The sequence below is a fragment of the Epinephelus lanceolatus genome, chromosome 11, assembly GCF_041903045.1.
Source record: "Epinephelus lanceolatus isolate andai-2023 chromosome 11, ASM4190304v1, whole genome shotgun sequence".
Classification (NCBI taxonomy): Eukaryota; Metazoa; Chordata; class Actinopteri; order Perciformes; family Serranidae; genus Epinephelus; species Epinephelus lanceolatus.
In genome coordinates, this window is record NC_135744.1 from 28,044,777 (window position 1) to 28,621,492 (window position 576,716).

General features: G+C 40.7%; 1 protein-coding gene and 1 pseudogene across 3 annotated transcripts; both read right to left on the reverse strand.

Moving 5' to 3' along the window:
- Positions 1 to 12,852: 12,852 nt before the first annotated feature.
- cadm2a (cell adhesion molecule 2a) lies at positions 12,853 to 303,786 on the reverse strand. 3 transcript variants are annotated; one of them, XM_033641057.2, is made up of 11 exons: positions 303,346 to 303,786; positions 112,774 to 112,800; positions 94,675 to 94,824; positions 68,407 to 68,559; positions 60,600 to 60,737; positions 43,381 to 43,542; positions 42,891 to 42,981; positions 42,605 to 42,783; positions 36,433 to 36,540; positions 16,079 to 16,201; positions 12,853 to 13,606 (listed from the first exon to the last, which is right to left on the reverse strand). In XM_033641057.2, exons 1-11 carry the CDS (start codon positions 303,404 to 303,406, stop codon positions 13,488 to 13,490), a joined length of 1,311 nt encoding a protein of 436 aa, XP_033496948.1. In that variant the 5' UTR covers positions 303,407 to 303,786; the 3' UTR covers positions 12,853 to 13,487. The 3 variants fall into 3 exon arrangements, with proteins under 3 accessions (XP_033496948.1, XP_033496964.1, XP_033496956.1); XM_033641073.2 differs by lacking the exon at positions 36,433 to 36,540; XM_033641065.2 differs by lacking the exon at positions 112,774 to 112,800 and having other exon boundaries at positions 303,346 to 303,572.
- Positions 303,787 to 535,199: 231,413 nt separating this feature from the next.
- LOC144464564 (uncharacterized) lies at positions 535,200 to 537,299 on the reverse strand (annotated as a pseudogene).
- Positions 537,300 to 576,716: the final 39,417 nt, after the last annotated feature.

The window sequence follows — 576,716 nt, forward strand, 5'->3', positions numbered from 1 at the left end:
GAATCACCGATATCAATACCAATATAATACTTTTTATGCTTACTCTTAGGTGCTAATGTACTTTCATGTAGGGTAAAGCAGTCATGATTTATGAAATTAATTATCAGTCTGCTAAAGTGACAGCTAATGATTACTGATTGCAGTTTGAAAATGTACCATTAACCAATGCTACAGATATGATTTGCCTCACATTAATTTCACAACTATACACCTGGATATTCTTTGTCTGAGCCTCTCTGAACAGACTCTGCCAGTGAACTCTGTCTGTGCATTTCAGTACCTGTACTACCATACTATAGTATAGTATGCCAGGAAAAGATTTACAATACATCCATAGTATGTCAAATACAGTATGCCAAAAATACCAGGATGTTCTATTACATTCGGTTGGATTTTGCAGTATGCTTTTCTGGCTATTCTGACCCACAATGGCCTCTCTCATTTAGTCATCTCTGCTATTATGTGGCAATTTAAACTGAGTGCAGACAACACAAAATTACTGAAGAAGCAAACAGAACATGCACTAGATGTGTTCACGACAATGGAATATTGTTTGCACAGAGATTTTACTCTTGAAATACAAATTGGCACGATATAGACGGGAGAAAGTAATCTTGTTTTTGGTGTCAATCCTATTGACGCCAGAATCGATGTCCAAAATGAGAGCAAAGCATCAAAAGTATCCATGTTTTGGTATCAATTTGCCCACCTGTATTTCATAGTCAAAATAGTAAGGAGCCTAAGTAAGCAAGTTTAAATATACAAAACTTTTTTCCATTAAAATTAGACTAAATGTAATTCATTACTGCCACCCTGGTGGTGGGTCATGATGAGGGACCTACTCACTGATAAGCATCAACAGCTAATACCACACTGGCTATGGTATCACACTTCAGCCTTCCCCTCAACAATACTGGACTAACATCAGTCATTTTATCGCACACTGCATATTTTTTAGGCAATAACCAAAGCTGGTAAAGAAGTGCACTTGACTTGTCTGTCCATTGTGCTCAGGCTTGATTTTTTTTATGTGTGTTCACTCATGGTGTGTTCAGGCTCTTTGAAATCTTAAATGCACCAAAATTGTGCATTTCCCCTTCAGCCCAACCATTTAAAGCACAATGACTTGTGACATCACGCCTGCATGCAGAGATGTGGCTTTTAACCTTTAAACAATGTTTCTGGATTTTATTTTATTTTGTTTTCACAACACATGAAATACGTCTATGTTCGCCACATGGCTCCCAGACATGGGGCAACTGTCTGTGTAAAAACGTCTTGACCGGCGGTCACCTGCCTGATCACCTCTGGTCTTTGGCCTGAACCTTGGAAGAGTCAAAGATGTGTTGTTTGAGGATCTCAGTGTGCTCGTGGGCTCATGTTGGGAAAATTCCTTCAAAGTAAAGCTTGTAGACATCAAAGTCTTTCTCTGCTCAAATTCCCTCTGATGGCATCTTGAAACACAGCAAACAGGTCGTATTGTGTGTGTGTGTGTGTGTGTGTGTGTGTGTGTGTGTGAGTGTGGTTGTGGCTACACATGGTCAGCACAATTACAGAACATCAAAGGATAGTAACACCTCTGCTGTCATCCCTGGTCGATCCCTCCAAAGTGAATCGTCCTGCAGAGTGAGATCTGGCTACACAGGATACTGCAGAGGAGGGATGAAGAGGGGAAATGAAGATGAGTTATGGGGCCTGTGTGGAGGGCAGGTGATATAATGGAGGAAAGCGATTAAGGGAAAGATTGGGATTGATGGAGGGATGGAACCAAGTGCCTCTGACTGATGGTCTGAAAGGAGGTGACCAGAGATGTGGGCAAGTGAATCCACATCATAAAGAAGAGGAATGCATTTGCATATGGAGCGGCTGATACCTTCGAGACAGCTGCAGCTCTCACAGCTGGCAGACTGACAGCACTGGGCAGGTGCGAGGCTCGGCACATTCAGAAAGTGACACTTAACGAGAGTTGTGTGTGTCTGTGTGTGTGTGTCCCTGTGTGCGGAGGGGGCACCATTCATCTTAAACAGCCCTTTGTGCAGCAGCCTTCAAAAATAGAGACATACTGTATCAGTTCCCTCTCTTTTTGCCAGCACATTCATCTGCGTCCTTCTTTCTAATTGCCATCCCCTACTCTACAATTTTCTCTTCTTTCTCTCCCAAAGTTAAACCAAGGGGCAGGAAAGTGCTTTATCGACTGAACAGTGAACATTCATGTTATTACTTTATATGAAAACCTGAGGTACGTGTCTGTGCTGGTGACTGATTTTAGGGCTTATTTCATTATCTTTGGATCTCAGCTTTGTATCAGAATGTCCTCCATGAACATGTTTAACTTGTCACTTTGTTGCTTGGCCAAGAGGTGGGCTATTCTTCATTCTGAAACAGTCTTGCACTGACAAACCTAAATGAATGCATCAATCAATACTCCCCCTTGCTTCCCATCTTGCTTTATTCCCTTGTCATTTCACCGGTAGCGACAAAGCAGCACATTTTAAATCGACAAGATAAGGGCAATATACTTTCTTTCTTCATTTAATATAACATTTTTACATCCTGGTTTTGCTCTTGTACTGTGTGAATGACAAATTTGCTTTATTGGCAAATAGCTTTGATGTTGTAGACAAAAATTGGAGGTCAGTGATTATATATATTTGAATGTTGAGCCAAAATCACTAGTTGTTTTCCTTTTGTGAAAAGAACACAGTATAATGGCTTTGAAACTTAGACTTTCAGTGAAACCATGTTGTCCTCATTTCACCAACAAACTTATTGACAAATCCGATATTTAGCGCAGGAAGTAAAATAACCCAGAGCAAGAAAAGAAAAATAAGTTCAGAAAGCTTGTGTTTGGAGAGAGTCTGAACTCTAGCTGTAAGGCTTTTGGGTTTCTCAGTAATGAGTTTGAAGTATCTAATTGTTGCTGTTCTGAAGAGATGAATGTTTTATTTTAAAAAAACTGCTATTTTTTGGAGATAATGTGGTTAATAAATACATTTACTCAGTGGAATAGTGTATGAGTCAGTCACTATGACAAGCACAAACTAATACAACAGAGCTCAAGGACACACCTAGGAACATGACTGTGTGCCAGTGTTGCTCTGCTGTTGTAGGGGTGAATGGAAACATTCAACATATATACTACCATCATCTATATGTGTCCATCACCGGGACAAGGAAAAAACAAACCAAAGGTCAGCTTCTTATCTCTGCTACTTTCTAGCAGCCATAGGACGTAAAAGCAGAGTGGGAGATATTGTAGGTTAAATGAATGGAAAAACAATGGACATGATAACGCACATGATCACCAGCACCCTTCTATAAAGTAGCTTATATTAAATGACATGACAAGACGCAACACCCTTAAGCAAGGTTTATGCTTCTGCGTACCTACAACGCAGAAGCATTGCGGAGGCATTGCGTCCCTCTGCGACCGACGCAGACGATGCGGCATGCACCTCCAAACATTGTAACCACGCTTCGAGGCAACACAGACCCAACGCAGACCGCAAGAGCTATGATTGGTCCTTCAAACTACATCATTTCTGGCATTTCGCAAGGTTTCACTTCCTGCTGCAGTACCACAACACCGCCATTTTCAAAAGTCGAGCCATTCAAAGGGCATACAGACCATCAGCGCAGTCGCCTCTCTCTTTGTCATCGTCGTAACATTTGTAGCAATTGTTGTTCAATGTCGATCATTTCGAGCTCCAGTAACAGTCGTTCTCTCTCAGTCTGCATCTTCACTGTGACTAGAGCAAAGCCGGAAGATAAACAAACAATGAACGAGCAACGACCATAGATGTCACAGAGTCTAGGTAGGTATATAAAAGAACACCGCGCCCCCAAGTGCTTTGGCGGGGAATTGCATAGTGACATAGACCAACAGAACGCAGAACTATGATAGGCACACAGCAACTGTGGAGCAACTGCGTGCACGTTGCGTTAAGTATACGCAGAAGCATAAAGAAACTTTTAGGGGGATGTTATTTCTGGTGGTGTACAGGCAGAAATGGAGCAATGTAGATCGTGTGATGAGTGAAAAATGAAAATAATAAACAGTTTATTCGGGGTGGTTGTTGACACTGTAAATGTAATAATATTATCCGAAATCCTGTTGGTTACGTGTTACATTACTTCGTTATTCGTTATATCACTGTAACACTGTCAGTCACTCAGGCATGAGCCTCTCGTCCATGAGCAGATGCCCTTTTTCTTCTGCGCAGTGTGTGTAGTGGGTGTAGTTTGGAAAACAGAAAATAGCTCGCTATAAGATCTGTGGATTATCTTGAGTATCTTGGGTGAACTGTTCCTTTAAAGTGATTAACATATTAATGAATCAATATTTATAATCCAATAGCACAAATTATATTATTCTGAAATTCTGCACAATGAGTGACTTCAGTAAAATTTGAAATGTAAGACTCTCCTGTAACAAAGTATTTCTACACTGTGGTTTTGCTAAGTTCTCCTCCCGCAACTGATGGCTGTAATATTCACTTTTGCATTACATTTAAGGTGTGATTGGCCATGACGCATCATGTTGACACGGTGTTGAATATAGGTGTACACAAATACAGTGGTGGGTCTGGGTTTTGTGACAGCTCAGTGGACTGTGTTGCATGCTATCTTCACTGCGTGGCTTCAAATCTATTGTTGCTTGTCATCCCACCTGTCTCCTCCATCTGTCCTGTTATTCTTCTGCACCATCTAACAAAACGAGAATACTACAAATGAAAAAAAACTTTCAGCTAATTTGGGAAAGTTGGAGCATTGTTTTCCTCGGGGAATGAAAAACATTGTTGGCTGCGAAATGTGCTTGACAATAAGAGGGGATGAGGAAAATCATTGATGCAAAACAACATCTCGCATCTATTTCTGTCTGGTCTGTCTCAACCTCCCTGTCCCAGTTCACAAAACTGCTCTGATTGACTGAGTGGTAATTGAGTTTTTCACTGACCTCTCACTTTTCATCAGGAGAAGAATCACACCTCTGCTGCAGAAATGCAACACTCTCCAGGCTGCAGTTATTCCTGACAGGTGGGCTGATTGCAGCTGCTTTCTTCAGTCTAACATGACGTCTTATTGCCATTACTTAATTCTCCCCTCAGTCATCATCTTGTGACTCACTGAAAAAGCTGCATACCTCTCCCTCCTGTCTATCTGGCTCATTTCCACCTTCGCTCATGCTCTCCCTATTCATATTCTTATATCCTGCTTTATGTGCTCCATCCTTTTCTTACATTTATGCACATTCTTCACTCTCCTGATCCTGCTGGAGCAGAAATGATGAAAGTCACATGGTCAAGATTTAAAGGATTTTCACTTTACCTCCATCAGACAGCCATATCCCGAGCCAATACCTTAAATCTGACCACAAATACTTAAGGCTTTTACAAGTGAATACATATAGGTTTTTACTGTAATACAATGCATGCTCAAGTGTTTCAATTTTAGGGATTTACTGTGACACATTTTGAAATATAAAGAGGACCTCTTACGCTCATTTCCATTCCTGTATTTTGGGTTTCTACTAGAACACATGTACGTGCTTTCATGGCCAAAATATACTTTATTTTCCTCATACTGTCAAGGCTTTAACACCTGTGTTCACCCTCCTGAAAAAGTCCAGTCTGCTCTGATTGGTCAGCAACTCTATATCTTTCTCATCTTGTTGTCTTTGCATCATCTTTACAGCCATTTTCCCCAACTGTAATTAAGGAGAAAAGTGGCACATTCTTCTGTAGAAAAAGACAAAACAAAACACACCAAAAAAAGCTTCTAAACCCAACTGGGCATGTTTGAGCAGGAGTATGATCAGAAATCAGGGAGAAATTAGCAACATCAGCAACCAAGATTACATGTCTCCCTGACATTAGCATGTAGCTACATGTAGCAGTGTACTTGTAGCCAGGCAATAATCATTTATAGCGGCACTTTCTTATATTAAAAATCACCAATTAAAGCTTCTAAGCACAACTACACATGTTCTAGCAGCAATGTGATTCCAAATTGGGAAGACGTTAACATCATTAGCAACGAAGATTTACGTATCTCCCTGATGTTAGCATGTGGCTACATGTAGCAGTGTAGGCTATGTAATGTTAACACAATATAAAAACCATTTGACCATATAAAGAAATCCATCACAAGCTAATGTCAGCTTGCATGCGCATAGGAAATCATTTTTGCTGAGGAGTGCTGCACAGTATAAATGCATGCGCATGTATGTGCACATGCTTAGGCAACATGGCTTCAAGCTGCAGACCACTGCTGGAGACCATCAAACAACAAAACTGGTTGCTTTTTAGTGAGACATTGGCAGCATTTCCAGCAGCAATTGTGCCACCTAATGCCAGTAATTGTAGCCAAAACCTGATCTATTTGTAACCACAATCAGGTGGTTTTTGTGCCTAAATCTAGTCACGCTGACCACAGCATTGTTGAAATGTAAAGTTTTAACATATCTGCAAGAAGGTAAAAATGTTTACGATTCCAAACATTTATTCTTGCAAATGGATTGAGAAACAACAGGAAACGGTTAAGTTAGTCCTAACAATGCAGTCTCTCATCTCAGACACAATTTGTCTCTGGACTGCATGTGCCAAAATTTCTAATATTTCCTTTTAAATGGTGCTGGACATTCAGTTGTTTCTGTGCTTTATGTCTGTTCACGTCCCCTGGGCAACTCATTAACATTATATCCATTTGTCGTCCACTTCATCATTAGCTTCTATAAAACTCCATCCTGATAAATATGCCCCCACAGTGGAAGTCCCTCACGTCCAAGATATTTCATGTATCTAAAAAGCAGCTCCAAAACTGTCCTAGCAAATTTCTGGCCTTTCGTTTAATGTTTAAGGTGTCACGTCAGATCAGAGGAATTAATCAAATTTGCACATTGCACAAATATTTTCTGACAGGCACCATATCATAATCTGTTTAAAATGTAAAGCAAATGTTCAAATAGCCATGAGCCAGCATGCTCAGCACCCAACCTTGTCTTGAAAGTAGAAAAAACTATTGGAAACACACTATTCAGAATTGTCTGAAACCTGAGGTTTTGCTCACACAAGTTACTTTTACATATGTTTACTGCAACATTTGAAACTTTGTCCATGTTTAATATAAACATCTGATGTAGCAACGTTAGATTATATATGACAGAAAAAAAGGAAAGGCGTTAATAGGTCCCTTTGAAAGAAATGAAAAAATTAAACTTTCAGAAACTATAGTTATTATAGTGCTATATTATTGTGGCTTACATTTTCCTGCACATTGTCTTTGGGATTGGTTTGTAGATCATTGTGGATATGAGTGGAGGTTCATTCATGAAGTGATGCATCATTGATTTTTTCCCCAGCAACATGAACTTTAATTTCAAAATGAATAACACATTTTCCCTTATTCTTTTCAATTACCTCCCCTGCATTCCTCTGTCCTGATTTACTGGGACTAATTCTAAAGTTTTTATATCACAGGTAGAGCTGCTTTTTGCAGGAGTACCCCAGCCTCGTAGAGACTGTCGATTAATATGGGAAAGTACTGCTCAGACAGCTGAAAGGCTCCACATGACAAACCGAATGGCATCATAACACCACCACTGCCACAGCAGCGCTCAGTTAGAGGAGCTAAAACACAGCATGAATTATTCTTGTTAATAAAAATTCATGAACATGTGTCTGTGCATGTGTTTGCTCGTGTTTTTGTGAGTGTGTGTGCATGGTACAAATTCAGACGTTTCCAAAACAGCAGTATTTATAGTGTGTTATCATCGGTGCTCATCTCTCAGCTCAAAAATACTGCAGGAAGAGGCTTCCAGAAGGGAAACGATGATCAAAAAAAATCAGAATCAGGCTTATACAGATGTTTTGGCAACTATTTATTCAACAATTTTCATTTCATACATGAGAACGAACCTCTAAATTAAATATAATAAATCCCACAGACAATGGGAGAAAAACACCTCCATTACGGTGCTATATATCGAATCAAGCCCTCTCAGTGCAGCTTGATATGAAACCTCTTATTTCACCAAGGTACATCAGAAGCTGAACTAACATTTCTAGCTCTAATCCTGACCTTTACTGTGGATATTTTGTATTTTGTGAGTGATAGTGTGTCACAACTCTTTCCATCTAAGCACTGATATACATAAAGATGTGTGTTGCTACAAGGAAACATTATGATAGAGGACAAAAGCATTGAACTGCTTACATACCATAAGCTAAAATAAGACAACATTGTGTATAAACACAACTTCTACCATTCTTGAAACTTGTGATTATTTGCAGCATATTTCTAAATGTCAGTATTTCAAGTCAGTGATCATATCAAAAAATGCTTTCATAAGTCTAATATCCCAATGAGAGCAAGATGACAGTATTACTGAAGAATCACTGAATAATTTTTATTAACATTGCGGTAATCTTAAACTCAACAAATACATGGTGTCAGCATTCGAGGACTGGCAGAGTGAGAAGTGCTCGCAAGTCCCCAATTTTAAGACAGAAAACAAACAAACAAACCAAAAAAAAAAAAAAAAAATCTCTAAATGAAATATATTCCTGAGATGCAAAACAAAAGAGATATAATTCAAAAAAAAAGAAAGGAAAAACAAAACATCTCTACATGCGATTGTGTCACATGTCGTTGTCATCTCTGTGACAATGTATGGAGATTGGGCTGATTGATTCTAGTGTCAATATTGCAGAGGAACAAAGAAGTGCGCTGAAGCCAAACTGTACAGCAAAGACATATGAATGGTCAGAGGAGGAGAGATAGGACTGGACCGGGCCATGTCATGCTATCATCACTGCTGTGGAAAACAAAAACCATGAGTAAAAAAAAAAAAGCTAAACAATACAGTAAAAAAAAAAAGAATTATTTTGACTCAGAGTGGCCGTTACTCTCTTATTCATCCCTTTTTAACAGGAGATTCAGAGTTGGTATTTTTCGTTGATATGGGCCTCTAATTTCCTGAAGTGGGGGACAAATTGCTCGCAAACAAGGACAAAAATGCACATATGTGTGAGTGCCCGACTGACTGCAACACTTTGTGACCAGAGGTGCTCTCCTGGGGCAGTGCAGTGTGGTGAAAAAGGCTGTAGCAGGATGAATACATAATGCAGTATCGGCAGGTGGAGTTTGGACAAGCTTCAATGATCACCAATCGCATCAGCTCGTCTCATCCTTTTTTAAAAGAGGCAGACAGGTGGGAGGAGGGGAGAGATGGAGGTGCAGAGTCGCAAGGCACACACAAAAAAGCTCCCTAAATATGCATCAAAGGATGTTCTGATGTCCCTTATTAAAGTTGAATTTACATATGAGGACACACCGAAATCTGGTGATCCCATGTATAACTTAATGATATCAGTGCACTTGGTCAACATCGACAGTAACTTGTGGTAGGCTATAATAAAATGCTTCTATGATTAATGCCTGTTGCCTACTACAGGTATAACACACACATATGATTAAAAGTCACACATACAGGTCTGTAATGTGCCAACGCCAACATGGAAATTGCTCACAAAATGGTGTGCAATTTCATGCCAAAATTACTGCCAGTGTTGCACTGCCTGATCTGCATTAACAAGTAACCTCAGCTGCATCGCTCCCGCCTACACTCGAAGGAAGTGGGTTGGTTTGGAACCAGGAAATTTACCAAACAGAGGCTACAGAGTCTTTAAAACGGGCTAGTGCCCAATGAAAATGGTGCCGCATCTGCGTTAGCGCCATTACTGTCCTGCCGCCAGGATGAAATTAGAGGCCCATGATATGGCGGATATTAACCGGAACCATGTATGTTGGAAAGCAAGGAGGCAACAAGTTTAAAGCTTAGTTTCAACCGACAACATAAAAAAAAGTAAAATGACTAATAATAATAATAAGGTGTGACACAGCTACAGGTGATTCTATCATAGCAAAATAGTGCATGATGGTATGTGCCAGGCTGTTAGAATAACAAATTAAAAAACAAAACAAGATTCAGGTTTGGTCTAACTATCATAAAAAGCCATTTGCAACAAATTAGCTCATTACTGTCATGTCAAAACAAATATTTACACGTGGTTTCCAGAAAGAAAAACAAAACAAAAAAACACATTTCACCATTTACTAAGAAATATCCATCAAATTAGTCAGAGTGCATAATTCAGTAAATGGCACCTGTTTCATTTCTAAACACCGACTCGTCACTGCAGACCCAGTTATTTATGAGTGTTCATTTAATATAAAACAGACTGTTTCTCAGACTTCAGAATCAACAAATCCATTTCACCACTCTCTTATTTTTCTAGGATGGATACACAGATGTAAAGCAAACTGAAAATTTGATTGACACCATCACCGTTTTAAGACACAATGAAAAGAACTACATAGAAAAGTAAAAAAACATCTTGATGAATGTCATTATACACACGTGATACAGAAGGTTCGCCTGGATCTACTTAAGTACCGTGGTGAGGCTGACGTCAATCTATATTGATTGTGTGAATTAGAATGATAGAATATGGAGACTGCGGCAAAGCTTCTGCATTTTTAAAACAACTTATTTAAAACATAATATGCAACCTAAATTCTACATCAGTGCTGACAGGTTTAATGATTCCCAACTTGTGATTCACTCCAGCGGTGCTTGAGTTATAGCACATAGAAAAAGACCTTACTCGCTGACCTTATTTGCATAATGTTGTAAATTGGCCATCGAATTGGAGACAGCTGGGCCCACTATTTTATTGCCCTTGGTAATAATTTGCTCCCTCTTAGTAGATTAGTGCCTTGCCTTTAAGTCTTTAGTTCCAGAGGCCACAGTGTTTATCGCTCTTTCACAGGAGAGTAAATCAGCCACATTCCTGCAAACTGATGAAAGAGGAATGGCGGGGATATATGAAAAGAAACAGAAGTTGTTTACAAGGATATGTGACGTTAGTCTTAGCGTGTGTGAAACTTCCATTGCCTCCGACATGAAGGTAATGTTTCTTTTGATGCATTTCAATTCCAATTTGTATTTTAAGGATTTGGTGAAGACAGATGCACATTTCATTTTCTTCTATTTCGCCTCACTTTTGTTGATCATATTTTTTTTTTTTACAACACCAAATCCTTCCCATCTGTAGCACCCGAGAGCCCGCCACAAACACAAGCCACATTTCTCCAAAATTACAAACATACCTTCATTGTGGTTCTCTCTTAAATAGCTTCAAATAAATTAAAATATGAAAAAGAACCAAACAAAAACATGCTAATGTGTATTACCAAAGTTTAGTTTTCACACATTATATACATGCCTTGTGCCCAAAAAATTACATTTGTTTAAAAGTTCTCCAATAAAGATTATGCAATGACAAATGAAAAAAAAAATGCAAATAGATAAGGTGGCTAATATACAAATTTGAAGGAATATGGGAATCCAGAATTTAACAGCAATTTTCACAATCAACCACATTTTTAGCAGACACAATACACAGCAGGGAGCTTAGAATCATTTAAACCAAAAAATATTAAAAACTTTTTTTTGTTTTTTTCTATAAAAACATGATTTAGCTTACATTTTCAAAAAGATGCACTGTATTTTTTTTTTACCCCCCAGATTTGAATCAAAGACAGCCTTGTCATCTTCCCACTATCCATTTGAATATAAGAACCATTCCCAAGGCAATCTTTTGTTGGCAAAGGAGCGCAGTTACTCATTCAGACATTTTTGTGCTTCTCTATTTGTCTTCAGTTTTTAGTATTTGGAAAGGAGGCCCGTGTAGATCTATGACCCAGCCCTCACACACTATTAACTTTTTTTTCTCTTTTTTTTTTTTTTTTTTTTTTTGCTTGAAGACCCCATGAAATGGAAATCAAAGTTCAGTTCATGGAGAGCAACTCCGACTAATGGAAATAAGAGGAGCAGTTATGCAGTCTGACAGGTGGGAGTTTTTTTTGACATGTTGGTAATATAACTAAATTGTTAGGCGCTTGTAAACAGAAATTTAGAGGTGGCGATATAAACAAAAAAAATTGGTTCCAGTCAAACTGATGTCATTGCCGTTTGTAAAAGGTAATAATATGATTGGATGCTTATCTGTGAGCCAGAAAATGAACAGACATGTGGATACAAACCGCTGTGGAAAGCTGCCTGGACCTCAAGCTTACAAGAGGTGAAAATGAAAATTACATCACTGACAGAAAATTAATTTAACCAGTGAATTTTCTGTTCACGCTGCAACCGTGTACTTGTTTTTATTAGCTCCTAATAGTTAATTTTACATTTCACGGGGTCCTTAAGCCTCAAAATTATTCCAATGTGACACAAACATAAACAAAAAGAATTCAAAGTGAAAAGCTAAACTCATTTTCAATACAATTTATACAGCTTTTAGAGAGAGGAGAGTCATTCTTTCTGTACACCTGAAGCCTTTATGTGAATCACAAACTACTGTAAGCTGTCGAGAGGACACTGAAGGTGTTGGTGTTTCACTAAACTGCAGCCTGGACAGTGCAGGAATATACAGACAAAGGTACATAGGGACAGCAGATTTAGCAAATGGTCTTATATACTTGATTGAGTTTATTCGATGGAATGCTTCGTCTAGCATCTGCGTGTATTCTCTGCTCTAAACAATACCACACTACCCTTTATTACCCTTACCCTAATAATGAAAATCATATTGTACACTTATCTGACAAACCTTGCTACAGTGTTACACAAAACCTTCTTCTTATCTTACAAGGGTCAACTGTTTAATTACAAGTCTATTTAGAGGGGGATGGGGTTTGGGGGGAAGTGGATCTAAAAGTACCATATTCAGTGTGATAGACATGTATAAGGCGTAGACAGCAAAGATCTTTGTTAAAATAATAATAAAAAAAGACGCAATGCATAATCAAAAGCTGTGAGCTAAGCAATGAAATGATGGTCCAGTTAACCCATCTACAAAGCATTTACATTGCTACTGACAGACGATACATGAAGGCATTGACAGAAGTTCAATGGCGTCTGTATTTTTAGGCACCGTGTTGACGTGAGATATGATATGTGTTTGTGGACGTGTGTGAACAAAGGGCGGGGGATACAGTGTGTGTTCGGGTGTCTGCTTGGACGGGAAACAGGAGAGGAGATGAAGAAGGGCTCATGTAAGAAGCAGTCATGGTAGATATACAGACTTCCAGGCATTCATGTCAAAAAAATGAGGAAAAATATGACAAAGGAGACAACTTCGGGGCAGCGACGGCAAGCTGCCTGTGGAAACCGGCTGCCAAAAAAAGAAAAAAGAAAGAAAGGACAAGATGTAAATGATAGACAAAAGGCAATAATAGGAAAACACTTGGGGAACTTCTCTGTCTGTGGACTGCCTGCGGGTTCCTCGTTGACACGACGGGGGCAGTGGTCAGAGGTGGAGAAGAAAAGGGGGAGACAGAGAGAGAAAGAGAAAAAGAGATACAGGGATTGAAAGAAGGGAAAAGGGGGTAGGAGAGAGCTGCACAGCTCCCTCTGCAGTCTAAATGAAGTATTCTTTCTTTTCTTCTGCGTGCGCATGGTTGCCCTCAGCGTTGATGATGGCTGTGTCGGCGTCGGGTGCGTCGTCCGCCCCTTTGGCCTCGTTTGTCAAGTACGTTCCTGTGGAAGCGAAAAACAAACCTATATCAAGGAAAACAAATACCGAGCAGCCCTGCGTGGTGTTTGCTGCCTGAGGCGAAAAACACATCTGAGGACAACATCAGTAATGCTACATAATTCATATACAGAATGAGAGGAGGCTAGGATAGTGCAGGATATGCAAATATGGCACAGAGTAAGTGTGGATAACTCCGCATCAACAAACACCTTTATTGTTCTCCATGAATCGAAGCTAAAAGTTGGATGTCTAAATAATGTGATGCAGATCTCAGGTTTAAGTAAAAGCTCAATTTTGTAGCATCAGAGTTGGAAACCGACCATTAGCTCTGACCCCTGGGCTGTTTTTGCCCCTTTTTCTCCCCTCTCTTTCTTTAGAGCAGAGTCATGGTATGTATTACCCAGGTATGCCATGTATTATTTCTGAAATAAGATGGATTACTTTAAAAAGTTATCAATTTGCACGAGTTGCACAATGTATGTTTTAGGACAGTTTTTATGAAAAACTGTGTTTGAGTTTTTTGTCTGCATGTCCAAAGGTTTTCAACATTTTTCAACAAATATCTGTATGTGAATGGACAGAGGCGAGAGTCATTGTTCCAGGAATATAAAACACATGTTCATCCTTAGTACGGTCAAAACAATATATTGACAGTGAATGTTATTGGTTTTTGATACTTCTATTTGAGGCATCCAAATGCTCTAGGTGTTGGACTAACACTATCATTGTAACTATCACAGGATTACTTTAATATCTAAAAGGGGTCATTTGTATTTTTTTGCAAGTGGCAACCTCCAGGACTGAAAAATGAAGCCAATACAGAAGTGCCAAAAACAGAGGCGCTCACCTGCTAGAGCAGACGGCCCATGTAAAAATCCTTTGTCCTTGCTGCTGCAGCCATGGGTTCGCTTCCAAGCTGCGACCCTTTGCTGCATGTCATTCCTCCTCCATCTCCCTCTGTCAGGCTAAAACATCTGTACTATTGATAATTATTTGTGGTATGTTTTTTTAATCTGCATGTTTAGCTGTGTTTACCTTAAGATACAACATTGGTAAGACTGTATGTGTTCTGTGCTGCTGTCCCTTTACCCTCCACTGTAGGTCTGCCCAGGTGAGCTGCATTACTTAAGGTGCAGCACACCTGGCATGGAGGAGGTGCTTAACAGCTCCTATGCCAGCAGCAGAGGAGAGAGGCCTCTGGTGTTGGGACTGCTGGTCCTGCTGCCTTTCACCATGGGATTTTTGTTGTCTTGTTTGCTTGTTATCTTATTAATAAATCTTTTTAAAGATGTCTTATGTGGTTATTTTGGGTCAGTGATGGAGTTTTGTTTGCATCATAGTGCTGTCCAAGGGTGGAGCGTAACAACCAATTGCCTAGTTCTGTGAGATAAAAAAAAAAGAAGGGCTGTCTGATGGCAAGGTAAAGCAGTGAACATAGTCTATACATAGCATACACTTAAAGTGATATTAATTTTTTAGGTGGCTAAAATATAGCCATGTTTCCATCAGCCTGTTTAGATGCGCATGTAGAAGTATCGCATCGGAAAATTATGACAGAAACGCCAAAATACGAAATAAAATCTCCTGATTCGCACAAACTAAAATATGCTCGCTTTAGCCGGGTTTTGGTTGATTCGAAAAAATGTTGATTCGCAAAACGGGGCATGGAAACAGTTACGTTCGAATTAAGTCTGATGTAGCACACCTCTCTCCATGGTGATATCCACACTCCGGGTCGGGAAGGCGGTAATGCATTTACAAGCTGCTTGCCAACTGCCAGAAAACGTAGAAGAAGAAGAATGCCAGATTTGTTTTGTTTCCGGTTCTGCGGAAAACTCGTGCGAGTTCGTAGTTTTCACCAAAGTCTGTACATTTAATGGAAACACACAGGATTCGTATTTCTTTTAATGCGCATTTCCCAATGATTCAAATCACTTTTGGATGGAAACATAGCTTATGTCCTACTGCTGCCCCCATCCACAGCAGTACATTGTTTAGCTTCCATGGTGGTACTCCTGTCTGCTTCTCCAAACTGGGGGGCATACTGGCCCCCATCTACTGTAGGTAATGCACTAACTATGTAACTCATACAACTCCACTTCATCTGTGATTTCTAAGCAGATTCATGGACAGGTCTGAGAACAGGGAGTGACATTTATGACACAATATGTGGACATGGATGGCAAGAGGTTAAAGTAATATTATGTTATAACCCTCTCTCCTCAGTATAATATTAATATTCAAAATAAGACGTATCTGGATTGCTTTTAACTCAGTGAGTCCTGTGTACGCTCTTGTGGCACCATACAGTCCATCTCATGTCCATCAATGCTTCTTTTTCTCCACTGCAGATGTGGTGCACTTGTAACTGGGGGATTGTGAAGGGACATTGATGTCTAATGGGACATGTAGGACATGCTCCACTAGTTCCACGAGCCTCGAGAGACTCGGCTCTGGTCCACTGCGGTTTTTACCTTTATGCCTGGCCAGGTATCTTCCCAGAACAATGATTAAACACAAGGTGACAAAGACCACTACAGCCACCACTCCTCCGATCAAGGCATGGTCAGTGCCGTGCTGCCCCAGAGCGTTTGGATCTGAGGGGAGACAGAGAGAGAGAGACAAAGAGAGCAGATGAAGGCGCCGCTTGGTGAGGTGAGGGAGTGAGGGCAGATGACGAACAGCAAAAGACAGACAATACAAAACAGAGCAGGGAGGAATAAGGAGATTATTTCCAGCTCGTTCCTGCTCTAATGAGCTGCTGTCATTCCCCTCTCCTTTCACATCATGCAGTCAGAGCTGAGCTGCCTAGCTCTCTGAGAATAATAAAATGGAGACAGAGAAAGAGAAAGAGAGACGGACATCACGTTGACACAAAGAGCAGCTACAGGCAGACACACATTCACCCTGCAAAATGAAGGAAAAGGAGAATGAAAGAAGGACTCAGAAAAAAGAAGTAAATAATTCAGGATCACCCCCACGATGCCGCAGGAGTCCCCGACATGCAAACCAGGGCGGCAGTGGAAGAGTAGTACACAGTAAATAAATCATCACACAGAAAATACAAAGGAAAGATCAATCTTTTTCTGTTTTTTTTTTTTGGCGAGGAAGGATTGTTGTTAGGAAAATGAATTGGGTGTTAGAGAGTTGCTACAGGTCCCCAGCTGTTGGGTAAGCAGTGGAAACGATAGCAGAGTCATGAAAGAGTGAGGATGAGCCTGTTCACGCCTCATGCAAAAGCCCATCAAAGGTTTCTGTTGCTTTAAAAAAAAATAGCTTATTTCCTTTTATTCACATCGACTCCCTTTTTCCACAAAGTCTGGCTTGCAGGTTATTTAAGTTGAGAGGAAGGACGTGATACTGACGGCGTCCACTGTAGGTGAATCAAAAAAAAAGTTGACAGTGACAGCAGTGGGGGAGATGGGTAATGGAATAGCCTGTATTATTCATATCAGTCCATGACACCTGAGAAATTAGCACTCATCTCATTATCCTCCTCTGAGTGCCAGGGCATGCCATATACCACCCTGTCACTCTGTGTGTGTATGTGGGCTCATGATAGCAAGAATATGGCAATGTCAGAGCAGGGTAAGCAGTGATAGAAGGGTGGGTTTAGACACACAGCACACGTCGCATATTGACACCGTTTCTCTTCAGTATTCTCCTTTTCTTTCTGTGTCCGCCCATGTGGCCAAATTGAACAGCTGGCTTGCTCTCGCTCCATAACTCTCCATGGTCTGAGTGACCAGGCCGTCACACTTCACTGCCTCCCAGTGGACAAACACACACTCATGGCGACACACGCGCTCATACACACAGACGTGTGCGGCGCGGTTTCACTGCGCGGCGGTTCTGCTTGGTCAGTGGAGCAGAGAGTAGAGGAATGTTCCCCTGGCACGGCCCAGCAGGGCGAGGACTCGGGCGTTTAGTTACACACATGGCTGTGTCTCTTCACCTCTATCTGTCAGGACGCTGAGTGTTTTTTTACCATCATACACACTCACTGTCCTACTGCTGCGCCTCGGTCCGGCTGTTACAACCCAGCATGGGCACAAACAAGCCATGACAGCCGTATGTATGTCTGCCTATAGAGTGCTACACGGTTTTGTCCTGCAATATGCTGGTGTCATGTCCAGACGGTTGGGCTGTGAGTCAAGCCGCTGGACACTTCTAAAACATGTCTGATCCTGCTGCTACTCCATCACTTCCTTCAGGGAAAATCTGTCCTCTGAGCGGAACTGAAGGGTTGTTCTGTGTAGATTTCAGTTTATATAGTTTATTTCTCCACAACATTGCTAAATACACTACTTAATATACATGCTATTGCCTTCTCATAGCTCCAAAGCTCCATAACAAGAAGTATATTTTGTGATTTACTGGAAAAGTGGCAAATGTTTGCCATATAGGCTACTGAGCATAAGGAGCACTGACTAGAAAGTTTGATCTTTTCCATTACAATTTTGTAGCTCCTGCAAATCCAGAGGAAAGGAACTAGCTACATAGAGCTGCAATGATGAAATGATTAATCTATTAGCTGTAAACAATTAAATTAATTGCCAACTAATCTGATAATGATTAGTTAGAAAAAGATAATGTGTGGCTTTGATCAACGCTGATCTGCCTTTTTTAACTATTTTCTAATATTTAATATGTCAAACATCTAATTGATTAATCGAGAAAATAATTGAAATAAATTGTTAGCTGAAATATAATAATTGTTAGCTGCAGCCCTAAAGCTAGCTGCACAATTCAAAGGAAAACCACTCCACCAATTTTACCCATCTTAAGCCGAATTTTTGGTACACTTTTAGTGAGTGTCACTCGACACTCGACAGAAAGAAAGTGTCGATTGAGACTCATTTCATACATTGCTCCTGGAGAATTTTGTTATGTCACAGGCAATGTCACATTCTGTTGAGCAATTTGATTCTGTAGTGTTACTATTGAGAAATATAGCAGTTTTCAATCAACATCAACTCCAACCTGCATTCAGCATCTCTGTCCTCAGAAGCAGCCATCTGTCTACAGCTGCTTTTGGGGACCTGAGAGGTCAGCATAGGGCCAAACTGCCTTCGCTAGGCTGACTGACAGCAGACATTTATTGAAGCAAAAATATTTTTCCTGTCGTCTCCATGAGAAGAAATCAACAGTGTTTGTTTTTTTGGATGAACTGATTTAACTTCCACGCCCACTGTAGTGAGTGAGGGAAATCTGCCACTTACAGACATACTGGGAGCTGATCAATCAATGTAGATATGGGAAACAGTCATAACATCATATACCGCGGTAAAATTTCAGGAGGGTAAGAAGGAATGAAAAATTAGATACCACCCAAGCCTGGTTCAAGGCTACTTTATGCAGCCCTCCAACAGGTAAAAACTACACAGAACAGTGTAAAAAAACACCAGTACAATATGGCTTAACATGAACACCTCATTGTACCAGAGGCAATGCAATGCAAAGAAGCAAAATGAGTGTTTTTACATTTCCCATTAAAATAAATCAGTCACATCAATGCGTCCTGTAGATAAAATGATCTACCTAATTAATTCCGTAGCAGTTAATATGGCTTATGTTTCCAAATCCTGCATAACCAACTGCATCATCACTTGGCACACAGTGAAGCTGGCAGCAACCACAAGCTATGAAGATGGAGTTTGTGAAGCAGGTAAAAACCACTCCACCCTCGTGACATGTCGAATCCCTGCCCCATGTATTTCGGGTGTTAGAAAGAAGAGATGAAGCTCATTCCTAAATTCTGCTGGAGGCAAATTAGCTTGAGGCTAAATTAGCCATTCCTAGCGCAGCACACCTGAATCTCGTACTGATCTGTCAGCGGCCAAGTTGCAGTATGGGTAATGTAGGCACCAGGTTTTGCCAAGGTTGAAGAATGTGGGGAATAAAAAAAAAAAAACAGTATCTCTGGTTCTGCTGCATCAACTTTGACCTTTTTTTAAAAAACTGTCCATCTTGAGTCTGACAATGTCATCGGAGTGTAATGCTACATCGATTAAGACATCTTTCAAGCCACTGCGGCTGAGTATTTTTATACTCAGGATTAGATTTCACTGAGGTATACCATTAACTTGATACTCGTGAAGCTACAGAGGTGGGTGGCACAAATTCATCACAACAAATACTTTCTATTCGAATGCTGTCAAAACATGACTCACTCATTGCGATCTTATATATTCTGTTCTTGTCCACTGCTACTCACGGAAGGAGAAAAATACAGCGAGGGTGTATGAAGACACACTGAGAAAGGAAATGAAAAAAATAGAGATTGATGGACAGGAAAAGGCTGAAATTTCAGTTGGGGCAGGACGGAAAAGGAAAGAAGACAAGGAGAAGAGGGATCTAGAGGAGAGGCTTATAAATTTTTATGGCTCCAGAACACATTATCTTTTAATAAGGGCACATACATACTTCTCTGTGCGATTTAATATGAGAGCGTGGCAGAGCAAACTCCTCTTTTAATATTTATAACACTCTGCTTGTCGCCTGGCCTTGCGAGTTGGGCTTGTTTAATAAATTAAAGGGGTTCAGGGCTTCTGTGAGCAACTGCTTGGCTGGACTGAACTAAAAGTGTTGCTCTTAAACGGCCCCGCTAACTCCTCATCTGATCTGTTCCACTGATGCAGGCTCCATATGGGGTTACTGTGGGAGGATATGTGGTAGTGATCTTGTGTGGGTTCCCCAGAGGGTGTGTGAAGGCTGGGAATGGAAACAATATAATTTAGAGTCACATTATCTGGTGAGATTAAATGACTTATAATCACATTTCTGGAGAGAATGTGACGCATGATGCACATCAAAGTAAAAGCATGTGTGATGGCTGCTTTACATTTAACATCAGCTTCCACAACAGTTTGCTGTTCATTGCTGCAATGTGACAAAAATAAACAATTATTAGTCCTCAGCTGGTCCAAAAAAGGTGGCATGCAGATTTGGAAATTATGTGCAAAGGACTATTATTATTTCAAGTGGAGGCTCAAATATTCCATCAAGGGCTCAGCTGGAGAGAAATGATCTACAAGAAAAGCCTTCCGACCTCCGTCTTCACTCAGGTCATCACTTCCATTTCACACCAGCCTGATCTCACCTTTTTCTCTACAAAATCATACATTAAGTGGTGAACTCTAGTTTCTTTATCCCTGCACATAAATGTGAATGGGAAATCTATTAAACATCCAAGGAGGCAAGCTGACTGGAGTGGCTGAGCAGTTTGAGTACCACAAGGTTTCACTTGGTGGGTTTGATAAATTGCAGATAATACAAAGGAGAAAAAAAGCACATGTCAGATTATCTAAAGCTGTAATAAGAATATACCAGTAGATATGTCTATATTTGTTCTTTCTTCATGAAACATAAACAGCTTTATCTGAAACGGAGCTTCTGACGAAATTAACAAAGAGATGTGTAAGGTTAATATCAAGAAAATTAATTTTACATTTTTTTGTGGCTGAAAAAATGAATTAATAATGACTTCATCTAAAAAAGGCAAAAAACAACAACAACTTAATTATGTGCAAGGTGGGTCTCATGAAAAACTGCACAAGTGTACCTTCATTATAGCTTAATGCATCCATATCTTTCCAATTGTAATATTGTATAGACCAATACTTTTGTCACCCTCATCAAGCCAATCTTTTTTCTTCAGAAACAGTATGTTAGAGTTGCTACATTTTCTAGTTTCAGGCAGCCATCTGCCTCACTGTTTCAGAAACGTGAAATTTTAACCATTTATGACACTTCTAGATTGCAAATTTGTTTACAAAGCTGTCCAAAAAAATTGAAAGCTTGCCTAAACTTTTTTCTCGAATTATTTTGAGTTGAACTCAGATCTTCACTCTTATCTGACCATAAAGTATAGCCACATTCACATTTCCCTCATTAAAACTCTCTTGAGACAATTTTCGGTAACACTTTACTTGAAGGTATCTACATGACACTGTCGTAACTATGACATGACACTGTCATGAACTTGTCATAAACATTATGTACATGTCATAAACTTTTATGACTGCTGTGTCATTTGTTTTTTGTAATGACAAGTTGACATTGTTTGGGTTGTCTTGAGTATGACAACTTGACATTAATTAGAGTGACATTACCAGAAGTTGTCTTTGTCATGACAGGTTGATTTTAAATTTGTTTGGGATGTCCTCATAATGACAACTTGACACTAACATAAAGACATCTTCTGGTAATGTCATCCTGGTTAATGTCAAGTTGTTATAATGACATACCAAACAAATTTAATGTCAACTTGTCATGACAAAGACAACTTCTGGTAATGTCACTTTGATTAATGTCAAGTTGTCATAATCAAGACAACCCAAACAATGTCAACTTGTTATTACAAAAACCGAATGACACGTACATGACATGTACATAATGTTCATGACAGGTTCATGACTATGTCATGTCATAGTTATGACAGTGTCATGTCACTCTTATGTAGATACCTTCAAGTAAAGTGTTACCCAATTTTCTGTAAATATTTAAGACCTATAATATGGAACAATGTTAACCAGCTCTCAGGTCAGTAAGATCTTTTAAAAGATCTAAAAAAATAAAATAAAATAAAATAAAATAAATTAAGATAAAATTCTAAAAATAAATAAATAATAATTTTAGATTATCCTATAACTTGCAATTAGGTTATATACAGTCTTAGCATTTTGTCATTATGAACATGAGTTTATTTGTAATTATTTAGGTTCATATTACTTTTCTTATCGATATGTGATTTTTTGTGAAAGAATAATGACTTAATGAAATATTCAAAACTGTATTTAGTTTAAGTTTCTTTTACGTGATCATGAAAATCAAAATCAAGGGAGACTGTGATAAGTCTTTAAAGGATTTTTTATTGGTTAATGTTCTTTTTTTTAATAGAAGAAATCAATGAAGGACAACAACATGAAACATATTCTAGTCTGATCTCTGTTGTATAACAGAAGTTCTCCTACAATATTTCAGGTTCAGCAAAGTACACAAAACTTTTACTCTACACTCAACACTGGCAAGGACAGAATGTATCTAGCACAAAGTTAGTTTACACTTACTTCGATAGTGCCGCTGCTGCGTTGCCAAATCAACAGATAACAAACAGGCAAGAGTTTGCTTGTTAAACTGGCAACTTTCTGTAAGTCTGTATGTAGCATGTGTCTTCATATCATTCTTCAAACATTATATTTGCTGTGAATGTCTGCCGAACTTCACAGGAGATGTTTGCCATTCTGGTAAGTATTGTTACAACATCTCTCGGGCCTGCCACTGCCTTTCATCTAAAGTCATCTTTTAAATTAACAATCTCATCTGATCAGACACAGCGTCCTTGAATCATATCAGCATGCAACTCAAATGGCCTTTGCATATTGTAGCTTAACATACAACTTTCTCTCCCTCTTTCCCCCCTTGGTATTAAATTTGTTAATATTAAAATTCATCCCCTACAGGCATCTTTTTTTTCTTCTTCCTTTGAATTACACTTTTTTGCCTCTCTATCTTAGCTAGATATAGCTCTGTGAAGCAATGGTTTCAGTTGCTCAGATCAATAAAGCAGCAGCTGGCTTAAGCATGGGCTTATAGAGCTGCAGTGTCCTTGTGTCTGTGGTGTGGGTCAGGGAATCTTTGAGTGTGTGTGTGTGAGCACATCTTTTTTGTTTTGTAGTTTTTTGCACTTAATATGACATTTCTTTACGAGATAATGACTCTCAGAGAAGACACAGTCTGATTACCATCAACCTAAATTAAGAAACCAAATAAATAAAACCCTAATGCCTCGCCTCTAATGGCTTTACACTGAGCATTACATCATTAAGTGTGAAACATGAAGAGACAAACATTACTCCGCATCAATTCTGCTGCAGTGATGGTTAAAGTTAAAGTTAGAGACACAGAAGAAAGAGTGCCTGGGAGCGGAGAGAAAGTAAAGGAGAGAAAGTGGTGAAAAGTGCCTGCAGACATCACTTGTTCGATGAGTCAATTATGCCCAACTTTTTTGGCTGAGGCTGGAAATTCACCAATCTGCATCTAATGCTGGCTCTACTGCCAAGATGAAAGAGTCCCTGGAGGCTGTAGCGGAGAGCCGAAAGACACATGTGCGTACACTTCTGAATGCATGCAGCCATGCATGAGAGAGAGAGGGAGAGAGAGAGAGTCAGGGAAGACAGAAAAGAGGAGACGTTATCGAGACACGTGTGTGTGTTTGTGTGTGTCCTGCACATTATTGCTTGCTGGGTCAGAGTGGATTAATTAGATTCTGAAAACAAATTACTTCTGCTAATCATTCAATAAAGCCCACACGTGGACTTGGACACTATCTTGAATATTCAACAACCTCCTTCTCTCTTCTCAGAATGAAAAGAAATTGTGGTCAGCAGGGTAACAGCATGAAGTTATAAGCAAAGCGAGATAATTAATCATGTGAATTCATTAAGTTGTATGCAATAATCAATCCATCAAAGCAGCTCTATGTTCAGCAATATCCATAACCTCAAAACGGCAATAAAACGCAACAAAGGAAGAGGCAGGGAGAAGACATCAGTGTTACAACTGTGGGAACTTAAAGGGCGAGTTCGGTATTTTTCATCTACCCTATTTTCAATTGTTTTTGTGTTTATGTGACTAATGGGAACAACAGTTGTTTTGAAAGTAGTCCAGTAATGAACTAGACCAGCAGCAAACTTGTACAGGCTGTTTGCACATCATTTCGGCCCACTAGGAGTGACGTTTTTTGCCATTGACGGGCTCAGATTACTGTTCTTCGTGTCGGACAACTTATGGAGATAGACCTTGTTGTTAAAGAGTAAGATCATTTTTGTTTAACCAGAAACAGCCCCGAAATCGCAATCAGCAAACCAGCCACACTCCATTAAAATAATTACTAATTTCAGCGAGCCAGCCAGTGTTAATTTCTTTGACGATTTTTTTCTTAAATGACATCTTTTCCATGACAAAAACAAGATGATTACGTGGTAAAAATATATCTTGATAAAAATTAAGACAAAATCTATGTTTCATTTTCGTTGACGAGGCGAAAATGTTAGTGGTGGACTATCGTGCATTGAAAGTGGAGAATAGCTGGAGAATAGCTGTCAAAATGAACACTGGAGCCAGCATATTTTCACATGGGTGAATTAAGGGTTTATTTTAATCACACCATAGTTGGTGATTGTTGGAGCAGTAGAAAGATGAACTGAGAATTTTTTTTTTTTGAGTTTCATTTTGTTCCTGTCAACTTTGAATGAAGTATGTTTTCTGATAATAAAATTACTGTTTATTTAAAAGGAGTCTGGTAGGTTGGGGGGCAGCAATTTTGAGTCTGTTTCTGTTTAACAAAAGAAAAGCAGTTTGGTTACATACTGGACCAATTTCAAAAACTGTTGTTCCCATTAGTCGCTCTGACACAAACATATGAAAATGGGGTCCAGGTTGAAAAATACTGAAGTTACCCATTAATCATGAATACACTGCTGCTGCTTTTCAGACACATAAACTGCGTTAAGCCGCTGGTTAGTTTGGAAGAATTGCATTGTGTGAAGCAACACTATAACAAGAGCAGCAGCAACAGTAGCCCACACAGAAATGAGTGATCTTGGAGGAAGCATGTTGCCACCACGAGCCCAACAATCCCCCGAGGGAGACAAGCAGAGAAAAATGAATAAAGGACCAAATAAAACTTCATGTCAACAAATGAAAATTAGACTACCTCAACTGTGTGTGCACGCACATGTGTATGTGCATGCGAGTGCCTCTTGAAGATTGCTAAAAGTGTCCCCTGCCATTGATATTTAATGAATAGAAGGGCTATTACATGTAATTCATAACACTAGCCCCAGGATCTAATGATTTCTCTTTTTCCGTTCTACACTTTGTTCCAAATTGTTGCTATAATTCTTCCCCAAAGCGAGTTAATGTGACAGGCCATCAATAATAATTGCCCAGCAATAAGTGGAAAGACCTTTGCATTATGTTTTAATTTCTCCCATGCTCCTCAGCTTTATGGTGGAGAGGGTGGAGAGTGGAGGAGAAAATGGAGAGGAGATGGTCGGTACTGTTCAATATTTAACCATTTCACCCCCTCAGGGATGCTGCAACCTGAAGCTCGCCTTTCTAGGTTAAACACATCAACCAAGCAGCTGCCCCGGACACTTGCCCTCAAGAATATATGTCTTTTGCTCATCATATGGCGTAACCTGTTCCTTCCATTTTAAAACAAGATCAATAGCAATGGAATAAAGCAGTTACGAGTCCCTCCAAGGAATGAAAACTGTCCCCTCCCTAATTGAATCTTCACAAAAGGTTTGTCCTCAGTCTGAAGCAGCTCGAATAGGTGAAAGTGGGGTTAAAGACATAAAACATTTCCTGTGGAGTGCAGCCTGCCCTTTCAATACCTCAATCATTTGTAATTGTGATAATACAGGAGTCACTGAAATTTCAACAGTCTGCCTGAATTTGAAAAAGCATGTTATTAAAGGAGTTTGAGTAATCTGTTTCATCATCTTTTCATTTATTCTCTGCTGCAAGTTTTCTCATGAGCTCCAGATTTCCTCTCAACTTTTGTGGCCATTTTTTAAGATGTGAATTTTAGTAAAGGTAGATTTCCAAATGAATAGCTAGAGTATTAGATACTTTATGTTGTCGTCGCAGTTTTATTTAGTCTTGTTTTATATACTTGTATGACCGCACCTGTGTTTTGTTGCCTCCTCTGTTCATTTCTGATCTGAATGAGAGTTGAGAAACATTCTGACCCTGTCTCCTAGAAATTATGTTTATATACAACTAATTTCATTCATTCATTTTCCATAACCGCTTATTCCGTTAGGGGTCCCAGCTGACATTGGGCAAGAGGCGGGGTGCACCAAGGCTATTGCAGGGCTGACACATAGAGACAGACAACCATTCATGCTCACATTCACACCTAATCTGCATGTCTTTGGACCAATTTTGCATGTCTTCACAGTGTGGGAGGAAGCCAGAGTACCCCGGAGAAAACCCACGCTGACACAGACAGCATGCAAGCTCCGCAACGAGGGGCCCCCCCACCCTGGGTTCGAACCAAGAACCCTCTTGCTGTGAGGCGACACACCACCACGCCACCCTATACAACTAATTTCATTCATTCATTCATCTTCTACCCGCTTCATCCTCTTGAGGGTCGCAGGGGGGCTGGAGCCTATCCCAGCTGACATCGGGCGAGAGGCAGGGTACACCCTGGACAGGTCGCCAGACTATCGCAGGGCTGACACATAGAGACAGACAACCATTCACGCTCACATTCACACCTACGGACAATTTAGAGTTATCAATTAACCTAGTCCCCAATCTGCATGTCTTTGGACTGTGGGAGGAAGCCGGAGTGCCCGGAGAGAACCCACGCTGACACAGGGAGAACATGCAAACTCCGCACAGAAGGGCTCCCACGCCCAGGATCGAACCGGCAACCCTCTTGCTGTGAGGCGAGAGTGCTAACCACCACACCACCGTGCCGCCCTATACAACTAATTTGAAATAGCAAATCAATTTTGAGGGAAAAATTAACATACTGAGGAAATGTTGCTAATGAATGTACCTGGCACCTTAAAAAATTTTGATATTGAACACATCAGCAAAATGTTCACTGACAGTTCGTTTGTTTTCCAAAAAATAGGTAATCTTGAAACATGGTATCCACTCATAGAGACTACAGCATTTATTCCCTTTTTAAAGTAACATTTAACCAAAGTCATGATTTTTCCCTACTTTAACCAAGGTGCTCGCCCCCCTTAACCTGAGAGGAGTCTGGACGTGAACCAAAATTTCTGGTGTCAAGGTCCTGCACCTTGTATGCCTACCATCCTTCACAAACACCTGCTTTCACAGCATACGCAATACATGCCTGTAGTGTTTGGTTACCTGACAGAAACATTGTCTGTGAACAAAATCCAGGCAGCGATTACATTGCCTCAACAACATCATTAAGAAAGCAGTTAAGTAAAATACAAACGTAAATTTCTAGGAGACAGAGCTGTCTGAACCAATAAAGAGCTGAAAATTTGCAAACTTTTTGACATGTATGCTAATCTCCGAAAAGTATTTGTAAAAATAGATTATGTGGGTTGTTTATTTCTAATGTTGATTCGTAAAATGAGAGGGTTTATCACAGGTATACAGCAATCAAATCGAACAGTAGATGAAAGAACTGCCAACAGTTTCCTCCTCTGACTGCTCATTTAGACAGCACCTCTGACTGAGACAAAGACAAGCTGTAAATTTTACTTTGCTGATGGATATGCAACTGTACAACGTCACATAACCCAAATTATGGGTTCCCTTATCACTTCTTTCAACTCTGAAATATCTAAAAATATCTTCAGAGACTTGATGATGATGAATGATTTGCATGCTGCTGTTTATGGCATAATTTGGATATTCAGACCATTAGAGGGAAATCCTCCACTGAAGTCATTACTGTTGCCTTAAACAGGCAGCTAATGTAAGATCAGAGGGTCATTGTTTGAGCAGTCTCAGCATAGATGACGCAGGAAGCCACACAGGGGTAAAAGTGGTCCTGTTTCAGTGTCTAACTATTCATATGCAGCTTTTTGGCCGGCGCTCACTTGAAAGGGGAGAAATCCTAGACTAATCCTGACTTTTGAACCCTGACCAATCCCTCGCCTCCGCTCTTGAATTCTCCTCTGGTGTGTAGTCACTGCTATCAACTTCAAGGAAGGAAAGATCCTTTGTATTTTGCTTGAGAGTACAAACCATAAAAACGTGGATGGTTACAGATTACCATGGTAACCTCCCTTGTTTCCCACTGGCGGTTAAAAACCTAAGGTGCAAACCAGCCGTCTGATATCAATTTAAGACAATTTAACAACATCTTCCATGTTACGGTATACACTTTGATTAGGAGACTCAAGGTTGTTGGTGCATTTCTTCACTTCTTTCCTCTGTTCCTCCCAGAGAACAGCTAATGGAGCAAAGAAAAGAGAACTTTTACTCTGCGAGGAGGTAGATGGGTATTATTTTAGTTTCTCTGTCCTCTCCACAGGCAGAGACACTAGGCATGAATAATTGCTGTCTTCTCTGCAGTGGGCCCTTTTGCTGCGGCAATATCAGGCTACAGGGGCTGGGGTTGGCCACACGAATGCTGATTATGAGAAGTGAATAGTAAATATTTTAAACACCAAAGAAACCCTTGTGCAGGATTCAACCTTTCAGCTTCGCAAGGTCAAAGCTAATTTGCAAGCCATGAAAAAGCATTTGGCAAATTTTACAGTGCTCAGTGGTGGTGGTGGGGAGAGAGCTCGCGTATGTGTATGCGTTTGTGGAAGGGGGTGGGGGTGGGGTCTGATGACATTGCATAGACCTCTGATACTTAGCGAAAGAGTTATTATAGCCATTAAGGCTGGCTGGGCCATTGAAGCAGTGTGTGTGTTGGGCATACCTGCCAGCACTTCATTAATAAAGTGAATCACGGACTGCAGTTATGCATCAGTCCTGGCATTATACAGTACGGATGAAAAACAGAGGAATCTCTTGCATACCTTCACGCGAGCTACACTCCAAAGGTCGACAGCTAGAATGAAAGGCATGGGTTACTGTCAAATTTACATTTCCCATTAGAACCGCTGAGTCTAGCATATGAAATATTTATTTTCTAATATTCTTGCAAGGATGAATAAATGTTTCAATTAAATGCTACATTACTGTATTGGCCACTAAAACTTAAACTGTCACTAAGTCAGCAAAAGCAGACATAAAAAAGCTGTTAGTGTAAAACCATACAGGTCGTATTTCATATCCTACAAACCTATTTTTGTTACATTTTTAAACCCTATAACTACCGAGAGGAGAACAACTCATTGTTATGTACAAAGAGAAAAGGTCGTTTTCAGTCATGCAAACACAGTTTCTGACTCACTATTGGATTGTGTGGGATGATATCTTGTTGGTGAATTAAAGGCTATTTTTGACATATCTGAGAACGTGTGAAAAGCAGAAGAAACCAACACTTATTACATCTGGTACTCCGTATTCTGTAAAGTCAGTCAGGTTCCTCCTGCCCCCCCAAAAATCTCCCAAAATGTTTGGATGGATATGTGTGTAGCTGTCTAAACAGTTGTGCCACCAGAAATTTTTCATAGGTGGGGTCAGGACAGGGCAGCTAAAAATCCTGGGGTGGTACACCAAAGCCGAAAGCCAAAACTGAGTTTCAGGAATTCTCTTATGCTGTTCATACAAAGGCAAGTGGAAAACTATGTCAAAATGAGAATTAAGGAATTGCATTCTGATATACTTTGGTTTCTGTTTTTACAGTTAATGTTACTAATTATCTGATGTGCATAGACTAATAAAGATACAGTAAGCATTCTGAGTTCCACAACAATCCTGTTTGAGGTACACCTGGCTAGTACCTAGGCATAGATTCAACAAGGTGCTGGAAACATTCCTCAGAGATTTTGGTCCATACTGACATGATAGCATCACACAGTTGCTGCAGATTTGCTGGCTGCACATCCATGATGCAAATCTCCCTTTCCACCACATCCCAAGGTGCTCTATTGGACCGAGATCTGGATTCTGCTGAATGTCGCAGGAGAAATCCAGACTCATCAGACCAGACAATGTCTTTCCAATCTTCTATTGTCCAATTTTGCTGAGCCTGTGTGAATTGTAGCCTCAGTTTTCTGTTCTTAGCTGACAGGAGTGGCACCTGGTGTGGTCTTCTGCTGCTGTAGCCCATCTGCTTCAAGGTTTGACTTTTTGCTGGTTCAGAGATGGTCTTCTGCAGACCTTGGTTGTAACCAGTGGTTATTTGACTTCCTGTTGCCTTTCTATCATCTTGAACCAGTCTGGCCATTCTCCTCTGACCTCTGGCATCAACAAGGCATTTTCACCCAGAGAACTGCTGCTCACTGGATATTTTCTCTTTTTCAGACCATCCTCTGTAAACCCTAGAGATGGTTGTACGTGAAAATCCCAGTAGACCAGCAGTTTCTGAAATACAGCCTGTCTGGCACCAACAACCATGCCACGCTCAAAGTCACTTAAATCACCTTTCATTCTCATTCTGATGCTCAGTTTGAACTTCAGCAGGTCGTCTTGACCATGTCTACATGCTGCCATGTCATTGGCTGATTAGGTAACTAAGTGTACCTAATAAAATGGCCAGTGAGTGTAGATAGGAGATTATAGGGAGAAAAAAAAAACATTTACTGGGAACAAGCTGACTCAGGTTTAAAAACACCACACAGAGGCCTCTTATTATTTTCAATTATGTTCCCAAAGGAGAATCAGTGATTGCATCAGAGTAGCCGTGGCCCCCCTGGCAGCACCAATGTGTCCAAAGCTCAGTTCATGACAATTGCTTACATATTTTAGTTAGAGACAGACTAATCATAAACTTATAATTAATGTTTTATGAAACTATCAGATAGTATTAATATTCAATTTGAATGTATTAAGGCTATCTTATTTTGAATTAAAATATCACCCAGGTTGTTGAAATTCAAATTTGTCCTGAGGCTTAATGATAGGCTTTACATTTCTTCAATAAAGATCATGTAGTCCGAACGCCTCACCTTGCTTTCACATTGGCCTGTGGTTACAGGGGTAGCTAACAGGGCTTGTTAAGATCAAAGCAAAAAACTCCTCACTCAATTACAACTGAGGTCTTCACACTGAAGGTCTGGGAGACTTACAACACTTCAAATAACAATTAATTAAATTAGATTCACACATGATTTACTGTACTCCCAACTGATTTAGTGTAATGAAGGCTAAGAAATATCCTTCATGATTTAAATATCCCAAATGAATTCAACTAAAGGTTCCAGTTACAGCAAGCTTAAGCTGTTTGTCTAAGGCGGTGGGAAAAACCAGTCAGCTGGCTGCAACCACACAGAAATAAACCTGCGTACTGTAAATTAATTACTCAATTAAAATCACTGATTTGACTCTGTTTGTACATTGACATGGGGTATTCGTCATACCGTAATCTAAAATTGCCTATACTAATGACTGCCATGGTAACAGGGATTTTTAGTCCTCACGCTGCAATTGGATTACCATGAACACACAAAGCAACACTAGTGATGTGCTATTTGCCAAATGTTACAGATCGTGTATGTACAGGACATTCTGAGTTTCCAAATTTCCATAATTACTTTTCTTTTTTCCCCCGTTAAAGGTTTTTTTTTGGGGAGTTTTTCCTTATCCACTGTGAGGGTCCTAAGGACAGAGGGATGTTGTATGCTGCAAAGCCCTGTGAGGCAAATTGTGATTTGTGATATTGGGCTTTATAAATAAAATTGATTGATTGATTGATTTTTTTTTTCAGCCTGGACAAATAATATTAACCGAGTTGATGGGATTCCTCTTTACTGGCCGTCCATCAATCAGCAGCCACTTAATTAATACCAATAAAATGTGCATCTGGAGTCCCTCTCCTGTGAGAAGATCCTGTAGGACTGCTTTTTATTTTATCTTTTCATTTTATTTTTTACCACCAACTGCTTATCTCTTCTCTGCCCAAACAGTTTCTTGTTGAAAGAAGCCTCAGCTTTAGCTGCGGTGTGGTTGTGCTGATGAAGGCCAAGTGAGGAAAGATGTAAGATCAGAAAAAGAAAGATGGCAGAAAGGAGAAAGGTGAGACTGAGCTCATCAGGTATATAACATGCTAATGCTCTGCATAAAGGCTATAGCGCTGAACCTACAGTGTGTTTCATCTGCACAGGAAGACAACTTTATTAAAAAGACAAAACGTCATGGGGCTGGTACAGCTCCACAGTTGTTTGCTTTCATCCAGGGCCTGTGAAAAGACCTGGTAATAAATCAAGTAGACACATGAAAGCAGATAGTGTAGTATCCTGTGACTGGGGACGCAGTGAAGGAGTCTGATATTTAGATTCCCTGAAGATACACTAAGAGGCTCAGCTTCTCTTGTGTCTCTGCACTACACAAACAGACATCAGAGAAGTATTGAGACATGCTGATGAGGAATATCCAACAACGTGTGGAAGCCTGTTATCTAAAAGGGTCTTCAGAGAGATGTGAGGGTAGAAGAGAAGCAGCGGGTGAGAGAAAAGTGAAACAAAAGCTTCGATAGAAAGCAAAGCAGCAGAGGAAAGGTAGAGGGGGGAGTCAAGAATCCTGAAGGACTTTAAAGATGGTAATTTGGAGAAAGCAGCGGTGATGAAAGGAAATTATTCTGAGTGAATGTGACTGTGGAGCACCATGAAATTGAGAGGGAGCAATAAAGGCAGAGGCAAGACTGAAAGTAAACTCTGCTACATCTATAGAAAATGGTCAATAATGAAAACAAATGAAGCTGCTCGGGAGAACTGCCGAGAAAAAAATAATAAAATTACATTTTTATGTGCTAAATACAACAGAAATTTTCAGTTTACACATTCATCTTGTCACATACTTAGAACAACTTATATAAACTGCTATTTACTGTACATGATATCTGAGTGAGCGAGCTCCTTTGCATACAGCCTAACACAGCACATTAGTTTTAAATTGACATGTCACTCAAAAAATTTGATTGACATATCATTCTTGACGTGGCGCCATGTCAGCGTTATTGTTGTGTCAGCATGCAAGGAGACAGGAACACTAGATGAGCTGAAACTCAACCAAACAGTTTTAACTTTGTCTTTCTAACGTCTTTGTCCAACTGTACAAACCTTTGTGTGATTAAGCCACTTGGTCACATGAACGCATATCTGCATTTGAATGTGGGGCAAGATTGATATTTTAATGTCTGTTTGTTGTCCGTTTATAGTCAGAGTAGTAGGCCTACTGACCAATCATGGTTAAGCAGGCTTTGGGTGCATGAATACAATTGAATTTCATGTTATGTGATGGGTACGATGCATTTTAACATAGTTAAAATACAGAGCATGAGATTATTGTGCCACACAAAGAGTTTATAGCTATTGCTGATGTTAAATTGTTGTCCCTAGTTGGGCTTTTCCATGTAGTTACATGGCCAGAATGCAATTAATGGAGCTATCGTTTGACCAAGATTTAGCTTTTTATTAGCTTTTTTCCCAAATGTGAGATTTGTTCATAGAGATTAGCTGAAATGTCATCTGAACCTTGAAGACCTTGTGTCACTGCATCTCAAGTTGCTTATCAGACTGCAATTAATGACTGGCACATTTGAGTGGACATCTTGGCTTGAGCATTCATTATCAGGATATCCGCTGGCTACGCCAGCCAAATTTTGGCGGCTGCCCCTAGAGGCTAAATTGTGGTGAGATCGATAGTCGATGGGTTCCAAGACCGCATGAGGGCTTTTGAATTAGGTGACATTCATCATGAATAAATGTATTTTATCAAACAGAAACCTTTTTAAGATAAAGGTTAATAAGCTAGAGGAACTACAACATCCCAGAGGTTTGTTATATCTATTCCATCCATCTTATCTGGGTCACAGTGATGCCAAAACATCCTTTTCTCCAACCATGTCCTCTTGCTCCTACTGAAGGATCTTAAGGTTCTCACTAGCCAGGCGGGATAAGTAATCCCTCCAGCAAGCTCTAAGTCTGCCCCAGGGTCTCCTCCCAGTTGGGTGTGCAAGAGAGGCTCCATAAAGAGGCCTCCAGTAGGCATATTAGTCAGATGCCCAAACCATCTGAACTGGCTCCTTTAAATGCAGAGCCAGTTCAGCTGGACTTGCTGGAAGACCTCCAGAGGGGGACATCTTGATCAGATTATTGATTGAATGAACTCAACTGACTCCTTTTAATGCGAACAAACACTCTGCAAAGAGGAATCATGTCAGCCCTTTGACGAATCAAACTAATGATTATGAGGGACGGTTGGGGCAAAGACTACTAAATCAGAAGTAGCTTAAAAAAAGAGGACAACAGAGCTACACCATCGGAATTAAGCAGAGATAGTACTCTGACTATACACAACTGGATTACTCAAAACACACCTTGGCACTTACTGTGTATTTCTGTGGTACTAATCTACAAGACACCAAGGGAGACATGGCCAAGACTTTTTGAGGCCCACACATGTCCATGGTTGGATGAATAAACTCTCATGAACCCCGCAGAGTCCTTGCAAGGGTAAGGAACAGGTTCATTTGTCAATGACCACAACAAAATCTGCTCAACCTGAATCTGGGTCTTCATCTTAGCACACGAGCGATGAGCAGCACATACCCCAGAACACCAAGACAACACTGCCAGTCTTGTTTTTTTATAAAATGGGAACCACTAACCTCAACCATCTGTTAGTCCATAGGCGCTGTCCCCAACCTCCATGCAACACTGAAAGGGCATGTCAACCAGGACAGCAAAACAACACTCAGAAATTTCACCACCTCAGGGTAAATTTCATCCATGTGGCATTTCATCACTTCAGGGCTTTTTGACCACCTCAGTGACCTATGCCAGAAGGAAGGATAAGGCTTCCCCTAAGTCTTTCAAGTCTGCCTCCACTGTGTTTACAGCATCCCCAAGTTCCCTAAATAGTTTATTTTATCACCCAGGTCAGCACTATTTCTCCCCTGTTGAGAACATCTTTCCGGAGATTACCAGTGGGTTCTTGGGTCGCTGCCATGAAAGGCAACAGTGATCTCTTGGCTGCAGCTGGGAGCAGTTGCTTACACAATGGCCCACTCAAATATCATGTCCCCAACCATGCCCAAGATGCAGCATATTCCTCCAGAGGTAAAGTGTGTGTTGCTGGTAAATCCTCCATGTTCCACACATTCCAGCCCCAAGGATACAGTTTTTGTAGCACAGCATCAACATACCAAGACCTTCACTTCTGCCTGCAATCTGACTTGCAGCACATCAGCCTACCACATCTAACATTGTGGGCCCACACTGTGTGGTTTGTGAGCTAAGAAATCTGACAAGATTTGGTGAGACATTAACACTATAATGGGGGCTTTGACGTCCGAAAAAAAAAAATGCTTTGTGTGGATGGCATTAGTGCTGCAGGATAGAGATGATTTAATTTATAGAGCACATCAGTGAGGATAACTTTAAATCCATAACCATGACTCTGCATGTCGTCAGCCTCAGCAGGAATGGTGTTTGAGATTTTAGAAAACCTCAGCATTTAATGCCTCCCCAACATTTCTTGATGGCATCCATTTATTCATATTTTATATTAGAATTCTTCAAGGATTATATAAACAGCATTCCTACTCTTCAGAAATAGGTTCTCTAAAAACACCAAATAGCAGTAACATGTCCAAGGGGTGGCTACTGTGTTAACTCTCTGAAAAAGAGCTTTTTAAGTCACAATTGTCTGAGCTTGAACACAGCATTACAAGTCATGATGAGACATCTCCAGTGGCCAGACATTTTCAGTTGGACATGACATTTGCTTCTTTGAGGTTTCAGGGCACAGAAGTACTGAAGTCTTTGAAATGCCAAGGGGATAGTAGATGGGGTATTTGAAGAGCTAAACTCTTTTTGAATACAATGACATGGGGTGTCTTAGAAACTTCCAAAATCTGAATAATGTCCCCAATGTAAGAACGCAAAACAGGTAAATTTCACATTGGACATGCTCGTCATCGTCCGTTGATCATGTTTACAGTCCTAAAGGGTTAAAAAAGGTAGATAGGGAAGAAATTTGTTCCAGAAAGAACATTTATCATCAGATATTTTTCTAGTTCTCACTCACTGTCTCCATGTCTCAGTGTGTCCACATGAGACAGGCACACCGGCGCTTGAGGCAGTGAAATAGCTAAGAGAGACGTAATAGGACGAAGGAAACATGAAAGTTAGAGGGCAGTGGGAATATATAGTAGCATGCTGAGGGGGCTGTGGAGATGCGTGGGGTGGTACTGTACCTCTGTTGCCAGTGACTGTGGGGTCTGAGACGTGGGTGCCTAATAGAGCGGTAGGATCTGGAGGGATGGGATGTAGGGGGGGAGTGGTGGATGGAGGCAGGGGGACGTCTGGTGGAGGGGACAGACAGACACATATACACAAAAATAATACAACAACAACAACAAAAAATGAATTCACATGGGGACAGTTAGATACGATAATAGAGCAACACAAACTGGTCAAAATATTATATAGTGAATGGAAACAAAAAAGGGCAAAATTATGACACAGTTCAAAGCATAAACACAAGATTGTTGAAAACAAACACTCATGAATTACTGCTGATGTTAGGAAATGCACTAAATAACATAAATTAATTCAATTGCTCACCTTCTTTGCTGCCTCTTTTTTGACTGAAAGGGACAGTTCACCCCAAAGGCAAAAACAAATATTTTTTCCTCTTACCCGTAGTGCTATTCATCAGTCTATTGTTTTGGTGTGAGTTGCAGAGTGTCGGAGATTATAGCTGTAAAGATGTCTACCATCTCTCGAATATTATGGAACTAGATGGCACTTGGCTTGTGCAAACCCTACAGCGATGTCTTTTTCCAGAAATCATGACCCATTTACTCGAGATAATCTACAGACCTTATTGTAAGCAGTTTCATTTTGGAACTGTTGTCCTTCTACCCAACTAGACCCACTGACTGTATCGTCACGCAGAAGGAAGTGTGCATCTACTACTAGCTTACCTAGCACCACTGAGCAAGCTACTTTTACAGCTCAGCCAAGGAGGACGCCATTGATATTTGTATCTCATGCTGTAACAGCACAAGTCTCTCGTCCATGAGTAGATGCTTGTATTTTGATAGAAGGAAAATAGTTCCAATATAAAACTGCTCACAACAAGACATTGTTGTTGAGTTTTTCAAACGTATTTTTTATAGAGCTTTAGGCACCACAACTCGAATGCCATCTTGTTCCGTTAAGGCCCAGACACACCGAACTGACATCAGAGAAATAGTGGCAATGAAAGCTGACTGTTGTATTGCCTTTACACCGCCTATGTCTCCACCAAAAATCTGTACGTGAATACGCTGCAAAGACTACAGGCATAGGCGCCTGATCAGTGGAGCAAGTGGAGCAAATGCATCCCCATTACTCAATGAGGGGGAACAAAGTTTTCATTTTACTACCCTACGTTTTGTCTTTTTAAAATTAAGTTGTTATCATACAGTCCCCGTAATGAAGTGATTATAATTAAACAAGTAGCAAGAAAATTACACATTTTTGGGACCTCCCTTTGAGTTGGTTCAGTCCGTACCATCTCTCTATAACCATCTTGATCTCACCCCCTCTTGACTTTGGCTGTTTGTTTACTTTCCTCACTTCCGCAGAGCAGATGGGGCTGACAAGGGGCAACGGTGCAGGACATACGCACCAACTACAGCAACAGATGCTCACCGATTACCCAACACTGACTGATGGCCAACTGTCAGCTTGGTTTGTCAGGGCCTTCATACTTGAGTGAAGGCAGACATCTCAGCAACTCACACCAAAACAATATAGATTGAGAAATACTACTACGGGTAAGAGGAAAAATATATATTGTCCCTTTAAAATGACTGTCTAGGTCATATTAGAAGAGACCAATACATGGTTAAATAGCTGAAGGTCTCGTATGTACTTATAACTGTTGAGCATTTCCTGTCTCAAGGAAAAGACAGGCATAGATTTTGGCTATATTCAGACTTTTTCTCCATGGGTGGGAGCAGCCTCTGGGTATTATCTTGGGCAAAGTGCAAAATCTGAAATAGAGTGATACAGTTTGAACTTCAAGTGTGATGGAAGACACATTTTGCAAGCTGACATCCTCTTGTTACGTTTATGTCCCAATCCCCTATATTTTCCTTTTCGTTACGTCTTAAAATGTCCTGTCTTTGAATGTGAGCGTCATTTCTGTAGCAAGAGAACAAGATTATTTTTGAATCTGCTGATGTTGGCTCATGTCTGCGAGAATAGATCCTGCACTTGACACCTCTCCACACCAAATGCAGAAAGTCAATTGACAAATGATCTGTGCCAATTATCTGTTTACAAGAATGACTTCAGGAAAAAGCAGCCAAGCCATCATCACCAGTGTGCTGTTTTTTTACCTCTCACTGCAGTATCATGGTAAGAGTGCTTCATCCAGGGCAGTGTTTCTCGCTGTCACATATTAAAGCAACAGGAATAAAGGGGACTGAAACATTGCGTAACAAAGTTAATGAGGTTACACTACCACCTTGGCTTTTATGTTTGTGCCACTCTGCTTTTTATGGTGAGCTTGAGGCTTTTAATTGGCTGTGGTACTCTTTCTCAGGGCCAACTGTCCTGCGCGTCTCGGTGACATTTCAGCCTTACCGTGAATCACTGAGCAGCTAAGTGCATGTCTTCAGGAAAGAGGGAAGAGAGAGAATGTCTCCTTGTTGGAGGGGAACCATTAAAAAGGTATTTTCGAAGAATTATGGCGGCAATTGTGAAAGGCTAAAAGGTGTGCTAATTACTAATGAAGGGTAGGAACAGACTGGGTGCCATTTCAAAAGAACAGGTAATGAATAGCACTCTTTGACCCTCCCGTACCCAATTGCCTTTTTCTGTGGTGTAGAATTTGTCAGTTTAATAACATCACTGTCATTATGTGCATTGGTTATTCTTGTTGTTACATTCAGCTGGCATTTGAGGGAACTGTTAGGTGCACACAGACACCATGGCATGTGGGACATTCATTAAGTCTCCCCAAACTATTCACTGCAATTAGGCAAGGGGTTACTGGGGGCGTGAAAAGGAAGTGCAAAATGAAACTTTTGAGGTTTAAGTAATAAAGGGCTCTGATATGCCAATTTGGGTGGACTGATAATTTATTACACAAGATAATTACATTATTTTTCTTTCACCTTGCATGATCCTCATCAATATTCTGCAAAATATCCTTATTTAAACTCTGGTGATCTGACGTGCAGATGTATGTGAATTCTATTTGTGTGCTTAACATCTCTCTCTGCTTTAATGCAGCCTTCACATAGGATCTGAATTTGAAAGAAAAAAGTATCACAAATATCAGATATTTATGATACCTCCTCAGTGTGGATGTGCTTTGTGGCTTTAAATGCAAATGTGACACCTGTGACAGAAATTATTTAACTAAATATCTTAGTTATGTGACTATTAATGTTGTTTAAGGTCCAGTGTGTAGGATTTAGGGCTATATATTGGCAGAAATATAATATTCATAACTATGTTTTTATTAGTGTGTATCACCTGAAACTAAGAAATGTGTTTTCGTTTGGTGGGCCCCCCAGAAATTTTTCATTGGGTTGGCCAGATGGGACCACTGAAAATCTTGAGGTGGCACACCAAAACTGAAAGCCATAATTGAATATCAGGAATTTGCTTACGCTGTTACGGTATACAGACCAGTTGAAAACTAAGTCAGTACGGAGAGTTAAGGAATCACATACTGATGTACTCTGTTTTCGTATTTTACAGATAATACTACTAATTATCTGATGTACATAGATGTATACTAGTACAGTTAACATTTTGAATCATTCCTGTATTTACTTGTACATGTTAGACAATTCATTATATTCATATTATACAGCTTCAATTTGAGGAAGTTTGAAAGGAACAAAACATTTACTGGGAACATGCCATCTCAAGTTTAAGGGAAACTCATGGGTACCCATAGAACCCATTTTCAGATATCTTGAGGTGAGAGTTCATTTAGCCTAACCTTGGAGCATTATTTCATCTCTTTTCTGACAAGCTACGCTAACATTGAGAACAATTCTTCAATACTTCCTGTACAGAAATAAGAACTGTTTTCCTTTTGTACATAGAAAAAGAACTGTACATTCTGTATTCTTGTCTGTTTTGGATTATGGGGATGTTATATACGGAAAAGCTGCTGCCTCTACACTGAAATCACTGGATGCTGTCTACCACTCAGCCCTAAGGTTCATTAAAAGGTAATCCCATCACTGCCACCTTTACCTAAAGGTCAGCTGGCCACATTTGGCTGTGAGGCGGGAACAGTATTGGTATTTGTTCATTTATAAAACCTTGATACAGATGCTTTCACCCCATATTTCATCCCCTTTAACTCTGACCTCACATAATCTTAATGTTCACTCACAGAATAGGTTGTTGCTTCACATTCCCTTTATCAGAACTGAACTAGGAATGTGCCATTCTCTTACAGTGCACCATATACATGGAATAATCTGCAAAAGACCTTAACCTTGGACACTCTGCCACCCTTATGGCTGTTTAAATACCTTATTTCTGATCTCGTTTTAATTGAGTGTAGATGCTTTTACCTATACATCTACACCATGACATGTTTATCATCCTGTATTTCTACTTTTTGCAAGCATTTATCGCTGTTGTTGCTTTGCATGATTTCATTTCTGTTTTAACTGATATGCATTATGGTTCTCTGTTTGCTCACTGATTGTTTTTAATGTCTTTGTTCATGCTCGGTCTCCCTCAATTGATTTCCTGAGTCCTCAATAAAAGTTTGTATGAATGAATGAATGAACATGGTTGGTACCAATGGATGCCTTTGTTGTTTAGTTTCATATGACACTACCTTCATAGCCTCTTAAAGACAGTAACATTAGCCTCAAATTAATTTCATCAGTTGGGTGGCTACCTCAGAATGTGCAGTTTATAAGAGTTAACCACTGAGTTAACCACAGCCCAGACTGGACAAACACTGGCTCTACATAGGGCCATTTGCAATTTCACGTCGGCCACCATAGTTCCTCTACAAGCTTGACACATGAGAGAAGTTTCAGTTGGTTGCAGTCTGCAAACTCACCACTAGATGCCACTAAATCCAACACACTGGACCTTTAATACTACATTAGGTGGTTTGAAAAAGGTCTTCATACAAATTAAAAACCCTACATTTGTCGTGTCGCAGTAGCTTCTGTGTAGGATGAACAATCAGAAATATAGTGTGCAGACAGCGTTGCTACGTAGGAGAAGTCGAGTTTGACTTGTATAACTTTGGGATTTTACCTTGTCCTTACCTTGAATTCACCCATTTTAATATCACTCAGCTGACACTACTAAGGACTGCTAGCCAATTTGTAAGACATTAAAATGTCTTAATAATTAATGTTATTAATTATTGTCCTTTTTCAACATTCCTGACTAAGTTTTCCTGTGTTGCTGTGGCCTTGGCTACGACCACCAGAAAGCACTTCATGAACTATTGACGGTAACCTTGGTTACATCCTTCATCGCTCCCGATCTGGTTATTACTGTACAACCACCAAGGACAGTCAAGAGCATACTAGAAATCACTGTAGCTCTGGCAAAGCATAGCTATCGGCTATGGTTTATTCTTTCATGTTCATCAGATTAAAACTGCTTTTAGAGAAGAGAGCAAATGGAACACCCCCCTAGGTGCATGTAATGATAATAATGTAATATTTTATTGATCCACTTAGGGAAATTCTCTTTTGCCTCCAGTCTTATGGTCTCTCTGGCCAAAAAAAAAAAACTACCTTCCTTTTTGTCCCTTATTACACACACTACCTAATTTCCCAAAACACAGGGTAAGGAGATGTGTCACTGCTCTGCTTCCTTTTTAAGCAGTTTTACGTAATGACAAGAGACAAATGGCAGTGGAGAAACGGAAGCAAAGAAGAACTATCTGTTTTTCCCTCGCGCTGGGTCCCTTTATCCCCCACCTCCTCTGGCGTTACTAGGAATTACTTATCCTTCCTGGTGATATTCCTGACAACGCAGCACTAAATTCTGCCTCCCTCACACATTTCCCCTTCTGGTGTGTGTCTGAAAGTGTGTGTGTGGAGGATCTGGGACGCAGGTTTATTTAAGGAAAGGCGTTGGTGGCATTTGTGTCACCTGAGGCCCTTATTGTCCCTGTGAGAGATGGTACCACTAATCACTCTTAGCACTGATACAGTATGCAGATCAGGATGTGTTATAATCTTGGTTTTTGCACTGAAGTTTGGTGTTGTGCCCGTGAGGTTCATACTTTCCCCTATTTATCTGTGGCATTATTGGAGTTGAAGGCATCCTCTTGTAGCTTTTTTCCTTTCAAAGGTCCTTCATCTGTAAGTTGTCCAAAATGAGTTAACACAATTACCCACATATCAGGTTTTCCTTTAAACTCACCATAGACGTAGAGTGTATATTCAGCACTGCTGGTCCCTAGGTGATTCCCGGCTTCACAGCGGTAGGTGCCATTGTCTGTCTTGTTGAGTGAAGTAAAGGTGAGCTCCCTCCCCTCTACAATCATCCTGTCCAGGTCAGGAAGTTCACCCCCGTCCTTTGTCCACATCACAGGGTCTGGCCTGGTAGGTTAGAGGATGTGAAAGAGAAACAAGGCACACTTCATGTCCCTGTCTGAAGCATTGTATAAAAGGCTGACATCAACTAACGCAGAATTTGAGTGACTTACGAGGGGTTTCCTTTGGACACACACTCCAGCTTTAAGTACTGGCCCTCCTGAGGGAAAGCGAGGGAGTGGGTGATCTCTACACGAGGAGCATCTAGGACAGACAGAGTGTGGGTGACAATATTGAATACGTTTAACTTTTCCATGGTTATCTCTGCCAAAAAAAGGTTCATCCCAGTGAGTTTTCCTTGAACAAAATCCTACAGTTTTCAAAATGTAATTATTCAAGATGTGAGTTTTGGATAAAATATTACATAAAAAGAACAGTGATTTATGATATGTCCTTATAATAACATTGTCCCGATTCAAACACAGTGCATGGAGTTTTTCATAGGTGATAAATTATTACATTTTCTTTCCCAGCTTAGAGGATTCTGCAGCTGTAAAAGCATTCTTAGTTACTTCCTCTTTCATGTGTATTTCTTTATCGGCTTCTGTCTGTATACGCAGTCCACGTGTGTGAGCGTGTGCATGTCTTAGTGTGTGCACTCACAGTGGACCTCCAGGACTTCAGTGGCCTGCTGTGGTGTCTGTGCGAGTGCCACATGGTCCACTCTGCAGGTGTAGGCCACTCCATCATCATTTCTGTCCACGTGCAGCTGCAGAGAGCTCCGTACTGTAAATGTCTTCCCACTTGCATTCACCTCTTTGGCACCTTTGGAGAAAGTTGCATACTGTCACAGATGCAGCACATTTATCTTGCAAGGAGTCAGGGCCACACATCAACGTGATGCCCCTGTGTTTAACAGTTTGGTTGAGCCCTGCTTCACAACGAGACTCCATCAGGGTCTTCTATCTATATAGACAAGGACTTTTCATGCCATGCAACAAGCACCTAAATGAAAAATTTCACAAATTCTTCATACTGACATCTCTGTAGTGGTGCTTGGGCATTTCAGTGCATCCACATGGACATGAGTATCCTGGTTGACTTAAGAAACCCAGATAAGCTGTTGCGTGCATACACCTTGTCCCGGTCATTAAGTGCTGCCAACTACCTGCACAGGAACGGCAGCCAAAGCGCCTCACTTTTGTCTGTTCGTAATGAAAGAGGCTGTGTATTTTCATCCACTGCTTGCCTGTTCTACATGGTGGTAGCGACAGGCTGACATCAGTTGAAGTGCAGGACAGTGTTATAGAGTAGCATGGCTTCTCTCAGGAAATCAGAGCAGAGAAGACATTAGCAGTAAAGCTGTCAAATGGTTGCAAATTTACAGTGTTGGTTTCAGATTAGTGTTGTAAATATCAAAGCACCTGCACAAATAGAATGCAGAAATCAGTAACCGGCATAATAATATTTATCATGTATATGGAGATATGAATAACCCCATTCCTCTGCATTACATGTAAAGTAAACATCATATCCTGAATGAAATCAAAACCAGGATAATCCTCAGAACTGGGATACTCATGACCACATATTACATAGGTGTTTTTGGACCAGAAGGACTTTTTCATAGCTCTAAGAAACTACCTCTAGGAACCTCTTCATGTGCTGTGTTTGCACCATAAGAATACATGATTTTGACTCATCAAAGCTAAAGTGATATTGCGATACCACCCGTTGGCTGACTTACAGTACGTCACTTCAGTGTTGCTATTGGCATTGCAAATGCAAACAGAAAAAAAACCCTTGAAGATAAACTCTCTTGTGGGAGCTCCCCATTGGGCAGTTCCACTCAGGGAGTCTACAGAACCGTTTGGTCAAAAAACGCCTCATGATTCCTAAAAAACTCATGAACAGAAAAAGGTTTTAGACCAAAAAAAAAAATCAATAATCAAACAAACAAAATTATCAAATGAGAAAAAAGACCCAGCTCACGTCACCAGCTCATCTCCAGTCCTAAAGCACACATCCAACACTTGTCTGAACTGTAACAAAACCCACCTGACTCTCCTCTAGGTCAGGGTGTTTTCGAATGTAATGTGTATATTTTCACTGTAGGCGAGGGGTTCTTAAAGTTTCAATGAGTAATTTGCCATTTAGGGAGCCGGCATTTTGATCGGCCGCCACATAAGAAAAGTGTGAAAATAAAACAAAATCTCTTTTCCATCTTACTGTCATGTTAAACTGTTGACTTGTCCACTAAAATCGCTAACTTTTGCTAACAGCACTGATGACAGAATGTAATACTTGTGATACTTGCTAGGGGCAAGTTGACATTCCTCACCTGACACTTGTTAGGGTGGCGCAGTTTGATGTAGTGTGATGCATAGCTTAGTAGCGTATTAAATGTAACCTATTGGAAGCAAAAGTATTGAAATGGGCTGCAGATAATTAAAATATGCATTGCATGTAATGTTCAGGGGCTGCACAAAATGTTTTGAGGGCCACCACTGGTCCAAGGGCCACACTTTGACAAACTACGCTGTAGGCCTTCATAACCACCTGTGGCCTCACCTAACATCTCTGCCTGAGGCTTCTTGGGCCTCAGTGCTCCCACACGATGTCTAAATCTCACCAAACACTTTCATGCACTTCACTTCTACCTCTCCCTCCAGTCCTTGTACCTGACATCCATTTCTAGCCTCACTGGGACAAAAACATAACGAGGGCCAATCAGACATTTGGCAATAACTTCAATCAGTCTTGTTGCAAAGTATCATTATGCACAGTCCTCTCCATCTGTACAACCTGCTCTCAGAGCTACCCCTTCAACACCTGCCTTGTAATAAGAACCAAACAGCTGATCCACCTCTCTATGCCCATCAACACCCCAGTCATTGCCAAGGCATTGGAAAACTCCTCCAACCCAGTTTCGTCAAATTATCTACATGATGTCCTGAAATTTGGCTTGCTCCTTGATCACATCATTATTGCTTCATTTGCCTCCCCAGTGATATCAGCCTTAGATAAGCCAAACGTGTTTGATTAAAGTTTCACGACCAGCCCTCATGACACCAATCTTTGACCACCACATTAGCGTCCTTGAAATCTTATTGGCTCGCAATAAATCATCATGCCTGAAAGCAGTGATGCCTAGTAGGTAAGAGACACAGACTGACCGGGAAGAGACTCAAAATAACCACAAGGAAACACAGAACGACTACAAAGAGACACACAAACAGCTACAAAAGAGATGCAACATAGCTGCAAAGAGAAACAAAGAGACTCATAAGGACTACAAAAGGGGGCAAAACAACCACAGAGACATTAAACAACCACTAAGAAACTCAAAATGACTACAAAAGAGACGAAAGAAACACAGACAAAAAATAATTACAGAAAGGCTAAAACATCTATGAGGAGACACAAAATGAGCACCAACAGACAGAAAACCTCAGAGAGATGATTACAAAGAGACGCAATATAACAAAAAGAAACTAAACAACTACGAAGCCTGTGTGTCTTGCTCCCATGCACAAAAGTTGGTGGGGCCTTTCGCATGTCTCTGCCCAGGGGCCCAATGTTTCATAACTCGGCATTCGGTAGAGAGGTCATTTGAACAAGAAGGTTACAGAGTTGACTCTTGCACCACTGATTCCCTCCGTCCCCGTCAAACTGTCCTTGAGCTTGACACTCTGTACTTGGTCAGGGCGCCCTGTGCACGGTCCAGATGACCAGAGTTTCGACACCACACAGAATGACAGTCCAGTGCTAGACTGAGATCCTCTCTGCATACCTAAGAACACCTCATTAATTCTTGCTGTTTTACACGTTCCTATTTACCAGCCTGAAAAAATAAAGCTAAAGTAAGAATAACCCTCAGAATTTAGGAAACATCAATGTCCTCTACAGTGATCCTCCACGATTTCATACCTAAATAATTTAGGATCTGTTGCTGTGTTCAGGTACTGTACCAGACAACATTTGCAGATGCCAATTTTTTGATGAAGTCTCAGCCTACGCACATGACATGAATGTTCTCCGAAATTCAGACTGTTAAGTATGCGTTATGTAATACAAATGACCATCCTCCTCCAGACTACACACTTAAGCCAACATTCACAACTCACCACCGCTAAGATCTGCTTTTACTAGCTGTAACTTAATTGCTTATACGCATCCACCTCCAAGCAGGTATTTATAACACATCCTTCTTTTCAGTCACATCTGTTCAACCAGTCTGTTGGGGGTGGTTGGTCTGCTCGCACCATGCCAGCAGCCAGTATTTTAAATCATATCAAACCTGCTCATCCACACTCCTACAAGGTTTTTCTTCATAAGAGAGAGAGAAAAAAAACTATAATGCTGTGTTCAGCTGTCCAGGCTTATCTCTGCATTCAGGTGTCGCCCTGCTTTGTGAAATCATGTCCCTTTTTCTTTTCTCATCATAGCAAATTCAAGCAAGCATCAGTGTATGTACAGTGTCTCTCTCTCTCTCTCGCTCTCTCTCTCTCATGCTGGCCGCCTTTGTTTGTATGTCCTAAAGAGACTGTTTACGCTCCATATCCTTCTCTCCTCTGCGCTCATCTGCTCCACTTTCTAAGCATTCCACCCCACTGTCTCCTCTCCCTCTCGATTCTGCCAATCAACTATTCCACTCAGTCACTTCCCCCCAACTGAGGCAATGAGCCCGCCTCCCCTAGAGATGAATGACTGACAGGTCTGCAGTGTTAGCAACATCCACCCAGACAACAAGGGAGAGGGGAAAAATGGCTGGGTTTCTTCTCAAAGAAGAAATTGCTGGAGACAAAGGAGAGAAAGAAAGAGTGTAGGAAGGAAGAGGACATCGAGTTTTTAATATCGTGGCATGCTTTAGCAGCTGCAAACATTCTCCTATTTCTAGTAGTTATTCCACGTCCTCATAGACTGCTTCGCCCTGCCTCTTTGTCTCTCCATCAGTTAAACTTGTCTTTCTCCTCCTCCTACAGATATACTGTTTTCAATGTCACCCTATTGTTTTTGTCTTTTTCCTCTATTCTCTTGTTATTGTACAGAGATGCAAATCCCCTGCTGTCCTGATGTGCAAAGTAAAACCAAGCCAAGCCAGCACGTCATTGGAATGGCTAGCAGCGGAGGCTATTTAAACTGAATCGTCACTGAATGATGACGAAGCCCATCTGATGTCACCTCAACCTATTTGGAGGCAGTCAGGCACGATTTGACCTCCACAGATGGTCATAGCTACCCTGACATCACCCATTGGTTTATGGACTCCCTTTTGTGAAGCCGTGGTTTTGGTATTTTGGCCATAGCTATCTTACCCTATCCTTAGAGCCAGTCCGAGACACCAGGGATCAGCACACCCGGGACCCTGCCCTTGCCTGCCGCCCCACGCGCAATGCACTCAAACCCTGATTTCAGTCCCTGCAGGTGGTGGACCCACAGGGTGACAGCTCCATGTTACTTATATGGGCTGAGCCCAACTGGCACACATGGCCCAAGGCCCAGCCACCAGACACTTGCTGGTGAGCTCCCCCCAGGTCTGGCTCCTGGTGGCCCCATGCCGGGTGAGATGCTCAAAGTCTGAATATTCCATTTCATCAAGGTCTACTTGAATCGCTCTTGGTCTGGCCCCTCCCCTTGGACCACTTTCCCTTGGGAGACCCTACCAGAGGGCTATTAGCCCCGCACAACACTGCTCAGACACACAGAGAGAGATGGCCTTAGAGATAGGGTGAGGAGCTCAGACATCCGGAGGGAGCTCGGAGTAGAGCCGCTGCTCCTTCGCATCGAAAGGGGTCAGTTGAGGTGGTTCGGGCCTCTGATCAGGATGCCTCCTGGGCGCCTCCTGATGGCACATCCCACTAGTAGGAGGCCCTGGGGCAGACCCAGAACACGCTGAAGGGATTACATATCTCATCTGGCCTGGGAACGCTTTGGGATCCCCCAGGGAGGAACTGGAAAGCGTTGCTGGGGAGAGGGACGTCTGGGGTGCTTTGCTTGCCATGCTGCCCCCGTGACCTGGCCCTGGATAAGTGGATGAAAATGGATGGATGGATATCTTGGTTTTTTGGAGCCAGACGTGACCGAAGTCAGACAAGAGGGTGGGGCTGTGGAAGAGTGAGGGGTGTATCTGACTCATACTGTGGTGATGCCTGCAGACAGCCTGTCACTAAAAGCAACCCTGCCCTTAATTATGCATAATTAAACTAGCTATAGAGACCAAAACCTTTTTTTTGTATCGGGTTGTAAGATGTTAATTTCTGCTGTAATGTTGGGCATTTTAACATGGATGTCTATGGGGACAGACTCTGTTTGGAGCCAGCCTCAAGTAGCCATGCGAGGTACTGCAGTTTTTGGCACTTTTAAGTTAGTTTCATTTTTCATCTCCAGAGGTGTCAGCTTGCTTACACCAAAGAAAGGTTAAAATAAAATCACTGTATTACAAAAAGGTTATAGCACAATTTTACTTATGTCTTTACGTCAATATTTTTGTCCTAGCACAAGTTTGAAAAGGGGATTATAATTTACAACGTTTTCATTTTTTAAAAGAATGCCAATTCAAAATAATTTGTCTGAATAAATAAAATATTTCTATTTAAGAGGTTCTTCACTGACAATGTGAAAAACATTATCGGAGAGATCGCACTTTCTATACAATTCTGCTGTGTGATTTCAGTGTCTAGACCCATTTAGATTCTTGTCTCATGGCGATTTGAATGGACTCTGATTGCCTCTGTGTGATTCAGGATAAGAGTACTGCAAAACGTGCTCTCACAAAGTTCGAGTTCATTAATATCATTACTTGGTCCAAAGGCTTCTTAGATCCACTTTAGGAACATAATAACAGTTGTCTAACAGCAAGCAATACCTCATTGTACGTCAGCCTGTGTGCACTCGTGGCTTCTGAGCCATTGTGTGTGTGTGCACAAGAGTGTGTGCGCATGGGTGTGGGTGAGAGAAGGTATAATTGGTCTATAAATATCTTATCACATTTTAAGTGCCGCTGAAAGGAGCAGCTGACATGAAGCTGCCATTAAAGCTCAGAGCTGTCAGTCAAAAAAGTCATCTGGCCAGTCTCATGCCACTGTTAGTTTGTCCAATCAAGAGATTTTTGGGGAGAGTTATTGTTGGAACTTTTAAAAAATGCTGGAAATGATATTATATAGCAGCTACTGCAGAGTGTCCGTCAGTACTTATATCAAACTTTCTCTCAAAAAAAGTCAAACATGGAGTCTTAAATGTGGGGTGTTCTTTTCTTTTGCAACCAGTATGTGATTTAAAACATTAAGGTATTCAGCTACTTCAGGATAGAGGCCACATCACTGTATAGCACATTCTAAAGTAAATAATATAATGTTCCTAGAGTATAAAAGAAACAAAACCTAGCTGGAATTCTCCTTATATTTACATTTAAACAGGCGAGAAAATTAAAAATGCATCTTCTTTAAGCTCTTGAGCCTGTTATCATGAATATGTATAAATTGTAAGTGCAGCCAGCCAGCAACCCCACGTGTATTGTCTACAACTGCCCTCTCACACATTATACTGTTCGTACATGTCTTGGCTCTCCTGCAGCTTTCTTACATTTTCACACAATCTCCATGATTTCCTTTAAAAAATGGCAATTCAAAATGCACAAATATGGTCTCTGTCACCCATGTGCATTTGAAAGTGTTTATATATATTCTTTTCAAATACAGAAAAAATGCACACCATCCTACCATATTCACCTGTGGAACCTCTCCTTAACAAAAAGCCTGGCAGTATTTGGCTGTGACTGCGGCACACTGTTCTGTGGGTGGGTGCTCAGAGCTCTGCATCGTTGGTGTGAGCCAAGACAGAGCCTTGGGGGATTAGAAATGGAAACGACAGGCGTAAAAGAGTGAGAATCTGACCCTTTTATGCCATTTCACAGGAGAGAGGGACAACCCAAGAGGAGAAGACAGAGGGACGGACAAGAGAGACATAGGAGGACTGCTGGGGTGGGTTTGGAATCAACAACAACAATAACAGCGAGAGAGCTGACTAATCCTGGCAGCGGGGGTCCGAGGGCTGACTAAACATACCCTGAACTGCATCCCATCTGAGATTTAAAACAATTTGCATGTAAAATCATCTGTGGGTGAGGATAATCAAAATATGTAACAGTACAAATCACTCATTTAGGTCCTGTAAAATTCACAATGCAAACAGAAAACACTATGTTACCAGATAACTACCAAGTCTGCTTCCCTTTGCCTTTAAGATGAGCCGCACAGCAGTAGGTATGACTAAACTTTAAAACAAGAGCACTAATACACAGCAGGCTCCAGCTCCAGTGAGGTGTGGAGATGATATATTGCGCCGTCCACCATCTTCTCACATATTCTGGCTACTGTGCAGCGTTCAGGGAGCCAGGCCTGTTGGCAGCCTGTAAGCACCCTCCCCTGCCTGACCTGTCTTACCAGGCCAACTGTGCGCTTAACTGACGGGTGACTACGACCAGGGAGCGCTGTTGAGTTTCTATCAGTGCCTGGCAGACCCGTCATGATGTCCTTTCTGACGTGAAACTCCCTGAGCATTCGCAGCTAAGAAATGTCTGCCGTGGATTCATGAAGACGGGGCTTTTTTCACCGGCCCTCAAAAGGAGAGGTCTGGTCGGTCTCAGTGCCTTGGCATTTAAAACTGGACAGGTGCTCCACCTCCAGGATGTTGCTCTTAATGGGCATAGACAGAGGGTGTAGCAATCTGATGTCCTCTTCTTTCGCCACAGTGCTCAAGTCTAACTCTGTTAACCTGATCACACACTTATGATGCCAGAGACAGAGAATACGTTAGATACACCTCTACCTGGGCATATTTAATCAAGGTGATACAAGTTTAAAGAAAGAAAGAAAGAAAGAAAGAAAGAAAGTAGAGATGGTGCATGAGATAATTGTGCTAAAGATATTTCTGCTCTTAATTCTACCCAACTTGGAGAGTTTGACAAAAATAATTTCACTTAAATTTAGGGTTGGGTTTATAGGGAGACATTTATATAATAAGTATGTTTTCTTTAGTGTATAATCACCTGAAAATAATCACTGTGTTTTTGTTACTATGAGCCATTTTTATCTACACTGGGAGCAGGACCTCATCTACAGAGATCACAATACTGCACGGCCACGTTTCTACAATAGCCCAGAACAGACAAACCAAACACTGGCTCTAGACAGGGCCATTCACGTTTTCATGTCAGCCACCTTAGTTAGCAGCCCCCCGCAGTGAGCCAAACAGCGCTGTTGAAATTAGGGCTGCCACTAACGATTATTTTCATTGTCGACTAATCTGTCAATTATTTCTTCGATTGGTCGACTAATCATTTCATTGAAAAATATGTTAAAATGTTGAAAAATGTCGGTCTGTCTCTCCCAAACCCCAAAATTACATCATCTAATGTCTTGTTTCATACCAAAGGGTTTTAGTTCACTGTCACGGGAGAGTGTGTAAAGCTGCCAATATCTGAAAGTAAGAAGCTGCAGTAAGAGTATTTTGGGGTACTTTTATAGTACTTTTCTATGAAAAATGACTCAAACCGATTAGTCGACTACTAAAATAGTCACCGATTATTTTAATAGTCAATTAGTCATCAATTAGTCGACTAATTGTGGCAGCCCTAGTTGAAATACAAATTTTTTACATGAAGCTACTTAGGGTTTTTGCCTGTTTTAATCACCTGGGGCCTCGTTTATAAACATGGTATATGCACAGAACAAGGCATTTCCGACTGCCACATGGAGTGCTGCTGGATCTCTGCACAGCATTGGGCCTGGCGTTACAAAGAAGCAACCGCAGACACCAAGCTATGCCGATGCTGTGCTGCGCAATGTGGCACAGCTGAAAAACGCGCCACTACCGCTTTACACGGCTATTGGCCCTGACCCCGACCTCTATCCGCAGGCCTTTTGGCCAAATGCTGCTGCGCGCCAGCGTCTGGATGTGATGCATCGCTTATGAAAACAAAACGTATTTTAATAATTGAGACAGGAAAATCAGAGTGTTTGTCAAACAATTATGGCAGCTGTATTCTCCACTTAGAGTGTTAATTCAGTTAGTGCGAAACATCCCTCAGTTTTCTGTCCAAATAAATCACCGCAAATAGCCTTAACACCTTAATATTGGACCACTTATTCTTGACTTTTGAAACAGTCTGAGGCAGCAGCATTTATAGCATCTGCCAGCAGCTGCCACGCCAGTGCATTTTAGCCTTATTAATGCCCATATTGAGTTACCAGACAACATTGTCTTTCTGTTATCAACCTCTCCAACAAGAACTTCAACTACACACTGTACAAAGTTTTTTTTTTTTTTTTTAATCTTTTGTTGCTACGTTTGGATGCTCCTCTTTGTGCTGTTTCTTGTTAATGAATATTAATTCAGGGCGTTTCACTGGCCATTTATAGGCACCTATGGGTGGTGCAAGACGGTTGCTCACCTGCCCCAAATTTCAAGTTGATTCTGATTTATAAAGGGAAACTGGTGTGGGACAAGCGTGTGCACTGTGTTATACATCAGGATATTTTTGTACGTAAGCACTTTCTGTACTTTGTTTGTATGTTATCTTTAGTCACCTTTCCTGTGCACAGTTTTATTAACGAGGCCCCTATCGAACAATGAACACTGAAGGAATCCTAACCGGGAGTTCACGCTTGGCACGTGGGAGAAGTTTCAGCTAGTTGTAATCTGCAATCTTCAGTGCTAGATGCCACTAAATCCTTCACACTGCTCCCTTAAAGTTGTGATGCTTCAAAGAGATGTAAAATAGCATAAAACCAGAGAGCACTGCCTCATCTGAATGTTGATGCTAATTAATATACCAATCTAGTAGATATCAGCAGATCTTATTTAATGTGTGTATGTATGCAAGTACTTTTGTGCTTGTGCTGTACATGTATACAGAATATAAAAGGTGAATATGCGTTTTTGTGTGTGTACGACTTAGACATCTTTTATTCATGCCACTGTGACTTGCAGGAGCCATCTTGAAATTACATCTTTAATGGTCATTGATCCACTGCACCCCAGGGAGCTGGGTAGCATAAATGTAGTCCCAACACAGACTTTTTAAGTAGTGTGCAAGGTTGTCTAACACTGCCGAAGTGACTGAAAAGGTATTTTTCTTTTAAGTAAAAAACATCTTTAAATTCCTGAACTTAATTCTTATCTTAGCGCTCACAATGTCACAAGCAGTCTCATCAACTTTAACATCATCCTCTTTCAAATGCGCTTCAGGAGCTACTCTCCTCAATGGCTCTTTTTTGAGAGAAAACCTTGGAATAATGATGGCCACCTTATTCTGTTCTCCCTCACAGTATTCAAGGACAATTACCCATAAATGAAGAAATAGCCAGCACTTTTTGATAAGGTTGTCCAGTCACTGTTAGATTCCTCAGCGAACGGGCAGACTTGAGTGATAGCGTGCTGAGAAGTCAGCAGACAATGACCTAAAATAGTGCACAGCATGTCCGCCGTAATAGTTCCTTGTCCTTGACTAACAAGTTTGACAACAGAATAGGGATGTGACCGTGAGCGAATTTGAATCAAATCTTTGTGTTTTCTTCCTTAAGCCCCCTTGGAATAGAGTTATCGCGTAACATGATGAAGCAATAACCTCTACAGTTTAGGTCAGAGAGTATGATAATACCACTCCGATAGCGAAACATCCCCACCCTTATTTGAAATAAATATTCATTTCATCTCCTGCCTTGCTTGGTCTTCACACAGCTCCCCCTGGTTCAGTGGTGTGTAAACAAGCGCTACATGTGGTGATATTGGCAGAGGTCTCTCTGGGTTACGGTGTGTAACTGAGATAGAAATATATCATTACTGGGTGGGGACTGAGGGGATCTGAGGGACAAAGAGACTGAGAAATAAGAATATTGGATTCCGTTCCACACACACAAGCTTATGTCCTTACATGCGGGCTGTCTGCTCCATCTGTCTGTTTTGCTCGCACACACGTATACTCAGATACACACACACTTAGCATAGGGTGTCCGTTAACTGCATGCGAATGGGTGATGGACCGCTCCAGTGGCTCTGCCGGTAATATAATCTTCTCTATTCCCCCAGATCCCACACCAATATGTCACAATTGTCATTTATTCCCAGCATGGTCGCCCACAATCAGATGGCTTTTCGCATTGAACACACCCTGATCCTGTCAGGATGATGAACACTTCAAGTGCACTCACATACACCGACACGTGCATGCATACATTGTGTATGAACATGCCCTTTGTGTTTGCTTGCTTTCATGTTTATTTTTTTTTGTCGATTTAAATATGTAAAGAAAGACTGCCGGAGAGTGGCACGCACACAGATAAACTCTCCATTAGTGAGATACATATATAATAAGTCACACTGACTGTCCATGTAACAATTTGCACCTTCTTATTAATATGAAGAAAGGGGACCAATTAGTGGCAGAAATGCACTTCTGGTTTGTGGAGAAGAATTAAATGTGTGAATGTGTCAATCATAATCTGGAGAACGTACTTTTTCCTGAGCTGGACACGTCCTGAATATGTCTGACAAATGCTTCACACTGAGCGACGGATTGCTAATTAAAAGCAGACACCTACTTGTCAGGAAAGACAGGATATTAATCAAGGGGATCAATGCGTCCTTCACCTTTGACACCATCAGAAGCCTTAGCATATATACTTGCTTTATGTATAATTTCTATGGATATGAGAAAAAAGACAACAGTGACAAGGTCAGTTAGGGAAAGAATCTACATAAAAGTTCATGAATCTGGCTTGATTAGCAGTGACCTTTTGTGGTTGAAAAATCAAATTTGGACTTCATCTTCACTCTGTCCAAAGTTAGCGGGTGGGATTAACACATCTTTACCTCCCTAAATTTTAAGCTCAGAAGATGTTCTGAATAGACCTGATGACACAGATTCAATATCATCTTCCAACTCTGGTTAATTAAATGGAAAGTTACCATGATATGTGCTTAAAATTGTGTGCAAAACCAGCATTGATTTGGACTTATCTGCTTGCTTATCTGGACCCTGGGAGACCCTAATGCCAGATAGCAGGCTGAGCTGTCTGGGCTTAAGCCGGGGTAGAAAGGGTGTAATGGCAGACACAGAGAGAGCTTTTCAGTGAATTCAGCGAGGGACAAAAACGTCGCCTCTGATCAAAATTCTTGACGAGTCCAATAGCAGATGTGACAAGGATCTTCTAATCCGACATTTGGATAAAGTCTCAAGGTTCTGCTCTGTTTTGGGACAATGTTACCAGGATTTACTAAGATTTACTAAAGAGAAAAATGATGATCATTATATATTAGAGTTTCTACACATTTTCCATTTACACTTTTCTAGACTTCTCTGTAGATTTTGCAAAACATATTTGACATCTAAGTACAAATAGCTAGCCCTTGGAAGACATCCATTTATCCATTACTATTGTGACCATTCAGTCCACACTCCTGCGCAGAAAGTTGGACGTCTGAGAAGAGGTAAACTGTCGTACCTATAGTCATATTATTTTCCCTTATATTTGTTTAGTCTCTTTTATAACTAAGAATGGAATATGAGCTGAAAAAAAGTTAAATAATTTTATTTTAATAGCATCTGTGCAGCCTTGTTAATTGTCTATTATAGTGGTTCCCAACTGGTCCAGCCACGGGGTCCAGATTTCTCCTTCGTCATTAGCTCAAGGTCCACACAGTTTAATAAATTCAGTGTCATACTTGCGTTTTGCCATGTCATCGAGCTAGTTTGCTGTCTTTGTCAAGTAGCTGTCTATTAGTCACTCACTCTACAGCAGGAAACAGCACTTCATAGTAAAAGCTTTGTTCCAGAAATTCACTGAACTAAAACTTAAAGTCGAGGAGTCAGGTCCACAAACGGGAAGGTATGGTCATGAATAACGTTTGATAGGAAGGTGGTATAGACTTGAAATTAAGCTCTACTCCCCCATTTTGGACCCTTCCGCATCGATAGAGCCCACCCCCGACCTTCTAGGATGACTGAAAGTGGGTGAACTCAACATTCGAGGAGTCAGGTCTAGATACAGGAAGGTATGATCGCGAATAACTTTTGATAGGAAGGTGGCATAGACTTGAAACTAAGCTCTACTCCAGCATTTTAGGCCCTTCCGCATCGATAGCCTGTGGTCCATTCAGCACGGACCTGTGACCCACTTTTGGACCGCAACTCAGCAGTTGGGAACCCCACGTCTATGGAAACAATGATGAACGCAGCCACAAAGGTGTGGTTATCTTACACAGAAAAGATAGTCCGTTTACTTCTCTGATGACTACATCACTGCATAAGTAGAATATCTGGTTATCTATGATAGTATGTTTTTACGCAATTCAAAGACATTGCCACATTTTCTTTCAAAGTAATTCAGTGAGAATGTCTGTATTTGGTTTAATTTTTAGGCATTTTGGGCAGAGCTGACTGTGAAGCACAGGCATAGAGGAAGCTCTACGTGTTTAGTTGCATGTCATACCTCTTGTCTTGTTTTCGATGATATCAAGCTCACTAATTTTATATTTTAAGAAACAGATTGGGGCAATCACAAATATTTTCCAAACTATCTTTTCTTTTAACCATTCTTATCCAGACCTGAAATTACTAAAAACAAATTTAATACATTTCCATACTGCACAGTAACCCTCATATATACATACAAACTGGCTCCTATACTATAAGTTTCGACAATGTTAAGTGTTTAGGGAATATGCAGTACAGATTACATTTACACAGAAAGGTGATCCTGAACACACTATTCGTGTCCTTTCCGGGCAAAGAGCTACAACCTTGTCACAGTGAATAATATACTGATATAAAACTGTGCAAGACCCAAATTAAAGGGAGGAGTGTGCCAAGATGAGGGAAGAGAATTATAGCATCTGACCTTAATGAGAAGGCGTATCCTCCTGAGACTACCTTCACTTCAAACCACCAAGGATATCTCTGACTACCTGTTAACTTCCCGTGGTAAATTAAAAGAATGTTAAGTCCTGGCTATGTTTCCATTTGCCTTACAGGGAGTTCTTCTTTCAGTAGTGGGCCAACTGGGAGAAGCAATAATCACCCGCAGAGACACAATAAGCCTGTAAGGAAAAATACTCGTGCTGCTAATTAGTGTATATTCTGCCTCTATAAGCTTCATGTTCCTCAGAAGGGTGATAAGAGGAAGTATAAAGTTGAGTGACAAACTACTGTAATACATCACTAAAACATGGTGATTAGTTAGATTAGAAAATGTAAAAAACAATATGCGACTTGGGGATCTACCCATTACCAGCATTTAATGAGTAAAAGACTAATACGATTACTGTTTATGAAAGTGCGATAATGGTTATAAGGAGTATCAAGCATTCCCTTTCATACTATTGATTGAGGTTCCAGTAACAACTGTGAGGTTTTGTCAGTGTCAATAAGCATACGCATAAGATGACTATTAACAGATAACATCCTGATTCAGTCAGGATGTAGCCTTCATTTCACTTTCACCAAAGCCACCAAACTACATTTGAAAAAACAACAATTTTAGCATGTATAGAGTCAGCATATTTTCACAACTAACCGTGTGAACTAAGGGTTTATTTCAACCAAACTATAGTAGGTGATTTTTAGAACAGTGGAAAGACAAACCAAGATGACACTTGCGAGTTTTATTTTGTTTTTGTCGACTTGGAATTAAGTGTGTTTTATGATAATAAAATTACTGCTTATTTAAATGGAGTCTGGTGGCTTTGGATATAGCGATTTCAGGGCTGTTTCTAGTTAAACAAAAAGGATCTTATCTTTAAACAAAAGGGTCTAACCATGTAGGGATCCTTTCCTTTATGTTGCCACACAGCTATAATGACAATCTGAGCCTATCGGTGGCAAAAAAAAATACATACGCCACAAGTAGCTCCACTGTAGCCCTTTTGCTCAATATTGGATCAATTTCAAAAATGGTTGTTCCCATGAGTCACTTTGACACAAAAACATGGAAAAATTGGGTCCAGTTTGAAAAGATACCCTATTAGGTGTGTGTATTAGAAACTTGTATTGCAAACTTGTATTATATTGCTTGTACAGTCATTGAAAAATAGGAAGAAACAGGCGCTCAATAGAAGACAGACCCAGTCACTGTTGTGACAGCAAAGAAGCCCCAAAAATACCTGATAGCTCAAAGAGAAGGTATTACTATGCAAAGTTAATAAGCAAAAGCGTTGCATGCTTTGGCACACAAAAAAGATTTTTGTGGTTTATTAATCTTTTGTTAAAGCAGTGAAATAAATTCTGTGAAGTGTTGTGTGTTCTGCATCCAAAATGCAATTTAAGTTGAAAATTTTCTACATTTAATTGGGCGTTTAAGATGTGCAACACCTGGCTACTTGTTATTCTCACTACTGAGTTTTAGTGATCTGCTGGGTTACACAAAGATTCTGACAGTGTCTTTCCAAACCTGCATTGTTTTTTTGGCAGTTCTAATATAAAAGAAGAAAACCTGTGATTCTCAATCGTCTCAATCTCTTTGTTTACACTTGCAGTCATTTAAATTAGAAAGGGGTGATTTGCATTTTGTTATCTGCCTTTAATCTACTTTGTAAAAGAGCATAGACGCCTTCGTAAAAAAGTTCTGCAACAGTGCGGATGATCTGTGACAGTCTGTCCCTCTGGGTTCTGCATTTTATTTGATACAGAACTGCATCTGTTTCTCTCTTCCTTGTTTCATCATTTCATGTCCCTAGCTCTCTTTTCTTTAATATTCTCTCTCATTCTCTCCCTCTCTCTCTTGCTCTCCCGTTCAAACAATTACAAAGCGGATGGTTCATCAAGTAGAACAGAGCAGGAGCAGGGTGGAAATGAGGTGTGTAGTCCAGTCACTGTGATTTAGAACAGCCCTCTGATAACAAGGGAGGTTAATGTATCGGTCTCAGGCCAGAGGACACATGCTGAATCTGCTCTATTAGAAACAACTTGTTCGGAACAAAAATACACCGTAGAGACATCAGCTGCAGCAGTTTCATGGTGTTGGTTTTATGAAAAAGACTTTCTGCCCATTTTCAAAGTATTGTAATACGCAGATTCATATTTTCTGGCACACTTGTGCTCTGTTTGTTTATTACAACACACGGTCTGAGCCACACTGAAATGTGATAATCAATATTTTTTAGTGTCTGACAACACCGTGGAGTTTGGGAATGACTCTACAAAATTGTGGGCCTAATTGAGAAGTCAAAAGGAAACTATAGCTTGGAAATACTGGTCGATCTGTAAAGCCTAATTATCATTTTAGCAACATTACAGATGATCACACACAATGATAAATTTCATCTTTTTAAAACTATAGAAAGTAATTAAGTGGCTTCATTGAGAAAAATGCTAACGATAACAAATATGTAGTCCAAATAAGGAGTAACATGTTTGATTGATTGATTGTCTCTAAGAATCTACATGTAATGTTTTTAAAGAAGCAAAGGTGAAACCCCAGATATACTGTCTGTATGACATCACACCAAGTAGCAACATCAAGGGCTAAAAAATGAAGCCAACATGAAAGTGCCAAGAACTGCAGTTCCTTAAATGGCCACTTGGCTCTGAACAGAGAATAAAGTCACGCTCCCTCTGTGTGTGTTGTAATCCAAGCTAAGTTAAGGGCATGCCCGCTTTGAGTGACACTGAGTGAGTCACCTCAGGTGACCTCTGGTTTCAAGAATCCAACAAGGTTACGGCCATACTGCTCAATACCAGGCTTTAAAATGGGAGTCCACAAACCAATGGTTGACATTACAGTTGCTACGTCCATTATTTGTATGCAGTCTATGCATTATGCACACTGTGTTTGTGTACCCATAGCAGTGATTCAGATGTACATACAGATACAGATTTTACCCACCTTTGACCTCTTTTTCATTTCTGAACCAGCGCAGGTCAGCGGCAGGCTTGCTGCCCTGAGTCATGCAGGTCAGAGTGATGTGGTCTCCCTCCATGGCAGGCTTCGTCAGGCCATCGATCTCTGGCTTCTCCGGCACACCTGAAGGACAGAACAGGAATTCACAGCGATGGAAGTAATTCACACACAGCGGTGTGTCATTATGTAACAATAATATTGTTATGCCTTAATGGAAATTCTCCTCCAGTTCGCGCTCCTGCGGGGAGATTAGAGGGCAGACTACAGAGCAGCATACCCGAGCAGAGTCCTGCTTGAGAACGCATTGGGGAGGAGTCTAGCTGACACAGCGATGGACGGTCTCTATCACTGTTAGACCATCCTCATGCTTAAGGGTCGGTTTACTCAAATTACAGAGGAACATATTTTCTCACATACATCTATCTAGTGGTATCTTGCTTTGTAGATAGTTTAAATGTTCTTTGGCCACGTTGTGATATCTGTCTGTAGAAGAGAATAGTTTTCACTGGAAGTATTTTCTCCCAACTTTATTATATCATCATGGCTAAATATCAGAAGGTGGAATTAAAAACTATGTTTTTGTGTTTGTAAATGTGGGTAAGCAAAGGCTTCTGACCACAGAGGAGGCCAGGAGGTTGTATAGCAAATGTTAATTACTGGCCTTTCCTATAATGAGTGTTTTTTAAGTGTGCAGAGTCTGCCCTTCTAATGTCGATGAGCAATAAGTCTGCCTCAGGCTGAGTGACTGAAAGGTCTGTCAGTCAATGCCATTGACTGACTATGGCCTCATCCGTCTCACCACCTCTTGTAAGGTTTATTACCAGATTTAAAGGTCCTGCTGTTTTCTTTTTAAAATCCTCTTGAAGGAATAAACTTCACACACAATCCAAACAATGGCCGCTGCTGGAGGATACAGTATGCAGTGAGATCTATCCCTCCTCATCTTACTAAACGCTATACGTTTTCCTATGCAAATTTCCTCAATGCTTTACAAGTGTGTGAAGTGTCACTGTATCTAACTAAGCACTGTGCTGCATAAGTATGTGAATGAGTAGCTGTGACTCGACTCAGAAGAGTATTTGATGTTTTTTCTCCAAGACTGCACGAGAACAGATCAAATACAATGTTCATCTTATACAGTCACGTTCCCCTCGGGTGGCTAGAGGCTGCTAATCCTTCTCTCTCCGTTTGTGTGTGCATGTGTGTGTGTGAGTATAGAGCTTTGTGGGTGCTTGTGTTTCTCTGTTCGTTTGTGCGTCATGGATTTAAACGTGCTGTGGTGTATTTGTGTGTGTATGCACGACTGTTTCAGCATGACAAACAGTATTTTCAAGACTGGATTTCTGATGCGAGGTGAAAAAAAGAGAAAAGTGGATTTCACTGATAGTTCCTGTGGCCAGATTTTATCACAATGCCTTCTCTTATTCTACATACTTTATATGGATGTATCTCATACAAAGTTCAGGAGGTCATTTCTATTGGAAGTTATTCAGAACCAAAATTTAAAATCAGTTACTATTATTAAAAATAACTGAATGCTGAGCCTGTTGTGTTGTGCATTTTTAGCCAAGCTGGTGGCATCGCTCTTCAGATGGCAATGTCCATCTGTCAGTTAATCCACCATGTGAAATTTTGTACCAGCATTCATAACTTCCAGTTGATGAATCCTAATGTCTCTGGTGATTCCCTGACTTTTCCTCTAATGCCACCATGAGGTTGACATTTATCTTGCCCCACAACCAGGTCAAATTTCTTATTTGTCCAGTCATTTGTTTAATAACTGCAAAAATGCTGTACTTAATGTTTAGTTCAATTAGCACATGCTGGAAAGCTAACACGCTAGACTAAGATGGTGAATGTGATAAACATATTACATGCTAAACTTTATCCTGTTAGTGTAGTCATTATGAGTGTGTTCTCATCCTAATGTTTGTGCTTTGAGCATTCTGCTTAAAGCACCGACATGCCGACAGAGACGCTGGCATGGCTGTAGACTGTTAGTCTTGTTGATGATCATTAGGGGTGTGTGAACATATCGATAAACTTCAGTATATATACTTGATATTATGTATTGTGATACTGTATCAATTCTCAAAAACACTGTCAATTATAGCTGCTGCGCAGCAATGGTCGGGGCTGGGCAATTTTAGGCAAAAATAGGCAATTCTGAGCAACACACACAACATAGAAGTTACATCATATAATTATGGCATGCCCTTCAAATTGTGGATGAGTGGCTGAAGTGATCAGACTCATAATATAAGGATAAGGAAAGAAAAAACTCAAGAACAAGAAAGTAAGAATAACATTAACTGCTAGCAATTATGAACAAACTGGCCTGATTTAGCTTAAAGCTAAACATTATCCATGGTGACAAAGATGAAAACATTTTTTTAAAATGTAAAAGTAGCTATTGGATAGACTCTGCATATTGACTGATAGCTAAGCCAAATAAACAGGGAAAAAGTGTTGATAAAGAGTATTTGTCTCTCCACAAAAATGCCTGGATCATAATTATTTTAACCTTAGTAGTCTCTAATCCACATAGCATGATGCCTGAACATAGGACTTTCACATTAGAATGTCCGTTCTGCCTTAGCTGAGACTTGAACTCACAATCTTCAACACCTAGAGCCATCCTCTATCTCACTGAACTAATTGGCAAACAGAAATGTCACATGTAGCTTCACAAATTGACTAAGCCAGTCACCTGTGTGCAAGACAGCAGCTGTTAGTGTGTAAAGGCAGATTTCAAATGGCTGTCAAAAATTCAGTTATTAAGACAAAAATCCGAAAATACACAAATTGCATCTAGACAGCATGGAGATGTTGGTAATTTGTTTTTAACAATGATTTATTGGCTCCATAAGTGAAAAACTGATGTTTAAAAATGCCATTTTTGCATTGACTCCAATTGTTCGCATGAGAGCAAAATTCAAAATGCTGTAAAAAATTCAGTTTTTGAGATAAAATTCTGATATTTTCCAAACATCATCTACCATGACTCCAAAATTTTGTCATTTTTTTTAATGAACATTGAAAAAGTATTTAGCAAGAATTTGCAAGTATATGTTTACAATACCATTTACAGTCAAACATTTTGATGCACTGTAGGCTCAATTTTCGATAAATCAAAAATCTGTGTGGATCGTTTGTATAGGACAGAAGATGTTCTGTAGCAAGTTTGGTGTCAATTGAGCAAAAATTGTGGGAGGAGATAGGTTTAAGAAGTTTTACAGTTTTTGAAAAAAACAGAGTGATGGACTTCATAATTTGCAATAGGTTTAAATGTACAAAAGTTTCTTCAGTATTGGGGCTACATTTTGGTGAAAGTTGCAAATCTGTAGCACATATGGTTGATTTGTTGTGAACTTTCAAAATTTTGAACTTTAGAGGCTTGCTGTAGCACCACCATCAGGACTATTGGCCTGTTTTTGCAGCTGAGGCAATCTGGCATGGGACTGGACCTTTGTGCAAAGTTTGGTGATTTTTCGCGCATGGGAAGTATGATTTCCTCGGAAGAAGAAGAAGAAGAAGAAGAAGAAGAAGAAGAAGAAGAAGAAGAACATGCAGCAAAACAATAGGGTTTGCCCGGACCCTAGTAAGTGTTTTAAGGTCCAGTGTGAGGGATTTAGTGGCATCTAGTGGTGAGGTTGAAGATTGCAACCAACTGAAACTCCTCCTGTTTGCAAAGTGAGCAGGAGAACTACAGTAGCCGGCATAAAAAAATTAAACCCGAATGGTCCTATCTAGAGTCATTGCTTGGATTGTCCATATTGGGCTACTGTAGCAACAACATGGCTCATAAACGGCTCATTCTAAGGTAACAAAAGACAACGATTCTTATATTTTGGTGATTATATATAGGGATACATTATTATATTGGCATGTCATCGGTATCGGCTGAGATTGGCTTTAAAATGAAGTATCAGAATCAGCCAACATGCTTTTTCTTATTTTGCACAATGAGTGAATATTAAATACATTGAAAAGTATTGTATTTCATGTCTCCATCTGCCAGGAGGCCATCATGATAAGAGTATGCATGCATAATATGATGTTAATTCCACTACAATAGAGACTTGATGATCACTAAAATTAGGTAGCAAAAAAAGTGGATACATCAATATCAGTATCAGTTATCGGTCAAATGAGTTGTTACATATCGGCATATCAGACATCTGCATCATCATCATGAATATTATATATAATTTCTGCCAGTAGATGCCTCTAAATCCTTCACACTGGACCTTTAAATATTGAAAATCAGACAGGACAGGTTGAGGTTGAGGAGAGGTGTGCACACAAAATACACACAAATTGTGCACACAAATTAAGTTATTACAGACTGACCTTGTGTAACAGTGCATTCACAAAATATTTCCTTTAAGCAGGAATTAAATAATTAAGAATTTACATGCAAAGTTTCGTGGCAGTGATTCATTTTGTGTTTAAACTCTCAAACGCTACATGGCAGCGTCATATTCTATCTTCAGACATTTCACTCTCCCACTCCAATGTTACAACAAATCACTGGCGTTAACACAAGGAACACGGGCCTATGTAACAGGCATAGTTTCATAAGCCATAAACAGACATAAAGGGTGCACTACTAGCACTGACAATTTTCGTAAATTTAGATTTAAAAAACACTGCAATTTTCACAATATACTGAATCCTAACCCCTGTATCGTGATACCTATCTTATCAGCCAAAACACAACCATTTTGTTTATACAATTACTATTTTCATACTCTGGAATTCACGTTTGACTCATTGTAGTGATTTATGCATGACTGTATTTGTACTGTTTTAACAGATAAGCATATGTTTGTATTAATTCACCAAAATATTTTCGAGAAGATCTGAAACAGAAGCTCATTTTGTTGCACATTTATTTAACAGTTTGATATTTTGTCCAAATCATTGTTAATGTTTTTTTGTTTTCATTCCCAGCACACTCTGTCCTGAAACAGTGGCAGATAAACCAGGCCATTCCCAGACCATTTGGTATGTTTATTAAATCTCCCTCTCTGCTTCCTGGCGTGCACCATTAACTATTGTTCAGTATTGCAAAAATAATTTTCTCCATATCCTTATTGAGCAGTAGCCTTTAATGTCTCTAATTCTCTGAATGCTTGTTAACACAGAGCACCAGCTAATGGTCCTGGAGTGCACTAGGACATCTATTAGCATTAGCAAAAACTAATTGGCAAGATAATAAGCCCAGTGGCAGGAAATGAAACAATGTTTGTGTGGGGCGATGATCACACAGCACAAACATTACTACAGGGCTCAACAGTATGTTTTTATTTGTCTGCAGATGCTGGCATAAGCAACAGGCTATTTTTAACCATAGTCAGTATGTTCATTTCTGTTTGTCTTAAAGGAAATAAACAAAACAAAGCCATAAATTGTTTAAACTGAAACTAGAAAGCACTCAAAGCTTAACCTCCACCAAGGTTGTACAATTGTCTGGAGGTGCTGTTTCAGTAATAATGTTTTTAAATTATCACTTACACAAAACAGAATACACATGATAGAATTGTTGCATACAAGTACCAGCATTGTTGTTCTTTTTTAAATGTTGTTTTATTAATAAATCTTTGAAATAACATGGGATCTGCACAAATAAACCACAAATTTTTCCCTCGGCCCCATGGCCTAACTCTTCACCTAATTTCATCGAAACCTTTTAGCATGTTTTTAACAAACTGCGACTATTGGCAACGTACTATATGGTGCATTTTTATACCCATCTTATATTTAGTGATGTTTTGTGGCCTAAAACTTTAACTCTAACCACACTATACTATAGACAGACATTTTGACTTGTCATAGTATAATAAGCGCAGGTGAAATTGATGACATTAACAATGGCTCAGTTCCAATAAAGTGGAAATAGGCAAGTTTTTTGCTTTAACTTATCATTATGAGTGCAATGCAATGGCTATAGAATAATGACACCATCTAACCTGGTTCCCTATAAGCTTTGCTTTTACTATGCCATTCTGTCTGCCAACAGGTGCGATTTCCCTGAAAAATGAAGACTTGATTTGTGGCAAAAAGAAAATATGTCAACCACTGTGCAACCAAAACAGGAACAGAACAGTGCTTTTGTTTTCCTTGGTAGCTATTGTTAGCTATCCCCAGTTTCAAATAAGTATCAGTGTAAGGTCTTTGGAGTTACAATCCTCAGCAACTGGCATTCGGATGAAGTAACTGAGGAAACTTTATCTGGCAACAGAAAAAGAACCCTGGTGCTAGGCTCTGAGGAAAAAGCGATCCAGTTGTCTTTGTGACAGCTGCAGCAACAATAATACCACTTGAAAACACTACGTGGATAAAAGTTGAAAGTTGTCTGCCCATTTTAAGTGTCCCAGTAAGCTTTACAGTCAGCCAGCATACACAATATCAGGGTCTCCGCTATAATCTTAACACAGCTATCATTAATTTTCCTACTCTGACATGTCAGAATGTCTGCTGTGGAACAAAAGGTCTATTGGTCAGCTCCTACAAGCCAAAGAACAAGAGCCTCTCTTGTGTTAAACAGTTCTATGGGGAGATTTTAGTATAGAAGATGCAAAGGGTACCATTTTTTCCCACAAGTAATAGCTTACATAGACCATGATGCATCACAGCCACAAAAATGTGGATGAGTGCAACTTTTTCATTGCTTTTTCCCTCTCGTAAATCTAACACTTTTGCTCTCTCTACAAATGTGCTCCACATCTGAAAGCATCACCTGTTCTTTGAAGTAATTTTAGGAAATGCTAGATTGTCTTAGGGGCTGTGCACATGCTGCGTTTTTTACACCCTCAAATAGACATATGGCAGGCACGCTCAAAGGCCAGAGCGATGCCGTCGTGGTGCGCACGCGTTCCAGAGCGTCTATGTTTCAGGGCACGACAGTTGTGCCCCGAGATAAACTTCTGGAACGCAGCAGTGTGCATCGCATGTCATGTGACGAGGAACAACCAATCACAGCCGACAGATATCTTTCCCTTCTTCCGTAAATAGCAGTCTATGGTAAACATGGAAAAGTTGATCATTTTGGTGCAGGGCTGCCAGAGCTTTACATCTGTCCCATGGACAATAGGCCAACACACTTATAAACAGCACCTGGAAGAATATCAGCTCTGCACTCAGGATTTTAGCTAAATAGGCTATGATATGGTGCTTGTCAAGGTTGCTTAGCAACTGCAGATGCATCATGTCACTGTGCTCTTGAAAGCTGGCACAGAAAAGTCACAAAAGTAGTGCCCAGTGCCTGACCTTGTGTTTTTTTCAGGCAGTTAAAGATGCAGCATCTGTACGGCCCCTTAGAGGTCTAGTGTGTAGGATTTAGCGGCAATGCAGGTTGCAACCCATTAAAACTCCATCCATGTGCCAAGTGTGTGGGAGAATTATGGTGGTTAAAGTGAAAACGTGAGTCTAGAGTGTCTGGAGCCAGTATTTGATTTGTCTGTTGTGGGCTACTGTAGAACAACGACTCATTTTAAGCTACCAAAAAAAAAAAAAAAAAAAAAAAAAAAAAATTATAAACTCAATTATAAACTAATGAAAACATAGTTATGGATATTATATTCCATTTCTACCAACAGATTCCCCTAAATCCTTCACACTGGACCTTTAACATTTGTAAACCAGACAAGAAAGGCTGAGGTTGAGGAAAGGTGTACACATCGACAAATTAAGTTATTATTAGACTGACCTTATGTAATGCATTCACAAAATAACATTTCCTTTAAGCAGGAATACTCAATATACTTAATGTGAAACAGATACTCACCTAGAACAGTCAGGTAGGCTTTGGCTGTTCTGACAGGCATGGTGAAGAGAGAACAGGTGTACATGCCTTCATCCGTCAGTGTGACATCACTGATACTGATGGTCAACTCCGACCAAGACGCACGCACCAGCTCAATCCTGTTGTCCCTTAAAGCTGGGCAGACAGACAGACAAACACAGAGAGAGTGAGTAAACATGACAAACAAGAAACCATGTGGAACTTGATGTCCATTCTCCACGTTTTATATTATCATTTGGGTACACTATGCACACACATAGTCAAATAGACAGAGGGACAGATTCGAGGAGGCACACAGAGAGGCATCAACAAATGCGAGATGGCAACAGCAGGAAAGAGCAAAATGGAAAAGAGAGATCAGTGGTATGCTAATATTTTGCTGTTCCTCTATTGTACGATGCTAAGCATGTTCATATTGTTGAAAAAAACACAAAGAATATAAGACGATGGCATCTTAACCACACACACATTAATGTTATCCAACTGTAACACTACAAACATGCATTTGACAGCTCAGATTTTGGAATTATTTACACATAATGATATGCAATTTTGCCCAGTTAATGCCAATGTCAAATTGTTTAAGGCTAATTTTCATTGTTTATTGCTACTTTGAAATAAAAATAATACTTGAGCAAGCCAAACCAATCACTGTGTAGTGTAAGTAATGTATGTATGAACAGATTTAAATGCATAAACAACCAAAATATGACCTCAAAATGTAACTGAATCAAAAAATGGACGCATCAGTTGGCCTGTACAGTGATCCATGCTCATACAGTCATCTCTGGTGGAAATCCTTGTAGACATTTTACTTATATGAAAATGTAATCTTCCAAAAGACATAACGGGAATGGAAATCAATACTGCAATAACAGGCTGAGGACAAAAAAAAGACCTAATGAGAATTTGGTGAGATGTGAGAGTTGAAATGGATTTGCTGAAATTGGATGGCTTGTTGATGGATACTCCAAGGTCTTCAAAGTAGACGCTGTACTTCATATCCGCGATATCGTGGGAGCATGATTTCAGAATGCGGTGACGCCTTGAAAAGGACGTGATTCAGGCCTGAGGGGTGCATGGTGACATACAAAACAAAACCGCACAAAAGGCTGGGTCTTACTTACAACAACAACAAAAAAAAGGAGGATTGTTGAGTACGATAAAAAGTTAATTCACTCTGTTTCTGCAGCCTTGGCGGCTCAAGAGATTTATGCAAGCCTTGATTTCGCGAGTACAACACCTTTCTACAAACCTTATTTAATATGAGCAGCCAAGGCTACTTTGCTTTCACTCTCCATCAAAGTGACTCGGAGCACACCTCGTTCAAGTGCAGCATATGTGTGTGCGTGTGTTCGCATGTGTGACTGTTTGAGTTCAGCAGAGACGAGGCATGATTATTTGTGTACAGGCGTTTATATTTTCTTTCATGTGAGGCCACATAAAAGAATATTCTAATCTTATGGTAATTTGGAAGAAATCATATAAAAAGTGGAGCACCCTGGTTTTGTAACCTTCCTACAAAGACTTGAAGAGTAAAGGCCATTAGACAGTCTGTTTGTAGAGTGCTTTAAAGAGTGGCTGGCTGAATGGAGAAACGATACGAGAGGTATCTAAAGAGCTGGAACTGTGTTTCAACATCCTAAAGCTTTAAAACAGCATTAAAAAGTCATTTTCCTTTCCTTAATATCTTCCCTACCTCACACACACTGTGTACCTTTTTCTCAAACTACAACCCAAGTTATGGATAATACTCTACATCAAACACTTGATCAATTAAAAAGGCTACAAAATAGTGGGAACGCACCAATTAAATTCTTGGCAAATACCCATACTAGTGTTTAAAATAACAGTTTGGCTGATAGCCGATACTGATGTTTTTGTTGTTGTTGTTTACTTTGCTTTTGTTGTTATCTATTACCTCCTTTGTGCCAGTTAAACAAAGGAATCTTCATTATTAAAAAAATAACAATTCATTCAGTTCTTCCTTCCATCATCTTTAAATGAGCACAAATTTAATCATATAACGTTTAAAGAACATTTCAGATGAAAAACATATTAAAAAAACAACTTCAAAAGCCTTTTTACAATATCTGTTTTATAATTTGGTGAAAATATCAACACATTTCTCCTTCAAACAACTGTATTTATTCAAGTATCTAACCAAATATTAATTTGGACACACAGCAGAACCTGAACACATCAAAATGAAACTCAATGCAGCTGGTGGCCCAAATGCTGCAAGTTAACAGCTGACATTAACTTGCTCTCCTTCTGTCAAGAGGAAAAAATTAAGGGGTGGGAATCTCCAGGCACCTCATGATTCGATTTGATTACGATTCAGAGAATAACGAATCAATAATAAAACAATTACAGATGCATCCCAATGCATCAAAATGTTTGATTTCAACACGACTTATTATTATTTTTCTTTTAAAATACAGCATACTGTATTTTTGGTGATTCATAATTAAATAAACAGGTTATTTAACTTCCATATAGCGTGGCTCTTGTTCAGGTTTCTTTCCCCTTCAACCTATCGCCACACCCTCACTTTTGAACCATGGGTGCCAGTCGGATTTTATCCATCTGTGGATGCTCACGCTTGTCCACTGTGGGATACACATGTATATGGGATGTACACACGCCTGTGTAGGGTCCACTGTTTGCATAGCCTACTGTCATATCTCCCCTGAAAGTGTATGTTATTAACATCCTATTCAATAACATATGGCCCACATCCTTTTTATTTTAAAAAGTCAACTGCACTGATGAATGAATGAATTACTTTGAAAGCACCTTAGTCTCCTGTGTGTATAAGAATAACATGAGGGGGAGGCGGAGTGCTCCGTCACAGCTGCTGTGTTGTTATTTATGTTATGCCAGCAGAGGAGCTGTGAGCAGCCTTTATCTCGGTTAGCACCGGTGAAAGCCAAGACACTGGGCAGGCCAGGCACGGGGTTTTTAAGGTCAAACAGACTGAGCAGAGAGCCATTTTCTTCACCACAGAGGTGTTTAAATTTGGTTAAAGGGAAATTTCAGTTTATTTCAACCCGTCTCCTATCGTCCTAAATTTGGTTCAAGTGACTAGTGACATACAGATAATAGTTAGCATGTTAGCCATTAGCCTAGATACAGCCGTACCGTCAGACCTGTTAAAACGTAAGTGAACCGGCAACCTTCAAGTGCAAAGTTAGTCCACTAAACAAGCTTTTTCTCCACAAAGACCGCCTCATATTGTTAGGATTAATGTCAGAGAACATACAGAAAACGACATGTAAACGTGGTGTCTTACCTTACCGGTGTGGTGCCGTGTTTGTTTACAATGTAGCTCTGCTTTCCAAAGCGCGGCTGAAAAATATCGCGAGAACAAGCAGCGATCTCATAGTGTGCCTGAACAAGTGGCAACAGCTGGAAGGCAGAACCGGACGGGCGCCTGAACGGAGGAGGAGAGAGAGAGGCGCAACAGGTAACGTTAGAGGACGAGAGGGGAGGAATGGCTGCTGCAAGGCTGCATAGCTCTGGAGATTGGTGGTGTACCTGTGAATGCTGTGCCCCAGTGCCCACAGAAGAGGAATGCCTCTGTTGCAAGGAATGGGACCGGTTGCAGCCTTATTTTCAAGGTCTGGATGTGACCGAGGACGAGACACCTCCACCTAGAGTAACGTTAGTATCCAGCTGGGCTTTATCTAGAGCTGGCGAGATATATTTCGGCTGCGCTTTGGAAAGCAGAGCTAGAGGGATAAACAAACATGGCAGCACACCGGTAAGGTAAGACAACACATTTACATGTCGTTTTCTATATGTTCTCTGACATTTATCCTAATGATATGAGGCGGTCTTTGTGGAAAAAAAGCTTGTTTAGTGGACTAACTTTGCACTTGAAGTATGCCCGTTCACTTACATTTTAACAGGTCTGACACTACTATGCACCCCAGCTGTATCTAGGCTAACGGCTAACATGCTAACTATTATTTCTATGTCCCTAGTCACTTGAACCAAATTTAGGACGATAGGAGACGGGTTGAAATAAACTGAAATTTCCCTTTAATGCTGCAGCGTGTGTTGGTCAGCCGGTTTACATGCTGCTGCTCCTCTTGTAAATGTTCTCTGGGTGGTAGCGTAAGTAAGTATTCACAATATACTTCATGTTCGCCTCGCAAATATAATTATTTAGACACTAAATTAAAAGAAGCTTGCAACCACTGTCTTTGTGAAGATGAATTAGTACAAGTTAACTTTAGCTCGTCTGCGCTGTAGACTGTGCAGGTACAACACTGACTTCGCGGTTGAGTTCCGCCTCTTTTGTTCCGTCGACATCATGTTATCAACAAACATTTACTTAACTGATTATTGACATCTGTGAATTGATGCCGAATCGCCACGTCCGCATTGCGATGCATGTAAGAATCGATTTTTTACCCCACCCCTAGAAAAAATAGGGTGCGTCCCCTGACACGTTCATTATGAGTTTACTGCGTTCCTTTTGTCCTGGGGAAGATCTCTCTTCATCCCAAATGTATTTTTTACTGATCCTAGGACAACAATACATTGTTAGTGTTGAGTGTGCTTTTAGCTTGCAAAAAAATAATGTGATTAAACAGAGAATCATCGGCCTGTGCCATTGTTGAATGTCATCTAATATGCTGATAGGCTGATGGCAGTCAACAAGGCAAATATCGGCTGATACAGATGTTTGAAATCATCTCTACAAAAACAGTATGACAAAATTATAAAATGTGTTATTTATCAAGGATGTCAATTACAATTACATTTAAAATTAAGTTTAAAAAGAGCTTTTTAGTAACTCATTGCCACAAGTCTGAGTCTAACATTTGACTGATTGAATCAATGCCGACTGCTACAGTATCTGTGTTCTTACCCACTTCCGGCTGTAATTTGTCAGTCACTGCTAAATGTCTATAACCCTTGAGGTGACAGGAGGTGAAAGGAGGTGTTTGGCACATAAGCTGCATTCTTTTTACAGCGTTTGTGTATGCATTGCTGCAATGATCACAGAGCTGACAAATGTAGGGAAATGTCAGCGAGCGCGCTATCTCGTGTCATTCGGTCTGCCAAGGGATGGATAGCTTTGCTTTGCCGGTTCCATGCTAAACACCTACAGTAAACGGCAGTAGAGTCGTAATCAGTTTGGCTAAACGACAGCTGCTCACACTCATTTATTATTGCATTTGTTCTGTCCCTCGCAACACTGGTTTATCTCTACATGCTGTGTACCAAACCTGAGCAGGCGTGACACCTTGATATGAGCACATGACATATCTTTAGGCTTGGCACTGATGACAGTATATTCCTGTTTCTATGTGTGTATGAGAACACAACGCCATCAATGCAAGACCACTGAATTAGGTCTAACACACTGCCCGTTCAGTTCATGGTGAGACCTGTCCTCAGCGATCTTTCATACAGTATGCATACGTACAAATGTATACACCTTGTCTCATCAAAGAATAAACTAAGACAAAGAATAGATTATTTGGTCTGATTCTAGACAAAAAGCAGATTCTCCTTGACTCTGTATTTCTTCCTGTCAGCCTTTCTCCTTCCTCCTACCCCCACAGACCTCATTCTGTCGACTCAGGCAGCTCCACTAACCTGTGAATGTGTACAAGTTAAACAATGCTTCTTTTCAACTGTTGTCTTATTTGCTTTGGGCAAGGAAGTATGAGCAGGCAAATGTCAGAAAATACATTTACTGTTGCTGGCATGCTGGCTGTCGTGATGCAGCTCGGCTCTCTTTCTTCCCTCTCTTCAACAGAAGCTCTTTGTGTGAGACTGAGGACGTGGAAAGATAGATAGTTTTTTGACTTCAAAAGCTGCGATGACACTGCATCCACATTTATAATGAGAGGGCCTCACCGAGACGTGACTCGGCTGAAGCCACTCCACGAATAACTGGTAATGATCAAAACTCCCTGTCAATCATCACCTGCGTGACATGACAATAAGCACAAACAATATATCTCTATTTTTATTCAATCTGAAGACTCTAAGATTGAAATCTGGATTTAATAATCAAATTATGCTTCAAGTGTTGTTTCTGCAGTTTTTCAGTGGTTACAGGCAAAGATCGGGATAGTTTAGATGCCAAAAATCAGGATCATCCTGATCCCCCTGGAAGGGTGGATCTAAAAAAAAAATTGAAAACATGAAAGGTGCTGTATAAAACCATAAAATCATTACATAACTGGTAAGGATGCTATAATACCGTTAAAAGTGAAATGTTCTGTGTAATCACAGTTGTGTTTGGCCCTGTCGTTGAGCTAGTTTGCTGTCTCTGTCAAGTAGCTGTCCATTAGTCACTCACTCTACAGCAGGAAATGATAAGAGCTTTGTGTTGAAAATTCACTGCACTTCAAAATAAAGTGTGTTCTTTACAAACTTGACATGCTCATGAGTCACTAGCCGTCCATTCTGAATGGAACCGCGACCCACTTTTGGACCACGACCCACCAGTTGGGAACCACTGATTTACAGGATTTTTCTATAACTTTGAATAATAGCCTGGACTTTTATTTGCTTCAATCTGAACTCAACCGGTGTATATTTGGGACAGCAGTCTCACACAAAACTCTTGCTTAGCAAAGATGGTAGCTATTAAATTGTTTATTTAAATCAGCATGAATATTACTTGTAAAAAAAAATTAGGCTATCAAACATATTAATTATCAATCGCTTACATGGATTTAAGCTTTTAACTGAAACTTAAATTAGGGCTGGGCTATATATCTATATTAAATTATATCATGATATGAGACAAGATATTGTCTTAGATTTTGGATTTCATAATATTGTAACTGTTGTCTTTTCCTGGTTTTAATGGCTGCATTTGAGTAAAGTGATGAGATTTTCTCAACTTACCAGACTGTTCTAGTTGTTATTTGCCTTTACCTACGTACTTAGTCATTGTATGCACATAGCTGATGATTATTTATTAAAAATCTCACTGTGTAAATTTTGTTTTGTGAAAGCACTAAAAGTCAACCCTACATTATCGTCGGATATCGACAGAGAGAGGAGAGGAATGTATCCTTTGCTTGTTGTCTGCGAAGGTGCTGCAGCTGCCTGCCATCCATTAGAGACCATTAGTGTCGTCAGTCCCAAATGTGTTCATGGAGGACGACGTTGTCGACCACATCAAAGAGTGGCAGATTTGTATTCCACAACAACTACTTACTGAATGTACGACCATATTTTGGGCTCATTTAGCCCTAATCTGCGGCTCTCTGTGTATATACAAAAAGAGACGGAAAGCAAAGCTGCACTTGTCAGCATCAAAGTTTGATTTGTTTCTGCAACAAACGGTCAATACACTTCTGTCTATTTTGCTGCTTAAGTACACAGTTCCCACAGTTCGTGTGTGCGTCAGAGAGAAAAAGACAGACAGAGTTGTCTTTCATACTTTTGACTGCCTTAATCTCAGCAGAACTAACACAGAGTACCTTGAGACATGACAATTTTATGAGTTTGCCGAAGCAGATGCAGTTAGATATTCAGAAGCCCCAGAGAGGGCGGAAGGATTCCTCATCTTATTACAAGGGCCGATGACCGTTGGCTCAGAGGCTGTGTTGAGGTTCCCCTGAATGCAGCCATGACCGATCAGATAAGAAGAGTAAATGGCATATAACACCAAAGCCACAAGGCCCTCTGTTCCCAAACTGTATATTCAGAAAGGGACAGAAGAGAGAGGGCAAAAGTCAGCTATGTCTCAAAAAGAAAAGATCTGTAAAGGATGAGAAGAAAGGCATATCTTTGAAAAGGAGAAGTGAGACAGCGAGAAGGTCAAAGATGTCTTGTTTCTTTTAAATTAAAAGTGACATTTTTATTCTGAGGGAAGACGTTCAGTCAGCCGGTGAAACAATCTTATTGAAAGTATTATTACACTCAATCATAATCTTTGAACCATTAATGAGTAACAGGTTAATTAAAAAAAAAAAAAAAGTTTGTTCACCCCAACCATTCCCTTTGATTTGTCCTCTTTTGGGGCAACATTTCACCTCTCAGACTCAGCAACGATTCTTTTTCTTCCATGAAAAATGTTTCTCGTTGCATATTATTTTTACTTTTTCAAAACACCCTAATAATTTGTTTTTGGATTTCAAAATTTGCACAGCACACTGTACTGTATCTTGTGAATCTAAGACTATTTAAGCACCCATGAATGCACCACAAGCAGTTACAAAAAAAGGGCACAACAACCTTTTTCCCTGCTCCAAAACACAAATGCTGCTTATGGGGTCTTCTGCCTGAGTATACAATCCTGACTATGACACAGTCAGATGTGGTGGTGCCTGTGTGTCATTTTGATCACAATTACTCCATGATGCAGGGACAACATAGGGTCCCAAACTGTTGAATAAATGATTAACTTTCACATTTGCAACATTTGGTTTTTGAACCCTACAAAAACTAAAAGGCAATCAGGCATCTTTTTTTCCCACTTGTTCCACACCAAGGGAACCAAACTACAGGTGTGAAAGCGAGTCCAAAAAGCTTTTTCCAGCTCAACATGACGAAACCTACGTCTATTATCACGCACAGCTGATGGTTTTATGATTCATCATTTTGTTGCCAGAGCCTCACTAAAATTGCAGCACATTCCCGTGTAGCTTTGTGTATTATGGGGTGCTGTGTAGGCATACAGAACACACACCCACATATCTAAATTGGCTACATATCTAGCAGCTTTCCACAGCTACTATCCATCATTAAAAGCAGCAGGTGAGTAAACATAGTGTGTGCGGACACGTGCGTATGAAAGTTAATTATATTTGTACATTAAGGATGCGTTTATTGTATAGGCACACAGAATACATGAGGTAGCAAATAATCATGACTCTAAACTCACTCACTTTAAGCCTTTAATCATGTTTGCACATTTGCTTAATTAGTAAATGGTATCTTAAAAAAAATTAAGATACCAGTAACAATACAAGTACCCTGAAAGTGATACCAATGTCAATAGAGCACGTTATTTGAAATAACCCTTCTGTATTTTATGTAATTAATTTTTATCACACCACATGTGTAGTATAGTCATAGTTTCAAACATTCGGTGGCATCTCTGCATGCTGAACTGCCAACATCATCACTCGACTTGACCACGCCACAGACTGTATGGGTTGTAGCTGCTGCAGTAGTGGACCAATCACATATTGCAATCGAAGAACACTTGTAGTGATTGGCTGCGAGCAAAACCGCACAAACAGCTGTTTTTTTTTCTAGATCTGGGTACAAAAAGGATCTAATGCAGGTCAGGCACCCGGCAGAGTCACCCACAAACAAGTTGTTAAACTAGTAAAAATATTTTTATATGAACCAACAATTACAAGCACAGGTAAAATTAAACTACATGCGGGCAGGCAGTGGGTGAGAAATCAAAAATGAAAATGATGGTGCTGTATTTTTAGCATCTAAAATAACTAATATTATCAAGCCTAATCAGCCGCCAGGATATTATTTATGTGAAAGCCACAACACAACCTGTGTTTGCCATCCTGGCGCTGAGTGCAGCTAGTGACAGACTTTTCCTTCAGCTGGAATTGTGATTTAAGAGAAGAGAATGCAGCTTAAACCAGAGACTGTGGACGATATTCTTTTCCTGCACAGCAACCTTGGCATAGTGGATAGCAAAAGAGTTGGTAATTGATTCTGTCAAACAGGCTGCGGGTATTTTCAGCGGTGGACAAAGTACACAACTCTAATACTTGAATCAAATTATAAATACTGCTGGTCAAATATTACTCCAATACAATAATAATATTTTAACATTGAGTTAAAATACTGGAGTACTTGCTTTTAAAAATACTTCAGGTATTCAAAGTACTTACTACTTTTTTAGTCTCAGCACGTTGCTGTATAATGTCACAAACATTTACAGAGCCTAATGACTGTATGGGGTTGTACACATGCCATGATTTTTGCACCCTCAAAATTATTGTTTTTAATGTAGATGTGCGGCAGGTGCACTCAAACACCAGAGTGACGCCTTCGCAGCACACACGCCTTCCAGAGTGCCTACTTTTAAGGGTGAGACAGCTGTGCCCCAAGATAAACCAAATTCAACTTTTGGAAGGCAGTGGCGTGCATTACATGTCATGTGACGAGAAACAACCAATCACAGCCGACAGATATCTTTCCCTTCTTCCAGAAATATTAATCTGTGGTAAATCTGGAAAAGTTGATCATTTTGGTGCAGGGCTGCCAGAGCCTTTAATCTGTCCCACGGACGATAGGCCTACACTCTTATAAACAGCGCCTGGAAGAAGATCAGCTCTGCACTCAGGATTTTAGGTAAGTAGACTATGATACGGTGCTTGTCGAGGTTTCTTAGCAACTGCAGACGCAACACGCCACTGTGCTCTTGAAAGCTGGCACAGAAAAGGCACAAAAGTAGCACCCAGCGCCCAACCTCGTGTTTTCCAGGCGGTTAGAGACGGGGTATGTGTACGGGCCCTACAACAACCCACTGAATGCACTGACTTGCTTCTAGAACCAATATTTCATTATTTGTAGTAGGCAAGGTTAAGGAGCTTGCAGGACTAATATTAAAGGATCAGGGTGGGTTCAGATTTGGCTTGGATATAATAATAACAGGTCAGTTCTCTGTACTGATCTTTAAGGGTGTGGCAGGCAAGTGCAGGTTTGCAAAACTGGACCAGCGCAAGACAAATGTTGTTTCCATAATACTTGGTACTGGGCCATTTTGGTCAATACCTTAAAGGTATCAAGTACCGATATCAAGCCCTATTATTTCCCGCCCCTCCTCTCCCTCCTACCCTTTCCTCTCCCAGCCTTTCCACTGGCCTCCCCCACTTCCTCCTCCTTCTCCCTGTCCCTCACACTATCCAGGGACTGTATGTATTAGTATAGAACCTTGGCAGGCGTTTGCTCATTCAAGTGACACACTTTTATAATGAGAAAAGTGCAAATTTCAGAATATACATTCAGCTTCCCGTGTCTGGATGTGACTGTTCTCTTTTTCTTGTCAACAACCCATCCGGAGTCTTGAGCTTGTCTGCGTGTGTGTGTGAGTGTGAGGGAGCGATATAGAGAGAGAGAGAGAGAGAGAGAGAGAAAGAGAAGCAACAGAATGCAATGTTTATTGAAAAGCTTAATGTATATTCTGTATCTCAGCCATTTCTCAACCTCCATTACCTGTTATACCATTTCTGAAGGCACACTGGCTTTTTAAAATGTAAAATGTGCCACACTCTATACAGTAATTGGCTTGTGGAGATTTTTCTCTTGTGACAGGAATGATTTCCTTTCATCAGTTTCTACCTGCCATGCCGAGTTCAGTGGGACACCTCCACCAGCCCTACTTCATTAAGTCCTTGTGAGAAGCGGGTCAGTGAGGAGACAGCTCTTGCCTATAAACCCTATTGTGTTTTGCAGAAGGATACATTTTCCCCCCTCCAGCTCCAGACTAGAAGAACAAGTGCCTTGGTCTGTAAGGAGTGTCATATTTTTCTAGGATACCCGCCACAGCTATCCTTCAAAAATGACTTTGAAAAGAGTTTGAAAGAAAGTGGACAGTGTGTGTAGAGCCACATTTTCCTTGTGATAATGCTGAAAAAAACGCCTCTATTATAAAATATGGGTTCTTTTCCCCAACTCTGTGCTCCAGAACTTTCTCCCGGAAGAGAGTATGAAAAAGACTGCCACTAAGTGTGAGCTAATTATTCCCATTTGCCTCAGGTATTTTTCTCTACACCTCGAAGATGATAAGTGGCTCTACTAATAAAAGCAGTAATAACTGGATCTATTGCTTCATTTGACAATGTAGTCTCTTTCACGTCCCAACCTGCTTTACAGCAGAAGAAACAAAGCTGACACTTATCTGACACCAGTTTCTCTGATCCACAGCAGCGCACACACAGTCGATGACAACTATACAGATCTCTGCTTTTAATTACTGTTCCTATCTGCAACCTCTAAATACAATGCAAAGTAACTAGAAAAAGCTTTTTTTTAATCAAAAGCTGAATGTTGCACTCAAACAAAGACATGTGCCAAGTGCAGTGGCAAAAAAAGAAGACGCAGAATGCTCAAGGTCAAAGAAAAGTTTGCCTGTGTCTTTCAGAGGTGATAACTGCGTCTGAAAGCTCACATAAAATGCCTCCTTAATTCCTCTCCTTTATCCCACCAAGGCCTACATTCCGTCTCCTTTTTCCTCCTTTTCTTCCTCTCATGTTTTATGGTGCTTGTCTTGGGGAGAGGGGACTTGTTAGGGATCTTTGGAGATTTACAGTCAAGTTTTTTTCTATCAGAGAGAACACTGTACCAATCTTCAGGCCGATATGAAAGGATGTTTCATGGAGGCACTCTTCCAGGAAATAAAAAAAAAAGACAGCTGTCTCAAAAGTTTAACTTTCCTGCTAAGATTAAGTTTTGAGAGAAAGTTCTGCTATCTGTTTAATAAAAAGTCTGTCAGGCATTTCTTATTTTGTTATTTACTTTGGAAAACTTTTAAAAGCCTATCCCCTAAATTGCTCAGGCACAGATACTCTGAATGCATCAAAGCTTTCATGGTCGCATACTGGGGAGGTGGAATGCTTGACATTTCACATGCACACACACGTATATGTGCACTTACACAAACACGCACTCACACAACCACAAAACAGGCAGCAAACTGATTCAGACAGCTGAATATTTGACATCTGAGGACCCGAATAGCTTCATATTTAGCAGCTCAGGGGGCTAAAAAACGAGCAGTTGGCCCTTAGCTGTTCACCCAGAACACTAATCTTAATGTTTAAACAGATTCAATCAATCTGCAGATGGCACAGCGTAGGCAGAGATGTCCACCACAGGCACTCTGGTAATTTTGCAAACAACATCAACATATTACTGCTCATACATCAAAAGCTGCAGATACTCAGTGTTGGAATATAACAAATACTTCAGTACATTTTTCAGGTACTTATATTTTACTTGAGTATTTCCATTTTATGCTACTTTATACTTTTACGCCACTACATTTATTTGATTTTTTATTTAGTTACTTTAGATTATTAATACAAAACAAAACACTGAATCATTTTAAAAATTAATCTGTGCCAACCTCAACTAAGAATGTTCCTTATAATGTTGCTTAGGGGTTGTGTTGTGTTTTGCTTAAGGTGCTCTGCTGTGTGCTGGTGTTATGTGCAATACATGAGTGGTTGATGTGCAATACTGTTATGTGTAGTATCTGTTTTTGTGTTTTTATGGTGTATGCTTTATTTCTTCTGGAATATTATAAGGCAGCAATACTTGTGCAGCTCCTGAGTCCAAGACAAATTTTCCTACGGGGACAATAAAGTATATCCTATCGTATTGTATCATATCGTATCGTATCATACTGCATTGCATAATGTAAATCAACTAATAAATTATGATATATTGTTGTAGATTAAAGCCCCTACAAGGAACTTTCATTCTGAGATGATTTTGGCGACCCTGTGGACAAAAGCGGTAGTGTTTTGCCGGAATGAAGCCTACATTTCCCATGAGCTCTAGCGCGTATTGTCGTACCTTACCTGGCTCACGCATGTGTTTGTTTTGGGGATGAATGAAACAACAAGACGGGAAAACTTTGCCCCCGCTCCTATTGGGGATCCCAGCTCACCTCTGCCGCGCCCCAGCTCCACCTCTCCGGCGTAAGCGCCACTGCCGCCGGGGTAAACACAGCGGTCGGCTGGTAAGGCTGAAGGCCTGTTTGGCGAGCACTTCCACAGCTTCTTGGACTGATTATGGAGTGGTGCCTTGTGTCTTTATTTCTTGGCACTCACTTGACCCTGTCGACGCCTGGCTGGTACCTGTCGTCGGCCCAGATGAGGTGTTCCAGCCCTACGGCCCCTGCTCTCCTTGTCCCTGCTGGCGCGGGGTGAATCTGCGCAACCTGCGGCCTCTGTGTGTGGCTCCCCTGACAGCTAACGCCGTGGACCCACCGGCTCCTGCCAGGATTGGGCTGGTAAATGCTAGATCGCTAGCCAACAAAACGTTTATCCTGAAGGATTTCCTGACTTCCCGAGGATTGGATTTTCTCTGTGTGACTGAGACGTGGCTGACTGTTGGTGAGCCCAGTGCTTTCACAGAACTTTTACCAGATGATTGCTGCTATTTTAACTCCCCGCGGACGTCGGGTCGAGGAGGAGGAATAGCGACTATTTATAAGAGTCACTATAAATGTAAGCAGCTAGGTAAGATGACGTGTGCCGTCTGAGTGCCATAAATCGTTTCGTCCTGGAAGCGACCTGGAGCGGACCCGGAGACAGTTTCCTAAAGGTATGGATATACACTATATAGAAATAGCTTATCTTTACACCGATGGTCTCATTTGCTGTTGTAGGTCACGCACAGACATCAGCAGAAACGAGAGACTTTTGCATATCCAGTTAAAAGTTCCTTGTAGTGGCTTTAAGCAACTGAGCAGTACATAAAGTAATTAAAATGAGCTCTATCTTTACCAGCTGCAGCATTAAAGTGATGAACATAATAATGCATAAAAAACTGGAATCCAGTAATATACAGTTCATAAGCCATTCTGTATAACAAGTACCTTTACTTTTGGTATTTAAAGTATATTTTTATTTTGTTTTTATTATTTTTTTTTACTTTTGTGTTGTAAGATTCTGAATACAGGACTTGTAGTTGAAACAGAGTACTTCAGCACTCTGGTATTGCAGCTTTTACTTCAGTGAATACTTCCTCCACCTTTGCAGATACTGTATCACACTAATGGACCAATGCAGGTGCATGGTGAGTCATTGAGCTCAGACTGAGGGGAACATCACCGAGTCATTGTGACCTTTTCATGGTCACTTTGTCTTTTCCATGAAGCAGCATGAGCCAAGACTAATCTAACTCAAGATCATAAATGTGTCCTCAAGTTTTGCAATTATCAGCATTAATCAAGCATTTCTTTGGAATGATGTCAAACACTGCATAGCTGCGATCCATATTAATTATGTTTGGATAGTTTCATTGCCAGATTGTCTCGTCAGTAAAATATGGATATTACATCAGTTAAAGTGGAAATAGACACAGATAGACAGATAGTTTTTTGCTTTAACTCATCATTACAAAGTAAATGTTGACTGCACATTGTAATTAATGGATATAAAATAATGACACTAATAGTGTTTAGACTGGCTCCATATAAGCCTTGCTTTCACTATGCAGTACTGTCTGCCACTGGGTATGATCTCCTGGGAAAATGAAGGCTCAATTTATGGCACAAAGGAAGTGTGTCAACCACTGAGCAACCTGATAACTACTGGTAGCTATACCCAGTTACCAAAGACTATCAATGTACGTAGAAAGCCCTCATTGTTGTAGAATAACTTTGCTTTTCTACTCTATAACAAGTCTGTTTGCTTCCTTCTGAGAGTAAAGTACTTTGTCTCATCAATGTGATGCTGTCGAAGCTGCCGTGTAAACAAGCCAACAACATGAGGTTTAGTTCAGCTTTGTTTGTTTTGGTTAATATTAAGATGACAGTGTTTTTCCTCTCCCATTTTTCACCTATACTACCTTTGTTTATGGCTGTGCGTAAATGCTTAAAGGTCCAGTTTGTAGGATTTAGTGGCATCCAGCGGTGAGGCGGCAGTTTGCAACAGACTGAAACTTTTTCCGTGTGCCAAGCATGTACAAGAACTGTGGTGGCTGATGTGAAAATGTGAATAGCCCTATCTATGGCCAGATTTGGTTTGTCCATTGTGGGCTACCGTAGAATAACATTTGACACCATGGAAGAGGACCTGGTCCATATATAGATGGAACGACTCATTCTAAAGTCCAGTTCAGACCAATGATTTGTGACGAGACAAAGCTTTTAAGAGCGCTGCAGAGAAAAGTTGCAGCAGTGTGGACTGGTCAGTCTGAGCTCAACTCAAGCCAGCTGATGGCGTCAACTGCTACTCAGCTGGTGAAATTGCCGGCGGCTGGTTATAGGTCACCTGTGTCAACAGCCAATCGGCTTTGTCAAGTCAAAATGACCGCAGACAGCGTGTTCGCCTGCTGCTGCAGATGCTTCGTCCCCACCGAGCCCTATGTTTCTGTTTCACTGTATGCTGGTGTTGGAAGGTGGGTCCCTGCTGCTCACTGTATGTAACATTATCATTGACTGATTAATTAGTGCTGGTTATTAACTTTATTGTGGTTTATTTATTATAAATACAGTCCATCTGATGCTCGTTTTGTTAATGTTTTTCGCCGTTTCATCACTACTACAAAAGCAACTGTAGCATCTAGTATCCCACTATCACTATCCTCATTCATATTTTAAGAAGCTACAAATTATATTCAGCCACAAAATAAGCCTTAAAAGCTGTAAATCAGCCAGCAGGTTTTTAGAACGCTGCAGAACGGTGCATTGCAAGAAGCTGCCTGTTTCAACTTGCAAATCTTTGGTCTGAACTGGGCTTAAGGTAACAAAAACACAACTATGTTTTTATTTCAGGTGATTATACACAATAAAATAAAATAAAACAAAACAAAGTTATGAATGTTATATACCTTTTCTGCCAATATATACCCCTTAATCCATCACCCTGAACCTTTAAAGTTGATTGTGTTGATATCTATAATTGAAACACTGGTAGTGTGAATTTTGCAAGGCTCTAAGGAAAATGGAGAGCTGTCCAGTTGTCTCTGTGACAGTGGTGTCAACAATAATACTACTTGGAAACACGTTTCCAATTTAATGTAAAAGCTGTTGGCCCAGATAAGATAAGATAAGATAAGATACGATACGATATGATAAGATGAACGTTTATAGTCTGTCACAAGTAACAGAAATTCATCTTTGGCAAGCTCCGAAATAAAACAGACAAGAACACACAAAACACAATATACATCTATACACATGTATAGATACCATATAATAAGTAACAAATATCATGCTTTGCTCATTCTTCCAAGTCCTTATAATTAACCTTTTGAGTCCCTCAAAAGGGGGACTTTTAGATCAAGTCACAGTAAAAAACGAAACAAAACAAATGAACAAACAAGACAATGTGAGTAGATAAAGTAAACCAGTTACTGGGTCAGGATTGAAATTATTTCCTAATGTCAGAAAGTGAGTCAAGACTATATAACAATTCATTCAAACCCAAACTAAACCCAAGACTTGAAATATGACTTTGAAGAAAGAAAAATCCCACTATGAAGCAAGCAGCGTCACTGTTTTATCTCGCAGAGCACCCAGATTCTCTCTGCTGACAAAATGACACACACCCTAGTGTCGTAATCAACTGAGAAATATTTACACTGTCTCTTGTTTGCATACACCTGCCAATACAAGTGTCTACTACATTAGCCATATTTTAGGCAAAGCTATAATGCATTTAGGTCTACTAAATGTGTGCTGTAGAGAAATACTTTATGACGAATAAACCCCGATCCTGTGCCAGACTCCGGCAGGCAGGGGTGGACAGATAATTAAAGAGAAGGGATCAAGGGAGTACTGTAGGTTGAAAATGAAAATACAGATGTGGGTGTTGGAAGAGAACTGGGATGAAAAAGGGTGAGCAAATTGCAGTAACTGTGTTGAATAAATGATTTCAATGTCATACCTTAGCCAGTGCTCGCACATGATGAGTCCGCCAAATAGGCCTGGAAATTTAGCCTGGAAAGTAATTATACATTGGTTCTTTCTAGTGCGAGAAAAACGAATAAATTGTAATTATGCCTCATTGCAAAATTTCTCCATCCAGGAAATAAAGCTATTATCAAGTCTTGAATTACACAAAACCAAAAGAGCAATTTGTAAAGAGATATTAGCCTCTTTTGAATCTTATAAAAGAGAGAATCCCTCTTGCCCAGTGCTCATCTGTCTCTCGCTGTCGAAGCTTAAGTCCCTCAGTGGTAAGTGATGGAAAGGACAAAATTGGCTACTTTCAGGACAATGACTTATTTGAAATTCAAACAACTCTTCACAGCCATCAGAGCACCTTTGAGAGGACGGAAGACAAGAGGAGTCTCTTTCATCTGACTAAACGCCTTGGAGGTGAGCCTCAGCCCTGACATTAAACAACAACAGCGGCGAATTCCGGCACCACTCAAAGGACTGTAATGAAGTCAGTTGCTGCATTTGTCTTTGAAAAAACAATATGTTTATGCTAATGCCCCGTGGCGTACTTTAATAGAGGATGTAAGTGACACTCTTTGAGATGCAACACATGCACATGGCAGGCATATGTGCAGAGAGGATATGAATTAGACGACAAACATAGATTCAACTGACGTTTTGGACAGTTGCTAACATATCAAGAAGTCTGTAATTTAAACCTAGTCTGCCTAAGTGTAAAATATATGTTTTGTATTTGTCATTTTTTAATAGACTGTAAGATATAACTCACATAAATGTATTCTTTTCTACTAGAGGAGAAAATTTTAATCACTGATGTTTCCAAATGAAACACTGAAACATTTTCATTTGAATCATATAAAGTTTCCCTCCATACACATTTTAAAGGCGCAAATGTAAAAATAAAAAGAGGCTGGAAGCACACCTACTCCTTCTCTCACATTATGAAATTCTGGATCTGGCCATGCACCCCACCAACCACCGCTGCTTGTAAACCTGGTTGGCAGGACTTATGGCCATATCCAGAATTTCTCAATGAGCAGTACACATTAAGATAGCAAGTGTTACTGTAGCATTAAGCTGGGCATACACTGTACAATGTGAGCCTGTTTCTGACATGATGTTTGGGCTGCACCACTCATTTTAGACACCAAATTTTAGCTTCATTGGGCGTCGTTTGCCATGCAGTACAGAGTACAGAGTGTATTGAGGACCAATCATGGCCTAATTAACTGCTCACAGCTGTCGGACGTCTGGATGAATTTCTGACTTGTGAATAATTTTGACTGGCCGTTGTCAGGCTCTCGTTAAAGCAGAGCCATGAGTTGATTCCATAAGGTCAGTGTCTTTTTTCATACAATGTACGGTGTGTGTGTGTGTGTGTGTGTGTGTGTGTGTGTTGTTTAAACCATGATTCTGAACAACTTGAATCAACTGCACATGTTCTAAATGGGTGTCATGCTTACAAAGCTCTGTATATTGCTCGTCATGACCGCATTGTTGATCTAATATCTGAGGCTGTGCAAAAAACTTTACCATCAAGCGCTGCAATGTAAAAAAACTTGAGAGTGTTGCCAGGTTGGTTTGACCTGGATTATGACATCTTTGCCAACATCCCCAATACACCTGACATTGTTTTTGTTGATAGTCGCCACACGGAGGTTCTGATTTTGGAAGTAGGTTGTGTGTTTGACCTGTACATGGACCAGGCTTTCCATGACAAATATTCAAAATATCAACCATTACTCCAAATCATAACAAGTCTTGGTCACAAATGCAAATTCTCTGTACTCATATTTGGAAGCCTGGGCCATGTGTATAAATATACCACTAGTGGCCTGAACATTGCTGGCATATCTAAGTGCAGAGCAAAAAAGCTTGCTAAATTTTGCTCTGTTTCTGCTGTTATAGGCAGCTTGGCTGTATGGAGGAGAAGATGCTATGTATTTCCATGAGTGACCAATATTGTCTTCTTGTCCCCTTTTGTATTTGATTCCTTGCCATATTTAATGTAATTGGTGGAATCAAATAAAGAATTCTATATCTAGCTAGTATGTTGGTGCTGCTAACTTGATAATTAGTGTGTGTGTGTGTGTGTGTGTGTGTGTGTGTAAGAGACAGAGAGGGTATCAAAATTAAGGCTGACCTGTTTCTGCAGAAATGGACTTTTAAGCTCTTTTTGGGACCTCTGTCTTTACCTCACTGTGAACCATACCTCTGCTAGCAAACAAACCTCAACCTGCCCCGATGCTTTCAAAGAATCTTTAGTGACTATTGTCAATAGCCAGAACAATCCACAGGCACTCACGGACCTCTCTCTTGTCTCTTTTATGGGTGCAGTGTGAGCACTCAGGTCAAGGCTTGACAAACGGACAGCACAGAGCAAGCACATAAACCATGAGCTTCGGGTTCACACCCCAGACGATTTATTCGTACAGTGGAAGTTGGAATAAAACAACAGCATTTCTAAAAACAAGCTCAAATCATACAGCATATGCCCAGCTTTATAAGAAACATTGGAGAAATTTAGCCATAAGCTGACATAAAGATATATATTCCGTCTGGCTGAGATTTTCATTTTACGTTTAATAAGTCCACCTTTGCACTAAATTTTTCTGGTTTCTTTACAGGTGTCATGGCAATTCAGATGTCGTGTTCCCTTGTCAACATGTGTTTCCTGTATTAGAGAGCAATCAGCATTCCTGTTAGTAACGTACCTAATCTAGTTTGCCTGGGGTATGTTAAAAATTTACAGAAGTTCCCAAACATGGCCCCCTTCAATAGAGGAATGTGTAACACCTCTCTAGTGACAAATTTTGCACAGATACAAGCTAGTATGGCCATGGTCAGGCATTTAAGGTGTGGAGGGGCTCTTTAAGAACTTGCATTAGGTTTATGTATGCAGAGTCAAGCAATAACCTTAGAGAAAGTAGATGTTGAACTTTATAAAAATAATTTCTTGTGTGTTGGCATAACAGATATGTTTCAACAAATAGTAACACAGCAAAATATGCAAAAAGTTGCCAAGTTGAGGTTGTATTTTTTGAGCAACTGTGTGCTTGCCCTAATCCCCATCTTCTTCTTCCCAACAGGCAGCACGGAAAATTAATCTGAAACTTACTGTGCTCAAAGGCGTTTGCAGCTGAGACATCTTTCCTTTCTCACACTGCCAGTGGCACTTTGGAAACACTCACCATCTCAGTGCTCCCATCAGCATGTGCATCTGAATTTGCCACGTTCAGCAAGACAACTCCCAAAGCACACGTACACGTACACACACACACACACACACACACACACACACACACACACACACACACACACTGATCCAAAACAGCAACGCAATTCTGGGGCCTCAGTAGTATCCTTTTGCTTTTCTGATAATAATAAGAGTCCTTGGCTGCTTTTTCATTTCCAATCTCAGAGCTCTGCTCTGGAAATGCCATGAAATAGACCCCCAAGACCGACCCCTGGTGTGATATGGAATAACCTGCAGAGAACATCAACTCTTGAATTTGATGTTCAATGCAGCTTTTTACTGCTGCTCTTTCCGGTAACTGAAAATGTGAATGGTTGAAAATTGAAATGTTTTGCATGCATTCACTCACTGTATCCAAAAATACATACAAACACAGTCACACATGTGCACATGCACATGCACACACACACACACACACACACACACACATACAGTGCATGAATACATGGCAGCCCAGTGGGCAGACTGATAATGGAAGAAGACTGTGTAAATCCCATATGTGCTTAATCCAGACACTTACAAGAGAGTGTGATTCATACTCTATTACACTCGACTAATACAGCCGAGAGACGCACAGGGCACAATAATTTCGGCTGGCATGAACCAACAAAATAACACCCATGAATCCTCTTTATGGGGACTTTACTGAAGAGGGTGTGAAAGGTCAGGAATAAAGCCTTTGTACTTATTAGCCATTAAAACATTGGTGGCTTTGTGCCACACCCACAATTTGTGTGTGTGTGTGTGTGTGTGTGTGTGTGTGCACTTCTTTGCCTGAGAATGTGTGCAAAGATAACAAGAGTTTGCATGTGTTTAATGGAAGAAATTTCTCTGCAGCAGCGTACATGTCTCCACTATATAAAGTGTTTATAATACTGAGCTTCTTTTCTGCACATCATATTATTCTCAGGCCATTTTCTCTCACGAAGTGGAGTGTAAGGTTGATGAGGATGTTAAACTCCTACTCCTCCTACTTTTGCCTTCAGTTTCAAAATAGTTTAATGCAGACAATGTTGAAGTTACAGTAAGTTTTATGTAACTTATGTTGTGTTGTTAATATTGTGAAATGTACCTAAAATCACATTTGCACTATTAGTCTGAGTGAACTCATTTGATCAGGTGAATTTAATTTTGATTCGATTCCTTTCTAAAACATCAATAAATGCCATTGGGCACATTTACAGTAGTGAATTGGGAAATCTACACTCATTAGTTTTACATTATTTCAAGCAGAGTCGGTTGTTGGCCAGTCAGGATACACTTCTGTGGCTATTCTATAAAAATTCAACATTCTTGGTTAATATTCCACTGTGGTTGTGCTAGTGTGTGATTTATCCTTCGTGATTTATTCTTGCTTCATATGAGCAGAGGAAATCTCCGCTCGTCGCTAGGCTTCTTTATACAATGTAAAATGCCATAGGCTTGTGCTAATAACGTTGCATGTTGTATTTGTTTGGAAAACGTGTTAAGTATAAGACAGTTGTTTTGTCGGTGGACCTTGTGAGTTGTAATGGAGCCGAATTTTGTAACATTACCTTTGTTAAATGTTGCTGTTGTCCCTGGCTTCATATGAGCGGAGAAAAGTCTGCTAGCTGCTAGGCTAATTTATACAATGTAAAATGCCATAGGCTTGTGCTAATAACATCAGCATTTTGTAGTTGTGGGGAAAATGTGTCCAACAAAAGACAAATGCTGGGGCGTCGGTGGCTTAGTGGTGGAGCAGGTGCCCCATGTACAAGGCCGTTGCCGCAGCGCCCCGGATTCGACTCCAGCCTGTGGCCCTTTGCTGCATGTCACTCCCTCTCTCTCTCTCCCTTTCACACTTGTCTGTCCTATCAAATAAAGGCTAAAAAATGCCCCAAAATATATATATATATATATATATATATATATATATATATAAAAAAAAAAAAGCCAAATGCTTTGTCTGTGAATGCTGCGAATTATAGTGAAGCCGATTTGTGTACTTGTGTTTGGAACTGTCACTTTTAAGTCATGTTAAATGAGTGTTTTGAATCAATTAACTAGTGTTTTGGAGGTGTACCTGCAGAGTGACACAGACACCACCGTACAAGTGTAAATGCTCACAACGGTGTAAATGCACACAAGTATAAATCCCGCTTAACTCATCACAATAGAGTGGTGCAGGAAAGAGTCCTGAAACATGGAAATGAGTTAGCATTTTTGCAGTATTGGTTCCCTTGTCTTAAAGTCAGTGGGTTTCTTGAAAAGGGTATTTGGATAGATGTCCGAAATCTCTTTAGTCTTAAGAGGTTTTCAGGTTCATTCAATTATACAAAATATGTCAGTAAATATCCCACTCGTGAATTTGATGCTTTTATGTGTCACGTCACATAAAAATGTGTTCATGTAATTACCAGCACCAGGATTCTTATCTGGACAAACCAATGGACCAAGGTAGTGCTTAGGATATGGTTTAAGACCTGCAGAAGATTTCACCTTGATAAGCATGTGACAATGGGTGAAATGAAATGGGTGACTTACGATCCAGAGTTTATACCTTCTGGTCTAGATGTGCAGTTTAGGCAATGGGCACATAATGGTGTAACAGCTTACTCACTATAGCTAATGGTAATGACTTGCAGACTTCTGACCAGCTTTCAAATGTTTATAACCTTGGAAACAAGGATATTTTTGGATATTTCCTGGTCGAGGACTATTTTACTTAAGAAATGAAACAGAGGATAAAGAACCCAATTTGATTAATATATCCATTGATGTATATCAGACAAAAGACAACAAACATTCACGAATATATAATGAATTACAAAACTCCAAAAATTATTCCACTGGAGTTCTACTGGAAAAATTTTGTGACTTCAGAATTGAATTTATACGACAGGGGTGTCAGGGGTGGGATGAATGCTGGAGGCTGTGTGGTAAATCAATGGCAGACCAGTTTCATATTTTTTGCCCACTAATTTATCCAAATTGGCAAGAGATTGCCAAAGAAATGAGGAACATCTTTGGAATGGAAGTTGATTGTTCTTTTGTCATACTGTACTTGGGCAAAACCCCGGACAATCTCGTGACCCAGGACAAATACCTTTATAAAGTACTTTTGGCCACAAGCAAGGAAGTCATCGCACAGAAGTGGCTACAGGCAAGCCTCCCTTCAAAGGATGACTGGATTGCAATTATTGATGAAATTCACTGTATGGAGAAAATCACCTTTTCTTTAACACTGCGACTTGATCAATCCATAGAATATTGGAAAAAATGGACCATATACACAAAGAGATTCAAGCTACTGACTGGTTGTGATGTCACCTATTGGTTTTTGGACTGCCGTTTTCAAGCCTCAACTTCGCCATTTGGCTGGAGCCATCTTGTTTTTTTGGAGCCACAAGGGACCATATTTGGACGAGAGGGGGGAGCTGTGGAGTGGCGAGACTCATAGACTGTGGTGACGCCTTGCAGACAGCCTGTCACGCAAGCAACCTTAAATATGCGTATCTTTGGGCCTTAATGAAAGTAAAGAGGTGAGTTATAAAAAAAATCACCCTGCATGCAGTTGACGAATGATTAAATTAGCCAGTGAGACCAAATCCGTTTTTTGTAATAGGCTCTAAACATTTTTTAGTTTTTTGGGGATTGACTCTGTTATGGAGCCAGTCTCAAGCGGTCATCCGAAGAAGTGCAGTTTTTGGAACTTCCTCACTGGCTTCATTTTTCAGCCTTGTAGGCTGCCACTTGCATGCAACCATAGTGTAGTTCGGTTATTGCCTAATTGCATTCATGCTTCCAAAAATCATAAACGTGGTCTTCACTTGGTAAGATTATATTGCTGATCAAAATATGTAAGTATCATGAACATATGTGCCACAGAGTTTTTTTTTCCTGCAATGATCCAAAATCCAATGGAGAAATCCCATAGGCTCTTTCTCAAGGGAACCAGGGTGATGCTAATTTCCAGGTTGCCCCACAGAAAAACATCACCCTGGAGTACTCTGTACCTTGAAAGAATATTCCACCAAATAGCTGATTTGATGCAAAGCAAGGTTCAGTCCACTGCCAAACACAGTTCATGCCGTACCACAATGATTTAATTATATGGAGGCAATTTAATGCTCTCACGCCATCAATTATACACAAGGCCATAATACTGTAGCATCCAAGGCTCAGGTGATTGGGTTTGTTGTTTTAGCTGAAATTTACTTCACACTGCACTGTATGTGCTGGAGGCAGTGCGAGCTTAAAGTACTACAGGGTTGCAGTGAAGGGCACTTGCACAGCGGGGTGAATGGTTGACTTTGAGAGTGTGTGGGTTGTTTCTGATGTTTTAACTTGATTTCAACAACATGAAACTTTTGAGAGTGCATCTTTTGATTCAGATAGAAAAGAGTATAGAAAAACAACAACACATTTCATCCACCACTTTCTAGACAGCCTGCTCCGAGGTTTGCACTGCAACCACAAAAGCTATTGTAGCTAGCTATCACTGCTCCACAAGGAAACAGGTTAATCTTCATTATGTAGTTCATAAGCAAGAAGGGACTGTTGCATTTCTTTCTTCATTTTTACAATGCCTATGTATGTACATCTTTTATCTCCCATGATGTGCAATATTTTAGATATCTTTCTTCTATTTCTGTTGTATATAATTTATTATTTTGTCTTTGGTATACCACTGTTCTGTCTTGTGTTGTTTTAAGTTGATTGCAGCTGTGTGCAGCACTATTGCCCAAGCAAAATTTCCCCTTGGGGACAATAAAGTATATCTTATCTTATCTACAGTAGCCTGCTCCTTGTTCCCCCGCTGATGTCCAAATCCAACCAAATTACACCAGTGTTTTTCCATTTTCTCCTTTCCAACTATCAAATACACATCTGACACTGAAGTAAAATAGACTGCACACAAACAAACAAACAGAAACATTCAGGCTTGTTCTTTGCAAAACAAGTCAGAAAGAGAGCTGCCATATCTGTTCTCAAGCGTTCTCCTTAACAGATGTTTGTGTGTGTGTGTATGTGTGTAAGTTTGACGGATTAAGTGAAAAATAATAATAGCCACATACTATCCATCCCAAGAGGAAAGGTGTGTATCTTTTTCTATGCACTGTGAATGCTCTTGCTGTGAAAACAGAGCACCGACAGGAAAACACAGACACATGAAATGTGGGACAGATGCTATGACACAACAAAGACAGCAGCTTATTCAAGTGACAAACACACAGGAACACGGAGGGGATTTTTCAGGTTGCTCTCCAGCCTAAAAAAAAAAAAGAAAAAAAAAAGAAAAAAAAAGAAGAATTCTGTTTTTGTGTGTTTTGTGCATTTCTCAAACACCACAAACCTAACACAGGGAATACTTTGTAAGTCTGCATCTGTCGTGCGGCTCCTGCTGTCTGTCAATCTACCGAAAACTCACCTTTCTTGTCCCCAAAAAAGAGGGTCTGCTGTGCTGGGTTTGACCACTGGAGGGAGGTGTTGTCATTATACTCCACACGGCAGGTCATGTTTGCTGTCCCACCCTCTGTCACCGTCACGTTCTGAACGAGAGGGTACTGACCGCTGATGCCTGCAACATGACACATGAGACAAAAACATGTAAGAGGAGATGAGAATGCATCAGGAGGGAGTGGGAGATAAAGATACAGGGGGAAGACGGAGTGAAACAGATGGTGCATTTTTGATTGCTGGATTTGTAAGGTTGCTTTGTTAATTAAATTCGCTTAATAAATTTCACATGATCATATAAAATTTAAACTATGAAGTTAGACTAGAAAGTAATGTGATTTTTATCCACTTAGTTCATAATGATGCGCATAAAATAAAGAAAATTCTTTTTCTGTCACTGGAGGAGCAAATCAGCTCTTCACGCTACAGGACAAAGAGAGTAAATCTGGTTTGAGTCTTTGAAAAAAAAGAAGCTTAACACCCTAATTAAAAAGCAAATGTTCAGCCAGGATGGCCACTCACTACTGTGTGCTAAATTGGACCCTAACATAGAACACACAGGGGGCATTTAGCCTGCGGTACAGACCCTGAAACCTCAGCTACACAGGGAAGACCAATTAAAAACCGTTCTCAGCGGACTTGTGAGTGCATGTGTGGATGCTTGTGTGTGCGCAATGCCTGCATCCGATGAGAGTAACAGATAGATAAACAGAGTTATATAATTCTGTGTGACCTCCGAGTCCGAGGAGAGCTAGTTTTCAGCACCATGGACAGGTCGCCTTTGCAATTGGTTCGTCAATAGCTGCCTGCCAGTTTTCAGAACTATGGACAGCTCACTGCTGTGCATGTGTGTGTGTGGTGTATGTGTGCGAGGGAGGCTGTGAGCAAGTAAATAATAATAACCATAAATCTATCCCTGTCCCTATCCCCAGAGGACAGGTTTTAAAGACTGTGTGAATAAAGGCTTAGGTAAGAAAGATTATTCATCCCCAGCTAACTCTCCCGTCTTAAACCACCATCCCCCCCCCAGGAAAGGATCATAAAGCTGGAAAAAAACATATAAGAAAAGAAAGAAATAAGACATATTCAGAAATGAGAAGTTTTCATATTCCATTTCCATGTGATTCCGTGTGACTCCTTTCCATTCAAACGCTGTTAATGTATTAGATCTCACTCGGCAGGCAATTTTGTGCTCCCCTTGCTTCAGCTAATGACTGCACAGGTAAGATAAACAAACCCTCAAATAGCGCTCGTCTGCAGGGTTAGCAGGTGAGGCAAACCCCATCACTGACAGACCCTGTGGTGAAGGACGTGTTGAGAGCGGAGAGGGTGAGGTGAAGGAGGAGAGGAGAGGCAGAGAGAGGTAAGTCAAGGAGCACGGGTCATTTCCAGTGTTGATTAAGGCCTCCCGAGGTTAATCATGCGTGTGAGAGATAGAGTGGGAAGAGCAGGGGAACGGAGGAAAAATGGATCTGAGCTATGGGAGGCTAGGAATATGTTTTATTCATGAAAGTTTTGCATGAGGCATGATCTGCCAACGATTTACCGTTCTCCTGCGCCTGCCCTCGCTCTCTTTATTACATCCTCTCTTTAAATCACTTACTTTCCCCCCATTTTTCTCACTCACGCAGTTGGGTGACATACAGCACAGTGTGATACATTTTATTTCCTTTGTGCTAGCCACAAGGGGAAGTTAATGGTTAACTGCCATACCAAATGGTGGCAATGATGATTTTTTTTTGTGTGAGTTTCTGCACAATATGATGCTGTGTATGATTTTAGTTCATCACTGCAGTGGATGTGTCTCTGCAAAAAAATATATATAACTGAAGATGGAGACGCTCTCGGGATATGCTCACTTGTGGTATTGTCAACCCTGTACTCATCCCTGAAGTATAATCTGCTAGTTTGTTCTCCAAATGATCTGCTTTTGACAAACAAGACAACATGAGATTTGGATGATTTAATGTTACAGCAAAATGCTTAACATGCCCCTGGGGAACATGGGTGCCTCCAAAGTGTTTTGTCTATCCATATTTTCATCAAATACTGTTTGAATTGTGCTTCATAAACTGTGTATATATGTGAAAAGAAATTAAGTTATTTGATAGATATCTTTGATCAGTATTTCTTACAGTTCTCCCCAGTTTAAATGAACACTTCATCCCCCAAATGACCATTAGTATATCAATTAATCACCTCTGTTACATTAAATTCATGAAGAAAACTTTTTTTCTTACATGCCTCAGCTATAAATGAAGAATCCTAAAAAGGCAAACATTCTTGATGAATTGAAGTCATAGGTGGCTGCTTTAGCAAAAGCCAAATTATATTAAAACATCCGTTTACAAACGCCCACACAACTCGTGCAGTATAATCCAAGTCTCATTTGTCCATATGCTCAGTGCTTCCCAAACAAACAATCATTTCTGATGGGATACTGAAGTGAATGCAATACACATCTACGCTTTCTCCAAATCCACACTCCATTGACAAAACCAGTAATTCAACCTCACTGAACACGGGAGCTGCTGCACTATCACTGCCTCAATTTGTAGTTTGTTTGTGTTATTGTGTGACTTTGGTTAATCTGAACTAACCCTCTAAAATACCAAAGTCTCACAATGACAAACTAACTAACTGATCAAGGTCGCAGCAGACCAGCAGCTCCTGTGTTCAGCAAGGTAAAATTACTGTTTTTGTCAATGGAGTCTGGCAGAATAAGTTTCACTTTAAGTTAGTTCCTCTTCGAAAAGGGCTGTTAATTCAAGTGGATTAATAGAGTTGGATTTGACTGTATTAGTTTGTAAACTGATGTTTTGATATAGTTTTACTGTTGTTAAACGTAGCCCCCCTTTACTTCAGTTCCTCAAGAATCTTCTCTGTCTCTAAAATCTTTGCTGACCAGTAGCGTGCGAGAAAAACATTTTCTTCATGAATTCAATGTAACATGAGGTGAGTAACTGATACACAAATGGTAATTTGGGGGGGGGGGGGGGGGGGGTGAAGTGTCCCTTTAAAGCGTGATACAAAACATACATCTATTTGTAAGACAAGGCAAGTTAAGTTTCTATAGCACAATTCAGACACAACAGTAATTCAAAATGCTTCACACAAGCATAAACATACAATCAAAACTGAAAACAAGCAATTCATTAAAGTGGAAAAAAGGAAAAAAGAAATGCAGTAGATTTAAAGGATTTAGGAGCTGTAGAAGCACAAAATGAGACATCTTTAAATGACCTTTGGAACAGCAGCGGCTAACAGAAAAGTTTTAAGCCCTGTTTTAAAATAACAAAGGATTGGAGCAGACCTAAAGAGCTGTGGAAGTTTATTCCAGATCTGCTGTGCATAAAACTGTAAGCTGCCTCTGCATGTTTGGTTTGCACTATAACTTTACTTATCAGGACAGAAGTTAAAAATCATAGAATATATTACAGTTTCTTTCTGCCATTCTCTCCCTTTTTTCCTCTGGCACTAGTGCCTATACAAAGTTACAACAGTACGGGGATCCCTCTGCCTAAGCCCTGCGTCAGTGTCTGGTGAAACACGTCCGGTGGGATTGGAAGGGCCGAAGGGGCCACAATGATGGTTATATTAGAACAGTGCAGTGCTCTGTGTGCCTAATTGGCCAGTGGAGTAGGTTCTTCCATTCTCCCCTCTGGCCACCCAGACCTGATTTAAATGTATCTCCTGAGGGAAAGAGGCAGCTGTTCTCTCCTGATTTCCATGTCTAAATTTAGGTCCTTCCCTCACTTCACCTCCACGCTTTCTCCTACTTTCAGTTTCCTGCTCTCTCTTTTCCAGTTCACATCCATTCCACTCAATTCCCTTCTCTCTATTCCTCTCTCTCTGTGTCACGTTTCCTCCTCTAGTTGATCCCTGAAGGGTGGCATTTCCACTTTCTTTGTCTCTCATTTTCATATTCTCTCTGTCTCCCCCTGCTCTCCCACTCTTTCAAATTTATCTTGATCCTACCTCCTTTCTTGTACTCAATTGGGGCTTTATCTCTCATGGAGAGTGGGGTCAGTTTAATTGCCCTCCACTTTGACTGACATGCCAAGGCTAAGCCAGGTCAACAACGCCCTCATGCGCATGACATTATGAAGTAATGACATAATGAAATTAGCTTTGCTTTATTTAGCTTGAATTGGATAATATATATGTCACCTTAAATGGCATATAGAGCAATGCAACACTTGATTCATATAAGATGGTGACTATCGCAATGCGGGTTACAGCTGCCTCTGAACAAATAGCAAATCATAATTTCGTCTAGATTCTCACTTTACCCTTCACACAGCTGTCTCCCTCGATGAGATGAATCTTAAGAATTAAAGGGACCACTCAGTACCCTCCAGTACACAGTGTATACACTGGCTAATAATCAAGGCTGGCGGCAAAGCTTCCCCACAATCATTTGGACTTGTGCCTCCCACCACACAAAGTACTGCATCCAATTTTTCTCAAAAGACCAAACTATTACGTATGCCAAAAGTAAATGTCTGTGCAGCCAGTAGAGATATCCACAGAACGGGAAGGCACAGTCAAACAGACAGTACCTGTTGCCAAAGCAAACTACCGGACAAATAATACTGATAAGAGTATCCCGGATGTTTCCTGTCTGCTCTCTGACATGACCTTTCAAGCAAGAGCAGCTGAGTCTACTAACCTTTCTTATTTAGGCATTCAAGAAGCAGAGAAAAAGAGAGAGATGCAGGGAGACAGACGGACAGCCTGGAGCTACTGACCTTTACACCAGGACTGGAGCTCAACTGAGCTGTAGAGCTGTGATGTATGGGCTGGGAATACAGGATTACAAAATGGATAGAGGCAGTCCACAGTTTTGATTAGCCAATTCACCTTTTAAGCCAGTCGAACATAAATATGTTATAAATGCAGACTCAGGATATCATCACATTGAATTTGAATTCAAAGGATTAGTCTTGTTTTCACACTGCCAGCACTTCTATCAGGTATGAAAAAGCAATCTCTGAGATCTGGGAACACAGTAATGATGCAACAATGAAGCACGAAACAGAGTGCTAAGGTAATCAAGCAGCTTGTAAACACGTTAATACGAGGTAATCCTGAAAGTTAGCATAATGTTGGTCATAAACAGTCATTGCAACATAAAAACTGTGCGCATGCAATATGGTAAGCAGCAGAGAAGGTCAAAGCTGTACTAAAAAGTGGAACCGTATGCAAACTGTGATGGGTGTTTACAAAGGGCACTTTGGGTCAAACACCTACTGATCAGCTTTGTTTTTTCTTCCAAACATTGGGGTAACGTCTAGGTTTGTTTAAGAACCAACTTGTAATACACCAGAATTACCCTTTAAAGGGACAGTTCATCCCCAAATCAAAAATACATATTCTTCCTCTTACCTGTAGTGCTATTTATCCATCTAGCTTGTTTTGGTGTGAGTTGTCGAGTGTTGATGATATTAGCTGTAGAGTCTACCGTCTCTCAAATATAACTGAAGTAGACGGCACCCAGCTTGTGCTTGTGCTCAAAGTTCCAAAAACACAATTCACTTCAAAAAACTCAACAGCAATGTCTCTTTCCAGAAATCATGACCTGGTTACTCAAGATAAACCACAGACCTTGTTAAGATCTAAGAACTAAGATAGACTTTACTGTCCCGAAGGAAATTTGTCTTGGGTACGTGCAGTACCCGCCGTTAAAAGCTACAAAAAAGTTTATACGTACAGTTCCTACAGTACATGTACAGACTGCCATCAGCCAACAAATAGCACACTACCCATTGCAGCGCTGCATTGTTGTGAGCAGTTTCACGTAGGAACTATTTTCTCTCTACTGAATTGCACCAGCTGACCGTATCACTGCGGGCACCTACTGCTAGTTCACCTAGCACCACTGACCTACCTAATGTTACAGATCAGCCAAGGAGGATGCCAGTATTGTTTACATCTCACGCTGTTACAAGCACAGGCCTTTCACTCGTAAGTAGATGTCACGTCCTTCTCCCCTGTGATAAGGTTGGCAGATATAGTCTGGTAGAGAGAATATAATTCCTACATGAAACTGCTCACAGCAAGGTCTGTGGATTATCTTATTAGACATTGCTTTTGGGTTTTCGAAGTGTATTGTTTTTGGCCCTTTGAGCACCACAAACCAAGAGCTATCTAGTTGCATTATATTGGAGAGAAGCCCGATATCTGCAGCACTCAGCATCTCACACCCAAACAATCTAGATTGATAAATAGCACGCAAGGTAAAAGGAAAAATATGTATTTTTGATTTGGGGGTGAATTGACTCTTTAAATACTGGAGCTTCGTGAAAATCATATTTGAACTAAAACAGCACCTACCTTATATTCTAATTATTGTCTAAATTCATTTTTAAGGTTAAAATTAAAGAGTACATTATGAAAACATGCTGTTGTTTTTATCGTAACTATTAAGTGTTAAAACAACCCTCCTGTTCAACATGAATCCCACTCAGAAGATCACGAATGAGATACAGAAGATACACAGGACATGGCAGTTATGCCATGACCTGTTGGTGTCTATAAGGTTACACAGGTGGCGACACAGCTGGATACACAAGCTTCTCTGACTGAGTGATTCTCAGAGTGTCAGGCCGCAGGGTGGCCCAGTGATTGGAGACCGTACAAGGTCGACAGTTTGATCAGCTCAAAAGCGGGTGTGAATTCATCAACCAGACGTGTATCTGTATCACAGCGTCCTTAAGCAGGAAAACGCATCCACAACATCCTCACTGGTTTAGAGCATCAGCAAAATATTGAAAATACAAATGTACTGTTACTTCCAGACAGAGATGTTTTTCTTTTCTTGGCCAGAACCAATTTTAGCTGATAATATGGAACAAAATGTTGTTAGGAACTTCCTGGAATAGAAGCTAACGTATCAGACAAGTGCATCAACACTCCTTGCCCTTGCTCTGGGACTCTCCCTCCCAACTGAGACAATTTTCACACAAACTCCTTCCTTTTTCTCAGGAACATGTCACACACACAGTCTTGTTTCTTTCTCTTTCGCTATGACCTTTTTCACGCCTTCTATCAATATTCGTCCCACATCCACGTCACATTTCAAATGTGATTTATCAACATTTCCTAACACTTTTACGCCTGAGAAATGAGAATCCAGAATTCATATTGAAATTAAATTGCACAAAAATAATCTTCTGCAAGTCAGACAATTTTGTGCTGAAGGACTAAAAACAAAATTAAAAGCATTTAGAGCAATTTTGTTTGGAATGGAAACACACATTTACATTAACTCCACTGCAAAGTGAAAATACTCTCATTTTCTCCCCCATATATTTGAGAATATAAGCTGCAACTAACTAACAATCAAGATATATAAACGTGAAGTATAAATGCATGTGTAATATTTATTCTGTTCACAAACACTAAGCTGGAATAAATGGTAATAATGCATTTTAAGTGACCTTAAATAAGCTACACTGTACAAGTTAGACATATTCATATCAGTCACATTATTATTACGCAAGCAGCCATAAATTGAGTTATGTAGGTTCTTTCCTTTCTGGTTCTTACAACTGAAGTAATGAAACCTTCCATTTCTCTGCTTTGTTCTGTTTGTGTTTCTGAGTGAACTGTATGTTAATTTCCGTGTGTGTGTGTGTGTGTGTGTGTTTGTGTGTGTGCACATTTCCAATCTAAACTTGCTCTTTTGACAGCGATAAGATCCCTGCTGTGAGCAAATTGAATGCAACCCCTGCAGAGGGTGGAGCTACCTTTGTATTCAGCGCTGGTGTACAACCACCTCAGGACAGTCATTTCTGATCTGCAGATATGAAATTAATTATCCGGCACCAGAGGGGCTGGCTATGGCAGTGCTGTTGTCATTTACATACAGTAATTAGACTGGGCAGCTGTTGGTGCTGCCATCACAAAGTTGACGTCCAACTCCAACAACTGAAGTCAGATCAACAAAATATCACCTACTTCTCCACGGAGATATTAGGTGTTATTTAAGCGTGGCGTGGATTGACAGAGAGAAGACAGTTCGGTAGCAATCACGAGCTGTCACAGGGGAGAGTGACATCTTTTTGGCTTGTTTTTGAGATTGGGGGAGGATGTTTCCAATCGCATCTGGGCTGTGAAAGGTGTTAACAGATGTTGATATGGTGATGACAAAAAACAAAAAAACCCAAAAACATCCAGGAAGAATTTCTCCCATGATAGCACTTTCTTGTGTGTACAAAGCACAAGAGGAAACAAACATGCAGGAGCACACAGCAGTTTCATTCTTTTTGTTGCTAAGGAAGAACTGCAAACAATATGTATACAATATCAGTACATAAACTATATTTTATCGTTTAAAGAAAAAAAAAATAAATCTCAAATTGGTGACCAGACCCGCTTGCAGACATCATTTGCTCAGTATTCCTGCCCTTGACTCAGCCACATCAATTTAAAGGGCAGAGATATAAACCTCTTCTCTGTGTGTAAGCTGCTTGAGTTCAAGCTTGCCCAGTCCAGAATGGCCAGGGATCTCACTATCCTTTCTGAGCCAAGGGCAGACATCTCATGGTTTTATGACAGAGGTAAACCTGGCCTTCATAAATACTTCATACACTGCTTTTTTCCAGCTTGCAAAAGCGAGCAGAAGCTGAGAGCAAAAGCGAGTGTGGGTAAGGACAAAGTACATATTTCGACAGCTAAGTGAAAGCACGGAATGAGGGACCAGAGTAAACAACTGAGGCAAAAATGAACAACATCTTAAATGCTTCCTTCCAGCTAAATAGGACTTGTTTCTTACACTCTCTGAGATGTTACGCAGACATATGAAACAGGTATTTAAATAATGCTGACCTGAGTTACGCATGAAACACAAGCAGGTATAAATGCATTTCTCTGTGTGCATGCTGCATGTAAGAATGGATAGTGTCTGTGGGTTGTGTGATACAGAAGTGCCAGCGACAAGTGAGCAGTGTAATATACACTAAATGTCATTTTCAGTTCATTCTTTTTAGAAAAAGCAAAATCCCTGTCTCATCTGGTGTACTTTCAGTGCTACAAGGATAAAGAAGGCAAAGCTTTGGCTACGTACAGTATATCTAGGCTCAAATATTCCACTCTATTTCCTCTTAAATATAAGGCTAAGCAATGGCAAGGCAATATTAGCAGTCATGCACACGCTTGCTGGCTTGGTAGTTTTTTGTAAATTAAATGTCATAGAAGCATAAGGTCAGGGAAATCAGATTGATTGTATCTAAGGACATTCTCAAATTTTCTCAAACTGAGGAGAAATGTGCTCGACTTCTTTTTATCACAGGAAGCAATTCATTTTTTATGCCTTCACATGGGGCGAGGACAGAATGATCGCAGACTAGGGTGGCATTCATGGGGGAAATCAGACTAATCATTGCTGCCACCAAAAAACTCCCAAACTTCCCAAATCAACATGCCGCAGTGTGATTTTCTAATGTCTGGTGATGTGTTGACAGATACTGTTCATTTAAGAGTGATCTGGGGAAACGCTTCTCGCCCCAGGGGAGATCTGCAAGATGCAATGAACAGAAAGGGCTGGTTTTAAAAACAGCTCTTATCATTTGGCTCGTGTGTCATGCTGCAATGCTCTTTTACCACAACTTCCAGGCAGGGTAGAGCTGACAGTGAAGATCTCGTCTCAAAGCAAATCTCAGACTGGCCTAACCCAGTATGAGCACATCTGACTACATAATCTGAGGTAACTCTTGAAAGTAGCTATATCTTCAATGTCCATAAATTCTCTAAAAAATATAAAAATTCACCTTAAAATAATCACCTTAAGAGGTCATAGTTTTAATAGTTTTTTAATAGTATAATACTTTTAATAGTATCACCAGCCAAAATGTGAACAAATATGGCAAATGAAAGAAAATGGGGCTTAAGGGCATTATACCTTCTGTTTCCATTACCCAAAGCATCATGGGACTAGTAGTTTCAAAATGTATTTCATGATTATCCTCAAAAGAAAAGTATGACAAAGAATAATAGTAAAACAATTTCTTTTTTCATGTTGCACTCATGTAATGTAAAAGTAATGCACCCAAATTTGTACGTATCCCTTGTATTTTGAAAGGCTGCGATCACGTGACCGCTGCGTTAATGGGAGTAAACAAGGAAGCAGTCCTGAGCGGTCTTGTCAGGAGGCAGGTTGGAGTGGTGGATGGGTCACAAAAAAGCGGACTCTCACCCAGGACTTTCCACTCGAGATGTTTGTTTGGTACCGTATGAACTTTGAGTGAACTTTGAGTATTTGAGTAGTTTCTTTTCCAAAACCTAACCTCAGTAACTTAAGGACATAATATTGTTTGTGGGGCGTTAATTCATCAGATATCATACTAACTGTTGTGTCAGCATTTCCGTAGGATATCATACAAACTGCTCGATACATGTATTCATATTGAACCGTTGGATGCGAGGTTTTGGTTTAGTACGTATTACAAACCGAACGATACGTTGAACTATCCGACTACATCGAGGAAATAAAATATACAGCTTACACTGTGTTTAGTAAAATGTTCCCAGTACCACTGCCCTAAACAAGGCAGCCCACATGCCGAAACACATAACATGCTGTCTGCCTCTCCCACCCCATAAACCAAAACATTCTACTTAAGTGAGACATGCTGGGAGGCACGTCACGCTAATCTAGCTCATTGCAAAAAGGTTAGTAATTCAATTACCAGAGCAGAAATATAAAATCCTTCAATAACCTACAGGTCTGGCATTTGGAGCCACTTTTGATTGACTAGGATACATTAGGATGATGGCATGGGGCTGCCAAAAACAACCGTATGTCGCATCTGCTACACCAGTGTTTCCCAACTGGTCCAGCCATGAGGTCCAGATTTCTCCCTGGTCATGAAAGGTCCACACTGTTTAATGTATTCAGCATCATGCGTTTGGCCATGTCATTGAGGTGGTTTGCTTTTTCTGTTAAGTAGCTGTCATTAATCACTCACTGGAAAAGGAATAGGAAATGGCACTTCAAAATAAAAACTCTGTACTGGAAATTCACTGTACTTAAAAATTAACTGTGTTTTTTTTTTTTTAACCAACTTGACACATTCGCAAGTCACTTGCGGCCCATTCAGAATGAACCTGTGACCCACTTTTGGGCCACAACCCACCAGTTGGGAGCCACTGTGCAACACAACAGTAAGGTTACATCAGTGGGAATACCTTAAACATGTCAACTCATTTACGCTGACATCACAACAGTGTGTCAACAGGTGGAACTATAGATGGAAACAAGGGGCAACACAAACGCTACATGCTAACGCTATCCCTGCAGCATTTATTTACCCATATCCAACTTATTCACACAGAGCAAGAGAAAGACAGGGCTTAAGGGGGGTCGACAGTGTCAGACTTTAAAAGAACACCTGATTTGAAGACTTATTTCCACTATAAAAACCTTAGCTGGTATCAGGAACGTTATCCATCATGAACAGAGTGTGCAACGCTCACTCTAAGTAAGACAAGTATGCACGCGCGCACACACACACACACACACACACACACACACACACACACACACACACACATCCTATACAGGTGGCATATATCTGTGTTGTGTTTAATGAGGTTCTTTTTTCATGCTCATTTGCATCCCTCACAGAGATGTCATTAGGTTGTCACATTTTCTTAAAATAACCCTGATTTAATCTTCCACCAATAAAAAAAAAAGGTGAAGTGACAGGTTGAATTAATCTTTGGTGCTGTATATGGTAATTGGATGTACTACATATAAGTACACATTAACAAATGAATATACAGTATGCCAAAGACACCCTTAACTAGTCACTTAGTCCTTTAGTCACATACAGATCTGTCTCTCAGGCACACATGCTGATGAACTATGTGCTTTGAGGTGAACTGAGGCTTTATCTGCCCACTGATCAGCATGAATCTTATCTGGCTTGTTATGTTTTCCTACCAATAGCCTCATTATAACGGCGAGAGAGGCAGGAGGGGAGGCATGTGCTTGACTCTGATCTACACATTCTCCGCTCCCCTATTAAGAGTGCAATGGATTTCCTATACTGTCACAGTGAGATGGAAAAGGATGATAGCCAGGTAAGGGTGGCCTTTAAAGAGAGGAGGGTCAACAGTGAATGAGATCTTTCAGTCAAACACACGCGGCTAGATCCTGGCCTGGAGAGAGATGGTTTAAATTAATTACACATTCAGAGGCGGCGGGAAAATGAAGAAATCCCGCAAAGTGAGGCTTTAGAGGAAAACGTGATGTTGATGCTGCTGCTGTGGAGGATGATGAGGAGGAGGAAAAAGGGAGCCAGTACTGTAAGGATTTTGATATGAGCAATATTTCAAATCTAGCGCTCCACAATAGACAAACTTCTGCAAACGACAAACCTTGCTTAGAGCACTTGAAATGCAGCATGATTGATTTGCTGTTGTTTGTACAAAAGCAGCGGTTTTATCAGAGCACACCACTGCGTTTATTAAACAGAAGGCCAGCTACCCACGATGATTCACAATCTCCCTGGTAAACACCACATTTTTAAATACAGAATCCCCTGGGAAAGACGCACCACATGGGTAAGTGGTGGAGAGTGTTCATAAACTAGGGCCGTAACGGTAAATGTATTTGTGTCGAACTGTTCGGTATGCGACTTTCGGTTCGGCACGACCCTGTACCGAATTATTGGGCGCAGGATATTATTTTATTTTATTTTGTTTTATTTTAATTCCGTTTTTGCGAGCCGAACCATTTAAAATATCTAGTTCCCCAACGGACATAATTGAGTGATGGACCGAGTCCCATAAATCTCTGCTTTCACTTTGTGCAGCGCATTCTCGCATTTTGACAACATGGCAAGTGAGCCTGACAAACCTGAAGACCCACCCGCAAACCTTAAGTCCTCCGTTTGGGAGCACTTTGGTTTCAGGGTAAAATACGAAGATGGAAATAAACAAGTGGACAAGACAAAAGCAGTGTGCCGACACTGCAGAACAGCGGTCGGGTATGTACTTGGAAACACGTCTAACATGCTAACGCATCTAAAGCGACACTACCCGAGTTTGAACGTGAACTGGCATGACTAGAAAAAGCAATCTGGTGCAAACTACGATATCGTCGTCGTTTAAAAAGAAAGAGCGTTTCCCTGACCATGGCGCTAAAGAAATAATCAACGCCATTGGAGTTGAGTAAAATTGTTTAGGCTGCACTTCAGATATAAGCATGTTTTGTTTACTGCACTTTAACAAAGTGGGAAAGCTAAGTAAGTTCCTAGTAAAACTGAATCTGAGCAGGCTTTAAAACTGACCAGCTGCACTATACTTTTTATTTTAATTGAGTAAAACTGTTAAAGCAGAAATGTATATTTATATTTTTCATTCAAAAAATGTGTTAAAAAAAACAGCAGGATTTTATTTTCACTTTTATATTTCTATTTTCATTCAAACAATGTGAAAAAGCAGGCTTTTATATATACAGTACAGGCCAAAAGTTTGGACACACCTTCTCATTCAATGCATTTTCTTTATTTTCATGACTATTTACATTGTAGATTCTCACTGAAGGCATCAAAACTATGAATGAACACATGTAGAGTTATGTACTTAACAAAAAAAGGTGAAATAACTGAAAACATGTTTTATATTCTAGTTTCTTCAAAATAGCCACCCTTTGCTCTGATTACTGCTTTGCACACTCTTGGCATTCTCTCGATGAGCTTCAAGAGGTAGTCACCTGAAATGGTTTTCCAACAGTCTTGAAGGAGTTCCCAGAGGTGTTTAGCACTTGTTGGCCCCTTTGCCTTCACTCTGCGGTCCAGCTCACCCCAAACCATCTCGATTGGGTTCAGGTCCGGTGACTGTGGAGGCCAGGTCATCTGCCGCAGCACTCCATCACTCTCCTTCTTGGTCAAATAGCCCTTACACAGCCTGGAGGTGTGTTTGGGGTCATTGTCCTGTTGAAAAATAAATGATCGTCCAACTAAACGCAAACCGGATGGGATGGCATGTCGCTGCAGGATGCTGTGGTAGCCATGCTGGTTCAGTGTGCCTTCAATTTTGAATAAATCCCCAACAGTGTCACCAGCAAAACACCCCCACACCATCACACCTCCTCCTCCATGCTTCACAGTGGGAACCAGGCATGTGGAATCCATCCGTTCACCTTTTCTGCATCTCACAAAGACACGGCGGTTGGAACCAAAGATCTCAAATTTGGACTCATCAGACCAAAGCACAGATTTCCACTGGTCTAATGTCCATTCCTTGTGTTTCTTGGCCCAAACAAATCTCTTCTGCTTGTTGCCTCTCCTTAGCAGTGGTTTCCTAGCAGCTATTTGACCATGAAGGCCTGATTTGCGCAGTCTCCTCTTAACAGTTGTTCTAGAGATGGGTCTGCTGCTAGAACTCTGTGTGGCATTCATCTGGTCTCTGATCTGAGCTGCTGTTAACTTGCCATTTCTGAGGCTGGTGACTCGGATGAACTTATTCTCAGAAGCAGAGGTGACTCTTGGTCTTCCTTTCCTGGGTCGGTCCTCATGTGTGCCAGTTTTGTTGTAGCGCTTGATGGTTTTTGCGACTCCACTTGGGGACACATTTAAAGTTTTTGCAATTTTCCGGACTGACTGACCTTCATTTCTTAAAGTAATGATGGCCACTTGTTTTTCTTTAGTTAGCTGATTGGTTCTTGCCATAATATGAATTTTAACAGTTGTCCAATAGGGCTGTCGGCTGTGTATTAACCTGACTTGTGCACAACACAACTGATGGTCCCAACCCCATTGATAAAGCAAGAAATTCCACTAATTAACCCTGATAAGGCACACCTGTGAAGTGGAAACCATTTCAGGTGACTACCTCTTGAAGCTCATGGAGAGAATGCCAAGAGTGTGCAAAGCAGTAATCAGAGCAAAGGGGGGCTATTTTGAAGAAACTAGAATATAAAACATGTTTTCAGTAATTTCACCTTTTTTTGTTAAGTACATAACTCCACATGTGTTCATTCATAGTTTTGATGCCTTCAGTGAGAATCTACAATGTAAATAGTCATGAAAATAAAGAAAACGCATTGAATGAGAAGGTGTGTCCAAACTTTTGGCCTGTACTGTATTTGTTTCATTCAAAAATTGTGTAAAAAGAGTTAACTGCTGTGGTGGTATGTTTTAATAAGGTTACCAATATGTAAAAGATATTTAATAGTTGTCTATTTTTTTCATTACTGTACCGAAAAAAAACTAACCGTGACTTGTGTACCGAGGTACGTACCGAACCGTGATTTTTGTGTACCGTTACACCCCTATCATAAACGTCAAACAATGGAAGAGTGTGGTGCGTCTTTGCAGGGGAACGCTTTGAACTCCACTAGATGAGCATGTGCAGAAAGGGTATAGATTTTCTGAAAACAGAAAGTAATTGGAAAGAGCATTTACACAAAGATTTTTTTATCTGTCAACTGGATTCAATTTTTTTTAATAGATAGCATATTTAATTTGGATCAAGGTGTGTACATGCAGTGGGGTTTTTTAACTGGCTTTTTTAAAAAAAAAAAAAAAAATTGATTTGTTACATATATTTTCATATATGTGTAGGGGCTATACCAAATCTTAGTCTTTCTTTACATTTAAAGCTTCTATTGAGGTTTTCAGATGAAACTCTGAATGTCTGTCATTATATCTTATGATGTCATCACTCTGCCAAGATTTTAAGTCTCTTTTTTTTAATTAAATCAACTTTCTTTGATGAATTAATGTGATTTATGGAGCTGTAAGATTGCTGCTGGACCAAGCAAGCAGGAAAGCAACGCTTTTTGAGCACAGTGAAAGTGTTATTTTTGGATGCCAAGAACACACCAAACACCGGTGTAGTGCGGCCTGCAGCCAGCTGCCATGCAATGTCTACGGAAAGCTGTCCCCCCCTGGACATAGACTGGCCAATCATAATGTAGCATTGGGCCGGCTCAGACCAGGGTTCGACAACAACACAGCTGTGCTCCATTGACTCTAATGCAATCGTTTCAGATTTCCTTCATTTTCAGGCTGGTTTTGTGGATTTGGAGCTACATGTTGAGCCTGGGGCACGTCGTGTATTAATGATACTTGTTACCTGGAAATGTTGGTTAAAGATACATTTTTCTTCCCTGTTCCAAAATCAAAATCAAACCCTGAAAATAGAAGGGTTAGCTCACTAGCTACTGAAGATATAGCCTACTGAATGAATACACATGCTGCTTTTGCTTTTTAATGATTATAACAGTGAAAAAATGACCGACCCTGCTGTACAGGAACCAGTGAAGGGAAGCAGGGAAACTTTGCTGATATTCAACCAGCTGTGTGTCATCGCATTGTGCACAGATGAATGGTGTTTGACTCCCCCGAGATCCCTGCCCCTACGGTGGCGGGGGTCCGGATGCTGGCAGCGGCATGGGGGCGAGCCCAAACACTGCTCATCTGCACACACTGTGATGCCACACAGCTGGTTCAATATCAGCAAAGTTTCCCTTTATATTCATTGTCTTGTGTGGCGATCAGCAGTGATGTGGTGGTTCACTTTTACACTGTGATCTGTAGCCTATAGTTCGGCTTTAGCTTCTAACTATCTTTGTCTTTTTAACCTGTTGTTGCTGCTGAGTCAGTTTGACATCCTGGATATATCCTTCAAACACAGACTGTAGACCCCTCTGTCTGCTTCTCTCTGGAATCACTGTTTCATTTTTCCAAAAATATGATATTTCTTCAGGGAGTGCAGTTAGTTACAGTGTGGGCTCCATGCTTACTCCGACAGCTTGTCGGACCATCACAAAAGGAAAGGTCAAATGTGATCAAACTAAAAGTTGGGTACAGTTTACATTATCTGCAGCCAGTCTGTAATCTTTTGACTCCTGTAACATGTTGAGCTATGTTACAAAGAAATTCCTCCTCCTTGAAATACATGATCACACCTATTGGCTGCAGAAGAATGTAATTATTTCGGCAAACCACACTTACGCGTCTTATTTGTGTAGCATAATCTTTATCTGCAACTGTGCAGAAACACTTATTTTAAACAGCATTCAAATGTTGATTTAGAATTTGAAAGCTTTGAAGCTCCAGTCTACTTTTATTTTCATGTTTGGCTCAGATTCTGCATGTTTAAGGAAAACAGTTTAACACATACCTAGAATCACTTCCATCAATAACTAAAAACGCTGCATCCCACCAATTATAGTACTTGATAATACAATTTGATGTGCAGACGTTTGTTAGGTATGCCCTTTTTGAGCTGATGTCTATCCTTTCATTTGACTTGTCATCACACCCCCGCACAGGAATGTGACAGTATTCAGGACCTGTGCTTCTATAATCATTAGCCAACGATGCTAACTAAACAGAATGAGATTATAGTCACGGTTGACTAAATTCTTAGTTTTGAGAGGCATATTTACTGAAGCACACAGCTGAATGAAATCAGGTTATCTCCTCTCAAATAAACACTCTCCCTCTCTGCTCTCCGACTCACTCTGATCTATAATCCGTTCTCACTGCTGTCTTGCAGACACATGGAATGATGGAGAAGATTTTGATCACTGTAATTTACTGCCACCTCTCCAGTGCCTGGCAATGGTAAAGGGCAATATCACACAATTAAATACTTGATTATTAATCGTATGACCTTGGACTGTGCTCTTTAGAGTTTATGAGCTTAAATAATTTACAAGCAAAAAAGGGAAAAAAATATCTATGAATATAAGATGAGCTTCATGTGGTGGTGGTGCTTTACAAAACGTTCAGCAAATCATTTTGTCCGAGTCATGGTTTTCACTTTTTGGGTAGCAAACAATGCATAGTGTAGTTAATGTATTTATGACAATACAGCTAAAAAACCATTAAAACAAAACAGCTATTTGAAAGCTGAAATGAAATTTGAAATTACTCTGACAAAAACCTTTCAAAACAAAACAAACAATCAAGAGAATAAAAGCAAACAAGCGTGACTTCAGTCAATTATATTTTTTCAAAATAAAAAAGTAAATACAGTTTTACTTTACTGATGTTAGTTTTGTAAGGCTGAGTCAGAGGCACAGCAGGCAAATGCAGCCATGACTTACCTCGAGCTTTGCCTTTTGAAGCCATCACTGGAGCCCCCAAGTAGAAAAGAGAGGTTGGATGGACAGCAAGAGAAGGCAGATGCCAGAAAAAAGAGAGGGGAAAAAAAAAAAGAGGAACAAAGACAGAAGACAGAGCAAGTGATTAGATAACTGTAGGGAAGAGCAGTGCGCCTGTATCTGCTGCGTACATGCGGTAACAGCATTGTCTCTATCTTGAATGTCAATCACAGAGTGCTGAAACCCTCCGATCATTCAACCCTGAAAGAGAATGTCCTGATTTAGCTCATCAGCAAATTGAGACCTTACAGTGTGGCACCTTTTAATTAGTAGCGTCACATCATCTGGATCATGCAAGGAAGCTTGTTGCTTTCTAATGAGCTTGTAAGGCCCATAAGGACACGGGCATACTGTAGATATCATGTTGTTGATGAGTGAAGGCTGCGCTTCGTTTGATTTCCAGTGGAAATTACAGACTTTATGAACATTTTACAACTGATTTTCTTGTTTGTTTAGCTGATGCCTGTTTGGCTTCAGTTTTATGTAAACATACAGAGAGTAATTATTTGTCTATAAATGCGTGTGTGTGGTCAGGTGGGGGCAGTGCTTCATTGAAAGGTATGTATGTTATATGACATGACTCTGAGGACCTACTATGCTACTGAAAACTGTTTTAACAGACATATAGATCTCTCACATTTTCAATGCCTAATATTTGCATGTATGCATGTTTGCATGCACAGAGAGCGCAGGTCCAATTATTATTGGTCATTTGTTTAAACTTGTTTAAAAAACAAAGAAATGCATTGAATTACATGCTCATTTCTAGGAGGTGACCAAGCAACCTGGTCTCGGTCCCAACTCGTCCAATGCCAATGCTTGGCCTCCGACATTGATGCACCAAGCCACCCTTTAGCGGCGGTAAGAGACTCCCCGGGTGGTGGAATTTTTTTTGACGCTTCAGGCTCCTACCGTGGTTTAAAAAGCATTTTAGGGCTGCTTTCAGAGCTAGAGTTGTCTTGCTTTGGTCCAAATCAGGGATTAATTTTGTTACAAATTTGCATAATTGCTGAGAGCTGGTTCATGTTCTCACGGCAGCATTTACAAACGGACCAAATAAAATGTCTTGCGTGAGAAAGCTGCTCTTTATTGGTCAGAATTTCCATGTGGGAAAAATCCAGGAAGTAAACAAAACATTCAAGAAGAGTACACTTGCAAGATAAATGTGACACTTTCTAATGTCACAATGGAAGGACAGCTACGCAGGTTGATTTTAGCGCTGGTCATCGTGGACTATATTGCTGTCATTGTTCATTTTAGTCAAACCATACAGTTTGAAAACGAGGCGCGGCTCCAACTAGAAAACAATGTTTGCACATTAATAATCCTCCAGGACTGTAACATGCTCATGTTTAACCCAAACAATACGTAAACACGTCGGTCGGAACACGTTCTCACCACAAACGAACCACACCAGAGTTTGTTTGTAACCGGACCGAGACCACCTCTTCAAATAGGTCTCAGTCCGGTTGTTTTGGTGCGCACCTGAGTGCAATTGCTGTGTTGATACCTGCCCAAAGGAACCACACTTAGAGGGCAAACGAACTTGAGTTTGACTGAACCGAACCAAACAGGGCAGGTGTGAAAGCACATTTAGGTTGACTTGTGGGGCCACTGACCAAGCATCTGGACTTGACGAGTTGGGTGTGACAATGTGTTGGGCCAAAAGGTGTTCAAACCAAAGCTAACAAAAGGCAAGTTTGGCACTAAATAGTAGGGATGTCCCAATCCGATATTCGGATCGGTATCGGCCGCCGATATTAGCAAAAAACGTGCATCGGCATTGGATCGGACTGCATGGAAAAATGCCGATCCAAGAAGTTTTTCATGGAGTCCGATCCAGGTTTTCCGACCAGCCCAGAGCACGATTCAAGCAGTCCATTCCAGTGATCCGCTCCAGCTCTTACTATCAATCCACCAGGCCAGCATGCAGACGGCAGATACACAGAGGGTAGGAAGAGTAGCGGTCAATTTAGTTAACTGACTATTTGTTTTCTGCTCTGGTTTTTTGAGAGTGATATTTTTATTTGGTTTACACTCGTACTGTTTAAGTAAAGAGCACTGATGACATTGTTTTGGGCACAATTAGTGAAATTGGAGCCATGGATGGACTACAAAAACACTACTAAAATAACTGAAAAGGAAAGGCTGCATTGTTTGTTAAATGTCAACAATGTCTTGTTAATCTATTTTTTATTTATTAAGGGGCCAAAGCACAAGTGTGTGGAGTCTTGCTGCTATTTTAATTTCAATGTTAGACATTTTAAAGATTTCTTGCGTTGATTCATTTTCTATTTATTAAGGGGCCAAAGCAGCCAAAGCAAACCAGCTATATTTTTTATTTAATGTTAATGTTCAAGTTTAAAGTTTGTTTATTAACCTTGTTAACAATAAACAGGTCAGTTTCTCAAACCAACTGTTGTGGATCATTCTAACTAACCTGATTAAGTAGTTGTTCTTGTTAGAGTAATATCGCTTGATCAAACCTTTTCTAACATGACTGACAACAAAATAAGTGAATGTGTATAATACGTGCTTGGATCGGACCGGTATCGGTATCGGCCAAAACTCAAGGCTGTAATATCGGTATCGGATTGGAAGTGAAAAAGCTGGATCGGGACATCCCTACTAAATAGGTGAATTTCCTGTAGTTTAAAAATAAGGCTTAACGAGACTAATTCCTGTTTTTAATAACTTGTTTGAATTCATTTGATACCAGAAAAAACACCTACAGCCACAGTCACCATTTGTATAGGCTGTTGGGCACTTTATCTAAAGCAGCTGAGCAAAATGCTTTCAAGACACAGTGTCAAAAATTATGGAGGAATGATTGTAACTTTCTGTGAGGTTAATAAGTTCAACCACAAAATACCATATTACATGTTGAGCATATGTAGCGCTGTCATAGACGCACACAAGCAAGCACTAATAACATGCAATAATAATAGGTTACATATTTTTATTACACAGGCTAAGTGCAAATGATTCATTTTAAAGCAATACAATTGAAATAAGTTGTTATTTTTTATTTTATTAAAACTAAAACAACAACTACAATAACAACAACAAAACCTGATTCCAACAATCCGCAACTGACGCCTTTGTTCTCAGGACAGACTAGTCATGCATGCACACACTGGTGCACCATCATAGTAGGGTGTGATTGACAGCACTGTAATCAAAGAGGGGAAGCAGAGACAGGACCGTCGTCTAGCAGAGAATATGCCACGATATGGGAGGGTTCAACAAGCAGCTTGGTGAAAACCATATAGGCTGATATACAGCCGTGTAAAAACACAAAGGGAACCACAACACAGACGACCTAACCAGCAACAAGAGCGTCACCTCTGAGACTTCCTGCCGGTAAAAACACAGAAGAGAGCCAAATAAACAACATAGATTGTCTATTAGCGCGCGTGTGTGTCTGCGTATTTGCGTGTGTATCCCGAGGGAATGACTCTTATGCTTCACACACACTGCTTTGCCAAATTGATGGATCTATTGGAATGCCTCCAGTGAGCCTGAAAACCTGTGCAGCTCTAAGAGACAGCCCCTGAAAAAGAATGAGAGAGGAAGAACAAAGAGAATATAACCGCAGGTGCCGAGTCTGCGGGTTATAAAAAAATACTGTGCTTTCTTTTCGATTACAGATTAATAAATCACTCTCTCCCTGTACGCAACAAATATAGAATTTTCAATTTTGGCTGATAAACATACTGTAAATAGGCTGAAATTCATTGTCGGAGAGGGAGCAAAAAGTACTTGTGAAAGCACGCCTGGAGATATAAGCCAGCTGCCGGACAGTCTTCTGACTCATATACATATTGTTTGTTTATATTTGAGAGCCATCAAATCTTGATAGCCAATTCTCAGTAGCTGATGGAGATGATTATGTTTTGTTAGTGCTATTTCACAGCTCGCCAGGGTGCAAGATAGATAGCATGAGGGGGTGAAAGAGAGAGACTGATAATTTCCTGTGATCTTTTAGTGACTTGTCACTTAAGTTAATTTGCCCACATTTTCTGGTCTTCAGCATCACAGTATATTCGGGGGCAAATGACAAAAAAAAAAAAAACATAAAAAAACTACACTATTCCTGTCTTACACACAAATGCACACACAGACAAGCGTTCAGAAAAAAAATCCACACCTTGCTGCTGTGTCACTGGTCAAGAGGGAGAGGGGCCGACAGAGAAACAGGGCAGCGGGTGTCACATCTCTACCAACACTGCTTTCTACATGAGACTGATGGCTTTGTGAAATATTCCCTCAGCAAAGTCTGACCTCGCTCTATTCCTGCCTTTCATCCCTGCTGTCAAGGTATGAGTTCCCTGTCACAACTGTGGCTCTGTGATCTCTCCCAGTCAATACCCAGGAAGAAAAAAAAAGACAGGTCCTGAAGACGAAAGATGAAATATACGGTTTTACAACTATTCACTGGTAACAACAGCTGAATTTACAGTATATATACAGCTATAGGCAGACACAGAGAAAGTAAGAGAGAACACAAGCAGGGGGAAAAAAAAGACAAAAATGGTGGGAGTCTTATTCACTACACTCTGTGCACTTGTATATCCGAGTATTACAGTTACCAGGCAACCAACACAACAGTTCGGTAAGTCCTGGCAAGCTGAAATTGAATAAAACACTTTTCATTCCACTCTCTCATTCCCCCATTTTACCATGCCATGAGCAGAGTATTCCCACTTGATTACACAATGGTCACCTCTCACATGCTCACAATACTCCTGATTGGACAGAATACACATGAAGACACATGCGAAACTGGGACCTGAATGGGATCAAATATAACTGTTTTCTTTTTTTATACAGTGTGTTATTTTAATCTTTTCTACTGTCTCATATTCAGTAAAGAAAATCAACTTATTGCAAGTATGATAGTGTCATGTCCAAAAGCAAGCATGAAGCAAATTGTATTTTAAAATGTGTTTATGAACATGTTGTCCAGATTTAAGAAAACAAAGTGCATATAAAATACAATAACATTTATAACCTACAGAACTCTTAAGACTAACCAAAACCAAGAGACTAAACTAACCTAATGCTAACTACTAAATGGTCCCAAGACATTTATTCCATCAGTCTAAACAATGGTTTCATAGGTAAGACAACATAAATATAAACACATGGCAAGTGGAAATAACAGAATAATGTAAATGGATATGAGTGAAACTGGTTTAGAAGTTACAGCTCTTTAGGGTGTTTATGCTTTAACATATTTTTGTAGTCACTGCCGCTTAAGGCTCTCTTTGAAAACAGACACAGATAATGGCATTTTTCCGTAATGCTATGAATCTCTTCCATACCTGTGGACCTCTGCACACACCACTTCTCACCACACTAAAGCTTAGTCTTTAGACTAAGACCTTCTGTGCAAGACACTCCTTCTATGACTCCATTTAGCACCTGTCTCTTCCCAAAAAAGCCCACACTGTGCTGAGTGGTCAGCATTTCCGGTTCTTTGGTATCTGTGCTCTCTGCATCACCGCACCATTGTAGCCACAAAATGACTGACACAGTATAGAGGCACTTTCTGCTGTGAAAATCACCAGTAAAAGCTTCTAAACCAAAATCTTCACCAACAAACATGTTCCAGTAGAAATATCATCCAAAATCGAGGAGAAATGGACAACATCAGCAAGATTAAGTGCTTTCCTGACGTTAGCATATAGCTACATGTAGCAGTGTACTTACAGCCTGGGAATGACTGTAGTGGGGTATCACGGCACTTTCTGCTGTGAAAAATCACCAACACAAAATTCTAAACCGAATGTTAGCATGTAGCTATATGTAGCAGTGTGCTTACAGCCTGGGAATGACTGTAGTGGGGTATCATGGCACTTTCTGCTGTGAAAATCACCAGTAAAAGCTTCTAAACCAAAATCTTCACCAACAAACATGTTCCAGTAGAAATATCATCCAAAATCGGGGAGAAATGGACAACATCAGCAAGATTAAGTGCTTTTCTGACGTTAGCATGTAGCTACATGTAGCAATGTACTTACAGCCTGGGAATGATGCTGTGGGGTATCACGGCACTTTCTACCGAATGTTAGCATGTAGCTATATGTAATAGTGTAGGCAACTGTAAAGATTTGCAGGACGTGTCTGGAGCAGATGACCATAAAGAAATCTGTCACAAGCTGACGTCAGCTTGTTGCCAAAGTAAATAAACAGTTGGAAACAGAGTATTTAGAATGGTCTGAAGTTTTTGCTAACAGCCATTACTTTTCTTTCCTCATTATTTGAAACTTTGGTCATGCTTAATATGAACATCCAACACAGTAACACTATATACTGTATATGACATAAAGTACGAAAATGTAATAGGTCCCCTTTAAAGAGTAGTAACTGCTGACCCTACAAAAAAAATCAACACAGCACTGTACTTTTTTAGTTAATCTTTTGGTTCATTGGACCGTTGTTCCAATAACTATAGTTGGTGGACCAAACTGGGCTACAACTGCAGCAATATTGGATTTCAGGTGGTGGTATCAGGTGGTGAACATTGCTCTGTTTCTATTGGCTGTGTAACTAGGCCGCTGTTTGATAACTATAGCTATAAGAAATTTGATAATGTGATTGTATCAAGTCTTTTTTTTTCTGCCCCCTAGTGGTCAGAAAGCACTTTAAGTAGCTTTAACTTCATTTCACGGAATCTTGAGTGTGAAATTATAGTGTCCACTGAATGTAACATAGTGCCTCTACTTTCAAAAACCTGTGATCTGGAGATGAAAGCCCACTGACTTACAAAACAGAGTCAGCTGAAGGAACTTTGATCTGTCCTGCAATGCACTCTCACCTCATTCATACATTTTATATAACTGATCATTGTAAATAATTGATGATTATTAGCTGACAGTATGAATATTTATTTATCCAAACCATATAAACTAGGCTTGGAGCTACTGGCCTGGGTATCAAGTGTATGTGAACACACTTTTTTGTGACTGGATGGTGGCGGAACAGAAAAGCTCCAAGTTGTAAGCAGGTTGTTCTCGGTCTCTGTAACCATCAGCGGGGAGCCGTCATAAATAAACTGTGTGATAGTTCATACAGACACCACCTACTGTGACACACACATGCCCACACATACACACATACACAAACACACGCACACATAGCAGTGATCATAGTATTCCCTTAGGGTGTAAGTCTCGTGGGGGACTGTGTTCAATTCTGACATCCTTCCTGTTTTCCTCTTCTTTCCCGTCTCTGTTCTTCTCCCTTCAACTTCTGCTCATTCAGGAGTTTGTCTCACCTGCCTTTTCACATTCACTCTACCTCCCTTTTAACTCTTTCCTTACCCCGTATCATTCTCTCCCCTTCTGTACTTCCTTCCCCCCCTCGGGCTACCTTTGTCACAGTGGCAGATATATTCAGACTCTGACACGCAGTGAAAAGCCTATGGAGATCGATGTGTGCAACGTGGCTCTCTGAGCTGTCACATGGCATGATGGAGAGTTTAGCTTATCTTTCCTACAGAAGCAGCTGTTTTGCCATATGTTTCCAGGCCCTTGGAATACAACCAATAGTCCACCGGTGAGCAGATTGCTGTAAAACCTTAACACACTCTTTGTCACCTCGTGACTTGGCTGTACACAGCACCATCGTACCCACTCGTACACAAGAGCACAAAAACATTGAGGAAAATATACATTGTGACACATATCCATAGCACACATATGTGGCTATTTCTATTTTAAGATAATCATCAGCATAAAAAAAAAGCTCAGAATGAATACAAGTAATGTATTTAAATCTTATTTGATTTAGCACAGCTTTTGCTAAGGGGCCACAATTCATCTCAGGGTAATAAAGGAGATGGTAAACAGTGTTAATAGATGGAATCAAGCTTACTTAACTCAGCTTATTGCCGCCATACTGCCTGCTTTATTAGATCTGTCTACCTCGTCCTTGTTTTCTCACATTACAGGGAGACACACATCTGTTTGTTTTGTCATTTAATCTAGCATATTTGATTTCCACTCCTTAACACAATTACACACACATACCCTGTCCACGGTAAAATCATCTGCTCATAAGCCGAACGCCCATAAAACACACACGCATGCACAGGCACAGAGGCACACGTGTTGTCGACACACACACACACACACACACACACACACACACACACACACACACTTCATAGCATTTGTTTTATCCATGCTAAAGATGGTCTACAGCAGTGTTTATGGTTTCATAGTCAGCGCTGTCCAGATTTTTTTCCTGTCCTGAAAATAACCAAATCTGGTGAATCACCATGACCAGACCATGTGTGAATGGCAATAGGCAATCTGGACCCTAGAGCCTGGTTTATAGTTTTATGTTTTTTGTGAGCAACACATCGACAAACTCTCACATGCACAATATAGGGTCTATAAATAATCATAAAAACAGCCATTTTGTCAAATATTGTTAACATGTCTGCAATGTTAGACAGTGTCCTGGCTTTGAAAACATTACATACGCACTCTGAGTGGTTGCTTCATTTTGATGAAAAAATAAGACTATCTAATGGAATCATAAGACTTAATGAAGCTGGATTCAATGACTTTACCTCTTTGTGACACCTATGCTGTGTTGTAGTGACATTGTGGGCACCGTCCTGAGGCAATACGCAAAGATAATGACTCAAGGGACACAGTTTATTGCTTATTGTCATTGGCCTCCAGCTAAACACGCAGTGAACACATGGGGGGCAATGCACCTGATGAACTGACACCACGTTGGGCCTCATTTTTATGTTGCTGTAGATCAAGTTAAGTGAGGCTGACCTGGCTAATGACAGCTTATTTGCAAGTGTGCTTTTCCTGCCTTTGCCTTTGGTAATGAAGTAACTTCATGACATAGCATTAAAACTTAACATCAAAATGGGAATGGATGTGAGATAGACACAGACTGGATAAAAATATAGATGTAACCACCCTGATGTCCACCATTGGTTGTGGACTCCCATTTTAAAGCCTAGAGTTTGCCATTTTGGTCGTCGCCATCTTGGATTTTTTGAGCCAGAAGTGACCCAAGGTGATTACATTTGGACAAGAGGGTGGAGCTGTGGAGAAGTGAGGGTTGAATCTGTGAAAGAGCCTGAGGACACTACCAGCAGGCTAGTGAATCAAACCAGGAATGTCCTTAATCATGCGTATTTTGCACATTTAAGGTGGATATCCAATCAGTGTTGATGGTAAATGCCACCAACTGAAGCAATAAATTCCTCAGTGCATGCTTCACTGACAGCGAAGGTGAGTTTTTCTGAGCACCCAAACTCCTAAAGTTCATTCCCCAGATAACTCCCCAAACTTGTCCAGAATGTGGAGGTGGGTGCCTCAAATGCGGCTCTGTTTACAACAAGTAAAGGCATCTAAAATAACTGACATCACTGTTTGACTAGAGCACCTGAAAAATCAGAATAAATGTGTCATTAACAACAAACATGCCTTATCATATAGTACCTGGAAGCCAAAAGCCACTACTTTGCTGGCCAAAACATAGCTATAGATAACAAAAATATTCACTCAATGATCACCTGCCCTCTTGGCCCTACTGGACTTGGTTGTTATTTCCAATTTATCTTCCCAATCCTGAAGACGGTCTCCAGTGATTTTCCAACTGGCCATAGTTGGCCCGACAACCTACGATTGTCCTTATATTTAAGCACTTCATTCAAACGTGACAGAAACAAAATAAAACCCACTAAAACTCAGGGTTCTTTGGTCCACTGTTCCAAAAACCATCAACCTGGGTTGGTCGAAATAAATCCCTAGTTAATTGAGTGTAATGTGAAATGCTCCACATGCTGTATTCCCCGACTGTCTCTCAGCTGATGCCGGAGCAGCAGCTCTCAGTCATTCTTTGGAGACAGAGGCAAAATAAAATGACCACCAAAAATGGCAATATACTCAGCCAATCATCAAAACATTTGTCCAATAGTCCAACCATAGTCTCTCACACACCTCTGTCCAAGTGAGGATTAAAACTTTCTCACATGGTAACGCACACAGCAGAATGATTTCTTTTCTGTTGGCATCAGAGGCCAGTTTGAGCAAAAGCACAACCAGTTGCTTTTTGCTCCTAGCAGCTCAGGTTCTGAAGGGCCCCCGTCGGCGGTGCCCTCCTTTACAGCTCAGCTGAATTCTCTTTATCTCTCCGCTGAATTTCGTTTGTAGGTTGAAAAAACATCCTGCCTGAAAACCTGAGTTGCCGAATACAGAGTAAAAAATATCCTCATCCATTTTTGTGAACATGCAGCTAGTTTGCAATACGTGACAAGAGGAAAGATTTTTTTTGGCAGTATCTAGAGAAACAAAAACTCTTTGGATATCCAGAGATGGATACTAGGGATAGAAGCCGAAAGAGCCTGTAGTTCTCCTGCGCACCACTGATGACACTGGTTTGCAGAAAGATTTTGAAGCAGGCCCCTGAGATACAGAAACACTATAAAAAACATTTTTATGTCATACTACACCCCAAATTTGTTTAGATGCAGATCATGATGAAAAACGGTACAGTTATCCTTTAATAGTGTTAAAATGGGTGAGTTATAGAAATATAGAAATTCATCCACGTACAGCTGTCATGAAGCAGGAAATTAGCTATAAAGACAAAATCCCCTTTTTGTACCAAGCTCCTTGGTCCTTGAAGTCCTTGGGACACCATACACCATGTTACACAATAGAATGGGTACAAGAGTATCTATTTATCTATTTTCCTTCTTTGCTCTGTAATGTTTCCTTTCAGATCAGAAATTGTATACACAGTGTAACACGGTTTTGAACTTATGCAGCACAATGATTTCTATTATTTTATGTTTCATTGAAAACATATTGCTTTGATTGAAAAAAAAAAACAAAACAAAAAAAAACTATCTGATTATTTTTAAGTACACAGGGGAGGTAGGAGAGACAAGAAGGCGGTATGGATTCTCTTCTGCACCCATGTGAGTGATAATGTTTTTTTTAATATTCTGATGTTTCTGAAGAAGTGATGATAATGTACAGTCAGTGTGATTAATAATAATCTGTCAGGTATATGGTGTAACAAAAAAAATGGAAACATACATGCTGACTTAAAAGCATTAATAAGTTGAGCCAACTGAGAAGTTAAACCACCCACATAGCGTTAAGATTATTGTTGCTATGGTTATTTGCAATCTAACATCTGCTAACCAACCACGACTATTTATTTAAAGTGGCAATTAAACTGTTGGCCACGGCTGTGTTTCAACTGTATGGACATCTGCCACACAATTAGAAACAAGTGTGTTCTGTGGCACATTATGACAGATGTTCTCATTCGGAAGTAAACCAATAACAATTTAAGTGGAGTTTTAGCGAAGAAAATAAAACACTTCAGTTGCAGATTAATGAGAAAAATAATCTGTATTTACCTTCACCTGGTCTTGGCTCTGGTTTCCAAGTTGAGAGGAAAATAGTTATTACAGAACTGTCTCCTGTTCTAAAAAAGTGCATGTACCATGGTCTTAACACAATCCACAGTTAGAACATTAGGGAGAAGGCTCAGTGACAGTGGCCTGGTGGTTTTAATGTCAGGACATTTTAGTTTACAGCTCCTCTGTCACTTGACTTCACAGCTGTTCTATAGGAAAGGTCACAGCATGCAAAGCTACACAAAAACACATGTGTACACCGTTCGCCACAGCTACACATATTCCTGGAATTTCACACTCATGCAGTGGACACACTGTATATGACAAAACATGTAATTTGACTAAATTGTATACCTCACAGGTTTTTTTCACAGAACGCACACCCACGCTGCCATATATCACGCCTTCCCACACACACAGCAGACCTTATCAGGAACATGTGGCACTATGCTGCGTGTACTGCACAGAGAATCCTATATTGATCTTATCCCAATGGTTACACTAGTTCCATATATCATGTTAATTAGCAGGGACTCTGTGAGACAAATGGTGAGCCTCAAACTATCAGGTTTTTAAATGGATGGTGCTCAGTTCTGAGATGTTAAACATCACAGTTTTGACATCCCAGATGGCAAGAAATAACGTTTCTTCAACATTTAAAGGTAGAATGAGTAGCAACTTTTTGCACTTGTGTAAAAATAATCTATCTCAATCATCACTTATGACCTTAAGTGCTATATCGTAGGCAACTGGACTTGCTTGAGTTTCTTGGAGATGTTTCGTCTCTCATCCAAGAGGCTTCTTCAGTTCTAACTGACAGATGCGGAGTCGCAGACTTTAAACTCTGTGTGGGTGTGAACGCTTACAGAGTCGTTGAGGTCACGTCAACCCTAACAACACACAAGATGGCCCGGTGGGTCAACAACTCACATGTGACCTCAAGGCCTCTAAAACTCAGAGCTCACATGTGACCTCAACGACTCTGTAAGGGTTTACACCCACACAGAGTTTAAAGCCTGAGACTCCACACCTGTTGGTTAGAACTGAAGAAGCCTCTTGGATGAGAGGCAAAACATCTCCAAGAAACTCATCTAAGTCCAGTTGCCTACAATATAGTATTTAAGATGACCATGACCAGGATGACTAAGAATCTTCACTGACACATCCATTATGTCCCACCGTAAGTGTGTGGTCATGTCTGTATCTCCAGAGACCCTGCCCCTTGCCTGTATTTTCTTATTTTGCTGTGTTCAGGATGTTTCTGGACGTCAACCTTTGGGTAGTGGTGTTTAGCCCCCAGCCAATAACAGTGTGCGGGGTGTGAGGTTGGGACTCTATGAAAACTTAATGACCAGGCGCCAGATCATAACCACGCATCCAAGAGGAACCGATGAGCTGCAAAGGAGGGGTCAACTTTAAATATCGTGTTTGCAAGTGAGGATGGGAGGTATGATATTTTTGGGGCTCTTTAGCCTTTATTTGATAGGACAGACAAGTGTGAAAGAGGGAGAGAGAGAGAGAGAGAGGGAGTGATATGCAGCAAAGGGCCACAGGCTGGAGTCGAACCCGGGCCGCTGCGGCAACAGCCTTGTACTACATGGGACGCCTGCTCTACCACTAAACCACCAACGCCCCAATATCACAATATTTTTACCAAATACCTCAATATTGATATTGTGACGCAATCGGTGCTTTCACAACATATATACACTGTAAGATTTTTGATAAATAATCATCAGTATTGTGGATAAAGGCAAATAATACACCAGCTAGAACAGTCAGGTTACTTCAAAATATTCCATCGCTTCACTGTAATACAGCCTTTTAAACCAGGAAAAGACTTACAGTATTACCATATCCAAAAGCTAAGATGATACCTAGTCTCCTATCAAGATATTATTACATTATCAATATATTGCCAAGCCCTATTTACAAGCCATGCATGACAAATCCTACTCATGCCCTTAACTCAAAAAGTGCACCTTGTTTTTAGGATTTAAAGCACAGCTTAAACCACAAGTTGTATTTTGCACACTGCCTCAGTAATACCTGCGATGCCAGCCGGTGAGGAGTAATCATTGCTGCTGTGACTTCAAAATTACTTACAGAAAGATTTATGATTTTCTCTCCTTCTACTTTCTCACAGATATGTGTATGCCTCAAAAGCAAAAACTTAAGCAGGTGATTGTAAGTACAGCTTCTGTCTGGGTAATGTGGCAATCAGCCTTTCATAAGATGCAAGTATATAGTATGCAAATAGTGAAAAAGACCTCAGTTGCATTTGAACTTATTTATAACCTCAATATGCAGCCAGCTCCCTGTGCTCTACTTGCTTTACAGCAATTATTCTTGTGACTTGTGTCATTATATTCTGTTGCTAGAAAGCTACATGTTCCACCATGATATAATTGAACTGAATATATCCTCTATATTCAATTCAATTCTATCATAGAAGCATGATAGCATGTAGCTTGTCTAATAGCTAATAGCTTGTTGAATAGTGGATTCTAGTCTAAGCTTAAAATGTTATAAGCTGGGTTGCTTGAAGGCTGTTTATCCACAGCTACCTTGGTATACTGGCAGGGATCTATAGTAGCAGCCATCTTTATTAGGTAGCAGAGGCCCTCAAAAAAACAACAACACAGAGCCATGGGTTTGTCTCATGTAACAAGAACAAGCCTGACAAACAACCAAACTGTTCCCACACAGAATAAATAAAAAAAGGAGAGTCAACATGAGAGGATAAGAGGCCAAACTTAATTATCAGCTAATACTTAATATTTCACTTTTCCATTCGGCACTTGATGAATTCTTGATGAGTATGTTCTAAAAAACTGACAAGACAGGAGCACCAAACTCATCTCATTAATCCATCCAAGGCACCCTCTGGACTGTAACTATGGCAGCGCCCTATCGCAGAAATCTTCAATCCACTCTTATCATGTTACTGTGGGTAATATAGTATGCATGGTTTTTATCCATCATAGTGCAGTGGCTGTTGTAAAAGAGAGAGGCGAAGAGGAATGTGGATCAGACAAGAGGAGAGAAGATAAAAGACAAGTTTGACTACGGTCATCTCATAAAAATTGCCCTTTGACCGCAAAAAACAAATACTGGCACATGCATGTGCATACACCCGCACGCATGCACACACACAGCCCATAAAATTTTGCCATTTAAAGCCTTGAAGAAATTCCTCCTGGGCTCCAGAAGCACATTTCAATTTCCACAAAACACCCGGGGGATATCGAAATCATGAATCTCCCCAACAAGAAAAGTCAAACAGGAATTGCTAAGGGATGATGGACACACACGAATGCATACACATACACACACATCGCACACTGTCAAACAAGTACTGCCATTGGATGATGGACAGTCGAGATACAGCCTATAACTCAGCAGATGCTTTTTGTTTCCACTGCTTCTTCAAATGAATAGTTTAGGAGGTGAAGTTATATTGTGATAGATGCCTCGGGGGTAACAAATGGCTTCCTCCAGACAAAGCTTTGAAGTGGATGTGTATACCTGGTCACCAACCTGTAATCTCCCGCCATTCGTCACAGGGGGAAGGGACAGGAGATTTCTAAGGAAAACTTCCAAACATGAGCTTCATTTTTTACCCTGGGCAGAGGTCAAATCTCTGCAGGATACGAGATATGTAACAGTAATGCTTTATTCAGCATCAAGTGCTCCTTTTAATTCAAACGTATGGATCGTCTTATATTTCTGAGGGGTCTTCTATTCTGTGGCTTTATCTTTACTGTTAGTCTGAGATCATGTTGAGGAGGGAAGCTTTTATCCTCGATGGAGAGGAACACATAGCGTCTGGAAAATGCCTCCTCCCCTTGATAGTGAGACTTTGATCAAAAATGTGTCATAGCATTTTGCTCTAGCTGAATTATTCAAAGGTCAGTGAACAAAGGCATGTTTGTGCTGTGTTGCATTACAAAGGCTCGAATGATGGTAAATTGGCAAAGTGTTCGCTGTGTCTCTGTGGGGAGCTGACCGGTGAGCCTCGCCCTCAAGGGACCATTTGGCATCAAACAGCTCAAGCTCCCTGTGATTGTTACTGCTTCAGTCGTCGCTGGGCTGTTACCTCGTATTTTCAAACCATCACCTTTATATCCCATTCTATTTAGAGCATTGTGTTTCTGTGGATATCCAGCAGGTTGAGAAGAGAATAGACTCCAGGAAGGAGGGACTGAAAGCTTGGGACCTGTGGGGCTGTGCCCCCCTAATGAATGTTGCATGTCTGTGCATGTGTTAAAAGTCCTGTGTGCAGGATTTAGGGGGAAACATTGGCAGAAAAGGAATATAAGTGTTTTCTTTAGCGTATAAACAACTGAAAATAAGAATTGTTGTGTTTTTGTTACCTTAGAATGAGCCATTTACATCTCCATAGCGAGCAGGACCTCTCCAATGGAGTCTGCCATGTTTCTACAGTAGCCCAGAATGGACAAACCAAACGCTGACTCTGGATAGAACCAATCACGTTTTCGTGTTAGCCACCGTAGTAGGCAACCCCTCAGCGATGAGCAGTGTTGGAAAAACAAAGAATTTTTTATCTTGAAACTACTTTATTCAGTATTCTTACCAGTTTAAATCACCAGGTTAATTTCTTTCAGAGAGGAGGAGACCTCTGCAGATATTTTGGCTCCTAGAAAAAACATCTTCAATGTCTGGATCTGAGGTTATCAGAGAAAAAAAGGTGAGCACACATTAGCAGATGATGTGCTAGTGGCCTCTCTCTGCAAGTAAAAGACTGTTGGAGAAACACTGATTTGTAATGTGAAACTGCTTTATCCAGTGTTTACTGGTTTCAATCACCAGTTTTGGAGAGGATGAGACGTCTGTGGATAATTCGGCACCTGGTAAAAACCTCCCGACAAATAAACACTAAAAGAAATTGGGAGAATTTTAATCCGTAAACGTCACCACTAGATGCCACTAAATCCTCCAAAATCTTATACACCGGACCTTTAAGTTTTTTGGTTTGTTTAACATAAAAATAATGGATGTAGCTACTGTGATGTCACCAACTGGTTTGTGGACTGCGGTTTTGAAGCCTCAAGTTCGCATTACAGCCGTCACCATCTTGGGTTTTTTGGAGCCAGAAGTGACCATATAAGAGGCTGGTGCTGTGGAGGAGCGAGGGGTGAATCTGACTGGGAAGCTGAGGACACCACTAGCTGATTCAAAGCAGCCCGCCCTTAATGATGCATAACTTTAGGCCTTCATAAAAAGTAAATGGGTCAGTTATATAAAAATCCAGGGAGAAATTAGCTATAGAGAACAAAATCATTTTTTGTACCAGTCTGGAAACATGTTTATTTTGGCTGTAAAGTTGGGCATTTTAACATAGGTGTCAATGGGGATTTACTCTGTTTGAAGCCAGTCTCAAGTGGTCATTCGAAGAACTGCAGTTTTTGGCACTTCAGTGTTGGCGTCATTTTTCAGTCCTGGAGGTTGCCGCTTGGTTTAGAAGCAAAACCCTGCATGCTGTCTTGCAGGTTTACATGCAGATGTGTGCGTGTGGAGTGCTGCAGTGCAAGTGGTTTCTTGTAATGATAGCAACAGGCAATCTCTGGGGCATCAGGGACGCAGCTTGTCTCAGTGGGCAGCAGCTCACTGGAGACCGCAGCTATAAAGGATAAAGAGAAGACGAAAAGGGCTCAAAGACGCATGTGGATTCATCTTCCTTTCAAGTCCTTGCTTGGTCTCTTTTGTCTTGCATTCTCCTCCTTTTTATCCCTACACCCGCAGCTTTCTACTTTAATGGAGTTTTAGGGGTGTTTTTTTTTCTCCAAAAAACAATAAACAACACACCATGTGCTGTTCTATCCATGGGCGGGCCAGTGGAGAAGATGAGAACACGTAGAGGAGTGGAGGAAAACAGACAAGGGGGAGGAGAGCAGAGGTAGGAGAAAATGGCTAACCTTGCGTGTTTGTCTGCGGCCTGTCTTTGTGTTAAAGCATTCATTCTACTTCAATAGCCTGAATTATTTATACTGTATTCCTTAAGAAAAACTCAAGCAAAGTGTGTGTGGGTGATGTGGATGCACAAAAATAAAAGACGTAACCAAAAAATATACAAAATATACCAACGCACACAAGACAGACGAGGAAGTGCAGTGGAGTTTCTAACGAAGCTGCTGTGGTGAGGTGAGCGGCGCTGCAACACACAGGTCTCCCATGGGAGTTAAACCAGCTCCAGCTAACCAGGTCAGCCAGGCTTCCTGCGAGGATCCTCCTGTGAGGATCCTCAGCTCTGACGTCTCCTGCTTCTCTGGTACATACAAATCCTCAATAATAACTTCAAACAAGTATTGTTTTTTTACTGTCATGTTGTTTATAACCCTATTTCTCCTTCTCTACATTACCTCACAAAAGATATATTTTTTGTAGCCACCCGACAATCTGGCCTTGGTGAATATGCTCAAAGTATTGCCTCTGATACATAGATCATGACAGGATATACTCATGTCACATTTCTGTGCTATTTTCAAAGTGTTATTCTGCAGGGAAAGCTGCCACTTGCAGTAATTACATTACCTTGGCATTCATCTAATGTGTAAGAGAGCAGCTTTGAGCCTAAAAGGTGGCAGTTCACTCCCCCTACTGTGGAGTAGGTGGAGTAGCAATGTACACAACAAGGAGCTGCACTACCTCCCAAACAAACATATTGTTAGCATGTGGAAATTGCACAAATTTCTGTAGAAGCATGGTGTTATGCGTTGATTTTGTTTCATTCAAACTTAAAGTGGCAAATGCTTCTCCCACATAAGTAAATTCATATCACTATTTACTCTTCATATTGCTTTAACCTGTCCATTCGTTTATATTACTGATGTTGGTATGTGCTTTGTAATGTTTTCTTTTCCTCTCTCCTCCCACTCCATCTGTTTTGTCCTTTATATCTCGTGTGATTGTGTGGGTGTTCTTGCCTCCTGCCGGGTTCGCCTGGCAAGAGTCCTGCAAGAGTCCTGCCAGGTTGTTCTTGTCGTAAGAAGTTGTTTGTAAGTGACTTGCCTGGTTAGATGTTGCATTTGTTTTCAACCACCCAACCAATTAGACAAACCTGTAGGCCTGTAACAATTATTACGTTATGGACTTATTGGGATCAGCAAAAATTATTGGAGACTTGTTCATATATTGGACGATATTGCCCTTTTTTTTATGTGTGTCATCAACATTTTAGAAAACAACATGCAAGAATAAACAGCAGGGTTTTTCTGTTATTATAAGACTTAGGTGCAGCGCCTAAGCATGCATACTGCAACTGCAACTAAAGATTATTTTCATTGTGGACTAATCCCTATATTATTTCTTCAATTAATCAATTAGTTGTCTGGTCTATTAAATCTCAGAAGATGGTAAAAAATGTTGATCAGTGATTCCCAAAGCCAAAACGACAAGGTCAAATGTCTTGCTTTGTCCACAACCCAATATGACCAATATACCAGTATTTCAGGGTGTCTACAGATATAACCAAATTAAATCTAATACTTTTTAAGACATTTTTAACTGTCATAGGCATAAAGAAACCAGAACATATTCACATTTAAGAAGCTGGAATCAGAGAATTGTGACTTTTTTCTCTTAAAAAAAAAAAATCTTAAACTGATAAATCGAATATCAAATTAGTTGGCAATTAAGTTAATAGCTGACAACTACTCAATTCATCATTGCAGTCCTAGCAAACACACACACACACACACATTTATTTATGTTTAATGTATTTAAGATATTTTAATACTTTTTTCATATTCCAATTCCAATGTCTAAATATTACATTAAAAGTCCATTGCTTTGAACGGTGTACTTGCATTATTATGATATCCTATTATCATTATATCAGTGACATAAAATGGTCTCAAAATGACAATAATATTGCTTATCACAATTATTTCTGGGACAACATGTAGTCCACCAAAAGTAGTCATCATGGCAGAAAAAATGCATTTTGAGTTAAGCCTCTTTGTATTCTCTGTTTTATCCTCTGACATAGTCATTCACCAGAAATATTACTTCCTGTATGCTAGGGGTGTAACGGTACACAAAAATCACGGTTCGGTATGTACCTCGGTACACAAGTCACGGTTCGGTTTTTTTCGGTACAATAATGAAAAAAATAGACAACTATTAAATATCTTTTACTTATTGGTAACCTTATTAAAACATACCACCACAGCAGTTAACTCTTTTTACACAGTTTTTGAATGAAACAAATATATATAAAATCCTGCTTTTTCACATTGTTTGAATGAAAATAGAAATATAAAAGTGAAAAATAAAATCCTGCTGTTTTTTTTAACACATTTTTTGAATGAAAAATATAAATATAAATTTCTGCTTTAACAGTTTTACTCAATTAAAATAAAAGGTATAGTGCAGCTGGTCAGCTTTAAAGCCTGCTCAGATTCAGTTTTACTATGAACTTACTTAGCTTTCCCACTTTGTTAAAGTGCAGTAAACAAAACATGCTTATATCTAAAGTGCAGCTTAAACAATTTTACTCAACTCCAATGCCGTTGATTATTTCTTTAGCGTGATGGTCAGGGAAATGCTCTTTCTTTTTAAACGACGACGATATCGTAGTTTGCACCAGATTGCTTTTTCTAGTCGTGCCGGTTAACATTCAAACTTGGGTGGTGTCGCTTTAGATGCGTTAGCATATTGGACGTGTTTCCAAGTACATACCCGACCGCTGTTCTGCAGTGTCGGCACACTGCTTTTGTCTTGTCCACTTGTTTATTTCCATCTTCCTATCTTACCCTGAAACCAAAGTGCTCCCAAATGGAGGACTTAAGGTTTGCGGGTGGGTCTTCAGGTTCATCAGGCTCACTTGCCATGATGTCAAAATGCGAGAATGCGCTGCACAAAGTGAAGGCAGAGATTTACAGTCAGACTTGGTCCGTCACTCAATTATGTCCGTTGGGGAACTAGATATTTTAAATGGTTTGGCTCGCAAAAACAGAATTAAAATAAAACAAAATAAAATAAAATAATATCCTGCGCCCAATAATTCGGTACAGGGTCGTGCCGAACCGAAAGTCGCGTACCGAACGGTTCAACACAAATACATGTATCGTTACGGCCCTACTGTATGCAGATTAATCTGATGAGAAGCCTGTTTCATTTATTAACAGCACTTTGGTGGGATTATAGATGTTGGAAAATGTCATTTTGATTAAGGTTAATAAGAATAAAAATGTTTTAGCTGACATATATTCATAAAGTCTTGAATGCAAATATGCTGAAACACATCTTCATCAATGATATGATAACTGTAACAAGGCTCTTAAAAAAAAAAACGACAAATTGTGCTGTCGAAACAGATAGAAAAAAATATATATGCAGGCACTGACACACCTTGCCTCAACCGTTACCTTTCCCAAAGGCTGGGAGACATGAATAAATTCCATTTCATGCCTCAGCTTATATTTACAGAAGAACAAAAGAAAAAAACGTGTCCAATTACCAAAGACAAATTTGAACTCATCTGGGTCATTTTGAACAAATTGAACTGGAACTAATTCCTTCCGAGTGTTACAGTTGAACTAAATAAATAAATAAAATTGTGACTTGTTTGCTTTTTTTCCCCATCAAATTAAAGTTGACCTCAACATGCTCCTATTAAAGCTACCCACAGGCACAAGCCCATGGGAGCTGTGTAAAGACAGAGGGGGAGGGGGAAGGGGGGGAGGTGGACACAGCGATGCTTAACTGTGATGCAGCCTCTGCGGGAGAATGCACATAACCCAGCTCACTATTATGACAAAAAACATCCATATTCCTGTCATTGTTACACCCCCTACCATGTTTCCTGTCTTTCCCAGCTTTCATTTAAACCAACTCTCTCTCCCGTTCCTCTCTCCCTGTCTTTCTCACCCATTAAAGGTGTAAATTGGACACAGATAATTGAACATTACTATCCTGGGAGGTAGCTTGCGCCATCTGTTAAATGTCCGCCCCCAACATCACAGTGCACCACACAATGCGTCCAAACATCCCAATGCACCATGCTGCACATTTGTGTGGGCCCGCGTATGTGTTTGAGTAGAGACTCCCCTTTTCCTTCAATTTATTGACCCCTGAATACACCGAGTGCAGGAGCTGCGTTGAGTGTCACACAGTCACTCCTGTGGCTGTGTAGCAAGAACTTTAGTAAATCAGGAGGTCAAGTAACATTAGATGCAGAAGATTTGTAGCAGCTTGTATTAGAAGAATATTACTGTAAATTACCTTATTATACAATTAATTGTCAGAGAGGTGGAAACCTCCCACACACAAACAGATGCCATGGTACAACAAAAGGACCGAGTTGTATCCAAGCACACTGCTACTGCCTAGATATTTCACTGCTGAAAAGATGGTCCTTTCATAAGTTAGGCTTTCTATGCAGTAGACGGATGCAAATACTTTTGACATTGGTGCTACATGACCAGAGAAATCAGAGAAAAAGGGATGCTACATTCACTTTTGCTCAAGATGTAGAAAACCTACAACTACCACAATGCTCTGCGCTGCACCAGACCATTAAACACTCTTGCTGGTGGGTGATTGTTACTATGTATTTTTACATCTCCACTGACCAGTGGATACTTGGTCAAGACCCCTGGGGATCATGTTCCGTTATGACAGATATCATGTCGTCAGAAGTGCTAGGCTTACTGATGAATGGACAAGTTAGACTCATTTTAGTTGGCCCAAGGTCAAGTTAAATGTGTCAAGGCACCATTTTTGGTAATGTATACATGCCACCATCCTATATAAGCTGTGTCTCTCTCTGTTCACAATCATGACATAGCTTCTGCGTGTAGCCATGTTGATCTGAGCTCCTATTTATATTTATTGCAACCCGTCTCCTATCATCCTAAATTTCTTTCAAGTGACTAGTGACATAAAAATAATAGTTAGGATGTTAGCCGTTAGCCTAGATACAGCCGGGGTGCATAATAGCGTCAGACCTGTTAGTCCACTAAACAAGCTTTTTTTTTTTTTCCACAAAGACCGCCTCATATCGTTCGGATAAATGTCAGAGAACATACAGAAAATGACATGTAAACATGTTGTCTTACCTTACCGGTGTGCTGCCATGTTTGTTTACCATCTAGCTCTGCTTTCCAAAGCGCAGCCGAAATATCGCGAGAACAAGCAGCAATCTCATACCGTGCCTGAAATCTCGCGAGAACAAGCAGCAACAGCTGCAAGGCAGAACCGGACAGTAGCCTGAAAAGTTCATTCATTTATTTTATGAAAGATTTACAGAATAATGGCTGACTTTTTGCCAGACTTCGACTTTGTGGAGGAGGAATCTGATTTTACAGAGTTTGATGGCCGCCCTTATTTATTTGAGCCAGAATACACTGATGAAGAGCTTTGTGAAATGGAAGAACGGAGGAGGAGAGAGAGAGAGGCGCAACAGGTAGAGGACGAGAGAGGAGGAATGGCTGCTGCAAGGCTGCGTAGGTCTGGAGATTGGTGGTGTACCTGTGAATGCTGTGCCCCAGTGCCCACAGAAGAGGAATGCCTCTGTTGCAAGGAATAGGACCGGTTGCAGCCTTATTTTCAAGGTCTGGATGTGACCGAGGACAAGACACCTCCACCTGGAGTAGTATCTAGCTGGGCTTTATCTAGAGCCCGCGAGGTATATTTCGGCTGCACTTTGGAAAGCAGAGCTAAATGGTAAACAACAAACATGGCAGCACACCGGTAAGGTAAGACAACATGTTTACATGTCATTTTCTATATGTTCTCTGACATTTATCCTAACGATATGAGGCGGTCTTTGTGGAAAAAAAGCTTGTTTAGTGGACTAACTTTGCACTTGAAAGATTGCCCGTTCACTTACGTTTTAACAGGTCTGACGCTACTATGTGCCCCGGCTGTATCTAGGCTAACGGCTAACATGCTAACTATTATTTTTATGTCACTAGTCACTTCAAACAAATTTAGGACGATAGGAGACAGGCTGAAATAAACCGAAATTTCCCTTTAAGAAAGAACTCTATTATCGGCCTCATCCTTGAATTCTCCACAACACCACAGAAACACCTGCTCTCAGTGATGTAGTGCAAGCTTGGACGTTTTGACACAGGAAACAATATGGCAGCCAGCTGGTAACAGTCTCGAATCACAGTTAAACAGTAAACTAAAATATGTTTCTGATAACATATTAGGAAATATAGGCAACACAGTGACAGAATCTTGGCTCAAATTTGATCAGCACTGCCTTGTTTGACGGTTTGATCTGAGTTTAGTCTGAGCTTAAGAGAGAGCAAGAGAAAGGGGCGGCTCTCTCTCGATCTGCTTCTAAACTCTGTGGTTGTGGTGGCAGGCAGTGGTGGATGAAGTACCTGACAGCCATACTTGAGTAAATCTTATTCAAATCTTACTACAAAATGACTGGTAAAAATTAGAGTCACCTATTACAATATTACTCTGAGTAAAAGTCTTAAACTATCTGATATTTACTGTACTTAAGTATCAAAAGAAATTTTATTATATTAAATGTAATTAAATATTGAAAGTAAAAGTAGATGCTGGCTATAAAAAAGCAAGCAGTCAGAATTCTGAGGGTTATAAAGTAATTTTTTTTTAACAAGAACCCCACCTTAAAAATGGAGCATACATTACACTTGACGAAAAACAAGCTCTTCTTCATTATGAAAGGATTTAAAGAAAACCTTTGACTACCCAGAGCTGACACACTGCAGCAGAGCAGTCACCGCAGTAACCTGTCACAAATCTTTATCTCCTTGAATCATTACTCACCCTCTCTGCTGCAGGACGCCATTTTCTGCCTCCATCATAAAGTCAGTCTCATCATCAAGTGGAATGTAGTCGTTGGCGCGAAGCATCTGATTTGACCTCCAGGCTGGGCTTGACTGAAAATCAAAACTTAACTTTGTGGCTTTGAGAGCACTTGTTTGCAATTGCCCTTATGTGATTAACCAATGATGTATGATCTAACTCAAAGCTAGGACCACCGAGTCACCAAACCTTCCAGAGTATAATACTTTTACTCCAATACAAAGAAATGTAATGGAGTATTTTTTTTTTTTTTTTTGAAAAACGGTTGAGTAAAAGTGAAATCATTACACCACTGGTGGTGGGTATGTGAAAATGTGGAAGTACAATCTTTCAACGGCCCTAGTGCCAGTGATAAATTTAGCGGATCTAAGATGACAGAAGAGCAGGTACATCCAGGGGCTCTGGCAAGATGGAGGGAAGCTTCCAATAGTTTATTTACACATACTGCCAACACTTTTACGATACAAGGCTGGTTGAAAATTGGCAATGTATCCCTTTAAGTCATAAAGAGCCATTTTAATTTGCTTAAGTTTTACTATAGATGAAGCTTTTAATTTAACTTCAAGTAATAAAATGAGATAATGTAAAGATATAAAAGTTCTCCCTTCATCTCAGTTTAGCACCAAATAATTAAAGTAATGAGGGTCTAGAGACCTACAGGGTTAGAAATGAAAAAAATGGGTAATGTTTAATAACTTAAATACAAACCAACTTTCTTTGTAGTTGCACCTTTGACTGGAACTTGTTGTCACCAGTTACCCACTAATTGTGCTCCACTTATTGTGTACTGGCTGGTAATGTCCAATGCACGTAGAAGGTTTACATAAATACAGAGCATCCACTGCATTCCATAAGATTCCCAACAAAAACCCAATTATTGGCTGGGGAGATTATGATAGGTTATCCACACAAATAATGAGGAAGATTGTCTGTGAATTTCTGAAAAGCCTTAATGGTCCTCCTCTCCTTCTCCCTCTCTCTCTTAACACACATGGCTGATTAGCAGTTGGCATTTTGTCTTGACTATGCGCTAAATGAGAGCAGCAACATTACCATCTCAAAGATGCTCTCCTTCCCCAGTTAATGGTCAGGACACAATGGCTGCTCAAACACTTGATGGATCATTGAGGGATTATGCCATTTGGCTCCATGCCTTTGTGCTCACTTCATGCGCGCGTGTGCGTACCGACGTGTGTGAATGTGTGGGTGTCTGAAACAGACAGACAGAGACATCCTGTATCCTGTAGGTGTGGACTCCTACGGACCTCAATGGGAGCAATAATGTCAAGGAGCTGCAATGTCATATCCATCAGAGCTGACTTTCTGTCAGGGCCAGACAAAGGTGTTGACACCTCAACACCACACAGTGAGTGGGGAGGCCATTCAAATGTCAGTTACCTGACACGTAGCCATGCTCTTATAGATGGGTGGTAACCGGTGATTGTCAGTTGGTAACTCAGGAAAAAGGCCACTGCATATATAATGCTCAAGAGGAGCAATCCACTGAGATTTAATGAATGAATATGTTTTCATCCTCTGAGGCAAGTATTCAGTTGGTACAATCACACCTGTCAACTCTGGCAAATCAGCACTTATGGAAATGAGGCGGCTATCGCTAAAGCGCCCCGGTCATCAAGAGACACATTCAGATTGCTCAGTCAGGTGTGAGGCTGTCAAACCTCACTGGTGTTTGCAGTGTCTAATAAAAGTTATACTTCAGCTACATTGCTGAGAGAATTTAAGTACAAACTTCGCACCTTACCTGCAAAGTTTCACACAACTCCCACAAATCATCTTTGCATTATTAAAAAAAAAACCCAACAACAACACTGAGTCTCATCACCATAAATCCATCAGGACTGTAAAGGATCTGCAATTATTTAGTTGTTAACAGTTTACAGAAAATTAAGAATAGATCTACCAAATGGCTGGTTAAAATGGAAAAGGCAAAGCATGCTGAGAGAGACAGCAAGAGTACGAGACAGAGAGAAAATGGAAAAAAAATGAAAAGGGGTTTGTTTTTCCATCAGTAGGGGTTTGGTATCTGGGAACATCTCTGGAACCTTTCAATTACCTAAAGACAAATAAACTGAGTTGTTCTGGGCAAACTGGCAGGAACACCAGAGAGCACAGACAAGATGACCTCTGATACTCACTTATCTTTAACAAAAGAAAAGGACAGTTTATACAGCAGAACTCTTTGCTCAAGGAACCTAAAGGATTTGTTGAATTTAGAGTAATTGGTGTTTCTTTACTTGGCTAGCCTCCCTCACAAGCAAACGCTAAAATCCTTCTGAGCAGACAAAGATGCAGCTCTGACTTTGATTCATTCAGATTCCTTGTCCTGGCTACCACTGATAACTCGCTTCTGACGTCTTTTCATGTACAAAAAAAAATGATTTTGCAGTAATGGACTTAGTGATAAACCAGTGATTGGATGATACTGTGAAGCATATTTCACCAAAAGCACTGAATTTAAATTTTCAAAGTCCAGCACTGCAGTTTAGGGAAACACAAAATAGCTGTTTCCTCTCTATGTTTGCAATGACTTCAGTACCAGCCAGAAAACGGTCCAATATTGGCTTCAACAGTCACAACTGTTGCAAACTTCATTGTTCGTAACATTCATTGTTGTCTCTACACCAGAATTCAGAGGATGTTGGAGGGTGGGGTGAAGTAAACCACTGAACCAAGTGCTGAGACAATTTACTTCTGTCTGACAGTCTGAAAGAATGACATATCACTTTAAAGTATCAGTCTCTTCCACAGAGATAAGCTGGACAACAGCACTATTATAAAAGAGACCCACAACCTACCTGATGTCAAGCAATAGAAAGAAAGTGACATCCAAATAAAGTTTTTAGGTATCAATCAAAGTCGTGTGTTCAACCCAATCACCAGAAAAAATGCTGGCACTGTACGTTTCTGCAAACCACAGATGTGTTACATTTGCATTTTATTATGTATCAGATACGTCTACACTTTAACAATGCTGAGGTTAAAGAGGACCTATTATACTCATTTTCGGGCCTTTGTATTTGATTTCTGGACTCCTATAGAACATCTACACACAATTACCTGCACACAAAGCTTTGTAGATCTTCAGGACGCTGTACCTCTCGCTGCACTGCTTCCTTGTATTTCCTGCATCCCGCAAAAACGGTCTGTGTAATTTACTCCACCCCCCGGCCCTCGCCTCCCCCCAAGCCCACTCCGCTGTGATTGGTCACACTCCCGAGGACTTCCGAAGGGCTGCCGTGCGCTGCCGGCATGCCTGGGCATGCCCATATAAGTAAGTCCGGCATGCATTAACGTCACACGGTCTACACTGTTTAAAAAAAAGACTGTAAAACACAGCATGCAGAGCCATCCAAAACAGCTTGCAGGGCTCACTTCCAAATGCACAAACCTTATTATTTGACACGTTGGCATTGTTTAACACGAGTATGCAACATTGTAACAACATTTATAGGTCAGAAAAGAGGAAAAGCATAATAGTTCTCCTTTAATGTGTAATTCGGTTTCAGCACAAAACCACTTGTTTATGGTTTGGAAAGATGTTTTGAGGGCACAAACTCAAGCAGCAATGTCTTCATAAAAAAAGACAACTGCTTTTTGTGGCATTATCCTGGCAGGAAACGCAGTGATGTCTCATTCAAAAAAAAAGAAAAAAAGAAAAAAAAAAAGGGTGTGGCACTATCCCTGCTGGAAAAACAGCCATTGCTACAAAGCACCCACGTTTGGAGCCTAAAAAATCCGCTAGAAACACAGTGATGACTTGCTAACTCACAACTAGTTTTGTTGTTTGCTGGTCTTGAAAAAAGGTCTGCAGCTTGGCAGGCATCTTTCCTTGGTAACACCCCATCCACCATCTCCTTCACATCCCGATGACAAAGTCAGCACAAGGTCATATATGAGGTCAGTTTAGAAAAGTTGATATGTATGAAACATGCAAATGTAACGTTTCTGTGATTTGCAGAAACGCATAGCGCAAACATTGTCTTCTGGAGACTGGGCTTGTGTGTTAGAGGTAAAGGAGACTAAAAATCAGGAATTTGTAGCTTACTGTCGCGTTCAGACCAAACAGGATGCAAATTTTTCACATCACATTACTCACGCAAGTTTGAATGCTAGAATATTTTGTGTTGATTCTCTACATATGCTCGAATAACTTGTGTCTCACACGCCCAAGATGGCTGAATTAATGTATGAACTTCCGCCAGTATGTCCTTGGTGTCATACATTCCCAGAGGATCTCAATGCTCATTGGCTATCGAAGCTTGACTTGGTCTCTGAAGTTGAGATTTTTCAACCTTTGCAAATAAGCATATGACACAAAATCGTGCTACTCACTTCACTCCCGCCACTTAATTTACTTATTTTAATTAATTCACCCATTTCGCCTGACAGGAATTTGCGTCTAATTGCGCCTTTACATTAACTTTACATGTAATTCATGAGCACAAATTGTTTTATTTGTGCCCTGTGGGAACACAACGGAAGACATATAGGTATGGAGGAAACCAAATCAAGTTTCCTGTGATGTTAAATCCCCATCCCTCAGGCCATCATGAGATTAGAATCATTGCTGTCACTACAGTACTTCTCTCATCAGGACCTGCCCATCCTCCTACCCTGGTCTGCTGCCTTTTAAACTGCCAACCACCACTAGCCTGGAGATCACTGAGCCTGCTGACTCTTCTACTTACACAGGAGGAGGAAAGAGTACCTAAATATTCCAAAAATGGTTTAGTATTATGGTACATGAGCCTCTCCTAATTGTATCCCTTGTGAGGTTCCTCAAGCCTCTGTCCTGGGCTCCATCGTATTTTGCCTTCACATGAAACACATTGGCTGTGTCATCTCTCCTAAAAATGTTCTCCCACTGCTCTACCAGCAACACTAAATCCTCCATTTTCTGACACTCAGGCTTAGGCTTTGGCTTGTCTAGCTGACATCCATCTGACATACCTGGCCTCCACCTCAAGCTCAACTTTAACAAGACCGTACTGCACCTTTTCACTGCCAAATACAATGCAGTCACTGTTGACATCACAGTGACTCCAAACCAAACTACCACAAATCATTGAGACTCAACAAACAACTTTTGTGGTGCTTTCTGTGATTTCCACTGACACACAGGGACACCGCCTGCCCAGGTCTTGTTATTTGTCTTCCATCTAATAGTGCAGCTACCTTGATTCTAGGATCTTGAAGTAATTTCTTCAGCTCCAACAGTGCCTCCAAGGCAATTCCTGTCTTTCATCGTAAAATAAAATGAATGTCTTCAAGAAATATGTTATCCTTTCCCCACTTGAATCATGTTCTCCAATATATTATTTCTCTGGTTCCTCATATTCTTTGATTTACTTCAACCTGCAAAGTTTCTTCATGTATTCATATCTTCTTTATTGGGTCTTTTTTTTATTTAGTTTTGTCTCTTCTGTGATTTTTGGACATTAACATGTTCAAAACATTTATTCTGATTTTTTAAGATGAGATTATCCGCCCCTTGCAGCTGCTTTATGACTCTCTTGATGAGGATAAACTCCTAAAGTGTTATTCAGATGTAATTGTATTTTGCTTCTCGCATATTATAGCTCAAAAACTCGAAAAGTTGACTCTAAAATGGCCATTTTAACAATTAATTTCTGGTAACTCTGATATGAAATAAACAGTAGCAGTGTGCTGTAAATAACAACTTCAATACATTTCAAGATTTCTGCATTTTCAGGTATTTTTTTTCTCAGAAGAAAGACTCCTTTCAGAATGCCAGCAAAGCTCATCAATTATTAACGAATTAACTGCGGCAAATTGAACAAACAAATACAGATATATTTAGATAGTCATGAAGGAAATTGACAGTTCTTATGTGTGCCTATAAAGTACAAAAAAAGGAAGAAGGTATTTTTGCTATCTGTAGCATATGGCCTCAATGACATCACTGCTGTATCATCCATGACAATTATCATTTCTGGACATCTCATCGTCTCTATCCTTCAACAGTCTTGGCAGAGTGCGACTCTCCTGCTAACACTCTGCCCAAGTACATAAACACAATCTTGCTCCAGTTTTTCATTTTCCCTCCACTTTGTTCTTTTTTTAGCTCACTATTTTTAGTTCCCATCATTTCAGGTCAATAACAATTATTACTCCTCGCAGGCTATTCTTCTAACTTTCTGAAACTTTTAGGCCTTTCTGTACATCCTGAAATTATCAGATAATAATGCTCTTCTTGCTGACGGCAATACAACAGCTGCTCCCCTCCAGTTTTATGAACCTAAAACAACATAAAGCAGTAAGATTGCTTAATCAATATATTAAGTAGAACTCCATTTTAAATATTTTATTTTGAAGTTTTTAGGGAAACTTCGTATTTATACTTCCATAAACTAACAATTCATGATACACACAGTGCCGCAAGTGCAGAAAGACAGTGAATCAGTGTTTGATGTGATAGGACACATGCTGATATGGCAAGACTATAGGCAGGGTAATGGTGACTAATGTGTGCAAAGCATGTGTTCATATGTAAAGGTGTGTATGAGTGTGTGATAAGATGAACAATGCCTTGTGCAAACATGATATCTGTAATGTCAAATAAAATAAGGAATAATGGTGCGCAGTAGGGAGGAAAATGCTTATTTCAGCTATAAATAACATAAGTCTGTTTTAATTATCAGTGATGTAGATCTGACTCAAACAGATGTGCAAATGTACTTTCACACACAAATGCTGTTAACTACTGAGATCTCATATTCTCTCTTTGGTTTCTTCTTCACACATGTACATACATATAGAAATGTTGTGAATCTCTTTAACACAATTACAATATTTCAGGCTTTGTGTGATAATGTGCGAGATTAGATTTGTTTTTAAGCAAAAACAAAGCAGACATGACGATTATTATTTACAAAAGCAGCTGTAAAGAACCTGTTAAGAAAATTCATAACTGTTAAGAACACACTGAAGGTCCTTTCATATCTGTCTCTTAAACAACTATAATAGTTGCACAAGGATCTGTCTCCTCATCTTAAAAAAAGGGCATGAAAATACCCTGAAATATTAAACATTTATTAATTGCATCATACTGTGTCCACTTTGGAGAAAGAGGTGAACTTGGGCTTTTTCCATGTGAACCTGAAGTGATGTTTTGAAGTCAGTCCAAACGGAATAAAAGAGGCAGAAAATTGTGTGTTTAATGTTGTTAAATGTCTGATTTTTGTTGACATTTTCCTGCACCTACCTAAAATGTTTCGGAAATAGCCCAAATTACTTTATAATACCAAGGAAACAAAGGGCAGAGCAAACTGTGTACGCGGTCAATCCCAGACTAAATGAGCTGTGAAATAGAAACATGACAAAAGTTTTTGACATTTCTTTCATGGTGCAAAAACACAAGGAGCAGGGGGCAAACTGAGAATATTGAATAGGAAAAGAATAATATTTTCAGCATGTTTTCAGTGCATAATGATTCAGTTTTATTTTATGATTCACTGACTATGCAATTACAAGTACTTTGCAGTAAGATAAAAATGACCTGAATACTGCAAATAAACATGTGGAGACGTGAATACCATCAGTTAGCACAAAGGAAACCGCTATTTTGATTTTTTTGGCATTGCAGAATTTTTCAAGCTATTCTGTAATGAAGATTTCCTTAGTGAGGGTCATTTATGAGGGCTTTAAGGGCATTTTAGTGATGTTTGCAATAGTGACACTGTGACATTATCAACCACTTTGGTGTTTTAAAGAGTTTGCATTCACCAAAAGTCACACAATAACACAAACAAACTCCCGTGTTCAGTGAGGTAAAAATATTGTTTTTGTCAATGATGTCTGGCTTCGAAGAGAGCATGGATAAGTTTCACTTTTAGTTCAGTTTCCTGTCAGAGAGGGCTGTCTGTTTGGGAAGTGCTGAGAATAAGGCTGGATAAATGAGACTTGGATTATGCTGCATGAGTTGTGATTTTGTAAACAGATGTTTTGTCACAGTTTTGCTGTTGTTAAACATGTATTCCTATGAATTCAATGTATCAAATATCTTCTCCATTTTGGAGTCTCCATTCACTGTGAAGGCATGTAAAAAAATCTCCATAATATACATGATCATTTGGGGTTTGGAGTATCTTTTTAATATGGTTAGAACTCCTGATACCCAAGCTTAAAACATTAAACTCCCAGGTCACTGCTGGCTCCTTCTCTGGTTTTATCTTTTAAACCTAAAGCAAATGAAAGCTACATTATGCCAGCAGCCGACAATTTGATTTAACCGTTAATTGATAGGGTAATATTTCCCCTCTAAGAGTGTCAACTTGAAAAAAGTCAACTTCAGAGAAATCAATTACACACAGTTAATGCCTGTTGTTTGCCTTTCTCCTTTCTCACTCTTCTTTACTTAGACTACACCCTGCAGGATAGGTCAATTTTAACAGATTGACACATAAGTGAAATATCCACAGTTAGCCAGTAGCTGAGTAAGGTTCACTTTGGTTTTGCTCAACTGACTGGAGGTCTATATGAAGGTGAACATCAACCATTACAGACAGCAGCCATTTTGTTTGGATTAACAGAAAGTATAGCCACTCCTTATTGTTTGATACAGCTTTCACATATTTCAGGGAGAACAAAAGTCATCAGAACTCCTGTGGTTCTCCAGCACTGAGCAGACAAATAGGCTACCTGTTGAGAGACAAACACTGACTGTCTGCACAGACATTTATAGGGCTTTTGTCCTGAAATAAGGACAACTGGAGGCCATGATCAAATATCTTTCCGGTTTTAATGGGATGTAGTAACGTCCTACATCAGCACACTTCCACTTAGACCCATCAGCACACTTCCACTTAGACCCGCCTGTTAGTCTCACTTGGCTGCTCTTCTCTCCCCTAGGAGAAACTCTGTAAAAGACAAGACATTTATTTTGTGGGATACACGTGTGAATGTGCATCCATGCATGCCAAAGGCACACACATGTACATGAATGTGGACAAGCATTCATACAAGGCGAAACGTATTCTCCTGTAGCTCATTTCTGTCTGTCACTAAGAAACCAACATTTTTTTGGTGTGTTATGCCAGATTCTGGTGAAAAATATTTGATTACACACATGTATACTGTGCAATAGCGAATAACAGGTAGATGTAAGTTAACATATTAGGTAAGCTTTGCCAGCCAGATGGTCAGGATTTGTTTGACTGACCACATTTTGTCACAACCTTCAATGTATCTCCGCCAATAATAATACACAGCTTACAGTGTTTAGCTTTGTGTTTTCCAACTGGTGGTTAGCTGCAAGTTACTGCCCTGAGTAAAAGGAGACCCCATGAGACTATACGAAAAAAGAACCTCACAAACAAATAACCTCAAACATTTCAGTCTTTTTCTGTATCCGCTGCACAAAATGTTCAATGCAGTGTTGTCTTGAGCATGCATTGTAAATGCAGAGGAAAATCCCGCCTCTGAGTTGTATTGATTCCAGTGCTCCGGTCCACAGTGTGCAGTCATCACTGTGTGTTTGTGTGGAAATGTGATTGTTTATATTGTTGTGAGTATGTGTGTGTGCCCTCTGCATCGATCCCCCACTTTGTTCCAATTATCAGTAGGGGTATGGGGCCTAATGCTGCTATTCACACAAGCGTTGGAGCAACAGAGGCAACCACATCTGAGAATGGAGGATTACTGTAGGAGAGTAGGAGGAAGTGAGAGGAGGAAGAGGCAGAAGATGCAGAGCTGAAGGATGGGAGGGAGAAAAGAACACTATATGATGCAATAAAAAAATATGTATATTTCATGCACCCTTTTTTAAACGTAGGAGGAGAGATTCCTAACCCTAACCTTTCTGTGTTATTGAGCAAAGACTAAACAGGACCATGTTGTGTTTTCTCTCCAAAGCATTCAGCCATTATGTACAAAAATGCTCCGCAAATTGTGAAAAAAGCAAATTCTAGCAACCTATGTGTGACACAGAGCGGAGATACAAATCCTTCTAGTCATTTGTAAATGTCTTAAAGCTGGCTTATAACTTGAATTTATTATCTTCAGGTCATTGGCTACAGCCACATGACATGACATTAATGAAAGGCTGGGGTTATGATTGCATGATGACGACATTCGTAATCACAGTTAGAGACAGTGGCATTCAGCAGTTCTTATTTTTAAAACCCTGTGTTTTGACGTTACAGTTATTAGCTGAGAGAGAATTTAGAGGAAGCGACTCTGCCTGTACTTCCCAAAGAGGAACACCAATTATTTATGATGTGACACAGCTGAGATTTTCTTACAGTCACTTCTATATTCACGCCACAAGACATGGGTTATTAATGCCACTGTGCATGTACGCATGCTGACTGGCCTTTTCTCTGGGCTGCAAATGGACACCCACAGTGTGGATTAAAAGATTTAGTGCTGTTAATGATCGATTTTCTTATTCTAACTCTACACACACTCCTGTCTGTATGTTTGTGAGTGTACACAAGTGCTGCTCCTCAGTAATCAATTGTAACCCATAAACCCTGGGTTGGAGGTCATCGCTACGGACATATGGAACAGCTATAGATTGCCTCTCCACTTATCTTAACAGTTTAGAACAACATACGCAGACTCAGTGAGAGTCTTGAATTGAATCATTATTGCAGGCGATCACTTGGTGGCCAATATCAAGTATTGTGCAACCAATAAAGGAAGGCGTATGAGAGAATACAAAGGGAGGAAACAGGGAGAAACCTAAGGCTGAGGGAAAATGAGATGCATTTGTGTCAATTTGTGAGTGTGTGTTTGTGTGTTTGCTAGTGTGGATGAAGATCTCTCTTGTGGTTTGAGCCGCATTGTTTGATTGCACAGATTCCACAGTAAGAGTCGCCGGGGGCTTGTTGCCAAGGTTCAGCCAATTGAATTAGGGATTTGCAGTTCCCTCCTCAGTCCAACCCTCCTGACCATTTCCTGTTTCTAGGGATCCCCGTGGACCCTTCCTCTCCATTCAGCTGTAGACTGTAATTGTATTTAGGATGCCTGTGCAGAGCCCAATGGAATACACCACGAGGAGAGAGAGACAAAGAGAGACAGAGAGAAGAGTTGGAAGGAGGACTAAACATGACGGTGTAAATAAAAAAAGAAGAAGAAAAGGAATGAATAAAGGAGAAAATTCCTAAAGATGGATGTCTGTAGAGGGTAAAGGGTGGGGGTTTAGAGATAGACAGACTATGCACCCATCCAAATGGAACACAAGGTCATTGTTCTCATTAGGTTTCCAAGCCCGAATAACCTAGGCTGGTTGGAGACAGTTTGGTGTAAGTACTGCAGTACCCATGCTATAAAGCAGGAATCTAATAGGCTATTATATCCAAAGACATTAGGGTGGTAGCAAAATGATTTTCCTTCACCCTCCACCCAATTTAGAAGCAGCCGTGGTATTATATCTCATTGTAACTATTATATTTCAAGTCTACAGCATTAAAAATAGCCCTGAGTGTGCCATTAGGACACATGCATTTTTAGACACATGTATTACATTACTATCAAACCAGCCATTTAAATATCAATAGACTGATTTATCCTAATTCATAGACAACCTGTCTCCTGTCTGTCTGGAAGTTTGCATAATACCACTGTGTTAATAAATGCAAGTACAAATTCCTTCACAAAATGGGCACAATTATCAATATAAATTTAAATGAGAATGCATTCCAAATATTAACATAACAGCAGGTGTAATGCATGCTGGGCCCTCTGACAAAAAGAGTTCCTTTACATTGCTGGATACCGTTTAGTGAAATATCACCTCACCTGCCGAAGACCTTTTGCTTAGGACCCCCTGAAGGTCTTTCTCCCATAACCATCCACCGGTGGCACCTCTGAATACAGAAGCTGGACACAATATCATGAACACCTGTGCAATTTAAATGCAAGGCATGTCAATAGGACTTGAAGTACCTTTGTCACTGCATGGTATTGTAGGGTGTTCATAGAGTTGCGTTATAATGCCATTCAACACACCGTAACCACAGTTCTGTCCTATGACTGAGGCATAATAATCTGCTTTTTGTTGCTTTTAGTCAAAGCAAAAATGAAAAAAATAAAAAAAATAAAATACACAACAGGAATCAGGGGAATTCAAGATGACTAGTTCCCCAAAAATGGTTACTCTGTTTATTATACATAAGAAAATGAATAAAGCAATCAAAAAGTATAAAGAAGACATAGTGTGAAAGTAATGATCCATCGCTCTGGGTCAGTGTATTGTTAATGATCAACAATCCAATATCAGAGATCCAGAGTGAAACTGTAAGATTCTCCTGTATTTTGACATTCCCATGGCACGTCTGTATCACCGTCAAACAGTGCTAGTGACAGGCAGATAATGGCAAGCAGCCAATAACATGACGTGTTACGAATATTTACTCCCCTCTTGGGAATAACGGCTTCCATTTACACTGGGAAGTCTGGAGTTCCCTGTCAGAAATTTTAACTGGAATGCCCCTCAAAGGTGGATTTCTCTATTGAGTTGGAGAAACCTCACCAACCCTGACTTCAAAATGTTTGTATGTACAAAATAAAGTATAATGCATTGTTATGAACTGGTATTGCCAACAATGGCCGACCTGGTACCGCTAAAAACATCAGGGTTTTCTGACTTGTTGTACTGGAATGTGATCAACTTGGGTGTTATTTCCAATTCTGACCTGAAACTTCTGAGGTTAATAAAACGCAGCATATCTCAGCAGTGTGGAAATATTTTGGGGATTTTGGAGAAAGATGGGTCAACAGACTAAGCATAGGCCAAACAATGCCGTTACAAGATAAAATACTCAGGAAACACGACGAACCTGACCTAGCATCTCACTCAGCTAACTTGTTCCGGCTACAACAGTATTACCTGCATTGTTTCAACAATGTTAGGCTGAAAAAGTGCGCCTGCAGGCTAAAATCAAACCATGCTTTTCTGTTGGGATGCAGTGATTTAAGAAAAAGTAAAAAAAAAAGTGTACATGCAATTTGTTAAGCTATGAATAGAGGAAAAGTAAAAGTGCCTAAACTAATAATGGTGACAAGCAAAGAACAATTGCTTTTTTGCTGTAAATCAAATTTTCTACTTATGGCAAATGTTCTTGTTGTTAGGCCATATTTGTGTGTTAGCGGAGTCAATTTAAAGTTTAAACTTTTAATTTGAAATTTAAACTTGTCTTCATTGAACTGTTACAGTTATTTACAGTTATGTATGTGCAGTTGTCCTTTTTTATGGCCAAGACAAAAAAGGAAGGGGTGGTAGATCTATTCTGTAACTGATTGTGTTAAATGGGCATATGATATCAGCCAATAGAATTGATTTGCTCATTGTGGCAACATGATTTGAAATTGGCTGGTCAAGAGATGATTGACACTAAACTTGCACCAATCAATCAGCAGTGCTCGGGAATTGGGCCGGTTTTCATGTGATTGGCCATGACCTGCGACCGGTTGGTCAGTCTAAAATATGCCGATTTAAAACGCAGATTCCTGGCGTGCCACATGATTGACATCATGTAACATCAGCAGCGCACACACATGCACATGTGCAATTCACGGCTTGGGCAATGTGAGGAAGGGGACCTCAGGGACACACTGGTTTGGGTTTTCGTACAGGCAACCTACACCATGTTGGCCATATGGAATTTTTTTTGTCTATTCAAGAAATTACCCACAAATGCTATACACCAAGAATTATTATTTATTTATCTATGTTTTTATTTATGTATGCCTTTTTTACTTATTTACTTTAATACTGTACCTGAAGTTATATTTGTGCAATAAGGAAAATGTTTCTTCACCTGTGTCACTGTTTTTGTTTGTTTGTTTGAGATGATTATTGAAAAGCTGGTTGTATCTTGGTTAAAATGTTCTAATAAAGGAAAGATAGAAATATTGAAATAACTTGTGTGCTGTAAAGTGGTTTGAAAAAAATGATATCGGAATCGGCCAAAATCGGAATCGGCCCGAAAAATTGTAATTGGTGCAAGTCTAATTGACACTGCACACCCAATCAGCAAATAAGAACTCCTTTAAACCAAAAATGTTTTAGTTTATTTAAAATATGCCAATGCATATTTAAAGTAATAGTTTCCAGAGTCTGGGACAATTCCTGATTGATCATATCTGGGCAAAGTAATACTGATAGCTAATATTGAGAGAGTCTGGGAATGAATTTATATACCTTCGTAGACTGTTCAGGCAAATTTGACACTTACAAAATGTCTTTTCAAAAGTGGAAAAAAAAAAAAAAACATGTGAAAGCAACTGCCACTCAGTTCGAGCATCAATAATCATGTTCCCTATGTTGTTGTACATCAGATAATTCTGAACGCTTAGCAACTTAATGCTGCTGTCTGCTCTTGTTTGAGTGACATATCTGCCAGACAATGAGGCTGAGTGCATTCGGAACGAAGCACATTGTTCAGCACTGACTCAGACTGTCACCTTCCAGCTACAGCTGGAGAAGGAGATCCAGCTTTGACAGGCAAAAAGAGACAGAAGTTCACACTTGCAGAAAATGATTTATTCAAAACTTAGTGTGTACGTAGCTTCCAACACAATGATGCATTGTATCACTATCACACATTTCATCAAACACTTTTGTTCTCACCATGGAATTTGTGACTCTTCCAATTCAGTGACTGCAGCTGTGTTTCTGTACATGGTCCTATTTCTGTGAATGTGTGTGTGTGTGTGTGTGTGTGTGTGTGTGTGTCCCACTATGGTTTCACCCCCTGGCCTACATCCAATGGGACCATAAAGCTATCTTTGGTGGTGCCCAACAGTTTTGTCTGACATGTGTTGGTCAGGGTCTGTCCTTCTGTTGCACCGCTTGGATCAAAGGGGGACGCTACTCCACCCATCTGTGTCACATTTAATTTATCGCAGACACGACAGGCCTTGCTTGCCTTGATGGCGAGGGCGTGACACAGATACACATGTCTGCCCGTGAGCGAACACACACAGACACAGCAGGAACAAAGGAGATGCACATTATGGCGGGAGATGATAGACAGCTGATTCAGGTAAATTGATGATTAGGGAAGAGTAAGAATCAAGTCTCTTCATAGAGCGGCAACAATCAAAGGTTGAAAGCATATGGCGTGAGTGCCCTTCCACTCCTTCCTCCATTGCTATAATTCTTTCTCTCTCCACTAAAGATGAGAGCCCTCCTTGGTCTTGCTTTGATGACCAGGTGCTGGGCAGGTGGTGTGGAGTGACAGGAGGTAGCTCTGCATGTGTGCGTGTGCATGTTTGTTTGTGTGGTTGTATGTATGTGTGTGTGGCTGCGAAAGAGGAAAATCCATCCCCACAGTAATGAGAGAGGTGCCAACTGCTCTTCCATCTGGCATTGAGAAAACTTTCTCTTTTTCCGTTCCCTCATTCCTTTCTCACCCCCTACACTTCTCATCATCTGTTCATTTGCTTCTACTTCGGTATCATCCGTTTTGACATTTTCAGATGATGTAAACACTTGACTACCCACACGCACTTCATCCTAGCCCAGCACATTAGACCTGAGAAATTCAAGCTACACCTCCCACTGAATTTGAAATTGGTACACCGGCTACTTACAAACGAAGCCAATTGGCAAAAACATCTGGTTACAAAATATCTGTGGCTTAAATGTACTGTACTGTTGTTGTGCTAGGGAATTTGTTTTTCATGCCTCTGCCCTGAATATTCCTGAAGAAATTCAAGAAAGAGACATGACTATCTACTGAGCTTTTTTTAGGATCAACCTGTCTCACCCACATGAGCAAACTGAGGAAAAACTTTCTCTGGTGAGCTAAACTTACTTAATTGATAACCTTAAATTATATCTCTGGGAGAAATATCCAAATTTACATACAAACACAAGTTCAATGAGATTGAGAGAACACCAATGGTTAATGGATTATCCTTACCAGCAGCTGAACCAAGACGGCGTCTTAGCTGTAAGAAGGCTTCCCCTTTTAGAACACTGACTCCCCACAGCCCACTGAAGCAACCCATTCGACAAAAGCACTGCAGTGAAGCAAAGTATCGCTATGCATGCGGATGCACTGGGATTACAGTACATTTGTTGAAATCTTGCACAAACAAAACCAAGCGGCTACAAAACTAAATGCACAAACTTTGTCCTAAAGCAGTTTTGTTGGTTAGAATTTAGGATCCTGCTAGTTTGCACAATGCACAACCTATAGGGAGAGAGTAGAAGTCCTTGGATACACACAGTTGACACAGTTTCATGAATAACGCCTGTGAACCACAACCAAACTTCTCCAGTAAAATAATATGAAATGTTGCAGAAATATGGAATTGGTTTAGTAATACTATATATTAGTAGAGTTGGGTACCATTTACACTTGAAACAACACCGGTTTTGTTTCCTGGATTTATACACCTGTACCCAGATACTTTACTTTTTCTGAAACAACAAAAAATTAAATTTCTGAACAAGCTGCAGGGGTGATGTAGAAGAAGAAATGCAATTCTGCTCCTCTGCTCTTTTCCTAATCACACATAAAGCCAATATTTCTGTCTGCTCGAGTGTGTGCATGTGCTCCTCTAACAGTGATACTAGGCCATTACTAAAATGATAAAGAGAAGAAAATAGACCAGACGGCGAACCTATAGCAGCAGATTGGCACTGCAGTGATAGTTTTGGCTCACTGGGAAGCTGACGGCCTCCCAGCTTCGAGGTGCTTCGGCCTCCTCTCTGAAGTTGAGCTCAGTGGTTCCACGGAGCTACGTTGCCAGCCTTGGAGCCCCATGGCTGGCTTCCAGGCTTCAGGCCGCTTCGCAGTACTTTCACATGTTGTCTAATGCAGGCAATCTCACCCAGAGGCACTTTCAGGTACCAAATTTGGCACAGATGGATCTAACGTGAATAGGTGTAACCGGTGGACTCTAGTGATGTCTGCGTTGTGTTGACATAAAGAGGCCTAGACCGTGGATATCTTTGGAGATGATCTCTGTTTATGCCTTACATCTCTGACAGCAAGAGGTAAAAACAAAATCCTCCATCAATTACAACTATGTCAACTCAAGCCTGTCTCCCATGGAGTACTACAACAAAAGGGGCGGCCATGTTGCATTCAATTTAGTACAATAAAACACAGTAAACATACCTGACAGCAAGAGGTAGAAACAAAATCCTCCATCATTTACAACCATATTAACTTCTATGTGACCCAGGATTATGTTAGCATAAAATTAACTTAACAGCTTAACAGTGCTAACACATGGAAATTACTATGAGAGCAATGTTGCTTACCTCTCCCTTGGAGTACAATAGCAAAAGAGGAGAGGTAAGGTGGGAGACACCCCTTTATAGGGTAAGGTGAATGTGCGGGTACAGAAACTGAGTATCAGACCTTTCACATATTGACTATGGAGGCGTGTCAAGTAATAACTGAAACAAATTCAGTGTAAATATAGTACTTAACCTTACAAGTGTACGTTTGACTTTGTTACACATATTACTTCTGTATAACTGACCCTGTTACATAGGTATATAGTAGTATTGATATAATTCAATCTGTACTCTTAAAAGTGTAAAGTTCAGTACCCAACCCTACATATTTCTGACTTAGGAAACAAGTTATCTTTTTAGAAAACTTTCTCTGGAAAGTCACGTGAACAGCATATTACAGGAAACTCTCAGTTTATGCAGCCATGAATGGCTTAATCATATTCTAAGACTGGCACAGCTGTTTGACAGGTGAGACACACATAATATGACTAGCTGAAAAGATTATAATCATATTCCACTTAACCCCAAACCTTTCTGCATTTTGTGTATTAAGTAATAGCGAGTGAAATGTGTGCTTGAATACGCTGTCCTTGTGCACATAACACAGAACTGTGTGCTGGACATCAAACAGGGACCGCAGTGTATCATCAGAAAATGGCTCAAAGACTGAGGTCCTTCATCATCAGCGCCGAATACATAGAGTACAATCAGACACTATTTACTCAACACATACCAGTGCTCTTGCCGTATCTCTCTCTGTCTCACACACACACATACATACAAGGAGGAGAGACAGGCAGACAGACATGCTTGCATACAACACACATTAATTGACTTTCCAGCTTCTTCCCAGGCATTTTGAGTGACAGGGGCCGCCAGGGGAGATGGGTAATGATGAGGCAGCTGGCAAATGGGCTGATGGGTAATGAGGGACCCGGTGCTGGCAGCCGATGGTTAGATGCTGAATTAAACAGCGTCTACTGTGTGCTAACCATGCTATATACACTCAATATGCTATCCTCTAAATGTGACAATGTCAATATAGTGAAACCTGGAACATCAAACTTCATCTGTCACTTGTCATATTGTTGAATTATTTGAATGGTTAATCAGCATCCCTCTGTTCAAACTGATTTTTTTTCTACACTGCTTGTGTCTTTGCAGCATGTTCTGCTAGGGTAATGCCATACACTTCATATTCAAACTAGATCTGTACAATAAGCTCCCCCACTTGTGACTGTGTGAGTGACTTAGAAAACTAACAGCTGCGGGAATGCAAATTGTACTCAGAGAGCACATGTAATGGTTACCTGGTTTCCCCACAAATCCCCACAAGTTAATCCCACAAATAAATATGATCTGAGTTTTAAAAGCCATAATTTCCATAATTGGCGTTCGGTGTTTGCTCAACATTATGTAGACTGTGTCGGCTCCACTTCTGCAGCTTGCAAGCAGCACTTGTTCAACACAGTCGAACATGAACACATGTACACAACTCCTCATTCTGACAAATCCAGCATGACCCTCCATTTCACCATCTGTTCAATATCAACAACTAAATTATTTTTAACTGTTTTCCTGCTCTCGAATGCCATCATTTTAAGAGTGGCTCTCAGAAAACTAATTTTATTCTAGAAAATAGTTTTAACAATAAGACAGTGCTGGATTTTTTCAAATAGCCATGACAGCTTTAAAACTTTAATATCTACACAACTATGTTACATTAGGAGCACACTGTTACATGTACACCTTCAGTGGTGTGACAGGTTTTGTGCAGGCGTAGCAGGATGGCCCTACACAAAGCCTTTTAAGCTTAAACATCTCCCTTGGGTACAGAATATTCTCTTTTAGCTGACTGGACTGCTACTGTAGATGTTCAGTATCCTCCACGGGGCACTCAGATACAGAGAAGTCAAGTACAGCGAGCATTACCATTTGGCAGTGTGTGCACCGGGATTTTCGAGCACAACAAATACACCATATATGAGCAGACAGTGGATATTAACATTATTGACTGTGGGCCTATGCTCTACACTATGACAAACAGCTCTCTGTGACTCACTCTGTACGTGTGCGCATGCATGTATGTGTGCCCTCCAACGAATCTGACACCAGAGAATCTTGTCTAAGCTTGTTCTGTTGATCTAGGGTCAGCACAAAAACTTACACTAGAACATAAAAAGCTATCCAGACTCCCTTGTACATTTAATGATTTTGAATCCGTGCCTACAATGGTGGGATAAGTGCAGGTGGGTCCGGAGCAGAACGAAAATTTACTGCTTAGCTCTTCACACGCTGGTCCCATCCAACACTAAAGCAAGCCAGTTAAACTGGCAGCACAGGACTAATATTAGACCTTTTCATTGGAGTGAATTTTATTGTGGTGGATGGTAGGATCTTATGAGGTACCACAAGGTGTATTTCTCCAGGCCTTGGGTAGTTAAAGAGATAAAGGGGGTGGCGGCTGTTCTTGCCTTAGGTGCTTAGAGACAGTGGCAGACATTGTCCATTTGGGATGCCATTAGAATGATGTAGTATCGAGCTTTCTGCTGACAATAGCAGGGACCTTATATGTTCTCTGTTTATTATTGGCCATTACAGATATTTACTGCAGCCACCATCAGTGGCTTGACCCCTGAAAGCTTCCCACTAACCTCTAACTCCTAACTAACTAGGGCGCTGTCTCCGCAGAACACCTCTTTTTAAGATACCACCGTTAAACAGATGCCCGACTTGCTGCTGCTCGGGGGTTCTGCTTTTCCTTTTAGTCTAGTCACACAGCACTCGGAGAATGACACTTTCTGCTTAAAGGTCTACAGTTTTAATTGCTTGTGCTTGACACTCTGAGCATACTCACAGGCTTAGTTTTCAGCACTATCAAACATTCAGCAGCAATTTGTTTCCCTGCTCATTTTCATGCCTGTGGATTCAACCTATTGGCACTCGCGCACGGCTTAAATAGCTTAAATAGGCTGGATATAATGAGCAAACAGATTTGTGTTTATTTATATTCAGAACTATCGGGTTAAAAGGAATACAGTCCTAATTCTCCGTTACGTGTTAGCAAATGAAAGCTGTCACATTTCGGTGTATTTAATTAAAGTATGATGTCATGTTTGTGTATTGCTCCTCAAGCACAAGATGGTGCATGTCAAGGGATTTGCTCTAATATACTTTAACAACATGAAGTTCATCATTATCAATGGAAAAATCAGCTAAATCTCTCTCATCTCAAATTCACATCTTTTAAATTTACATTTCCTAATTTTTAAATGTATCAGTGACCCAGAGTTTCCCACACAATCATTTATTTGCAGCAGCCATCCACAATACCAGCATTTGCTGTCATGTATTGATTTTCTATTTTTGGAGGCTATTCATTAGGAGTGCTGTTGGAATATATATGCCATTTATGTATTCAGAGCAACACACTCGGCGTGCGGAGCGTAGTCTGGGCACAGATGGAGCAGCAGAACATCAGCAGAACAGTGAAAATAAGACAGAAATTAAATACTCTATTTCTATCTGTTGTCCAATGTTTTTCCAACGTACTTTAGAGAAAAAAAGTTGTGTTTTCTTCGAAGTCACACATCCAACGATCCAGTATAAAAGTTTGCTTTCACCTGCCTCTGCAGCTGCTGCTCCCGATCTTACCCATCGATCTGATCTGATTAGATCAGCTCTGATCGGTCTGACTACAAACTGATCGCATGATCAAGAGACACTGCTAATTCACCAGTTCAGGAAAGTTTAACTCAACATACACACAGCTCTGGGGAAAAGTTAGGCAAGTCCCACTACACTGTACAGCTTGGTTGGTCCAAGGTTCTGTCCATAACAGGGTCAACAGGCAATGCCAAAGTTTGGCAGCTCATTATTCTGCTGCTGAAATAGAATCTTGTGTTGAATGTCAGTATTGTGCAAGTCAGTAATGTGCTGCCTGGCACTGGAGAATGATATCATGACTGTATAGAAATCCAGCTGAGAGGAAATGAGGGTTTAATGAAAAAAGAGATGTAACTTTTTAGAGTAAATTAGTAAAAATAGATGCAGTATTTCTAGGGTGGTTTCCAGCTACCTATGATATCTCATTGAAATTCTTGTGGTGATTCTTACCATTGTAAATGTGGTAAAAAATGTATGCAGAATTGCAAAGATTGATTGATCCCCATCACTTCATCTCAGCGTAATAAAAACCTTATAGGAAAAGACATATTCAGTCACTGAACAGAATGAGGCCGAGAGTGATAGGGAAGATATCTACATATAAATGTCACAATGGATGCCAAAAACTTGGGATAGAAAGTGAAATAGGACTTCTCCATCACAAATCCAATTTCTTTGATATTCAGCGAGAAAAATATAATTTTGGCCTCAATTTTCACTTCTGAGGACTGAATGTAATATTAGCAGCATCGCTAATGTCTAGTTACCTGCCAGGCAAAAATGCTTTGATCAAGTACAGGGGCAAATGGATGTGTTCGAGGGGAGTGGAACCAAGTCAGATAACAGACTTTTGTCAGAGGACAGGAAATTGTGCGCTTACCTGTTGATGGAACAACAGCAGTCGGATAACAGTCAGTCCAGCAGGGAGAGGAAATGAAAGATAAAAAAGGGAAGAAATAAAGATTATTGCTCAGAAAACATGCCAAGAGTGATGAAATTGTATGTTTTGCAAATATAAAAGACCATTGCAACAGGGCAACAATGTTTATAATGTTTTTTTCATTTTTGTTGTTAAGCTGTTGTTAAAGAGGTTATCTCTGCTTTCACCTGGCAATGCTACGTTAAGATGTGTGTGTGTGTGTGTGTGTGTGTGTGTGTGTGTGTGTGTGTGTGTGTGTGTGTGTTCTTGGCTCTACATCGAATTAGTCATGACGGTAACAACGGATATACCTATGCCTGCACTCAGTAAGAGACCTGGCTCTTTAGGGGCAAACCTGGTGCGTGTATGTGTTTGTCTGAAAGTATACAGTATGGAAATCCTTCCCGTCTCTCATTAGAGCGACATTAAGTGAAGCTCAGGATTGGAGCCTGGTGACAAGAGGAGGAAGAGAAAAGCACACATTATTCTTCCCAGGGCACCGAGGGGGAAAAGCTTAAATGCTGGGACACCAAACTGCAGTGACACCCCTTGACTGGTGCTCTCACCGACTGGAGTGCATCGTAAGCCGGCGACAGCTGTTGTGTTTAAGTCCATTAGTTTTTGGGGAATATTACATTTTAAATGAATTATGTTGTGTAAATGACTCGCTGATCTCTGCCGGATTCAAGAGGAGAGGGAAGATAATCCACTCCGCCTCTCCCTTTCTTCGCTCTCTCTCCCTTTGTTTACACTAAGCTGTGCCCCCGGAGGAAGGATAAGAGGGTTTAGTGAGGGGTTGCTGTGTGTGATGTCACATACACATGCATGGGCCTGGATATATATACACACACACACACACACACACAGTCATTGAAGAGAATGAATGATTACGTTAGTATAATTAAAAAATAAAGGAAACAAATGAGTTTTCTGTAAATATGGCTTTGCAGGCATTTTCACCACAGGTGAAGCCAATTAACAAATGTTTACATCTTGTTAACAACAAAAAAATCCTTCAACAAGTAATTCTATCTCTGCTGATTACTTTGCAGGATGGCCACTAACAATCCTCTTGGCAGTGCACCTCAACTCTATTTCCTCTGGTGAGATAATGTCATTTTGGCTGTGTGTGGCTTTTAAACCGGCATTACTGTCGAGGTGTAAGGTGGTGTGTTTGTGTGTGTTTGGAGAGCAGCATATGCAGGTGGCAGGTGCGGTCAGTCAATACAGCAGTTGTCATGTCCAGCTGACAGGAAAGAGCCCCAATTGACAATCGACCAGGCTGGACTAATGAAATGACGCCGGACATTACTTCCAAAACAACAAAAGCAAACAGGACCAGTGGACACAAAACTTTAGATTGGAACCCTTTCTGTCAGTGTGCGCTTTTACTGCCATATGTCTGTCTCTCTGTTTGCCTGCCTCCTCAGTGGGAAAGAAGACAAAAACCAGCTCTCATTAGGGACCCTCTGCAGGGCGAACCCCAGGGGCAGGGACGTGACTGAAGCACCCTTGGCTGAAACATGACTTTGAACCTGAGGCATGTTTAATAGCTGTCAAAACTTGTAAATCAACATTCAACATCAAAAGCATTCTGTTGGAGCAGGTCTTATTTCATCCCAGACCACAGTCTCCTGTTAAAAGCTGGAGAAAAAGAACATCACACACCCTTTTGAGGTGAACTAGAATATGGCTAAATTCCCATTAGTTTATAATTATTTTTTGCAAGTGAGATACATTTTAAGGTGTGCCGAGCAAGTGAACCGATGTGCATAATTTTTATTAATTTTTTCCCATTTCAGTGACAACCACTGTACACTAGGGCTGCCCCCCAATAGTCACCCAAACATTAGTCGACCAGAAAGGTCATTAGTCGGCAAGATTTCATTGGGCGCTTGGTAAAACTCTATTAGGAGCTGCGCCTTGTCAAAATAAAACAAAACCTGTATGACTGGACCATGTGGGCATTTAATTTGAAAGGACAGACACAAGAAGAGGCCACGCTCAGCAGTCAGACAGGAGTCATCATGATGCTCTTGAAAACTAGCACAAAAATCCACAAAAGAGTTGCCCCCAGCGCCCAATGTCCTGTTTTCCAGGAGGTTAAAGACGTGGCATGTGTACGGCCCCTAATTTACAGGGCTGGTACCTGCAGTTATTCCACAGGCTAGTTAATAACATGTCGGGCAGGAAATCCAAAGTGTGGGATCATTTTGAGAAGGTGAAGGATGAACCCAAGGTGATATGTAAACTCTGCCGCATGTGATGTACTGAAACATGGAAGTAGCTACATGCCCATTAGCCACTTAGTACAATCATTACTGCTTTGCTGACAGCGTCATTAATAGGCGGCTCGCTCAGTGTGTGACGTGCACTTGTAGATAAAATATAGACCTATATTAATGACGGTTCATTAGTATGGTTTTGTATTTCTCTGTAATGTAGCACAGTGTTAACAATGTTACTGATACTATTCTTTCTCACACCTTCAACTCAAACCATTGTGTTGCCCTGCCCAAAATATACAACTTAATAATTAATTTAATATCATAAACATGCAGGCGACTAGTCAATTAATGGCCCTAAATGGCAACCTTAACTTAAGAGCAACTACTGTAAGCTTGAAACTTGGCCTGCAATAAACACTTATTTTCATTGCTGATTAATCTGTGGATTACACTCTTGATTAATCGTTTAGTTGTTTGGTCTATAAAATGTCAGAACATGGTAAAAGGTGTCGATCAGTGTTTCCCACAGCCCAACACGAAGTCCTCAAATGTCTTGTTTGGTCCACAACTTGAAGATAATCAGTTTGATGTCACAGAGGAGTAAACTAAAAAATATAATTTCTGTAATCACAGAAATTTTAGTTCACACTCTGAAGATATTAATTTCAAAATTGTATAAATCTGAAAAGCTAGAATCAGTGAATGTTTGGCATTTTTAATTTTTTGTCAATTTTTTACTTTTAACAAAAAAATTATAGGTCTAGTGTGTCGGATTTATTGGCATTTAGTGGTGAAGTTACATAATTAAAAACGTCTCCCATGAGCCAAGCGTGTAGGAAAACTACCATGGCCTAGGCAAAGACGTGAATGGCCCTATCTAGAGCCAGTGTTTAGTTTGTCTGTTCTGGGCTACTGTAGAAAAAAATGCAACAATTCTTAGTTTCAGGTGATTATAAACTAATGAAAACATACTGTATTTATGGATAATATATACCATATGTGCCAACAGATACCCCTAAATCCTACACACTGGACCTTTAAATAATTCAGTGATTACAAAAATTGCTGTATATTAATTTTCTGTTAATTGACTCATTGATCAACTGAAAAAAAAACAACCTAAAACATTAGCTGATGATTTCACTCCCACTGGATTAAAAAGCAGATTTTGTGGAGACAGCTGGCTACATTTCAAATGTTCCATTTGGTTGCTATAAGAAAAACCTGAACCTAAAACTGCTGGTTTTAAAACTGCAATGTTTGTCTCAAATGGTGGTGGTGCCTGCAGCTCATTAATATTGAAAAGTGCTGGTACTTATGTTTTGAAATAGGGTACTAAAACTGAGTGAAAATATGGCATTCATTAAATAAGACTCCCATATTGATGTTTTCAAACATCTGTTGTGTTTGCTCATCAGGCCTAAAGTGGAAGTTTGGTATTGAGTGTAATCAATAGCTTTCTAATTAGAAATCAACCAGGGGACAGCTGTTAGTCACTTAAAAGGCTAATACAATATAACCACCAGATGCTTTACTGTGCGTGAGTGTGTGTGTGTGTTTGTGTGAGCATCTGTGTGCACATTGTGGGCAATGCAATTTCTCTGTTTTGTTTGTCGGCGTTGTTGTTTTGATTTTCCACAAGTAATTTTGCCAGTGTCTAAACTGCAGGTAGAACTTATCACCGGTAATAAACAGGCCGCACAATCCGGAGGCAAACGCTGTCGCAAGTTCATTGTTTTTGAAGTTTAGTTGTTGAGCAGGTGAGGAAATAAAAATGTCACAACTTAAGTAAATATTGCCGCAAATTGTTTGTGTGCTCACTTAGGCTGCTGGGTCAGTGCAGTCAGTTATGCAGGGACCACGCACTCATGAGCAAGACAGAACTGATGTGAATCACTGAGTCACTTCCAAGAAATGATTTGCAATAATACACGGAGCACTTTTGAACATGCTGCCACCAATGATTAAGGGTGTACAAGTGCGAGACTGGGTCTAATTCACTCAGGGGTGATGCACATGGTTCTAAAGTTAGAAAGTCAGAATTGAACTGCCTTGCTACACACAAGTAATAAACAATAACTTAAAATTTGGCTGATGATTTGTTGATATTCTTCAGGCATCATTGTACCACAACAACAACAACTTGCCAGATTGCAGGATTGCCAGAAGTGTAACACAGAGGTAATGACAGCTAAGGAAATAAAAAACAAATTAAAAATCATCAAGTCCAGATGCCTCTGCTCAACGACATTAGCCATTTTATATAAATGTGTTTGCTTTCGCACAAACACAGATGCGCACAGATATACATAAACAGACACATGCAGTATTCACATTTTATCACCTATGTTAATGTATTGTAGTTTACAAAATAGCCTAAAAACAAGAAGTATGATATGCAAGAGATATCTAGAGAAGAAATAAAATATGGACTGGAACAGAATTATTCATGGTGGTCATGAACGGCTGAAGCTGCATGCAAAAATAGCTTTATCTTGCATTTACTTATCCTATTTAATTGGATAATATTCAGTCAGTAATAATGAACACAATGGCAGGGCTGCATGTGTTTACAACTGTAAGGAATGCAGCGTGGCAGCAGGAGCTGTACATTACATTATCTATACAAATCAACCAATCAATCTTTACATAACAAGAGAACGGTGGGTCTTGACGGCAATCTCTGACTTAGATGAAGACTGATTTCTTATATCTGGATAGAATGCTACTTCAGTGTGTGGGAGGCTATATCGGTGGGCAAAATGTGTACCAACAAAGATTTCATGAGCACTTTTTCTTTTTGGACTTGGGTTTGGTGTACAGATGGCCTGCCTGTTGGAATTCTCATTCATACTTGCAGCTACTTTCAAGAGAGGAATCTGCCAACATGTAAGCCGAGCTAAAGAGAATCAATTAAATAGAAGATTTGTTGTTCTACATTTAGAATGTGGTGAGTCAAATGGCACATTATATATTCCAGTTTTCTCCAAAGGAAGTCTGTGTGGAATACCAAGTTTTGCAACACTCAAACTGACAAATACACACAGCAATTTTTTGAGATCTTAAAGATGATGAAATCAGTTTAAATTCTGACAGCACTTTCCTTTTGTTCAGCCTGCGGCTGTATCCGTTGATTCCCCTCAGTTAACTGCTCCTAATGGTTAATGGCTTGAATGAGTCCATTAATCCTCTGATTCATGTCCGTCTGTCTGGCAGCATCAAATCCAGCATCATTACCTCCCATTACAGCCAATGCTGACATTAGTAGCTGGTATACAGCAGCTATCTAATCGCAGCAGCTATCTAATCGCTCTCATCTAATATCAGTCACTGGCAGTCCAGCACAACTGAAATGGGACAGTTTGACTAAATGTGACAGGCTTGAAGACACGCTAGCAAGATGTCGAAAATGTCAATAATAATATCGCTAACCAAAAATTTAACTTTTTTTCCAGCTATAATGGCTAATGTGTGACCTGCATGCTAACAAAAAGGCTAACTGTCATGTTATTTGAGTCGCATCAACTGTTGTCCTTGTCTGTCATTTACCCCCGAAGCTTTGATTAATCATGGATATTTCAATGAAGCTTCAGTGGTATGATATGGGACATGATAATTGTTTATGTAAAGAACTCCCTGTGTCTCTGCTGACCATGGCTGTCTCACAGCATGCTCCTGTTAATTATTATTAGTGTGCAAGGTGCACTGAATACAGCCAGGTATGAGGAGGAAGCGTCAGAGGGCCACATTTCATGTTGTTCTATCTCGTCCAATGCTCCCAACATGTTGACTGACCCAATAAGTGACTGTCCATTTGAGTCCACTTTTATTGTCTTGCTTGGGAACAAGGAGGCTGATGATTTTCTTTGCACTGGAACGCTGCCAGGGTTGTGTCCCGTGTCACAAACAAATGAATAAAAAATGAAGAAATGGTGACGTGGCCCACAAACCTGGCAGCATGCCAGTGCAACACACTCGTTCCCAAACAAGACAATAAAAGTGGACTCACATTGGCAATCACTCATCGGGTCAGGCAACATGTTTGGAGGATTGGACGAGGCAGAATAACACAAGTTGCGGCCCTCCGTGCACGATGAATGGGAGCGCACTGTGAGACAGCAGCTTGACCATGACCTCAGCCAATGCAAATTGTTTTCAGATTAGTCAAGTAAATTGTCAACCATGTTGATAATTGGTTATGGATTTATTTTCTGGTTTTCTGGTTTAACAAATGTGAGACTTTTGCCTCATTATTTATCGGGAGAGCATGACTTCTTATCAGAAGGAAATCATCCAAGGCTTTGGAACAACAGTAAATGCTGGACATAAATAGTGTTTGTTTTGCCATTTGCTTTTGACAGCTTCTTTTACTTTGGTCAGTGAGGAACGATTTGTAAGGAGTGGTACATGTGCACATGATCACACACAGACATGCCTGTAGGCTAGCGGCAGTTACTACACTGTGGTGTCGATTTTTCCAGTACATGACCTTTATTTATCACAGCAGGTACGCAACACTCAGGTGCACTTCCCTCTAAAGATAGAAGTGAACTGACATGTGCCTTCATACAGAAGCATACATATCCTCACACACATACAGACCTATTTACTTCTTCTCTACCTTTCACATCCATTGTGTCTGTACAAAATCTGACTGACAACTTAAAAATACCTCAGACGCAGAGAGACGGAATGTTTTACCATACCCATTTGCACCATACAAATGCCAATCAAAATAATGGAGGCATTTGATTTAAGGTTTGTTATAGGTGCTAGTTTCCTTTGTGATTCCAAGCTGAAAAGTAGTAATTAGTGTCTGTGGTGCTGTCGTGTTACACAGGAAGGGGTTGGCAAAATTACATATTTAGAAGCAGCGGGGAACCCCACCACATTACATTCTCTCCTTTTCTTGAACCTCCATTTTTTTTTAACTTTGTGGTAGTGTGCATGGAGCAGGTATATTTTCAGAGCAGACTTGCAGCTGTTGACAGACCTACAGCACAATGCTTTGTTCAAAAGTATTTAAGAGTGGTGAAGGGCCACAGTATAGTGTCTCACACTGATGCACAAAGTATGGAATACTTTGCACAAATAGTATGTTATTAATTAAAGTGCACACTTCAAAACATATTATGTAAACATGAAAACAAATGCATACAGAGCATAGAATTACACTAGATTTACTGTATATGTTCCTAATCAAAAGTTCTGTAGACAAACTGTATGCACAAGCAAAGGTAAGGTTAAGAGGAAAATCAGTCCCTTAGTGATCATTTACCTTATCATTTCTCATTTTAGTTTACTCCTTTATCAGGCCCAAAAGTAAAGATTTGTACAGTGTACGGGGGCAAAAGAAAAAAATGTTGTCCCATCATCTACCTCCTGCAGCAACAAGCCCATTTTATGAAAATGAAATACATGACCACACAAGCAAGCGAGTAGTAGCGCCCTGTGTTTACGACATGAATTGAACAGCTCCCCCTTCCTTTTTTTGTTTGCATGTCTGAAAGAGAGAAAGGGAGCTGTGTTGTGCTTTGCTGCTACTGCAGCCTCTCAGGCATGTGGTAGTGTTGATGTGACAATGGGTTTGAGATAGTGCGAGGCTGTGCACAGCTTCTGTAGAGTGACTCAGCAAGGGCTTAATGAATGAACAAAGAAGAGACCAATACACATCTCAAGCTGAAAAGCCACCGCGACCTGCATTCACCTCTGTTCTCGTGTGCAGTTCATGTTCGAATTGTTGAGTGTGAGAGACAAAAAGGGAAAAAGAAACAGGAAGATGGAGCGGCTCTGCCTGCAGTCCATTATCAGTTCCATTTCCTTCCCATCTTTCTTGTCTTTTAGTACCATTTCTTCCAACTGGATTCTCTGTGGGGATGTGCTTTCACCCATATCCTCACTCTGTTTCACCCTAACCATAGTGCTTTTTCCTCTCCATTTTCTGCATCCCCAACCCCTCTGGCTCTCTGCCCCCCTACCTCAGACAAGACAAGCATCTCAGTGCCTTGTCTGTTCAATATTTCATCACTGGTGGGAGGATGTTTTATTTACCGTGCCTGGGACACCTGCAGTGACTCACTCACAACAGAGAGGCACCAAACAATACAGTAGCTGGGGAGCGGAGGTCAAGGGGTTACAGCTGGGAGATCCAAAGTAAGAAAAGACAACCGTTGGGATGCCAGGGGCGCTGTGTGTACAGTATGTGTGTGTGTGCATGACTCACAGTGGTCATACACAGGGGTCAAAGCAAAACAACATCGCAATTAGCTGAACTGAGAAGGCTTTTGCAATCACATGGGAGCATGAGACTTGAAAGATAGATTATTGATGTATTGTGAGCTCAGAAATACAATCCCATCCCCATCCAAAACAAAAAAGCTTCCAATAGTATCTATTCCCACTGTGTTGCCCCACCATCCCATATCTATAAACTAGGTATCCAGTGTGGAGGAATATCAGTTCATGTGGAGCTGCAGTGTCTGCTGGTTGGGAATTATCAGTCGAAGGGTACAGGGTCAGACAGACACGGACATTTACAGTAATTGGCTGCATTTACAGTAAACGGCACCTTTCTAACAAAGGAAGAGCAATTTTATTATTACACTGTGAAATCACCATACTGTTACTATAGTAACAGCAGTGCAATAGGCACTAACTCGGAGGCTGTGGAAAGTGGCTGATTTGCACATCGCACGAACTGACACAGACACAAAGTTTATCAAAACAAAACATGAGGCAGCAAATCAAATGTGATAAATCACATTTTCATTGTTTGTTTGAAGGCTGAAACAGCATTTGCAGGGTCGAATAGGACTGGAGGAGCGAAAAACCTTTTGTAACCCACTCCACGGATTACTTTAAAAAGGTAAAAAGAGGACAGAGAGCAGGTGGATGGAAGAAAACAGACACAGCAGAAGAGACTGATAGCGAATGAATGACCCTAGTGTCTTAAGGATTATCTCTATAAGTAGACTTTATAAGTGTAAACTGTATAAGTAAACCCATCATTAATAAGTGTTTTTAGATGAATAACCTCTTTATGCTTAGGTTTTTGGAGTATCCTTGTTGGAAATCCTCAAGCACCCCTCTACTGTACCTGTCAGCATCTACCTGCACAGAAATTCCCCAGACACTCCTACCTGCCTCCCTCTTTCTGAATGGGCAGAGCCAAGCCAAGAATCTATATCTAGCTGCAGCTCACAGGTGGCAGTCCTTTTTCCCCTGGAGAACAAAGAAGCATGTGGGCCAGCCTGATCCTTCCATCGAACTGAGTACATGAATTGTGAGTTTCCTTTGATTTAAATGCATTTAGAGCATCCTTAGAATATCATTATTTAGTTTTTGTTTCAAGGTAAGTTTCATTTCAGTTATTTCTTGATTTCAGGAATCATGATGTCTAATTTAATATTGTTTATTCTTTTCTTCAACCAGCTAAAACCACCTTACATATGGGGCATTGGTGGCTTAGTGGTAGAGCAGGCGCCCCATGTACAAGGCTGTTGCCGCAGTGGCCCGGGTTCGACTCCAGCCTGTGGCCCTTTGCTGCATGTCTCTCCCTCTCTCTCTCCTCCTTTCACACTTCACTGTCCTATCAATTAAAGGCAAAAAACGCCCATGAAAAATATCTAAAAAGACACCTTACATAAAAGAGTGAATTGAAATCTCCTTCTTGTGTCCGTCTGTCCTAACCGATGCGCCACTGAGTTGATTAAATCTTTGAACCAGACTCTCTTAAACTACTGAATATTCTTCAATCCTGTTTATGTGTTTGCACATGTAAAACAGAAACCTGGGTGAGCCCTCATCAAGTTTATGAGAAACCCAAATGCTACCTGGATTACTCAGAGAGAAACCGGGATACTGTTGTATGTATACACCTCTTATTCAATGAGCAACGCCAACTATCTGCACAGGTGCAGCTTCAGGCAAAAACGCAAACAATAGCGGCAGTGACAGTGTCTCATTATTGGAGCAATGAAGAAACTGAGTTTTGTCTTTTGGTAATGAAGGAGGCTGTGTACCTTCATCTCCTGCTCCCCTGTCCTACATAGCGGCAGTAACAGCAGCAGACTGACACCTGCGTGAGGGACATTGTTGTAAGAGTAGCGTAGCCGTTCTTAGGAATCAGCAATGTATGTGTGGATGAGAGGGAGAAAGAGACAAGTGTTTGCACTCAGAGCAGACAGCTGTTGGCGATCGGAGGGAAGAAATTAACAGTCAAGTTGTCAAGTGGTAGTAACTGCACAGTGTAGTTTTTAGTATTTCCTCTTGCTCTTATCTCCCACCACCAGTTTGTTTTTTAAACATCACAGCACCTGTACAAATAGACTGCAGTAATCGGCAGCCGGGTTACTAGTATTTTTCATGTGTAAGGGGATATGAACGACTCAATTTCTCTGTGTATCATGTCATGTAAACACCACCAAATACGGTAATAACCAGGATAAGTCTCATACTGTTAACAGGCTATTCAAGTTCACGTAAACGTGCTTAACGTTGCACGATTAAAACCTGCCTTCACTCAAAGTGACTGACAGGATTTTTTATTAAAGGGACTAAGGCAAGAAAGCAACTAAATCTGAGCTTCTAATGTTTACATGCAAACATCAGTAATGTCTGTAAACAGGGAGTAAAACACAGCTTCTACTGTCAATCTTAATCAGCTGAGAAAAACAAATACTGTATGCTTTTGTTAAATTTATACCTGCCCAAGAAAAAACACAAATTTTTGGATCTGACACTAGGAATAAGGGATCATTTAGCAAGTTAATTTTGAAATACCTGGAATCATTTATATTGCCATCATTAATTTTAACATCAGATTTAAGCAGTCTGTGTCCTGCAAATACATAAGTAAACAACAAGCTTACTATATTTGAAATAAAAAAAACTTGACCTCAGCAAAGTTCATTTCAGTTATCAGGCTGTTACTGAAAAGAATATGAAATCAAGTGCATTTTGGACACTGAAAACCGAATATATTTTGGTCTGCATGAAAGTTTGACTTTTGTGGTTTTTATTCCATGCTTTACACAAATTCACAGTAGTTGCATGTATATTGTGCAATATTCTCCACCGGGAAAAAAACGTTAACAAAGCATTATGATTTTTCACACAGCATGATAAGAATCACTACTGTTTTCATTTAACAGAAGCAATTGAAATACATTTAAATTCAGATTCTTTGAAATGATTATATCCCTTGGGTTAGGGAATGATTGACTAAACAGTCCGCATGCGTGCACTCCTATTTTAGGCTGTTCCTCTATCTTAAACTGAACAGATGGGAGGGAAATGTACAGAAAACACACAAGAGAGTATGCACTGCAGCTTACAATGATCTTTTCAGAACTTTAGGGCCAAGACACTCTCTTATCTGTCCTTGTGACACAAGACGTACTGGGAAATTATGAAAAATCTAAGCTTTGTCATGGGTCGATCAGGGCGAGGCCTCTCAGATCAGGACGTGGTAGGTCACCTGGCCCACGTTAGGGAGACAACATCATTTAGTGTTTAGAGCCCAACAAGAAAATACTTTTCATGGTCACGTCTGAGTATCAAGGCCTCTGTGCTCTCCCCCTGCCCAGACACACTCAAGCTAATTACGGAACCTATTGAGCTGAACGAGAGGGAAGAACAAAACCTGTCTCATCTGGCTAAAGACATTTACAAGCCACCAACGTTCAGCACACCGACGCTAATATATGGGCCAAAATTACACAGCAGGTATGGCGCTTATCACTGATTAGAAAAGTTTGCAAAGTGCAGAGTCCTTCAGAGGGACCCACAATGTTTTTCACATTTGTTGGAGGGTCACTAAAGTGATCCACTAATCAAGAAATCAACTCATGATATTCAAATGAAGTATGTTTGCACTTGTTATGATCTTGTGGTCACGGTGGCGGTGGGGTATAACTGTGTGAGTGAGTGACACTAAGCAAACTTTAAAAAGTCCACCTGCTGATACCAAAATGCTGTAGTGGTGCAGAGCTAAGTCATTGCTTTAATTCATGCATTGCCTTTGGAAATTTAGCATGCTACAATACTTCCTGGTAAGTGAATCTTAATTACACTAACCAAAGCCCAGCTCCTGCTAGGAGTGGGCGATATAACGACTGTGTGCGATATAGCAATAAATTTTCAAGCAAGATGCAAATTTAAACATCACTGTTTATATCGATATAGGGTCGAGTTGTGTTACATAAAACATACCAGTGTGCCTCTCTCGTCTCTCACACTCTCTGCACAGCTTCACCCCACTCACTCACTCACTCACTCACAAGTTCTCCAGCAACACTCAGAGAGACACAGAGCTGCTTCTCTGTTTAATCTGACATCAGTCTATATGTTGGAAGTGCTACATTTAATCAGTCTGTGAGTTGAATGAAATTACTGCAGCATATGTGCAATCCAGCCAGCGCTGCTAGTTTGTGTGTGAGATGGATCAAAGCGCATTGCCATTCTTCTTGGTAGATATGGTCTATTTTGTGACACTGAGACAGCGCCTGGATGCACGTAACAGATGTGTTTAAAAAAAAATGCAGCAACAACACAGACATTTCATATACAAAACAAATAACACGGAAAAAGTGTCTCTCGCTCTTCCCTCCCTCGGCCTCTCTGTTGATGCTGTGTGCATATATAAGATTAATAGCCTAATAAATAAAAATATTATAATCATTTTCCAGCAAAAATTTGAAAAGCCATGAAAAACGACTTTTCAACTCCCCCCACAAAGATTTTTAATTGTTCCAAACTACAATGGTTTTAAACCTACTTGATACTTTTATAGTCCTGTTATAGTTTTGTGTCCTGTGCTGCAAACATTTAAACCTCTGTAGCTCCAGTGCTATGTGCAAAAAATTACCACACAGCCCTGCTATCTATTTTATGTCATTTTTCATTTACATGTTGTGCAGATGTATGTTTTTAAACAGGGCAAAAAATCCTGTCTTTGCATTTTATTTTGTGTGCTTGTGACATCTTAAATGTGGCTTTGACTTGCAACTGAACATGTAGCCCATTTCATAGTAAATATTAAGATATATACTGTGTATCGCCAGTCAGCCTGAAAATTCCAGGATCCTGCATGTGACTATTACCTTAACATACCTATGTATAGCTGCTGGTGCTCCATCTCAAGCTTCCAACAGACAACCCATAGTAAAAGCCTTCCATCCAAGGGAAAAGGATATGGATCCTGAAAAACTGGACCCCTTTTAATTTGAAACAGCTAGAGGAAGTGTTGAGTTTGCATTAAAAGCATACTGCAGCAACAGAAAGTTAACATATCAGAGGGGAAACAGGGGGGCTTGGGACTAACTACATCACACTCATAATACTGGGAAGATCACAAATAAAGCCATGTCTGTTAAACTGGCCTGTTTCAATTCAAGCATTCAAGTTTAGATAAATAACGCTCATGACCACTGAATGAAAATTTACATTATTATGACACTTATCACTGGCACACGGAAATCAGAGAGGGATCAGTGGCTCAGCATCCTCTCCGCTTACATGACCTCTTTAGAGCTGATAAACAGTGAGTCCAGCTCCACTGTGCAACTAAGCAAAGTGGAACAAAGGCTGCTAATGAGATCAAAGTGGAGAGCTGTTTCCTCCCAGCTTGATTCATTCATGACACCCAACAGCCTATGTGTGATATCATTTCAAAGAGCTACCCACATGTCACAAATTAGCTAGTGACATGCCTCAAATTAGCCTTTGTTCTGCACTGAACCACACTGACTCTGAGTAATTGGGAGACTATGATGCAGGACGAGGGAAGTGATGAGTGCGAGGCTAATACTGTACGTGTGAGACAAGGACAGAAACAGAGAGGAGGAATTCACATTCTTGGTCTTAATCACCATGCAAAGAAATCATTCAAAGGTTCACAGAGACAAGTTCAGTGAAAAAAGCACATATTAAAAACGAATTAAGCTGGAAATTAAAGAGAGAGAAAAAAAAACCAAGACGATTTTTGTGTAATTCACACTTAAGAAATGCAATTAGTTCTTCCTTTACCTTAATGTACAATAAAGGAGAGAAAAGGGCAGAGATTGAGAAGAGAGTGTGAAGCAAAGGGTGATTATTAAGCATTGTGCTCACGGATATGAACTGATATGAACTGAGATATTATACAGGAGAAAGTGTGACTAAAAGCTGTTTCCATATGCAATTACTACAACAGAACGCAGACACACAGTTTATAGCACAACCTGTATTCTAAATATGGGGATAGAAGCCAAATGGAAAGGAAGATTAGCTAAATGTAGGGATGTCCTGATCAAGTTTTTTTTTTTGGCCCTGAGCCCAGTCCAAGTCTTTCAATAATGTGTATCTGCTGATACAGAGTCTGATCCAAAACTTAATTTGTCTAAATTTTGATCAAGTATCTGACACACTGACCTAACAGCTGTACAGCTGCATTTCTACTCTGGCCCACCTTATTTTTAATGAGCTATTTCATTTAAATAGTGAAGGTCTGGATTCAAAACTTCAAAGTTGACAAGCTTAAATTATTGATATGATATGAATGAAAGTTGAACTGGGAGAATGCAGCTCTTGAAGTTGACATGAAGTGATACGCTGGAGAGTATCGCTCTGTTGGAGTGGTGAGAGCTACAGAAACACACAATTTATTTTTGCCCTGCCATCACCTCCTTGCTCAGGAAAACAATGTTAATGAACAACAGCTGATTTGACCTACTACCTGAAAGCAATGGTCAGTGCTGACTGATTCGAGATGCTACTGGCTGAATGTTTTGTACACTGCTCTTTGCTAATGTAAGAGGAGAGATAACAGCTTTGTTACCATTGCAGTTTAGAGGATCAGCGTATTTTGCCAAAACCAGTTATCAGAACAGAGTCAATCACCGTTTTTTCACATTCACACACTCTAATTTTCAAAATTCTTGCACTATTGTACTGGCTGTGCCAAAGGAGAGCAGCACGCTGCAACACAAGAAGGCCAAGGTGCAGAGCTGTAGTAGTCCAGTCTGGTCTCGATACCAGAAGTCTTGTCTTGCACTTGTCTCTGTCTCATGCCTTGTTGGACTCGTAATTGTCTTGGTCTAGTGCTATGCTATTGGCAACTGATCAAGTTGTTCCTGGCTGCTGATTCAGGATCAGTCTTACAGAATTTTGTCTGATTCTTCCAACATAATGATGCCTTTTCCTCTTTGGCATTGCACCAATTTTGCAAGCATAGTTGGCTCTGAGCTCAGCACTTGCCGCCACCAGTAATATCACTTACAGCGAGTCACTAGCTAGCTACCTCAGCTAACGTTAGACGGCAAATTCCACCATAATCAATTTTGGTTTCCTGAACAGGACTCAGTTTGATCTGGACTTGGTCTTGCCTTGGAGTTTGCTGCCTTTGGCCTGCCATTTGCCTTGTCTTGACTCGGACGCGACTCAACCTCGTCTTGGACTTAAACTCAGTTAATCTGATCTTGACTACAGGCCTGCCGAGATGTACAAAACACTGTAGATTTCAGTAAAGATCTATCTATCTCTATTGTCTTTTCTTAGTCACTCTGCATTCTCTTCAATTACACTGTTTCTCAGTTGTGTTCCTACTGCAAATACGACATCGGAAAGCAAAGCACACACCTTGAGATATTCTCCTTTAAAAGAAGTTTGTGCATCACCATGTGAAAACTCAGCATAGGCCAACTTTGCATAAGCCACCCTAAAAAAACAAACAAAAAAACCCATAGATCTGCCAAAAATTCAAACAGCACACACAAACAACATGCCCATTCAGATATGCAAGCAGGATTCCAAGGATGCATCAAAAATGCATTTTTCTACAAACACAAAAAAGCAAACAAAAAAGATGAGCGCTTGAGACGGGGTATGTTACATTGAACCTAGATTCAATGGACTCCAGTTAAGAGTTGAAAATGCTGCACCACACATTTGACAGGCACTCGTCCAACTGAGCAGTGGGGAATTTCCCAGCCTTGACCTTTGTGGCTGACTTGTGCCATAAGGTCATGTCTCCAGGTTGTGAATGGGACTAAGCTGTCTGAGAACTTCCAAGACAAAGATGTTTGCCAACAGGGGACGTGGCAGCTGCCCCTGCCTCCAGTTTGACCCATCGTCTCGTCAATGTTTCTTCCAAACTATTGTGTGTATATTATGATGCTCAAAGCTGTGTTTCTGGTCCGGCAGGTGTATAAACTACTGACCTGAGTGGTTTGCACTTCTATGCTGCATCAAGCATTTCGGAGCTGTTTACTGACATCAATGTACAAGTTGGTGCACTCCTCCTCACTCCTTAACAAAACAGACAGTGCTACTCAATGTATGCTTTGGTTTGGGGTCGTTTGATTAAACCAGGTGTCGTCTCAGCATGCCCTTATATCACATCAAATAGAGAGAAGATGTGGATAGCAGACTGACCTTTCAGAACTCTGCTCTAAATGAACAGGATAAACCAGACCTCAAGCTGCACAGGAAACAAATGCAAACTAGCGCAACCTTTCTGGTTCACACTATCCACTGGAACAAAAACTGAGAGTAATCCCAGACCTTACACCACCAGGTGGACGTGTCTACAAAAGGGTCTAACGACAGGGAACACAGTCACATCAAACCGGCTTTGGAATCCTGCTGTTACCCCGACTGGGCTTTTATCAAAACAACAACAATACCCCAAACGAATAGCAGGCCAACAGGGAAAATGGATCACAACATGAGACGGGGCTATTTTATCATCCTTTATAGCAGGGAAGTTACAGTCGACTATTGCCATCCACAGTACCTCACTGTAGAAAACATTAACAGATAAACATATTATGCTGTTTACAGCTTTCTGCAGTAATGTGAATAAGAATCAATTTCTAGTTGGGGCTGTTTAACATACAGCATTCCTGGTACACTGCAGGCCTTTAGGAAGACTTCTTTGTTTATCAGTGACACGTAACAGCCCCTTAAATGCATGTGCAGCATTGAATAGTAAATGACTCAGCAGCATCTGCAGGACTAAAAACACTGGAGGTTTATAATGCATGTAAAAAAGAAATCATGGACTCAAAGTGCTCTCACCTGAGAAAGAGAGGGAGCTCGAGCATCATACATGTATATGCATAATATGCAGAACATATTCATATTTTCTAGTATTGCTGACTCAGCACATAAAAAGGGCACTTACATTATCTAAACAACAGCAAACATCTGGTTTTAGAGTCTAGCCTTAAAAATTTAAGTGCAAGCTGGCCTATGTTATTATATTATACAGATCTGCCATTTTGTTCTGATTCAAGATTTTTATAGGAATACATTTGTCTGAAAGCTTCTGTCATCAAACAGCTCAATGCTGCCACACAATCTCTTGCTGTTCTTCGACTGCAGAATCGTGGTCTCCTGCTATTACTGCACAATCACCTTGATTGTTGCTCTGTCCATCCACACTGAATGCAACAAGAAGGCATTCGCAGAATCATTTTAGAGAAATCTCTGTGGCCCAGTCATTACTTACAAGGGCAGTCAAACCAGCTTAAGCACTGAGAATAAATGCAGGTAATTCTGAATTTGTGAAATGATGCAGGGTCAAATAGTCAGTCCAGCTGAAAGCTTAAATGTGAATTCTCTGGCACCACCGGAGAGGATGATGTATACCTGACTTCAATCCAACTGCGTGCACTGTCTTTCGCCCCTCCACTGGCCAGACAGGCAGTTTTATTCAGATGGAGGGATGTTGCCCCGCCCACTCCTGCCCAGTGGCTGAGGGATATTATTTCCTGTCTTAATCTTGAAAAGATTTGCTTCTCAATTTGTAACTCAGACAAAAAATTCTAAAAGATGTGGGTCCCCTTTCCCTTTTCGTCAGTGTATACTCTGATAAAGTACCTGATTATTCCGAGCCTCCCTTTTACATAGGCATCTCTTCTTCTCTCTTGTAGTATTAAACCTGACTTTCAGCTGTCATTCCTGTACTATTCAGGAGATGGAGAACCGTCCTATTGACAATATTCCGGCTGTTATTTGGGGTTAGTGGGATTGGGGAGGATTGCAACTGGATGTCATGCTTTGTTCCTCCTCATATTTATGCTGTGAGTTTGATACCTGCTGTGAATGTACATTGCGTAAACCTGTTAAAATTTAATAAAAATATTGTTGATAAAAAATGTGAATTCTCTGTTTGACCTCACAGCGAGACTGTGTATCTTTTGGAAGTAGAAATCACACTATCTTCCTCTTACAAATGCAAAGCTGAATTCATAAGCAATAAAAGGAACCCTCGGTTGATTCAGTACAGTCAAGGGTTTTACTGCTACAGCCTGTCATGGTCTGATATCACTTGTAGCATATGGTGGCTAATATTAGCAAACTTTTGCTAGATATTTCTGTATAAAGGATATTTGTGGGTCTATTGTCTTGCAACTGCCACTCAAGATCTCAGTAGATGCCGTTCTGCAAAAGTTGCACAGGGTCACCTTTAGCAAAGAGCTGCACAGACTCATCGCCCATTCAGTTGTTGGCTGCCAGATGTGTTTATCAGTTAACAATATCCATTCAAATGAACCGTGACATTTGTTTGATTTAATTTGGTGAGCTTTTGTGATTGCTATCTTTCAGTCCAATACCTCAAGTTACATCAAATGAAATTCAAACAAAAATGTAATTGCCTGCCAATACCTCTGCTCAGTGTCAGCAACATATTGGCTCACTTGTGCTGCATTTGCTAACTTGAACTGAGCTATTGAGAGGAAATTTCCAACTAAATGCGCACTCATTCATTCGTGACTGCATTCCATTGCTGCGACAGAGGTGGAGTGAGCTGGGGTCGCTGGTTTTGAGAGGGATTTCAGCAGGGCTGCAGGCAGGAGAGAGATGCTGTGAGAGGACTGATGGGGGCACAGAGCCCCTAATGCACTTCCTTTTAAATATGAAGCTGCACATTAAGCTTTCATAGGCTTCCCACTGCTCCTCTTATCTGGCAAACTGGCGAGCCAAGCTGCACGCACACACTTGTGAGTAAAGACAAACACTCTTACACACCCAAATACACACGCACACATACACAATAGATGTGGGCACACTTTTGTGATTTTATAAACAATAAATAGTGAACAGTCTGGACAGAGCAGGAAACAACTAATGCATTTGCAGCTAGATCCTGCAAATGGTAAATATAAATTATTTTAAGGCTTGTTTGCTTTCTTCAAAATCAGAAACAACAACCTATAAATCTGTGGCGATGCTGGAGTAATGAGATAAAACAGCACTGATATATTTGTGCTTTCAGAATTGCATGATCTGGCCCCCAGTTCCCCTAAACATTGTGAGGCAAAGATAATTGTAAAAATCCATCTTACAAACCTTCTTGAACTTAAAGGGATACTTTGCTCATTTTCAAAAGCTTTTTATCATAACAATGTGGGTAGTATGTGTCAATGAACTATGGTAAACTTCCCTTCATTTTACCGGTGCCTAGATGCTCTGGCTCATCTCTCAGGGAGATCCAGACACTGCTGATCAAATATAAACCAAGATTCTGTAACTGTGTTGCCTTTTCCACGCCTAAAATGTTTTCAGAAATATTTATCTTTAACTTTAATTTGAGTTTGTGAGTTACCAGCTACTTGCTATATTGTTTTGTGTGTGTTTTAGCTTGCATTACATCACCCATGAGCGGGAGTGCTTATAGATCAAATCAGCATTACTTGGTGCTAAAAACAACAACAACGACTTCTGGGTAGAAAACTGGCAATTGATTTTAATTGCTGAGAAATGCAGAATTGGCAGCCTTGTTAATTTTTATCATTTTCAGCTGTAACTGTAATGTTTAGCGATATAAAGTAAACACGTTGGTCAGACCTATCTGACATTTCTACTGTGCTTATTTTATGTATGCAATGTAACCAATGTACTGCTGTGGATGGGGGCCGCAGCAAAATGGATTTCAGTCACCTAAAAACACCCACTAAAAAAAAAGCAATATCAGTTTAAGTGTATGTTATATTCAAAATACTTACTCCACATTACCTTACACCTTAAAACAGTCAAGGCATTGGTCGGAAATCACTATCTGACTAAGTTGTGGCTAAGTTGTGGCAGCGTTTGCTCAGCGCTGTTTTATTTTGTGTATGTTGTGCAGGAATTTTCTACCTTGAAGCTATTGTGAACAAACACTGTGAGTTGGTTGGATCACAGTGGGGTCTGGTAGCTGTAGGTTTTTGACCTCTTGAGTAAATTCCAATGCCCTTTTCTTCTGTTTTCTCTTTTCATATAGCACCACTTTCAAAAAATAGTGAATAGTGAACAACAGTGAAATACTTTTGTAAAAAGGTCCATTAGATGAATTTTACAATCAGTCTTATGATGCTTTTGGGGGAAAAAGGACCCGAATGTGTTGATACTCCAACTTACTTTGGTAACATGTTCATCTATGTGGAGTAAAAAAAAGAGTTACTAGTTACTTCATGAATTGAAGTGAACGTTTTCCTCAGCCAAGGATTTAAGCTACCTGCAATCCTTTAAAAAGGCTGCCAGTTTATTTATTTTTTACCATTCACCATCAGTCACGCTTTAAGAAAAGGTGTCCCTTTTCTTTACAAATAGTGGATATCTCATTTTGGAATGACGCTCTTCTTTTAGACCTTCAGAGAATTGAGGTCGTTCAGGAGAATCAAATATTAAAAGCACTGAGAGGCATTGCATTTTTTCACGTTCCGCATTCCATTTGTTTACAGAGACTGAAATAACACAGTAGCAGCATTCATTTCTTTTCAGTGGGCGATTTTCAGGGTCAGAGGTTCAGTCAGCTGAGTCTTCAGAATTCATAACTGCTTCACTAGCAGGGCAAAGAAACCCTGGAGATTTTGAGGTATTGATTTGGAGACCAGCTAAGAGAGCAAGCAGATAGACACACACACACACACACGCACAGTTTCAGTCTACTGGTGTCAACATTTTTAAGGGGGGAATGGCACAGAATTTAATTTCTGATATATCTACCAATAAAGAATATGTTGCTTTTTACAGAAAAGATGGCCTCTCTGTTTAAAATGTGTGTTCATTGTATATAATTTAAAGCTAATCGGAAGGTGATGTGGTCTCTCAATTTTGAATTATAGCATTAGAAACAACTAAAATAACCACATCCTGTTATTTTTTTTATCATTTGATTATGAAAAAAATAATTCATAACTACTGCACTGCATAAAATGTCTTTATAAACTATGTATTTTTGCAGTTTGGAGGTACCTGCATAACAGGGATAGTGTGGTGTGTGTGCACATGGGTGTCCGTACATGTGTGCGTGCATGTTTGTATAGACAGGTTAGCAAAAGACTGTGTATTCCCAGAGCTGACAGCGTCCAAGCTAATCCTGTAAGTCCAGACACGGAGATTGTGGCACGAACACACTGCCACTGCTGCAGAGAGATCTGCCAGTACACCCCACGTCTCTCACTGCCTCTCACTAAGTCTCTGCACTCCTGTTTTATTCATGCTCCTTCTGGAAAGCAGAAAACACAAGATCAGGTGTCTGTGTGTATATTTGTGAGCCTGTGTGCGGGTAAGGTATGTGTGTGTTTACGCTCATGTGCCTTTTCGGGGGTTAAAAAAAAAAAAAAACCTTACCAGAGGAATACATCTTTTGAAAATGTACCGAATAATCAATGTTCAAAAGCTTTGATGGAAAGAAACATGGCTTCTGCAAAAGGTTTACCTTTCTGTATACCGAACCAAAAAAATAAACCCCTGCCACACATCTCCACCGCTGCAGAAACACCTTCACACAGAACAACCCAAGTCATCTATGAAAAATGATATTGTTTTAAGTAACACTTGTTTTAAGCAACCCAGCAGACCCTTTTTAAAGTCCCACAGCACCACAGTTTCCTGGGGTGCTGGGTGATTGCTCTGGTGTTAAACTGAAGTGTTTGAAGGAGAAAAACAGAAAGACCATGGTGCCATGGACAGAATGGCACTAAATCAGGGAGACAGAAAGACAGGAAAAGAAACAGAAATGAACAAAGACAGAAAAAGACGCAGAGAAAGAATAGGGGAGTCAGAGGGAGAGGCGGGGAGAGAATGAGCAAGCGAGCAGGGAAGGGAGAGAGAGGTCCCTACTGAGCAGTGGCTGTTGAGTGAATTTATTTGAGCTGTGGCCTCTCAAGTGAATCCCCTGAATGGGAGTAAATAGACAGCAGGCACTACAAGGCAGCCTTGCCTCACATCAGCTGGTGAATGTAAGAGAGGAGGAGGATGGCAACAATACAAGCGAGCTAACAGGTTCACAGGCAGTGGAGACTTAACAACACAACAGAAAAAACAATATGGCAGCACACAGGATAAAGAAAACAGTTATTTCGTGTTGATTAAAGCAGTAAAAACAAAACGAGGATTGCGCAAGAGAATCGTTAAATAGCACATTTAGAGAGTGGACAATTGAAGCAAATCTGTTTTAAACATCCTGTCTTGTTTACTTGCATTTGACAACAGATGCAAGAATGGTAAGCATAGTGAACACATGGGCTGAGGGCATAGTTATGTAGCTACTGGGGCCGAGTCTGTTGTCGTGTATGTTTACCAGCACCAAACATGGTTCTTTCTTTGTTTTCTTTGTCCACAAGACATTCTTGATGTTCTGAAAAAGCACATACTACTTTTGATATATCAGTATGTCTGCCTTGGGAAAATCTGTTTTACTTTTCAACACAACACAAGTTGCCTTACACAGATCATTACAAAAAAATATATAAACTACTAGCCAGCCACCAGGCAATTGTGTGGAGCACGCAACAGGAAGGTGGCAGCAGGCTCGGCTTCAACCTCAAACCAGACTTTGCACCATGGCTGGCCTCACTCTATCTTGTTTCCATCATCGAGCTTACAGTGCCCTGGGAGGATGCACGAGGAGGCCTACAAGTGCAAGAAATTGAGGTATGCTGAGCGTGCAGCTGATGCTAAACAATGTTGCTGAAAAGCAAAGGTCTGTCCAGTAGAGGTAAGTTGCACCCAGTTCAATATGGGAGCAGGCCCGCCGTCAGGGGGGGTCAAAGGGTACAGATGACTCCCGCCCAAGGCCCAGGGGGGGCCCATGCAAAGGCCTATGTTGTTGAAGTGGGTCTGGATTAGAGGCTTCTGCGGTTTGAGACAAGGCCCAGCAAGTGGTCAAAGACCTCTCTAGAGAATGAATGAATGAATGAATGAATGAAAATGTTTATTTCGGTCAGGTCATTTAACAAAAATACACAGTTTAACAGAAAATATCAGTATAACTAGAAAATAACCAAACCGAAAAGGCATAGGCTGAAGCTAACGCTTATTTTCGCCTACCCTTCTTACATGATCAGCTTATTCAGATTAAATCATTCAAAACATTAAACAGAAAAGAATACCATATTACACAAAAATCCCAAATATAATTCCAGAATGATATCAGTAACATCAACTACATTTCTCATATTTTTCAAATACCTTACTTTTAAACAAGCGTTTGAATTCATAAATTGACTGGCACTCGTCATCAAGAGCATTCCATAAAGAGCTGCTGAAATGGGCAGTCAGTGGCTCTGAATGTGGAGAAAGGACTTCACCCAGACCCCAGGTGAGCAGATGGCATCTAGGGAGCGAGCCTTGGACGCTAGGAATCACTGCTGAACCCTCTGGAGGTGCAGTGGGCTTATCAGTGACACGCCGAGGAAAGAGGGCGCCCACACAAAAAGATGACATCGCTCACTTCACAGGCGGCTGTGACTCAGGAGCAGGTCATCCACTAATCGTGGATCAGCGGTTCGATCCCCGGCTCGTCCAGTCTGCTTGTCGGAATGTCTTGAAATTAGATTAGATCCTGATGGGTGCTTAGGCGCCTTGTGCGGCGGCCTCTACCATCAATGTGTTGATGTGTGGAATAGGTGAATGTGTGGTGTGAGGCACTCTGAGTGGTCAGGGGACTTCAGGGGTGCTGTGTTCATTTACCACTTGATCACCCTACTGAAGCCGCATGCCTAAGGTGTACAATTTAAGGGAAACCAACAGCTAGTCCTATAGAACAGATCTTTTGCAAACACATCAGTATTCTTAAGCCACTTTTTCAGCATTCACTCCAGTGCTGCTAGTAGTGATCAGTTACATTTTTTACGAAGTTACAGAAGTGTTTTGATTTGGCTTCACTGATTATTGCATGAGACTGCTGTACTAACAGTGATGTTTCCTATAAATCTGCTCTGTTAAGAAGTTCCACAGGCACCAGCCAATCAGGTGAGCAGCTTAAATGTAGAGCTCCAAAGCAACAAAGATATGCAAGTTATTATGTGTCTCAATCAAGGAAGGGCAACTGTCCTTATCATATAAAATGCAGTAGTGAGCAGTGTTATTATCTTCAGTAATGAACCTGAGAGCTGAATAGTAAACACAATCTAAGGTTCTAAAAAGCAGCATGCTTATAAATGGAATCACAACACTCATCTTCATATAACTCAGAGGGATGATGGCTCCGTAATTGTCTAAAAAGCAAAGCGGCAGTTTACCAACAGGGTGTTACATGCGATATATTCTACACATAGAATCACTATAGAAACTACGCAAAACTCCATAGCAACCACCCAGAATACCTGAGCAACCACTTGGGAAAACCAAAGCAACAATGCTGAAGCGATAATGGAGCCTTATCCTACCAAACATTCACATCCCCATGCCATTTGAGGGGGGGTGCCATCCCCCTTGTTAGCAAAATGCCCAAAATGACCGATAGCCAATAAATTATTGACGATTTATAAATTTTGGCGGAGTGGCTAAATCTGTCAAACACTGTTCTTACGTTTTCCTATGAATAGTAATGCACCAACATTTGTATCTCACATAGTGATAAGCCAGTGATTTGTTCATAACCCATGTAATTTGGAAGGCTGCAATCACATGACCAATGTGCTGTCAGGAGTAAAGAAGCAAGTGGTCCCGAAAGGCCTATAAGGAGGCAGGTTGGGGCAGTACATGGGTCACAAAACACAAGACTCTCCCTCGGGACCTTCCTCGGGAGACTGGTGTTTGGAACCATGTGAACTTTCAGTGAACTCTGACTCATTTGAAGTTACGTCCTCACCATGTTTCCTTTCCTGAAAGCTAACTGTTGTAACTTTACTTGCCTTAAACCTAACCTATGTAACTTTACGTTAAGGACATAAGGTCATCCATGGGGCACTAATTTGTAGGATAGCATATAAACTGTAGTGTGTGCATTTTGATAGGATATCAAATGAACCTATGTTTGAGGGTACGTTGAATCTGTGCATTGCAATAATAACTACAACTGGAGCGACAGAGAAACATGCACAGGAATAAAAAGAGAGATAGCAGTCGAAGACAGAGAGTCAGAGAAAAGGAATTTCATATAATGTGTTCTAAAGAGAGAAAAGTAGAAAGTGAAAACAGAGCTTTAAATCAAGAATGGACGGACTCTTACATGTTCATTTTTCCCATGGGCAGTTCAAAACCAGTATGTCTCATCATATGTTCCGACTTTGACTGTGAAGCACCACTACGATGCAAGGCACAGAGCACTTTGATCACTGAATCATAACGCAAGTTAGACATTAGACGGGAGGTGGAGGGGTTGGGGGCGGTGGACTTTTCAAGTCTCTGCATGTTGATTTTCATACTCAAGTGGCATGAATGGAGACATGGCTGACTCAAAGGTAGGTCACGAATCAAAAGTCTTATTGTGTGCTTTGGAAAATGGTTGGTAGAGCTGAAAAACTACACACCATTTGAAATTAAAAATACACACAATTTGTGGCTAATGGGATCATGTGGGCAAATATTTGTAAACCATATCTTGTCAAGATAACTACTTTCGTTGGAAGTAGTTATGATAAACAATGATAAATAAATATGACAAAAAATAATACTGTCATTGTGAGACCATTTCATGTTGCTGATATAGTGATAATATCATAGCATAATAATGCAAAGACACCCTATTAAAGAGCCATAAACTTTTGATTCTTAAAGGAGAATACCACCTAAATAAAAAAAATGCCCATATGTTTTTACCATGGGATGAGCTACTGTCTCTCAAAGCCAGAAACCTGAGCAGAAAGCCTCAAACGTGTATGTCATCAAGTAAAGTCTGGAGCTGCTGCATAGACAATGAATGGGAGCCTGATTTTCTATTTTATAACCCATATACTCGGAATAGTCCTCTGGGTGCTCTCAGTGTTGTCTAGAACAACTTTCCCAATTCAAGGTCTATGAAGCAGCTCCAAACTTTAGACCCTATCATATCACAAATATGAGTTTTTGAACTGACCACACCATATAAATAACAGGGAAGTATATATGAAATTATAGTACCTTTAAAGGAGTAGCCCAAAATTAGTTAATTTGAGAATGAATACAAAATTTGGCCGACAAAAACCAAACCAAGTGATGCCTCTTGCGACAACTGGACAAGCTTGCTTAGCAAAGCTCAGGAAACACTGCAGTTACTTCCATAATCCGGCTGGTGTGCTATAGTCGGCTTGTGCGAATGAACAGCCTGAGAGCTGGGAGAGTTTGCTAGTAGATTTACGAAGAGGAGGATGACGTTGTTGGAGGGTATAACTACAAATAATGGACTTTTTGGCTTGTAGCCAAGCTAACAATTAGCAGGACTGTGCCTCTTCCACCCCAGAAGTACAGCTGCAGGCTACCAGCAAGCCACGCTGTGTTGTCTTTTATTTTTCTTCGAAAATGTACAAGTAGGAGGGAGTGGAGCAAAAGAAAGGGAGAATTACTGCACCTAAGTCTTATATGGTTTGGAAAAACCCTGCTGTTTATTCTGGCATCATGTTGGCTAAAATGCTGCTGACATTCTACTGCAAACCAAAACACACATAAACACAAGTCATGTCCATAAACATTGTACGATGAGTCAATATTACTTGTTACTGTAATTATTGTGCCAGGCCCAGTTAATGAATACATCTCTTTTTAGAACTAATTATTGAAGAGTATGTTGCAAAGATTTCTCTAACCACTTGTGATGCCAGACCACAACTCTAGCATTATACACACACACACACACACACACACACACACAGAGTCAGTAATGATGTTAGAAAACAGGAACAGCCCAGGGTTTCTGGAAGCCTATCCTATATGGTAGTCTTTTTGTTCTTAGAGCATTCAAAGTTTTCATTCCACAGTGTTTGCCTCTGTAAATTCTGCTCTGATGGTATTTTTTTCATCGCTGCCATGTGCTTTGCTCTCTAACCCGCTGTCTCTCTGTCTGTTTCACCCTCACCGTGCCTCTCTGTCCTCGTCTTCCCTCTCTATATAAACGTACTCTGTACAAGGTGGCTGTCCACGCCTCTGTGACTAAGTGACTGGCAGTGACAAGCGACAGCTCCTCTCACTTTCAGTGTGTTTGTGTGTATGCGCGCGAGTGTTACTGAGCAAGAACTATGTGTGTTAGTACTCCTGGCCTTAGTCTCACTTTTGCTCTCTCTGTCTCTATTTCTGCCTCCTTTTATCTGTCTACCTGTCAAGCAACATTTCAACATCCCTTACAAAAATATAAATAAATAAATAAAACAAAAAAACCCTAAAGCTGAAATGGTGGAGACAAATAAGATACGCCCACAAGTCCTCATTCTTTCACTCTTCATAACTGCATCTTTCTAGCAATAAAAAAAACAAAACACTGAAATTGTGTGGTATTAGCGAGCATGCCATTGATAAATCTGTGTGATCTGTGTCCTTGCATGTGTACAACTGTCTGAGCAATGACCGCTGGGTGACACCACAGTTGACAAAGAAAAGATGAGAAATCCAATGAATATGTTATCTGTCAGAAAATATAGTTAGGCGAGCTCAGTGTGTGTGTGTGCGCGTGTGTTTGTGTAAACACACTGTTTATGTCAGCGAGAGTCTGGTCCTGTGTCAGCTGGCACAGACAAGCATGGCATTAGGATTTACAGATTTAGCTAATCTCAGAGCAGCCATTCATTCGAGTTGCCAGTTCAGCAATACAGCGACACAGTGGAGCTTCGGAGCTACCTTCTGAGATACACGACATTTCTGATGCATGTAAAAGAAAGTTCCTCTGTAAATAAGACAAGAGGAAGAGAGCCATAATGAGTGTATGTTTGTGTGTGTTTGTGTGTATATATTTTCTTGCTTTAGGGCAGTATGTACCCTAGCTAGTGGACAGCGCCTTGTGTAGCCATCTCATCCATCTTCGTCAGAGTCATCGTCTCAGACAGCTGCTTCACAGCCCAACACTCACAGAGGAGTCCGCTCACCCACCTGCTCTCCTGACACACACACACACACACCCACGCACACACACACAGAACAGCTATTTGTTCTACAGTACCAATGCAACAGACCCACTGAGCCAACAGACCTCTTGACCTCATTCTAGCTCTCCCAATGTGCGAGCATCAGCGTGCTGCAGCATGTTGATCCAAAAGCCCTCTCGCTTATATCGCTGCCATCGCATAAGAACAAAGTTGATGTTTATTAATAATTCTTTACACTCACTCGCATTTGATAACCTCATCTTAAAAACTTGCATGCATGGGTGTCAAAAGTAAGCTTTATTTCCTCAGAAACATTATGGAGCACTCCTCATTTATAGTTGCCATCCACTCCCACACAAATACATTCCAAGTCCTCAACAAATACAGCAATAAACTCAACCTGGAGATTCTGTTTCCTCCATGGTTACATCGCACAGGCTTTATTAGTATATATGCTGAGCTGTTGCTACAAAACGGCGTAAATTTGGCCACGCAATATTGGCAAACTACAGTACAAAAAAATCAAAGAGGTAAGAAGTTTGCATGTATTTTCAGAGAGAAAGTGAGAACGAGTTAAGATAGACGGCACAGTGTGTAACATTTGTTGGATAAAGATTAGTGTGGGTCTCTAAGTGTTGAATAAAGAGATTGAATAAAGAATAAAGAGAGTCAGTGGATTAAGGCCCAGCAGCCAGACGGGCAAACTGCGATTAGCCCACACTTAAAGGTTGCTCGGCTTTACAGGGAAGAGAGAGAATTCCTAGGAGGGAAGAATAACTCGACACTAGTAACATAATCCATGACATTTTTCTCTGCGTTGATAGTTCGACACATGAATGTCATTATGAAAACATGTTTAAAAAACAGTACATATTCTAAATGTAACCCCAGGGAGACTTATCTGACACTGTTGTTGGTAGCTGAGCTTAGACAGAGGTGAGTGACAGCTCTCATTTCTTTCTTTCTCTGTCCTCGCCATAAATTTACACTATGGCAGTGTAGTATGCCTCTTCCTCTGGGCTGTGGCTATCTTTAGTTAGATTATACAGTTTTGTGATTGCAGAAAAGTATGCACACACAAGTGTGCTCTTTTACTCATACAGAAAACTACTAGATTAACTTTTCCCTTGCACACTGTAGGTAGAAGATCTGGCTTGCGAAAACAACTAATGACTGCTCCTCCGGATAGACTGCTTGAGTTGGTAATATGGACAGCTGAGTCTGTCATTTTGTAATGCTGGTCATTTATTTTTAAAATAAATCTCTACGGCGAGGGAATTCAGTTTGCTAATTATCTAGGATTTTCCTCCATGTGCTGTTTTTTTAATAACTGCATCTTTAACCATCCCTGACAGCTGCCGACAAATTTCCTACCATGCCTGGCTGCTCAGATTTCTTTTTTTTTGCCATCATTTCCATTTAGGGTCTTTTTTTATTGTCCAATCAACACATTAATTTACATGCTCGAGTCATACAGGCACATTGCGATAATGTAAGAGTATGCAGGACTTTTAAATGAGAATTTGGACGTTGGATGTTATTCACAATGATGTCTTAAAGTTAAAATTACAAATGTGAGGACGTGTCAAAGGTTTAAAGACACACAGACAATGGAAACTGCATTAAAGTTCAAACAGTATCGCCAGAATCCAATATAGCGTTGTCACCTTGTTCTTACCATAAAGTTTCCCTTAAATCAGATTTGAGTTTAAATATGAGACATCCAAACTAAGTTGTTCTTCACTGATAGCATCTGACATTTTCACCGCTACATTTCCACTGGAAGCATTTTCTCTTAAATAATAGACATTAAAAGATAAAAAACATCCTGCATGCTGCCCACCCTCTTTGGCTCATTGCAAATGTTCATTGTTTTTCAAAGAAAACTTGAGCATATCGCTTTAACTCACATCGACAACATTCGACAATCACCTGTTTCCCTGCGGGTAAGTAGAAATTTTCAACAAGATCACTTGTAAATCTAAGTATCTAACACTTTCCTTTAAGTGCTGCCTCATGCAGAGTATTATTGTTTGAAATGAAACGTGCCTCATGTGGCAAAAGCAACCACTTTGTGTCTTCTCAACAAAAGTAAATCAATTCAATAACCCACAAATGGAGTGTGTTTTTGAACTACATGAATGCCTACAGAAACATGAATATGAAATACATGATATGAGAGGGGGAAAAAAATCTTTGAAATTGTTTCATATGGACTCCGCTCTGTGGATAAATAATGAATATAGCAACATCAGAGACAAAGAGAACAGCATCTAATGACTTGAGAGTATTACTCACAAATGCATCTGTTCATGGGTGTTCGCTGCTGATAACGTGCTTCAAATAGCTGGTAAAATGGCAAACTGAATAATAGGAATAGATTTAGACCATGTTGAAATGATAAATGGGGCCCTAATGTTCATAATGGTTAGAAACAAATGCTGTGTCCTTTCTGTGGGTCTGTGTCCTTCAACCTACCACAGACTGCTAAGTAATCTGTGTTGTCCATTCGTGTGTGCACATGTACAGTGCATGCATGTATGTGCTGGGCTCAGTATCTCTGCTCTGATTATTGGAATGTATCACAATCAATAGCCCAAGACAGCTATGTGGGATGTAAAGGAGAAAACCATTAGATTATACCTCATGACTGATTACCTCAGGGGCGTGTGCTGCTGGTGCTGGAGTGAGACATTTCTTCAAGCAATCTTGCTTGATATCATGAATGACATGTGCATTTGACTTGTCCTACTTTTGCAATATAGGACATAAAACAGATATAAACAAATTAATAAAAGAGAAACAAGGTTGGTTTTATATTACTGATGTACATACACCTAGATTTAGGGTGCTCTGCTATTTCTAATATAACCAGGGTAACAAAGTCTGACTTAAAAAGGAGCTAAAAGAAAGTTTACCCCTCTTCCTATAAAAAAATCAGCACAACAAAAGGCTGTGGCACTGGGCCATGAGCCCACCCACAGTTGCACCTCACACACAACCAACCATACCTCTAAATGCCTTTAAAAAGCAGCAACACAGTAGTGGAGAGAACTACTGCACACTCATGTTGGTCCCTGAAGAACACAGCATTTGTAGGGGATTCAAGAAATACTACCATCTGGAGGAGACAAAATCCCTCGATGTCTAGTGATCATGCAGCCAAGCAGGCAGGTGCAGGCTAACTACTTCTGCAGGTAATAATGTGGGCATACCAATCAAGCACTTCCTCAGCTAGAACACACCGACCGCCCTTCTACCCAGCTGCAGCCAAAGTTCTCCTACAAGTCTATTGTATCAAGACTGAGCAAGGATGTAAAAAGATACAGAGATGTTTTAATAGAGGTAAACAAAGTTAAAAGAGAGTGCACTCTCAAAGCACCTGCAAGATCCAAGCCAGCCAGTTCAGTGCCTATGCAAACACTGAATAACTGTATGGTTGTGGGCTTCAAAAATAGCTAATATTCTTAAGAACAAAGGATGGGTTCGTTCAAAGAGCAGTGTTGAATGTCTGTACATTTGGAAAATACAGCTGTTAGATTTCTTAAGTACCTAAATGTTGGCTAACTAGTTCACCTTGCTATTTTGGATAAGGGCTGCACAGTCATTTAGCGTTAGCTGGCTCACATGATCGCACAAGAGCTTGTGGGTAACAGTTCATCTACTATTAAGATTCACTTCTGTAACCGCTTATCCTGTTAGGGGTTGCGGGGGAACTGAGGCCTATCCCAGCTGACATTGGACGAGAGGTGGGGTACACCCTGGACAGGTCGCCAGACTACCGCAGGGCTGACACATAGAGACAGACAACCATTCACACTCACATTCACACCTAGGGGCAATTTAGAGTCACCAGTTAACCTGCATGTCTTTGGACTGTGGGAGGAAGCACAGGGGAGAACATGCAAACTCCGCACAGAGGGGCTCCCCCACCCTGGGATTTGAACCCCCTACCCTGGGTTCGAACCAGGAACCCTCTTGCTGTGAGGCAACAATGCTAACCACTGCCACCGTTATTAATGTTGTGAACTGTAAATTAAATGGGTTCTTCATGAATAGGCTGATTTATTTTTGCTAATAACATGTTAGATTCACGTCAATGTGTATTTTCAGATATGTCTTATTGAAAAAAACAAAACAAAAAAGGTAAATTAAAGCTTAAACCTAATAACCAAAAAATAATTTGTTGTAACACTGAGGACCCCCTAGGGGTCACGGACCCCCCGTTGAAGACCGAGAAGTTATACCACATTTCATAAATGATCAGTGGGAAACAAAACAAAACTATGTTGCTATTAATTTCTCAGTGGAATATGCCTCCACATCTACCCCCCTCTGTGAGGCCAATCAGTGAAAGTGGAACAATAGTGGTAGGGATGATAAGCAAGTATCAATCAGACCACCCCTTTAATTAGGGACTTTCCAATTTAGAGAAGTTGACCTCCATCTGGTCATTCACTGCACATCTTTTAATGTCACAGTGCTTGAATCCATCATCCTCTCAAGTCTCATTAAAGGCAGTCAGTGGCACCATATCACGTTTGACGGACAGACAGACAGACAGACTTAGTGCCCCATCCTTTCTAGTCTAGTAAAACTTTGGCTAAAGCTTTCAATCTGTTTTGCACTCAGCAGACTTCTCAGGCAATCATGACACACTATTGATTGTAAAATAGTTCAGAGTAATTCTTCAGACAACATTTTGAGTAACGTAAAACATTTGCATTGTATCTCTCAGATATCATCAGTGTGCAGGGACATGTAATGCCAGTGTTTACCTGGATCATAGTAAGTGGTGCGATTACGACGTAATTAAAAGCCATGCTTGTACTACATGCTAGAGTTAATAAAAGTTGACATTTTGAGTTAGGTTGCTTTTCGCGTTATATGTTTTTACACTTATGTTCTGCAGTTCAGTTCTTATACTGCAACAGTTATATGGTGATTAGGAAGCATCCGCTTAATTCACGTCACAGGTGTTGCAAGGAAAGGATGCAGGGGGGCAGACAGAGTGGGAGATAGGAAGACAGAGAGTGAGAACGGGAGAATTATGCCTCACAAGAGATGAGAGGAACACATTTTGTGCCCCGAGGACAGATGGGAAAGAGGATAGAGGAGAATAAGACTGAAAATCGGTTGAAGTGCAGCACTTTGAGGAGTGCTGAGTGCTGAGCATAGATAATTATACATTATGTATGCTAACGTAAAGAGTATTGAGTATGTGCTTAGATGGCTATTGAAGAGTGTGAGAAAAGGACATTAAAAGCTTACATATTGGATAGGGACAGAGAGTCATTCATGTAAAGAGCACATTTTCCGCAGACCATAACATGATTTTTTTGCTGGTATTGTGCTGTGTAATGCATTGCAATTAGTGGATAAGGCATATGATAGACAACCTATATGCCTGTGACAAAACTGTTCTTTTTGCCCACTGCATGAGGACATATTGTCACACACATACCCCCACCCAACAAACACAGACACACACATACACAAAAGCATGCAAGCTAATACACACAGACACACACAGTGGGAAGCCCCCTGGTGGATCTAATTGAAGAGATTAGATGTTATCCTGTTATATCCCAGCCAATTTCAGCCCATAGCCAAACGTAATGCCTGAGAATTCAGGGGTTACAGCAACCTCCACACACCGCATAGCTGTTCCCTTGGAAACAACAGCAAGACAGTCTATAACAACCTGCCTAATAAACTCTCTTTCTCTGTCTTCTTCTTTCTCTAACTCTCTCTCTCTCTCTCTCTCTTATTTCTTTAAACCTTTTCTCTGTCAATTTCTTCTGTCTGTTTTTTTATTTAATCATTTCATGCTGCCTTTATCTTTCTGCCTTCAGAAAAAAAGTTCCTTGTTCAATACTTCGCTTCTAGATATGCCATAATCAAAAAGGCTAGAACTTTACCATAAAAGCATCCATAGCTAAAGACAAAAGAGAAAGCCCTATTTGAGTTTGGGTTTGATTCCCCGTGGATTTATTTTAACAAAACGTACATTTTCAGACACTTTGAAAATTCTAAAATAAAAATAAAAATGAAAGAAGACTGCAGTATGCATCTGTAACGTACCATACACCTTGTTTTCAGAACAAAGGGTGAGGCAGGAAAAAAGCCAGCTGAGCTAAAAATAGTCATAAAGGGCACTAGAGTCACGTATCTCACTTATCAAGCGGTGTGTGACATGCTGTGCTCTCTCCGCAGGACCGGCGTTTAATTGAAGTCTAAAAACATGTCCACTAGTAATGACTACCTCGTGTTTATCACTGACTCCACTGAGGTAATAACAGTGTATGTGTGTATGTGCATGTCTGCTGTGCATGAATGCGTGGTACTGTGCATACTGTATGTACCCATGACCTCTGCAGGAAGAGGCAGAAGAACTAGTGTAAAGTAGACAGGGAATAGAAGTGAGACTGAAAGTGCTAATGTGTGTGGGTTTCCACTGTACATGAAATATATTAATACCATATGTGTTTACAGAAGTATAAGCTCCATATATGTGGGCGCATGCACTCCCACTCAGCTAGGGATGAGCTAAGTATGGTCCCATGTGCTTTATAAGCAGGTTAAATTTAATCTGTGCACATAACCTGGGGAAAAAAAGGAACCAAATGACCAATTAGGGTAATGTTTGCACCCTAATGCTCTTATTTGCGCGCTGCAGTAACAAAGGTTATAATACCCTTGATACCACACACACAAACACACATACACAACACTCATACAGACCTTCTGCGCTGCGGGGTTGTGTTTGTTTACCCAACAGTTTAGCTTAACCTTCACATACCCTCTCCGCTCTACCGTGACCTGGTAAAGCTCTCAGTGCATCCTCCCTCCCTGCTTCTTCCACATTCTCCCATGTTCCTATTCTCCAGATCTCACTTCATGTCACCACTAATTCCTGTAGTAATCTTGGGATAAAGAACCGATATTTTGGAGATAGACAGACACATTTTAAAGGGGACCTGTAATGCTTTTCCTTCTCTTCTTTTCACATTTTACATAAACACAAGACATTGAAACCATATTTGTATATATATAGCTTTAAATAATGAAGTATATGTAATCCCTGTGAGCAAAAAACTTTGGCTTCAGATCATTCTCAATACTGTTTCCAACAGTTATTTTCATCTTTCGAGACAAAACAATACCTACATGTGATAGATTTCTTTATATGGTCATCCTCTCTAGGCATGCTACTGCAAGTTTTTACATAATGAAGCCTACACTGCTACATGTAGCTACATGCCAGTGTCAGGAAAACATGAAATCCTGGCTGCTAATGTGTTTATTTCTCTCTGATTTCTTATTTTATTCCTGCTAGAACATGTCTGGTTTTTAAGATTACGGTTTAAAAACTTTTATTGGTGATTTTTCATGGTAGAAGGTGCCGCTACACTCTGTTACAGTCATTCCCTGGCTGCAAGTACACTGCTACATGTAGCCACATGCTAATGTCACATTAACATGTAATCTTGGTTGCTGATTTTATTAATTTCTCCCTGATTTCTGATCATATTCCTACTGGAACATGCCTGATTGGGAAGATTAGGCTTTCTCTGGAGGCAGTCTTAAAGAAACAGGTGCTAAAATGAGAGTGTTTCAGACAGAGGGTGAATACAGGTGTTCCAGCACAAACAAAATGAGTAAAATGAAGTGTTATATTAACATTAAAACATGTAAATGTGTTCTAGCAGAAACCCAAAACACAGGTATGAACCTGAAAAATGAGCATAATAGGTCCCCTTTAAAATGGCATATCAGCATATTCTGTGAAATACATTAAACATCCTATTGCTGAGCAAAACTGTGACATGCATTTCAACGGAGGATCGCATAAGTTAGTTTATTATCATATTATTGTATAATCCATTTTAGTATGTTTTAAAGGTTGTTGAAAATTAAATTGGTAGCTCTTTTATTCAGATAATCATAAAGACCGGCATGCTTCAAAAGAAAAATGACCTTTCTTCCTTTACTACTTAACAGGCTGGCTTGTAAGGTTTTATAGGCATTCATTGGAGGAAGGTAATCAAGTTCGAAAAAAATAATAATCTTATTTTACTGGGTCAGAAATAAAATTAACCACTGGCCTGCATTTTTAGAGGTTAAGATATTTCGCCATTCACAAAAACGACTTCTTCTGGTGCAATGACAGGCAGGGACTCCTCAGCATTTATCTTACGGGGATGTTTGTTTTACACTACGCCATATAAATGACAAATTAAACTGCTTTTTGTAAAAAATATGGCAAGTTTTACTTCAGCCAGGCTGTTACAGAGTGTACTGTAATATCAGCCCAATACTTTCCCTGTAGTGTCCAAATTATTATCATTATAATGTTTTTGCTAACAGAGTTTCAGAGCAAATCTGGATTGAAGAAGGGGCCTGTTGACAGTGAAAGAGCCTACTCATAGTGGCAAAACATGAAACTTTGTGCCTTTGATGGGGGAAAAATTTCCAACTTCAGTCAGTGAGTTATCAGCTGCCATGTCATTAAGTACAATAATGAGTACCGATAAAATAACAGATAAAATCTGTAAACCAGAAACAAATAAAACTATTTTTTCAGAAGTATTATACTAAAAAAATAATCAGACATATATTAATGTAACTATTTATGAGTTTAGCTAGGTAAATATGGGTTTAGCTAAGCTATCAGACTGGCCTGTAATGAGGGCAAAAAGGCATAAAAATCCATCACCGTCATGGCAAATTCTATGATTACTATTGATGCTACTCATCAGGGATCTCATTGCCTCGCCGAGAATGATTGGTTCTGTCTGGCAGGGAGTTCCATGTATGTGGCTGAAGCCTCCTGTTAGATTGTGTGCGTGTGTGTGTGTGTGGGAGGTGATGGGAGTGGGGACTGTTGGTGAGGTTGTCTTGTGATTAATACTCCTATTTGCTACTGCCTCTCCCTCCTCAGCCCTTTCTCGGCCCAAGGTTAGTTGGAAATATCTCGTGCAATTTCCATAAGAATATTGGAGCCTTAATACACCATGGCACAATACTTAAAAATACAGCCATAAGCTTGTGGGGGTTTTTAAGTGCCCACACAGTACATTTTAAAGCGCTTTGCAAAGTTAAGTAATGGCAGTCAATTTAAAGAGGAGCCTAAAAATGGCCTATCTTGACACAGGACTTTCAATACCTAAATCTGCACATTGCACAGAGCATTAATATTTTACTCTGACACGTTTTTGTCAATTTACCAGTCTCTTATTTCAAATAGCTCCAGTTTAGAGATCAAATAGATGAATTTTACATGTTTTTATTTTACTCATGGATCCGTTTTACTTTACTTTATAAAAAACTTTATAAGCATGAAGAATCACATAAAAATATTGCAGACGTGATCAGACTAAAAGCATTAATAAACAAGACCACAAACTCAAATCTACAAATGATTGTAGGAGCAGAATATGCATGAATTATTTTTTTTGTATGGTGCATATGTATTGGGTATCAGGTCTCAAGGGTTAATTAGCGGTCATCACTATATATGGTAGGAGACTCTCTGTCTGGTCAGGTGTTCCAACTGAAAGAAAAAACAATTCTGACCACTGAAGCAGCAGAAGTTTGTGATAGAAAAGAAATGGGCAGAGTGTTGGACTGGCAAGTTTGACTCAGACTTTGATTCATCAGACACAGTAACAAACCCCATTAAACATTAATGTTTAATGGGGTTGGCTTAGCCTCTACAAGGAATATAGTGGGGAAATTGTAAATGGGATACATAAAATTCAATAAAGTAACATTATAAAAAGGGGGGGAATTAAAGCTTACTTTACTCTTCTCCAAAAAAGTTTCAAACTTACAGTACAATTTCAATTCACCTGACTTATGATGTCATAAAGATGCATTAATATGTTAATAGTCCACACACACATGAGCTGACACATCACACAACATAACGCACAACCCATCCCCGGACATAATAGGCTATATATATAACCCATTTGATGAATGCTGTCACATGCAAAAGTCTCAAGGTTAATTGCCATAGCATGTGTCACTTCCAGACCCATACGCTGTGGGAGACAGAGATAATATCCAATATCTGATTACAGATCTGGTGTATGACAAAAGTGAGGATTTAGTTTGACATTATTTTTGACTGACTTCATAATATTTAGTGCTTGTGGCTGTTTTTTTTTTGCACCAGACCAGACCAGAAGATCTGTACATGTTCTCAGCATTCAGAATTCAGTAAACTGCATATTAAGAAGTGAGATGTTGTCAATGGCAGACATGGTACAAGCATCTGATCACTGCATGTCACTACAGTTCATATCAAGAGTTCACAATCTGACGAAAATCACAATATGAGCCAAAACGCAAATTACCATCCTAAAATATAATCTGGAGGTTAATCTTGGCAAAAGACGTCTAACTGCAATATCCCACAAAATGCTGCCGCGCGCATTAATTACCCGGCAATTAAGTTGCCTATCATCATCCGTCATCTGTCACACGGGGTTGTATTTTTTCCGCCACATTATGATGTAAATTAACGACTCCTCAATCAATTAACACACTGATCCTTCTCAGCTAGCGCTTTAGATAATCAGAGATAATAAGAATTATTAAAAAGCACAATGCACAACTGTCGTCTTTGGCAGTGGGGACATTTAAATGTTTTCTCCCTGCTGGATTTTAAGCTTTTCTCAATATTATCAAATATAAATGTCTACTTAAACTATCCTTCCGACTATCTGTCTGTAATCATTATGTACACGTCCTTAAAATGTATTGTTAGCTTAATGAGTGCTTCCCCCTTCATGCATGTGCACATACTCAGCACAAATACTTCCCTACTTCTCCTGACAGACTCCACGCAGCATCACACTCATTTACTGTGAAGAGCAAATTGAAGAGAAATGTAAATACAAATAATTTTCCCTGAGGTTTCAACTGTGTTTATCTCCTTTTTTTCACTTTCCCTTTCTACCCTCTACCCCACATCCTCCCCATCTCTATATTTCTGCCTGATGACAGCTTGATTATGCAAAAAAACTGTAGGAAAGACGAGAGGTTGGGAATAAATTGATATTAATAACTGTGATTTGGCTGGCAGCATCTTGCCCAGCTATTTTCACATTTTGTTTATATTTCTAACATTATTCAGAAAAATGAACACTTGCTGACTTGGAGAGAAAAGGGGATTCAAGGATAAAATTGCTGTCGCGCATGATAATCAGGGCTAATTTTCACAGCAACTCACATCCGAACAATGATTTAAATTAATACGTACCACTAGGGGATTGACTTGAAATGGATTCACTGACAGGCCACACATTCAGACAGGCGTACAAAGGTAGCCAATTGAAGGAGGCCTGACTCTTGATCCCTATTAAAATGAACAATTACACGGTAGGGCAGTGTCCCTCAACTAGGCTATAGTTTACTGGCATTTGAACCAGACGAGTGATCTGGCTGGTGGTTCGTGCTATGTGGATCAGAGGGGCAGAGAGGAAGAAAGTCGCAACATAAATATTGCATGAAGCAAGTGAGATATAAACAGACAGACCCTCCTGACCCTTTACATGTGTTGTTTTGTTGGTCTCTGTCTAAACATTGTATCAGAAGGTCTGCTGCTACACTGTGACCAAATGAATACGACGCATCATTATTTGTAGCTTGGCTTTAGCATCGATATTTCCCCCTGTAAACTATTCTCAATGATACACACAAACACAAGAAAAGGCAGCTTCAAACATGCACACACTGTCACACAACGGGCGACTAATGGCGTCAACAGAGATACAGATTTCACACATAAACACACACGTCAAGCTGTATGAAATAAAAAGACTAATAATGAAACATGAAATCATACCAACAAAAGCCAAATCAAAACCTCACCAAGCAGGGCCTCAGCATTAAGGCAAACGGGAGCTTTTTGCACAACAGGTAATTAAGAAAACAAATGAGTTTAGCAGCATGCTCCATTTTCAAGGCATTTCACTTCATTTTACCAAGTATGGTCTTAAGTGGGAATCACAAATACAAAAATAACCCAGAGGATAAGCATATCACTGAGGCTGCTGCACACATTGCCAAACAGGGGCGTACAGTATACACAGCAGAATGTAAATGAGCAGATAAGATGATAAATACTGGAAGAACAGAGGCGTCATTAATCTTTGCGGAGATGAGGTGTAGTAATTAAGGTTGCTGACACATGGCAGACTCCCATAGGGAGGCTGTGACAGAGTTAGACAGGGGAACAGCAAGCCTCTCTACCCGTGCCCAAAACCCTCTTAGTGGGGTGCTGAGGTGAACCTTCACTGTCTGGCAACACAGCTGATGCGTCACCTCTGCTTGGCGCTCCTCGCCCTTCCATGCTCGTAATGAGTATTTGAATTTCTGCAACTCTTTTTCTTAACCTATTTTGCTCCCCCCCAAGTTTTCAGTTCTTCAGAAACAACAACAGCTTAACACAGAGATGGGAATCTTTAAATATGCAGCACAAAACTACTTCTGTGCTATGAGGCACTGGTGGAGCACACAAAGCAATAAAACAACCAGTGACACTCGACAGTTGACACAATAAAGATATATAAACTGTTTCTCAAGACAAACGCCACAGCAATATGTAGGGATATATTGTCTATATCCTGGCTGAAAGAACAGACATTCTGTGGCATTATCCATACTGCATCTCTCTACTTTTTAGCCCCCTTAAATTTTCATATGATAAGAATTACCTATTACATTACAGAGAGAGAACAAACTAAAGTAGATACAGCTCACATGTCGACAGTTGTCCTTGCCACTCTGCCTCTTCAAAACTAAACTTCACATGCATACATCCGTCCAGACATAGATAAATCTTACATGTAGACACTAAGTTTTGGATTTATTTCTCTATTTGCATCTTCACAGACACCAGCACTGCACAGTACTCGTTTGTCTTCAGTGTAAATGGTAAAATTTAATATGACTTCAGTCCTATTAGGCCAAAAGCAACAGAATAAGTATAGAGACAGATTTGTTTGCTTTCATGTCTGCTGGGATAACAAGTCTGAAAATTAAAAGAAAACTTTAGCCTGACCTCAGCTGGGTTCTACCAGGCTGGATTATTAAGTCCATTAATTGTGTTTTTTAGATGCCCTCTGTGAGCATCATATTAAACTGCAAACTTTTTAGCAAAAAATCAAGTTCTCTAGGTTTTGCTCTTGTTGGTCTTGTTTTGTGTGTGTGTGTGTGTGTGTGTGTGTGTGTGTGCCCTCTCCCAAGACCAGTCATTGTCAGGCAACCCATTATGATTAAGCCAATAGTCTATGACTTAATTAAATGTTGTATATAAGATATATATACAGTCAGGTCCATAATTATTTGGACAATGATACAGTTGTCGTCATTTTGGCTCTGTACACCACCACAATGGGTTTTAAATGAAACAATGAATACCTGCTTAAAGTGCAGACTCTCAGCTTTCATTTAAGGCTTTTTTCAAAAATGTAGTATGAACCGTGTAGGAATGACAACCATTTCTTCACACAGTCCCCCGACTTTAAGGGCTCATAAGTATTTGGACAAACTAACATAATCATTAATTAAACAGTCAGTTTTAATACTTGGTTGCAAATCCTTTACAGTCAATGACTGCCTGAAGTGTTGGACACATAGGCATCATCAGATGCTGGGTTTCTTCCCTGGTGATGCTCTGCCAGCCCTTTACTGCAGCCGTCTGCACTTCCTGCTTGTGTTTTGGGTGTTTTGCCCTCAGTTTTGGCTTCAGCAAGAGAAACGCATGCTCAATTGGATTCAGGTCAGATGATATGACTTGGCCATTGCAGAACATTTCACTTCTTTGCCTTAAAAATGTCTTTGGTTGCTTTTGCAGTATGCTTCAGGTCATTGTCCAACTGCACTGTGAAGCATCGTCCAATGAGTTTTGAAGCATTTAGTTGAATCTGAGCAGATAATGGTGCCCCAAACACTTCAGCTTTCATCCTGCTGCTCTTGTAAGCAAGACAAGACTTCACTAGAATAAATACAGAGGGTTTATCACAAGATGCAAACCATTGGTTAGCCTTAAAAATGGAAGGCCAGATTAGAGTTTGTCAAAAACCATCTAAAAAGCCTGTACAGTTGTGGAACAGCATACTATGGACAGATAAAACAAAGATCAACTAACAGAATGATGGGAAGACAAGAGAAGGAAGAAAGGAAGGAACTGCTCATGATCCAAAGCACACCACCTCATCAGTGAAGCATGGTGGAGATACTGTTATGTCATGGCCATGTATGGCTGCCAGTGGAACTGGTTCTCTTGTATTTATTGATAATGTGACTGCTGAGAAGAGCAGCAGGATGAAAGCTGAAGTGTTTGGGGCACCATTATCTGCTCAGATTCAACCAAATGCTTCAAAACTCATTGGACGATGCTTCACAGTGCAGATGGACATTGACCTGAAGCATACTGCAAAAGCAACCAAAGACATTTTTAAGGCAAAGAAGTGGAATGTTCTGCAATGGCCAAGTCATATCATCTGACCTGAATCCAATTGAGCATGCGTTTCTCTTGCTGAAGCCAAAACTGAGGGCAAAACACCCAAAACACAAGCAGGAAGTGCAGACGGCTGCAGTAAAGGGCTGGCAGAGCATCACCAGGGAAGAAACCCAGCATCTGATGATGCCTATGTGTCCAACACTTCAGGCAGTCATTGACTGTAAAGGATTTGCAACCAAGTATTAAAACTGACTGTTTAATTGATGATTATGTTAGTTTGTCCAAATACTTATGAGCCCTTAAAGTTGGGGGACTGTGTGAAGAAATGGTTGTCATTCCTACACGGTTCATACTACATTTTTGAAAAAAGCCTTAAATGAAAGCTGAGAGTCTGCACTTTAAGCAGGTATTCATTGTTTCATTTAAAACCCATTGTGGTGGTGTACAGAGCCAAAATGACGACAACTGTATCATTGTCCAAATAATTATGGACCTGACTGTATATGTATACAGTCCCATTCCAAAAAAAGTTGGGACACTGTGTAAGACGTAAATAATAACTGAATGTGATGATTTGCAAATCTTTTTCCACTTATATTTAGTTGAATATAGTACAAAGACAATACAGTTAATGTTCAATCTAATAACCTCTATTGTATTTTGTAAATATACACTTGAGTTTGTCACGACCTTGGAAGTGGAAATTCTTGAAAAGCTCTGAGTTCATGAGTTGTCACGTTTGCTGATGTTCTCAGAAATGGTGGAGACCATGGGAGTTCATTTTTTGGTGGACATTAAGTTGTAATTTTAGCTGTTTCATGTTTTTCCTCAGAATTTTATCCCAAGGGCCTTAACTTTTTCCTGTCATTATGCCTTTGCCAAAGGTGTGGACTTGAGACATACGTCTCAGACTCAAGTCAGACTCCAGTCACAAATTTGATGACTTTAATCTTGACTTGATTTGCAACTTGACTTGGACTTTAACGTCTCGTGACTTCCCTTAGACTTGAGTCTTTTGACTTGACAATACTACACAACCCAAAGATTAAGACGTTTGTTATTTAAGTGTGCCACTAATGAATTTATTTTCCTTCATTTCCTGAATCATCTAACATCACTGCTATTCTTTCCCAGCAAGTCTACACTTAATTCCCCAGATCCACCTATCTGACAGCATCCAATCAGGAGAGAACCATAAGAATGAACAAAATTTCGGTATTTATGCATATTTAATATTATCTGTAGGTTAAGAGAACATCATGACTTGTTCAGCACTTGAAACTCAAAGTTTAAGACTAAGGAACTGACTTAGTACTTGTCAGAAATGACGTGGGACTTGAGTGCCAGGACTTGAGACCAATTGTGACTTGCAAAACAAAGACTTGGTCCGACCTCTGGCCTTCGCATTTCCTGCTTTGCATTCACCCCCAGCACATTAGTTGAATTGCAGGGAACACTGTGGCATTAATCTGGATTATGTCAAACCGTTTTTTGTCTGTATGGAACAATTTATCAAAAAAATCAAATCTAACATTGCTATTATCATAATAATAATAATAATAATACACATTTATTATCATAATCATAATACATAGAAAACATGTAACTCCTGGGCCAATTAGTGGTCAGCTTGAGTTATTCAGGGCTACCACTGACCATAATAATTCACACACTGCAGTGCAAATTGACATACTGAAAAATAGATTTGAGTACTGAACTTTCACTGAGTGCTTGTGACTGACATATGAAATTTGATTTGCACTTCTTATAAATTAAACAAGTGTGACTTGCTTGTTATTCACTGGATAAATGCACACAGTGCCAACACAGCATCAAAAGTGCCTGCTGGAGTCCACTCAAACAGAGGAAATAATCTGCATGTTTTTACTGGCTCTACTGTGTGTTGATTGGCAAATGCTTTGCTTGAGTTATTCAGTGATGTTTGCTTGTCAGCATAGGAAATGTTGCATTTTTTGTTGTATCATCAAACTCGACACAACAAAAATGGCTTTGTGGAGGTGCACTGCTGCAGAAAATTTCAAATTCCCCACAGCTCGGGCTACGCTTCCACTTCATATCACTCACATCGAGGTGTATGAATTCATTGTAATGGTGCATTTATGTCCTAAATATGATAAAGCATTCATTCTTGTTATATTCCACCTGGGCCTTGTTTCAGGATTTCTTTTCCTTTAGAATAATTGATTGTATTCATTACAGCCTCGTGATCCGGAGAAAGTTATTAACACTAATATTTCCTCCCCTCTAGACTACTGTTACTCCTTATATGTTGATTTTAGTCAGTCTGCTGCATCACGTTTGCAGCTTGCTCAAAATGTGGCTGTTGGACTGCTCCATGGCACCCTAGCGCTGGCCTCTCTTCACTGGCCTCTAGTGCATACAAGAACTGATTTTAGCATCTTATTGTTTGTTTTTATGGCACAAGATGACATCATACATGGTATTAAGGCTATACCCAACTCAGTATTATGTCAGTATGATCAGATTTAGCTATCTATTACAAATATTTGACTTTTAGCTCATATTTTTCCAATTAGAGTTTGAACGTGGTTTGGCTGAATGCTCAAGGTGACAGCAACATTCACATAATAAAGTAAAGAAGCGAAATTAGCCTTCCTAACGATGGATAGGAAATGTGCAACAACATTTTTAGCCGACGATAGACATCAAACAAAAGCCAGCAACTGTATCATACTGAGTTGCTGTGAGCTGTAAATTCACCACCTCTAAGCAGAAGGCAGAGGATAACGTTATCTAGGAGCCTGTCTGGGGCAAAGCCTCTCTTCCGCCAGGGCAGCCGCCTCCAACTCACTCATACCCCTTTTCGACAGTCATGGGCTAGATTGGCTTGGCTTGGCTTGGCTTGGCTTGGTTTGGTTTGGGCCGTCAGCCCAGCACAGCACAGCAGGGATTTGCATTTCCATTACAACAGGGCTACCCTCTTGAAGGTGTGTCTTAAACTGATGATGGCTTGTCTTGAGTGATGTTGTTTAAACGCAGCGGGCTGATTCAAGGCTAAAGTCCCCTGTTATTTTTGCTGCATGTGTTATTCCACAGCAGGGCAGGTAAAATAAGTTATAAGTTGTTAAGCACCGAAATAAGGAAATGTTGAGTTTTCAAGCAGCAACTTCACACAACTTCTAATACGGCTGATAGGGAACACGAAACAGTAAAATAAAGCAGATATGTAAAGTAAAATCAGGACGCAGGAGAGAAACTAAACTCCAAACCACAAAGATTCAGTTAGAAGCTACAAAAGTACTGAGAGCTGAACACACAGAGACTTTTAAAAACACCTTTCTCTCTGGTCTCCTGCAGACAGAGGTGAGTAGAGTCTTGCAACACACGCTTGTTTGGGGGGGAGCACAGGGGTCGCCGAGGGTTGGCTGCAGTCAGCTAGACGTCACCATGACCCGCTTGAGGGCGGGCGACCTGGCTTCTGGACCTATTCAAGAGAAGGTCCATCTTCAGCGTGGCTTGGCGTGGCACGGCGGGTCTAAACTGACAGTGAAAACACATTGGCGTGGCATGACTTCACTCAGCACGGCCAAGAGTGACAAAAGGAAAAAGGGTATCAGACTCACCCTGGATCTGGGTCCACAGCTGCTTGTACCAGAGAGCAGCGTGAGGAGCAAGGAGCGCTCACTCTGCAGCTAAATCTGGGGACCAACTCTTACCCAGAAGCACAGTGCATACTCACTGTGAAAAAACAATAACAAAAAAACCCGACTGCTTGACTTGAAGAATCTCAGTCGATGGAGGGATCACCGAGTGATGATTTGAATCTTCCGTCTTTCAGGTGGCAGCCCCATACATCTCCGATCTTTTAACCCTTCTAGTCTTCTCCAGATCTCTTAGGTTGTCTGACCTAAAGCTTCTGGCTGTTCCGCGGCCTAAACATACACAAGGGGGATCAGGCCTTTGCTGCAGTGTCACCCATAGACTGTGGAACAGCCTCCCTCTAACAGCAGGAGTCACCCCGTGGTCAAAACTTTGAAGACCACCTCAAAGCTCTTTTGGCACCACATAGTCACCTCCTCTGTTAGCTTGAAGCTTCAGTTCACTAGTAGTGCTGAGTTTCAGAACACACAACTCGCTAAAAGTTTTCAAAACACAACATGATTGCACATATTACTGATGTCACGTACCCAAGTTCTCCGACATCTTCAAGCTGTTGATGTCGCATATGTCAACAGGCTGTAATGATAGTAATAAAGTTGGTTTGGGTGTTTTGCAGCATTTCTGTATACAAAGCACATGTTCTTAATGTTTTTTGTTTTTCGGCATGCTTTTGTCCTGAGGCCACAACACCTTGACTCCCACTCCGCCCTGAGGTAACCACTGACAAAACCACAAGTACACACCACAGGTCCAATTGTTGTAAAATGTTTTATTTACTTCCTGAGGCACAATACGACTTTGAGCAGAGGCTGCTTAATGCTACCAAGTGAATACAAACAAATCACTCCAAGCTTTTTGCATTTAAAAGCACAATGCAAGCCGTTCTTTTATTCTTGTTTGAAGGGTCTCACACCTAATTCACACTCGTCCAAGATCGGTGCAACAAGACCTGACATTTTTTAATTAATCAGAATGGTAATCAAGGACCTTGTGGACATTATTCATGTGTCTTTATGCCTGATCTGGGTTGTTGATGGCATAAAATTACAGCCAGGCCCCATTACTGATTGCAGCCCTCCTCTTAAAATTTCAGTATCCAACTATTTCAGATACATCTCTCTAAATTCTCTGTTGCCTGACATGAATACCTATTCAAGGTTTCTCTAAACTCAAAAGGGGGAACACATTTACTAAATTGTTAAAATTTAACACTTAACTTATTGATTTCACAATTTCTTTCACTTTTTATCCAATTGAAAAAAAGTTTTATATAAGAAAAGTAGGCAGAAACTACAGTAACTGTGGCCCACAATTATTCAGGCCCTCCATCTGCGTTCATCAATCCCTCAACCCGTTAGAGGAACAAGGCACGCCTTTTCTAGGAAGTGCGTGCAGCATATATTTATCTCCATAAAGGATGCAATTCTATGCAGACATAAGCCATGAGAATGCATGGAGCGGAGAGCTGAATTACACGAATGCTCCACTCGTAATAAAAGTGACAAGATGCTAATCATACACCCACACACACACACACACATACACACACACACACACACAAAGCCTGAAAAAGGACGTGTCTTTGCAAAGATATGGAATGAACACATAAAGGACTAACTTAAGTACAGCAGTGGCTCACAGTCAGGGTTCTGGGAACCCCCTGGTGTCTTTAAGGGAGTTCCAGGGGGTCCCTAGAAAAATGAAGAATAGTTTATATTCATTTTTTGACTCATGACAGAAGTGAGCTTAATGTGAGTAAGTGGGCTTTTTCATTACGCTTATTTATGCTTACTTATGCTTCCTCCCGTCCTCCCTCCTCCTATGACCTGGAAAGTGTTTACTCCTGCCACCATGTAAGATCTTACAATCCCTAAAATGCACCCCAAGGAGCCGAGGAGACAGGAGGATTCTGGAAGAGCTTTGAGCGAGGAAACACAGGTGTATCCTACACGCCTGTTCCTTGCATCCCTCTCACATCCTCACTGGGGAGTGAAGGAAGCAAGGAGACACGTGAGCAAAATGAAAAGCACCCTAAGGGAGCTTTCACACCTGTCCTGTTTGGTTTGGTCCAATTGAACTCAAGTTCGTTTGCCCCCTAAGTGCGGTTTGTTTGGGCAGGCGTGAACACAGCAATCACACTCTGGTGCACACAAAATCAACCGGACCGAGACCTTCTTGAAAAACTGGTCTTGGTCAGGTTACAAACTACCTCTGGTGCAGTTCGTTTGTGGTGAGAACGTGTTCCGACCTCGATCCGAACCAACTGCAGTCGCATTACGCATTGTTTGGGTTAAACAAGCATGAGCATGTTACAGTCCTGGAGGATTATTAATGTGTCTCCTCTTGTACTGCCATAATATGCGCATTCAAAGCATCCAATGAAGCAGCTTTTCTCACACAAGGCATTTTATCTGGTCCGCTTGTAAATGCTGCCATGAGAACACGAACCAACTCTGAGCATTTAGGCAACTTTGTAACAAAATTAGTCCCTGACTCGGACCAAAGCAAGTGAACTCAAGGTCTGAAAGCACCCCGAGAGTCAGAGGAGTGCCTATCCCGATCATAGGTTTCACTTCCTCCACGCTTATCTCCTCAACTGTAGTTGGCAGTAGAATTCTGGTCTTAATCATATCTAACAACCAAGGTCTTTTCAGAGAGAGGTCCCTGAAGCAATATCTTATCAAATGGAGGCCTTGACATAAAAAAGGTTGAGAACCACTGATGTTCAGGATATTAAAACACTATATATATTTTAAGTCAGTGCATCCTAACCATGCGAATAGAATCTTCCTGAACTGACTGAGATACCACATCACTTACAGGTTGTTGTCGTTGCTGTATTTAATAGACAGACTGATAGACAGATGTTGCATGAATGATCTGAACTTCAAATGTAGGAGAATGCTCTGAACTGCCGACACTCTGGAAACAACAATGCGCCAAAAACGCCATCTAATGAGAGCAGTCCCGACGTCCCACTAAACATGTCACAATCCCCCTGCCCCACGTCACTAGTTTCATGCTCAGAGAAATCCAATCTATCATAATTACATGGATGTCTACCTATATTGATCACATGTTAGTCAGGCTAGACTGGCAGTGAGCGGCGGAATTAAAATAGATGTGTGAGTACCAGGCATGAGCTGAGGGACTTCCACTCCACTTTGGCTGAGCAGCACACGAGTCTACGAGCCTGTAAGTGTCATTTTGATAGATCTCTTTCCTTCTCTCTCCCTCTTTTACTCCCTCTCACAAACTCGCACACACATAGAGATTCAGTGGTATATGTAACCTCACGTAGCCTACACTACAGATGTAGTATATACTAGACATTGTTCGAATGTGACTTTCGTATTTTTTGTGCATATAACTCCAATGCAGTACAGCATTGCTATTGTGTGCATAAAGCTGCCAAAGACAAATAAAATGGTTGAGCAGCCATGTGTTGTAAGTCATGAATTATATGTTACAACATACCCATGAAGATGCATAGGGAGTGATGGCTACTCCACCCCCACACACACCAGATGATAGTGCGTACCTCACCCTTATGCTGCCTGGTTCTTTAACAATAACACAAACATGAGCATCATCATCATCATCATCATAATTCCTCACACTGTCACACTGTTTTCATCCTTTTCTTAATCACCCAATTCATCATCATCATCATCATCATCATCATCAATCTGAAACTGTGTCTCTACTTTTGCCACACTCTCATGCATCTTTCTCGCTGTCTTGGCATTAGCCAGAATAGATTTTGATTTTTTTTTTTTCTTTCATGTTTTAATTCACTTGCTCTCTTCGTTTTCATCTCATATTTACTCCCCTCCATCATACCTCCCACCTAATTTCTCCACTGAAGGTGTCAAAGTGACTCCATCATTCTCTGTGGAACAGCTGAAACCTTAATGGTCTCTAATGATAGGCTCAAAAAGAGCGAGGGGGGGAGGTTGTACTGTGACAGCAGGGAGATGAGTGAGGAGAGTAGGAAAACTGATAGATGGGGTTGCGAAGAAGAGGTGAGAAAACACATCGGAGGGAAAGAACGGCTGGAAAGAACGTGTTGATGGGATTAAAGTGAATGTGAAGGAGGGGATGAGATGGAGGTAAAGGAAGGTAGGGTGGAGTGGAGAAGGGGATTGGTATAAGCTTGGGTGAGAGGTACTGTAATTGGGGCAGCAAAGACAAATAGGAACAGACAGGATGATTGAGAGGGGGTGTTAAAGAGATACTGTAGATACCAAAAAACAACTCGCCTACAATGTGACCAATAAAATGGCTGCAAGAACTGAGCTTTTTACATGTTGAATACCGCCATGCTCAGCTACACTGCGCCAACTAGGGGTGTGAGAAAATATAGATACACTAAGATGATTCTCAAAAACTCTGCATTGATTTCTTATTAATAGTTTACATGCAAAAAGTTTTGGCAGTGGTTCATTTTGTGTTGTGTTTAAACACCTGAACACTAGATAGCAGTGTTGTAATCTATCTTCAGCCATTTGGCTCTTCCACTACAATGTAACAACACATCGCTACAGTAAACACAAACAATATGGGCCTATGAAACAGGTAGTCTTTAACGGTACACCACTAGCTCCTAAAATGAGATTAAAAATTTGGTTTTTCATCCTTTCTGGTTAATTTCACAATCTGGAGTAACATTTTGATTTCAGAATATTGAGGCGAACATGGCATGGCATATTTTTAAGCTCTCTCTGGCAATCTAAGGCAAAATATGACGGAAAACTCACCCTGATCAGCCTTGAAATTATACCACTACCTTCACACTAGCTTAAAAAACCATTATAGTATGTGTAAAGTACTTTAAAGTGGCCAAGCCTGGACTTACAACGAGTTTGTCAGTCGTATAGCCAATCAACCAGCAGCTCTTTGGCAAGCTGCCACAAAGAAAATGATCGCTTTTCCGAGCAGCTCTCTGTACTGACTAACCGTACTGGAAGTGATCTTAGAAAATGGGACATTAATCTGTATAACAGTCAACAGCAAGAGACAAATAATTTCTCAATCTCATTTGAATTGTGCCATGACTTGAATATCTGATTTTTGTCAATTTCAATTTTGTAAGTCAAGAAAATTGCAGTTTGTTTTAGTTGTAGTACCATTTAGTTTTGTGTCAAAATGCTCATTGATCTGAATCTCTGGTCACGCACGGTATTTGTCAACAACACCAGCTGGCTACCTTGCTAGGTAACTTAGCTATGTTCCATGCCCAAATCTAATGTTATCTGTGTTTTATCCTTTGACTCCTAGTCTTTTAATCAGCTGTGAAGCTAAAGAATGAGAGAGACCCCATTGCTTGTGTGAATACATACTGGTATGAAACACAAAGGTAACCTGTGCAGTAGGGGTGTAACGGTACACAAAAATCTCGGTTCGGTACGTACCTCGGTACACAAGTCACGGTTCGTTTTTTTTTTTTTTCGGTACAGTAATGAAAAAAATAGACAACTATTAAATATCTTTTACTTATTGGTAACCTTATTAAAACATACCACCACAGCAGTTAACTCTTTTTACACAATTTTTGAATGAAACAAATATATATAAAATCCTGCTTTTTCACATTGTTTGAATGAAAATAGAAATATAAAAGTGAAAAATAAAATCCTGCTGTTTTTTTAACACATTTTTTGAATGAAAAATATAAATATACATTTCTGCTTTAACAGTTTTACTCAATTAAAATAAAAAGTATAGTGCAGCTGGTCAGCTTTAAAGCCTGCTCAGATTCAGTTTTAATAGGAACTTACTTAGCTTTCCCACTTTGTTAAAGTGCAGTAAACAAAACATGCTTATATCTAAAGTGCAGCTTAAACAATTTTACTCAACTCCAATGGCGTTGATTATTTCTTTAGCGCGATGGTCAGGGAAACTCTCTTTCTTTTTAAACAACAACGATATCGTAGTTTGTACCAGATTGCTTTTTCTAGTCGTGCCGGTTGACGTTCAAACTCGGGTGGTGTCGCTTTAGATGCGTTAGCATGTTAGATGTGTTTCCAAGTACATACCCGACCGCTGTTCTGCAGTGTCTGCACACTGCTTTTGTCTTGTCAACTTGTTTATTTCCATCTTCGTATTTTACCCTGAAACCAAAGTGTTCCCAAACAGATGACTTAAGGTTTGCGGGTGGGTCTTCAGGTTCGTCAGACTCACTTGCCATGTTGTCAAAATGCGAAATCTGCGCTTTCACAAAGTGAAAGCGGAGATTTACGGTCGGACTCGGTCCGTCACTCAATTATGTCCGTCGGGGAACTAGATATTTTAAATGGTTCAGCTCGCAAAAACGGAATTAAAATAAAACAAAATAAAATAAAATAATATCCTGCGCCCAATAATTCGGTACAGGGTCGTGCCGAACCGAAAGTCGCGTACCGAACGGTTCGACACAAATACATTTACCGTTACGGCCCTACTGTGCAGTCTTTCTAATTATGTGTTTACTGTTTTCACAGTCTTTTTTTTTCACCAGTTTCACAACAAACTTCACTTTACTAGACAAAATTATCTTTTAAATTAATAAAGATCATGTGTGTATTGCATGGCACAATTCACACCAGATCAAACATTTTTTTGTCTCTCACCATTAACTACTATACATATTTTTTTCCAAAATAAGGCCCCATTGTGGTCCACTGAAAGGGGAAGGGACGTTGCCTCTCTGCAGCAGGCAGGACAGAGGAACCTGGGATGTCTATGTTGTTCCCCAAGTGGTAATGTGTTGCCATCCAAACAAGCAACAGCCAGCTGGCCAGCCATGACAGGATCATCACACCCAGCTTTCACCTCAGCAGCATATTGATGGCTGAGAGAGACAAACAAAGTGTAAATGCACCAGGTGTATGCGTGATCACACATCGCACGCTGGCCAAAGAACGCACAAACACACGGGCGCACCCTGTCTGTGTACTCACACACACACACACAAAAACACACACACACAGATGAGGAGAAACACAGTCAGCATTAATAAATTTGTTTTTTCAACATCTGTCAGATTATAGCTCAGTGGGGAAGACAGCAGGAGAGAGAGTGAAAAACAGAAAGAGAGACAAGAGAAGAAGAGAGAGAGTAAGCAAGTGGGGTACGACTTATTTCTGTCCATCTTTCATCTCCCTGTTAGCAGTGGACGGTAGCTCATCTGGTATGGGAGTCACACACAGTCAGTGAGGGTACAAGGAGAAAGAATAAGGGCCTGTTTTTTTGAAATTGCTACTTGGTAGGGGTAAGTGTTCTGCATCAGTGTAGTAAAACCACATAAGATTGTGGAACTAGATATGGAAAAAATAGAAGAGGTTTGAAAATGAGAAAAATAAAGAGAACAAGAGCAGGGACTTGACAAAGTTAAAGAACGAAGAGTGGATAAGAAAAGAAAAGGCTGCGGATTCAGCACTCAGTCTTTTCTCTCTAGATAAAGCTGACATGATCTGGGTCGATACAAGGTCATTTGAATACAGAATGGTTTGTTCAAAAGGTCCACACATATACCCTTGTGTTCCAATGCAAGGAGAATAACGCAAATGTGTTGAGATGGTGTAAAAACTAGACAGCTTAGTCACACACCTTTAGACACACAGCGAAAAAGGTGAGGGAGTGAATAAAAAAAATCGCAGGCAGGAAAAAAAAAAGGCCTCTGACAAATTCAATTTGCAAGGGCTCGAGCCAGTGGATGCAGACAGGCCTATATTAGTATTACTCATATGATAGAGCAGCCCATCTATCACAGACACATACAAGAGAATGGAGAGGTGAGGAAGGAAGACAAGAATAGAGGTGAGAACAATGCATCTAAATAGCATCCACCAATAACTGAGTGGTAACTTTGTCTGTTACTGCTACTCTGAAGCCAATTTGCTTTAATCTGTGGTCTCATCCAGTTGTCTTCGTATGCAAATACATTGGGTTGTGTCCATGTGACACAGTGTGTTGTTACCACTGACCTCAGGGGGGAAAGCAAGATTATTAAAGCTATTGTTTTGTGAAGGACAAAGACGAAGGTTGCAATCCAGTCTGTCTCCACCTTCCTATCCCTTCTGGGGAAGACAGTGACGTAACAAGCAGGGATGGATGCAGTCTGCATTTTGCTGTATATTGCCATGTAGGTCACTGTTTCCTAGACAAGCTTTCCTCTCTGTTCCTCCTTCTCTCCTTCATAAAAAAATGTCTCACTCATAACTCAGGTTACAAAACGTGTGAAAAATATGCTTCACATTAAAACGCCTGAAACTGCAGACCCAGAAACTGAATGTCGGGGAATTGTAAAGGCCAGTGCACACCGCAGCTGACTTGCAGGCAGAAAACGCTATTTTTGGGGGGTTGAGGGCGGGGTGCTTAACAAACTTCATCTGTGTGCAATACAATACAGTGTAACAAGGGAAGTTAGAGATTATTTCACAAATTTTGAAGTCTATCTTAAACAATATTAAGATACCTATATAGACACTGAAACATGCGTGCAAGTTGTTACTGTTCACACTGTTCATGCTAGCCCTTAAAAGGTCCCTTACTAATGTGCGTGATGAGGTATGAAATTCACAGTCCTCTCTCTATGAGTTTATCTGACATCAAGGTTTTTCTTTTTTTTTTTCTTTTCTTTTTCAAGGTTCATATGTTACATATGCTGTTGGAAAATGTAGCGTCATTGCTTTCTAATGTTATCACTATTGTTTGTGTACTCACTTATACGTCACATCCAATAAGACTGTCACCAAGCCATGATTCTGAGGAAAAAGGCCTTTAAAGTTTGCAGTATGGTGGCCACAAAGATACATGACAGGACCTTCCAAACTGGGACAGCATGATGTAATACACAGAAAAGCTTGGATACACTTTTGTTTTGTAGCCAGCAAGGTAATGAAAACAAGCATACCGAACAACATGGTGCAGGAAGACGAGAAACATGTTTATGTTGGAAGAACTGTGGTCTGTTTGATGAATGAGGTTAGCATAACTGGATTAATTTCATGAAAACATGTTGATTATTTTGATCTACGGGCCCTTAAGGACTATAGGAAAATAAATAATCAAGGACTGGAAACATATTTGGACTTTAGGTCGTCTTCAGAGGTAGGGAGTCAACACTTCTTTGTCTCTCTTGTTTACCACGCCAATAAATCTGAATGAATTATACTTTGGTGCTCATAATACCCGTAAATTGAACTGACTGATTTGTTTATATACACTCAAACAAAACCCCCACATGACCAAAGAGTGATCTGTTCACATAAATCCACGTTTATCTGGGAATAAGCCGTTGAGATATGCAACTGATTTTGAATGAGCACACCACATATGGGCACCTGTCTATATTGTAGTTTCAAGATGTGAACCATTTCCTTTCAAGCATACCTGGAGGGATTATGTCCTAATGTAGTTGATGCAGAGGGCATTCATGATCCTGCATTGATGAACACAACGATTAAACATTAAGTGTCCATCATGAGCATACCAGAACATGAGGAGATGTCTAACAAAATATGAAAAAATATAAAACAGGAAAAATAGGAATAAAGGATTTTCTCTGCAGTTGAGGTAAATAAACATAGTATGTTTTGTTTCTTTTTTTTTCATCGTTTTTCCCCACTTACATCCTTTGTTCCTTCACTCCCACTCCCCTGATGATGTATGCTATCGTCATGGCTACCTACGCTCTACTTCACAGTGAGCACAGAGCAAAAAGCTTATCATGTGTGTGCCCCCAGGCGTGTGCATGCGTGCATTTGCGTGTGCATTCATGTGTATATCTATGTGTGTGTGAGTGAATGTTTTCTTGACCCCTATCCTACTTTTGATCTAGCTCTCCTCCTCATGTGTCCCTAAACTCCCCCACTCATCCGTCTCTCCTCAGTCTGCACAGCTTTATAATCTGTTTGCCAGATCATATCTTAACAATTTTTTGCCAAAATCTGACGCACTATTTGAATTCGCTTTCGCACATAATTAATTCATGAATGTTGCAATCAGGGAGAGAAGAAGAAGAAGAAGCACAAAAAATAAAACTTTACTCTGCGTGCTGTTCTTCACTGTATGCTGTTGTGGATCTACTGCAGTCAATGTACACACACACACGCGCACGCACACACACACACAACCCAACGGGTAAGATTGCTTGGACACCCAAATGTCAAGGTCACCCTCAGAGTTCAAAAACCATCACTTTGTTTCTAAACCAGTCTTCAAATGAATCCTGATAGAAGTCACTAATGCAATCAACCTTTTAGCCTCAATCCCAAACCTCCATTCTCCATGCGGGGCGATGTGGACTCTGATGGGGCAGAGGACAGTAACATCCCCCCCTTAACGATTCATGAGACCGCGCAAAGATAAAAATCAATAGAAAAACCATGTACGAGCCCACGCACCTTTGTGCTGTTATAGTCGAGGACAATTGTTCAACTTTCGATCATTCTTTCCACCCGTGTCACTTTCCTTAACCTCAACCATTATTTTACATCAAAGACTGGTAAATGGTGCTCACAAGTGCCAATTTCTGGGTTCTCTGATCTTGAAGTGTCACAGGATACTCTAGACCCAAAGAGATGGAGCACGCACAGCTTGGGACTGGACACACACACGCGAGCACATACACGAATATCCGCCTGTTCCGTGTCATTGCTCTGTTTGAATGGAGTGTTTATTGGCTCTCACTCGGTCCACACTAAATCCTCCCAAGAGAGTCCCTGCCCCCTTTAGGTCAAACTCATATCAGCGCTGCGTTTGATCTTAGGCCTGTTCAAAAGAAACTGGGAGACAGCACAGCTTGTGATATTGATATCAGGACTCTTCACAGGTATGTTTGTGATGCCTGAAACAAAAATCCTCCAGAGTTGGGGCGTAAGTGTTGTGTCAGAGGAGGTAATTAAAACCAAACTCTGATGGCTCAGACTGAGTTTTATAGGACATCAGAACATCAGGGAGTCATATAGACAGACTAATAAGATGTCACACTACATTTATACTGTGAGACAAACACCACATGAAAACATCAATAGAGGCCAGATGACACTAGATCCACTCCTGCAACGCAACAAGGCCCAGCCAATAATTTTGTTCAATGTATTTAAAGATCTCCTCCAATCTTTCAAGAGTTTTGAAGCACCTACTTAACATATATGTGTGTTAGACAGAAGGAGAGAAAGCAACACAATCTACAAAATTGTGTGCATGTGTGTGTACCTAACAGTGTGTTTCTCATTAATGTGTTTTTGTGCCAGAGGGCCCCAGAATGATCTAATACAGAGGCTAGGCCCTCAATTTGTGGTGTTTCTCAAGCCTATATTTAACAGCAACAAAGCCAAGACCCCAGACCACAGTTCCCTCCCACTCAATCCAACTCCATTTTACATCCACCAAAAGGCTCTACTTTTATCTCCAGCAATTCATCTGGGACACACATGAGGACCTTTCTGGAAAATAAATGAGCGCAGAAATCGGCCCTGTAACCCCCCACACTCCCCCTTCTGCTCTGGTACACAATGATTTTATATCCAAAGATATAAAATCACAATGATTTTATATCCAAAGAAATGAAGCCAAGCTCTTTTTCATGACAACCTGCTGGATAAAAATAGAAGCCAAGCCGACCTTAAACCACATAGCTCTGTGTTTCAGGGTAAAATATACTGAAATGGACTGTAGTAAAATGGAAAACATCTGACCTGGCAGCATCTTTTACAGGAAATTTTTAACACTACTATACAACACAGCTCTTCTGTTTGATTCAACTCTTATAAAAAGGGTATATATATATATATATATATATATATATATATACATACACACACATACATACACATATATATATATATATGTATATAGTAATGATGTAGTACCATTTTCCTTAAAATCTTCGATCTGGGTTATATAAGCCACATCACTGTGTTGTTGGTCCATATCCGTGAATATTATTTGTCGACATTAAGCCTGTAGAAATGTTCATGCACTCTACCTGATGCTTAAATTATTTACTGCAAGACTAAAAAAAAAGATGTAATCAGGACACAATTACAAAATTGAAGCTGGTGAGGATGGGTAGTGTGTGAGTGTGTGTGTGCATACTTGTAATTGCTACATAGTGAGAACTGAAACATGCCTTTATTCAAGAGAGTGGGGGCATTTTTTGAACTGTGAGGACATTTTGGCTGGTCCTCACTTCCCCAAAGGCCTGTTTGAGGGTTAAGACTTGGTTTTAAGTTTCAAGTTCAAGTTAGGTTATGGTAGGGTTAGGTATTTAGTTGTGATGGTTTAGGTTAGGGTAATAGGCTAGGTAATGTATTGTGTCAGTGAGGGTCCTCACAAGGACACAAGTACAAGATGTGTGTGTGTGTGTGTGTGTGTGTGTGTGTGTGTGTTACTGAAGTTTTTCAGTTTAATTTGTACCACATCAAGCGTTATGTAAATGCCACTTTTCCTTACACTTTTATATCCTTTTGATGGACATGTAAAGCAAATGCTCTGCATAAATGCAACTGGAGTGCTTTGATGTTACTGGTTTGTCTGCATTTACAACAATGGAGAGTAGGTGATTAGTTAAACTGAAAGAGTTGGCAGCTGGAGGGCTTGGTGAGTAGGCAGGGAGCTGTGTGTGTATGTGTCTGAGACTGACTGCTGCGAGGTTCAGATCTGTGAACTTTCAGATTCAGGTCATTCACTTTGACAGCTATGCCATCCTGCCACGTATCGTGACTCAAACGCATGCCCTATAGTGCTCCCAGACACCAGTGATGCCCACGTTTGTGTTGGCGATCAGAGCGGTAAAGACTGTACAGTGGATTTCTGAGCTCTGTTATTGCTGGCTCCTTCCTGCAGCTTGAGGTTAACCTCAGAGATACAATAACAGAAACACAGCTATGTCCATACACACTGCACACACACTTTTTTCTTTTCCACTCTGTCTGCCTTGCAATCTCCCTTAGTTAGCCACACTGACACACTCACTATCTAACCTCACACTATGCCCTGCACAGTCAGAACATGGTAGCTTCAGCTACATATCTCGGCCTAAGGAAACTGGGATTCAATCACAGTGTGTATGTGACCACAGAAGCATGAACAATGAAGAATAAGACTGCAGTATGTGTTCGTAAAATGTGTGGAAGTATCACAATCCCTCTTGATTTACATACTGATTTCAGCGTAGCCCACTACACTTAATGAGCTGATTTTAATTTGCACATTGACATATGAGCTTACTCAGCTATTAAGTAAAATTTACATTTCATTAAACCTGAGTGAATCTGAGTTTGGACTACATATGACTTGAATTTATTGCTTTTTCCAAAAGCTCTGAAACTGTAAAGGCCAAATTACGAGAGTTATTTAAAACTGTTTTTTTTATGGTGCAACTGCCGCCTTTGTGTTTGCCTACCAAGTCCCAGATTTGGGTCTATTTGATGTGTTTCTTGGTGCTTTGGTAGAGACTAGACGAGCCAACTGCTCCATGGGCTTCGGTCTTTCCAATAACCTGCGGGTTGTGTGGGTTTGTGAAGTGTTTGCCTGTATGTGTGTGTTTGTGTCCCTGATCTGATGTGGCATCTAACGGGATGCGACAGCTCCTGGTGTCTGCAAAGAGAAGCTAGGTTAGTCCTGAGCCAGTTTGGAGGTTGTTTACACCCCGAAATGTGATACATGGCACAAAAAAGGAAGGGAGGAAGAGGAACTGGCACAGAGGGTGATGAGATTTGACAGCTTTCAAGTGTGTTCATTGTTTGTGTGATTATATCTTCTGTTCACGAAAACCAAAGAAATGTGAAACTCGTTTCCTGAGTCTTTCATTGACTTTTGAGCACAGTATTTGTTCACTGGCCTGTGTAAATCAGGACAGCCTAGGTTATCTACTAATGCAAAGAGGAGAGCCAATATAACATAGACATTGCTATCTCATTGGCCAGACACTATGGGCTGAGGGAAAAGGAGCCCATCACACGTCTATTCCAGCATTTGAATCAAAATGTATAACAATCAAGTAAGATCGCTGGCGTACAAGTAACACATCGTAAAAGCTCCACCATAGCAACCCTTCCCTTATCCCACAAGAAAATACACACAATCTAGGAAAAAAAATGACACTGACCAAATTGGACAAGCCCTGTTAATTCATTCCTTTCTTCTTTCATTCTTTTTAATTTTATGATGAGCCAAACCAGTAGTTCATGACTCCAGTAACCACTTAAAGAAAGAGAAAACAGAAGGGTGGTCTCCATTGCAAGGACAGACATGTATCCCAGATGAGTAATGTTGTGCTAATGCAGACCAGATGTATGTGTTTAGCTACAGCACGGTTTCACAGCAGAACAGCCTCGGTTTTTTGGGGGGTTTGTGGGTTTGCCTGCCGTATGATCCAATCAAAGCACACCGGGATGGGACAACAGTTTCACTTTTGCTGAGGGTTCATTTGTTACTATTTCTGTAGTCAGGCTTACTCTGCATGATCAAACGTCTGGGTGCTCAATGTTTTACCAGAGACAGCTGGGAGGGTGTCTGTGCATGTGTCTGCCCGGCTGTGTGTGTGTGTGCAAGCAAAATGTTCCCCTTGTGTGGGAGTGCTTGTGTGCCTATACGTCTGTATAAAAGGAAGACAGGAGACAGGAGACAGACGACATCGGGAGGGGCTGCTCTGTTCACGTCTTGGTGGAAGACTGAAGGGTAGAATGAGGTTACGGAGAGTTAGCTGAGTTCAGGCCAGAGCTTCATTAAATTGGGTTTAGGCAAGAGAGAGGATGATGATGAGAACCAGATACAGAGTGCAAATGGAAGTGCAAAAGAGGAAAAATACACAAGTGTATCAACTGCATATACATGCATGTGTGTATTTGCATGGCAGAGTCAGTTATGGGTAAGTGTCAATACAGTAAGAGAAGGGTCTCATCAAGCTTCTCTCGATTTCATTCCCATTACCTCAATCTTACAGAGAAGACAGAGTGAAACATTTGTTTCTCATTTTAACTTTTGTACTATTTACAATGTTAATATGTCTGTTTTCTTCAATCTAGAATGTATCACTCTGCAAGTTTTAGTGACTAATGTATTCTTCTTTAGCTTGCAGATGTACTCTAGCATTGAGGGCATGCAACAAGCTGACAATTCAGTTCAAGATGTGCATTAAAGGGGAACTATTGTCAAAATTAATTCATGTCATTCCTATGATCTAAACCAGGGGTGTCAAACATACAGCCTGTGGGCCAAAGGGTCCAATCCGACCCGCTGGATGACTCTGCACACCTAATAGTGCTGCACTTATAAAGTCTAAAATGTGCCACGTTTCAGGAGCAGGTTAAAAAGTGAGTATCCTACTTAATGTTAAGTGCTCCTTAAGAGGCTTTTTCAGCCTTACCAAATACTATGGCCATATTTAAGGATATTTAACATTATGCAAAATATTGCCAAAATAGCACAAAATAGCCTGTATCAGACCTCTATCTTGAAACAATATTGGTGGAACCCTTTAACTAAAGGACTGCCAAAACTTTAGGTTTGTAAATGGTTTGTAAGGTGGGGGATAACTTCACCTGATTCCTCAATAGCTTCCACTTAAGTTTGGTGTGGTGATCACACAATATGCACAAACAATGGCAGTGAGTTGTAGACTGACTGAATGTGGAAACACTGAGATGTACTGTTTTGTAAATGGACATTTTCAGAATATACTTCGTTACAGCAAAAGAAAAGGAAACATTTGGAAGTGCTGTTATTTATAGGCCCACTTGAGATCATGTTGGGCTGCATGTGGCCCGTGAACCAAAATGACACCCCTGCTCTAAACAGTCCAAAAACATAAGCAAATGTGAAAAACTCTTTCCCAAATCCAAAAACTTGTCCAATTTGTGATGCTATAGAGTATAAAGTCTGGAGCTGCTCCATAGACAATGAACTGTGAAAGATATTATTGATGACACTGTGACCACCCAGGGGACTGTTCTGAGTATCGGGGTACATTTTCTGTTTCAGAACTGAGAACACATCAATTGAAGAAAAGCTCATTTGGGTACCCCGGGCTACCATTCATTGTCTATAGAGCAGCTCCAGACTTTACACTTAATGACATCACAGGTTTGAGACTTCTTTCTCTGGTTTCTGGCTTTGAGAGAGAGCAGCTCATGTTCACAAATATTGATTGAACATTTTGGAATTCTTAATGTGGGTGTTGCACCTTAAAACGAGCTGTAATGTGACTGTAAGATATATTCAAGCTTACAGAATGCCAGGAATTTTAAAGTTATTCATGTAATGTCGCCTCAAATGTCCACAGAAATTGAGTAAACAAGAGCCACTGTGAACTTAGAGGGAGATAGAGTCATTGCTGGTGGGTGAGGAGGGCAGCCAAGCAGTGATGTAGATTTGCTCACCGCAGACCTCAATAATGTAACAGGCAGTGCCAACCACGTCCTTATTCTATCTCACTGACCAAAGCACAGTAATCGGCATCTGTGATGTTGAGAATTCCCTGGTGCAGTTCATGTGAGGCTAGCCAGGAAACAATAACAAAACCGATTTAAGCTGCTGACATTACACGAAAATGAGCAGTGTATAGGGAAATATTTCATGTGTCGTCTGGAATCGTGTTAATTCAAGGCAATATCTGTGCATTACCTGTTTGTTAGACTGAAAAGAGACACAGTCCGAATGACACAGGAAGCTGAAAAGTAATCTTCAGACTTTTTTGTTAGTCCAATGCTGAAACTCAAATTCCTATCAAGCGATGGTAATGTGTCAGTGAAAAGATATTCACAGTCTGGGTCAGGGTTTATCCAAGCCACTGAGTTAGTGTTAGAAATAGGGTCAGTGTGGGTTGAGGATTGAAAGCTTGCACTATCTACACAAGATAAGTGGTCTCAAATGCATTCACCTTTGGGTTGGGTGCAGAGTCGGGTGGGAAAACTCACGTCAATGCTGTGTCATCATATTATTGTTGTTATACTGATAAATAAAAAGCCCTTTTATACTTTTTTTTTTTTAATTGGAATTTAGTTACATCTCCAGAAAATCAGAGGCATTTCCTCTGTGTTGAAGCTTCCTGGCCACCTGTAATCAGATTGGACACAATTTGAAATGTCAGTAGCAAGCAGGGTTAAAATTTAAATAATTCAATTTTGAAAATTGCTGCAAAACCCAAGCGGTGTGCAACTCCCAAGGTGGCACAGGGTTCAGCCAACCATAGAAAGTACAAATGGCCCAGGCTGCGCAAAGTAATTTTGCTGATATTCATGTGTGGTTTATCTAAGGGTAGAAAATTAGTTAAGAGTCACAGTTTGGCTAAGGGTCAAATTGGAGAGGTATAGCTAGTAACAAATTGGAAAATCTCTGTTCATTGAATGGTTACCCTCTGAACAGCATTGAATTAGCCAAATAAAATGTCATCAAAGTTATATTTGATAAGAGATGTTTTGCTTCCATGAGAATAGATGTGTGTGGACAAGAGAAAGACAAGAAGACAAGAAAAGTCTGTAACATGCAAGGCTAATAAGGACCACATACAAACAACAGCATATTTCAAAGCTCCCAGTAAGCCATCTACACCAGTAAAAGGTTGGGTTCATCTACAAGTGGTTATACTGGGATAACAAACTATTTCAGTGTTACTGAAACCAGAGAAAAAAAAAAGAGGTCTCTGTATTTCAGGAGAGGAAGTGAAGTAGACTGAGGAAGTCAGACAGTCATCTGCATGTAAAAAAAGAAAAAAACAACAATGAACCAGAAGTCCAATACAAGAATGAGAAACTAGGGAAATAGATTTGTTTGGAACACTGATGCATAAATTCTCCCGAGTAATGAAAAACGATGCCGGGGACCGAGCAGAGCTGACAGATCCCCAGAGTGAGGAAGATTCACATGGCTCCATGTGGAGTTTTAAAATGCTGGGCCTTATTTACAAAGAGACACAATAATAACTTCTGTTTGCAATGACTTAATAGGTGAGAATTTATGTAGTTTAGCACCTAATTTATTAAGTAAGTTTATGCAAATCAAGTCAGAAGCAATTTTCCCACTAAAATACCTAAGGCACAACTAACAGTCTCAAAGCAACAGAGAGCAAAGGGGAGAGGGTAAAGTATGATTCCCAAATGTACCACCCAGCACCCAACACGCCACCAGAGGCCACAAGAGAATAACTTAAAATTAAGAGTCATTATTAAATTAAATAAACATTAAAAGTGGTTTACATATTAACAACAAATATTTTCAGTGATCTTTCCCACTGTGCCCTATGAAGTGCAGCAAACACGCTAAAAGTGGTGCCTGCGTCCTCAAGTTAGCAGATGGCACTCTTTACAAATGTAACTGCATTAGTGCTGCTATGAGTTTGTGTCTCTGATTACATCATTGTCCTGATCCAAAGTTTAATGAGTTTTTACATGGCGCCTCCAGCTAAAACTTTGAAAAAAAGAAGCAAAACTGAACAGCACTAAAATGGTTATGAGGAAGGGAAGAGCTGATGATTGAAAATAGATGGCAGAGACTTATAATGGAGTACAACATGTAGCCTACTGAGACATAGAAGATGCAAAAAATGTGTACCTTGGGCAATACTCCACTAAATGTAGGTGACCACATGAGGCTTTTAAGCTGATATCAATTTCATCCATTTTATGTTTCAAGAGACCTGCGGGACCACTGGCGATCTACGCCAACATCCGTGTCTGTCAGAGGCTATAGATAGAGTGAAAACTAGACGACCTAAGGAATCCATTGGTACCTGCCATGTCACACTCGCTTGTTGGGAAGGGGCTAAATGACACTCCAAAGTTAGGCTAAATTTTGGCAAGGGAAACTGGCATAGTCATTTTCATTGAGGTCCCTTGAACTCTCACTTAAAGATATCTGAATGAAAATGGGTTCTATGGATACCCACAAGTCTCCTCTGTACAAACATGCCCACTTAAAGCTAGCCCCATACAGTTTGGGGCAAAAACCGTATAGCTTTTTGCATGCAGTACAGATGTGTTATTTTTGCCTGTGTATTTGAATAATTCTGCATAGTAGGATCTCTAAACAGTCTTAGAATTGCATAAATTGAGTATGACTAAGAAGCTGAGACTCTTGTGGATTCAAGAGACCAACAATATTAATGTGTGATGGTGTAAGCCCCCATAGTAACCATTTTATTGTGGAAAGGCTTTTTTTTTTAACTTGACCCCACTGTATAAAATGACCTATCATGTCCTCCAGGATAATCACAGCCTCATGAAACTTGATACCTACAGCATGAAGAGGATGTGTTACTTTCATAGGTATAGTGACAGTAAGGGAGTTTCTCAGAACAGAAGTGCTTGGCAACAGATTGCAGATAAATGCAGTTCTCACAGAAATCTCAAATTATTTAAGGTTTTTGATACCAAATTCCACCAAGCATGGATTTTTCTAAGGTATAACTCATGGTCTCAGTGTCTTAATGTGGTATTTTGGAGTTATTTTTGACCATTACTTTCAATTCTCCAGTGGTAAAAAAGCTTGGATTGGGGCGTCGGTGGCTTAGTGGTAGAGCAGGCGCCCCATGTACAAGGCTGTCGCCGCAGTGGCCCGGGTTCAACTCCAGCCTGTGGCCCTTTGCTGCATGTCACTCCCTCTCTCTCTCCCCCTTTCATGCTTGTCTGTCCTATCAAATAAAGGCTGTGCTTCCATCATGAGGTTCTAAGCCCTTCAGACTAGGGGTGGGGGAAATGTCCGATTCTTAGATGCATCGCAATTCGGACATGGACGAATCTGAATCGATTCACAAACGTCCAAATTTTCGATTATTTAAATCTGTTAATTAGAGTAATACAGAAGGTTCTAAATAATGCGGAACTAAGAAGCGCGGTACGTGTCATCTCCGGGACACTTTGGGATGCGCACCTGGAGCAGACACACCGACACGCGCACAGAGGAAAACAAACATGGCTGACCGCTACCCACCTCGCCGTGAGAGCTGAACAGCTCCTTCTAATTTAAAAGCAGATGTGTGGAAACACTTCGGCTTCTGCAACGTTGACGGCGGAAGCGAACTGGACAAGAGCCATGTTATATGTAAGCTGTGTGGTGCTAAAATAAAATACTTTGGCAACACAACAAACATGAGAAGCCATGTAACTCGATTCCACCTGACGGAGGAGTCAGGGAGACGGCAGGCTGTTGTTGCTGTGGCAACTAGTAGCGCTACCGACCAGAGAACAATCGAGGAAGCAATTACAAAGCTGCCATCCTCATCGGAAAAGGCGAAGCGAATTACAAAGGCCATCGCGGCATTTATTGCCAAGGATTTGCGTCCTTATTCTGTTGTGGAAAATCAGGGATTTCGAGCACTCCTGCATACACTGGAGCCCAGATACACCATCCCATCCCGACGCTATTTCACCGACACTCTACCATCAAACCAAAACAGAAGTCATGGCCTCACTGTTGAAGGCAGGTAGGAACGCAGTTACATGTGATGCGTGGACGTCTGTCGCCACCGAATCATTTGTTACTGTAACTGCGCATTTTATCTTGTGATTTAAGATACCTGTTGTTACCTTTGGTTCCGTACAACAAAGTTGTAACTTTCCAGTTTGCAAGCATTTACATTTATATGTTTAATAAAATATAATGGAAATGAATTCAACTCTTTCTTATTACAAATGCACTGTTTTTAAAAATTACAAGTGTTGAATGCTTATTCAGTGAGACAAAATGAAATGTGTGTTGTGAAAAAGTGCATCGATATACATAAATTAAAGATGCATCAATAATTGTTTTATAATCGAATCGTAGCCCCTGAATCGTAATCGTAATCGAATCGTGAGGTGCCCAAAGATTCCCACCCCTACTTCAGACACTCTAAACTTTTAAAGCTTGAATAGGCGCGTAAACAAAACACAATGTGTATTATAGACTTATGACTAGAAAAACTTGCCACAGTGCTGAGATGTATTTCAAATAAATATTCAGGTTCCCAGCTCTCCGATGATGTATACCTGTTCTGTGTGGCGTAAACTGCTGACCTGCTTTCTTCCCCTAAAGATCCCCTACCTTCCTAAAAAAGATGGGTCTGTGGTGGGGCCCAGAGTGTTAGCCAATGGACCCCATGAACACAGGAAATAAAATGTTGCAGCCTGTGTGGAGAGGTTGCACCAAGTGTTACGAAATGTCTTTTGCCAGAAATTGCTCAAGTCTTTTTCTTTGTGTCAAGATATGATTGGGATGTCTGAATGGGAAAGACTAGCACTGCTGAAGAGCTAACACAGTGGCTGCCACCTAGTGTGCAGCACTGTTTCAACCATTGCTACCTTCTAACCATGTATTATTGTATCAAAAATTAAAGCGTAGCTTCGGGTTGGAGTGACTAGAAACCCCTGGACATCTTTCACAAGTGCATCTTGAACTGAATGATTTTGATTTGCACCATATCATCCATGGCAAGAGGCTGTGCAGTAAAAGTTTAGCTGCAGGAGCAAGCAAATGGATTCTTGGAAACACAAGAAAGAGGAAGAGAATAGTGTACTGCTTATTCCTAGCTTTGGGGCAAGTAACATTGGCAGTAAGAGAAATGCAGGAAGGGCCTCTTAGGGTTTACAAGGGTTTATTTGCTGCTGAGATGTCAAACTGTGTGCTGTAAAATATTGCTTGGTGATCTCCCCTGGTTAACCCATGTTCAAAGAACTGAAATGGACTCTCCCATTTCGAGTGAAAATGTATCTGTGATGGCTCTCGGCTAGAGAACCTGCCAGGAAAATAAAAAAATAAAAGATAAAACTTCCTGGAAACGATTGGTTTGAAATTTTTCATGGGAGCTGAGAGAAAGATGAAGTACTGCTTGGCTTTACATTTTTTTTTGCCTGCATGAATTAATTTGAGATACTTGAAAAAGTTGAGATTTAATGGTGTACTCAAAAAGTTTCTGAAACAGGCTCAGAGTAATGTGGACCTGTCATTACTGCACAAATGAGCGGTGTGTATGTGTTTTCCGTCACTCACAAATCCATAGTGCTTCAGAGTAGAAGGCTTCACCGCAAATTATTGACTCACCTACAGAGACAGAGACAGAGACAGAAAGAGAAGCAGAGGGAATGAGAAAATAAAATTATTACCTTAACGCATCGAATTCCAGACCATTTTATACAATGATTTCTCCCTATGGAATAACCTCCACTGTTTAAAACACAATTTGGTGTGCATGGTACAACTATAATACACAACAAATACATATTCTTAACATTGCAAATTACTGCTCACATTTACATTCACACACAGCAGTAAGGTCTTCGCGCCTACATATTGGAGAGTAAACAGTGAAGGAGGATCAGAGGAGAGAACTATTAGTCTTTCCTGCTGAGTGACTGATAGAGATTAGAGAGGGGGTGGAGAGTGTGTTTATTAGAATAGAAAGGATGCATGTATGTATATTTCTGTATATGCGTTTCCGAGGATGTGTGCGAGAGTGGGTGGATGAGATCTTGGCATTTTGTGAAATGTTGAGACAAGCGGTTCGGTGTCAGTCATCATTGGCAGCTCCAAAGTATGAAGGAGGCTGCTTTCTTAGATGTAATTGTATTTGACTGTATTTGCAGCTATTGCTAACAGATTGTGAGACGTATAAATGACAAGTCTAATAAATCTATTAATGACATTCCTCGAAAGCCTGGTTCCACTTGCTATTTAACAAGTACACGTATGTGTATGAGGGAGCAGCCCAGTTGCCGCAAAATAAAATGTTGGGATTGTACATTTCTGCATATCACAGAACAGTTACAGAGTTACATTTCACACGTATTGTCACATCAATGTTTCTAGAGTGGAGTAGTAATGACTACATGTACAGGGGCTGACTCTGTCATCGGGAGGTGGAGGGGAAGGTGACGTGACACTTTGGCAAGACGGCTGCCAAGCTGCAGACAACTGTTCGAGACAAACATCAAACGCCGTTATTTTTTTTGCAAGACACAACCAGACTCTGGAATGTCTAGCTGCAATTGTGCCACCAAAACTTCTGGCAGCGACTGCATCTCCAAAAGCTGGCGTTTTAAGCCAAAACATGATCTTTACCTTACCATAACCAAGTGCCTTTTTGCCTAAACATAACTACATGCTAGCATTGTTGAAAAATAAAGAAGTGTCAACTTATCCACTACATCAGTGGTTCCCAACTTGTCCAGACTTTTCCTTAGTCATTAGTTATAGGTCCCACAGTTTAATACATTCAGCGTCATACTTGCATTTGGCCATGTCGTTGAGCTAGTTCGCTGACTCTGTCAAGTAGCTGTCTGTTAGTCACTCACTTAACAGCAGAAAACAACACTTCATAATAAAACTTGACATGTTTGTGAGTCACTTGCTGTCCATTCAGAATGGACCCACAACCCACTATTGGACCGCGACTCAAGTTACATATCCGTGGTTTGCAGAGACGTACAATGTAAACATTTATTCTGGTGATTGGGTTGGAGGGAGAAAGAGACAGGGGGAAAATAAAAAGGTAAGTGTGGACAGAGAGTGGGAGTTGAGGGGTAATGAGCCCTGGTCTGAAGTCAAAAGCAAAGCAGAGGCTCATCTGCTCCAATCAGATGATAGCAAATCTAATGAGGCACAAAGAAGCCTTAAGATACCTCACTATAGCTTTTGTGCCAACCGGGGGCTTGCACATTAGTTCGGGTCATTGACATAAAGCCTAGCATTAGACAGTCAAACCCACCTCAGTGAACAAAGTGATCTTCAGCAGGTGGAAAATAGTTACTTTTCTTCAGTAAACACATTAACGTTGCTGTAAATTGACTTAACGTCATTGTGAGCAAATACCCGGTCACGGTTCGTCCTGCTGGTGCTGCTGCTGCAACGCGTTCAGCTCTACCTGCTGCAGGAGGTTGAGCAGTGTGTGCAGAGGTGTACATCCCGAGGTGTGCAGCTGCACTGACATGCATTAAGACACACTAATGTGTTAATGGATGCTTTACCCAACAAGACGCATCTGGAGCAAGTGCTGACAAGGTGAAAGTTAGTGTCAGTCTGTGCATGTGTGTGGGTGGATGCGCGTGTGCAAGTACGCCCAGCTCCAGTGTCTCACCACATGTGCTCATCACATGTGATGCTGCACTGCACGCAGAACAGCCAGTGAGTCAAAGTCTCTGCTCGTGGAGCAGCATGACACGTGCACATCAGTTTAAGGATTCATAAATCTTGAATATTAGAAGTAGGATCACATCAGCTTTATGATCTTTATTCATTCAGGTTAAGTAAATGACATGCTAAACATTATTTTGTAGAACATAACATACACACACACACAAACTCAGATGTCCATGTTAGCCCTGCAGTACTAAAACCCCGGTTGTGTGTATTTACACTGTGAAACTATTGCTGTCACTAATTACACAGCCTCACAGCGTGGGTCTGTAACTTCCTCTGTTCTGTGAAAACTTGACGATGAATTTTTGGACAGGACACGGAACTCAGACAACCGAGTACATCGCTGTTGTCAAACACACTCACAGCCTCATCTGCTCAAGAAAGACCAGAATAACTGAAGCCGTGTTTTTGTCTGAGCACAACCTCAGAGCAACCTTGTGACTGCTTGTAAATCCCCGAGATAATTATGGTGTACAGCGTAGAGACAGGGGGAGAAAAAGTGTTTTGTGTGTGTGTGTGATAAATGAGAGAAAAAAAAAAGAAAAACAGCTCCTGAAAAATCTATCTTTTGTTTTTTATTGCTATTATAATAGTGCATGTGTTATCATCAGAGATATGCTCAGGAGTCTGCACCTGTTTTCTTATTTATATTCTTCTTTTAGCGTCTAAAAATTAGACTAACGGTGGTACGACTGGTGTGAGACCAGGTAGGACACTGTGCATAATGGTTTGCTTTAAGATCCTAATTAATTAGGCAAGGTCTGAGGTCGTGTTTGTCATGGCTCCATAAAGCCACAAGAGAAGAAGTAAAGACCAGTGACAGCTCACAGACTGGCTGTCAAGTCAAGTGTATAAACAGTTCATGATGAAGTGTGAGTAAAAGAGAAAACTGTCAGTCTTCTATTGTATACCCTATTTCAAATGACTAGGCTACTTGAAATTAATCTTACCAGATGACAATGAAATTGTGAAATTGTGTGCCAGGCTATTTCTCACCCCCTTCCTTCCATGAGTAGCTGTTAAAAGCAGAGTGGAAATAAAAGTGCTAAAGAGATGGCAATGTACCCAAGGGACAGAACACACTGTAAAAGGACTTGTTAGAAGAATAAAACTTTTCCTGAGGGCTTTCTGGTGGCCCATCAGTCTGGGATGCCACCTGGTACGGGTCCAGTGAATTGAGTCTGGCCAGGGATCTCAGAGGCCGTTTACACGTACACGGTGATTTTGATAAACGGAGACATCTTCCTTCGTTTGTGCCCTTCGTTTACACGCAAACGGAGATTTCTCCTCTGAAAACGAGTCTTTCTAAAAACTCCGGCCAGAGTGGAGATTTTGGAAAACTCCGGTTGCACGTTTGCATGTAAACTGAGATAAACGGAGATAAACGGAGTTATAGGCAGCCGACGTCACAGTATGCGCCGGAACTTGCGCCTGTGTCAGAAGTGCGACCTATGTTGCTATGGTGACAATGGATACATGGAAGGCTTGAGCCTCTCGTTACACTGCCACCTACAGGTTTGGCATGCTTTTGTGTATATATACACGGGTAAGCGTAAACGAAGATCTTTTTGAAAACGGAGATGGTGAAATGTCCGTTTATGAAAATAGCCGGCGACGTGTAAACGGCCTCTCAATCGCACATAATTCCCTTCTCTCTTTTCCCCCATATTTCCTGTCAGTCTACATTGCCAAGCTGGTCCATAAATGCAAAATACAGAAAAGGAACTGAGTGGTAGGTCTGTTCAGTGAACTGTCAACTACCAATCTCTCATCTTGAATTGGCTTTAACAGCACAAAGGATTCTTGTAAAAATAGAAAGCGTTCGTCATTGACAGAAGATGAGTAACCTTATGGTGCTGCTTTATTTATTAGAAAATGGTGGAATGGAGTCTGTGTAGTTGGCCATGCCACCAATTTTAATATAAAAAATGTAGCTCTGTTTTTTTCTTGCTATATTTTGTAGGACAGCATCTCTCAGTAGGAAGTGTACAAGGAGAAACTATTATTGATAGAAAGTATTTGCGTTTGTGCGCAAATGAGTTGTGATGTTACAGTACATACATAACTTAAAACAAAACTGCTGTTGGTGGCACGGTGGTGCAGTGGTTTGGAGCCCACAGAGTTTGCATGTTCTCCCCATGTCAGCTTGGGTTTTCTCCAGGTACTCTGGCTTCCTCCCACAGTCCAAAGACATTCAGGTTAGGTTAATTGGTGACTCTAAAGGCTAGTTCACATCACATGATTTTCACCCCAAGACTATCGTAATCTTTTCAGTGTTCATACCTGGCGACGTGTGTTTCTGTCATCGGGAGTCTCGCCAACTGCGTTACGACCTGTGTGTGCACACCACAAGATTTCACGACTGAGCCCTCGCCAACAGAGCCCCAGATAATGCAGTGACATCACCAAACTACATTTTTTTAACTTGGAGACGACACATCGTAAAGGCATAGATATTCTTCCCAGTGTTGAATCAGATCTGCCTCCAGGGCAATGCGTCTCCCATGATCCTGTGGACGCTTCCATTGTTGTTGCTTGCCGGCTTGTCAGTGTTGCCAGATCTTGGGAGAGAAACAAGCAACCAGGGCTATGGAAACAAGCCCAAACGAAGCGAAGAATATATATAGAGAGAGAAAGGCGACGTTTCGAGAGCAAGCCCAAATAAGCAACTCCACTTTAGAAACAAGCCCAAAAAACTGGAACCCGCGACTACCAATTTTTGTAAGCCCAAAGTCGCAGCTAATAAGCGGACCCGGCAACCCCGTGGCTTTTCCTCGTCACATTTCTTCCTTCCTCCTGCGTGGTGACGTGGGACGTATCCCGCCGCTCATTGGCTGATGCTCTTTGTCAGTTGTGTCACACTGCTCCAGTTTTCTAGCATGCCAGATATCCAGTCTCAGTCACAGACGAGGGGGCGACTTGCTCGTAGGCTTGTTCACACGAGGACTCATCGTGGCAGAATATCTGCCGACTCACCTCCGACCCAAGGTGGCTCTCAAGATCCTCTGCAACGTCAAAATCGCAGAGAAAACTGTGTAATGTGAACTAGGCTTAAATTGCCCATAGGTGTGAATGTGAGCGTGAATGGTTGTCTGTCTCTATGTGTCAGCCCTGCAATAGTCTGGTGACCTGTCCAGGGTGTACCCTGCCTCTCGCCCAGTGTCAGCTGGGATAGGCTCCAGCACACCCACGACCCTTAACAGGACAAGTTAAGGGCACATACTATCAGTTACAAGTGTTTTGAGAAGCTGCAGTGGTTGTTATTCTATCCTGAATCCTTTTTTTAAAGAGTATCCACCATGCATTTGCTTTTTACCAAAAGACTCCATTAGTCTCATGTTGTAGAAATTGCCTCTGGTATTCAGCAGCTATTCACTTCAGCTACAGTCTACAGGAGGGGGTCTCAGATATTCACTGATTTCCATTTCTTCATTTGGCAGTTTTTGCTATATTTTTCTGCTGCATTTCTTTATGCTACATTTAAAGTAATAACAACTACTTTTCAGCCAAAGCCTGGAGGGTTGAGATGGTTCATACCTCAAATGGGCCCTTTAGAAAAACGCATATAAAACTAGCTTAGAGGAAAAAAAATGTTTGGTGACAAAAACAAGATTTCCTTTTTTTTTTTTTTTTTTAGGGGATTTAAGTTACTTTTTTCAATGAACAAACCTTTACATGATTGTCTAATAATCCAATAATTTGTTGAGAGACTTACAAATTTTAGACATGTTTTTAAGATATCATCAGCTCTGCCCAAATTTTATTTTTCTCTAAAAACTGAAAAAAAAAAAAAAAAAAAAAAAAAGTATTTTGCTTATTGTGATATGGCAAGGATCAATAAGCATTTTGTTGGTTCTGGTGCCATGTAAAATAGGCCATGCAATGAATTCATTCAAATTTTACACGCACATTCAGATGGTTTTGAGAGTTTTGAGAGTCATGCCAAAAACATTCCTGCTGCCAAACTATCAACACACAAATATTAAAGGTATTTCAATCTCAAACTCATATCCTGGCATGACAGCACCTCATATTGTGTGCTCAAAGACAGTGGTGATTAAATTGGCACTGGATTATCATAAGCAGCATTAACAGAGTGGAAAAAATGTCCAGTGAGTGTTAAGCAGTACATGAGTGATGCCAAATGTATCATAAAAACTTTTTTGCTATTTTGAACCGCCTTGTAATGCCAGTAACATTCAGCACTTGGCGAAAAAATTGATGAGTCACTGCGATCAACCTTTATATATCAACAGATATGCTGATTTTTATGGTCAATCTCATTAATGGGACATCATACTGCACATTTAAGGTAACTGGCAGCTTTTTATAACATCTTAATTACAAATGGATGTTTAATGTTCTTGGCTGTGTTTGGTAATGGATATCAATGGATATCGTCTTTAGAAAAAATAAAACATAATTCTTAACTTGGATTGAAAAAATCACAACATCTAATTACAGAGCGGAAATTAAAGATTTTTCTGACCATTAGAGTTTGTTCAGATGATCGATATTAGAAAAAGTCAATATATAACCTGCATATTTCTAATCTCATAACACAACAGTTGCCACAGGAGACATCCAGCTTCCTATGTTAAATGCCATCCTGTCTCATTGCTTTGTTTTGGGCCATCTGATAAAGTGACAGTGTACACAGCGGCAAAGTCCAAATGATGTCATTACTGTCACGGACTTTGTAAAACATTCGTCTCATGTTTTTTTTATAACACATCTTGAGCCAAGCAAACCCGATCATGAATGTTTTCAATTACAGTTAGACTTTAATCTCAACTGGATAACAGTAATTTTTCCATCAGCATGTGTGTGCTTTTGTGTCTGCAAACACCCACATACTGTATGTTTAGCATTGTGCACATATAGCGGTTTAAAAGCCCAGCAATATGTTGCGCTGTGTCTAAAAGTCTCGGTTAATTTAGATCTCACTGTCTGTGGAAGCAGCCTGAAAACCTCGGCTCCACTCCAATTAACTCTGTCAGCAGCCAAAGACTAAACTCTGTCAATTTCCACACTTTGTAGTTCACTGAGTGTTTCTCTGCTCCTCGCCACAAAAGCCTCATTCCTTTTGCCCTGACACACAAAACGCTGCAAAATAACTGAAACCTTGTTTGAAGTCGGAAAGAAAAATTGGGACAGCAAAGCAAATGTTTGGATTTCTCTCAGTTCCTTTTTTTCTCGTTACGTTAAACGTTACGCTAATAACGGCGAGGAGACCTACAGCATGTGTTAATACAACACATTGAAAAGCCACAGTGACACGAAGAAACAGTCCTTCAACAAAGTTTCTCCTCACTTTATTTCCACGTCTTTTTTTTGTTGCGCTATAAATGTGTTTATTCACATTCTATTCCAGCATATTCTATCAGACTTGAGAGGATGTAAAAAAAAAAAAAAAAAAAAAATCAAGGTAAAAGGAAATTTAAAATGGTAAACATATTCATACAGCAATACATTTCCTTTCCCCATGTGGGCTGAATTTATTTATTGGCTTCTGCTTTGGGTTGTAGTTAGAGGTTTTAAACAGTATTTTCCAATGCCTTTGGGATTTGTTTCTTATTATCATCCGAGTGTGCTGTGCAAAGACAAACAGGAAGTCACACACTGATAAATCATGAGAGTCATACTGAGGAAACAGGACCTCAAATGCCACATGCATGGGTCGGATTAAGGCTAAAACCCTCCAAAGAATGCGCAACACCACTTACTCTCCCATGCATCTTAAAATCGGCCTTTCTAAATCCTCATTAAGGCAACTGTTGTTTGCTTTGTTTAGTATATTCAGAGCATATGCTTATATAACAAACTGGAGAACGCTGTCAGAATCTGAACTACGCAGGGAATTAAACAGCACTTGCAGCTTGAGAAAGAAAAAAAAAACATCATGTGTGGTGACTTGGAAACTCTAGAGCAACAAAGGATTGTCACCAAAGCACACTTGTGACGGAATCAGCCGGTTCCCATTCACACAAAATGTATGGGAATGATGAAGTCTAATAACCATGGAGAAGGATCACAGATTCCCTTCAGAGTCAGAATCTCTTCTATAAATTAGAATTTTGCTTGCCTCCAAAAAAGATGAAATACCCTCCACCTTCATGGCACCTCTGTGAGACAGTATATTCTTCTATGACCTCTCTAAAAAATATCTCATACGGCTTCAGCTTGAGAATAAGCTCATCTAGTCGCACTTGAGAGAAGCATTGCTGACATCTTCAACCCAGACAGCACAACCACACACAAAGCAGATAATCCTCCATCATTGTGTGATCTGCCTCTGCCTACATCTCGATGTCCTTAGGCTGCTAATGACATATCGTGAAGAGCAACCTACTGTACAGCGGTATCAGTAGATGAGTTCAGGGACTTCTACTGCTCTTCCTGAAGTGTTTATAAAGTGTTTTATAATTCACGATAAAAGTGGGTTCGCAATCACACAAGAAAAGTCAATATAATTTGCCTTCAGGTTGACATCTGCAGTCAATTTAGGTCTCGATTTTTGTTTAATAGTTCTGAGCTATTATTACATATAATTGATTATCAGGAAAGTTTCAAGACACTTGTAGTGACCTGACCTGACCTCTCCCACACACACACACACACACACACACACACACACACACACACACACACACACACACGCACGCGCGCAGCTGCCTGAGAGGCACTTCATACCAAAAATAAATCTGAGGTCTGAAAATCAACGCATTCAGTGTCTGTATTAAATCACTGCTGCGCTGAATTAACTCAGCTCCAATTAAAGAACACACACACACACACACACACACACACACACACACACAGAGCTATAGACATTTAAACAGGGAGTGTTGGGTTACTGATAACAGCTCTAATATATTTCTAATGAGGCACCTGCCAGGCTGTAGAGCTGCTAATTCACTAGTAGATTCAGCTGAACAGCTAGACTCTCTTCAGCTCAGTGGGAGACACGGACACATACGGAGCATGAAAGAAAATTTATGGATTTTTTTTTTTAACCTGTCTGATAGTAACACAGATAATAAACAATAATTAGGTCAAATAAAAAAAAAAAACACAAAATGTGGTATTTGTACAAAAGTGTACTTAGGCAACATGGCCAGCATTACCTGCCACAGAGCGCCACAGGATGCAAATACAATGCTCATTCAACCACCATGTACAGCAACACACAAAACACTCTCGAGCCACATTTTCATCCGACACTGAAATATGATCTGAATGCCGACATTCCACTCGGATAATAAAAAATTCCATCACACTCTTTGCATTTACACACAGCTTTTATACGTATCCTTTTTTATGATGCTATGTCATTTTTCATGTGAACTATGCAAAGCAGTGGAGCAGGTGGGAAGGTAGCACAGTCAATAAAAACATATGGCAGGTGCAGCCTATATTTACTTTTCAGCTGAAATGAAAGAAAAACATCCTCTTTATTGGCTGGTTCTTACTGTAAGATGCATCAGACGCCACAACAGGTTGGCTCTGCTGCAAGTGTTTCCAGCCTTTTTACAGCTGTACAGGGACCTCTTCACTGTGATGAGGGGAAAGACAGGTGGGAAGAGATCACATGGCACTTTTTCAAGTAAAGCTGCGTGGAAGGTTACATGCGTGTGTCATAACGTTTCAGCCTTGTGAGAGCTAGTACTTTTAACAACTGTGATCACACTGTGCAGACTGCATTTGCACCTGGATGACTCTGGCTGGCATCCAATCGCAATTTAAGGCAGACTGCATCCGGAGGTGATCTGGCCCACACTATCACATTCACATTACAGTGCATGCTCTGGGCACTTACAGTATACCTCACATTTTACATCACCCAGGTAAGATATCTAAATACAGATCATGTTACCAGGAGTAAACCTTCCACTTTGGCCTGCTAGAGTTACACTAACCACCTTTTTAACCTTGAGGCAGACTGTTGATGCCACTTAACTGATGCCACCCTAATATTTTGTCACCTTATTTATGATAATAATTGAATTATTTCTCAAACATGTTTGAGCACAAGGCTAAAATCTGCATCTCCCTACTTTCATGCATGTTTCAGATGCAGTAATTGCAGATCCACTTTTGCGTTTAAAGGTCAACTGTGTAGAATTTAGTGGCAACTTGTGGTAAGGTTGCAGAACTTAAACTTCTCCTATGTACCAAGCGTGTAACAGAGCTACGGTGACTGACGCGAAAATGCAATGGCCCAATCTAGAGCCAGTGTTTGGTCTGTCCGTTCTGGGCTACTGTAAAACAACATGGTGGGCTACTGTAAAACAACATGGTGGACTCCGTGGTCGAGGACTTGCTCCGTATGTAGATATAAAAAGCTAATTTTAAGGTAATGACATTTCTTATTTTCAAATACACATAAACTAATGAAACCACAGTTATGATTATTATAAACCATTTCTACAAAAAATAGGTGTCCCTAACCTCTACACACTGGACCTTTAAAGTCCAACTGAAATTAAATTTCTTTTGTTGTCTGCAACAGCTTACATATCCACTCTCTAAACCAGGTGTCCTGCTTTCTCCTTTAAGAAATAAATCAGAAACCAAACAGGAGAAATTCATATCTAATATCTTTTGGTTTCATGATTATGAAAGATCAAGACCTTATTTCAATACAGTCAATCACAGCAGTAACATCAGCGTTCTATCAAAGACAGAGTAGGCGGTGACACTGAGCCAGACAGCAGCCTTCTGCATAGAAGACAGACTTTAAACAACAACCCACATTAGCTTTCCTGCTCAAGTCTCCTTCTTATCTAACTTAAAAACATGAACACCTCCACATCCTGCACCTCAGTTTGTTGAGTGAGTGACCAAACATTCAGACCAACAGTCAGCAGGGAAAAATGCCCTGCTAACCTCAGCTTGCAGAGAAGATAGCTAACTAGCTCTTCAGCTGCAGCACATAAAACAGCATGCTGAAGTACCTGCAAATGTCATTTTGGTGTGGTTAGATGGTGGTGTGGCTCTTACGCTTCAATAACAAGCTGTCTGCTCAGGGCATGTGGGCTGCAAGTTTGTGTACTTTGTCTCTTAGTCCCTTGTTGGAGCTCAGTCTGTCGGCTACTGTGAGTCCAACATGGGCACAGACACACCTGTTTAGCAGCTGACATTATTCTTTCTTTTAATAATAAAAATTGTTAACAATACATTTAAAAACACATTTACATTATTTTGACTACAAAAAGAGATAACTAGACATGATTTCAGGTGGACTTCAAGTTTGCATATACTTGACTTTGCTATTGAGGATTAAACTTTGTCACTGTTCTCACTAGTTTGTTGCATGTCACACTGTGTTGCAATATCTTTTTCTGACTATCTTCTTCTGTTCCCTGGTGTCCCCTTGAAACTTGGATGATTGTGTTTAGCCTCAATAACATCACCAGAGGCACAGGTGTGAAAATAACACTTTTTGTCTGGAAGTCATCCTATTGTATGAATTTGTGCGTGTCTATGAGTGTGAGGGAGACAGAGAGAGCAAATGCAAAAAGAGCAAGGGTAGGAGATATGTTGCTGTACCCAGAAGAGTGAGGTGACAGCAGGTTGCTAAAGAATTGATGAGTAGAGAGGGGACATGTTTCACCTAAGACATTTCCTGCTGTGATACATGTCCTCTGTGATGACTTCCTGTCATCAATATCATTACATCCTGCTGAGGTGAGTTGACAAAGGTATCTGGTCTGTATCCGTACTTCCCTGTACCGTGCCAAGACTCAGTGTGCATGGATCTGAAAGAGGGCAGCATGTGTTTGTGTGTTTGTGAAGGGCATGAGAGGATTTTATGAGGATGGCGCAGTGAATTATTCATTTCGAAGTGGGCTTCTCCTTGTTTATAATCCAATTGTAAATGCTTTGCTTGTATCTCAGCTCGACTCGCCTGTTATTCATACCATTAACTGAGAGTTCATAAGTCCATTTTTTATTTTAAAATGTGCCCTATAAACAAAATAAACTTGAGATGACTTGGTAAGTTCATCTACCTTGACTATCCAGTTGAGGATTACGACTCTCCGTAATAAAAAGAGACAAAACAAAAGAAAGCTGGAACAAACAAATAACATTTGCATAACATAAAAAAATATGAGTCATAACAACACATCACGCCACAATTATCAGATAAATACAACACAACACTATTACTGTAAAGCTGGTAAAGATAGTTTTATTTGGTGTCAATGGGCAAAGCTCCCATAATAACCTGTCAGCATATTGTAATTCAAGTGGTCTGAGAGAACACACTAGACCTCTACACCTCCTCTTGGCTTTGTTTTCAGGCTTCAGGCAGTGTTTGCATTCTAACCCATGACAGGAGACTCTGGCCAATCACAGCTCATTTCAGAGAGAGGGTGCTCCTACTAGTTGCTCTACAATTACACTCAAGCGTCCACATGGTAAAAGTCTGATTCAGTGTCAGAGAATCCTGCAGGAAAGTTGCCATTGCATCACTGACAACTACTGCCCACACTGCAAAACACCCCAAAAGCAAGATGGACTTATCAAAAAGAGAATAAAAGATAAACAACATAAAACGTTTCCATATCGGTAAAGCGTTTCAGAGATGGAGAGACAATGTTGCTAAAAAATTAGGCTCCTGCGCACTGGAGCCAAAGGCTCACAGTTGCGGCTAATTCAAGTTCATGAAGTTGGCTTAAGCCTCAAATCACAGTTTGTCATCTTAAAGGGCTTTACAGGCTCAGACCTTGAGTCAGCAGCTGTAGCAACTCAAATTCAGCCAGTGCCAGGGGTCTAATCTGGGATCACCCCAGCTCCCCACCAGATCAGGTTAGACCTCAGAGGCTGAAAATAAAGCCAATGCGGAAGTGCCAAAAAACTGCAGTTCAACGAATGGCCACCTGAGACTAGCAACAAAACAGAGTCGATCTTTAGACCCCATCTTAAAATGCCCAACTTCATAGCATTAATGAACATGGTTACAGCTTGGTACCAAAAAACTGTTCTGATTTCTATAGCTAATTTCAACACACTTTATTAAGGCCCAAAGTTATGTATAATTAAGGACAGACCCACTTGAGTGACAAGCTGTCTGTGAGGCGTCGCTACAAGCTTCACAGCGTTACCCTCTCATCCAAATATTGTCACCTCTGGCTCCAAAAACCAAGATGGCAACATCTGAAAAGCCAAGCTCAAGGCTCCAAAACGGGAGTCCACAAACCAGTGGGTGAAGTCACGGTAGCTACGTACATTTTTCTTTACAGTCTATGGTTAGACTGAGCACTGCCACTGGCCACCAGTTCACTGTGACCTTCGGTGCTGGGGTTTGCAGTGGCTGAATTTATGTTCCCACAGCCACTGACTGAAGGTCCCTTGTACAGAGGTACTGTCTGCTCTCCTCCCAGCAAAGCAAGATACAGCAGCAGGGTGAGAGGCGAAGCCACTGCTGGGCGCTAGCTCGCTAATTATGGTCTCAGTAGTTGGTCTGATGAACAGAGAGAGGGAGCAGTGCGCAGCTCTTACATAAGATAATATGAATCAGTGTATGGAAGGCACTTTGTTACTGTATGAAGCATGCATTTGCCCATGCTCATCTGGGGGGAAGGACAGTGTATTTTCAAATTCTGCCATTTTCTTCTCACCCTTTCCAGAAAACTGCCTACTACAGCTTTAATGCCAAAAAGACAGTAAAATTATGGAGAGCAAAAACCTTTGCAGGTGGTATGCTTCTTGGCCACCTCTCAGGAAAAATCAACTGTTGTACAAACCTCCCTAGAATCTGTCAAATATCATATCAGCAGGTGCTCTGTGATGGAGCAAATCATATTTCAGTGGCTGAGTGAAGGAGAGATATTCCAATACCACACTGCTGTCCTGTCAAATCGCGGGATACTCGCCAATAACAAGAACCTTCTGGCTGAAAACCAATGAATAAAACTCAGATCTAATAGTTCAGACACAAACGTAATCACAGCTAAAGAAAAGAGCCTACTGAGGATCCTCAGTGGCAATGGCGTGTGCAAATCCCGTCTATTGTTTGCAGTAGTTGTTGCGCTGCCAGCTTGTGAGTGCCCTGTAAACACAAAGTGGCCAGACTAATGTGATATATTGCTGAGGTGCTTGTACAAGAAACCTTTTTTTATTATGACACACAGAACAACCAAGCTGAACAAAAAGCATGGTAAAGAGACAGCTAGGTCTGGTTTTCCTGCAACTCTCATTTGCACTCCATTCCTGTCGTGACAATGAAAATGCATTAGAAACAGCCCCCCACGTCCACCGCTACCAGGACACTTAACATCATTTAAATGGAGGACAATTCAGTTAAGGATTTTAAGACCTGGTGAGTCCAAATAGTAGAGAGACTCAAAGTGTATTATTCAACTTCTACCTGCCTCTTACAATCTTCAGTAACCATGGAAACAGAGGGATTTGAAAGAAGAAAAGGTGGGGGAACAAGGAAGACTGAACTCTCGTACAGTGCAGATGAATAGACGGACAGATGGATGAAATTATTAGAATACGGAATTCAGACAGTATGTATTTAACTAACACTCATCACAAAGAAGCCTCAAAGTCGTCACTCGGGAAATGTTCACAAAAGTTTTGATAAGCAAAAGGATGTTGCAGCTACAGTGGGAGCTCTGAAATGTCAACTACTGATTCACTTCTTCAGGGCAGATAAACAGCTTAAAAGATAAAATAATAATACACAGATTTGATAGCAGCAGGCTTATGGCTTGGCCTTTAAAATGCCATCTCTCAAAGCATTTACCTGCATTTTCCATTTAGAAGAAACAGTTACGTTATTTGATATGTCATATATGAGGAAGCAGGTCCCAAAAATACTTAAGTTTTGGACATGAGACTTAATATACAGTAGTATTTTTTTAAGATGTTCTCAGTTGTGCCAGGAAATTAGTTAAAGGGGATATGGCCCTGATCACAGGAGATTCCTTTTTTCAATTGTTTTTAATGAGAATGACTCTTTTTGCTTGTGTTTTTGCATGTTTTTGAGCACTCTGAACTCCTTGAGCTGAAAAAACTTCAACTCAGATCAGAAAAGCAGCCCATGTCATCTCTTTCTTTGTCATGGTCTCGGCAACAAGTTTACAGTTGGTAAACAATGGAGGAGAAACTGGCGGCAGCAGTTGCTGGATACCCAGAGCTATACAGCTTGACGATAGACAGCAGGTTGTCAAACTGACCACGGGTCATCCTAAATTATGCCTGGAAATGGCCATCATTAAGGAGAAGCTCCTGGACCAACTGGTGATACTCCCTGTGATCAACCCTCTTTTTTCCAGTCTCATGTACCCACACAGATCTCAGTTTCCCTGAGCCCAACAAACTATTTACTGACAGCCTCTCACCCTCAACCAGAGCTACAACAAGTACCTTCTGCCTGTCCATTTTAGAAACTAGATACTAATACTGAGGGGAAAAAACGGTAGATTGATTACATAGCCCTGTGATAGTCTGGCGACCTGTAAGGGTGTACCCAACCTCTTGCCCAATGTCAGCTGGGATAGGCTCCAGCCCCCCTGCGAACCCTAACAGGATAAACGGTTATGGAAAATGAATGAATGAATGAATGAATGATTACATACAAAGGTAAGTGCAAAGACATGATGAGGTGGTTGCCTGGTAACAATAACAAGGAGCATCAAGTGTTTTTATCTTAATCTTAATTTAAAAAAAAAGAAAAACAAAAAAGTGCAACCTGAAAAATGCTTTATGCATAATCTGGGCCTTATTATGTTCCATTTCGGGTTCAAACTTCTCTTCTGGGTTTCAACTAGAATGTGTTTACATGCTTTAATGTAAAAAAACAACAACAACTTTATTTTCATCATACTGTCTAGCAGTGTATGCTATGTAATGTAAACATTTGCAGTAGCAAAAAAATCTGTCACGAGCGGACATTATTGTGTCTCAACGTAGAAAAAAACGTAGGAAACAGCGTTCAGATCAGTCTGAATCCTGAGGTTTTGCTCACGGGGACTGTTTTTATACATGTTTACCTCATTAGTTGAACCTTTGGCCAGCTTTAATATGAACCAATGTATCATTATATACATACAACAGAAAATAAGGAAAAGCATAATAGGCTCCCTTTAAATTAGCAAGCATTTGTTCTCTGAACTCGTTTAATGGTTCAACAACACACACTATGTGGCCAGATGGGCAGAGACAATGCTGTGCATTAATCTCTGTTTATGCCTTTGACATCATCTAAAAACAGCCTCTGGTGTACTTTTACTTTTCCTTTTTGTATTTCTTTTTGTATCAGTGGTCCCGTAGGTTAGAGTAGCTCATCAGAAATGCTCATTTCTAATAATCTGAAATAACCCACCCAGTTGACTTCCCTCATAAATGTTGTTTTTGTTTGTCAGAGGCAAGAATGCTTCCATTTACATTTTAGTTCTTTCGCTGGTGTTCTCATCCAAAGCAATTAAAATGAGTGCAGTGGTATTTACCGGTAAACAGGATGTAATGTAACAATCTTTTGTGCCATAACCTGCAGTGAGCTTCCAATCAGAAACCTCATTTGGATGTCGAAAATAATGATGTACCATCTTACAAATGATTACCGATGAGAACATGAAGCTACACATCGTCAGGTACATCAGCAAGCAGCTACCTGAACTAAACTAAAGTGCCAGCATGTGTGACAATAAGAAAGGATAGGGTTTGGTGTCTTATTCAAGAAGGCATTTTATGAGTCTCTGATCTCCTAGATAGAGAAAATGATTTCAATCTGCCCAGCTGCCCTACCGCCTGGAATCAACATTGCTTTGCTTACAAGCATCAAATGATCTGATGCAGTGGTTTTCAATCTTTTCAAGCTGTGAACATGAAAATGCCAGCTCATCAAGCATGCATAAATGAAAGGTGAACAATCTGACTGAGGAGGGAAAAAAAAGTCTGAAAAAAAAACAAAAAACAGACAAATTGTCAGCTAGAAATATGTTTCACAACCAGCCACATCTATCCTGTAATGTCAGAGCCACATGTTATTAACCCCATCGCTTACAGTTGAATCGTTTAAGCTGGTATTGATACAGGTATTGATTGAATAGACATGTCCTCCTCTGCAGTCTAAAGGCAACATCAATTATCTTCCCTCAGTTATTCATGGCATTTCCACTGCTCCCACGGAAACTTCTTTTGAATAATGAAAGGCTAACAATGAGGCAATTTACACAGGTCACAACCACAGATAGTAGCTGTAAATGTTCACACCTCAAGGTTAGCCGGGCAGTGTTTGCTTCTGTGAGTTATCCATTACTGTTTAGATTATTGGAAGAGGAGCAGTCGATTTGTAATTGGGGTTTACTTTCCCACACGAGCTCAACTCTAATAGAGATTGGAGGATATGCAACTTTAGCGCAGATCTCAGTGCAAGAGCACTGACAATAAGCTGATCGTGGTAATATTGATTTATCGAGATAATTGTGAATATCATCTCCACCAGCATCCGAAGAGACTACTAGGCAACCAACAACAAAAGGCTGCATACGCACCAACCTCAAAAAATGTAAGAGATCTTAAAGGGGAACTAATGTTTTTTTCAACCTGGGCCCTATTTTCCAATCTACTTTTGTCTAAATGAGTGATAGGATCTTCAATATTTGACATTTCTCCAGTATGAAGCTTGGGCTGACCTGCCTGCAGCCCGTGAGCACACACTATATTAAATAACAGGGCACTCAGACAACGTCAAACGTCAAAATATATTCACTAAAAGTGCATTTTTTTCACACAGGCTCAAATTGTTAGTATAATTATCCAACAACATAACGGAAAGGAGAAATGAACGTCTGTGTTAGCTGGATTCGGAAATGTTCCTCTGCCTGTTGCTGCTCCCTCTCTCTCTTGGTCCGCTCTTCAATTTCAATGAGCTCTGCATGTACTTCGTGTTCAAATAAATATGGGCGGTCATCAAATTCAAATGGCTCATCCAGATCCAGTTCAGCCATGACTACTCCAAACAGAGTAACTCCTCGCGTTTGTAAGGTCACTCCAGCAGTAACTTGCTGCAACAACTCAAATCTCGCAAGATGTGAGAGAGAGGGAGCAGCAACAAGTAGAGGAACATGTCCGAATCCAGCTAAAGGTAAACACAGACGTTCGTTTCTCCTTTCCGTTTTGTTGTCGGATAATTATACTAACAATCCGAGCCTATCTGTGTGAAAAAAATGCACTTTTAGTGGACGTATTTTGACATTGTTTGACGTGGTCTGAGTGCCCTATTATTTAATATAGCGCGTGCTCACGGGCTGCAGGCAGGTCAGCCCGAGCATCATACTGGAGAAATGTCAAATATTGAACATCCTATCACTCATTTAGACAAAAGTAGATCGGAAAATAGGGCCCAGGTTGAAAAAAACATTAGTTCCCCTTTAATCAAGCACTGGCATATTTCATATTGAAAGACAAGATGCCATTTCAAATAGAAGAATAGTAGTCAATAGTAGATGCAATAAAAATATTTGTCTCTTAAAATTAAACTATGCAGGATTGTCCTAAAAAAAACATTTAGACTCAAACAGAAGTAATCCCTTTCACTCATCACTTATGACCAACTAGAAGTTTCAGGTGGCGAATTTATCAGCAGAGACTCTGCCCTCTGCCTGTATTTTCTTACCTTCTGTGTTCAGGATGTTTATGCGTTTGTACCACCACAACCCTCAGGTGAGGTTGGGGCTTTATAAAATGGTAGCAACCAGATGCCAGACCATAAGCAGCAGGCATCCAAGGGACACAGAGCCAAAAAACGAGAATACAGCGAGGCACAATGCCAAACAAGAAAGACTCTGGCATCGACTTTTTCGCTGGCCAGCATATTTTTAAACAGTAACTGACAATCCTGCATAGTATACCTTTAACAAAATGTAAGATAGAGTGATTGTATTATGTTTTAGTGCCATTTTAAGAGTTTTAGCAATATTTACTAAAATTGGGATATTGTACACATTATAAACATTTGTATCGTCCCATGCAAAACATTTATGTGACGTATACTGCAAAATCCCTAATGTCTGCATCATGGTTTAAATACATATAATAATGCAAATTCACTGTATACATGAGGCCTGTATTGATGCTATTGGCTGTGGCTAAATAAAAAGGAGACAGAGTGAATAAAGAGATAGAAATGACGGGGACATGACCACTTTTTCAAACTTTAGGTGCTCTTGGAGACAGAGATAATACATACTGGTTTACAAAATGGCACCTGACATGATCCTCCGCTCACAGCGTGATGACAACCATTTCACATTCATCATGTTTCTATCTTTAACATGCCCTCAACACCTGCAACCACCGTAATTACTCAAGGTCACTTGTTGGTGAGAAATGTAAAAATTACGCTGCAATGTCAGAGAGGGTCAGTGGTTTCGGGACAATAATGTGAGGACTAGAATCCGCAAGGGGATTTAAGTATTTAATCATAATGCTGAGAGTTCTGAAAGCATCTTCTATTCTGTATCCTCTCTTTAAGTATGAAATAATAATACGAGGGCTTCAGCTTTGAACAGGACGCATCTGCTCAAAATTCAACATGACATAATGAGCTATCACAAGTATAATTCGAAAAACTAATTTTCCAACTAAAAAAAGAGTATTAAGGAGTACACTGAATTTAGTGTCTCAGTGGGGTAACTTATTTAGCACGAAACTGCTCTTGAATCAGAGACTGACAGACAATTGACCTGGAAAACAGATATGAATATATCAGATTTCTTCTTCAACCCTGCAACCTACTTCTCTATTACAAGAATATACTGCTAGCAGTGTAAGTGTGTGCGCATGCTTGTGTGTGTGTGCGTGTGAAGAGGCCAAATTCCATTTCAGAGTTGTGCCTTCCAAACGGTTTGCTGATTAAGGCATTTAAAGAAAATTAGCCCCACAGCCACCATAAATCTCTCTGCTTTTCTTTAATGAATGCTGCAAATCTCACCGTTCATTTCTCATTTGCATCTGAAAAGCATCACCTTCACTTCCGCTGTCCCTACGCTGCACAAACTGAATTGCGACTCGGTAAAGGAGGGAGAAAAAACATTTAAGGAGTGATATGTGGCGCAGTTTGTGTCAACATCCGCGTATCAATTTGTACCCAAAACTGGAGTCTGAAGTGGACCGGCTCATTCAAACCTTGGCGAACCTTCCCACTGATTACAAAGTTATTATGCATCGGCAGGCGGCAGATAGTTATGACGCTCTATCATTTTGAATGATCCCCATGAACTTAGCTCAATCATTCATCACCTCAGTGGCTAACAGAATATGATGCTAAATGAGAATAGGAAAGCATTGTCAACTGAAGACAACATAGCTGGTGTTTCAGTTTGATGAATATTTGGCTTTTTGGGAGTAAACAATCATGCCTCAGATGCCTGCTGAGGCAGAGGGGAGGAATAGAGCAACTTCTGTATGGCATTCACAAAGGGCCCAACTTAATGGAAGTTTGAATTACCATTTAAATAGGATTTCTTTTGGGGGAAGGGGAGGCGTCATAGAGAAAGATAAATTACATTGTAAACAATGTCAAAACAGTTTAATGACACATATGAAATGAAAGTACACACCCCGTGCTTTCTTGGCTACTTAGTGTTATAAAGAGTGGATTGAATAAATAACGAGGCAGCCTGAGGAAAAAAAGCGACTATGCAGACTTGTTTGGTCTCTAGCTGGGCCTGCACTTTTAATTGACTTGAATAAAAAACTCAATTACAGCATTCTGGCCACCGGAGGGAGAGAGAGCAAGCGACTGAGAGAGAGTTAGAGGAGGATGAGAGGGAGAGAAGGAAGCAGAAAGAGGAGTGAATGAAGCATGAATGGAATGAAGGAGTTATTGGGTCAGAATGGCACCTCAGGGGGGACTCAGGACAGCAGACACGCTTTTATACAGGCCAGTCTGTCTATGGGAATTACACCTTGCTGAGAGGTGGAAGAAAGGAGACGAAAAGAAAGGGGAAGAAGGTAAAGTGCTTTGTCAGTACCTTCTAAGGCTTTTTTATGCATTTATTGTCATCTATCCTGTGTTATTCCACAGAGGGCAACTGAGATACTGATTGAAGGTGAGGGGCACTGAATCAAGTGAAATCAGTAAGCAGTCCCACTCAGCTGAGGCGCTGATTTAGCTTCCACAGAAGTCGACAGACCTCGTACTAGGAGAGTATTAAAGTGAAGAACATGAATAGATAAGAAGGCAACAGAACAAATGGTGAGCGTGATGCAAGGAGAAAGAAACGGAAGATTCTTGGTAAAAAAGAAACATCCTCGGCACCACACAGTGATACTGTCAGGCTGATAAAGCATGACTGATTGTGGGTCTATTGGCAGATCGGGGTGTGTGTGTGTGTGTGTGTGAGCACATGCGTTTTTTCATTTTTCTATGTGAAGGTAGGGTGTAGCTATGGGCGTGGGAGTAGTGTGGAAATGCAAGTCTTCCAGAAATCCTAAAATCAGAAAACAACAGATTCTTTGTCAGCCTACAGCAGTCAATGTATTGTTTGTGGACAGCGAGCCAATATTTCCACTGTGTGTGTGTGTGTGTGTGTGTGTGTGTGTGTGTGTGTGTGTGTGTGTGTGTGTATGTGCATGTGTGTGGACAGCAAGCTGTTGTTCCCATGGTTGTGTGTTATTGATTAGTCATCTCTGTGGGCAATAGGAGCTGTTATCAGGCCTGACATGGAGACAGGCGGGGGTGGATGATGCATGGGACGGGAAAACTGTTCAGACGCAAAGATAATGGAGCTACACACATACGCACACATACACACACACACACGCTGCAAAGATGGACAAGGAAACACTGGCACATGCTCCCACAGATTCTTGCACACACAATAGACCTGTTACACAACTGAGCGCAAACATATTGGCAGCGATAGATTTGTTTTCAGCACCACGGACAGCACTCTAAATCTTGAGCAATGCCAGTACACAGTGCATATGGCTAATGATTATCTATTGTAGCGCCCACAACTATAATCAGCCATTACTCAGGGAAGTTAAGTGCAGATGCCCTCCAGAATCGCAGTAAATTCACCAAGTGAATCTAAGGAGCGGAGACAAAACTGAATGTTAAACAAGTGCCTACTGTGACGACCAACCCAGTGCCTCTCACAACCACGACACATGCACCCAGGATCCAGGAACTCACCTAGGAGAGAGACAGAAAAGGAGAGAAAGAAGCGAGAATGTTAGGGTCAAGGAAATAAACTGAACATAATTAGGTATGTGTGATAAGCGAGTATTTTGAGCACTTAATGGTGTGAAATGTATAAATGCGGTGCTGCTGCCTGTGAAGACGCTGCATTTCAATAATACCTGTAGACAAAGAGTTTGGCAAAGCCAGAGAGACACCCTCACTTGTCAACACATTTATATCTCTCGATTGTTAGTTGTAAAAACACATGCACACACACACACACACACACACACACACACATACACACACACACACACATCAAGACAATATCTACAAGTAGGAAGTTAATACTCCACTGCTTATGGCTTTGCTAAATTAAGCAGAAAAAGGAACAGGGGCTGTATGGGCCGAACTCAAATTGGTTAATCAGTATGTTATTTGTGGCTAATGTAAAAACAAATTCTGCAAATGTAAAACATGGAGCTGAATCTATAGTATCCTTTGCTTGTACTCATGCGACCACAGCAGTACATCATACACTCTTTTTGCTTCTAGAGCAGAGCATAAGTGAGCCAGGAGATTTTGTTCCCAAAGGTTTCATTTCAGTCATAAGTCAATTTTGATCAAAACTGTAGTTACCGTGGTTAGCCTTTATATGGCAGTTAAGATGTCAGTTAATGCGAGTCTTACTTTTTTTCCCCCTCTTTCCTCAGTCTTTCCTCTCTCTGAAAGCTGAGTAAGTTGTGCGTAAATGTCAGCTGCGGAACTGGCTGTCCACGAGAGGCCAACCATGAGCACACAGGGAACAGATTGTCATGGCAATGCACTCTACAATCCTCTCCTACTCCACAGGGACAGGTAGACTCAGGTTTTTTCCAGTCAACCATGAAAATACACAGAGGTCAAGATTCCCACCATGTCCTCCACTCTCTCTGATGAGATGGACAGGGGAAGGTAAGGCCACAGACCAGATACTGAGAAAGTGATCCATGAAAAAGAATTTCCATGGCAACTTTCAGCACAAAGTGGTAGAAACATGGTAAGGACTGGATGTTGACATTTCACAAACAGTCAGCAATTCACAGGTGTTATGTGGGGAAGAGTAAAATTACATTCAGAGTATTCAAAGCATGGCTTAGAAAATGTTAACACACTGACATAAAGTACAAAAACCACCGATAAAACACTTGAAGTTGTGCTAATAAAACAGAAACATACAATTATCTAGAGAATATCCTGGCCATTATAACTTAGCCTTGTACACTTGTTATTCACAGTATTTTGTACAGTAACATCTCAAGAAAACAGGTCAGTGCTGAACTGACAAAACACGTTCACTACCAATTAAATCAAGGACGCCATGCTTATTGTGGCATAACAAAAACGCTCTATAGTCTGGTTTAAGTGCGGATGACTTGGGAACTCAGTGAAAGTGCCATTAAAATAAACAGGAGAGCTGAATACATTCTTCTGGATAACACAACTTTCCACACGCCTTGATGAAGGGAGCCTCTGCAGTGATCGATGCATCCTGATAGAAAAGCCTGCTAATAATGCAAGGTTGAGTTGAGGTAAGGTTTACCCCATTAAAAAAAACAAAACTAAAAAACAAATTACACATCTTGTCTCACGGTAAAAAACGAGTTCCATTCCAACATTTATTAAAACGCCCTGATATATTTTCACTTAAAACAACACAGGAGATGTAAATGTGAAAGTCATTATTGAAAATTACTAAAGTTATTAGTCTAAATACGTTTGTTTAAAAAGCTGTTTTGAAGACAAAATCATTTTTAAATAATATTAAATTAATTGCAGTTGCTGAAAATGCAGAAGGATTGAGAGGCAGTTGAGAAAAGAGAATGCTGATGATCCATTTTCTCAAGTCTGATTTAAACTGTTTTCTCTCCCCTGTTGATGTCTTAAGAACAGGTGAAAGGAAAGATTTTTTTTCCCCTTAATAATAATAATTTTTTAAGTTTCTCAGTTTATGTCATCTGTGAAACTTGCTGTCCCTCATGTCATTTGATAAAAAATACATTTCTAGCCAAGAAACGGAGTGACAGTACATTGCGAACACACAATAGATGTACATTATCTTTAGAGTCCATGGAGAAATTAAAACTCAATTGGAAGAAACTCATATTTAGAACATGGGTAGTGCTGCACTTCAGCCTCTTGTGGTCAATTGGAGTATTACAACAACAAGCACTTTGAAAAAAGATCCTGACAAGAAACAAATACATAAATAACTTCCCAAAATGTTTTCCTCACCTTTTAACAGATTAAAAAAGATAAAAGTAACTTAGAAAAAGGATCCTGGAAAACTTTTTTCCCCACTTGCTAACACAGTCATTCATTCTTTCATTTTCCATAAGTGCTTCTTCTGTTGGGGGTCGCGGGGGGGCTGGAGCCTATCCCAGCTGACATTCAGCGAGAGGTGGGGTTCACCCTGGACAGGACGCCAGACTATCACAGGGCTGACACAAAGAGACAGACAACCATTCACGCTCACATTCACACCTACGGGCAATCTGAATTCACTTTTACGCCTGGAACCTCCCATCTACAATGGGCTTGAGACCCACCCGCATTGAGGACTTGGCTCAAATTCCGGAGGTACTCTCTTATCCTAAAGCCTCCTTGAGGAATCTGATCCGTTTTGATTCGGCAGTGGGAACCTCTTGCGACCGCATGCCTTTACTGACACTGACCCCCAGCAGGATTCAAACCCCTTCCGCATGGCAGACAAGCGCTCCAACCACTACACTAGGGACGCAATTTAGAGTCACCAATTAACCTGCATGTCTTCAGATTGTGGGAGGAAGCTAGCCTGGAAATCCAGACCCAAATCGAGAAAGATTTAGGGTCTGTAGGCTCGGTGACACAAAATTAAAATTGTAATGAAGTGATTAGGGTATTGAAAAATGTGTTCGGTTATGCACTGTTGTGTTATTTTAAATTATAAATACGGAATTTTCTCCTCACGTTCCACAGTGCGTGCTGTTGTTTTATTTTGAAAATTGGCCGGATTCTCTCATCTTTTCTGTGTCCGACTTCCTGTTTGGTATGATCCGCTCTATCCAGCTTGACAGAAGCGCTCGCGGCTTGTGTGAAAAATAGACCAGACGCCGAACTGAAGCGCTGCCTCCGCGGGCGCTCCGCTCTGCTCAGCGGCCTGTGTGGACAGTCAGATAGGTTAACATGTGCGCTGACTGAAAACTGCCTCCGCTGCTGGGCGCTGCGCTTCGGTTCCGCATCCGGTGTGTCCAGGGCGTTATGTCAACAACGCTACATGAAGCAGATGAATGACTTTTTCTCTGCAGTGTGAAAACGGCAGCCACTTAAACCACTGAGTGAGCAGGGGTGGTAACTGCAACCGGTCAAATGACAGACGGCCTTCAGATTTTCCGGTCATTGTTGTAAAAAAACGGTCAATGACCAAGAATATCCGGTTAACGCGACCCCTGGATTATATATATATATTTCTAATGGCAAAAGTGACCTGTAGCAGTTGAACTGTATGAGCTGTCTTTTTTTTTTCTCTCCAGAAGTCAGAGGAGCGGCCAAATATCTGGTGTCACAATGTTACTAAAATGTATTTTGGACATCACTGAATATCATTTCTGCTAGTCCAAAATGTAATCAATAGAACAACAGAGAACCTCATGTGATGTGCTGTCTATTGAACTCCCTATTTGCTTATTTATTTATCTGTGTCTGTCTGCAAATGCCAATTAGGGGAGAAGGCTGGAAAGTGACAGTGCTGTAACCTTTCCCTTTTTAGCAGGCCAGACAGTCCTGCAAGGGGACACAAAGACAGAGCATGTACACACACACAGACAGAGAGAGAGAGACAGATAGCAGAAAGGACAGGGAAACAAAGAAGAGACTGGCTGTTTATGTTTAGGCATACACATATACACACACAAATGGTGACTGCTTAAAAATTCATCATGGACTGACACTGGATGGACCCCACTGTCTCCTCTTATTATAGGATAGAACAAACAAAAGCACCAGACCAAAGAAGAAAAAAAACATAAAGAGAGCAAAATGAGGACAACAGCAAAAAGCATTATTGTTACAAAACAATGAGACAGAGAATTATGTAAGCACCTCATTGTAATTTTCGCTTAATGGAAACATTATTGAAATAGATAACAGTCCAAATCCCCATCTAATAATAAATATATCTGGCAGACAGTGCATGAATTCATCTGATTACATAAGCGCATCCATGTGCACACACATACCACATTTTGTTGATGGCTAAATTAAGAGAATAATTAGTTGTAATGACGAGGAAGATGGAGCAAGATGTTGCATAACCTTGTTTTGAATCACGCCAGCAAATCAATAGGGAGTCTGTTCTTGCTGCTTAGTTTGCACCATGCTACCAAGAAATGACTCACTTATGTTTCTGACCAGGAAAGGTACGGCTCTCTGGGAGCTGCTCACTGACAGGGATGTGTGTGCGTCTGTCTGCCTGTGATGAGATGAGGCAAACTGCTGAAATGAGTTGACAGGGAAAACCTTGGTCATTGTATTCCTTTGTGAGATGTCTGTTGTTTTGCCATCTTTCATCGCATGTTTATTCTCACCACTCATCCCTAACCAGGCATGAAGCACACCAATGAAAGGTGATGAAAGGGTTTGAGTGACGGCTGAGGTTGGATACATAAAGCGACAAAGAGCCATTCCACGGGGAGGACCCAGGTGCAGCGGGGCAGCAGGTCGTGAGCTAAGTCACCTCCGTGGACAGTAAACACGATGCCTATGCCGCCTGTGTAGCAATAACCCTGAACCCTGACCATTACAACATACGGTGGGTGACCCCGTGGCCTTAAACAGCATGGATGCTAATGGGACAGACTGTGTTAGTCAAAACACATTAGCAGGGGCATCAAGGTCAAAAAGTCACTTGGTGAAAGAAGTTGTTTTGTGTCTCTTCTTCCCTTTCACAGGTAGTGACACCCAAGTGTTTAGAGACCTCAGAGTGAAGTGCTGCTGTTATTGTATAGAGGTAAATGGCTGCTTTGTAAGTAGGGCCCATCCATAAAACACACACCTTATTTTGTGTGCGTGTGTGCACCTGCGTGCATGTGAGTGTATTGATTTTCCTTTCCACCTCTTTTCTCATCTTTACTTCGCCAGCATACCTGTATTTTTCTATTTGTTTGTGGACATTTTCTCAGAGTTCACTCTGATGGAAAATGCGATCTTGTCCCATCCCCTCACTTTCTTGCTTTTTCCATTCTTTTTTCCCCCTCTGACTAATAGAAATTCTGTTAGTATGTTTGTATGGGATGAGAGATGAAAATGATTCTGTGGATAGGAAGAAAGATGGCAATGGAAGGGAGGGAGTGGGCGATAAAAAAAAATGGCAGAGGATAGAAAATCGATGAGAGATGAAATATATCAGAAGTCCTGGAGCAAGGTCAAGAGGATATGATCTCTCACGACACACAGTTGTGCCTCACTGAGCCGGAGGGAGCAGGCGAGATGGAGAGAGTGGAGGGAGACAAAGAGGGGGAGGATGAGGGAAAGAAGGAGTCACTAAGAAAGACAAACGAGGGCGGGGGCCAAGACAGACATACAACTTTTCTTGAGAGAAGCCACTGTCCATTTATCAAAAACAGCATCCTACTCAAAGCCTGTGTTTGTCCATAGGGCAAGAGTTCTGTTACCACAGGCAGTGGACATGCAATTTGCTGATGTTGGCACAATAGGCTCTGGAACAAAATGTTGAAATTAATCTTCCTTCAGTCAACTTTCTTCCCACGCTAACTAATTCAACAGCTAAGTAGCTAAAGGGTCCAGATCAGCAGGCTGTGTCTGCACCCCGGGTCCTAGTCCTGGTTCCATATGCACAGACCATTAGAGCTCCACTCTCACCTCCTACAGAGAGCGGGGCCAGATAACATCTGTCTGCAGCTACCTCCCTGCAAACACTCAACCAATTAAAGAGCCATTAGTGCTCAGGCTTGGCGGGTGGTGTGTGGGTCACTATCAGTATGTTTGTGTTTATGCTCATTCTCTAGGTTAACGCAATATTTATATGGCGCGTGGACTGCAATGTGTTATTTACACATTTAGCCATATATGCAAAGAATACACACACACACACACACAAAAATAAAAAATAAAAATAAACACTTATTTTCATATAACCTTTGTTTTCCCTCTCCACCCACTTGGCCCCACCCCCACCATGTATCATTCATTAGTCGCCCCAGTCTTCATCATACAATTTTAATTCATAATAGGGACAGAAGTAGGTCATTTGACAAACATGTCACATCTGCTCCAATCAAGGCTGCACCTCCTTTTAGCATCAATGTTTCATCTCGGCTTAACACGAGAGCATAGGCTTGAGGTAGCAGCGGAGTTTGAACCGCACCTGAAATAAAGGGAGCTGTTGTCTGTGTTGACGCGCCATCAGCTTCTCACAGGCTCAACCCCGCTGAGAGTGCTATTATTACCGTCAGAACTGTCTTGTACTCGAGGCCGATTTCATGAAGTGAAACATATACGTGGTTACACCCAATGCAAGCGCAGTTACCACAGAAAAATATTATCAACACATTATAGTGACAGCGGTATCATCATGACAAAGGTTGTTAATTGTCAAAACCAAAATAGGAGATCAGACTCTATGCGTACTAAATATTATTCAGTATTTGTTTGAAACTACTTGAGCGCTTGGCTTACTGCGAGAGCACAGTTCACATTCCAAGCTGGAACTAACTTCCCTGAGCTTGTCTTAACATCCTTGCATGTTTTTTTTTGGAAATTCCTACCCGATTTCTTTGGCATTTTCTTTTTGCAATTTTTTGCATTCATTACCCAGCCTGGATCTGAGCAGTTTTCCCACTCCTACATGTAAATACACAAACATGAAAGCTGTGAATGTTAAAAAAAAAAAAGCCTCAACATGACGTTGTACACTGAGGCAGAAATAGCATTTAGGAGTGGAAAAGTGAAACAAAGAGACCAGATGAGGTGCAGACTCTCTCGGAGTGACCCAGGTGTCAGCTGGCCTCCCGTGGTGTCCTCTGTCCCTCATCACTGACCCAGGGGAGGCAAAGTGTCTGCTGTCCCCAGAGTGCCCTGCACGCCAGTCTGCTGCCCCGCACGCCAGTCTGTCTGTCCACCAACTGGCAGAGCAACGGCTCAAAACAATGACGATGCACACATAGACGCCAAATACCTCCAGTATCATACTACACAATATTTCACAGTTTAATGGTGAATCAGCCATCTTCATTGTGGGTGGTTTATGTATTTGTTCACAGCTTGTGATGTGTTAGAGATACGCACATGAAAAAAAATGATTCCTTAAAACACTATGTACAATGCAGTCGACTGACATGTCCAGTACAGCAGGAAGAAAAACATCCTCTGGGTCTGTTCTCATGGAGGTCTAGATACTGTCCTCGGTGTAACCATTAAGACTTTCATAATTTAGTGTAGCAAAGTGAATTGTGTGTCTTATGCTGTGTGCTATATTTGTATTCAAGGGTATTTAGTAGTGTATTTTTGTGTGTTTCTCTCCTCAAAGTTCCCTGTGGAGAGATAAAGCCTGTAGCCACTGAGCTTTGAACGCATCCAGCACTGGAGACAACATGCTGGCTTTCAAATCCCCATGTCCAACAAGAGACTCGCTCTGCTTCCACACTGCTCACAGCCATTAATTTGTAGCTATAGCCTTACACACTACAGTGACTTCAGTGTGGCTATATGCACTGAGTTTTAAATTGTCAAAGGAATTATCAATGGCTGTGTTTGCTCCACAACAAGGAACTTGTGAAATCGGCAATGAAACTGTCACCAGCGCTGTAGTGGCTGGGGAAGCTGACAACCAGCAGAGCGGCTACTGCTGCGATTGAATATTCTAGTGTCTGCGTGTTAAGAGGGGGGAGGGATGGGACTAGTTCAGTGTCACAGCTCACGGCTAATAGGCTAACACACACACTAGGTTTAATAATGACTCTATCAGCCAATGGAAGTAAGAGACACTATGTGGAGAACATTGTTGTAACCATGAGCAAGTGCCGACTGCATTAATGTGCACTTGAAATTAGAAGCACAAGCAAAAAATATAGGGATATTCAGTCCAATTGCATCTAAACAATGCATCCTCATTTTGTGCTGCGAGTTTGTGACTTGACAGTTATGGCCTAAACAAAAGAAAACAGCTCTTTCCCTGCAGACTCTGAACATCACTTCTGCAAACTACGGATCTTGATCCAGACTGTGAGCAGGAGAGGAGAGGAGAGGTACACTCAGACAACCTCTGTCTCTTCCACTTATTGTTACAAGTAGAATATTTATCCATGCCTCAGTGCCCAACAAGAAAACATTTGAAGTCATTCCCTCTCCCCCTCTCTCTCGCCATCGTGTGCACGCTTGTGAGAGTTATGTAAAAAAAAGAGGGCTGTCCACTTTAGCAAAATAAGTAAACAAGCTACTGCCCCTGTGTGCCACAGCATTTCACATGGTCATCTAAGAGGCTGAATGCATGGCTGTGTTTATTAAGAAGTAAGTGTTTCCTGTCTCCTAAAATCTTCCCTATCAACAGCTTAAAAAAAACAAAAAAATAAAAACAATTACTGCATCACTTGATGACAGCAACCATGATTATGAGTGCTAATGAGCACAATCAACAACACTTGAAACGTCTGCATGTGTTTGCACACGTGGCTGCTTGTGTGGGCGTGTGTGTTTGCAATTCTGTTGTGTTTCTGCACCAATAGCGACACGTACTGTGGGGGCTGCAACTCAGGATTATTTGCATTATTGATTAATCTGTTCATTTTTCTCATTAATCAGCTTAGCTGATCTGTAAAATGTCAGGAAATGTTGAAAAATGGCCACTGTAATTTCCTACAACACAAATAAGTCTGCAATGCTCATTTTACAAAGGTATCCTCACATCTAAGAAGCTGAAAACAGCACATTTTGGTTGATAAATTACTTAAAGTTTTGATTTATTTTCTGCCTATAAATAATTAATCAAGTAATCATTCCATATAAAGCATGTGTGCTTATATTATTAACACCATATTTAGCTATTTGGACCCTGCAGCATTGAAAACGGGCTTTGTTGATGTTTACTGCAGTCATTTACCATGGTGTTTGTGTCTATGAGATGTACAGTAGTCCATCACATTATGTTACAGTCCTGTCAACCGCACTCTCACTGTGTTGTCAAACACCATCGCAGATGTCAGATTCATTTGATGGGGACAAAGTGTTGATGCAGCTGCGTCTGTGCCTGAATTAGCTGCCGTGCTCGTCTGCTTTAAAGGACAGGGGCCAGGCCATCACTGAGAGTGTACCTTGCACTCACATTAGCAACTGAGAATATTCAGGAGTTGATTATCCGGAGGGAAGGAAACGTGGAACAAGTTCACATTTTGATGAGCCAGCCAACTTACTGCGTACCTTGAGCATAAACCCATGTTCAGGATGTTACAGAACAACCTTGCTATCAACATGCTAACAACATGTTTCTCCTCCAAACACGAACAATTAAATCCCTTAGCTGCTCTCGTCTTTGTTCCCCTTTTAGTAGTGACAAGCCCAGACGGCGGAGGGAGGTGGATAGAGGAAGGGGAGCTGCCTGCCTGTGTCCTATTTGTAGCGGTTGCCAGACTCTATAAAATCCCCCTCTAGTTGCGGAGAATATGTCGCCCACCCACTGACAGCCTCCTCAGCTTGACACACTCTGCATTGCCAGTGGGAGATAGTGGGAAGAGATATGCAACCCAGCTGGGTTAATCCTGTTACACAGTTATGCACAGACCACAATCTCACCTAGAGAACACATACATGTATAAATCAAACAGCCAAACCTTAAATTGTGAAGTAGGTATCCTCATTTTAAACCCAAACTTGTGTAGTTATTTTACCTGTTCACAGCTTGTCTTAAAATTGGAGAACTGGTGCGACATTAGTTTTCCACAGATAATATTTCTAGACGGGAAATATTCATTCTTCAACACTAAGATTAGTTGCAATGTTATGTTGTCAGCTCAAATATAAACAGAGGATATTGTGTGTGAGCCCATATTACCACATTTATCACTGAAAATGGCTGATTCCGATGCAAATGCATTAATCTCTTTGAAATTACGTCTGCTGTATTATTAATAATGCCAATTAAATTTCAGGAACAGTCTTCTCTAAACCTGTGATGTATTCAACCTCTTAAAATTGGCTGCAAGTTTGACATTAATATTCTTCCGGCACATGTTTTTATATTGAAAAAGAATTAAGTCTATTTAGAAAAGCAAGTGAGTTGGAAACAAAAATTAATGGGGAGAAAGTGACCATACACATACAATGAATTTCAATTACCTCCCTTTGCTGTCTAAGCTCAGACACTCAGACCCATCGCACAACGATGAACACACACTGACGGGGGTGGGGAAACCAAGAGAATGAACAATTTCACTGCGAAATGATATTTATATTGGAAGCTAAAAAAATGCAAGTAAGAGTGTGATGAAGGATCAAATGCTCTCATTATAAATCCACAACTCTCATAATCACATTAAATTCACAGTTTATTATTAAGTATAGTAAGAAGCATGATAAACTGATTTAAATTCAGCTTAAAGCACTGTTTGCTCTATTTTACAGACATATATAAGTGAGTTTTTTTAAACTTCTATCTCGTGACTCAGTGCTTTATTTATGCGTCAGCCACCGAGGCCAGCTCCATGATGTCTGACATCATCACTACTGTAAAATACTTGATGATTTCCACTTCTTTAGAGCAGTGTAAAATGCACAGCAGGCACAGAGCTACAGCTTTTCCCCCCATGTACGTTCTCTTCTTGTTCCGTGATTCACTGTTGCTGCTGTGTGTGACCCGGCACAAAGAACTTCTCCTTGTTGTTTACAACAGACACAACACGCCGCTGCTGCACATTCCCGACAGCACCGAGAGCTTAGCATGTGATTAGGGCTAACGGTGCCAGGAGTAGAAAGACAGTCAAACTTTTAGCTTGCAAAAGGGAAGTGCACTTCAAACATGTTTCCATTAGTCACATAGCAACAGCAGTCGCCATCACCAGTGATTCCCAAAAGCATTTGTTAAAAAGAGGGTTATTGTAGCTGGAAAAAAAAAGGACAAAACCTCTCTGCCTTTGATGAGGACAGTTGCTATGTTCTGCTTTTACTTGACATTTCCACACCATTCTGCAACAGCTCTGGCCTAAACTCTTTAAGATCTTTTATATTTTAGGGATTCAGCAAATGACTCTCCTCAAGCCCAAACTTGTGTTCAATAGCTCAATCATTACGTCAGTTAACTCAGCTGAACACGTGCAATGGCACAAGTGAAAACGACTTAAAAGCAGAGCTTCCTTGATATCTTATCTTAGCCTTTTAACCAGCAGTGGAGGTGCACAGTGTCAGCTCCTTGTCACTCTGTCAGCTACCCTAGTGTCCCACTCCATGTTAACATGCAAGTCCCTATCCAGTCGGCATTAACATGCAGGGCCAGCAGCCGCTAGGTGGGCCTGAGCAGAGCCCAAGGCAGGTGGCAGATAGTCAATGTGCATGCTCCTAAATCATTCATGTAGCTGGGTGGAGAAGACTGTGAGTGTGTGTGAGTGTGTGTGAGTGTGTTTGTGTGTACGTGTGCATGAGAAGAGAAAGCAGAGGCCTCTATTGATGTTACAATATAAGACTAGAACAAGTGAGAGGGAGCGCTGGATGAAATAGTATTTCATAGCCTTTGTGGGATTCCACGAGTGGATATAATTCATTTGTATATTCCTTATTACCATATGGGTCCCTTGGATGGAGCAAGAAAAAAGATAAATGTGGGAACGGGAGGCGGAGGAGAGGAGGCCGGGTGTAGTGGAAAGGGAGTGGGGGCTGGTGGGATTGGAAAGATGAGAGGAAAGAGGGAAGGTGAAACTGACATTCTTGAGAAGGGGCAGGCCATGCGGGCGAGGTTTTGTTAATGAATCAGTATGCATGGCTGGTACCACACAATGACCTCGAGCAAGGAGCTGACACGCCATAGACACTAGACTGAAACTAACTCTAACACCACAAATTATTACCTTTTCATTATGGAAATTAGCCCTTCCTTCTCATTCCTCCCACTCTGTCTCTGTCTCAGACTCTGTCTGCTTCTCTCACCTGCTCTTTTTCTATTCCTCACATCTCCCCACTCGCTCTGGTATATTGGAGGAAGAATGGTGTTGACTCTGAAAAGCAATTACCTGTCATTTACCTGTCTCTCTCTCTCCCTCTGATAATGAATTTCAAGTGAAAGGTGAAATAATTATCTTTTCTCACACAAAACCAAAGCTGTGGGCGGGGACAGTCCCTGTCACAATATGTGGCATGCCGTATGGGATTAAAGGATTCTCAGTAAGGCATATGCCCACGTACAGTACAAACACACACACATACAGTACAAAGTTGTTCTTTGAACTGCATTTGCATGAAGCATACCTCAGCCTTGACAGCAAGTTATCTTCATGCTACCTGGTGGCCTGTGTGATCTTATAGTTTAGCTTCAGATGTGGCAGTGAAACTCATCTGGAGGTAGATTTGCTTTTGCTGTGGTGAACTGATTGCCTGTGCTTTGCAAACAATACGAGACAGCAAGGTGATTATTCTTGTTTTCAAGACACTGCAACAGTTTATACATTTATATATTAGAGTCTTGAGAAGTGTTCACAACATATTTTCATACAATAGTTCGTATGATATTTCACAAATTAGCACCCGATGAATGGCATCGTCACGTTCCGTACTTATAAGTTACATGCTTAATAAAGAGTCACGTAGGTTTGGTTTAGGCAAGTAAAGTTACACAGGTTAGGTTTATGAAATTAACCATTGTTGGGCATCGTAAAGTTACGTTGGTGACTCCCGAGGGAAAGTCCTGTGTTTGTTTGACCCATCCACCACCTCAGCTTGTGTTCTTACACTCACTTTCCCTCTTCATACCAGTGGTATGAAGTTCCCCACTGGTGGTCCAAAAGTTGGGCATGGATTCATTCTGAACAGACCGCAAGTGCCTCGGGAATGTATCAAGCTTGTAAAAAAAAAACACACTTTATTTTGAAGTATAGTGAATTTGCGGCACAGAGCTTTCATTTTAAAATGTCATTTCCTGCTGTTGAGTGGATGACTAACTGACAGCTACATAAGGACAGCAAACTCAACCACATGGCCAAATGCTGAAGTATGACGCTGAATATATTTAACTGTGTGGACCTTAACCTAATGACTAAGAAGAAATATGGTCCCTATGGCTGGACCAGTTGGGAACCACTGCTTTATACTACCTCCGTCTTTACTCTCATCAGCACATAGGCCACATGATTGCAGCCTTCCTAATTACTTGGATTATATACGAAGTGTGGTGCATTATTTTTCACAGGTTTACATATAAACAATGCATGAAAACAGCCTGTTCAAGTAAGGACTTGCCAGGTGGTAATTAAAGGGAATACCTCAGCGTGCAACAAAAAGGGCTTTAAATGGATCAAGTGCAGCAGATACACTTGCATAATATAATGCCTCCACTTTAGGCAGACAAGCTTTACAACCCATGCTTGACACAATAACGGATCTAAATGTAGTATCTTCTCCAAATATAGACCACGACATTTTAAGGGAAAGTTCTCTTAAACCACTAAGTGACTACTGAATATTTTAAATATGGATTCATTAGAAAAAAAAAGCAAACCCAAACAGGAGAAGAAGGGAGAGAAGAAGCAGGAGACACTGTATAGTTTAAACAACTAGCATCCAATTTTGTGCGTACGGGTGCAAACAGGAGGTTTAAAGGGAAATCGATGGGGATGCTTTAAGTTTCCATCGGGGAAATCAGAGCAGGCCAAACAAACAACAATCACTGCAACGGGTCGACACAAGGAAAATTTAAAAAATGTAACTACTGTGTAGTGTGGGTGCAGGTGGGCTGTGGGGGTTGATCTATAATGGATGGTAGATGGAAAGATTGACACCTCTCAAACTGTCAGTAAAGAAAGGCCCTTTTCCTTCTCTGTCCTATGCATTACGTGTGTTTTATTGCTTGGTTTTGTTTTTAGTAACTGCCTTTTTAGGGACCCCATACTGTTTATCCATAAACATTTAAATCTGCACCCTAAACAAAACACATTTTGCTCCAGAGTACAGATGCCAGTTTGAAGCTCGTGGCCAACATCCATACAGAATGCCTAATACTGTAGGCATGTAATTGCTTCTTTCCAGGCATGAAATGCAGAGGCTGTTTTCTTATTAGAACAGTTCTTACTTGAGGTCAAACAGTCAAGAAGGAATTGTAAAAACAGACAGAATCATATGGAGGCAGAGTACATAAACATTTTCTCAGGAGAAATTACCCAACTTCTTCAACAACCTGATCGTTTGTTTCCAGCTAATCAAATATCTGGCCTAGTGTCAAGCGATGCCACAGAACAATGAAAAAGATGTAAACATTAGACCGCCAGATGTATCACAGAGAACAGTCAGTTTGCGGACACGTTTGTGTGTGCTTTCGAGCTGTGTGCAGTGTGCATTTGCGTGCATGTGTGTATTTGTGTGTAGTAGAGGATGTTGCATAAGCTTTCACAGCAGGCAGCTGTGAAATAAAATAGGGAGATAGGGAGGAGAACGGCAAAAGATGAGGAGGGCGCGGATGAGGAGGGGCAGAGAAAGCAGCGGGAAGACAATGAAATGGGAGGTGAGAAGTGGGTGTGTGTAGGGAAAAGATGGTCTTTGCTCGTTGCAGGTTCCTCCCTGTGGCACCTTTAGGGAAACGGCTTTTAGCAGCAGGTTACAAAAACAGCTTTAAAATGAAAACTGTTGCAGTGAGTGAGTGAGGAGAAAGACAAGGGAATGAGAAAATAAGGACAGAGTAAGACAGCAAGGTATGAATAAATGAAAGATCATTTGGATGTAATTGAATTTCGCAAAGTCTAACCCTATCCATCTTTCTCTACGCAGCGTTGTACATCTGATGATCTTTAAATATCCTCACATCCATTATCTATTTTCTGTGAGAGTGCTTGCGTGCATATGTGCATGTGCGAATGTGAAGTCTACTTATGGCCCAGAGCATGATGCCTCTGTCGATATCCAATCACTATGAAAAACTACACTCTGTGAACTAAAAGTGAACCCCAGGGACCGTCGAGACATTTATCTGTGCCTAATAGGCTTCCGCAGAAGCAAACACACACACACACACACATGGAAATAGGTATAGATATGTTTGTTTCTTAAAAATAACAGAGTCACAATTATACAGGCTATTATAGTATAAAATGAGGCTTGGGCAGATTTTCTAAAGATGGAAAATGATTGTCTCCACTCTCACTCCTTCATTCATTCTACTACCATTAGTCTGTGTACAGTTTCCTGTAAATGGCACTATAAAATGAGATTCACTCGGTGTCCTTTAAAAGTCCAAGCACCTGGCGCTATACTGCAGTAAATCTCATTTCTACCCAAAAAAGCCTTTTCAAAAAAATCTATTTTTACTTTCACTCCAACTCACGATGAGCAAACTCTTGAATGCACACATAAAGAGGAGCTAATGAGCGAAAGCAGAACACGTGATTTGTTTATCTGACATGATATTTTGCTTTCAGCTGCACTGTCCATTTCGCCCCCGCACAGCAGCAGTGACAAAAAGCAGGCTGCAAAAGTGCAACATACACAGAGAAAAATTGATAGAGCAACAAAGACAGAGAGAGTGCAATCCGAGATAAAGAGAGAGGTGCATGCTGGAATCTCAGCACCTGATCCACAAGCAAGCTAGTTAGAGAGGTGGGCTCTTTGATCTCTGGAGAACGGCTTGGTTTGTGGAAAGCTGATTGGAGACAAATCCGCGTTATACACAACACACTCAAGCACACACACACACGCGTATACATAGTGTATATTTTTTGTGTCAAGACACATTGTTAGAGGAAAAATATGACATATTAAAATGTATTTTTCAGCACATCATGTCATAGTTAGCATGTCTCAGCCTCATTAACACAAAGAGCACTCTCAGCCCTGCTACAGACCACACACAGAAACATTTCTTTTGTAGGAGTTACTGTTTATCTGATAATGTGTGGAAAAATGGGAAACTGCCTCGTACTCCTGATACAATTTTTTTGTTCAAGTATTTTAGTCTTTATTTTTCAAACCCAAATTCTTTCTTTCTTTCTTTCTTCCCGTCCGCTCTCTCATGCCCTACTTTTCCACCGGCAAAAGTTGATATTATGCAAATGTTCGCTAATGCTAATGTTTGAAGGCTGGCACAGGCCTCATTTGCATATGGCAGCACACTCAGCCAGTGAAACAGTGTGACATACTGACCCTGGTCAGGTTGCCAGGGGAACAAACCCCCCCATTCACACACACACACACACACACACACACACACACACCTCACTCCCACACACAAGGACACAAAAACTGAGAGCCACAACTGCACACACTTTTACTACAACAATGACTACATCGATGCTGGTCAGTCCTGATGGGTGACACTAATTCCCAATTAAGGATTCATAACTTTATCTAGCGTACCCTACAAAGTTTGCCCCTTGACTACTTGGACATCCCATGGCGAACATGGTCCTGTGATCCAACAGGCAGAAAATGACAAGTGGTAATGGGCTGCTTTTGTGTCCATCGCAGCCACTTAGCTCGGCTTTTGAAATGGAAATAGTTGGATTACTGACAACAACAGGCTCAGTCCTCTCTTGGTTAATTTTACAATAGGATGACGAGCAACTATGTTAAGCTTCCCTTCCTCTTGCTACCATCTAAATAAAGACATACTTCCATGTTCCAAAGCGCTGCTATTCTTTTCCTAGTGACACTTAGACACACACCCATAAACACATTTGCAGCTCAGCGTGCGACAAACAAAGATACATGAAAGCATGGACGGGTGGGCAGCGTCGTTTATATGTATGTGCCATGCTTTCAGGCAAACACACACACACTATCCGTTTTCTTGAACAGAACAATGGCTGACAGGGATGGATGTTCTGGATTCTAGCTGCTTAAGGATTATGTGAATGGGTCTTCTCAGCACACGATAAGCCAATAAGACCTTTTCTTGGACAGCACATTTGGGCTGCCGGGTGCGACTTTCAGGAATCCTCTCCCCAGTCAGAGCATCTATGCATACATCAAAAATGACACTTGCACAAATTTGCAGAGAAAATAAAGAGACAGAGTGAAGGAGTGGTGAGATAGGACGAGAGAGAGGAGGGAGAGAAGGGAGAAAACAAGTGAGATAGAGGAAAGGAGGAGTCAAATGGGTGGATGTGATTTACAGGCAGGCTGGTTGCATGTGTAATTGTATGAATGCTCCAATTCAGAAGCCACAATGGCAGGTGCTACAGCTTCTATCTGTTTATCTGTTTTTGTAAGCCACCACAAACACTTTTCATGACAGCCTGACATCTCTCTACAGTATGATATTTTCTCCCCTACGTTATCTGAACCCATGTCAGCCATTCCTACAATTCTTCCCTATCTTTTCACTCTCACATCCTTTCTGTTTCTATTCCATTACCTGAAGCAATCTTTTCCTCCATTATGCTTCTCTTATGGCAAAGATTCCATTTAATGACCGTATCTACATTGAGACAGACCTGGCCTGACTTAACACTAGTGGACCTGAGATTGATCTAATGATGTGCCTGGATTTCTTTTCATATCCCCTTTATGAAAGAACTGTATAAATATAAAGTCTATTTGATGTCGTTCTGGCGTAAAAACATTCACGTTACATTTTTTAACATCTGACTAACGGGCAACCTCTAGCTCACCAGGTAGAGTGTGGCTGAGGCCTTTGCAGCAGCCTGTGATAGATTCCAACCTGAGGCCCTTTGCTGCGTGTCTTACCCCCCTTTCTCCCACATTTTCTTTCCATCTTCAGCTGTACCAACAAAATAAATCTGCCAAAAAATAATCTTTAAAGCAAAAACAAGAAACAAAAAAACATCTGACAAACACTTTAGGATAGTTCATGGACCGATTCTGATCACATTAATTAGTAATAGGGTTGGGCACCCACATTTGGGTCGGTGCAGATACCAAACAATACCTTTTTTTCAGTACTTTACTTTTCTGTTATAATAAAAATGTAATATTTGAACAAGCTGCAGGGTCACATAGTAGACTAAAAGGCAATTCTGCACCTCTGCTCTTTTCTAATCACACATTGAGCTAATCTTCTGTCTCTGTCTGTCTGCTTGTGTTTCTGTGTTCGTGCATATGGGTCTGCTGGTCTAGCAGTGATACTAGGCTATTACTTGAATAATATAGAAAGAAAAATACAACAGACGCTGACACTATCGCAGCAGATTTGTGTTGCAGCAATATTTTTTGCTTGCTGGGAAGCCAATGGAGTGACCAACAGAGCGGCCGACGGTGGGCTGATGGAGCAGCCACAGAGCACTTGGCTTTGAGGCGCTTCCACCTCCTGTCTGACGGCTTCTGTCGCCAGCCTCAGGGCTCTGTGGCTGGCTTCCAGGCTTCGCAGCACTTCTGCCTCTTGTCAAAAGCCACATTCTCACCCAAATGCGCTGGGTGAGAAGTACCGACATTTGCAATCGATTGATTTTATGTGAATATGTACTAGGCGGGGGTGTAACAATCCATCTATCTGGATCGATACTAGGGATGGGCAGCACAAGCAAAAACACTATTCGTCAATTTTTCGAATAACCCCCCCCCCACACGCACACAGAGATCCATTCATCATTAAATGCCCGAACATACTCGGGCGGAACGTACGCAGAACGGACTCCACAGAGGTTCGCGCGGACTCAAAGCGGACGTCCGCAAGCCCTGTGCGCGCAAAGCTCCACGCACCAGTGACTGCTCGGCATGTATTTTTCACATCGCGGGGATTTTTCACGGACATTTTTACAGGAAACTACAACGCGGAAGTGCGCTCGACGATGAAAGCCCGAATGACTGCGGACATTCCTCGCGGAGTAGTAGTCTCTGCATGTTTCTCCTGTTCGTAGAAGAGCATCAAACTAGCTGGTAGCCCATCTCACACAGCTGTAGCAATCCTATACTGCCCTCATGCGGTTAGGAGCTGAACTGTATGTCAAATAAAGGGGGGAAATAAGACGGCGAATAGTAATAGTCGCATTAAAAAATCGATTTTTCAAAAATAAAATGACTATTCGAAATTCGAAAATCGTGACCCATCCCTAATCGATACATCGATTCAATGATCAACAATCCAGTTTCATCGATGCAAAGTTAAAAAAAAAAAACATCGATCTATATCGTCAACTTTAGGATATGCTTTAATTTTGAAAGTCGTGTCACTGTCAAACAGCAGCAGGCAGATGGCAAGCAAGATGATGAGGATGACGTTATTTAGTCTGGAATAAATCAGCAGTGTGGAAATCTTTTCAATTTCGGAGAAAAAAGGGGTCAACAGACAAAGAACAAGCCATATGTAAACAATGCTGTTATGAGATAAAACATGACATTACGTCACCTGCCTGTACAAGCATCTCATTTGTCGTCGTCACAGCAGCAAATGATATTATCTCATATCAATCGCAGGCCCCTGAATCGTATTGAATCGTGGCAGACTTTGTAATATCAACAAATATTGTATTGTTGTCCAAAGAATTGATATGATATCATATCGTGATAAAACAGCCGTGATTTACACTCCTAGTAATTGGTAGTATTGACATTATTTGGTTGGTACTCTTACAAGTGACCCTGAATACAATGGCTCAATGGTGGCTCTGTTGAGCATCATAAAAGGGTGAGTGATTATTCTCAGAAGCACAGTAGAATTTGATTTAGCTTTTGTTCCCAAGCATCTCATCCAACTGTGCTACACCCTAAATCCTTAGTGGGAACCAAGATGCAAAAATGGGGCTGCGGTTCAATGTCAGATGAGGTGGTAGAGACAATGGCAGATATAATGTCTGTCTCCTGATATTAAGCTGTTCTTTTTTTCATGCTAATGTTATTAGCACAAGACTATGGCATTTTACATTGTATAAATTAGCCTAGTGATGGGCGGAGATGTCCTCTACTCATATGGAGCAAGGACAAATCACACACAAAACTTAAAACATTATTTTGTGGAGGCTTTATTGTCTTCACAATTTATTGTTTCTTATCAGTTAAATTAAAGTAAATAAAAGTTTTTTTCCACTGAGGGAAATTTCAGCTTACAAAAAGAGACAGGAGGTCTGCGTCGCCACGACCTGCGTGTAGTTACACTTCTGGGGAGGTGCACATCAGGCTATGGCTCTAAAAGTGTTGCTGGAGAACTTGTGAGTGAGTGAGCGGGACGGAGCTGTGCGAAAAGTGTACAAGAGGAGAGATGAACACTGGTATGCATCATGTAACTCAACTTGATCTTATATCGATATAAACGGTGTTGTCTAAATTTATATCTTGCTTGAAAATGGATCGATAAATTGTACATAGTCGTTATATTGCCCAGCCCTAGTTGAGGATGTAATGGTATGTTATCTAACATGGTGTAATGCATCTCCGTCCATGAGATATTAGCCTAAAATATATTTAAAAGTTGTAGCTGTATAGGGGAATTTATTAATACATAATCATTTGGATTAGCGAGTCCAACTAGCAACATAGGTAACCTTCCTCCAACATAATGCATAATGCTTTAACAGCGCCTTTAATGCTGGAGGTTTTGGTTAAAATGTTGAAAAACAGGTTTGGCATTGGATTGACCAATTCTTAAGGCATAAAATTAATAATTCATCAAGGATTAAAAGCCTGATCAGAACACTGGTACTCCGGAGCACCTTTAAAAGAGCAAAACAGTAGGAGAAGCTTTAATTCTTGCACCACTACAAGAGACCGATAATAAAAGGCTCAATTAAGAGACACAGTGTTCCTGAGAGAGAAGTGAGGAAAGGAAGTGCCACAATAAGAGCTAATGAGGGACAAAAAATAACTGGAACCCAACACATTTGGGAATCACCGACACAACACAGTGAAAGATCATGACTAAATTAGCAGAGTTCTGTTAGTGCAAAATGAGGTGCAATGTTATAATCTTGTATTTGTTCTTGACGACTACTTATAGAGGTAAGTTTGATGAGGTACAGAATAATTCATGCTGGTGAGCTTGTGCTATTTACATAAGACCAAATGCTGTACAATATCAGCTAAGTGGAAAGACTATTGAAAGTCTATTCTATATAAAAAAAAAAATGTCTGTGAACGTGGTATTCAACAAGATGTCTGACATCTAAAAGCTTCACATCTACTCTCAATGGCAAATTTAACCGTACTGCATGTGTCAGTTATTATTTTGGTCAGCTGTATTTAAGCAGGATTGATATTCAGTCTCTTCAATCTCCTTTTTTAGCCTTAACGCCAACCTGCGATGAGCTTAAGCAAAGCATACTCCTTTATTCTCCAAACCCCAAATCAAGCTTCCTGTTGAGGAACAACAAAGCTTAGAATGGTTGTGTCTCCTTTAAGCTGTGTGTTTCAAGCAGGGAAACTCAGCCAGCTATCTTTGTATTCTACACACACACGTGTCCATAGCCACGTACACACACACACACACACACACACACACACCTTTTGTCTGAGAGTGAGCGACTGGCTTTTACCCCTCAGCAGCCTTTTTGCAGTCCTCTCTTGTAACACCTGTTCACACCATTCATAGTTGGCTAGACTGAAGCCCTGTAGTTATACATTGAATTGTATATATTAAGGCATGCATGAAAAAGATTTATTAATATTGTAAAATTGATGCTTGATTTCTTTTTCTTATATGTGTGGAAAATTGGGGTGAAGGGCCTAGATTTAAGAGGTGCTGTGGTCAAGTGCAGCCCATGGGCTTTACTTGCCCTTCATCATTGAGGATGCCCGGAAGTCCTCCTCCTACGCCCCATGTAAATGAATTTCACAGATTCATTACACCTGGTGACCAAGGTTAATCAGCTCATCAACTGGTAAAGAAATATCTTCCCAAAGATGACTTCACTTCACCTCTTAGATGCTTGAGAAAGCAGAGAAAATATTGCTTAGTTTTAAACTTTCAAAGAGACATTAAAACCATTTGGAAGCCGTTTCCCAAGCCCCTAAATCTAGACTGCAAGATGTTGATGGCAGCTTTAATTTAGTTATCTGATTAGGCTCTAGGGAACGCACTAAGTTACAATTATAGTGGGTATGGCTGGAGGCACTGAGTATGACTTTGTTTTGCCACACACTCAGTGTTTCTGTGCTGAATAGAGCATCCATTTATTTGTCTCACGTCTAATTCAAGACTGCAGCATATGCACTTTTTCCATTCTTTTCCCCCTATTTCTTGTTTATGAGTTTTCTTTCATTAGAGTGGCTTTTTAATTACTGTTCCCTCTCTCTTTATGGCCTTGTTTTTTTCTTCTCTTTTTTATCAAAGTACTTCTTTGATAGTTTTATAAGTTGCACCAGTGACTGTGTGGTAAGCAGATTAATAGGAGAGTAATGTCATTAAAATGGTAATGTGTAGACTTGGGCGAGATGCTGAAAACAATAATACTCCACTTGATTAATGACACTCTAAAGCATGAGCATGCACAATAATCACACACACACACACACACACACACACACAGACACACACAATGACTATAGTCATTTTACTTTTATAAAACAACTTCAATTTTGAGCAGTTATTTTTTGGGGGTGAATGCATTTAATGCAATGTTATTTTATTTCTCGTATTTTTTTAAATACATTTTATGGTAAATTTTGTGCTTTCTATAATCTGAATCACTTCACATTTTGCCTCTCATTCAGTGACAGCAACACTGGGCAATTAGGGGTTCAGTGTCTTGCCCAAGGACACTTTGACATGTGGACGGAAGGTGTCAGAGATCAAACCACCAACCATGCGATCAGCAGACAACCCCCTCAACCTCCTGAGCTACAGGAGGCAGAAGAAAATATGTTGTCAATTAACATGCAAATCTTCTTAAAATCCAGTTTTACTTTGGAAAATATGTAAATATATTATCAAAAATACTCAATTGATACAGGGAGACAGAGTGAGAGAGACAGAATCCATGTACACACACACACACAGATACAGATACACACACACACACTGATACAAACCAACACAATGGGCCTGGAGATGGCATTATGCAGTGTTATTGTGGATGGTTTTTTAATGAAATCTGGAGCTGTCTGTCTGCCATATGCAACTCACAGTTTCCAACCACAAAGACACAGAATGGGTGAAAACAAAACAAAACAAAGACAGAAAGGGAGGAGAGAATAAGGAGTTGGGAGAGGTTTAGATGAATAAAAAAAAAATTACAGACTTCTGGCCTCTTTTGGTTTTCCACACCATGACACCATCACAGAAACTACAGTTTGCAAAAAAAACAAATCTTGCAAGGTAGCCATGTTTGCGTAAAAACCTTACATTAGTTCCCTGGTAGCAAAGCTGAAAGCTTTGAAAACCTTGATAAATAAGCGAGGGGATGAATTAGATGTGTTTTTCACAGAGCCTCTTTCAGAGATCCTAAACCATAGAATTCACCTTCTGTGATGTTTTACAGATGCGGCAATGTGCTTGCTTGATCAATCATGATCCACAGCACTCCTGGTCACACCTCAAGGTTCGTGGAAATCAGGTTCAGTATCTCCTCCAGAGCATGGCCAAACAGGGGTGCATCAGTTGCATTCAGAACCATGCCGTCAGCCACAGAAACACCTGATCCTGTGAACTCAGCACAGTAGGGTTTGTTTTAAGTCCCCCTCCACTAAATAATCTGTTTTTCTTCTGCTTATGTCCCCTAACATGTCTGCCCTTGACTGTACTGACTTGGCTCTGTACAAAGATTGTCACTACAGAGGTATTTCCACATTCCTCTACTGAAGGGGGCACTGTCTGTACATTTCCCTAAAACCTGAGAGTCTAACGTAGGCAGGGCAGAGAAGGTACATCACAAATTCAAAAAGCCAATCGCTGTCTAATGTGGGAAATACATACTGACAGGCAAACAGACTTCAGCACAGCACCAGCAAAGAAACCTGAACCTGAGTCTGCATTAGCATAGTGAAAGTTTTGACAACAAACATCGTAGAGGGTGCAGTTTTTGTACGTGAACACACTGTAACATGGTAGTGAATATTATTGTATGTATCCCAACCACTAATGCAAGCTAATAAACAACATAAACAAATAAAAGATGCTAACTACACTTGACAGTCTCAAAACTCTGCTACTCGCCGATTTTGATGGACAACATACTCCTTATCTAAGTCTGGGTCTGACTAAAGCTCAAACATATATGGCTGAATCTCTAACGTTTTCTCTAAGGGCTCATTTATGCTCCCTTTACGTACGAAAATGTATACGTCTGTTTCAAACGATGTTACCGTCACTGCCCACATACTTCCATGCGCCCTTTACGTTGGCATGGATGTTAACCAATATATCCACCAGGAGGCAGCCCAGTGTCAAAAGTTTATGACAACAACAAAGTCAAAAACAAACATGGTGACTGTGGAGGAGATATTGATAATGTACCTCTTGCATAAAAGACAAAAACAGAGGCAGCGTTGTAGGAGGCGGTGGTCGGTGAGGCCATTAAATACATCGTGACTGGAGGACGGAGAACTCTTTTCTCCAGTACTGCCGATGAGAGAAACTGAATTGTTATTTCTTCTTCATGTCTCACTAGAGCTACGTATCGGGTAGTGACAGCAACACTGCCCCCACGGTTCCCGGTGGTACTGCTCCGTTTGGCCCGTAACCGTAAGCTTTATGGAAACGTGCAGAGATACGGATGAAATGAACACAGAGCACAGACAGAAGGCTTCGTCCGTATCTGCATCCGTATTTAACGTTGAGCATAAATGAGCCTTAACACTAATGCCTACCATCTTGATATGCACTGTTCTTTTGCCTGTCAACCTAGGGAGCGCAGCGCTAGGAAAAGTGGAAGGCGAGATCCAGATCCAGAATTTTTCAATGAGGGAGAAAAAGTAGATCTTCTTCTGGCCCCTTTTCAGTTTTTTTTCTATTATGTGGGAAATCTATGTTAAACAAAATATAAGTACTCTGAAATGTGTTTCGAGGGGGACTTCAAGTTCTGTCAATACCAATGGCTGTAGAGAATTGCAAAGGAGCTGTATGAAAACGACAACTAACGTACAGTGCTTCTTCATGCAATATAACGAGGGCAAGTGTGTGAGTGTCTTTATGATTTGCTGTCTGTGCCTTCATAGTGTCTGGTGGGACGCCTCTGGCAAACGGTCAAATAATGACCAAAGGTGACAGAAACACAGTATTTGAGAGCTTGAATTCATTGTTTCTCTCAGCCTCCCAGCATGCAAAAAATTCGAGCAACCATGTCTGCTCAAAATGGCCCTGTAGGAATAAATCTAGCTCCTGGGCTACTGCACTAGATACAGCACAACACCCTGTGGGCTAAGCCCACACACACTATGATGTGTCTACTCTATCTGCTACTCTCTAACACACATTAAGGATGACAATACGTGGATAATGGTGGTTGTTTTCATTTAACTTATGGAATTATCTGAATGTATAGGGGTAGGCACTTCCAAAAGCAACTGAAAAGCGAGTCAAATATGCTCAACATACATTTTTCACGCATGCATGCACACAAACACACACCTCTGGGCCAGCCTCCAGAAGGGAGTTGAGGCCTCTCAGCCAGAGCGGCGTCAGGGGAACGTAGTCTCTGATCATTTAATAGGCCTGGCCCCTAACAGACAGCGCTCGCTTCGTCAGCCTGTCAGGGGGCCAAAGCTGACCCTGCAGAGCCATTTTGGCACTGGCTGGCTGCATGCTGAGAGGCTGAGAAAAACAGCAAATCCAGAGCCCCAAAGACTCTGTCTCTGTCGCTACTGGTCATTATTTAACCATTCACTAGCAGTTTTAACATCATCAAAACACATAAGCAAACACTCGGGCAAACACTCGCAGGCTCAAAAAAACAGACAGAGAGAGAGAAGAGCAAAGATAAATCCATTAGATTTCTGCTGGTACTGAATCATTTATTTAGACATCTTGTGTAACAGTGGGTTTTCATTGATTGGAGACACAGACACATAAACAAACATAAACAAAGACATAACACAAATCCTGTGCGCTGGCATTCTGTTACTTTGCACTATACTGTGCCGTGGGCTAGAAGTCATGCTGCATTTGAGGCACAACAAAAATAGAATGTTACTAAAAGAAAGCCAAACAATACGAGCCTCCAAACCACAACTGTGCCTGTAGCGAGGGAAAATGACAGCATGTCTGAGCGCTCACACACATTAACACTATGCACGCACACATGCATGTGCGCCATACCCTCACACACAAAACAAACTGTGAGAACAGAGGGAAGGCAGGGAGGCTGAAAGAGTGCGACGCATCATCAGCAAATACACCTCAGCATGCTGAACTAGTAACACATGACCTTGGTTAAAGATGTGTGTGTGAGTGTTTGTGTGTGTGCGTGAGAGAGAGAGAGAGAGAGAGAGAGAGAGAGAGAGAGAGAGTGATTCTATCTGACACCAGTAGCTGACGGTGCATGCGGTAAACTTGTTGTGTTGTGGTGGTGTATGTGTGTGTGTGCCATGGGTGTGGGGGTGTTTGGTGGGTGGTTTGTGAGAAATCACATATGTAAGACAGCATGCTTGATGATTGCTTACTCTATATCATTTAGTGAAGTTAATATTTACTCTTTAGACTAGAGCTACAACAATTAGCTCATCAATTATTCAACTAACTATTTTGATAATCAATTAATTGTTCACGTCTTTTTTTAAACAAAAATGTGAGTGTCGGTTGCTATCCTTGGTCAAACATCATAGTAACTTTAATATTTTGGGGTTAGAAATGTTGATTAGTCAAAACAATAGGGCTGCAGGATAGGGGGAAAAATGTGTGATATGTGATAACATTGTTGAAAACCTCAATATCAATAGTACTCGCAATAAAAAAATATTAAAGTTTACATTTTAGAGTGCAGTTTTATACTGGAACTTTCTTTTATCTAACTTGAAAAATCCCTGAGGGCAACATCGCAATCTTTAGCGCTGTTTAGGGCTGTAACGATCCATCAATCTGGATCGATATATCGATTCAATGACAATCCATTGTCATTGATGCAAAGTGAAAACATCAATCTGAAACTTCATCTTAAGGATAAGCTTTAATTTGTTGCTTTAAAAGTGTGTGTCACTGTCAAACAGCGGCAGGCAGATGGTAAGCAGCCGAGAGAAAGACAATGAGGATAACGTTAATAAGTACTCGGGTATGAGTCGACAGTGTGGCAATATTTTAGATTTTGGAGAAATCACGGGACAACAGACAACGCATATGCTGTATGTAAACAATGCGGTATTGAGATAAAACGGGAGTTAACATTATCTGCCTGGACGGCGACATTAGCTGCTCGGTTTCAACAATGTTCAGCTGAAAACAATGTGTACGCAGGCTGAAATTCAAATGAGCTGTTCTGTCAGGAGACACAGCAACTTAAACCAATGGTGAGTAAGAAAGAGTTTAAATAATACATGTAATTAGTTCATTTATGAATAGAAGGAAGTTCACCAGCCGCTAGGTTAATTAACGCAATGTAAACATGCTTGAGCTAACTAGCAAAAAACAACTGACATGTATATGGAATCAGTATAAAGTAAACTTCACTGCACCAAAGCAGTTACAATTATTTACATAATGTTTGTGTTGTTTCTATCTTTTATGGCCAAAAGCAAAAAAAGAGAGATGGCAGCTTCTTCTGTGACAGACTGTGTTAAATGGGCAGATGACATTATCTCATATCAATCGCAGGCCCCTGAATCGTATCGTATCGAAATCATATCATGGTAAACTAATATCGGCAAATATTGTATCATTGTCCAAAAAATCAATATGATGTTTTATCGTGATGAAAGCAGTCATTTACAGCCCTATTGTTTATGGCTCAAGTTAACATTGCTGACAACTGACAATTTAAAAAATTATATATTGTGCAGTCCTACAAAACAAGACATTTGATGAGGTCGCTTTAGGGTCTAGGATAATATTACAGGCTTTAATCACCGTATTCTAATGTTTTGTAGACCAAACAATTAATTGCGAAAATTATACACACAGTAATCAGTAACAAACATAATCATTGGTTTCAGCCCTACTTTGGACTCAAAACAATTTTAAATCAAGGAACTATAATGATTTGCCTCTGTGTAAGTGCCTTTCATGTGACAGGCTGCTGTCAGCACTAGTAAGCATCATGCACAGGGCTACAGCCAGGTCACTTCAGAGTCAAATTCAACATGTGTCTTCTCATTGTACCTCTTCAATTTCTGCTGAAGTAATCGCTGATGACGTTACTGCATGTCTGCACCAAGTCACTGTTTGTAAGGAGAAGGGGGACCATAGGAGAGAAGACAGATACTGACCAGAGCCATGTTTGTTTTAATAGAATAAAATGCTGAGAGATTATCCTAAAACTACATCACAGTAAAACCCTTTAAATGTTTGTCCTGCTGCTATTGCTTGACAAATTTCTCAAACTGATAATCTGATACAAGGGCTGACAATGTGTAACTGTAAAAAACAGGCCTGTTTTTGGAAATGTCCCTACAGATATATTGAAAATATACAGAATGTATTAATGATAATGCATATCCATAATTAACAATAAATGAATGAAATAGGTGTTTTCTTTCTACAGATAAGCAGCAGAAGTGTTAATATTTCTTGCTCCTGCAGAGTGCATGTTCATATTCCATTAAATATACAAGGACACATTAATTAAGTTATAAAAATGATCTATATGGCTGAATCAGGTATTGGCAGTGTATGCCTCTGCTGATGACAGTTGTCTACACTGGCATGCAAGATGTATTGAAACGCAAACACAGTACAGCTTTCGAAAGCTTCGCCAAGACACAGTGGACCAAAGCAGACGTGATAAAAAAGACCAAACCCATCCAAATGATGATCGGACATACGGGCTGTTCATCTCCTGCTTTGCTAGATCAACACAGATTGGACTAATGTATCACCATAATCCTCACAACACTGAATCTGAACTGCTGCCTCGTCCAACAGCAAAATGATCTCTCGCCGGCGTGTGGGAAATTGTCACACTTTGATTTTCACAAACTGAGTCAGGTTTGTCTTGGCTTGGCTCGGTCTGTCCACAATTAAAGAAGCTCACGGCAACCATCATACTCAGTGAGTTTTACTGTTAATGCCTCGCTGCCACAGATGGTTTATGTGGGGAAATGCAAGGGGGGTGGATGCGGAGGGGGGCGTGCTGGAGGATGGCGTGGGTGTATTCATTACAGTGAACTGCAGAAGCAAGTTTCTAATGAATGCTGATGTGTGTTTTTGTGTGTATGCTGATGTGTAGGTGTGAGTGTGCATGTGCGATAACTGCAGAGCAGAGGGCCACTTAGGGCCACTGCATAATAACTAGGTTTCTATGGGGCAGAAAAGCAGAAAACACACACACACACATACTCACACACTCAGAGAGGCCCCTCGTTACTCATGCATGACCAGTCCATAATGCACTTCTGCGCTTTCACTCACCGTTGGCAGGACAACAGAATTACTGAGAAAAGGATTTGGGAAGGCAGGATTTGCCAAGACTGTGGGAACAACCAGATTCCTTCTTATACCACAAAAGATGGAGAAAGAGCAGCTCAACTCTTCCATTCCCTAATACATACATTCAGAGCAGTTAAAGTATTATCCTTGATTGTATCACCTTCTGTCTCAAAGCCTCGTGCAGCAGTAAAACTATTTTTCCACTTGGATTGCATGTAAAACATTTGCACATTTAAAAAAATGGCTGGCTGAAATCAAAACACGAGGGAAAGATGAAGTTGTATTTTGAGTATGGAACGAAGAAAATGATGCAAAATTATTGCACCTGCAAGTCATAAATGTTGAGCTGTGTATAAATGTGTGAGTGGGTGAGTGGGGGTGTGTGTGTGTGTGCGCGCGCATGTGTGTGTATTCACCCGAGTATCCAACTCTGGCTGAGCATTGATCGGTCTGGCTCCCTACAAAGAAGATGTGAGCAGACAACTAATGGAAGAGCTAGCCTCAATTAGCCCACTGACTGATGGGAAATGTGATTTCATTTAGTTGTCGCTACAGACACTGTAAACAAGTCATGTTTCCCCTCCAGGAGACAGAGTAAAAAGAAATACACACACACACACACACACACACGCACAGAGGGAAAGTCAGATGGGTGTGAGATTCCTTGCAGCTGTTCAGTAGCTTACAATATGTACATCATTGTCTGTTGTGAAACTTTTATGCAGTCTCATTATGTTAAATGAGTCTGTGTCACCTGTGGTACAAAGTCCAGTGAGGCACACAATAGCGAACTAAGTGCCACCGTGTTAAATTAATGGCATCATTTTCATCCGAATACAACTGAAAGTGGAAAATAGTGAGACCTTTTTTTTTCTCTTTTGTTCACCTTAAACTTTTGTTCTTGTTAACACATCCTGTAGAGTTAATTAACACCAGCAGAAAAGAAAACTCCAAAAAACCTGTGACCAGGCCTTGTTAAAATTAAAATTAAAATGGCTGTTAGGAGTTAGATCATTTTATGTCCTGTGCAGTGTCCTTCCCTGTATAATGTGCTCTGTACCATTAAGTGGCTTTCACAGTTTTATGCCTAGGAATGGGTATTAGTCTCTATGACAGTAAAAAGCCAAAACAATACCTCACCTTTGGTACAAATACAAAAATGAAACAATTTCCCAATACTCAAGTGCAGAAATATAGGTTATATAATATGCCATACTTATCAAATATATGTTTTTGTCCAAGCACATCATATACTGTCAACCTTTGATAGTATGTAATGAAGCTCTAGCGAAAGTTCAGTAAGGAAGACAATACTTTTCATACTCAGGCTGTAAGTTTCTTTCTCACCCCGCCATTCACTCCTTGCACAAATGCTCACTAACTTTCTTTAGGTGTCGTTGTCTGTGCAGGTCGACTGAGTCATCCACTGATTCACAATCAACCAATAGCATAACAACACACCGCCTCTGTCAGCCTATCATCTTACTACTCCTCATTTGAAATACGGTTCTTTCTCTGTCGTAGTTCTTTCTTGCCGCTACTGTGCACGCCCTCCACCTCCTCATCACCACCTAGTCTTTACGGATTCATCAACCTCACACGCCTCATCAGCCATCAGCCTCAGAGTCATCAGCCACCACCACCACCACCAGTGTCTGGACTCCATGGGGGGATTTATCCTGCTGCAGCTCAGATGTCCCTCGATCACAAAATATCTCCCTCTGGTGTCCAAACGCCAAAGACTTCTGTTAAATCTTAATCAGCACAAATCATCTGTTACTCTATACACTCACATTCTGTATTAAATATGATCTAAACTTCATTCTTCTGTCTCTCCTGATTGAAATATGGACACACTCAGTTGGTACTGAACAAACCCTGCGTTTAACAACCAGCCTTAATTTTGCTGTGTTACGTTTTTTTGTTCCTCTATATTCAGCAGCATTCACTTTTTGCAGTCCAGTGGCCAGGAAAAAAAGTCATTGTACGTTTCTGCAAATCATGAATACATTCCCTTTGCATGTTTTATTTGTACCATTTCAGAGTTTCTAAAGTGACAAGGTATATGAGCTGAGTTTGTCATCAGGAGGTGGAAGGGATGGGGATGGCGTGTCACCTAGGGGAGATTCTTGCAAAGCTGCAGACTGTTTGAAACCAACACCCAACAAAATCAGTTGTGATTTAGTGAGTCATTGCTGTTTTTCCTGCAGCTTTTTAGCCTTTTTTAGCGACCCATCGCAGGTTTCAAGCAGGAATGGTGCCACGAAAAGCAGTTGTCTTTTAGAGAAACATTTATTTTTCGATTGTGTCCCTAAAATTGCTTTTTTAAGCTAAAACATGATCTTTGCCTAACCACAGCTATGCCATAAACTGTTTTTGTGCCTAACATAACCAAACATTTACCACAGTGTTGTTGAAATATTATGTTGCAACATACTCATAACAATGTGCAAAGGTAATATATCAGTGGTTTTCAGAACATACAATGTCAAAATATTTTTCTGGCAGTGGTTGTTGAGGCAGTATTATCTCATAAAAAAACAAGCAATACTGTGCCCAAGTCTGAACATTTTATTGACCGAATAAACAGCCTTTTCTGGCTTTTTAAATCAAATTTGTCAAAATCTCTTTTCCACAAAGTGACATTTCATTTTCATTTGATTGAAGCTTAGGTGATCTCTGGATAGATTTTCAATGGAGGACAAATGGAGGTTAGCAAAAGTTCAATCACAAAGACTGTATTCATGAATTTTCCACACTGTCAGCTGCCTTTTTGTGTTCCAACTATTTACCCTAAACCAGTTAGATCTCTCAACACCTGCTCTTAACCAATCATCTTGCTGCTGTAACCAGATGCCAGCACTGTGTTGCTCTCCCCTCCAGCATCAACAGGCAGCCCTCAGATTGGGATACAACACCAGGTTGTGTTCAACAAGCTCCTCAGGAAATCCTATTCTCAGTCAGATCCATCAAGTTCAACGCCAGAAACGATGGCATCCAAAAGTCACATCCACATTTCTCTCACCACCAACAATGTCTGGACACCATAAGGGGGATTTATGTGGCATATACCACACATTACACAGAACAAGACACGGACATGCTTAGGTCAGACATGATCTCTGACAGACGCTGCATATTAACTGTACATAACCATTATGCAGAAGAAAGCTGAAGTCTCACTTCATCCGGAGATAGAAGGACAGAGAGAGAGAAATAAACTGTTAGAGAATGAAAGAAAAGGGACGTTGCTTGCTGCTGTAACAGATTCATCAGTACAGCCTGGGTGCATTCTGGTGGAAACGGAGCACTGTACGTATCGTTCTGAGGAGAGGAAATTATATGTCATGGTCTATAAAGCAGGCACTTTATATATTTTCAGAGACAGTATCCTTGTGGCTTAGATCATTGTACAGTGGATGTAGAAGCCTCAGTTATGATGACATCGCCTCCTTTTAAGACATTTAGTTTCTCTGCTGTAGCTGACTGCAGAGGATCATGCTACTTTAAGGATAGAGTTTCCCCAAATTCCATTCACATATTTTGACCAGGACAGACGCCAAAATAGAACTGGAGAAACATAATGACATGGCAAACCTTTACACCTGTCAAGTGCCATTTTGGTCTCACTCATGCCTGTTTGATATTTTGAATACTTGCTGTGAACATGACTGCTTCAAGGTGGGGTAAGAGGCGCACTAGGGGCCTGCCAGTAATGATCAATTGACCCTTCCCTAAGCCCCGCCCCTTTTACTGTTAGCTGCTGCTACTCCATCAAGCTGTCAGAGCTAGCACAGAGCCCACACTCACACTAACAACACTCCCTATAATATTATCTAATCTCTGGAAAAACAAAAAAGCGATTTCAGAGAGAAGCAGACAGAGGGGTCCACAATATGTGTTTGAATGAAATACCCAGGTTGTCAAACTGACCCAGCAGAAAAAAACAGGTTTAAAAGATAAAGACAGAAGCTAAAGCATACCAATCACAGAGTAAAAGTGAACCTCCACATCACCTGGCGATCAAGACAGAAAAGCAATACTGTTATTGTAAAGAAGGGTACGTCTTTATTCACTGTCACAATCATTACAAAGCAAAAGCAGTTACCTCTCTGGGTAATGAGTATCACTATTACACATGCCCCAGGCATAACGTTTAACCATAACCAGCTCAAAATCCACAAAATCAACCTGGAAATAAAGAAAATCTGAAACAATTGCATGAGCGTCTATTGAGTACACCCGTATAGTTGTCTGACCCTGATCAAAGCTGGCTGATGCTAAGCCTATGATATGATTGGCTAGTCTGTGTTCAAAGCCGGGACTTAGTGAAAGGTGAATTCATGTTGGTATCAAGGCTCACTGGGAAGAATTGTCAGTATGAACCATGACTGGAATGGTGAAAGTAGGGGTGTGCCATATCATCTCGTTGGCAATACCGGTATAATTTTTGATATGATATGAACAATTCATATCATAATATTTCACTTCATGCTGTTATTCACGGCAACAACAAACATGGCTGAAAGTGAAATTATTACCGACTCCGTGGCGGTTCCAAAAACAGGAGCAGCTTCAGTAGTGTGGAGTAAGCTGTGGTGTCATTAGGCCTGGGCGTCCTGAATGTTTTATGATCTGAATGTTGTCCTGAATGTTATATGAACTTTTATGACTGACTCTTATAGCAAGTTACTGCTCAAAAGGAACTCATTCAGCGGCTCCTCCGGCAGCAGCACAGCGTCTCTAGCTCTGCTCTCTCGCCGTGCGCACATGGAAGTTAGTGTCATCAAGTAATTTTGTCATAAATGTTTGGTAACGTAAACCAATGTCAAGCTAAAGTAAGATGAATAGCAGCGTTTTAAATTCGAAGGCGCCATCTAGAGCCTTGCAGGTTCTTTGGGTTGCAGATTTGTTAGTCAATCTGAAAACTACTTGGGATCAAAAAACAAAAGGGACATTATCAGGAGTTTCCACGAGGTTGGAAATAGAAGAATTCAATTTGATTGGGCAAGCTGGGAGGCAAATTTCACCACCAAGTCTCCCCAATCTGCTGGCTTTGCATAACTTACCAGGAGAATCTGTTACATGCACTGCTTATTTACATACGTACTTTTTATCTGGCACAAGACCAAATATTGCTAAATGGGTGCATTTCTGACACACTCAGCCATTCCTCTTATTTGATTTTAGAGTATTTTTCTTTCCTCTTTTTTCTTTCTCTCGGGCCAAACATCTCTTTCAACGCTTCCTTACTCAAACCCCAACAACCACAGACCCATCTCTATCCTCTGCAGTAGCCATGCATCAGTCAAAACCTCCTGAAGTGACCTCACAGCAGACTAATAATTTATATGGTTATGTCATCAACTGCCACTGGTTGTTTTTGTCCAGATGTTGCATCTAACAGCCATTAATTTGATGGATACATGGCTACTGTACCTTGCTGTCTTGCTCAGAATATACAGAAGCTATTAACATATCTAATTATACAGTATGCGCCTTCCTATCTGAATACAAATTGCACGTTATTGTTTTGACAGCCAAGATTAAGTGGAGATATATTTGACCAAATTGAATGCAAGATAATCAAATTCAGAAAATATGCTACGATATCTGGCTCAGTTAACTTCACTGCTGCATTACTAAGTCCAAATCCTCCACGGATATCAGCAGAGCAAAGCAAACTTTACTTACTCGCTACCTTGGGGCTGCTGCAGTGAAACTTTTTTATGTCTGACAAGGACATCAACATAACTGTCTCCAAACTTCAGTGCTTCTTTAATTTGGTCACAGGATCTGCATTGCCATTGGTATGCAGTTTCTGCTGCACCGCAAAACTCAGTGGTGCTTGTTAAAACACTTTTCATATCTATGCAAGTGCAATGAATGGTGTCTGACAAGGGCGCTTGTCTGCCAATTGGAGTATTCTCATAAAGGAAGCACCCTGCCAAGATGAAAGCCCCGGGTGACGCTGGTGAGTGAGGTGTCGGGGGTGAGAGAGAAATGAAACATCCAGATAGGAAGGGGAGAGAGTGGAGGAGTGCAAGGAGATACATGGTAAGAAAGGAAAAAAAAAACATGTGAGTCAACTATATTTATTGCATTCATCGAGATGCTACTCAAAGAGCAAAACGAAATGGGCCTTATAAAACATACCTCTTCATTGTTACTGTTTATCTCTGTGATTGTGCTTACATACATAATAAATGGCTCAAACTAGGGCTTGCGTATACTCGCATTTGAAAGATAGTGTGAGTGAGTTTATGTGTTTGAGCACAAGACTGAAGCTGTGTCAAGGCTCATTTCCTGAATATCTCATGCATGGCTGCTGTTCTTTTTTTGGCTCTTTTTTTTTCCCGCTGCACTGTGTTTCATTTATTGTTATTTTTTTCAAATTCTCCGGGGTAATCTGTCTCTGCTCCAAATTCCTGTCTGTATGGGACGGAAGAGCAGATGTGATATAGGAATTCCTGTATTCTCCCCATCCATCCTGTTACCCCCACATCCCTTTAATTCTCTTATCCCCCTCACCCTCAACCCATTTATGACGCGCTCACACACACCCAACGCTTTGCTGTTACCCTCATCCCCTGTCTCATCTCATTTTATCACAGCAAGGCTTTAAGAGAGCACTGGCGCGGCAGTAGCCAGTAACATGTCGCTCAGATACCCGGCCAAACCACAGCCACAACATATACTTGCATAACATCTCAAAACAACCCATCACCTTCCCCTTGGTGATTTTTTTTTTTTGCTTTCTCTTTCCTGCTATCTCTTCCATCAAAGGTGATCTCCTTTGAATGGCAAGTACCCACTGGATATCAGAAGAACTTCTGAGACTTCAGGGATTATGCTATTAATTTTTCTAATCAAGCTGGAAAGGGATGAAAGCACTGCAGGCAGTTCAAGCAGTACTTCTGTTTAGTATAGCATCGTACTTTAAAAGACCTAATTTGATACAAATTAGCAAATAAATGTCTACTTAGTTGCTTCACAACTACGTTCAGTGGTGGTATTTCTTGATTTATTCTTAATATAATGATATTTCTAATGGCACCTTGCTGTGCACACGCAATGCACCATAATGTCAGTGATTTTGCTAAATTTAAAGTGGAAAAGTGTCATTGATTTAAATGTCACATCTTCTGCCTATGGGAGGGACCGGCCTATATATGCAGCAATATCTCTTTGAAGGCATAATGAACCCAAAAAGTACGAGAAATAAGCGCTGCAATCAACACTTTCCAGCACTCCAATAGCTTGACAGAACTATGTGTGAATGAGAGAGCAGGGTAAGACTGCAATTAATCAAATTTATGATTATCTTAACTGATCAGTTTAATTTTTTTCAAGTTGAGCTGCATTATGTGAAATATAAGACACCAAGGCTCATGTAGGCCTTGATATCAAGAGAATATATAGAAATGACAGCTCTTCATTACAGATCTTAGATAAGAAAAACACCATCACTATGTATTACCATGTAGATATGAGCATGTAGTTTCAATGGTGTAAATTTACCGCTGACAAAAGACTTTTTTTTTTTACTATTTCATATTACTGTCAAACTATTTCTTGCCGACATGTGCAATATGATACGGAGCACTGCTCTCTGTATTGCCCACTGTGATAGTGTGTGAATATGAAAATGATCCATATCAAACAGGAAATCTTAGACATAAGCAATCTTACTATTTCTAGGCTCTGCACAGTTTACACTGCACGTTTCTTAGGAATCAATTAGGGTTTCTTCTGAATAAAAGTTGCCAGATTCATCAGAAACTCACAATGAAACTCAGATTTAGCCTCAGCTCCGTCATCACAATGCCTATGGGGGTGAAAGGTTGCTCCAGGATTATGTCATGTGAAGGTCACCCCCTCTCAAACAGGCTGGGCCAGTGCCAGCTGTATTGAGGAACTACTACAGTCTAAAGATATGGCTCCTTTCTGTCTCAGTTTTAATAAGGTCAGGATTAGGGTGACCAGTGCATTACGACAAGGGCTTAGGATCAGCGCTTAGTCCTGGAGCGTAGGCTACCATTTACCAGCTCAGTGCAACTGTGGTTAACACTGTCTCATTATGACTGCCGTGCCGGGAGATTTTGGGCCTATCTGTGCAGTAATAGCTCGTGTCTGCAGCTCTATGTGGGCATGTGTGTGCGTGTGTGTGTGTGTGTGTGTGTGTGTGGAGAAGCGGGTATTGTGCGCTGTTATGATTTAATATTTGCTATGCTGATATCTCCATTCACCATTTTGTTGTCCCCTCTCCTCCACTATCCGTCTCAACTACATAGTGGCATTATAATGTTGCTCTGAGGGTGCTTCTCAGAGGATTAGCAGAGATTAGCATTAGCTGGTCCATTTGAACTGGATACACATACAGCAGCATTAGCATGTTGGCAAGCTAGTCTGGGATTGTAGCCATAGCATGAATTTGCAAAGGGAGATAGGGACGCGGTGAGAAAGAGAAAAATATAGTTGCAGTCTCAAAATGCAAACGTCACATAAGACCTTTAGTGTCTCATAAATAAAAAAAAAAAAAAAATCTACAAAATTCTCATAAATTAGCTGCTCGCTCAATTTGGTCTGTCTGTTCATCTGTCAGCAGGATTACAGAAAAACTACTTGCCTGATTTTCATGAAACTTTATGAAAGGGTCTAGCGTGGGCCAAGGAAGAATCCATTAAAGGTATACTTTGCAGGAACTTTCAGTTACTGTTTGTAAAACCGATAGTAAAAGTGAAAGCCAACCCAGAGTCATTCCACTAGGCATTTCACCTTGCTATGTTTGCATTTTCTTGGGGACTGTGTGTGTGATTTTCATAGCTTCCTCTTGGATGCACGCTGCTTACGGTCCAAGTGCTGGTTGCTCAGTTTATATAAATACCCTCACCTGCACACTGTGCCCTGGAACGTCCCGATCATAGCAAAATAAGAAGAAATAATAAAATACAGGCAGAGGGCAGGGTCTATGCAGATAACTGCCATACACTTCTAGTGGGTCGCAAGTGATGCTTGAATGGGATTCAGTTTGTATGAGTTGACACTGTTTTTTAGGAAAATCCTGCACAGAATAACATTAAATTTTGGAGCAAATCCAAATCACAGGGTAGATACATCAATTATTCTTTCACTTTCATTAACATTGCAAGATGAGGCACTTTGTCATGGTGGAGGTCTGCGCTCTCTGAATGCCCTTCTACGTTGGATATGAAATGACTAGATAATAAGAGCTGTTACAAGAATTCTATCAGGAGCAATATAAATTTAAAAAAAAAAAGAAAATATGTGCCGTGAAATTCTCTAGTGAAAAAAAAGGCTGTTATTACTGAAATGTCAAACAATCTAAAAAAAAGACTGCTGCCAAAAGCTGAAACATAAAGGCAAGGTTATAACTGAAATACAATCCATCAAAACTAATCCAGATGTATTAAATGCACTTCCCAGGTGGGCTTTAGATCAACATTTAAAACTGTAAAAGGCGACAGCAGTGCGGCTCTGACTAGCAGTGTAAAGGTTATGCAAGGATAGAAATGTAGCACCAGGCTAACTGACCAGACTATACTGACATTGTTCTTAAAGCATAGAGGAAGCCCTGTGAACCCCACAAATGTTTACATTTAACGCATGAATGTACAATTTTGGCATCACTCACTATACGCTAATGAGTCTCACTGGATTGTAACTACATGAGAATTCTGACTCACTTCAGCCAGTGGAAGCTTTTGACTTGTGGGTAAAGGGGAGTGATGGACTGAGTAATTGAGTGCACTGTGAGACAAACACTAATGAGGAAGATAAAGGAGGAATTGAGTTAACTGTGTTTCCCATTTCTAATGATAAGAGATGAGGAGAGACAGAGAGGGAGTGCAAAGACAGGCAGGCCATTCTGCTTTCCAAAAGAATGCATCTGCTCTATGTCTAACTTGTCTCATCGTTGTTTTTGCATAGCACAATGCTTGCTCTACCCAGCCGGAGCGAAGTGAGAGAAAAGCAAATAGCTTTAAGATAGGCGGTGAAATTACCCGTAATTGGAGACCATTTAAAAACATAATAACTTCTTTGTTTCCTCAGCAGGAGGTTCAGAGCTGGGGAAGCATTTTGATTAGAAGTGGAGATGAGTTAGCTATAAAACTACTGAGCCAAACCTTAGCCAGATTCATGCAGTGTGTGTGCATGTGTGTGTGTGTGTGTGTGTGTTAAATCTGTCTGCCAAAATGCAAAAAAAAAAAATAATTCTGGAGGTGGTATTATTATTAAAGTCTAGTGACAGTTCAACGGGGAAGAGTTGGGAAAAAAAAAAAATCACACAAATCCGCACATGAAGCAGCAGGAACAAGCAAGCAGGCTTGTAAAATCTCAGAGCATCAATGCTAAACACCAACTTACAAAAAATGCAAATGGAGCATGAAAATATGTATTAAAATCCAGCTGGAAACATGCCACAGCATCTTTAACAAAGATGTGTATGTGGTGGCAAATTGTCACCGTTCCACTGAGTAGGATAGTGAAAGTAAGCTCAGGGGTGTGTGCCACTTAGGATGGGGGGAATAATGTTGTGTAGCATATAATGGATTTGCAATGTGGCAAACAGAGACAGATGGTGGAGGGTGCTGTGTGTTTCTGCGTGCTATGTGTTTGCTAGCTTGGACACACACACGCACACACACAGCACAATGTGTGTCGAGAAGAAATCCCTAAGGCGCATTATGTATGCTGCCGCTCGCTCACCCAAGCCAAGGGTCTCAGTTCATTTGGTTTTTAACTGTTATAAATTGTCTCACTTGACTCCATCTTCCCTCCCCTCTACAACAGGCCTGGAGCAATCTTTACACAGAAAAGCGGCCAGACTCCAAACTTAGAACCAATATAGGATTTTGGAATTCTCCTTAGAAACAGGATCCAAAGTGGCGGAAAAAATACAGATGACACTAAGCACAATTGATTGGAAGACATCATGCAGTATGACAGCAGAACCGCACAGAGAGGAGCGGAGATATCTGGTCACTATATACAGGTGGAGGAATAAATTGATTCCTAGATGCATCGCAATTCTCTCTCAAAAGATGTCTCAATACAGAAAAGTCAATAATTATAAAATAAAAACACAGTTCTCAACGTGTGCATAGTGTTTACATTCTAAGCTTCCATTTTTTACTACTAATATGTTTTAAAGCAGTAAGTAGTCACACAGTAAAAAATAAATAAATAATGTATAGAAACATGCATATATTGCACATATTATCCTAGAAATAACTTCAATAAACTGTATTAATATCATTTAAACACCATTTTATACCACTGATATAATAATAAAAGCTTAATAATGCAGGTACATAATTTCAAAGAGCAATAAACGTCTAATTTGACAGAAAAGACAGCAAAACATGTCTCAGCATAATGTTTTTCTGTTCATTCAGCTTAGGCACTGTGTCCAGTAGGGGTGGGTTATATGGCTATAAAATAATATCACGATATTTTTAGGATTATGGTATTCCTGATACTATGACAAATTAGTAAAAAAAAAAAAAAAAATTATTATCAATTTAAGAAAATTTTGCAACAAAATAAGTGATAAATCATCAATCATTTGCACTTAAATATTTAGTAAAAACTTATCAATAGTTATCTCTCATTTCTTTAGTTTGTAAACAACAACAGTAACACAGAGTGAGATTCACATTCTGTATACAATATTAATAGACAACCACTTAAAATCTACCACAAATTACAAATTTAAACAGTTTCCAAATACAAAAAATGTACCCTGGGATCTATACATATATACAGTACAGGCCAAAAGTTTGGACACACCTTCTCATTCAATGCATTTTCTTTATTTTCATGACTATTTACATTGTAGATTCTCACTGAAGGCATCAAAACTATGAATGAACACATGTGGAGTTATGTACTTAACAAAAAAAGGTGAAATAACTGAAAACATGTTTTATATTCTAGTTTCTTCAAAATAGCCACCCTTTGCTCTGATTACTGCTTTGCACACTCTTGGCATTCTCTCGATGAGCTTCAAGAGGTAGTCACCTGAAATGGTTTCCACTTCACAGGTGTGCCTTATCAGGGTTAATTAGTGGAATTTCTTGCTTTATCAATGGGGTTGGGACCATCAGTTGTGTTGTGCACAAGTCAGGTTAATACACAGCCGACAGCCCTATTGGACAACTGTTAAAATTCATATTATGGCAAGAACCAATCAGCTAACTAAAGAAAAATGAGTGGCCATCATTACTTTAAGAAATGAAGGTCAGTCAGTCCGGAAAATTGCAAAAACTTTAAATGTGTCCCCAAGTGGAGTCGCAAAAACCATCAAGCACTACAACGAAACTGGCACACATGAGGACCGACCCAGGAAAGGAAGACCAAGAGTCACCTCTGCTTCTGAGGATAAGTTCATCCGAGTCACCAGCCTCAGAAATGGCAAGTTAACAGCAGCTCAGATCAGAGACCAGATGAATGCCACACAGAGTTCTAGCAGCAGACCCATCTCTAGAACAACTGTTAAGAGGAGACTGCGCCAATCAGGCCTTCATGGTCAAATAGCTGCTAGGAAACCACTGCTAAGGAGAGGCAACAAGCAGAAGAGATTTGTTTGGGCCAAGAAACACAAGGAATGGACATTAGACCAGTGGAAATCTGTGCTTTGGTCTGATGAGTCCAAATTTGAGATCTTTGGTTCCAACCGCCGTGTCTTTGTGAGACGCAGAAAAGGTGAACGGATGGATTCCACATGCCTGGTTCCCACTGTGAAGCATGGAGGAGGAGGTGTGATGGTGTGGGGGTGTTTTGCTGGTGACACTGTTGGGGATTTATTCAAAATTGAAGGCACACTGAACCAGCATGGCTACCACAGCATCCTGCAGCGACATGCCATCCCATCCGGTTTGCGTTTAGTTGGACGATCATTTATTTTTCAACAGGACAATGACCCCAAACACACCTCCAGGCTGTGTAAGGACTATTTGACCAAGAAGGAGAGTGATGGAGTGCTGCGGCAGATGACCTGGCCTCCACAGTCACCGGACCTGAACCCAATCCAGATGGTTTGGGGTGAGCTGGACCGCAGAGTGAAGGCAAAGGGGCCAACAAGTGCTAAACACCTCTGGGAACTCCTTCAAGACTGTTGGAAAACCATTTCAGGTGACTACCTCTTGAAGCTCATGGAGAGAATGCCAAGAGTGTGCAAAGCAGTAATCAGAGCAAAGGGTGGCTATTTTGAAGAAACTAGAATATAAAACATGTTTTCAGTTATTTCACCTTTTTTTGTTAAGTACATAACTCCACATGTGTTCATTCATAGTTTTGATGCCTTCAGTGAGAATCTACAATGTAAATAGTCATGAAAATAAAGAAAACGCATTGAATGAGAAGGTGTGTCCAAACTTTTGGCCTGTACTGTATATATATATATATATATATATATATATAAATCAACAGGCAATGTATGCTCTGCCATTTCTCCTCTAATCATCACGCTGTAACCTGTGACAGGCTGTTACGATACCACAACTATCGCACATTCACATATGTAGTTTTTGGTCGAGCCGCGAGAGTCACATAGGTTTACATTACCAAAGGTTTATGACAAAATCACTTGATGACACCAACTCTAGTGTGCACATGGCGAGAAAAAAGAGGGAGAGACGCTGTGCTGCTGCCAGAGGAGCCGCTGAATGAGTTCCCGCTGAGCAATAACTCGCTAGAAGAGTCTGAGAAGTCCGGGGCTGTTCATAAAACATTCAGGACACCACAGTTAATTCCACACTGCTGAAGCTGCTCCTCTTTTTGGAACCACCGCGGAGTCTGTAATAATTTTGCTTTCAGCCATGCTTGTTGCCGTGGGTAACAGAATGACGTCAATGTGTCAACAAGTCGAAATATTGAGTATTACAATATGAATGTGTCATATCATAATTACAATTATACCAGTATTATCGTGAATGAGATGATATGGTACATCCTTAGTGTCCAAGTTTTGGTGACATTCTTATGTTAACAAACACATGTGAACACAAGCGCAATATCATGCAGTATATGGAAATGATATGGGTCATATTTCTGACCTTGATAAGTCACTAACATAATATCTGTGACAGGCCTGTATGGAAATAAACATAGTTTTGATGCATCAACAAGCATCGTTGCCAAGAAATTCACACCCCTACCCTGTTTATGTGTAAATACATGATTTACTTTACACCTGCATTTACACAGATCAAGAGGGAACTTTGACCAACACACCAAAGAAACCTCTTGTGAATGTCTATTCAGTTTGCAACTCTGAGGTTATGGTCAAAGCTTTAATTGTATTAAGCAGCACAGAAACAGGCTTTAATGTTAATGGTTAATTCTATGTATGCATGTCTGCTAACACAGGTAGGGGTGTGAAACCTTGTCAATTGGCTGAAATTTCACACCTGTAGTTTTAATTACAGGCTTTAAACATAACGTGTGATCTCTGTACTTTCACACGGAAACGTACACCGAAACCTGTGCACACACACACACACACACACACACACACACACACCGACGCAGTCTTGCAAAGATCCTTCATTTTCTCCCATCTAAAGCCCTATTGTTCTGCACATTACCACTTGCCTGAGATGTAAGAACTGAAACAACACGGCGGTAAAAATTGCTTTGATTTACGGTGTGCAGCAACCACAATGGAAGAACCGCCTCAATTTAAGTTTAAGACAACATCAGTGGATTCTAACTGCATAATTTCGCTACATTAGATGCGTTTAGAAATGGTGCTCATGCAAAAGAGTGTCTAATAGCTTTCAAACACTGAATTAAGATGTGTGGGGACCCTCAAGCTGGTGATTAGACAAGGGACTAGAAAGTGACTTCTGGCGATAATATGAATACAAAAACATACACGCATACACACTCAAATGCACACACACACACATACACAAACACAGACCCACACAGAAAGTCAATTAACATGAACATGTGTCTTTGGGGAATTATATTTCAATTAGCTTTAGCAACTTCTAGGCTTCCTTTGAGACCGCGATGCTAAAACAAGTGCATAGATCTGTATTTGTGGATGCAGTAAATCCTGCTTTTCAATTAGTATCATGACATAATTCCATAGTGTTATTGTTTAAGTACAAGTTAAGCAATTAAGCACTAAATCAAGGCTTTGCACGATATTAAAGAACCATAACATTAAAACGAAGCACACATATGGAACGACTTATGCACATTTTGAAGCCAGTTTAAAACAAAATTAAAGCAATGAGAAATTAACAAGTATGAGTATCCATTAGAAATGTGTAATAGCCATTAGGAGGACATGAGCACTGTCATTAAAGAGGGATGCAGCTCATTTTAAGGATTACTTTATGGAATAACAGTGGTGATTTGGACAAATATGAATAGTGACTAGGGGAGCACCTGTGCGATTTTCAGTGAATGTAGGTTCATTTCCTGTTTATTAACTAACTGGAGTTTCCCTTCAATGGACCTTGGGCTAAACATACAATAATGCTTTTTTTTGCAGTGTGAGAAGAGTTCGTAGGGCCTGGAGAAAACAGCTGTATCTCTTTCTTCTCCATTCTGCTTTTGCTCTTCAACATTTTCAACACATTCCCTGTGAATTTACCCTTCCTGTCAACCCTGATTTGACTAAGAAGTATATGTCTGTGTGTGTGAACAGAGAAAGATATCTCTGAATCTGGGTTATAAAAATGGCTTGTCTGGGTCCAGACTTTTTTATCCGCCCACTCCACCAAATTGACTGATTCGTCTGGCATCGTGACATGAAACAGCGGTTTCTCAGTTGAAATACAATTGTTTCAATGAGTGCTGTAGGTGGTACTAATGATCAGCAATCAGCGCCATCAGCTGGACTAACATCATTGTCAAGCTGTTGCCAAGCATTGTCAAGTTGTGCACCAGAAATAACGAGGAGTCAAAACAACAACTGCGACCACTATAGACAAGATAGACGAGGCTGTTCTAAACTGGCATGTCTTCTCTGTATCGCCTGACATCATACTTTGTTTGACTGGACTCAGTACCACTCTTAAAACCCTGGCAAAACCAGCACATTGGCATGGCTATGAATCAGTGTGGACTTTCAATTACATTGGATTCAGACGAATAGGTTGGTCTCCATTAAGTCCCTCCAGGATGTTGTGATGTTGCAACTGGAACCATTAACGCAAATTCAGCCAATTCCCATAAATCATGCACAACCTTACAATTTTGACAAATCGCTGCATTTTTTCATATTTATTATTTAAAACAGGTGAAATCTCACTTCATTGTAGAACTGAGTGCAGCGTATTGATTTACTCAGCCCTTCCTTGTCCCACTGTCTCTGTGTTTATCATGAGACTACTGCTGTGGGAGTGTGAGCGCTGCCCCTGGGACAGAGTCACATACACAGTGGCAGGGCTAACTGTTAGCATCACATAGCTAATGTTACCCAACATGTTTAATGACAAAGTCAAGCCCATTTGATGATGGTGTGAGATTGTTGGGACCGTTTTATGGCTTGTTGTCAGATTTTAGCAACTGTTACTGTGTTTTCTTGTGCTAACCGGGCAGAGAGAGGAGGAAGAGAGCGTCTCACAGTGACAATCCTTCAGAGCTGCGTCAAACAGCAGCAACAGCTGATTGTCCCTCACACAACCTAACAAATAGATTCAGCATTGCAACTATTCTTTCAAACTTCGCTCGCCTCCGCAATTTTATTGCCAAACAAGCCCAAAGTCATTGCAACATGTATCACAGGCAGGACTCAAGCTTTTTAGACTGCAACAATCCCAAAAACTGCCCACAGAATCCTAGAGGGACTATCTAGTGAATGGTTAGGAAAAATTGAATCCCCTTCTCCTGTGGAAATTGGCTAGAGTGGACGCAATGTTAGACTGAAGTTGGAAACAAAGTGTACCAAGTTGACAATTCTGTCTGACATCAGGCCAAAAACAGCAACGATAAAGTCAAAAAATGCCACAATTTTTAGGCGTCATCTCGTGTTTTATCCAGTAAATGCAGTCCCTGAAAACAAAATGTGTGTCTGCTGTTTTCTCACTGCTGTTCCTTTACACTGCTGAGTTTTTGTGTGCATAAGCGTGCATGTGTATTTGCGCCGGTGTCTGTTTTTGGTGTACACATATGGCTGTGTGTGTGAGAACGTTACTGTACACAATATGGGCCGACTTTGCTTTGGCTGAATTCATTTCTGTCAAGAACAGACACAGAGTCCCCAAACAATATCAGAGTTGGGGCAGAAGAGCTGAGGGAGAAGGGAGAGTCACGGCTGTCCATATCTTTATCTCTGTTGAAGAAAATGATTACTGTAACATGTACTACCAAGTCTCCAGACTCCAGCCTTTGGGGAATTGCATGAAAAGAAGCTGTCAGATGAAAGGGCACACAACATAAAAAGAACATTATCTAGGCTAAGAGTTGTTAAGAGAGGGGACAATATATGAACTTGTAGAGCACATTAGGATCAACTGAAAGTGCACGTCAAATCTTTTTTTTTTTTGCTCATTTGCAAGTATGCATACATGTGTGTATGACAGAAAGAGAGGCCTTTCTTCCTTAAATTTGAACCTTCTTTTGCCATTTTCTTGGTTTGGGTAAAAGATTTTGATTAGAACATCCTGTGTTTGGAGAGTTTTAATCCAAAAGGTGATTGTGTTTGTGTCTCTTTATTCCAGAGTGTTTGAGATTAGTGACACATGGCTTGTCAAAGACTGGAGACTTCAGATTAGCCTCTCACTAATCCTCTGGAATTCAATGCTAATACAGACATCACATATGCGTGCACGCGTACACACAGACTCATGCACTTTCACCCAATAACACAGTCTATGTCTCTGCCAATGTATGTGCTTGTGTGAAATTTGTGTGGGGAGATTATATCTGATCGCTGAAGTCTGACTCAAACAAAAGAAGCCAAACATGGGGGACGTTTGCCTGTCAATCAAGACGTACCAGATAAGTTCTCCAAAAATCATACAAATCCCAAAGTTTCACTACGAGAATTATACGTCTTATCAAATCAGTGCTAGTGCAGGGCAGGTTATTTATAAATATGAGCACCCTATACAACCCCCAGCACCTGTTTCTAACTGTGAAGGGTATTTTATTATCACGAGTCTCACACCGATAAATGCACATTAGTTCATATTCTGACTTGTATACAAAAATAGCTACATGTTAACTTTGAAGAAAAGCCCCATCAGCTGATATGTTAGCAGAGCTTGCACACTTTTTCACCTACTGGGAGGTCTATTTAGGGTGCAAACTCGCTGTCTGCTGCCGCTGCTGTTGCAGCCAAATCCACCTGTGGGCTCACAGTCTCCCCGTTCTCCATGGGAGGCTGTATTTCATCTCTCCCTACTCTCGCTCTGGGCTGGCTTTAAATTCCGCTCTGCCTAAGAAATATGAAACACAGCCTTGATGCCAGAACAAAAATCTACATTTACTCTGCATTGATTCTCCACAAAAAAAATGTTAATTTGCAGATTAGAAATGTAGTTGACACATTCTGTATTTGTAACCAGGAAGCTATTAGCTCGCAGCATCCCCAACATGTGATTACTATCAGTAAAATAACATATTATTTATTGGAATTTCTATCTTATAAATGTGACATGTTCTTGAATTTAAGCCTGACAACGCAATTATAGATGTTTTTAGATTTGCATGCTTCAAATGTGCAGTGATTAACGCAACCACCTGTGATGGTGCGTCATTGCCATCACACAGCCAATTACTCTACAGAGTATTTATTCTATTTTCAGGAGATTCTTGCCAGGATCAGTCAAGCCCTTTGCTGCAGACTTCAGTCAACTGACTGAGTGACTGCTTTAAAGCTAAGGTGATGTGTATGTGTCCCCACACAATGGGGAGAGCTAGAAGTTAAGTATGAAACCTCAGCTGCTGACATGCTGTAAGGTCATATTCTCAGGAGACACAGTCGTGTGTGTTCACACAGGCAAGCTGAATCTGGCCTCTCTGAATCTGTAGCTTTGGGGAATATTTAGCAGTGAGCACATACAATAATTTCAACATAGTGCTCAGATTTGGCAGGTGTTTTCTGAGGTTGCCACTATGGCAAAGAGGACCAGGCCTATGATAATACATTACTGGTGCTTGACAAGTTAGTTCATTTACTGCTCGGGATGGGTATTGAGAACTGGCACTAAATTTGTACAGGTTCCTGACTGGTCAGTTGCAAAATATACATAAGCTCCTGGAAAAACTCTGCTGCCATTGATATATGTATCATTTATTCATTCTTAGATAGCTGGCATTTTCAAATTTCTAACCTTCCCCTAATGATGACAAAGCTGCTGCGTCAGGTGATTACATGTGACATTGCATAACTGCATGTTTAGAGTCTGTGCTCGCCAGTCATGGCTGACAAGGCTTTGTCATCTTTTTTTGTTCACTTCTGAGAAACTCAAGGACCTCAGCTCTATGGCAGTTTCTAAGTTTATCTTCTGGTAATGAAGCAGCATTACAGCATATCTCCACCAGACATTTGTAGCAATAGCTCCTCCCTCATTATATACAACTGTTGAATCTTTTACATCTTTTCATGTCATGTCTTTACCTTTTGTACCAAATTATTGAGAGCAGTATGAATACAAATATCAGTATCGATATCAGCATCAACAAAATCCTATGCCCATCTCTATTTACTGCTGTTGTGTTCTGAAGGAAATATTTGCTTGTTAAAATCTTCCTCACCTTTCCATATCTAATACTACTAGACTGGTGTAGTAAAACAATGCTGCCTGATCTGTCTGGTATGCTGTGTCATTTGGTGTAGGCTCATAAAAGCCTCATGGATTACAAAAGGCTAGTTTGGGAGCTAAGCTGGGAGTACATTTGCATGAAGCTTAAAACTTTTCACTTTCATGGTGTCTTGCTAGGTTCGGTTATTGCCACTTCTGAATCTCCTACCATCTGCTACTACATGTGTATTAAGCTTAACAATGACTGGCCTCCTGCCTCTTCTTGCCTCATTTTATCTCTATGTCTAAACACACTGTAAGAGCGTCTGTATTTAACTTGTCACGGCTGTGCATTCCCAAGGAAAAAACCTGCCCCAAATGTTTACTGATATGAGAAAGAGTTGGAACAGTTGGTAGGTTCACTGGCAGTGTTTCTGGAGCAGTTCTGGTGAAGCACATTTCTGCTCTGCCATGAAGAGCTTGTAAGCTCTGAATCCCACCACGTTCCCCTCCAGCCTCCTCCTCCTCTCTGTTTTAACTTTTTTTAACACCTGGACTAACAAAAGACTGGCTTTGATCATGGGAAATCCCTTGGCAGAGCAGCAATGAATCCACAGTGGAGCTCCGTGTGTGTGTCTGTGTGATGCACATCGAGCCAGCGCTGCCCTACTGAGGATTCTCTGCATTGAAGCTTCATGGCATCGGTATAAGCTACAGAGCACCTCACATGTTCCACCCGTCAAAGCATGTCCATGAAAATGAACACGCTCGCAAACACACAGAAGTGGTAGGGCGGGTGCAAGCAGGCAAGAAAAGAGAGAACATCTCGTTTCTCCCGTGTAATCAGTGGCTCTGCAAACACACACACAGGGCCGCTTGTTATCAGAAGCTTTCCCACGCTGCTGTGGTACAAAGCTCCACACCAGGATGGGAGGATGAAGTGAGGGAGGAATGGACGGAAGTACAGAGGGACGGAGGGTCAGCCTTCAGCGGCTTAGACTCACTGCGGGGATAAACACATCCCTCAGCAGGGGGGTTTGTATTTAGGCTAGCAAGATCAGAGTTCAAAAACAGACAGACTACCAGGAAACAGACAGAGCAGCGGAGATAAACAGCCATCCAAATGGCAAACAACTGCTAGTGCACATATCGCACACTTTCGCTGAGGAGATTGCACATTCCTCCTCCACACCTCTCCTCCCACATCACTCCAACTCCTCTATTCTAGAACATCTCCCTCTTTCTCTGTCGCTCTCTTGCCTCTATCTCCCCTCGCCTGCCGCTCAGCCCCGAGCTCTTACGTAAGAGGTCCATTTGCATAACAGGCTGTTTTCTCTGGCTCCGGCATTGGGCACATGAGACACACTGGATAATATGTTAACAACTCGGGCTGTTGGTAAACAACAACCTCCATCACAACACTTCACGTTCACACTATATACGGCGCAGGTCTAGTCGATGACAGAGATTCGGTGTGTCTGGATCTCTTGATGCCAGCTGGCACCGGGCCAGAGGGGCTGAAACAGCTGTCATTTACAGAGCGCGGATATGGCTTGGGCTAGATAGACTTCATTCAGGAGGAGGCTGACCCGCCCGCTGTGTGGAACCTATACAATAATAGGTCTTGCACCGCGAGATGACTGTTCAAATCAAGCAGCCTAGCATTATCCTCTTCAGGGTTAGGCAGAGAGAGGAAGCGAGAGTAAGAGACTGATGTGAGGGTGTGTGGTGGGGAGCCACACATAAAAATGAGCCCTGACGTGCACTCTGCTGCTACAGGCACGATTATGTCTTTGCTTAGACCTCTCTTCTGACATAAGCTATACAAACATGGCACACTTTTGCAGGGATATATGCAAACACACGCACACACACAAGAACACACACACTCACATAATGAGTGTGCCGCCCTAAGGAGAATAGAGAGGAAAAAGAAAGGCCCTGGAACATCAATAAATGCTGCAGTGTGAGCTGTCAGATATACCAGATACCCTAAGATACCTAATTACATACCAATTCCTTAAGTCAAGAATGGCGTTAATCATGTCAGGTTATTAAGGAAGGACTGCCTTCACTCACTCTGTCTCATATGCACACACACCTCAAAGAGACAACAACAAATGATCAGGGGAATCAAGCACAAATCATCTCTCATTTGGGATTTTTCATGTACTCGTGTGGAAAACGGCACTTAAAGCCAAGACTTTCATGTTAATAAATGTGTTATCAAACGCCTTAAATATATCTTGATATGATTTGAGGGGAATAAAGTGGACTTTACATCACAAAACCAAAGCTCTGCGTGGCATATGCGGCCCTGCTGTTAGACTGACAGTTGTTTCGGAGTAAATCTACCACCCTCCTGCCATTGTTGTACACAGCATGAATGTACCAGTCCAGAAACTCAAGAAAAAGCGTCTTAAATTCTCACATAAACAGGAAAATTGTTATATGTTTGTTGATTAACTGCCTTGAGGCTTGAATGCCATCCAGTACTTGACATTATTTTCTACCCTGTGTTTAAAATGTACTGAGAAATTACCACACACAGCACCACTGGGTTGTACTCTTGCGACTTTCTATCAGGTTTGTTAAAAGTGGAAGTATTCTGAGAGAAAAATGATTCAACAGTGCACAAATTGTGGTATGCAATCATCAAAATATGAGCCTGATGTTGGCACCAAGTTTTCTAATAGTCAGATTCTCGCTTGAGGTATGATAAATCATAGTTGCATTCACTGATCATATAATCATCAAACGATTGTAGCCCCAGATTTAATTTCCACAATCCTCTAATCTGTTGTTACTTGCCCATTTAGCTGTTTAAGACACTAAGCGGTTAGAAATATGAGCATAAAAGAAACCTAAAAAGATTAATATGGTTGCAGTTTCAGCAAAAGCTTTTTCTTCTTTCATTTTCATTTTATGTTATTGTATTCAAGGTCTATTTGAGTGCATGTCTTACAAAGTTGCTCTTGATGGGCAAGCCAGCACCTGCATGGCAGCTCCGCCACCATTGGTGTATGAATGGGTTTGTGAATGGTAAATGGGAGGCAAATTATAACAGCAGAAAAGCGCTATATAAATGCAGATAGTCTCTTTGCCATTTACCATTTAGAAACAGGGGTGCGCAATCCACTGTGACCTTGACCCCCAATGTCACCTTAACTCCTCTCATCTTTACATTCAGTCCTCTGTGGTGTAAACACCCCTGAGAGCTGTTCACTGTGTAATTATCACAAACAGTATCGAGATCAGAATAATATTTATATTTAATTGAGGTCAGCCAAGATGGTTTTCATCATAGAGGGTAAAAGCTCAGAAATTTCTGGTGCCATATAGGAGGAAGAATGATCTTAATATAATCATCTACAATACCGGGAAATAAACTTTTCAGAATTAAAAGATAAACGGAGTCATTTCCATCAGGCCTGTACACCTGTTCCCACAACTCGTCTGAGGTTATTGACAACAGCCTTCCTTTAAACCTCATGCAGGCATACAACACACCGGAGCTGACTGTGCGCACTAGCCACAGACACCACACCTGCGCAGAAGAACCATAAGTCAAAATCGTAACAGAGAACAAAACAAAAACAGATTTTCTGGAATCAAAATGCTCTGCATGACTGTGAGTCTCTAACGCTGCCGTAATCAGCAGCATCAAACGTGCGTAAAACGCTGCCAGTGTCTCCGTGACTCATCCAAGTACTGCAAGTCAGAAACAACCGCGGGGCTGGTTACTTCATGTTGAGGTGTGTCTCCCTAGCGGGCTCGTTTTTTTTTTTCTTTTCATTGCCACTCATGCACGGGGCATAACACATCGCAGACGCAGGAGACGCACCAGTGTGTATGGCTGCAAAGCCAGCGCTCAAGTCGCGTCCTGAGCACACAATTAAGAAAAAAGGATCCCCCTCATTCCTGAACATTACCATCCAAGAGATCCCCAATGTTACAGGACAAGCTCCCTCTCTCCCTCTCCTCTGTCTCACATCACGCACGTTTGCATACGCACGTACATTCAACGCACGTACACACGCGCGCAGGCACAGACGCACACTGCACTTGAGAATGAAAAACCCTGTGTGAGAGAGAGCTCCGCATCTTTCTGCCAGGACCCGCGTCCTGCTCCTTCATCCTGCCCTGCTGCTGGCCTGTAACATGCGCGCGTACACACACACACACACACACATAAAGCACGTACACGCAAAAAAAAAAAAAACAACAACAACACGTACGCACCACTCGTCCCAGACTCACCTTTCAGAAGAATCCCATAAATAGTGTAGAGGGTGAAAATCAAATGACTCTTGAGATTCATCCTGCCTTCTGTGTTTCTTGCTCTTGCCTTCCGCGCTAACTTCTCCTCACCGTCTCTCTCCACTGGAGCTCGAAGCGGACCGGACGGCTTTGTCAGCAGCTATCCAGGTGGACTTGGGAGTGCGTCTTTTGTGCGTCTCGGGGAAAAGGGGTTGACACAACCGACTTCGCGACCCGGAGACTGTGTTGTTTTAGATAAAATGTTTTCGCTGCTCAAAAAAAGAATTTCAGTGATGCACCAGCGGTAAGGTGCAGGCTCAGTTCACGGGACTCTGAACAACAGCAGTAAACCACAGGGAGTGAGAGCACTCGTCCTCCGGTCACACAGTAGATGCTGCCGCTGCTGTACTACTGCCTGCCCCGCTCTTGGTCTGCTGTGGCGCACAATCCACAGCGCAGGGAGCACGAGTGGATTGTTTGAGTCCCGCCCACACAGCTTTGACGGACATGGAAGGCGAACCAATCACGAATCGAAGTGGGGGGTGGGGAACAGGAGAGGGGTAAGCGCGTGAGACACACTGCAAAAAATATCAATTTCAACTGGTTTTTAGACTCAATGTTTCAAAACACCAGGAAGAGTCTGAACAGAAAAAAAGGCCAGTGGAGTGAGTCCATGCTCTCTTTCCATGAAAAAGCCAAAAGCTTAATCAATATAATGACACAAATACATGGAAAAGTCCTAAATTGAACTGTTCTTGGGAAAATGGGACAATTTATTAATATCTTGTACTTGCTAATTCTTTATATCTGCACTCTTTCCTAGTTTGTACCACAATTACAGCACAGCAAATTCCCTGAGGATGAAGAAAGTTCTGTTTTATTGTATTGTATCGTATCCAATCGTATCATATGGTATCGTATCATATCTTTCCCCGCATCTGAATAACTTGTTTTATTTTACTTTTATCTGTTTTTACAATAAAAATAAAGGAATGTAAAACGTATAAATATACTGCTTCACAAATAGACACTAACACACTTATGCACACAAACATACATGCCAAAATAAAGTCTCTCGAGAAGTGAGAAGCTGAAACGAGTCGTGCAAATACCTCATCTAAAGCAAAATAAATACACTACATTTATCATAAATAATTTGGATGCTGTAAAACTGCAAGAGCAAGAGTTTTGGCGAAGACAAACAAATTGTGGAAGGCTACGTAGAAACCTGCTGTCACTCATCTGACTCAGCCACTGCAAAATTTGTGGACAAAAATGCTTCAGCTATCTGAAGGTGATTCTTGACTTCAGTGTGTGAGATATATGGTGTGAAGTGTATTGCTTCGAGTGAGGATGAGGGTTTTGTTTTAACATTGGTTGGGCAAATATGAAACACAGGGTTTGGAGGTCCTCTCCCAGGGAAATTTAAGTGTCAACCACTTTATTTGTTGCATTCTGGTGAATTTTTACGCACCAATTTGTTCTTCTGGGCGTCTTTAATTTATCAAAATAAAAGTCCTCTGCTACTTGTTGTTTTTATTGGGGGGAACAAATGCACACGTTCTTAAGATTGAGGACGACATGTCCCCTGCATCTCCCTTGAAATCTATGCCTATGAATTCCAGGACCTTAAATGGACTTTATTACTGTCGGCGACACCAGGGAACAAGCTGGGAGAGTAGGTGATCATTTTTTGCAGTGTACAGGTAGAATGGGCTCAGAATTCAAAACAGAGAAAGAGCATGCAAACGTGCTTCTGGGTGTGAGCTGTCCTTCCACATGAACTTAGGTTTCATCGCTTGCTGCTCCGTTGATAGTGATGATCCAGGTTAGAGGGCTGTGAAGTATTAAGGTTGACAACTGCCTGAGCTTTGAAGATTGTCTTGCGGAGGACAATCAGAGGGGTGGAGAGGTGAGGTGGGATATGATGGGACAAGGCGGTGTATAGGTGTAGGGGACAGGGGGGGTGGAAGCGGTCTACAGCCCTTTGGAAAAAGCTGTTAAGACTGAAATAGAGAAGGAACAGGTAAGACAGCAGTGGAAGCAGAAAGGTGTACAGTCCACGGCTGAGGTATGTGATGTTTGCCTCGGTTTTGGATGTCCAGTCTGTCTGCAGCTGCACATTATGTGCAGAAACTGAGAACAGGTGGCTGGGAGTATTTCACATTAATGACACTGCCTGGTGACCACTTGCTAACAACAGTTTCTGTAGCAACAAGCACAGAAATGAATCAGGGTTGTATCATAAAAAAAAACACTCAGTCATATTTATGGAAATAATTTATTCCTGTTAAAGGGACAGTTCACCCCAAAATCAAAAATAATAAAATATGTTTCCTCTTAGCTGTAGCGCCGTGTATCAGTCGAGATTGTTTTGGTGTGTTGCTGAATGTTGGAGATATTGGCCATAAGATGTCTGCATTCTCTCCATTACAATGGAACTAGATGGCACTCAGCTTGTGGTGCTCTAAGCACCTAAAAAATCAATTTAAAAAACTCAGCAGCAATGTCTCTTTCCAGATATCGTGACCTGGTTACTTGAAATAATCCACAGACCTTGTTGTGTGCAGTTTCATGTAGGAATTAGTGTCTTTCAAACTACACCTGTCAACCCTATCACTGCACAGACAGAAGCGTGTATCTACTCATGGATGAGAGTTGTGGTTTTGATTGCACTAGATGTGGACATTTATGGTGTAAACCTCGACTGAGCTGTATTGTTAGCTAGTTTAGTGGTGCTAGGTGAGCTAGCAGTAGATGCATGTTTCCTTCTGTGCTGTGATACAGTTGGCAAATGTAGTTTGGTAGAAAGAAAATAGGTCCTACATAAAACTGCTCAAAAAAAGGTCTGTGGATTATCTTGAATAACCTGGTCATGATTTTTGGAAAGTGACATTACTGTTGAGTTTTTTAAATGTATTTCACCACAAGCCATGTGCCATTTAGTTTCATTATATTCGAGGGAAGGCAGATATCTCAATGAACACCCATCAATTCACACCAAAACAATCCAGATTGAGAAATAGCACTACAGGTAAGAGGAAAAAATATGTGTTTTTGATTTGGGGTGAACTGTCCCTTTAAGAAAGTTGATGAATCGTGGTTGAGAAGAGGGACTACAATCTGCTTTATGATGCTACTAGAACATAAGAGGACGACTATAATGAGCATATATGAGAATATAATCAAATAGCATACAGTAGAAGAGCCCACCCAACTGCTTTGAACTATGTAATTACTGTACATATAAATGGATGTCAGGCATCAAAAGCAAATCTCCGGAGGGACATCAGAAGTTCTGCAATCACTGGTTTCATGAATTAATAAGGTGTTGTTTGTAAAAATGTTGGCAAAGTGTGACTTGTCTGATTGAAAAGTGGAATCAGTTACAAATCTATCAAATGTATTATGTAATTAAATGTATTTGGCAGTCTCATACTGTATCACAGTATGTCTAATCTTACATGTCATATTTCTGGGGCAAAGGCACGGGGTCTCTCTCTTGGATTGCGTCTTTAGCTTGATTATAAGATGGCTTCAAAAAACACCCTATGCATTATTTATAAAATTAACATTGCTTCTTTGAAATTGCCTACCTATGCTAATGACAACCCAATGTCAATTCAATCACACAAGTAAAGCTGCTTAGCAGGGAGTGTCCCCCCACCAGACAACAAAGACAATATATACAGCGAGGAACTTTTTCAGTTCACTTGAGGACTATCAAAATGCAAAAGTTTGACTCACACTGATTTGAAAATGATGACGTGGGCTAAAATGTATATTGGGAAGCAGATTATTTTATTTTGCATTACTCATAACCTGCCTCGATTTTCAGCTGTCATTCATTTCCTTCTTCTGCAGGCTGGTATCTTGTAGAAACTCAGATAATGTTTTGCCCTCTCATATAAACACACTGTCTTATGCATGTACACGCACACAGCTGCTATGTTGTCCCTTGTTTTCCGTAAAAGATTTTAATCTGTTTGTGGACAACGCTCTATAAATAAACTTGACTTGGCCTGCTGATCTCATTTTGGGTCAATCCACCTTAAGAGGTGGGTGCTGCACACCTTGTAATGGCTCATTTCACACTCTCAGAATTGGTGTGTGCCATCACTAGAGGTATAGCAAGGAAACACTGGGTCTTCTCTGAAAAAGTGTTTGGATCCAGGAGAGAGGCCAGTCAGTGAACTGACAGAAACAGCACATTCAAGTTTCCGCCTCACCTGGGATTGTCCCGGTGCTCCAGATGGCAGATAGACCAGTCTCTCTCTCTTTCTGTCACACACACGGCCACTAATGCACACCCTCCTCTCAGAGTTTCAAGTAACCACCACCTGCTCCTGGCTGAGACCATTGTTCACTGGTCCACCTAATGTAGGCTGACACACGTTGCCAAGCCGAGGGGCCGAGCACTTTGGCTTGGATGGAACAAGGCGGGGCATGACATAAATCACCTCAGCTTTTATATTGAGATTTTCTTTCATCCTTGTCTGTGTGTGTGTTCAATTGAATGACCTACTTCGTCAGTCCCGTACAAAGCTTTTTACAACAACAAATGTAAAATAGATAAATAAATAATAATTACATTTGAAAACTAATAAGGGATCACGCAGGTCTGTCATTAATGCTTCTTTTAAAATGGGTATTTCACATTTGCTTTAGAAAAGAAGGATTATGTTATTTATATGTTTTTAAGAAGGGGGGGGGGCATACAGAAAAACTATCCAGTGTATCTGTTTAGAAATCATGCTCCAATTCACTTTCAGTATGGAGATGCAACTGCCTGGTAAGACTGGTAAGAAAAAGCAGATTTTAATATTACACATTATGTCTCTTTCACACTTTTTCTTGGACTCATGACATCTGTTAATAACATACAGTTTAGAAGTTTGTGGTGTGACATCTGGAAGCATGTGGGTGTTGCTGCCAGGATTTCGGGGGGTTTGGAGCGCTCTCTTTTCTGCAGCACTCTCCTGCCATCCATTTTTCATTTTCCTGTTGCCGGCTTTTGACTTTCTACTTTGAGCAAAAAGGGCATCTTCTGGTAGATGAGTTAACAGTGATCTGGAACAGCTTACAAGCATGAAATGACTAACTGATTTCAAATCACAGCTATTTAAAGACTGCTGGAGCTCATCACATTACGTGTGTAACATTTCTTTTTGCTAAGTTTATCAACGTGTGTGCAGTTTGGCACAGAGTGTATGTCGACACACGTACTGTGTAGTCAATATGCATGCCAAAAACTGGAAAATTAGATACATTCAGTCCAGGCAGGGAAGTAAAAAAGCACATTGATGAGTTGTACTTCTGCACAGGTGGCAGAGGAAGGAAATGGTATAGCTAATACAACGCACCAGTAACTGAAAAGGCTTCACAGCCCAGTAGCTACTATCCAGAATGGATGTATAACTTCAGTATGACACAGGCGGCTTCCCTTGCAGACACCTGGGTGTTTTTCTCCCACTGTGTCTGCAGTATAAATGACCTTTCCTTCAGATTTTGGCAACCATGAAGTGCCACGGAGACCGGGGCCATTGCAGGCTGCCACACCACAAGGGGAGACTGTCCGCCAAAAACAGCCACATCCAAAGCTCAGCGGCAGTGTTGAGATTAGAGTGGCACACCAATTGTTTCAGTACCACTCACTCGGAAAGTGTTTCCTCGACCAAACTCTGAATACAAAGACGGTGGGGACTGCCCTCTTATTAATGAGAATGGCAGCATTCCACATCCATTCAGAAGTGTAAAAGACTGTGAGGAGGCACCTCCTGGATGACATTCATTCACACACTTGGAAAATGTATGTGCCTGTATATGTTTTTGAAAGCATCACTGTTCATTTTAAAGCAGATACCAAGAATTAAGCAGGTTGTTGGTTCTGTTGCTTGGTAACTAAGGTCAAGTTCGTCTCCGGGCATATTCAGGAACAGAACATTTACTGTTAGTGGCTCCAAGGCTGCATGCTATTTGGCAGCAGGCTTAAAAAGACCATACTGGTGGTTTTGTATTTTTTTTAGCCCATTAACTAGGAATTGTGAATAGTCCACCTTTTGTTGTCCTCTGTATTAGCTCCGTGTCTGCTCTTTTCAGACAGTCAAGACAAAGAAAATCTATAGTTGCTGGTGGAAAGCAGTCTTGTGTGGTAGGTGTGGTAACTACTATAACTACAACACCAGTATGACAGGCCATTTAGGTCATACATCTTATTCGCTCACAGAATCATAATCAGACATCCAGTGCACCACTACATTCCCCCACACACTCCTACACATTCACAATTATACTCTGGTATCACACATACACTCCTGCTCTATCTAACACACACCACTTTAGTCATACTCATATAGTGCTCTCCAGTGTAACCTAGACAGACCGACAGTGTATGTGATTGAGAATATAAGTGTGTCAAACTGAATAACGGTTTATGTTAAGAAAATGACAGCAAGTTTGACTGAAATTAACATAATATGAAAATAATTTTACAATTTAATTTCATAATTGGCTGACAGCCTCAAACATTATGAGTTTTGGTTCATAATGGTGTTCCCGGGGAAAGTTGCAAACATTCCTTCAGGCTTTCTTATACACCAATTTTTGGACCATAGCATATGCACGTTAGAGTTCTTCTCATGCTAAACTGGCTGAAAAAAAAAAATGGCATAAAATAGCATGAAAGTAATGTCTTGATACAACGCTACAGGACATTTTAACTTTTTGAAACAAATGGCTCAGATTTGATAATGCAGAGAACCAATTTAATAAGCATTTGGGCATTTATTTCTTGATTGTTATACAGCAGTGTCTTCTGTTACGGTTGTGGATGGTAAAAGGTTACAACTCTGTAGACGCTCCTAAGTTGTCCTGATAAAGATTCACAGCTATATTGTTGCTGTTATAGGTTCACATTTTCCACTTTGTCCAAAACTTTATGTTTTGGGAGACAGTGGGGTTCTGTCGGTGCTCCCTCGAGATATGGAGAAATAGACCCAGACGGCAGTAATGACTGGGCAGCAGAATATTCTCAGGCATTGGAAAGCATCAGGAACACCTGCTTTTCAGGATTAGGTAAACTGAAATGGGAAAAGTTGCTGTGTCTGAAAGGATGTCATATATGAATTGTAATAGGGCAGAGGGTACATTGCTTTTATAAATGCACAAGAGTGGAAGCAAAACTATTGGCAGGTGGATTGTATATTGTTTTTTTTGTCCTTTCTTTGTCAAAAGTCCTCACCTGTACTGAGGTTTATTGTATTTGTCTATTTTATTTATTCATTTCTTCTGTCTATTTTCTTTTACATAAAGCTACATTACCGATGTATTGAATTGTTTATCCTTTGTGTTCAGGGAGGTGGGTGGGTGGGGGGCACGGGGTTTAGGATTGAGCTGTATTTGTACACTGCTTTGGTTCAATGTGCATTTTGCATATTGTAAAACAGAAATTGCAAGTCATTAAAAAAAAGGTTGTTGTCTGCAATACAAGGGAAACCCACCTGAAACTAATGGAACATGGTGTTGCTCATTATCTTGTAGGATCAGTATAATCTAACCCAATCACCAGAGTAAATGCTAACATTTTACATTTCTACGAATCACTGATTCGCTAAATTTGTACATTTTGTAGTGGATATGTTGAAATTTTACATTTACATTTCAATTTTGCATTATATGTTGTGGTTAGGTTTAAGCACAAAAACCACCTGGTTAGGGTTCAGGAAAGATCATGTTTTGCCCCAAAATACCTGTTTTTGTTGCAACAAATACAGCTGGAAACATCCCGACCTGGTCTTCAAAAAATACCTGCTCTTGTTGTTTGTAGGTCTCAAATTGTGCGCCGTTGTCTGCTGCTTCGTCATCTTGCTGAGGTGGACTGTCATCCACCATCCCCTCCTCTTCCTCCTGGAGAGAAAGTCAGATCATATACATGTAATCTAATCTACATGTCTTTGGAAACGTTGATACAATACATATGAAATGTACAAATGCAACATATCCATGTTTTGCAAAAAAAATGCACAATACCAACATTTCATTCTGACGACTGGGCTGAATAATGACCATGTTACTTGTAGATCACACTGAAGCATAACCAGTGTGAAAGCCAGAAAGGTGTGTGTGTGTGTGTGTGTGTGCGTGCGTGCGTGCGTGAGTTTGTGTGTGTGTGTGTGGATATCAATTTGATTCATAAATTTGAACTTCGAAAGGTCAGAATCCTCTTCCTGTATGTTTTGTTGCCTGTGAAATGTCACATTATGTCTTGCTGGTAGTTCAACACAGCTTGTGTGCAACAGCAATTTCAGAGACAACACCTGTACCAGCACCAGTCTTTTTTGTTTGTTTGTTTGTTTTTTCACACCAAAATTTGCATATTCAAACTGGATTGCGGTGAGGTGCGAGGGAGGTAGTTTGAATTATGATGGCCGACTTGTTACAAATGCGAACATAACGTACCCGACTCTGCTACACATAGTGCTACAAACTTACAATGTGAAATGTTATCAAGCTGTGCTCAGTTATACATGAAGACAGTGTTTTGCTGTTCGCTTTCATCTTATTATCACTGGACATCTAAAACTGGAAGACCTTTTGCAACATCCTTGTTCCTTTCCTGTGAGCACCAGGTTTCACATGTTTACCCAGGATGAGCAATGAAGGGCAAAGTCTGACATGTCCATTAAAAAACACTGGAGTCTCGTCCAGCCTGTATTTTTGCTTTTTTTTTTGTCTGCCTCTGTCCATCTTTTCATGTGTTATTTTTCTGCCCGCCTGCATGTCTGTCTATGTGCTTGGAGACAATACATCATTTGATTCAGTCCGATCCAGCAATGGTCTGGAGGGAAGTAGCCAGAGCTGAATACACCAACTGTTTCCTGGCAGTCAGGGATAAATTATTAGCCAGTCCATTTAAGTTACATTTCCGTGTTTGATTGCCATATTCAGCAAAGCAGTGCCAGTGATGCCAAATCAGTGGGAGTAAAGCTAAGATCAAGTGCTAAAAAAGAGGCTCCTGATGCTTCAATGTTCTAACCGCACTCTGTGATGATGGCAGAAAAAACTGATTAGGGTGGCTGAAAGACGAAATTCAGAGTGTAACATAATGAATAGTTAATAGTATTTATATTAAATAAATGAATAGAAATAGCTCTTTGGTGCATTATCTATGCGAAAAAAGAGAAGACAATTTACTAAGTAGACGTGAAGGATTCAGGAACAATTATCAAGTATCAATCAAAAATTACACACATATAACATAATGAAGAAATAACCCAACCAACATATGCCAACCCTTAAAATGCAAGGGCTGGCATAATAACAGCACATTATTGGTTACTAATTAATATATATTGACTCTGGGGCTATCAAACAATACATTTTTAAATTGTGATTGTGTTTTATTACGTGTTTAAAATGATTAAACTGTTATTAAATCCATTATTTTGCATTTCAAAACAGTTTTGAAGTCCATATTAACAAGGTAAAGCAATTCTTACCAGAGTGCTTTGATGGGGATCAAATGAATGCAAAGATATTTCATCAGGAGCTTCAGTTTAGTTGCTTTCTCTGATAAATACAGGTCTTGTATGCATGAAACTATTGTTCCCCATGTTGGTGAGGTATATGGATGATCACAACAGGTCAACCTGAGGATGTCCCCTTAATGCATTATATGTATGTTATTTGTGCGGTGGTGTGTCTGTGTCACTCTGAAGTTACACCTCCAACACACTGGTCAGTGGTGGGGTTTCTGTGAAGTATTGTAAAGTCTGACTGATTTAAAACACACTTAACACACATAAAACTTGGCTTAGTAGCAACAATTTCAAACACAAGTACAAAACTTGGGTTCATTATAACTCGCATGATTCACAGACACTTTTGCTGGACATGTTCTCCTCACAAATACAAATACAAGACTATGGAATTTTATATTGTCTAAATTAGCCGAGTGGCTGGCGGAGTTCTCCTCTACTCTAACAGACGTAACATTACAAAATTCAGCTCAATTACAGCTCACAAGGCTCACTGATAAAATTGTCTTATACCAGACACGTTTTCGACACAAATACAATGTGCTACCATTATTAGTACAAGCCTATGGCATTTTACATTGTATAAATTAGCATAGCAGCAAGCTGACTTTTTCTCTACTCACATGATGCCAGGATAAATCACACACAGGACTCAAAATGCAGGTCCACAGTCAGTTTCCACCCATTTAGCAAGCGCTGGAGTTAACTTCTTTGATTTAGTTTCATCCGCAGGTTTGTGGTGATTCCCCAACTCCAAAATAGTGCTTTGCTGTCTTTGGCAATGTGGTTGGCCTGCTGACATCAGTCTGATTAGCTGCACGTGTGTGCTCAGCTTGTGGGTGGTAGCTCAAACTCAAAGTATTTTGATGATATTTTAATTCCGTCTGACACAAGGAGCATATTACTTTTGACTTGTCAACTGAACCTACTGGGAGTTTTTTAAAAGTGAAAGGATCCATTCAAAAGCGTATCACTGACTACAAGTGAGGGTGCATGGAAGAGACAAAATAGCAGCATGTGATTAATGTGATAAAAAAAAGTGTTATATGTAGACCTTAATAGCATCGTGATTAACGTGTTAATACTGACAGCCCTAATTAACACTGTGCTTACATTTGCAATATACTAAAAAAAGGAAACACTGTGAAATATAAATCAAATAATAGTTGAAAGCTAAAAAATAGTTACAAATAGTTAAATATTTTATACATCAGAAACCAACCACACACACACACACACACACACATACACACACACACACAGTAATATGCTCCATCATTTGTCATTTATTTGTAATATGAGTGTGACTGTCCACAGCTGAGGTATCTAGTTGGGCCAGAGACCTCTCACTCATGCAGAACCACACAAATGCCATGTGCACGCAAACATGCACACAGGCACTATACACACATGAACATACATCGAGCCCAAGTGTAGACTGAAACCCAACAGACCAGAACTTGCACAGATTTTGGGATGATTCAGTGGAGAAGTGGGCCTTCAGCACACACATAAACACACACACACACACACACACACACACACACACACACACACTCTTCCTCTCGCTTACTAGCTCTAGCCTCTAGGTAAGGGAAGGCTCGGGAAATTGAGTTCACGGTGGTCGCTTAGCAATGTTGAGCAGAGGGTGTGCTATCAGGCCAAATTGTTCCGGTTCCTCTTGGCTCCCCTCAATTCCGTTTGAGTGTTCAGAGGTGGAACGACGGCACAGTGATCTGGCGGCACTGACATTTAGAAAGGAGGAAGGGGAAAATAAAAGGCCGAAAGTGAGAATTTATCAGCTCCTCACATAAAAGAAGCTGTAACATGGGCAAAGGGAAAAAATAGCAGATCTTTCCTCTTTAAAGACAATTGGAATTAGTTTTATTTGACAAGTGCACTTGTTCCACATATTTTTCGAGAATATCATCAGAAAAATAAACTTTTTTTGAACAGCACTTTTCTCAACAAAGTTATGAAGTGCTTTACTTAAAAAACTGTATAACAGAGAAAGAGTGAAAAGTTAAAAAAAGAATGGACATTGTATATTATGATGTATCCTCAGTCTAAAACTTTGAAGTGGTACCTGGAACCCAAACTTAGCCACATATGGATGCACACTCGCATACAAATGCGCACACCACTTAAAAGCCCAAGGGTCTATGTGGCTAATTAGCAGATACCATTTTCCAAACCTCACTCTCAGCACTTTTCTACCATTTTCTTGTTTTAATTCATTTGATCTTACGGCTACAGAGGTAAGTGTAGGAAAATGGGTAATTTGGCAGCTCATCTATTCCTGCTTCATCTCATACTAAAGGACAAAAATTACAGGCGCAGTTTGATTTTGCAGCTTGTGGGGGCAAAACTGGGTGCACAATCTGCTAAACTCTTGGCTAAATGTACAGTCTTGTCTAAATTACCTCTCACTCCCGAATGTCACCTTCATACACTCTGCCAAGAGGAAGTTCTATGTGAAGAGCAATTCAATTTGGAGCTGATACAGATACACATATGCGTGTGTATGTGTTTTTATTACTGCTAGAGGCTTTGAGAAAACCTGGCTATTACTGATCCAGATGTTTCGCTCCACTTGTACCTATTAGACTGCTTCCCTCGACAGAGAGTACTCTGTCCATGCAGCCTTGTAGTTAAAAAACAGGCAGACCTTTGTTACTAGTGAGTATTGCGAAGTTTACCGTCTAGATAATACTGGGTGTTGGACTGTGTGTTCACATCTTCAAATGTCATCACTAAAAAAACAGTTTTGTGCATTAATAAGTGGTTATTGATTCTTATCAAAGAGATTATGCTGCGTTTCCCCTTTTTTGCTTCTTGGAAATGGATGGGCAATCATTCCTACAGTGACTGCTGTGATTCCAACTGTCTGTTAATCTCCCTCCAAAAATCCTTCCTCAGAGACTGACTTTATCTACCTTTACCAACTGTTCAGTTGTGCAGCCGTAGACCAGTATGTGGTGATAAGACAATGTGCACACTTAAGGATGAATCTTCTATCTGTATTGGTCTTCCACCCACATTAGGCCAACATTTTTGACCACAATGAAATGAGCTTTTTGATATTGCTTTCCCTGATGGATACATTTGAAAACATGCAATCTGATATTGTAGTGTTGATCATGGGAAAATAAGAGCTTTTTAAAAATGCTGATGCATTTGTCAACCTTTCACAAACATGGCCAAAGTAAAGCTCTTAGCAGTAATGTAACTTTCTGTCACTTCCTCAGAGATCACGTACACCGAGTAACCTGACTCAGTGGTGAAGGCTCTGACTAATGCATTTCAGCTTGTAATAATTGGCATTAGTAGCCATTGATGAGCAAATAGTACTGGCTTTCAGCAGCCAGCCTGGTCTCACTACAACAGTGACAAAGTCCGCTGCTTGGGCAGTGGCGCTAGCGTCACGATTATGACTCTTTAGTGTCTGTATCAGACGCATCGAGCTTTCAAAAAACTTCAAAGTAAACCCATCCGCATCAGTATTAGAGGGTCAGGGCAACAGACATCGCATAAAAAGCAAGAAAGTCTGCTTAGGACAAGTGGAAAGGGAGGTTGATAGGTCTAACCGGCACAGGATTTTGACCCAAGGACCCAGTATTCAGGTCCTGTGTGAAACTAAAAGTCAGCATTGAGTTATTTTGTGATGAGAGTTCTTATGAGAGTGTTTTTAACTTGCAATGTCTGACACCACTGACCCATGAAGAGAAGTTCGCAGCAGCAATAATAAAAAGCAGCAATGGTTGCAATAAGCTGGAGCAGCTGTTTAAGTACAGCACTCTGTTATGTGTATGTGTCTGTAGGTGTGGGTTGGTTGATCTTTGTGGTACTATGGAAATCTTTCAACAAGTAAACAACTTTTTAAACCCTTGCACAATAATGTGGACATTGCCTTACTCTCTCTTTCTTGTAAAGTATCTTTGCCACATGAGGATATGTTTGACACATCAGTGAGGAATGTGAGCAAGGGCTTGTGGACTCACTGGTCCCTTCCCTTCTTCATAAGCCAGCATTGAGCAGATAGTGCCTGTCTGTTCAGTATTGGGGGAATTTGTGTTGGACAAGGAACAAACATGACTGTAACTTTGCAGACTGTCGAATATGGCAGAAATACCTCTTATAAGATGCTTAAACTGCGGACATTGAAAAAGTTTTAATATAATGTTGATACTGATTCAGATGCTTGGGGTTGTGGGGGACAGTGTAGTCCGAACAGGACCTGAATACTGCAGCTGATGGGATGGGCAAAATTAGCAGTAGTAGCTGAGTCAATGCCATCTTTGGTTAAATCATCTGTACATCTGTCATTCATCAGTCAGCTAACTTGTGCCCCAATATGACAATGATAGAAAGATGACAATTGAAATATCCTGTCACGTATGTACCATCTGTATGACAGCTCCTTGTGACATAGGTCTTGTTTGCTAGTTATTGCTTTGACTCACTCAGAAATGAGAGAAATCTAAGTAAAGTTTTAAAAGAAACAAATGTGAAGTTCTCGATAGTTTGGATGTATGTCAACAGGAACAATGAATGCCAACAGTTAAAGTAAAAAGAGAGTATTTTGTCATGTTTTATAAAGTAAACGAGAATTTGTCAGTGAGTTGGGAAACAAAGTGACAAATTTTGGCCTCCAGTTTGATGTGATGCTCATAAAAAAAGAGAAAAATCACACAATGGAGCTACAAAGCGGTGGTGTGGTCCTAGGAAGTTGACAGTTAGTTGGCATCCAACTGTGGATAACCTGGGGCAGACAGGGGAGTCGAATGCTGGAGCCACGAGATAGAGCACAAAACTATTTTTTTTAAATAAAGCATCACCTTAACAAAAGCATAACACACAACACAACACTTGGAGCAAAATGCAAATTAAGCATATAACAGAATTAGACAAAAAGTTGGATTATTTCCTGTTGGCATCAATACAAATGAGCATGATTATCAAATTGTAGCCGAGAAAGCATTTCAAGGTCACCAGAGACCCAACTGAAAAAGCAAAACTTAAGAGAGAATCCTTAATGGGCAATTGTATATCATGTAGTATATCTGATTAGTTGACACTGAGTTACAAAATATGTGTTCATGTCTTCTTATATCTGGCCTTTCATCCCTTTTCTGGCTTCAAGAAATGTGCTGTCATCAGTTGGAAAGTGATCATTTGTAGCAACAGAATTATGGTCCATTCATCTTCAGATCAATCAGGATTTGGACTTCTAAAGGCTGACAGATTTTCTCACAGCACTCCTACCTCTCTGTTGTGTTTCTCTACCAACCCGTGCAGCTGGTAATGCCAATGTACCTGCCTTTGCAAGCCAGTATTTTTAATTCACCCTTCCTTCTGCTTGCTAATTCATTAAAACTGCTCTGTTGCTATGGATTGGGATTTTTGCAGAACCAGTCTCAGTTCATATTTGTGATCTACAGCCAGCTGGTCCGCACCGATCTGGCTGCCTACACAGACTGTTAAAGGAGCCAGGTCTATCCAAAACTGATCCAGCGACCTTTTCTCAGACCAGTAAGAGCTAAAACAGACAGCATAAGCTGTCACTTGAAGATGCTAGTGCGTTTTTGTGTGGGCGCTATCACCCCATTAGTGTGAACACACCGCTGATCTATGCCCTGCTGTGCTCTAAAACTCTCTTCCTCGACAAAAGCAGCATTAATAATACTGTTTGATAACAGTGAAGTGATTGCTTAGTAAAATTCAGCCTTTCAGCTCTTGAGACACAAATATTACCCCTTTCTACAAGGCTGCATTTGCATGTCTCATTGTTCCCAGTGCAGTTTGTGGGGCCAGATCATTAATGAAGGTATTAAACATTTGTCACTGCTTGTTTGGTGATCAAAAACTCCCATTATTACAGCTATTGCAAAATGTAATGATGCATGTATATTACAGTCAATTAACTGCATAATTAATTGCTTGATTATTTACAATCAAACATAATCCCATATAATTATAATCCCTCTGTCTGCTCCATTTTGTTAGGATGTTTCCTCTGTCTTTTCCACAAAACCATTTCTTAAATAACTGTTAAAAGGTTTGGGTCTGTTCAAATGTTACTCATTTTTAAAATCTATCCTCAAGGTGAGAGTTAGCTGGACTACATGAATTACATTATTTGTACTTTTTTTGTGGTCGTGTTTAATTTAGTCTGAGATTTTTATTTATTTATTTTTTTCACAAACAGTGACATCCAGTAAATAATCTTTTTCATCTGCCTCCTTTACTTTAAGGGAAACTCATTCTGACTTTGAACCTACTGCTGGGAGAAAAAAATGTGACTACTTCAAACTACAGCTTTGTCAGTTCCAGCAGATGGAGAAAGGGACTGATGGAAAGCTAAAGGCTATCCACGCTAAGCAAGTTAGCCTCACTGGCTGTGAGTGTTGGTGCCATAAATTCTCATGTGAGCAAGCTAAAGTCAGCAGTTTAGTGTAATTCCAGTACTTAAGGCATCCTCAAGTCAATTCTGCAATCAATCCAACTCAGGATGGTGGAGCTAGAGAAGAGAGACACAAAGTGTTGTAGTCAACTCTGTGTGTTCAAGTCACCCAAAGAAGGCAAAAGTTACAACAAATAGTGATGGCTAGGGCTGCACAATTAATCAATTAAACTCAATGATGACTTTGGATTGCCACACTATTTTTATAGGTATAAATTAAAGATATGCATTCATTAGATATGTTTCAAATTTTGGTCACAAATTCGTTGATTCAAAACAACCCTTGCTCCACCCAGCTTGGTCTCAGCAAGACTGGTAGAAAAGATTTCCGCACACTTACATCTATTGGAAATCTTTTCTGTGGGTCACAGCAGATATAAAAGGTCACTCTATAATGTGCAGTTCACACAACACAATGCCACAAATGTCCCGAGTTTTGAGGTACCGTGCCATTGGCATGCTGTGCTGGCTGCAGCAATGTCCATCAGAGTTGTTGTCCATGAACTGAATGCTTATTTCACTACCGTAAGCTGTCTCCAATGTCTTTTTCCTGAATTTGACAGTACATCCAACCAGCCTCACAACCATACAAGTTGGTTAAGATCCTTGTGAGGACAACAAGAAAGGGCCTGAGGGTTTGTGTAGAAATGTTTGTTTGCGCAAACCCATTATTGCATCAGCTGATCAGGTGGCTAGTCTCAGACGATCTTGCAGGTGAAGACACTAGATGTAGAGGTGGTGTGGTGTTATGTGGTCTGCAGTTCTGAGGTTGGTTAGATGTACTGGCAAATTAACAGAAACTGCACTGGATATAGCTTATGGTAGTGAAATTAACATTGACTTCACAGGCAACACCTCTCACGGACATTGCCGCAGTCAGCATGCCAGTGGTACGCTCCCTCAAAACTTGGGACATCTGTGGCATTGTGTTGTGTGATCAAACTGCACATTTTGGAGCTGCCTTTTATTGTGACCATCCAAAGACACAGCTGTCGCAAGGATGGATTATCTTTGAAAAGGAGACATGCTTACTAAAGCAAGCTTAATACTTTAACCTGTGAAAAATTAGAGCAAAAACAGAAGTTTAGCTTTTGAATTTTTGTTCAGTATATATGAACCTGATTGACCGCGACACTGACTTTTAAAATGCATGCTTTGTCACAGAAAACTCCCCTGCATATCAAATCAAGTGCTTCCTAAACTAACAGCCAGCCTCCACTTTTGAAGAGCTGTCATGCAGCTGTGCACGCACTCTGCAGCACCAGCCTGTGAAAAACTTTCCTGAATGTTGTAACTGCAGATGGGCATAACAAAAGTCATCTGTTCATCAACCATCATCATCCATTGTTTGGTAGTATATTGGATTTAGGAGAGAACAAATTACATGCAGAGAGACTTGTGTTTTTGTTGCAAAGAAATACAACCAACTTGTCAAAGCACGTGAAAAGTAAAAAATGAACACTACAAACTGCAGTATGATGAATGCATGAAGACCAAGAAGAAATATGTCACTAATGTTACCTCCCTGAATCCCCGCCCCTGTCCAGTGGCTACTCAGATATCCATAACAGTGATGTTGTACAGCGAGTCACAGTACCGTGACAACTGTCTTACTATATCTTACTATCTTTTCTTACTATATAATGACGAAAACTCTGTCTGTTTGTGGGTGTGTGCATGGGTGTGTCTGTTCCACGTTTTTCTCCTCACTGACTTGGTCAATCCATGTGAAATTTGGCACAGTGGTAGAGGGTCATGGGAGGATGCGAATGAAGCAATATTACATCAATTGGCCAAAGGGGGGCGCTATAGCAACTGATTGAAATTGCAAACTTTGAATGGGCTATCTCATGCCCCGTATGTCGTGGAGTAGGGTTGGGTACCGTTCATAATTGAACTGATAGGGTACCGCTACCGGTATCTGGAATTCGGTACCAGTACCAAGCGGTACCTTATTTCGGTACTTTTTAAAGTCTAAACTTCTCAGTTTCAACATTTTATTGCGAACATTTAGGAACAGTGCTGCACGTTAACTATTGTCTGCACATTTTTTTTGTCGCCATTGTTGCTGAGTCTGAGGTGCGAGTCATATGCTCTCGCTTCGCCTCCAACTCAGGTACCGAAATTTGGCACCAATTCATTTTAAGTGAATCGGTACTTGGTAGTACTGACATGAATCAGTACCAAGTACAAAAAGTACCGAGTTTCGGTACCCAACCCTATCGTAGAGACATGAAACTTTGCACAGAGATGCCTCTCCTCATGAGGAACAAATTTGTCTCAAGAACCCATAACTTCCGGTGCATTCCGCCATTTTGATTTTTTTGAAAAACACCTAGAATCGATCTCTTCCTAGGAAGTTAGACCGATCTGCATGAAACTCAGTAAACATAATCTAGGGACCAATATCTAAAGCTCCCTCTTGGCAAAAGTTGGAAAACTTACTAAAACTGAGCTTCTATAAGACAATGACTTTAACTATCTGCCTTTCAACGTGCTACCTCAACTACTAATGTACAGTTTTAGCCCACTAACTATCCTACTATTGGCAATGGTACTACTGTACTTTCAATAAAGCAATCGTACTATCAAATTCACAAAAACTCTGTCTGAATACATTGCTCTTCTTAATGGGTTCAGTTGACTATTTAATCTGCAATTTCCTATGACCTGTATCCCAAACACACACCATGTGAAACTGTACGTGGGCAACTGTGCACTCAGTGGGTATGGACTATTAAAAAATTAAAAATAAAATGCAACAGTGGATACGTCTCCATCCAACTCTCAAACACAGACTGAAATAATCCATTTGGCCAAGGACATGCCCAGTAAACACTGTTTTTATTTGGTTGCATTTTGAGTACAATTTTATCAATATCTTTCTTCTAGGAGATGCACAAAAATCAAATGAAGAAGAACCTTATTTTGAGTTTTAATCTAAGGCAAAGATTTGTACATCACTGGCAATGTAGCACAAATGGAAGTAAAGGCAGTGCTCTGTTTATTTGAATGTGAAAGTGCAATAAAATTACTTCGTCTCTAAAGTCAATGAATAATCGTCATCTCAATATGACTTGTGCAGTCCTAGTGATGACGACACGAGCAAGGACATTAGTGGGCTAATGACAATATTAAAGGAATAATTCACCCACAAAATGAGTATTTATTAAACAATTACTCACCTTTTTGAATTCGTGAAGAAAACCTTGTTTTTCTTGCATGTCTCAAAGGTGAATAAAAAATCCAAAAATGGCCCAAATTATTAATGAATTTAAGTCGCTGGGGACCACATTTAAAAACAGAAAAACTATATCAAACCATCCGTTTACAAACTGTCACACAACTCGTGCAGTATAATCCGAGTCTCATTTATCCAGTCACATGCTCAGTGCTTCCCAAACACATGCTATTTTTCGCCCCAACCCTACTATTTAAAAGACTTCCGTATGAACAGTCTCATGCACGGATGAGTAGCTCGCCTGGGCAACTTGATGGAATACACGATCAGAATTTAAATGCATGCACTTGCCCATTCGCCCATGTTTTTGTCATGAATTCAAGGTAACATGGGGTGAGTTGCCTTACAAATGATCATTGCTTGGGTGAAGTATGCCTTTAATGCATCAATTCTTTCTTCAGTTAAGTCTTATATCTTTTTGCTTATACTCACAATTTCTGATCATTTTTGTTCAAACAGCATATCTGATAATGAGTAATATCTGCAGAGTATGGTAACTGAATTACATGAGGTGGCTGAGGCTGCTGGAAGAAGAGAGAAGATAATGGGACAGTGTGTAAATAAAGAGTGGGGACAGTACTGGTTGATTGAGTATGGGGATGTGTGAGCTGGCTAGTAAAGTCCTATGGAGTCCTAAAATAAGAAAGAAATGCCTAGTCAGAGTAACTCACGGGAGCTCCCTTGCCTAAGCTTGCCTGCTGAGACTCAACACAGCGTCAGCACATTTTTTTAGTCACTGTGCCGTCAGCTCACCAATATTGAAGTGGGAATTTGAGCCACAATGAATGGGGAAGAGGGAAGAAACACTGATACAGGACAAAAAAACAGACAGCTAATCCTTGCAGTTAAATGTCTTGTAACAACATGGTCATCCACAATCCCAACCTCCCTACCTTTCACTGCATAGGAGCACAGTGCCACACAGATTTACTCTGAACATTGGTATTCAGTCATATGCTGCAGAATAGTCCAAAATGATTCCAAGAGATGTCAGCCTGAGTAGGACAATGTGACAATGTGTGAGATGAAACAGACTCAGTAGTTTGTTGAAAGTAACTTTTTGGAGACATTCCCTTTATATTTTATAGTTGGATCAAAGAGGTTTTGCACTGTATAAAACCTGAGAAAATGAGATCCTCTCTCAAAGTCTCTCGGAAATATTTCAGGTAAGACTTCAAGATCCCTCTCCGACTAAACCTGGTCCATATAACCTTAAAACAATGATGTCTCTTTTGTCCTTTTAACTTGTGAGCTTATTTATTTGATCCTAATTCAGTGTCTGTTTTTATGTTACCTCGTGTGTCTTTTCTTAATGCCTGCATGACTCATGTAAAGCATTTTGGATTGTCTTGTTGTTGAAAGGTGGTGTACAAATTAACATGCCTTGTCTTATGGGTGCGGAGTTGCTATGATGGGTGTGGGTGGATAAGTGGCTTCATGGGGCTGTAGGCAAAACAAAGGATACCATCGTGCTGGCCTTACTTAGTATATGCCAGCAGATGTAATTAAATTGATGCTCGATGGTTAATTTTTAATTGTGCATATAGATTAATTAAACATTAATGAGGTATAGGTTAAAAGTTATTTTATGCTATTTTTTTTCTTTATCATAGGCTGCATAAATGAAGAAAGGAATCTCCTATAGTTCTTGGCTCCATCCCATTTTCAAACCTTTTTCTATTACTCATTTAGTCCCTTTATCTACATTTCCTGTTTTCTGTTTTAGCTCTGGATACGTGTGTTGACATGTACTCTATGTGTGTGGGTAACCAAGAAGGAGATGACATCAATAAGAGTATGAGTCTCAACTTGAATGTGAGAAGGTGAAAAGAAAAGGACATGAAGTGTTAAATCTCACTTTCTTCTCTGGTCTCTGGTGGGAAGAAAAAAAATGAAATTACCTCCTCCTGCAATATCACCAATCTGACTCAGCACCAACTTATTGTTCTTTTCTCTTCATTCCTATTGCTCTCAAGTCGCCTTTTAGTATTATCCTTTACCTCCCCTTCTGCCGCAGTACAGTGCATGGCTGAGGAATTCAACATAAGGTCCCACGTTTATCTGCTATTTTCTCCTTCCCTGGTTGCTCCCCCCGCACTCCATCTCTTATGTTTTCTCCCCACGTGTTTTGTGCTGTTGATGGGCCACAGAGAAGTCATTAATTCCCAGCACAGTGTGAGCAGGAGCGCACACCAGAGGAGAGCAGGACTGAAGCATTCACAGCTCCGCATCCTTCTGATCCCTCAGCCAAAAGAAAAATATCCCCATGGGCCACAGCTCTCGCACTTGTGTGTGTTTGTGTGTGTGTGTGTGTGTGTGTGTGTGTGTATGGAACGAGAGAGGCAGGCCGTGCAGGAGAAAGAGAAAGAGAGATAGAGAGGGAGAGTAATGGCCAGCCTAAATCACAGGTATTGTTCCAAAGTTAGCTCCTTTGGGGAAAACTGACAGCTAGCTCATCACACTTGATAAGAGTGATACCTGGGATTTTCAGATGTCTGAAGGTGTCACAGACCCTGAAAATCCTGGAAAAGCCTGTCCTCATCAGAGACCAACTTTGTTATTGTCTGTGTGATCAGATACAGCGAAAGGGGGTACTTTACAGCACTTGACCTACTCCTAGAATGATCAGGCTCATGCACCTCATCTGATTTGCTGAGCTTAAAAACACTATGAGTTCAATGAGTACTAAAAGACTGGATTTAGGTAGTGGACTCGCAGACTTTGTCCTGAGAAAAAGACTTGTTGGCTATGTGTGTTATGATACTGCCACCAGTATCTTCTAATTCAATATACTGTAACTCTGTCCAACCTAATTCTTATTGATTTATATCTAACTGATTTTGCTGTATGAACAAGGACAAAAATAATTCAATAAGCAAATCATAATAATTACAATAGACTGAATCATAATGTTTCTTTACAATAACTTCCGGGTAGAAACTCTGCGTCACGTACATAAAATGATACAGCACTGAGCAAACGCTGCCTCAGCTGGTTAGTTTTTAGTCACCTAATAAAAGGCCCACCTAAAAAAAATCAATATCACTTAAGTGTACACTAAATTTAGAACATTTTCACCACTTAACCTTGCCATCAGGCAGCCCCTTCTGATGGGGAACTGTAGCCATATTCTTAAAGCCAATAGAATCCATTGAAAAAAAACAGTCATTTCAGAAAACGGGGGTTGCTGTTTTACCACTGCCTCGATCAGTATGTGTGTAAGGTATAGTGGTGAAAATATTCCAAATGTAGTGTACACTTAAACTGCTATTATTTTTGTTGGCGGGTCTTCGTAGGACCACCTATAAAATACATTTTGCTGTGACTGTCCACATGAATAGTTTGCTGAGTTTCCGTGCTGGTAGATTTGGTTTATCAATGACACAAGCAAACAACACAGTACATAAAATAAGCAGAAACTCAGATAGGGCGCACCACTGCATTTAACTGTATATCTTTAAACGTTACAGTTACGGCTGAAAATGACAACAGAAACAAACAAATTTGCCGATTTCACACATTTCTGGAATTTAAAACAAATGCTAGTTGTCTGCCTGGAAGTATTAGTGCAACATCACAGTGATTTGGTCTATATATATAAAGAAATACATAAAAAGGCATACCTTAGCACAGCATATACGCACATATGCTTACATGCATCTACATGTCTACATGTCTACATATAAACACACATAGAACCAACATACACATGCACATGCATACCCACACAAACAAATATTTAATGTCCTGCTTTGATTTGTTTCTTCCAATATCACATAGACAACTCATTTTCAATATGATCTTACCTGTTCTATGTTCTATTTAGCTGCAGCAACACATAAACTCATTGTGATACGTAATTCAAAAAGACCAGCCGATTTGGTCACATAATAATCAGCCATGTATCTCATTCTGTGTGAGATTTTTCCAAATGAAGCAACCTTGATGGACAAAAAAAAAAAAAAAAAAAAACATTCATGAAAAGACTGTTTTTGATGAGTCGTGCAGCCCCTTAGCAAAAACCTGCCTCCTCACCATTACGCTAGTCTGAATCATATCTGAAGCTCTGCTGTACACTGTAATTAGGAGGTCACCTGATAAACACAGAGAAATCAGAAAACGTTTATGGATATTCCACCAATACGTCCAAACTAAATGGCCGCACATGCATACATGTTCTTTCATATCCGTAACATTTTCAACAATCTCTGATCTTACATTAAGTCTAAACATTTTGGATGTGGTAAAAAAAGAAACTATTTAGCATCTGTAAAGAACAAAAAAAAATCCTACAATAGAGATCTCTTAACATATTGTTTTATTAAGAAAGATATGCATGTCATTCATCTTTATCTCCTAGTTGTATCCACACAACTCTGTCCAGTCCAGTGTTTTGTTCTCAATGTTTTGTCTTTGTTGTTTCATTGGACCGAAAATGTTTTAATAGCCATTGTATGTTATCCAAACGCTGGGAACAAATTGTGATGCTGGCTGTGTCTCTAACGCTATCTGTAAGAAGAAAGTCTCTCAAGTTGCTTTGGAGGAGAGAACTAAAGGTAAACTAATCCAATGCCAGCAGGTATTGTAGTCACCAAAAAAGGCCAACAAAGACAAAAACTAACAAAAACAAACAGTCACACTTTTATCACTATGCTGTAGAAACACTGACTCCATTCATTTCCTAAACCTTACCCAGCCTCATCCAAAATGGAAATTTACTTAAAGCTGGAGTAAACGGTTTTATTTTGGCATCATTTGGCAAAAATCCCATGATTCTTTTTGAGCATATTGTCATTCAAGTGGACTTGGGGAATGCTAGACTTCATTACCTCCTGTTGGCTCTCTTTTCTGGCTTTAGAAAATCTAGGCTGCAACAAGAGACTTTGGCTAATCACAGGTCATTTCAGAGAGAAAGCATTCCTATTAGCTGTTCTACAAATGCAGATGCACATGCACGTCCCTTCGGTGAAAGCTTGATTCAATGTTGGAGAATCCTACAGAGCAAGTTGCTATTCCAGCATTGGCAACAACTGCCTACACTTTAAAGCAACCCAAAAAGGGAGAAGGAAGAGAGACTAAAAGAGAGCCAGACAATATCAAAAACATCCAGCCCCGAAAGAGCAAAAAACTTTCTGTTGCTGCAGTTACAGCGGTTAGACCCAGCACTGCCACTGGCCACCAGCCAGCAGTGACGCCAGGTGCTCTCATCTCTATGATTTGCCTCATTTAGATAAAGTATATTTCAACATTCAAGTGAGCTGAAGCCCAACCCAACAAGCAAGAGCAGCTGTTTGTAGGCAGCACGACCTTGTCTTTCTGATCATAACAGTCTAGGATTGATCGCCTGTCAACAAAAGGTAATCACCTGGCCAGGCCAGACACTGCAGCCATTTGGTTGTGCCACATCACATTGCAACAATGTTTGAATCTCAGGTCATTATTTGTGCAATAGCCTTGCTCCACTGGATCCCCCAGTGGCACTGTTTTTTAAAGAACTTAAACACAAAGAAAAGACAAATTCCTGAGCTGCATTTATGACAGAATATAGAGGCAACAGCTTTGAACTTTTGGGGGTGCTGCAGGGGTGTTATGACAGTTCTTGCCAATGTTTAAACATGGCAAGCACTTGCCCGAGGCTGCCCTTGGATCATTTATAGATCTGATGATAATAAAATACATTACTTTATTTTCAGCAACTTTGAGCTCACTGTGGGTGACTTCATATACTGCTTCTGAAATGTCCATGCCTAATATTGTCTTTCCTTGTTTCCTTTCCTTTCAATAATCTAACAAGCTAATACAGTATGAAAAGCTTTTTAGTCAGTGTTTTTCTTTGGGTGTTGCTGCTGCTTCTTTGCTGGCTATTTATATTAGTGTTGGTACTGTGTGAGTACCAGCATCATTACAGTTGTCATCCTATAGCCAAATGTATTTTGTGCACATTGTTTCATTGCCAGTTTTGATTATATTATAAGCAATGTCTTAAAACAGAAACTATGTATCACATTAGTCCCGTCTGTACTTTGGTTAGGCAGCCAAAGCACTTTGGTTAAAGTAAGTAAAAGACTGTGGTCTTAGTTAAATGTTAAAAAAACATGCCACGTCTCAAGCTTTCTCAATCTTTCCCCAACCATAAAAAACATTTAATAATGTGGTGGACACTAGGAGTAGATAGTGTTGCAACATTGCATATCTGGCCCCAAACCAAATTAAATACTTGCCTTGACATAGTCCTATACCCATGATGAAATCAAAAGTCTTTTAGAGATATGAACAAAGCCTGTGAGACTTAAAAAGAAGGAAAAAAAACTATACCTGTAGGCAGGATTAGGGTTACATACAAAGAAGCCTGCATCCAACGTGAACTACATTAACACTGCAGAAGGGCGTGTGTGTGTGTGTGTGTGTGTGTGTGTGTGTGTGTGTGGGTGGGTGTGTGTGTGTGTAACCATTAGACCTGATTCAACTTGTATGTGTTAGTTGTGGGCTTTTTCTGTATGTGATTGCTGTCCAAATACAACACACCATTATCTGTGATTGGAGACACACTTTGCATTTTCCCCCCGAATATATGAAAAGAAGCAGATATGGTGCTTACATGCAGCAGTTTGTCCTCCATTGCTTTTCTGCCTCCCGCCAGCGCTGCTAAGTGCTTACAAATGGGTGAATTCATTGTTTCTCTCAGTTGCCTATTTTATGATAGTGTTCATGTGACATTTACTGCAAAAAAAAAAAGACACCAAAACAACTGTTGGCCACATGCAACACAGCTTGCATTGTTTTTCAGTTCTGACCACAAACATGAGTATGTGGTTTAGCTGTCTGATGTTTAAATTTCTTATATTTTCTCGTATCTTTCCTCTCTTGCAAGGAGCACCTGTAACATAAACAATTTCCCCTCGGGGATCAGTAAATTATTTCTGATTCTGATTCTGATTCAGATCCAAAATCAACTCCTGGCACAGGGAGGCCCATTGAAAGCTCGTTGGATACAATGAAAAAATGCATGTGGTAATGTTTACCTTAGTTTTTTAAGATAGTTTGAGGTTGTCATTGGACAATAAGCACTTTCAGAAAGGCTGGGGATGTTTTGAGGTGGTTTTGCTGTCTCTCCTGCCAGATCCTCCATTAACATTGTTGTCTGTCCTCTGAGATATTGCAGCTGATGACCAGACTACTACACCCTTTTAAGGCTGCAACCTTTGACATGTAAGTAATCTCCTTCCTGGATCCTTCAGCTTTACTATCTCATCAAATCGCTTCTATTATTTCTTTTAAGACTGAGGTGTCGGTGAGCATGTCTAGACCCAAATATACAATAAACCTTGGGTTTATGATGGAGGTCCAGATGATGACAGGCTTGAAGGGTTTCCTGGTGCTGACAAACTTTCTGGTCATCAGGCTCACTGAGTTTACTGGCCCTCCCTGTACTATTAACACACACACATTTGTGCACACAGCACAGAGATGGAAAAACACCAAAATTTGTTTAGTGAGGACCAGCTGCTGCTTTAACACAGCACAAGAATGAAATAGACTTTTCTGATAGGGTTGCTGCAGTGCACACAAAGAGCTTTGGAACAAATAAAGTGCCCAACGGACTTTACCATAAAGCAAAATTCAGAGCTTAGGTGAAAGGACAAAATCATATTTCAATAAGATGCTGAGAAATCATTAATAAGAATAAAGTAACTGTTATTATGCGTCATGCATCGTTACAGTAGGATACTGCTACAAGAGTTGACAATGTCATGAATTTTCCAATCAACATCTAGGAGCTTTATCAACAAAGCAAAACCTGCTTGGTTGATTATTATTGCTCAGTCATTAGCCTTCCTTTGGAGTGCCATTATTAGTGAGGTTTTTCATGTTTGACCCAGCAGGCAAAGGCAAATCAAGCCATGGGTCATTACAAATCAGCATGAAATTAGAGGTTGCTGTACCTTCACTCCTCTTCTGGGAAGTGTTTTATAGCTGGGATGCCTCTGATTCTAAATCTAGCGTTTCATTTTGCAAAAATCGGATGTCTTGTTATGCTCATTTACCTCCAAGTGCCTAACAGTAATTGCAAAGAAATATGTGGCCTATTAATACCCTAGCAGACTGCAAGCAGGTGGAATACCATCTATTTTTGAAATGTTCTTTTGCTCCCCAGGTCCATTTAAAATAGCAACTTTTGAGGAGATAATTAGAGTATATTTTAACAGACTGGGGAATGACATTAGGGCCTCTTCACATAGAGGTTTTGAATGTGTTCTTTTTCAAAAGACTTTTTTTAGTTGGGTGCAAGGCAAAAGCGTAAAATAGCTCAAATTAGAGAAGATGCAGTGTGGACCACCTGTGTAACGGCCAAATGACTGTCAAGGGGTCTAGGAAAACCAATCTCTATTCCTGAGTCTTTTTCACTGTGGTCACTCCCAACTCCTCTCAGTCACTGCAATCCCTATATCAGTATTGTTAGTAAACATGTTGTCATGCTGCTAAGCTTGTGAGTCATTTCAGCTACCAATTGCAGTGTTTGTTTGAGCTTAAAGGGCCAGTGTGTAAAATGGGTTGAAAACCGTTGGAAACAGTGACATCAGTGGTCAAATTCTAGATTGCAGGGCTCACTCGCTCACCCCTCCCGTCGGGTAAATGACGGTGGCCTCGTAGGGACAAAAAGCCTTGCGCACGAGTTTTTCAGGAGTAGGTCTATCTAGCGACGAGGTGAATGTTTATTTAGAAATCTAAACCATGTTACGATATTGTTATGAATCCCTCACGAGCAGGAGACCAGAGGTTCGGGAAAAAGGCCCGTTTATTTGAGCAGTCCAGAAACTCTGGTAACACTCCAGGGTGTAAAAGACTCCATCCCAAACTCTGACTCTTCTGGCGTAACAGACACACTTCATAACTTTACACACATACTCGTTTACGATACTAAGTGGGGACCGACCCCCCTCCCCTCTCTGCTCCACCAATCTCCAGCCCGCACACTGACTGACAGTGTACCCGGTAAACAGTGCTCAGCTGTTTATTTAGCCTAGCAATATCTCCGGACTATAGTAGCTGCAATGGACGACTTTGAACGCGATTTTGAAGAGTTTCTTGTAGCGGACACAGACCCAGAGCCATACCTGTTTGAGCCGGAGCACACAGATGAGGAACTCCATGTGTTGGATGCTGAGCGGGTGAGAAGAGAGGCAGAATGCACAGAATGGGATTCGGTGCTACTGCTGCCATTGTTGGGGAGATATATCATCAGGGGGAAAAGCGCCGCAGAGAGTGCATCACAAGGAGTGAAGTTGCGTCTTCTTTTCCTCGCAGATGACGGTTCGGGTTCATTCTCTCCTGTTGCGTGGTAAGTGTGGTCCATTCGCAAACTTTATAACTAAAAAAACTTTTCACTATTCTCTATCGACGAACTACTAACACTCTGCTGTTTCCTCCTCCTTCTTCCTTCCTTCCGCTGTCTTCGTTGGTTCATTTATACACGCGAAACACGTTCTCTGGCTGGCTGGATTGTCCACTCGGTCTGCCATACATACATGGTGGCGCAAGATGGCGACCTCTCTAAAGCAAGGCCCTTGATATATATATATATATGAAAGCATAATTATAAGGCTACGAAAACCAAACGAATTTTATTTTATAGCAATCATACACTTGTATAAACATATTAATGGGTAGAATATTCAGATTCAGATTCAGATTGACAATAAACCATGCCAAATATTACACACTGGCCCTTTAAGTACCTGTAATTGGAAGATAGTGTAGGGGATGGGATTTTTATTCTGCTGGTAAGAGGGAGAAACTGCATACAAGAGTGTGAGGAAGAGGCAGTAAGTGCAAACGTATTTTCATCTGGTAGTTTAGGCTGCCTATAGTAGCATAGTGTAAAATCAAATAAAGACAGGGCTACACCGTGCCCAAATGTCTTATCAGCTCACCGATGACATTTAGAATCTCAGCTGTGAACAGAATTGAGTTTTATATCATCACCAGTGAGCTAGAAGGAAATGTGGCATTTTCTATTACAAAATCACCAGAGTATATGCATCTTTGAGTAAAGAGATAATATGCTCCCACTTCGACTGCAGCTATTATCCAAAAACTAATTATGTTTTTGGCTTAAAGTGATTTTCTGGATACAGAGGCAATGGTCGGACCTTTTTTTCTTTTCTTTTCTGAACTAATCAAATTATGTAGAAAGAATGGGACGGGAGAATTCACCACAGTGATGGTTTCATGTGTGGAGGAACCAAATTTATAGCCAGATATTAAATGTTGCTGCAAAACCCTGAATTCTTGGTTTCTACAACTATGGTACAGATAGGGTGAGGAGAATATAGAGATTATGGCAAATAAATCATGGTTGAGATGTGGTTAGGGTTAGGCAACTAAAACACTAGATTACAATTAGGGCATGGTTGGGGTCAGCAGAGTAGGGATTTCTGGTTCAACTTCATTTGCTTCCAAGGTCCACGGCGAACCATGAAAACTCACCAAGAATAATTATATTTTTGTGACACAAATGCATTTCTGCTTGTGGCATTCAGCAGAGTATGGTTCATGTTAAGCAGCTAACATGCTTTTTTCCACTACATGGCACTACATGGCACTAACATGGCTCAGCTCAATTCAACATGCTTTGAGCTGTTCTTTCTTGGTTTTTCATTGGCAGAAGTTGGGGATAGTACCTTGTACCAAGTGCTTACTTTTGGTACCATCTCAATTGAGGTTCCAAGCATGCTGAGTCAATACTAAAAGGTGATGTTCACACACTACAGACCACTGATTGGTCAGAGAGAATAGTCACTAGAGTGAAACAGGACATCCTGCACAAACCTGCCATTTTTAAATAGCCAAGGTACTGTCAACAGTAACTGCAACTTTTTTATTTACTTGACCAAGAGTTTAATTAATGGCAGCCCATAAAACCATACTATGGTCAACTGATGAGGTGCAGGCATTCCTTTGTTTGGTTGCCAATGAAAGGATCCAGCAAGAACTGAATGGAGTAATGCATACTACGCCATGTTGAAGATGATGTCATGGTAGTATGATACAGCGTTGCTATGAAGGTCACTATGAGTCCTGCCTACACTGACCAAGTAGTATCTGCAGTAGTAAACAAAACTGAGAAAAGCACCTGGTACCAATTGTGAATGGTGGAGAGTCAAGTTTAGCCAAACCCATTCTCGGAACCCATCGGCTGTATTCGGCGTCTGACTTCCGGCAGACGGCAATACAGCCTCTGGGGGCAGACCCCCGATTTTTTGGCATTCCGGTTTGATTTGGGCGGAGGAGGCGAATTTCCGTTTCCGACTTCCATTTATATATAAGTAAATACGCTGAACCATTGCGATGGATTCAGAGTTTGCAGTGATGCCAATTATGTTCCGCCTCGTTCATTCACCGCACGGACCGTTTAACCTGGCAACAACTGCAGTTGGCTCAAACGTGATTAGTCAATATCACGCAAACTACAAACAGCCTACAACCGGAAACCAGGGCTCTTCTGCTCCTCTTCAAGAGGCAAGATCTCCGTAGTTTGCCTACAGACTCTACATTCACTGAATGTAGAGTCTGTATATAGAGACTAAGCCAAACCATACAGAAGAAATGACCTATTGGTTAAGGTTAGGCAGACAAAGAAGTATAACTTTCATTCATTTTCTGTAACAGGTTATCCTGTTAGGGGTCGGGGGGGCTGGAACCTATCCAAGATGACATTGGGCGAGAGGTGGGGTACGCCGTGGACAGGTCACCAGACTATCACAGGGCTGACCCATAGAGACAGACAACCATTCATGCTCACATTCACACCTACGAGTCACTAATTAACCTAACCTGCAATGTGTTTGGATTGTGGGTGGAAGCCAGAGTACCCAGAGAAAACATGCGCCGACACAGGGACAACATGCAAACTCCACACAGAAGGGCTCCCCAGGATTCAAACCCCCCCACCCCAGGTTCAAACCAGGAAACCTCTTGCTGTTAGGCGACTATGTTAACCACTGCAACACCACGCCGCCCCAGCTGATTAAAAAACATCAGCCTTTAACCTTGTAAAGCACTTTGTGCTACATTTATGTATGAAAAGTGCTTTATAAAGATTGATTGATTGATTGATTGATTGATTGATTGATTGATTGATTGATATTGCAGGTCTGGTGCAACTCAAGCATCAAAGCTGAACACACTATAGTATGGTACAGTACATGTCCTCAACCCCAGCCTCCACACCCTTAATTTCCACCTCACAACATATAGAGCACACTACTTTCCTCACTGACACTGAATGGTAACACGACATAAACTGTGTGAAACTGGTGTGGAACTTGTCCAGTATGAACGTGATTCATATGGAAACTGGGGATAGGAGGATCCTATCGCAAAAAAAAAAAAAAAAAAAAAACTGTCTCAGGGAAAGGCTGTAGACAACCACTACATTTGTAGAGATCACTGATAACAGAGGTAAGGTGTTGGAAATGGTAGGTTCCCCTAAACATGTTCCAGTTAAACATATAAAGATCTCTGAATTGCCATTTGACATAATTGCATAGCTTTATTAGTACATAGAACAAACTACTTTGTTCATCTTCCTTGATCATGACTATGAGTCCTCGAGGGCTGTATTGCTTGCGGCAGGCTGTGGGGAAATATGTCCTCCCTCTGATACAAAGGGGTCTCATTACTTGTCTACAGCTGTGACTTCTCAGCAAGGGCTGAGGGATTTGGTATGGTGTGGTGTCTTACCTGTACAGCCACTCTTAATAGCAACAAACCACAGAAAACAAAAATGTGGGCACTTATTGACAGTTTGCACACAATGTGTGCACTTTTCACTCCTCCTACTACCAGTGGAGCACCCACAGCTGCTACTGTTACTAAACCTATGGCCACCAACACACCAACTGTTTCAAGATCTGTATAGACACTAGTTTTCCTAAGCGCCTCTGATATGACTAATGTAATTTGCATATAATGAAAAATACAACTAACACAACTGCTGTTGAACCAACTGTTTTTCATGTTATATACACAACAAATTTTACATGAATATGAAACCAAAAATCAAGGGGGAAAAAGAAAGGAAAAACACAAGCGCTGTAGAGAGATGTATTAGAGAAAAAAAAAGAACTTAGGAAATGACCTCTGCAGCCTTATCTATTTATTTATTTATCTTTTTTGTTTTTGTTGTTGAAGCCTTTAAAAATGTTGCAACCATGGTATTGAAGGAAAAAATGTTACTGATTCAAGTATAAGTACACGTGTTTGTGTGCCTATGTGGGTTTTTTTGTTAAGTTTGTTTTTAACCCTTATATGGGTAATTAGATAGGTGAGTCAAATAACATCCACAACACGACAAGGTTATACTGTACGTGCTGTAAAATAACACTTGAAAGCCATGAGGTCCAAATCATACAGCATGCTGTTTTTTGTTACACGGTGGAGCTTTGGAGACTGGGATCCAGAAATAGATGAAATCATCATACCCCAGGATGGATGAAAGAAACAAAGAAATGTGATTTAAAGAGAATAATGAGGTGGTAGAGAGGTTTGGACTGGAGAGCAAAAAAAAGTGCATAGACTGGAAGAGTGTGTTATAGAAAGCAATGTCTGCTGCTGTGCTTAATGGCACAGTGGACAGAGATGTAATTGATTACTGTTATCAGTGGACAGGCAGTTACTATAACACAGATAATGGCAGCCATAATACAGTGCCCTGCAATATACTGTTAGACTGATGGAAACAGACTGATAGAAAACTTGGGAGTGAGGGAGAGCAAAAGAGAGAAAGGAAAAGGAGATACTAGTCTAAAATGAGCATTGAGACAAAGGAGAGGAGACAGAGACAGAGGAGAGCGATGAAGAGGTTCTAATAATATAATGGTGTATTCATATATCAGTGTTGTCCTTTGGAGGGAAGTTTGATCTTTCCCCACATGCCTTCAGCCCACTCTGTTATCCATATTTTCTTCACCAGCACACTTTCATCTTATGCAGTTTATTATCAATATCCACACATATGACACCCATTCATCTCTCCTCACCTATTCTTACCCTCTTCGCCCCATTTCACTCGTTGGCTCTCAGCGATCACCTGTCCCCACCCCTCCTAAATCAAGCCTCCCTCATCTATCACCTCACTCCTCACTATCTTCAACCCCCTTTTTCTCTTTCTCATCCATTCTCCACTACGCTGCTAAGCCTCCCTGTCTTGGAGAAATCAGAACAACACTTGCTGCTGTGGTCACCGCCTAATGACAAGGGGCTGCGAGCAAGCCAAAGGGTGCGGATAGAGGACGAAAGAGAGGACGATGTCCCTATTTATATGCACGCACATTTACACCGCCTGAAATGGACACTTGTGCAGGTGTACAAACAGGAGAAAGTATGCATGCACCCACACGCACAAAGTCAGACAAACCCAGACAGAGGCACGCGCATAGAAGAGATATTGCAATATTTAATGTTCCAGTGTGACTCATGTCTCCTGAAAGCCCATGCCTTGGCTGTAAATCTTTAGACTTTTGCAGCTCTCTGTTTTGTTTAGTGGTCATCTGGGAGCAAACACACGCACTCTCATGCACACGCAGACACACACATATGCTCACACTGCCTCATAAACCTTTACAGTTATTATGATGGAAATCGCACAGGCAGGTGGAGTGAAGGCAGTGGCAGAATTAGGATCTGTATTGTTCAGATTTTAACATGCATTTGTTTTGTCTGCACTGCACTGTTGACAATGACTACTGCAGTTTGACAATGAAAGGTGGGAACATGGACACATGAAGTCCATAAAACAAATTATAAACATGATAAAAGGCTAATAGATGGCAATTAACTCCTGTCAACTACTATGACTCCTGCTCAAAAAGTTATGGCAAACTTGGACCCATGACCTAAATTCAGGGTTTTGCCAGAAGTGGTTTTGCTTGATGCTTTGTGAAATCATATCTTGGACACCAATAGAAGTCTTTTTTTCCCCCCAAAATGTGCATAATACACAAAGTAAAACTGACAAGTATCCAAATGTTGCATTAAACCTTCTCGTTCTCATTTCAACGGACAGTCGTAAAAACTGTATCATTATCTTTTATCACCCACCATTTTAATTTAATTTTTTAATGATAATAAGATGTATTTGATAGCAATAATTAATTTTCATTCATTTCTATTTTTAATAAATTACAGAGCAAGTATATAGATTAAACATTTATAAGGCTGCAGTGCTATTTGTTTAAGTACCCGAGTGCAACTATAGATTGAGCGCATGCATGCACACACATGGTTAAGCCGTGGCTCATTTTAAAGGTTACGTAACCACTGTTCTTATGGCAGCAAATTTATATACATTCCTGAACTGCACTATAAAACAAAAGGATGTTGTGCTGCCTCTTTATCTTACTAGTTGAAATTTAGCAAGCTGTAGACTGAGAAAAAAAAAAAATTGTCATTGTTCCGGTGCACTCTGTCAGCAGTACACACCGTGGAGAGAAAAAATAAACAGACATCGACCGTGCAAAGAAACTTTCGACACTCAGCTGCTGTGATGTTTTACGATGGTACATTGCAAGCAATATAGCCCATCAATTCCTTTGCTAAAGCTAGCTGAATAAGGTTATGCATTTGACATCAAAGACAAGACAATAACTACATAATATCCGCACAGGGGTGTGAATAACTTAAAGTTACGATAGCTCACCCTCGGTTTTCTAACCTGTCAAAATAACAGACACCCTCCTTTATTTTAATCAAAAAATTCAGTTAATGACGGACAATATTTGGTAGAAGCGACCTCTGCTGGTAACATCTGTGTAACATTGGCTCGTATATGGGAAATGCAGGTGTTTTCATAATATTCGACTTACGTGGTGTTTTTACAGATTCATATACTTGAACCCATGGCACATCCCCTCCAAATTACACAAGCGTAGTGCCAAAGTAGCAGTACTGTCCCCAGTTGTTAGGCAGTACTACAGAATGGTACCTCGGCCTCTGTAATGTCACACATAGAGCCCATGTTGACAACTGACACTAAACACATGCTTAACACGCTTTTGATCCAGTTTTGTGCCATGGGCTTGGTTCCTCTTCTCACACAAAATCCAGGTCTGCAATGACAAACCATATAATCCTATCTGACCTTGTAGAAATATACACTATTTGCTACACAGAGCTGTCAGCTTTTGTACATTAAATGCAGCAATTCTACATTTATGCTCAAATATCTCTGTGATTAAAACAATTACGTACAGGTCAACACCACTACCTACAATAAGGACACAGTATCTCTATAATAATTCTATTACAACTAGTAATCCTATAGTCATTAGAAACCAGTGCCCACCTTTTCGTGTTAAGCAGACTGTTGTTAAAGCTGGTGGGAAAATGGTCATAAGTTTAGGATGTCGCTCCTGCTTCAACAGCTTCATTTACATAAAGCTTAATACTAGCCATAGTCCAGCTGAGGTTTTATGGAACTCAAGCAGTTTGCAGGTGATGTTGTTACCCATTAATCGAAGCTCCCACATGCCATGAATAAAGCAATAAACAGAATCTTCCAGCCCACTTGTGGTGAGCCACCCACAGATCAAGCAATCCGTCAGCAAAAAAGTCTGTAAAATGCAGACATCCACTGTGGGGTTTGGCTGAGCAGTAGTTTACTTTTAATTTAGCAGAAAGAAATGATGATGATAGTAGTAAAAATGATGCCAAGTACTGCTAATTGACTGATGTTGACATGCAGTATGTGGCAAAACAAAGGTGAACTGAGGCAACATGGTAACATACCAAAGTAATTTAATTACACATTAAGAGTTTTCAGAAATATAAATATGACTTTAAAGGGACCCAAAATTCACAGATCATCCCAACCATATCATGGCAAGCAAGTAAGCGGACATCTACTCATGGATAAGAGGCTCACGCTTGTGACAATGTAAGATGTAAAGATTGATGGCATCCTCTTCGGCTGAGCTTATTGGTGTGCTGTGCAGTGACACTATTGGCAGGTGTGGTTTAGTGGAAAGAAAATAGTTTCACACGAATGCTCACAACAAGGTCTGTGGATTGTCTTGAATAACCGGGTTGATGGTTTCTCACAAGAGACATTGTACTATACTATGTATTTTTAAATTTAGATTTAACTGTCTCTTTAAATAGGTTAAAACCGATGGAAAAACCAGGATACTTGAACAACCAAACTAACGAGAAATCTCTGCTGAGCCCCACAGTTGCAGCTCCATGGATGGTGCACATGTAAACAAAGAAGAACATGGCACACAAATGGAAGGAGGAGTCACCAGAGCCTTGGCTGGCAGCTCATCACTTCACACACCTGGCTGCCGTCCCAGCCTGTTAGAGGCACTACCAAAGACCCGCCACAATCAAATTACTAGGAACACACAGCAAGGTAACACAATCAGTCCCCCAGTGACTTCTACACCCTGTTTTCTGGAGATTCTAGCTGAGACAGGCCTCCACCCCCACTGCTGCACAGCCTGTGACAGAAGCAGAGCCGAACCCTCTTCTTTTGTTGCCATCCTCACTACTTGGCCTTTTTTTCCAATCTGCACACATTTGGACCCTTCAGATAACCCACTGATTTGGTAAATCAAAACCATAGGTATTCAGTAGGATGACAATCCTGTAGATTCTAAATAAGTTGTTTCTACTCTACTTTAAATGCAGGCTACCTCATCAGACAGTACTGTTAGTATGACTAAATGCTGGATAAGACAATAATGTTACTGAGAAATTCAATATATCACATTTTATGGCATGCTATTAAGCAAGCAGTTTTATCCACCTATATGAATTATGGTGGAGAACCTTTGGGCGATGTTACTAAATAAGAAGGTTGAGCTGAAGACCAGCTTATGTTGTAGTGACAGAGCTCTTTTTAGCGAAGTGATAAGCAGGCCAGGGGACACAATCAGTTACTCCACTCGCAGTCACAGCCTCCACCACCTCCACCTTTCATTTTCCCCAAACACCACAGTGTTAGAATAATAATTACACTCATTAAATAATATACTCTACTTCTTCAGGAGGATCTGTAAATAAATGACAACTCAGTTTAATTAAAAACATAACCCTCAACATTTTAGAGCATATCTACATGTACAAAATGCATGTGTGTCATTTATACACATACAGTTTGCACATAAAGACTTGGCTTGCGTGGAAGAACCTAATTAGGTGAAACAGGAAAAAACAGGAAACCCAGTAATCACTTGCACAGATTGTTTTCCAGACATCTTAAGGGTATTGGTACGAATTTTAATTAGATACCTTAATGATAAGGTAGGGATTAAGGTTCAGGATGTAACGGTGAGGCACAATAATTACCAATGTGTCTATAAAATTAATGTATGCCAATACAGTGCCTCGGCAAGTTTAAAAAATCGAGTGTTTATAGACTGTATATATGGGTGTATGGGTGTACGTGCGTGTGTTGTGTGTGTAGACTGAATTGCATTTTGTAATTTACAGCACCAGCCCAGCCTTACTATATTGAGTGTGCTGTGCTTGTGTGTGTGCGTGTGTGTGTGTCTGTGTGTGTGTGTGTGTGTGTGTGCGCGCGCACACACACAGCAGCTGTCTTTTTGTGCAGGATTGACTCCATTGTGTGGTACTTTCCCGGCCATGCTTGAGGTAGCCTGAGCTAAGCTGGCTCGGTGTAAATTGATAGGAGAGCGGAAGAGAGGTTTACTAAATTTGTACAAGTAAACACTGCAATAATTTTCATGTATCACTTCAAACCAAAATGAACTGGGACTGCTGAAGATCATTAGGCTCTGCTCAATCGTAGCTTGTGGATTCTGACAGCACATTCAACAAAACAAGCAGCGCAGTGATTGGTAAATACACAACCCAATGCTCCTGAGCACAGGATATCAAACCTATTTGGCTCAGAGTTTGAGGTTTTTAATCGGCTTTCAGAACTTTGCTACCCTACCTCCTCTTGGCTGAGAAATTCTTACCTCAAATTGCTTTTTTTGGTTATGCCAGTGGATGCTTGTTTACATGCAAAATATTCTAATGTTAAGGGAGCGATTGGAAACTGGAGATGTTGCTGCATTTGGTGCATGATTGGGTATGGTTTGGGGAGCTTTCTTTCTCTTTACTAGTTGATGTGCCTGAAGTGATGTTAATGCTGCACATTTATCCTGCATGTGCACTTTGTCAACATGAAGTATTACACTTCAGTCTTCTTAAATGTTAATTTTGAAGACCTTATAATAAAAATAATTGTCGGAGCAATTTTCAAAAAACCAAATAGAATTTTTCATTTGAATAATTTTCAATTAACTTGTGACCAAGCCAGAAGAGGGTTCGATCCGGGACCAGATGCATAAAACTCTGTGTAGATTCACGACTAAAACTGCTTGTATGCACAAAGGCAGTTCAGTCAGGAACACTTTAGTCAAAGAAAACTCTATTTCCATTAACAGTATTTGTTCTGGGGCCTCTCTGCATTTTCTTGGGCCTACACAGAAAGCCTCTTACATGCACCTACATGGAAAGCCTAAGGCAGAGAGAGCACACCTCACCGTTCTTCTGCATGCCTACTTGGAAAGCCTATTACAGAGAGAGCACACCTCTCTGCCCTTCCATGTGCAAACAAGGAAAGCCTGACGCCGGAATTCCACTGGATGCGTGTCTGTTGCGGGACAGCGGCTGTGTTGGTTATCAGCTGCATGCTCCGCCGTCCGTCAACACTCATCAGCTGCGTTTGTGGTGCGGAGCGGTGCAGCTCCACCGGACAGCGGGAGTCACGAGGACCCACGAGATCACGCAAATCTTTTGCGGAGGGCTCCGTTGCGCCGCAGCTGTGACGGAGCCGGAACGCAACACAGCCGCAGCCGGTGGAAGCAAAACGTATCAGCTCCGCTGCTGTTCCAGAGCGCAGACGCAACCCACACGCATCTGGTGGAATTTGGGGATGAGGCGAAGAAAGCAAACCTCCTTGCCCTTCCATGTGCATACATGGAAAGCCTTAAGCAGGGAGAGCAACAGCAAAGACCCCCCGGGAACAGAACAGAGCAGCATCAATGACAAACAGTGACAAAAGGAGGAGCTGGGGTGGAGGCAGGTTGCCACGCATCTTGCAGAGGAAGCAGCAACAGTAAGCAGGCCCGAGTAGCTTAAATAGGGCGCCCTGAATGAGATTCACCAATTGATTGCATAGAAAGGAATCATGTGATCTATCAGCTGACCCCCTTCCATCAATCAGCTGCTCCATCACTTGATTGGGCTGTTTGAGATCAGCTGGGATGTGAGCTTGACATCATGTCCTGCCTGAACTAACGTCATGCTTCTTTTCGTCAGATTCGTAACACCATGCATATGCCTGACTCTGTTTTATAAGTCTTGATCATTGTAGCGCTGGGTGAACGTGCACCAGCCTCATTTCCACACCCACATTTAACCCTTAAACATACACTTGCATATCAATACTTCGATCATTAGACCTGTCAGGGAAAAATACAATATCGCAGACTGCGTTGCATTGGCAAGGTTCTCAAGCAGTGCCAGATCAGCTGTCATTATGCAAAGCTACGGACATTTGTAGTGCTAACTGTTTTGCAAGACATCATTGTGGTAAAATCTCAATCATCATTATTATTAAATGTCAGACGGATGATCAATGATTCATCCATAGCACTCATGTTGGTCAGAAGGATGATCAATGATTCATTCACAGCGCTCATGTTGAAACTGACTTTACAAAGTGCTTCACAGGAAAAAATGATCAATAACAGGGAGATGAATGTAAATAAAAATGATGAAATTCATCACCCATAAATAATTTAAAATTAATTTTATAAATGCACTTTTGATTGACATTTTATAGGGCGCTGTGTAACCTGCAAAAACATAGGACTAACACAATCATGAAATGGGTAAACAACCTAAAAAGCAATGTTATCTGTCTCTCAACTCATACTTAATCCTGTCCTTATCACATCACCCACAACTATCTCAGCTTAAAACTGTGCATATGGCTGGTCTGAAATTTATGGGAGGTGCACACATTCTCACCGCACATTCTTCCTTGATAATGACCAGTTTTTGTGTGGGAAAATGTGGATGCTTTGTTTTTGACACATCATTTATGCAACTGGCCCCAGGTCTTGTTGCAGGCCAAATTAGCAACACCCCTAAGGCTTTCACCCAAAGAATATGTTCATTATATACACTTTGTTCATACTTAATTTCTAGCTTAATTTCACAGCCTCAAATTGCAAGAAATGCAACTGATTGCACAAAAGGGGGAGTTGTTATAAAGTGTCTACTGATTCCACATAAAAATATAACTAGTAAGCACAAGGGCACAGTTAAACACTCTGTTTGCATGCACAGAAAATTAAAAAAAAACAGGTAGGCAATTGCCACATTGCTGCAGAAACAAACACTTAGGCTACGATGCAATAAACTGCCCGACGGAATTTAAATGCTCACTAATCAAATGCACAAAAGCAGTATAGCTGAAAACAAGGCAGTACCCAGGTAAACAAAGTGTAATTGAGAGAGTGAGCTAACAAAGCAAAGCAAAGCCGTGGCAATCTCAATCCTGAAGGGAAATGAGAACTTGTTATGTTTGTCACTAGTATTTCAACAAATATAAAGCCAACCGATAACTCGGCTGCTTCAAACAGTCCCTCATTCAGTGGCAATACAGCACAAAGGAAGTGAATTTAAAACTTAGTGACCTGAATGAACAAATGAGGCAGCAGTGTCATACTACTACTCACACCACAAACCTTGACCAGGGAAAAAGCAGGGACACCACAGCAGTAGCGGCAGAGAAAGATCAGAGCTTCCCTGAGGCATTTATTTCCTGTCTTGACATGCCAATTAATTGAATTGGTCGCATTACTCACGTGAGGCACTGAGGGCTTGTATATTTAACCCGCTGGTTTCACATTGTATCCAGATGAATTCAAATAAATTCAATTCACTATAATTCAAAACTTTACAGCCCCATAATTGAAATTACACACCAATGTAATGTTGAATAATAAGACACACAAACTACCTACAGGCTGAATGCAATTTGTATCACGTTATCATCGTTGATGCAGACATCAGACTTCAGCCTCTTTACAAATGTACTTACTTCCTCTCGCTCTCTCTCAAAGGCATACACAAATCCAAGCACATACATCTATAGATGCCAACAGCGATATACCAGCAGATCAGCTCAGAGAAAGCCTCAGGATGTATTTTATCTGACCGGAGCAATTATGGCTCATCATCCAGTCTTGACTCCTCTGATCAGTCTAAGAGAGAACTAGAAGATTTGAGCCAGTACAGTCTATTATTAGCAGTGAACAGATTTTAATTACAGAAAGTGAGGATGCCACATCTGTGATTACAATAATGTGGGGTCATCCCTATGTTCCCGAGTTCCTCATTGGTAATGGCTATCTACAGAGTTCAAATTGAAAAAGAGGCAATGGAGATTAAGACTTTTCAAGTGCAGTTTGAGTGGTAAAAATCTGTTAAGCCATTGTCGAGATATTAATGTCTAAAATCAAGAAACTGCCATGGACTAAAGTTTCAAGGACCTCATCAGCAGTCTAAAAAACAGGAAAAAAAACATTGTTGAGAACATAAAACCCTTTGAAAAGTCTCCTTAATGTCATATTAAGAGGTAATGGAGCTGGGGAATATAGATGCCAATAATTCTAGCCTCGGCCCTTTTGAATTACACACTGAAGCACCGACACTGCGCACATATTTTCTTGAAGAATACACAAATTTGCAGTCTATAGCATTCTGAGCTCTGTTGGGCTGCATATAGAGGGCAGTCCATATATGAACATGTATGCAAGGTTACAAAGCATCAGAGTTTCAAATGGATACACTGTAAGAAAAGTAAGGCCAGACTTTTACCTCCTCATTGTACCTGAGAGCTCTTGTTTCATAATTAATGATAACATGGAAATTTTCTCTTAGGATGAGTATTGTTAGTCTGACACTCATCCTGAATTAGCATTGCACTCTGCTTCATTATTCAGTGTGAAACGTTTGTAATGATGCCAAAGCAGAGGGCATTGTGTTCAAATTGAATTCAGCCCAGACTGGATTGTCCCTACCCAATTAGATTCGTAGCCACTAGACAGTCCTGAATAGCTCCGGTTGTACCCACGTGGGTTTAGTCAGCCCATCGCTGATTAAAATCAAAATCTCTAATCCCCAGCAAGATTGATTATTAGGTCTGTGGAATGTTGAACTTGCAGGTGGAACATCCAGCTGAAAAATAACATGCAATTAACACGCATTATTTTAAATTGTTAAAAAAAATCCATCCAGACAAGTTGCATGTAAATCAGCAGTGAAATTTACACAAGATGTGAAACATGCAACCTAATCCTCAAGATGTACAAAAAGTCAAACACACTGTAAAACACCTGTTTTCACAAAACAAATGAGAAAGAAGAAGAAGAAGAAGAAGAAGAAGACGAAGAAGAAGAAGAAGAAATGTCACAGTGATTATAAAACTTTTTCATTTTCTTTCAGCTCTGACTTTTCCTTCCCAAAACACCTACGATGTATGTTTTCCAACCCAATTGCCAGAAAAAATGTTGGCACTGAACATATCTACAAGAAAATGTACATTTGTTCGTTATTATGAAATGGCGATGTTGAAACTTAAAGGACAACTTTGGTATTTTTCAACCTGGGCTCTATTTCCCCATGTGTATATGTGCGTATGATTCATGGGTACCACTCATTCTAAAATTGGTTCAGTATTGAGGCGCGAAACGAGCTAAAACGGTAATGGGGACAAATGCATCCCGTATAAAAGTGCTTTTTTTCGCCACTGACCGTTTCAGATCTCCAGTGCTATCTCTGTAGATAGCATATTGTAGCGGCCCTGGGGCAGTGGTGAGTGTGATTGAGTGGAGTCAGCTGTCAGTCAGTGTTGGAGCAGAGAGGGGGAGGGCGTCCCCGCTTGGTACTATAAGTGAGTTTGTGTGTATGAAGCGTGTGTTTTTTCGCCACTGACCGGTTCAGATTGCCAGTGCTATCTCTGTAAATAGCATACTAACTTAGCCTTTCCCTTACCTCTGGGCTGTGTGATGTCACGAGCTTTCCTCCACTGTGTCTGTAGCTCTCTCTACTTGTGGGACAGCTGTTTTCTTGAGGAAGAGGTGTTTCGGGATTGGATGTCTTCTCTTCTTCGGCTGGCAGTCGTCATCTTGGGAGAAGTGAGCACTGCAGACCCGATGGTCTGCAAGGCGCATTAACTGGACAGGAGTGTTAGCATCCATTTGTAGCACAACTAGCCACAACTTCAGCATCTCGCCGTCCGACAAAGGCAGCCTATGAAAGCTGTACAGGGTGTTGCGCGACATCCTGTTCTTGAGTTCGGGAAAAAGGCCCGTTTACTTGAGCACTCCAAAAACTCCGGCAACACTCCAGGGGGTAGCACGTAGAAGACTCCGTCCTCTGACTCTTCTAGCGTAACACACACTTCAAACACACATACTCACTTACAGTACCAAGCGGGGACCTCTCTGCTCCAACACTGACTGACAGCTGACTCCACTCATTCACACTCACCACTGCCCCAGAGCCGCTACAATATGCTATCTACAGAGATAGCACTGGCAATCTGAACCGGTCAGTGGCGAAAAAGCACTTTTATATGGGACGCATTTGCCCCCGTTACAGTTTTAGCTCGTTTCGCGCCTCAATACTGAACCAATTTTAGAACAAGTGGTACCCATGAATCATACGCACACATACACATGGGGAAATAGAGCCCAGGTTGAAAAATACCGAAGTTGTCCTTTAACATTTCAACAATTCTGTGGGTTTTTTTTATTATATTTTTGGCCTTCTCTTGACACTATCCCAGCTGGAAATACAACAATATTTCTACAAAAAGAGTCTGCTGTTCATGGCACTACCCCTGGTGACAAACAGCCATATTTGGTGCCTAAAAAGCTGCTCAAAAAACAGTGACAGGTCACTAAAACACAACTGGTTTTATTGTTTATTGATCTTGAATAGTGGCCTGCAGTGGTTTGCAGCTTGGCATTTGTCTCGCCTCAGTGTCGCACCATCCAATGTCCTCTCCACCTCCAGATGACAAAGTCATCTCATAAAATATTTTACTTTAAATACATTGAATGAAATGTTGAAATGTACAATGCCATCATTTGCCTCTGGTGACCGTGCTGACATTTTCATATGCAAACTGAGACAATCATCAGAAAACACTAACCTTGTGGTTTTATCATATTCCATTTGCCCATGTTATTAAGTTCTGCAGCATTGCATCCTAATTGAAATGCATGTCTTTGTGTGTGTGTGTTGCATCAGTCTAGCTTTGTTTGATCAAAGAATATCAGTTTAATTATCCTGCATGTCATGGTGCCTGGGATGGCAAAGCCCTTTCTGTTGTTTCTTTCAATTTAAATATAAAGGGGAGAAAGCTGGAGACACACACCCCTTGCTTGTTTCTGTGGTTAATATTGAATTATTCCTCCTTTGCAGACTTTGGAGAACAATATTTCCCCTTTGGGATTAATCAATACAATAGGGAACGCCCCAGAGGAATGAACATACATTAGTCCTATAAGGTGCTGAATATTAACATGTGCTGCTGCCTGAAATGAAATACAGTCTTTGTGAAACTAACACTGTTTGAAAATGTGCTCTGTGGTAAATTTGATGTTTAGCTCAAATAACATGAACCTTACATCAAGAAATACTGGGTTAATATTACAGTTATCCCCCTTCACACGCATATGCACACACCATAGCCAGCCTTGTAATGAGATGCACTCAGGTTACTTTTATTCATAATCACTAAAAAGTCTCAGGCTATCCAATTTCCATCCAATATTTTATTTATTTATTTATTTTTTTGCATTGTGTGAATCTCAACGCAAGTCGTCACAAATGTAGCAGCAAATGAAAAGGGCGGGATAAATCCATATAAATCAGAATTCTTCCTCTTTATTAGTTTTATCTCAAGTGTAATAATACGTTCAGGGCCAAGCGGAGACAGGCTGGTGTGTGTGTGTATGTGTGGGGGAGAATTAAGAGCATCTGTCAGAGAGATCCACATACAAAAACAGAAGCCCAAAAGCCGGAGTAAAAGCACATCACACACTTAGACATGCACTTGTAGGATTTAATGGGCAAGTCAAAATAAAACTCCATGTTGCGGTGGTCGTATCTTTAAAAAGTCACTGTAAATGTTGAATGATGAAAAGGAAATTTCATATAGTCAAGTACCGTCATGCCAACTAGGTGAAAGACCATCTTGGTTTATTTATACTCATTAATCTGCTCCTGGTGTGTTTGAGTATGTGTGTGCATGTGTGTGTGTGTGTGTGTGTGTGTGTTTGAGTGTCAGCCCTTACTCACAGGCGGTGTGCTATTTTTAAATTAGTTTAATCACCCAGTACTTCACAACCTCAGGCATGCATTACATTGTCTCATCTACATACTGTTCTGCCTATAAATTAATTTCAGTACCTCGACTAATATCTGATATAACATCAACTGTAACACACATAATAATAGGCATGCACATTATTATGTATGTATTTCAGGCAGAGCACACGCTGACACGCATGCTGATGCACATAAACAAGCGCACATGCAAAAGGACTCATGGAAAGATATGAACAATGAGCAAATATGTAGACACATTAATTATGTCTTTGTCTCTCTCTCAAAAACAGAATTGTATGCAAGCGTGCACACATACACAATCGGGCTAAGACGCACACAGGACTCAGGACATTAGATAGAGTCAGGCAGGGATGGTGCTATAAATTACAAAATGCAACTCCTGCTTATCTCAACATTGATTAAAAGGGAAAACTGGCCCTGAATACCATCTAGAGCCCAAAATGGTTAGAAATGAATAAATCATAGCGCTTATCCCAAACAGCAGAAGGAGAAAATGAGCAATATCCTAGAAAGCTTTAATTTTTTTTCCCAGCGTAAATATGAAGGGTTGTTTAGTGAATTCTAAGCAGATGCTTACCTGATTGGAATTTGATGCACAGCAGCAAAGGTGGAGTTATGGGCAATCCAGTAAGAGGAGCACATATCAAAATCCAGCCTTTAATTTCAGCATGAAGAGTAGTTTGAAAATACTGTAGACAGTACATCTAAAAATAAATTGGCTGTGTAATTTGGCAGATATTAGAGGATCAAAACCTGTATGAAGACAAAGTGGAGAAGTAATAAGAAAATGCTTTTGCATGCGTAAATATTGTACGTTTCAAGGGTTTGCTGTTTTGCTATCCAAACTGATTAACAGGTACTCACATTTTGCCCAAGGACTTTATGTAAAATGGAAACCATACATATACCACAGTATTTCCAATAACTGGCTGCGTATTTTGAAGCAGGCTACGTGAAATAGTTCATCAGCCCAGAATGTAGATTGCTTTATTTTTATCCCAGTCATTTGGACAAATGGCTCTTTCTGTTTCTCTAAATGATGGAATGAATCGCCCTATTTAAAATGTAGGTTATAGCCATTGCTCTGATTAATGAATTCAAGGGGAAAAAAATGTAAATGCATGTACTCATCCCAGACCCAGCTGAGTATTTTTACCCTCCTCGCGTTTCCTCCTCATCGCCCCCCCTGACAGAACAGAGCTTTACCTTCTGAAATCTGACGGGCTCGAATAAACAAGCACATCACAGCCTCACACTGGCTTACTTTGATTCCCAGTTGTATCAGTTGTGCAAGACACATAATCTTTTGCACTGCTGCTCTTTTATCTCTCCTGTCTGTACAATGAGCATGACCAACACAGAGGAGTAAAAGAATGAAGTGAGAAAAGAAGAGGTGCAACAGCAGGAGCCCTATAGCACAGATACTGGTGAGCAAAAAAACAAAACAAATAAATACACTCTACTACACTCTAATGTTTATAGATCCATTTAGGGTCAATATTTTCTCACTAAAATAGTTTTTGAAATCTAGCAAAGCTTGGTCTTGTTTAAAAGGTTTCAAACATCAAAACAATCACATATAAGACAAGTGATCACGTCTCATTTTTTCAGCACAAAATATCCTCAATGACAGATGGTGCAAGGTGATGACTGCAAAGCACTTCTCAAAAAGCACAGCTGCTGTTGGATAAAATCAAGTATTTTTGGTGCATACGTCCTCAGACCTATATGATTTCTTTCAACACACCTAAACAACAGAATAGGTCGATTTCCACTAACTTCCAAAATTACTTCTATGGCCAGCCCGAAAATAACATACATTATCGTTCTACAGGTCACAGCTCTAAACATCTCCTTAACATCATGAAACTGTCACAGTCCTGTGACAGAACGACCTTGTTAGGTTTAATAAAAACATCTTAAACAAGTGCTTTTCTCACCAACGTAGTGCCGTATGTCACATGACATGTCACATACATCACTAGCATAGAATGCTGCACATACTAGCATACTTAATTATGTTGCTATTAAAAGGAGTCAACCTTGACTTCGAGACTAGAACAGCTGTCTGCTGTGTGCAAGTCCTGTGTCTGCTTGACCCATCTACCACCACTCCTGCCCACTCTGTAGAGGCTTCTTCAGTATCTGGACAACACTACACAGACTCTGACACTTTCTGTGCTACATCACGTCACTTCCTCCGCTGCTCCTGTAATAATAACTACAGCCTCTAGTGGGTGCCACCTTACAATAAACGTAAGCATGGGGTCTTAATGAGCAGCTTGCACAGTCACTTAGAGCAGCCTGGAATTTTCAGGGACAACCTTTTCTCCCCATAAGGATAAATTTTGTATAGAAAAATGGTGAACCAAGATTCCGTGTGTTCAAATATTTTTGTTGCCACAAAATCCCCTTTATTTTTCACTATGGTCAGAGCCAGACTCCACTCCAGGTAGCAATTTCCTTCCATCACTAGAATATGATCCAGGACGACTCTTCCTATTGTGCACTGTGTTCTGCAGCTGCTGGAGGTTTTGCAATCCATTCTCTATAGCAACCCATCCATTTCTCAATCTGGTCAAAACTCTTCTTCCTCCTCTCTCCGGTGTGGATGTAATTTCCTCTGAGTCAGAGCTGCAGTCCTCCATTTAGTTTTTATTTATTTATTTATAAGAAAGAGGGTTCTGTCATTGTTACAGAAGACATCAGTTTGTACTTTGAGTAAGAGCCTGAACAGTACAGTTTTGGGAACCTCACAATCTAAGCTAGACCTTGACAGTGCAATCATTTTGCTCATCTTCAGTGGTCCTCTTAAAGAGTAATCAGTTGATGCTGATGTCAAAATGTGCCCAACTGCCACAAGAGCAATATAAATTATAAATGCTCTAAAAGAAAGACAAACAGTGCACAGAAGGTCCCCTATAAAGGCAAAAACAAGATAGCAGAGTACCTGTGCTTCTAATTCAAAACTCAGTTAAAGCCACATCCCAAGAGGACTGGCAAAACACTTAAAGTAAGCAGTACATTTAAAATTCATGTTTTTTTAGTTGTATTACTTGAGAGTTTCTGACAGTGGGCACGATTAACTTCTGTGGTTTACACTGTGATTAACACAATCTGCGATTGTGTGACAAAAAAAAAAGAATGTGATTTTGGAATTTTAATGAAGAAAACTGAAAAGTGGATTTTAATTTTCTGAAAACTACACAGTATTGAAGGCATCTCTGAAATAATTATATAAAACCATTTGCAACAGCCAGGAGCCTGGATTGGAATGGGCCATTTAAATCACAGCTGTCTTCACACTACATGCCCTGAAGCTATTAACATGTGAGTTGTCTTAGTAAAATCCCCTGAAAAATCCATGTAAGGAGAGTGATTTGTAACATTCAGTTGGTTCATTGGGCTTCTTTCAATATTCACATCTTATATTAATGTTAACTAACGCACTATTGGGTTGGTTTTCTCTGCTGGTACAGTAATGTCTTCATTCAGTCGGAGAGCACATCCTTGAGCACGGGCATTGCCACAGAGGCCGAAGAGTCTGTGAGTTTTCATTCCAATGTACACCGCGTGCTTCACTGATCAACATATTTTTTACTGGAGAGCTGCAGCTAAGTCTCCTGATGATTAGCAAATCAGAGAATACTCTTACTAAGTTCTTTAAGAGGTGTTCAGACTGAACAGCAAGTGAATTTTAAAGGCAGTGTGACTGCATACAAGGTCAACTGAAAGATGTGAGTGCACACAAGCAGAAGGGGTAAAAAAAGCCTGGAGGTTTATTTAAAAAAAAAAAGAGTTCTAGGCTATACATAGCAACATATACACACTGTGGTCAGCTAGCTTTCAGTCAGTTTGTACTGCTGTGTCCACTGGTCATGGCTAGTAAGACTAAAAAAAAAAAAAAATCAGTGGTCACATTTGTGTGAACAAAGTGCACAGATCTTTTTTTAGCAGATACCCTTAGGCTGTGTCCGAAATCATTCACTCATTCACCTATTCACTATATAGGGAGTGCTATGTAGAGAACTATATTGTGAGCTCACCTGCGACATGAAAAAACACTTTCGGACACTTCTCAAGTTATTTTCTCAACGCCATTATTTACATCATTGCTGTCGCAAAAATTAAAATATGTCATATCAATGTCGGCCAGTGAACCATTTATGACGAAGTTATAGTTGAAGTTAAAGTTGACTAATTCTTCAGGCATTATGACAGCAAACAGTAGTTTCTCAGATGAAATAAAGAACAACCAATAAGCGCCGCAGGGGGACTCGATTAGCAAATCAGCATCACAGATGGGACTAACATGGTCGTCAAGCTGTTGTCATGCGTTGTCAAACTGTGCACCGGAACCAATGAGGAGTAAGGACAATGGCAACTGCTATAGACACGACAGATGCTGCTATCAAGGCTGTTCTAAATCAACATGTCCGCTCAATATCACCCCACATTGTGGTTTTTGTATCTCTCCACTCTTAAAACCCCAGCAAAACAGATTTGTTGGTATGCTTGTGCATCAGTGTGGACTTAAAATGATGTTAGATTTAGGTGGATACATTGGTCTTTAGTGACTGGTTAGGGAAACTGAACGCCCCTCCCCCACTGAAAGCGTTGAGAGTGGACATAATGCCAGACTAAAGATGGTAATGAGTCAGCAGTTCTGTCTGATATCAGGCAACCACTTGATATCACAGGTAGCATCAGTCATACCAACAGATCAGGCATCTGTAGTACAAGGACATCTGAGATGTCTCCACCCTCTTCCTCTCTGTCTTCAACTGCAACTAGCTGCTGCTGCTGTGTGGTTGTGATTGTGGTTTTGTGCAGCTATGTGTGTGTGTGTGTGTGTGTTTACAGATGTGAAGGCTTAGCAGGGTACTGACCACCTGGTGCTTGACTGGCATGTTTTCTGCTCAGTAGGCAGCATGGGCACGTCTCCAGAGACATCATTACACAACCTTCGTTTTTTCATACTTAATAAGTTCACTCACTACCCTTAGTCACTTTATTTGTTTGATGGTTAAGGACATTATCTCGCAGAATTAAAAAGGCCTGTAATAGATACAATCAGTGGTCCCCTGCATTTTTGTCTTAAGTGTCAGGAGGATCTGCAGAAGACATATTTGTGTTTATGCTTTGAATGGTAAATGGTTTTCTAATGAGAAAAAAAAATGTGCATGATATCCTGTGCTTTTTTCAGAGACTATATGAAAATAATGGACATAGCCACCATGACATCACCCATTTGTTTGCAGACTTGCATTTTAAAGCCTCCAGTTTGACATTTGGCTGTCATCATCTTGGATTTTTGAAGCATTTTGGACAAGAGGGTGGATCTGACTGAGAAGCAGAGAGCACTATCCACAGACGGGCTGGTCTGAGTTTTCAGAAACTGCTGATCTACTGGGATTTTCACGTACAACCATCTCTAGGGTTTACAGAGGATGGTCCGAAAAAGAGAAAATATCCAGTGAGCAGCAGTTCTCTTTGCGAAAATACCTTGTCGATGCTAGAGGTCAGAGGAGAATGGCCAGACTGGTTCAAGATGATAGAAAGGCAACAGTAACTCAAATAACCACATGTTACAACCAAGGTCTGCAGAAGACCATCTCTGAACGAACAACACAACAAACCTTGAAGCAGATGGGCTACAGCAGCAGGAGACCACACCAGGTGCCACTCCTGTCAGCTAACAACAGGAAACTGAGGCTACAGTTCACACAGACTCACCAAAACTGGACAATAGAAGATTTGAAAAACGTTGCCTAGTCTGATGAGTCTCAGATGGTAGGGTCAGAATTTGGCGTAAACAACATGAAAGCATGGATCCATCCTGCCTTGTATCAATGGTTCAGGCTGGTGGTGGTGGTGTAATGGTGTGGGGGATATTTTCTTGGCACACTTTGGGCCCCTTAGTACCAACCAAGCATGGTTTAAACACCACAGCCTATCTGAGTATTGTTGCTGACTGTGTCCGTCCCTTTATGACCACAGTGTACCCATCTTCTGATGGCTACTTCCAGCAGGATAACGCACCATGTCACAAAGCTCAGATCATCTCAAACTGGTTTCTTGAACATGACAATGAGTTCACTGTACTCCAACGGTCTCCACAGTCACCAGATCTCAATCCAATGGAGCACCTTTGGGATGACGTGAAACGGGAGATTCGCATCATGGATGTACACCTAACAAATTTTGCAGCAACTGAATGCTATCATGTCAATATCATGTCAATATCATGGACCAAAATCTCTGAGGAATGTTTCCAGCACCTTGTTGAATCTATGCCACAAAGACTTAAGACAGTTCTGAAGGCAAAAGGGGTCCAACCCAGTATTAGCAAAGTGTACTTAATAAAGTGGGTGTACGTTTTGCTGCCGCCCACATCCACAGCAGTATTTTGTTTCGATGGTACTCCTGTCTGCTTCTCCAAACTCAATATGTGTTGACTGCCATCTACTGTAGGTGATACACTGACTGTGGATAAGTACCTCATACAACCCCACTCCAAAAAATCTGAACTATCCCTTTAAGACCGATTATGGTTAATGTGGACTTCAAAGTAATTCTCATTCATTCATTTCACTTGTGTTAGGGCCTTAAAGTCTGACTACATAATGTATGAATGTGTCTGTGTCGCAGTGTGTGTGTGTGCGTGTGTCCTCTTGGGTGCATGTGTGTGTGCTATAAACCCTTGAGCCATGAGAGCTTATGGCTTTGAGGGCCCAGCCCCTCCAATTATAACACGTTAAAGGCAGAATTCTCTTTACTTCTCTCCGCAGGGAACCGGCGGAGAAGGCTTGTCTAGTTTCTCACTCTACCCAGAGTAATAATTACCTGAGATAATTACTTTCCTCTCTCAAGCAATTAATGCCAATTCCAGGGGCAATGGTTTGGGACTCAGGCAGGGACTGAGGTTATGCACACGCTTAGAAATTAACAGCGTGGAGCCTTTATTTATTTTTTTACTGTCTTTATTAAACACTGTGAGACATGAAACCCTGAGATGTGCACCATGGCATGCTGTAGTGAACTGTAAAAGAGGAAGAGTGGAAGTCATAGCAGAGAGAGGTAAACCCTACAAATGACTGGTGTAGCGAAGGTTAAAGTGAAACCTTATGAAGTCAAAGAACACTTGTATGTTCATGAAAAAGGTAAGTAAAAATACACATGCAGCTGTGCTTGTTATTATATTAAACCATGGCACTCGTACACCTCCATGGGTATTAAAAAAACAACAACAAAAAACCCATCAATCTCTGACTATGACTGTGCTTTCTGTGAATGACTAAAACAACCCTTCCAGCAGTGTCACATGGAACATTATTCAAATGAGCAGGATCAGGATCAAAACCATACATGGCTGTTTTCTGATCCTACTGTGTGTGCTTGTGTGTGTTTTTGCACACGTGCACACGTGTAAATAAGCGAAGCTGATAGCCGTCACATGCAGCTGCCACCTCGGGCTGAGTGCTCATGCGCTGGTGCCAGTGTCTCGTCATGGGGTATGCAAAACATTGTGAGAGAGTGACCCATTCTTTTCTCTTTTTTCTTTCCTGGTATCACGCAGCGTCAGTGATAGAAAGGCACCCAGCAGGTGAAGATGAACACTCATCTCACTGTGCGGCAACTGATCCCATCAACTGATTAGTTATTCTCACTCTGTATTTTTATTCCCTTATGGAAAGGGGTGTTAACAATATGGGTTTTTAACAATGCAGCTCTGCATAATCAGTGCTATGTTGCCTTTTGAAAGTTTTTCCCCCTGAGAAGAACCATGTTCACTGACAAGTCCTTTAAAAGCATTATGCAATATGATAATGCATCACAAAAAAGTAAAGATGGTCCCAAAGGAGAGACACTATATATCTTGCCTTCCTATTTTTTACTTCAAACTTCTTTTCCATTTATGCCACTGTCCAGAAAAGTGGTTCCCAACTCGTCAAGCCCCGGGGTCCAGATTTCTCCTCGCATTTTAATATATCCAGCGCCATACTTGCGTTTGGCTATGTCGTCGAGCTGTTTCTGTCAAGTAGCTGTCAGTTATTCACTTATAGCATTCCTAACTCTGCAGCTCAGCTATTAACCAGAACCAAGAGGAGAGAGCACATCAGGCTGGTCTTAGCTGCTTTGCACTGACTTCCTGTTACATTTAGAATTGATTTTAAGGTCCTCCTCCTTATATACAAAGCCCTACATGGGCTGGGACCAAGCTACATTGCTAATTCCCTGTTAAATATTTGCCTCCAAGAACACTACGATCATCTGCTGCTGAATTATTGGAGGTTCCCAGCAACAGCTGGAAGAAGATTGAGGATGCAGCCTTTGTCAATTACGACCAAAAGCTAGGGAGCACACAACCCTCACTCTGACATCTCTCCATTTAATGCATGTATAAGTCCTGTTTGTGCATGTTGTGTATTTCTGGCCTGTGTGTATGACAATGGAGTGAAAAAATTGAATTTCCCCCTTGGGGATTAATAAAGTACATAAAATTAAGAAAAAAAAATTAAATTAATCAAATTAAATTACCCTATAGCTACCAGGGAAGCTAGCTCACTAAATATTTTTCAAAGAAAGCTGAAAACGTAACTGTTCACTTTAGCCTTTAACTTGCTCTGACTTTCCTGATACAGGTTTGAAACTCTTTCTATTTACACTTCACGCTGCTGCAATTTTATGATGATTTTATGATTTATAGTTTTACAAATCTATGATTTTATGAATCATTTCATCCATGTTTTAAACTGCTTTAAATGTCCTTTTATATTGAATTGCCTTGCCTCTGTTTTATGTCCATTATGTCTATTTTCATGTGAAGCACTCATGGGAAGTGCTTATACTGCCCTTACTGTAAAGCACTTTGTGCTGCATTTGTTGTATGAAAGGTCCGTTGTAAATAAAGTTTATCATTATTATTATCATTATTATTATTATAGCAGAAAACAACATGTATAAAATTGTGTGCTGGAAATTCACTGTACTTAAAAATAAACCACTGGTCAAGTTACAGATACCCTGTTTGTCCCTTTCTGTCACTACTGATGATTCGAATATGTATGTATAGCAGCAGCAATCATAGTATTTCTAGATTATTAACAAGCAGTCCAAGTGGTCTTGTGCTTACTATACAAATAGTGACTATGTACTGTCACACAGTAGTCCACAGTAATAATAATTTTGCCAAAGAGGGCAAAAAGTAGGCAATACGTTTGTAATGACCCCTTAGCCTTTTCTGTGTTGCAACCATTAGACCAAAGATTTCACTTGGGGATAGGATATGTCAGGATGTAATGGAAAACTGAACTAAAGCCTTTTATGCTTCCCAGAGGATCTTTGTGTATTTTGGTCATTATGCAACCTTGTGTCAGAAATTTCACTTTGCCAGCAGACATTGTATAATGTATTAGGATACATAACATTACATTTACTGTGGACATTAATGCTTGCAGAAGAAGAAACATCCTGCCACCCTGAGGTCAAACTTTACAGTCCGAGCAGTTTGATTAAAGAGGGCACTAAAATGATGTTTGATGCCACTGCACGTTGTTGTCATATTTATTAATAGCCTGCCTATATGAGAGAATACATCAGCAGAGCAGTGCTTTCAGTTTCCAGAAGCTGCTCAGAGCTTGTTGCCATGTATTGTTGTTGCTTGTGTATTGATGGAAAATACATGAAGGTGAGCATACTTGACCTCATTAGGCTGATGTTGACTGAAGCACAGCGACCTAAGAAAAAAGTAAAGCTGCCTTATATTTCACAACTCTTTGAAAGGTGGTGATTCATCATTGGCTTTAGGTGAAAAATACATTTTGTTATTATTCGCAGCAAATTGACGAAACACTAACAGACTGGGCGAAAATGGCCTTAAAATTGTTCATCCATTTTTCTTAACTGGACACATTATTAGTGTATTAGTGAATCGATAGTAATTATTTTACATATAAAAGTAATCTTTAATCCACGCAGATTACACAATTAGTGTTTATTGGTAATATTGTTAGACTTAATGGTTTTCAGCGGTTTGTACTCAAATGAACAAAAAAATCCTGCTAGGTATATGATTTTACAAATTAGCAAATCATTATTAGTATCTTTGAAATTAATTGTGTTTATACCTGTGATTTATGTGCAGCGCTGTGTTTTCATTGGCTCATTTCATTACTCGGCGTGGTGGATGTTTGTCCCCGCTATGGTCAGCAATATTTATTTATTTTTTATTATTTTTTTTCAAACACTGCTTTACAAAAATATAGAAACAATATTCACAATAGAATTCAGCAGCACCACATACAGTGACAGCCTCCAAATGTAAAGAGTTTAATCACTTTGACACTCATAAACAATCAGCTTCATGAACGTCAGATTTATTAAATGCCTGTTCGAAGCCTTATCGAATGACAGCAGCATTAGCTAAGTGCACCTCATAAACTGACAAGCCAGTGTGAAGGGTAAAACCCGCAATACGCATTTCTTTCTCTTACGTATAGGTAATCAAAGTGTCACCATACTGTATATGAAAAAATATCAAAGATAAACATTGCATTAAGCTGCACATAGGAAGCCAACAAAAATATCAGGAGACATTAAACCTTACAGTCGTCCATTTTAATACAGCCTAAGACACTAAAACACTTTCTATGAGAAATTCGGGAAGTGTGAGAGGAGAATTATTATATTCATTAACGATGGAGAAAGAAAGATGGACACTTGGAGTAGTTGAGAAAGACAGCATCATAGAGGGGGGTGGCATTTAAAATGTATAGCTGTTGTTGTTGTTTGTATCCCATTACCATGGGAAGCAGAATGACCACATTGTGCCATCAATAGTGAGTAAATGACAGTGAGAGAAGGAGTGTCACCTTTAGAGTGAGCAAGAAACAATACCTGTAATGCCTCATTGTGTCCATGATAAACACAACGAGCTCATCTTTTTAGGCTGTTTTTGGCTGCCAGGAACAGATAATGTGCACGTTAAATATTCATCTAATTACTGTAGATGAAGAGCCTTTCTTGTGCCGTGGGGTGACATTTCAAATGCCATTCAATAAATCCTCAAGTCTAACCTATTGCTTAACTGAGTTCTTATTTCAGGTTCAAATAGAGCAGTTGAAAATTTAATGATCTCAACAGTAAATTAGGAGCACTGCAAAGACAACTAGTAAAAGGATATGCAAGGAAATGGAATATGGTATACATGGGTGCAGATCCCAGGGGGGAAGGGGGGGACATTCATTGGATGAATGGTTCCCGAGATATGCGGAGGAATGACACACAGATACACAGACCCCCCACACCCCCAACCAGGAAAAGTTACTGTTTTTGAATACTGACATCCCTCAGTGGAAACAAAGCTTGTATAAACTTGTATTTTACAAATAAGAAACAATAAATTGTGAAGACAGTAAGGCCTCCACTAAAATAGCATTATAAGTCTTGTGTGTGATTTGCTTCGGGATTTATCCAGGTTTCATATGAGAAGAGAGGAAATCTCTGCTCGTCCCTAGGCTAATTTTTACGATGTAAAATGCCATAGGCTGGTGCTAATAAAGTTAGCATGTTGTATTTGTTTGTAGAATGTGTTTAGTGTGACAGTTGTTTTGTCAGTGAATGTTGTCAGTTGTAATGGAGCCAAATTGTGTGCCGTTACCTTTGTTAAATGCTGCTGTTGTCCCTGATTTTAAACGAGAAGAGGAAAACATTGCTTGTTGCTAAGCTAATTTATACAATGTAAAATGCCATAGGCTTGTGCTAATGATGTTAGCATGTTGTATTTGCTAGGAAACCGTGTTAGGATAAGACAGACCCAGAACTGGATCTACACACTAAAATGCGAGAGACTGTGTTTTACGATTATCAGAAAATAATCATTTATGACGAGGACTTGTCTTCAACTTGTCTGTTGTTAGGTGCTTTACAAATAAAATTGCATTTTTCACCACAGTGATCATTTCTTGTGTTTTTACCAAAGATCGAGGAATCTGTCTCTGTTAGCCCTGTGATCGTCTGTCGGCCTGTCCAGAGTATATCCTGCCTCTCATCCAGTGTCAGCTGAGATTGGTTCCAGTCCCCCGCAGCCTTTACAATATTGAGCAGTTACACAACATGGATGGATGGACTGATTGAGGAACTTTGACTGTGAGGTATTAAATTCACTAGTCCAGGGCCGGTTCAAAACATGCCTGATGACATGCCTGGTAACACTGCGTGAAGCTTTCTTGAGAACACTCATCCAAACAACTTCACACTCAGCACTGTGTTTTTTTTTTGGGGTCCTTAGCAACACACCTGGGCCCAGACAGCTTTAGATTTATTGTTTAGATATGAAAAATATTGAATTATGTTGCCAGTCTGAATCATTGTGCTCAAATCGATGTAAAAAAGTTGGAAAATGTGCAACTCAGCTGTACACTACTTACTGTGTACTTGTACTTCAGAGCAAAAACACTGTAGGTCTACAGTTACATTTACATGACAGTGATATGTTAGGCTACTGAATACGTGACTATCAACTATTCAGCATTATATGAAAAGTGAAAGCGCCACCTCAAGCAGATGTTATGTAAATGTCATTATATTGTGCTGATTATTCCTGTTTTTCACTCTTCAGTTGAAGGAAATATTGAAATGCAGGATTTTTACTGTGCAACAGTAAGAGTTTTATTATTAGTACTTAATTAAACTTCATAAAAAGAAACATGTTTAGTGTGCCTATTTCCTTGAACACTGTCACTGTCACATCAACATTCCCAGTTAGAGAAAGCGTGTAAAGTAAAGCAACATGGCATTTGCCTGGGGCACCCAAATCACTGAATCCTACGGTGGCCCTGAAAGGTCACAGCACTGCAACTTAAGAAAACACATGCAAAAAGACAAAACACAAGCAAATTTAGAAAACATTTTCATCAATTTGACAACACATTAGAAAAATGCGCTGCAAAGACCACAACACAACACATTAGAAAAAAGCAATGCAAAGACCACAACACAACACATTAGAAAAAAGCGATGCAAAGACCACAACACAACACATTAGAAAAACGTGCTGCAAATAGACCGCAACACAACGGAAGTGTTTCCAGGGGACACTTAAATGTGATGCACACGTCCGGACAGGCTTGTTATTGACGCGGATTTCGAGTCACAGCTCAGCAATAGTATCCAGCTGCAGCCCCGGAGCAAGAAGCCCCTGACGTGACACAAGCCTCTGGCTTGCCGGAAGTGCCCCTGGCATGACGGAAGTGACTTTTCTCTTTTTTTTAAGTAAAATTGCTTAGCGTAGCGTCTATGAATTGATGAATTGTCCATTTATTTTACCTTTATTTAATCATACAAGTCAACTTTGTTTTTTGTTTGTTTTTGACCACCACGCGATGTTCAAACCATCAATAAAAGAAGCTGCGCTCAGTGGGCGCTCCTTCTATATTAATATTAATATGCTTTGTTAACTACGACATTTATTTATTTAGGTCGGACCTTTCAAACTACAAATATTTCACCATTCAATGTGAGAAATCAATGCTAACATTCAAAAATAGCTGACTGTTACCATATTTCGTGTGTAAGTGTGCACAATGAAGAGACAAAAGTCAGTTTGACAAACTTTATTTTCAAATTTCCACAAACAATATCTGATGGCCAGTCCGCTTCTCCTGGCAGCCTGCAAGAGACAGAAAAGATGATGAGCACATAACTTCAAGAAACAAATCCAAACTTCACCACTTTGTTTAGCATTTCAGCTGTCTTTTAGCCAGATTGAAGGCTTTGGGTCCGTCACTCTGCTTAATTTAGTGTTGTAACAGCCTGACCTCCGCGGTCCTCTTCGCTCCCCTCACCCACACTTGAGCACCCGTTCTGGGATACACAGTGTCGGCCCACCCGGCCTGACCTCCGCGCTCCTCTCCGCTCCCCTCACCCACACTTGAGCACCCGTTCTGGGATACACAGTGTCGGCCCGCCCGGCCTGACCTCCGTGCTCCTCTCCACTCCTCTCACCCACACTTGAGCATCCGTCCAGGCCGCGGAGGTCAGGCCCGGGCGGGACCATAGGTGAGCCCTGCCCTCGCCACTCACCAGGGACCTCTTCTTACGGTCACAGAATAAACAACATAGCTATTTTCTGCCAGTTTATTCCAGTTAGCTTACCTGAAACCTACTGCGTTGAGATGCTATGTCCTGCGAGCTCAGTTCCACACAACGACCGTGACAGTACTATCCAGCAAAACACGTCACTTCCGTCATGCTAGGGGCACTTCCGTCAAGCCAGAGGCTTGTGTCACGTCAGGGGCTTCTGCTCCGGGGCTGCAGCTGAATCCGCGTCAACAACACGCCTGACCGGACGTGTGCATCACATTTAAGTGTCCCCTGGAAACACTTCCGTTGTGTTGCGGTCTATTTGCAGCGCGTTTTTGTAATGTGTTGTGTTGTGGTCTTTGCATCGCTTTTTCTAATGTGTTGTGTTGTGGACTTTGCAGTGTATTTTCTAATGTGTTGTGTTGTGGTCTTTGCATCGCTTTTTCTAATGTGTTGTGTTGTGGTCGTTGCAGCGCGTTTTTCTAATGTGTTGTGTTGTGGTCGTTGCATCGCTTTTTCTAATGTGTTGTGTTGTGGTCTTTGCATCGCTTTTTCCTATGTGTTGTGTTGTGGTCTTTGCAGCGCGTTTTCTAAATGCTGCGCACGTGTTGTCAAATTGATGAAAATGTTTTCTCAATTTGCTTGTGTTTTGTCTTTTTGCATGTGTTTTCTTAAGTTGCAGTGCTGTGACCTTTCAGGGCCACCGTAGAATCCACCCCTGAAACCACACCCAAGACCCGGCTGACAGTTACAAACACTGGTGACATACACAAGTTCGTCGTTCGTTGTCCTCCGCTTATCTGGGTCCGGGTCGCGGGGGCAGCAGCCTCAGCAAAGAAGCCCAGACAGTCCTCTCCCCCGCCACTTCCGTCAGCTCTTCCGCGGGAACCCCGAGGCGTTCCCAGGCCAGCCAGGCGATGTAGTCCCTCCAGCGTGTTCTGGGGCGGCCCCGAGGTCTCCTCCCGGTTGGACATGCCCGAAACACCTCCCAAGGGAGGTGTCCGGAAGGCATCCTTACCAGATGCCCGAACCACCTCAACTGGCTCCTCTCGATGTGGAGGAGCAGCGACTCTACTCCGAGTCCCTCCCGGATGTCCGAGCTCCTCACCCTATCCCTAAGGCTGAGCCCAGCCACCCTGCGGAGGAAACTCATTTCGGCCGCTTATACTCGCGATCTCATTCTTTCGGTCACTACCCAGAGCTCGTGACCATAGGTGAGGGTTGGAACGTAGATCGACCGGTAAATTGAGAGCTTCGCTTTCTGGCTAAGCTCCCTCTTTACCACAACGGACCGGTTAAGCACCTGCATCACTGCTGACGCCGCCCCAATCTGTCTGTCAATCTCCCGCTCCATCCTACCCTCACTCGTGAACAAGATCCCGAGATATTTAAACTCCTCCACCTGAGGAAGGACCTCCCCCCTGACCTGGAGTGGGCAATCCACCCTTTTCCGGCTGAGGACCATGGCCTCAGACTTGGAGGTGCTGATTCTCATCCCAGCCGCTTCACACGAACAGTGACCTGGATGTTACTGTTCGATGGAACTAGGAGGACCACGTCATCCGCAAAAAGCAGGGACGAGATCCTCCCATCACCGAACCTGACACCCTCCACCACTCGGCTGCGCCTAGAAATTCTGTCCATAAAAGTTATGAACAGAACCGGTGACAAAGGGCAGCCTTGGCGGATTCCAGCCCTCACCGGGAACAGGTCCGACTTACTGCCTGCCACGCGAACCAGACTCATGCTCCTTTGGTACAGGGACTGAATGGCCCTTAGCAAGGGGCCACCAACCCCATACTCCCGGAGCACCCCCCACAGGATGCCCCTGGGGACACGGTCGTAAGCCTTCTCCAAATCCACAAAACACATGTGGACTGGTTGGGCAAACCCCATGCCCCCTCCAGCACCCTGGCGAGGGTAAAGAGCTGGTCCACGGTTCCGCGTCCGGGACGAAAACCACATTGCTCCTCCTCAATCTGAGGTTCAACTATCGACCGGACCCTCTTCTCCAGCACCCTGGAGTAGACCTTACCGGGTAGGCTGAGGAGTGTGATCCCCCTGTAGTTGGAACACACTCTCTGGTCCCCTTTCTTGAAAATGGGGACCACCACCCCGGTCTGCCACTCCAGAGGCACTGCCCCCGATGTCCACGCAATGTTGCAGAGGCGTGTCAGCCAGGACAGCCCTACAACATCCAGAGCCTTGAGATATCCAGGACGAATCTCATCTACCCCCGGGGCTCCGCCGCCTCGGAGTTGTTTCACTACCTCAGCAACTTCCGCCCCAGAAATTGGATGACCCGCCCCCGAGACCCCCGTCTCTGTTTCCTCACTGGAATATGTGTTGGTGGAATTGAGGAGCTCCTCAAAGTATTCCTTCCAGCGCCTGACAATGTCCCCAGTTGACGTCAGCAGCTCCCCGCCCCCACTGTAAACAGTGTGAGCAAGTTGCCGCCTTCCCCCCCTGAGGCACCGGACGGTTTGCCAGAACCTCTTTGGAGCCGATTGATAGTCTTCCTCCATGGCCTCACCGAACTCCTCCCACGCCCGAGTTTTTGCCTCCACGACTGCCGCCGCTGCACTCCGCTTGGCCCGCCGGTACCCGTCAGCTGCTTCTGGAGACCCACAGACCAACTATGCCCTGTAGGCCTCCTTCTTCAGCCTGACGGCTCCCCTCACCTCTGGTGTCCACCAGCGGGTTCAGGGATTACCGCCGCGACTGGCCCCAGCGGCCTTGCGGCCACAGCTCGCAACCGCCGCCTCGACAATGGCAGAGCGGAACAAGGCCCATTCGGACTCAATGTCCCCCTCTGTCCTCGGGACGTGGTCGAAGCTCTCCCGGAGGTGGGAGTTGAAGATCATCTGGACAGGTTCTTCCGCCAGGCGTTCCCAGCAGACCCTCACTGTTCGTTTGGGCCTGCCAGGTCTGCGCGGCGTCTTCCCCCACCATCTGATCCAACTCACCACCAGGTGGTGATCAGTTGACAGCTCTGCTCCTCTCTTCACCCGAGTGTCCAGAACATATGGCCGCAGGTCAAATGATATGACTACAAAGTCGATCATTGACCTGCAACCTAGGCTGTCCTGGTGCCACGTGCACCGATGGACATCCTTATGTTTGAACATGGTGTTAGTTATGGCCAAACTGCGACCCGCACAGAAGTCCAATAACTGAACACCACTCAGGTTCAGATCGGGCAGGCCATTCCTCCCAATCACGCCCCTTCAGGTCCCGCTGTCATTGCCCACGTGAGCGTTGAAGTCCCCCAGCAGAACAATGGAGTCCCCGGTCGGGGCACTGTCCAGCACCCGTCCCAGGGACTCCAAAAAGGGTGGGTACTCTGAACTGTTGTTCGGTGCATAAGCACAGACAAGATACACAAGTAAATGTGTTAATTTCAAAATTGGCGTATTTGTCGCCTGATGTGATGTTACCAGCGCAATTACAAAATAAAGCATGGACTAATTAGCAGAGATAATTTGCTCACAGTTATTAGTGCTATAAGTTACTATGGCAAATGTACACGATACATGTAGGTGAGGACATGCTCTACTCAGTGTGCTCCATCACTGTTATAATGTAAAGCATGGATATAATTAGCAGATATTTTTTATAAGGGGTATAGCACACGCACACACTCACACACACACAAACTATTTTCTCGCCAGATTTAGAGACTTAAATTCAGACCTTTTTGCAACTTGCTGCTCAGGGTCATTGCAGCGCCTCTTGCAACAGCACAGCGCCTCTCCCAATCCTCTCCTGTGTCACCTGAACACCCAGACAGGAGAGAGTCATCAGCCACTCATTTAAACAACCTCAGTCTCGACACTGTGCTTCCTTGGGTCCAAGAACAAAAGTGTTTACTCATTCTGAAAGCTGAAATGTTTAAGACTGGGTGTCTACAGTGTCAGGAATTTTTGATACATAAATGTGAGTTTTGTGCAATACAAAAAAGAAAGAGAATTATTAATTAAGTATCAATTAAAAACAGTCACAGCACACTTTCAGTTTCCTTACTGGGAGGAGAAGCTGCACTGAAGGACAACAGAACTATTGGCCAATGAACAAGCTGGGAGACGGGATTTCAATGAGCAGAGCACATGCCCAGGTGTGCTTTAAATAGTGATGTTTTAGTGACAATGTATGTGTTTGGGAAGTACTGAGCATTTGACCGGATACATGAGACTTGGATTATACTGCACAATGAGTTTGTAAACCAATGTTTTAATATAATTTTGCATTTATGAAAAGCGGCACCCATTTATGTCAATTCATCAAGAAGTTTCTCCATTATTGGAATCTTCATTCTCCATGGAGGCATGCAGGAAACACAAAGTTTTCCTCACAAATTAATGGTCATATGGGGTGAGTCACTGATATACAAATTGTCATTTTGACCGTGAAGTATCCTGTTAAAAGGAGCCATAATGACCAAATGAGCTTTTAATGAGCTATGCCAGGAATGAATGAACCTGAGTTAGGTGAGAATCTGACCTAACATACGCTATGTGTATTTATAAAAAATATATATATGTATGTTTTTATGCTGTAAAACTTATGACAATTACCATAATCATATTGTGATATGAACCATCATATAGAGATATGCAGCAGAACAACTTTTAAAAAGTGTTGCACATATCTTGCACATAACTACTACCATACGGCTTATAATAAAGTTTGCACAACATGTGAGGGACTATTTAGTATTAAAGACAGAGTATTATGCTGATTTGGTATGGTCACATATGGTATATGATCAAATGCAGTCTGATGTTGGTCAAAGATGACACCCAGTCCTGTGAGGAGAATGTTCTTGGCAGATAAACAACAGCACTGTTGTTCAAATGCCAAAAACAAAAGGCGTGGACATGGACTTGAGTCAGACTTCAGTCACAAACGTGATGAGTTTAATCTCGGCTGAATAAAATCAAAAAACTGCAACTGGACTTAGACTTAAACACCAATGACTCGTGACTTCAACTTTACAAAGATACCTTCTACGTAGCCCAAAGACTAAAAAGTATGTTATTTAAAAAGTGTGCCAGAAATAATTTCCCACTTTGTTTGAACCAATCTGACAGCATCCATTCAAGTTGCAGGAGAGAACCATGAGGAACAAATGTTACATTACTGAGCGCCAGTTGGAAAAACTGACAGTCGACCAAAAATGAAGTGCAACATGTTAAATGTGCAGGTTGAAAATTACAGATAGACACGCAACAACTTCCAACTAATTTGTTTTAACAAGCAGTCAAACAATCTTAAAAACATTCATGATTTTTTTAAATTCAACATATTATAACACTGTTGTTAGAATGGCATTGCATTTGCAATACAATACAATACAAGTGCATTATGATGTCTTTGGGACTAAAACTCAAAGCTTAGGGCTTGGGCCTTGTCTGTCTTGACTTTGGACTTGAGTGCAAAGAATTGAGACTCACTTATGACTTGCAAAACAATGACTTGGTCCCATCTCTGTCAAAAACCGCCATGACACAACAGTATGTGATGAGGGCATTATTGGATGTTGAGGATGAGTGGATATGTCAAAGAGGTTTTTGGAATTATGTATTTTTGTTTTCCGTTTGATCACCAATTGGGAAACTGCAGAACCCTCGATTCAACTTGTTCAGTGCTCCACTGTTGCCATTAGTCACCATGTGATGTATAAACATATATATACATCTGCTGCTTTTATAGATACACCTGCAAGCAAGCGATACAGCTGTGCTAAATGTTTTTTTTCCAGTGCCATGAACAAGGACTTTAATGAGATAAAGTGACAGAAGATGAAAGATGCAGGGCTGAAAACTGCATGTGAGAGTGACCAGTGTTGTTTCTGCTAATGTGAACAAATGCTGTTTTCATCATTCCAGTGCTGGCTCTGTTAGATCATTTTTGCGTTGGGTCACTCATTTAGCAGCTAATGGGTTGTTATCAGCACTGCACCACCCAGTGGCTCAGAGTGGCCTCAGGCTTACAGCGTGAAGCAGTCTCGTTACCCTTTTTTTTTGCTCTGTGATCACTGTGTTTTCTGTCGAGTAAACAACAGTCATACGGGGGGGGGGGGGACAAGGGGGCACATTAAAAAACCTTCTAGATTATTATGACAATCCAGTCATTTATATTCAGCTCAGTTTTTGAGCCACTGCAGTGTCTTTTAGACCCTGACATTTCTCTCAATGAATCACTGTGATTTTAGGTCCTGTGGTGTTGTTTCCATTAGCTGGGTTCATCTGCATACGGTTAATAAATTGCCTCCCTCGCTGCACTCTGACTTTTTCAAAAATTTGACATTCAAGAGGGCCCCTTCTCTTTAAAGAACACAGAGGATCATTGGATTATTTCTTCAGTTTTCACCAGTTAGCATACATATAAAACAGTTTAAATGGCTCCCAGCACTTGCTGAGCATATTCAATCTGTCAGATGTAACAACACGTACTGCACGGGAAAGCGCACTCACATGTGCGAGCACAGACATTTATAAAAACACAAATATGCACACAAGTAGACAAACACATGCACCGACAAGAATATTTGGATTTTCAAATCTGCTCAGTGGCTTTAAAATTTGGATAATTCATTCCTTCCTCCAAAGCCCAATCCCTTTTCTTCCCTTTCTTTTCATTGACGGAAAGTCATCTGGCACAGTAAAGTCATCTGTAAAGGAGACTGATGGCTAACAATTGATGTGCCAATCCTGAGTCTAGACAGCAGCACTTCATCCAATTATGGTGGAAATACAAACATGATTGCAACAACAATGGCAGGATTACCAGCACCATAAAGAGGAGAGGAAGAAGTGGAGGAAGACAAGTGATGAGGATGAAATTGACAAAAGAAGATAGATGGAGACAAGCCTGGACTGTGGAAGACACGATGGTATCAATAGTGAGAGATATGGATTTTATTTAGAGGGAGGAACAAAATACAAATAAGTGTAGCCTTTTGTCATGGTACCATTGAGTAGGCATCAGCGAGACGAAGGCTTGGGATTGAGTTCATGTGTGTGGCAAAGAAATATGTCGATATGAAGAAAATAACACACACAAAGATCCTCACACAGACACACACACGCTCAGTTTGTTTGTGCTGCACAAAATCAGGAGTTGACTGGAATACTATTTACTCATAACTTCTAAAAGTAATCTTTTGTCAAAAGTATGACCATCTTTTTGACTTATCTTAGCTTTGCTTAGCTATACTAGAGGCCTAATTCTGGTGTCTGTCAAACTTTAAAAGAGGTTTTTAGTGTTTTATGAAAAGGGATAAAAAAAAGCTACAAAACTGCCAGCTAAAGTATAGCCTTCTTAAGACTGTGATCAAAAAACAGCACTTGAATACAATGCCGTTGTGCAAATTAAATGCAAGTCCAATGTATCAGAGCTTCCCATCAGCACATGAATGCATCACAACAGTCATGGTGACAAAACTAAAGAAAGAATTGGACACCCAAGATCTGAATCATCATGTCTGATCATATCAAATGATTGTAATGTTTTTGAAAATCAGCTTTTTAAGATATGTTAATAACAATCAGACAGAAAAAAATGAAAACAAAATTCCCTTTAGGTAAAAAATATTAAACATATATCAGTGTTAACACCCCTGATACATTTGTATCTGGTCTATTTCTGAATTTCTGCACCGCTTTTTATGTTTTAATCATGCTCTCATGGAAATGCAGTACTGTACATAGCAGGACTCAATTAGGTTACATTTTCAAGATATCTTCCCATTCATTTAATAATCTATGCCCTTTAGGATTTGTGGAAGAAATAATAAAATATTGATTTTTCATTTGACATTCTGTGATGCAATTAAAAGCCAACCCTGGACTAAAATGTAAGAATGCAGCCTGTGATGTCTGGTGGTTGTGTAGAGATTTGATTTGGTGTGTGTGTGTGTGTGTGTGTGTGTGTGTGTGTGTGAGGGGGACTAAAAAGTGCTGACGTAATGTCTGATGACCAGCTCCACAAATAGGCATCCAGCCAGACAGTTAAAAATGATATGTGGATAGATCAACCTCCTTTAAAAGGTTTCCACTGGCCAACACCAGCCTGAAATTCTATTGCTCAGATGTGTGAATGTCAGGAGGAGCAGAGTGTGTGCGCTTGCTTACACTTTTGTGTGTGTGTTTTTATGTCTTCAATCTTTCCATCCACTGTCTTATTTACTTACCCCCTGTGATGCGTAGAGTGTTGACTTGGAGCTTGTCAGAGACATCTGTCCTCCATTTCTCTCTCCATTTGGCCTCAAAGTGTAATCCACCTCACCACCATGTCCCTCGGGGTTGTGTCACCAGGTGTTGGCCACTTCTTCTTCTCATTCTTCCAGTGGTCTGTTTGTTTTGGTTTGTGATCTACAGTGAGAGAATAGAAAAAGTTAGTTGATTCAAAACACACTTCTGTTTTTGCTGATGTTTTTGGCCTGAAAATCTGAGGCAGTGTTCAGATGCATTTGTTGATAAAGGTCAGTATGTTTGTAATCGTGACTGTTCTGTTTTATCTGTAGGAGAGATGCTAAATCTGAAAATACAAAGCAGCCTTCTATGCTTGAAGTAGATAAATAGTGCCTTTGCATGGCCATCATTTTATCTGTCTCCGTGGCTACCTGCTTTTATGTAAGTGGATAATGTCTCCTTTTAAAGCTCACTGGGTCTGTGTTTGCAAAGTCTTGATTACTTCTGATCATGCTGATGCTAAAACCTCATGTTATGTGAAATTAACAAGATCTGAAGGTTGTTTACTGAATAATGTTCCTCTACAGAGGCGATGTCTGTGGATTAGCTGTCTGATGAGACAATAAATGGATGATTCTTTTCATTGCCTAATTTGACCTCCTGCTTGACCTCATGTTAAACTTTTGAATACACTGACTATAACACACAAGATTTGGAGCATGAAATAGATCCAGACAATAACTTTTTCTCCTTTATCAACAATAACTGCAACTACTACACTGATGAACAGTACAACCAGAGTATTAAGGCAGACGGCAAACTATCCATCATCCATTTCAATAGCAGAAGTCTGTATGCAAATTTCAACCACATCAAGGAATACTTAATTCAGTTTTCACAGCCATTCAACATCATTGCTATAACTGAAACCTGGATAACAGAAGATAAAGACAATAACTTTGAGTTGGACGGTTATGAAATGAGGTACATGAATAGAAAAAATAAAGGTGGAGGTGGTGTGGCCATGTATGTGGACAAAAATTTGAAATACAAGGTGTTGGACAGCATGACGACTGTGGTTGATAACATACTTGAATGCATTACAGTTGAAATCTGTAAGGAAAAAAATAATAATGTGATAATAAGTTGCATATATAGATCACCAGGTTCCAGCATTGATGTGTTTAATGAATGGATGAGTGAGACATTTTCTAAAAAGACCCATAAAACGATTTTCATTTGCGGAGATCTTAATATTGACCTGTTAAATCCGAACGGACACAGAATGACAGATGAATTTATTAACACAATGTACAGCTTGTGCCTATATCCAAAAATTACAAGACCAGCAGGATCACATCACATTGTGCCACTCTTATTGATAATATATTCACTAATGTCCTAGACAACAATACAGTAAGCGGACTACTAATAAATGATATGTGACCACCTACCAGTCTTCACAGTATACGACAAGAACTATAAGAATAATACAAAGACAAACAAGAAACAACAGTACAGTAGGATAAGATCAGAAGAAACAATATATGCTTTTAAAAATGACTTACTGGCACAGAACTGGGACTCAGTATGTCAAAAATAATGACACCGACAGTGCATATGAGGAATTCCTCCGAATATTCACATCTTTATACAACAAAAACTGTCCAATAACACAATACAGCAGAAAACAGAAATATACAGAATGCCCATGGATAACAAAGGGTCTACAGAATGCCTGCAAGAAGAAAAATGTACTTTACAAGGAGTTTATTAGGGTAAGAACCAAAGAAGCAGAAAATAGATATAAAAAATACAAAAATAAGTTGACTAATATCATAAGGACTAATAAAAAAGAGTATTATAAGACATTATTAGAAAATAACAAAACCAATATTAAAGAAATATGGAAAATACTGAACAGCATTATAAAAAATGTGTCTCGACAAATTAACTATCCAATGTACTTTGTTGACAATGGAAAAGAAGAATATAATATGGAGGCTGTGGCTAACAGTTTTAATAATTTCTTTGTAAATGTCGGACCTGAACTTGCAAAGACAATCCCTGATCATGGGCCTTCTGATATTGATGTTGAAAAACGGATAAAAAGAAATCCTTCCTCAATGTTCCTCACTGCTGTGGATGAAAGAGAAATTGAAGATACTGTGAAAAAATGTAAGAATAAAAGGTCTGCAGACTATAATGATATTGATATGACGGTGATCAAGAAGGTCATTGGGGGGATTTCAAAACCATTCACACATATCTGTAACTTATCATTTCAAACCGGTACATTTCCAAACAAAATGAAAATAGCCAAAGTCATACCTCTGTACAAATCTGGCAGCAGTCACCACTTCACAAACTACAGACCTGTTTCGCTACTCCCTCAACTTTCCAAAATACTCGAAAAACTCTTCAATAATCGTCTGGAAAAATTCATAGACAAGCATAACTTACTCAGTGACAGTCAATATGGATTCAGGGCAAATAGATCTACATCACTAGCATTAACTGATTCAATAGAGGACATCGCAAACTCCATAGACAATAAACGGTATGCAGTTGGGTTATTCATAGATTTAAAAAAAGCATTTGACACCATACACCATGGCATATTAATCAAAAAGTTGGAAAGGTACGGCATCAGGGGGGTTGTGCTAAACTGGCTGAAAAGTTATTTGTCTAGCAGGCAACAGTTTGTGAAGGTGGGTGATTGTTGCTCCTCATGTTTGGACATTACCTGTGGTGTCCCCCAGGGGACAGTTTTGGGCCCTAAATTGTTTATTCTATATATTAATGATTTATGCAGTATGTCTGAAACACTTAAACTTGTTTTATTTGCTGATGACATAAACATTTTTTGTTCCGGAGATGATGTTTGTCAGTTACAAAAACATATTACTTCAGAAATGTGCAAATTAAAAATATGGTTTGATAAAAACAAGCTATCATTAAACTTAACCAAAACAAAATGCATGTTATTTGGGAACTTGGGAAAAGGTACCCAAATAAATATTGTGATAGATGGGATTAAGATTGAGCAAGTTTCTGTATATAAGTTTCTTGGTGTTACAATAGATGAAAAACTCAGCTGGAAATTACACATCAAACATATCCACTCCAAAATATCAAGAAGCATTGCAGTATTAAACAAAGCAAAACAGGTTTTAGATCACAAATCACTCCACATTCTGTACTGTTCACTGGTTTTACCATATCTAAGTTACTTTGCAGAGGTCTGGGGCAGCACTTACAAAACTACACTACAGCCATTAATCATTCTTCAAAAAAGAGCAATACGCTGCATTCACAAAGCTGGATATCAGGATCATACAAACCCATTATTCTTACAGGCACATATATTAAAACTGGAAGACCTGATCAATTATCAAATAGCACAAATAATGTTTAGGGCAAAAAATCATTTACTAGCAGCAAATATTCAAAACATGTTTACACAAAAAGAGGGAATTTATAATTTAAGAGGGCTATTCAATTTTAAAACCCCAAGTTTTCGTACTACCAAGAAAAGTTTTTGTATTTCTGTTTGGGGAGTAAAGTTATGGAACAGTCTTGATGGGGAGCTCAAGAAATGTCCAAACATGAAGCAATTTCAAAAAAGATATAAAGAAATGATTTTCAAAGGGTACAGTCATGACAATCCTTAGCAGTATATTTGTATATTGTTTGCCTTATTTATTTATGGTGCTAGTTATTTTCTTAGATTATCTCACATTTCTTTTGTAAAATTGTATTTTGGTATATGTTGACTGTGAATTTATGTTTTTGAAATATTTTGTAAAACTTTGTTAATTGAAGGGAAAAGTTTATGTTGTTAATTATTGTAATGGGAAGCTAGTTAATTAACAAAAAATGGATTTATGGATAGGGGGTGGGATTAAATAAGTACTATGTACTTCCTCCCACTCCTTTTTGGAAATGTAAACCGAATTGCGAAATTGTGTTGAGAATCTTTTGTTTGCTTTTTTCTTATGACATTTCTGTTTACACGTTCGAAATAAATAAGAAATCAAATCAAATGTTCTCTCGTTCTACCTGGTGTCAAAGTCTGGATGGGCTGAAATATGTCACTGTAAAAGCAACGCAAAGAGGTATGTGTGATTGTTCAATTGCATCGCTTCTGTAAATACAGACACACAACTCATACTCTGAGAGGTGGGGTCACGTCTTTGTCAGCAGGGAGCTGCAGCCAATTATTGCAGAATATATATTTGGGATCACTTGTAATTATTCTAATTTGTTATCTTGTAGTAAAGCATAGCAGAAATATTAGACAGCAGATGACTTTAAAGCTACTATATACAAGTGTTATCAGCAGTAGTCACTGTGCAGTGCAGAGCATAGGTAATCAGCCAACCTCAGGGCAGTGTTAATTTCGTTGATGAAAACCATTACCATAATTTTTGCGTAAACGACCTTTTATCCATGACGAAAATGAGACAATGACGAGCCGCATAAAATTGATAATAAAAACAAAGACAAGATCTTTTCTTTTTATTCTCATTCATGAGACGTGATGAAAGGCCGCATGAGTGACAGGCTGGTAAACTCCAATAAATAGTCTGTGCCGGGATGTTTCGCTAGCCAGCAAAACCACCCATACAAGAGCAGCGTCAGCTGTTGGTGGAAGTTGTGATTATTAAGTAATTCAGCAGTAAACAATCAGCTGGGTGTGTCTGACTGCAGATGGTGGAAATGTTAAATGGATTTGTGTAATTAGTTAGTTTATTGCAGTGGCTGTTGGCAGTTAGCCCCGCTTGTTAGCAGCAGAATAGCAGCGGAGCAAGCAGCCACCTGCTGCCAGCCTTCACATCAGGACTCAAATCAAATCTGGACTGTCTCTGAAAGGTTTATGGGTTGATGTTGTCTTACAGGCAGGTAGGAGGCTCAGTTATCTGTGAGTGTAGCTGTGCTGTAAGTAAACAGTCAGCAGAGTTTTCTCTCAGTTCCGTAAAACATGAATTTAAACCTCCAGACTAACATGTTGCAGATTATGAAAGAACTCAGGCTTTAATTAAGTTATTTTTGTGCTTTGTAACAGTGAGATCGATAAGTCAGACTTTACAATGAACCTGGGGACAAATCCTAGGTGTCTCAGATTAGTTATTTGTGGTGTCAAAGTTTTTGTGAGCATAAATAGAGAGATGTTGAGCTTTTCAAATGATGATCGGTAAATTTGCGCTCAAAAATCACCTCTTAAACCTGTCAAAAACTGCTGGAGAAATGACAGTTGGTACAACCAGTCAAGTTGATTCTAATTTGTGATACCTGCATTAGCCTCACTGGATTAGTTTAAGGGTTAAAAAAACATACAACTTAAAGTTGACTAAAATGTCATGAATTTTTGTCATCTAAAATGTTTTGAATTGTTGTCGAATAAACTAGACTACAACTATGAAGGAAAGAAATGACTAAAGTGTAACTAAAAGTAATAAGCATTTTCATCTCAAGACTAAGACTGAGACTTAATCTAAAATATCTGTCAAAATTAACACTGCCTCAGGGACATAAAGGGAGGGCCTCACATGCACTAACATGCATGCATAGCCGGGTCGGCTATGCATGCACTAACATGCATGCATAGCCGACCCGGCAACCAAAACAAAGAGCAAGAAAGCTTGGAATACAACACACCGACTTCGTTGTCTGCTCAGAGTGCCACTACTCCATTACATCTTTACATAGCAAACAGTTGTATGTTGCTATATTAATGCTCTCTATCTCATATGGTATACAACCCTTAAGGATTATATCATAGACAGGTGAAGTTTTGGTGAACATACACATTTTCAGTTGATTTGGTAGAAACTGTTTCCTTGGCTAATTACAGTGAGATAATTTTAGGACTTGAAAACATCAAATATGAGCAACGTTTCTTTTTGATGCAATTTCTTTTCATAGTCAGAAAGAGCTGAAATATGTTATGATTTTTTTCACTACAAGACTAAGAGAAGTTAATTAGTTTAAGCAACATAATGATCCAGATTTTATAAAGTCAGAAGCTCCTTAAGTTGTGCAAATTACAGTAAAAAAAGGGAGGAAAGTAAGTCATTTATTTATTTCCTTACTGATGTAGGGTGTTGCGAAGATGATCTTATCCTGCTTTGGTGATTTACGCATGTAGCAAATCGATGCTTGATTAAAATTAATGGTACACATCTAAAACATTGATGATTATTTCAGAATGTTCTGCCTAACAGTGTCCACATGGGTTCATCTTTTCTTCAACGGTTGACATTAATTTATGATAATAATTAGGGGAAACTCTGTATGCTGAATTTTGAACAAACTCAGAAGAGCTGCACAATATTTCGAACACAATATTACGGAAGCATTGCACTCACTTCTGCCTTGTGGTGACGTTAATGTGATATGATTTTGACAAACTACTTCCTATGTCTTTTTTACTCAAATAATAGAAAGGCTGCTTCATAAGGGTAAAGGCATTAGAATTTCGGAAAGATCAGCATGCCAATAAAGCTTTTCTGCATTTCAATTAGGGCCGGCTCATTAATGAGTCATCTGAAACTGCACACTCTGAATGAACAACTCCTTTTTAAAATGTGGCATTGGCTGCCTCTGAGGCCAGTGTGCTAATAGAAAAGTTAATTACATCAGAGGCATTCATGTTAATGTATGTACTTTGACAGAAGCGATATAATAAAAGGTTAGAGGAGTATGTTCCAGTCCCCCGGTACCAGACACATTTAATTGCTTTGTCTTGGGTTCCGCAGTCAGTCATCTTGACAATGTTGTAAAATACAGTTGTACATTAATTGTGGATGGCTTGGTGAGCTTTGTTAAAAACACAAAGTGTAGTTTTGATAGACTCCATATGATGATTTGACCAAAATATTATATTAACATGGATTAGAATATTAGAGTTAATATTTATTCTTCAGGCTGTGACCTGAAGGCTTTAATGTAATGACTAGAACAAAGAGAGAGCACACAGAGCAAGGACTGATGATAACTTTTCCTCTGAATCTTTAAAGGCACCGACAAGGAGAGAAACGCTTTCCTGCTGCAGCCACATCACCATGCATGCAAGATTTTAATATTCTACTGAAATGAATTGGGACCCATAACTGTGTTTATAAGAAATAATTCTGGGAAATGATGGCAACTTAATATGATTTACAGAAAAACATGCAAAACCACTCTCATTTTCTTAAAACTTACGGCAGAATTATATTATGTGACCATTTGAAAAAGCACTTTACAGTATACATTTTGCAATGCTAGCTTTTATACTGGAACAAATCTGCCATTAAGAGGCCATTTATGTCCGAGAAAAACCACAAAGATACATAGACTTGTGTGTTTGTCCGAAATCCGACTCTTTGCCCTTGCTCAGCTCCCCACCCTCCATCACAAACACACACACACCTCCCCCTGTTAGTCTGTATATTCTGTCAAGGAACATTTACTACAAAAACAACAGACACATATTGTTAAAATGTAGGGTTTTTTTTGTTCAAAAATGTTACAGTAGATGAAGTATTTTCAAGAACAAAGTCAGTATAATTGCAGCTAGATGAATTATAGCCAGTGATGCATTATGTCCAATTTAGTTAACAGCTGATTAATAGTAATTTTCTGCCAAAATAAAATCAATATTTGGAAATTTTAACAACTGCATTAGGTGTTACTTAATTTTACACAATTTTATTTCCCTGCCAAGGTCTCTGCTAAGGATTGGCAAGATATTCCTCAGCTGCTCAGTGTTTGTAGCATCCTGACGACTGTCTTGGGTGTTAGAGATTTGTGTTGCAGTTATGACAGCTGGCCAGTGGGTGGCAGTGTGTGGCATGATGCACTAGGATAAAACTAACTTAAACTCTTGCATATACAAGAAAATGGCCTTTGAGTAGCTGTCCACTGTGACCACCATGCGAGAAAGGGTTTGTGGTATGTGTCTTAGGCCACTGACAACACTACGCAGTAGGGCTAAATTAATCGAAGCATACAATCAGAACCTCTGAATGACATAACCTTGCCCATGTTGGTAACTTTTTAATTCTGTTAATACTTTCCCCACTGTGGATGTTCATGTACTGTCCCTTGAAAAATGTACTTCTACGTGTGTAGTCCAATTCGTGACCTGAAAGCAACATACAGGACAACTCAAACACCAAGCCAACTGAGCAACTTGGGCAGCTTGCACCAAAGAGAAATGCCATATCTGTTGTTTGGGCACATTTTGGCTTTTGTGAAGATGACGCCGAACAAAAAGAAATCAAATGTAAACACTGTGGAAAAACCAAAGGTTTCAGCACCTGGAGCACAATCACACTACTAAATATGAACAGTGCATGGCTTTAAAAAACAGGAAGAGACTGACAGGCGCCTAGCAACAAGTGCCTCCACAAAGCTGCTCTCAATAACACAAGCATTCACAAAGGCTCCACAATATGAAACAGATTCAAGGAGATGGAAAGAAAAAACTGGTGCCATTTCCTACTATATCTCCAAGGATATGGCTCTCATAGATACAGTGGAGCACATTGGGTTTAGACACCTTGTTGAAACACTTGACAGAAAATATTTTTCCTAAACTGCAGTGCCAAACCTGTACAACTCATGTCGTAAAAAGGTAGCTGCTGAACTGAAATCTGTTCAGCACTTGCAGTCACATGTGATCTCTGGTAAAGTAGGACAATGGACCTATACTTGAGCCTTACTTTGCACTACATTGACGTTGAATGGAAGCAGATATCTTGAGATGGCATATTTTTCAGCTGATCACACGTCAGAGATGATTGCATAGGGCCTGGGAAATATGCTTTCTGCGTAGGACCTCACAGAAGAGAACCTTGTGGCCATTACAACAGGCAATATTGCTAATGTTGTCAAAGCTGCAGAGCTCAATGGATGGACATGGGAGCAATGTTTTGGACACAGACTGCACCTGGCAATCAATACGTGCACATGAGCTTAACAGAAACAATGCTACAATATTCAACCATCTGAATGGGGATATCTGGGTGGTGAATCTTTCTGTTTGTGTGTGTGTCATAAATGATCATGTTAACATGTAAATAGTAATATAAAGAGTTCACCTGTGTGTGTTTCCTTCAATTATTTTAAAATCACAAAGATAGGATAGGCAATCTTTCATTAGACAAAATATCCCAGCTTTAATAGTTGAGCATATTTACAGTGCAAACCTTGTCAGTGAACTATGAGGTCAATCAATGGTGTTAAAGCAATGTCAAGTTTCTTGTCTTGGTTTTAACAATTTAACACTTCTGTTAATCAGTTTTAATTTGAACTTTTACTTATGAAATTAAATCCATGCAGATGTTTTTTATGCAGTATCATTTGAAGTATTTTTAGTAATAAGTGAGAATCTTGTACCAAGCCACAAGAAAGTCAAGAACAGTAATAACTTCATTTAACATGTATCAGGGACAAGTTGATTTTATTGTTTAAGAGTTAAGAGACACTCAAGACTAAAAGAAAATATTTTAAGAGGTAAGCTCTGACGCAATGACTCCATGTTTTGAATATAACCTTGTATTTGTCAAGATTTTCTGGTGGTTAAAGACGGTGTGACGTATTTAGTCCAACTAAGATAAAAAAGTTCTTTCAAAAACAAGAACATCAGGTTTTCAGCTCGGTGTCAGTGTGTTTTTGTTTGTCTGAAGCCATGTAAAATACAGGGTTTCGTTGTTTAGTGTTTGTGGTATGCTTTTGAAAGAAACATGTTGATATGAAAATGTGTGTAAACAGGATTCAAAAACAAAGATGAAAGAACAGCAACTGCAAGACGAGGGATTGTGCGGCTGCAGGCGGAGCAGGGAGAAGTCGACCACTGCCTTACCACCCAGAGATGTTGTGGGATTAAGGGGTGAACTTCAAGGAGGGGTGCTCTCAGCTCATGATCCAGCAGCAAGCCTGAAGGCACTAACGTACCGGTAGCGTGACAAGGAGCAGTGACCACAGGCTTCAAACCAACCTGAGTACACTCTGGAGACAATATGGCAGATTGTTTGGGCAAAAGTGGTGACTTATTTTCTCGTCTTACTAAGTAAAATTATGTTCCGGTGGTTCTATAATAAATGTATAGTCATGTTTTTCTTTTATGAGAGAAACCAGTGATTACCCTTTCATATTGAGATCTGATTCATATCAGAACAATGTCTGACCCACACCAACAATGAATCCATTAAACCAAGGTCAGGAGTGGGTTGGATGACACATGCTAATTGATTTAAATGTATGGTAAACATGGATTTATCCAGACTCACTTAGACATTATGCAGATATTTTTAAAAAGGTGGCTTTTTCTATGCTTTTTGGCCTTTCGTCAACACACAAACTGCACTTTAGGCCACTGAAAACAAACCATTTGTCAAACTCTTTCTATGGTTTTCAGTGTTGATCAGTGAACAGGAAAAACTGAGGTTCTGAGTGTTCACTGTTAACTCCTTTATGAGGCAGCCTTTATGACGTGGCCAAAAATAGTGCTGATTTTTAGGTTTGGACCAAAGATTCAAGACAAGACAAGTTGAAACAGGCAACTACTTGCAATGCGCCATTCTGCAATGTTCTCAAAGCCTGCCAGTTCACACCAAGGCAACTAGATGAGAGGCTGCATCATTTCCAACTTTTCAGGCTGATTTTGTGGCTGAATATAATTTGTAGCTTCTTAAAATATGAATGAGGACAGTGATAGTGAGATACTGGCTACAGTTGCATTTGTAGTAGTGATGAAATGGCGAAAAACAAACAAAACAAGCATCAGATGGACTGTATTCATAATAAATACACCATTATAATAAAAGTAACTAGCGCCAATCAGTTAGTCAATGAGAATGTGTGTGTGAGGGGGCATAAGCACATACAGCGAGCAGCAGCTGTGCCCCAACGTCTGACTCAGGCCCACCCTGAGGACTGAAACAGAGGGCTCGGTGGGGACAGAGCACCTGCCGCAGCAAGCCAACATGCCGTCTGTGGTCATTCTGACTTGACCAGCGGACATCACTACAAGCCAGCTGTTGAAACAGGTGACGTTCTTTACGTTCAAAAACCAGCCGCTGGCGATTTGACCGGTGGAGTTGCAGGTGACACCATCAGCCGGCTTGATTCAAACTCAGACGGCCAGTTCACACCGCTGCAACTTTTCTCTGCAACATTCTAAAACAGTTTGGTCTCGTTGCGAATCACTGGTCTTAACTCGGCCTAATGAGGATGAACAGAGATATCAGAATGCACTACGGGGGTCACTACTCTGGGTAGCCTTCTGGTAGTAGTTTTGCGTGCTCCTGACAGTGATTCACTTATATTTTTTGTATTTTTATTTGGACGGAGATGTTTGAAAACGAAGGAGGGAAAAACCCTGTTCCAAAAATACCTGTGTACATGTGGACTAGACCTGAGTGTCCAGTGGTGTTTAACTTTAATAACCCTGACCTTGGACGTGGCTAGTTGGTAGGTGCTTGTCATGGTGTACCGTGTGGTTTATAGGGTGTTACTGGCTGTTTGTTAAGCATGTCTGGGATGTTTGCCATGGTCATCCTGGGTGGGTCCCTTTAATATTTTATGTGTGGCACCGAAAGCCTTAGAGGAGCAGTAGCCTGGCAAGAATGTTTTAGCACCTTGGAGTGAGAGACAAAACAGACTGGGTTTGATTGTTTTGGCACAGTGGAGAGAGACAGGCAGAGAGAGAGAGACACTAAATACTAATACTGTTAAGTAGACACTTAGCAATAGTCTCAGGGAGACACAGACAGAGAAACTGTGCTTGAATGTTTCAGCACCTTGGAGAGAGACAATACAAGCACAAATGAGAGTTAAAAGTTCACTGTAAATGCATCCATTGTTTCGTTTTACAAACAAACTAAGCCGGTGGAAGCAAAATACCAAACGTAAAGCTGGCTGTTCACCAATGTCCCACTGTCAAGATACTAACAGGGCTTACTGTAATGACAACGTGCTGCACTGCACTGTAAGAGATATACCAGCTTAAGGGGACAATGTTGAACTCTATTTTCTTCTAAGCCTTTATGTTAGTGTAGCGGGAGCAGTCAATGATATTAGACTGGGCTGCACTCCCAGCAGAAAGCCTTTCGCTGCTGAGCAGAGAGATAGAGAGGAGGACAGATGGACGGGTACAGTGGACAGATAGAGGGACATAAACCAGATTAATCATCTCATCGTGTGTGATTAATTTGGAACTGAGCACCATTGGCAGGGCAACACAATGAACCAGTCACCCCACTGACAGGTCAATATGTTTACACTGATGGATGTGCTCTCATACATGTGCAAATGCACACACACAGACACACACGAACACACACACATACACGGGAAGGTTTTCTTGTGAGTCAATATTGTCAACTACAAAAAAAAATAAAAAGATATCCAGAGTAACAAACTGTCCACACTCTTTTTAATGTTGTTTCCAAACAGCTGATTTAACTAAGTAATCACAATAGAGTCAGTACTAGCAAATTATTTTTTAAAGCAGGATTGTACTAGTGACTAGGTCAGAGTTTGAATATCAAATCCGTAATTCAAGTTTGTAATCATACAATAAATCTTTCCCACATGAGTAGACTGACTACACATTTCGACAGGCATCGTTACCCAGCTGGTTGACTACTATCTTAAGGTGCAAACACAATCTGCACAACACTTCAGAAGGGCTGGAAACTGGAGCATAAACCCCTTGGCTGAAGGACTTGATTTTGAAAGTCATCTGGCCATTTTCTGCCTATGAAATCCAGAGCGTGTGTCCGGTATATCTACCTCCTTTGAATCTTTTTTTTTTTTAATGTTACAAGCTGACTTTTCACAGTTTACTTCACTTTTTATTAGCTGAATGTCGCTATGAGAATCAAATTGTAAAAGTGTGCCCTCTCATTGAATCCATGTCATCACTTTTACAAAGTCCAAGGGCAAATATCAGTTGGCTTTGATGTGCGGATACCACAGGTGGTTTTGAACCACGGTTAAAAACCTTGGCAACGTGTCAGGATTTCTATTTTAAACACATACTGTGCTAGGTGTCATTGTCAATAGCCCCATCTTAGCAGGACAAAAAGAAAAGGAATTCTCTATCTATCTATCTATCTATCTATCTATCTATGTCTCTCTAAATATATTTATATAACAATTTATATATATATGTATGGACTGTCATGTTCTGGAGCTGGACATCAAAATATATATGTATATTGCAAAAGTTTACCTGTCTGAAGGACAGCACATCAGTAGAATGCCTTTCACAGTAGAGTGATGACCAGCTCGGTGTCTAATGGCCTCTCTCATAGAGTACTTCAATAGGCCCATCCTTTCACTGGCAGGAATCAAAATGCACAGGGGAGGAATACAGGGGGAAAAACAATGGCGTGTCACCTCATGGCTGCAGAATAAAAAAGAGAGATGCTTTGTGTTGCTCTCTTTTTCAAACGCACAGGTGTTCTGGCAAACAACTCAAAGTGGGTGTATGTGTGTTTGCTTATCCGCTCACCTTTACTGTCCTCTTCTGAACTGCCCTTGATCACTGAAACGTACTGCGTCATCAAAAAACCGACACATCAAAACAGAGAGTGTTTGCAAAGTTGTGAGAAATGCTCTCTGGGGATCCGGTGACTTTTGTGTTGTTCAGGGTCCTGCGGAAAAAAAAGTCAGAGAGATGGCAGGAGTGCTCCACTGTCAGTCACAAGGAGATAAAGGGAAGGCTTTATCACAGGAATGCACTTCGCTGTGGCTGTCCGTTTGTCACAGCAGCCTGCACTCAAGTCATCTTTTGTAGGTTCAGGATACAGTGTATATTTATAGTATATGATTTGATTCTCTGGTCTAAGTCTTTAAAGGGGGTTGCTGAGTCAACGTCTAAAATTATTCTAGATCTGCTCCAAAATATTTCTACAGCCAGATATCAGTTTTCTCATAATGTGTTTTGATTTGAGAAAGCTTAACACTCCTATATTCGCAGTCAGCAATAGTTTAACATCATGTAATGTAGAATGTGAAGAACATTTTTAGCCACGCTAGGCAGTACAGATGGCAATGCCTATTTCTCAGTTGATCCATCACTTTGGTCCAGACTGAAATATCTCAACAACTATTGGATGGATTGCCACAAAGTTCTGTATAGACGACCATGGTTTCTACTGACTTTTTTCCTCGAGGCACAACCATTATGTTGACATTTTTGTTTTTTAGTGCAATCTTTTTGACAACTGTTGGATTGACTGCCATGGAATTTGGTACAGATGCTAAGGGGAAGAACCCTAACCCTAATCCTAACTTTGGTGATCCCCTGACTCCCTCTGTAGCGTCATCATCAGGTCAAAGTTTTGACTTATCTAGTGAAATATCTCCAAACGGATGGACTGGAACAAACTGTTGTATGGACCATTGACTCTTCGCTAAGTCCCGCCCCCGGACGCAGACTGACCAATCATAACGTAGCATTGGGCCAGCTCAGACCAGCATCTGACAACAACACAGCTGTGCTCCATTGACTCTAATGCAGTCATTTCAGATTTCCTTCATTTTCAGGCTGGTTTTGTGGATTTGGAGCTAAATGTTGTGCCTGGGGCACATCGTGTATTAATGATACTCGTTACCTGGAGAGTTTGGAAAAAGATAAACGTGTCTGCCCTGTTCCAAAACCAAAATCAAACCCTGAAAAGTGTAGGGTTAGCTAGCTAGCTACTGAAGATATAGCCTACTGAATGTATACACATGCTGCTTTTGCTTTCTAATGATTATAACAGTGAAAAGAAGACCTACCCTGCTGTACTGGAACCAGTGAAGGGAAGCAGAACTCTTCAACCAGCTGTGTGTCATTGTGTGCAGATGAACGCTGTTTGACTTCGCCCGGAGATCCCTGCCTGGCCAGAGGCAGAAGTCCGGATGCTGGCAGCGACACGGGGGCAAAGCCAAACACTGTTCATCTGTACACTAAGGCTGTCAAAATTGCTCAAAAATGACATTCGAATATTCCTTCTAAAAATAACTCATAGGTTCGAACCATTCCAATTTTTTTTTTTCGCATTATGTCCACAAGAGGGCAAACTAATACAAGGAAACATACTTGTATATGTATTAATACGAGGAAACATAACTACTTGTAGGTATTTTTATTTCAACATAAACGTCTTTGAAAACATACCTACACATTAAAACACATAAAACAATTATCTATAACATTACTTTAGAAACGACCGCGAAAATGGGAATCCCCTTGTTGTCTACCTTGCTGAGTTTAGCTATATATATATGTATATATCACATTTTTCACGTCACTATATCACCGTTTAGACTAATCTGATGTTTGTAAAGTCTATAAACACAATAACTGAACAAACATTAGTATTTTCTCTGTGTATAATTAATAACATGGTTATCGTAGATTAGCTGGGCTAACCGTTAGCTGTTAGCCATTAGCCGTGTCTGTAATAACTCACTAAACTCACAAAGTGGCCCGTGAAAAAAATATTTTCTCCAGCGGATGTCTTAGTTACAACATGATTGAGCTAATTAGAGTAGTTTCATGTCGTATCCGACAACGGGAGGCTTTTAACGGATGACGATCCTGATGTTAACATTGCTCCTAGTGTTAACGTTAGCTGTCCCTGTCAGCTGCAGCCACTGATGCTTTCTAGACATCGTGATTTCCCAAAACTGAATAAATACCACACATAGCAACACAAAACTGCTTTGCTAGCTCAATCATGTTGTAACGGCTGGATGGTTGATGCATATATGCTGATTCGGGTGCTATCAGAGCCGATCCGCGCATCACTATGGCTTAATGATCAACTCAGTCACTTAAAACAACCCGTCCTGTGTTAGGAGTGTATGTCGCTGACAGAAAGAAAGAAAGAAAAGGGAAAAAAAAAGATAGAAAAGCAGTGTACACCTCACATATTTATTTCTCACAGTTGCGCACACATTTGGCTGGCATGCAGAAGCACCGTCTGTGTGTCTGTGTGTCGAGGGTGTGAGCCGCAGCTTCAGCTGCTCAGGTAGAGAGGCTGTGTAGCCCGGTGTGTTTTTTCGCTGATTCGGTTCTGCAGGTTCTCTGCTGGTACACTGGAGACGGGGATCAAGCAGTTTGTCTCGCTCGGGATAGACTGTGCTTTTTTGGTTCATAGTTTATGATTGACGTGCGATTTATTCGCGTTTAGGGGGAATACATTTCCGTTATAACGGAAACGTGGGCACAGTTATCTAACGTTATACAAAATACACAGACTAACTAACTAACTAACTAACTGATTGACTAACATAAACAACTGAAAATTGAAAAAAAAATTAGCTTGCACCGTTAGCTCCGGTAAGGGAAAGCATGAGGGAAAGCGGCTGACCGGAAGTCACGCACAAAAAAACGGAAGTTGATCACTATTTACTTCCGTGTTTGAAAATAAGGTGGATAGTTTGGCTTTAGCTTCTAACTATCTTTGTCTTTTTAACCTGTTGTTGCTGCTGAGTCAATTTGACATCCTGGATATATCCTTCAAACACAGACTGTAGACCCCTCTGTCTGCTTCTCTCTGGAATCACTATTTAATTTTTCCACAAATATGGTATTATTTCTTCAGGGAGTGCAGTTAGTTACGGTGTGGGCTCCATGCTTAATCTGACAGCTTGTCGGACCATCGCAAAGGGGCGGGGCTTACCGAAAGGTCGATATGTTTGGTTGGTTTCTATGACATGAATCCTATTTGTTAGCATCCATGAAGTTGACAATTGTGGCTTTGAGAGAAGTATGTTGTATGGATTGCTATGAAAGTTGGTAAAGTCACTCATATTTTTGTTTTCATCTAATGGCATCATCAGGTAAAAAAAGTTAATTTGTCCAATACTTGTTGTACTTTGTCTTTAGTGCTAGCAGATGTTAGCAAGCTAACACACTAAACAAAGATACTGATCATCGTAAACATTATACCTGCTGAGCATGCTGACAATGTCATTATGAGCACTTTAGCATGCTGATGTTAGCATTTGGCCTAAAGCACCACCTATGAACAGCCTCACAGTGCTGCTAGCATGGATGTAGAATTATGTTTCAGAAAGTTGTTCTGTTAGAGATGTGTTTTTTTTTTTCTGGTACATGTATTCCAAACAAAAAAAAAGTAGGGAAAATCTTGTTGTCCAAAATCTACAACCAGTAGCACTGGACTTACTTGGATAGAATTAAAGACATATCAATAAATCACAATAAACTTGTGCAGAATAATGCATCAAAATACACCAATGTGAGGTAAACCTACAGCCTTACATCCAACACACTCAATTAAGATACCAGTCAGCAACATTGTTTCAATGCCTTTGATTTAATCAGTAGATAGAGAATTAGTAGAAGAAATAACTGGAGATATCAAAAAATGTAATTTTAACTCCTGATCTACATCAGTGCTTCTCTTTTATAAAGTTTCTTATAAAATCTTTGTTCCTTCTAACACACAAGTTTTGTGAGTACTGTATCTGAGCCTTTATCACAACAAGATTGAAAAGCATAGTGTGCTAAATTGAGTTACCTCCTTTGACAAACACCAAAAGAACAGAAAGGTTTCTTGATTGAAAACATGCTATTCTAACCTCCAGTGAGCCACCAGGATCAGTGGAGGTTACACTTCTGGGCTCAGTGGCGAATATCTATCTTGTGTGTGACAAAAGTGGTTGGCAGTGGTGGGTAGTTTTTGTTAAAATAATGTGGTAATAATAGTGGCCTGCTGAAATTAGATGACACGTAGATTGCTATCATTCAGGATTAACAAATGTGAGGAAATTGTGGGTTATTACTGAGCATAAAAGGCAAAAAGAGTTCATTTATCAGCAGGAATCCTGATTCCTCAAAAAGCCCAATCACCAACAAAGTAGATGAAAACCTTCTACATTTGTGTGTGTGTGTGTGTGTGTGTGTGTGTGTGTGTCTGTGGTTACACATCTATATTACTGGCTGAATGCCCGAATGTCATTGTATTCCGATCCATTCGTACATGCAGATTTGTTTGGTCTTTTTATTTTGCTTTTTAAAGGAATTCATCTACTCAGTCATTCACTGGTATGCATGTTCATTGAGACAGCAATCATCTCAAGCTAAATTGATTTCAGGGAGATTTGAGGTACAAATTGGACCGAAATCCAGCTGATACAACCTTGAATTGCAGACCACAACCGCCACTTAATTTAATACACTTTAAGATTACCTCTAATTATCCATATCTGTATTATCTGTAAACACAATGTCTCTGGCCACAGCGATCACCGACACGGAGGCATAAATATACTATAACTGGAGAGTTTTGTCTTCCCTGTTTTACAAGCCCTTCAGCCATACATCGGTATTAAATAATGTCCATACCGTCTATGTGATGTTGCACCTTTAACCTCATATCTTTTTTTTATTTACTTGTTTTTTTTTAAGTGTGCTGGTCTGTCATGAATTAGAGAGACAAATATACATGATTACATACATATATTAGTTATTCAATGGCAATCTTAAAAAAAAAGGTAAATGAGAGAAACCTAATAGTGTGTTAACACAAAGCACAAACCACCTAACAATTCTGCAAGCCACAATGAAATTGAGCCAAAGCCTGGCATGATATGCTCTATAATACTGCAGCATGACTTCTATATCACCAGTAAAGGTCAGAGTAAGTTGACCCATTGAGTGTTAACATAATATGAGAGAACTTTTTTTTTACTAGAAAAACTGCTGCAGTGGAACCTAAGGTCATCATTTCCTTCCCGAAGTGGCCTTGAGACTTCTTTTCTATGTTGCTGATATCTTCATGTTGCTTACATTCCATTTACATGCTGAAGGACTGCAATGCTTCACTAAAGCCCCATCTCTACAGAGCAGTATGGTATGGTGTAGTTCAGTTCAGTATGCTTTTTCCCTGTTTCCACTGTGAAAAGTTGTAGATGGTATCAATGAAACCGTTCTGTACCGCCCCCCATTTTGGTTCTCCTTCTGTTGGGGTACCTAGCACACAGATCTGGTGCTAAAAGCTTTGAACGCTGCAGTCCGTTGATTGGGCAATAGCAAACGGTCACTCTGTTCAGGGCTGAGTTGTGGCTGGTTTTGAGGCTCATGTAACCACTGTTCATACCGTGGGGAGTTTAGTACACTATAACAATAAAATGAAAGGATGTTTACAGGGCTCGACAGTGCGAGCGTTTCACTTGCATTTGCGACTAAAAATAGGTGTGTGCGAACTGTAAAAAATATTTAGGGGCACATGTGCGCATAAAAAAAAACAGCCGAAGCAGCCTATATTTTTGTCAATAAAAAAATATGATAATCTAACCGCAAATGTTAGAGGAACTCCAGCCGCCTTCCCTCTTCCCTCTTCCCTGTGTGACACGGTTATGGGTGGTTTTCCAAGCCACTGTCGGCACAATGAATATAAGTCCAGTCTTTACGCTACATTCTTCCGTGTCGCCACTGCTGCTCCTTAAAAACATTTTTGCAAATGCACCACCACTCTGAGACATCTGTGCACTTGCACAGCGCAGCAGCCAGTATAGAGAGGAGAACAGCGGTGAGGGGGAAGGCTCCTATTTATGGATGCACCGAATATATTCGGCCGAATATTGCAAAAAAAAACACATTCGGTATTCGGTGGAATAAGTGAAAACCAAGGCCGAATAATAGCGGTGTGTTTTGATAACGCAATCAAACAGCGTGCGGTGACGGACAGAGTAAAATGTCGGCAGTGTGTCGATAAACAGTAACGGCGAATCCCGCCGGTTGTGGGTTGAACGGGGGTCACAGACACGGACAGGAATACGTATTCCTGTCAAATACGGCGGCGCATTATAACGGCTTACTGGCGAAGAAGTCCAGCTCCAGGTGAATAACTTGTTGTCATGACTGCCCAAAAGTACCTGAACAGCTGAGCCATGGGGGCACACAGTATGTGGCGTATCAGAGAAAGAAGAAACTTTAGGGACTGTTCGTTACTTATGAAGGGACTTGTCAGGGGAGGAGGGTGGCTGGTTGATTTTTATTTCATTTATTTATTTTATTTTGATCCCCCCCATGTTAATCACTTATTGATGCTGTTTTTGAACTATGAATAAGTCAATAAGTAATTTATTCCATTGAAATATCATTGATAGAAAAGTGATTTATCTTTTTATAAATGACAAAAGGCACATCTGCCTCATTTTCGCTGTGGTATCCTGATACTACTCAGAACCATGATACTTTCACTGGTATTGTACCGTGGGTCCCAATTGAGGGATGTCTCTCTCACCCCCGCTCCCCCTCAATTTACATTGTGCCCCTAAAGTTCTTTGTGCGCTCCTTACTTTTTCAACTTAAGAGCACATGTGCTCCTTGGGAAAAAAGTTAGCGTCAAGCCCTGGTTTTGCTGCCATCTGCCGGCGACTGTTTAGGTGGAACATTAACTTGTTACGTTACTGAATGCATGAGTTGACGATATGAATTCATCAGCACACCTTAAATTTCATTGTAGCAACTTTGACCATTAATTTAGTTTTTATACGACATACACTTTTGTAATGAGTGGATCTTCAAGTGTTTATATTAATTTTGACTGTATTATGTGAACAGCGTATATCCTAATCCTCACCTGGAGACAAAAAAAAGCATCATGGAGCGTTGTTCCTGTGGGCTACGGCTAACACTAAACCCCCGAGCTTGCGTGAGAAGGACTAAATGCACAAACTTTTTTAAATATGGAGAGAGACCCTCACTGCAGCCTGTTCTATTTTGTTCTGATAATGTCGGTGTGCAGCTTCGTTCTGGAAGATAAACAATGTGCAGACTTCCATCTGTGTCACCAGTAATGAGGAAATACAGTGAGTGCTGGACGGAGCAGTGAGTGACAACAACCCCACCCACATTTAAGAGAACTGTTTGCGGTGGAAATGCTTGGGTCTGGGTACCATGTCTGAAGGGTTACTTTTTTGTTTCCTAAGGTACCATACCGAAAGTATTTAATGGAAACGGGGCTTAAATCATCAAGACGTAGTAGATGCAGTCCCCTCTAATCTCCCAAGAGCATAACGATGTTCACCATCACGCTGACCATGTAACATAACCACCAGAGTTGTTGCAAAGCATTACTGCACTGCTTAGGTTAGGGTTGGGACTGCAACAACTAGGGTCAATCAATGTGCTCCAGTCCTGAAAATTATTTCTTCAGAACAAATTGAGAGGTTTAAGGAATTTTAAATGCTGCATTTTATAAATAACCAGTGGTCGAATTGTTAATTTTTAACAAGGGGGATGCAATGTAGCTTTGATTTTTTTGCGTGCACACATCGTCAAATATGACAGCACAGATGTGCAAAATTAATCAAGATAAAGAAAAATGGCATGACCTATACCTGCTGCCTTTAAAAACACATATAATGCAGTGGTATTGCTATTGCAGGACAGACAAAAAACATTTTAGAGTATAAATAAGAGTAGTTCTGAAATAGCTGTGAAAATTAATCTTAGAGTCACTCTTATCCTATAGACATTTCCTTAGCCAGTTATAATTTCTCCTAACCTGTGAAGCCTTGGGCTGGTAATTGGTGCTGCTGTCAGGTCCCTGTCCTGATACCTGCCTGGTTTCTCCCTGTCCCTCTTCTATCTATTGCAATAATATAGATAATAAATGTGCAACGCAAAACTCATAAATAAAATTAGGAATAGTAGTGGTGACATAGCTTGATATATTGGCATCTATTAATTAGTCATCATTTAGCTAACATTATCTACATGCAACAGCATTACTCAACTTACACGGTTTGTTTGGAAGAAACTGTGCAAGGTTTTTTGCTTCTTGCTGGCTGCTTTGCTGAACATTAACACAGCGGCACTGCTCAGTAGCACACTCTTGATTCTGATCACAACATGACAGCACGTGTATGCACCTGGAGCATCTAGTCATGGTGTGTTTAAAGACGGCTTGGAAAAACACGTTACCACATGTTAAAAACGAATTGAACGGTTGTAACGGCTGTAAAAAGTGCGGGGGACAGAGGGCACAGATACGGGAAGTGCGGGGGACATGTCCCCTGTCCCCCCCCCCCCCCCCTCTCAAATTACATCCGTGCCTGCACACACAGATTCTAGATGAACAAGGGGGATGTTTTTTGGTCAATTTTCTAACAAAGGGGATGGCATCCCCCCTCATCCCCCCTCAAATTGACCACTGTAAATAACAGAATTATACAGTAGTTATGGTGCTACATTGGTTATACCGATGATACTGTACATTTGACGTTAAATGATGAAGATAAGTTAGCTGACCTTCAGTTGCTGCCTGAAGCCTTATTTGACCTGAACCACCCAGTAGTTGTCCGCCCACCAGCAGAAACTAAATTCTATCTGTAAAAAAAACACAAACAATCTATGATACAACCTTGTAGACATTTGTATGTACATTGAGGCTGTGGAAATACTTGTTTACGTCTCTATTTCATTTCCCCACATGCAAGTTGATGTTCACAAATGTCTGTATGGAGACATTTTATAGACCATAGCCTGCACAACTACAGTATAATCACAGTCATTAGTTAGATTTCAACTGTCTAATGTCCAGTAATGGAGTAAGTAACTAAGTTACATGAACTCATTCAAAAGCACACGCCCTGTGCACAGTGCTGTCAGTCCTCATAACCTGGTGCAGGTGATGGCAGGAAACATCAAATTGTAGCAAATAAGCAGATACCCCCCACATACAAGGGCTGAATTGCTTACTTTAATTTAATCTTCACTTGAAATGTTACAAACAACGTGTTTTGGCCATGGCTTATAATACACTGCACAGGTGCTTTTACCAAGGCTGCAGCTGCACCGAATCCAATCAGCAGCAGGGTGATCATGTGCTGAGCAGACTACATATATGGTTCTGTACACATGCCCACCGCCCGAGAACACCCTATATCATGCAAACAACCAGACACATTGCATAACATACACCCCACAACAGATGGTTTAATTCAAATATATCTGTCTACATCAAGGGGAGGGTGAGGAAAGGTAGTGTGAGGGAGTGTCTCGCCAGGCTTCTTCCTCAATCTTGTCTAATTGTCAGGAAACAGAACTAGCAAAGTAATGTGCTCAAATACATTATGTGAGTAACTGTATTACATTAGTTACAACTGAAATTGGTGGTATTCTGAATGCAGGTACTGTCTTGAATCAAGTTTACCTGCAGGGATAACTTTATTTGTTTTGTTTTATTTGCTTTAACAGTGTCCTAACTGAATGTGATACAAACAAGCACCAGTTTGATTGCACTGTTTTCTATTAGAATGTTCCACCCGGCCCTGAGTGACACAGTGCTGCAGTTTTTAGCTTAACTGTCGTTGGACACCCTGTTTCTATTGATTGGGGGGGGGGGGACACTGGACGAGAGGCGGGGTACACCCTGGACAGGTCGCCAGACTATCGCAGGGCTGACACATAGAGACAGACAACCATTCACACTCACATTCACACCTACGGACAATTTAGAGTCACCAATTAACCTGCATGTCTTTGGACTGTGGGAGGAAGCCAGAGTACCCGGAGAAAAACCACGCTGACACGGGGAGAACATGCAAACTCCGCACAGAAGGGCTCCCATACCCGGGATCAAACCAGAAACCCTCTTGCTGTGAGGCGACGGTGCTAACCACCACACCACTGTTCCACCACCCCAGGACATATCAATATTTACTGTTTTAAAGTACATCAACATTTAATGATACATACTCGTCCAACTGTTCAGTTGTTACACACATGGTTTGATTATATGACATAATAGAAATGTATATCTAATAGGGGAGGGGGAAACAAAAATCAACGCAGCATAAGTATCAACATAATTTACAGTTGAAAAAAGGTAATAAATCGCAATATATCGCAATACGTTTTATCGCAGTACTCAACATATTTAAAATCGCAATAATACTGTATTGTGACTTAAGTATCGTGATAATACCATATGTTGGATCCTCTGGTGATTCTCACCCCTAATATTCAACGGATTCATTGTGGACAGAGAGTGACACTCGCTTGCTGTTACGACACGATGTAAAATTCATATGATGCACACATTTCCCATAATCAAATTTTCAAAAAGTGTGTGCAGTGGGGCGTCATATACAAAGGCTTTGTCCTTGCTGCAGTGGCCCTTTGCTGCCTGTCACTCCCTCTCTCTCTCCCCCTATCCTATCGATTAAAGGCAAAAACACCCAAAAAATAGTCTTTTAAAAAAAGTGTGTGCAGTGCACCTGCCATGAGACAATGGCAGAGAAAATGCGCAGCCAGGAAACTGTCATGTTTTTAGCATGTAAATATAAGATCCAGACAAATGAGCTAGGCAAGATGATTCCAAAAGTAATCCAAAGTATTTAGAATATGTTATGTAGTTTGAGTAATCAGACGAAATAAGATAAGACAAGAGATATAATAAAACTTCCCATACCGTGGAAATTCACGTTACAGCAGCTCAAATAGCACAGATAGAAAAGCAAGCTGAATGGCAATATAATACTTATAGAATAAAGATAAAATACAAAAGACATATATCAGAATTTGAAAATAGAAAATATGAAGTTCTAAATTTAGATAAAACTATACACTCAATACTATTTACACTATATACACCTTTCACTTATGCACATACGGAAAAAATAATATACCCATACATGTATTCATATATTATATGAATACATGTATGGGTATATATTGACAGCTGTACAGGATAACTAAGACATTTCATTATAAATTATGTTTTTAGGGCATCAATCCTGTCAGATAAATATATCTAAATTTTGATCAGTTTACTTCACATATCATCAGTATTTACAAAAATTTAAGAGAACATAAATGACCTGTAAAAGAGGCTCTGTTTTTCACTTGACAAAAATACATCTAAACAAAAACTTAAATTTCAAAACTTCTTGAACTTCAAATACCTTTTTTTGTCTGTTTGATTAGTCAGTAATTCATGCTATCTCATTAGCTTTATGTATGTATGCAAGATACTTTAAAATCACTTTTTTCTTTTCAATGTATAAAGACTTTAATATTATCTGTATATATTCTGACCACAGTTAGTGGAGCTTTGAAGCAAAGCTTTAAAAAAAATCAGTGAAGGTAAACTTTTTTCCAGTGCTTCTGCTTCTGTAATTTCCATGTCAATAGCGTGCCTCTTAGCAAGGTGAGCCATCATATAAAGTAAAGAGGTCTAGAGTGCTTCAAGGTTGACGCTGAACTGGAACATATATTGCAGTATTTTAAAAGTCACTTACATAAATGTTCCTTCCCTGTGGATGCTCTAAAACAGTATGAGTTCAGGTTCTTTAAAGCCAAAAAGCACTGCAGGGGGTTTCTGTGCACAGGAAATCATCAGTTCACATTTTGGACAAAAAGGAGTCGGTATATTGTACATTGGTTGACTCTTTCTTTTCCTCTGACCACGAGATCTGTGTCATATGATATGATATGCATCTGTTTGGTGCTGGCTAAAAGCAAACCAGAACTGAAGCCACTCTTAGCTAAATCCGCTCAAGGTTATTAGTGTAAGTGTATTGGTATATTGTGGTATGTGTACTTTCGTATATGCATCGTAGTATGTCTATTGTAGTTGATGTATTGTGGGATATGCTGTGATTTATGTATAGGTATACATGTAAAAGCCCAACTAGGGACAAGAGTTGAAAATTAGCAATAGCTATAAACTCTGTGTGCAATACATCAGTCTCATGTTTTGTATTGGAACTATGTTAAATTGTATTGTCCCTGTCAAATAAAATAGGAAATAAAAATAAGTAGCATAATGTTTATCTCTTCCAGGTGCATTAATTAGATAGAGATACGTAGAGCAGAGTTTTGTGCTCTCTTGCAAAAACAAGTATTTATCAATACACAGACAGATCTGTAATCAGTCAAAATTTGAGTCATTACCAGGACTCTGATTGTACTCCACTTTTTGCCGTCTTATACTTATTGAAATACAGTACAACCAAGGTTTGTCTGGCCTTTAATAATCTATATGGTGGCATCTTTGCTTTGTTTTAAGAACGCTTATGTGTTTATAACTGTAACATCAATTTCTATAAAGAGGAATTTCAGATACATTTAATTTCTATAAGTAAGGTCTTTTTCAAAGAAGGTGTTGTTTGCAAATTAGATGTAATCCAACCATGAGCATGAGGTGCACAAAGATGTGTATTATGTAAATAGGTCAGTACAAAACAGTCCCTGAATTGGGCCAAAAAAATGCCAGTCCCATTATTCAGCAGTTGCATGACACAATCCTCACATGCTGGGCTGCCCCCTAATAGTCAGCCAAACATTAGTTGACCAGAAAGGTCATTCGTCTCAAGATTTCATTAGCTGCTTAGAAAAAATTGAAATAAAACAATTGTGAAACTCTATAAGGAGCTGCACCTTGTTGAAATAAATCAAAACCTATAGACTGGACCATGTGGGAATTTAATTTGAAAGGACAGACACAGAAAGAGGCCACGCTCAACAGTCAGACAGGAGTCACGTTACAAACCAATCACAGCCGACAGATATCTTTCCCTTCTACTGTAAATATTCAGTCTGATAAATACGAAAAAAGTTGATCATTTTAGTGCAGGGCTACCCAGAGCTTTACATCTGTCCCATGGATGATAGGTCTACACACTAAACAGCGCCTGGAAGAAGATCAGCTCTGCCCTCAGGATTTCAGGTAATGCAGTATCTCACATAAGTGAGTACACCCCTCCCATTTTTGGAAATATTTTATTATATCTTGTCATGGGACACCACTATAGAAATGACACTTTGATATAACTTAAAGTAGTCAGTGTACAGCTTGTATAGTAGTATAGATTTACCTTCATCTGAAAATTACTCAAAATACAGCCATCAACATCTAAACAGCTGGCAACATAAGTGAGTACACCGCACAGTGAACATGTCCAAATTGTGCCTAAAGTGTCAATATTTTGTGTGCCAACCATAATTATCTAGCACTGCCTTAACCCTTTTGGGCATGGAATTCACCAGAGCTCACATGTTGCTTCAGGAATCCTCTCCCACTCCTCCATGATGACATCATGGAGCAGATGGATGTGAAGACATCTTGCGCTCCTCCACCTTCAGCTTGAGGATGCCCCACAGGTGTACAGGTGAGTTTAGGGCTGGATACATACTTGGCCTGTCCATCACCTTCACCTTTAGCTTCCTCAGCAACGCAGTTGTCATCTTCTAGGTGTGTTTTGGGTCATTATCATGTTGGAAAACTGCATTGCAGCTCAGTTTCTAAAGAGGGGCGATCATGCTCTGCTTGGAATTCATGTTTCCCTAAATGAACCGAGTTCCCCAGAGCTGGCAGCACTCATGCAGCCCCAAACTATGATGCTGCCATCACTATACTTGACTGTAGGCAAGGGACAGTTGTCTTGGTGCTCTTTCAGCATGTGTGGTGACCTTGGTGTAAACTCATCTTCATTCATCGACTGCAAACATGACGCATCATCTAAAACATGGAAGTCCCTACATGCCCATTAGCCACTTAGCACAATCATTACTGCTTTGCTGACAGCATCATTAACAGGCGGCTCGCTCAGTGTGTGACGTGCACTTGTAGATAAAATATAGGCCTATATTAATGAAGGTTCATTAGTACGGTTTTGTATTTTGTGTCACTCTTGTCTGTTGTTTTTATTTATTTTAATTGTGATTTTAATTGTGTTTTTAATGCTCTGTAAGTGTCCTTGAGTGTTGAGAAAGGCGCTTTTAAATAAAATGTATTATTATTATTCTCTGTAATGGAGCACAGTGTTAACAATGTTACTGATGCTATTCTTTCTCACACCTTCAACTCAAACCATTGTGTTGTCCCGCCCAAAATATATAACTTAATAATTAAATTAAAATCATAAACATAAGGGGGACTACTCGACTAATGGCCCCAAATAACGACTATTGGTCGACTCGGAAAATTCTTACTCAGGGGCAGCCGTACTTACACGTGCCTTAGATGTATTTATATTTGTATGCATATCTTGAATTTCAATCTCACTTCACATGTATTTTTGTATGCATTTCATTCCATACATTAAAGACAACATACACCTCCACAGTTTGTGTATTTAATTTAAACTTTTAAAGTAGCTATTTACATAAATCCAATTGTGTAAAAATAATATTGTATACATGCTACAATAAAACCAACTGAAAATACAATATCCCTTGGCCCACAGATTAAATTGGATATCAAGAGAGAATACCAAAGGCAAGTTCATAATGTATGGACGTGACTGCATTTGTGTAGCTCCAATAATGCAGTCACATCAAATGTCACCTTGAAGTGTGTCAATTTAACATAAACTAAGTAGTACTGAAAACTTATTTAAATTCCCTCCTTTATCTTTTGGTAAATCAACATTTCCCCTGTACAATAATGGAATGTACACAGCATGACAGAACACAGAGGGAGAGAAGAGAAAGCATGAGAATAGTATTTAACTTATTTATATTGTTGCATTGGCTCGGGCCTGAAATTGTGCAGGCCTTCAGTGTTTTGTTTTGTAAATCTTTTGATATTCAGAATGCCATATTAGACCTGTAATTGAATAAAATGTACTCAGTAGTGAACGCTGTAGTAAAGATACAGGTTAATTGTAGTTAACCAACTTTCTTCACATGATACCTCTTTTGGAAGATTCAGATCCAGCACTGTGCAGTACCGGCCCATTTCAGGCACAGCTACAAAAATGATTAAAGGTGGATACATTGGCCTCTAGAGAGCAGTAAACTGGTGCGATTGGCGGATACCCCCCCTAATTAGCACTGTAGTGCTATGTTGGGGGTGCCATTCCTAATGAGGGGTATACTATGAATATTCCAGTCTGTGAACAGTTTTGATTAATTCATTAGCAGCTGTGTTCACTGGCAAACAAATCTCCATCCTTTATTTTGAAAACCTATGGATTGGACACAGAGACTTTGCAAATCTCTTGGCAAGAATATGTCAGACAGAGTTGGCAAAGTGCTGTAAATTGCGATAAGAGCCAAGATAAGAGAAAACAGTATATAAATTAGAAATATCAAAATGTTTGGCTGGTTGTTTTACTTCGTGCACTTTGAACGTTTTAGGAGAAGGTCATAGATGAGTAAATATGACGACATGATAAATTTGTTTTGCATCTACTTGCCAGTTTGAGGATTAGCAGCATGCCCCCCCCAACCTTCGTTTCCCCAAGGCATGTCATTACAGTAATATCTCACTCTGCTTTCTCCATATTTCCATTACAACACTACTTTATGCATGTTTATCTTTTCAGTGTGTGTAGCTCTGAAGGACAGCACAGTTACCACCCAGGGAAATAAATAAGCCATCAGTTCAAGTGATGCTAAACTGGCCTTTCTGAATATAATCCGGTCCCAGAGATATTTGTTTCCGTGTGGCCATGTTGTGTGTGAGCCCGTGTGTATGGACTTGTATGTGTTTATGTGTATATGTGTGTGACTGATCTGATGATTTGGAGGGCAACCCAAGCAGACAGGGATGGCATTTGTTGCATGAGAGGGGGGTTGTACCGCTTCTGTCAGCTACACCGTTGTGGCGCACACACACACACGCACACACAAATGCCAGAATACCACACGCAAATGCCACACACACAAACACACGCAGTATGCAAACGACATTGCCTGTGGCTTTTCAGATGCCCCCTGGGCTTTTCCTGTCCATCTGTGGTGACAGAATGACCACTCTGCCCCCTATAACTTGAGCACAGCCATGTAGCCACCGCACACATACAGGAACACCACACAGACGCTCTACAGAAACCCGCCGCTGCCCTGCAGAAAAGCAGCATGAATCTTGTTTGTCTAATTGACAGCATTCCAGACAACCGAACAAACAAGCCTTGTTGCAGTGAACTCAGTGACACATTTACCTTGCAACACCTATGCCCTTCTGTGTAATTGATGTGGAAACACAGAAGGTGAACTTTTTGTGAAGGCTAGCGTTGACAGCAAGCTTTGATATTCTCATGTTTCCACTTTTCATCAGTGCTACCTGCAACAGATGGACTCATGCAAATTTTGTTTTTGTGCAGTTGTTGATGATGAACAAGAAACAAAAGTCCCATAAAATCTGTATAATGTGGTATTTGAGGATAGATGCCACATCATGTTGTGGAAATGTTGTTTAAATGAATACAATTTCATGGATTTTTTTAAGATGAATGTGATTTATGGAGTCATAGGAGTGTCCTAAAATTGTATATATATATATATATATATATATATATATACACAACAAAGAATAAGAAAGTAAATGTGGAAATATAAAGAGAAGTACATAAAAGAATAAATTAGGACAACACGTTGAAATATAGAGAGAAATAAATAAGTAAGTATATACAAATATGGGAATGTAAACAGAAATAAATACAAGCATAAATAAATGTGGAAATATGAAGACCAATAAAAAAAATGTAAAAAAAAATAAAGAAAAAACTATAAGCATTTTCACATTGATTTGTTCATTTATTTCTGTATATATTTATGTATATATTTTTTAAAAAAATATATCACTACAACCACTTTCAAACTGCCCATGCACCAGTCCATGACGCACAATTTGTCTTAATGTTTTACATTTACTTATTCCTTTATTTGTCTTTATATTTACATTAGGGCCATAACGGTACATGTATTTGTGTCGAACCGTTCGGTATGCGACTTTCGGTTCGGCACGACCCTGTACCGAATTATTGGGCGCAGGATATTATTTTATTTTATTTTGTTTTATTTTAATTCTGTTTTTGCTAGCCGAACCATTTAAAATATCTAGTTCCCTGACGGACATAATTGAGTGACGGACCGAGTCCGACCGTAAATCTCCGCTTTCACTTTGTGCAGCACATTCTCGCATTTTGACAACATAGCAAGTGAGCCTGACGAACCTGAAGACCCACCCGCAAACCTTAAGTCCTCTGTTTGGGAACACTTTGGTTTCAGGGTAAAATACAAAGATGGAAATAAACAAGTTGACAAGACAAAAGCAGTGTGCCGACACTGCAGAACAGCGGTCGGGTATTGTCAGGTCAAACTGGAATAAAATAAAGAACTGAACAGTAACTAAAAGACAAGCAAAGCCGAGGAATCCACTTCCACAATAAACCGGAAGGAGGAACCTTTCGCACCATCGCCCAGTTACTGCCCGGGCCATAAAAGGCGGCGCACATCATCACAGGTAAAGAGCGAACAAAGGTACACAGGCAGCAGGCGTATATCTGTTCCCTCATCCTTCACAATGCCAATGCAGAGTGAGAGCATCTAAACACCAGAGAGGCAGCCAGTAAGACGCTGAACTGTTTAATGAAGAGACTTTTGCACGGAGGTAGTGCATTGTGATTAATTGGTTGTGCTAACGCTAGCTTAGCCGAGGGGTAGGACGCCCAGTAACGCGTGGCTTGGTAACTGATTGTCTGTGTGCGCTGATTGCTTGTTAATATCCCTCCTGACTTTTGAAATGTGATGTGTAAATTGTAAATTTAAATTGGTATGTGTTGAGCACATCTTAAAAGTATTTCACTTTGACATTTAGTGAATTATGAATGTATGTTGATTGTATTGGGTGTATCACAGAAGTAATTAGTAGTAGATTGGGAGAGCAATTTGAATATAACATGATTTGAATCATTTCATATCTACAGTTTCAATTCAAGCATTTATACTCATACATACTTTTAATTGTAAGCATTTTTGTAATTGTTAAAGTGTAATTTTGGAATTTCACTTTAATAAAATTTGACCATAAAATTAATGTTAAAATCCTTTCAAATTTAAGGTTAAAAAGCCTGTAAAAATTTGTAATTAAAGGTTAAGAAGTAATTCATGTTAAAATACATTTAATGGTAAAATACAGAAATTGAGACAATTTAAGTTAAAAACACATTAAAATATACATTTAAAACAACAATAAATATTTAAAAAGTAGTGAAATTCATACTTACCTGAAACTATGCTAAAACCATTTACAGCAGTGGGTAACTTTATTTGCACTTGATTTGTAATTTAATGTAAATATAATTGGGTTTCACAATATTTAAGTGTTTATTTTCTGGTATTTTGTATACTTATTTTCTGTTGGTGATTCTGATCGGACTTTAAACTTTTTGCTCTGTTTTTGTGTTTCTTTGATTGAAAGGTTTTCACCTACACATGACAAATGGCATAAAATGCTTGCACCTGAAAATAAAAGAAGGAAAAGGAAAAGCGGCCTGGTCATTGAGTGAAATCCAGTTAAGACCTCTAGTAGATGCCTCTCTCCCTTTCAAGTGGGGATATTGCATGAGAAACACTTAAGAACTTGACAGGTATGTACTTGGAAACACGTCTAACATGCTAATGCATCTAAAGCGACACCACCCGAGTTTGAACGTTAACCGGCATGACTAGAAAAAGCAATCTGGTGCAAACTACGATATCGTCATCGTTTAAAAAGAGAGCGTTTCCCTGACCATCGCGCTAAAGAAATAATCAACGCCATTGGAGTTGAGTAAAATTGTTTAAGCTGCACTTTAGATATAAGCATGTTTTGTTTACTGCACTTTAACAAAGTGGGAAAGCTACTAGTTCCTAGTAAAACTGAATCTGAGCAGGCTTTAAAGCTGACCAGCTGCACTATACTTTTTATTTTAATTGAGTAAAACTGTTAAAGCAGAAATGTATATTTATATTTTTCATTCAAAAAATGTGTTAAAAAACAGCAGGATTTTATTTTTCACTTTTATATTTCTATTTTCATTCAAACAATGTGAAAAAGCAGGATTTTGTATATATTTGTTTCATTCAAAAACTGTGTAAAAAGAGTTAACTGCTGTGGTGGTATGTTTTAATAAGGTTACCAATAAGTAAAAGATATTTAGTAGTTGTCTATTTTTTTCATTACTGTACCGAAAAAAAACGAACCGTGACTCGTGTACCGAGGTACGTACCGAACCGAGATTTTTGTGTACCGTTACACCCCTAATTTACATATTTCCATTTACTTTTTCATTCTTGTAATTATTTATCTATATATTTCCCTTTTTTTATTTACTCATTTATTTTTTTATTTTCTTTGATTCCTCTTCATATTTCAACATTAATTTTATTTCCTTATTCTTTTACAAATTTATTCTTTTTATGGCACTCTTTTGACTCCACAGTGCGTGCTGTTGACAGATGTAGACAGAGTTTAAATCTTCAGGGACTTATAAAATTAATGTCTCAATTCCATAAGTACATTCAGAAAATCTTCCTTTTTGTCTTTACCTTTTAAAAAAAAGTTTGATAATGATGGACCATTAAAACAAAGTTTAATGTCAACAAAATCAAAAGCTTCTGCTAAGGCAGAATCAAGGACAGCAATTATTGTTGCACTGCATGAATATGTCACACTAAGTACTACATTTCAGCTTTTAACAAGACAAACAATAAAAGAAACGGGTGTGAATCTGCTTAATGCTTTGATAAACACCTAACCTCAGTGATGCAAAGATGAACTTCCTGCATTTTTTCCACCAATTATCTTTGACACACTGTTACTAACGAGCTGTAATTGGTTAATTGCCGTCTTGTTTGTGTGAATGAATAATAACTTAGAATGTCACCTTGTGTAAGCGTGCTGCTTTAGAAGCAATTTGAGTGGGACTTTGAAGGCCCTGAGCTGCAGGTTGAATGGGCTGTGCCAAGTGAAGAAGGCAGTTTCTTCACTCGCTGTTACTTAGCGGCGCTAAAAGGCTTTTGTGTGAACTTCAAGCAATAGACTGCAGGCTACCATGTGATGAAAAATGGGAAGACATCAAAAACAAATCATGACGTGCCTAATAAAAAATGGGGCTACAGAGCAAATACACAAATTTATATGGTAATTTGACAACATTTAAATAAAACATTGTCTCGCACTACTGAGAAATATTAGAGTAACACATGGATAAGCATATGGACAGCAGCCAGGAACAAAAGATGTCTGCACCATTTTTTATTTTAGTCTTTAGTCTCATCACACAGCAATTTGTTATCTGATCTTTGTACGCAGATGTTCAGACAGAATCACCTGACTTCACCTGACATCAATCTGAAATAGATTTACATTTAGGACAGACAGCTTTGCAAAGGTGTACATGTGTTCCAAATTGACTGATCAAACTGAAATCTAAAAACATGATTTGAAACATTGCAATATACATGAGAATGAATTATTTATGCTGCTGTACAGCTTCAATCAAGGAAATGAGATGAGCAAAGCCCTGATCATTACGGGGATGGCTTACATCAAAGCCTCATAATTTGTGCGTGTGTGTGCGTGCGCCTTTGCAAATTCACACTCAGTCTTTGTACGTGATTGACCTAGAGATTACTGCAAAGAAAATTATATGCTAGAATTGTATGAAGCTAATGATAATAGAGGTGAAAGTATGTGTTATGTGTGTGTCTGTCAAAGCAAAGTGTTTGGCTTGTTCTGTAGAGTTAACACCTGCGTTATCAGAGCCTGTGTGCCAGCAAGCCTCGTGAGACTGGATGTTGGAATGATAGCTAATTTCACACTGTAACAGAAAATTTAAACTTTGTCGAAACCATTGATTTATAAAATCACATATCATACCGAAATATGGGCTTTTCTGATTTTTTTTTTCACACTGAATTTGGTCAGACATTTTGCAGATGCATGGTAGTAATTTACAAGAGAGATGTGAATAAATGTCACAGAGGTTTGATGGCACTCTCATTAAATTGGTGCTGGTAATTGAACATGTAACCTTCAAACAAGTGATCCCATTTGATTTAAATGGCATTCATTCAGCGGTTTTAGCACTTTGGTGCACAAGCCTGTTGACCTGACCTGCTGAACAGAAATCTGATTGTGCCCAACACACACTATGAATTATTTAGCTACCTCAGGCTGCTGAAGTCTCCAACAAGTCGTCCATATTAAACAACTAAATATGTAAATTCTAAGGCTATGTTCAGACTGCAGGCAAATCAGATTTGTTTCTCAAATCAGATCTTGAAGACCGACGGTCCATACTGTTATTTACAAGTGATCAGATTAGATTTGTGGGTTCATACATCACCAAACTATCTATATGGGTAGCTGAGGCCAAGCAGGTGTCAGTAACAATGTAGCTACAATGGTGATGCAATGTTCCAACATGGACATAGTAGCAGCATGGATTCTGCTCAGCTCTTCAGTCAGTCTGGATTTGATGTTGTCATTATGTATCATGTTCAAAGACATTTTGAAATCCAAATTAAGCGGCCAGAGCATCTAGACTAAGACCATGGATGTATAAAGAGAACTGGATACAGCCTTGGAGGTAGGGCTGGGCAATATCTCCTGAAAATTTTATCATGATATTTTTAGGCTATATCTCAATACACAATACATATCTCATTATTTTAAATGTCCTCAAAAGCACTTCATCAGTGCTCAGACTGGGAGACAAAATCAAACAAAACAGTTGCAGGGAGGACAACTCTTTTTTTGTTTTTTGTTTTGTTTTGCGTTTTACTTATTTATTTTTTTTATTTTTTTTTATTTTTTCCAGAAAATATTCGCTTTTCGCTCAATAACCATCAATAATGTGGAAATAACGAGTAATAAGTGGATTAAGGCATGTGTTAAAATTGAAAAGTCTGGTACGTTGATAAACTGACATCACTTTACTGTAATGCAGCCTTTAAAATGAGGGAAAAAACACAATTTATGCCCTATCATGATACGATATCCAAAATCTAAGACAATATAGAGTCTCATATCTCGATAACAATATAATATCTTCATATTGCCCAGCCCTAGTCGGAGGCAGAGTCCCATTCATGCCTATGAAAGTTGCTCAAAGTCCAAAAAGTTCAGCTGCCGCATATAAAATTACCCGGATGATCAGAAATGCCTCCGCACTTTGTGAACCATAGAGCAGGCGCAGTAGAGACTTCTGCCGGCCATTTCTGGCTGTTTCCGCTTTAGCGCTCTGCTAACTTAAATGGAGATAAAATGATTAAATCATCCGGCTCTTTTAGATGTTCCAAATGTTATTACACCAAATTAATCAAATTCTTACAGTGAAACGAATCATTTTGTAGGGACTGTGACACACACACACAAAAAATTCTATCAACTGACTTCCAGACATCTCTATCGCCTTGTAAGTCAATTGGAAAAAAGTCTTTTGGGCCAAAGGGCACCATGTGATGGATGTAATTACACTGTTTGGCCATTACGAAAATTGCTCAAATTGCTTAAAAGCCCGGTGCACTTTTTCAGGCTCCTAGAAAGTGGCCTGACTGAGACACATCAGTGGAAATCTGATTGGAAGCACAATTTAAACCGCCTCCATGAGGGGTTTGGATCTGATTCTCAAAAACCACATTTCATGTGGGTTAATTTTGCTGTCTAGACTTTCTAAAATCAGTCTAGATACAATCTAGATGTGCCAAAAAATGGATTTGGGCTGGCAGTCTGATAAAGGCCTAATTGCCCTCCAGAATAACACATCTAAGAGCTTTCTGATCGAACCCCCTTGTCAGCAGTTCAATATAATTTGTCTGTGTCTTCCAAAACCATTACAAAAATGAAAGCATTTTCTAACCTGACCCTACCATGGTTACGGTTTGGTTAGAAAAGAAACCAAGATTGCCTGTCAGTGAGAAACAGGAAGTGAGCAGCACTTTCCCTCCCGTGTCAAAGTTTGATACTTTATTGTCTCATATTAGTTTCGGCTGAATATTATACGGCATTTTAGCAGAATTCGAATAGTGGCTTTTGTCCTCTAATCTTTTACAGTGTCGTGCTAGGAAATAGATTGCTTCACAGCATAGCAAATGAGTACTGTATTAAGATAAACTTGAAAAATCTATACCTATTCTTTAATCGATCTGGGGTGCAGCACATGTCTGCATGCCATTTTTCATGCTTACTACACAGATCTAAACTAATTTCTATCTGTTTTCACCTTTCACTCACTCGCCCACCACAACCACTAATATCAGTAACCTCTCCCCTGACCGCAACCTCTCTGCCTCTTCTTGCTGCCCAAACATGATAGTGGTGGCACTACGCAAATTGCTATAGGGCATCACTTGAGACCTGTGCCTCATCCACTGGTGCACACACATGTGAATATATGCTGAGAGAAGGAGCGAGAGAGGGACTCACTACCAGAAAGAGCCATGAGCTTGACTCTTCACAAGCATCAGCAGCATTTTCAGAAGCATTTGGAGCTGTTGGCAGATGAGGAGAATAGACCTGTTATTGGGCACCAGAGTCAGAGTCAGCTGTTTCTACTTGAGAGCTGCTAAATCCATCCTTTCTGCCTCCCACTGCCTCTTTCACTGGAAATAAGGTCATGCTCCTTTTGAATCTCTTCCAGAGTTGGCGCTCACTGTTTGCACAGTACCTGATTTAATTGGAGGCATGTGAGTGCTTCAAAAACATTACACCTCTGTTGCAATCACTCATGTTGTGGGATGTTGAACAGTATGTAGAGGGTTGAATCTTGATGTAGCGCCTGTCATGTATGAAAAAGCATGCGCGCTGTTATGAAACAAAACAAAAAAAGAAGAGGACTAATCAAGCAAGAGCTGTTTATCAGCACTTAGCTATTACTGTATTTACGGGCCTGATCCACCATAATGAAGTGTGTAGGCAAACCAAATGAGGATTTTCTCGTTCTCCTCTTTTCTCATCCTCTTAACTGCTTTCTACTCTCCCTCTCTCCCCTATTATCTCTGTATCCCTCCCCTCAACTGTGTGAAGAGTCACATTAAATATAAATAGAGAGAAAAGATGGGCAGGGATATCTAATTGTTTATACTCCATATTGAATTTTAGAGGCCTCTTTTCAATTAATAGAATGAGATTTCATCGTTAAAGATTCATGATGAGATTGCGAGAATGTTGGTTTTAATTCTGTGAGCGCTGACTGCCTGGGCTGGCGGAGGCACAGGATAAAATACAGTCACATAAAAAAGATAAAGAACTTCTGACCTTATTTAACTTCCGAACAAGTGCTCTCAAGGGACGATTGAAATAAAAACCAGTGCAGTGCAGGGGGTAATCAAAACCAATCCAGTCAATCAAAATAGAAGTCCACTCTAAAGCGCTACTCTGTGCAAAGACAGTCACAGTAACATACATAAAATATCAGCTTTTCTCATCTTATTGATGCACATGCACAACATTTCTGTATGGGTACACACACAAACACACATTCACACTCATGCCGACTCAGATGTAAGGGAGACTTGTACCCTTTCTTCCATCCCTTTAGGAAAGGATTGCAGGCAGCAGTTCCTATTTATCAGACTGCCAGCCATCTGAAATCAAATTTCCCCTGAAGACACCATGAAATTACAGATATTTTCTCTCCCAGTCCACCTCCCTGCCAAAGCCCACAGGATAAATATCACAACTCTAAGCCTTTCAAGCTGCTATAAGCTGGCACGCTGATGACATTTTGACCAGGCCTGTGTTTCTCCCCAAAGCCTCACTCTAAGTCACACACGCACACACACTCACATACACATTAACACACGCGTACACTGTGTCCGGAGTTTCTCCCTTCTCTGTCTCCCTCTAGCCCCTCTCCTAGTGACAGGCTTAGCAGTGCAGTGATCCATGGTACTAGCCGCCTGTTTATCCAGGCTAAGTGCTCTTTGCTGTGCCACTCCACTTTTCTCTGTTGTCTCAGACCTGTTTGATTGATAAATATTGCAGCCGGCAGGCAGAGCCAGCCTCTGACCTTAAGATAATGGAAATAGTTTGGGAAGTATAGGACAAAAGGCTAACCACTGAAATCTCCTCGCCGCCATGTTCAGTATGTTTGGGGGAAGACATGGCAGGTAAGATGGATGGAATTAGGGTAATTCACTGTTTAGCCAGGTCCATGCTGTGCGCTTAAATGTCTAAAATGTCCATAGTAAAGTAATGGTGATTTACTGCTGGACCAGGGAAAACTTTTGTCTGCGTGTCTGTTTCCTTTAGAAAGCTTAGGTGGGTCCTATTTTTGTCAATGTGAATGCATGCTGGATTTTTTTAACCAAACAATCTTGAACTATCAGGAACACTTTACTGAAATTGCTATTAAGATCAACACAAATATCCATACATATGAGCGGATGTGTGTTTGCAGGTTTACAACATTTATAAGCATGCATCTGTTCATTGACAACTTAAAAGGTATGTCATTCCCAACCACTGTGGTGGACCAACTTATCAGCTGACAAATACAAAAATTGCCATCCCCAAAGCCAGCATAGCTAAAAACTTTCATATCCTTCTGGGTGAAAGGAAGTGCTGTCTCTAAGTCAAAAGCAAGCCGCAAGCTATGAGTCCAAAAAATAAAGCCAGCGCTAAAAGTGCTAAAAACTGCACTCTCTCTCAAAGACATAAATCCAATATATGTTATGGACATTATATACTGATTCATTGATTGATGATTGATATTATATCCTGTTTATTTTGCTGTAACCCAGTGGGTTTTGACCGAGACAGCTCCTTAACTACTTCATCCATTTTAGCACCGGACAGCAGCTCCCTCTCCTTCTTGCCCTACAGGGAGGGAGAGAAGCAGAGCCAGAAACCAGGCTCTGTGCTGAGCTTGCTGTCCTACCTCCCGGCCTGGAGCAAGGAGCTTCTGTGGCAGGGAAAAAGTGTGGAAAGTCGGTGATCCACCGAACTGGTCCATTTCAGTTGGAGACGTGTGTGGCTTGCACCGCCACACAGCCAGTGTGTACTGGGCAATAGCAGCCATCTAGTGCTTGTTTGGGGGTGGTGTTAGACTTGGTCAGGCTCCATGTTTTATGTGATAATCTCAGATGGGTGGGGTTCGGGCTTTAAATAACACAGGTCAGATCGGTTTGGGTTGTAATTTTTTCTGCCTGTTGAGAACTCTTCGTGAGGCTGGCTCCAAAAGTGAGTCAATCCCCAAACTTTACAGCAGTAATAACCATGTTTCCAACCAAGAATCTGGTACAGTAAACAGATCATTTCAACATCCATGACTACTGTACTGGGGTAAAATCTTTATGTAAATCAACTGTTTAGAGTGCTGATGGCTACGTCCAATATTTTTATGCAGTCTACTGTCAACAGCCAATTTGGTGTTCAAGTTAAAAAAGGATCATATGTGAAATAATACGATGGCAACATCCTTTAGAGTCTGGTCGTATATCAGGCCCTTCAGGATTGCAACAATTGAAGCAATTTCAGCCAATCCTCAGTTACAAATAGATTACATGATTACATGAATATTATGCTTATGATGATATGCTCTGAATCCATGATAGCATCAACTATTTTTGCAATTTCCACTTGCATCTGTAAACTTATTGCAAAAAACTGCCTATAAACATTACAGCATGCATCACATTTTTTTTCTAGAAAAGCTGTTGTGGCATTTCAGGCTGCAACAATCCCAAAAACAGCCCTGGAAATCCTCGAGGGACAGGCACTATATAGTTCGCATTGGATAGACGTCAAACATTCAGCCTTCTGGTGGAGTGTATAAAGGCTGTGTTTTCACCCATTGTGTAAATAACTATGAGGAAAGTCCTGTCCAAAACATGGTGGTGAAATGAATAAGAGTCTTTCAGTGAGCTACTGTTACCATTGCCATCGTCACTATTATGAGTTTCTCTGTCTCTGTCTCCGCTGCTTCCACCTGAAAGCTAACCAAACCTTGATTGGTTTACACTTCACAGATTATGGATGCTGCTTTGATTTGAAGCTCGTTTTCTTAAAGATTTTCCTCCTGGGATTTTCATCACACGCAAACTACAACCTGAAAAAAAGGGATACCAATCAACTGGATCTAAAGGTGAAAATGTCTGCTCTTTAAACTTTACAGACCACTACCAACCATTCAGACATGGGAGAAAGACAAACCTTGGCTATCTTACAACCCTAACTCCTGGCTACATAGATCAAAGAGCTGTGAGACGGTAGCAAAGGTACAACATTTGCTGTGAGACATACAAAAAGCCTCTCAGTGCACCCTACGCACTTTGTGTGTGAGACAACCTAAAAGAAACAAAGGGAAATCCAAGTTGAGGGAGCCCAGAGTGACACAGCAGGAACCTGCAGTTACACACTGAGTGATGGAAAGATTTTAGATGCTTCCCAACTGTCTCGGCTGCCGGAGACCTTCACTCTGCCAGCTGAAGAACAGAGGCTTGTGAAGCCCAATGCAATTGAAAATGCAAGAGATGTGAAGCTATGCCTCGAGGGAAAGCTGGCTTCGTACCCTGACAGTGAAGCTAGAGACTAAAAGGGCTGATTTGGAAAATCTGAAAAAATTATGACAACATACTACTATATTGCCATGAATCTGTAACATACATAACACGTATTGGTGGACTTTACAGACTCCTATATCAGAAGAAAACAGTAAGTACGAAAGGTTGTGTTCTTACCATGTATTACAACTTCAGGCTAAACTGATTTATCAACAGACAGTGCAGGTAATTTGTGCAGCCACAAATGGGTAAAGTAAATCTCTATCAAACCCTAGTGCAGTTTAGCATTCCACTTAATACATAACACCCAATGTGCCTTGAGCCCTTAATAAAACATTTCCTTTTTGCAATGCAATTTGTTGATAAGGCTTTTTTTTTTTATTATTAAAAAGTTAAACGATTTTTGGCTCCCCACATGTGAAAACAATGATACACATCAAGACATGGTGGCCATTTTTTTGTTTTCAATACCATTCCCATTTCCAAACACAATATGTCTTGAAGCTATATTATATTACAGCTGTAGCTTTATTACATTACGGCCTATTGAGGTTGCTGTCTGTTGTTTGTATGCCAACATTAAATCAGTATCTGTTTTTCTGCCCCACAACCTTTCAGTCTTAAATGGAAAGTTCAGATCTTTTGAAGTGGGGCTGTATGAGGTACTTATCCATAGTCAGTGTATTTTATACAGAATAGCCCCATTTACACCAAGCAGTACGGTTCAGTTCAGTTCAGTTCAGTTCAGCTTGGTACGCTTTTTTCTGTTTCCACTGTGAAAAGTTGTGGATGGTACAAAGGAACTGTTCCGTCCCCATATTTGGTCCCCCCTCTGTTGGGGTACCTAGCACACAGATTTGGTCCTAAAAGGTGGAGCTGTGAACACTGCAGTCTGTAGAGTGGTCAGTAGCAGACTGTTACTCTGCTCAGGGCTGAGTTGCGGCTGGTTTTGAGGCTTATGTAACCATTGGTAAACTGTAACTATAAAACTAAAGGATGTTTTGCTGCCTCCTGAAGCAGCTGTGGTCTGAGAAAAAATGAACTAATTAACTGGGCCAACTGCCGGCAACTTTTTAGCTGGAACGTTAACTTGTAATGTTACTAAATGCACAAGTTGATGATGTGAATCCATCAACACACCTTAAATTTTACTCTTAACAACTCTGACCATCACTTTAGTTTTTATATAGACATACACTTTTAGTAATGAGTGGATCTTCGAGTGTTTATATGTATTAATTTCGACCGGGTTACGTGAACAGCATATATTCTTATTCTCACTCTCAGTCTGTCTGTGCCTCGATCTGTTTTGTTTGTGTTTTTGTGACTTTGGTGATTTAAGACTAAGGGCTCTAGTTTCCCGGCGCAGCGCAAGGTGGCGCAGGGTGGCGAACCCCGCGCAGAGCTAGTTTCGAGCAGTGCAACCCAAAGCGCGCTCAGTTTGGTAGTTTGGCAGACCGAGGTGCGCTGAGATGGGTGTGGTGGCTCAGCAGGGGGAGGTGTCGACAGATCCAGCTTGGCGCAGTGACAGTTTCGTGCCAAAAGTTCTGTATATTCGGACACTGCGAGCTTGGACCTCCTGGACCAAAACATCAGTTTCCGCTCTCTTCTGCCATGGCGAATTGAGTAAACTCTCATTACGCCTTCACACGGCGCATTTAAGGACGAGGAGAGGGGCTCATTTGATTGGTGTGATGTGTGTACAACCCACTCCACGCCTTCTCTCCTCCCTCTTTCCGACTTGCGCAGGTAGGAGGAACGGAGGTGGGAAAGAGGAGGAGCTGCGCCAGGGCGCACGGTGTGCCAAACTTGCAAAATCCGCCTGGCCACACCCAGTTGGCGAAGCGCAGGTGCGCTACGCCCCCGCCTCACCCAGTCTGCGAAACTAGAGCCCTCAGTCTGGATTTAACAAAGTCACACTATAACACAAACTAACCGCTCAAGGCAGTGGTATACCAGCAGCTCCCATCCTCAGTGAGCCAAAATTAATATTTCTGTCAGTAGATTCTGGTGGCTTGACAAGAGCATAGATGGGGACATAAAGCCCTTAACAGCTTCCCTGTTGGAACTGGCTGTCTGACAGAAAGGTAAAGTGGTGAAAATACTCTCAATATAGTGTACACTTAATCTGTTATAGAATTTCTCCGTTGAGACTTCTTTTTTTAGGTAGCTAAAATACATTTTGCTGCTGACCCCCCTCTACAGCAGCACATTGCTTAGCTTCCGTGTTGGCACTCCTGCCATTTATCCAAACTGGAGGAGTGCCGACTGACATCTGCTGTATGTAATACACTGATTATGGATAAATACCCTATACAACCCCACTTCAAAAAATCCAGACTATCGCTTAGAAAAATGACACCCAACCCTTATGGTTACAGTTATTTAACACACATGAAATATGTATACATTTTTGGCTTTGAAACTTTCTATATGGTAAGAAAAGAGAAAAAGAGAATTATTCATGTTAATAAGAAACAGGATACTTAAACTATTATAATTATACTATTGAGCCACTAATTTACTTAACTTTAAATCTAAACCACATCTTTTGCTTTATCAAATTATTTCAGCACAGGCACAAAATATCAAAAATGCATCATCTGCATGTGTATTTCAGTCACTGCTGGTCTTCTCCCTGAGTCATCAAAACAACCACTGATATAAGTTCTTAAAATGAAGGTAGAAAGGTGAACCTGTTCTACCACATCTCCCCACAGGAGAGATGGGTCTGACTCCCAGTTATATAGGACACATTTGATCTGCAATCTCATCCCATATTCTGTTGTATAATATCTCTGAGACACACACCAAGCTTCATCTCAGTAACTGGTTCTTGTGCTCTCCAGTCTCTTGTCCATTTATTTCACTGTCTCCTTTCTTCCAGCTGAGCCCGCGGGGGCAGTGACCTCATCTAAACCCAAACTCTGTGACCGCTGGGCTTCCTGTGTGTCTGAGAGGAGATGAGAGTGCCAGACACCTCTCTTATTAAACCTCTGTTTGGCTATCAAGCCAGGGGGATACAAGGCAGAGACGGGTGGGCTGGACCAAACGGAGTCTCTTTTGTCATCTCCAACATTACACTCTAATTGGCTCCCATAGGTCTTGAGCCTGCTGTAAAGAAAAAAAGAAAAAAAAAAAAGAAAGAATGTGCTCCCAAGCAGACACACACATGTACAGTAATAATTTTGTTAAAAGATGCTCGAATTTAAGAAAATATTTTATTGGAGTAATCAAAGTTTCTAACTTTATAGCGTATTTGTCAAGAATGAGTTTCCGAGTGAGTCGAATATTACTACTAGAAGCTCATTAACGTTCCATCAGGCTACACATTTTATTTAAAAACTTGATCATTAAGTAGAGTATTACACGTTCTGCAATTGCTTTGCCTCTTGGTCGACTACATTCATGTCTATCTTTGTGACAGACTGCCCTGTATAATTGGCTTCCTGCAAGGTATCCTAACAAGCAATCGGACAGTATTTGTGATATTACAAATGGTGGTTATGTGTGGCACAGTCTAGTCTTAAAAGTTTATGAAGGCTATTATGTGGAGGAGTCAACCAAAAATAAGCAGTAGTCTATCATTAAAGGTACCCAGTGGAGTTTTTGACCACTGGTGGTGCTATGAAGCAATTTTTGATGAGTGGTTGCCGTTTCCTGTGGACAAGCATGTGGTTTAGCGAAATACACTTTTATTGGACATTTCATGCTCTTATTACAAAGCGATAGTAGAGGGATGACTGTTTCACACTGTTCCACTGATCAACAGTAGGTGGCGATGACGAGCCAAAAAAGGCACCAGCAAAAGGTGGAAGTAGAATGCTGACTAAAATTAATATGGGTGTAAACAAAGCAAGTTTCAGAAAATTTTAAATTCCAATGTAGGAGACTATACTAACCTCGTTCTTTGTAAAAATGAAAAAAAATCAACTGAAGCTAATATGAGGCCTCAGTCAAATCAAGTAGATATTGTCCAAAGATTTTTCAGTACATAATTACCACCAGGGCTAATTCACAAAAGGATTGTGAGGCTTTTGCGGCTGCTAAACCTTCACAGATAAGAAGCACCCACAAAGGCTGAAATGCACTCCTAACTGCACTACCAAGCCAATTGCTTCCCAGCGCTCCTGTGCTATTTGCAAGTATTTAAATGAGGTAATATGCACACATTTGGTGCAAAATTGCCCCATTTCTATGCATTCATTGCAAAAACAGTTAAATTCACAAAGATCAAGGCTAATAGCCACATGCAGTTACAGTGAAATTATTAGCATCTTCAGAGAGTTGGTGGAAACTGAAACGCAGTTTGAAAACACCAACAACACTGACAGACTGGGATATTAAATCCCAAATATGGTCTCTCTGTCATGTTTAAAGTCCTTGCTTGAAGTTTTGAGGAGCGCCTCTGCACCTCGTTGGTCAGGACATTCGCAGTATGAAAATTTCTATTTTCTTCTTGTCTCTGCCATTGTGGTGCGTACTCTGTTCTTGGCACACAGGCAACATTTATACATGGATTATTGCATCAGACGCACAAAAGGGCAAATTGCACCCAGCTGCAAAACTTTATGGGCATTTTTGTGCTGTATTATCATTAGCCCAATATCTTTCATGAATTGGACCTTGAGACAGTGCAGTCAGCAGTTGCAAGTGATGCACAATTCACAGTGCTATCAGTGGCTGCAATTCATTCTTTATGATATGGCCTGTCTCTGTGTTACAATCCCTCCACTGCAGGTAAGCAAGAAAACACTGACAAAGGAATTATAATGTGTGAATTTTGTACTAAAAACACCAACTTTGGAAGGTATCATCCTGATTCTGTTAAGTTACACTAGGGCTGGGCGATGTGGACAAAAACTAATATCTCTGTATTTTCAGGCTGACTGGCAACACAGTATACATATCTCGTTTTTTTTTTTTTATGAAATGGGCTACATGTTTTCAGTTGCAAGTCAAGGCCACATTGAAGATGTCACAAGCACTTTCATAAAAACAGACTGTGATCAAAATAAAATGCAAAGACAGGATTTTTTCCCTGTTTGAAAATATACAGCTGAACATGTAAATGAAAACTTATAAAATTTGAAAAAAACAAAAAAACAAAAAAAAAAAAAACAAAGCGGGGCTGTCTGTTAACGTTTTTGCATATAGCACTGGAGCTACAGAGGTTTAAAGGTTTGCAGCACAGTCCACAAGACTATAACGGGACTATAAAAGTATCAAGTAGGTCTAAATCCATTGTAGTTTGGAACATTTAAAGCTATAGTGCGTAACTTCTACAGGTCCGTAAATGTCCGTTTCACCCAAGCCACTACTAGAGGAGATGACACAATGCTGATTAAGCCAATCGGCTCCTCTAACATCTCACGGTATTTTTCAATATATATCATTTTTAGTATGCGTGTCGACCGGCGACATTCCCACACTGGCACACAGGAAATGCTTCCTCACAGCAAGAAGGGAGGGGGAGGAAGAGCGGAGAATGTCATAGCAAGAGGTAGAGCGCAGGTAGAAAGAGAAAGCAACATGATGGAGAAGCGGCCGAGACACGGTTCAGAAGTGGATCCTACCACAAAGGCAAGTGTTACACTGTGTATGGTGTGGCGACTGGCGAGTGTTACTCTGTGACACGGTGTGTGGCGACTGGCAAGTGTTACTCTGTGTACACAGTGTGTGGCGAGTGTTGCTCTGTGACACGGTGTGTGGCGACTGGCAAGTGTTACTCTGTGTACACAGTGTGTGGCGAGTGTTGCTCTGTGTACATGGAAGTGCCACCGGCTTATTAGTTGTAATAACGCATTATCTGCTGGGAGGCGACAGAAGTTACGCACTATAGCTTTAAAAATCTTTGTGGGGGAAGCTAAAAAGTCATTTTCCATGGGGTTTCAAATTAGTGCTGGAAAATGATTTAAATCTTTTTTATTTATTTAGGTTATCAATCTTATTTATGCACATAGCATCAACAGAGAGGCTGAGGGAGGGAAGAGCGAGAGACACTTTGTCCGCGTTATATACGTCTTGTATATGAAATGTCTGTGTTGTCGCTGCATTTTTAAAACACATCTGTCGTCTGCATCCAGGCGCTGTCTTGATGTCATACAATAGACTACAACTACCAAGAAGAACGGCAACGCACTATGATCCACCTCACACACAAACTAGCAGCGCAACGCTGGTTTGAATGTGTGCTACTGCAGTAATTTCATTCATCTCATAGACTGATTTAGTGTAGCACGTGCAACATATAGACTGATGTCGCACTGTTGACTAATCAATAGGCAGGTTAAACAGAGCAACAGCTCGGTGTCTCTCTTAGTGTTGCTGGAGAGCTATAGAGTGAGTGAGTGGGGTGGAGCTGTGGGGAGAGTTATGTAACGTAGCTCGACCCTATATCGATATAGACAGTGTTGTCTGAATTAATATCTTGCTTGAAAATACATCGATATCTCATACATAGTTATTATATCCCCAAGTCCTAATTTAGACCACTGTTACATAAAGACTATTGTTATGTTAATGTACATATGGGTATGTAAATATTGTTTTAAGATATACTAGATCAGGGGTGTCCAACTCATTATAGTCCATGGGCCAAATAAAGTCTCATGATCTTAAGTGGGCCTACAGCAGGCTCGGGTGTTGTTAATGATGCTAACGTTACATCAACAGGCACTTTGTTGCTAGGAGTAGCACTGACGTCTCTGTTCTCTGTTCTCTCTGTGTTGCCCTTTGGGAGCCAGGCCAACATTATCCTAATGAAACGATACTTAGATCAGCCGCCAACAGATAAAAGCAAGCAGGCGACAATGGTAACAGGTGAGCATCATGTAGAGCCCCCAGTGCCCCATGGGTAATGCGGTTTAAGGCCATTATGAATCACTCAGAGAACCTGATATGGAGAGGGCAGAAAAGAGAACCGACAGCTTGGGAGAAGTGCTGGTGCAGAAGACAAAGTCATAGGACACCAAAGAGTAAAATGTAGAAGTGCTGGTGTTGTGTACCAGTGAGTACCAGCCCACTTTGAGCACTGAAAGTTAGGTGTGCAAAGTCATCCACAGGGCCAGATTGGGCCCTTTGGTGGGCTAGTTCTGGCCCGAGGGCTATATTTTTGACAACCGTGGACTTAATAGATAAAATGCGCCCTATCCTTTTACCAAAGTTAAGCACTCACCCATAAAGACATAACATCTGTTGAACAACAAGGGAGCTATAAAAAGGCTGGAGCACAAATGTCCCTGCTTTCCAATATTTAATGACAACTGATTTTGTTAAGAAATATCTCTGTTACCCTGATACAGTGCTATGCATTGTCTTATAAATTCATCAGGTCCATCACAGACCATCACCCACAGTACAATGTCACATATGTTCAACTTTACCCAGCAAAGACTGAAGCCAAGTCAACCCAGGAGACGCCATTGCTAATCACTTCCAAGGTTAAACCAGTGTTATATTTAAGGATTATCATGTATTGTGACAGGAAATTACTTTCTATAGCAGCAAGTACGTTAAATTACATGGACCCACAAATTCATATGTCAGAACATAAGTGCATACTCTGAAACATCTGCAGTCATGACGACAGTGTGTCTTTGTTTTCTCTGTTCCTTGTGACTTTCTTCATTCTATCACGTTCTTTGTGACTTTCTCGGCTCCATCAATATGACACTCATCCCTGAAAAATGAATAAAGTGGCATCATTTAGGAACCTCGCAAATTATACTCTATTTCTGCTCACCGTCGACTGAGTCCCCCAGGTTTTATATGACCAGCCTCGTCAGCTAAATCATCCTCTCTCTAACACAGCCTGCCATCAACCGTATCCCGATGGCACATTCACAGACTATAGATTAATTCACTTTCTCATATAACAATGTTTAATTACACAGCCTTCAGAGCAGCACCATCACAGGCGGAGATTTATGTGTGTTTGTCTGCAGATATGAAGTCTATATAACAGTACGCTGTCATATTCATCATCCCAATAGATGCAACTGGGTTTAATTCCTCCCTCTGTTGGGATGTAATTACAGAGGTTTACTGAGATGGAGAAGAATTCTGACAGAAATACACACACTTACACTCAGGACTACACATACTACACACATACACATCAGACATTCACACAGATGAGAATTTTGCTCTCTGTTGTGCTGTATTTATGCACCTTTTTCTGCCAAAAATTGTGTGCCCAAAATAAGTCCCTACCTTTCCTGTGCACTCCCATAGGAATTAATTCTTGTAATTGTGATTCAGGAAGCAGAGATTTGTATCTGGCTAATCCTATTTACATCACTGCAAGTCTTTCTTTTGGACTATTTTGGGCAGAGTGTCAGATAAGGAGCAAATAAACAGCTAATATAGATGGAAATGGTTCTGAAAGTCTCTCACAAGCACTCTTAGAGGAAACGATTGTTCCAGTTATTAATTCTCTTGCTGATGCCAATCCTTAATGGCCATCTGAACCCTTAGTGGGTGTTTGAGCACACTCTCGTGCAGCTCCAGCCTTTTCCTTAGGCTTGGCTAATTGGTGTAAGTGTGGCCATTGATTGTAGATGAGAGGCCGCTGTTTATATCCAGACACAAAGCAGAAGCTGGTCCACCGTAATTGGTTAGGCCGAAGAGGGTAGAGAACAGAGACTGAGGGCTGGTGGAGTGAGAAAGGGATGGGTTTCTTTTTTAGTTATTGTATGTCTGAGGATGTGCTGTGTGTGTGTGTGTGTGTGTGTGTGTGTGTGTGTGTGTGAGAGAGAGAGAGAGAGAGAGGGAGAGAGATTGTGTGAATGGGTCAGCAGGGAAGTGAATAGACAGTCGCACTGTACTTCTGACGTATTGTCAAGTGACTAGCTACAACCCCCACACACATTCCACCACCACCACCACCACCACCAAGCTGTCAAAGCTATCAGTTACATTTTTTATGCCTATCAATCACTGGTTCTCCCCATGCCAATCACTCCACATCTGTCTCTGGATGCCTGTCAATCCGTCACTGTTTTTTTTTTCCCCCCTCTTCTTTTCCGATGTTCTCTCTTCCCTCGTAAATCCTACAGTGGGTCACTGTCTGGCCCTGTAATGTCTCGTCTCAGTCCAATAAACGCGTGGCATGAGCAAACAAATGCATGGGTACCTATTTGTGCCAGTCTGCCACTGTTTCAGCGAGAGTCTGTCATCACATTGTTAAAATTGCACAAGCTGAGGGGCCGCCGCTGAAGACTGTGAAAAAATGATGATCGTTATTCAGTATTTCTCTGAAACAGGGAATTTTTTTAATGGCATTACAGAAAGACGAATAGGGGGTATTTTAAAGAAAAATCCATTTATTGTAACTATTATGCCCTGGTTATCTCTCTATAGAAGAAGCATAATTACACAAACATCACATGTAAGTGCATGGCATTTACAAACAGCATTGAGAAACTGCACATTGTCTTTAAACCACATGTATGTGTTCACCACAAAAATATTCCACCATTTACTGATGCTATGTCTTATGCATCTTTTCCATTATGTCATAGGCCACTTGAAATTCCTGTTTAGTTACATAAGCTGCCTTTTGTGTCAATGCTGCTCAAATATGGAACAAAGTGCCAGTGGAGCTAAGACTTAAATCAAAGCTAAAGACCTACCTGTATACCATTGCTTTCGATTAATTCCTCGTCAATCAATTTTTTTGTTATTTAGTTTTACAATTTTTATTGTTTTACTCTGTGCGCTTATGCATGCTTGCTTTTATTGTTTGTTTGTTTTTTGCGTAATCTGTAAGTACTTTGGGTTGCCTTTTGGGTATGAAATGTACTACAGAAATAAATTTGACTTTGCCTTGTTATAAGGAGAAGGGGACAAAATGGGAAGTCAACATGGTAATGGGGAGTTATAATCTCTTTAAACAAATATCTATCTATCTATTACACTGACCCCTGAAATGCTGTTTGTCCTCAGAGCCTTATTGTGATCAGACCAAGAGCTGATGAGTTCCCAGATTGGGGGAGATGGTGCTATGGCAAAAAAAAAATCTTCCCTTCAAGTTCAACACTTGAAAAAAGGGCCTTTATATATTTGGGATGTGATCATGCTGCCTCAGTGAACGGCAACATCCTCTCAGCCCTGACATGATGAATGTTTGCCTCTCAAAATGTGGGTTCCATTGACAAGGTTATTAGCCGAAGAGTGGATAGCCATGAGGCTACAGGTGGATGCTGATGTATGTGGTACAAAACATCTCCCCACTAACGAATGCTTCATTCATACTGAGCAGAAGGAATCAGTGTCTAATTTTGAAGAGTCGTGTACCGAGGGCTGAAGGGCACCACTCAGGAGAGTCATTACATCCATGGGTGCTCATAAAAGTCCATGTGAAGGGATTGTGAAAAAAGTTTGACTAGTGTTGAGGCTAGGCAGTTGTAGTCCAGTGGGCTCCAGATACTTGCTACCATGTAATCAGCAGCAATTAATCTAAACAGGAGAAGTCCGCACAGTTTCTATAAAATGTTGTCATCCAATCTTTCTAAAAAAACTGGATGAAGAACAAGGTGATCACTGAGCTTTAACAGGGTCAGGCCCCATAGGGTTGAACAGGCTCACCCTGATTGTCTAAACATGTATATGCAAAATTTCAGTGCACTTATTTTCAAAGATAAGCAGCTCTGCCTGTGGAGCCTCTGTCAGAGGGCGAACTCAGTGTGAATGGTACTCTTCATCTGCTAATTATTTGTGATTGCTGCCAAAAGTGATTGGCTTATATGCATGTGTCATAGTGGGTGCGTACACACACATAAGCACAGGGAGATGGAAAGCCGGAGTGTTGGCTGATGGTGGCATTTCTATCTTTGTGGGCAATGGAGTCCGATAGATGTGAGAAATAGACAGATTTTCATTCATTTCCTGCTTTGGGTGTTGGAGGGATAATATGTGTGTGAGTGTGTGTGCGTTTGTGTGAAGGGGGGGCTTATTGGTGAGTGGTGGAGAACTGGAAAGCTAAAGGCATTCATTAGCTTCCCAGTGAGTCAGAGCGAGTGTAACAAAAGGTTGAGGAATCTAAGAAAGGACATTATATAGCACAGCATTAGCACTGATTGCAATTGCGGTTTCATCAGGCATAGAGGATGGAAGGTTGTATAGGAGACAGAGAGAGATTGTGGAGAAAAGTGGGCAATCATCTAAGATTTTTTTTGCATGTGTGTGTTTTAGACAGTGAACTTGTGCATGTTTCTGCACAGTTAAAAAAAATTTCAAGAGCCATTCACTTCCAGCTCCATCATACTTAAGAGTGCTTCATTGGGAACACCCAAGTAGGGAGACAATAATAATCATGAATAGATGCTAGCAGCTGCTATTATGAACATTTTAGGCACTTAAGGCCGAACAGACCATTTGTAAGTCCATCGATGAACAATACAGGGTCCCTTTTAACTATAAAGAATGGCCCTTGTGGAAACATTTTTTACCAATATCCCCTAAAATGACATTTGCGCATGTGAACATACAGTATAGCTGTTAAAAGCAACTTAATACTAGTTCACTCTACCCAACTTCAGAAACATAAAGATGTCCCTTACGATCTGCAGTTGGCTGAAAACTGCCGTGTTCTTCTTTGACTTCCAACATCCCCCCATCAAAGGCCATCTCAAGACCCATATAATGGCATGACAGGTGAAACAAATAGACAATAACGATAATATCATTACTGTCTATTTGTTTCACCAAATTTTAATGATTTAGACACTACAATAAAGGTTTTTTAAAATTTCCTTGGATTGCCTTTGTCGATCCTGTTGTTTCCCATTCTCCACGAGCACCCAACACAAGATTTTGATCTATGTGTGTATACACAGAGCAACCAGTCGTCTCTCTTTAACACCCCATTACAACCCGTATGTGACCTAGCCATTGGCTAAATGAAAAGTATCTTGTGCTGGGATATAGTAGATATATAGCAGATATATTTTTTTCTTCATTCACAGCATTTGAACATTAGAAAAACAGTAGTCATTTGATTTCAAGGCATTGATTTAAATATCAAAATTTTCCTAATTAAAGTTTTGACTGTATTAATTTCAAATATCTACCTACATCTGTTAACTTATGCAATTTTAGATCCAGTCAACACCTGCACCACTCTCTTTACATAACTTTTAGTCAGGGCTTGGAAAGACTTCCTTTACACAGAAACAGAAACTTGGCAGAGCTGACAGGCTGCGTTGTCTCTGCCTTTTTCTGCCTGGTGGAGAGAGCCACTAACTGCAAATGTCGCAGCTCTCTCACGAGAGTCATTTAATTGATTTGTATTGGAGGGCACCTTTGTAGTGTCTGTCTAAAAGGGCAAGAAGAAGTGTGCTATGTGTGTGTGTGTGTGTGTGTGTGTGTGTGTGTTTGTGTGTCTTTGGATTGTGTGAAAACCGACGCACTAGCAAATAAAATGTGAGAGAAAGAAGTTATTAATTATTACCATGACACTTTCTCCTGATAAAGTAGCAGGTGCTATTTTAACACTATTTACTTATTAAGTGTGTTTGTGTGTGTTTTAGTGCACATGCACATATTCTGTGCTGATGTCAGTATGTGGTGTGTACTGTTTTCTTGCTTTAAAGGTATACTCTCTAAGATCAATGTTTGTTTGTTTGCCTGGTGAATTATTAATTAGTTGCTAGGCAAGTGGGGTATTCTTCTTTGAAGCTGAGTTATCCAACCTTGCAGATTCCCTCTAATGATATAAGCAGAGCCTCAACCCTTCAAAGACCCTTAGAGTCTTGGTGCTTTCCATATGGTTGTAACCCAACCAAGCTGGTTGTGGTGAAGTATAATAATGTTGTGGTTTTAAAAACTGAGAAAATCTGTGCTTAGAGTCTTCTAATACCTGTTCAATTCACTGGTGAGCCATTCATTGAATAATAGAAGAGCGATCCTTGGATGAAGTCAGCTCAATGCATAGCCTCTCTTAAGGAGCCAATATTCTTTGTCTTAAAGTAAGGATCACATCGAAGAGAAGTTGTCTCTCAAGGATATTTAGTGCACCAGCATTTAGATGCTGAAAGAGTAGATATGATGGGAACCAGTGTGTCTGGATCATATTGGGATCGCATCTAAACCAAGAGGAGAGAGAAAGGTTGTGGAGACTATAATGATATAAAGAGACAGTAAAACAACCATGCCTGTGTGAGCTATTTCTCTTCAGGTCAGCCTCCAGTTTGGCACATGAATGAAGCATGAGGGACATCTGACGGTTAACTAAACAGCAGATTATCCTATCCAAACTAACACCTTGGATGGAGAAAAGTCCCACCGTGCAGACCTGTGCTAGACGAGAGACAACAGAAGGTGGATAGGTTGAAGTGGGGACAAAACGAGGTCCTAACATTGTAGGCAGTAGGGCAGGAAATTAAGAGGACAGCAAGCTCAGGGGATGCAACTGTTTGTGTGTGTGTGTGTGTGTGTGTGTGTGTGTGATGTGTATGGATGGATGCATATGAGAGGTGATAGCACACTCCATCTGGGCACCGAGCAGCTCCAAGCCTGAGCACCAGGGCACCAGGGGGGGACATTGGGGTCCTTCCCCCAGACAGAGGGCTTGTAGGCTGGGGAGCCATCTGAAAGAGATGACCTGTGGAATTGTGGTTCAGACATTCACAGTGTGATGGCGGAAAACAGACGGAAACTCTCAATGGTTTCTTCCTATACCAACCAGCACATATGCACATGTGCTAAAACAAACTGTGTGTGCTCAAACACAAAGACACACACACGCGCATGCACACACACACCCTAATGTCCATGTCTGTCATCTTGCCACTGAGCAAGATGGCCCAGTTGGTACACAGGGAGAGAATTTATTTGCCTTGATTTTCCTGTGGCTCCAGAATGGAGGGTTGTACATTGAGCTGAAAATCATCTGGAATCTTTGCTCAGACAAATACTGCGAAATGAGGCATGTGTCTATACTGTATGTGTATGTGAGTAGCAAACAAAAACTCTAAAAGACAAAATTGACTCATACAAACATCCACACAGCCAACAGCTTGTAAGGCACAATATCTATCTCACATATGCCTGTCTAGAAGTGTCACTATGCAGTCGAACTCCTATGATATACTGTTTCCTGTACAATCAAATATTTGTGCACCACCTGCTGTTGCAAGAAAGTTTGTGACAAAACTGCAAAACATTTATTTATTTATTTATTTATTTTACTCGGAAACTAGTGTTTATAATGAAAGCCAATGTTGGGAATGTTCCTCAGAAAAACTGTAATGCTACTAATACCATTTTAGCACTCATTATTCATCAAAACAAGTTACTTAACTACTCAACAACAAGAATAATTAAGTTAGATTTCTGAGTCTACTCAAAAGTGCTTTTAAACAACTCAGCTTGTGCACCCACATCACCACCAAAAAGAAAATGATAAAACCATCCTCCTCATTTTTACGTGGAGAAATTCTGACTCATATTTATGTTTTTCTGTTACGCAATACACTTTGATGGCCATATTAATTATTATGGGAGTGAAGGAGGAAGTCAGGCAACATAGTATAAAAAGAGAGGAAGTCAGCTTAGGGTGGGAGGGAGGGGAGGTGGATACTTCAAAAAAGCACCGCACTTTTATCCTGGAGAGAAACCTAAACCTAACCATGTAGTTTTGGTGCAACTGCAACAGCATTATAACTTTACCTATTTCTTTAAAACTGTAACCATTAGTCATACAAGCTACTCGGACATCCCCCAGTAGGTACACAAATTTAGGAAACACTCCTGTGGGTCATACTCAGAGGTATGAACACAACGCCAGGGCCACACTGCCAACGAAGTGCTGCGAAGCGCAGCGCACCGAAATTCTCGCGCGAGCCCATTCACATCAGACGCGCATGTCTCCACGCCGGTCGACAAGCGCTTCTACTCCCAGCGCTTCTACTCCCAGCTGTTGTCTCTGTCAGATTTGCGGCTGTTTTTCCATCATGGGTATCTTTCTCTGTTTGCGTGTGTGTGCCCCAACCACCACCCCCTATAGCCGGCCCACTCACTCTCTCTCTCTCTCTCTCTCTCTCTCTCTCTCTCTCTCTCTCTCTCTCTCTCTCCCTCCCTTGTGTGTGTGTTTGTGTGTGTGTGTGCTCATCTCTCTCGCGCTCTGTTACGATACCACTGACTAATATATATATAAACACACACACATATATACATCGCATTTGTCAAATGGGGTGTTTTATTTTGAAATTTGTTTTATTCTGAAAATTGACTGGATGCTGTTGTTGTTCCTTTGTTTGACTTCCTGCCCAGCTTGACGCATTCGCTCGTGGCTCACACAGAAAATAGACCAGACGCCGAAACGATCGCTGCAGGGCCGGCTGCGGAGCTGCGCAGCGCGGCCGGTGTGGATGACACAATCGGTTAATATGGGCGCCGAAAGGAAACTGGCTTAGCTTCTCGGCGCTTCGAGGCTATTCGCAGCGCTTCCGCGTCCGGTGTGGCCCTGGCGTAAGACCTATGTGTTTTGAAGCATTTCCTGACCCTCAACAGCTATCTTAACGTTAGCCCTGCAGACTACACAAAACAGTACAACAGAAGTCTGGTCAACAGTGACGCTGTCAGGCTCACACACCTCTAAATATAAACAAAGCATGAATTATGAATGTAGTTTTTGGCAGGCTTGCTAACATTAACCACTGATAAGTGGTATAAATGAGTAATGTTAGCAAGCCTGCTAAGAAGACAAAACAAAAATTAGACAACTTTGGAGTTAGGAAGCTCATTTCTTGTTATCTGGAGTAGCAAAAGCAACTAGTGTTCTGGTAAAGACTAGTTGCCTCCCTCCTTCTCCTGTCCACTAGACCAGACCAATAAAAACAGAGGCATTAAACTAATATCAACCCTCCAAAACTCAAAGTAAGACTGTCAACAAGCAGATTTTAAATTGTTGTCCCTTACACTACTTGTTAAAATCACATAAGCATACTACAAAGTAGCATAATTTATTACTGCCCAAAACTAATGAAAGCCAACATAAATATGTACAAACTATATATAAATATTCACAAAAAAGGGGCCCAGTTTAGAACCTTGTGGAATCCCAGTATATCTAGGAAATGTTCCTCAAAACTATGATGCAGAATAGATTGTCCTATAATCCTTGACAAGGTAGAATAACATTAATTTTGTTAATTTGTGGCTTTGATTTATGATGCCCTTTTTCTTTGTGTCAGTGCAAATGTACTCTGTCCTTCAAATATCTGCACTACATTGTGCATTAACTCTATCACATATTCTGCAAAGCTCTTCAAAAATTGAGCTAGGCTGCAGAAAGCATGTAACAGTGACTATGACGGCTACACAAGTGTTTCATTATGCCTGTTGACATACTCATGCAAATCGTGATTTCATGTGTAAAATGCCAAAAAAAAAATTATCAATTGCAGACAGGGAGTGTGAAAGAGCCTTGATGGCTTAAATACAATAATTCATGAGTCTATTCACTGAGATGATACATTTTTTGTGTAGCAATAATGAGAGTAATTATCATTGTCAATAAAAAGGATTTTATCTTGAATTTATGTAAATTAATCATTTGGTTGAAATAATAAGCTAAATTGCCTTATCAATGGACTCCCACCCTCACTCACACAAAATGATTGTTTACTAGCTATAAGGTTTACAGCTGAATACAGTCCTCGATCAGCAAATGACAGCCTGTGACTTGTAACTAAATTTTAAGATGGGGGAATATGAGGAAAGGCTGAGGGCTGGAAATCCTTTATGGCTCCTACAGAAGTGGCCAATTTGAATGTGTGTTTAAGTAAGAGAGAGCGAAAGCAGGGATAAGATTCAGATTAATTCTCCATTAAAAATAAGTGTTTAATTTTACACGTGTCTTGTTTAAAAATAATCATTTAACAGTAAAAATATTGATGTGACTATAACACACAGTCTTTCACTTTGAAGGTAAATGAAGGCATTTTATCCTTTACTGTCAGAAAAAAAAGCAGAGCAGAACACCAACTGGAGGTCAGTCTTTCAAGTCAATTCTCATACATTTGTATATTCAGAAGTGCAATTATATACAAAGTGAACTAAAGTGCTCTAAATAATGGTACTGTGTAATCATAAGGCATTTCTGAGAAAATCAGTGTGCAATCTTGCTAACACCTTCTCCTTAAAAAAATCCACAGACATGCAGAGAGTAAGACCTATAGTTTAAGATAATTTACAACTATTAAAAAACAAATTGTACTTTACAACAGACACGCAGCTGGGGCCCATTATGTGTGTGAAAGTACACTTTGGCATTAGAACACAAACTTTTTCTAAGACTTAGGGGGCGATCACACAGAGATGAAATGCTAGAAGCGCAACCAGTAATTTAAAACAATTGTTTTCCTATGATACGGCGCGTCTGACTGGCGTTCAAGCGTCTTTTTAGACGGGCGTTTTTCCGGCGTCTTTTTAGACGCACGTTTTTGTTGACGCTTCTTTTCGCTCAAAAGTTAAAATATTTTCAACTTTTTGAGCGTCAGACGCCAGTAGCACCATTCGTTATTGTTGTCATTGGCCCAGGCAGCCAATCAAATCAGTTTGGTCAGGCAGTTTGGTCAGTTACGGCAGTTTACGGCAGTTACGAGCGACAGACAACACAATGCAATCCAAAGAAGAGAAATTTATCCTGACTTTGATTTTTAAGAATTATACAACACACGCACACCTCAGTACTTGAACAAACACAGGAGGGGACACGCATGGAGCTGTGCGAGCAGCGCAACGAATTTGTCTGGTGAGTACAATGTAATTGACGACGACGATATCGCCGTAGCAGCTAGTTAACTTTCAGACAGTGGGATATGTGAGAGGGCTGGTGACCTTATTTCGTAGTTCACAGTTTTTGTGCTGCATTTTTATGTATGAAAAGTGCTATATAAACAAAGTTGGATTTGATTTGATAGCTTGTGATAGTTTCATGTAAGCTAGTACTGTCTCTACTGTCTTTGAGGGAAACACTATATTCAAGGGGAGACATAGGGAGATGACAGGAGGTGTGTGTGTGTTGTGCACGCACCCCCGCTCCACAGGCGGTCCTTGCTGCAACCAGGCAGCTCACCAGGGCCCAGAAGCTGTTGGACCCATTTAGGAGGGCAATATTTCACAACTTTACAACTGTAGGTTGGCTGGTCTTCTCGCACATTGACTGCTATGATAATACTAAAATTACTTGTAATTGTGATAAGTAATTTATAGACTTGCACCGATTTATCGGCAGTGCTCGGAATCAGGCCGGTTTTCATGTGATCAGCCGTGACCTGTGACCGGTCGGTCAGTCTAAAATATGCCGATTTAAAACACCAGTCAAATTCCCGGCACACCGCATGATTGACATCGTGTAACACAGCAGCCCACACACACGCACAAGTGCAACTCACGGCTTGGGCGATGTGAGGAAGTGAAACATGGGCGGGTTCTCACCTTAATCATTCACGCATACACATCAAAAGAGAGAAGGAAAAAGTTGTTAATTGTCCGTGTTAAACTGAACTGCGGAGCTCTCACTGCTGCACTGTGCTGCTTGAAACTGACGAGGCGCGTGTCCGTGTGCCGGAGATGCGCGTGTCCATGCGCTTACTGGCAGGCGCATTCTGAGAACCTGTGTGAATTTTCCACAGGAGATATTTTTACTTTTTTGTCTATTCAAGAAATTACCCACAATGTTATACACCAAGAATTATTATTTTATTAATCTACATTTTTATTTATGTATGCCTTCTTTACTTATTTGGCCTATTTTAATACTGTACCTGAAGTTATATTTGAGCAAAAAGGAAAATGTTTCTTCACCTGTGTCACTGTTTTTGTTTGTTTGTTTGACATGATTATTGAAAAGCTGGTTGTATCTTGGTTAAAATGTTCTAATAAAGGAAAGATAGAAAATATTGCAATATCTTGTGTGCTGTAAAGTGGTTTGAAAAAAATGAAATCAGAATCGGCCAAAATCGGAATCGGCCATCCAAACACTCTACAAATCGGAAATCGGAATCGGCCCAAAAAATTGTAATCGTAAAAAGTCCAGTAATTTATATACTCAACATTTGCAACTTGCGTACAACACTTTTGAACATTTTGATAGCTATATAAGTCACCTTCCAAATCAGTCTGTGGAGTTCAAGTGCAGGGCGGTTAGATTAGCATTGATAAGTTTCTTCAGCTGCTATCCATAGTGCTGATCAAAGGCTGGTTTGCAAGACGGGAGTTGCATCGTTTGTCTCTCCGTGGTGACATAGCAATTATCCGCTTTGCAGTTGTCTGAAGTGGTTGTGTGTATCAGTGCATGTGTTCGTGTAGGTGTGTGTGCTTGTATTTGGGATGAGGCAAGGACCCACGAAAAAATATTTGCACCAGGGCTAGTCACAATTATGTTATGCTGCTGGTGTTACTACTCTAAAACTATTTGAACACTACCACAGAAGATACAAGATTGAGCAACTTTTTTTATGCCTTTGGTCAGCTTACTTTGCATTACTAACACAATCCTCTGTAAAACAGTTGTAGTAGTCTCATTTAAAATGGGTAAATATTCCACTGGGGGAGGTGAAGCACTCATGGTTTTACTCTGCAGCAACCTTTTCAACATTCAAAAAAGATGAACATTTTCACACCTGGGAACTACCCAGGAGATCTGCAGTCTTAAGGATGTGGGCTGAGCAGCTGGAGGTGATGTTCTCAATGCCATCTTAATGGTACAGCGGCTGTTAAACTGTTAGGCATTCTGACAAGGTATCTGTACCAACAACCTTAAGGACACAAGCAGCTTTCTCAAAGCTTGAGAGTCCTGTACCACTACCACTATGCATGCATAACAAGTACCGTGCTGCACAATAAAACTAATGCATGATGCCATACAGAACTGGCCAAATGGTTGCCGGACTTTTTATTGTAGGTTAGTTTCGTGACTGTGTTGACAGCTCATTGATTTGATATTAGCTAAGTAACAAATTCCAAAACAGAATTGTGCACTTCATATGCAGAGTTTTTGGATTTTTAATGATAAGGGATTCTCATATTTTTCTTTTTACTGTTTATTTCTTCTTACAATATGCTTTTCACAAATACAGTATAAAAATATCTTGTGTTTACATAAGTCTGCATTTATATTCAAAGTGCTCTCTTCACCAACCCACACACAACACTGCTAACCCTGCCCTGCTGCTGACCTAGATGCTACAATTGAACACATAAGTAATTATTAGGGTTACTCAGGATAACAGTGCAAAGCTCTACTGCGGAGACAACATAACATTCATAGTTATTCATGGGGGACACTGGCTAGATAAGGGGGATCAGACCATGGCCAGAGCTGTTCTCATTATGACCTCATTTCAAGGTTTGGGAGCACAAAATTAGCCACATGCACCAGCAATATTACTTTATTTGGTCTCCATTTTCTAATTCATGAAGGTCCTAAAGCTTGACCGACCATGTGTTTCACTGTCTTTGCCATGCCATTAAATCACAACATGGCCATATTGGTTGGTAAATTATTGGAGTTTGCCATCAAAGAAGTGTTTGAATTAAACTTTAAAATGTACATATATATATCCATCCATTTATATACAAATGAATAAGTCAGGACTCTTCTACCAGTGTGACATTCAAATGTGCTTACCTCATGCTTCTATAAACTGGGAAAATGGTATATTTGGTAAGCACAGAGGAAAGTATCATCTTTTTTATGGTGTGTGAATGAATGCCGCTGAGCCAGAAGGGGTTACAAAATATTTAACAGGGCATTTAGGCTCTTCTAACCAGTGGGATGGCTGAGTTTATTTGCACCCTACACTCCTGTCAGTATTGCTCTCTTTTTGTGCGTAAATGAGAGTGTAGCATGGAGAGGTGTGGACACAAGTGAGACTGCAGGTGTTTGTACATGTGTGATCATGCATGTGTTTAGTAAACCGAACTGAAGTACTAATTATGTGAAAATGGTGCTCTTCATGTTGCAGCGTAAGAGGTCTGTGTGATCTTGGATCCCTCCACTCACTTCTGAACAACACTTCAGAGGCAAAGGCTGTATGATAACAACTATCTTAACGTTAACTGTTATTCGAGACTCTGTCCTTCCTCTTTAAAGCCCCTGTATTATCATATGAATATTATCATCATGTCTCTCCTTCACCTCTGCCATTTCAACAGCCCCTTCACTGTATGTATGTATGTGCGTGTGTGCGTGCGTGCGTTCGTGTGTGTGTGCTTGTGTGTGTGTCTTTGTGTGTTTGTAAAACAGTCCTGAATGAAGGATATAACTATGCAGGGGTTTAACCCAGACACATTATCATTCCCTGACTGTTGCTAGAGTGGGGAATATTACAGTCACCTTCCATACTTCCAGGACAAGAGAAGGGAGCGACATAAAAGCAAGAGTTATAAAGGAGGTAGAAGTAGATAGAAGAATTTGTCTGTCTGTCTGTCACTGACTGAGAATAGGGGGCCTATTTTATTTATCTGCCTTATATTTTCTCTTACATGGCAAGCAAACTACCCACCTTCATTACACTTACACACACACACACACACACACACACACACACACACACACACAGGACAAAAGAACAAACACAATCACAGTTCTTTTTCTTTTGTAATACTAACTAGATAAATAACCTTCATGAAATTTAATTAGTGCAGACTTGCAGCGCAGTACAAATAATGACTTTGCAGCCTGCAGCAGAGAGAGGGATTGAAAAACCATCAGGCTATCAGCAATAAAAAAAAAATATCATATTTTGCAGATTCTCTACATGAACCAAGTTGGGTTTTCTTAACACTTCTTTGACATTTGCTAGAGCAATTAATACAATGAGACCAAGGGAGCAAAGGGAAAAAACACAAATGGTGTTGCATCAGCAGTTGTGTTTTGTACCATCCACATTTTGCTTTCAGACTCAACTGCAGCAAATGTGGAAGTTATATTCCAGTGGTATTGAAGCTGTCCCTAATTTTTGCAGCACTTTGGCCTGCATCTCAAATTTTTAAATAAAGTGACAGGAGGGGAGAATTTACTTTATCAGCACTCTTTTCCTGTGGCTGTTTTGCCTGAATATACCTTAGCACAATCTGACAGTTTTCCCTGTTATTATTTGTTATTTCAGGTGACAATTACAGTCAATAGATAGGCTATAGTCAAGAGGCTTAGGTAGGCATATTGTACCTGCACGTTCTTATTTCTGCCTGTAGTCGTCAGGGTTCATCCAGTGTAGAAACATGAATATTGTATGTTACAATATCATACAGCGTGCTGCTGTGATACATTTATAATCTTCACATTCAAACAGACATCACCTTTATTCCTTCTCTCCACAGTCTCCACACAGTATGGCAGAGTCAGAGACAACATAGATGAGCAGCTGCAATGGATGCTTTATTTATTTTGTGGTACTGTCTATATTTGTTGGAGAGCCAGCCGACTAACTAGGCTAAATCCCTGTTACCAGCAGATTTGACAACTTACTGAGGTGTGGACTCAAGTCACATGACTAGGACTGGGGTCAGACTTTAGACTTGACTTGAAAATCAAAGAAAGACTTGCAACTTCGTTTGGACTTTACCACCGATGACTAACTGGACTTAAGCCTTTTGACTTGAAAATACTTAATACCTTGCCCCAAGCCCAAAGACTAAAAAGTTTGTCATTATAAAAGTGTGCCACAAATCTCTTACCTTCATTTCCTGAATCAGCTAACGTTAACGTTTTTTATTCCCAGTAATTCCACAGATGATCTACTTTGTCTGGACCAGTCCGACGACATCCTGTCAGGTTGAAGAAGAACATCACGAAAAACTTTCGTTAAATTCCTGAGGAAAAAAAAAGATAAAAAAGCTAACAATAGCTAACAACAAAAATAAGAAAATTGTGAAGCACCATATTTGGTCTTCCTGCTACTGATATACTTCTACTATCAAACTGTATACAACTATAACAAACATGTGAAAGCCTGTACTCATGTTAAAATGTTGATTTATAAAACGTTCAACATCCATTACAATCATAGATGACCAAAAGAACAAAAAAACTATTATTTTCAATGTACAACCCCACACCAGTGGCAGCTAGATGTGCGTTGGCGCTCCTGGACACACCCCCCTCTAGTACTGTCCTATTTCCAGCCTTGCCACCCCCAGAATTAAAATTCCTTTTTTCCATACAAGCTCCCCGCAATCTCGGCCTTATAAGGACAAGGGCCAATAAGATATTGCCTGGCGAGTCATAGCTCTGGACATCAGCATTTTTTTAGGTGAGAAATCAACTTTAATCAGGGGTGTCCACAGTACAGATCTTTCAGTAAAAGTAGTAATAACTTCTCATGGTTGTCTGTTGATGAGCTGCAGCGTGACACATCCTGTGTGTGCTGGGTGGCACATCACATGATGCGTCGCACTGCGGTGGCGCTGGTGTGTTTTCAGCTTTAGATAACCTGCTAGCAGAACGTCAACATGTAAATTTGCTCTCAGTCTACATGGAGTTATTGGGGAACCTTTCATGTGAAACTGACATTATTGGCCTGTTAGACTTTAACATTTTCCCAAGTCACACTTTCTCCATGTGCATAAAGTGTTTCATGATAATAATTGCTAAATCTGTCATTTTAACTGTAATGAAGAGACACTTGCCAGTTAGCTGTGCCATGCAAGCGCCTTACAGGCACTGAGTACCTCCCATTTAATTTTGAGTGCAAGTGGAAAACTAAGATAAGGTGTGGTTTCCAAGTCAAATTGCGGTTAATAACAAGAATTATTTGAATGCATCCCAACCTTGTGTATCTTATTTGTTGCCTGCTTGCAAACTTCTCACAAAGCTACCTCTTTTACTTTGAAATATCATTGTTTATCCATGATAAATATGTATGAAAATGCGTGATCCATTTTCTAAAGCTTCCTGTCTGCTCCTCTCTCTCCCCCTGGCCTGCTTGTTTAGCCTTCGGCAGGCTATAGACGGTGCCAAGATTTATGCCACATGTTTTGTTTAATTTCCCACTCTGTAACACCAAGTTGAAAATATATGGCGAGCACACTCTTTCATCTGCAGGTTTTTACATAGTGATATAAAATCTGCTTTGATATTTCATTTTATTTTCAAGAGAGGATAAAAAGACCGCTGGGTAGCTGCGTCATTGTAATAGCAGCCTATGTTTATGTAAGATTTTATGGTAAAATTAAAGGATTTTAATGCATCAGCATGGATAAATAGGTAAATATGTTACAGTACATGTAGTGTAGTCAGGTCAGTTATGTTTGAGGTTGTATAGGAGGTCAGTTAGTGAATCAAGTGCCCCTGCACAAGGGTGGCCAAGACACGATATGAGATGAAACCATCTTTCATAAAGTCCCAAGCAGCTACACAGACACACTACTGAATGCACATTACATGAAACAAAAAATGTTGCTGGAAATAACTTCAGGTCGTGCCAGGCCAACACAACTAACAACAAAACTATGGAGTTAACAAAATTACTACAACTATGAATGATTGTGTCTATTAACTCACTGGTTTGGCTTTCTAGCCTACAACTTTACTAATTTAGTTGACTCTTATCTATGCCATTTTCATCCACAACAGATGATAGACTCACCAAACTCAGATCAGCACCAAATAACAAACAGAGACAGTCAGTAACTAGCTGATGAACATAGCACTGACAGTAGTTAGTGGAGACCAAAAAACGAAGAGTGAATATTGGACTTTTCACTGTCCGAAGCAGCCAAAAAGTTGGCTATTGTAGGTTTACTTAAATCAACAGGAGAAAATAAGATGAACTGAAGTGGCAGCCATCCCCAACTAACTCCAGATATGTAACACTATCAGCATGCCAAAAGGAAGATCTGACAGATGACAGTATAGTAGTAGTAACAGCGAGTGCAGCTGTTTGGAAAAAGAGGAAGATGAGCTTCTTCCCCACGCAGGTTGAGTGTCATTTTGGCTCCCTGTACAGTCAGCTTATATGTGGCCCATCACCATGTGTGCCACGAGCCGCCAAACTGATTGCCAAATTTCCTGCTGCCTATTTGCATATATGTTTATGCACACACCTGTCACAGCTCAAATCCACTCAGTCATGAACTGAATGATCATTGTTGAGTCCTCTGAGAATCAGTGGTGAAATAAGTGGTCCTGTTTCAACACAAACAAGAAAACAATACAAGTTTTAAAAAAACTGAAAACAAGTTTTCAGTCTAACACGACAGAATATGCTGTGTGTGAGTATGGGTGCATTAACCGCAAGAGCAGGTACGACAGATTGTGTTTCAAGGCACCGCAACAGTCATGTTATGAAGAACAAGAACTAATCAGAGTAAATTATTTGCAACCTTTTGCAACTGATCACATCCTTTCTAAAAGATTTTTGAACCGTGTGCGTATTCAATTACAAGTTTAATAAAAAATTTCATCTAAATTCATTGGGTTCTTTCAGAATGTGATTTGATGAGTGTCTCAAAAGCAACAACAAAACAGAAAACTAAAATGACTGCGTCGCTGTTGTATACCTCCGCCAACCAGTCAAGTTGCAGTTTACATCTATGCAATGACGACTTTGAAGCAATTTAATGAATGGCATTCAGTGTATTCTTTAGTGAAATATTAACATGTATGATTTCATTTGCAAATACCTTCACTTGTAAACTAATTTAAAGACAAGAACTATCACCTGAACCTCAGTATCAGCAAAACACAATCTCCCCTTTTGTTCCTCAGTGACAGTGTTGAATAGGGCCAGAAAAGTGTTTTTGCAGAACAATCTGATGTCACAGTGAAGCTGGCCTTTGGCCTTTTGGATATAAAATGTCATCACTTCATCACCTTTTCCTACCATTTATGAAAAATGTTACCATTAGTGTATGAATTTTAAGATCAGATAAGATACACCTTTATTGATCCCACAATTGAGAAATTCCAGTGTTACAGCAGTCAAGGGGAAAGAGTCAGATTAAAGATTTCAAAATTTAAAAACGTAAAACAAACTAGGCATGCAAAAAGAGTACAAAAATACAAGAAACAGCAATAAATAATAATAATAATAATGAGCAGTGAATAAAAAGTGAGCAATGGATTAAAGTAAACATATTTAGTGCAAAGTGAATATTGTATGTGCAAATAAACAACAACAACAACATGGGGGACAGTTATGCTTATTATGGTGTCCATAAAGTGTCCATAGTGTCCCTAAAGTGTCCATGATGCAGTTTACTGTGAGCAGTGCTGGTTATGTAGCCTTTCCTGTACAGTGCTGTTATGTGATTAGTCCAGTCCTGTTTATTGTTAAGATGAACACCCATGTACTTATAAGATGTCACCATCTCAATGGATGTTCACTGGTATTGGGGGAGGAGTCTGCGCCTGCGGAAATCCACCACCAGCTCTTTGGTTTTCCCTGCGTTGATCTGAAGGTGGTTCCTCAGGCACCAGTCAACAAAGTCCTGGCTCAGTTCTCTGTACTCCCTGTCGTCCCCATCTGTGATGGGACTATGGCAGAGTCGTCAGAGAACTTCTGCAGATGACAGGTGGGGGTGTCGTATGAAAAGTCTGCAGTGTAGAGAGTGAAGAGGAACGGTGCCAGCACCGTCCCCTGCGGGGCCCCCATACTGCAGACAACCAAGTCCGATACACAATCCTGAGTCCTGACATACTGCGGCCGGTCCGTGAGGTAGTCCAGGATCCAGGATGTGAGGTGATTAGCCACCCCTATGTGCTCCAGTTTGTCCCTCAGAAGTGCAGGCTGTATGGTGTTGAAAGCGCTGGAGAAATCAAAGAACATGATTCTCACAGAGCTTCCAGGCTTCTCCAGGTGAGAAAGAGCTCTATGCAGGAGGAAGATGACGGCCTCGTCCACCCCAGTGCCAGGCTGGTAGGCAAACTGCAGTGGGTCCATTGATGGGCCTACTGCGGGGCGGAGACGAGACAGGACCAGGCGCTCCAGAATCCTCATGAGGTGCGATGTTAATGCCAGCAGTCTGAAGCTGCTGAAGTCCTTAGGGTGCGGAGTCTTGGGCACAGGTACCAGGCAGGATGTCTTCCACAGCTGTGGTACTCTCCCCAGCCTCAGGCTCAGGTTGAAGATGGTTTCAACTATCCTGCACAGTTGGTCTGCGCAGGACTTCAGGAGCCTGGAGCTGATGCCGTCTGGACCCGCAGCCTCCCTCGTCTTTATCCTCCTCAGCTGATCTCTCACCTGACAGGTAGTGAAGGACAAGCTGGAGCAGGGGGGCTGTGGGCTGGGGGGTGGAGGTGATGAGGTGGGGGGAGGAGTGGGGGTTGGTGAGATGTCCGGGGGAGCGTGGGAGGTGTCGAAGCAGTGTGCCAGGAGTGTAGGTGGGGGGGAAAGGTGAAGGTGAGGATGAGGGGGGTTGCAGCTGTGATGTCTGGGCCAGGGGAGGGGCAGACTGATCAAATCTGTTGAAGAACAGATTCAGATCATTCACCCACTGCTGGTCACCTCTGGCTTGGGAGTCTGGTTGTTTGTGTCCTGAGATGGTTTTCAGACCTCTCCAGACTCTGCTGACGTCGCTCTGCTGCAGCTGTTCCTCCATCTTCTTTTTATATTCTTCCTTTCCCCGCCTGATGTTTCTCCGTAGCTCCTTCTGCACAGCCTTCAGCTCCTCCTTATTTCCAGAATTAAAAGCTCTCCGCTTCTCCTTCAGGAGAGCTTTTAACTCTGGAGTAATCCAGGGTTTGGTGTTGGAGAAGCAGCGTACAGTCCTGGTGGGTACGGTGCTATCCACACAGAAGTTTAGTCCGTAATGCATGATGTCATACTGTCAATGTCCTCCCCATGGGAATCGCTGAGTACCTCCCACACAGTGGCCTCGAAGCAGTCTTTCAGGGCCTCCTCGGCCTCCTCAGACCATCTTTTCACAGTGCAGGTGGTTGCTGGTTCTCTCTGCACCAGAGGTCTGTAGACAGGCAGAAGATGAACCAGGTTGTGATCAGCTTTTCCCAGGGGGAGCAGGGGGATGAGTGGTATACCTCCTTGGTGTTGGCATAAAATAAATCCAGTGTTTTATTGTTTTATTTTAGAGTTCTGGCAAAAACATGTTTTGTGAGGTCACAGTGACCTTAACATTTGACCACCAAATTCTAATCAGTTTCTCCTTGAGTCCAAATGGATGTTTGGACCAGATGTAAAAAACAAAAACTGCCCACAGGCGTTCCTGAGATATCATGCTCACAAGAATGGGATGGCCATGAGGTCACAGTGACCTTGACCTTGGACCACTAAACTTGAATCAGTTCTTTAGTCTAAGTGGATATTTGTGCCAAATTTGAGGAAATTCCCTCAAGGTGTTCCTGAGGTATAGTATTCATAAGTATGGGATGGACGGACGGACAACACGAAAACATAATGCCTCTGGTCACAGCTGTCGCCGGCAGAGAGGCATAACAATCAGGTTGAAGTAAGAGTGACAGCAGTGGGAACATGATTCAGCTCACAGCAGTAATAACCAAACACAGCAAGGCACTGGACAAAAAAGTGAGATAAGATTTGTGAAGAATAACAAATTATATCATTATTTACATGACAATCTGATTTACTCTCTCTTTGATCAAATGTACCCCAGTGATTTTTTGCCATTTCAAGGACTTTGTATGTACATCATCTTCAGGCATCACTGAATTTGCCATCATGAACAAAAAAAATTGTACATTTTTAGTTGCTTTTGGATGGGCAGGGACAAAAAAACTGTACCACTTCCACAGTCGTCATGAAAAGGTTAAAAATATGGCTGCACTAAACAGCTTTTAGGCTTGATTTATGTAGCTGAAAAAGGATGATAAGGAAAACAAGCCATCACAAAGCCTTTTCTTTATGGAATAAATGTGAAACAAGCACATATGAAGAGTCATTTCTGATAACTGCAAATATTTCGTTCTGTGGAAGCAAATACAAAAGCAAAATGTTTTTAGCCCGGCATTATGGAAGCGCTGACAAGTGACATTTGAAAACTTTGATATTATCCCAGTCATTCCACATAAGATCTCACTGTCAGGCTGTTCACATTTGATTTCAGCCAAATCTGTTGTATCAAAAATAAACCCATTCTACAATCACTCCTGCAGCATAATTCACCTCTCCACTGCTCATACACTCACAAAGACTAATGGCAGGGTGTGGTGTCAATACTTTTAAGATCATTTAAATTTTACGACTGATATTATCTTCTGCCTGTGATGTTTGTCATTTCAAACGATAAAAGCATCATTCAGCTAAAAATGAGAAGCCTCAAGGGGTCAGGGATCAACAAAGCCAATCAGAATTGTCTAAGAACCATCAAAGTCTACCAAATTTTGTACCAATTCAAATAACTGATGTGGCTATACTTCACAGGATAAATGGTAACTTTTACCTGCTGGTGGCACTTAACAAAAAAATCAGTGGTTACACAAATTCATTGGAAATAAGTCTCTGAAGATGTTAGATTTCACAGCAATCCATCCAGGACTTTTATAACCATTTCATACAAAATGCAAATCTGATGGTGGTGCTAGAGCAGTGGTTCTCAACTAGTTTAGCCATAGGATCCAGATTTGTCCTTAGTCATTAGTTTAAGGTCCACACAGTTTAATACATTCAGCGTCACACTTGCATTTGGCCAATGTCATCGAGCTAGTTTGCTGTCTCTATCTCCTTTTACAGTGTCAGATTTTCCGCAAATGTTGGGCCGTTTTGCCGGCAAGCTGCGAGCGTTTAGACACACAGAGCCGGACTGGCGAGTTGATCCGAGGTGCCCAATTTTCTGCCTCGTAGGGTAGTCAAATTGGCAGAACCCTTTTAGTTTAAACAGACCGAGGCAGCCTTCCACAACGGAAGGGGCTGTTGAAGACTTGTGGGAGGAGCTCTTGATGACGCCGCACATGCGAGCCACTGGCGGTGGACTAACAGGAAACAGCTGACAGCAGGAATTAGCGAGCAGCTAGTAGCAAGAGGGAAACGCAAACCTGACAGACACTGTAAAGATGAGCAACTGGGGAGATGAGGAATTGTGCAGCCTCCTTGTCCTCGCAAACGAAGAGGCTATTAACCGTCAGATGATGAAGACGGTGAGGAACGGGCCGACTTACAAGAGAATCGTCGAAGGACTGAGTAGCCGCGGCTTCCCTCCCATGTCACTGGTTATGTCACATGCTGAGCTACACGTTTTATTACTTGCTTACGCCCCCACTGCCCCAAAAAAGGCTCATTCTGTATAAACACAAGTAGGAAGGTGACATTTTGCCGCACTCCCCACTTTTGTTTTTATACTGCCAATGCTGAAAAAAGACTGATTGGGCTTTCCTGCAAATTTGCACAATTCCTATCTAAAAAGGGCTTCTGTCAAGTAGCTTAGTCTCTCACTCTACAGCAGGAAACAGTACTTCATAATAAAAGCTCTGTGCTAGAAATTCACTGAACTCCAAAATTAAGTGTTTTAAACAAACTTGACACATTCGCGAGTCACTTGCGGTCCTTTGAGAAATGACCCACCAGTTGGGAACTAATGTGCTAGAGGAAAGGTCAGTGAATCTGAGACCAAAGTTGTCAGGTTCATTATTTGGGGACCATGAATGCAAGTTCCCAAACTTAACTTTTGGGTCTATCTGCCGATGGCTGGTAAACTTGAAACATATTTTCAACCAGCCAGAAAACTGCAAGATAATAACACAAACAAATGAGCTGTTCCTTTTTATTGAGAACCTACGCCTGCAGAGTACCTGGCTTTGCTGTCATAAAAAAGCCAATCACTACTCACCTCTTATCTGTGAATCACCACTTCTTGGTAAATTTTATTTTAACCCTACCTCACCCATGCTCTTCATTTTTTTGTCCTTTTAGGTTGAACTACTCTAGCAATGTGCCCCCACATACTCACAGACTCTCTTTGCTTCAGTAGCCCTGAGAGCTCAATGCGCTTCAAATTAACTAAAAAAAAAAAACATGCAACAAACAAAGAATATTGGTGAAGATGTTTTCTAAATGCTGCTCATGTCTTGTCAAATTACTGATGTTTTCCTAATGTGAAAGTGTTTCGTTTATTTGCATGTGTTTTCTTAATATGCAGTGAATTGGACTCTCAGGGCCATTTTCCTTGGTGGTACACGGCTCAATAGAGTGAGTGTAACCACAACTGGGGTGAACAATGACAGTCAATGAAAGAACTGGGATGACATTATTGATGCTCACAGGTTTCATGCTGGCACCAGTCTACAGAGCCGACACAAAACAAAACTTGGTCGGTCAACTAATGAGCTGTGGTGATGAGAGTTTGGAGTGAAGTAGATCTATTTCAGTAAACCTCCAATGGCAGCTGACCTAATCTATTTATTTATTTTACCATATTAGATTTTTACTTGCATTTGGCGAGTGGTGGGTGCTCATTTTGGACGCTGTCTAGTTTATTACCAGTACTGCCCAATAAGCTCATTTAAATCAACTTTTTTATACTTTTAATACAAACAAGCAGGTTAACTGAATTTTCATGGTTTATAGTACCCTCCAGTAAACCAGAGTGACCATGAGGCAAATGTTTACTGGATTGCATGCCGACTCCAGCGTGACAAATACAATGAGAATGCTGCAGTTTAAGTGAATCACTGTGATTGACCATGTCTACTTTGGCAAAAGACTCTCAAAACACAAGGTTGGGGAGATTATGACCAATGTATGCAGGCAATAAACAAAGTGCTTGACCAGGCAACAGATGAGATTGTACAGTAGAGCTGGCTGCTGACACACAGAAGCAGCTTGTTGTTGACCTTTCCACAGCACTGGATGGGAAGTTGTGTAAAACTGAATGAATACTGAGTAGCAGGTCTTTATGAAACATTCCTTCTGCTGACGTGTACTGACTGTTATACATTGATTAATTGACTTTATTTAGTATGTTGGGAATAATTTTTTTGACTAGTTATTTCTGCAACAGAGCAGCAGATCCACTCTAATTGGACTTTCAGTTCTGTGTTACAGTATGTGTCAGATCCAAAGACTTTAAAAATAACGAACATAGCTACTGTTGACATCACCCATTGGTTTGTGGACTCCGTTTTAAAGCCTCAGTTCAGTATATCGGCCGTCGCCATCTTGGTTTTTTTTTTAAGCCAGAAGTGACCATATCTTGGTGAGAGGCTCGGCTGTGGAGGAGCAAATGGTGGATCTCACTATGAAGCCAAGGCCACTATCGGCAAACAACCTGTCACTCAAAGCAGCCTTCCCTTAATTATGCATTACTTTAAGCCTTAAACAAAAGTAAATGAGTTTTAAAAATATTCACACCCCGTACAGTTGTCATGAAGGGGGAAATGAGCTATAGAGACCAAAACCGTTTTTTTTTTATACTGGGCTGTTAACATGTTTATACAGAGTTGTCAACTCTCACACATCTGGCATGCTTTTCACACTATATGGCTCTGTCTGCCGTTTTCACGACACCAAGGCAAATCTCTCACCAAAACACTGTGAAAGCAAGAGTTAAACAAACTTTAAAATGTAAATGTCTGAATTAACAAACAGTCAAATGCTCAGCAGTGGAAAGCGACTTATTTAGACTTCTACCAACCACTGTGTCTTAGTTTCAGTTGTACTCAGGCTTTGGATGGAATTATGTATAAATACTGTTTGGGCCCTTTTAGTTTGGAGCCTAATTATAAAGTCCACCCAGGACTATTATGTAGGGTTGGGTCGGTTCTCGGTAATACCAATTCGGTCCGGTACTCTGTCTTGGACCGGGTTTTATTTTTTGAGACCGACCGGACCGCATACTCGGGCAGAATGTATGCGGAGCGGACGCCGCGGAGGTCCGCCTGGTAAAAGTGGACATCCGCAAGCCCTGTGCGCGCAAAGCACGACCGCGCGGACTTCGCTCCGCGCACCAGTGTCACACAAAAGACTGTTCGGCATGTATTTTTCACATCGCGGGGATTTTTCACGGACATTTTTACACGTAGTCCGCTCCGCTTATAGTACGCCCGAGTCTGTGAGCACCTGTGTCTGCCTCTTCACTAAGCGCACAGCAAGCAGGAGAGAGAGGGGGGTGGGGCGGGGACTGAGCTAGGAGGTGCGAGTGCAAGTGCGCATGCGCCTCTACTGTAGCCTGGAGTTTGTTTAATAGTGGCGGGGAGTCGATAATGGCGGACAATTTAGTCTTGATGAAATCAAGAAATGCGCCACTATGGCAACACTTTGGCTTTGAGCCAGACGAAGGAGGCAACCCTTGTTTGCACTGATTGAGTAAGCTGCAAAATTTATTTGTAAGGAATAAAAGAAACAACTTGTTACTGTCACTCTGTTGTCCTAAGGTCGTTTTTTATTTTAAATGAGTCAATTGCGCCCCCAAGTGGCGAAAATCTGGTATTACCGACTTGATGCGGTTTTTTACAAAAACCGGACCGTTTTTTTTTTTTTTTTCTCATACCGACCCAACCCTACTATTATGATTATTCTTTAATTTTCTCATACAGGGTCCACCCAGTTATCATGATGTTCTCTACACCCTCAATATAACTAATGTAGACTAGTGCAGGTGATGTAGAAATGCAGGAAATTTGTTTTAAATTACAATTTTTTTTTCCCCTGGTGGAGCACCCCCACATCCCCTAACAATTATGATGTGCCACCAGAAACTACCGTACATCTCTGCCCAAGTGGCTCTCAAACATCAGCCGAGTTTGCAGGAGATATGTAAGGGTTAATGCCCGACGAGGTGTGCATTATCAGGAATTAATGGACGATGCGGAGACGTGAACCGTCTGACGCAAAGTCCATTAATTCCTGATAATGGACACCTCGAAGGGCATTAACCCGCTTATACCATGGTCACTTACCAAAGAAACGAATATTAAATCAATTATTTATGCTTTAATGTGTTTTACAGTTAAAATCAAGAGTTTTTCACAAGCCACAGCTGAGCGGACTATTTAATCTCTGTAGTTCACAGGCGTTGCCATGGAAACCCGCTGTGGCCGCAGCGTAGAGAGCGACTCTGATCAGTGAAGGGAAGTGAGATGATGGCTAAACGTTATGTGATATTATTCAGAAGATGATTATTTCAGAAAGCCAGTGCACTTCTTACTGCTTGTGTGTTACAGACTCTGGTGGTCAGAGGATGATGTGCAAAAAAAAACTTGAGATATGACTTTCATGATTCATTGGCGTTCATTTATAGGCTCAAATAATCAACATCCAAATAGTAGTCAAAATCGTTTTTAATTGCAACAAATAATTCATAAGCATATAGTAGGCCTAGTCGAGATTAAATCATATAAACACATTAACAAATTAACTATTGTTTCCTATTTAAAATTAAATGCTACATTACCATTAATAGTGAAATTTGAAAGTGATATGGGTATGTCCATCATAGTGGCATTTGAACTGCCCATTTTGTTGTCTTCTTGGTGTTGGGCTCATCCTTCTCATCTTCTAAATTATTTAATTCTTCCAGTGTCACCTCCTTGTGCCGTCTCCCTTTTCTTTTTATTCTCTATCCTCTCTTCTTCTGCATCCCAGTCATCAAAATGATCAAATTCACCAAATAAATGAAACGATAAAATCACTCATGATGCCCGTTGTAATCTGTTGCCTCTGCTCTGAGTCTCTGTTGCTATGGTTACAAACTAGCAGTTGAGCCAACGCAATAATTTAGAACCCGTCATCAGGCAATTTGACTGGAATGTCTTTTTAGCTGTCCTATAAAGGTGTGTTCACACCGGACCAGTTTTTTTTTTTCGCTAGCAACGAGTTTACATACAAAGTCAATGCAAACGGGCGATTGAGCGTATATTCGCCCGGGAGAAAAATCTGAGGGGGTGTCCTGGGGTCCTGTCGCTTGCAGCTCCCCAGAGGCATCAGAGCCTCTGCGCTACAGCGATAGATGCATTGGTGCTGTCCGTGGTGCTTAACACTAGGACCACCAGGATTACAGCGCCCCTCAAAGCGCTGCAACATATGTAACTTCACTGTTTATGCTGCACACGGGCAGCATAAACGGGAATTTCCGAGAAGTTATGATAAAATAAAAAAAAATATTAGGTCTACAGACTATAGAATAGGACTGACAACCTCTCCAATGTCTCATGTCAATTAATTAACACTATTTGTCGGCTTTTTATAATTCCTTCTTTTTTTTTTTTTTCTTTTGCTGCTGCGCTGCTGCTGCACTGTGTCTCCAGTTGAAAGTGGTGATTTGCTAAATACATTATACAATAATAAATTAGATTAACTTTTGGTCTATAATATTGTTGGCTATATTACGCATATGTGTTGCATAGGTGTTTTTACATTTATTGTTGCTTTTAATTTGCAGCTATACTTTTAATGAATCTGACAGTCAAGCACCCCCCCCCCTCCCTGAAATTCCCTGATGGCTTCAATGACGTCATCAAAGCGAAAACGTGAGTCTGTTGATTTCTGCCACATTGACAAGCGATTGCAACTGAACGATGAAGCGATATCAAAGGGGCGAACCGAGTGACAGCGAAAAAAAAAACCAGATCCGGTGTGAACACACCTTAACACCTTTTAACGGACACCCTGCAGCCAGAATTGAGTATTCACCCAGACCATGGTATAAATAAAAAGAAGCAACCACAGTCACATTTCTCCCTGGCCTCCATGCTGCTTTCTACTGTTTATTAACCTACTTTCCAGCCTGCCTGTGATGTTGAACATGACAGACCAGTAAAACAGAACAGAAAGACAGAGCCTCTGCAGCAGAGCCGTATAAACAGCTTTGTTAGCTTTGTTCTACTGGCAATGGGAAAGGAATCTATCTATTTTTAGCGGGTTCTTCCATGTTAAAAAACCTGCCTACATGTGCTAATTTTGGTGGGAGAGGGGTTTAAGAGTGAGGTCCATCCCTCGCTCATCCACAACTCTACCCTTTCATCAAAATATGGTAACTTCTGGCTCCAAAAAACCAAGATGGCAATGGCAAAAATGCAGAGCTCAAGGCTTCAGTCCACAAACCAATGAGTGACGTCACCATAGCTAAGTTAATTATCTTATACAGTCTATGCTACCACCACACACAGATCCTAATCTGTGGGAAACACTGTACACTGTCTGTGGTTTTACAGAGGAAGAAGGTGAAATTGCAACTGAAGTTCAAAGTTAAAAGTGACAGTGGGCTAGCTTTCAGTAGCATACTGCTTATGGCATGAATGCTGTGTAATCCTAAAATCTTGATACTCTATGTCAACTGTGCAGTTTTATGGGCACTTCTGGCCTTTCAATTTCACCTATGGCTGCATAGTCTGTCTTGCAGGACCATGAATTAAGGCACCATTCCTTGAGAGCTGCTGAGATAAAAACCTCAGGACAGCCACCCCATATCCCAGTTCAGACGGAAAATGACAGACCAAAGGTCACCAAGATGAAAATAAGTTTCATTGCACATTCGAAGCATGCACAGTTGAAAGTGACTGCTTGGGGCAGTGACTTTGTGATTTTCCAACAAGCACCTTTCATCTTAGGGGGTATGCAGGGTTCTGAGTGCTAAAGCTACAGTATATTGCCGACTATGGTGCGTAAAAGACTTCCAGCTGAAATGAATGTGCTAAAACACAAGCTGAACAACCTAACAATGATGAGATGTCCTCTCTAAGCTGCTGCTGCTTGCTCAGCAGGTGAAACAGGCAAGCCTGTCGACTCAATGTTTCATTGAAATCAGCCTGCTTCAGTGTAACTTAGAAAAACACAAACGTGAACATGCGCTCATATTTCTCATTTTCTTCTTCTTCTTCTCATTTCTGCTTCAAACATGTCACGGTTTTTTCCACGCAGGGGTATTCAAAGCCTTGCGATTTTTATTGCCTGTCTTGCTGCATGAATAATATCCCATTAAATCTGCAGTGACAGTTGAACTAAATCATGGCCCAGCTTTAAGAAAGCCATTGACAAGGAAGAAAGCTAAGTCCTCACAATTTTCTGGGACCAGATGGGGGCTGATGGAGTGTGAAGCACTTAAGAAGCTAAACATGGTGCCCTTTTACCTTTTACAGTAATTCAAAGTGGTCTGTTTGAGAGCCTTTCACACATACTCTGCCAGTCTTTCATCAGCTGCAGGATATCTATGAAAAGGCAGACTATATGCAGAAATAGAAAGAGTTTCTGTTTAGCAATCCTTTATCGCTCAAGTCAAATGAGGCCAACTTACCCATAATATTAAGGTCAATCACGGATTCACTGATTTGTGCATGCTGTCCTTTTGTTGTTTACCACTTGTACAGCAAATAGCAGCCTTGGTTAGCAGTTTGCAAATTAAATTGCCAGCTCACACAACGCTAGTCCAGAGTTTGGGTTTTGGACATTTAGACTTAAGTTTACTGTGTGAAATGCCACATTGTAACAGAGCTTTACCTCCCTTCTTCAGATTTGTTAGGACTCAAATAAGAACAAAAACTGCATTAAAACAGGGGTGAGAAAATCTGAACGCTGGTGGCTCCAGCTAGGGCAAGCAATCTTGTACGAGTTGGCACCTTTTACCTACCTGACAACCACAGAACAGGTGTGCGGCCTCTGAAAGATTCAGGGAGCTCAGATACAGGAGTCCTGGGACGTGCCAGAGATAATAGATAATTATTGTTTCAGGGCCTCAAGTAAGCTTTAATCAGGGGACCCAGAAATTCTTGCAGTACAGTATGTATTCCTACCTCTGAGATGAAGTAAAGCCTCCCTGCTATACCTCATGTCTCTTCTGTCACCACAACAGTATTACTCCAATAAGAAGGTATTACATAAAGAGCCAACTTTATACTTTTTACTTTATGAGCAAGATCCCAGTGCTTCATCTCACATGTGCACTCACCAGTGGAGTGTGCCTCTCAGCAATCCAGCAAGGTAAAAAAGGTCTAGAGAGATTACTCTCTATCGGTCTGTCTCACTCTCTCACACACACACACACAAACACACACACACACACACTTACTCACCACAGTCACAGACTGTGGCACACGTAGTAGTTATTAACTCACACTCAAGCCAACATATCAGTGTATTCTGTTATTGTGGCTGAGTGTGTGTGTATGTGTGTGTGTGTGTGTGTGTGTGCCTATGTGTGTGTGTGCACTGAGATGAAAAGAGTAAGGGATAGCTGGAGATGTTTGTAGAGGCTGCACTCCCACTCAGCCACAGCAGGAGGTCCGTAGCTTCAACTCCACCTTAATAAGGAGAACAGCTTACAGACCTGCTCTACATGCACAGCTCGTAGGCCAGTGGAGTGTTCCAAGTTGTGTGTGTATCCGTGTGTGTATGATATGAATAAATGTCTACTTTTCATTTAGAAGACAAATGCGTGTACTTTGAGGGCAGTAAAGAGGAGCGCTGAATATTGGTTTGCAAGTTTGAGACACGGTGGTGGACTAAATGATGGGGCTAGTAAAAATAATTAGCCGTGTGGGTGTTCCAAGGACAAGCTTTTAATACAGTGTGCAGATCTTTTGTCTGATTCTTGCCTTCGTCCATGGATTATACCAGATGTATGCTATAAGACACTCATATAAAACTAAAGATATAGTAAAGTTTACAATGCAGCCTTGTTAAGATTTCGGCAAGCCTCCAGCACACCACTCCTAGACTATAAAACCTGGGAAACACTGGGGTCCCATATCTTCTAAAAACTAACAAAGCATCTCCTACACCCTCAACCACCTTTTACTTGTCCATAAGGATTGAAAAATGGTCATGATTAATAGCTTGTAGTCTTAATAGTGGATTAATATCTGTCTGTCCAGCGTGTCACTTGGTAGATTTTATAGAATCTTAAAGTCCCCCTCCATCCAAAAATGTGTTTTTCTCATGTTTATGTCCCCTAAAATGTCTGACATGACTATACTGACTTATATAAGTGCAAAATTTGTCACTGGAGAAGTCTTTATACATTACTCTACTGAAGGGGGTGATGTCTGTGCACTTTCCTAAAATCTGAGATTTAAACGTATGCAGGGCTAACTAAATTAGGTACGTCATACATACAAAAGCCAACTGCTATCTACTACAAGAAACATAACAAATATTGACAGAAAACAGACTCTGACATACCAACCAAGAGCAGAGTTTACATTAGCATAGTAAAAGTTTTGACAGTTTATGGATGTAAACTGGACCCTGTGGCTTCCTTCCACTATCCCCTTTTACACTGCCAGACTTCCGGCAAATGTTTGGCCGCTTTGCCGGCAAGCTGAGAGCATTTAGACACACAGAGCCGGATTGGCGAGTTGATCCGAGGTGCCCAATTTTCCGCCTCGTAGGGTAGTCATATTGGCGGAACCCTTTTAGTTTAAAAAGAACAAGGTGCCCTTCTGCCACGCGAGGGGCTGTTGATGACTTGTGGGAGGAGCTCTTGATGACGCCGCACGTGCGACCCACTGGCGGTGGACCAGTGTTGGGCAGTAGCGTCACTACAGTAGTGGACGTTTGTAGTTTAACTACATTTCTCAGTAGCTTGGTGGTAGCGTCGCTGTTTTCTGAATCAAGTAACTGCTCCTTAATAGGTAGCATCCACACAAGCTACATTTCCAAAATCATTTCTGAAGCTCAAATGAGGCGGGGATTTCAGTTATGGACTGAAATAAAACTGTCACCGCTACCGCACAGAGTCACTTCCGCATGAACCTGACGGGGGACAGCCCTCCATTCCAAAACCCCACCGTTCCGAAACCCCGCCGTTCCAAACGACCCCACTCCGAAATTGATTTTCAAGTCCATATCGAGTTTCCTGCATCAAACACTGCTGCCTGCTCTCCGTCACTTGCACAATTCTGAAACTCGTTGTACTACAAAAGCTTGAAATGAACGTTCAACTCATTGTTTTTTATTGAAAATATGTCACTGTCTTCATTTATTATGTATAATTTCTCTAGCAGCAAACACATTTAAAGGAGACGCTTGTCAAGTCTTTTTACGCGCGCCATCCGTGGTGCTGAAATCCCCGCTGCAGCCGCCGCTCTCTGCTGACAGCAGACTGGGGGATTAAAAAAAAGACATTTCTTTGCTCTGTGCTTTCAGAAAATAACCAGGGTTAGGGTAAGAAAGACCAATGGTCTGTACAGCAGTCCCATTGTGTTTGCCAGGGCATATCAGGCTGTGTGATTATGCGCTAAGATTGGTTTAATGCATTGGAGCAATTTCACACAATTTCGGACATTTAACGTGATAAACTAATTTCAATTCAACATGGTCATTTGCTTAGAGGATTTAGCTGAATCATAATGAGTGTTATATGTCATTAAGATGAAGTATTTGCTTGTTTTGTGGTTAATAATGCACATGATCCATTTGACCCCATCATGAATGGGATTTATATTCGTTTCTACAGACAGAGGCAAAAGGATCAATGCGCAGCCTCCGTTTCCTTTGTGTCCGTCTCGTTCATTCAAACTTTGTAAATACGGTTGGGATTTGTAGGGGACATACATGTGTATGCTGCTCACTATAAAATGTGTTTACTAAAATGTGTTTACTAGCCTCATTTCTAGTCAAAACAAATCTCTTTACACTTGAAAAATACTTGTTTCAAGCAAATTTTCACTTGAAATAAGTATGAAAATCTGCCCATGGAGCAAGTTTTTTTGCTTGCAATTAAAAAAAAAACCATTGACAGATTTTTTTCTACTTATTTCAAGTGAAAATCTTCCTGAAACAAGTGAAAATTGTCTAAAAACAAGTTACTTTTTAGGTGATGAGTCTTATTTCAACTATAATGAGATTTGTTTTGACTAGAAATAAATATTCTTGGTAAGATTTTGGGTTTTTACAGTGTACATATACATACATACACGCATGTACGTTTTTGACCATGTTGTGACTGTTTGAAGCAGGTCTTCATTCTTGCTGTTGTGGTTTGAGTCGTGTTGGGAGTTAGTGCAGCTCACTGTTCAATAAACAATTGAGCTTAACTTTTTTACCTGCCTATCTGTTTGACTGACAGTTTTATTGATCAGTAAGATAACACTGACTTGGCACGAAGTTGGTTCAATTTAGTAAAAAGCTTGGATGTAGTTGCACTAGTTACTTTCATTTTGCTGTAGCGTAGCTTGCTACATTTCTGAGGGTGATAGCTTTGATGTAGTGAAGCTTCATTTAATATTAGAGTAACTAGTAGCTTAGCTCACTACACTTTCCAAGTAGCTTGCCCAACACTGCGGTGGACTAACAGGAAACAGCTGATAGCAGGAATGAGCAGCTAGTAGCAAGAGTGAAACGCAAACCTGAAAGACACTGTAAAGATGAGAAACTGGGGAGACAAGGAATTGCGCATCCTCCTTGCCCTCACATACAAAGAGGCCATTAACCGTCAGATGACGGGAACGGTGAAGGACAGGCCAACTTATGAGAGAATCGCCGAAGGACTGACCAGCTGCGGCTTCCCTCGGAGTATGTCACTGTTTACGTCACACGCTGAGCTACACGTTTTGTTACCTGCCCCGAAAAAGGCACATTCTGCATGAACAACTCCCCAATTTAGTTTTTATACTGCCAATGCTGAACGAAGACTGATTGGGCTTTCCTGCAAATTTGCACAATTCCTATTTAAAAAGGGCTTCTGTCTACCAAACCCTGTCGTAGCAGATATTCAGTCATTTTGCCTAACTACACTTATCATTGTAATATGTCTGCTAGTTGACGATTTTGGTGCAAAACAGACTCCTAAAATGAGTCTGGGTCTGACTAGGCTCAAACATGTATGGCTGAATCTCTCTCTCTGTTTTCTCTTATGCTTATGCAAGCCAACTTGAAATGCACAGCTCTTTCATTGGTCAACCCAGTACAAGCAGTACTGGAGAAAGTGGAAAGCGCAACCTACCGCAAGCAGCAGTGGTGGATGGGGCAAGGCCAGATCCAGAATTTCTCAATGAGGGAGAAAGAGTAGATCTGTTTTTGGCCCCTTTTCTGATTTTTTTAAATTTTTTTTTTATATATTTATTTTTAGTATTTCGTTGGGAAACCATGTTGGACAAAATATTAGTATTAGTATTACTTTCAAACGTGTCTGAAGGAGGGCTTTAACAAAAAGGCCCCACTCAGTGGACTCCATATCATGTGTAAATCAACTTTATTATCACATTTTCTATAATCTGCTCATTATAATCTATCAGTATCCATTTGTATCATGTGATCAAGCCTGTCTGTGTTTGCAGTTTCATTCTTGTAAATGCCTTAATTCAACAACAATACATAATAAAGCACTTACACAGCAGGTACAGTATACACTTAAAGAGCAGATTAGGTTTTGGAGTACCTAGCTGCATAAATTTGCATGTTTATGAGGAGAAATTGTGTGACATTTGGCAGCTCAAGTACCTCTTGTTTGGAGTAGCTGTGATTTTGGGTGGGTGTTATCTGAGATCTCACAGAACATTAGACTCTGCTCTGATGCTTTTGCAAGTTGCAGAGCTGATATTTTATGTGTAATAAATTCTAAAAAAAAAAAAAAAAAATACTAAAATGTTATGTTTTCTGCATCATAATGGCCAATAAAACTCAGTATTACCACACACAGAGGGGCACAGAGATGATGGGAGGACCATTGTTGCTAAATGTGTCTTGTTGCAGTAGCCTGTGATACGTCCACCTTCATATGTCTGGTCCCACTGCTTATGCCCTAAAAGCTCAGAGATAAACTTAATTAATTTGGACTGAAAAGAATTAACTAAGTAATAAACTACAAATTTAAATTCTACACACTAAACAACATTAAACTATACAACTAAAATGAAACAGACTAACTATGCAAGGAAAAGATTTAATATCATGTGATGTAAGCTTAATCTGTCTCTCTCTTGTTGCACAACTGCGCCAAATTTTCATGTAACAGTTACTGTGTAGATTTTACTAATGTGACCTTATTTGCTCTGTAGCTCTGATTCATCCAGTTGTGCTGGGTTTTTAACTGGCATACAGTCTCAAAATTGCAAAATCTCTCCTTTTATATTTTTATTTTCTTTGATCATGAAAAAAATAGGAAAAAAAATGTATTAAAAAAACATTGTTGTTTATTAAAGAGACCAAATAATGAACCTGGAGGACATGAATTAATTCTTCATGACTAGAATCCAAAGCAAGGAGGCGGTATTTCAGATGTAATTTCTGTAGAAAATGTGATTTGAAGAAACCTGACATGGTACACAACCCCATCACGCCAGAAAAAATATGTAGCTTTGAAAAGATGGTTCTTTATCTAAAAAGAAATACTCTGCTCATATGGGAAGGCTTTTGTTTGAAGTAAATGAATCATAATGTGGCTTGTAATTGGGGTTAGACAAAGGATTTGACATAAATGGTCTTGTCACAGCCCTAATATCTTCATGTCATGGCTGATTATTAATAGGTGGTGGTAATTTAGGCGAGGCCACATATCACCAGATTCTATTTCACTGCTTTGATATAGATTATATGATAATATCCCTCTCTGCTCTTGTGCCAGTAAATTAGTTTTCTGCTGTGCTCCGTGCTTACATTCGTACTGTATGGGCATATGGGGATTGTATGCTCGTGATGTTTTCTTGACTATTATTTAGTTTTGATTGTACAAATATGTGCTGGAGCTGTGAAAATGGTTTTGTAATTCTTGACAGTGGCCCAGAGAGATTAATGCACTGTAACTTAAGAAAAAACATGCAAATAGGCAAAAGTAAAGCAAATGTAGAAACAAATATGCTGCAAAGTTAGAAAAGAGAACCGAACAAATGCAGATGTTTCCAGGGAACACGAAATATGCAACAAATTCCTCAACCCATAAGAGCACATACACCGTTTGTTACTAATTTTAATTTAATTTCCTGTGGGTCATATTAGAAGATAGGTTAGGTTTGCAAAAAGGTTCATGGTTGGTCACTGTCACACTACCTACTTACTTACCCTACCTACTTACATTACGTTACGTACTAACGGTAATGTAACATGACATTACGTGACATTACATACATACATAACTTAAAATAACTCAACGTTGACTTGTGTTTTTTGACCCATTCATCAACCCCAACCACTTCCCTACTAGAGCTTAGATCGGGCCCAAAAAAATCCAGCCCGACCCGACCCAAGCCCGTGCATGTTCTGTCCAAGCCCAGCCTGGCTCGTCCCTTTAACTGTAATTACAAACCCGAGCCCGAGCCCGAACATTGACACTGAAGTCATGTGCCTCTTAAGTGTCGTGGTCACAGCTTTTTGCTCTCATATACCAGCACTGTGCTGCACTTGGTACACTTGACGAAGCCAACACACACGTTGTCACTGTTGACAACTCACATGTGCGCGGCCAGTGGCACCATCAAGGGGGGGCCCAAACCCGAACCCGATCCGCTTTTGCTTTTTATACTATGTAACTTGATTTCATCTTTGCTCCTATCATATTTACTATAGCCAACAGACATCGCTGCCTACACTAAATGTAAACTTGTGTCGTGATAAGCTGCTTGTACAAATGACCTATGGTGTCGGATTTTGGGGGGGGGGCAGTCTCAAAATATGGCAGGTGTGATTATCACTTTTTAGTTTCCCCTGGTAACTCAAGCTGTTTTAAGACTCATTACGCTTCCGTATCTGGTTGTGTTTTCTATTTTTGCTGTATTTTTTTGCACGTGGTATCAAATTGATGGGGATGTTTTCTTCATTTGCTTGTGTTTTGTCTCTCTGCACATTTTTCCTTAACTTGCAGTGAGTTGAGCTTTCAGGAACATTATACACATGGAGTACAATATGCATCCTATCCATAAATGAATTATACAGTATGCTATTCTTGTGTCTCGTATTATATTACTCAATGGCAACGGATGGAAGCTCTTCTTTCATAGCATGTAGGGATAGTATGTGTGTGTTAGACCAAGAGAGGAGCAAGAAAGAAAGATTCAGTCACACTGCAAAAACATGTGAACACACCTTTGGAACATACGTGTTATGTCGAGCTTGTCGAGAGTCAGCATCTCTTATTTTAAGTCATCCTCCTGTGACAAGGTACTGAGACAGAGAAGGAGTGTGAGTGTGTTTGTGTGTTTTAGGCATGCACTGTCAGCACAAGCCTACCCTCCTTGCCATCGGGGAGCTGATGCTATGCTTTTCTTCAACATTACCTCGATGTGGTCCCTCATGAATGTGAAATTTATGTATTCCCAACTTTTGAAGAAAGTTCTCCACAGTCAGACCAGTCACATACAGCTACTCATAAGCTCATAAGTCACATAAACTATTTAAAAATAAAGGGAAGTAAAATATTTATGCCTTTAAGCTCATTTAAACCCAATCCTTTGATTGCGCTGTCTCGCATTTCTTTTTCATCCTTTTACTTCCTTTCCTTCACATTCACACACATAGACAAACACACACACACACACACACACACACACACACACACACACAAAATAAAACTGTACTTCTGCTCACCTCTTTCCTGACTCCTGCTTTTTCCCCCCCTTTTAAAATTAATCCTTTACCTTCCTCTAAATCTTGATTTGTTGACAGATGTGACAAAAATAACAACCAATTATTAGCAGATGAAACACGTGAAGAGGATACGGGTCTGATCCTTTTCCTCGGCTTATCAAAACGCAGCTGTATTAACACCTTCTGATTTATTGTTATTGATGGAGACATTACTGAGAGCATGACATCTCTTCACTGATACAATCTTTCGCCATGCGTCTCATTTGTGGCAGGAATCATGTCTGCTCAGTGTTCTCCTGTCCCTTGCCTTAACAACCCTGTCAAGGTATCTTAGCAACATGTCAGTCCTTTTTCCAAGCAGCAGGTAATTTGCAGGCTAGACTGTGGGCTGAGCTGATTGTCAGGTTTTCTCAACGCCTTTTAGCTAGTGGTGTGATTAATATTTAGAAAATACTTCAAATTAAAATAGGCGTTCTGCGTGTAAAAAAAAAGGGGCGAATTCACTTTAAGTGTGCAGGCTGTATATTAAATTTGAAGGCTCTCCCCATCCATGATGTGTCTGACAAGAAGATCTGTGCAGCAGAATGCCAAGCAGAAAGCCATGTGGAGCTAAATGGCAGAACAGAGTTGAGCCAGTTTCCTCTCTGCTTGCAGACACACTGCCACAGTGTGGGATGGTGTTGAATGAATACAGAAGCAGCCACTACCTAACACTGTGATCACTCTTCTTCCACCTCTACCCCACAGCGGTCTTACATTAAATTCAGCCTCCGCCTATTTCCTGAATCCATTATCAGTTTTATTCTATTCATCTTCCGCACACCTCGGTGGCGGTATGGAGCAGTTCCTGATACGAACTCTGGTGGGTGCTCTGAAACCTTGGATCCTCCAGCTTAAAGGTAGGCCCCATCTATCCACATGCCAATCCTCAAATATTTAATCATTTCGGGCACCTAATGTGAGCTAGTGGACAAATATGTGTATGTGTGAATTTTATAATTGGGTGGGTTTTTTTATTATTTTATTTTCATGTGTGTGTGTGTGTCTTATATTCTTCTGTTTTGTCGTGTTTCAAGCCATCTGTGGCCACTGTCGCACAGCACAGATTGCCAATAAATAAAGAAAACTGGCTCTGAAGTGCACATGTTGCTGCAATAGGTTACTTTCTCATATTTTACGATTTGTCTTTTCAGTGTGAAAGCTGGCAGCAGAGAATACATCACACCTCATCCAGCACTGCTTAAGCCCAGTTTGATAAACACAAATGTGAGTTTATACACCTATGTGTTGTTGTTATTTCAAAGTTATTAGTTATCTTGTGTTTTAAGCTCTCTATATGATTCTTTATTGTACTGACTCCAGCAGTCATTGCTTTGCACAATTCAAATGTGGCTTTCCTACTATGGGACACACTGGCTTACTGTAAAAGGACTGACTGCCGCTGCTTTAGGCCCTGTCTACACAGGTACAGATATTTTTGTACACTTACATTTTCCTCTATGTTTTGGCCTCTCGTCCACACACGACTGGAATTTTACCTTATTCTACCTCACTTTTTTTTAATGTCTTCTAAAGGTGACATTTTTTCAAAACTGGTTGCTTTTTATCTGTATGAAGATGTAAAACGGAGAATTTGGGAAACAATCAAATCATCTTTTTAATAAGTGTATTCCCATTTTTTTCCTGTAATGAGCGTGCGCCAGAAACAATAATAAAAAAGTGGCACACTACAAGTTTGTTAGCAGTGCTTGGTATAAAGATTACTTTACACTTAAACTTAGTATTGCCGCGCCACAACCAAAGCCATCTGCTGTGCCCAGTGTTATTTGGTCCACTTCTGCATCCGCTGTTTTAGGTCCGCCATAAATGGTAATTTTGGATAAGGAACAGTCAGACCAGCAGATGGTGGGACACTTCCCAGAGTGGGATTGTTTTCGATGAGGATTGGAAAGAAAACTTTTGAATATCCAGAGCATCACTCACATGTTTAAGTGAGCTCCTTTGTCCTTATATCAAAGGAGAATCAATGGTGATGAGATCTCCAGTTGTCGTTTTGAAAAAGGTAACATTAGCGTTACCTGTGTGTGACGAGGGGAGACTGCTGTAGGCAGTTACGTTGTTTTGCGTTGTAGTTTGGACAGAGATATTTTGTAAAATGAAGGTTGTGTGAATGTTTTTTTGTTTTGTTTTGTTTTTTAAAGGAAGGAGGGTATCCATTTTAAAAACAATATCCACACACTTGTACACAGTGCCTGTAGACTACACATAGTTCCCACATCGCAAGGTGTGTATAAAGATCAAAGAAATAAATACGGAAATAAATACTGATTTAAAATAAAATTCAGTATATTACTGAAAAAGCTAATGTTAGACAAAATACAGTAAACATCACTAATGGTGCCTTTACACCAGGATTGCTTCAGGCCCTCTTTAGTATTCCCCTCCTCAGCCTGTGTTTTTGATAAGGTACATTGCCATTCAGGGGTCCTGTCTCAGGGGCTTGTTTCAACACACAACTTTAATGGGTTGGAGGGAAAAAAAACAACGTAATGATATTTAGAATATGAATTTGAATAAGATGGAACAAGCCAATTAAAGATGTGGTGTGTCTCAGTAGGCATGCATAAGTGGCTCTGACTGAATGGAAAAGGAAATGAAAAAAAAAAAAAAAACATTACAAGTTCCCCTTGTTCAATTTTCATTTAAAGCTTAAAATACTCGGCCATGCGTTGCCTGTCACTCAGCTGTGTGGTTACAGTTGCATGGCAGTTTAGGAAGTAAAGGTCTGTTGTATTCATGAGCTCTCCTGTGAGTAACAGAGGATTCTTACATTCTCCTCCTTCAAACTAGATTTTAGATTTATAATAACTACAAGTGTTCAAGTAATTTTATATGTGCATTTAATGTTTTCAACTTAAAGCATGTTTCCAGTTTTATTTCAACACTGTATCCTGGAAATTATTACCAATTTGTTTTCCCAATTATGTTGTGGTGCCAAAAGTAGTCACTGTGTGTTACTGAGCATGATTTTTTTTTTTTTGCTTTCATGTGACACGGATCTGATTTTTTTAGATTAGAGTGGACAAGAAATCCAATTTTTCCAATCAGGTCTTGGCCACTTTCATATGTGGTCCTAACTCGGATAAATGTCTGATCACTGCCAGGCGACCGCTGTGAGAACAGTCATATCCAAATTCATGTGTGTTTTTCCCATTCCATGGTTTTTACACATTATACTCACTGTGCAGGCAGAGATTACTCACCATACAGTGTCAGAGCAGTCTGCTGAAACTACACAAGGCTGGCGAAGACGTACCACTGCTGTGGTAGGCTGCCCCATTGGTCAGGCAATAAAGCTAGACTATCAGACTCTTTCTGACAGGGACAGCTTGCCTACATGCTGAGACAGCATTTTTGTAAGGCACAGAGATACTGGAATATAGCCCAGGAAATCCTAAGGTTTGGAAAACTGTTCCTCTGCCGCCCCACTCCCGATTCCTATCCTGGCCACACCCACACCCCCATAGCTGCTAAGAGACTGGCAACCTGTTACCCCAAAAAAACAAACACCCATTGCTCCAAAGGGCCATTTCTCCAAATATATGCAACACAATCTCCTAAACAGAAGCATCTTGATAATTATCATGCAGGATGACACCACTGATCTTCCTACTATGGCAATAATTTATGAGATGAAGCCCCGCTTTGTCATTCATTTTTTCCCCCAAATGCCTGTTTTGCAAATGTGATACATTGATTGTTGTTCCAACATGCATGTGTGTGACGTAATTGGTTGCATGTGAGGTGTTTCAGTTCACACTGATATCAGATATGGGCAGGGCTCTCATATTCTGTTTCACTCCACAGATCAGTCTGGCCATGCAATCATAAAGGCGCTTCTTTAAAAGCAGAACAAACGGTTACACTGAAAGCTTTTATTGAAAAAAAGGATGTGTTTGCCATCCTTCCTACAGGGTTTAATAAAAGTTTAATTGACCAACTGGCTCCGTTGATCGGGAAAAAGATGGGGCTCAGTGAAAACCCAGTGGCTATTGTTGTTTCTCCACTGGTTGCTCTCATGAAGAAGCAGGTCAGGGAAGCGACTGAGCTGGGAATCACAGCCATGCAACTCGGAGTCCACAGTGAGGAGGAAATCCGCAAAGCCGGCAACACTCTTTCCCAGACATCATCATAGCTCATCCCCGCTGCACGATGCACTTACTTGCTGGTCTGTTTACAGTAGGGATGCACCGAAATGAAAATTTGTGGCCGAAACCGAAGCCAAATAATATTAAACGCTTGGTCAAATACCGAGTACCGAATATTGTTTAGTTTTTCATTAGTTTTTGCAGATGAATCCTCTCCAGATTAGTGTTGTCACGGTACCAATATTGGGACCCACTGTACGATACCAATGAAAATATCATGGTTCTAAGTAGTATCACGATACCACAGTGAAAATGAGGCAGATGTGCCTTTTGTCATTTATAAAAAGATAAATCACTTTTCTATAATACATCAATGATATTTCAATGGAATAAATTACTTATTGACTTATTCATACTTCAAAAACAGCATCAATCAGTGATGAACATAGGGGGGATCAAAATAAAATAAATAAATAAAATAAGAATCAACCAGCCACCCTCCTCCCCTGACAAGTAAAGAACAGTCCCTAAAGTGCGCTGAGGTTTGTGGGCCGTGAACGGTTCGTTTCGCCTCTGACACGTCACATACCTGTGTTCGGCTGGCTCGGCTGTTCAGGTACTTCTGGGCAGTCATGTGGCCAAGAAGAGGATATTATTGGAGCCGACTTCTCCATCGCCGGTAAGCCGAAGGCCGCCGTATTTGACAGGAATACATTACTGTCTGTGACCCCCGTTCAACCCACAACCGATGGGACTCGCCTTTCGTTTCTGCTGGTGGTTGAAATCTGTAGGCTGCTCGCTCAAAACTATTTTTAGTAGCAAATGCGAATGCGACTGCCGACATTTTACTCCGCCCGTCACGGCACGCTGTTTAATTGCGTTATCAAAACACGCCACTATTATTCGGCCTTGCTTTTAACTTATTCCATCGAATACTGAATATAATAAATAATTATCATCATCTAAGGTTTCTTCTTTCATTCACAGTGGCAAGGCAAGGCAAGGCAAGTTTATTTGTAGAGCACAATTCGTACACAAAGTAATTCAAAGTGCTTTACAGAACAAGAAAATGCATTAAAATCACAATACAAAATAAAAACATAAATAATCATTATAAAATGAACTTTAAAAGAGAAGAGTGTAGATAAGATCCTTTCAGTCATATGCACAGTGAAATAGAGCTGTTTTGAGCCTAGATTTGAACATTGTCAGAATAGAGGCCTGTCTCACATCTTCAGAAAGACTGTTCCAGATTTTAGCTGCATAAAACTGGAATCCTGATTCCCCATGTTTAGTCCTGACTCTGGGCACCAGCAGGAGGCCGGTCCCTGAGGTCCTCAGAGTCCGAGATGGTTCATATGGCACTAACATGTCAGAGATGTACTTTGGTGCTAGGCCGTGGAGAGACTTGTACACAAGCAGAACTGCTTTAAAGTCTATTCTCTGAGCCACAGGAAGCCAGTGTAGAGACCTGAGCACAGGACTAATGTGCTCGTACTTCCTGGTTCTGGTCAGGACTTGAGCAGCAGCATTCTGGATGTACTGCAGCTGTCTTACGGCCCGTTTGGAGAGGCCAGTGAGCAGGCCGTTACAGTAGTCTAACCTACTAGAGACAAATGCATGGATCAGTCTCTCCAAGTCAGGTTTAGACACTATACCTTTGATTTTGGCAATGTTTTTTAAATGGTAAAAAGCTGCTGATGTTATTGATTTGATGTGGCTGTTAAAGTTCAAGTCTGAGTCCATTATTACCCCGAGATTTCTAACCTGATTTGTAGGTTTTAGAGAGAGAGACTGGAGGTGACTGCTGACTCTTTCTCTTTGTTTCTGTGGACCAAATACGATGACTTCAGTCTTGTCTGAATTTAGCTGGAGAAAGTTGTTTTGCATTCACACACTGACCTGTTGGATGCAGTGACAGAGTGAATCCACTGGTCCATATTCACCTGCTGTCAGTGAGACATAGATCTGAGTGTCGTCTGCATAATTGTGGTAGGACACATTATTACTTTGTATTAACTGGCCTAAAGGCAGCATGTAGAGATTGAACAGAAGGGGTCCCAGGATTGACCCTTGGGGCACCCCACAGGTCAAGGCCATGTGGTCTGAGACACAGTTACCAATTTCAACAAAGCACTTCCTGTCTTCTAGATAGGACTTCAACCAATTTAGGGCAGTGCCAGAGTTGCCCACCCAGTCCTCTAGTCTCTGTGAAAGGATCTCATGATCGACAGTGTCAAAAGCAGCACTCAGATCTAGCAGGACTAAAACTGAGACTTTGCCTGCATCAGTGTTCAGGCGGATGTCATTTGTCACCTTAAGAAGAGCGGTCTCAGTGCTGTGATGGGGTCTAAAACCTGACTGGAAAACATCAAAGGAGTTGTTCTTTCGGAGAAAGTCAGTAAGCTGTTGGTAAACAACTTTCTCAAGGACTTTGCCTAAAAACGTCAGATTTGAAATGGGCCGGTAGTTGTTCAGTACTGTGGCATCGAGACTGCTCTTCTTTAGGAGAGGCTTTATGACCGCAGTTTTCAAGGCCTTTGGGAATGTTCCAGATTGTAGTGACATGTTAACTATGTGAGCGAGTGGTGGTAACAAACTGCTCAGCACAGACTTTAGAAATCTAGTGGGTAACACATCGAGGCAGCATGTAGACGAACTCAGACTTGTGATGATCTCTTGGACAGTTTTGTCAGTTACAGGTGCAAAATGACTCAGCTCTAAGTGTCTAGGTGGCTGCAGGGTTGTTATTGGTGTTGGTGGTCAGTGGTTCAGTGGTGTTTTTTTCTAAAAATGTTTTCAACTGAAAAAGTTATTAATGATAAGTGCACTATACACATACTACGTAATGTATACAGTATATTGTTGACTTTTTGTTGCAATAAAAAAAATCGATTACACTGTTGGTGCTTCTTACATTACGGTGGGTGCTCCCAAAATTTTGCTGGTGCTCCTAATGTTTTGAAGTTACCAGTGCTCCCATGTAAAAAAGTTAATTTCAAGCCCTGGATATGGGTCACTTCAAACACGAATGTGAACAGTCCAGACTGGAGGAACGGATCTTGGATCTTGAATTCAGTATGAAGTCCTGCAATGTTTACATTTGTGAAAGCCTATACATAACCATGAAAAAACCTTAATTATGCTGTATTCGCTATAACTGGATACTGTATAACTAAATTAGATATTTTGGCAAAAACAAATAAAATATACAGTGTCTGTGAACATTTAACTGATTGTTCTGAATCAACATTTTGCTATGTGCCAGAAAACTGAACATTTCCTTATTTTGTTAACAAAAAATATATTCAAGCGACATTATATTTGCCCCAAACATATTTACTGTTGTGAATTAGTTCTACATCAACATAAATTCTAGGAAAATGGGTTGCTTATTTTCATTTTTTTGTCCATCATTTCTACCAGTGATAATAAGATTGTGCTCACTGTGAACACAGCAACTTGTTTCTCAAATAACTTCTGCATTGTAATATACCAGAATTATCCCCTAAGCCAGTGGTCTGTTTAACCACATTGTTATTGCAGGCAGCAGCACACTACTATACAGTGAATGTTAATGTATAAAAATACTGCACAGTTGATATAGGCTGCCTGTCATTACATCTATTTACTGTATGTGTGTGTATGCATAGAAGTGTGAGAGTAGGTGTCGATGGGTGCGTTTGAGGGCAGGTCACTTGTGTCCCCTCCGGCTACTTTGAACAGAAAAGCTTGGAGCTTATTAGTGTCAAACAAGAGAAGAAGGAGCGAAGATGGGATAGGGCTCACCAAAGAGAAACCAGGTTAGAGATAGAGGTGTGGGTGGATTTCATTTTCATTTTCAGCTGTTACATATTCAGCAGGGAGAGCAGGGCAGGGCAGAAGAGGTGCGCTCTAATGAAATAAAATGAGGGTATTGGTGACAAGAGGTAATGTGGGAAAGATGGGCTTTAAGAAGGGGGATTAACCCATTTAAAAACTACTTCAGGTAAGTTATATTTATTCATCATTATATTTAGTACATCTTTATGTTTTTAAAAAAAGAGCAAGTTCAGGAGGAATGGGAAATGGCACAGCACTATAACAGAGAAGTGGTTAGAGGTTAAGGGGAGAAATTGAGATCCTGGTGATAGGCAAGGAACAAACAGGAAGGAATGCATGGGTGGACAAATAAAGAGGAGGGATAGAGAGAAAGAGAGGTTGGAACCTCATACCTGCTATCCCCTCTTTTCCTGCCCCTCCTGCTCAACCTCAGGCCCATTAAATTCACTTTAACGTTTGCTACATCTGTAATGTGGCATCTCAGCAGCCCTTCCACCCTCCCCTGGGACACCAGGATAATCTCTGCTAAGCCTTCAGGAGAGAGGGATTTTATCCCTCCACTGACAGATAGAGAGAGACAGAAAGAGGGTGAGGGGAAAAGAGCTGGCTACTGGAGGATAACGACATAGATAATGAGTTAGCTGTCAAAAGACTTTTTTTCTTCCTCTCCTTCCTCTGCTTCCATGTTCCTCAACTTGGCCAGCTGCTTAATCAGTTGAGTTGCTTTTGCACTTGCTTAATATTGTATTAAATAAACGGCACAGTATACAGACTGTACAGTACTACTGCCTGTGTGTGAGGGTATTTTTTTTCAAGACCAGATGTTTACTTATTTGTTATGTGGAGATATTTTCACAGATTTTTACACAAATACTTTAATCAACATAAATAATAAAACTGTTTTTTAGCTTGATGAAAAAGTTGCATCTGTCTATCTGAAGATCTGGCGCTTGGGCACTGAGTTGCGGTGTCAGAAACCAACGAAGAAAGGTGTCTTTTAACACTGGCATGATACAAGGACGGTTGCCGTTACAGTTTAACAGCACCTGGTGGCGTCAGGGGGATATGCGGCAGGACAAGGAAGAACGTTAAGGCAGCAAAAGTCCAATTGGGGCGGGCGGGAGTGGTGGATGGGTCCAACAAACACTGACTTTCAACCGAGAGAGCGGTGTTCGTATCCCGTAAGATTCTTAAGCCAATCTCAGTTGTTTTTTCCTGAACCTAAGCACTTGCTTTTTCTGCCTAAACCTAACCACGTGTTTTTGTTAAGCCCAACCATGTGTGTTTGTTGTTGAAGGAAGAAAAAACGTCAATTCGCAGTGTTGTACCCGTGTAGAGCATTTATTTTGAAAGAGACTGTCAACAAACGGTAAAATTGAAGTGCATGTTGAAAGAAGACAATGTACGGTGTCCCAGAACGTCAACAACCAACACACCCAGGGTACCTTGCCGTCGTTTGTGGACGTGGAATATGTGATGAGGTCGGAGTGAGAATGTGTTGAATTGAACCTTCAGATCAGCTCAGGGCTGTGAAGTGATTGTTTTGCGTTGGGGCCACAGTTGAAATTGCAGGTTGATTTATGCATAGCCTACTGGCCCAGAAAGACACCATCTCATTACAAAACAAAAGGTTGTAAGACAATGAATAGCCTTTCCATCACTTCTGCATGACTCCTTTCACAGACCAGTCACCCGAAGAAAATGTTGACATTATATGTTGTTTCTACAAACCACATAGTATATGTTACATTTGTACATTTCATACATACTGTACCATATACGCGTTTCTAAAGTGATGTAATATATAAGCTGACTTGGAGATGGTGGATGGCATGTCACCTCATCAAGGTCAACTCAAGGCTACCAAGCTGCAGTACTGCAGACTACTAAAACTGCAAAACTAGTTGTGTTTTAGAAAGTCATTGCTGTGTTTCCAGCAGCTTTTTAGGCTCCAATCGTGTTCTTTAGTGAGCTGTTGGTGTTCGGCTTCAATCATGGGTGCTGTGTAGCGACCCATCAGCGGGGATAGTGTCAAAAAAAAGCTGTTGTTTTTTTACCAAGACATCGCTGGTTTTCTTGCTGGGACTGTGCCTTCAAAACCGGGTATTTGATACCAAAACATGATCCTTTGCTACCCACAACCAGGTGTTTTTTGTGCCTAAACTTAACCACTCATTAACCACAGCATTGTTAAAATGTTAAGGTTCAACGTATCTGCTACATAATAATGTGCATAATATGGTTTGCAGAAATGTATGATGCCAACTTGCAGAACTTGAGCCATAGGTCTAATAAGGATTGCGAACTCTTGGCCAGACACATCAAAGCAAGTGTTTTGTTTCTCATTCATCCGCATATTGACCTTGTAAACATATTGTCAGTACACACAGGGTTAATGTTAGGGTTACAGCACATTTTAGTCATTACTACATCAGGGTAGTGGAAATTCCCTTTGCTGTGACCTTCTCAGTGGCAGAAAAACAGCTGGTAGGAGTAAAACTGACATATAGTGTTATTGCCTATCATGTTTTAAGTAGCTGGAAAACAGATTGCTCCCTAAATACAAGCTGCCACCTGTGAAGAACTGTTGACACCAGTCTTCAGGTGACAACTTATAGTATACTGTTTGACATTTAGGGAAATATGCGTTTTTGCTTTCTTGCCAAGAATTAGATGAGAGGATCAATACCACTCTTGTGTCTGTAAGGTAAATATGACGCCTGAGCCTGGAGACGGCTGGCTTAGCTTAAAAGTCTGCCTACCAGCACCTTTAAATTGTATTAATAAACATGTTTACCAGGAGTTTTGTGCTGGAGCCAGAGGTGGAGAGTACCGGAATACACTACAGAAGGCATTTTCTCAAGTAAAAGTACTTGTGTGTATATACACTTGTGTGACACCATCAGCAACATGACCCCTTATTTCCTGTACATACAAGTGATTACTAATCAGTTTAGCTTTACCTGAATTAACCAGTAAAGAGACAAAACTCATTCAGTAATGACTGACACATAAAAAGTATGTGGAGCAAAACAGCAATTGAATAACCCTATGCTTCTTATAGAAGTAGCAAACAAACATAATCACTGAGGCAGACAACATGAAGCTGTCCTAACACTAAACTGCACAGCGGCTGCAGCCACAAACACATATTACAGCAGAGGAGGGACTGTACTGATTTATACACCACATAGCCCTCACATGCAACGTAACGCAGACTAACGTAGTAATTGTTGACGTTCTGATTCAGACAGTGAGTTCAGAGATTTTATTGTTGTACTCATTTGTATAAACGTCACTCTATGAACTTTGTGCACCACAAAGTCCTCCTCAATCTGCTCGTTCATTCTCAAAGCTATAACCAGTCCACTGCGTCAGTCCACTCTGTTCCAGCACACCCAGTTCTTTCAGCCTCTCTGTCCCACTGCACTCCTCAGAGTTTTCCAACACGCATGATTGAATGCAGTCATATTGAGGATTATTGTCAAAAACAGTAGAAAGTCCTCACACACCTTACTGATAAATGAAAGTAGAAGTCACTGCTGAAGGATCCACTGTTTGCATTTTAGCATGTTAGTCTGAGTCAGGCTAGTCTGCATGTGGGTCATTTGGGTCACTGAGCAGATGGAGCATTTAAATTGTGATTAATTAAGATAGAGGCAACCTTTTTTTCACTATGCCGGGGTACAATAATGCCAACCATAACTAATAAGGATGTAGTCAAACTTGGCTGATTAAAGTAAACATGTGCAACATCTATCTTTCCCAAAGACTGAGTGCAGATTATCCAGCCCATTCTCTCGCCCAACTCGTTGCCACTTTGTCAGTGAACCTCGGTGTCAGACACCAATGCACAGTGGCACCCTTTGCAGCAATAAGAAAAGCACCAAGCAGGAGCTCTTTCTGACACAGCAGGCAACAACCATAGTGTACGAGAGAGAAAGTAGGACAGATGGGAAGGATGGTGGATGGATCAAAGATACTGCAGACTTTTACCCAGGAGCTCAATGTACATTTCCCAAACCAAAAGTCAAGTGGAGTTTTATTTTATTAACAACTTATTGTGCTTATATTTGTAGCATGTTATGGTAGTGACGTATGTCATGTGACATTACATTAGTAACAACTGTACTTATTTAAAACCAAACCAAAAAGCCACATCCAAAACCTACATGATTTTCTATTGGATTTTGGATTATTGCACAAAATAAGCTCTGTGGTAACTTTAATGATACATACACGTTTTGTTTAGCAACATAATCTTCACAAACAAATGCCACTTTTATGTTTTGTGAAGCCTTAATGCAATTGCCAGAAGAAAAAAGCTAATGCTACACTATAGACATAGCTCTAAGTCAAATGTTAAGTCGCATAACATAACATTCCGACCCCAACAAGGCTGTAAAGCCGTGTTCGGCGTGATGACCTTCTGTAGTCTCCTTCAGCTACTTTTTCGCAATCCCCTTTTCTAAGACACATAAAAGCTTCAATTTCACAAGTGGTGTATTTATTGATGTACTAATGATTTTATGTTGTAGAAAAAACAACAGTCTCTTACACTTGTGTGAAACACAAACCTTATTTCAGGCTTCTTACCAAAAACCTATTTGAAAAAACCCACTGACTTCTAAATGTGGCAACCGGGAGTGTTGCTAATGCTAACTAATTTCCAGGTTTTAGGCCTCATACCTGGACTTTATTGAGCTCTGCCCTCCTGCAGCCACAGACACATCTTCAGATAGTTCTCCTTATGTTTATAGTTTCTTTTATGTATGCACGAACAAAACAAAGAAAATTCTTTGTAAGTTACTTGGCAAAAAATCCTGATTTTCTGATTCTGATTCTCTGCTGCAGCTGGTGATTTATCTCCTTTCTTTTGTTCTGACCTGACGCAGGACGGATTCATGTAACTTTTGTTTTATTCTGAAACAGATGTGAATCTAACAGTAGCAAAGTATGATATTTGTGATAAAAAGCACTTATGCAAAAGTATAATTACAGACTTTCAAATTCTGGGCTAGAGTCAATATAATCAGAAAAGTGCAAGAAATTCATGGAATTTGGAAATTGTAAGTATCAAGAACTCAAAATGACCACATTAACTCGATCAATCACATAAATCAAACGGTGTGAGTTTTAAGGTTCATTTAGGGCTAATTTTGAGAAATCCAAATCCAAATTACTTTAGTTGAGAGAAGCAAACTTCTTTGACAAAAACAAACTCTAGAGTCTAGTTAGGGGTATATACTATATGGCTGTCTTTATTCATGCATGGAAAGCTCACAAGCAAGCAGGGTCTCAACAGGAGGACTGTGAGGTATAGAGATAACAGTTATGAGAATGATTTGTAGCAGTGTAACGTGAACTTTCTGACCTTAGCTAATGAGCATCAAACTCCAAACTGCAAGGAATAGCATAGAGGATACTTTCAAAATATTAGGGTACGAGATGTGTGTACCTACTGCATACATGGCAGTATATGCTTTGGTTTGCGTGGTATGTATTTTAATAGCTAAGAGAATCAAGTTTTAATACCAAACACAGTAAATAATGGTTTTGATAGTCTATCTCTGTATTTACAAACATTTTAACACAAAGTAGCTACAGTAAAATGTGTTGATATTCACTTTTGTTTGTTTTTATTTTCTTTGAATTACATAATGATAATGATCAAAATTATATTTAAGTTAAGTCACAAATTTCAGAATTACTCATAGAAAAATGTACCAAAATACTGAAACTCTGCTCTTACATAGTGTGATCTAGGTGAAGATCCTACATTTGATGCAACTAAGTATAAATCTGATACCTGTCTGTTTAATTTGGTGCTACTCCAGCTATCAGTTACACCATCAAATGCATGAAGACCAAACATGTCGATTTTTTTGGGGTACTGAACAATTTCCAGTGTGTGTGAGTGTGTTTGCTGACAATATATTTTGGATTCCACTGACTTATGAGTATAACAAGAAAAAGGTCAGGGCAAACTAGAGAAGAGACAAGAGAGAAAAACAGGCAAGATGAGTGTGTTTTGCAAACTGTGCCTTCAATGGGCACATTTCTTTGAAGAGCAGACCATAGTCGGGTCAATGTCAGGTCAACACAGCAGCTGTTTGATGTTGACAAGCTCAACAAAGACATAACTCTTACTACCAGTGAGCAATGTCATGGGTAAGACCCAGCAGAGACCTTCAGCGCTAGTAAGACAGACACGCTGGGACAAGAGACCTGCCACTGCGGCCAAACACAGAATGACAGGAGAAAGTGGATGATAATACTAGCGGCAGTGGGAGCCAGTATGACAGGTGGGAGTGTATAGAGCCCAATTATGAGGAAGTGTGCAGGGAGCAACAGGAGTGGGGAACACACACATTTTGCACATCTCCAGCTTTATGGGGATTGTTGTCATAAGACAGAAAGAGGAATTTCAGTATTTCAGAATCATCTTGCAAAGCACATTCCTCAACCAGGGATGTTAAAGAGAGAGGATGTGTTCCCCAACAAAGGACCAGTGGCACTGTGGCTTACAGAGCGGAGAGATCCCAATCGAGGGCATGTTTTTCTTCTGCTTGCAGACTTTTTTTTATGTGACAACCACTTGCATCCATTTTAGAACGTACTGGGTGACTGGAGACCAAGAGCAAATCAGTGAACATAGAAAGTGCATACTTGCATTATTATTATGAGGAAAAAAAATAATGTTTTGGGACAGCCACTTCTCCCACACTGTAGGAAAGAGACAAGAAAAACACTACTGATTTGCTTTCTTTCACATGTTTCTGTATGGCCTCCCATTCTGTGGTGGAGACAAAATCTTGAGCACACCACATAATGGCAGTTACAAGAGCATGTGGGCTTACTGCACCATTTAAGTCAAGAAAAATTGGCAGTATCCTGCAAAATTTCATGCTTTAGCAAATTTCTGAGGTTAGGTTGAAATTACATAAATTCCAGCAATTGCATGATACAAAACTTCTACAAAACTACAAAACTTAAGCGCTGACTTTCATCTTCACATAAAAAAGAAAAAAAAAACTGAATGGGCTGGACCTACTTTATTTCTACCTCTCTCTTGGGAAGGGAGGTCTTGTCTTTTCTCACACCATTCGATACAAATGTCAACTCATGAGACCGCTCTGGCTTTGGAGGCTGGCTGGTATGGCCTTGTTGGCAAAAGTCAGCAATGTAAAAATTCAGTCTACAGGAGATGAAAACGTTACTTTATTAGAATTCACAACAACCAGTGTGTGTAAGATAGAATTTCTCCGACCTCATTTAGTAGCAGGGTTTTCCATTAGTCAAGTGTTGTTGCTGCTTGCTTAACCAAGGGGAAAATGGGTTTTTAAAACTGCCACTCCTGAATATGTTCACTGTGTGTGTGTGTGTGTGTGTGTAATGGTGTTCATATTTGTGTGTGTGCACATATACATCTCTGAGGTGACTGCAGTGTGAGCTTGTGAGTACAGGTACGTGCAGTATGAGAGTGCACAGAGCAATGGGGCTCTGTCTAATGGATTTAATGCTGACGGTGGAGTTCAGCAGAAGGATTTGACAGTCATCGCACTCTCAGTTGAGGCTATAGAGTAAGGGATGGGCAAGACGGAATTATTTTAAATGAATCATCCTCAGGCTAGAAACTTACCGAGTCTGTAGTGAATTGTTTTTAGGGACTTCTGAGTCAACAGCATTACCATCTAGGCTGCATCTGCATATAAAGGCATAGTCGCAATATACTTCTTCTATGGCATTGTGCGTCACCATGATGCGTGACAACCTGCCAGTTCCATCCCACTTCTTCAGCAAAGGCGTTCCAGGCACTCGTAGCAGGTCATTAGTGAACTAGGAGATGTGGACATGAGTGGGAACAAAGAAGCTTCTTTTTGAACAGAGAGAAGAAAATAGAAGCGCTAGTGTTTCCAGTCACACTCAGGAACATTGCTTTAGGTACAGGCACCAACAATAACTACTCTCTAAACACAGTCATTGTGTCAACTCTTTAAAGCGACATCCACCCCCATTACTGGTAACTGTCTTCTGAATACCTGACAGCCAATGAGGATGCATATCCTGGCACCATGAACTACTCTACAAGTAAAAACAAACAAATATCGTAATGATATTCAACAACATACAGTAGTTGTTGTTGAATATACACAGTAATTTAGGACTAGCCCAGAGCAGACTGGAACAAAGGATCACAGCAAGAATGAGACAAGCAAACGGCTGTCAAGGGGGACCAACCCACTAACACAAACTCACGCACCCTTCAAGATGAGTATCATTCTGAGTCTCAGTCTCGCTGGAACAATTAGAGTGTAAGAGAAGGCTGAGCTCCTGTCTGCTCGTCTTCACTGAGGATTAATTAATTCTACTACATGCAGCATGAAAATGAGGAGGGGGTGTAAATGAGAGAGACAATATTTTTGTCACAACTTTACAACAACTTTTATCAACTTTAAACTTGGGGCACTATTGCAATCTTTGTGTGAAATCGTGATTTTCACAGAGCTTTCTGAATTTTCAAACCTCAAGTCTGACGTTGTGGTTTTGTACAAATTGGCGCAAATTACATAGAAAAAAATGTAAAATGTAATCCATAAAAAACAGCATATTTTGATGTATCTCAATCTATATTGGCAGAGTGTTTATGTTGTATCAATCTGGAAATCCATCGGTAACAAAAAAAAAAAAAAAAAAGGATTTTTTTTTTCTTCCTTTACTTCTGGAGTGACTGCCCGTAGTTTTTCGACTAACGGAAGTGCAGGGGCCTCGGGGATCACTCAACCCCTTCACTTCCAGCGGTGCCCCCAGGGAATTGCCTTGTTGTTTATGAATACTTCCAAGTAGAAAACCAGCAGAGTTTAGCTATATATAAATATTTATCTCACATTTTTCACGTCACTATATCACCGTTGAGACTAATCTGATGTTTGTATAGCCTATAAACACAATGATTGAACAAACATTACTATTTCTGTGTGCATGTTTTGTAATTAATAACATGGTTATCATAGATTAGCTGGGCTAACTGTTAGCTGTTAGCCCCGTTAGCGGTGTCTGTAGTAACACAGTAACTCAACAAACGGTCCGTGAAAAAAAATTTTTTTCCAGTGGATATCTTAGTTACAACATGATTGAGCTAGAAAAGCAGTTTTGTGTTGCTATGTGTGGTTATTTATTCAGTTTTGGGAAATCACGATGTCTAGAGAGCATCAGTGGCTGCAGCTGACAGGGACAGCTAACAGCCTAACAGCAGCAGCAAAGGGTTAGGGTTAGGGTACCTGACCCAAGCCCAATAGAGCCTACTGGGACCCAGTGGGCCCGGCTGGGTTCAGACAAATTAAAAAAAAGTTTGGGTTCGGCCTGCTCGACATGGTGCTTCTAGTTCTTTTAAGTGAAAATATAGTGTAAAGATAAATAAAAATGATGTACCTACGGTCTGTGTAGGGCTACTTCTTGTTCAGTGTTGGGGGTTGTTATTTACATAACAAGGCATGTGTGCAATAACTGTCTGACAGGGTAACATCAAATCAGTGCTTCAGCTTACACTCGGGTCGCTTAGGACATAAAAAAACAGAATACCTGCCAGGTTCGGGTTGGGCTACATTAACACTTTCATGGAATCAGGTCGGGTTCAGATGGTGCAGCCTAAGTCACATTCACCAGAACTTGTGCTTGTGTCACACTGCCTCTCCTTTCTCCACTCCAGTGCCTTACTATGCAAAGAATCATGCAAGCAAAGAATGAATGTGCAAAACCCCAGCTGGCCCAAGCACAAATACTCCCCCCTTCCAGCAATAATGTCTTATATTTCAGCTCAGACACTGGGGAGGAGTGTGAGGAGAGCCCAATGCTACTTCAGACAGATGGAGATTTGTAGTTGAGAGGTGATTTTACACTCAGGGGATCCATCATGAGCTAGTAAAATCTTGAGTCACTTATAGAAAAAGAGAGAGAAAAAGAAAGCTGTCTTTTTTATGTTGGACACCTCCATATACACTTTGGTTTGCACTGATTTCTTTTTTATTATTATCATATTACACAGGGGAGGATGTATTAAATTTACTCCTTTAAAGAGACAGATGAAGGTCTTTGAACCTGAGCATTACTTAAACAGTATATTACATGATTTAAATCTGATCACGTCACAAATGATCAACCAACACTAGCTTCATTATGAGGTGTTTACAACAACGCATGACATCTATGCTATTTTTCAACACATGCATAACTTTCAAAGGACATTATTCACTGTACAAATATATTGCTATTTGATTTGTTTCTACTAAAGGTTAGAGAAGAAATGTAATTTTCTGTCTATCCTCATGTGAAAAGTTCAGTTGCTGTAGCTTATGCAGTGTAGTTTTTTGTCTTTTGCCTTAGGCTTTCAGCAAAGTTTGCTCAACTTTTTTTCTGCTGTCTCTCTCTCTTTGTATCAGAAATGAAAGCAAGCGCGGACTTGGGTTTTCTCAAAGTATCATGGGATTGTCTGTGCAAGTCTTTCAAGCATCCCTCGTCATCTCTCTCTCCTCTAAAAACCCCCTGTGGCTTGTGTTCAGACTGTTGTACAGTAGATATGTGTGTGTGTGTGTGTGTGTGTGTGTGTGTGTGTGTGTGTGTCACTGAAATGTGGCATTAAATACCAAGAGCACAAGGTCTCATAAACATCTCAGGAAGTTTTCTCTTTGGGGTTTCCTCTATACCTTTTTCTTTCCACCACTAACTGTTTTCCCCATTGACTATCACACACTTATATTAAAAGTAAATTGGGCCCTTTTGGAATTTTACCATAACTCTAACATTACAAATGTGTCTCAAATGAGAAATAACTGTCAATGACTGTACAAATAAATTAGGTATTGACCTTCATCTTTGTGAAGCATTTACTTTTTAAATATCAGCTAAAATCAAGATACAGCACATTCTGCAAGACATGGCTGGCAAGTGTAGTTTGGTGGAAAGAAAATAGTTCCCACATGTAACTGTTCACAACAAGGTCTGTGGATTATCTTGAGTGTATGGGTTATGATTTCTGAAAAGAGGCATTGCCCATTGGTGTTACAATTGTGATTGGCATTGTGAGCACCACAAGTTAGACATCTCTATGGCCAGTACCTCCCAACACTTGCCAACTCACACCAGAGCAAGCTAGACTGATAAACAGCACTACAGTTAAGAGGAAAAATATGTTTCTGATTTAGAGGTGAACTGTCCCTTTAAGGCTATAATACAGTTTGAGGGCTTAAGGTCAGTCACAGTTTTTCATTAGGACTAGATATGTTTCCCCATTTACTTTGGAATTTCATTATCTTCCTGGTATTCTTCTCCTTTTTAGGTGGTTTAGTCTGATCAGCCAAGAATTGTCCTATGGCTTAATGGAGTTCATTGAACTGAACCCCAGGACAGGCTGGCAGATGGAGACCTACTTACTGCTCATTTTCAACTGAAGAATTTTTGACAATGATAGGAATGGTGGTCTCTCCTATTAAGGAGATGAATTCATTTTGATGGCTCATTTTTTGAGCAATTTGTGTAATAGAAGAAATGGATCATTTCTGTCTCTATCTGTGTCTCTCTCTGTAAGTCTGTGCTGTATGTTTTTGTACTGTAGAGTTTGTACTGGAGAGGCTGAAGGCAACTTTAAGCAGGTGTAGAGCTACCATGTCCAGAGATACAGACACACACACACACACACACACACACACACACAGTGCAAACTCAACACACATGCAAATGTATACATGCAAACACTTGGAACTTGTGAATCCACACGCTCGCAGCCAACACATATGAATATTGGCATACTGCTGATCACCCACACCATTTAAACTTTGTATTTCCTCACTGAGACAAGTATCAGCAAATCATTGTTGCCATAGAAACACATTTACTTTTTGAGTATAGTTCCTTGAAAACGGTGGTAGCTCACAATGAAAGACTTACATAACAGTAACAACCAGATTATCCACCTTTCCCTCCACAATACTACTATAGGTTGTTTATACAAGCAGCTCATTAGGGCACATATTTGTGTTATGCGGCGACCTCTAGTGGCCATAGTAGTTATGATGGGAACAAAGGAGGACTTAAAGTGACGTACATAGACTGTATATAAAGACGGACGACACTCCACGGAGATTGCCACTGTGCACACTCCAGCTCCAAATGATATCATCAGTGCCATATCAGGGATATTTTGGCTTCATTTTTGTACTGTAGAGGTAAGTGGAGACGTATCGTCCATCTGTATGTACAGTGTGGTGACATAGTATGCAGAGCAACAAAGTCTGTTTAGGAATGAGGTCAGGGTGGATGGATGGGTCAGACAAACACAGGACTTTGACCCAGGAGACCACTGTTTGTGTCCAGTAACATCATGTTAACTAGGTAACGTCACATTAAGTATGTAATGTGATGTTACATACGTAAGAAACATATGCTACTTATTTCAACTCAAACCATGATTCTTTTCCTCAACCTGACCACACATGTCATTTTCAAGGGTAGGAACAAACAACCAATGTAGTGGTATGGGTTGGAGGACTTGTTGGATTATGTGCATGTCTGTTTGCACTGTATATTAAATTAAACTAATTCAAAAACTAAAGTAATGTAGACAAGACTCCTATAGACACAGGGTCTAGAACTTCATAGTCTTCTTGTCTATCGATCAAATGCATGATTGTTCTGTCCATTCAATGAGCTCAACAAACAATTATATGAATATTTTGTCTGCTAGAAAGAGAACATATACTAAGCTCTATTTAAAAACAACCATGAAAAGCTTCAGCAGGCTGTAAGATTGACAAGTGTTAATACTTTGAGAAGTGGAGAGAAATCTGATTCAAATTTGGAATGACCAGAGAGACTACAAAAAGATGTCAAAAGGGAAATCTGAAAAGCCAAGGTATTAGGAATGGCTTAATGTTTCTCATCAACAGAGACACAAAAATCCAGAGGTCAGAAAGGACTTAAGTCAGGAGGAAGACGCAGTGAGCCGGGTCACAGGACAGCTGCTGAACAATGAAGGGAGAAAGGAGAGGAAGTGGGCCAGAGGAGAAAGTTGACGTTTAACAATGGATGGAGAAAGGTTGGATGGTGGATGATGAAGTAGTGTGCCAGCAGGTCAACAGTGTATAAAGTTGTGCATTAGGGTCCATCTGAGGCCCAGAAAATACATGAGAGTTTCAACCTGTTCTTGCAGTTTAAGGGAATAACCTGCAGCATAGGAGGTCATAATCTATTATGCACTCATATGCGAGTCTTAAGACCAGATGGACAAATGTGTTGGATGTGGGGATCCTGAGCTGGTGTGGCTACAGTACATGTGGCCTGAGTTGTGAGGTCGGTTGGATGTACTGCAAACTCATGGAAACAGTATTGGAGACTGCTTATCTCCGTGTGAACATTCAGTTCATGGGCAATCAGCTCTGGTAGACATTCCTACAGTCAGCATTTGTACATTGTAGAGTGGCCTTTTATTGTGACCATCCCCAGGTACACCTGTGTGGTAACAATGGTGTTTAATATGCCACACCTGTCAAGTGGATGGATTATCTTGGCAAAGGAGAAGAGCACACCAACACGGATTTTACCAAATTTGCAAACAAATTTTGATAAATATTTCTATTGACTGCATGAAAAAAATCTTAGATTTTTACCTTGAACCTGTGAAAAACTGCCAGCAAAAACAAAAGTGTTGCTTTTAATAAAAAAATCAGTATAAATCAGTAGCATACCTGAGTATTTTCTTCTGTTTTCCTTATTAAATTTTCACTTCAGTCAGCTCACAGTACATGGTTTCTAAAATAACAGAGCAGCCTCCAAAAGTCAGTTTTGCAAAATAGTCTCATATTGTTTCTACTGAAAAAGCACAGCTTGAATGTTCAACATCTTGTATTTGTGACCTGAAGGCAGTATCATCAGCCTCATGGTTTGACGAGCAGCCAAGACACAAATGATGAGATCTAATAAGTTACTATAATGCCAGACTGCAACAGAATATTACAGAAATAACCCAAAAGCAAGCTTGATAATTCTAAATCTGGAACCATTTCTTCAAGGAAAATCTGTGTTTTGTTTTGCTTTAAAATAGTCGGTGGACACTCTATAAACTTAATGAAAAACAGACATATTGTCCTTTTGTGTGTTTGAAGGAGACAAGATTGTTTGATGCTCCAATTGTGTGTGCTGAAAATATTTCAACATGTTGAGAATGGGTGTGTAAGAGAGAAATACATGTTTCTGGCCTGAGAGTTAACTTTAGAAGACAATTGTTATGTACACATCTCAAGCGATGGGACCATGAGCCCTGAAATAACAGGGATTCTGTTTCAAGGTGGACTTCGTCTTTAATATTTAACTGTTTCGATCAACGCCAAAGCTTGTCTTTGTTAGAACATTCCCTAGCTCCTCCCTCGAGAACAAAGAAATCTCTTACTTGAGATGAGAGAGAGAGATACATAAAGAGACTGACGGCCAGACACACAGACAGCTTGCAACTCTGTGTCTGTGTGTGTGTTTGTGTGTACCCACATCTGTGTGTTTAGTAAGTGTTGTCAGGTTGATGCCCGGGGCGAGTTATTAAGCTGCAATCCTGGTGCCTCAGGCCACTGTAAGACCTTTACTGTCTCCTAATGCAGCCAGGGACTGTGTGAGTGTGTGTGTGTGTCTAGATCTTTGTACATGTGAGCAGTGGCACCTGTGTGTCATTTTATTTGTGTATGTCTAGTATACTGAGGAATGGTTGCACAATACGACACGCCATATGCAGGGAAGGGGAGGTGGGGGGAGTGGGGGGCTGCGTATAAAGAAATGTGTGGTTGTGGTTACACAAACGAAGGATTCTCTGGAGATAGCCGTGTCTTTGCTCTCAGCGTGTGTTTGTCCTTATCAGGTGGGGAATACTTCATTTTTTCCCCCGCCTTACTTCAGAGTTTGCTTAGATTTCTGCATCATTTTAGGCAAGCGGTGATAAGTCTCCTCTATCAGAGTATTTCAGCAATGTGTCCATTGTGTGCCAGACTGCTGCTGGCACATCAAACCTATTCTAGGGCCCTAAAGCTATGTTAACAAGTTAGCAGCACAACTACAAGTGAATGGGCATGGGGATGGATGTAAATGTGTGCCTGCATTGAAGAGGACGCACATCCATATACGTGTGTGTGTGTGTGTGTGTGTGTGTGTGTGTGTGTGCGCGTTTGGGTGTGCACGTGTGTGCACGTGTGTGCACGTGTGTTCTCCACTGGCCTGCAGTAAAGGCTGTGAAATTGTTCAGGTCAGAACTATTTACAAGACTGCTGTAAATGTGTGTGTGTGTGTGTGTGTGTGTGTGTGTGTGTGTGTGTGTGTGTCCACCACACATCGTTCCATAGCTAAATGTTATTGCTGTAGAGATTACACTCCTTATATCCCTATTACCAGCTGCTCTCTCACTTCCTCTCCCTCTCCCTCATATTCATTTTCGTCTCTCCGTCCGCCGTCTGCTTTCATATGTCTTCCTCTTTCACCACGTATCGCTCTCCCTTTTTAATTCTCTGCTTCTCTTGGGAAGTACTGGAGTCAGGGAAGGGCTTAAACATCAGGGTAAACGGGGTGATACTGCATTTTGACACGCCACATATTATTTCCCCTTCAATTTCACTGCTTGGCGAGGAATGTGGGACTTTCTTCCTCCCTGCATCTCCCCTGCTCACCCGTTCTCCTTATCTTCCTGTCATAATGTGTTGCAGGTGGGAAGGCATAGTGGCTGAACAGATTGCACTATACCTTCCAATTCCCTCTTTTTTTTTATTCATTTATTGACTGTCCTCTGTATAACAAAAGTGAGCTTACAACAGCATAAGGGGATAGAAGAGAAAAAGTAGGGGACAAGGACACAGTGTGAGACTATTTCTGACAAAGTGATGCTGCACTGCATGACGGCCAGTGACGGTCATGCTGTTTCATTTTCCAAGTTAAATTCTAGCTCGATATTGCAATTGCCCCAGCTTCAAACGAGTATACTAGCTATTGATCATTTGGATGAAACTTGTGCAGTTTCACTGGAATTAAAAATAGATTTAAATCAGCGGTATTGAAATTCTGTTTTGTTTTTTTAAAGATAATTGGAGTTTCCACTATGAGTGTTGTTTATACACAACGTATATTAAAGTCAATATTAAATGGAAAATGTTTTTTTAACCTCTTTAGATCCCATCCCCAGTCATACTGTGCAGATATTAAATATATATCAATATTTCTTTGTATTTTTACATCAAAATCCCATTGTTTTCTTTCTGTTTCAGCCAACAATATCTTGACATCCACTAGGGATGCACCGAAATGAAAATTTGTGGCCGAAGCCGAAACCGAATATTATTAAATGCTTGGCCGAATACCGAGTACCGAATACTGAATATCGTTGTTTAGTTTTTCATTAGTTTTTGCAGATGAACCCCCTCCAGATTAGTGTTGTCACGGTACCAAAATTGGGACCCACTGTGCGATACCAATGAAAATATCATGGTTCTGAGTAGTATCACAATACCACAGCGAAAATGAGGCAGATGTGCCTTTTGTCATTTATAAAAAGATAAATCACTTTTCTATAATACATCAATGATATTTCAATGGAATAAATTACTTATTGACTTATTCATACTTCAAAAACAGCATCAATCAGTGATGAACATAGGGGGTATCAAAATAAAATAACTAAATAAAATAATAATCAACCAGCCACCCTCCTCCCCTGACAAGTAAAGAACAGTCCCTAAAGTGCGGTGAGGTTTGTGGGCCGTGAATGGCTCGTTTCTCCTCTGACACGTCACATACCTGTGTTTGGCTGGCTCGGCCATTCACTTCTGGGCAGTCATGACGCCAAGAAGAGGATATTATTGGAACCGACTTCTCCGCCGCCGGTAAGCTGATGGCCACCGTATTTGACAGGAACACATTCCTGTCTGTGTCTGTGACCCCCGTTCAACCCACAACCGGTGGCATTCGCCGTTTGTTTCTGCTGGTGGTTGAACTCTGTAGGCAGCGTGTTGAATGATTTAAGCCTATTTTACTCGCTCAAAACTATTTTTAGTCGTAAATGCGGTGACGGACGGATCGCCACACTGCCGACATTTTATTCCGCCCGTCACAGCACACCGTTTGATTGCGTTATCAAAACACGCCGCTATTATTCGGCCTTGCTTTTAACTTATTCCACCGAATACCGTGTGTGTGTGTGTGTGTGTTTTTTTGCAATATTCGGCCGAATATATTCGGTTACCGAATATTCGGTGCATCCCTAACATCCACCCACAAATCAATCTGCAACTTTTAGCTGCACCAAGCTTAGATTAATAAATTAGTTAGCCAACTAGCAACAGCTTAGCACATTGGTGTGTCTTCTGGTGTTCGCCACCTTAAACCTTGCGTTCTGTTTTCCCAAAATACAGTGGTTATGGGTTCCCTAGCTAGAATTTATTCACTTTGAGGAAATTGATCTGTGACAGCTCTAGATTATGTGTGCAAGGCATTTTACAATGGAATGCTTCAGCAACTCCATGGAGCACATGATGGGCTCCCTGACAGATACTGCTATGCTGCTGGTGTACACCGTCAGGGCCTTTCCATATTTGTTACGACATGCTCCATTTTTCAACTATCAAATCACATTCCTCCCAACACTGTATCCAGCCTGCCTGTCCTGTTTTACTCTGAAATACATCACAATATTTAAGTTAAATATTCTTGAAAATACTTTTTATCTGGACTTTAAGATTATTGTACTATTCTAACAAATAGATGTATTTTGTGTTGGCAACGCGACTCATGGTTATACCAACTGTGCTGACCTCTTACATCATTTGCTGCAAATATAGAAAAAAAATGTTGTCACTGGAGTTCACTAACAGTCTTCCAGCATATTTTTTTCTTTTCTGAAAACTACATTATTGAGGAACACCAGCTGGTTGTATTGCGGCACCCACAAATAAAAATAAAACAACATATTTGCAAATTGACTATCATGCAGAAATTGGCATCAAATAGCAATGATGGCATCATGAAGCACTTCATCTCACAGAAATGTTGCATCGTTGTTAAAAGCTTGCTTAGTCACCCGAGGCACAGATTAGAGGAGACATTTTATTGCAAACTAATCTCCTCTAAGGTCAGGTTTAGGCCCTTTATGCTGGCTGCAGCCTCTGAGGTGTGTGTCCAAAGATCACCTCTAAGAGCAGTTAAATCCGGTTTGCAGACTTTCGCATAAAATCATGCAATATTGTTACGGATCTTTGTGGCACAGATAGCATCCGTGCAGAGAAACGCTGTTGCTGCTGCTGAGAATCTTCACCCAAACAGTGTTGATATTTAAACAAGATGAATCCAAGCTGTTTGTGTTTGTTTGCTTGTTGTTTAATGATGCCTTGGAGTTATTTCCAAGGTAACCACAAACATAAATACATCAATTCCTGAGAAAACATTCTGAATAAACTGTTAGACATGCCACACAATTTATGAGTCTGTATACTGATCTGATAAAAAGACCATGTTTTGCCTGATCTACCAATGGAATGGATAAACAGTGCATAATAACATGCACAAAATGTTTTGCCTTCAAGGCACCTGAACCATTTTGGAAGTTAACTGTAAAATTATGATTTATGATTTCACACATTTGACAGCAAACAACTCAGATGACAAACATTTAAAAATTATGATAAGCAGGTGATTTGGATCGCTTTTTGACCACACTGGCTTCCTTTCACCGCTATTCTATCTACCTGCTTCCCCTGACTGTCTGACAGGCAGATGTTTGGGCTGTGAGGTGAGGAGGTGACTCCACTGGGAGCCCTCTCCCCAGTAATTGGCTGTCACACACAGCTTCCCAAAGTTGGCAAACGGATTTTTTGGCATCCGTGAGCGTAGGGGGGTAAGGCCGGGGATAATTTGGCAAGGTGAAGGCTTTAACTGCAGGTGTAAGTGTGTGTGCTTAACCTCTTACCAGCACTCTCTGTCCCTCTATCACTTATCTACCTCTTCGCCTGTCTTTCTTTCACTCTTTCACTCCTACTCTCTAACCTTCTACTGATCTGGTACTCTGTCTTGCTGTGTACACACCTTGGCACTGCTCGATCTTTGTTTTTCCTCTAGTGGTCACTTCATTGTTGTCTGCTGCCAGCTTACAAATCCTCCTCTTTGCCCTTTTCTGTCATATTTTACCTGCACTCTCTTAATCACAACACACTGCTGATCTCCTCTGAGATTATAGTCGCTTTTAAACTTACTTATCAGTAGAGATGTACTGGCAACAAATGTGGTACAAAAAATTATTTCCTCTGCCACACCCTAAATAAGCAGCGGTATAGAGATGTGGATAATAACATATTAATACATACAATATGTGAGAGAGAGAAAGAGAATATCTATCCAGTCCAGAGGAACTGAGAATTCACAGAGGGGCCAGACAATGCCTCCTTAATCGTTGTTCTCCAGGGACTAACTTTTAAACACCTTTAATTAGTACACAACAGGTCAATTGCACAGATAACTTTGCAATGAGGCAGAGATATAGCTTCAAGTCCATTTGTAGAAGATTTATTTAGTGATCAGCAATTAAAAATAAAGAGACCTATTTAAAACATTGGTGGAAGTTAAGATGTCTACAATTATAGCATTCATAATGAATTGCTACAAGGGAAGTAACTGCTAAATTAACAGCAACTGTCAAACTTTAAAATGTTATGCTGCCTCTGGGTAATGATTAATAAAAACACATTACAATAATTTCTACATAATCAAAAAGAACTGGCAGGGTACGTCAGCAGTGACAATACTATCCTCTACTATAGCCCCCCCCCCCCCCATGCACCCAAGGATGGCACAGTTTAGTTTCCACCTCAATACACATCTCTACTGTTAGGATGTACTCAGTCTACCCTGGCACACAGTCAAACACTATCACAGCTGCACCAAGTTGTTTCTCAAACAAGAAGAAGAAGAACAAGAGCTGCATTTCCATCATCCAGCAAGAAGGAATTTTTCACATGGGGAAACTCTCGCATGTTGGATGGCTCGCATCCACACAATGCAAAACAGCTCAACCCCTGTTTCCTTAGTAGGGTGTTTAAAGTGTGCTTGGATTAATGCCCCACTTAAAATGTGATATACGTCATAAATATACCACTATGCTCCTTATATGGAAAGTAAAAGTTGGGGGTGTGAAGGGGGAGCGTCACGATGAGGCAGCAACTAGACAGGCAAAGAGAGGTGAGAGCAATAGCCATGCCACACACACACACACACACACACACACACATAGACAGTATAATGTGTAACACTGTGTAGGACACTAAGTAGCTTAATTCCCATCCCCCACTCCTTTCCCCAACTTATTTTAATCTACTCTGAAAGTGTCCTCTCCTAACCTTCTCCTTACTGAGGAGTAAATATAATTTCACCCAAACTGTACAACACTAATCTACCACAAGCTCAACCAGCCTTTTACACTAACTATACTATAGTTTAAAGCTTCTACCTAAATCCTATTCACCTGAGCAGATGTTAGTAACGCTGTCCATTTAGGTTGATCTCTCATTAACTTGTATAGCATCTTACAACAGCTGTTCATGTTGGTTTTGTATGTTTCTTTTAACTGGACAATGCACAACTGAATGTTTACAAGTGGTTTAGGATATGTTGTATGCATAATATGAGAAAAAGCATGAACCAACCCATAACTAGGAGAGAGAGAAAAGCAGTGTGCCCGTCAAACCTGTGTGCAGTATACGCTTGGAGCATTAACTTGTGACAGAAAGTGTCTTACATGAGAGGGGATTTTTAAGTAATAAAAGGCTGCTGAGGCTGAGACATGACTGTGCAACGCATCCAGAATCACACTCAAGTTCCTGTCCTGTGTTGTGCTCCTCAGAGGCAAGAAGTCTTAATAAGAATGTTGCGTGCCTAAGGCTTAGCTCCACCAACAAGAGTCTGTTTTATCATTATTGGGCTGCAGAAAATTACAAGACGTCCAGTTTTTGATGCAGTTAATTAGTAATCAACGAGGACTCAAGACTACCAGGGACAAGAATATCTATAGCCATAATTATGATATTATACATCAGCCTGTAGATTGGAGCCGTTGGTTGGCATATTCATCTTATAACAATCAAGCGCAGTGCTGTCTCTTGAGCTGCACATATTAAAGCTTTACTACCGGTGTCAGATGAGACACTCACTATATGGATATGCTCTTAGTCCCTATACACAAATCTGGGGAAGCATCAGAACGTCACCATTACTGTGTTGGAATGCAAGCTGTCCTGAAGTGTACAATTTTCTACTTTCACCTTTTCTATGTAACATTACTTTTGACAACAATCAGTACATTTACATGCAGCTTGAGAAAATCTAATTATTGGCTTAGTCCGACTGAAATCGGACTTTTGAATGCATGTTAACAGCTTGGTCTGACTGAAATTGGACTATCCATAGCTTGACTAACACAGCTAGATAATTCGATTGAAAATCAAACTATTGCTGCATGTATCCACTTAGTCCGACTGGAGTCGGACTCAGCGTTCTGTGTATGCACCACTTTTTCTTTTGCCGGCTTTCACCCGAAAGAAGAAGGAGATGACATAGCAGCAGTGCAGTAACTCCCGGAAAAACAAACAAACGACATGGCGACCAAGAAGCAGAAGACGCACTTCACTTCACTAAAGTTTAGGGATGGTAGGAAAACGCTAACCACGGATTTATCTAAAAAAAGTTTCTGAACAAGAACCTGAACTAGTTCAATACACACTATATTAAAAAGGACACAGGGCCACCTATCGAGGCGAAGTCAGACGTACTTTGTCAGAAATTCGATTTTCTCTTCTGCATGTATACTCAGACAAGACGAGAAGTCCAACTTGACTGATTAGTTGAACTATGAGCTGAGCTTGACTACTGCGTGCATGTAAATGCACTGATTATCTAGTCCAGTCCTCGGCTGCTCCAACAGTAGGAAAAAACTAACATTACTTGGCTAAGACCAAAGCTCTCTCTTACCTTAACAACAGAATGGGTCATATTCCCCTAACTTCCAAATTACTTATATGATCAGCCCCAAAATGATACATATTACCTAGGGATGCACCAAAATGAAAATTTGTGGCCGAAGCCGAATAATATTAAACGCTTGGCCGAATACCGAATATTGTTGTTTAGTTTTTCATTCGTTTTTGCAGATGAACCCCCTCCAGATTTGTGTTGTCACGGTACCAAAATTGGATCCCACTGTACGATACCAATGAAAGTATCACGGTTCTGAGTAGTATCACGATACCACAGTGAAAATGAGGCAGATATGCCTTTTGTCATTTATGAAAAGATAAATCACTTTTCTATTATAGGTTACATCAATAATATTTCAATGGAATAAATTACTTATTGACTTATTCATACTTCAAAAACAGCATCAATCAGTGATGAACATAGGGGGATCAAAATAAAATAAATAAATAAATAAATAAAATAAAAATCAACCAGCCACCCTCCTCCCCTGACAAGTCCCTTCATAAGTAAAGAACAGTCCCTAAAGTGCGGTGAGGTTTGTGGGCCGTGAACAGCTCGTTTCTCCTCTGAAACATCACATACCTGTGTTCGGCTGGCTCGGCTGTTCAGGTACTTCTGGGCAGTACACACGCCAAGAAGAGGATATTATGGGAGCCGACTTCTCCGTCGCCGGTAAGCCGATGGCCGCCATATTTGACAGGAATACATTACTGTCTGTGTCTGTGACCCCCGTTCAACCCACAATCGGTGGGATTCGCCTTTCGTTTCTGCTGCTGGTTGAAATCTGTAGGCTGCTCGCACAGTGTGCTGAATGATTTAAGCCTATTTTGCTTGCTCAAAACTATTTTTAGTCGCAAATGCGAGTGCCGTGACGGGCGGATCGCCACACTGCCGACATTTAACTCCGCGCGTCACGCTGTTTGATTGCGTTATCAAAACACGCCGCTATTATTCGGCCTTGCTTTTAACTTATTCCACCGAATACCGAATGTGTGTTTTTTTGCAATATTCGGCAGAATATATTCGGTTACCGAATATTCGGTGCATCCCTAATATTACCGCTCTAACAGTCGCAGTTTTAAACAAGTCCTTAACGTCAAAACAGTCGCAGTTCCAGTCAAAAACTACATGGTTGGGTTTAGCCAACAAAACCACACGGTTAGGTTTAGGAAAAACATCATGGTTTGGCATCAAATAAGTACAACTAGTGCTACCAGCATGCTACACATACTACCATACTAGGTTACATTGTCATTAAAAGAAATCAACATTGACTTTGGGACACAAACACCAGTCTCCTGGGTGAATGTCCTGTGTTTATTTGACCCATCCACTGTGCTTCTTCAATATTTGTACAACATTACGTGGACTACGTCAGGTCACATTTTTCTCTGCTTCTGTAATAATTACTGCAGCCACTATAGGGTGTAGCCTTATAATAAACAAAACTATGGGTTGTAATAAGCTGCTTGATACTTGTGACTCTCAGCTGAATGTGTCACGGTTGCTCATAGTGGCAGCAGCTATTGAAAACAGAAACAAAACATGTCTGTGTCCTCATCCTTTTCATTTTACTTTAATCATTTTAAATACATAAGAATCTGGGTTTATTATCTAAACCAACCATTTACGTACTACGAATGTCCACAGATACATTCAGCTGAAGGTCAACAGTTACACAGTCACTGTCCGCAGGCAGCAGCGGACTTTGACTTGCCATGGCAATAATGACAGTAGGGCTACAACGATTAGTCGACTAATCGATGACTAATTGACTATGAAAATAATCGGTGACTATTTTATTTATTTCATTTTTCATAGAAAAGTACTATAAAACTACCCCAAAATATTTTTATTGCAGCTTCTTATGTTCAAATATTGGCAGCTTTACACATTCTCCCATGACGGTGAACTAAAATCCTTTGGCGTGAGTATGAAACAAGACATTAGATGACATAATTTTGGGGGTTGGGAGAGACAGACCGACATTTTTCAATGTTTTAACACATTTTTCAATAAAATGATTAGTCGACTAATTGAAGAAATAATTAACAGATTAGTCGACAATGAAAATAATCGTTAGTTGCAGCCCTAAATGACAGGGCCGAACACAAAGCTGTCACTGGATTTACCGTAGGATTAATGGTGGCATTTTACATTACAGCTGAGTAAAAACAAGGTAATAATAGGGCAAATAGCTTTGAATGTGATAATTTACAGAGATAAAAAACCTGACAGTATTGTAGTATTTCAAGAGTAAAGTAAAGGAAATGTTGGGGTTTTACATGTTTTAAATTGTACACTACAACAACTTGGTAATGGCAACATGGTGGTCATGCATTAAGCTACAGGGCAACTGTCTTCATCATTGACACTTTCTTTTAAAAGGCCCTTTGTAAGGCCATCCATAGACCACGACCCCCTCCCTGAAACTTATTATGTTGGTAGAACAATGCACGAGACTTCCACCTACTGATCATACTGTATGTGATTTCAACAAATGTTCACAGTTTTCAGCTGTTTGAATATATGACCAGTGCTGCTCAGAGAGAACAGCCTTTAATATCACATCTTATCCATGAGGAAATTAAAAAAAGTCAGCGCTTCCTGGATTTTATTTGTGTCAAAGTTTCAAAACAAACTTTTGCGCTGATGATAAACATTAATGTTTACCCCCATCAAACTAGAGGCTACTGCGTCTTACAACTGTATTCCTACTGGTAGCATCACCATGGCGTAGAGATCCCTTGTAGATCCACAAGAGTTGCGGGACTTTCATAGGCAACAAGAAGCCAGCTGCCGTTAGTTGTGATTGGATTTCATGCAGCTCTGCTCATTCTATTGTGTTGAATTTCTCAGAAAAGGCTCTCCCCGTCCTCACACCTTGGTGTCCAGACAGGATAAGAGCAAAATCTCTTTTGATTTTCACACAGCTCCTGTGTCCAGACTGGCAGGCTGTCTGCTGCTTCAGGGCAGTAGAAATAAGGTTTCATGGATAAAGACTAAAGATGATTAGAGGTTGTGTCAATTGGACAGTGTGACAAAAATCTGAAATGGTGTGAAATATGTCTCAGTAGCTTTCAGAAACACTTCATACACTCATCACTTCACAAGGGTAAGTACAAAAGGACTTTATTTTATATCTAAGTTGTATTTACTTGTCTAGGTAGCTCCTCTGTTTGAAGGGAGACATGGGCAAGTAGCAGCAACATAGAACATCTGAGAGAATCAAAAAAATAATTCATAGTAAAAGGTCAATGATTAAGGCTTCTTTTATTATTCATTTGTTAAGGACAGATCTATCAGTGTTTGTGAGAATAAAATACTCTCTCCTAAAGCCAGAACAAACAGCACTAAAGCTTGAGCCAGTAAATAAATCAGGCTGTTCCAAAGAGAATGAACTGGCAGCTTTCCTAATCTCTTCCCTGTGGAGGGGCTTCAGATTTTACATCTTGAGAACAATACAGGTTCAGGTATTAGTTTTTCAGTAAAGGTGACTGTGAAAGCACCCAGGAGGACAGTCTGGGGTTATGGGTATATTTTCCTGCTGAGAGCAGATAGCACTAAACATTACATCAATAGAAAAAGTCAGTCATTGCATGCCTTTAAAATTCGTCTGCCGTAGACACAGATTTTAAAGGGATACTTTGTCGATTTTTGTAACCAGCTTTATATCATAACAGTGTGGGTAGCACGTGTAAATGAACTATGGTAAACTTCCCTCCATCTTTTCTTGCCCAAATCTCCCTGTTCATCTCCCAGCTCATATCCGATGAATGATGAGTATTTTCGCTGGCTCCCCAGCAGTTGCTCAAACTACAGATTGTGCTTTTGCATTTTTGTATGCCTGACACTACAGACAGTATAGAAGCAGATTGAGAGAGAGAGATCCGCCCCCCTCTCTTTCGCAAATTCAGACCAAACTCTGAAGAAACAGTAAAACTAGGCAGTGCTGATCAAAAATAAATCAAGATTCTGTTCCTGTATTGCCTATTTCTCACCTAAAATGTCTTCAAAACATATTTTAGTGCACTGTTTGGCTGTAATATAAAACAACAAGACATGGACGCCAATTCTGAGATCAATCAGTAAAACTAAGCAGTGCTGACAAACTATGAACCAAGATTAAGCTAATGTTACCTATTTCTTGCTTCGAATGTTTCAGAAAAATATTTTAGCTTACTGTTTAACTGTAATTCAAGATTGCATATTGTTTCCTCTGGAAAAACAGCCAAGCTCGCATTACGTCACCCACAGGGAGGAGCGTTTATTGGTCTGGTGCAGTGCAGTGCATTCTAGTAGTTGTATGTTTTCTAGCTCTTGAGCAAAAGCAAATGCCCCAGCCCTTTTGTCTGTTTTCTCTGATGATATAGCAGCAATTTCAAAAGTATTTGCATCTTTCTACTGCATAAAAAGCCTAGTTTTATTAAAAGACCATCTATCTAACAGGAAAAATAGTCCTCTAACTGCACGGCGCGTTACGCGCGAGTAATTCGCTTCACTCACGCCTGGTGTGAACGCACAGTAAGTGGTCAGAGCAAGCGTTTCTGGTTTTAACATGTTTATTTTCAAGACTATTAATTGAAAAGCCCCATAATGGGTGATAAGAATTCTTAAAGTGATAGTTCAGGTCTTTGGACATGAAGTTGTGTGAAACGCTGACCATCTGTAGCTCTGATGTGACAGTGTCACTACTCTCAACGAGCCTCTTGCTCTGAGAAATCGCCCGTAGCTTACCGGAGAAAAAGTAGTTCTGAAGATGTACGGGGGACACGTAACCAAAAGGTTTTAAGCTACAAAAAAGTATGCATGTGTTTTGTTAGACTATTTCAATAATTTTAAAACATCCCCGCATTACGTCAGACCTTGCTATCAATTGGGACTATTTTCTGGCCAGTATCACTCCGCCGTGCAGGCCCGCAAGACAGCACGGCAACAGAAATCAATAAGACAGTTCATCACCACGCCGTGCAGGTGCACAGGATAGCAACGGCTAACGAAAACTTCATCGGCTGTTTCCAACAGAGAACCAGTAGGCATTATTGGTGAGGAAAAAGATGTACTAGCCCTATATATACCTACTACTACAGCGCAAACACCGGCTAAGGCTCACGACACACCCTCGTCAGCTGCTGTAGGTAAACAGAGGAATACCAAAATGGTGCTAACTTGATTTCCCCAGCTGTGAGAATAAAAACATCGCCGGCTCCCAATTCCATCGGTTTCCTGTTACAGATGTAACCCGTAGGCAACTTTGGCTAACCCACCACCAGAACAAAGCAGAGACTGGTCGTAATCACATATGAATTCACATTTCTATGTGATTGATTACTCATGTCATGGATTTAGCAGTTCGCCTAATATAATAAATTAAATGCTGATGGTAAAACGAGGTGCGTATAATGTAGCTACTCTCCACAACACTAACAGGCTATTAGTTCAATCAAACATTTTGTTTTACAGTCAGTTACAGACATCGTTATATAGACTGGTATTAGGTAATATATCTCTCTTTGGGCACAGCAGTGCAGAAATTGCATTTTCTCTGTCCGTCGGGATCTGTGGGCAGCTGTTTCTTCACCCTTGCCAGCTTGGTAGCGAGGTTCATCCCAATTGACACAAGCCAAAGTTGCCTACGGGTTACATCTGTAACAGGAAACCGATGGAATTGGGAGCCGGCGATGTTTTTATTCCCACAGCTGTTCACACCATTTTGGTATTCCTCTGTTTACCTACAGCAGCTGACGAGGGTGTGTTGTGAGCCTTAGCTGTAGGTATATATATATATAGAGCTAGTACATCTTTTTCCTCACTAAAAATAGCCTACTGGTTCTCTGTTGGAAACTGCCGATGAAGTTTTCGTTAGCCGTTGCTATCCTGCGCACCTGCACGGCGTGGTGATGAACTGTCTTGTTGGTTTCTGTTGCCGTGCTGTCTTGCGGGCCTGCACGGCGGAGTGATACTGGCCAGAAAATAGTCCCAATTGATAGCAAGGTCTGACGTAATGTGGGGATGTTTTAAAATTATTGAAATAGTCTAACAAAACACATGCATACTTTTTTGTAGCTTAAAACCTTTTGGTTACGTGTCCCCCATACATCTTCAGAACTACTTTTTCTCCGGTAAGCTACGGGCGATTTCTCAGAGCAGGAGGCTCGTTGAGAGTAGTGTCACCGTCACATCAGAGCTACAGATGGTCAGCATTTCACACAACTTCATGTCCAAAAACCTGAACTATCACTTTAAGGTTAGTGTTATTCCACTTAAAGTCAAACCAGCCCACTGTTAAAGTGTCCCTTTTCGTCAAATTTGGTGGAAATAAATTCCAGCCGAGCTCTAATTACACTTTTGGCCAAGCTGCTCTTTTTCTCACTTTGCCTTTTCTTTTTCTACATTTTATGCAGCGTCCTTTTATTTGTGTCTGACGTCAAGCTGTATTCTGTTCTGAGCACCCCGGCAAGAGCATGTTTCGTTCTGTGATCAAGCAAAGACTATTTACATGGCTAGATGAAAGGAAGAAATTTGAACTGGTTTGATAGCACCAAAGGAGCCAGCAGTAGACTCTATCAATATGGGAATCCTTTAGCCCGAGGCTGTTCTGGAAACATGAATGCACCCAAATGGTAGCGCACTGTTCAAGTGAGAGATAACGTGATGCAACTTTGCCCACTACGCTCTGCACTCCGTCTCAATTGCCCACATGTTTTCACAACCTCAGAGTTTTCCATTTCCCAGAAATTAGTGTGGTGTATTGTGATAAGTGAATGTGTAAATCATGTTTACCAGAGTCAAGTAAAGAAATGCTCGCAGGAGAGAGCACAGAGCACAGGTGTGACTGAAGAATGACAGGGGAGGAGGGAAAATGAGGAGAGAATGTGAAGAATGAGAATGTACGAAGTGTGAATGTAAGTTGTTGTGATCCCAGGATGTTTTATTGGTATAACTGGATGTGAATGCACATATCTTGGATGATGTGTAAATGAATACACACACATAAAAGCAAAACATCTATTAGCTGGTTAAATAAATGGATTTAACAGTATTTCCTGTTCACACTTTTTCACAGCAGAGATTTGGCTTTGCACCCCCGATCCTTGTAACTTGCATAAACCTTAATATGAAAAAGGTCATAAGTCAATAATTAATAAGGGGTATGTGAATGTGCTAGTGTTTGCAGATAATGTTCTAGGTGTATGTGAGGAATGCCAGGAGACCTCGACTACACGCGGCTGCTAACATGGAACTGTCAGCCCACAAGTACCAAGGCTCCAAGGAATTGTGCCTCTGCCACAGATGGATATAAACTCTTGTTTTTCTATCGTCTCTGCAAAAGAACATCATCCGCAGTCGTTGTTCTGGGTGTGCATGCAGGGTGTTGGGAGAGCTGGTCTCATCCCTGAGAGAAAATGAAATTCTACAGTATGCTCTTAGTTGTTGCAAAGGAAAGAGGCAATAAGGAGCGTGTGGTTTCAGCAGTCAGCCCTTTTTTCAATCTTGATTGCTGGTGCATCATCTTTGATTACAATTGTGATTCTTTTCAATCACTTTTCCACCTTGCTTCTTTGGCTCTTATTCCCAACAAGGGCAACGAAAAAAGAAAGACAGAAAAAAGAGGTTTTAGATTATTTAAATACAGAAAAAGATAAGGATTCACAGACCTTTCGCTGAGCGAAGTGTGGGTTTACTGACAAAGATTCCTAAGAGTTGACTAGGACAAGAAATCTGAACAGTGATGAACTGGCGAGTATAATACAACTTCCACTATATGCCCACTATAAACTTTACAAGTGGAAAAGAGACCACAATGGAAATGACATCATTGCTTCACCAAATTCTGAATATCCATCCACATAGTACATGATGATCCCCAGAGTGCTTGCATGAAGTGTCCACAGATCATCCAAGTGGCTGCAGCCAGGTGTGCTGGGCACTGCATAATTCATTTCATGAATTATCTATCTGGCTTGTACTTGTGTTTTATGCATGTTCATGTACATTTTTATGTATATTCTTCATTTAAATATATATATACAGTACAGGCCAAAAGTTTGGACACACCTTCTCATTCAATGCGTTTTCTTTATTTTCATGACTATTTACATTGTAGATTCTCACTGAAGGCATCAAAACTATGAACGAACACATGTGGAGTTATGTACTTAACAAAAAAAGGTGAAATAACTGAAAACATGTTTTATATTCTAGTTTCTTCAAAATAGCCACCCTTTGCTCTGATTACTGCTTTGCACACTCTTGGCATTCTCTCCATGAGCTTCAAGAGGTAGTCACCTGAAATGGTTTTCCAACAGTCTTGAAGGAGTTCCCAGAGGTGTTTAGCACTTGTTGGCCCCTTTGCCTTCACTCTGCGGTCCAGCTCACCCCAAACCATCTCGATTGGGTTCAGGTCCGGTGACTGTGGAGGCCAGGTCATCTGCCGCAGCACTCCATCACTCTCCTTCTTGGACAAATAGCCCTTACACAGCCTGGAGGTGTGTTTGGGGTCATTGTCCTGTTGAAAAACAAATGATCGTCCAACTAAACGCAAACCGGATGGGATGGCATGTCGCTGCAGGATGCTGTGGTAGCCATGCTGGTTCAGTGTGCCTTCAATTTTGAATAAATCCCCAACAGTGTCACCAGCAAAACACCCCCACACCATCACACCTCCTCCTCCATGCTTCACAGTGGGAACCAGGCATGTGGAATCCATCCATTCACCTTTTCTGTGTCTCACAAAGACACGGCGGTTGGAACCAAAGATCTCAAATTTGGACTCATCAGACCAAAGCACAGATTTCCACTGGTCTAATGTCCATTCCTTGTGTTTCTTGGCCCAAACAAATCTCTTCTGCTTGTTGCCTCTCCTTAGCAGTGGTTTCCTAGCAGCTATTTGACCATGAAGGCCTGATTCGCGCAGTCTCCTCTTAACAGTTGTTCTAGAGATGGGTCTGCTGCTAGAACTCTGTGTGGCATTCATCTGGTCTCTGATCTGAGCTGCTGTTAACTTGCCATTTCTGAGGCTGGTGACTCGGATGAACTTATCCTCAGAAGCAGAGGTGACTCTTGGTCTTCCTTTCCTGGGTCGGTCCTCATGTGTGCCAGTTTCGTTGTAGCGCTTGATGGTTTTTGCGACTCCACTTGGGGACACATTTAAAGTTTTTGCAATTTTCTGGACTGACTGACCTTCATTTCTTAAAGTAATGATGGCCACTCGTTTTTCTTTAGTTAGCTGATTGGTTCTTGCCATAATATGAATTTTAACAGTTGTCCAATAGGGCTGTCGGCTGTGTATTAACCTGACTTCTGCACAACACAACTGATGGTCCCAACCCCATTGATAAAGCAAGAAATTCCACTAATTAACCCTGATAAGGCACACCTGTGAAGTGGAAACCATTTCAGGTGACTACCTCTTGAAGCTCATGGAGAGAATGCCAAGAGTGTGCAAAGCAGTAATCAGAGCAAAGGGGGGCTATTTTGAAGAAACTAGAATATAAAACATGTTTTCAGTTATTTCACCTTTTTTTGTTAAGTACATAACTCCACATGTGTTCGTTCATAGTTTTGATGCCTTCAGTGAGAATCTACAATGTAAATAGTCATGAAAATAAAGAAAACGCATTGAATGAGAAGGTGTGTCCAAACTTTTGGCCTGTACTGTATATATATACATACACATATTAAATAGCTACAGAAGTTGTCTACAGTTGAGAGAAGGTTCTAGGAAATCATCATCTGAAATAACATTTACCCAAAAACAGGCATTTTGCTAAAAACAGGTTCTATGTTTTACCCTGGAAATCCAGAGTTCTCACTAGAGCACAATTTGAATTTGCTCAGCGAGTCACTCTGGCAATCAGTAATGATGCTCATTACCCATGCCCTTGGAGCCGAGCTGCACCAATCACATCGGTGTATCTGATATAGGCGAGCCAGAGGCAAGCTAAACAGATAAAACAGATAAAAAAACAGATAATGACAGCTGCGACGACGAAGTCCGGAATCAGTCAGTAAACATTACAAGATGGCTACGGATGAACACCAGTTGTTTGAAACGGCTTTGGCCGCTACAATGAACGAGTTAAACTTGGCTTTTTCTCTAAAAGAGGAACAGAAGATGGCGCTCGAATCTTTCCTTTGCAAGAAGGACGTTTTTGCTGTTTTGCCGACAAGATATGGCAAGAGTCTAATCTACCAGTTAGCTTCGCTGGTTGCGCTCTGGATACGTCACCCCGTGTATTGTTCTGATTGGTCGTAGTGTTATCCAATTGCGTGCAGTGATATTTTCAAATGCATACTTGGTGCCGCCCCTCGAGTTGGGCCATTTGCATTACTCATAGCCAGACCCTAAATCTTTCTAGATTTGGGTCTGGATTTCCAGGCTAGCTATGTTTATAGATTACAGGAAAATCTGTTTTAATGATAAAAACTATTTGTACCATATTCAAATTCACTTTATTTCACTTCTTTGTAATTAAAGGCTATGGTCCAAAACTGAGCCAGTAACAGTGGCAGCATCTCTGTTTCCACTGATTCCAGTGAGCCAAATGATGTGAAATGGGTTATCAAGTGAATGTAGAATATGAACAGTGTTAATATTTGGGGTCTAGGCTCCGACCTCATCACTCCCCACAATGAAGCATCAAGGTCATGCTTGCAAACTGCAACAGCATAAGTATGAAGCAAGTGACCACATAAGTATGTCCTCTTAAAACAACAGCATCATTTATTTCTGCCAATGCCAATTATGTCATAAGTTCAATTGCCAAAGCCTTTGTAGCTACAGTGGGAATTATGACTGTCCTTTGGGAGCAAAAAAATGAAACAGTATGACTTAAGCTAAAAAGTCCACAAGAAAGGAGGTTGAGGTGGATGGATGAGTAAATGTGGAAAAAAAAAAGTTTGGCACTAGAGATTGCTGTTCACTTCCTGCTTCCCACTGACTGTAAATATTGGTTCCTTCAAACCATGGCCACAGTCACTGCATAATCTTCAGCTTAACTCCTCTAAAATGTAAATCTTTATTATTGGCCCTGAACACACTTATGGCCAAGTTTTGTTGCTCCAGCTCAACTTGTTGTTCCTACTGTTTAGAACTTAAGTGTTGTTTTTGATACCAACCTCAGTCTTGAGTCCCATGTGAAAAAGCTAGTCCAGTTGTGTTTTCTCAATTTGAGAAATATTGCTAGAATTAGATCTTTTATTCATTTTAATGATCTTCAGAGTTATTCATGCTTTTATCACTTTTTTGTCTGGATTACTAAAATGCCCAATTTACTTTCCTTACCCAAACATGATTACACAACTTCAGGGTGTTCAAAACGCAGCCACCAGACTTTTAACCAAATCATGTAAACATGATCATGTCTCCCCTATTTTGGCTTCCCTTACTGCTGCCTGTCCATTTTAGAATTTCTTTTAAAATTTTAGTCTTGGGTTTTCTTGAGCTTCTAAATCATTACTCTGCCCTGTTAGCTATTCCCCAGTCAAGGCTGTAGACTAAGAGTGACATTTGCGGTTAGGGCTCCAACCCTTTGGAATACAGTGGCATGCAAAAGTTTGGGCACTCCTGGTCAAAATTTTGTTTACTGTAAATATTTAAGTAAATAGTAGATAAACTGATCTCTAAAAGGCATGAATTTAAAGATGAAACATGCTTTTCAACATTTTAAGCAAGATCAGTGTATCGTTTTTCTTTTGTACAGTTTCAGAGTGAAAAAAATAAATAAAGGAGTACCATCCAAAAGTTTGGGTATCCAAAGACATTTGAGCTCTCAGACAACATTTAACAGGGTCTCAGATCTTAATTAGCTTGTTAGGGCTATGGCTTGTTCACAATCATTGTTAGGAAAGGCCAGGTGATGCAAATTTCAAAGCCTTATAAATATTGTGACTCCTGAAACCTTGTCCTTGTCAATCAGCAGCCACTGGCTCCTTTTAACAGCTGCCTAGATCTCTGAAAACTAAAATAATTGATGCCCACAAAGCAAGAGAAGTCTAGAAGAAGATAGCAAACTGTTTTCAGGTAGCTGTTTCCTCAGTAAGTAATTTAAATAAACAGTTGACAGGAACTGTGGAGATCAGTTGAGGTCTGGAAGACCAAGAAAACTTTCCAAGAGAGCTGCTCATAGGATTGCTAGAAAGGCAATTTAAAACCCCCGTTTGACTGCAGAAGACCTGCAGGATGATTTATAACACTCTGGAGTGGTAGTGCCCTGTTCTTCTGTGCAGTGACACCTGCATAAATATGATCTTCATGGAAGACTCATGAGAAGAAAACCTTTCCTGTGTCCTCACCACAACATTCAGCATCAGACGTTTGCAAGGATCATCTAAACAAGCCTGATGGTTTTCGGAAACAAGTCCCGTGGAGTGATGAAGTTAAAATATAACTTTTTGGATGAAATAAGCAAAGGTATGTTTGGAGAAAAAAGGGTGCAGAATTTCATGAAAAGAACACTTGTCCAACTGTTAAACACGGGTTTGATCAATCATGCTTTGGGCTTGTGTTGCAGCCAGTAGCATTGGAACATTTCACAAGTAGAGGGAAGAATGAGTTCAGTTAAATTCCAACAAAATCTGGAAGTAAACATCAAACCATCTGTAAAAAAAGATGATGATGAAGAGAGGATGGCTTCTGCGATAGGACAATGATCCTAAACAATGATCCTGGACTACCTCAAGATGTGCAAGCTGAAGGTTTTTGCTTCCTCTTCTTACCGATAGGTCTAATAAGTGGCAGAGGCACAAGTTTGTTTAAGGGCACTTCTAATTTCATTTGTGGCTTACTGTGAAAGTAGAAGTAAGGCTTGTGCATGTGCAGCCAGAACAATGCATACATGTAACTTTACAAATCTGACATAGCGAATGTGGATGCATATTTCTCTTGTTGTGAATATTAAAAGAGCGTTGTGCATTCTGCCCCAGATGCTCAGGGCATGTGTAAAAAAGGTGTGTTCACCATCTTCATCAGGTTACTTCCACTGGAATTTCAGCATTGCGCCAGTGGGCAAAATCATCTTGTTGCATCATCCAAAGTAGCAACAACAACTTACTAAGTGCTTGTAGGCCAGGTATTTGGCTTGCATGTGGGAAAGAAAGTAAATAATTAAAATGTTTTGTGAAATATGCAGGAATGTATCGTTCCAAGCAGTTGTCCATCATTCTCAATGCTTTTGGCTCACAGTCTTCGATTTGTCTTATGCTGCTGTCAACAGAGGGAAAGTAAAAAGAAGGATGGAGCCCTATTTGTCTGCCCAGCCAGTCTTCATTTGACAGCCTTTCTGTTCCAGATTACATCAGGACTCTCAGTGGGTGAAGCCTCTATCAATATGTGGAGCCGTCCATCTCCCAAACTGTAAGTGAGTTATTTGTTCTTCATCAAGTACCTTACTTCCTCAGGTATGATTAAAGTGTATGAATTGTGATCACGTATTATGGAGAAAATAAAACGTGCTATTAGGGTGCTACCTGTCTTCAGTCATGAACTCTTTAACTGTCAGGGGATTGTTTGTTTGTACCAGCCCTGATAATATATTGCACAACATTGTCACAGTTGCAGTGAAAGGCTCCATTGCTTAAGTCAATACTGTGTGCATATACAAAGTTTTTGTCCAGTGTAACCACTCAAATCTATTTTAAATTAAAAAAAAAAAAAAAACATTTTGATGGCCTTATAGGAATTTTTATTCTTTGAATTTGTTGGATCTCTGAAACTGCTGTGATAAATAATTTACTTGAAAGTTGCAAGATCTGGAAAGGTTTTAGTTTTGGTTCTGAAATAAAGTATAATGACAATTTCAGGGTTACAAGCCTTGCTTTGTTGTTGTTGTTGTTGTTGTGTATAACGAATTGTATCAAAATGTTCAGCCTCACAAGGATGAGGCTGATTCTTCTTTCTGATGGGACATCTCTCTGGTCTTTTTTATCGGAACTTATCCAGCTATTGACCTTTGCTGTACATGAGGATGGTGCTATCTGATCTTCACAAGGAAATGTACTCTTGTCCAAAATCATCGCATGCACTGTAATTATCACATTTGCCATCTTTGTCACTTATCTCTTATGTGGAAAAATCAAATCCCAATGCATCTTAACACCTCGCATTTCTGGGCTGACATTTATGTTAGGGGGATGTATTTCTTCTGGTACCTGTGAGTCAGAGAACAAGTCAAACTAAACATCATGATGTTTTCAATGCACTTGCAATTCTAAATCAAATATGAAGTATAAGCGATGAACATCCAAATACTCTATCATTGGTTTTCTGTAACTGAAAATCAGAGTAATATTCAGTGAAGCGGACTGAGCAGGTGAAATAGAGCGTCTTACTCACCATGTTGCACTGATGTGCAACAATCACTGAGAGAGATCCATTAGAGGTACAGAAATTCAAATTTTCACTGACACAAGCATAATTAAATGCAGTCGCAGGACATGTTACATTTTAAAAATGTGTAATGTTCACTCACTCGTTAGCTCGAGAGATTACATGCCCACATGCCCAGCTTTGATTGAAAGCAACAAGGTCGCCCTCTTTATCTGCGCTTTCAAACGTAATTCTGGGAAGTGCAAGAAACCAAAAACTTGCTGAAGAGGAATTAGACAAGGCAGGTTGAGGGGAGAGTGGGGACACAAAACCTACATTTCAACACAAATTTACAACTCTTGGAAGGCACTAAACATGACAATGTATATCCTAATTATATCAATATCCATGTAGGTACAGGTATAAATGAAACACTTGTAAACCTCTACCGGATAACTGTTCACCCACAGCAAAATGACAGCATGTGACAAAAATTATTCTCCCTGCACAAATCTGGTTTGCACAATGTAATTACTGCTGGGTGTTTCTGCGCGTGTGTTTGCTTCAAGTCCTCGAGATATTGGTGAGATGTTCAAAGAAAGAGTGGCTTGGAAATTCCTACCAGTTCATATTTGGCTGTTTTACCACAAACTTTGGTGGTGTTATTGTTCCTGCTGCATTAAACTAGGTCTGTACTCGACTCAGAATTATCTCAGTCTAATCAGATTTGGCTGTTTAATGCAAATATTTAATCTAAATATATAATTTATTTATTTTTATTTTTTCATATAATGTTTTAAAGTTTGAACGGAGCTCAGCAGGAAGTTCAGCGTGACAGCAGCATTCATGTAATACAGGAACCAAGCAAACAGTGCTAACAGATAAACGGTGCATAATATTTTTTTCTGACACTAGATATCAAACAAAGGCCAGAGACTGTGTCGATTTAAGTATCTGTGAGCTGTAAATTCACCACTTCCACGCAAAAGAGAGATAATGTTATCATAAAGCCATACGATGAAAAGTTTCTCCTTCCTTTTGCAGCTGCATCATACCCATAACTGTCTGTACCAAAAAGTAGTGTAAAAGTCAAGAGTGCTCACTCCACAGCAAAGTCTGGGGCCACTGACGATTCCAATCTCCGACTTTCAAAGGGCAGCCCTCTACTACACATGCTTCTACTGTAATCTGTATGACCATGATCGTGACAGCACTTGAGGAACAAAGACCGCTGGTGTTGGGAGACTGATGGACTGAACAATACAGGATGGAACACCTTGGCTGATGAGTAGGTGTATAGAGAAGTTGATGGATGAAGTGTTGACCTTTGTGAATGTCAGTATCCATGCGTTTGTATTTCCAGTCCCATCTAAGCCCTACATTATGGAGACACTGCCTATAAAATGAACTGGAGTGATGAAGCTTCTGTTCGAGACACACTCATGGTCAAGCAAAGTGGATTTCTGAATATGTTATCCTTGAATGGAAGTGCTTAGTGCTTTCATTGGGAAGTTTTGATGTATTGGCCTGGATACATCCCAATTTCAAAGCCATACCACCCTCTTTTTCAATATAAATGCTCTATAGAAGATATTGAAGAAAAAAAATCATCTTGACATGACGGCGCACACTGTATTTTAGTTGAAAGTATCGCTTTGACAGAAGGTAGACATTACAAGGCTCAACCTAGTAATCATCGGTGATCACTTTTGTACTGAACTTCTATACTTGATGTTTGGTTTTGTATTTTTTCTGTATATTTTATGTGGCTTACTGTCTACAGGACACATGTGGAATAAAGTCAATGCTGAGTGCGTTTTGGCTGAGGTATTTAAATCCCCTGACTAATAGTCTGTTCAGTTTTATTTTGTCTAAATTGCATAAAAAGCGCTGATTTTGAACAATTCTGTTCATGTGAGCAGATTTTAGGACTGCATCTTTGTGTGCTTCTCCATTTCTACAAATGGCCCTATTGTAAAGCTCCTGCACACAGAGATATGGACTCACAAGCAGGACTCGGGGGGCAGAGCAGTTGAAAGCAATCAATCCTTTACTAGCTAATAGTTTAAAGTTCAGCAACATGAGTCAACAAGGGCAAACTAAGCAGGCAAGGTTGCAGCACAGTCACCAGAAACAAATGCTGGCATTGTACGTTTCTGGACATCATGTACCACCATCACTGTCACTAATCAATATCAGCTCACATCTGATGTACTGACTTCTGGATTTTTTTTAAGTCATCTCGACTATGTTATTAGTAACTCACAGAAAAAACTGCGTGCAACAGTTCACCTTCTCCCCTCTCTTGTGTATCTGTCCTTGTCTCAGTCTTCTGTCCAACAATGATGTCATTGTCCATCGCAATGTTTCACTGTGGATATTGTCATGTATCAATTCGGTAGACATCGTCCAACCCTATTCCAGACCCTTCTCTGGAGCTGACGCAGTGCTGTGCAGGTCGGTCAGAGAACATAAAACTATGAAGCAGCAAACAGCAGCAGACCACTGTTTAAGACCAACACAGGCCGAGACAATTTCAACTGTGTTTGTGGCAACCAGACCGATATTTCAAGCCCAAACATGGTGTTTTCCCAACCCTAACCAAGTGTTTTTTCTGCTTAAACTTAATAATAATTAATAATATGTGGATATTAGCAGCAGCATTGTCACAATATAAAATTGAAAACTAAAACACTAGGAAGCATAACATTTCTACATCTCAACTGCATATGAAACGTAGAAATGTAACATCTGAGGAAACAGTACCAACATCTGTTTAGGGGGTTGCAAAGGGGAGGCAGGAGAAACCAGAAACAGGTTGTTAGCAGGCTAAGAAACTGTAGCTAAGGCTGGAACTAGGGTTGGGTCGGTATGAGAAAAAAAAAAAACAGTTCGGTTTTTGTTGAAAAAAACCACATCAAGTCGGTAATACCGGATTTTTGCCACTTGGGGGCGCAATTGACTCATTTAAAATAAAAAACGACCTTAGCACAACAGAGTGACAGTAACAAGTTGTTTCTTTTATTCCTTACAAATAAATTTTGCAGCCTACTCAATCAGTGCAAACAAGGGTTGCCTCCCTCGTCTGGCTCAAAGCCAAAATGTTGCCATAGTGGCGCATTCTTTGATTTCTTTGAGACTAAATTGTCCGCCATTATTGACTCCCCGTCACTATTAAACAAACTCCAGGCAACAGTAGAGGCCTCTGCGCAAGCGCACTCGCACCCCCTAGCTCAGTCCCCGCCCCAGCCCCACCCCCCTCTCTCTCCTGCTCGCTGTGCGCTTGGTGAAGAGGCAGACACAGGTAGCCTGGTTCCAGACCATAGACCCCGCCCACTCAACTGAGTACGCTTGCATCTCTGGTCTGGCATACTTAAATGAATTTGCGATTTATCTCGTCCAAACGATGGACGGACCAATGAACGCCGGGGGTCTAGCAATTAGCCAATCAGCGCCACGCTGATGTCAAGCTGTACGCCGGTGGGTAACTGGTGAGGATAGCAACAATGGCGACCGCTACAGATCCTACAGACCACATTGGCGATGCTATCGAGGTATTTCGCCACTACTCGCATTAATGGAGGACCAAATTAAGGAAGCTGCTAAACTGGATTTAACGGCGATGCAGCTGGGCGTGCATGACGACGGAGACATTTTAAACGGGCAATGCTCGCTTGTTTTCGGCACCCCTGAGGCATGGATACTAATGACGTCAGATTCTGGGTGAGTTGTTGATCTCTACTGATTGGTTAGGGAAAAATCAAATTCCCTCCCCCTTGTAAATCGCCTTCAATGGAAGCCATGTCAGACTGAAGGTTCTGGGAGCTTCAGTCTGACACTCAGGCTAAGACACAGGTGCTCACAGACTCGGGCGTACTATAAGCGGAGCGGACTCCGTATAAAAATGTCCGTGAAAAATCCCCGTGATGTGAAAAATAGTCTACATGCCGAACAGTCTTTTGTGTGACACTGGTGCGCGGCGCAGAGTCCGCGCGCTCGTGCTTTGCGCGCACAGGGCTTGCAGACGTCCACTTTTACCGGGCGGACCTCCGCAGTGTCCGCTCCGCGTACGTTCCACCTGAGTATGCGGTCTGGTCGGTCTCAAAAAAAAAAAAAACCCGGTCCAAGACGGAGTACCAAACCGAATTGATATTACCAAGAACCGACCCAACCCTAGCTGGAACTCTAGGACTGGATCTTAAGCTAGTTGATGCAGGGTCAGAGTACGAAAACGCCTTGGCAGAAAAGACAGCAAAGCTTCAGAAACCCTGTGGTGGTGGAGACCTCACATCTTTTCCAGAGTTCATCAAAGTCTGGATCTCAGAATGGGGACAAGACTCTCATGTTCAAGACTGAGACAGCCATCAGAAGGCATTGTGGAGTTTGACTGGCAATCTGGCAAAGGACTAGGGAGAAAGGGCTGATTTAAACTATATGTAGCGGAGATAATGACAGAAAAGGGAAACAGGGACTGGGACAGGTGGGAACACACTGATGGCAGGACAGGTGGGGAATGGCAGTTATCTGACATGACAGGTGATAATAATGACTGGAAAAAAAAAACAGGAAAAAGATCAAAAATGAGCAAAATGACTGAGCAGAAGTAGCTGTTGTGTCACCTACAGCATTGGGATTAGAAAAGAGTCTTGTTTACAGACAGTTTCTGTGAAAATTGTGAGACACGCGCTTATCTGTTGTGTACAGCTAAACACCTGAAACTCCCCAACCTATAATAACTGCCAAATTTGGTGAGGGATTTCATGTTGCATTTTAAAGCATTGACAAGCTTCTACAGCAATTTAAAAGTATTTTATTCATGTAGCCTTTTCACAACTGTTAAATCAAGATATACCCGTTAGAATATAAGTCGAAGTGACTACAACGTAAAGGTGATGTGTAGATTAACATGTTGAAAATGAAACATTTGGTGGAAAATACTTTTAAGTGCCAGGTACAGTAATGCTGCTGACAATTTCAGCAAATAAGCTGCCAATTTGCCTAGCCCCTGAAAAAAAGAGTCTCCTGCTCTCACTGTTTCTCACCTGGTGATAAGCCTGTTATCTGTGCCTCCCTGCTCTGCCTCTGGCCCACTCTCCCCGATCCTTTGCCCGGCCAATCACACAGGCAGCCACCTCAGAGTTAGCCAGGGACTCAGAGAGCCATGCTGAGGGGACATGGTGACTGTCACTTCAAATCATGAAGTGAATAGAAAAATGCCATTTCTTTTGTAGTGGAAGCCTTGGGTAAGAAATGATGAATCATTCCTGTGCTGCTTGCAAAATTCTTAAGCAATTTCCAACTAGGCCAAATACAGCGAGCTCATTTTTTAAGGCACCAGACGTGACCGCAAACTTTAAGCGCCCACTCAGTGACCACATTAGCAGCTAGCAATGTTTAAAATGTGCGAGGAAAGCAAGTAGATGACAGACCCTCATAAGGTTCAATTAATGCATTAGTTAGACAGACTAATGGAGACTAATGGAGACAAATGGAGACAAATGGGACTTAAACAACCTAATGAATTCCATTCCATTATTTATTTATGTAACTTTTTTGTGGCATTGTTGATTCTATTAATAGGAAAGCCTCTGTCCATTAGATATGAGTGCTTTTCTATGTACATGGCCATTTTTATACTTTACGGGAATTCATGGGAAATCAGCAAATCTCAATTGAGATTGGCTTAAAATGAATAAATTCTGTATTTTGGATTCATATTATCTCAATTTTGTGACTCTGTTTCGTGGCATTATCTTGTGTTTTCACTCAATGTGCATTACAGCTCTGTAGTTCTGTCTGTTTTGACAGTAGGAATACTCAAAGGGCAAATTATTTCTCTGACTTGCTGTGGATTACAGTGTCAGTGCTGATCAGAGTGGGTGAGTCTATGTGTTTCTTCATGCGGACAAATGTAATTGAGCACGCAAACAGCAGATTAGAGCATTGCATGCCTTATTGGCTCTAAAACACTATTCCTATAATATGATGAATCCCTTTGACTGAATGATCTGATGCTTTGTCTTAGATCTCCTGTGAAAGACTGAATTACTTGGTCTCTCTCCATGTTGACCACACCGAGGGAAGAGCTGCTCCGTTTCTCTACCGAGGCCAAATATGTTAACAAGGCAGCGGACTCCAACACTCTGGGACCTTCTCCAAACCATTCTTGGTATCTGTCCAATGTTTGGCTACATATGTACTGTATATGATTGCCTGGGCTTGCAGGTGGCAGAGAGGAGACAGATGTTGTACCTTTGTTTTCCCCCTTGTTAAATGTGTCTCCGGTGAGCTTATTTTTTTCACTGGACCATATTAACAAGAGTCTCCACTGCCACTCACACATTTCGCCCCTCTCTCTCTAACAATTTCCTTTACACACAGCCAATAGAGTGTATGCACTACTGTTTCTCTTGGTGGCAAATGTGTGGGCACAGACAGACATGAGCCACCGAATCAGATCAAACGGTGTCTGGCAAAGATGACAAAACACGATGACATGAGCAGCATCTTTGTGTTTGTGTTCTTCCTCTGTGAAAATCCAGATGATGTAAAACGCAAAACTTGTTATAGTGATAATGATGCATATTTCTTACAAAGATATCGCAACATTTTCCATGTCTTTCCATAACAAGATTTTGTTCTGATTTCAGTCATTTTATTACTGTACACATCAAACTTTTCAACACTACTGCTAGAAAAAAAGTTTTCATATTGTACAGTTTTGCAAACCACAGATAATAAATTTGTACATTATTATTTAGGCACAAAAACCACTTGGTTATGGTTAGGAAAGGATAATGTTTTGGCTTAAAACAACCATGTTTGGTGGCAAAAAAGCAACTACAAAAGCAGGGACAGGTTGGTGAAAAACTCAAATACTGCAGGGTAATGCCATGATGTACCACTAAAAAAACCCAGGTTCTGTGCCACAGACAACAGTGGAAATGCTTTGTGTTTTTTAACAGTAGTCTGCAGCTTAGCGAGCATTCTCCTGACACCCCCATCCACTGTCGCCTCCGTCTTTCAATGACAAAAGTCAGCTTATGTATTATGTCACTTCAGAAACATTGATTTGATACCGTCATTCCTGGTTTACAGAAACATATAATGTGAACATTTTATTCTGGCGACTCTGCTGAACTTTTACATGCAGTTTGTTAGAAATGAAGTCAGAGATTTGAAGATATTCAGCTTTATGCAAGTCATAAAAAAGGCCAAGAAGCATAATCTAGTTCTCAAGCACCAGTGGCCTGTTATGGCTGAAGGCACACATGAGTATAGCTAACCACTCATGCTTTCTTCCATCTCTCCATCTCAATTTCTCATGGGTCTCCTCTCTTTCATTCTACCCTTAACTTTTTTCCCCTCAAGCTCTTCTTTTTTTAATCCTCAGGCAAACCTCGCTCACTCCCTCGCGCCTAATTTTCTACATACTTTCACCTAACTTCACCCCTGCTTTACATTCTTTCTCCTCCAGCTAGATATTACCTCCGTGTCTTGCTGTGTTCTCTCCAGTCTGACTGATGATGCTGTTCGAATGATGTAAGATTGCTGCAGGTGTGTAACACATTGTCTTTGGGGGGCTGAGAAAGACAAACAAACCTAACCAAAGACATTGGTTCTCTGTGCTTATATATATCCAGGTTGTTCAGCTTAGTAGGCCTATGATAGTTTAGTGAGGCTAACCTTCTCCATCTCTGCCCTCCTGTTTATGCCTGCCTCACTGCCAACTCTGAGTCATGGGTTCTGAATGTTTAAAAGCCTTTCCCACTCTCCCCAAAGAATCGTACATTTTTCCCTCTCTTCTCCCCACCTCCAACTTTCTTAAAATCATGCGCACACTCATCCAAAGTAACTTCTCTTCCTCAAAATCTATGAGGCCCACGCTGGCATAGCCTCTCCTGAGGCAAAGACTGCCACCTACAAGAACTTCACCATCAATGTCTTACAATGCGTTAAGCATGTGGGTGAGAAGTTGTCTGTGTATATAGTGGGGGGGGGGGGGGTTATTATGGCATGTCTACTTTACTGAATATCATTACGTGAAGAGTGACAGGACAGACACAAACTTCCTATGCTGTGCCATACAGTAGGGCACATGGATTTCTGTGGTTACACAAAGGGAATGAATTAAAGTTTGGGAATGAGGGGAAAGTCTTTGAGGATTTTTTAGTTTTACTTTGTTGTAAACAGTCAATATTGGATACTTTTTATAAGTCTGCTTTAGCCATGCTAGTCTTTATTTTGTACATTTTCAATCTGTACCAGAATTATATTTGAGAAAAAGGAATTCTATCATGTAACACAGACAAATATACTGTGGCAACACTTATTCTGTCACTCTACTAGTTTTGGGGGCATTGGCAGTACATCTAACGCTGTGCTTTAATAGATTTTTCTTGTAAACTGATACCCTACGGAAAACTGCATCTTGTAAAAACAAACCTAGTGGGAGCTGTGCAAGCAACTACAGTGCTAAAATTGCTGACGCCATATCTTCCCATTTCCGCAAGGCCCGAGATTCAAAGGGATTAGAGGAAAGACACTGTACATGGCCTTTTCTGCCTTAAGACCTCTCTCCAGAGGCTTGGTGGTTCCAAATTTAACCAAGTGAAACATAATATTTGGGCAGAAGGTAAGTTGGATGCATTATTGATACACCAGGATTCATTTATTTCATGGAGCCATTGTAGTGTACTGACTTGGACAAGAGTTGCAAAGTAATGATGGCAGTTTCACAGCCACCAAATATAATTAAATAAATACATGAAAATAAATCAAAAGGTAGTTTATTAAGTAGACAATTAAAAGTAGAACTTATGCTGAACACACTCATTAAAATGTTTTAAATGTTGTTCACAAAGAAAAGTTTCAAATTGTGGCATTCTGCTGACAGGTGCTAACAAGCTTACACGCTGTACTATCCTTCTCTCAACTGGTAACAGTACAACAAAGCATAATACATTTATAAAAACCCCAAATGCATTTGCATACTGTCACTTTCTCATGTGCAACAACAGCTATAAATGGCACTGAATTTAGACTTTTGCTTCCTCTATTTCAAACACATAAATAAAGGACAACAACCTCCTGCACATGAACAGTATTTAGTACCCCCTCAAGCAAACTTAGGCTTTTAATTAGCCCAAAATAAATATGGTCTTGTAAACATAACCCACGGCTTAAAAGTAGAGGGTTGTTCTGGTGATGATTGAGAACCAAAGCATACTGTGCAAAGATATAATCGGTTTTGTCATATCTAAAAGGTGCTATGCGACATTAAAAGTCTGGGTTGAAATTGCCTGCACATGGCTCCTACCTCTAATGTCAAAAGCAAATATGAAGGTGGCTGAGCTGAAATGGTGCTCACAGCACTAAAAGTGCAACAGTGCTGACAGAGCTGAACACTGGAAGGTACTGTCCCACCGTCGTGGATCATTATCAGCAATAACAGCTGTGTGACCGCAGTGCAATGCTCCACATATGTAGCCAGTGGGACTTTAAGGGAATATAGAACTACTGAATGACATGAGACTGCATAAGTGTGGGCGTTATACATTATCGGACCATTAAAACACATGAGTGCTCAGAAAAGCAAGCCCACATTAGGCATTTTTTGGACAGGAAGTCTTTTTCAATTATAAGAACTCTAAAGGCCCATTTATGCTCCCTTTACGTACGAAAATGTATACGTCCGTTTCAAACGATGTTACCGTCACTGCCCATATACTTCCATGCGCCCTTTACATTGGCATGGATGTTAACCAATATATCCACCAGGGGGCAGCCCAGTGTCAAAAGTTTATGACAACAACAAACTCAAAAACAAACATGGCGACTGTGGAGGAGATATTGATAATGTACCTCTTGCATAAAAGACAAAAACAGAGGCAGCCTTGTAGGAGGTGGTGGTCGGTGAGGCCGTTAACTACATCGTGACTGGAAGATGGAGAATTCTTTTCTCCAGTACTGCCAATGAGAGAAACAGAATTGTTATTTCTTCTTCGTGTCTCACTAGAGCTACGTATCGGGTAGTGACAGCAACACTGCCCCCACGGTTCCCAGTGGTACTGCTCCATTTGGCCTGTATCCGTAAGCTTTATGGAAACATGCAGAAATACGGACGAAATGAACGCGGAGCACGGACAGAAGGCTCCATCCGGATCTGTATTTAATAGGGCCGTAACGGTACATGTATTTGTGTCGAACCGTTCGGTACGCGACTTTCGGTTCGGCACGACCCTGTACCGAATTATTGGGCGCAGGATATTATTTTATTTTATTTTAATTCCATTTTTGCGAGCCGAACCATTTAAAATATCTAGTTCCCCAATGGACATAATTGAGTGACGGACCGAGTCCCGTAAATCTCCGCTTTCACTTTGTGCAGCGCATTCTCGCATTTTGACAACAAGGCAAGTGAGCCTGACAAACCTGAAGACCCACCCGCAAACCTTAAGTCCTCCGTTTGGGAACACTTTGGTTTCAGGGTAAAATACAAAGATGGAAATAAACAAGTGGACAAGACAAAAGCAGTGTGCTGACACTGCAGAACAGCGGTCTGGTATGTACTTGGAAACACGTCTAACATGCTAACGCATCTAAAGCGACACCACCCGAGTTTGAACGTGAACCGGCACGACTAGAAAAAGCAATCTGGTGCAAACTACGATATCGTCGTCGTTTAAAAAGAAAGAGCGTTTCCCTGACCATCGTGCTAAAGAAATAATCAACGCCATTGGAGTTGAGTAAAATTGTTTAAGCTGCACTTTAGATATAAGCATGTTTTGTTTACTGCACTTTAACAAAGTGGGAAAGCTAAGTAAGTTCCTCTTAAAACTGAATCTGAGCAGGCTTTAAAGCTGACCAGCTGCACTATACTTTTTATTTTAATTGAGTAAAACTGTTAAAGCAGAAATGTACTATATTTATATTTTTCATTCAAAAAATGTGTTAAAAAAAACAGCAGGATTTTATTTTTCACTTTTATATTTCTATTTTCATTCAAACAATGTGAAAAAGCAGGATTTTATATATATTTGTTTCATTCAAAAATTGTGTAAAAAGAGTTAACTGCTGTGGTGGTATGTTTTAATAAGGTTACCAATAAGTAAAAGATATTTAATAGTTGTGTATTTTTTTCATTACTGTACTGAAAAAAAACGAACCATGACTTGTGTACAGAGGTACGTACCGAACCGAGATTTTTGTGTACCATTACACCCCTAGTATTTAACGTTGAGCATAAATGGGCCTTTAGAGCCCTGATTTTTTGCTGTGTCTGCACCACAAGGACTAGTAGTTCTTTGACAACGTTCTGTTCGGCTTACAGTATGTTACTTTAGCGTTCCTATTAGGGTTGCAAATGCAACAGAAAAAAAGTCCTTCAAGGTATTTAGTTCTTAAAGGGGAGCTCCTCAGTGGGCAGTTCCTCTCAGGGAGTCCTTAAAGGTGTTCAGCCCAATAACTCTAATTGTGTATGCACCACTGGAGCTCCAAAAAGAAAGTAGTACAAGAGGATACAGAATATTGTGAGGGTATGTAAGTGAGTTTCAAGAGGAAGAGGCCCCACTTGAGCATTTCTGGGTGCTCCGAACTTCAACTGGCATGTGCATGCATAGAGTGCAAGGTGTAGTCAGTGGACTGCTGTGGAAACTTGTGAGTATATGAGGTTGCTTTTAAGCCTTGTAGGACACATCTCAGTATTTAGGCCAAGACAATAGCATAGAGATTGAGAGACTGTTCTGCCCTAAATCCTAGCTTCCATTTTACTCAAGTGTCCTTTACAAAGACATGAAATCCCCTCCAACTTTGTGCTCTGTGTCCTGCTGCGCTCTGACCTCTTTGTGTTCACTGCATGATCAATAAAGTATCACCTTGTTCTCTGTTCTCTGTATTGAGTGCGGACAGTTTTCAGGTTCCAGCAGGTAGGAGCTGAAGATGGAAGCTACTGGAAGATTCTTGATCAGATAACAAGAGCAGAAGAGAAAATTAGGGGAGCCGAAGCAACCATAAAACACTGCAGTACAGCTTAGCAGAGACATGGATTTGGACTAGGAGCTGTGTGAAGTGCAATCAAGTCTCTGGTGAGGTTAGCTGGAGGACACCAGTTTCAAAACCCAGCCTGGAGCGGCCGGAGAGAGAGGAATATAATCAGTGAGGTTACGAAAGTTTGTGGGAGAGTGGAGAAGGGTCATGGTTGGGAATAAGTGCTTGGGATGTCATCAACCTTCTCTTCAAACTAGCTGACAAAATACTCAGTGGAAAAGAAGGGGAAGCGAAGGTAGAGAATAGTTTCCTGAAGGTAGAAGCAGAGGACTGGGCATCTTGACTAGCCAATTTGCCGACCACTTCAAAGGAGCTTTAACTTTCTGGTTGGTTTTTCCACATTTCCAAATGTTTATACTGTACAAATTGTCTGAATGTAAGGCCGTGTACGGGGATACTGTGAAAAGTAAGGCGCTAAAGGAAACATGAATGAAGCTGTAAAGTGAAATAGAAAAATTAAATATTCTCAGTGCACTCAGCATCTGAGGCTTTAGAGGTAGCAAAGACATTTTTGTGTCCCTCTCTTCCTGGTACCTTGCACACTAACAATACAATATAGATTATAGTCTTATTCATGTGCTAACAGTGTGTCTTTGTATCATGCTCGAGTGTGTATGCATGTGTGGGCATTTGCGCGTGCATACTTTGTAGGCACTTTTCAAAGAGTTTTCAAAATGCTTTATAGATACTGCATAAAGGGGAGGCAAAACATTATATCTACTAAAAAAAATGGAACTTAAGTACAAAAGACTGTGGGGGGAAAATTGTACAAAAGAACCAGGCAAGAATATTAATATTAATACTCGAAAACAAGACTGCAAGAGTGTGTTTTACACTGTATTTATGTGATGCTGGTGATTCTTTTATTTTGTATGCCAAACGTTCCTGAGAAAGTTGGTCTTTGGACTCAGGGTCCTCATAGCTCTAATGACTGTTGTCTTGGGCATATCTGACTCAAATAAAGTTGAAATATCCAGTGGAGATCTAATCCATGACTGTGAAAACAAAGACGTTTTTGAAATATGATGTTTAACAGGTCAGATCTGAGGTGTTGGATGATAAATACATGAAAATAAAATGAGAATAATAATATTTTTATTTAATGTTGTAACATTTTAATCTTCTGACTGCTGACTTTCTGTGTTGGCTCTGTCTTCTGCACCAGTATCACAGCCTCTTTAAGTAGGTGTGATACTAACAACTGTGGAAATCTGCTGCACAATATTATGGGAAGCAAAAAATGTGAATTTAGAATGTATTTCCTAAATTACCTTCTTTAAAAAATACAATATCTTAGTTACACATTTATAAAATGTCCCAAAATGATCACTTTAAACCTGTCATCTGTCTGAAATATTTGAACAGCGAATAGTTAATATAGGATTTGCAGTTTTAGGTTGGGCTGTGGATCTTGTATTGGTGAAGCGAGTGGGGTTGAAAAACTAATTGGTCATATGTGGGGTGGTGGGTCAGGTGTAGTATTGCACACCACAGTTCTAAGTTCAGGAGTGGATCTTGAAAACCAGACCTGTGCAGGACTGCTCCACCTGCCAACATTAAATGGACCTGCCCTCGTACAGTGCCTTTCTTGTCTTTCGACCACTCAAAGTGCTTTAACACAATATTCACCCATTCACAAACACATTCACACACTGGTGGCCGAGGCTACCATATAAGGTGCCACCTACTACTCAGCTTATATGCACTTATGCACCACTGGAACAGCCACTGGGAACAATCTAGGGTTCAGTATCTTGCCCAAGTATATTTCAACATGCAGACTGGAAAGGCTGGGGATTGAACCACCAATCATCCAATTCATGAATGACCTGCTTTAACTCCTGAGCCACAGCTGCATTTCAGGCTAGTTAAGATAGGTCAAAACAATTTCGAGATATACTAACAAGGATTTTCCTAAAAACTAATGTATTGACTCATCAGACTTATGACCAACCAGAAGTGTGTGGCGGTGTATTAATCTGCAGGGAGTGTTAAGGGTATTTATGGGTGTGTACCCCCACATGGCTCAGGTGAGGTCTGGGCTTAGCGACTTGGTGCCAGACTGTAAGCAGCAGGCATCCAAGAGACACAGCACCGCAAAAAAGAAAAAGAAAAACAAAGTGTGTACCTTTAATAAAGCAGTATTTTTTTCTAGAGGGAAAATACACCAGAAAATCCTTTACATTTATCAGGGGAGTTTTTAGTGTTAACCAAGGATAGCTGCTATTACATTTACCCGACCTTAGAATTATAAAACTTCTCTGAAATAGCACTCTTTGAAATAAGATAAGCTACGGAGTAGCATGACAGTTGAACATTAAGCCTCTCATAATGTCACACATCTGTAGTAAGTCTTCGTTAAGGCGCTGAATATGTAACGCAGCCTTTCTGGTGGGGCTGAAGAGAGCGACTACCTGTTCAGTATATTCTTGAGATATCCTTCCAGTAATTACTGTACAGTGGCTGCTGCCAGAACGATTGCAGAAAGGAAAATTGAGGCATAAAATGTTAAAATAAAATAAACACCTACATTATCATCTCACCCAAATGCAAAAACATGCAGTTCAACTGATGACGTTACCGCATGTTACTGTGCCTGGAAGAATGTGTGTGAGTATATATCTTTGGTGAAAGAAAAAGCAGAGGAGGACACAGTAGGCTATTCACAGATACAATGTCCATGCTGTGAATTTCCATCTCTTGCTGGACTAGTGGATTCAGGCTTCAAATTTGGACATGGCAGCTATGCTTTTATTGGTGGCACCATGTCCATTTTTGGCACAGGCTAAGCTGCGGCTTCTACCTCGGTTCTCCAAAACACGGCGCTGAGAGGTTCATGGACTGATCCTGAGGGGCCCGCTGACAGTATGTGTGGAGTAGGGGGAGTGTGGAGGGGAGGCGTTGATAGAGGACTAGACTGACACCAGGGGCTGATAGCAGGACTAAAACCACTGACTTTCTACCTGACATACACACACAAATACACATATGCACACACAAAAGGGGCTGAAAGGCGGACAAAGCCTGAGGCTCTCAGTAGGGACTCCATCCTTGGAAAGATGGATTTCAAAGTGTAGGCAACTCACTCCCTCTACCCTTCCCTCCCTTATCTCCTCCTCCTTCTTCATCCCTCTCTTAGCACTGCAAGGTAGAAAAATGACCTGCTGCAATCAGGAAAAAATGTCTACACACACACACATGCACTATATGCAAGAGGTGGATACTCATGTTCTTTTTGCTAACCTCTTTATACAGGGCACAACAGTGTTTCGGCAATCATGTCATCCACGTTTAACACAAACAGGAAATGTACGGAAATAAAATGCACCCCACTAACAGGACATATCTTTATAGTTGTTGATGTAAACACTTGAGGAAATTGAATGCACTTTACCTCAATGTATGTGCTGTTGCATTGGCAAAAAAGATGGCTCAAGTGAAAAAAGAAAAGAGAAGGAGTTGGATACACAGATGACAGAAAACAAACAGGGTCATGTCTGAAAGTGAAAAACAGACCTCCTATATGTGAGCATGTCGTTGACACGGACCTGGCACAAGCACAAACACACACATTTATGTGAGAGAATCCTAATTATAGCCTTAAACAATAATGCTGGCAGCTCTCTAATTGCCAATTAACTCAGGGTCACTGCTGTTATCTCTCAATCGCGCCAGCCTCTGTGCTTTGCCCCCTACTCCTCCTCCAGGAAAAGAGGGAGCTTTACTCCATCCCTTGCTTATTCACCTCGTGTGTGCAGACCCAAACCAAAGCAGTGTTTAATTTGCTGTAGTTCTTTTGAAAAGCTGTGCAATAGCAAGGGACATGACAATAACTAAATGGTTATCGTTTTGTGTCACCACTACAGAATTGTCTGAGCTCCTGCTTGCCCTGGCTGGTCTGCATTCTGCTCGACTGCCACTAAATCACCTAAACCCTCTCCCAAGAACAAACACACACAACAACCCATTATGAGCACACACACAAACACACACACACACACACACACACACAGGCACAGACTAAGCCACTAAATCACATAGAGCAAATGTGACAGGATAGCTAATCTAACTGTAAACACATTTGCAGTTAATCCTGAAACAGAAAAGGCCCTTAGAAAATACATAATAGTAATGGGAAGAAAAAAACAAATTCATCTCTGGAGAGACAGAGAGCTTGAGGTGAGAGAATGGATGTTCAGCTTAATTCAAAATAACCTAAACTCACATTTAAACTTGCATATACACACATTTGCAAGTTTAGTGTTATGTTGTCTTCTTCCTTATCACCACCTCATTGAGCAGATATAGAGTTGTTAGTAAAAGCACACACTCCTGACTCTACAGTAGGAGCAAGACTGTTAAAAATCAAGGCCAATAGTTACAGCAAGACTCCAACCCCAAACCACATTTTTTATTCACCATTAGAAGACAAAGGTTCGACCTAGAATCGATTCAAGTGAAAGAAAGAAGAAAAACGCACAAAAAAGGAGGTCTATTCGGTTACAAAACATTCTCAGTTAATAGTTAAATACAATATTTTGGATTGGAGGTGATGTAAAATGTAGGTGTTACTGCTAATGAACAAGTATATATTTGTACCTTACATAAAGCAACAGTAGCAAGATGTTACAAGCCCAGACGCCAGGATAAAATGGTAGCATTAAACGTTTCTGTCAATAGTATGTTTCACTCATCAGATGTAGTTCAGATGACATGTATATGAGCTGAGTTTCTCATCAGCATTAGGAAAAGAGAATGGTGGGTATCGTGATGTCTAGGCAAGACAGCTGCCAAGCAGCAGACAGCAGAAGACAACTGTTTGAGACCAAATAAAGCAGGCATAATTTAACAAGAGCTTAGCAGATGTCCAGCCAACCTGGTCCCACCCCCAGTGCTTCAAATAGGGACGCGTGGTCAGTGGCCATCGGCTTCAGATACTGATGAACTGAGGCACCCTTTAGCAGCGCTATGAGATGCACCGGGCAGCAATTTGTTTTTATGCTGGAGTATAAACAACGAGGAGAGGTGGGTGGGACAAACAAACTCCAAACTTTCACCTGGGAAACCAGCTGTTCATTTTCCATGTGAAACCAAAAGTAAATCAAGTTATTTTAATAACAACGTACTGTGCTAGTATGTGTAGCATACTATGACGTATGTTACATGTTGTTACATTACATTAGTAGCAACCATATTCATTTTAAGCCAAACCATGATGTTTTCTCCAAACCTAACCATTTGCGCTTGTTGCCTAAACCTAAGGACATAAACCTTAAAAAGAAGGGTTTTTTTTTACCTACGTTTCAATGTTATTTTGCAAAGAGACCTTATCCTTATCTATTTAACAAGCGGAAACTGTACTGTACTTGTGAAAACGGAGGTTTATTTTGAAAAGACACAATCCATGTAACTAGTGTACATTGACACAACATCCCTGAGCATCCAAAACTGATGCTGGAGGTGCATCATAGCTTGATGCGTAGGGCCACTGACCAAGTGTTGGTATTTGACGAGTTGGGAGAGAGAAAGTGTTGGTCCAGCCGTGCTTGGAGCAACAAAAGCAGCTTTTTAAAAAAAAAAACAAAAAAAAAACACAGTTTGGGATATGTCCAGCTGTGTTTGTAGCGAGAAAGGTTGGTATTTTTCAACAAGACTTTGGGTCATGTCCCAGACGTAACGTCACGAGTGGTCTTAAGGAGGTCTCGCGGTCTCAGTTGTATTTTTTGCCCCCTCTATTTAAGCTTTATGTATCTCTAGAAAAATAGCAAAAAAGACCACATTTGCATGTGATGATGAAGGCCACACTGTTCTTAGTACTGAAATGGAGTGGGGGAGATTGATAGAATGAAGGAAAGAGAGATGCAAGACACAAACAGCTGTTAATACTGTAAGTGCCTCTCCCTGCTGATTTGGACAGAGAATCGTCCTTAAGTTCAAACAAATATTTAGCATGCTGCTAGTGCTATGTTCTTGAGGAACTCTGAAACGTATTCTTTGATTTCGAAACAATCGCCTCATGTTGTTATTTAGCCTTTCTGAGGCTTATGCATGGTTAGATCAATGAATTTAATTTTGAGAAAAAACTGCCCCCTCCCAATTTTTAACAGCCCCCTCAGTTACTTCATCCTGGTGCTTTGCTTTCATGTCCTGCCGTGTTTGTAGCAATGAAAGCAGGGACAAAACCACATGTTAACCACAGCGTTGTCACAACATAAAATCAAAAACTGAAATATAAAAAACATGTGTGTGTGTGATTTTTCACACTATTCAAGAGCAAGAAAGGAACCATAATGAGTCCTGTCCAAACCATCATGTAAGAATAGAAAACGTCTTAAGGGCTAGGACTATTAGGAACATAATGGTAAACGTAGCAAATCATTTCTCTTTTAAGTAGATTGTTTAGTATTTCAGAGGCGTTCTTAAACGTCTCCCTGAGAAAAGACTTAGGGCGAAACGGTGGGAGGGACGGGGAGATGGGCGACAGAGCAAGTGAACCAGGGAAGGTGGAGGGTTGGAGCAGACAGGAAAAAGGAGGTATTAAGGGCAGTTATATCATGAAATGGCTTGCAGGGTCTTAGCACGGAGGGGTAATGAGTAAATAGCTCTGTCTATATTAATTTCTCTCAACCTGTTTCTTTGCAAATGCATAAGCACATGGTCTTTTCCTTTGATCAATGTCATTTGCCAGAGATAGGAAAGGTTAAAAGGATCAGTGGTTTTACAGCTAACCTCTCTTTTCCATTACATAGGCTGCATTTACCATTATCCTGACCAGACAAATCATAGCAAATATCAAAGCTGTAATGACAAGCTTTATAAACCCTGTATTCACACGGTGTCAAAGTAATATTTGCGGATCATTGAAATGGTTTCAGTTAGTCTCTGTGATTAGCCTCCTTGACCTTCACATCAAGTCTAGAGTGAATCAAAACAAAGGTCACATGTTGTGTTTGGGTATTTGTTTATCCATGCACACAAGAGAAAAACTCTTTCTCAGGAAACACTATAATGCTCCGCCAGTAAATAGTATTCATGTCCTCCAAAACAGCAGAAGACAACAAGACTTTTTTCGCAACCTTTAATCGTCTCAGACTACAAGATGTTTTATGAAATTGGTTTGTTAGCAAGTCCAAAAAATGTAAAGTAACACTAATTATACTGTGGTATTTTGTGATAGTTGTGTCAATAGTTGTTACCCCTTGAAGATGATATTTGCATTATTTCTGTTTGATGGTCTTTTTGTAATAATAAGAAAAGAGTTTCAGTGAGTTAGAGTGTGTCTTTTCATTTTTAAATTCATGTGAGGGTTCAGTGTGAGTAGAGCTGGATCAAGTAGAGGTTCAGCATCATGCTCAAAAGAGCCTCCGGAGGAATGAACACACACTTTTTTTGGGAATCCAGCCAGTGATATTACAACTAAGGGATGCTTCCTCTCACCGCAAACCCCTAGCCTTTAAATGTATTTACATTTATTTCCCTCTTATTAAAGTTATGTTAGCTTATAAGGTAGCCTGTGGTATTTAGCTCCAGAAGACAGGCTGAGCCTAATAGCTTACTCTTATCTGCAGTTATGTATGTGTGTTTGTGTATCAGCTTTGTTAACTCCATTTTTTGTTCATTTCCTTATTTATTATTTTTGCCAAAACACAGTAATTCTTGCTGTGCTTGTTGTTAATCGGTGATGTGATCTGATTCATTTATTTAACTGATCAGTCATTCATTGTACTCAAGTTTAGGCACTGCTCTACAGAGAGGACATTCTGCTAGTGAATGTGTCTGAATGTGAGAAATAATTTGGCCGCACCTTAAGTGACTGCATTAACACTGACGCTGGCAAAATGCACAAAGCTACGATGCCAATTATTGTCAGCAAACAATGTTCAAAACACTCAGGTAATAGCTACTCATTTTAGCAGGGGCTGACTGTCGCTTTTACCTGTTGAAATGACAAATGACAAAGAGCATCTAATTAACATTAATTCTGCAACTTGATAACAGGCCAAAATTAAGCTTGACGGTAGAGTTTTACAGCTATAGTAGTGCTATGGAGCTGTTTTTCTTCTTGTGTTCGACTTGTCCACATGCACAAGGAGTCGCAAGCACACGCTGATGATGCGATACACGGTCCTACCAATGGTGTTACACTACTGCACTCATCTACAGGTGGTAGTGTCATGCAAAGATATTGTAGCAGCGTAGGGTTTTAAAGCCCATGTACTGTCACAGAACTGCATTCAATGAGTTTACATGGACATGAATAACCCAAGTATGACCAGGTTTTGTTTATGTGTTTGAGCATGTAAACCATATTCCATTTATGAGAAACCCAAATATGCTGGCTGGAGTAATCTGGAAAATAGGGTGTATATGGGGAATATGAATAACCCGGTTTATCTGTGCTCATGTAATCACCACATCCTGAATATGATTATATCCAGGATAAGCCTCAAAAACAGGTTATTCATGTCCATGTAACTGCACTGCTGCCCTGAAGACTGAGCAGCACTATATCTAGTAGAGTGACTGATGCTTGGATGTCCATTTCCTACCTGGCTTCCTTTAGGTGGCATGGTCCACAGTTTGCCGTTGGTGATGCCAGGTGTCTTCATGGTCTGGTGTCCCGATGACTGTAAGGTATGCAGGGCTGCAGGATATTGGGAAAAACTGACATTGTGATTTTTTTTTCTGCCATACATATAGAGCAGGGCAATCCATTGTCCCACTCATGGCTTTCTCATTTTAAATGTTATCATCCCTCACACTGGCTGCCAATCAGGGATTTTGATGTGTCACACACTTAGAATTCCCACGCGTGACTGATGACAAATAGGTTCCCCATGAAGGTTTTTAACATTAAATTCAATTAAATTACATTTATTTAGCTTGAGTTTGTCTCTTTATTAGGAGATGGGTGTGCACAGCCATAAGCGCTATATTATAGGCAATTGGACTTGCCTGAGTTTCTTAAAAACGTTTCGCCTCTCATCCAAGAGGCTTCTTCAGTTCTAATGGACTGGTGCGGAATCACAGGCTTTAAACTCCTTGTGGGTGTGAACCCTTACAGAGTCGTTGAGGTCACATGTGAGCTCTGAGTTTCAGAGTCGTGGGTCCCTGTGAGAATGGGTGTTAAGTCATTGATGACTTAAAGCTACTCTTACCTTTCTTGCATTTCACACAGCACTTAGAAAAAATTTGAATATCCACAACTCCTGCCTCCCTCCAAAGTCCCATCCCCCTCCTGCAACTTCACCTCCCTCCAAAGGCCTACTCCCCCCTCCTCCATTACACCAGGGCTTGATGCTAACTTTTTCCCCAAGGAGCACATGTGCTCCGAAGTTGAAAAAGTAAGAGCGCACAAAGAACTTTAGGGGCACAATGTAAACTGATCAAATAATGTGTTTTCCATAATAAACGTGATGCAAATAGACATTTACAAGCAAAATTATTTAATGAATTTGTATACAAAATGTACAGAAAGGTAAAATCATCAAGTTTTGAAAAAGTATTGCAATTTAATTTTGTATTTAATGTTATTATCTTATATATATTATCTTTGCAATATGATTATCTTATATAATGTTATTACTATCCTAAAACATTCTCCAGGTCCTCTGGAACTCTGCAGGACTTATTTCCACCCTGCCCAGCAGCGGTACCGTGGCGAACAGTCCTTAACTGCGGGGAGAACGGAGCAGGCTTCCCCAGATGTCCGCCGCTTTTTCCCGGTCCCTCTTCTCCGCCACATTTTGACTTATTCTCACCCAGCCGACAGCCTGGCCATGGAGAACGGTCCCTAACTGCAGAGAGAATGGAGCAGGCTTCCCCGGAGGTCCGCCGCTTTTCCCGGTCCCTCGTCTCCTCCACACTTATTTCCACGCTGCCGACAGTGGGACTTATATTCATTGTGCCGACAGTGGCTTGGAAAACCGCCCATAACCGTGTCACACGGGGAAGAGGGAAGAGGGAAAGCGGCTGGAGTTCCTCCAACATTTGCGGTTAGATTATCATATTTTTTTATTGACAAAAATATAGGCTGCTTCGGCTGTTTTTTTTTATGCCCTTTTTTTTGTGCCTCTAAATATTTTTTACAGTTCGCGCACACCTATTTTTAGTCGCAAATGCAAGTGAAACGCTTGTACTGTCAAGCCCTGTACACCCTCATAACATCTATGACAGACAAAGGCGTTTGCAAGGTAACGTTAGATACACGGAAGAGGAGAGCGAGTGTAACGTTACAACCATGACAGTCAAACGCAGCCCTGGAGTTTTAAAACTCAGCCGGAGTCAGTGATGATTGATGAGTTTAGATAGTATCGTTAACGTTACTATTAAGTGGAAACACACAAGGAAGATAATGCTAATGTTTCAGAGGCTACGCTACAGTAGGCTAACGTTAGCCATTAGCAACTGGATGCTGTGTTGTCATATATAACGTTATAAACTGAACGTCTTTAGTTGTCATTTTTATGCAAAACAGCATTTCGCATACCCCATGCAAAAAGAAACAAAACATTTAAAAACAATTTGTGCAACATATAATAAGGGACATACAGTGCAATAGTAAGATGAAGAGGGTCGACATTTCACAGTCAAAAACTCCACATCCTGAGAGCAGAACTGGTTGCACCGCCATGTTGATTCAAACTTCAAACTAATTATGAGTTTTTATTTCTGGTGGAATTCACTTACATTTTAGTGTGCCATCAGCTCATTAATAGCATTTTAACCTAAACAAAGAAAAGTGTAAAATTTCCAGAAAGGTAAGTGTTGCTTTAACACCCATTCTCATCTGGACCCATCTAACCCTAATGATACACAAGATGGCCAGGTGGGTCAATGACTCACATGTGACCTCAACGACTCTGTAAGGGTCAGGGGCGGGCTGGCCATAGGGAGGTTCAGGAGTATTCCCGAACAGCCGGTCTTCCAGGCCGAATCGGCCATTGGTCGGAACGTTTTTGTACCCCATAAAATGGATCCATCTAACATTTTGCATATTAAGGGGGGATACGAGCGGTTAGCAAGCACTGCCTACATGGCCCTATCATCCCAGACGGTTCGGGCTGAAAAAATATGCAAATGACTCGGGCCGGGCCTCGGGCTTCCTTTTTTTCGGGCAGACAATTAGGCTGGTGTGTCGGCTGCATCGGGTCTGGGCTTAAAAACCCGCAGGCCGGGTCGGGTCGGGTTGTCATTTTCAGGCCCATTGACAACTCTAGTTTGTGTTTTTGGATGTGTTCAGGGCACACAGAACATTAAAGGTAGCCTATCAGCAATGTTACACCATACGTGCATAAATCATTAATCTGCTTTATCAATTAAAAATAAAATCCATACTGGCTGACCAGAAAAACGCACAAATTTCTTTATTGCAAAAGAAAACATAGCCTATTTCAGGAGAGAGTCTGTGCTCAAAGTTAAAAAGATAATATTTTAATATATAGACTATACATCCTGTTTTCCTGTTCTGTTTCTACATTAATATATAGCCATAAAATCCATTAAAGTGAGTATTTCTTTTACTGTGTGTGTGTGTGTGTGTGTGTGTGTGTGTGTGTGGCGCTTTTGTTATGTTGATTTTTATATTGTATTTTTGTTCTAACACTGTGAATTCTTTGCAAAAGTGCTATAACGTTTATCATTGTTGCTGTTATTGTTATTAGCTGACAAGACCAGTGTCAGTCGTGGAGTTGATGCAGAGGGACAGGATAATGGCAGTCATAGGTAGGAGGAGGAAGAGACAGATGAGGAGGGACAGGAGAAGGAGGAGGAGGAGATGGAAGAGAAGGTGGAGGAGAAGAAGGAGGAAGAGGAGGAGGAGAAGGAGGAAAGTGGAGGAGGAACCACCAAAAAAACAGTGCCAGGTACAGGTGCAGTGTGCAGGACTGGGTTGGCAATAGGTCTTTGCATAGAATTATATTATATTCAATACACTCTACTGACTGACTAATCTGTGTGTGTTGTGTTTAATATCATTAGATTGTTTTCATACTGCAAATAAAGTATTCGTGTTAAAATTACGGTTCCACTTGTATCCGTCGTGCGATCGGAAAAAAGGCCTCTCTGAATCAAGCTCCCGGGCTGAATTTCAACCCCAGCCCGCCCCTGGTAAGGGTTCACACCCACAAGGAGTTTAAAGCCTGCGACTCCGCACCAGTCAGTAAGAACTAAAGAAGCCTCTTGGATGAGAGGCGAAACGTCTCCAAGAAACTCACGCAAGTCCAGTTGCCTACGATATAGCACATATGATACCATGACCTGGATGACTGAGAATCTTCACTGACAAGTTGCACGCAACATACTGATACAGTCAATTAAAAATTCATTCAAAACTTTTTGTACAGACCCAGCTGAATATTACCAAAATAATGCGTGATTATCACAAAATCCTACAGCACACCATTTGAGAGCCAGTGATATAGAGCAATATGAAAAAAAGTTCGCCAGATAACATAAATAGCTCTGTTTGGAAATAATTAATCACTCTAGAAGTACTGGTGTGATTCTTTAAGGCAGTGCATCCTTATAGAAAATAATAACAATAATGATAATAAATAAAAAAGCTGAAATATGACATCAACTTGAAGACTTTTTGTAGGGGAAAGAGAGAAATTAGATAGTTAAATACACTTTTTGTCTCACCATTATTTTCATATAACATTTCTATCAATCAATGATGCTCTAACGCCTCATATTAATAATGCACGGTGCTTACCCTATAGTGGGCGTGCTTCGGTTGTTTATCAGCCAGACTTCTCTTGTTGACTACTGTTGGTGTAAACATTTCCTTTTCAGCCCCGTAGCTTTGGCACATAGTTGGGAGACCTCTGGTGTATTTTAGCTAACTCAATTAGCTTTAGCCTGGCTCGCGGCTCGTGACTAATTTTCACAGTCCGGTAAGTGCAGTGAAGACAGGTCGTAATAACGTTACATTAAACAGGTGTTTTATTTCCTCTGTGCAGCGAAAACAAACACGGCCCTGTTTACAAAACGTATTGTTTATTTAGACACTTTATACTTACAGTTGTAAAGTGTAAAGTAAAAGTACGCTTCACTGTGTCTCCGCACGCGTTGTCCAGGTGACAGTAGTTTTCTACCACTTTTCTATACGCGTGCGCACTGTGACGCGGACGCCCCGTACACACAACCTGTCTTAAAGGGACAGGCTTTAAGGAGGATGATGTGAATTAGGGGCTGTAGGTTACTTATCAGAGGATGTTGGTGTCTGGGGTGGGACTTCATTCTTTCTTTTTTTTTAATTTTTAATTTTTTATCTTGACCCTCCACAAAGCTACAAATATTTTTCCTCTCCCTCCACCATGAACCCTAACCATATTTTTTTATATTTAAAAATAAGTATTGGAGTCAATGCAATTAGCAAAAGGCAGGGGAGTGAGAGTTATCACCAAAACAAACGGCTAATTTCTTAAGTAAAATGCAAATCCTGATCCAAATAAACTGTACACAACAGTAGCAGCAGCGGTCAGCCAGAAAAATAGCAGTAACTTTGCGTGGTGGATGGTGTCTTCAATGACTGTCGGAAATATGAAAATTAGATAATCATTTCTGTTTTTACACTTTTCGGCTGTAAAAAATGTTGTGATTTCTGTAACTGGTAAAAATCCGCCTTTCAAACCTGTCGTCAGGTTCGAGGTTAATGGTTGTATGTCCCTCCCCTAACTGTACGTTCAAACCAGAAGCTTCCAAACAGGCAAAGTCTCTTGTGGATATGCAAGAAGCACGACTGTCAAAATATTTGTGGCAGCTTTGGTCACTCTAGTCGCTCATCATGTGAATCATTCAAACGTTCGATGGTGCTTGTCAATTTAAAGGTCTACTGGCTTGAAAGCAGCGTACTGTAGTTGCTGCTTGCTGTTGTCCAGTCAAAAAGTTTATAGTTGGCCTACAGAAAGTTATGTTTGGTCAATGAAAACAGAAAACAGCCTGCAATTCTCTCCTCTAGCACTAACATTACACACTTTAAAACTCACCAGACCAACCAACTACCTCTGCGACGCGGTCCCAAGCCTCATTCTTTTTATTTTGGTCTCTGTAACCGAACAGCAACACATTATATAGGACTGAGTGGGCGTGAACGCAAGTATTCAACTTCTCGATATCCATTGTCGGAACAAGTGTGCTGTAGGAACCAAAGTTACATGGCTTGTTCACTGGGACCTGCTTCATCAAAGAATGTCAGCATTGCAATTGGTTGTTGCCAAACTGCGTCAAAGCTCATTACCATAAAGTAAAACTAGTTTTAACTCCCCTCCGGACCACTCCAGGCGCTTTAGTCGCCCAAGACGTGTGGCTGACGACCAGGTCACCCAAGTCCCAAGACATTTGTGACACTGTTGGTTTGAACTTACAGTAAGCCAAAATAAAAAAAAAAACAAAGTACAGAAGTCCCTCCCCAGTGCATGAAAAATTATCAGACAAACCTCCCCTGTTTTGCATGACCCCCTCACTCCTCATAAATAACAAACAGTCCCTTAGTCAATTTGCCTTACCTGACGTTGTATATCCTGACTATTGCACGTGGGTACATTGCAATGTTGTCATGTGCTGGATGCTCAATGTTGGATGTATAGTGCAGCCCTAATTCTATTATGCTGCTATGCTGCATGTTCATATTGTGCATCAGTGTGTTTCCACCTATCTCTTTTTATGTGCATTTTCAGCTTGAGTATAAAAAACCCTGCAAGGAAATGCCAATAATTTAAAAAGATCTTAAGATATTCTTAACGTTTTTATTCTTAGAGGACGTGGAAAGGTTGGTTTAATGATAAAAGGTAAATGCAAAAAAAAATGATGACCTACAGTCACTACTATTGTCATTCACTGCAAGCTCTCTTCATTGCCTCTGGTTGGCTTTTAACATGTTTATTAAGCCTCTGCACACAGAGCTGCTAACAGAACTCATCCAAGAGCATATATACTAACCACTAATAGTTGTTCCAAACTCTCTGTTTCCATTTGCCAGTGTGCTCACAGTTATTACACATCCATCGTTTTCCTGTGTTACTGGTTTGACTGGCCCTCTTCCTCTGCAGTGGTATAATGGCACCAGACTGGCGATTAGCACAACCCACTGCTTATCTCGATGGAAATTGTATCGCCGATGAAAAAGCACATGGATTTCCATGTTCTATCGCTGATTTCCTGGTAATTCAGTTGACACTTGTGTTACATTTAGATGGAAATCCAACTATTGGTCTTTTATCTGCCTAAGTTCCTTGTTTTGCAGCAGAGCTGGCTTATCAGCTGCTGACCCAGAGTGATACTATTCACTTTGAGCCTTGGGTTAACGCAGCTCAGCTGTTTGTGGAAGTAGGCTGGTGTATTTTCTGTTGCTAACCTTAGGTGGTTTTTGTTTGGCCTGCAGCAAAATGTAACTCTTTTTTTGGTATTTATTCTGTTGTCGACAGTGATGAGCTACAGACAGGCAATTCTCACCCTCCTTTTGTCTGAGAAGTTGCATCATTAGCCTATTTTGAATTCAAGCCTAACTCCCAGTTTGTGATTTCAGTGTCTCTGTGCACTTTACAAGCACTTACATGCCAGGCTGTGTATCACAATGGTGTCCTGTTCCATAGTCCCAACCTCCACTTCCTGGTTTAATTGCTGTTTTGTCTCTATGCATCTCTACATGATGCATCTCTGCGCTTGGCACCCCACATCTGCACGCTTCGGCCAGGAGTGGCAAAGCTGTCCAGGTACAGTCGGATACTGGGAATGGTTTTGCTGTGAGAATACAAGCAGTTTGTGTTTCATTTCTTATTTTGTTCAGTTTGCCTTTATTGGTTGCATTATGTTTGTTTATCATTTATGTAATCTTGTGTTGAATGTATTATTGTTATTGTTGTTAGTAGTTTTTCATATGTTTATATTGTTTGATTTCCTTTGTTTTTGTTGTTTTCTGCATGCCGTGGTCAACTTTGTGTGTGTGTGGTTTCGTAATTACAGTTGATGATAATTTTCAGAGATTCTTCTTATTTTAAAAAGAAGTATTGTCAAATACATTTGTGTTTTAGAATCCCATCTTCTGTAAAGTGATTTTGGACTTGTGTGACCTTGTTGAGTTTTAAATGTTTTGTTCCTGACGGTAAAATTCCCCAAGGTGGCATTGTTGACAATACTACAAAACTAACAACCCCGACTCCTGCCACGATATGCTGCATTGAGCCAACAAAGACAGGGCAAAAGAGGATTGCAAGCTAATAAACATGGATGTAAGCAATGAAGGATTTTTATTTTTCTGAAGAAGGAAATGCACTTGACACATTTGTTAGCCCTCAAGGCTACACACAGTGTGCTGTGTGAGTAGCACTGAATGTAAACACAGCTTTGTGCCAACAAAGCCAACAGGGTAATATGTCTTCTTGCCTGCATTCTCCCAGTTAAACTTTCATTCATATCATATCAATATCTAACTTATTAACAAAAATTCAATATTCAAATGGTGGCCCAAACTCTCATACTCACTGTGCAACTCAAATGTAGTGTTCTTTATAATAAAATACAACGATACAGGCCTGAGTCACTGCTTGGGAGAGATGTGGTGTTATACAATTGACGCAACAACAGTCTATGTGTTGCACTGGCTGGTGGCAACAGTTCAGCTGTAGCAGGTAGGACATCTATCATTTTTCCAACCTACTTTAGAAGAAACCTTGGCCACTCGCATTTGATAAAAGTCTTGACGACTAAGTTTCCATGGAAAGGGTGCTCATGTGGGTCCGGCGAAATATAACGGCTACAGTATCTTAGTAGATAATGATATGGGGCACTGAATTTACTGTTTATCAAACCGCAAATGGAATAAGGTAGCTTCCACACCATGCAGTCCCTCTGCCTTATTCGCCACTACTAGGAGCTACTTTGCTGGCAGGAGCAACATAGTCTCACTCTGGCCTCGTTACATATCAACGTTTGGTCATGGACCTTTCACGTCCAGGTATAGGGACGTGAAAGGTACCCTGGGTGCACTGGTTGTCGTGGTTCTGGGACGTCATGTCAAGTTATGCCTGTTACATGCATTGTCCGCTTTCAAAATACACTTCTGTTTTCACAAGAAATTTACCGTTTACATACAGTCTCTTTCAAAATACGCGCACTATGTTAGCACAATGCAAATTGATTTTTTTTTCCCTTCAGCATCTAACGCACGTGGTTGGCTTTAGGCAACAAAAAGAAAAACAAAACAGGGTTCTGCTTTATAATCTTTCGGGAGCGAACACCGCTTTCCCGGGTGAAACTCAGTTTTTGTTGGACCTTTCACCGCCTTAACTTTTGTTCTTTTCCTGCTGTATTTCCACCTGACGCCGCAGAGCGATGTTATACTATAACAGCGACTGGCTGCGTATCATGCCAACGTTAAAGGATGGCTGTTTCTCTCAGTATCACTGCCCAAGTGCCTGGATTACGGCGACTTCAGAGTTAGATTGGGGTGGCAGGAGACGGACCTTCAGTTAGCGACTGTAGCAGCTCAAATTCTGCCAACGGAAACTAAAGTCTGATCCCAGACCACCCCACTCCCTACCACATCAGCAAACGCTCTTTTGCAGCCATTACACAGGTACCTAATGGAACTTTATTAATCAGCACCCACTAGTTTCACCAGTTCTTTACTTTTTCTCCCAGGGACAATGTTCTGACACATCGCTTTAAGATTCATAAAGACTTCCATAATACTTGCAAGAATGCCACAGCATGCGCAAGTTTCATGTTTATTTATGGATTCAAGCTTTTGTGAGTGTTATACACAAATAAGACACAAGAAACAACATCACAAACATACAAACTTCTCTTTGTTATTGCTATTCATCATTTCTTTATTCTAAAGTGTTGTAAGTTCAAAGACAGCCTTAGCAAGACAAATGAAAAAGGCCTGTTGTTCTTAAAGGTCAGTAGGTGAGAAGGGAACATTTCATTTATTGATCCTAAATGCATGGATTTACATAACTGTTTCAATGCTTTTATGGGGCTTTAGCACTTAACATTTTTTCTTTACATAAATGAAATGGAATATACAGACCTGACTTGGTACCATTTTGCCCTTTTGTCTTTCTCTTATTTAATTAATGCACTGTGGTGCATGATGATACATAAGCAGACTGATGATGGTGAACGCTCCAGAGGAAATTCTAACCGACTGTGTATCACACATTTAATAAATGATTTGCAGATTACAGACGTGGGAGGCAAACTGTGTCCTTGTTTCCATCATTATTTTCAACACCTCACTGGAGATGTGCCTTGGACCAGTCTACTTCAAGACCTCCACCATCATCCCCTTCCCCAAAAATACAAGGACCACAGGACTAAATGGCTACAGACCCACTGCCCTGGCCCTTGTGGTTATAAAGTGTCCTGCAGTTCTCCCACAGAGCCAACAGATCAGTAGACGTTGCAGTCAATATGACCTTCCATTTTATCCTCTGGCTTCTAGACTCCTCAGGAACCCTACACCAGGATCCCATTTGTGGACTTCAGCTCTGCCTTCGGTACCATCATCCTGGCTTTGCTGCAGGACAAGCTCTCTCAGCTGCACATAGCAGACTCCATATGCAGGTGTATTACAGCTTCCTGTCTGGCAGAAAGTTGATCCCGTCTTCATGTACACCAACAGCTGTGATCCAGTTCCCAGTTCATCATGTCTCTGAAGTTCGCAGATGACATTACCCTCATTTTACTCATCTCTGGTAGGGATGAGTCCACGTACACTAGGCGGGAGATTAACCTTTTGGTGACCTGGTGCAGACAGGACAACTTAGAGCTAAATGCTCTGAGGACAATAGAGATGCTTGTGGAGTTTAGGAAGAATGCCGCCCCGCCCCCTAATCATCCTGTGTGACTACCCACACTGTGAAGTCCGTCTGTTTCCTCGGCTCCATCATCTCTCAGGACCTCAAGTGGAAGCTGATCAGCTCCCTCATCAAAAAGGCACAGCAGGGGATGTACGTCCTGTGGCAGCTAAAGAAAGTCAACCTGTCTTGCTAACCTAGCCGGGCAGTGCATCTCTCAGCCTGTCTGTGTCTTGCTTGTTTGCCAGTCACTTTCAGCGCTGTGTTCTGTGACTGAAAAAAGTGAGAGTGAAATACAACTTTTTATTAGCCTACGTCTGATAAACGCCAACCGCTAACTGTCTTACAAACTGCAGCTCAGAAAAGGTAACCAAGTCCTGCGTGAGCACCTGTTCATATATGCATGCACAAAATTAAACTTGCTTTCTAGTAGCAGCCTCTGTGACGAGTCCAGACAAATATGAGGGTAATGGCACTCCTCTTGGGTGCACATAATTTTAAGACAAGACAATAATTATCTAGCCTCTTAGTTCAAGTTTAGTTACAACTCTCAGGTAATGCAGGAAGGAAAGCAATGGATTAACTATTGATTAAGTATTAAATTTAAACTATTGATTAGCCGGGCATACTATAAAATATGGATGTACATCCGTCTGATTCATAATAACCATCAAGTAGGCCTATACAGCCAAGCCATAGTACAAAAAGTTTTGTATTTGAAGTTTTAGGCATATAAAAGGAAATATGGGGGGACAACATTGGTATATGTAATTTACAGGTGCTATCAGTTTGTCAGCAGAGGAGATACAATCACAGATTCAGTAGATCCACATCCAGCATCAGCCAGTGCTAACACAGAGCCAGTACAGCTGGCTTCAGCAAACACTAACACTAATAAAATGTTTAATGTTTTATCTGTTACTCGACATTTTTGCTCTTTTCTTAGGTAATTTTATGTTAATATTTATTTAAACAGTGCTCCTTTTGTCTTTCTTTCTCATTTGATCACTGTACTAGACCGTACACAATATTGTCTTTCACCACATGGTTGCGTTTTGCATAATATCTTTTTGGTCTTATGATATCCTTTATCAGACAGGTCAGATTCGGGCCTCTCCAATTAAGATAAGATAAGATACACCTTTATTGATCCCACAATTGAAAAATTCCAGTGTTACAGCAGTCAAGGGGAAAGAGTCAGATTAAAGATTTCAGTATTTAAAAAAAACTTAAAAAACTAGGCATGCAAAAAAAAGTACAAAAAATACAAGAAACAGCAATAAACAATAATAATAATAATGAGCAATGGATAAAAAGTGAGCAATGGATTAAAGTGAGCATATTTAGTGCAACGTGAATATTATATGTGCAAATAAACAACAACAACATGGGGGACAACAATGCTCATAGTGGTGTTTATAAAGTGTCCATAGTGTCCCTAAAGTGTCCATGGTGCAGTTTACTGTGAGCAGTGCTGGTTATGTAGCCTGACAGCAGCAGGCAGGAAGGACCTGCGATAGCATTCCTTCACACACTTTGGGTGAATCAGTCTATCGCTGAAGGAGCTCTCCAGAGCTTTTATCTCCTCCTGTAGGGGATGGGAGTCATTAGTCCTCAGAGATGACAGCCTGGCCGTCATCCTCCTGTCTCCCACCACTTGCACAGAGTCCAGAGAGCATCCCAGGACAGAGCTGGCCTTCTTGATCAGCTTGTCCAGTCTCTTCCTATCTGCAGCCGAGACGCTGCTGCCCCAGCAGACCACTCCGTAAAAGATGGCTGATGCCACCACAGTGTCAAAGGAGGTCTTCAGGAGCGCCCCCTGCACTCCAAAAGACCTGAGCCACCTCAGCAGGTAGAGTCTGCTTTGGCCTTTCTTGTATAGTGCTGTTATGTGATCAGTCCAGTCCAGTTTATTGTTAAGATGAACACCCAGATACTTATAAGATGTCCTTTCCCTGGATGTTCACCGGTGTTGGGGCGAGGAGTCTGCGCCTGCGGAAATCCACCACCAGCTCTTTGGTTTTCCCCGCTTTGATCTGAAGGTGGTTCCTCAGGCACCAGTCCACAAAGTCCTGGTTCAGTTCTCTTTACTCCCTGTCATCCCCATCTGTGATGAAGCCGACTATGGCAGAGTCGTCGGAGAACTTCTGCAGATGACAGGTGGGGGTGTCGTATGAAAAGTCTGCAGTGTAGAGAGTGAAGAGGAACAGTGCCAGCACCGTCCCCTGCAGGGCCCCCGTACTGCAGACAACCAAGTCCGATACACAATCCTGGGTCCTGACATAGTGCGGCCAGTCTGTGAGGTAGTCCAGGATCCAGGATGTGAGGTGATTAGCCACCCCTATGTGCTCCAGTTTGTCCCTCAGAAGTGCAGGCTGTATGGTGTTGAAAGCGCTGGAGAAATCAAAGAACATGATTCTCACAGAGCTTCCAGGCTTCTCCAGGTGAGAAAGAGCTCTATGCAGGAGGAAGATGACGGCGTTGTCCACCCCAGTGCCAGGCTGGGAGGCAAACTGCAGCGGGTCCATTGATGGGCCTACTGCGGGGCGGAGACGAGACAGGACCAGGCGCTCCAGAGTCCTCATGAGGTGTGATGTTAATGCCACTGGTCTGAAGCTGCTGAAGTCCTTGGGGTGCGGAGTCTTGGGCACAGGTACCAGGCAGGATGTCTTCCACAGCTGTGGTACTCTCCCCAGCCTCAGGCTCAGGTTGAAGATGGTTTCAGCTATCCCGCACAGTTGGTCTGCGCAGGACTTCAGGAGCCTGGAGCTGATGCCATCAGGACCCGCAGCCTTCCTCGTCTTTATCCTCCTCAGCTGATCTCTCACCTGACAGGTAGTGAAGGACAAGCTGGAGCAGGGGGGCTGTGGGCTGGGGGGTGGAGGTGATGAGGTGGGGGGAGGAGTGGGGGTTGGTGAGATGTCTGGGGGAGCGGGGGTGGGGGAGGTGTTGAAGCAGTGTGCCAGGAGTGTAGGTGGGGGGGGAAGGTGAAGGTGAGGATGAGGGGGGTTGCAGCTGTGATGTCTGGGCCAGGGGAGGGGCAGACTGATCAAATCTGTTGAACAGATTCAGATCATTCACCCACTGCTGGTCACCTCTGGCCTGGGAGTCTGGTTGTTTGTGTCCTGAGATGGTTTTCAGACCTCTCCAGACTCTGCTGACGTCGCTCTGCTGCAGCTGTTCATCCATCTTCTTTTTGTATCCTTCCTTTCCCCGCCTGATGTTTCTCCATAGCTCCTTCTGCACAGCCTTCAGCTCTTCCTTATTTTCAGAATTAAAAGATCTCCGCTTCTCCTTCAGGAGAGCTTTTAACTCTGGAGTAATCCAGGGTTTGGTGTTGGAGAAGCAGCGTACAGTCCTGGTGGGTACGGTGCTATCCACACAGAAGTTTATGTAGTCCGTAATGCATGATGTCATACTGTCAATGTCCTCCCCATGGGAATCGCTGAGTACCTCCCACACAGTGGTCTCGAAGCAGTCTTTCAGGGCCTCCTCGGCCTCTTCAGACCACCTCTTCACAGTGCGGGTGGTTGCTGGTTCTCTCTGCACCAGAGGTTTGTAGACAGGCAGAAGATGAACCAGGTTGTGATCAGCTTTTCCCAGGGGGGGCAGGGGGGATGAGTGGTATGCCTCCTTGGTGTTGGCATAAAATAAATCCAGTGTTTTATTGTCTCTGGTGTGGCAGGAAACATACTGGGTGAAGGTGGGCAGGGTGGTGGATGGACAGGTGTGGTTGAAGTCCCCAGAGATCAGAAGGAGGGCCTGAGGGTGCTGTGTTTGCAGCCTGCTTGTAACAGAGTGGAGAATGTCACAAGCAGGCTCAGCTTTAGCAGACGGGGGTACATACGCTGCTACCATAATGACATGAGAAAACTCCCTGGGTAGATAATAAGGTCTCATGCCAACAGCCAGCTCAATGTCCCTGCAGCAATGCTGTTCCTTGATAGTGATGTGCCCAGAGTTACACCATCTATCATTCACAAACACAGCCAGCCCCCCTCCTTTGCTCTTACCGCTGTCCTGTTGTGCCTGATGAGGTGGAATCCGTCCAGTGCGGCGATCGTGTCTGGTACTTCCGCGTTCAGCCATGTCTCTGTAAACACCAGCACGCTGCTCTGCCTGCCGGTACTCCCTCTGATGGCGAGTCAGTGCCGGCAGCTCGTCCATCTTGTTGGGAAGCGATCTTACGTTCCCCATAACGACGGACGGGAGGACGGGTTTGTACCGTCTCCTCCAGTGTCGGCGCTGCACTCTGGTGCGACATCCCTGTTTCCTTCTCCGCAGCTCGCGGGGAATATCGTGCCTCTCCTCGGGCCACACCGCGGTGAGTTGTAGCACTAACAGCTGGTCCCAGGTGTAAACAATTAGAGCATTTTACTAAAATACACATGTAACTTTAACCACATCAAGCAAAAGGCCCTGAGAAGGACGAATACTGTATTTAGTCTATTTACAGTGTTACTGCTAATAGATCCCACTGAAGTCTTTACGTGCTTATTTGTACATTATTAGTGCATAGACTAATATGTACAATACACATAAGTTTGTTTGGTGACAAGTGAAGTGAGAAGACGTTACTTTGAAGAGGGCTCACAAATGATAATCTCTTAGGACCCTCAAAGGTCTAGGGCCGGCCCTGATGTCACTATCAGGATTTTGTCCAGTTTTTAGTCCTGAAGTCTGTTCATCTAGTTGAGAAAACAAATACTGACATAAGGTCAATTTACTAGCTGGAATATATATCATATCACATGTAAATGACCCCAGTGTTCAGTAGGTGAAGTGTTAAATTTGCATTTGTAATGTATTTATGTTGCTTTAATTTTGTCATTTCCCATGAACAAAGAAGTGCTTTTATTTTAAAGAGGCAGTAGACATACAGGTAATAGATGAAAATAAATAAAGGGTAACGGTGCAGTAGTGTTAAGATGGAGATAAACAAGACAAACAAATAATAAGGATTAATGGGGAGCGTTTAACAGAGTTTGGCTGAAGTTTAGCTCAGAGCAAAGTTTGATCTAACGTTGCCTTCTGTTTTATTTTTAATGTCTGTTTAGCTCTTACATTGGTCAATGAAGTAAATGAAGAACAAAATAAACTGCATTAAACCATCAGTCCAGGATTGTATTATTTCGACTGGTTTGCTACATCACATACTCTTAATCGGCAGGTGGAGTTTGCCCACATTTCATTGAATTGTACATGTCCAAAGTGTCATTTTTTTTCTGAGCACCTTGAACTGGTCTTAATCACAATCACATTCCACTTAATCAGTCATCGATCACATTTAATGGACACACTTAAGTGGACTAATCTGACAAGAGCTCACTGTCACTAATAATTATACTGTTCACAGTTATACATTGCTCCTACCTGGAACATGCCGCTGTATGGGCTGTTTCAATGTATTTCTCCCTCTGCCCCTTCTTGTCCCATTTTGTACAACAGTACTTGTCGATGCCATCTCTTGCCTTGTGCATTTTGTGTACCCCATGTCTCAATAAAATGTGATTCTGTTGTGCTGAATCCCACACTGCTGCTTGGAGACATTGGAGTGCAAAGCTTGCTTTGTCAAATAAAACCATACAAGCTTTTCTGCAATATATTGTTCTATTTCTTCTGACAGAGTGTCTCAGAGCAGGCTACAAGGTATCATACCAACTGTTTATGGTGACCTGCCACATTTTGTGTAGGCTTCATTCCACAATTAATGTGATACATAAATCATTGGGCACACAGACTTTCCTAAATTGCTAAGCTGTAAATTGGCTGATGAAGTTGTGCCCACACCCTGGTGTACTCTTTGAATGGAAAATGTTTCTTTGAAAGTATATAAATAAGTCCCAGTCACATATGTAGATGTCAGAAAGAACCTGGATTCGATATACAGCATTTTTATATGTCTAAATCAGCATGGAGGAACTATCTCAGTCATTTCACTTGCTTCAATACACAATGAAGAATTTCAAAAGAAACATGTCATTACTCAGATTATCCTGCTGAAAAGCTGTTCCAAGACAAAGCAAGGTGAGTAAGCATGAGTGACCAACTCTTTGGGAGATTAAGGCTTTATTTAGACTAAACTCAGATTGGTTTCTCAAATCAGATCTTGAAGACAGCCTGTCCACACCGTTATTTGCAAGTGATCAGATTGGATTTCTGTCCAGACTGCTTTGCATGTCTTGCTGTGATAACGACATAGGCGTCAGTTACTATGTAGCTGGTGATGCATCTTTTCAACACTGAAGCATGAGACATGAAAGTCCATCATTTTGCCCTCAAAACAATAATGCTGTCAAGTCGTGGTTATTTTTTTCAGCATCTGTCTATGGACTGTTGCTCTACATGTTGTCCTCCATAGTGCTCTGCTGGTAGCAGCATGGATTCTGCACAGCACTGACATCACTTTGGATATAATGATGTTGTTGTGTTACCATTGTATGTGACACAAAAGACAATTTTAAATCTGATTAGCGGGGCCAGAGTACCTGGACTGAGATGCATCTGCAGAAATGTAGTGCACTTTGAAATGCATTTTAAATCACCTCCAAATGAGGTTTGGATCTGATTTGCAAAAATCATATTTCATGTGGATTTTCTTTTGCCATCTAGACTTTCTAAAATCAATCTGGATACAATCTGGATATGAAAAAAACAAACAGATTTGGACTGGCAGGTTAAACAAGGCCTTAAGCCCGATATTCATTGTGTGATTTTGGGCGGTCCCAGACAAAAGATGACCAATGTGAAAGAAACGTGGATGATATCTTTGGTCATGACTCTAAAAAGGTGGTCATATGTCGCACAGTGAGAGCGGCTCAAGGATGGCCGATGGCAGATGTCACAGTCTTGCGATCAAAGACAGCTTGGGATAAAATTCTGACAGTGTCAGAAATTTGGGATGACCATCTCATTGTGTGACTGCTGTTACCACCAAAGTCTACCAACCGACTTATAGAAATGCAGCATGAAATTACGCACTGCTCAAATGCTAGTAGATGCTAATAAATACACTTCAAACTCTTAATGCAAAATTGGCGAGGCCACTATAGCAAGGGCTCGATTCATGTTTGTTTTCATTTATCTCTTACCACTACAGCGGTGTAGGTGGACGACACACGCTGGTGCCGTTTTATTCTTGTGTATTGACGACATGCATTCTACCCTGCAGTTCAGTGGGAACTGTCATCATATAGTCTGTATACATCAAACTTGATGTCATACCCAAGTTCATTAGATCCATGTTGCACAGTGTAGCTGCACCAAACATATAATATTGCTAAAATCTTACAGGAGGTTTTAGTCATGTCACTGCCAGTATCCAAATAACTGAAGGGTTCTTTGTAAGTCATTCCCTCACCATAAGACATTCCCGTAAGATTATCTGAGAATGTGAACAGGTCTCTTGTGAAGGCAGAAAGGGGGCCAAAAAACAGACGAGTCTAATCAGTGATGTCATATCAAAGCCCAGCCTTGAGCAGCTCCATTGAAAATGAATGAAGCACTGACTTTGTGAACATGCAATATGCTTGTCTAAACTTTGCTTTATGTCTTCCTAGTTTGTTCTTTTATTGCCTCTATAGTTAATAATTATCTTTTTTATTTCTCCTTCACCTCCTCACTGTTTCTAATGACATCAAACTCAAAAAAACATCATCACTCTACTGAATGTAACTTCTGAATTAGTCTTTTCTTCTCTCCCTGGGTCGCTGAAATCTTGCACATAAAAATAGCTTTCTGTAGAAAGTTTTTCAAAAATAAAACCTCTGTGGTTTGAAATCTCATACAAAAACCAACTTGACAGACAGACACAGACACACACACTAGCACCCTCTGAATTTCTTTCCCATTTCATTATTCAGTCGTTTTGGTGCTCATGCAGATCTAAAGAGATTGATTGAGCTACCCTACCTTAAGGGATTACTGTGATGTTGGACGTGGTCTTCAGTCACGCCTTCAGTAACACTGCTGATGGACTAAATAAATTAGATGGACCAGATACTTGTTTCTTCCAACCTGGATCCAGAGGGGCACAGTGGGGCTTCCGTCTCTTCATCTACCGCAGGTGACACACAAAGAGTGTCACACATAAGCATTGACGTACAGTGTCTGATGTGAATGACAAGCGCTCTAGAGAGAGAGTTCAATGCCATGTTTAAGTATTCTGAGTCCCACAGTTTTTCATTCGATCACCACCCTCCGGCCCGATATGAAAGCTAACCCATGGAATTGTTTATCGACCAAACTCTAACGAGCTACAAACCAGCAAAAGCAAATGAACACCAGATACCAAAACCGAGCCCGGCATACATGCAGATGCGACAGTCACTCATTTAGACATGCAAATGTTGGGGCAAACATGGTCTCTGAAACCGGCAGACCACAACAATAGGCCCCAAATAATGGAGATGTGTTCAAAGCCCGGTCGATATTTGTTCATAGATTTAATTTGCTATTCCTGTTCGGATTCATTAATTGCCGCATTCGGTGTGCGTGGAGGCTTTGTTATTGTTGTTGTCCTTTGGCTGTTTGTCTGGACCAATTATGGTTGATCCTCCCGGGAGTAGACTGGACTCTTCAGATGTCTGCTTATAATCTATTGATTCCTTTCATCTCTGGTTGCCGTTGCATGTGTGTTTGTGCGCGCGCCTGTGCTAGTGTGTGTATGAGGGCGTGTTTGTCAAAGACAGATGGGGGGTGGGTGGTTGTGTTGTGTCTATGTGCTGGAAATGAGTCGATCTCATTTACACTGGTCTCTTCGCCCGACAAGGGGAGGGAAGGCACCTCGTGCGTTTGTTGCCTTTCTGTTTCCTTCCTCCTTCTCTCTCTCTCTCTCTGTTTCCTCACATATGCTCATAGCATTCTGTCGTTATCGTTCTCTGTATCATTTGTCTCATACTCTCCCTATATCTTCCTTTGCCTCCTATCTTTGCATTATAACCCTCTATCTTAGTCTGTCCATCTTTGGCTGTCTACCTATTCACTCTCAATTTCTATCTTTGGCTGTTTTCTATTATTCTGTCTATTTCTATTTCACTATCGTTCACTCAGAATCCATTTTAATCTCTTACTCACTCATTCTTTCTCCATGAACTTACTCAGGCTCTTTCTCAATCTCTTCTCATTTCTCCCACCGTCTATCAGATAGTGTTAATTCCAAATCACACTTGCCAAAACAGCGGGATGTAGAAGGCAAAGGGTATCATTTAAGGCTTTGTGCAACATGGAAATTGTTGCATATTAATTTCAAATTCAACACAAGTCGGTGCTACAATTAATTCCTCTGACTATCATGGCCTAATAATTAGCTGTTTGAATCTTTCAAACAACAGGGCAGCCATGGTGGAAATTCATCCGCTGGAAATGATCTTCAAAGCTTGTACAGCCCTCATCGCAGCAGCTTTGTTGATTCATAACGAAGGTCGGACACAAAACAAGAGGGATTGGTGCTGACAAAAATATGTGGATTTGTTCGAGCTAATGTGAGTCTAAAAAGGTTTGGAAGAATTCTCAATGTCACAAATCAATACAGTGCTCAATATTAGAGAATCACATATTGGATGTTTTGTAATCATCCTGCCATAGACTGACAGGATTTGATTATTAAAGCAACATTGTACATCAGTTAGGTTATTTATCATGTTTATGTCAGTCTTTACGCTGCTCTTATACAAGCGACATGCAGTGTGATACAACATTAACAACTGTGGTAATTAGCTCTTACATATACCGGCATATGCCGACGTACTGTCTCTCTCTGTCTCTCTGTCAGTCTCTGCCTCCCTCTCTGTCTCCCCTCCGTGTCTCTTTCAGGGTGAGCAGTTCTGATGTGAGTGGATGGATTTTGCTCCTACAGTAGATGATATGACTTGAAGTGATAAGCTCCCAGAGTGGAAAATCAGGCGCTGTCTGGTCTCTTTACCATGATCATGATCCCATCACCTCACACTCATTATACAATTTAGAGCAGCTATTTCGATCAATCACCACCCATTGTAGCATCACTGAAGCAACCTTGAGGCTTTCACTGCATTGAAGCTTTCTAAATAACTGCCTTGGAGAGAGACAGATAATTGAACCACAATGACTCTGTCTGTCAAACATTTTTCCTCTGCACTCTCACTTTTATGCCTTCGCATGATTTGGTTTCGGTGCTTAGGCAAAGGTGGTTTGACCACTGATTATTTGTAGCTGTATGCAGGTATGCACCTGTCTGTGCGTAGTAGTTGCATCTGGCACAAAGTTGGCTGCATCTGTGTGTATCTGAGTTTAAGTGCACTGCTTTTGTGCAAAGTCTTGACATCTTCGCGTGCAGCTCCCACAGGTTATCCTTTCTTCATTTCATATTTTGTGACAAGCACAGAAAATAATAGAACATAATTACATGTTTGCTGTAGCGTCTACCTTCTTGGCACTTTTTCCCCTTTTGTTGTGACTTCAACTTTCTGACTTTCTACTTCACTTAGAATTTGTCCTTGTTTTGTCAAGAAGTTATAAATTGCATGGGAGCTGCCGGCTTAAGTCTTCTAAAGTTTCATGTTGAGATAAGGTGTTGTTGTTGTTGGATACAAAAGTACATTAGCAGTAATTGCATTGTTTCACTGAGCTGCCTAAAAACAACAGTTTTGTACAAGAGTTTTGTTTCATTGTGTTTTAAAGGCGAGCATAAAGAGAGGGGGAATCAAACACCTTGGGGCAGAACTTGCTTCTTCAGCAATAACAGTAAAAAGGCTTTGTGGCAAAGCAAAGCACCATTTTTAGAGTGCAATTAGGGAGACTTTAATCACTTCTGACTGCTCACACCATGTGTATGTGTGTGTTTGTGTGTGTGTCTGTGTGTGTGTGTGCTTTTATCCACTTCATGAAAAGCAGTAGACAACATGTATTTTACTCTTTTCCTCGTGCGTTGTGCACATGCATGTATGTATGTTACGTGTGTTCATTTGTCCTTGTATTTTGCTGAGCTTAAGGATGAATGGCACAAAGATGGTAGGATTTTAATGGGAGCTCTTTACTGAGGTGGTGTTACGTAAACTACAGCCTTGAGAGAGCATGCAGGAGAGGGACTAACACGAAATTGTCAGGGAAAGAATAAGAACTTAGGTGTGTGGTGACAGCTCCGCTCTCAATAAATGGAGCTCGGACCTTATTTAAAGTGAAGGGAACATTACAATAAATGAAAGCAACGATGAGGAAAAAAGACACCTCATAAATAAGGGAATATGATGCCTCATTGTGTCTTACTGAGCTCCTTTCTCTCTGGAACTTTCCTCTAGCTTCTCTTCATCAAATGACAACCCAAACTTTGCCCATGAGGTGTAGGAGGTGGGAGAGAACTTTACTCACACAACCAAAGCTCTTGTATTGTCACGCTATTGCCCCCAGAGAATCCCTTGCCTGCCGAACTCGACGAGGTCGGTTTCGTTACTGATAACATTCTCCATATGCCCTGCTGTGCATGCATTCTCCCTCAGCAAGGGGATGCACAGTGGTGGCACAACACTGAAAAGGGACAAAGTCACTTACTGGGATGAGTCAGTCTCTCCTGAGAGTCTATTTGGGCAGTCACTTGAAGCCACTCAGGCTAAATTTGAGTGGAAGAAGGAGCATCCGGCCCTACATATCATCATTCTGAGACGAAATGTGAAGTCCAAGCAGCTCATGGGCGCCCATAAGTGTCACCCCACTAACAACTCCTTAGAGGTCGGCTCCATCTGTGAGTTCGGGTTCCTTGTCTGTTAGCCAGCACCCCCAACCAGTCAATCACCACGCCAGCTGGCTTGGAGCAAGGGTCCCCCCCCCTGCTGCCACAAGGTCCCTGCTGCCAAGAGAAACAAACCTCACTACTCCTAGCGAGAAGCGAGTGGAGAAGGGTATCTGTTGTTGACAGAAAATGCAACTATCATGTTCAGTTTCCGGGTCCCAGAAGGTGTTGCTGTCTTCCAAAGCAGACTCCCAACTTTCTACTTTCAAACACACTTTTGCTCCTCCAGCGCAATCTGTGTGCACAGTGGAAGGTGCTCATAGCTCCCAGTTTGAGTGTGTTGAATATTTTTGCCATAACCAGTGTTCGTTCTATTTTTTCCCATTTCATACAGTGGCCCAATGAGGGTGCCTTGAGTTTACTGCAGCCCATTGTGCTTTGATTTGGACAACACTGTCTCGGGTAGCGCAAGGAACAGACACCACACATATGGATGTGTTGGAGGGGAAGGTTATCTTAATTACAATTTCCTGCCAAATGAACAGGGTCTGTTGACATTAGGGGTGTTATTGTCATGATGCCATATGGCACTTGACAGAAGCTTTGCTGTGGCACGGTATAATCCTCAGCTACATCCATTTGGTGACCAATAAATTGAGTTACACAATGTCTGAAGAGTAGCACAGTAGGTGTAATTGTGAGCAAAAGTTGAATCATTAAGTATTACCAGAGATGGTTCCAGAATATGTTGTTAAAGATCACTGAAGTTCTTATTTTTCTAACATCATTCAAAAATGACACAAAATTTGAAGTGACTGTACAGTATGGAGGACATGTTAATCAGCTCTGAGTACCTGTCTGTTTTTTGTTTTTTTATTGATAGCAGTCTTCACTTCCTTTTTTACTATATGAATGCATCTGTTTTCCAGTGACTGACAGACTTTATGATCACTCCACAACTGCTGTCACATGATGATCTAACAAAGTGTGTAGGCTTATGTGATTGACTTGTCGCTGAGTGCAGAGTTAATCACATTCTGCTGCTCACTTCACCTGTCTCGCATGTGATGAAATTGACACCATGCTGTCGTAAATGAATCAAGGCTCCTTGGTTCTTTGTCTTAAGACATTACAATAATGTTACATAATCAGAATAACTTTATTGTCCTCAGAGAGGAAACTAACCCGCTAACCCACAATATACTGAATGACGCCCAGGGTCAAGAAGTATATATGGTCAGGGTCAAGAAGGTATTTATGGCCCAGGTCAAGGACAGGTGAAGTCCAACTAGGGTGTCTCTCTGTTGTCTGTTTTACTTTGTCTCACATTTCACAAAAACAACTGACCTATATAAGCAGGGTATTCGGAGCTGTTATTCAGAGTAGTTCATATTGGCTTCGAACTCTCTCTAAGACATCCTAGGAGCTTAATTTGATGCTGTACTTCTTGTAATAAACCTTTTCTGTGTACAAGGAAGACGGTGTCAGCGGAGTCTCCTTCATCACCTTCACATCATCGCTATTTAATAAACAACAAATTATTGCACCAAGTTGAGATATACAGTTGTTCGCAGCTAAAAAACATTTTTTGCACAAAGTGAAATATTGCACAGAGTGTATGGAGAAATTAAAACTCACCTGGAAGAAGATGGATGCTTTTAGTCCTATTTAGGTCATTGGGTAGTGGTGCACGTTAGCCCCTTGTGACCAAAATGAATATTACAATGACAAAACAATCCAGACAAAAAAAATTAAGCTTAAGTTTAGCAGCGCCTCGTACTGCCCACAACATCCTTACTAAACACTGCTTTACCTGTAAAGTGCAAATTCAAGAGGAAAATGTGAATTCCAAATACCTGTGGGTCTTTTTCTCGTCCAGAACATCTTCCTCCAACACAGAAAAAACAGTCATTTTATTACTGTTATATCTTTCATATCCATTTGTCACACTCACCACCATTTGCTTTACCTCACACTACAGCACAATTCTTTTTTTTTTCATGTCTATGTGTTAACAAACACTGTTGTGCACTCAATATCTAAAGCACAATATGAAATAAAAACATATATTTCCTCCGCAAATAAAATGATGTGGTCATATTCCAGAGTAGCCAGTTATATAAATTTACATATTAATGTGAGAAATGTTCATATTAATGCCAATAATTGTGTGAATAAGTTTTTTTTTTACACATATGTATGTGCTAGGTATTGCACTTATTAGCCAGCCAGTTCTTATTCCCAGGGTGTTAAATGAGGCAGCTTGGTCAGCGGCCATCAGTGCGTGATTCTGACACAGAATGCACCCTTTAGCATCTGTATTAAATGCACCTGGCTTTCAGCTAATTGCAATGTAAACCATCCATCCATCCATTTTCAACCGCTTATCCAAAGCTGGGTCGTGGGGGCAGCACACTGAGGAAAGTACGCAAAACATCCCTCTTGCCAGCAACACTTTCTAGCTCCTCCTGGGGGACCCTGAGGCATTCCCAGGCCAGATGAGATACCACAGGTGTCATAGGTGCCCGAACCACCTCAACTGAACTCAGCTTCTGGGGAAACTCATTTCGGCCGCTTGTATCCGTGACCTGATTCTTTTGGTCATTACCCAGAGCTCATGACCATAGGTGAGGGTTGGGACGTAGATGGAGCAGTAAATCCAAAGCCTTGCCTTCAGGCTTAGCTCTCTTTTCACCACGACGGTCCGGCACAGCGCCTGCATCTCTGCGGACCACTTGCCAATGTAAACCCAACCATGGCAATGATGTGGTATAAAGACCAGTATAAAGAGCTGGTGGATTGGTGAGACAAACACAGGACTTTGACCCAGGAGGCCGTTGTTTGTGCCTCATGTGAAACCAAAAGTCAAAGTTGAGTTTTTTGTGACTACATTATCTAAGCTAGTTAATGTCATGTGACACACTTGTTAACTTACTTTCCAAGTTACCCAACAAATACACAAACTTTAACCCAAACAATGATGTTTTTTTTAAACCTACTGTGACCAAGTAATATTGTTGCCTATACATGAAGTAGTTTTGGTGATGAAACCCACATTTTCTGTCAACATGGTAATTTGTTTTGAAAAGACACTTTGTGTGTATCAAGCAGAAATTGACACGCTGTCCCTAAGTGTCCAAAACTGAAGCTACAGGCGTACATAGACTGTCATAGCTTAAAGAGCAGGGCCACTGACCAAGCTGTCATATTTGACAAGTTGGGAGTACCAATGTGTTGGGTTAGCATTGGTTACTAATATGACTGGGAATTGTTGAATATATCACAGGGCTTACACTTAGGCAGCTCCACTGTGTCTTTTAAAGTCTTGCTAGTTGTCGCATCTCAGCTTCCATGACTATCTCCTCCCTTATTCCCCATCCCATTCACTTCTTCCCAGGCTTTTTTTCCTGTTGTTGTCTTTGATACTTCCTCCTCCCTGTGATTCCATTGCTCCCTCCATCCCTCCTCTGTCTTAAGACAGCTCGGGCTGAGAAGAACTCTGCTGTGGGATAACTTCATTACAAAGCAACCAGGGGAATCGAGGGAGGTTGAAAGAGAGGAAAGGGGGGGGGGGGGGGGGGGGATGGGAGAGATAAGCAGCAGTGTTGTTATAAAGCTGTCTTCCTTTTATGCCTTCATCTCATCTCTCCGCTCTTGTCCTTCACTAATAGAGAGATAGTCTGGCATTAAATGAGGAGACACTCACCTTCTCCAGGGTACCACAATAACAGAAATCTCAGCTCAGTGCTTTACATAGTGATGTACCAAAGTGATTAATATTTTTATTGAATCTTTCTTGGTTCAGTTTCGTTTTGGCTTCCAGCTAGGAAGGGATGCTAATGCTGTGGAGGGTGAGAGGAATTTTTATGTCCCTAACAATGTGACTGATACGATACGCCTTAATACCCAGTGCTATTTGTAAAGGGACAAGAGAAAGCTGTGAATGTGCATGTAAGCATGTTTGGTGTTTTTTTTTCTCCTACGTATTTCTGCAGCGATGGCAGCTTCAGTCACCTCAAGGAGTTGCTCATGATGCAACCAACAATCAAGTGCTTACTTCGAGTGTTTTTTTTTTTTTTTTTTTTTTTATGAGCCAGTTAATCATCCTCTCCAACATTTGTTTCCAGCGTCTTTGTCCTCTCCCCCCACTTTCTGTTTCCGTCTATCTACCCTACCGACCCCCCCCCCCACCCTTAAGGCAATGTGTTGATACTGTAATGAAATATAATAGGGAAGAAGAGGAGATGTGTAGAGCTCAGCCCATTAGGCTATGAACCAGCCATCCCAGCATCATTTAAGTTTCTTTAATTGAATCCCAACAGGCAGAAGCAAGTCTATGTAGTCAGCCTTTGCTCCCTCTGTGTGTGTGTTGGTGTGCGTGTTTGTGAGCATATGCATGTGTCTGTGGGCATGCATGCTGTCAGTGTTTGTGTAATATCCTTCTGTGGTTGAAAGATATTTCTGTCCCAAAAAAAAAAGGTTTTGTAAACAAGAGGAACTTGAAGACACTTTGCCCCAAGGCAGCAAGGCTATCATCTCACTCACTTACGCATACACTCGTCTTTTGGGGTTTGGAGGGGGTTCACAACTTCAAGAGTGACAGAGATGGAGCTGTAGAATGAAATGTGATAAGCCCCATGTATACAATACGGAGAGGGTGTATTAGATTAGAATTAATATACTTGTTAAATTGCCTTCTCGCTATGACACATTAAAATGAGTACTACTGATTTTATCTTCAAGTGTAAAACTGTTAATTGTGATTAGACCATGCATGAATTAAAGGCAAGACGGAGCGATGACTAGCTGCTCTGCAACTCTGAGATTTCTATAGTTGATTCAGAGTGCGATTCTTACATAATTTAGAGAATCACTGGAATTGATTTACCATGCTTGGAAACGATTACAACAACTGCTCTGTGCAACTGCAATGAGGAGAAGTCATGTCCTCCAACTACTGAGGGAGCTCTAAGCAAACAATTAACAGTCAGTCCGATGTAAACACCGAATTGTGTTTTGTGTCTGTGCTTCCCATCTCAGAGTAACGATCCTGCTACTATTTAGCTCCATCAAAACAAGCTAATCTGTTTGTTGACACATTATGTCAGTGTGTTTTTGAGGCTCGTGGCGAATAAGATGGCGCAATTAAAACCAAAATGCCTCCCGAGCTAATCGCCTAAAACTGCACAAACTGCACAAACTGCATAAAAAAACTCTCTCAGCAACTCTTGAGTTTGCAGAAAAAACATATGTGGACTTTAGGATCTGCATCCCAAAAGGCACTAAAAATTCTTTGGTTGCTTTTACACTCTTCATTGATGTACTCAACTCAACATCTAATGATGCTCATCTTTCTAAAATGGTCACAAGACGACTTTCCACCAAGGAAAGATGGCGAGGCAGGCAAGTAATTATAATTCATGGTTTACTAGTTAATAAAATTGCCGTTCTGCAAGGTAGATGCCGCGGTGAGAATGTAGTGTTTAGCTTAAGGACACTTCAGCAGATTGGATGCTGTGGTTAGATAGATAGATAGATAGATAGATAGATAGTTGAATAAATATTCAGTCAAACATTGCAGTTTGCTTTCCTAATCATTAAAGTTTTGGATGTGCAAAGAGCAGAGTTGTAAAGTCTGATAGTAACCGGCAGAAATGATCTCCCGTATCGCTGCTCCTTTACACACCGGGAATGAATAAATCTGCTGCTAAAATTGCTCCACAGCTTGGTTATCATGCTGTGTAGGGGGTAGGAGGTGTTGTCCATGATTACCATCAGTTTTGCCAGCATTCTGTCCTCCGCCACCTCCTCCAGCGTGACCAGCTTGGATCCAATGACATATTCAGCCCTCTCCATGAGTTTGTTCAGTGTGTTGCCGTTCTTTGTAAAGGTAATGTGAGTTGCTCCTGTGTCCTCTCCTGTCTTTCTTTGCTGGTGTTGTGCTTCCTGTCAGACCTTCACTGGTGTTTGGAAGCGTATCGCCTTAATGGCCTCCAATTTGAAAGAGTCACCTCCATGCTATGTCATACTAATGGCATGGGAAGGAAACAAAGGTACAGTGTAGCATTTTGCTGTGCTCTTTATGGGTGTACGCCTACACACGTGTGCCTCTGAACTCTGACACGCATAGAGTCAGGGGAAAGAAAGCAGACAAGAGAGGATGGCGATGGCATTGTGTGGGAGAACTTGAAAACGGTAATGAAATACAGAAAATGTGAATTGGGATTACAAACATTTTATTAAAGCAAATGTACTATACCAGGTTCTCCCATTACATGCATCCTTGTCTCAATCTCCCTGCTGTCACTCTTAAGCTGTAAATGCACTCACCAAATGGCTCATGGCTGCTTAATAAGAGCAAATCAGAATCACATTTTCAATAGCTTCTGTCTCATGTAGACTTTTCAGAATTGTACACAAGCAAGCCAGCAGACTGTCTACGAAGGTATTTCATGGGAAAACAATTCACAGCAGAATTACAGTTGATTTTTTCTTTTTTTTATCACCTTTATACTTTTCTCTCTGCTTCTCCCTGTACCTTGCTCTAAGCTCCCTGAGAGTTACTGAACTGAGAGGAGGAAAAAGAAGCAGGATAAGAGAGGTGGTAATCAAATGCAGGATGGATAATTGAGGTCTTCTAGCAGAGGCGGATGTCCGCAAAGTCCCTCTGCTTTTCTCATTTATCCTCAAAAGTTCTCACATTGTACCTAACACTCTCACCTCTAAAAGCACGACACCTTTTTTCCTTCAACCTTTCAGGGAGGAAAGCCTAATCTCATCCATTACAGCTATTTTTTTTCGTCTTCTTTTTATGGCAGGGTCCAGCGCCATTTCTCTCACTTCTGAACCTCTCTCTAATACTTTTCCCAATTTTTATATCGCCTCTTTCACCTTTTATATTATTTAGAGTTCGCTCAGTCCTTGGGTGGAGGACTGTGGAAAGATATAACAGCGCAGAAATGATTCCACTGTTTTTGTCTCTGTCTTAGTTTTGATTCTGATTTTTTTTTCTCCACACTCTCAGTTTTTTTGATTGTCATGCCAGAACTGTGGAAGCTCATCAGGAGGGGAGGAATGGATTTTGACTACCAATGTTTGTGTGAAAGAACCAGCAAAATCAGAAGATAACTGCTGTCTTTAGCAAAACACAGATGTGGTTACCAACATTCAAACCATTAGAAAATCTTTTTTTTTTTTTTTTTTTAAATGTTAATCCCATATATTTGATATATTTCCCACATTTCATCTAATGAAATCTGAAGATTTGCATATACAAAGAGGTACAAGACTCAAGGTTTCTTTGTTTTGCCTTAAAATGTCTACCCAGCATGCCCATTTAGTCGAAGCATTTAAGTGCTTCTTCTTCTGTGGCCATGTAGAGACTGCTGAAAAGGCCCTGGCACTTGAAAACAGACAGGGCCATTAAGGTGCTTTCATCGTCTCCGCAATCATTATTTGCCCGATGCATATTCAGCTACAGCATAGCGATGACTGGGCTAATTCACTTAAGATAATTTAGTGAAGTGGGTATGTTGTGTCATTTCAGCCATCTCTTCCGTCCTCTCCATCCCGTACTTTTATTTCTCTTTGGCATAACCCTCCAGAGGAACAATTAGGCTGGTGATCCATTGAACAATACAGACAGCATCCACCCCCTCTCCACCCTGCCTCTGTATTATGAGAAATGTATGTTTTAGCTGCTTTATGAATGCCTTAAGAAAACATATGCGGTTACCATGGAGATAAAGTCTGCATAAGTTGCATCTCCATATGTCCTCCAATCATGACTAGAAGCACAGCATGTGACATTCCTGCCTTGCTTAAGAACACCTTGTTATGTAGGTACTTTTTTTTCATCCATCCCTTTCTGTGTTCTCACCTAAGTTTCCTGGACTAATTCTGCCCCCTACTGGTGCTTTTTTAATTCATTTAATGTTATTCTATTTTTTTTTTTTCATTTTACAGCACAATAAGCAGCTGTTGAGTATAGCTTTCAATATGCAACCTTGTCTTTAACAAGATTTCATGTCCTCATTCAGGGGAGTGTATAGCTGCAGAGTGTGCTGCTCACGTTCAGAGTGTCTTTCCCGTGTCATTTTCAGTGAGGACGTAGCAGTGGGAGCCATCTGTTGTGACTTCACATGCGATGTGATTTCACAGGCTGCTTTTACTGCCTGAAACTATCCTGGCCTCCTCAGCCTGTCTTTATGAGACACATCAAGGACAACTAGCTAGTAAAGTGTGTTTGTGAATAATGTGTGTGTGCCTGTGTGTGTGTTTGCAAGGGGAGAGATTGTGTGAGCGAGAGGGCACCATCTTTTGCCCCATAACAAAGGCTGCTCCTGTTAAATCACCCAGCTGAATACGCATAAACACTGAAATGCATCATTTGCAGAGGGAGGCAGAGACATGCCACCATTACTCCGTTCCAGCCACTTGACTAGATTTTTCAAATATTTGTCCTCTAAATAGCTTCACTGGACTATTGGTTGTGCTTATTCGAGTATATATTGAAATAAACCACTTTGCAATGTGTATTGTTTTGCCATGGTAGCGTTAAATTTATTTGAATTTAAAGTACTTCCTCTTAAATGTTCTTGCACACTGCAAAACATCAGTGACAGGGGCACAGGACCAAAACCTATGAGGAGATGCAACAAATACCACACACTGTCATTCACTTGCACTCCACTAATTTAAATTAATTACATTTGCTGTCCACAGATCTGTCAAGTAATGTTCTTATCTCAGAGAAAACAGATAGATAAAAGCACTGATTAAATCCTGCAATTAAAAAAAGTTTAAGTGGAAACTGGATGTAGACACCATCTAAAAATGATGCTCTTTTTACTTTGCATTTTATGATGCAAGGAGGAGGGCTTTTTTTTTTAAAACCCTGGAGCAGACTAAAATGGCATCCATAATTGACAGAGGTATGTCAGTGCTCAAGAATTCTGAAGCAGATTACATCCAAAAAAATCCCATTAAGAACGGAATTGAATAGAATTGAGGGGACCTGGCATGCGACTAGCCCCTCTGCTGACATCTTCACTCTGATGATAATACCGCGTTCACGTCATATCGAATTTACCATAAATATGAGAAGCCAACTGGGGAAAAAAATGGGCATGTCAGCCTCCTAGTGCTAATTACAAGCAGGATGTGTGGGAATTTTTGTTGGCTCCGATATCTCCCGCTTGGCATTACAAATTGCAAAAAAGCTTGTCAGCTGGCAAACACAGCAACAAATTTACTGATGTCAGCAGTCCAAGGTAACACAAATTAGAATGATCAGATATCATCACGCTAATATAATCAACTTACTCTCAAAAATGTATTGTAAGTTTGTTTGTGTTTGACTTGAATTCAGACATAAACTGTGTCGAATTTAGCCAGTCCAAAGAGGTGCCTTCAATATGACATTAACAAATAGAACGGCTGACAGAAAAAACAACAACCTAATTGTCTGCCAGAATTAAAGAAATGGGGCAGTTGTACCTTGGGCATTAGCTATTGATTTGGGTTGGGTTTGCTGCTAGGGGAAAACTTGCTCTATAATTGTCCCCATTACAGGAATGTTCCCTGCTTGCTGATCATATCAAACTAGTAGACACCAACACAAATTTTGCAGTCAGACAGTTGAAGAAAATTAGAAGTTGTTCATACTTTACTGTCTTCACACGCTCACATCTGACACCACTAACCTCTCAGACACACCCTAGCACACCGACAGTGTCACTAAAGCTCCTTTTACACTGCTTATTCAAGGTGGGAATGTTGCACCTTTATTCCACCTCACTGGTCAAATCGACATTGGGGCAGGTGTGACGATGTGTTAAGTGTATGACCCACCACTTGGAGATTTAAAAAGCTGCTAGCTACAGTTAACGGCTAATGCAAAGAAGAAGAGGAACAAGCGAAAAATAAATCAGGCAGACAGTGAGGTCTGGAAGCTCCCTACTCTTCAAGCAAAGGGACCAGATCAGCCACCATATGACAGGGATGGAAAATGATTGTTATTGCCATGTTATGCTATTGTTACACTTTTAGAAAGCGCTGCCCAATGCTTATATGTCACACTAGACACCAACGCTGTTATGTTACACGCCATGCCTGTCACACATTTTTTGCTTTAGGATGCCGGCATGTAATCTAAAATCACAGGCAGGGGTGGCATTATGCCAGTGTTATTTGATTCTGTGTAAATAAAGTAAAGCCAGTGAAATGAATCATTTTCTTTTTAAAATCAACAAAGCTGCACTGAGTGTTATTTTCTCCTGGGTCTAATTAAAACAAACACAACCCAGCTACAATTACAAAGTCAAACTTACCTGCCCCCTTTAGATCACGCTGTATGACAGCAGATCAGCTCTGGACACGGTTCAGTCGTGTGACAGTTCTGACACAGCTGCCTCATGGCTGCAGAATGGTCTCAGTGTCCACTAGAAGCATAAACTACTCTGCATATCTTGCAGTACTGCACCCAAGACAGATTCATCATCAGCCCCCTGAACAGTGATTAAAATAACTGGTTGTTGTGACAACATCCTCTTTGAGTTGCTGTTTGCATGAAATTTTTATACATCATCCTACTTGTGTTTTATTAATCTTTTATCAGTCGTATAGATGCATTCACCTTGTTATATGTGCTAGGTAACTTGTCTCTGCAGAGACTAGGTACATTTCTCACAGTTTAATAACAGATTTCTAATGAGTTCATCATTTAACCCCACACATTAAGACGAGAGTAAGACACCACCTACACTTGTCATAGAAGTGTAGACTGAGAAAGGTATCTTTTATGAATCTGCAGGTGTCTCAGCAACACTTTCCCTTCATTATTATGATATGATGTTGAGATTATCCTCTTCACGGTGTATGTAGATGAAACATTTCTCCTTCTCTCTGCTATCACAGCACATTTGATTAAATATCTTGCAAAAAAAGAAAAAAAATACAGTAATACCATGAGGCAACAGTTACCTTTTTGTCACCAGGATAATCCACTTGGCATCAACAGTGTTTTCCATGGTCACAGGTGTACATACTGAATAGAAATAATAAGACAATAGGACAATTAAAACATATTAGTCAGTACTATCTGTCGATCAAGTGTACTTGTGTCCAGATTTGAGTTTTTATTTGAATGCCTGTAGACTAGTTTGTTACCTTGTAGACCAGTATAACCGATTCCAGTTAGTGGTGCAATATTACTGTGGATTCCACTTTTCCAAAGCCTTTCCTGCTGACCTGATTAGGCCATTTGGGGCTGTTGGTGAAGCTCCGCTGACCACTTGAATTCTTTGCTGCCACATTGTAATAGTATTGGAAGCAAGGCCCCCTACTGTAATAGTAAGGAGAAGGGACAGTGGGCGTAGTAATGGGAGTTGCTGTTAACAAATGCATTTCTTCACTTATGGCACTCAGGCAACTTAGGATACATTGACATTAATATTGTGGCTTTGAATGGGTTGAGTTTCCCAGCATGCCGTGAGACAATGTGTTTAGGGCCTTAAGCCAAAGGAAACTTTGTTTTTAATGTGTTTTAAGTCACTCACATATTACCTGTTACGCAGTGATTAATGTTCATGCATTTCACAATGGCTGTTAAGGGTTATGGTTAATGTTGTTACATATTACATAATGAATTAAGCTGTGAATGCGTTTAGTGACGTCCCCCCTGTGTAGGTACCAAAAAGTTAAATAAAAAGATGTGCTACTATTATATAAGGAGCATTTTCTGATTTAACTTTCATCTCTGCTGCATTCTTGTTAGCAAGATCTATGTATACACATCTTTAAGGACTATTTCACAAAATAAGCCCCGTCTACAATAATACACCTGAAAGTGCATATCACATGACTATTCACGTACACTGGCAGTGTGTGTGTCAATGTAAACAGGAAGCAGATTGTCTACTCAGCGGGTGGTTGCTTAATTACAGAGTAATATGGAAGAAGACCAGTGATTTTGTTGCTTGGACCAATGACAAAGAGAGACTGTCACTGAAAATAACACACAAATATAAGGCAGTCAAGTACGACAACATATTGATAATAGCAATGGGGAAGGAGTAGGCTACCCATACAGGAGGAATGAAACCACAGAAGGTATGCAGGCCCAGCAATAAAGTCTTGGCTTGACACGTCATAACTGATAAGACCCACTGAGGAAGCACACGTTGGTGTCTGCATCATTGCAGAGTTTTAAAACAAAAATGGGTTCAGCAGCATTTTCAAAAGTCTCCATTTCGATGGTTTGAATATGCTGGAGTAGTGTGGTGGGCATAAATGTAGCAAAGAAAAATGTGCGTTTTAAAGCGGGAACATATTAATCTGGATGTAGCTTCAGTCTTATACCGCCTCCACAGTAGGGATGGATCCTGTGTGACACCTGAAGAGTGACAAGCATAAATGTGAAGACCTGCATGTAGATGTTAATTACATCAGTAACTGTTTAGAAGTTTCTGATGCCTCTAATGTTTTTGAGAGAGCCCAAACAGCATAGATTTACTTTTTCAGGGTTTAGTGACAGTTTATCAAGTCTAAACTGCCACACAGTTCTTTCAACATCCCCAGCTGGGACTTTCAAGACACTCCTCTGTCATTTTCATTGAGTAGTAAAGAACTGCATCATCTGCATACATAATGATTCTGCACATAATCAGCTGCATTGGACGGTAACTTGTATATGCAAGATCTGTATACACTTCCTGATGCTTACAAAAGAACTTCACATTGCAGGGTGTCGGTAGTGTAGTGGATAGTGCCGGCGTCCCATGTACAGAGGCATTGCCTCGCCGCAGCGGTCGCTGGTTCAAGTTCGGTCTGCAACCCTTTGCTGCATGTCAGTCCCCTCTCTCTCTGTCTCCCCATTTCACACACTGTCCTGTCCATTAAAGGCAAAAAAAGCCCACAAAAATATTCTTAAAAAAAAGAACTACACATTACTAGGCTAAAAAGGGAATTTGAAACAAAACAAATGGCCTCCTTCCTTGTAGAAAGGATTCAAACCGTTCCACTGTAACAGTCAAAGCCAAGCTAAAATGAGTGGAGAGGGTGACGAGCAGCAAAGCTTCCCAACTGGACAAACCGAGGACGCTGCGATCTATGGCCTTAACCCCTAAGCCATCAGGCAACTCCTTTTTATCCCCAGCATGAACAGATCATGACCTTTCATATATGGTTTAACCAAGAGAAGCAATCTAAAGCCATGTTATACTATGAAAGTTTGGAGAAATAGAGGCAAAGTGACCAGTTTTATTTAATCAAAAGCAACTCACTGCCTTAATTTCAAATAATGTATGCTATCTATTTTGTTAGGGAGTGGAGTAGAAGAAAGTAGTATGTCTTTTAAATCCTTAAATCTGTTCATCCCACCCTTGACAACCCCCATCCTTAGTCTGTGCATAGATTATAAAAGGATGCTGTATATATAAGTGCTTTGCGACATGAGCAATGTTGTCTACTTTGACCAACAGGAGGGCAGGAAGTGGGAGCATCACTCGCTGCCAAGAGCCATTATCTGGTTGGAACTTCCCAGTGTCATTGAACACACACTTAAACACACACACACACACACACACACACACACTGTTGATATTGCTCCAAGACTACCTTTACATATGCTTGGGTTAATGTACAGTCATTGCATCATGTCATAAAAGGTGTTTTTAATTAAGTATTCTCAATAAAGTAAACATTTTTGTCAGCAGTTACAAAAAGTTCTGAGTTCATAAACATGTCATTCATTTGTCATGCTCGACTGCTGATAGATGCAATCACCACTGAAGGAAATAATAACCCTGATAATAAAAATTCCTGATTACATAAATTGGCAGTACTTGTAGTATACTGTACTGCATTACAGGGAGAAAATAAGCTTTTTAGAGGCGTAATCATCATAAATAATTACCAAATATCAAGATAAACAGTAGAAATGTTCACTTAGCCTTAATTAAGCATATAATTGCCTCATGTGAATTCCACACCTTAATTGTTATTCATGATAGAATGTCATGTATTGTTTGCAAAAAACAAACCACAGGACATTTCAATCATCTTTTCAAAGAAGAAGCAATCAGTATTTTAAGAAAGGAGCATTTTGGGGTCAATAAATGTTTGCTGTTAAATCGTAGAAATGGAACCAATTACTGTGACCCCAGACTTTTGCTTGACAGATAAAGAAATGTACACAAACCTGAGCTGTCTGATCTGGCTGCCTCCTGCCATTGACTGGGGCCTTCACAAGATGATTCGACTCATCACACTCACTTCAGGAGGGGAGGCTACCTCAGCGTCATGGGTGAGTTGGGATTTGTGTGTGTGTGTGTCTGTTTATGTCTGAGTCCCGGTGGGTAACTATTTATTTGTGCTTTTCTTTGTGTGACTACTTCCACCTTTCATCGCTTACAAAAGCACAGACTTAGTGTGTCTGTTTGGGTGGCTCTGCTTTGTATTTGTGTGTCTGATCTGTCTGGCACACAGGAGTGAAAAGGTTTTTTTTGGGGAATGTTGTCTGTACTGTGGTCTGCTTAAACACACAATACAGAAAAAGTCTCTTTGGTTCAAGCTCTCTCTTTCTCTCCCCACTCTCTCTCACATCCCTTTTGTTGGTCTCTGTAAATATCTGTTCAGTCTGACTGTACTTCCTGACCTTGATGGTGAACTCTCCAGCGCTGACTGAGAATCAGAGGTGGCTGTGGAAAAAGGGAAGCAAAAAGCAGCTGAATACTGAGCGGCACACATTTAACCAGGGCAGGAGAAGAATTCTTTTTCCCAGGCGCTCTCTCCGCAATAATCCAACCAGCACTTCATACTGCACACAAAGCACAAATAAAACATATAAAAAAGATTTCCTTGGAGGCAGGAACAGACTGCTATGATCTGAAGTAGACGTCTACTCAACAATGGCAGTGCTCACTGCCGCTGAAAGATAAACCTTGTAAATGACAGTAAAGATGAAAACAGAAGTGATTGTCAACATGATACCAACATGAATGGTACAAAGTGTCAGCTTGTTAGTGGACCAATTAACAATGGTCCGACACACTGACGCTAATATGAAGGTGTGGATTAACTGTCTTTGCAAGTGATGCTGTCACAACATGTAATGAGATTTTAGCCTGTAGGCATGGGGGCTCATCAGAATGACTGGTGAGATGTTGCCATAGATACAGTAGCTAGTAGCTAGTGATAAAAGCTTTACTCAAGCACCATTTAGCACTTTGCCATCTCTTCTTGAGCAGGTAAGGAAGATTTTACCAACAAGGATGACAGAGTAAAATCTACATCTACCAACTGTAAGGCAAACATTTTTACCTAGGCACCATACACCAAAACAACATCAAAGAACTAGTGGCAACAAAGGCCGACCGTTGCGTCACTCCATGTCACGTGTGTCTTGGCCAAAAAGTTGCACCTGAACACACCGCAAAGACTACAGCCAATAACCAACGAGCCCGTATGTTCTACGCCTACATTAGAGGACAGCAGTCGTCTGTATTCGTAATTCAAAATGGGGAAACCGGAAGACCGACAGGACAGATTAAAGAGGTTAATTAGCCAGATGGCACATTAACAACACAACCCAATGTTTGAAAAACAAAGGATTTTTAGTGTGGACTATCGTACAATAACACAAACAATTATGAACAGCTTCTGCTAAAGAGCTCAGTGGCTAAAAGCATAACCTACTTAATATAACAAGTTTGTTTCAGTATCATGTGCTCTTGACCTTAGCTACTTATTTGCTATCCTCAGTTCCGTTTTTCTTCTTTTGCACGGAGCTGAATTGCCAATCAAAACGATTTCATTCACAGAGGGGCTTCAACACGCTGAATAAGAAAAAACTCTGACAAGGGCTGCGAGGACTGTCAAGGGCCGTCTAGTGCCAACGGTCCGGGATACACCACAAAAACTAGAGCGATAGATGCACCAATGCACCAATGACCAACTGTCAGCTTGGTGTGTCAACCTTACTGTTTATCCCTCCAGATTTTCTAACATTTAGCAGTGTGTGGAAGAAAATATGCAACGAAATACTAACAAAAAATCTGATCTTAAGTTCAGTCAAGACCACTTTAGTCAAAGAAAACTTTATTTCCATTTGCATTATTATATTTGGCTGTATGGCTCTGTTCTGGGGCCTCTCTGCTTTTCCTCAGGCCTACGCAAAAAGCCTCCTCCATGCATCTACATGGAAAGCCTAAGACAGAGAGAGCAGCAGCAAAGACCCCCTGGGAACAGGACAGAGCAGTATCTATGACAAACAGAAATTACATTGATAAGTCAGACACAGCATGAAAAGGAGGAGCTGGGGTGGTGGCGGGTTGCAAAGGAGCTTGCAGAGGAAGCAGCAACAGTAGGCAGGCCAGAGCAGTTTAAATAGGGCGCCCGGAATGAGATTTGTGAATTGGTTGCATAGAAAGGAATCATGTGATCTATCAGCTGACTCCCTTCCATCAATCAGCTGCTCCATCAGTTGATTGGGCTGTTTGAGATCAGCTGATGTAGCCGGGATGTCCTGCCTGAACTAACACTATGCTCAGTTTTCTCAACATGTCAACTAAGATATAGATAACTTCCAAATGGGAATCACACTTGCCTGTTTGTCTCTGACAGGAAAATATTTAATACACTAATTGCTTAATATGCAAGAAATGCGTCCAGGAAAAAAAAAGGTTGACCCAGTACCCTTTGCTACATCATAGTTCAATTTTCTTTTCTAATGATCATCTTGACTTCTTGAACACTGACACTTCTAAGACAAAGAAACCTATTGAAACCTGCATAGCCTTAGTTATATTAACTGATTACAATACTGGCTTTGAAAAGTCTGTGTATTTTAGCCTTATATAACTATTCTGTAATCTATTCAGTACACATTCTAAGAAATTATGACTCACAAAGTAACAGCTAATTTGAAATATTTTGCAGCCTTGGCAGAGGTCTGCACTGACATCAAAATCAAAGGGTCCTCTTGTTCCTGTTGGAAGTGTAAATGTGCACACCAAATATTGAAGCAACATTATGCATTTCTTTCTACCTTAAATTAACACCTTCAAAATCATTTCATGGTACATTTATTTGTGATAAGGAGAAGGGTGTCTCTTTCACCATCTAGATATAGGAACAAGCTAGCTTTGTTTATCCTTTTAATGATAAGCTTTGGTCTCCCTGGCGTAAGTAAGAAAAGTAAGTAAGAAGCAAAGAAAGAAACTAGCTTTGTATTTTCAGTCTGGACAACATGGCAGAGTTGAAGAGACCGAAAAGGACGTTAACAAAAGAGCTGTTGTTGTGAAATTCCAAATGTCATACACCATTAGCAATGCATGAATTATAGTTGGGAACTGAGGGCACTAATGCAGGGTTGCAAAGTGTTTGTTAGCTCTCTAGCGGTCCGGGCCACTCTGCTGAAGGAAGGCTAGCGATACGTTCGGGTGCCATTCACCAAAAGAGAGAGCTGCTTCCCGTACCACACACAATGAAGCACACACACAGGTTACCAATAAGGCCACCTCCCTCAAAGGGGAATGTACAACAGCAGAATGTACATCCATGAATATGTTAGATTTAAAAGACTGCGACATAGGCTGTACCCTTATTGGTGTTATGTCTATCTCACAGAATTTTGTAGTTTTTCCAAATGCCAGAAGTCACATTTAAACACTTAGCAAACTGTTTGGCCTATATGAAATTAAAAAAAGCTGGCAGCTTGCCCTAAAATTCAGTTTCTGAATTTCTGAGGCTACCACTGTCACGTTCATCTCTGATGTCAAAATAAATAAAACTATGCAGAGTCATATTTGTGTAAAATCCTGTAATATTACTTTCCCTGCCATTCAACAGAGTGCTTTGGCTCCTGACATCGTACAATGTCAGTATCAAATCCTTCAGCTTGTCAAAAAATGCATGTGTACAGCTGTCCATGAGGCTCCGTGAGACAGGGATGACACCCATAAGGCTACAGCCTACACTGCAATCATAAAAAAACACTGGCAGAGATGTACACTCTGCTGGAGGATTGTCGTTGTTTTCCTATTAGCCTGTCTTGTCATTTTTTGTAAACACATCGACTGACATAACTGGGTTTTTTTTATTATATCAACAGCTATTGCTTTAGCTGTACTCCATTGCTGTGGTTGCAAGACTGAAGCCAGCAAACTATCTAATGACCCAGAATATCTACAGATGAGCTACAACATGTACACTAAAGGTAAGCGAGAAAGCCAACGCATTAACCACCTCAACATTGCTACATTAATGCTAAAAAAAGAAAAGAAAAAGTCAAGCACAATTAGATATATCTGTGGGGTTTCATGTCTCCTCTCCCAAAACTGTTCCTGACAGTGCTGCAGAAAGTTTGAAGGTTTTCAAAGAAGTTTGAAGGTAGAGTCAAACATCACTTTTGAGTATATTTTTGTGCAGAGCTGCTGTTTGCTTTGTAGCGAGATGGAAAGAAGTCACACAGGCAGTCAGTGTTCTTTTGCTTTGTCGTTAGCAAGTTAATAGATTTGTTTGTTTATGCGACTTTGGTCTTTTGTAGTTGCTTCTCTGCCAATCGTTATTTCCCTCACTCTCACACACTGTCTCTCTGACACGCACACACACAGCTGTCTATGAATCCCTGGAGACCAATTTGCTCCTGCAGCTGGCATACTGTAGGTGGTACAGGCCATGGGGCATTTACCCATTTACCAAAGTAATGAGGCTTACTACTATTCATGGGTCTCTTACTCCTCCGCTTTAAAAAAAACTGAATGCTCCACCATTTTCTCCCACACACAGTGAGGGAAAGTTTTTTTTGTGACTTTGGCTCGACATTAGTTGAGAAATTCATATAGAACAAAATCAAACTGAACTGAACTGCGATTTATCGCTCTTCTAAAGCATAGTGAGCCCCAAAGGAACAGTTTCTCAAACAGGGCTGGAGCAACAGAACTGGCAGTCTTGGTCGCCACACGAGCACATCTGTGTGACAAGACAGCCCCCATAGAGCAAATACTTAACCTGAGGGAAGCAACAAAGTGTGTCAAAGAAGGTTCGCAAGCTGTGCAGGCCCAATAAATGAGTAGGGAAGGAACAGAGAGGAAGAAGGTTAGCAGGACCCGAAAGAGAGCAGTAATTTAAGCTTCATTATTGGACTGTGGTTTAAACTTCATGCCCAAACTTCAGCCAGATGCTAAACTCCACCTGCACCCATTACTTCTCTGACATACTCTGCCAGGATGCACTTAACTTTTTTTCCATGCCAGCACAGCAACTGACAATAAACAGAAATGTTTTACTGTTGGGACTGATGACAATCAACAGTAATTGTTTTGCATCCATTCTGGAGAGGCCTCCTCCTGTTGAACTATTGATGGGTCCTTGACATAAGTGGAGGCGGCAAGGTAGAGGGTCATAGCACAGTGCACTGCAGTGACAGCAAAGAGACAGAAAAGCTTGTGCACATAACCCGCCGAGTCGACTGGATAGTAATTAAGAGGTGGAGACCAGGCGTGATGAGGAAATTAGAATGATAATTGTGTTCCTGCTTAGCTAAAAGCTTTTTATATGGAGAACAATAAGAACAAGTTACTGTAAGTTCATTTTTCCCGAAGAGAGTGATTTGAGGTGCATAAAGGCAACACATAAAAAGAAAGAAGAAAGCACATAAAATCACATAATATGAAAACAAAATGCACAGGAACTCGGCACAGCAAGCATGAGGACACATATATAGCACATAAAAATACACACACAATAACAACAACGAGCAACAGTGGACATCACACCCATCACAACTCTCGGTCCCATTATGGAAATACCATCCCACACCCTGCTTCTCATGTTCATATGCATCAGCACAAATGAGCATCTGTAGCTATTATTCATAACAGTGGACAGTATAAAACAGGAACTAGTGGTAGGAGTTGAAACTTATGCTGAAGTCAGGGAGAATTTATTATCGAGTAGGTGTATGTTAAGACAGCTATGGGATAAGGGGAACTGGTGGATTCAAGCAGACAAATGAAAGCAACTTGCAGTCCCGCCAGAGATAGTCAGCAGCGGTCTGAGGCCTGAATCTGAATTGCAGTCCAGCACTCAGCCCCAGTGTTTACTTGGAAGAGTTCACCCTGGTACGAGAAGAATGGTAGATGAGGGCAGAGTACCCTGTGTGGATTTGTATGCCACATGTATATGAGTTTAGAGAATTGTGAAGGGGGCCAGAAAGGGCAACCAGTGACTTGGGCTGAAAATAAAAATAAAATGCAAGTTGGAGTCAAAGATATGGAAATGATTTTCACCACTAGAATATACAGTCTGTTATGATTTAGTGTCACAGGAAGTCATAAACTGTTGTCAGCTTCTGTTTTATAAGAAGGGCATATTGATCCAGTTATCCTGTTAGCCAGGCGTTGCTATATGAGTGGTGAGAATAGTAATGATTGGTGAAATGTTGGGGTTAAAGTGCCCAGCACATTTGGTACTGAACCCATTTCCCCCCTTGGTAATTGATTTTTTGCTGTAAAGTCTTTTACAAGGGCTTCTTCCATAGACTACATACAAATAATGCCACCTTGTCGTCACTCAATGGTACTTGGACTTGTTTTGAAGCCTTGGCATTTAAGCTGTGGCTATCTTGGATTTTTGGAGCCAGCAGTGACCCAAGGACAAGAGCTTGGAGCTGTGGGGGAGCGAGGGGGTGGATCTGATTCATAGACTGTGGTGACGCCTTGCAGACAGCCTGTGGCCCCGAGGCTGTAAACAGGTTTATTTCTGCTGTAAGGCTGAACACAGGCGTCCATGGGGATTCACTTGCTTTTGGAGCCAGCCTCAAGTGGCTATTAGAGGAAGTGGAACTTTTTCACACTTCCATGTTTATTTTTCAGCTGCTTGTCTTCTTCCCATAATAAAGTCTAATATAAAATCCAAGTTAAAGTGATCATGATGTGGCCCGGGAACCAGACAAATCTGCGAGCTTGTGTTTGATTTGCTCTAGCAGATGCGTCTGGTCCTCCTCAAGTTCAAACAGAGCTCCAGCTGACCTCAAATGGGTCGGGCCAGTTTCAACTGTTTATCTAATATTGGGCGGGTTTGATACAGGTTATGTGGAACTTTCTGCAGGAGTACTATTTTTGAGTTGTGATGGCAAAACGGCAACACTTGTAAAAAAAAAAAAAAAAAAAGGTCAAAAACATACTGATACTACACCATCACAGCTTATCCCTGCAGGCTATAGTGTGCTTACATGTCTTTCGCTCAGCTCTACATCATATGTTGTATTGCTCTGATGGGTTGTAAGTCTATCCAATTGCGTCCAGTGGCATTTTGATTGATAACGCCCCTTGGAAATCTAAAATGAACTCAGAGAATTCAGACTAAGTCAAATTTTCAATTTGGTCTGGCGATGTCAGGCTTATATGAATCGTCAATTAAGTAATCATTTTGTCACAAGGAATTATACAAAGTCCAACTGTAGTGAAATGTGATCCCTTCAGTTACTTTAACTTGTGCACTGTAATTTAGTTTTTTGGGGGGTCTTCTTACATTGTTGGCTGCTGCTTTATAATTACCCATGTTTCTAAATGGTTCTGGTAATCCACGATTTCTGGTTGTGTAATTATCTAACCATCCACAATACCAACCCCAACAAGACAGCCGCATGCTTGCTCTTCCTGAGCACGGGCAGTCCGGTTTTGCAGCCCCTTCTGAACATTGTATAGCATTAATGCACAGCAGGAACGGGTCAGCACCTCAAACACCATCACATCAGTCCTTATTCAACTGTCCTTCTCACACTAGAGTCCTCTGATGTATCAGAGTGGCATACAGAAAAAGAGCCTCCTGGTTGAATGGTTCAGAATTTAGCCAAGTTTCGCTGAATCAAAGGATATTACAGTTTCTGATGTCCCGTTGCAAGGTCGTCCAGATTATTTTCCATTGCCTGAACAATGGCTAGCAGGATGCTAGTTCAGTGGGTGCCCAGTCTTCTTCTCAATGTTTACTGATGTTTACATGTGAAAACCTTGACCTGGCTCACTTGCAGAAGTCAACAGGAGGAGCGTTTACAGACTGGTGAGCACATTTCCTCATCGCAATGAATAACTTGCAGTCATGAACCATCACTGTTCAAAGCCAACCACAACAAACACCACTTATAAATTAGACATAAAAGCCTAAAATTAGCACTAATTTAGTGGAACTGACAGAGAGGCGACTGGAAATGCCACATCGTGTTGAGGCTTCACTATTGGAACTCCCTAACCTGTGCTGGTCACGCTGCAGTTCATGAAAACAGTCCAATGTTTTACAGATTTTCTGAATTCTTGTTTCTCAAACTGTTGAGCAAATGATTATGCATCCCAATTGGGTGTTGAAATAGCTGATAGAACTGAATTTTACATATATTTACATGCAAATGTTCTCCTAACTTTCATCCATTCTCTTGACTCAAACTAAGTCTTGTCTCGTCCGAGTCCCAACCACACACAGCAACGCTCCTGTCCCACGGTGGTACCATGTGTCCTGTAGGATTCAGATTTAATGTCAGCCTCTATTGTAGATGATTACAAGTCTGATCAGCACTGATAGTGGATGGGAAGAAGTGGGGGCTCTGTTTATCAAAGTCTCTAGGAGTTTGTGTGGGCATATGCTTAAAAAGAAAAACAAAAATAGAGAAGATGAAAGTATATGGAGGGGGGATTTTTCCCACCAATGGCAACAGAAAGCCCCAGCTCTGATTTACCAACCCTTATCCCATCTCCGAACATAAAAAGAAGTTTCCTCCACAGTCACTCTTCCTAAACACCATAACAGATAGTTACATCAGATCCATGTGCACTGGCGAATGATCATCTGTATTCTTCTTCACTACCCACTGTGCATGTTGCAAAAATGCCTGGGTGTGAAATTTAAGCAGCATAAATGTCTCCCAACAAAGCAAAGTTCAAGTGAGAGCTGTGGGACTCAAAGTTCTTTTTTCCCCCAGAATTACATTGTAAGAGTTGTTGGGCTAAGTTTTTTTCTTGTCTTTTGATTCAAGTGGAGAATCCCCCTGAAAGTCACATTATTCATGGGGAGTTCAACATTGTGTCATCACTTTTGAACCCCAGGACTGATGTCATATACAACAAAATTAATCTTAGAGCAGTGGAGTAAAAGCAGGCTGAGAATGAAGCCGTGTGTGGCATCCATGATGTAAATGTGTTAATTAAACATTAATTCATGTTGTCGTTTTCACATCTCAGCTCATCATGTCATTCATGTCATTTAACATTAACTGTGACAGTGTGCAGGCTTTAGATAACAACTTGTCGACAGAATTTTTGTCTCCCCCAAGGTACAGTGGTTAACTGACAGAACTATGACTTTTGTTATTACTCTGTGAGAAGGCTGCTCCATATCTCTGTTACACTGTCAAAATTATTCACACAGAATTCGTGTTATATTCTGCACAGGGGAGGCCTTGTGTCTAGAGCCTCGTAAGAGGCCCCAGCAGGTTGTGCATGCATTAAATGTGCTTGTCTGTGAGCCATAAATCAATTTTATGTAATTCTGTCATGTTTGGATCACTCTTTTACTCTCTGAATGACAGGATATTACTGTCAAACAGAGAATTACATGCATGCCAGATTTTAGTATAGCCTTTTAGTATAAAAGGGAATAAAATCTCCCTCTTTCTCAAACTTGCGGCAAAGTTATGTTGTCAGTGTCTTAACACCATCACAATGCTTTCCCATAGAGACACAGAGATGACACCACATTGCGATATGCTTCCCCTGTTTCATATTCTTGTGGTTATCTTCAGAGTGGAAGGTGAAGTAGAAGTTATTTACACACACACACACATACACACACACTCACATCATTATTAATTTTCCTGCTGATCGCTGAAGCCGTTGGTAGGCACAACACCCTGGATGTGTGAGCATCATCATCATGCTCACAAGCAGCGGCTTCATCTCTGGCATTAGCTACTGTGGCTCTGGCCTCAAAGTAACTTTCTGAGTAGAAGTAAAAGTTGTTGTTTTTGAGAGCCACTGCTGCCCTTGCCACTAACTCTTGTCGTCTTCCCTCACTGTTTGACAGCCTCATTATTGGTCAGGCCAGGGCATAGTTAAGTACTTGAGCAATAACTATGTAGCACTTAAATCATGTTTGAAGCTGCCTGTGTTGGTCTGAGCCATGGTGTTGCTTGCTGGGGTACACTGGGTTGTATTTGATCAAAGCAATTAAAGCAACAGTTGGTAACTTTTTATGTAAATGACTTTGTGTCTAAAGGCACAACATAAACAACCAGTCAGAGCCAAGGAGTCTCTAATGCAGTTGTCAATCATGTCAGTCTCTGCTCGTAAACTACAGTCACACTGTCAAACTAGGCCCAATCAAAAGACTCTGTTACTGCATTGCCTGTTTCTCACCTCAAATGTTTTCAGAAACATATCTTAGTGTACTGTTATGCTGCAAAATGACAAAGTTTGTGACCCGTCCACCATGTTGGAAAAGGTCGACTGATGTGCAAAGCATCGCCCACTGATCGGACGTCTTTTCATTTTACAGCCAAACAGTACATTAAAATGTGTTTCTACAAAGGCTGTGATGCCTATTTCTCGAGGTGAGACATGCAGTAACAGAATCTTGATTCATATTTGATCAGTTTGACAGTTCACAAGCTGTGACTGACATGATTGACAGTTGTGTAAGAGACTCCTTGTTTTCATTCATGAGCCACAGGGCTATTAAAAGCACAACAAGGCAGTAGAGTAGGCAGAGGAATATGATTTTTTTTTTTCACAGATTATCTGTCTGATTTAGTGCTGTGTGAATATAGTTACTGATTCAGCAAATATGAAAAAAGTTATTTTTTCATAAAGGTCACGAACTACAGCTTTCATCAGATGTGTCAAATATCCTCCTGAGACCCTGTGTCCTCATATGAAGACATCACACTTTTGGGTTCACTTGACCTCATTCTTCATTCTACTTAACTTAGACCTGTTGTCCTCATTCGTGGAGAGTTTTTTGTGCCATCTAGTGGTACAACGAGCACAATACATTAATCTAAGTAAAAACAAGATGGCAGCCATCTCTGCCAGGGCAGTCTGCAGCAGATCCCCACACAAAAGTGGACAAGGTCCAAAACCGGATCACATTTTATGGTTGAAACTTGTTTATTTATGATAAATAATGTTTGTAGTTTGATATGGTATCAAATTTGACCAACTTTAGCAACAGTGACAAGCTAAGATGCTGTTAATTAGGAAGCACTCATCTGAAGACATTGGGACTTTACTATCGTCTCGTTTGAGGGCATTGGGACTTTGTTATTATCTTGTTTGAGGGCCTTGAGACTTAATTATCGTTAACAATGTTTCATTTTTTGATATTTATTGGGTCCTAATGATCCGAATTAATTCAATTCAATTCAATTCAATTTTATTTATAAAGCCCAATATCACAAATCACAATTTGCCTCAGAGGGCTTTACAGCATACGGCATCCCTCTGTCCTTTGGATCCTCACAGCAGATAAGGAAAAACTCCCCCAAAAAACCCTTTAACGGGGAAAAAAATGGTAGAAACCTCAGGAAGAGCAACTGAGGAGGGATCCCTCTTCCAGGACGCACAGATCAACAAGATAGTGATTCGTATGACAAAATGAGACAGAAAGAGAGACAGACAGAGAGACTGAGAGAGATGCAGGACAGACAGTAATGACAGCTTACGACAACATTAATTAGTGGGGAGAAATTAAAAACATATACCAAACAAAAGTTCGGGTCTCAGGAGGATATGTTTTGTTTTAGTGAGTACAGGGACACACATGGCTAAAGGCATGTACATGTTGTTTACCCACCTCTCAAATTTCGAAATTGCATTCATGCTAAAATAAGTTAATTAATGTTGTTTTAACCATAGTTAGCTTGTTGCTGTACAATAAGGTAGCTTGAGAGTTAACATTATGCTTTTATGTTTTTCATCTACAGTTGCTGTGATTAAAACTATGTAAGTTGAAGTGACTGCATGCACTGTCAGGATATGCAGCGAGCAAAGGAAAAGATGACCACAAACATGGAGAAAATAAAGAAGATAAACAGGAAAACACTGCTCAAGGAAAAGAGATAGCAACTGATCCAGAAAGAGCCCAGGTATCAGGGGACGGAGAGACAAGAAGAGACAGAAAAATCTGTGTCGGATGAAATTGGTAAGTGGTTTTAAAGGCATTGGTGTAATCTAAATGTAAACAACTGCCAACCACAGACTAAATTCAACACACAAGATTTGAGCCAGCTGTAAAACAGCTGACATATCTTTTAATAGCACTTGCATTACATGACAACTATATTTTGTTTTTTTTTTCATGCTGTTGTTTATAATGAAGCTCAGCGTAAGTTCAGTCTTTATGCTCTATCCATTTACAATTCTCTCTCTATCCCACTCCCACTGATTCCAACAATCAGCTGACTATGGGTGTTCCCTCTCCCTGTTAGCCATTCATGTTGCTGCAACCAAACTTTAAATCTGTTCTCCTCTCTGCTCCTGTCAGCTGTCATTTTAGGCAGAACTGTCATGCCCTCTTCCACCCCATTCACCTCCAGTCACCTTATCCAGAGCCCAGGACGAGCTCATCAAAAGCCCATTCCTCTTCACATCCAGATCCTCAGCTCCCTCTTCATCTCATCTCACCACCATTACCACCACTGGCATCTAGACTCCATAGGGGGATGTTCCCTAATCTACTACGTCTTTACCACCCTCCTGGAATAGATTGCATCATGATGCATGATCATGTAAATAAATAAATAAATCTCTCAGAACATGTCCCTCCTGATTGAACTACTATTGGTTGCAAAGTTGACAGATGATGATCAGTTTAGACACACAAAACACCATCTACAGGTGAAGCTGTTCACTCTTCTATGTGAAGATCCATCTGTCCATCCATAGAGAAACAGAGCAAGGGTTTACCCAAGCTTTTTTTAACCACTACAGTCATATGTACACACAATTGAACTCATCTTTGTGCAGGCCAGATTGTGAATATGACTAAAAATGACTGCACAACCCTCGACCTTAACATCCCTCCTCCTCTGTCTCCTCATTCTCCATCCCACAACATGATGATTATCTATCTTGTGTGATGTGATGATAACAGAGAGAAAGATAATGCTTTAAAGGCCCCTCATCTGGGAAGTAACCTTTTCTTTGCCTCTGTGCTGTGCTTTCTCATTATGTGTACGGAAGCAGAGAAAGAGACCGTGTGTGAATACAACATTGTGCAAAATATTAGTCAGGAACTTGAGTCATTTTAAAACGTCACCCCGTCTTAAATCGGATGATTTCTCCCACTCCTCACACATTCCTTTATTTTCCTCCCCTCCTCATCCATCTCCTCTCTGGCTCTCACGCCGCCTGTGGCCCATCGGCAGCAGCAGCAGCAGCAGCAGTTTGTGTTTCCACAAACAGAGAGGAGGCAGGAGAAACCCACCATGACAGGCAGATAACAATGCTGCAACACCACACTAATTGGCCTGGGGCTTACAGGGAGAGTCTGGTGTTCAGCAGCCTGGTATTGTGGGATGTGAGAACAGAAGGGGGGTAGGTGGGAAAAGGGGATGGAGGGGGGGTGGAGGCAAGGAGTGTCAGTTTTGATTATGGATGAGTTGTGAGATAAGTTGAGTTAGGACATGTTTTTGTGAGGTGGAGAGAATCGGGTGTGTATGTCTGTGAGTGTACATTTGTGCGTGTGTTTGCGAGCGTGGGTTGTGTGTGCATACGCGCCATGCATGCACGCTGCCACACAAAGCTCTAATCAGAGGAGATGGATGATGTTTTAGTACAATTTTTTTTTTCATGAACGATCAAAGAGGGCACTCATAAAGTATGCTGACGCAACCGCATTCACCCATGCAAGCATTTCATTTACATATATACTATCTTTGATGCTATTCCTGTAAGGCTTCATGTTAAAGCCAGGCTTGGATGTTTCATTAGGATTGTTTTCATCTGGGGAATTCACAAATGTTTTATTGATTTATGTCTCTGACACCTCAGAAACAAACTACTGTACACCCACTCTCAGCATCAAGAGGAAGTACATTATACTTTCAAAACAACATTATACCACCAGCAGCGATCTATATAGGCCTATACTTAGTTCATGTGAATTTATTTAATACTTTTCAACTTTCTTCTTGGACTTGTTAGCTGTTCAGAAAACAAGCCGCACCATTAATCATAGGCTAAAGGGAAGGCTGACCTTTTTGACTCAAAACAGTCCGCTCGGCAGCTCAGAAATCGAGCCGTATCAGAAATTGTACTTTTAATCATATACTGTAGCGCAACAATAAACAAGAGCTGGGACTTGTGTCGGAGGTCTCAGGAATGAAAGTACCTCAGTGGTCTGGGACTGGCACTGATAGACTGCTCAGTCTCAAAAAGAAGCTTCACATCTTTCATTCAGTGATAAGCCTTTTTTTTTTATATTACTCTATACTCTAGTCTCTTCTGTTGTGCTTTTTTCTCTCACCAATCCCACTGGGACTCACCTGAGAGTTTGGGGATGGGGGGGGGGTGTGAATGGACATGACAGTGTGTAGTTAAAGTCCTGAAGCAAAAAGAAAAAGACCCTAAATACTTGCGCTTGTGTCATGGATGTGGTTAACAATGATGTCTATTCCTACTTCCCTTCATCTCTAGAGATGCTACAAAACCTGGCGTGGCCTTTCATATTCACAATTTCTAACTAGAAATAGAAAATGTTTTCAATTTCACAACTTAATTTCTTGCTATTTCTAATTTCAGAACACATGAAAAATACACATTACACACACACACACGCACAAACGCACACAGGAGCGCACACACACAATCATATTGTAAGCAGATTAATTGAAATATGTCATGAGGAAATGGATTTGTGGAAACTGTGTGGAGACTGTAGGAAAGGTAATAATAGAATCGTAATGGACTCACAGCGTGTACTGTATGTTTGGCCATTTACATGTATGTGTCAGTGCATTTTATGAGCAGTGCATTAAATATACAGTTTATATGTGCAAAGCCTACTTATTCCAAAGCTTTATTTGGAAGGTTGTTATGTCCATAATAAGTTATTGTGGGAAATAATTATTTGAAAAAAAAAATATGCTTAATGCATGTCACCACTGCACACTGAGTAGCAGTAGAGACCAAGCTGCTTTGCACTTAAACCTTTCCAACTAAAAAATGTGCGACTGTGCTGCAGACGACCTAATACAGGTCCCTGGCTTTTCATTTGGCTTCAACTATATGAAGTCGTCTCCACAGAGAAAAAAATGTAGCTTGTGACAGTTTGGAATCCTCTCTGTGCCTCTTGGGAAATAAAGTTTCATGACTCTGTCAAAATCCTAAAGGTCAACAACGGTCATTCTCATCAGTCTTCAGGGGCAGCACTCAGCAGCCTCCTGAAGACCTTTCATTTCATGACAGCTTTGAAATGATACGAGCATTTCGTATCCAATGACTGCACATGCTATTCAAAATAAGAGATCTGCACAGAGCTTGAAGAAAGCCAAAAAAGAATAGCAAAGACACCATATCTTGCAAATGAAATAGATCAACAGTTGAGTCTCAGTGTGTCAGAAATTAAAGTGAGATTTTTTATATTGGAAAGACAAATGAAATTTACATGTCATTTTTTTAATTCACACTTAGGGACTGCACAAAAAAAATATTAGAGGGTTAGAAGAGTTCAGAAAAAAGGGAGAGCATTATAATTTTTCCTTTTTGGGTGAAGGTAAGGTCTGCTTTTTTGGTAGAGAAGGGGATGGTCCTTTTTTTCTTGCTGTAAATGTATATCTTATTTCAGCTTTTGTCTACAACATGCTTGTTCCTTTAATATATAATGTTTAAACTGCAGTACACGATTAAACAAGATGCACCAATTTAACACTATGCTATTATTTTGACATGCTGTGGGAGGAAGTTGCATATTTTTCTGTACATCAGGTCAGCCCTTTGGTAATGTGTGCTTTATTTGTTAATAATAAAGACGTGTTAGTGGAAAACTGTGCTGTCTTACAGCACCAGTTCTTTCTTCTTGTTCATTCAATTGATCGATACTTTTCTAACGATCTCAAATACCATCAAGATTTCAAATAATGTCAAGTGTTGAAGAGGAAAGAGGATAGAAGACGAGACTGAAAAGGAGGGTGTTGCTTGAGCATCCGATTCTCTCTTTAAAAGTCTTCCAGGGTCCTTTTGGGAAGTTTGAGCCAATCAATAACCTGTCAGATAGAAAGCCTTTTCACTTTTTTGGCCAGTCCACCCGCTGCTGCTCAACTCAACTCAATCCAGCTCTCTCTCCTTGTTTTCAGCCTTTCTCTCAAACTCGTTTTTATTACCTTGAGTCTATTGAGTGGTCCTGCCAGCTCAAAGAAACATTGTCCACTCTTACACCGCTCAGACTCTTAATAAAGGAAGGGTCACAGAGTCAGAGATGCTCAGCAAATTGGGTGGTGGAAAAACCACACATTACAAAGTATGAAGCTGCTCCTGTAAAACCAAACCCCCACTCTGCCGCTCTCAAGTGTGCCACTTCCTACCGACATTTGCCTCACTGCTGGCTTTTGGTTCTGCATTCTGTCACTTCAGAATTGATTGCCTGAGCTCTAAAAGGACTGTCAGTGTTTACAGTGAATCAAAGATATAAAGCTCCCTGATTTCAGAGAATTGAGGTAATATCTGACACTAAGTATGCTTTTTAAGAATATATATGCTCTTTACAGGGCAGCACGGTGGTGCTGGGTTAGCACGAGTGTTCTGGGTTTGTATCCGCCGGCCGGCTGGGGCCCGTCTGTGTGGAGTTTGCATGTTCTCACTGTGTCAAAATTGTTTTTTACCAGGTACTCCAGCTTCATCCCACAGTTCAAAGACATGCAGGCCAGGTTAATCAATACGTCTAAATTGCCCGTGAATGTGAGTGTGAATAGTTGTCTGTCTCTGTGTGCTTGCCTTGTTCTTTTTTGGCAACCTGTCTAACGTGTGCTCTGGCTTTCGCCCAACAACAGCTGGAATTTGCTCCAGCACCCCTGTGACCAGGGTAATAAATGAATGCTCTTTACATTTTTAAAAGGCAACCATGTACCACAGTGTGACACAGTCATTAGTAACTGTAATCATAATCATAAATAAACTTAACATATTGCCATTGTCATCGCTACCCGTTCTAGTATTACGGTATCCTGCAGTTCTACGTGTGGTTTGTGCAAGTGTTGTGGCCGTACCCCAGCAGAAACTATTGCTGGACTGCTGTGTGTGGGTACAATCAATGTCAAACACTGTACTGTCTCTATTATGTTACTCTTAAATGTACTTAAAAGTGAAAAACTAGAATGTGATGTGATGTGTTGCCCCCTTTTGGAAGTTATATAGTGTCTCTTTTATTGTCATTTTGTGTCTTTTTTTTGTTTTTCGTGTCACTTTGTAGTGATTTTGTGTCTTTTTGAGATCATTTAGTGTCTCTTTTTTGTAGTTGCTTTGTCTCTTTGCAGTTCATTTGCATCTCTTTGTGGTGTTTTTGAGTCTCTTTCTGGTCATTACATGTGATTTGAGTGACATTTTGCAGGTGAAGGCTAAGGGGACACTTTGGGCCCCTGGGCCTGTGCCCCGTAGGCCAAATGAGCAATCCATCCATAGGTTAAATACATTCAGCGTAAGGTTGAAACCTGCACAAAGAGGAAGGCAGACCTTCAGTGGTGACACATTTCATAAATAAAATTGTCTAAAATGGTACGTTCAGCAGTCATCCCAGCCCACATCCAGTCATCAACATAATTATATTCATTATGTGTTATTTCAACAATTATAATTGAACTGGCTAAAATGATTCTAAAATGTGTTGAATCAGCTTTAAATGGACAAGATTTTAAATGTGGAAAAAAC

Bases quoted from the DNA above. Each gene is read 5' to 3' on its own strand.
- cadm2a (XM_033641057.2), bottom strand. From the start codon at position 303,406: ATGAATCTCAAGAGTCATTTGATTTTCACCCTCTACACTATTTATGGG. The intron at 42,982-43,380 runs GTGAGTGCACAC...TGTCTGTCCTAG, and splicing joins TGAAGTCCTGGAGGTCCACT to ATGCTCCTCGTGTAGAGATC. The intron at 42,784-42,890 runs GTAAGTCACTCA...CTAACCTACCAG, and splicing joins GTGTCCAAAGGAAACCCCTC to GCCAGACCCTGTGATGTGGA.